Source organism: Chiloscyllium punctatum, chromosome 37 (assembly GCF_047496795.1).
Source record: "Chiloscyllium punctatum isolate Juve2018m chromosome 37, sChiPun1.3, whole genome shotgun sequence".
Lineage (NCBI taxonomy): Eukaryota > Metazoa > Chordata > Chondrichthyes > Orectolobiformes > Hemiscylliidae > Chiloscyllium > Chiloscyllium punctatum.
Genome location: NC_092775.1, coordinates 185,045 through 669,886, shown reverse-complemented (window position 1 = coordinate 669,886; position 484,842 = coordinate 185,045). Strand labels below are relative to the sequence as shown.

Sequence of the window (484,842 nt, the reverse complement as noted above, 5' to 3'; positions counted from 1 at the left end):
GTTCTTCGAAGAAGCTCGCTTGCCTCGGCCCGGACAGGGGAGCGTATACGTTCACCAAGTGAAGCACCGCGCCCCCCAGCCGAACCGTCAGGTGAAGCAAACGGCCTGGCAATGGCTCCCTGACGCCCAAGATCTCCGGCTGAAAATGCGGGGCCAACAGGATAGCCACCCCGCCAGATCTGCGGGTGAGGTGACTCATGTAGAACCCCCCTCGCCACTCCAGGAGCCAGGTGGCTTCGACTCCCGGGGTAGTGTGGGTTTCTTGCAGGAAGCACACCGCATACCTCCCGTCCCGAAGGACCGAGGGGGTCTGGAATCTGCGCTGTGACTCCCTGCTGCCGTTGATGTTGAGGCTGGCTATAGTAGTCTCCATGTCGGAAGCATTGTGCTACCACCACCAGTACAGTTAAAAAATAAATACAATTACTGGAAGGACGAGGGAGGGGCACAGGTGTCCCTCGCCCTCACCAGGAGTGCCCCCAGGAAGTTCCTGACTCGCTTTCGCTCATTTGAATTGAGCCCAGGCGCCTGGCGAGCAGCGTGGGCCGACCAATAAACTTGTTCAAAATAGCTCCAGCGGTCGAGAGCCAGTTGGGCTCTATCCTGGCGACCTCGAGTTTCCTCGACAAATTCCCGGAGTTCCTCGAGGGGGATGAGGGGGAGATCGGCGGGGGGCACCTGGGACTCAAAAACGTCACTACAGACAGAGTCCGCGTCGTCCCCGGTGTCCGCCACCGATTCCGAACCCTCCTCCGGGAGGGTGCTTTCAGTCGCCCACCACTCCCCCACCGACAGGATGGGGGCTGGTCCGGCGCCGCCAACCGGCCTCAAATCCCCAGCGACCCCACCCCCAGGGTCACTGGCGGTACCTTCCTCAGCGCACCCCATCCCGGAACGTCCCGAGTTCGGGTTGTCGGGCGGCGGAGGCTCGGGGCCCTGCTCCTCTCCCAACACCGGGACGCCTGGCTCCTCGGGGAAAAGGTCATCCCCCAGGGCCAAGGCCCCCAGAAAAACAGTCTGGGAGGGAGGAGCGGGGATAACACCTTCCTCCCCTCCGCCGCTCGGTGACCCAGTAAAGGCTCCTTTGTCAACGCCCGCACTGTGGCCCTCGTCATTGTTAAAGTCCCCCCCCAGGGGCCAGTGGAGTCAAGGCAGCAGGAAGCCCTGCTGTAGCCCCTGGGGGGTTTTGGCTGGTCGGGCCACGGTGCAGGATCATCGGGGGGCACCGTGGGCCCGTCCCCTGGAGAGGGGCAGCACCACCGGCGCGCTGCAGGACTATCTCTCCCCTCCAAGGGCCAGCCCCTCTTCCCCAGAAAGACAGGGAGGGATTTATGGGCCTTTCCCTCCCCGCCCGCCTTGGTGGTCATGGGGCCTGAGGCCCCTCCCCCCAGCTTTTCCCAGAATATGATTGGCTGGGGGAAGGCAGGGGGCATGGCCAGGGTGGGGAGGGTCAGCTGTGTCACTTCCTGCCCTGCTCCTGGTTTATCAGGTGATAGTGAGGTGATAGTGGGGTGATAGTGGGGTGATAGTGGGGTGATAGTGGGGTGGGGTGGGGTGGGCAGGGCAGGGCAGGGCAGGGCCTCAGTTCCCTCTCCGGGGCCCGGAGACACGGTTGCTGCGGGAGGTTGGGCAGCGGTGGTCCCCCCGAGGTTAGTGCCAGGGTGTGTTTGGGTGGGGTGGGGCTCGGCTCGGGCTCAGGGTCCCCCGGGCCAGGTGTTGCAGTGCCTGGGGCGGGCATCGCAGCCCCAGGGGTTTCTCCATCAGGGTGGGGGGTAGATGTGGGGTCTGGGTCAGGGTTCCCGTGCCGGGGCGACGCTGGCATGGCCGCAGGGGCATTGTTGTGCCGGGGCGGGGCAGGTCGTGGGCTGGGTGTCGGGGAAGGGGATAGGGTGGTCTCCCCGTGGACGGGCCTGACGCGTCGCGTCTTCTTCAGCGCCTTCCGGCCGGCTGGACGCTCACCCCCCTCCCTGCCGGAGGCTGGAGGATCGGAAGCCTCCGGCTCAGGCTCCGGTGCCGGGGCCTGTGGTGTTGACTTTGGGGGAGGGGGGGTGGGTGCGGCGGCACCACCGTCAGCCGTTGGCGAGGGCTGGGCGGCCTTCTGGGTGGGGCAGTTTTTTCTAATGTGCCCCACCTCGCGGCACAGGTGGCACCGCACGCCGTCCGCCGTCCAGAAGGCGCGGTAGGCCGCGCCCTCGTGGAGGAGGGTAAAGGAGCCCTCGGTGACCTCCTCCCGGGCCAGGCAAATAAACACCTGGCGTCGGAAGGAGTAGATGTGCCGGAGGGCGGGGTCCTTCAGACCGAGCAGGAGCGGTTGGATCCCTGACCGGATCTCCCCCAAGGTGGTGAGGTGGGGGAGAAGGAGCTCGCTGGCAATGAAGGGCGGGACGTTGGAGATCACGACCCTCTGGGCCGTAACCTCCAGAGGGTCGACGGACAAATGTGTCCCGCCCACAGTGAGCCCCCTCTCCACGGCCAGGTGGACCGCCTGCTCGGTCTTTAGGAAAAATACGGCCTTCCTGTACATCCGGGCCGCAGCGACGATGGCCAGTAGGCCGACCACACTAGCCATGGCCTTGCTGCAGGCCTCGATGGTCATGTTGGGGTGGGGATAGGCCTTGACCCCCAGGCGTTTAGTGAGGTGCTGAAAGGGGGTGTGGTTTGCAACCGGGGCTGGGACAGCCGAGCCTAAGGCAGCGGCTACCCCGGTGTCGGTGTGGCTGGGCCCCGTGACCTTTGGGCTCGCCATACTCTGCTGCTGGGTGTTGGGTTCGGCCTCCGGCAGCAGCAGTGGTGGAGGTTGCAGGGAGAGTCCCAGGTAGCGACGGTGGAGACCTGCCTCAGGTGACAGCAGCAGTGGAGGCAGGCCTCAGGTGAGTCCCAGGTAGGCCCTCGGTCGCTGTGGTGTGGGGCAGACCTGTTGGGGAGGGTCCCCAAGGCAAGTCCCAGGTAGCCCCAAAATTGAGTCCCAGGCAGCGGTGGTGGAGGCAGGCCTCAGGCAACAGCAGTGGTGGAAAGCAGGCCTCTGGCAAGTCCTGGGCAGGCCCTCGGTCGCAGCAGTTGTGGGGGGCAGGCCTGTTGGGGAGGGTCCCCAAGGCAAGTCCCAGGCAGCCCCAAAATTGAGTCCCAGGCAGCGGTGGTGGAAGGCAGGCCCCAGGCAACAGCAGCAGCAGCGGCGGAGGCACTGGGGAGGGGCCCCAAGGCAAGTCCCAGGCAGCAGCAGCGAGGCAGGCCCCAAGCAGCAACAGGGAGAGTCCCTGCGCATACACAGAGTCACAGTCACAAAATGGTCCAACTCTGAAAAGGGAAAACACCCGAGTGGCCAGTGACAAGCACTGCCCTTCACATCAAAGGGCAATACTGTGTGATCAAACAGTGAAGGGGAGGGTAGGGACTAAATCAAAATAGAGTTGGAGGGAGAAATGATGCACTCCACTCCCTGCGGCGCCCACCTCTCCCTGAACAACTCCAGGGTGTTGGTGAAGGACTCCTGTTCTTTTTTTTTGTGTGAAGGGGAGGGCAGAGATTAAATCAAAATAGAGTTGGGGGGGCACTCCTGTTCATTTTTTTTTCTTTTTTGTTTAAAAACCCCCACATTACCGCCTAACTGCAGTAATGCTTATTTTCTCCCCAGCACCCATGGTGTGTGTGTGCAGGTGTGAGACACAAAGTGCACAAATCTTTATTCAATTTCCACCACCAGGAAGATATGAAAAACACCCGAGTGGCCAGTGACAAGCACTGCCCTTCAAACCACAGGGCAATGCTGTGTGATCAAAACAGTGAAGGGAAGGGTAGGGACTAAATCAAAATAGAGTTGGACGGGGAAATAATACACTCCACTCCCTGCGGCGCCCACCTCTCCCTGAACGACTCCAGGGTGTTGGTGAAGAACTCCTGTTCTTTTTCTTCTTAACAAAAAAGGTATACCAGTTAACAAAGCTGGCTTTGTAAACCAGCCAATTTAGGAATCAGGTTCTCCCAAAAAAAGGAGAAACCAACAGCAGCACTAACACACTGACTGTGGCCCAGCCAGCACAGAATCAGCGCCCTAAACTGAGGAGATTCTAAATCTCCTGGTTATTTTAAATTTTTTTTATTCTAAATCTCCTGGTGATTTTTTTTCTTTGGTTTTTTCTTTCGTCTTTACCCCCACACTTCTGCCTAACTGGAGTAGTGCTTATATTTCCCCCAACACCCATGATGTGTGTGTGCAGGTGTGAGACACAGTGAAAGACACAAGGTATACAAATCTTTATTCAGTTTCCACCACCAGGAAGAAAAGAAACACCCAAGTGGCCAGTGACAAGCACTGCCCTTCAAACCACAGGGCAATGCTCTGTGAGCAAAACAGTGAAGGGAAGGGTAGGGACTAAATCAAAATAGAGTTGGAGGGGAAATAATACACTCCACTCCCTGCGGCGCCCACCTCTCCCTGAACGACTCCAGGGTGTTGATGAAGAACTCCTGTTCTTTTTTTTTCCCCCTGTTTATTTTTTTTCTTTTTTTAAATGTTTTTTTAAACCCCCACACTACCGCCTAAGTGTGGTAGTGCTTATTTTTTCCCCAGCACCCATGGTGTGTGTGTGCAGGTGTGAGACACAGTGAAAAGACACAAAGTGCATGAATCTTTATTTTTCCCCAGCACCCATGGTGTGTGTGTGTGTGTGCAGATGTGAGACACAGTGAAAGACACAAAGTGCACAAATCTTTATTCAATTTCCACCACCAGGAAGATATGAAAAATACCCGAGTGGCCAGTGACAAGCACTGCCCTTCAAACCACAGGGCAATGCTGTGTGATCAAAACAGTGAAGGGGAGGGTAGGGACTAAATCAAAATAGAGTTGGACGGGGAAATGATGCACTCCACTCCCTGCGGCGCCCACCTCTCCCTGAACGACTCCAGGGTGTCGGTGGACACCGCGTGCTCCTTCTCCAAGGACACCCGGGCTCTAACGTAACCCCGGAAGAGGGGCAGGCAGTCGGCCCTAACGACCCCCTCCACGGCCTGCTGCCTGGACCTGTTGATGGCCAGTTTGGCCAGGCCCAGGAGCAGACCCACGAGGAGGTCCTCGGACCTGCCCTCCCTCCTCCGTACCGGGTGCCCGAAGATCAGGAGCGTGGGACTGAAGTGCAGCCAGAAACAGAGGAGAAGGTTTTTAAGAAAATCAAAAAGGGAGTGCAAACGCTCACACCCGATATATACATGGTCCACGGACTCCACAGCGCCACAGAACAAGCAGTTGGGCTGGGAGTCCGTGAACCACCGCAATCTGCGGTTGCAGGGGACTGCTGCGTGCAGCACCCTCCACCCCAGATCCCCGAGAGAAAGGGGGAGGACTCCTGCGTAGAGAGCCCTCCACTGGGGATCTCCACCGCCCGGTGGCAAATGGGCACGCCAAGGCGTGTCCGGACGGTGGATGAGGGAGAAGAGGTGGACGGTGTGCAGCAGCAGTCGATACAGGGCCCTCCTTTTTATATCTTTGAAAGGAACAAAACTAAAATTCCGGAGGCGGCTCAGGTTGTGGGGCACAGGCTCCCGCGGGAAGTACGGGACCTTGGGGCAATGTGAAATTCCGTCCGGGCCGGGGTGAGCGCGGACGGGATCCCACCGCACACCTGAGCGTCCTCCAACCGGTGCACTACGTCGGGTCCGAGCACCGCCGTTTTAAGGCGTCGGATGGCGGTGGCCACGTACCGGATGTCTACCGCTGCCCTGCTAGCTATGTCCTGCGGCAGCGTCCAGCCCAGGCCCCCGGCACCCAGCACGTCCCCGACCCTGGTCGCCCTCGCCACCACGGCCCTCCCCTCCGACAGTCACTCGAACCCGCGAGTACGGAGGTGCGGATTCCTGAGCAACGGCTCCCTGACGACAGCCGCTACTCCAGCCGGAGGGTAGGCGCGACGCGATTCGACCATGTTCCAGACAGTGATCAGGTCCTGGTAAAAGACAGGCAGCACCTTGAGGGCGACCTCCAAACCGTCACGGTCGACGAACAGGAGCTGCGTGTCGTAGTTGAGGTTACGCACCTGGCGGAAAAAATACGTCGCCAGGGCGCACCACCTGGGAGGAGGCTCGACGTAAAGGTATCGCCGCAAGGTCTGAAGGCGGAACGTCGCGACCTGGGTGCGGACGCACACCAGCGACTGACCGCCCTCCTCGATAGGGAGACTCAGAACCTGCGCGGCGACCCAGTGCATCTTTTTGTCCCAGAAGAAGTCGACCAACGTTCTCTGGATGTCAGCGACAAAGCCAGGAGGAGGGACCAAAGTGACCAGCCGGTACCACAGCATGGCGGCCACCAGCTGGTTTATGACCAGCACTCGACTCCTGTAAGATAGCACTCGGAGCAGTCCTGTCCAGCGGCCTAGGCGAGCCGAGACTTTGGCCTCCAGCTCCTGCCAGTTGGCCGGCCAGGATTCCTCAGCCGGGCTGAGGTAGACCCCCAGGTAGAGGAGATGGGTGGTACTCCAGCTGAACCCCCGTAACTCCTCCGGCAGAGAGTCCACCCGCCACGGACCGACCAGTAGTCCGGAACACTTGGCCCAGTTGATCCTGGCGGAAGACGCCGCAGAGTACACGGCCTGGCACTCGCGCATCCTCCCCAGGTCAGCCGGGTCGGTGAAAGTGAGGAGCACGTCGTCGGCGTAGGCCGAGAGGACCACCCCCGTGCCCGCGCCGCGCAGAACCAGCCCCGACAACCTCCTCCGCAAGAGGCGCAGGAAAGGCTCCACGCACAGGGAATACAGCTGGCCGGACAGGGGGCAGCCTTGACGCACTCCTCTCCCGAAGCGAAGGGGCGCCGTCAGGGACCCGTTAACTTTAACCAGACACTCTGCGGCGGCGTACAAAAGTCGGATCCGGGCGACGAACCGCGTCCCGAACCCGAACGCCCGCAGAGTCCCGAGCAGGTACTCGTGATCGACCCTGTCGAACGCCTTCTCCTGGTCGAGAGACAGGAAGGCGCTCGGCAGACCAGCCCGTCGACAGAAATGGATCAGGTCCCGGACCAGGTGGACGTTGTCGTGTATCCTCCGGCCCGGGACCGTGTAGGACTGGTCCGGGTGAATCATGTGGGCCAGCACGGAAGCCAGGCGAGAAGACAACACCCTGGCGAAGATTTTGTAGTCCGTGCTGAGGAGGGAGACCGGACGCCAGTTCTTCAAAGAACGAAGGTCCCCCTTCGGCAGCAGGACGATGACCGCCCTGCGCCAAGAAAGGGGCAGCTGTCCGGCATTTAGACACTCCCCCAGGACCTGTGCGTAGTCGTTCCCCAGGACGTCCCAGAACGCCCTGAAGAACTCCACAGTCAGCCCGTCCAGCCCCGGGGTTTTGCCCCTCGAGAGCCGGTCGAGGGCGCCGGTCAGCTCCTCTAAGGTGACAGGAGCGTCGAGCCTTCCGGCGTCCTCCGGGCTGAGCTGCGGCAGGTCCTCCCACAGAACTCTGCGAACGTCCTCGCCGGACGGATCCGGAGAGAACAGAGCCGTGTAATAGTTTCGGACGTGGGCCCTGACGCCCTCCGGATCCGAGACGAGGGACCCGTCGTCGGCCAGCAGCACAAGGAGCTGCTGATGGGTGCCGCGCCTTTTTTCCAGCGAGTAGAAGAAGGGGGAGCCGCGGTCCAGGTCCTGCAGGAGCTGGATCCGCGACCTCACGTACGCGCCCCGAGCCCCGACGAGCTGCAGGTCCCGGAGCGCGGCCTTCTTCTCTTCGTACACCCCGCGCAGGGCCGGGTCCGCGTCGGGCTGACCGAGGCGTGACTCCAGGTCGAGCATCTCCCTCTCCAACTCCACGATCCTGGATTTCCGCCTCTTGGTCGACCCCCTCGCGTACTCCTGACAGAAGACGCGGACGTGAGCCTTGCCCACGTCCCACCATAGCCTCAGGGAGGGGAAGCTTCTCCAGCCGGCCCAGAAACGACGAAACGAGTCCCGGAACCGCTCGTCCTCCAGCAGCAGGTTGTTAAAGTGCCAGTACGCGGAGCCGAGCCTGGCGCCGAACGGAAGGAGTTCCGCCCACACCAGGTGATGGTCCGTGCACGACACCTGCCGCGTGGAGGCCTTCGGAAAACAGGAGGCGTACGCCCGCGAAACGTACAGGCGGTCGATTCTGGACGCTCCGACCCCAGGCCTCACGAAGGTGAAGGCGATGGAGTCGGGATGGAGAGTCCGCCAGACGTCCACCAGGTCGAAGGACTTGACCAAGTCCCCCAACCTCTTCCCCGACGCGCAGCCAGTGCGGGTACCGCCGTGGTCCCTGCCCTCGAGGACGCAGTTAAAATCTCCCCCGAGGACGACGCACTGGTTCTCGTCGATGGAAGCCAGATGAGTGGACAGTTCTTCGAAGAAGCTCGCTTGCCTCGGCCCGGCCAGGGGAGCGTATACGTTCACCAAGTGAAGCACCGCGCCCCCCAGCCGAACCGTCAGGTGAAGCAAACGGCCTGGCACCGGCTCCCTGACCCCCAAGATCTCGGGCTGAAAATGCGGGGCCAACAGGATAGCCACCCCGCCAGATCTGCGGGTGAGGTGACTCATGTAGACCCCCCCTCGCCACTCCAGGAGCCAGGTGGCTTCGTCTCCCGGGGTAGTGTGGGTTTCTTGCAGGAAGCACACCGCATACCTCCCGTCCCGAAGGACCGAGAGGGTCTGGAATCTGCGCTGTGACTCCCTGCTGCCGTTGATGTTGAGGCTGGCTATAGTAGTCTCCATGTCGGAAGCATTGTGCTACCACCAACAGTACAGTTAAAAAACAAGTACAATTACTGGGAGGACGAGGGAGGGGCACAGGAGTCCCTCGCCCTCACCAGGAGTGCCCCCAGGAAGTTCCTGACTCGCTTTCGCTCGTTGACGTCGAGCCCAGGCGCCTGGCGAGCAGCGTGGGCCGACCAATAAACTTTCTCAAAAGAGCTCCAGCGGTCGAGCGCCAGTTGGGCTCTATCCCGGCGACCTCGAGTTTCCTCGACAAATTCCCGGAGTTCCTCGAGGGGGATGAGGGGGAGATCGGCGGGGGGCACCTGGGACTCAAAAACATCACTGCAGACAGAGTCCGCGTCGTCCCCGGTGTCCGCCACCGACCCCGAACCCTCCTCCGGGAGGTCGCCCTCGGTCGCCGACCCCTCCCCCACCGAGAGGATGGGGGCTGGTCCGGCGCCGCCAACAGGCCTCGAACCCCCGGCGACCCCACCCCCAGGGTCACCGGCGGTACCTTCCTCGGCGCACCCCGTCCCGGAACGCCCCGAGTTCGGGTCGTCGGGCGGCGGAGGCTCGGGGCCCCGCTCTCCTCCCGACACCGGGACGCCTGGCTCCTCGGGGAAAAGGTCATCCCCCAGGAAAAGATCGTCCCCCAGGGCCAAGGCCCCCGGAAAAACAGTCTGGGAGGGAGGAGCGGGGATAACACCTACCTCCCCTCCGCCGCTCGGCGACCCAGTAAAGGGTCCTTTGTCGACGCCCGCACCGCGGCCCTCGTTGTTGTTGTTATTGGGCAGGTCAGGCCGCGGTGCGGGATCGTTGGGGGGTCCCGTGGGCCCGTCCCCCGGAGAGGGGCAGCGCCGCCGGCGCGCTGCAGGACTGTCTCTCCCCTCCAAGGGCCAGCCCCTCTTCCCCAGAGAGACAGGGGGGGATTTATGGGCCTTATCCTCCCCGCCCGCCTTGGTGGTCATGGGGCCTGACGCCCCTCCCCCCAGCCTTTCCCGGAATACGATTGGCTGGGGGAAGGCAGGGGGCATGGCCAGGGTGGGGAGGGTCAGCCGTGTCACTTCCTGCCCCGCCCCTGGTTTATCAGGTGACGGCGGGCGGGGCAGGGGCCCAGTTCCCTCTCCGGGGCCCGGAGACACGGTGGCTGCGGGAGATTGGGCAGCGGTGGTCCCCCCCAGGTTAGTGCCAGGGTGTGGCTGGGCGGGGCAGGGCTCGGGCTCGGGGTCCCCGGGGCCAGGTGTTTCAGGGCCTGGGGCAGGCGTCGCAGCCCCAGGGGTTTCTCCGTCGGGGTGGGGGTTGGATGTGGGGTCAGTGGGGTCAGGGTCGGGTACGGGTCCGGGGGTTTGGGGGTCCAGGTTCCCGCGCCGGGGCGACGCTGGCACGGCCGCAGGGGCATCGTCGTGCCGGGGCGGGGCAGGTCGTGGGCTGGGTGTCGAGGATGGGGATAGGGTGGTCTCCCCGTGGGCGGGCCTGACGCGTTGCGCCTTCCTGAGCGCCTTCCGGCCGGCTGGACGCTCACCCCCCTCCCTGCCGGAGGCTGGAGGATCGGAAGCCTCCGGCTCAGGCTCCGGTGCCGGGGCCTGCGGTGTTGACTTTGGGGGAGGGGGGGTGGGCACGGCGGCACCACCGGCAGCCGTTGGTGAGGGCTGGGTGGCCTTTTGGGTGGGGCAGTTTCTCCTGATGTGCCCCACCTCGCGGCACAGGTGGCACCACACGCCGTCCACCGTCCAGAAGGCGCGGTAGGCCGCGCCCTCGTGGAGGAGGGTAAACGAGCCCTCCGTGACCTCCTCCCGGGCCAGGCAAATAAACACCTGGCGACGGAAGGAGTAGACGTGACGGAGGGTGGGGTCCTTCAGACCGAGCAAGAGCGGCTGGATCCCTGACCGGATCTCCCCCAAGGTGGTGAGGTGGGGGAGAAGGAGCTCGCTGGCAATAAAGGGCGGGACGTTGGAGATCACGACCCTCTGGGCCGTGACCTCCAGAGGGTCCACGGGCAAATGTGTCCCGCCCACAGCGAGCCCCCTCTCCACGGCCAGGTGGACCGCCTGCTCGGTCTTTAGGAAAAATACGGCCTTCCCGTACATCCGGGCCGCAGCGACTATGGCCAGTGGGCCGACCACACTAGCCATGGCCTTGCTGCAGGCCTCGATGGTCATGTTGGGGTGGGGATAGGCCTTGACCCCCAGGCGTTTCGTGAGGTGCCTGAAGGGGGTGTGGTTTGCAGCCGGGGCTGGGCCAGCCGAGCCTAAGGCAGCGGCTACCCCGGCGTAGGTGCGGCTGGGCCCCGCGACCTTCGGGCTCGCCATCCTCTGCTGCTGGTGGTGGAGTCGGGACTCTGGCAGCGGCAGTGGTGGAGGTCGCAGGGAGGGTCCCAGGCAGCGACGGTGGAGACCTGCCTCAGGTGACAACAGCGGTGGAGGCAGGCCTCAGGCGAGTCCCAGGTAGGCCCTCGGTCGCAGCGGTGTGGGGCAGACCTGTTGGGGAGGGTCCCCAAGGCAAGTCCCAGGCAGCCCCAAAATCGAGTCCCAGGCAGTAGATGTAGAGGCAGGCCTCAGGCAACAGCAGTGGTGGAAGGCAGGCCTCCGGCAAGTCCCAGGCAGTTCCTCCAGTCACAGCAGTGGGGGGCAGGCCTGTTGGGGAGGGTCCCCAAGGAAAGTCCCAGGCAGCCCCAAAACCGAGCCCAAGGCAGCAGTGGTGGAGGTGGGCCTCAGGCAACAGCAGCAGCAGTGGTGGTGGTGGAGGTCCTGGGGAGGGGCCCCAAGGCGAGTCCCAGGCAGCAAAGGCGGAGGCAGGCCTCGGGCGGCAGCAGCAGTAGAGGCAGGCCTCTCCTCAGGCCACAGCAGCAGTGGTGGTGGTGGTGGAGGTCCTGGGGAGGGGCCCCAAGGCAAGTCCCAGGCAGCGAAGGCAGAGGCAGGCCTCAGGCAACAGCAGTGGTGGAAAGTAGGCCTCCGGCAAGTCCTGGGCAGTTCCTCGGTTGCAGCTGTGGTGGAGGCAGACCTGTTGGGGAAGGCCCCCAAGGCAAGTCCCAGGCAGCCCCCAAAATCGAGTCCCTGGCAGCGGTGGTGAAAGGCAGGCCTCAGACAACAGCAGCAGCGGTGGAGATGGAGGTCCTGGGGAGGAGCCCCAAGGCGAGTCCCAGGCAGCGAAGGCAGAGGCAGGCCGCAGGCAGCAGCAGCAGAGGCAGGCCTCTCCAAAGTCCCAGGCAGCAGCAGGGAGGCAGGCCCCAAGCAGCAACAGGAACAGTCCTTGCACAGTCACAGAATGATCCAGTCTCCAAAGGGAAGGAAACACTCAAGTGGCCAGTCACAACTCCAGGGTGTCGGTGGACACCCGCGTGCTCCTTCTCCAAGGACACCCGGGCCGAATCTCCTATTTTTTTTTTTTTTTTTGGGAGGGCCCCCAAGGCAAGCCCCAGGCAGCAGCAGGGAGGCAGGCCCCAAGCAGCAACAGGAACAGTCCTCGCACGGTCACAGTCACAGAAATGGTCCAAACTCTCCAGCAGGGAAGGAAACACTCAAGTGGCCAGTCACAACTCCAGGGTGTCAGTGGACACCGCATGTGCCTTCTTTAGGGACACCTGGGCTCGACACTGCTGTTTATCTTTTTTTCTCTTTTTTTTTGTGTGTGTGTGTGCAGGTGTGAGACACAGTGAAAAGACACAAAGTGCACAGATCTTTATTCAATTAAGAACTCCTGTTCCTTTTTTTTTCTCTTTTTTTTTTCTCTTTTTTCTTTTTTTATTCCCCAGCACCCATGGTGTGTGTGTGCAGGTGTGAGACACAGTGAAAAGACACAAAGTGCACAGATCTTTATTCAATTAAGAACTCCTGTTCTTTTTTTTTTGGAAAATACCCAAGTGGCCAGTGATAAGCAGTGCTCCTCACAAGAGCTCTTTTAATTTTTTCTTTTTTTTTTCTTTTTTCTTTTTTTTTTTTTCTTTTCATCCCAGCACCCATGGTGTGTGTGTGCAGGTGTGAGACACAGTGAAAAGACACAAAGTGCACAGATCTTTATTCATTTAAGAACTCCTGTTCTTTTTTTTTCTTTTCTTTTTTTTTACAGAGTCAGTCCCCTAAACTGAAGAGACTCTGAATCTCCTGTTTATTTTTTTTTCTCCTGGGTGTCGGTGGACACCGCGTGCTCCTTCTCCAAGGACACCCGGGAACAATCCTGTTTTTTTTTGTGCGGTAGTGCTTATTTTTATTCCCCAGCACCCATAGTGTGTGTGTGTGCAGGTGTGAGACACAGTGAAAAGACACAAAGTGCACAGATCTTTATTCAATTAAGAACTCCTGTTCTTTTTTTTTTAAACTAGTACTGTGGGCAATAGCAACTCCTGTGTTGCTTAATCTGCACCTTTCAGTTCAGAAACTTTGTAATTTCACAAAGTGTTCACTGCCAGAGCAAGATGGTGAGGTTGAACTAAGATCAATGTCCTCATATTTTTGGTAGCTGAATCTGAATCCAATTTGGGAAAATGGGAGAACAATTTCCTTTGTCTGTTAATTCAAAGAGGAGCTAACCTTAAGAAAAATCTTCAAAATTTGGAGCACCAAATCAACCTTCATTTGATACCAGAAGGTTTCAGTCCTACGGGAGATTGCTGATGCAGTGGTAAGGTCAATGGACGAGTAATTCAGAAGCTCGAGTTAATGTTACCGGTACAAGGATTCAAATCACAACATGGCAACTATGAAGCTGAAATTCAAATGAGAACAATCTGGAACTGAAAATCAACTTCAGTAATGGCAATCGTTATTAAAAAAATCCTGCGTGATTCACTAATGCTAACCTTGTCAGCGATGCCCACATCCCGTGAAATAATTTGCTTTTTAAAGCAGGGACTGAAGCGATAAGTTGGTAGAGTTTTGTTGTTAATTTTTTTTTTTTTTTTTAAGTGGCCAGTCACAACTCCAGGGTGTCAGTGGACACCCGCGTGCTCCTTCTCCAAGGACACCCGGGAACAATCCTGTTTTTTTTTGTGCGGTAGTGCTTATTTTTATTCCCCAGCACCCATAGTGTGTGTGTGTGCAGGTGTGAGACACAGTGAAAAGACACAAAGTGCACAGATCTTTATTCAATTAAGAACTCCTGTTCTTTTTTTTTTTTCTTTTTTTTTCTTTTTTTTCTTTTTCTTTTTTTCTAAGACACAAAGTGCACGAATCTTTATTCAATTTCCACCACCAGGAAGATAGGAAAGACACCCGAGTGGCCAGTGACAAGCACTGCCCTTCAAACCACAGGGCAATGCTGTGTGAGCAAAACAGTGAAGGGGAGGGTAGGGACTAAATCAAAATAGAGTTGGAGGGAGAAATGACGCACTCCACTCCCTGCGGCGCCCACCTCTCCCTGAACGACTCCAGGGTGTCGGTGGACACCGCGTGCTCCTTCTCCAAGGACACCCGGGCTCTAACGTAACCCCGGAAGAGAGGCAGGCAGTCGGCCCTAACGACCCCCTCCACGGCCCGCTGCCTGGACCTGTTGATGGCCAGTTTGGCCAGGCCCAGGAGCAGACCCACGAGGAGGTCCTCGGACCTGCCCTCCCTCCTCCGTACCGGGTGCCCGAAGATCAGGAGCGTGGGACTGAAGTGCAGCCAGAAACAGAGGAGAAGGTTTTTAAGAAAATCAAAAAGGGAGTGCAAACGCCCACACCCAATATATACATGGTCCACGGACTCCACAGCGCCACAGAACAAGCAGTTGGGCTGGGAGTCCGTGAACCACCGCAATCTGCGGTTGCAGGGGACTGCTGCGTGCAGCACCCTCCACCCCAGATCCCCGAGAGAAAGGGGGAGGACTCCCGCGTAGAGAGCCCTCCACTGGGGATCCCCACCGCCCGGTGGCAAATGGGCACGCCAAGGCGTGTCCGGACGGTGGATGAGGGAGAAGAGGTGGACGGTGTGCAGCAGCAGTCTATACAGGGCCTTCCTTTTAATATCCTTAAAAGCAACAAAATTAAAATTCCGGAGGCGGCTCAGGTTGTGGGGCACAGGCTCCCGCGGGAAGTACGGGACCTTGGGGCCAATGTGAAATTCCGTCCGGGCCGGGGTGAGCGCGGACGGGATCCCACCGCACACCTGAGCGTCCTCCAACCGGTGCACTACGTCGGGTCCGAGCACCGCCGTTTTAAGGCGTCGGATGGCGGTGGCCACGTACCGGACGTCTACCGCTGCCCTGCTAGCTATGTCCTGCGGCAGCGTCCAGCCCAGGCCCCCGGCACCCAGCACGTCCCCGACCCTGGTCGCCCTCGCCGCCACGGCCCTCCCCTCCGACAGCCACTCGAACCCGCGAGTACGGAGGTGCGGATTCCTGAGCAACGGCTCCCTGACGACAGCCGCTACTCCAGCCGGAGGGTAGGCGCGACGCGATTCGACCATGTTCCAGACAGTGATCAGGTCCTGGTAAAAGACAGGCAGTGTCTTGAGGGCGACCTCCAAACCGTCACGGTCGACGAACAGGAGCTGCGTGTCGTAGTTGAGGTTACGCACCTGGCGGAAAAAATACGTCGCCAGGGCGCACCACCTGGGAGGAGGCTCGACGTAAAGGTATCGCCGCAAGGTCTGAAGGCGGAACGTCGCGACCTGGGTGCGGACGCACACCAGCGACTGACCGCCCTCCTCGATAGGGAGACTCAGAACCTGCGCGGCGACCCAGTGCATCTTTTTGTCCCAGAAGAAGTCGACCAACGTTCTCTGGATGTCAGCGACAAAGCCAGGAGGAGGGACCAAAGTGACCAGCCGGTACCACAGCATGGCGGCCACCAGCTGGTTTATGACCAGCACTCGACTCCTGTAAGATAGCACTCGGAGCAGTCCTGTCCAGCGGCCTAGGCGAGCCGAGACTTTGGCCTCCAGCTCCTGCCAGTTGGCCGGCCAGGATTCCTCAGCCGGGCTGAGGTAGACCCCCAGGTAGAGGAGATGGGTGGTACTCCAGCTGAACCCCCGTAACTCCTCCGGCAGAGAGTCCACCCGCCACGGGCCGACCAGTAGTCCGGAACACTTGGCCCAGTTGATCCTGGCGGAAGACGCCGCCGAGTACACGGCCTGGCACTCGCGCATCCTCCCCAGGTCAGCCGGGTCGGTGAAAGTGAGGAGCACGTCGTCGGCGTAGGCCGAGAGGACCACCCCCGTGCCCGCGCCGCGCAGAACCAGCCCCGACAACCTCCTCCGCAAGAGGCGCAGGAAAGGCTCCACGCACAGGGAATACAGCTGGCCGGACAGGGGGCAGCCTTGACGCACTCCTCTCCCGAAGCGAAGGGGCGCCGTCAGGGACCCGTTAACTTTAACCAGACACTCTGCGGCGGCGTACAAAAGTCGGATCCGGGCGACGAACCGCGTCCCGAACCCGAACGCCCGCAGAGTCCCGAGCAGGTACTCGTGATCGACCCTGTCGAACGCCTTCTCCTGGTCGAGGGACAGGAAGGCGCTCGGCAGACCAGCCCGTCGACAGAAATGGATCAGGTCCCGGACCAGGTGGACGTTGTCGTGTATCCTCCGGCCCGGGACCGTGTAGGACTGGTCCGGGTGAATCATGTGGGCCAGCACGGAAGCCAGGCGAGAAGACAACACCCTGGCGAAGATTTTGTAGTCCGTGCTGAGGAGGGAGACCGGACGCCAGTTCTTCAAAGAACGAAGGTCCCCCTTCTTCGGCAGCAGGACGATGACCGCCCTGCGCCAAGAAAGGGGCAGCTGTCCGGCATTTAGACACTCCCCCAGGACCTGTGCGTAGTCGTTCCCCAGGACGTCCCAGAACGCCCTGAAGAACTCCACAGTCAGCCCGTCCAGCCCCGGGGTTTTGCCCCTCGAGAGCCGGTCGAGGGCGCCGGTCAGCTCCTCTAAGGTGACGGGAGCGTCGAGCCTTCCGGCGTCCTCCGGGCTGAGCTGCGGCAGGTCCTCCCACAGAACTCTGCGAGCGTCCTCGCTGGACGGATCCGGAGAGAACAGAGCCGTGTAATAGTTTCGGACGTGGGCCCTGACGCCCTCCGGATCCGAGACGAGGGACCCGTCGTCGGCCAGCAGCACAAGGAGCTGCTGACGGGTGCCGCGCCTTTTTTCCAGCGAGTAGAAGAAGGGGGAGCCGCGGTCCAGGTCCTGCAGGAGCTGGATCCGCGACCTCACGTACGCGCCCCGAGCCCCGACGAGCTGCAGGTCCCGGAGCGCGGCCTTCTTCTCTTCGTACACCCCGCGCAGGGCCGGGTCCGCGTCGGGCTGACCGAGGCGTGACTCCAGGTCGAGCATCACCCTCTCCAACTCCGCGATCCTGGATTTCCGCCTCTTGGTCGACCCCCTCGCGTACTCCTGACAGAAGACGCGGACGTGAGCCTTGCCCACGTCCCACCATAGCCTCAGGGAGGGGAAGCTTCCCCGCTTCCTTCTCCAGCCGGCCCAGAAACGACGAAACGAGTCCCGGAACCGCTCGTCCTCCAGCAGCAGGTTGTTAAAGTGCCAGTACGCGGAGCCGAGCCTGGCGCCGAACGGAAGGAGTTCCGCCCACACCAGGTGATGGTCCGTGCACGACACCTGCCGCGTGGAGGCCTTCGGAAAACAGGAGGCGTACGCCCGCGAAACGTACAGGCGGTCGATTCTGGACGCTCCGACCCCAGGCCTCACGAAGGTGAAGGCGATGGAGTCGGGATGGAGAGTCCGCCAGACGTCCACCAGGTCGAAGGACTTGACCAAGTCCCCCAACCTCTTCCCCGACGCGCAGCCAGTGCGGGTACCGCCGTGGTCCCTGCCCTCGAGGACGCAGTTAAAATCTCCCCCGAGGACGACGCACTGGTTCTCGTCGATGGAAGCCAGATGAGCGGACAGTTCTTCGAAGAAGCTCGCTTGCCTCGGCCCGGCCAGGGGAGCGTATACGTTCACCAAGTGAAGCACCGCGCCCCCCAGCCGAACCGTCAGGTGAAGCAAACGGCCTGGCACCGGCTCCCTGACCCCCAAGATCTCGGGCTGAAAATGCGGGGCCAACAGGATAGCCACCCCGCCGGATCTGCGGGTGAGGTGACTCATGTAGACCCCCCCTCGCCACTCCAGGAGCCAGGTGGCTTCGTCTCCCGGGGTAGTGTGGGTTTCTTGCAGGAAGCACACCGCATACCTCCCGTCCCGAAGGACCGAGAGGGTCTGGAATCTGCGCTGTGACTCCCTGCTGCCGTTGATGTTGAGGCTGGCTATAGTAGTCTCCATGTCGGAAGCGTTGTGCTACCACCACCAGTACAGTTAAAAAACAAGTACAATTACTGGGAGGACGAGGGAGGGGCACAGGAGTCCCTCGCCCTCACCAGGAGTGCCCCCAGGAAGTTCCTGACTCGCTTTCGCTCGTTGACGTCGAGCCCAGGCGCCTGGCGAGCAGCGTGGGCCGACCAATAAACTTTCTCAAAAGAGCTCCAGCGGTCGAGCGCCAGTTGGGCTCTATCCCGGCGACCTCGAGTTTCCTCGACAAATTCCCGGAGTTCCTCGAGGGGGATGAGGGGGAGATCGGCGGGGGGCACCTGGGACTCAAAAACGTCACTGCAGACGGAGTCCGCGTCGTCCCCGGTGTCCGCCACCGATCCCGAACCCTCCTCCGGGAGGTCACCCTCGGTCGCCGACCCCTCCCCCACCGAGAGGATGGGGGCTGGTCCGGCGCCGCCAACAGGCCTCGAACCCCCGGCGACCCCACCCCCAGGGTCACCGGCGGTACCTTCCTCGGCGCACCCCGTCCCGGAACGCCCCGAGTTCGGGCCGTCGGGCGGTGGAGGCTCGGGGCCCCGCTCTCCTCCCGACACCGGGACGCCTGGCTCCTCGGGGAAAAGGTCATCCCCCAGGAAAAGATCGTCCCCCAGGGCCAAGGCTCCCGGAAAAACAGTCTGGGAGGGAGGAGCGGGGATAACACCTACCTCCCCTCCGCCGCTCGGCGACCCAGTAAAGGGTCCTTTGTCGTCGCCCGCACCGCGGCCCTCGTCGTCGTTGTTGGGCAGGTCAGGCCGCGGTGCGGGATCGTTGGTGGGTCCTGTGGGCCCATCCCCTGGAGAGGGGCAGCGCCGCCGGCGCGCTGCAGGACTGTCTCTCCCCTCCAAGGGCCAGCCCCTCTTCCCCAGAGAGACAGGGGGGGATTTATGGGCCTTCCCCTCCCCGCCCGCCTTGGTGGTCATGGGGCCTGAGGCCCCTCCCCCCAGCCTTTCCCGGAATACGATTGGCTGGGGGAAGGCAGGGGGCGTGGCCAGGGTGGGGAGGGTCAGCCGTGTCACTTCCTGCCCCGCCTCTGGTTTATCAGGTGATAGCGGGCGGGGCAGGGGCCCAGTTCCCTCTCCGGGGCCTGGAGACACGGTGGCTGCGGGAGATTGGGCAGCAGTGGTCCCCCCCAGGTTAGTGCCAGGGTGTGGCTGGGCGGGGCAGGGCTCGGGCTCGGGCTCGGGCTCGGGCTCGGGCTCGGGGTCCCCGGGGCCTGGTGTTGCAGGGCCTGGGGCAGGCGTCGCAGCCCCAGGGGTTTCTCCATCGGGGCGGGGGGTAGACGTGGGGTCAGGGTCGGGTACGGGTCCGGGGGTTTGGGGGTCAGGGTTCCCGCGCCAGGGCGACGCTGGCACGGCCGCAGGGGCATCGTCGTGCCGGGGCGGGGCAGGTCGTGGGCTGGGTGTCGGGGATGGGGATAGGGTGGTCTCCCCGTGGGCGGGCCTGACGCGTCGCGCCTTCCTGAGCGCCTTCCGGCCGGCTGGACGCTCACCCCCCTCCCTGCCGGAGGCTGGAGGATCGGAAGCCTCCGGCTCAGGCTCCGGTGCCGGGGCCTGTGGTGTTGACTTTGGGGGAGGGGGAGTGGGCGCGGCGGCACCACCGTCAGCCGTTGGCGAGGGCTGGGCGGCCTTCTGGGTGGGGCAGTTTCTTCTAATGTGCCCCACCTCGCGGCACAGGTGGCACCGCACGCCGTCCGCCGTCCAGAAGGCGCGGTAGGCCGCGCCCTCGTGGAGGAGGGTAAAGGAGCCCTCCGTGACCTCCTCCCGGGCCAGGCAAATAAACACCTGGCGACGGAAGGAGTAGACGTGACGGAGGGCGGGGTCCTTCAGACCGAGCAGGAGCGGCTGGATCCCTGACCGGATCTCCCCCAAGGTGGTGAGGTGGGGGAGAAGGAGCTCGCTGGCAATAAAGGGCGGGACGTTGGAGATCACGACCCTCTGGGCCGTGACCTCCAGAGGGTCGACGGGCAAATGTGTCCCGCCCACAGCGAGCCCCCTCTCCACGGCCAGGTGGACCGCCTGCTCGGTCTTCAGGAAAAATACAGCCTTCCCGTACATCCGGGCCGCAGCGACTATGGCCAGTGGGCCGACCACACTAGCCATAGCCTTGCTGCAGGCCTCGATGGTCATATTGGGGTGGGGATAGGCCTTGACCCCCAGGCGTTTGGTCAGGTGCCTGAAGGGGGTGTGGTTTGCAGCCGGGGCTGGGCCAGCCGAGCCCAAGGCAGCGGCTACCCCGGCGTAGGTGCGGCTGGGCCCCGCGACCTTCGGGCTCGCCATCCTCTGCTGCCGGTGGTGGAGTCGGGACTCTGGCAGCGGCAGTGGTGGAGGTCGCAGGGAGGGCCCCAGGCAGCGACGGTGGAGACCTGCCTCAGGCGACAACAGCGGTGGAGGCAGGCTTCAGGCGAGTCCCAGGTAGGCCCTCGGTCGCAGCGGTGTGGGGCAGACCTGTTGGGGAGGGTCCCCAAGGCAAGTCCCAGGCAGCCCCAAAATCGAGTCCCAGGCAGCAGATGTAGAGGCAGGCCTCAGGCAACAGCTGTGGTGGAAGGCAGGCCTCCGGCAAGTCCCAGGCAGTTCCTCCAGTCACAGCAGTGGGGGGCAGGCCTGTTGGGGAGGGTCCCCAAGGAAAGTCCCAGGCAGCCCCAAAACCGAGCCCAAGGCAGCAGTGGTGGAGGTAGGCCTCAGGCAACAGCAGCAGCGGTGGTGGTGGAGGTCCTGGGGAGGGGCCCCAAGGCGAGTCCCAGGCAGCAAAGGCGGAGGCAGGCCCCGGGCAGCAGCAGTAGAGGCAGGCCTCTCCTCAGGCCACAGCAGCAGCAGTGGTGGTGGTGGAGGTCCTGGGGAGGGGCCCCAAGGCGAGTCCCAGGCAGCAAAGGCGGAGGCAGGCCCCGGGCAGCAGCAGCAGTAGAGGCAGGCCTCTCCTCAGGCCACAGCAGCAGTGGTAGTGGTGGTGGAAGTCCTGGGGAGGGGCCCCAAGGCAAGCCCCAGGCACCAGCAGGGAGGCAGGCCCCAAGCAGCAACAGGAACAGTCCTCGCACGGTCACGAGATGGTCCAATCTCTCCAGAAGGGAAGGAAACACACAAGTGGCCAGTCACAACTCCAGGGTGTCAGTGGACACCCGCGTGCTCCTTCTCCAAGGACACCCGGGAACAATCCTGTTTTTTTTTGTGCGGTAGTGCTTATTTTTATTCCCCAGCACCCATAGTGTGTGTGTGTGCAGGTGTGAGACACAGTGAAAAGACACAAAGTGCACAGATCTTTATTCAATTAAGAACTCCTGTTCTTATCTCTCTGCCAGGGCTCCCTGATTGGACCAGATTAACAGCCCATTCTGGAACTCATTCTGTGAAGTCCACCTAGCTGACCTCGTTACAATCACTCCAGGCATAAATTTAAAATTACACAAGAAACTAGGGAGAAGTGAGAAAAGTATTTTTAACATTGTGAGTTATTTTAGGTATGGACTGCACTGCTTGGAGATATGGTGGAAGTAGCTTCAATAAGAACATTAGAACTAGGAGCAGGACCTTTGAGCCTGCTCCACCATTCAATAAGGTCATGGCTGATTTTTTTCATGGACTCACATCCATTTACCCGTGCTCTCAACGTATCCCTTAATTCCTCTATTGTTCAAAAATATCTACATTAGTTTTAAAAATGTTTACTGAAATAGCGTCAACTACTTCACTGAGCAAGGAATTCCATAGATTTACATACGTCTGGGTGAAGATGTTCCTCCTTCAATTCAGTCCTAAATCTACTCCCTCTAATCTTGAGGCCATGCCCTCTTGTCCTAGTTTCACCTGCCAGTGGAAACATCCTCTCTATTTCTAACTTATCTATTCCCTTCGTAATTTTATGTTTCTTTAAGATCCCCCTTCATTCTTCTAAATTACAATGAATATAATCCCAATCTAGTCAATCTCTCCTCATAAACCAACATCCTTAACTCCGGAATCAACCTCGTGAACCTCCCCTGCACCTCCTCTCGTGCCAGTACATCCTTTCTCAAGCCCACTCTGGCACCACATTGGATAATGTTATCACCACAGGGAAGTCGATTGTCAACTTATCAGACCACACCCTTCAACTGGAAGAGATTGAAGTTCTTAGCAGGGGTCTCAATTTCTGCAACATGATCCTTGCAGTAGACACAGAGGAATTCATCAGATGAATGAGACTCTGGGAATTCTTTCAAGATGCCAGCAGTGATCCCAATGAGCTCATTGACAAACCTGAACAGTCATCACAGGGATCTGTGAGGAGTGACCAAAGAAGGAGTCAACTTGGACCCCAACAGGGGGTCGCTGCCCTGACCTTGACAGTATACTCAAACTGTTAGGAAATTAATAAATGCTAGATTCATCAGCTGCACCCACAAGGTAGAGCAGAACATCATTTGATCACAATGCAACGCTGTCCATGCTCTCAAAACCAATCACAACATTGTTATCAAACCAGCAGATAAAGGAGGAGCCATCGTCATTCAGAATAGAACTGATTACTGCAAGGAAGTGTACCGACAACTGGACAACCAGGAACACTACAGGCAACTACCGGCTGATCTGACCAAACAGCACACCCGTGAACTAAACACATTGATCAGGACTTTAGACACAATTCTTCAGAGTTCACTACGCACACTCATCCCACGTACTTCTCACGTAGGTGACTTCTACTGCCTTTTGAAGATACACAAAACCAACACACCAGGATGTCCTATTGTATTAGGCAATGGGATTCTGTGAGAACCTGTCTGGCTATGTCGAAGGCATCTTGAAACCCGTTGCACAGAGGACCCCAGTTTCTGTGGTGACACAACAGATTTCGTACAGAAACTTAGCACCCACAGACCAGTCGAACCGGGAACATTCCTTGTCACAATGGACGTTTCAGCGCTCTACACCAGTATCTCCCACGATGATGGCATCGTGACAACAGCCTCAATACTCTAGACCAACAACTGCCAATCTCCGAGCACCATCTTACCACTCATCAGCTTTATCCTCGATCACAATGTCTTTACCTTTGACAACCAGTTCTTCATCCCGATATATGGAACAGCCATGGGGACCAAATTTGCTCCCCAATATGCCAACATTTTCATGCTCAGGTTCACACAAGACTTCTCTACACAGCACCTCCAACCAATACTATACACCAGGTACATTGATGACATTTTCTTCCTCTGGACCCATGGAGAGGAGTCACTGAAAAAACTACACAGTGATATCAACAAGTTTCATCCCACCATCAAACTCGCCATAGACTACTCTCTATTATCTGTCTCATTCCTGGACACATGCATCTCTATCAAGGATGGGCACCTCAGTACCATACTCTACCGCAAACCCATGGATGCAACCTCACGATGCTATACTTCTCCAGCTTCCACCTGCAACATATTAAAACAGCCATCCCCTATGGACAAGCCCAACGCATACACAGGATCTGTACAGATCAGGAGGAACGTGATGGGCACTTGGAAGTACTCAGGGATGCCCTCATAAGAACAGGGTACAATGATCAACTCATTGACCGCCAGTTCCGACGTGCCACAGCATGGAACTGTAATGACATCCTCAGGAGACAGACATGAGCTGCAACCGACAGGGTACCCTTCGTTGTCCCAGGAGCCGACAAACTACACCATGTTCTTCGTAGCCTGTAACACGTTATCAATGAGGATGAGCACCTCACAAAGACCTTCCCCATACCTCCACTTCTCACCTTTAAACAGTCACCAAACCTCAAACAGATCATTGTTTATAGCAAACTGCCCAGCTTTCAGGACAATACCATATAACCCTGTCACGGTAGGCGCTGAAAGACGTGTCAGACTGTCAACACGGATACCACCATTACACGTGGGGACACCTCCCACCATGTACGTGGTAGGTATTCATGTGATTCAGCTAACGTTGTCTATCTCATACGCTGCAGGCAAGGATGCCCTGAGGCATGGTACATTGATGAGACCAAACAGAGGCTATGGCAACGGATGAATGGACACTGCAGAACAATCAACAGACAGGAGTGGTCCCTCCCAGTCAGAGAATACTTCATCAGTCCGGGACATTCCACCTTGGACCTTCGGGTGACTGTCCTCCAAGGCGGACTTCGAGACAGGCAACAACGAAAAGAGGCTGAGCAGAGGCTGATAGCCAAGATTGGTACGCATGGGGATGGCCTCAACCGGGACCTTGGGTTCATGTCACACAACAGGTGATCCCATATATATATATATATATATATATATTTATATAGATACACACACACATTCACTCAGACCCTCTCTCATACACTCACACATACACTCCCACACACACCCTCACAGACGTACAAACACCCTCTCACAGACACTCATAACCGCTCCCCCCCCACCCCCCCCACACCCCCACCCCCCCACCCCCCATACACACACCCACTTGCACACATACACATAAGTTTGTGGGGTGAATTTGTTATTGCAGAATTACATTTTACTTTGCTCAAAAACTGCATGAATCCATGTAATATTTTGTAAATCTGTTTTTTAGATTAGAATCAGTCTGACCATTGTGGCACAGACAGCCTCACAGGGAGTTAACACCTTTAATATCTTATCTGGTCCGACATGACACCAATTGTTAAAGTTCACTTGAGAATGTAACTTTTAAAAAACGTTTTGGGGTTTAAATATGAAAGAACTGAAACCAACATGGTCATTCTAAAAGATGAGAGAGTTAACAGACTCAGACCGCTTGGTATCATGGTAGCCCACAAATCCACCAACACACTAAAACAGCAGCTAATGAACTTGAAAGACCCTATACAGACAAGCAAAACTAATGTCATTTGCGAAATACCGTGCAAGGACTGTAACGAGCATTACATTGGACAAACTGGCAGAAAACTAGCCACCAGGCTACGTGAACACCAACTAGCCACAAAAAGACATGACCCTCTCTCACTAGTATCCTCACATACGGATGAGGAAGGACACCACTTCAACTGGGACAATACATCCATCCTAGGACAAGCCAAACAAAGACACACACAATAAGTCCTAGAAGCATAGCATTCCAAGCGGAACTCTATCAACAAACACATTGAGTTAGACCCCATCTACCACCCCCTGAAAAACAGAACAGGAAGTGGCTTCTCCACAGGAAATAACATCACCACAGGAAATGACATCACCAACCCAAGAAACCCAGATATATAAATAGAAAGCAGGAATTTTCAGCATTGCTTCGCATGAGGTCCGCTGAAGATGATACCTAGTAAGGTAACAAAATGTCTCGAAATGAACCTTTCAGCTCAGCAAGCAAACCCACATCCAAAACCTCAACTTGAGCTACAAATCTTCTTAAAACTCACTCATCTTAGCGTCATCTGCAAACTTTGACACACTACATGATGTCCCCAACTTCAAATCATCTATACAAATTGTGAATAGTCATGTTAAAATTGTACATGATGTTGGTTCAGCTGCTTTTAGAATACTGGTCACCACATTACCAAGACGATGTGGATGCTTTGGAGAGGGTGCAGAGAAGGTTTACGAGGATCTTACCTGGTATGGACGGTGGTAGCTATGAAGGGAGGTTGAGTAGGTTAGGATTGTTTTTATTAGAAGAAAGGAGATTGAGGGGGGACCTGATTGAGGTCTATAAAATCATGAAGGGTATAGACAGGGTAGATAGAGATAAGCTTTTTCCCAGGGTGAAGGATTCAATAACGACAGGTCGTGCTTTCAAGGTGAGAGGTGAAAAGTTTAAGGGGGATACACACGGCAAGTACTTTGCAAGATCGTGGTAGGAGCCTGGAACGCATTGCCAGCAGAGGTAATAGAGGCAGGCACGGTAGATTCATTTAAGATGCATCTGGACAGATGCATGATGGAGAGCAGAGGGAAACAGATGTTTAGGAATTGGGCGACAGGTTTAGACTGTAGATTTGGATTGGCTCAGGCTTGGAGGAATGAGGGGCCTGTTCCTGGGCTGTAAATTTTCTTTAGGTAAAAACAAGGTCTGCAGATGTTGGAAACCAGAGTCTAGATTAGAGTGGTGCCGGAAAAGCACGGCAGGACTGGCAGCATCCGAGAAGCAGGAAAATCGATGTTTCAGGGCAAAAGCCCATCATCAGGAAATTTCCTGATGAAGGGCTTTTGCCCGAAACGTCGATTTTCCTGCTCCTTGGGTGCTGCCGGTCCTGCTGTGCTTTTCCAGCATGACTCTAATCTAGAGTCTGTAAATTTTCCTTGTGCTCTTTGTTCTTTGTTCTAGGTTACGCTAACTGGTCTACCTTGCTCGTAATGTCTTCATAGAATTCCAAAAGATTCCTTCATAGCAAGAGGACTTGAGTACAGGAACTTGGATATAATGCTGCAGTTATACAGGACAATGATGAGACCACATCTGGAATATTGTGTGCAGTTTTGATCTCCTTATCTAAGGGAGGATGTTCTTGCTGTAGAGGAAGTGCAGCAAAGGTTTTCCAACTTGTTTCCTGGGATGGCAGGACTGACGTATGAAGAGAGATGAGTTAGTTAGGTTTACATTCACTGGAGTTTTGAAGAATTCTAATCCCATTGAAATCTATCAAATTGTAAAGGGCCAGACAGGTTAGTTGTAGGAATGAACAAATTATGACAGTACTGGAATCTGGACTGAAAACAACAAAAGCTGGACATCACAGCGGGCCAGGCAGCATCCATGGAGAGAAAGGAAGATAACATTTCGAATCTAGATGACTCTTCATCAGATCTGAAGTGATGTGGCGGGGACAGCATTTATGCTATCATCTGGGGATGGAGGGTGGAGTGCAGGGTAGTGGGTGTAAGGTGCTGGTGGACAGAAGATGTTGATGGTTCTTGTAAGGTATAGGGTTAAAATTGTGCAGAATAAAGGAACAGGTGTTGCTTCTGCAAAAGTTTACATTATAAAGTTAGGCTGCGCATGCAAATACTAAACAGTGAGAAGCGAAAACAGGTCGAATTATCTCTGACTAATAGGTCAGAGCAACCGTGTAGCAGGATGTACCAGTAACAGGAGAATAGTGTGCCAGTCTCAGGAGGGATGTGGCCAACGGATGGAATTTAGTTTGGCAGGATGATCGCACGAAGACAGCAAACTATGCCAGGATAGTCATATATAAGGAATGAGATAAATAAGAGTAAGGGGCGACAGGCTTAGAGTAATGGGAGAAGGCGGAGAGAAGTTAGACAAAGGTGGAGTGAAGCTAGACCTTGTGATAGGCTACGCGCTACAGCAAAAGTAACCAATGGGGTGAAAGGGGAGGACTGAGAGACGCAGCTGAACAGCATAAATCAGAATGTAACTCTCAGATCGGGGTGCTTACTCGTTAGGCACCTGTTCTTGCAAGTACGTATCAATAAAATTTGCTGCTTCAGAATTTGACTCTGACTGAAATTTATTAATATGTGAGGTTTGTTTCTCACGATTTGGGGGCGCATGTCATCCATCATCACCCGCAGGGTGGGCACCGTCGACGGCTGGGAAGACGCGTCCCATTTCTTTTAGAACGGTCCCGTGTTCCTCGGCGGTGGGTTCCCCCTTCTGGTTGACTGATTGAGATCCGATGAGAATCTATCTGAACCAGGTGAAAGTAAGTAGGCACAGGGAGCCAGGCAACTCCGTGCATGGACCAAGGTAGGGAAATTGACTTTTAAGTACTGCCTTGGTGGCTGGGATTGAGTTCTAGTAGTTAATAAATATCTAACGAAATAACTCAATATGGGCTGTGCCGAGGGTAAAGTATAAGCCTCCGGAAACAAAAATGGAACTGGAGGGGGGGTCCCTGACAACATACCTCCAGAAAGTCCTTTGGGCAGGATGTTGTGGCATTGGAAAAATAATACTTGCACAAGGGAAAAGATAGCAAAAAGATGATTAAATGTTGCTTTGTATGGACAAAGGAGTCCATTCTTCGTCCCGCCGTCTTCTGGCCAAAGTACGGGTTGGACGAAGACTGTGTTTGTAAATATTTGAATTTATGTCAACAGAAAACAGCCTTTCAGTCAGGAGGGATCGGATTATGCTTAGTGTTGGAAGGGCTAGTAGCTGAAGGGCTACTGAAGGTACACTTTATAAGTAAATCATGGCCAGCCATCAAAAACAAAATTCTGAAAATAGATGGGTGGAGTGAGAAATCACTTGATGAATTGTTAAGAGATGCACAGAAAGTGTTTGTGAAGAGAGAGAAAACAAAAACAGAAGGCAAAAATGATGGTAGCCACAGTTGATGAAGTAGGTAAAAACAATGACTGCAGATGCTGGAAAGCAAATACTGGATTAGTGGTGCTAGAAGAGCACAGCAGTTCAGGCAGCATCCAAGGAGCTTCGAAACCGACGTTTCGGGCAAAAGCCCTTCATCAGGAATAAAGGCAGTGAGCCTGAAGCATGGAGAGATAAGCTAGAGGAGGGTGGGGGTGGGGAGAGAGGAGCATAGAGTACAATGGGTGAGTGGGGGAGGAGATGAAGGTGATAGGTCAAGGAGGAGAGGGTGGAGTGGATAGGTGGAGGAGAGATAGGGTGGGAAGAGGTGTAATCCAAGTAGCTGTGGGAGTCGGTGGGTTTGTAGAAAATGTCAGTGTCAAGTCGGTCGTCACTAATGGAGATGGAGAGGTCCAGGAAGGGGAGCGAGGTGTCAGAGATGGTCCAGGTAAATTTAAGGTCAGGGTGGAATGTGTTGGTGAAGTTGATGAATTGCTCAACATCCTCGCGGGAGCACGAGGTGGTGCCAATGCAGTCATCAATGTAGCGGAGGAAGAGGTGGGGAGTGGTGCCGGTGTAATTACGGAAGATCAACTGTTCTACATAGCCAACAAAGAGACAGGCATAGCTGGGGCCCATACGTGTGCCCATGGCTACGCCTTTGGTCTGGAGGAAGTGGGAGGATTCAAAGGTGAAATTGTTAAGGGTGAGGACCCTCATCTTCTGCCTCGGAACACTTCAACCCCAGGGCATCAATGTGGACTTCAACAGCTTCCTCATTTCCCCTTCCCCCACCTCATCCTAGTTTCAAACTTCCAGCTCAGCACTGTCTCCTTGACTTGTCCGGACTTGTCGAACCTGCCTATCTCCTTTTCCACCTATCCACTCCACCCTCTCCTCCTTGACCTATCACCTTCATCTCCTCACCCATTGTACTCTATGCTACTCTCTCCCCACCCCCACCCTCCTCTAGCTTATCTCTCCATGCTTCAGGCTCACTGCCTTTATTCCTGATGAAGGGCTTTTGCCCTAAACGTCGATTTCGCTGCTCGTTGGATGTTGCCTGAACTGCTGTGCTCTTCCAGCACCACTAATCCACAGTTGATGAAGTGGTCAAGAAAAGAATCGAATCAGTGACTAGCAACCGGAGTGGAGGTGGCAGCACGTAGAACATAGAGGAAGGGGTAGAGGACAAGGAGGAACTTTAGTAGGGTCCAGTCAACAGGGACAAGGACAGAGTTGGAGGCCCCAACAAGCAGGGTGTTACATCCAGAAAAAGATTCAAAAGATAGAGGGGTGGAGCGAGAAGCCTCTAGAGTTGATATTGCGGGAAGCTCAAAAAGTGTCTGTGAGATACGGTGTGTGTGTGTGTGTGAGAGAGAGAGAGAGAGAGAGAGAAAAAAGCTGTCCAGCAAATAGAAAGTTTAACCCTTTGTGATTCAGTTTGAATGCACATTTGTTGGTGATTGAATGTTTGTGCTTTGTTCCTTGGAGCTTGAGATCTGGGACTGTTTTGAAACTGATTTCTATTATGGAAATTTAACATGATTTTACTTAGATTTAGATTACTTACAGTGTGGAAACAGGCCCTTCGGCCCAACAAGTCCACACCGACCCGCCGAAGCGCACCCACTCAGACCCATTCTCCTACATTTACCCCTGCACCTAACACTACAGGCAATTTACCATGGCCAATTCACCTAACCTGCACATTTTTGGACTGTGGGAGGAAACCGGAGCACCTGGAGGAAACCCACGCAGACATGGGGAGAATGTGCAAACTCCACACAGTCGCCTGAGGCGGGAATTGAACCCGGGTCTCTGCTGCTGTGAGGCAGCAGTGCTAACCTTTTTTTAAGGTTAAGGATTTTACAGTGATTATGAAATAAAATGCTAAATCCTGTTCGTTTTACAGGTCATGACTGCCTTACTCTCAGTTTCTAACTAATCTCTTTTAGCCTTACATAAAAGCGATTTCAAATCAGCTCAATACGGAGGAAAACAACATGATAATTTTTTTTGTGTTTCAGACTCATTTGTTTTCACTTAATTTTAAGCCGTAGCTTTATTCAGAAAGTTCCTACCTTCAATGCCAGTTGAAGTTTCAGTTCAACATTAGATTGTAATAAATCAATCCTATGGTTAATATCTGAGACCTTGGATTCAGCCATTATTCACACGTTATAAGTTTTTTTTTAACTTGAATAGACAAATCCTTTTAAGACAGCTTTGGTTATTACACGGCCTATAGCATTGTAATTGAGCAATGACTGGTCAGGACTACTTAAGAAAACTAATTTTGGATTTAAATTAAGGGACTAAAACCCGGGTAATAATAATGGATTTCAAAGTTCAGAACTGTATGCATTTTACATTTTAAATATTAAAAACTGAATAAATGAATTTATAATATATAAATATACATTTACAAGTAAGATTCCAAAATGTATAGTTAGGAACAGGCTTTAAAGTTAGACAAGCATAAATTGATAAATTGGTATTTGAAGCTATAGGGAGCAAGAAAGATTGCAATATTTCTTTTAAAAAAAAGGTTTAAACAAAACATTGGGTGATGAAGAATGGTCATTAGGTGGCCCTAAAGCTGTTCAATTGGTTAAATCAGCTCAGCAATTGATCTGGCAATGTAACATGGGAGCAGGAACAAAAGAGTTAATTGGACTATGGCGACAGTTTTGTGATGAGAGGCACGAAGAATCAGTTTTGCGCTCATGACAAGATACTGCCACCAAATTGGGGATTGAATTAAATGGTGATATGGAATCTGTTGAGGTTTTTAAAAATGAATGTGCTTGAGCAAAACAATTACAGAAACGAATGAGAAGTCACAAGTGACTGATAAACAAACAACTATGCAATTACAGTTTCTAAAATGTTTTAGCCACTTGTTGCGTTTCCACCCTGAATTACAGATAATGATTATTTTATTTATATAATATATATAATTAATAATTAATATTTATAATATATCAATTGTATTAGCCTGAATCAATATTAATTGACAGGATTCCTTTACACTCTCTCAGTGACCTGTCATATTGATTCGTAGCTAATTTAAAACATGACAGCATTAAATCATTCTTAATTAAAGAATAGAAAGCTATATTACTGGCCAGAGTGTGTGCAGGCAGTGGCAGCAACAGCTTTTATTGGTAGAGGAGAGTTGGAAACTTACTTTTGGGGGAGCCTTAATAGTCAGCACCCCACATCAGGTATGGAGCAGACTAAATCAGAAAGCAGGGCAGTGGCTTACGGACTCTAGAATTCTAAAATATGAAGCAATTCTAATAGAGAGGGATGACCTTACGTTGATCACAGACATTTGTCTGAATCCAGCTACCTTTCTCTGGAAAGGAGGGGATGAAGCTCCCTCAGACCCAGAACATGACTGCCTCGACATTATAGAATATCAGACTAAAGTAAGAATGGACCTTAGAGATATCCCTCTACATGCAGGGGCCAGGCTGTTCATTGATGGGTCCTCTAGAGTGATTGAAGGTAAAAGACACAATGGATATGCAGTAGTGGATGGAATAGAGGGGAGTGTTATTGAGGCTAGTTGACTACCCAATGATTGGTCGGCGCAGACTTGCGAACTTTATGCACTAGGAAGGGCCCTTAAGACCTTGGAAGGCAATGAAGGAACTGTATACACAGATTCTAAGTATGCCTTCAGGGTGGCACACACATTTGAGAAGATGTGGCAGGAGAGGGGACTGATCAACAGTAGGGGTAAAGAACTGGCTCATGAGGAATTGGTAAAGCAAGTATTGGAATCCCTTTCATTGCCAAAGGAAATAGCGATAGTCCACATAAATGGACATCAGCAGGGAAATGATCCTGAAGCAAAGGGAAATAGATTGGCGGATGAAGTCGCTAAGGAGGTAGCTTTGAACCCTCAACCCGCTACAATATAGATTTTGGTACCAGTGGTGCAGGAACCTGGGGAGAGACCGATATTTAGCGCTAAGGAAGAGAGAGAGAGTTAGAAGAACTAGGAGCTATACTGACAGTAGAGGGGCACTGGATGCTACCCGATGGCCGGAGATGCTAAATAAGATGATGATGCGAGAAATTATGGCTGTCTTACACCAGGGGAGTCACTGGGGAGTGCAAACAATATGTGATTTGATTTTAAGGAAATATGGATGCAAAGGGATCTATACGATAGCCAAACAGATATATGAGGGATGTATAACAAACAAGAAAATCAACAAGAAGGTATTGAGGAAACAAGTCCCAGGAGGGAGAGAACCTGGGCTCCGACCATTTCAGAGCATTCAGGTAGATTATACCGAATTACCCCGAGTGGGAAGACTGAGGTATATGCTGGTAATGGTTGATCACTGATCTGGATGGGTGGAGGCGTACCCTTTAGCCACTGCCACCACAAATGGGGTGTCCAAGATAATACTTGAACGCATAATCCCCAGAGACGGGATAGTGGAATGTATAGATTCGGATCAGGGAACTCATTTTACTTCCAGGGTACTCCAGGGAGTGATGAAGGGTTAGGAGTCTCCTGGGAGTTCCCACACCCCTTGGCACCCACCTTCATCAGGAAAGGTTGAGAGTGAACCAGACACTCAAGAAGCAGTTATCAAAATTAGTAGTAGACACCAGATTCCCTTGGACTAAGTGTTTACCTATAGCCCTTTTGAGAGTGCGGACAGCCCCAAGGAAAGATATGGGGCTGTCCCCTTATGAGATATTTTTTGGCCTGCCCTATCTGGGAATGAAAGGGGAACTGCCAACCCTGGAGACTAAAGATCTGTTCTTAAAAAAGTATATACTGGGCTTGTCCTCGTCTTTGTCTTTTCTTAGCAGACACGGATTACTGGCACAGACACTGCTCCCTGAATTCGCCGTTCATCCCATCCGGCTGGGAGATTGGGTCCTAATTAAGTCATGGACAGAAACTAAATTGCAACCAGATTGGGAGGGACAGTACCAGGCTCTTTTGACTACTGAAACGGCGATACGCATGGCGGAGAAAGGCTGGACTCACTACACCAGGATTAAAGGATCGGTGGAATCCCTGGTTAAGAAAGAAGTCTGGACAGCCGAATTGACAGGAGAACCACTGAAACTCAGACTCAAAAGACGTTAAGTAACTGATTTTTATGCAGACGCGGGATAGTTTCTTTTTGATATCTATATATTGTATTGCATGTTAAATCTCTCGGTACTCCAATACTATTATAGGGTGCTGGGGACGCTTAGGGTTACCATATTAGCTTTCTTAGTATTAGGATTTTGTCAAACGATGCTGTCATCTCCATATTTGTTATTAACTGTCCCTGAGTCTGAATATCCGCAAGTAATAGAGGTCGATGCTTGCAGCTGAGTAAAATGCGCAGATGTAAAGTATCAGAGGGAGTATACTTCCTCCGAAATCCTTCTTAAGACCCGACCGGACACAAGGTATGGTTCGCAAAAACTGCCCCCTGGCATCACTATCCATAGAGCCCCCTTTCACCCAGCCTTAGACTATCCTGACAAAAAGTGCCACCCGATATATTTCACCATTAAAAATACCTCCTCTGAAGACTCCTTTCCCTGTAAAAACGGGTCTCGACTCCTGAGTAACAATTTAAGGATAGTAATGGCTGCCACTGGGAAGTGTTTTTCAGGCTGCTGTTTCCGAATAGCCGTAAGAAACAGAAAACGAGCCAAACAACTTGATAGTAAGATACATCCTTTTGCCCCTCCCAATGACCCAAAGGTGGTAAAAATTATAGAGGTGAAGGACTTGAAGCAGACCATTGAAATAGAAACTGGATACGGGGACTCAAATGCCTGGGTTGATTGGGTAAAGTATACTGTTAAAACTCTGGATGAAAGCAATTGCTATGCATGTGCTCCGGTAGACCGGTTGTTCACATAGTCCCCTTTCTGATCGAGTGGAACCAAAACAGGCAGGGCATGGAATGTATGATAGCCCTGTATCAGGATAAGACTGCATAGAATGATAGGAATTGTATCTCTAATATTCCCTCCCTCGGAGAAGACAGATTTGAAAGCTCCCCCCCCATTTTTGACCACGGTCGGGAATCTCACATTCTGTATAAGCTGACGGGGTCAAATTGGTCCAGAGACTTGGGGGAGCTGAGGTTATGTATAAAAACTCAGAATGACACCGAAATGGACAAAGGAGGGAACTACTCAGCACTCCAGGTTCCCCGGGCAGATCTCTGGTGGTACTGTGGAGGTAGAATATTGCAACCTACCCTACCTCCTGACTGGAGACGGATATGTGCAATTATGCAATTGGCAATCCCATTCACCTTGGCATTTAAGAAGGAGAAGGTGGTAGTAACAAAGAATGAGAGGAGTAAAAGGTCATTATTAGATACTTCCTTTGATGGTAGTATTTATCTCGACTCTATAGGAGTTTCTAGAGGGGTCCCCGATGAGTTCAAGGCCCGCAACCAGATTGCAGAGGTTTTGAATCGGCCCTATTTTGGTGGGTAATGGTCAACAAGAATGTGGATTGGATAAATTATTTTTTTTTACAACCAGCAAAGATTCATCAATTACATTAGAGATGCAGTCAAGGGTATATCTGAGCAACTTGATGCAACCAGCAGAATGGCCTGGGAAAATGGACTGGCCTTAGATATGATCCTAGCTGAAAAAGGGGGTGTATGTGTGATGTTAGAAGGTAGCTGTTGTACTTTTATTCCAAATAATACAGCATTTGATCGATCAATCTCTCGTGCCTTGCGAGGATTGACCATCTTGGCAGAAGACTTGGCTGAGAATTCAGGAGTGGACACATCACTCACGAGATGGCAGGAATCATGGTTTGGGAAATGGAAGGGAGTGGTAGTCTCCATCCTCACCTCCCTGATAGTGGTAGCAGGGGTACTGACAGCAATTGGCTGTTGTATCATACCTTGTGTATGAGGGTTAACCCAGCAGCTAATTGAGACGGCCTAGGCAAAACAAATACCTCCAAAAGGTAATCAGGCAGAGGAACTCAACCTCTTGAACAATGAGGGGATGGGTGACCTTAAGGAATTAGCCACTATAAATGAAGTCTCAGGGATGATGCTAGCGAACTGGAAGGCAACGTATGAGACAAATGCAGAAGATAACACTTAGTAGCCAAGAAGAAAAAGGGGGGATTGTAAGGTTAAAATTGTGCAGAATAAGGGAACAGGTGTTGCTTCTGCAAAAGTTTACATTGTTTAGTATTGGCACGTGCAGCCTAAGTTTACAGTGAGAAGCAAAAACAGGTAAAATTATCTATGACTAATAGGGCAGAGTGACCATGTAGTGGAATGTACCAGTAACAGGAGAATAGTGTGCCAGTCTCAGGAGGGATATGGCCAATGGATGGAATTTAGTTTGGCAGGATGATCGCACAAAGACAGCAAACTATGCCAGGATAGTCACATATAAGGAATGAGATAAATAAGAGTAAGGGGCGACAGGCTTAGAGTAATGGGAGAAGTAAATAGAGGCGGAGAGAAGCTATACAAAGGTGGAGTGAAGCTCGGTGGAGTGAAGCTAGTGATAGGCTACGTGCTACAGCAAAAGTAATGGGGTGAAAGGGAAGGACTGAGACACGCAGCTGAACAGCATAAATCAGAATGTAACCCTCAGATCGGGGTGCTTACTCGTTAGGCACCTGTTCTTGCAAGTACGTATCAATAAAATTTGCTGCTTCAGAATTTGACTCTGACTGAAATTTATTAATATGTGAGGTTTGTTTCTCACAGTTCAGCTTAGGTGATTGGAATGTGAGAATGGCAGAACAATTGTGTGTCTCCAGCAAGACTTGAAAGGACAGTAAATGGGCTGGGGGAGGGGAGGATGAGAACAAGCTAAAAGGGAAGAAATGGGAGTTGATTCACAATTTAAAGGTGTTGAACTCAATAGTCTGAAGATGGGATGTTGCTCCTCTAGCTTGTGCTATGATTCACTGGAACATGGCTGCACGCCAAGGACAGACATGTGGGCATGCAAGCAGGAAGGTGTCTTAAAATGACTAGCTACAGCAAGGTCAAGAGGCCACATTGGGTGCAGCGAATACAATGCAGGTAGGATGTCACTGAATGTGGGGCAGTCCAGGGGTCATAGTTTAAAGATAGGGGGTAAAGCATTTAGGATTGAAATGGGGAGAAATTTCTTCATGTAGAGTGGTGAACCTGTGGAAACCACTGCCACAAAAAGTGGTTGAGGTTAAAACGTTTCAAGAAGCCCCTGTATTTAAAATATTCAAGGATTGGGGGTGGGATTAGGATAGTGAGCTGGATGATCAGCTACGATCATATTGAATAATGGAGCAGGTTTAAGGGGTCACATGGACCCCTCCTATTCCTTTTTCCTATGTTTCAATCAAAGTCCAGTGCCCTGAAACATTCAATATGTTTGATTTAGAAGCTGCTACCGAATATTCTCTCATTTTATGTTTGTAATTACTTTAAAACATTCCACTTTAGTCAAATTTTTCGTCAGCTGACGTTCTGTATGAGAGTTTGTCAATGTCCTTCTGAAACACTTCCGGACTCCTCATTATTCTGTACCTCAGAGGCCTCCGTAAACTTCAGTTCGGGGGAGAAAATGGTGAGAATCGAGCATGCGCCATAACTCCAGGAGAGCGCGCGCGGGTTGCTGCGGCAACGGGCGCGAGATAGTCGGCCTCACGCGGGAGTCAGTTCGTCAGTCTGCCCCGCGGTCGGGGGCAATGTCGATGGTCCTGCTGCAGCTTGGACAGTGCGGCAACCAGATAGGCCAGGAGCTGCTGGAGCTGGTCAATACGGATGGCCGGAATGACCTGGGCCGGCCTGATAGTTACCGAGCCATTTCTCTGGAGCGCTTTTTCCGACAGGAGGCCGGGACCGATGGTAAGGGACATTTCTGCTTGACTCTGCTTTCTCTACACAGATGCTGCCAGATCTGCTGAATTTTTTTCCAGCAATCTCTGTATTTGTATCTGATTTCAAGTATCCGCAGTTTTTCCTTTTTTTTGCAGCTGGGGAGGGGGGCGAACCTTCAACTCTCCCTCAGATCCCTCACTTTTCACACCCCCCACCCTAATTCTTCACTTCACACACACCCCCCACCCAGATCCTTCACCACACCCCCCCACCCAGATCCTTCACCACACCCCCCCCACCCAGATCCTTCACCACACCCCCCCACCCAGATCCTTCACCACACCCCCCCACCCAGATCCTTTACTCTTCACACCCCCCCACCCAGATCCTTCACCACACCCCCCCACCCAGATTCTTCACCACACCCCCCCCACCCAGATCCTTCACCACACCCCCCCCACCCAGATCCTTCACCACACCCCCCCCCACCCAGATCCTTCACCACACCCCCCCACCCAGATCCTTCACCACACCCCCCCACCCAGATCCTTTACTCTTCACACCCCCCCACCCAGATCCTTCACCACACCCCCCCACCCAGATCCTTCACCACACCCCCCCACCCAGATCCTTCACCACACCCCCCCACCCAGATCCTTCACCACACCCCCCCACCCAGATCCTTTACTCTTCACACCCCCCCACCCAGATCCTTCACCACACCCCCCCACCCAGATCCTTTACTCTTCACACCCCCCCCACCCAGATCCTTCACCACACCCCCCACCCAGATCCTTTACTCTTCACACCCCCCCACCCAGATCCTTCACCACACCCCCCCACCCAGATCCTTCACCACACCCCCCCCACCCAGATCCTTCACCACACCCCCCCCACCCAGATCCTTCACCACACCCCCCCACCCAGATCCTTCACCACACCCCCCCCACCCAGATCCTTCACCACACCCCCCCCCACCCAGATCCTTCACCACACCCCCCCACCCAGATTCTTCATTTCGCACTCAGCAGATTTGACTGCATCTATTAACATTAACTCAGCTTTCTCTCTAAAATGGCTCCAGCAATTTCTGTTTTTGTTTCAGCTGGAGTAATAGAATAATACAGCACAGAACAGGCCCTTCGGTCCACAATGTTGTGCCGAACATTTGTCCTAGCTTAAGCACCCATCCATGTACCTATCCAATTGCCGCTTAAAGGTCACCAATGATGCTGACTCTGCCACTCCCACAGGTAGCATATTCCATGCCCTCACCACTCTCTGGGTAAAGAACCTACCTCTGACATCCCCCCCCCCCCATACCTTCCACCCTTCACCTTAAATTTATGTTCCCTTGTAACACTTTGTTGTACCCGGGGAAAAAGTCTCTAACTGTCGACTCTATCTATTCCCCTGATCATCTTATAAACCTCTATCAAGTCACGCCTCATCCTTCGCTGTTCCAATGAGAAAAGGCCTAGCACTCTCAACCTATCCTCGTACGACCTATTCTCCATTCCAGGCAACATCCTGGTAAATCTCCTCTGCACCCTCTCCAAAGCTTCCACATCTTTCCTAAAGTGAGGCGACCAGAACGCACACAGTACTCCAAATGTGGACTTACCAAGGTCCTGTACAGCTGCAACATCACTTCACGACTCTTGAATTCAATCCCTCTGCTAATGAACGCTAATACATCATAGGCCTTCTTGCAAGCTCTATCCACCTGAGTGGCAACTTTCAAAGATCTATGAACATAGACCCCAAGATCTCTCTGCTCCTCCACCTTACTAAGAACCCTACCGTTAACCCTGAATTCCGCATTCTTATTTGTCCTTCCAAAATGGACAACCTCACACTTGACAGGGTTGAACTCCATCTGCCACTCCTCAGCCCAGCTCTGCATCATATCTAAGTCCCTTTGCAGCCGACAACAGACCTCCTCACTATCCACAACTCCACCAATCTTCATATCGTCTGCAAATTTACTGACCCACCCTTCGACCCACTCTTCCAAGTCATTAATAAAAATTACAAACAGCAGAGGACCCAGAACTGATCCCTGTGGATCTCCACTTGTAACTGGGCTCCAGGCTGAATATTTACCATCTACCACCACTCTCTGACTTCGACCGGTTAGCCAGTTCTCTATCCAACTGGCCAAATTTTCCACTATCCCATGCCTCCTGACTTTCCGCATAAGCCTACATGGGGAATCTTACCAAATGCCTTACTAAAATCCATGTGCACTACATCCACTGCTCTACCCTCATCCACATGCCTGGTCACCTCCTTAAAGAATTCAATAAGACTTGTAAGGCAAGACCTACCCCTCTCAAATCCGTGCTGGCTGTCCCTAATCAAGCAGTGTCTTTCCAGATACTCATAAGTCCTATCCCTCAGTACCCTTTCCATTACTTTGCCTACTACCGAAGTAAGACTAACTGGCCTGTAATTCCCGGGGTTACCCCTATTCCCTTTTTTGAACAGGGGCACAACATTCGCCACTCTCCAGTCCCCTGGTACCACCCCTGTTGACAGTGAAGACGAAAAGATCATTGCCAACGGCTCTGCAATTTCCTCTTGCTTCCCACATAATCCTAGGAAATAGAGGCATACAGCGTGGGAACCCTTATGTCCAATTCACCCGTGCTGACCACTCATCCCAATGTGACCTCCTCCTATTTGCCAGCATTTAGCACAAAACCCTCTAAACCCTTCCTATTCCAATTCCAATTCCAATTCCAAACTAATGCCACCTATAAGTTTGCCGACAACACCACCATAGTAGAACGGATATTCATATACCCATCCAGATGCCTTTTAAATGCTGTGATTGTACCAGCCTCCACCCCTTCCTCTGGCAGCTCATTCCATATGCGCACCACCCTTTGTATGAAAAAGTTGCCCCTTGAGTCCCTTTTAAATCTTTCCCTTCTCATCTTAAACCTATGCCCTCTAGTTTTGGAATGCTCCATGCTGGGCGAAAGACCTTATTTATTACCCTATTGTCAGAGAAATTACCCAATTAAACAGCGAATTGGGTGAAATTGACTAACTGTTTATTACAAGAGATATTGCTGGAGGAGAAATTGACTAGGCTGACACAGAACTGACAGTCTGTACAGGTAGACCAAGGTTCTCTTCCCCGAGCAGTGAGTGCTGGCAGTTTGCTCAAGTGAAGAATGAAATCAGTGGGAGAACAATCAGCCGTCCAGGAATAGCAACCAGTTCGTAATTGAAACAGGAGGTTTCGGTCCAGTGTGAGAGTAGGTGCAAGTGTCTCTCTTATCTTGGCATCAGTGGGTTTCCATTGTGGCTTGGTCGTGGGCAAGTTGCCTTAGTGCCTCTCAGTCTGGGCAATCTTTGTGGAGTTCCAGTACATACGAGGAGCGAGGCTGCCCTTTGGGCTTTGGGAGTGGTTATGCTTATTGAGGGTTAGGAAGCCTATTGTAAGGCTGTCTCAGGAAAGGTATTCGCCAGTCTGGAAGTGTCTTGAGTCATCTCCTGTTTGCTGCCTGGTGTCTTAGTTAGCCTGTTTGGTGAAGGCTGAGGCACTCTGGGTAGTTTCTGTTGTGGCTTAGGCAGACATAGTTCTTTATCTCTTTTTGGCCATGCTGTGGGTGGGCAGGATACTGGATTTTCTCCCAGACCTATCCATGCACCTCATGATTTTACAAACCTCCATAAGGTCACCGTTCAGCCTTTGATGCTCCAGGGAAAACAGTCCCAGTCTATTTAGCCTCTCTCTATAGCCCAAATTCTCCAATCCTTGTAAATCTTTTCTGAAACCCTTTCAAGTTTGATGAATGGACTCTCTAGCCTCAAATGATGTTGATATTGCTAACGTTGATCTCACCTAATGCACGCCCTGTGCAGTGTAAACTGCATGCCCCTAAGTCTTTTTGATCTTTGCTTAATGTCTGTACATTTGTCTGTACTGCTGGTAAAGAAAGCTTTTCACTGTACTTTGGTACATGTGACAATAAATCAATCAAATCGTCATGCACCCATCCAGATGCCTTTTAAATATTGTGATCGTATCTGCCTCCACCACTTCCTGTGGCAGCTCATTCCATACACACATCACCCTCTGTGGTGGGAAAAGATACCATTCGTGTCCTTTTTTAAAATTTTTCTCCTCTCACTTTAACTTATGCCCTCTAGTATTGGACTCCTCCACCATAGGAAAAAGTCATTGGCTATTCAGCATTTATAGCTCTTTGTTCTGTTATAGAGTACCTTTAGTCGAAAAGTGTGACACTGGAAAATCACAGCAGGTCAGGCAGCATCTGAGGAGCAGGAGAATCAACATTTTGTGCATAAGCTCTTCATAAGGAATGTGGGATGGGGGTTTGGCAAGGGGGCTGAAAGATAAATAGGAAGGTTAGGATAAACTAGCTGGGAAGGCGATAGGTAGATGCAATTGGGGGATGATGGTGATAGGTTGGGGAGGGACGGATGGATAGGTGGGAAGGAAGATGGACAGGTAGGACAGTTCAAGAAAGAAGTGCCGAGTTGGAGGGTTGGATCTGGGATGATGTGGGGCGGGGAGGGGAAATGAGGAAACTGGTGAAGTTGATGTTGATGCAGTGTGGTTGGAGGGTCCCAAGGTGTAAGATGAAGCGTTCTTTCTCCAGGCATCGGGTAGCTTGGATTTGGCAGTGAAGGCCCAGGACTTGCTTGTCTTTAGCGGAGTGGAAGGGAGAGTTGAAGTGGTTGGCCACTGGGCAGTGGGGTTGTTTGGTGCGTGTGTCCCAGAGATGTTCCCTGAAATGTTTTGCGAATTAGTGACCTGTCTCCCCAATGTAGAGAAAACCACATTGAGAGCAATGGACGTAGTAGATGAGGTATTTGAGTGTGCAGGAAAATCTCTGACAGACATGGAAGGATCCTTTGGGGCCTTGGACGAGGTGTGGGGGAAGGTATGGGCACAGGTTTTACATCTCTTGCGGTGGTAAGGGAAGGTGCCGAGAGTAAAGGGTGGGTTGGTGGGGGCAGGGAGTGGACCTAACGAGGGAGTCACCGAGGGAATGGTCTCTGGGGAATGCCGAAAGGGGTGGGGGGAATATATCTCTGATAGTGGGGTCTAATTTTAGGTGGCGGAACTGGCGGAGGATAATGTGCTGTATCTGGAGATTTGTGGGTGGAAGGTGAGGACTGGGTGGTGGTTGTGTGGGGGGGGGGGGGGGGGCGGGGGGGGTGAGGTTGGAGGAGGGAGGTGTAGGGTCATCTTCTGTCTTGGAACCCTCCAACCACACAGCATCAACATTAACTTCACCAGTTTCCTCATTTTCCCTCCCCATACCTCACCCCAGATCCAGCCACCCAACTTGGTATCGTCCTCTTGAACTATCCTACCTGTCCATCTTTCTTCCCACCTATCAGCTCCATCCTCTCCTCAGACTTATCACGATCACACCCTCCCCCCCACTTGCATCTATCTATTGCCTTCTTAGGTACCTCACCCAACTCCCACTCTCCTATTTATCTCTCAGCTGTCTCTCTACGCCACTCCCATCAACCACCGCTCCTGATGAAGGGCTTAAGTCTGAAACATCGATTCTCCTGCTCAGATGCTGCCTGACCTGCTGTGTTTTTCCACTGCCACATTTTTTGACTCTGATCTCCAAGATCAGCAGTCCTCACTTTCTCCTATATAGTACCTCCGCTGATTGCTTACCAATTTTAGCTGTAATATTAAGGCCAAGTACAGCCTAAATAATTTTAATACCCACTACCTTCCCTACTCTTTCTGCTGTGGTATGTCTGTTGTGCAATTGAGCATTGGTCTTCCAGTGGGTTTCTGAGTCTTTTAAAAAAAAACCTGGATGAAATAAATCTGTACCTTTGTTAATGGCTGGATTATATATTTTTCAGTGCGATTTGTAATTTCCCAGTGCTGGTATGATCTTATTTTCAGCAGTGCCGGTTGCTCGGGCTGTTCTTGTGGACATGGAGCCAAAGGTAATCAGCCACACTTTGGCCAAAGCTATGAAGTCAGGGCAGTGGAGTTATGGAAACCATTCCCACTTCTGCCAAAAACAAGGATCTGGAAACAATTGGGCAAATGGGTAAGAATGAATTTAGCCACCATCACAACACTTACAATACGTGGATTGTAGTGGTTTAAGAAAGCAACTCACCATTTTTTCAAGGGCAACTAGGAATGGGCAGCCAGCAATACCCACATCCCATTAATGAGCCATAGTCATAGAGGTGAAAAGCACAGAAACAGACTCTTTGGTCCAACTCGTCCCTGCCGACCAGATATCCTAATCGAATCTAGTCCCACCCACCAGCACCCAGCCCAAATCCCTTCAAACCCTTCCTATGCATATACCCATCCAAATGCCTTTTAAATGTTGTAATTGTACCAGCCCCCACCACTTCTATACATGCACCACTCTCTGCGTGAAAAGGTTGCCCCTTAGGTCTCTTTTATATCTTTCCCCTCTCGCCCTAAACCTATGCCTTCTCGTTCTGGACTCCCCCACCCCAGGGAAAAGACTTTGTCTGTTTATCCTATCCATGCCTTTCATGATTTTATAAACCACTATAAGGTCACTTCTCAGCTTCCAACGCTTCCGAGAAAAAGCACCAGCCTGTTCAACTTCTCCCAATACCTCAAATCTTCCAACCCTGGCAACATCCCTCTAAGTCTTTTCTGAACCCTTTCAAGTTTCGCAACATCTTCCTGATAGGAAGAACTGCACGGAATATTCCAACAGTGGCCTAACCAATGTCCTGTACAGCCGCAACATGACCTCTCAATGCCTGTACTCAATACTGTGACCAATAAAGGAAAACATACCAAATGCCTTCTTCACTATCCTATCTACCTGCAGCTCTACTTTCAAGGAGCTATGAACCTGCACTCCAAGGTCTCCTTGTTCAGCAACACTCCCTCGGACCTTACCATTAAGTGTATAAGTCCTGCCAAGATTTACTTTCCCAAAAATGCAGCACCTCGCATTTATCTAAATTAAACTCCATCTGCCACTCCTCAGCCCATGGACCCATCTGATCAAGATCCTGTTGTTATCCAAGGTAATCTTCTTTGCTGTCTATTGCATCTGCATTTTGGTGTCATCTGCAAACTTACTAACTGTACCTCTTAAGGTCACATCCAAATCATTTATATATAATGAAAAGTAGTGGACCTAGCACCGATCCTTGTGGCACTCTGCTAGTCACAGGCGTCCAATCTGAAAAACAAACTCCATCACTACTCTATGTCTTCTACCTTCAAGCCAGTTCTGTACCCACATGGCTAGTTCTCCCTGTATTCCAGGTAATCTTGCTAACCAGTCTCCCATGAGGAACCTTGTCGAATGCCTTACTGAAGTACATATAGATCATGTCTACTGGTCTGCTCTCATCAATCCTCTTTGTTACTTCTTAAAAAAACTCAAATCAAGTTTGTGAGACATGATTTCCCACGCAGAAAGCCATGTTGACTATCCCTAATCAGTCTTTGCCTTTCCAAATACATGTATAACCTGTCCCTGAGGATTCCCTCCAACACCTTGCCCACCTCTGATGTCAGGCTCACTGGTCTATAGTTCCCTGGCTTATCCTTACCACCTTTCTTAAATAGTGGCACCAGGTTAGCCAACCGTCAGTCTTCTGGGCACCTCACCTGTGACTATCAATGATGCAAGTGTCTCCACAAGAGGCCCAGCAATCACTTCTCGAGCTTCCCACAGAGTTCTCGGGTACACCTGATCATGTCTTGGGGATTTATCCACTTTTATGCGTCTCAAGACATTCAGCACTTCTTCCTGTGTAGTATAGACATTTTTCAAGATGTCACCATCTCTTTCCTACATTCTATATCTTCCATGTCCTTTCCCAGAGTAAACACGATGCAAAATATTCATTTGATATCTCCCCCATCTCCTGTGACTCCACACAAAAGCCGCCTTGCTGATCTTTGAGGGGCCCTATTCTCTCCCGAGTTACCCTTTTGTCCTTAACGTATTTGTAAAAACCCTTTGGATTCTCCTTCATTCTGTTTGCCAAAGCTATCTCATGTCCTCTTTTTGCCCTTCTGATTTCCCTTTTAAGTATACTCCTACTGCCTTTATATTCTTCTAAGGGTTCACTTGATCTCTCCTGTCTATACCTGACATATGCTTCCTTTTTCTTATCCAAACCCTTGATTTCTTTAGTCATCCAGCACTCTCTATACCTACAAGTCTTTTCTTTCACCCTAACTGGAATATACTGTCTCTGGACTCTCGTTATCTCATTTCTGAAGGCTTCCCATTTTCCAGCCGTCCCTTTACCTGCGAACATCTGCCCCCAATCAACTTTTGAAAGTTCTTGCCTAATACTGTCAAAATTGGCCTTTCTCCAATTTAGAACTTCAACTTTTAGATCTTGCCTATCTTTTTCCATTACCGTTTTAAAACTAATAGAATTATGGTTGCTGGCCTCAAAATCCTCCCCCACTGACACCTCAGTCACCTGCCCTGCCTTATTTTCCCAAGAGTAGGCTAAGTATTGCACCTTCTCTAGTAGGTAAATCCACATACTGAATCAGAAAATTTTCTCACACACACTTATCAAGTTTTTCTCCATCTAAACCCTTAACACTATGGCAGTCCCAGTCTATGTTTGGAAAGTTAAAATCCCCTACCATAACCACCCCATAAGTCTTACAGATAACTAAGATCTCCTTACAAATTTGTTTCTCAATTTCCATCTGACTATTTGGGGGTCTGTAATGCAATCCCAATAAGGTGATCATCCCTTTCTTTCTATAGGTTCCACCCAAATAACTTCTCTGGATGTATTTCCTTGAATATTCTCCTTCAGTACAGCTGTAATGCTGTCCCTTATCAAAAATGCCACTCCTGCTCCTCTCTATCCTTCCTGTAGCATTTGTTTCGTGCATCATTAAGCTGCCAGCCCTGTCCATCCCTGAGCCATGTTTCTGTAATTGATATGATATCCCAGTCCCATGTTCCTAACTATGCCCTGAGTTCATCTGCCTTCCCTGTTAGGCCCCTTGCATTGAAATAAATGGAAGTTATCAGTTCTACCTTGTTCTCAGCTTTGTCCCTGCCTGCCCTGACTGTTTGACTTGCTTCTTTTCTTAACTGTATCAGTCTCAGATTGATCTCTCTCTTCACTATCTCCCTGCTTCCCCCCCCCCCCTCCACACACACACAGACACACACACCTTACTAGTTTAAATCCTCCCAAGCAGCTCTAGCCAATCTCCCTGCCAATATATTAGTCCCCTTCCAATTTAGGTACAATCCAACCTTCTTGTACAGGTCACTAATGAATTTAAAAGAAAACCTCTGAAACAGCAACTTTCTTTTGACAATTCTTTACTATTAAGCCCTTGTTTAATATTTCAAGTCTGCAACCTTCAAACTTGAGTTGAGAGCTAAACTGAGCCAACTGGCAAATGCATAGCCCTCAAAAAAGATTTTAAACAATATTTCAGCTTTCTAACGTGCTTACATGTGCTTGTATTATTATCTGGAAGCATTTGATCTGCAGTGCTGAGTTGAGAGAGTGCTGCGCCATTGGAGGTACTGCTTTTCAAGCAATACTTCAAGCTGACTTGATTAAGGACACAAAGTTGAAGGAACCTTTTGGGGGAAGCAACCATAACACAGTCACAGAGATGTACAGCATGGAAACTTCAGTCCAATTCGCCCATGCCGACTAGATATCCTAATTTAATCTAGTCCCATTTGCCAGCACTTGGCCCATATCGCTCTAAACCTTACTATTCATATATGCATCCACATGTCTTCTAAATGCTGTAATTGTACCAGCCTGCACCACTTCCTCTGCCAGCTCATTCTATACACTCACCACTCTCTGCATGAAAAAGTTGCTCCTTTTGGTCCCTTATATCTTTTCCCCTCTCCCCCTAAACCTGTGCCCTCTAGTTCTTCCTCCCCTAGCCCAGGGAAAAGACCTTGTGTATTTAATGTTTTCATGCCTGCCATGATTTTATAAACCTCTAAGGTCACCCCTCAGCTTCTGACGCTCCAGGGAAAACAGCCCCAGCCTATTCAGCTTCTCCCTATACCTCAGATTCTCCAACCCTGGCAACATTCTTGTAAATATTTTCTGAACCCTTTCAAGTTTCACAACATTCTTCTGATAGAAAGGAGACCAGAACTGCACACACTATTTGAAAAGTGGCCTAACCAATGTCCTGTACAGCCACAACATGACTTCCCAACTCCCATACTCAATGCTCTGATCAATAAAGGAAAATATACCAAACACCTTCACTATTCTAACTACCTGCAGTCCAAGGTCTCTTTGTTCAGCAACACTCCCCAGGACCTTACCATTGAGTGTATAAGTCCTGCTTTGATTTGCTTTGCCAAAATGCAGCACCTTGCATTTACCTAAATTAAACTCCATCTGCCACTCCACAGCCCATTAGCCCATCTGATCATGATCCCGCTGAACTCTGAGGTAACCTTCTTCGCTGTCCAGTACACCTCCAATTTTGGTGTCATCTGCAAGCTTACTGACTACTCCTGTGTTCACATCCAAATAATTTGTCTCAATGACAAAACATGGTAAAATTCACCCTGCAGTTTGAGAGGGAAAAGATTGGAAGAGAAACCTAGTAGGGAAGACAGTGGAGCAACAATGGCAGAAGTTTCTGATTGTAATTCGGGGGCTCAGCAGTAATTCATCCCAAGGAAGAAGCAGCATATTGGGGAGGATGAGGCAACCTTACGTGAGAAAGGAAGTCAGGGACAGAGTAAAAGCAAAAGAGAAAGCATTCAATGTGGTGAAGATAAGTGGGAAGGCAAAGGATTGGGCACCCTTTTAAAAACCAGAAGAGGCTAACTTAAAAATACAGTAAGGAGTAGAAAGATGAAATCTGAGCTTCCATAGCTCATAATATATAAGATTGTAAGAGATTTGTTTAGATGTCTAAAAAGTAAGACTGAGGCAAGATTGGATATTGATCTACTGGAAATTGAGGCTAGGGAAGCAGTAATGAGGAACAAAGAAATAGTGGAGGGACTTAATAGCTACTTCACATCTGTTTTCAGTGGAAGACACTAGCAACATACCAGCTTCGAGAGTCAGAGCATCACGAAGGAGAAAGTCCAGGGAACCTGAAAGGTCTGAAGGTTACGATAATGAATATAATTCAGAAGTGCTTTGTTGCCTGGAAAGTGCTTTAGGATGTCTAATTTGCAATAGAAATTCAAGTCTTTTCTGTTTCCTCTTTACATCATCACGAATAAAATGTTTAAATTTTGTTTTGCTACTTAGATTCTGCATCCATGGTCCTCGGCATGAAGAAGCTGTGCTGGATTTGGTCCAAAGAGAGGTAGAGCAGTGTGAGAGATTTGGTGGCTTTATTGCAATGATGAGTCTGGCAGGAGGTACTGGCTCTGGCTTGGGGACTTATATCACTCAGTGTTTACGGGATATGTATCCAAACTCATTCATATTGAACCAGCTCACCTGGCCTTATGGAACTGGAGAGGTAAGATTGGTTCTTGGTTATGGTGTTAAGTCCATATAATTATATATCATAGAATCCCTAAAATGTGGAAACATAGGGATTTGGTTCAACAAGTCCACACCTATCTTCAGAAGAGTATCCCACTCAGACTCATTCCCCTACCCTATTATAATGCACCTAACCTACACATCATTGAACACTATGGGCCATTCAGTTTGTCTAATTCACCTAACCTGCACATCTTTGGAGAGCCTCACTTAAATTGGGGTAGATGGAAGTGATATTTTTACCAATGAGAATAATTTAATCTGACAAGTGTCAAAATGCCCAAAGATAAATTACTTGTTTACAACTCAGTGTCAATTATTCACTCATCTTTTTAAAATTAATTTGAGATCCTGTAACTTCTCTGTCTTATTAAATTTGAGCATGTGATCTCATCACTGCCAGATAAGGTGCCTTGGAAGGTTCTACTCTGCAATGCTGTGAAGAAATGCATTGTGTTTATGTGGGATTTAGCATTATGCAGACTGTTTTTTCATAGAATAGCCTTTATTGTCACGTCACTCAAATGAGTGCAGTGAAAAGTTTGTAATGTTGCCTCTTGGCAACATCTTAGGTATAGAGTACCTAGGTACAGATGTTTTAAGTGGTGTTAGAGAGTAAAAAGTAAAAGGTTAGCATGGGAACAGTTCAAAAGTCCAGAATGATAATAGAAGTGACCATAAGTACTTAGGTTCCAGTCCCTCTCCAGCATGATTCCATGCCCGCTGGTGTAGAATGCAAGGCCACGCTGCCTCCATGTGCCGGTTTCTGTCCAGGGCTCATTTGGCTGCTGCACTGGCTCCAACCTGTGCACTCTGCTGCTGCACCAGTATTTGGCCTGCTCACTCCACAGCTGGGGCTGGACTTGGTCTGATCGCTGTGCTCCCACTTGGGCTCTGACTGCGACCAGTCGTCTTCGACTCTAATCTCCAGGCAGGGCAGTCAAAAGCTGGGGTGGTGGGGAAGGAAAAAGCTACAAAGAAAAGAAATAGAAGAAGAAAAGGTAAAAAGAACTGGCGAGCAGAGGCACTCTGATAGGAGCGTCCTACTCTTCTGCCATCTTGTCACATGAAAATTGGTTGTTATTCTTGGTTCTTTCTTTTTAATAGAATTTCTAGTAGATTTTGGGACCAAGCTACCTCCTGACTTTATCTCAGATAATCAGGATTTCACATGAGTAGCTCATTTGGGTATTGTCAGCTTTTGTAGTGTTTCAATGACTAAACCCTCACCTGGTGAGAAGCAAAAAATTTAAAAGGGACCTAAGGGGCAGCTTTTTCCACACAGGAGATGGTGCGTGTGTATGAAATGAGCTGCCAGAGGAAGTGGTGGAGGCTGGTACAATTACAACATTTTAATAAGCATCTGGATTAGTATGTGAATTGGAAGGGTTTAGAGGGATACGGGCCAAGTGCTGGCAAATGGGACTAGATTAGGTTAGGGTGTCTGGTCAGCATGCATGAGTTTGACTGAAGGGTCTGTTTCCGTGCTGTACATCTCTATGACGCTCGGTCAGAAGGTTATTGGTTCAAGTCCCACTCCAGGGATTTGTGTGTCAAAACAAAGACTGACACGCACTGCTGAATGTCAGATGTACCATCTTTTGGGTGAGACTTTAAATTGTGGTCCTCTCTGTTGTCTTAGACGAATATCAAAAATTTCATCTGACTAATTGGAAGAAGAGTGACTCTACCTCCATAGGTGTTTAATGGGCTGTGAAATGCTTTTGAAAGTTTAGTAGCAATGTTTTTCTTCCCTCTCTCTGTTCTTGCCCTCAGTCTATTCTTCTGCTTCAATATCTTTTTCTTTCCATCTTACTTCTATGAAAGTGCCTGAGAAATAGATGGAAAAGCATCTCCACGTTTCAGAGTCGTAATGTACTGAAGGAGGCCAGTTGGCCCATCAAATCCACTGAGCTGGACAAGTAGTGACTACCCAGAAGCCTACTCCAAGCGTAATCAGATATTGTGTGACAATGCTGTACTCGTGACATGTCAGTGATATCATGTATTTGTAACACACAAACAGGCCACTCAGCTCAGCTGGTCCATGCCAATATTCATATTCCACTCAAGCTTCCTCCCAAATCCTATCAACATATTCTTCTGTTCCTTTTCACCTTTTATCTATTTGGCTTCCCCTTAAATGTATCAATACTATTCACATCTACCAGCTCATTGTGGGAGTGAGTCTCTCACTCCCTGGGTAAATTTCGGCCGCAAGTGGAAACATTTTCTCTGCATGTATTCTTTCAACCCCTTTCATAATGCTAACAACCACCATTGGGCAGTTTATTGTCTCTTGTTCTAGAGGTAAGAGCTCTAGCCTTCTCAGTCTTTGCTGATGGTTGTAAATTCTCAGTTCTCATTTTGTAAATTGTTTTTGTACATGTTCCAAAACCTTTCCCTAATATACGGTCCAGAACAATCCACTATTCTGAGTATACTGTGGCCAGTATTCTAAGATGTTTAATGTACTATTCTTGCTTTCCCAGTGCTTCCTATGCTTTTTCCTTAATAATATTCTTCATGTTTGCCACTGGTTTTAGTGATTTGTTTGTCTGAATACCAGATCTCCCTGTCCCTCCACCCAACATTATCTAGGGAGCACGGGGTTTCCTTATTTTTCTGAGGCAGCACCTCCATACTGTGATAAAGAGCAGGGGAATGGGCTTCAGGTTTGTGCTGTGAAGGTAAGGCACTGGGGGCTATATGACCTTTTAGTATTCCTAAATTACTTTTGCTGAAATAACTTTTTGTTCTTGGTCAGGTTATTGTCCAGGATTATAATGCAGTGCTGACGCTGTCCCACTTGTATAAGACTTCTGATGCACTTCTGATTCATGAGAATGACACTGTTCACAAGATTTGCTCTCAGTTGATGAACATAAAGCAGATTTCCTTCACAGACATCAACAAAGTCATTGCTCACCAGCTCGGGAGTGTCTTACAGCCAGTATGCACCAGATGGAGTATTTCAGAATATGGCTCAAATCCCCTTGGTAAGAAGAAACTCCATTTTATCAACTATCCTCTTCATTTCTTTCTGATCTGACTTTGATGCTCTTTTAAGGTCAAGTAGGTAAGACATAACCAGTCTGCAGTTACTGACAATTGCACATGGCCAATGACTGATATCAAATGTGACCCATTCACCCTATAACATGCCTATGTAGTGTCTTTCACTGTCTAGCATGTGCACCTCTGGTTGGGCATGCATATTTTTTATATTAAAGTGTGCTAAATCATTCTCTCACTCTTTCCTTTGTACATTTTCTTGTGCACACTTCCTTGTCATATATTCTCTGTCTTGCAAAAGAACATTCATTTCTTGAGTATTAGTGAGAGAGTATACTCTCTCACTGGTGGTTTATGGTTGAATCCGCATTGTTCATGTGGCTAAAATCTTGGTGGTTACTATCAATATCCAAAACTGTTGTAACTTCTTATTCAGTTACTTCATGTGCATCAGAAGGTCACTGAATATTTCAGATCCTATTGAAGATTTGGATCCCCAGGAGGGACCTCTCGGTTTCGCGATCGGTCAAAAGAATCACTAAAAGTACAGTCTGTTTAAAGCAAGGTTACCAGTTTAAGAAAATAAGGCAGCCTGGCATAGATATGTCCAGCAACACAGGTTAAAAGTTTCTGAGGTCCATGGAGAAATTGCGCAATTAAGTTTGAACAAGAAGCCATTTTTATATTTTTTTAAGATACAGTGCAACCTTAATTACAAAGGAAAACCAATGGAATGTAATAACGTGACGTAATGGACAGCAGGTTAATCCAATGATATTTCCTGGGGAACAGTATTATCTCACATTATGTCTCGTGCTTTCAAGTTCAACGTTAGAGTGGTCAGTTAATGTGTTATGATTCATTTTATGAAAACTTCATTGTCTGCTTTATCTTTTAGTTCAGCCAGCTCAGCAAAGCAGGAATGCAGCCTTCAACCATTTTAGCACGGTATTAATCCTGAAACCATTTTGTTAGGTTATTTTATATTAAAAATCCACTATATTATTAATAAAAGCTTGCATAGATTTGTTGCTCCTGACAATAGTTTAAATCCAGATTTTAGATCCTCACTATCACCATCTTTAACAATGGGTTGCTGGTGTCTATTCCTTCTGTTTAATTCTGAGACAAGAAAAGTCCTTCTGGCGGATCTGTCTTGTCCCACACGTGGTCACATTTCAGACACTCCCCATTCACCCACAGCCACAAGATCTCATGGTAGAGAAACTTAAAATCCTGTTCTTTAACGGCTGGGAGGATGAGATGTCTAGATTGTTCCTTTCCTGTCCACTTTGGCCATCAAAACTAGTCTAAAGAACCATGGCCTCTGATTTAATATCATGCATTCCTAGGTGATTGTCTCAGTTTGAAACAGGTCCAGCTCTTGCTTGACAAAATTCAATGATTAAACATCCACTGTACGAGCTGGCTGTCTATACCAGGGGAATACTATTCCCTGGGAAAAAACAGTCTGCTGCTATCCAACCTCGACCTCAACTTAAACAACTTGAAGTTAAGACCTGTTTTTTTCCCAAGTTTGTTAAGTCATAGTCATACAGAATAGGAACAGGCCTTTCATCCCGCGATGTCTATGTCTACCAGCAAACACCAGACTACCCTAATCCCATTTTACCTTCACTGCATCTAAAGCCTACTCTGCCCTGGAATTTTAAGTATTCATCTGGATGCTACTTAAATATTGTGAGAGTACTTTTCTCCACCATCCTTTCAGGCAGTGCATTCCATGTATCCATTGCCCTTTGGGTGAAAAGATATTTCCTCCTATCAACTCTCACTTAATTGTCACCTTAAACTTGTGCGCGATAGTTTTAGTCATATCAGCCAAGGGGAAAAGATTCTCATGATCTACCCTGCTTATGCCCTTCACAATTTGTATACCTTGTTCTGATTCCCCCACAGCCTCCTCTGCTTTAAGGAAAACAAATCCAACTTATCCTGAGACAACTGAGACACTGCATCCTAGGCAACATCCTGGTGAATCTCTCGACCAGAAGTGCACACATTTGTGGCCTAACCAATGTTTTATAAAGTTGTAACAAGACTTCCTTGCACCTATATTCTATGCCTTGACTAATGAACACAAGCACACTAAATGCCTTCTTCACCACCCTGCCAACTTGTGTTGACACCTTCAGGGATCTTTGACTTGTGGACCAAGGTCCTTTTATTCCTCGGTACTCCCTAGGGACCTACCATTCATTGTGTATGTCCTTCCCTTATTAGACCTCCCAAAATGTATCTTCTTACATGTATCGTGATTAAATTTCATCTGCCACTGCCAGATTACCAGCTGATCGATGTCAGACTGTAGCCTCACACCATCCTCCTCAATATCAACAACACCATCAATTTTTGTGTTATCTGCAAACTTATAATTATACTTCATACGTTCACATCAAAGTTGATCATGTACATAACAAACAGGAAGGAACACAGCACCAAAACATATGATACATTACTAGTCACAAGCTTCCAATTACAAAAACAGCATCCTCCATCATCACCCTTTGCCTTCTATTTGTAAGCCACTTTAGGATCCAATTTACCAACTTGCCTGGGATCCCATGGGTTGTTGTCCTTTGGACTAACCTTCAATGTGGGACCTTGTCAAAGGCCTTACTGAAGTCCATGTAAACCACATCAACTGCACATCCTTCAGTGTATTTAGCTACCTTTTCAAAAACAAACTTAGTCAAATTAGTCAGGATCTCCCTCCAACAAATCTGACTATCCCTGATCAATCCCTGCCTTTCCAAGTATTGATTAATCTTGTCCCTCAGAAAGTTTTCCAATGATTTCTCTACCACTGATGTCAGACTATCTGGTCTGTAATTACCTGGCCTATCCCTTTTGCCCACTTTGAACAAAGGAACCACGTTTGCTATCTTCCAGTCATCTGGCACTTCACCTGTGGCCAGTGGGGTATAAAATATCTCCACGAGGGCACCAGCAGTCTTCTCCCTTGCCTCACTTAGCAGCTTGCGATACATCTCTCAGTCTTTGGAGATTTATGCACCTATATGGCCATTAAAATGTCTAATACCACCACATTATTAATCTTAACATGTTCTAGAACCTCACCATATCAACTGAAGTCCCTGGCTAAAATGTCTTTCTCTTTTGTGAACACAAATGAGAAGTATCCATTCAAGACCTCACGCATGTTCTCTAGCTCCATGCACAGCTGTACCTTTTGGTCTGTAACAGATCCCACCCTTCTCCTGGTAGTCATCTTTGTCTTAAAATATTAATAAAAAGGCTTGTAATTTTCCAACATCCTATCTACCAAAAATATTTTGTGGCCCCTCTTTGCCTTCAGCACTATATTTTTGAAGGGCAATTGTATCTGGCATGTGCATCCTTCCTTTTCCATAAAACATAAGAAATAGGAGCAGGAGTAGGCCACCTGGCCTGTTGAACCTGCTCTGCAATTCAATAAGATCATGGCTGATCTTTTCTTGGACTCAGCTCCACTTACCTGCCCACTTGTCATAACCCTTAATTCCTTTACTGTTCAAAAATCTATCTTTGCCTTAAAAACATTCAATGAGGTAACCTCAATTGCTTCACTGGGCAGGGAGTTCCACAGATTCACAACCCTTGAGTGAAGAAGTTACTCCTCAACTCAGTCCTAAATCTGTTCGCCCTTATTTTGAGGCTATGCCCCCTTGTTCTAATTTCGCATATCAGTAGAAACAGTAGTAGCTTCTATCTTCCTTTGTAATTTTACATGTTTCTATAAGATACCCATCATTCTTCTAAATTCCAATGAGTATAGTCCCAGTCTCCTCAACCTGTCCTCTTAAACCAATTCTGTCAACTCTGGAGTCAACCTAGTGAACCTCCTCAGTATCCCATCCAGTGCCAGAACATCCTATCTCACATAAGGTGACCAAAACTGCACATAGTACTTAAGGTGTGGCCTCACCAGCACCCTATACAGCTGCAGCATAACCTCCCTATTTTTAAACTCCATCCCTCTAGCAATGAAGGACAATATTCTATTTGTCTTCTTAATTATGTGCTCCGCCTGCAAACCAATTTTTTTGTGATTAATGCACAAGAACACCCAGGCTCCTCTTAACAGCAGCTTGCTGCAATTTTTCAACGTTTAAATCATAGTCCATTTTGTTATTCCTATCAAAACGGATGATCTTACTTTTACCAATGTTGTACTTCATCTGCCAGCCTGTTGCCCACTCATTAACCTATCTATATCCCTCTGCATACTTTCAGTGTCTTCTGCTCACTTCACTCTACCAAATTCTCAATATCCCTTGATATCCAGGATGCCTGTGACCTACTGCCGTTCACTCTTGGATGACCACACTGGCCCTGAATTCTCACTATGCTACTTTTAAAGACACCACTATTCAAATGTAGACTTATCTGCAAATAACTGCTCCCAGTCTGTTTGCCAGATCCTGTGTCATCATATTGAAATCGACCTGCCCCCAGTTTAGACACTAAATTCTTACACGATCCTTACCTCATTTCAAAGTGACTTTGAAACTTAGCATTATGGTCACTATCACCAAAGGTCTTGCCCAGTGAAACTTCAACCATTTAGAATCATAGAGTTGTAGAGATGTACAGCATTGAAACGGGCCCTTCGGTCCAGCCCGTCCATGCCGACCAGATATCTCAACCCAATCTAGTCCCACCTGCCAGCACCCGACCCATATCCCTCCAAACCCTTCCTATTCATATACCCATCCAAATGTCTCTTAAATGTTGCAATTGTACCAGTCTCCACCACTTCCTCTGGCAGCTCATTCCATACACATACCACCCTCTGCGTGAACAAGTTACCCCTTAGGTCTCTTCTATATCTTTCCCCTCTCACCCTCAACCTATGCCCTCTAATTCTGGACTCCCCGAGCCCAGGAAAAAGACTTTGCCTATTTATCCTATCCATGCCCCTCATAATTTTGTAAACCTGTATAAGGTCACCCCTCAGCCTCCGATGCTCCAGGGAAAACAGCCCCAGCCTGTTCAGCCTCTCCCTAAAGCTCAAATCCTCCAACCCTGGCAACATCCTTGTAAATCTTTTCTGAACTCTTTCAAGTTTCACAACATCTTTCCAATAGGAAGGAGACCAGAATTGCACGCAATATTCCAACAGTGGCCTAACTATTTGACTGGCTTCGTTCCCTAGGGTTACTTTATAGCATTGTGTCACCTTCAGTCAGACTCTCAGAACTGGCACAAAAAAGCTGTCCTGGATGCACTTTAAAAATTCCACATTGTCTGATCCTTTTTGATTCAATTTACATTAGCAAAATTGAAGTCCCTGACAACTGTAACCCTGTTTCTCTGGCACCTTTCTGTGATTCGCCTGCATATCTACTCTGCTATCTCCCTCTGACTGTTGGGAGACCTGCCGTATAATCCCAGTAAGATTTTACTTCTAAGCCAGATGGTCTCATTTGAAGACCCCTCTAAGATATCCTCCCTATTTACCACAATGATGGTTTCTTTTATCAATAATGAAATAATGCAGTGACCTCAACATTCTTTCTTCCTCCATCTGCCTGTCCCATCCTCAATGCCACTTGAAACTTCAGTACACTGGAATGTTGAATTGCTGGTTCTGACCTTCCTTCTGCCAAGTTCATCAACGTTACTAGTCATGCTCCTTGCATTAAAGTAGATACACTTCAGCTTTTCAAATCTCCCATATGCTGTGTCTTCCCCAGGTCTTCTCCGCCTACTGGACTGTCCTGCTATTCCTTCTACATCTGATTGGGTCTTACTCCTGACTTTACATCTGCTCTGTGCCCCATCCGCATGCCAAATCATGGACAACTTCAATTTACATAGGAGCTGGATTAAGTCACCACTATTGCTAAGGAGGATTATTTCCGGGTGTGTGTACAAGATGGATTTTTGATAGTGTGTTGAGAATTCAATTTGGCTATTTTGGGAAGAAGTCTTTGGGAAATAATGACCATAATATGATAAAATGTTACATGAAATTTGAATCCAACATACCTCACTCTGAAACTAGGATTTTAAATCCAAGCATAGGAAACTGAGGGTACAAAGAGCAAAATGGCTGGTTGATTTGTGAAAATACTGTGAAGATTTGATGATGGACATTAACTGGTATTTACAAAAGTGCTACAAGCTGTAAGACAAGCATACATTTCTCAAAGGCACAAATACCCGAAGAGAAAGACAAATCAACCATGATGAGTAAAGAAGTTAAAAATTGCATTAGACCAAAGGATATAGATTATACAAACCTGGTAAATAATGTAAAGCCCAAGAGTTGAGAGCAATTTGGAAGCAAAGGAAGACCAAGAAACTTATAAGAAGAAAATAGAAGTGAATGAAGTGAGTGGGAACATAAAGGCATAGTGTCAGAGCATAAGAACTACTATCAAGATGTGAAAAGAAAAATACTATATTAACTTGGACAGTTGCGGCTGCATTACAGGTCGGGATGGGGGAAGAATTCATAGTGGAGTCTGTCTTCATGAAAGAAGGTACAGAAAATTTCCCAGAAATACTAGATGACGAAGGGACTTGTGATGCTGAGGAACAAAAATGAATAAATTATGCTGCAAAAAAAGTCACATTTTCGAAGGTTTTCAACTTGCTTTTGTCAGGACAATTCCCAAGGATACCAATTTAAAGGGGCAAAGAGAGAAGAGTGACGGTCAGTTGGCAAGTGAACTCTGGAAGAAACATTGCCCTGGAGAGAGCAATACTGAATCAAAGTGATGAGTGCAGGACAAAAAACTCTGACAAATTTTGACTTTTGTCCATAGACACTCAAATTAGTTTTTGTCAAGTGGTCATATTGTACTTGGAAAAGTAGCTAGAACAAGGGTTGATGAATCTCCTTCAAGAGGACTTTGACAGGCTAAGTGAATGGGCTAGAGCACTACAGATGAAATTGATTGGGCTAGAGCACTACAGATGAAATTGATGTGAATAAGTGTGAATATTCACTTTTGTAGAAAAAAGGCGGAATAATTTTAAATAGTGAGAAATGGTCAAATGCACTACAAAAATAGACTAAGGCTCCTTGGAGATCATCTTTTTAGCTTGGTTACTACCATCTAGAAAGACAAGATCAGCAGATACAGGGATACCACCAGCAAAACTAGAATTAAGAGTCTAATGATGACCATGAAGCCGTTGTCGATGTCAGAGAAACCCATCTGTTCACTCATGTCCTTTAGGGAAGGAACCGCCATTCTTACCTGGTCTGGCCTACATGTGACTCTAGACTCTTAGCAATGTGGTTGACTCTTAACTGCCTTTGGGCAATTAGAGGCAGGCAATAAATATACCTAGCCAGCAATGCCCTCATGCCGGAAATGAATAAGGGAAAAATGAAAGCCATCCTGAATTGGAAAGATATTATCATTCCTTCAGTGTCACTGGGTCAAAGATCTGGTGGTGTCTCCCTCTTGGCATTGACTGTACTAATGCCAAATGGGCTACTGCGGTTCAAAACGGCAGCTTCTCACCAGCTGCTCAAACGCAAATAGGAAGGGCAATAAGTAAACAAGCAACACCACGACTCATGCATTAATAAAAAAGGATGAGAATTGTGGGTGCTCAAAGGTATCTAGTTATCTTTGTCCGTGTGTCACTGAAAACAAGCAATTAGAAAATCAAAGTGTTTGTTGGCATTTATTTTAAGAACAGTTGAACAGTAGAAGTTACCTCCCTAACGGTATTGCCTCAAGCCAACAGCTCAGTACCATGTTCTCAAGGGAAACTAGAGATGGTCAATAAATGCTGGCCCAGCCAGTGATACCCATGTCCCATGAGTGAATAAAACCAAACCAAGTCTTGCAGTTGTTTAGAGCCTTAGTGAGATCTTAGCTGGAGTATTGTGTACAGTTTTGGCCCCCTTATCTATGAAAGAACTGAGATGAGGAAGAATTTCTTCAGCCAGAGGATGGTGTCTCTGTGGAACTGTGCCACAGAGGGCTGTGGAGGCCAAGTCATTGAGTATATTTAAGATAGAGTTTTTGATATACAAGGTGATCAAGAGTTATGTGGAGAAGGTGGGAGATTGGAGTTGAGAAATATCAGCCATATTCTGGATTAGTGGTGCTGGAAGAGCACAGCAGTTCAGGCAGCATCCAAGTAGCTTCGAAATCGACGTTTTGGGCAAAAGCCCTTCATCAGGAATAAAGGCAGTGAGCAGAAGCGTGGAGAGATAAGCTAGAGGAGGGTGGGGGTGGGGAGAAAGTAGCATAGAGTACAATGGGTGAGTGGGGGAGGGGATGAAGGAGATAGGTCAAGGAGGAGAGGGTGGAGTGGATAGGTGGAAAAGAAGATAGGCAGGTAGGACAAGTCCGGACAAGTCATGGGGACAGTTACTGAGCTGAAAGTTTAGAACTAGGGCGAGATGGGGGAAGGGGAAATGAGGAAACTGTTGAAGTCCACATTGATGTCCTGGGGTTGAAGTGTTCTGAGGCGGAAGATGAGGTGTTCTTTCTCCAGGCGTCTGGTGGTGAGGGAGCGGCGGTGAAGGAGGCCCAGGACCTCCATGTCCTCGGCAGAGTGGGAGGGGGAGTTGAAATATTGGGCCACGGGGCGGTGTGGTTGATTGGTGCGGGTGTCCCTGAGATGTTCCCTAAAGCGCTCAGCTAGGAGGCGCCCAGTCTCCCCAATGTAGAGGAGACCGCAATCGGGAGCAACGGATACAATAAATGATATTGGTGGATGTGCAAGTAAAACCTTAGATTTGGAAGGCTCCTTTCGGGCCTTGGGTAGAGGTGAGGGAGGAGGTGTGGGCGCAGGTTTTACAGTTCCTGCGGTGGCAGGGGAAAGTGCCAGGATTGGAGGGTGGGTTGTTTGGGGGTGTGGACCTGACCAGGTAGTCTCATAGTCAACTGGCGGAGTAGACTCTATGGGCTGAATGGCCTAATTCTACTCCTATATCTTATGTTCTTATGGAAAGGCTATACTTGCCATAGAGGGAATGTGATGGAGATTGATCCAATTAATCCCTTAGATGGCAGGATTGTTTTATAAGGAGAGATTGAGGCAACTGGGTATTCCTGGGATCAGAGGTGATCTCTTGAAATGTACATAATGCTCCAAGGGTGGATGCAAATAGGATGTTTCCTCTGGCTGGTTACTCTAGAATTGGGAACATATTCACTGGTTAAGGAACAGGCTATTTAAGACTCAGTGGTGAATTCTTTGGCTTCTTTACTCCAGAGGGCTTTTGAAACTCAAATCTCAGTGTCTTCAATTCGAAAAAAGATCAGAGTACCCTGGAAATTCTGAAAAATTAATCTGACAGTGGCATTTAGAATATACTAAACAGACCCACAGGAAATTGCCCCTTTACTGCTAACTTCAATAACGTCTTTGCTGGACTTAGTAAGATGCAGTCTTTCTATTCTGGATCACAAATTCCACATTTCCCTTCATGCTTTCAAAATGTGTAAAAGTTTTTCAATCTGCACTTGGCTCTATCTAATCAATCATGATTGAACTCATATGTTTCATTTCTATATTTGCTGTTATTCCACACTGCCTTTGCCTTTTTGTCTAAACTGCACAGTCTAACAGAAAGTATTGAATTCTCATAGTGTTTGACAGACAAAGGTATAAATCTGTTCAAGATGTGCAGCTGATCTTTCTTTCCCTCTGTCTGCAGGTGATCTGTTAGAAAGTTTGGTGACACATCCAGAGTATAAACTACTAAGCCTGATGAACATTCCTTTGATGTCTGACAAGTCTCTGCAATTCAGTACATTTACTTGGCCAGCTCTTATGAAGAATCTGCGACAAATGCTGATTGCCAACGCCAAAATGGAAGCAGGTTTGTGATACCTTCTTCACAACATACAGCAAAAACTTGCATTATATAATGCCTCATTATCTAATGCCTTTAACTTGGAAAAATATGCCAAACTCTCCAGAGGAGAGAAAGACAAAAATGGATATTGAGTTAGAGGACAAGCTTTTGCGATTTTGACTTGAAAATATGTTACTATTCCTTCATTGTTGCTAAGTCAAATATCCTGGGTCTCCCTCTCCTATCTGGGGGAAAAAAGGGGCGGCACGGTGGCACAGTGATTCCAGCATCAGGCAACTGTGTGTGGAGTTTGCGCATTCTCCCCGTGTCTGCTCTGGTTTCCTCCCACAATCCAAAGCTGTGCAGGTTAGGTGAATTGGCCATGCTAAATTGCCCGTAGTGTTCGGTGCATTAGTCAGAGGGAAATGGGTCTGGGTGGGTTACTCTTCGGAGGGTCAGTGTGGACTTGTTGGGCTGAAGGACCTGTTTCCACACTGTGGGGAATCTAATCTAATCTACTTCCAAGAAATAAACTGCAATGGTTCAAGAAGGCAGCTCACCACCTCCTTCTGTAGGGCAACTCGGGATGGACAATAAATCAGTGATGCCCATATTGCGTGAATAAATAAGAAATGTCTGCCAATGTATTTCTACAGACCAAGCCTTGATTTAAAGTCCCAGTAGCTTCAAGTTCAAATTTGAACTGAGTGTCAGTAAGCAGTTTATTGCTAGGTTATTGCTGCTTGATAGCAATTGTTGATGAGAACTTTCATTACTTTAGTGATGATCGAGAGTAAACTGATTGTGTGGTAATTGTTTTGGTTGGATTTGTCCTTTTTGTGTACAGGACGTACATAGAAAATCTTGTACAATGTTAGGTAGATTCCTGTGTTGTAGCTGCAGTGGAACATCTTGGCTTGGCGTGGCAAGTTCTGAAGCACATGTCTTTCTGTACTATTGCTGGAAATATGTCAGGACCTATAATTTTTGCAGTGTGCAGTGCCTGCAACCGTTTCTTGACATCATGTGGAGTGAATTGAATTGGCTGAAGACCGGCATCTGAAATGCTGCGGACTTCTGGAAGAAGCCGAGATGGGAGCATCCATGCACAGTTCTGATTGAAGATTCGCAACTAATATTCTGGACTGTGCCATAGTTGAGGTTGGAGATGTTCATGGAGCATCTTCCAGTGAGTTGTTTAATTGTCCACCACTATGCACAACTAGACGTGGCAGGAAGTATTTCGGAGCACTTGGCAACTATATATTCCATTTAAAAAGAGGGAAGCACCACCTGTTGGTAAGTAAGGAAGTTAAGGATATTTTCAAGCTTAAAGGAAAAGCATCTTTCTGCAAAGGCGAATAGCGGGGTGGAAAATTGGTTACAAAATAAAGAGCAGCAAGGAATAAGATTAATAAGGAGGGCGAAAATTGAGAAAAGGCAAGCTAAAAACTAAAAATACGTGGTAAGAATTTATAAAGATATTTGAAAAGGAGAAGTGTAAGTGAAGTGAACGTTGGCCCTCCAGATGGAGGGAATGGGGAATTGGCAGCTGAATTGAACAGATATTTTCTGGCAGATTGTGAGCATGTTCTTTTTGGCAGGAGCAATATGAAAGCTGCATGTTGTTTAAATGAAAAGAGATTGCGGAACTCAAATGTACCGGTGAGATCTACTTGTCGTGGTACAGGAATTGAAACGTTGTTGGTGTGTAGGTGCAGCAAATGATTAGAAAAGTAAATGGAATTGTTTTGTCATGTTGTGATTTATTTAAAGTAACACAAATTGCTGGAAAAGCTCATCAGGAATTGCAGCATGTGAAGAGAAATGTGAGTTAATGTTTCAGGTCCTTCAGGAAGTTCTGGGGAAGGGTGACTAGATCCGAAGCGTTAACTCTAATTTCTCTTCAGCATTTCAGCAACTTCTGTTTTTGTTGTTAATATCCTGACGAGACTTGCATGATGGTGAAATTTGTGAAGATGATTGCATTTGTGGGAGAGTTAAGAATTCAGGAATATAGTTCAAAAATATGTAGTTTCCCATTTAGTGACTGAGACAGGGAGGATTCTTTTTTTCTGAAGGTCACGAGCTTTGACATTCTTCTGCCCTGCCAGTTGGTGGGTGGAGTACTGTTCAGGCAAAGATAGATTCTGGAACGTGAAAGGGCTAGGTGTAATTCTGGCATTGAGGCCACGTTCAGAACAGATATGATCTTCCTAAGTTAGCAGAGTAGGCTCGAGGGGCTGGACAGCCTACTCCTGCTCATAGTTTGTACGTTCGAATAATAAGTCCATTTAAAAAATAGGAGTAAGAGTAAGCCATTTTGCCCCTTCAGCTTGTTGTGCCATTCACCAGGAACCTGGCTTATCTGATGTTATTCGCATAGATGTCTCATCAATAGAGGAATCAATTACTTGGCCTTAAATATACGCAAGGACTCTGTCTCCACAGTTCTCTGTGGCAAGGACACTTAACTCTGTGAGAAGAAGTTCCTCTCATTTCACTCTTAAATTGTTGCCCCTTTACTCTGAGACTATGACCTCTGGTTAGAGGCTTTCCTATGAGGGCAAATATTCTCTCAGCATTTACACTGTCAAGCCTTGTGTATAGAATCCTATATGTTTGAAGATTGCCTCACATTCTTCTAAACTTCTCCAGTGACAAAGTCCCAATCTATTCAGTCTTTGCTCATAAGACAGTTCCTCCATATCAAGAAGGATCATCCTAGTGATTCTCTTCTGGATTGTCTCCAATGAAGTGATATTTTTCCTTTAAATAAGGGGACCAAAACTGTTCATGCCGCTCCAGATGTGATCTCACCAGCACCTTGTGTAGTTGTGCTAAGACTTCCCTCTTCCTATGCTCCAACCACCTTGAAATAAGGGCCACAATCCATTAGCTTTTTTGATTACCTACTGCACCTGTGTGCTAGCTTTCTGTGTTTGCACAAGTACCCCCCAAATCCCTTTGCAGTGCAGCCTTCTGCAGTTTTTCTCCATTTTAAGTAAGTGTTCCTTTGTTCTCCTTTCCAACTTCGTGTTTTCTCACATTATGCACCATTTGCCAACTTCTTGTCAAGCTACTTAATCTACCAGTGGCTGTCTGTAAACTGTTTGTATCCCTTTTGCACAGCAGTTCAGGCAGCATCCAAGTAGCTTCAAAATCGATGTTTCGGGCAAAAGCCCTTCATCAGGCTTTTGCCCAAAACGTCGATTTCGAAGCGACTTGGATGCTGCCTGAACTGCTGTGCTCTTCCAGCACCACTAATCCAGAATCTGGTTTCCAGCATCTGCAGTCATTGTTTTTACCTTGTATCCCTTTTGCAACTTTGTCTCATCTACAAACTTGGTATCAGTACATTCCATCCCTTCCTTCAAGTCATCACTATGTATTGAAAACCGTTGTGGTTCCAGCAATGATTCCTGTTGAACCACACTGTGATACCCAGGAATATGGAGGAGGCCATTCAACCCCTTGAATTTGTTTCACATGTCAAAGAAAAACACAGCAGCAGAGAAAAACACCACTCAGCCCATTGTATCTGCACCAGCCAGAAAATGAGTGACCAGTCTGTTCCTACTTTCCAGCATTTGGGCCATAGCATGCGCAACGCATCTTTTAAATGTATTGAGGGTTGTTTCTTCTACTTTCAGGCAGCGAGTTCTAAATCCCTATCTTTCTTTGGATGTAAAAAGGTTTTCCTCATCTACTCTCTAATCCACCCTACCTTCTACTTTAAATCTATGGCCCCTAGTCACTGAACCTTCTACTATGGGAAGTACGCCCTTCCCGTTTGCTCTATCCAGGTCCGTCACTTGTGCACATTCTCCCCGTGTCTGCGTGGGTTTCCTCCGGGTGCTCTAGTTTCCTCCCACAGTCCAAAAATGTGCAGGTTAGGTGAATTGGCCATGCTAAACTGCCAGTAGTGTTAGGTGAAGGGGTAAATGTAGGGGAATGGGTCTGGGTGGGTGCGCTTCGGCGGGTCGGTGTGGACTTGTTGGGCCGAAGGGCCTGTTCCCACACTGTCAGTAATCTAATCTAATCTAATCTAATCTAATTTGGCTGTCTCATCTTGATTTTTTTTCTGCCTTTCAGAAATATCCACTTTCTTTTTCATTTCTGATTTTATCTCAACTGAATCTATCCTCCTGTCTCATTTAATGGTTGAGGAAAGTGAATGCCAAGTTTGCAAATGACACAAAAATTGGTGAGAAGGCAAGTGGTGAGGATTTTTTTTTTGACTCATTCATGTGATATGGGAATTGCTGGCTGGTCCAGAAACTATTGCTCAGTGCTCATTTAAGAGTCAACCCTATTGCTGTTGATCTGGAGGCCAGCGATTTCCTTCTGTAAAGGACATTCGTGAACCAGATGGGTTTTTTCCAACAGTTGGCAATGGTTTCATGGTTGTCATCAGAGTCTTAATTGATTTTAATTTGAGTCAGATTCCACCAACTGCCATGGCAGGATTTGCACCCAGGTCCCTAGAATATTAGCTGGGTCTGTTGACTTACAGTCAAACGATAATACTACTAGGCCATGGGCCACCCCCAGTCACGTATTTACAGAGGATATTGACAGGTTTGAGTGGGCAAAACTTGGCAGATGGAACGTAATTGGGAATATGAGAGGTTATGTACTTTGGCAGAAAGAACAGAGGAGCTAAATATTAATTAGAAGGGAGGTGATGGACCTGTACACATTGGAGTTTTAAAAAATGAAAGGTGACCTTATTGAAACAGACAAGATTCTTAGGTGGCTTGGCGGTGTAAATGTGGAAACATGGTTTCCCCTGGGGGGACACTCTATGAATAGTGGGGTACATACTCTCAGAATAAGGGTCATCCAGTTAGGATGGAGATGAGGAATTTCTTCTGAGGTTAGTGAATCTGTGGAATTCTTCATTGCAGAGGGCTGTTGAAGCTGTGCCATTAAATATATTCAAAGCTGAGCGCGATTTCTAATCAGGAAGGGAATTGAGGATTCTGGTGAAAAGACAGGAAAACATTGGGGTTTATCAGATCCTCTTGATGACCTCCTGCTTCCAGGTCCTGTGGTTGTCTTAACGGTCTTAATTTTGTGATTAGCATGTTAATGTACAAACGAGCTTTTTTGTCCTCCTATGTTTTTGCTAGTCCAGTGGAGAAAATGCAGGAATCTGTTTCTGTTGTCAGGTATTGATTGGCAAATGAAACTGCCTCCAGCAGGTCATCCTTCAGTTTCAAAACCTTTCTCAGACAGGAAATTATGCTTCAATACCTCTCTGGCCAACCTCCTGGTATTGCGAGGGAAGGAGGTATTTCAAGCTGACACTGGTGAGTACAGTCTCTCATCTGCATATACACAGAAGCAAGAGAGTGCTAGCTTATCTCGGTTGATAAACCCACAACTGTCTAACTTGGATGAGAATGAGAACTAGAGTATGTAATCCACATTGCAGATCTGAGTGCGCGCGCCATTCTTGCAGGTGCTAATTTCCTGGTGGGAGGATCAATTGGAGCCATGTTTGCTTGTTTCTATGGTTCAAATGGATGATTAAGTACTGATGCCGTCTGCTTAAAGTTTTACCGATATTACCAGCAACTACTTTTCACTCATATGCTGCTGAAACCTTGCAGTTATCATTGGCTGCTGTGTTCTCTCTCTCTCTCTCTCTCTCTCTCTCTCTCTCTCTCTCTCTCTCTCTAACTCACTTTCTCTCTCTCTCTCTCTAACTCACTCTCTCTCTCTCTCTCTCTCTCTCTCTCTCTCTAACTCACTCTCTCTCTCTCTCTCTCTCTCTCTCTAACTCACTCTCTCTCTCTCTAACTCTCTCTCTCTCTCTCTCTAACTCTCTCTCTCTCTCTAACTCTCTCTCTCTCTCTCTCTCTCTCACACTCTCTCTCTCTCTCTCTCTCTCTCTAACTCACTCTCTCTCTCTCTCTCTCTCTCTCTAACTCACTCTCTCTCTCTCTCTCTCTCTCTCTCTAACTCACTCTCTCTCTCTCTAACTCTCTCTCTCTCTCTCTCTAACTCTCTCTCTCTCTCTAACTCTCTCTCTCTCTCTCTCTCTCACTCTCTCTCTCTCTCTCTCTCTCTCTAACTCACTCTCTCTCTCTCTCTCTCTCTCTAACTCTCTCTCTCTCTCTCTAACTCACTCTCTCTCTCTCACTCTCTCTCTCACTCTCTCTCTCTCTCTAACTCACTTTCTCTCTCTCTCTAACTCACTCTCTCTCTCTAACTCTCTCTCTCTCTCACTCACTCTCTCTCTCTCTCTCTCTAACTCACTCTCTCTCTCTCTCTCTCTCTCTCTCTCTCTCTAACTCACTCTCTCTCTCTCTCTAACTCACTCTCTCTCTCTCTCTCTAACTCTCTCTCTCTCTCTCTCTCTCTAACTCACTCTCTCTCTCTAACTCACTCTCTCTCTCTAACTCACTCTCTCTCTCTCACTCTCTCTCTCTCACTCTCTCTCTCTCACTCTAACTCACTCTCTCTCTCTAACTCTCACTCTCTCTCTCTCACTCTCTTTCTCTCTCTCTAACTCACTCTCTCTCTCTAACTCTCACTCTCTCTCTCTAACTCTCAAACTCTCACACTCTAACTCTCTCTCTCTAACTTCCCCTTCAGAGAAATGTACAAGCGAGCTTTGAGAAGATTTGTAGCTCAGGTTGAGGTTCTGGATGTAGGTTTGCTTGCTGAGCTGGAAGGTTCATTTTCAGATGTTTCATTACCAGGTAACGTCATCAGTGAGCCTTCGGATGAAGCACTGGTAGTATGGTCCACTTTCTATTTGTATGTTTAGGTTTCCTTGGGTCGGTGATGTCATATTTTGTGGTAGTATCATGTTCTTAGGGGGTGGTAAATGGGATCCAAGTCAATGTGTTTGTTGATAGAGTTACGGTTGGAAAACTATGCTTCTAGGAATTCTCGTGTGTTGCTGAGAAATTGTCAGACTGTGTTCATTGGATACCCGTTCTTTTGAATACACTACAGGTGATTTTCCTCTGCTCTTCGTAGTTTCTCTGTGCTGCAGTGTGTGGTGACTCGTAGAAATAATGTTCTAATGCAGCTTCGTTTGTGGATGTTGGGATGATTGCTTCTGTAGTTCAGTATTTGGTCCATATGTGTTGTTTTCCTGTAGATACTGGTTTGAAGTTCCCCATTAGCTGTTTGCTATACTGCGACATCTACGAATGGCAGTTTATTGTTGTTTTTCTCGAGTGAATTTTATGCCAGTAAGGGTAGTATTGATGGTCTTGAAGGTTTCCTCTAATTTGTTTAGTTTAGTGATGACAAAAGTGTCATCCACATAGGGGACCCAAAGTTTGGGTTTGATGGTTGGCAGAGCTGTTTGTTCAAGTCTCTGCTAAAAACCCTGACATCGGAGATCCCATAGGTGTTTGGTTGGTTTGTCTATAGGTTTTCTTGTTGAAGGTGAAGTGGGTGGTAAGGCATGGGTCCACAAGTTTGACGATATTGTCCTTGCTGATGAAGTTGGTGGTGTTTGGTGTATGTGTCTTTGGTTCTTCTAATAGTGTAGTCAGTGCTTCCTTGGCCTGGCTGATGTTGATGGATGTGAACAGGGCTGTTACATCAAAGGAGACCATTATTTCATCCGCTTCTATCTTGGTGTCTTTGGTCTTCAGGAATTCTTGGGTGGAGTGGAAAGCTGAGTAGAAAGTTGAGGTTACCTACTATGGTGACAAGATGTCTGAAAACGAACCTTCCAGCTCAGCAAGCAAAGCTACATCCAGAAAAATGTACAAGTTTAGGATTTTTGCTGGCCAGGTGAGTACCAGAATCTGTTACATCTTGATGCTGCAGGTATGTATTTAGAATAACCCATAACCTTCTACCCCTCTAATCCTGATAGTCATCCATTTTATTCTCTCGCAAAACCTTAGGCAGGAAATTTCAATTTAATCTCAAGAGGTTTAGGGTATTGGTTATAGATAATCTGGAGTGTTAACATGGTATATTCCTTTACAGTCCCAAGCTGTTTGAATTGGTGAAACTGTCAATCCCCTTGTTGCTTGGTGCTTTAACCTACTGGGCTTTCATATTTAGAAATCCTGATTTGCTAACCATGACTAATGTTAGTGTTTTTTAAAACAAAACTAAAATTTATCGTTATTTACAATTTTGTGATGATAGCTTTCACTGAAATCAAAGAAATAATTGTGAAGTGTCTCAGGAACATATGAGCAACACATAACTTTTTGTATGGGACAAATCTTGTCTCCTGTTCTCAGCTCTTGTTGTCTAGGTTTGTCACGTAATCTGCTGAAGCAGCCTTCTCCTGACTCCAACCAAGCATTTCAAATTAATTTATGATGATAATTTATATTATTAGACAGTTTTAAAGAGCAGGCACTGTACACCTCGTGGATGCCTGCTGATTCTGCCCTCAGTGTATGGAGAACTTCCACAACTTTTAACAAGTATGAAAAATCAGCCAGTATTGTCAGCAACAGCCAGTGTCTACAGAGATCCCTGGATAGGATCGTGACAAAAGCTTGGGACATGTTTGCTTCACGGTTAGTATCCGTTCAAGATATTGAAACACAAGTTTCCCCAAATAGGATCTGCTGACTTCTGAATGACTTTTATTTAGAATTTATGGAACTACTTACTAATAATTTTTTTTCTTGTTTGCTTGACCTGTTTTATGACTTAGGTAATTTAAAAAAAAATTCATGCATAAAGTGAAGGCATGACTGGCTAGGCCTGCATTTGTTGCCTATCCCTAATTTCCCATAGGGCAGTTAAGAATCAGCCACACTGTTGTGTGTCTGGAGTCGCATGTTGGCCAGACCAGGTAATGATGGTAGTATCCCTCACTAAGAGACATGTACAAACCAGATGGGTTTTTCCTGACAATCGACAATAGATTCATGATTTACTTCAATTCCTTTACTCCTAATTCCAGTTTTCTTATTGAATTCAAATTCCACTATCTTCCGTTATGGGATTTGAACCTGGGTCCCCAGAACATTACCGGGTCTCAAGATAAACAGTCCAACAATAATATTACCAGGCTGTTGTTTCCCCTGCGTTCACTAGGTCCTCGTTAATATCTCATGCTGCTGCAGACTAGAAATCAGCTATAATTCTTCAATAATTTGCTGGTGTCTCTCCATCCTCTTAGAGAAGGTGGAGTCTCCAGTTTGCATCCGTTACTGGAATTGTGAACCTGTATCGCTCAGTGTGCATGCTACTGTGGCACTAGCTTTTTAGTTTAAGTTGGGATAATTTGCTTCCTGATTTTTTTTTAGTTTTCAGTATCCTTTAGATTCCTAGAAATCACTTTACTTTTAGATATGTAATCTTGGAAAATTTTTCAGCAAGAAACTACATTTTTTTGCAAATATTTCATTTAGTCTATTCAGAAATGTCTGATTTTGTGATCTTTCTTTTTAGAGCATATGTGCATCAGTACATGAAACATGGAATCTCAGAAGAGGACTTTCTGGATTGTTTCACAACTGTAGAACAGGTCATTGCAAGTTATTCTAGCCTTGGATGATATATGTTACATGATCTGAGTTCTTACTGTAAATTGTGTATAATCATGTATAAATTGTATATGAGCTGGGCACATTTGTCTGCTCCTTGTGACTCAGTAGAGGATTCCAGAATAGGTTGACTCACCCACAATTTATGACTGCTTTAGTCTCCAATAATTAAAAGCCACTGAAGCTTCTGAATGGATCGTTGTTGTATTTAAATGTTGGATTTATCACAGAATATATTGCAAGCATTGTTACAGACTCTTTAGAGACTGATATATTTAAAAATGAACCAATCCCTGCAATGTCAGCAGAAAGAAAAACTGCTGGAAAAGATGTCATCTGTCAAAATTTTCCTGTGAGAAACTAACTAAGTCAGCATAATTCAGACAGTCACCTGCCCAGTCTGAGAATTAATATTGCCTGTTGACTGTTCTTGTTACATCTGTATGCCAATGTTTGCCAAACTATTCATCAAATTAACATCACTTTCTTCAAGTCTGTCTGTTTCTTTTTTGATGAGTGCAAGAAAACGAGCTTTGACTTGTCTCCGTTAGCAATGTACAGAATGATACGGCTTATATAATTACAAGCTCTCTCATTACTCTCTGTGCACCTGTGGGACCCTGTACAGTCTTTGTCTCTGCAAATCAGTGTCGCTGTGAACAGTACTGGATGGAGTGTGTAGCAGTCGGTGTCACTGAGAAGCAGATCAGGAGGAGTGTTCAACATTGTTGTGGAGAGCATTCAGAGGAATATACAATAATTCAATATCGCTGTGGGGAGAGTTGGGAGGATTATGCTGCGGTTCATCATTTCACTGAAGTGGACCAAACAAGAAAAAAACTGAAAGAACTGCGGATGCTGTAAATAAGAAACAAAAACAGAAGTTGTTGGAAAAACTCAGCAGATTTGGCAGCATCTGTGAGGAGAAATCAAAGTTAATTTTTTGGATCTCCGAAATGTTAACTTTGATTTCTCTTCACAGATGCTGCAAGAGAGAAGGTGAGCTGTGTTTCTGAAATGATGAGAGAGAGAGACAGAAAGCAGGAACAGCAGCTTACAAGGAGCGTAAGAGAGTAGGTTTAGAAAGCGAAAAGTGGACCTGCATGAGATGGGCTGCAACAATGAAGAACAGGAACAGAGAGTCCCTTCAACTTGTTTCTTACCGTTGGATGCTGCCTGAACTGCTGTGCTCTTCCAGCACCACTAATCCAGTATTTGGTTTTCAGCATCTGCAGTCATTGTTTTTATCTTACCGTGAGAGCCAAGTGTAATATTATAGGAAAATAGGTAAGTGATTGGTAAGTATTTCTTGTGCTTTTTTGTTAGCTGGTTAGTTTAATTAGGTGTTAGTACAGCTGAAGAGTACAGTTTGAAAAATTCACTCTTTTTAAATGTTAGTATTCAAATTAATTAATTAGAATAGAACTGTATAGGCAATATGTGTCAGCTGTAATATATGGGTGGTGGACACCGCTCCACAGTGACCACTTCTTCCAAAAAGGGTTGCTGCTCAAGGAGCTGCGGCACAGAGTTAATGAGCTGGAGGGGGGGGGGTGCTGGTAAAAGGTACCTGGCCCACTTTCAGGCACAGGAGTCTGTGACTGCAAGTGATTCATAATTTACTTTGAAGGAAACTCCAGCCATTGCCCTTATATATATTGTTCCTGGCATAGATGAAGATAAACACTGCAGGCCGGGTGAACAAACAGGCCACAGCACTGTGGTTCAGAGTACCATTCAAGTGTGGAGAGAAGAGAAATGTTATTGTATTAGGGGATAGCATGGAGGAATAAATACTATTCTCTGCAGCTTAGATCAAAAATTCTGAAGGTGATATTGCCCACCTCATATCGTGGTTCTAGCCATCACTTCAGGGCTAGATTGGAGTGGAGGGAAAGCATCCAGCTGTTGTGGACATGGTAGGTACTAACGACCTAGACAGGGTTAGGGAAGAGGCTCTCCTGAGGGATTATGAGGAGCTTGGGGCTAAATTCTAATGAAGAACCACAAGGTATTAATTTCCAGATTACTATCTGAGTCGCTTGCAAATTGACATAAGGTAATCAAGATTAGAGAGGTAAACTTGCTCAAAGATTGGTCTGGGAGAAATGGCTTCAGACTCATGGGGCACTGGCACCAGCATTGGGGAAAGAAAGAGCTGCTCCATTGGGTTGGGTTTTATTTGAATCATGCTGGAATCAATGCCCTGGCACAAATAGAATTTAGATGCAAATAGAAAAGACCAATTTCTGCCCTGTATCAGGGATTGCTTATTTCCTGTCTATTGTTACTTATTTTCTATGTATCCTAGAGCAGGAAGTTGCAGAGTTTACTTACAAACTGGCTCTTTTAGATTTAATAATGTACAATGAGGTAAAATTGAGACCATGTAACCAAGGATCTAATAGGGAGCAACAATCGCAACATACATTTCATATCTTTTTAGATTACGTTACAGTGTGGAAACAGGCCCTTCGGCCCAACAAGTCCACACTGATCTGCCAAAGCGCAACCCACCCATGCCCCTACACTTACCCCTTACCTAACACTACGGGCAATTTAGCATGGCCAATTCACCTAACCTGCACATCTTTGGACTGTGGGAGGAAACTGGAGCACCCGGAGGAAACCCACGCAGATACGGGAAGAATGTGCAAACTCCACACAGTCAGTCGCCTGAGGCGGGAATTGAACCCGGGTCTCTGGCGCTGTGAGGCAGCAGTGCTAACCACTGTGCCACCGTGCCGCCCATATATAGTTTGAGGGAATGTAACTCAATAAAGGCAATTACAAACATATGAAGAAAGAGTTGATTAATGCAGGCTTGGAAAATAGACTAAGAGAAAAGTCAATGAATGAACAGTGGTAGGTATTTAATCAGATATTTCATAAGGATAAACGAGTTATGCTGCAACTTCATATAACTTTAGGCCACACTGCGCTGTATTGTTCTATGTTCTATCTCGCGTTTGAGGCACCATTTAAAATAATGGGGCCAGAACGGTGTTTATAGCTAATACAGGTAAGGAAAGCTCACAATGGGAACCTGAGGTGTAGTTCCAGTCACAGGAGGATGAGAGTAGGGAGGGTATGGCCAGATTTCACGGTCACAGGAATGTGCTGGCAGACAGCAAGCTGGTTTGAAGTGTATCTACTTCAGTGCCAAAAGTATCCAAAATAAGGTAGGTGAGCTTCTAGCATGGGTAGGTTACCTGGGACTTCAATGTTGTGGCCATTTCGGAGACATGGATAGAGCAGGGTCAGGAATGGATGTTGCAGGTTCCAGGGTTTAGATCTTTCATTAAGAACAGGGAAGGTGGTCAAAGAAGGGGAGGACAGTATAACGGTGGCTGAAAGAATTTTTGACGAGGACTCGTCTTCTGAGGTAGTATGGGCTGAGGTTGGATACAGGAGAGAAGAGGTTACACTGCTGTGAGGTTTTTGTAGGCCTCCGCAGAGTTCCAGGGATGTGGATGAGAGCATCGGTAAAACGATTCTGGTAGGAGTGAAAGGAACAGAGTGGTCATTATGGAAGACTTTAACTTCCCCACGTTGACTGGAAATGCTATAATTCTAGTATGTTGGGTGGATCTGTTTTTGTTCAATGTGTGCAGGAAGGTTTCCTGACACAGTATGTCGAAGGGCCGACAAGAGGGGAAGTCACACTGGATCTGGTGCTTGGTAATGAACCAAGCCAGGTATTTGATTTGGTGGTAGTTGAGCACTTTGGAGAGAGTGACCATAATTTGGTTATGTTTAGTTTAGCGATGGAAAGGGATAGGTACATGCCACAGGGCAAGAGTTATTGATGGGGCAAGGGCAATTATAATGCAATTCGGCAAGACTTAGGATGCATAGAATGCGAAAGTAAAATGCAGGGAATGGGGTCAGTCGAAATGTGGAGCTGGTTTAAGGAACAGATATTGTGTGTCTTTGAGAGTGGTAAGGGCGTAGAATGCCCTGCCTGCCAATGTAGTTAACTCAGCCACATGAGGGAGATTTAAACAATCCTTGGATAAACACATGGATGATGATGCGATAGTGTGGGGGATGGGCTTCGATTAGTTCACAAGTCGGCGCAACATCGAGAGCCAAAATGGCCTGTTCTGCGCTGTATTGTTCTATATTCTATTTTCTACAAATAACTAAATTCTTCAATTGCTTTAAAGTCAATTCATGTTGAAGAAATGAGTTGAGAGTGCATCTGATGATGACTGACAGTTATGGTTATGTGGGAGGGAATATGAAAAACCTTAAAATTGCTTGCAGCAATCTGGTCATTTCATGTTGTGCAGAACTGGTTTCAGATCAGATCAGGTAAAAAAGGGCCATTATGTTTGTACATTGAGCTTCAAGAACAAATCCTACTTATCACTCAGCAGCCCATTGCTTTTGTCCAAATCCTACCAACATTTTTTTCAGTTTGCTTTAAAGTAAGACTCGCATCAAGCTGTTCTAATGGATGTGAATTTGGACCTGCCATCAGGAATGGTTTGTGGTGGAATTTCGAAAGATGTGGAGGGGGGAATCTTGTGGAAATTTCAGAATACTGAGGGGCTTAGATAGTGTGGATGTGGAGCAGATGTTCTCACTAGTAGGAGAGAGTAGGACATGAGAGTACAGCCTCCGAGACTGAAAGGATGACCCTTAGAATTCAGATGAGGAGGAATTTCTTCAGCCAGAAGATGGTGAACCTATGGAAGTAATTGCCACAGAAGGCTATGCAAGTCAAATCATTCGATGTAATTAAGATAGAGATAGATAGGTTCTTGATTAGTAAAGAGATCAAAGGTTACATGGAGAAAGCAGAAGAATGAGGTTGAGAAACATCAGCCATGATCGATGGGCCAAATGGCCTAATTTTACTTCTCTACCATATAGCATTATGATCAATTCATTGATGTTGTCATACTCATGAAGAATGACCATTCCGGTCCCTTTTTTAAGCTTACTGATGTCTGATTGCCCTTGAGGTCTTGCAGTGCTACCATACATACACTTGGATGTGAAAATTGCAAACTGTTACAAATGCACTATAAAGGATTCTTTCACATTTGTGAAAACCATTTAAGGCTTGCATATTGACAGTAATACAATTTCCGTGGGTTGATTTGATATTGCTAGCTTATTCACCAAGGTAGTGCTTGAGGAAGCCATAGACAGCTGCACTGTGCCACTTTATCATGGAAATCTACAATCCCTTGTTGTGTGAATCCGTATTCATTAAACTGATGAGCTCAACAACTTGTGCAGTTGAGTTTATTTTCAGTGATAACGTGTATTCCAAAATAGTATTGCTATGCTAGGCCCAGTGTTCACAAACATCTTTTGAGTTCTATGATACCTGTCTGACAGAATCACACCAAGCCTTCTTGCATGTTTCCAACACATAGGTATGTTTGTTTAAATTTGAATCCACAGTTAGTAGAGTTTCTTACATGTCTTAAATGGGCTCCATCTTGCAATCAAATCTACCTTTGAACTGGATCATTTAAATGAGTTCATAGAAACATAGAAGCAGGAGGAGGCAGTTCAGCCCTTTGAGCCTGCTCTGTCATTCATTGTGATCATAGCTGATCATCCAACTCAATAGCCAAATTCTGCTTGCTTCCCATAACCTTTAATCCCATTCACCCCAAGTGCGATATCTAGCCATGTCTTGAATACATTTGATGTTTTGGCATTAACTAATTTCGTGATAATGAATTTCACAGGCTCACCACTCTGAGTGAAGAAATGTCTCCTCATCTTGGTCTTCCTTAAATTCTTAGACTGTGACCCCTGGTTCTGGACACACCCACTTTCGGGATCATCTTCCCTGCATCTGTCCTGTCTAGTCCTTCAGAATCTTATAGGTCTCTGAGATGTTCCCCCTGAACTCCAATAAAAACAATCCTAATCTAGTCCATCTTTTGTCATAAGTCAGTTCTGTCGTCCCCAGAATCAGCCTTTTAAACATTTGTTTCACTCCCTTGAGAGCAAGAGCATCCTTCCTCAGAAAAGGAGATCAAAACTGCACACAATATTCTTTGTATGGCCTCACCAAGGCCCTGTATATCTGCCACAACACATTCCTGCTCCTGTACTCACAACCCCTCGCAATGAAGGTCAACATACCATTTGCCTTTGTAGCCTGCTACACCTGCATGCTGGTCTTCAGCGACTGGTGCACAAGGGCACCCAGGTCACACTGCACACTCCTCCCAATTTGCAGCCATTCAGGTAGTAATCTGCCGTCCTGTTTTTGCTTCCAAAGTGAATAACCTCACATTTATCCAAATTATACTGCATCTGCCATTGATTTGCCCACTCACCCAATCTGATCAGATCATGGTGAAGGATCTCTGCATCCTCACTACAGTTCACCCTCCCACTCAACTTGGTATTATTTGCAAATGTTGAGATGTTACATTTTGTTCCCACATCCAAATCATTAATAGGTATTATGAATAGATGGGGTCCCAGTGCTACCCCACTAGCTACTGCCTGCCAATTTGAATGATTTTCTTAACCAGGACATCATGGACATTGGACAGGGGTTCTCTACTGTTATTTACTGCAAACTTACCTTTACTGCTCAGTATACCGGTGAAGGTTCTGATAGCTTCAAGTGGTATAAAATTGGCCTTATCAACAATCTTCACTGCAAAAAAAAGACTAATTCTGAAATAGGACACATCAGAGCCACCCTGTGCCGATAATGGCTGGCCTGACCTGATCTGATTGTTTTTCTGCAGATACTTATGTTTTTGGTCCTGAAAAGTACCCAGTCTATCTCATGTTACCCTAAAAATTTGAGCAAGCAGTAGAAGCTAGCTGTAGCAATATGATTGCTGTTTGCTGCTCACACAGTGATACTGTCCACATTTTTTTGGTTTGATTTATTGTAGTCACATGTACGTAAGTACAGTGAAAAGCTTTGTTTTACAAGTAGTATGGACAGATCATAGCAAACAAAGACATACAGATCATAGGATGTTTAGAGCAAGGCATATGAGGTATGGCTGCACAGGAGGTGTGCAAAGCAAGATTAACATTATTTGAAGTTAGGTCCATTCAGCAGCCGAATAACCTCTTGATGCATGTGTTCAAGCATCTGTATCTTCTGCCTGATGGAAGAGATTGGAAGAGAGCATGATCTGGGTGGGAGGGGTCTTTGACGTTGGAGCCTTTCTGCGGCAACACGAAATGTAATTGGAGTCTATGGATAGGAAGTTGCTTCTGTGATAGTCTGGGTTGTGCACACAACTTGTAGTTTCTTATAGTCCTGTGCAGAACAGTTGCTGTACTCTTCCTATGGTGCATGTGTAAATGGTAGAGGATGCCACGTTGTGAACAATGAATGCAGTAGACTAGATTGAACGAAGTGCAGGTAAATCGCTGATACACCTGGAAGATCTGACTGGGGCTTTGTATATTGAGATGGAGGGAGGTAAATGGGCAAGTGTTTCATCTTCTGCAATTGAATGGGAAGCTGCTTTGGGGGTGTGGGGAGGTGTTGGAAGAGTGCACCAAAGTATCCTAAAAGGAACAGTCCCTGCGGAAGGCTGACAAAGGAGGGCAGGAGAATGTGTCTGGTAATGAAATCCTGCTGCAGTTGGCAGAATTGACAGCTTTGGATCTTTTGGATGTGGAGGCTGGTGGGGCCACACAAATGTTGAAGATTTAATTAAACTCTTCAGTTTACCTATCTGATGATCTCAGGTTAAAGAAAACATTGACTTTACAAGATGCTACTATTTATTACAGAGGAATCGTTCTAACCACAAGAAAACAAAATATAAATGACCAACATATGTCATATTAAGTTCTACCCACTTGCTATACCACTATGCTTGCAAGCAGACACAAACAAATATAGATATTGTGGATAGAACATAGAACAATACAGCACAGAACAGGCCCTTCGGCCCACGATGTTGTGCTGAACCTCTAACCTAGATTAAGCACTCATCCATGTACCTATCCAAATGCCGCTTAAAGGTCGCCAATGATTCTGACTCTACCACTCCCACGGGCAGCGCATTCCATGCCCCCACCACTCTCTGGGTAAAGAACCCACCCCTGACATCTCCCCTATACCTTCCACCCTTCACCTTAAATTTATGTCCCCTTGTAACACTCTGTTGTACCCGGGGAAAAAGTTTCTTACTGTCTACTCTATCTATTCCTCTGATCATCTTATAAACCTCTATCAAGTCACCCCTCATCCTTCGCCGTTCCAACGAGAAAAGGCCGAGAACTCTCAACCTATCCTCGTACGACCTACTCTCCATTCCAGGCAACATCCTGGTAAATCTTCTCTGCACCCTCTCCAAAGCTTCCACATCTTTCTTAAAGTGAGGCGACCAGAACTGCACACAGTACTCCAACTGTGGCCTAACCAAAGTCCTGTACAGCTGCAACATCACTTCACGACTCTTGAATTCAATCCCTCTGCTAATGAACGATAATACTCCATAGGCCTTCTTACAAACTCTATCCACCTGCGTGGCAACCTTCAAAGATCTATGTACATAGACCCCAAGATCCCTCTGTTCCTCCGCCTGACTAAGAACCCTACCATTAACCCTGTATTCCGCATTCTTATTTGTTCTTCCAAAATGGACAACCTCACACTTGGCAGGGTTGAACTCCATCTGCCACTCCTCAGCCCAGCTCTGCATCATATCTAAGTCCCTCTGCAGCCGACAACAGCCCTCCTCACTGTCCACAACTCCACCTATCTTTGTATCATCTGCAAATTTACTGACCCACCCTTCGACTCCCTCATCTAAGTCATTAATAAAAATTACAAACAGCAGAGGACCCAGAACTGATCCCTGTGGAACTCCACTTGTAACTGGGCTCCAGGCTGAATATTTACCATCTACCACCACTCTCTGCCTTCGACCAGTTAGCCAGTTTTCTATCCAATTGGCCAAATTTCCCTCTATCCCATGCCTCCTGACTTTCTGCATGAGCCTACCATGGGGAACCTTATCAAATGCCTTACTAAAATCCATGTAAACTACATCCACTGCTCTACCCTCATCCACATGCTTGGTCACCTCCTCGAAGAATTCAATAAGACTTGTAAGGCAAGACCTACCCTTCACAAATCCGTGCTGGCTGTCCCTAATCAAGCAGTGGATTAGTGGTGCTGGAAGAGCACAGCAGTTCAGGCAGCATCCAACGAGCAGCGAAATCAACGTTTCGGGCAAAAGCCCTTCATCAGGAATAAAGGCAGTGAGCCTGAAGCATGGAGAGATAAGCTAGAGGAGGGTGGGGGTGGGGAGAGAGTAGCATAGAGTACAATGGGTGAGTGGGGGAGGAGATGAAGGTGATAGGTCAAGGAGGAGAGGGTGGAGTGGATAGGTGGAAAAGAAGATAGGCAGGTCGGACAAGTCAAGGAGACTAACTGAGCTGGAAGTTTGAAACTAGGATGAGGTGGGGGAAGGGGAAATGAGGAAGCTGTTGAAGTCCACATTGATGCCCTGGGGTTGAAGTGTTCCGAGGCGGAAGATGAGGCGTTCTTCCTCCAGGCGTCTGGTGGTGAGGGAGCGGCGGTGAAGGAGGCCCAGGACCTCCATGTCCTCGGCAGAGTGGGAGGGGGAGTTGAAATGTTGGGCCACGCCCTCCCACTCTGCCGAGGACATGGAGGTCCTGGGCCTCCTTCACCGCCGCTCCCTCACCACCAGACGCCTGGAGGAAGAACGCCTCATCTTCCGCCTCGGAACACTTCAACCCCAGGGCATCAATGTGGACTTCAACAGCTTCCTCATTTCCCCTTCCCTCACCTCATCCTAGTTTCAAACTTCCAGCTCAGTTACTGTCTCCTTGACTTGTCCGACCTGCCTATCTTCTTTTCCACCTATCCACTCCACCCTCTCCTTGACCTATCACCTTCATCTCCTCCCCCACTCACCCATTGTACTCTATGCTACTCTCTCCCCACCCCCACCCTCCTCTAGCTTATCTCTCCATGCTTCAGGCTCACTGCCTTTATTCCTGATGAAGGGCTTTTGCCCGAAACGTTGATTTCGCTGCTCGTTGGATGCTGCCTGAACTGCTGTGCTCTTCCAGCACCACTAATCCAGTATTTGATTTTCAGCATCTGCAGTCATTGTTTTTACCTAATCAAGCAGTGTCTTTCCAGATACTCGTAAATCCTATCCCTCAGTACCCTTTCCATTACTTTGCCTACCACAGAAGTAAGACTAACTGGCCTGTAATTCCCGGGGTTATCCCTATTCCCTTATTTGAACAGGGGCACAACATTCGGTACTCTCCAGTCCCCTGGTACCACCCCCGTTGCCAACGGTACTGCAATTTCCTCTCTTGCTTCCCACATAATCCTAGGATATATCCCGTCAGGCCCGGGGGACTTGTCTATCTTCAAGTTGTTCAAAATGTCCAACACATCTTCCTTCCTAACAGGTATCTCTTCTAGCTTAACAGTCCGTTTCACACTCTCCTCTTCAACAATACGGTCCCTCTCGTTTGTAAATACTGAAGAGAAGTACTTGTTCAAGACCTCTCCTATCTCTTCCGACTCAATACACAGTCTCCCACTACTGTCCTTGATCGGACCTACCCTCGTTCTCGTCATTCTCAGGTTTCTCACATACGCATAAAATGCCTTGGGGTTATCCTTGATCCTATCCGCATAGAACAATACCAAACAATTCAAAAGGCACCAGTCTGCAGGATGTGATGAGGTATCCCATGTGTTTTTCCAAGTCTTTGATCTCCAATCTCCTTATTTCCTGGTCCTTTCAGTTCTTTGTTGAAGACAAAGGAAGTTTGACTGTTAATTGTTCCATCTTTCAATCACTACTTAAGAGATGACAAACAGTGGAAAAGATTAACTATCGTGTTCTTGGTTACTTCACTGCAGAAAGAGAAATGCTGTCTTTTGCAAACTGTAGAACTTCTTCTTATATTGTCCATCTGCCCAGGAGCCAATCAGAGAGCACTTGGCATTCTGACTTCTGGCCTCCACAATTAGTCCTGATTGCACAAACTGTCTCTGGGCAAAGTTTGGTGTCCAAGCACCTTTGGTGCCATGGCGTGTTAGTCACCTTCCAGAGTATGAATAAAACAATAGTGTGTTCCAGTAATTCTTTTTCCAAAGTGCAGCAACTCCTTCCACAGTCCTTGATCTATAGGAGTATCCTTTTTCCTATTTTGATCTCATTCCAAAATTAAGCAAAATAGAGATGTGGACTCTAGGGCTCATAGTCTTCTGCAGTATTTAGTGCCTTCAACCAATTCTTGGTGGAGAGAATCAGAATCAGAGTTAAGGTAGGCTATTCGCCACCTTAAACATTCACTCCCAACACCACTGACGCACAGGGATAGCAGTGTGTACCAGTTACGCAATGCCCTGCACCAAGGTTCCTTTGACAGCATTTTTTAAACCCATGATCACTACCACTTAAAGGATAAGGGCAGCAGATACTTAGGAGACACAACTACCTACAAGTTCCCCTCCAACCCACAGTGACTGGAAATTTATTGCTATTCCTTCATTGTTGCTGCGTCAGTTCCTGGAACTTCCTGGTGGAACTGTTGGTGTTACTACAGCAGTGATTCAACAAGAATCACGGCACGGTGGCACAGTGGTTAGCACTGCTGCCTCACAGCGCTGGAGACCCGGGTTCAATTCCCGCCTCAGGCGACTCTCTGTGTGGAGTTTGCACATTCTCCCCGTGTCTGCGTGGGTTTCCTCCGGGTGCTCCGGTTTCCTCCCACACTCCAAAGATGTGCAGGTTCAGGTGAATTGGCCATGCTAAATTGCCCATAGTGTTAGGTAAGGGGTAGATGTAGGGGTATGGGTGGGTTGCGCTTCGGCGGGGCGGTGTAGACTTGTTGGGCCGAAGGGCCTGTTTCCACACTGTAAGTAATCTAATCTAAAAAAAAAAAAGATAGCTCACATCTATCTCCAAAACAATTAGTGATTGGCAATAAATAGTGGCCAGCCAGTGATTGGCAAAAAAAAGAACAGTGGGAATATTTTCATGCATTCAATTATGACCTGGAAATGTTGCAAATATAATAATTCAAGAATTTAGTTAACTACTTGAAAAGCAAATCTTTTCAGGGCTCAGAGGATGGCACAGTTGCTCAGTGGTTAGCACTGCTGCCTGACAGCACTAGGGACCTGGGTTTGATTTCAGCCTCAGGTGACTGTGTGGAGTTTGCACATTCTCCCCATGTCTGCGTGAGTTTCCTCCGGATGCTCTGGTTTTTCCCTCCCAATCCAAAGATGTGCAGGTTAGGTGAATTGGCCATGCTAAATTGCCCATCGTGTTCAGGGATGTGGAGGTTAGATGCATTTGTCAGAGGTAAATATAGGATAATATGATTGGGGAAAGGGTCTGGGTGAAATTCTCTCGAGGGGTGAGTGTAGACATGTTAGGCCAAAGGGCCTGTTTCCACACTGTAGGAATTCTTAAAAAAAGAGTGGAACTGTTGGGATAGAATCTGAACCATATATTGCAAGAGCATCGTCAATCAAATGACCTTCTGTGCTGTCTCATCTATGATTCTATTCCATTGATGTCCTTCTGATGACAGAGTGTAATGCTGGGCTTCATAAAAGACAAATAATTCACACCACAATGATCAGCAACTCAGTGCACTCTGGGACACAAACTAGGGTGAATCTTGAATTATTTGTAATACTTATTTTACAAGCTTATTGAGCAAGAGTGTACTAATTTCATGTTTTAGAAACTTATGCATTTGCTGAATCAGCATTTCTAGCACCATCTTCTGGAGTTAAATGTACAGTGATACTTCCTGCGGGTACTTGTTTCAGAATATGGACAAGTTACTAGGTATTTGAAAGTGCCAGTTTGCAGCAGAATACTTAATTTTATTAATTTGTGATGCTAAGGCCATAAAACTTAGGAGCAGAAATAGGCCATTCAGTCCACTGGGTCCTCTCCATTATTCTTTGAGATCATAGCTGATCTGCTAATCTTCAGCTCCATTTTCCTGCCTTTCCCCTATAATCTTTGATTCCCTTACTGATTTAAAAAATTAGGAGAAAGTGAGGACTGCAGATGCTGGAGACCAGAGTTGAAAAGTGTGGTGCTGGAAAAGCGCAGCAGGCCAGGCAGCATCCGAGGAGCAGGAGAATTGACGTTCCAGGGATTCCTGAAGAAGGGCTTATGCCCGAAACGTTGATTCTCCTACTCCTCGGATGCTGCCTGGCCTGCTGCACCGATTTAAAAAATTGTCCATCTCAGCCTTGAATATATTTGACAACACAGTCTCTACTGCCCTCTGCAGGTTCATTACTCTCCGAGGGGGGAATAAACCCTCCTCAACTCTGTCTCAAATGTGCGACCCTTTATTCTGAGACTATGCCCTCTAGTCTGAGTCTTTCCCACAAGGAGAAACAACCATTCTGCTTCTATTCTGTTAAGTTCTGAAGAATCTTGTACATTTCAATAAGTTGCTTTTCATTCTTCTGAATTCCAGTGACTGGCCCAACCTACTTAACATCCCATAAGGCATTCTCTCTGTGCCTAATATTTGCCCAGTGATCCTTCTCTGGATTGCTCCCAATGTTAGCATATGTTTTTGGAACCAGAAGAATTGTGGATGCTGTAAATCAGAAACAATCAGAAATTGCTGGAAAAGCTCTGTGTAGAGAAATCAGAACCCAGGTTCTGAGGAAGAGTCATTTGGAGAGAAATCAGAGTTAACGTTTTGGATCAAATGACCCTTCCTCAGAACCTGAGTTCTGATTTCTGTCCACACATGCTGGCAGACCTGCGGATCTTTTCCAGCAATTTCTGTTTTTGTTTCAGTATATGTTTTTCTTTTTTTTTCTTTTTATTTGAAGGGCTCTTAACAACACCTGAATGTTTTATTCCCATCACCAAATCTGTGGTACTTTTTCTCATCTATTAAGCACTACCTGTAAATTGACTGTGTTTTCCAATTGATTAATTTCCAATACCAGTGTATCTTCCTTAGATAGCAATCCAAATTGTTCACTATAGTCTAGCTGTGTTCTGACTACTGCTTTACACAGTTTTAGCAAAACCTTTCCACTTTTATACTCCATTCCCTTTGAGTAAAGGCTAACAATCCATTGCCTTCTCTGTTAGCCACAGAACTTGGGTGCTAGCTCCTGGCCCTCTTGGAATGCATGCCAGGGTACTAAAATAGATGGCGGGAGAAATAACAAGTGCACTTACGGTAATTTACCAAAATTCGCTGGACTCTGGGGCAGTTCTAGTAGATTGAAAAACAGCAAATGTGACTCCACTGTTTAAAAAAGGAAGTAGACAAAAGACAGGGAATTATAGACCAGTTAGCTTAACTTATGTAGTCAGGAAAGTGCTTGAATCTATTATCAAGTAAGAATTAGTGAGACATCTAGATAGAAATTGTCCCATTGGACAGACACAGCATGGGTTCATGAAAGGCAGGTCATGCTTAACTAATCTTTTGGAATTCTGTGAAGACATTATGAGTGTGGTAGACAACAGGGACCTAGTAGACATTCCACTAAGTGCTGCATAAGATAAAGATAGAGGTAATATATTAGCATGGATAGAGGATTGCTCATTGAACAGGAAGAGTAGGGATGAATGAGTGCTTTTCTGATTGGCGATCAGTGACTACTGGTGTGCCTTTAGGGATCAGTGTTGGGACTGCAATTACTCACAATTTACAGCGATGATTTGGAATTCGGGACCACATGTAGTGTGACAAAATTTGCAGATGAGTGTTTGAGAAAAATCTGCAATGGACTGTGAAACTTTGCAGAGGGACATAGATAGTTTAAGTGAGTAGGCAAAGGTCTGGCAGATGGAGTAGAATGTTAAATGTGAAGTCATCAATTTTGGTAGGAATAACAGTAAAAAGGACTATTATTTGGATGGTTAAAAAAAAGTAGCAGCGTGCTGCTCTGCAGAGGGACGTGGGTGTCCTTGTGCATGAATCACAGAAGGTTGGTCTGCAGGTGCAATAAGTAATTAAGAAGGCAAATAGAATTGTTCATTACTAAAGGGATTGATTTTAAAAGCAGGGAGATTACGTTTCAGCTGTGTAGGGTGCTGGTGAGTCCACACCTGGAGTACTGCATGCAGTTTTGGTTTCCTTACTTTAGAAAGGATACACTGGCACTAGAGGGGGTGCAGAGAAGGTTCACTAGATTGATTTTGGAGTTGAGGGGGGTTGGCTTATGAGGAGAGACTGAGTAGACTGGGATTATATTCATTGGAATTTAGAAGAATGAGGGGAGATCTTATCGAAACAGATAAAATTATGAAGGGAACAGGAAAGATAGAAGTAGGGAGGATTTTTCCACTGGTGGGTGAAATTAGGACAAGAGGGCATAGCCTTAAAATTAGAGGGAGCAGATTTAGGACCAAATTGAGGAGGTACTTCTTCACCTGTAGGGTTGTGAATCTGCAGAATTCCATGCCCAATGAAGTAGTTGAGGCTTCCTCATTGAATGTTTTTAAAGCTGAGATTGATAATTTTTTGAACAGTAAAGGAATTAAGGGTTATGGTGAGAGGGTGGGTAAGTGGGGCTAAGGCTACAAAAAGATCAGCCGTGATCCTATTGAATGGTAGAGTTGTCTCGAAAGGCCAGATGGCCTACTCCTGCTCCTTTTTCTTATATTTTTATGTTTTTGTGATTTATGCATGAAGACTCCCCAAATCCAGAAATAGCTGGAGAACCTCAATACTTCTGGTGGGATCTGTGGAAATAAAGCAGTGTCAATGTTTTGGATCCAGTGACCCTTCTTTAGAACCCTTTTGTTTTCTGAAGAAGGGTCTCTGGACCTGAAACGTTGACTTTGATTTTTTTCCACAGATGCTGCCAGACCTGTTGAGTGTCTCCTATTTCTCCAGCTATTTCTATTCTGTTTTAGATTTCCAACATCCCTCTGTTTTTGTAGCTAACTACGTTCTTTCTCTAGTTAAATAACATTTAACTTATCTGTTTCTGCCAATGTACATAACCTCACGTTTTCCCACATTATATTCCATCCGCCAGCTTTTTGCTAGCTTGCTGAACCTGTCTAACTCTCTGCGGATTCATTGTATCATCTTCACCATTTTCTTTCCGACTGATATTTGGGAGAAATAACCAGCTTCAAGTTAAAATTATTGTTGGTTCAAAACACAAAGTGCTAAAAATACTCAATGGGTCAGGCAACATCCTTGGAGTGAAACACAAAGATCGGTGCAATCTTCCCAGCCCCTGAATGGCGTCGGAAATGGTGAGATAGTTGGGAAAATGCAGTGAGAATGAAAACATTACATTCTTCATTCTGAGAAAAAAGTGTACAATTTTCCACTTTATGTTTTCAGTGACGAGATGAGAATTGAATGATTTATTGTCACTTGCATTTTACAATGAATAATACAGTAAAAAAGTGAAAAACTTCAACTGTCACCACAGTTCAGTGCCATTTTGAATACTTTAAGAGTAAAAAGATATAACTTAAAGAGAGCCTTTGTTCTGCTGCTTCCTTCATGAGTTTTGAACTGGTTCACCAGTGACACCTGTGCCACCATCCCCCAATGCCCCGCTACTGTCTGCAGCAGATCCACCAATGTAGGAGTCATCATTCTAAAGATGCCATCTGTTAATTACTGGGCCCACCTCGCTGTCGCTGAGTCCCACGCTGACCTTACACTCATCCCAAATTCAGGAGTTCCTGGTTCCGTTCTGACGCTGCCTCGTCAATAACTAGAAATCCCTGCTCTGGGCCGACCATGACAACAACCAGGCTTCCCTGGCTTAGCTGCCACGTCGATGACACTAAGATTCCCAACTTTGGGCCTACTGCAATCCAGGAGTCCCTGGCTCCCACTGCGCAGTCAGGCCTCTACGGCTGGATTAGTGGTGCTGGAAGAGCACAGCAGTTCAGGCAGCATCCAACGAGCAGCAAAATCGATGTTTCGGGCAAAAGCCCTTCAGGAATAAAGGCAGTGAGCCTGAAGCGTGGAGAGATAAACTAGAGGAGGGTGGGGGTGGGGAGAGAATAGCACAGAGTTCAATGGGTGAGTGGGGGAGGAGATGAAGGTGATAGGTCAGGGAGGAGAGGGTGGAGTGGATAGGTGGAAAAGGAGAGAGGCACGTTGGGCAAGTCAAGGAGACAGTGCTGAGCTGGAAGTTTGAAACTAGGATGAGGTGGGGCAAGTGTTATTCTGTATATAAACCACTCTGAACTCCTCGATTAGGTTCCAGGCATTGACTCACTCAGGGCTTTCTGTTATTCTGTATATAAACAAGCCTGAACCCCTCAATTAGATTCTATGCCTTAACTCACTCCAAGGTATCTGTTTTCTGTATATAAACCACCCCGAACCCCTCGATTACATTCCGTCAAGTGTCTCACTCTGGCTGCCCTCCTCCGAAATGTTATGTTGCCGGCCCCACTATGTTGAAGAGCTGTCTGCTGCTGCTCTGATTGCTGGAGAAAATTTGCTGCCACCGTTGGTTCCAAATGAGGACATGTTTGCTGCTGCTGCCTCCAATCACCAGGAGGTGCTGCGTCCGCTGCCACTTTCTCTGACTGCTGAGAGACATGCATGGCCCACTCTCACTGTGATGTCAATGCTGCTGACTAACCTGCCAACGAAAACAATAAAGACAGAAAAAAAAAGAAGATAAAGATCAGGAGTAAAAAACAAAAGAAAGACAGAAGGCGAATGGACCCGAGGCAAGAGCCTGCACATAGCCCTGTTAGTCCACTGCCATCTTGGAATGTTGCTAGTGAAGAACAGGGAGAATATTCGCATGTCTTAGTATCAAATTCTTAGCTCATTTTGTCTCATTTATATGTTGATTGCTATTTTCTCAGGTGCCAGAAAGAAACTAATGGTTATTAATTTACGACTTAAAAATCAAAGAGCTTACCTGGTGGCTGCAGATTACCAGTGTCTTCTGTGGATAAACATGTTGGCCAGCATTCTCCGAAATCTCAGGGCATGCTCCATGAGCAGTGACCGCCTGAACTCTCTACCTACGGAAGGCTCAAACTCTCATCATGACACCTCTCGGACTTAGAAATACAGTTCAACATTTCAATGCTACACTTCAGAGGTCACCAACACCCTACCTTGCAATGATGCTGCCAGACCACTTTGTGTGCAGGGACAGGCACCCATCACAAGCTTTAGAATAAGCTGCATCTCTTATCCTGCATTCCAATATTCATTCACTTTGCACTTGCTTGAATACAAACAGCATGTCTACCCTTTTAGCACAGACAGAAAACCCCACAGCTTGTCAGGTTTGCCAACATTGAACATTCAAGGGGGGTATTGTGCTGCAACAATGTCACACCTCCAGCATGTGGCAGCAGTTTATGTGGCAAACATACTGCACAGGCTTCAACCAAATGTCCCTATCTAAAAGTATAAGAAAGTAGTTCTTGTTCCAGTGAATGGGTACAATGGTCAGTCAGAGGTCAGTAAGTGTGAAAATGTGGAGAAGTATCTGGGTGAGAGAAAATGCAATTCAGGGGACAGGAAGGATTAGTACTTGAGTGGGGAAGTCAGGTAAATGGCGTGGGAGAAAACCATTGAGAGAAAGTGCTGAATGCAATAGTTCTAGATCATTAACCTTGGTGGGAGGTGGATGTAGTAGCAGCGTAAAGAGTGAATGTGAAGTAACAGAGAAGATGGTCACATTTACCTTTGTGAAGTGCAGAAGATCATTATGGCAGCACTACTGTGCAGTCTTCCAGATTAGAAATGCTGCACTGACCGTGTTGGTGCCTTCACACCAGGCTGCAGTATTTGAAATGGTGTGCACCAGGGGTTCAGTATGGCATTGGCAGAATGAATGTCAGCAGGTCCCAGTGCAGGCACTTCCCCTGCTGCTGAGCACATGACAGTGCAGAAATGCAGGCAAGTTGCGAGGGCTCATGAAAGGAAACCCTCCTTACAGCTCCCCAAAACTGCCATAAAAATTTATCCTTATGTTTCAGATGAATGGTCTTTCAGAACTGGCAAAACTTAGAGATGTAGCAGGTTTTGTACAAGTACAGAAGGAGAAAAAAGGTGGGTGGGATGGGGAAGAACAAAATGGGAAGGCTCATTGGCTTGAGATGTTTGTTATATGGAAATAATATTACAGCAATTAGCAGCTAACCAGAAAAAAACATTGCGTAATGACTTCAGCAATGCTGGAAAGCAGTAGATGTGATCTCTGCTTCAATTTGTGCCAGAACCCTCCGAGTCACACACCATCTTGACTTGGAGCAATGTTGTGTTCTTTCATTGTTGCTGGAACAAAGCCTTTCCTCACAGCACTGTGGATATTTCTTTTCCCCAAGAACTGCAGCAATTCAAGATGGAAACTCACCAACGACTTGTCCAGAGTTATTTTAGGGATGGTAATAATGCCGGCCCTACCAATGACAACCACATCCCATGAAAAAATAAAAAGAACCACTTACACACACATTGAGTTAACTGTCAGCCACTGAAGCAGCTTGCCTAAAATTATCCCTGATTATAGCAAATGTGGAATTTCACCAATGGTTCCCAGAACAATTTCTCAACTTCTACATTATGAAATTGAAGTAAATGCAATATTAAACATCAAAAAGGAATTGGATAAATACTTGAGGGCAGAAAATTACAAGATAATGTCTGACTATGTGTCTGAGTATGTGTGCGTGGGCAAAGTGTCTTCAGCGAGTTATTCCCAATACAACAGAGCAAGTTCCAATTAGGATCCAACTCAGCTGCAGATCTTTGTTGTTTCAGTATTGGGTGTATGGATCAGTTGTAAAGGAAGGAATGGAGATGGAAATGGATGGAGAAGTGGGGTTATAATTTGATGGGAGGATGGGGGCATTAGATGCAAGTAGATTTTGTGCAACAGGACTGAGGGCACAATTGAAAGTGAAATGATATTGATTTGAGAACTTTGCTTTTTAATCTCTGCTTTGTTATCTGGAACAAGTGTTTTGGCATTGGCCACTGTGTGTGTGATTTCTAGTAGATATCATGGTTCAAATGGTGGAGTAGTGTGAGACTAAATTTGCAGTCAGTAGCTCAACACCATCCAGCAGCACCATATCAGCTATAACACCATTGTAGTTGCAAATAGCAATAAAGGATAATTGGTGCTGATTTCATCCTCCTCACCACCTCTGTCATGATATATTGTTTGTGTGGCTTGTGTACGAATATTAGGATTCCAATTATTCACTCTCCTTGTGGCCAGGTAGAGGGTGGGTTTGACTTTGTGGTTACTTGTTGCACATTACTCCAGGTTTTGCCTTTAGAACAGGATGAGACCAGTCAGCTCCTCAGGCCTGTTCTGCCATTCAATCAGATCATAACTGATTCCACCTTCTCGCCTTGTTTCGTATCCTTGACCTGACAAAAGTTATTCAGTCTCAGTGTTGAAAGATTTTCACTCCAGTCTGTGTGAAGAAGTGCTTCCTGACGTCATCCTGGAATGGCTGAGCTTTCATTTTAAAAGTCAGCTAACTGCCCCAATCCACTCAGAAAAGTTAATTTGTCCCTATTCTGTAACATCCTTGAATTGATCTATCTTTTTGATTAAATCATTAATAGAAAAAGCAGTGGGCCATTCTGCCCCTCAGACCTGTTCCACCGTTCAATGAGATCAAGGCTGATCTGTGGCCCAACTTCGTACACCTACTATTGAACAATATCTCTTAATACCTTTGTTTAACAAAAATTTATTTATCTCAGATTTAAAATTAACAACTGCAGAAACATGGAATATTACAGCGCAGTACAGGCCCTTTAGCCCTCGGTGTTGCACCGACCTGTGGAACCAATTTACACTATTCCATTTTCACCCATATGTTTATCCAATGACCATTTAAATGCCCTACTGTTGCAGGCAGGACTTTCCACATGCCTATTACTCTCTGAGTAAAGAAACTACTTCTGACATCTGTCTGATATCTATCACCCCTCAATTTAAAGCTATGTCTCCTTGCGCTGGCCATCGCCATCCAAAGAAAAAGGCTCTCACTATCCACCCTATCTAACCCTCTAATTATGTTATATGTCACCTCTCAACCTTGTTCTTTCCAGTGAAAACAGCCTCAATTTCCTCAGCCTTTCCTCATAAGACCTTCCATCCACACCAGGCAACATCTTAGTAAACCTCCTCTGAACTCTTTTCAAAGCTTCTACATCCTTCCAATAATGCGGTGACCAGAACTGTATGCAGTACTCCAAGAGCGGCTGCACTAGTGTTTTGTACAGCTGTAACATGACCTCATGGCTCTGAAACTCAATCCCTCTACCAATAAAAGCTAACACACCATATGCCTTTTTAACAACCCTCTTACCTAGGTGGCAACTTTCAGGGATCTATGTGTATAGACACCGAGATCTCTCTGCTCATTGACACTACCAGGAATCTTACATTTAGCCCAGTACTCTGCATTCCTGTTGCTCCTTCCAAAGTGAATCACCTCACACTTCTCTGCATTAAACTCAATTTGCCACCTATCAGCCCAGCTCTGCAGCTTATCTATGTCCCTCTGTAACCTGCAGCATTGTTTGGCACTATCCACAACTTCACCGACCTTAGTGTCATTCGCAAATTTACCAACTGATCCATCTACTCCCTCATCCAGGTCATTTATAAAAATGATGAACAGCAGTGGCCCCAAAACAAATCCTTGCGGTATACCACAAGTAACTGAACTCCAGGATGAACATCTCCCATTAACCACCACCCTCTATCTTCTTTCAGCTAGCCAGTTTCTGATGCAAACCGCTAAATTACTCTCAATCGCATTTCTCCATATTTTGTTCAATAGCCTACCGTGGGGAACCTTATCAAAAGCCTTACTGAAATCCAACTGCTTTACCCTCATCCACCTGTTTGGTCACCTTCTCAAAGAACTCAATAAAGTTTGTGAGGCACGACCTACCCTTCACAAAACTATGCGTTGACTATCCCTAATCAACTTATTCCTTTCTAGATGATTATAAATCCTATCTCTTATAACCTTTTCCAACACTTTACCCACAACCAAAGTAAAGCTCACTGGTCTATAATTACCAGGGTTGTCTCTACTCCCCTTCTTGAACAAGGGAATAACATTTGCTATCCTCCAGTCTTCTGGCACTACTCCTGTAGACAATGACGACATAATGATCAAGGCCAAAGGTTCTGCAGTCTCCTCCCTGGCTTCCCAGAGAAATCCCATCTGGCCCAGGGGACTTACCTATTTTCACACTTTCCAGAATTGCTAACACCTTCTCCTTGTGAACCTCAATCCCATCTAGTCTAGTATCCTTTATCCCAGTATTCTCCTTGACAACATTGTCTTTTTCTAGTGTGAATACTGATGAAAAATATTCATTTAGCGCGTTTCCTATCTCCTCGGACTCTATACATAATTTCCCACTAAGAAGGCTCATAAAGTATGTCTCAATGACTATCAGCCCATGGCTCTAACTTCAGTGGTCATGAAGTACTTTGAAAGGCTGGTCATGGCATTAATCAACTCCAGCCTCCCCACTATTCTTGACCTACTCCAATTTACCTACCAGACCAACAGATCCACGTCAGATGCCATATCACTTGCTCTTCACTCCTCCCTAGAACACCTTGACACCAAGAACAGCTACGTAAGAATCCTACTCATTGACTACAGTTCAGCCTTTGACACTATTATCCCCTCGAGACTGATTACTAACCTTAGTGATCTCGGATTAAGCCCCAGTCACTGCAACTGGATCCTCAGTTTCCTGACCCATAGGCCACAATCAGTGAAGATTGGGGACAATATTTCATCCTCACTAACACTCAACACTGGAGCCCCCCAGGGGTGTGTACTCAGTCCCCTACTGTACCCACTGTATAGCCATGACTGTGTTGGCAAATACCACATGAATATCATTTACAAGTTCACTGACGACGCCACCATAGTCAACTGAATCTCAGATGGCGACGAAACAAACTACAGACAGAAGGTGGAAGACCTGGAAAAATAGTGCACTGCGAACTCTTAACACCAATCGACTCATTATTGACTTTCGGCGAGATATTACTCATGCCCCTCTACACATTAACAGCACAAAGGTGGAGCGAGTGGAGAATGTCAAGCTCCTGGGAGTGGTCATCCACAACAAGCTTTCTTGGACTCTTGATGTGGATGCACTGGTTACAAAGGCCCAACATGTCTTCTTCCTCAGGCAACTAGGAAATTTGGCATGATGGCAAATACCCTTGCCAACTTTTATAGGTGCACCATTGAGAGCAGTCTGTCTGGATGTATCACTACCTGGTATGGCAACTGTACCATTCAAGATCGGAGATGGTTACAGGGAGTGGTGAGCTTGACCGGACAATCACAAAAGCCAACTTCCCATCTACAGAATCCATCTACCAGGCCCACTGTCAAAAAAAGGCCGCCAGCATTCTCAAAGATCCATCCCACCCTGGCATTGTTTTTCTACAACCTCTACCATTGGGCAGAAGGTACAGAAACTGAACATATGCATCAGCCAGTTTTGTAACGGTTTCTGCCCCACTATTGTTAGAATACTGAATGGGCTCACAAACTCTTAACATTTGCCTGTACCTGTGTTATTGTTTTTGCTGCTGTTTACCTATTATTTACTTATCTATGCTACTTAACTATGTGGTCTGCCTGTATTACTCGCAAGACAAAGCATTTCACTGTGCCTTGGTACACGTGACTATAAATTCAATTCAATTCAAATTCAGTACTGTCCTTAACTGGTCCGAATCTTACTCTACTCATTCTTTTATTCTTGATCTACCTAAAGAAAGCTTGAGAGTTTTCTTTGATCCTTTCTGCCAACAACTTCTCATGTCCCCTCCTGGCTCTTCTTAGCTCTATCTTTAGGTCCTGCCTGGCTAAATTGTAACTCTCATGCACCCTAACTGAGCCTTTACCTCTCAATCTAACATAAGTCATCTTCTTCCTCTTGACAAGACATTCAACCTTTGTAGTAAACCATGGCTCCCTGGCTTTACCACTGCCTCCCTGCCTGACATATAAATATACTTACCAAGGACACGCAGTAGCTGTTCCTTGAATAAACTCCACATTTCAATTGTGCCCATCCCCTGCAATTTCCTTCCCCATCCTATGCATCCTAAATCTTGCCTAATTGCATCATAATTGCTTTTCCCCAAGCTATAAGTCTTGCCCTGTGCTGTATACCTATCCCTTTCCATCGCTGAAACTGATCCTGCATCCACTGATGTTTATAGAAGACATTTCCAAACGTCTACCATCATTTCTGACATTTCTCTTGAATGGTCTGGCCTTAATTCTCAGACTATGTTCCATAGTTCTGGAGTCTCCAATCAGTGGAAATAGTTTATCTTTACCTACCAGGTATTTTCCTGTGATTACCTTGAAGACTTCGATCAGACTTTAACCTTCTAAATTCCAAGAAAATAGGCCTAATTTATGTCATCTGTTTTCATAACTTAATCCCTGAAGTTCAGATATCATTCTTGTAAACCTATATTGTATTCCATCTGAGGCCTGTATATCCTTCCTAAGTTGTATTGCTCAGATCTACGCAAAGCAGTTCAAGAGAGATCCAACCAGGGTTTTGCGTAGCTGCAGCATAGCTTCTGCATCCTTACACTTCAGCCCTCGAGATATCTAGGAAGTACATTGATAAAGTCATAGACAATAGAAGTACATAGGCCCTTAAGCCCAACTTGTCCATGCCTTTCAGGTTTCCTAAACGGAACTTGTCCCATTTATGATGTTTCGAGGAATTCAATTAAATCTCTCAGGTTTTCTGTTCTAATGAAAATAATCCCTGCTTATCCAACCTTGCCTCTCAGCCAATCCTCGAAACATCATAAAAAAGCTCCTCTGTACACATTTGTAGTGTGAATGCGATGACAAGCTTACTTTAATTGAGTAGAACTGTACACAAAACATTAGCAGATTTATACAGTTCCACCGTACCTTCTTTGCTTTTGTACTGTAGGTCTTGGCCAATGTATGAAACTATGCTTTACCTTCTTGACTACTTTATCTATTTGGAGAAAGTGAGGAGTGCAGATACTGGAGATCAAAGTCAAAAAGTGGTGCTGGAAAAGCATAGCTGGTCAGACAGCATCTGAGAAGCAGGAGAGTCGATGTTTTGAGCATAAGCTCTTCATCAGGAATTCTTTGAAACATTGACTCTCCTGCTCCTCAGATGCTGCCTGACCAACTGTACTTTTCCAGCACCACACATTTTGACTCTGATCTCTAACATCTACAATCCTCACATTCTCCTACTGTCTTTTGTCACCCCATCCCCGTAATCGTGCCCACCACTGGTAATCAAAAATCTATCAATCTCTACCTTAAGCATTCTTGAATACCGAGCCTCCACAGTCCTCACAACTGTCCTCATCTCTGACCTAAATGGCAATCCCCTTATTTTGAAACTGTGTTGCCTGATTCTAGACATCCTAACCAGCGGAAACATCTTATTTGCATCTATCCTGTCTATCCCTTTAAGTATTTTGTAAGTTTCAATGAATTCATCTGTCATTCTTTCAAACTAAAGAGAAACAGGTCCAGTTTTTTTTTTATTCATTCATGGGTTGAGGGCATCGCTGGCTAGCCCAGCATTTGTTGCTCAACCCTAATTACCCGTAGGGCAGTTAAGAGTCAACCACATTGCAGTGGGTCTGGAGTCTCGTGTTGGCCAGACTGGGTAAGGATGGCAGTTTCCCTCCCTAAAGGACACTAATGAACCAGATGTTTTTTTCCAACAATCAACATTGGACTCAATTCCAGATTTTTAAAAATGTAATTCAAATTCCACCATCTGCTGTGGCGGAATTCAAACCCTGGTACCCAGAGCCTTTCCTGGTCTCTGGATTAAGAGTCCAGCAATAATGCCACTAGGCCATTGCCTCCCCATTTACCCAATCTCTCCTCAGTCCCATCATCCCAGAAATGAATCACAGAACCGTGTAGGCCCTCAGAATTTTTGTCTCTGCAATAATATCTTTCCTGAGATCAGGAGCCCAAAACTGCACAAAGCTCCAGGTGCGGTCTAACTAAGATTCTTATGCAAGTTTTGAGAAGATTTGTAGCTCAGGTTGAGGTTCTGGATGTAGGTTTGCTCGCTGAGCTGGAAGGTTCATTTCCAGACATTTTGTCACCCTACGAGGTAACATCTTCCGTGGGCCTCCAGGTGAAGCACTGCTGATGATTCCTGCTTTCTATTTATATGTTTGGGTTTCTTTGGGTTGGTGATATCATTTTCTCTTCTTTTTCTCAGGGGATGGTAGATAGGGTCTAACTCGATATGTTTGTTGATAGAGTTCCGGTTGGAATGCCATGCTTCTAGGAATTCTCGTGCATGTCTCTGTTTGGCTTGTCCTAGAATGAATGTGTTGTCCCAGTCGAAGTAGTGTCCTTCCTTATCTGTATGTAAGGATACTAGTGAGAGAGGGTCATGTTGTATTGTGGCTAGTTGATGTTCATGTATCCTGGTGGCTAGTTTTCTGCCTGTTTGTCCAATGTAGTGTATTCAATTAGCTTTCCTAATAGCTTGCTGAACCTACACATTAGCCTTCATTGACTTATCAACAGGATACCTAGATATCTTTGTCATCTAGTCATTCCAATCTCTTAATATTTAAGAAAACCCCACATACCTGTTTCTCCAACCAAAGTGGATGACCTCGTATTTTTCCACTTTATATTCCTTCTTCCATGTTCTTACCCATTCACTAAATCTGTCCAAATCCTCGTGAAGCTGCTTTACATCTCTGTCATAACAAACATTCCCACTTTTTGTTGAATAATCTGCAAATTTTGAAATATTACATTTGATCCTCACCTCCAAAATGTTGATATATATTGTGGACAGATGAGGCCCAAGTACTGATCCTTGTGGCAACCCACTAGTCACAGCCTGCCAATTCTTTCATTTCTACTCTTTATTGCTAGATTATTAATCCAGAGATCCAGGTAATGTTCTAGAGACCCTGGATTTGAATCCTGCCATAGCAGATGGTGGAATTTGAATTCAGTAATAATCTGGAATTCAGTAGTAATCTGGAGTCTAATGATGACCGTGAAACCATTGACAATTGCTTTCTGTCTGTTAGCCAATCATTAATACATGTCAGTACATTAGCTCCTATCCCATGTACTTTAATCATTACAAGCAACCACCTGTATGAAACTTATCAAACGTCTTTTGAAAATCCAAATATCCTATATTCATTGATTCTTCTGTATCAATTTTGGTCATAATGTCTCCAACAAATTTGTTTAGCATAGTTTCACCATTACAAATTCATGCTATGACCACTTAGATCATTATCAACCAGGTGTCTATTCATCTCATTATAATATACAGTATTCCCACATGTTCCCAACTACCGAAGTAATGCTTAAAAAGTCTCACTCATTCTCTCACTCCTTAAATAGCGGATTGACATTTGTTATCTTGAAATTCACAGGAATTATTTATGAATCTGTAGAATTTTGAAAGATAATAATCAAAGCATCAACTATGCCAACACTCATTTCCTACAACACACTGAGATGAAGATCGTCAGATCCTGAGGATTTATCAACTTCCAACCCCATTAAATTCTCCAGGACAATCTTTTTACTAATAATAATTTCCTTGAATTCCCCATTATCCCTAGCCACTAATGCTCTAGGTTCAACCATCTATATCTGCTTTATCAATGACCTTCTCTCTACCTTAAGGTTAGAAATGGAGATATATGCTGATGATTGCACAATGTTTAGCACCATTTGTGACTCCTCAGGTACTGAACCTGTCCATGTCCAAATATAACAAGACCTGGACAAGAGCTGACAATTGGCAAGTAACAATTACACTACACGTACCAGGCAATGGCCATCTCCAACAAGAGGGAATCTAACCATGTCCTCTCAATATTCAATACTGTTACCGAATTCTCCACTATCAGTATTCTGGTTACTGTTGACCAGAAAACAAACTGGACTACCCTTGTAAAAAGTGTGTCTACAAGACCAAGCCAGAGGCAAGGAATCCAGCAGCAAGTAACTCACCTCTTGTCATCCCAAGTCATCTACAAGGTGGAAGTCAGGAGTGTGATGGCATAGTTCCCATTTGCCTAGTTGAGTGCAGCTCCAACAGCACTAATGAACCTGATACCGTCCAGGACAAAGCAGCCTGCTTGATTGGGATTGCATCCACAATCATCCACTCCCTCCACCACTGATGGTCAGTAGCGGCAGTGTGTACCATATCCAAGTTACACAGCAGAAATTCACCAAAGCCCCTTAGCACCTTCCAGGTCCATGATCACTTCCATCTAGAAGAACAAGAGCAGCACATACTTTGGAAGTTCATCACGTGCAAGTTCTCCTCCAAGCCGCTCACCATTTTGTCTCGCAAGTATATCATCAGACCTTCAGTGTTGCTGAGTGAAAATCCTGGCACTCTGTCACAGTATTGTAGTCTACCTACATGCCAAGGCCTGCTGCAGAAGAAGGCAGCTCACCATCATCCTCTCAAAGGCGATTAGGATGGGCAACAAATGCTGGTCAAGCCAGTGACACCCACATTTCCTAAATAAATAAAACAATTCTATTCACTCTTGTTTTTATTAACTAATGATATCCGATCAAAGTTATTAGGTTACATCACATGGGAGCTTTTGATGGAGTCGTCCCATTGTCAAAGGGCGGAAAATGCAGCAATTTTTTTAGTTCATTCACAGGATGTGAGCATTGTTGGCTAGGCCAAATATATTACTCACCCTAATTGACCTACAGGCAGTCAAACCACATTGCTGTGGGTCAAGAGTCACATGTAGGCCAGACCAAGTAAGGATGGCAGATTTTCTTCTCTAAAGGGCATTGGTGAACCAGATGGATTTCCCCCGATAATCATCAATGGTTTCATGGTTATCATTAGACTCCAGATTATTACTGAATTCAAATTCTGGTGAGATTCAAACCCAGGACATTACCTGAGTCTCTGGATTAATAGTCAGTGATAATACCATTCAGGCTGTCACCTCCCCTCATGGGCCTTTTGCAGTGTTATAAGCCAGTTTAGGTTTTGATCTCCCTGTAGTAGTGAAAGAGCCAAAATAATTGTTAAAAATTAGAACATCACCTGATGCATCTAGGACAGCGAATTTACAGCACATGCCATCTTGTCATTACCTTCTTTTAGTAAAACGCGGTTATTAATAGAAGGAAGGGAGGTAAAGGAATGCTTCACCTTGACATTTCTTTGTTATTTCTGTCGTAAGTATGTGTGAAACATGATAACCATTCTTTATTAAGTTTATTTACAGTTTGGTGAGTCAGAGTTGGCATTCAGGACAAAGAAATGCTTGCAGTGATGGGCTTGGCCATATTCGCGATACTTTTGGATTAAGGAAATAAAGCTCAAAGCCAGAAAAGACCAAAATACAAGTAAAGGTTCCAGGAGTTTGAACACAAAACTGACGTGTAAAGATGTGAAAATTGAAAATTATTTGTGTTTGTTTGTTTTGCATATAAAGAAAGTTACCAATCCATTTAATCATTCATTGTGTTGCTATTTCTCCATGTGCGGCTGGAGGGAGGAAATATCAGAGTTTTAATTGTGAAGCTTTGGGATTGGGTGTGGGTGTTTTGACAGATAAACCAGGAATCTGATTGAGCAACTTGTTTTACGCAGAGAGGAGGCTCGAAACCCGGCAGCTTTCAACAGTTAAGAGTCTGCCTCACGGTTCACCCCAGCCAGCAGTTTCATTTCACCAAGATGAGACCATGATTGCACTTTCAGAAAGGGAAATAACAACGTTCACAATTGCAGCAGCGTGATTTGAAAGCTCCCCATGTCTCTCACTCTGTTTCTGAAGAAGGTTTCTAACCTGAGTGGGAAGTATGACCGCCAGGTTCATATCACATTCCGAGGTAAGGAGCCGCGCTAAAAGCTTCTTCCCCAAGGGAGACTCCCAGCTGTTTGCGATGGGAAAGCCTGGAAACCGGGAAAAGTCTCAGCGTCATCAGAAAGTTTAGGAAAAAGTATTCGATTGTGGACAGTATTGCAGTAGGGTGTCAGTTAGCTCTGCTGGATGGTCTGTCTTCCCTCGGCGTTTACGCTCAGGTTAAACCAGCACGAGTCGTCTCTCCGAAGCAGCCCTATGGCGAATTTACCTTCCTGTACTGTCATGTTGTGGGGCCAGGGGCGACACTCCCTGTGGGGGGCCTTTTCCTTCCCTACACTCAGGAGTTACTTCACACGCATAGCTGGAATACCATGACACACCATCCAGAATTAAAATATGTTCACCATCTTCACTCACTGAGTCCAAATTTTAGTTCTCCCTCCCCAATAGTACTGTGTGTTTACCTGCATCCCAAGGACCGCAGTAAGAGGGTGTATCACCATCGCCGCTCTCTCTCCAGGGCAATTAGGGATAGGCAACAAATGCTGGCTTAGTGTCACCCACAGTCCACGAAATTTAAAAAGAACTTATGTAATTAATTCACTACCTGGATACATGGATAGAAAGGCAGATCAAAATCAAATTATCAGATACTGATAATCTGAAATAAAAAGAAGAGAAACTGAACATACACAAAAGGCCTGGAATCATCTATAGAAAAAGTATTGATTTAATGTAACACTCCATTACAAATACTCCAGCAAAATGTCATCAATTGAACCATTATTCATTATTAATGATTATTCTCCTAATATTTATCCCATAGTTGCTACAATCTTTCTTACTGCCCTTGTCTCTTAATTTTCACTTCAGAAGACAAGAAACCAGACAGGAGAACCAGAGAAAATAATAAATAAAATTGGTCATTAATTCATCAAAGGCTGCCATGTTAGTACTAAACATTAAATCCCTCTTTCAGTATTAAGCTGCATCTTGAGCGATCCTAATGTCTTTATTTTGGGTATCTTTATACAAAAGACTATTCTAAATATTCAGCACATCTAATTAACAAAATCCAAAATCAGCTTTATTTGAGTATTGCTTTAGGTTTTTCATCTATATTCACCTGGACAATTCAAAAGAAATGGTTGATAAGAATGCACATTCAAGGTTGCAATCAGATCAGTTGTGACCTTATTGAATGGAGGAACGCGCTATAGGAGCTGAATGGTCCACTCCTGTTCCTAATTTATGCATTTGGATGTATCCAACTTTTATCTGCCTTTAAAAAAAAATCACTCATGGGATCTGTGCATCACTGGCTGGGCCCAGCATTTATTGCCCATTCCTAGTTGCCCTTGAGAAGGTTGTGGTGAGCTGCCTCCTTAAACTGCTGCAGTCCACCTACTGTGGATTGATCCACAGTGCCATTAGGGAGGGGAATCCTAGATTTTGACTCAATGACAGTGAAGGAACAGTGATCTATTTCCATGTCAGGAAGGTGAGTGACTAGAAGGGGAACTTTCAGGTGTTGTGGGTGGCACGGTGGCACAGTGGTTAGCACTGCTGCCTCACAGTGCCAGAGACCCCGGTTCAATTCCCGACTCAGGCGACTGACTGTGTAGAGTTTGCACATTCTCTCCGTGTCTGCGTGGGTTTTCTCTGGGTGCTCCAGTTTCCTCCCACAGTCCAAAGATATGCAGTTTAGATGAATTGGCCATGCTAAATTGCCTGTAGTGTTAGGTGAAGGGGTAAATGTATGGGTGGGTTGCGCTTTGGTTGGTCAGTGTGGACTTGTTGGGCCGAAGGGCCTGTTTCCACACTGTAAGTAATCTAATGTTCACATATGTTTGCTGCCCTTGTCCTTCTAGATAGTAGTGGTAATGGATTTGGAAGATGCTGTCTAAGATGCAGTACATCTTGTAGATTGTATACACTACTGATACTGACTGTTAGGGGTGCAGGAGCTGAGTGGTGCCACATCCACAAACAGGCAAAAGTGAGGACTGCAGATGCTGGAAATCAGAGTCTAGATTAGAGTGGTGCTGGAAAAGTACAGCAGGTCAGGCAGCATCTGAGGAGCCGGAAAATCAAAGCCTTGGGCAAAAGCCTGGTGAAGGGCTTTTGCCCGAAATAATGATTTTTCTGTTCCTCGGATGCTGCCTGACCTGTGCTTTTCCAGCACCACTCTAATCTAGACCCACATCCACAAACAATCAAGTCAGCTGCTTTGTTCTGAATGGTGTCCAGCTTTTAGAGTGCTGTTAGAGCTGCACACATCAGGCAACTGTGGAATATTCCATCACACCTCTGGTTTGTGTCTTATAGTGTGCAGGCTTTGGGAAATCAGGAGTTGAGTTACTCACAGTACTTATATGACTCGTCCAGTTCAGTTTGTGAACAATGGCAACCCAAGGCTGTTGGGGATTTAGTCACAATCACACCATTGATTGTCAAGGGCTGATGGTTAGATTCTCTTTTGTTGGAAATGATCTTTGCATGCACTTGTGTGGTGCAAATTTTATTTACCGTTTGTCAGGTTATGGCTGAATATTGTCTAGACCTTGCTGCATTTTAGACATTTTCAGTATCTGAGGAGTTATGAATGGTGCTGGACATTGTGTAATTGGATATCAGTGAACATCCCCACTTCTGACTTTATGATGGAGGAAAGATCATTGATGAGGCAGCTGAAAGGTGCAGAGATGTCCTGGAGCTGAGATGACTGACTTCATAACCATTCCTTTGCTATATTAAATTGCAGTCACATTTCAACAACAATGATTGAATTCGTCATGATTAATTGAGTTTGTCAGACAGATTCCTCCATTTAACCAAAGCTAGGCCAATGTTCCGGTCTTGTTTAAATCCTATGAACCCAGTTTCTTTTTTATGAGCATGAGCTTCCATCCAGATTCGCAGATGATCAACCAAAAGGATTTGCTGTCTCTATCGCTCTGCTCTTTCTCTCCTATGTCTCTATTCCTGTCACAAACAGACAAACTGAACATCAGTTCAACAGTGTCTTCCATGGACTTCACCCCCCTACTTCTCGAAGTTAATGTGCATGGTGACATGAGTCCAATAGTCCTTGTATTCAGGTAGAAATGTAATTTAGTTATTCTTTAAACTTCTAACTTCAGTAAATCTTGGAACTAAGTAGACAGTTTAAAGTATAAATGTATGCTTATGCATTTATAAAACACAACTTTCCTAATATTTTTAATATTTTGGAGACCAACAGTCAACATAATGCTTTAATCATTGTTTACAGGCATGACCATCTTGCACCTTCTTCCCAATGAAACAACTTGGGCCTTTTTTTAATCTTTAACAACTAAGTTTGTTGGTTCATTGTTGGCACAATACAAATCAGGTCATATGACCCTCTTTATTTTACCCTAAATTAGAAATATTATAACAAAATAATATTATAATACCTTGTATTTGTAACACTTCCAAACAAAGATGTTGATTCTGGAATTTATATAGATTTGTCATGGTACAGACAGAGGTCATTCAGCTCATTGGTACAAAGTATTCCATTTGATTCTGACTAGTGTTTATAAAATTTTCACTATAATTTCCTTGCTTCTGCACTCTGTATTCTTACTTATAAAGCTGAATGCTTTATTAACTGCTTCATTCAACTCATCCTACAGTTTTCATGAGGTGACTCTGCTTGTGTGCCACTGTAGTATTGTACCTTTATATTTTCTCCCCGTATCCTTCCTACAAAAACAAATCACTCACAACTCTCTGTATTAAATTCACCTCACACTTTTCCATCCATTTCACCAACCTGTCCACATCCTCTTGAAGTTCATCATTAAACAGGAAAAGATGGGTCCTAACAGTGTGTAATCGCTTAAAGAGCTTTAGAACATTGAGTTACTGACAAAAATAATAAATAAAATCATACTTGTAAATAAGGTAATACATAGATAGACAGCAGTCTGATTGGACTGCAACAAATTTACAGACTTGCAGAGTTATTACAGCGTAGAAGGTCAACATTCAGCCCATCAAGACCATGCTGACCCTCTGCAGTGCAATTCGATTACCTTGCTCTAACCCAATAACCCTGCAAGTTTATTTTGCTCATGCCAATGGCTGACTAGATTTCAACGTTAATTCTATTTTCTTGTCTGTTTTCCCAACCATTACTCTTCCCTCTCTTGTATGCCAAAATAGAGATAGAAATTATGATGAGTTAGTAAGTCCATTATTGTTTAATGGTTATCAGGATGATAGAAAGTGGGCAAGATGGACATTGACAATTTCTCATTGAATTGTCCTCACAATTCAACTGGATAGAATAGACATTCAGTTCTTAGAATTTATTAAATCATTTGGCTTTAAAAACCTGTCATGACTGACATAGAAATTAACAATATGTTACATCATCTGTTCTCAGGTTATACACACTTGACTAGGAAAGTGAAATGTGAATATGAAGCTGTCTTCAATGAGGTAAGATATCAACATGTAGTTTTCTCAGTAATTAATGATGTTAACCTCAAGTCCCAGTTAAGGAACATTCATGCCATAGAGTGAATAACTAATTGACTATTCAATTATCTCAACACTTTCTGTTTCTCCTGGGATGTTTTTGCTGAACAAAAGCTAAAAGTCATGAATCACAAATGTATAGGTTACAGTCAACGTGTTGTTCTTCCACAGGCTTGAACTGATTTGACTTTCTGATAATCTTAATCCACACTACGAAAGCCAGTATCCCATAATCAAGTCACCCTTTATTTACATGTGCATAATACACTATGCTGATCTAGCCAGCACAGAGCCAGCGCCCAGAGTGAACAGAACCCCTGACACTCTTGTTTATATATTTTTTCTTTTTCTTTTATTCTTTTTTTTTGTTCTTCTCTATTTTCTTCTCTTTCCCCTCCCACACCACTGCCTAAGTGTGGTATTGCTTATATTTTCCCTAACACCCATGTTGTGTGTGCAGGTGTGAGACACAGTGAAAGACAACAGGTGTACAAATCTTTATTCAATTTCCACCACCAGGTAGAAAAGAAACACCCAAGTGGCCAATGACAAGCAATGCCCTTGTCATCACAGGGCAATGCTGCGTGATCAAAAAAGTGAAGGGAAGGGTAGGGATTCAACCAAAATAGAGTTGAAAAGGGAAACAAAGCACTCCACTGCCCTGCAGTGCCCACCTCTCCTTGAACAACTTGAGGAAGTTGGTAGATACTGCGTGCTCCTTCTCCAGGGACACCTGGGCTCTGACGTAGCCGCGGAAGAGGAGCAGGCAATCGGCCATAATGACCCATTCACGGTCTGCTGCCTGGACCTGTTTGGCCAGGCTCAGGAGCAGACCCACAAGGAGATCCTCTAACCTATCCTCCCCTTCCGCGTGGGGTGCACAAAGATCAGGAACTTGGGACTGATGTGCAACTAGAAACAGAGAAGAAAGTATTTAAGAAAATCAAAAAGAGAGTGCAAATGCCCACACCCAATATATACATGGTCCACAGACTCCACAGTACCACAGCACAAGCAGTTGCGCTGGGAGTCTGTGAACCACCGCAATCTGCGGTTGCAAGGGACTGCCACATGCGGTACCCTCCACTCCAGATCCCCGAGAGAAAGGGGGAGGACTCCCACATAGCGGGCCCTCCATTGGGGATCCCCACCTCACGGTGGCAAATGGGCACGCCAAGGCATGTCTGGGCGGTGGATGAGGTAGAAGAGGTGGACGGTGTGCAGCAGCCGTCTGTACAGGGCCCAGCATTTTATGTCCTTAAAAGGGGCAAAACTAAAATTCTGGAGGCAGCACAGGTTCCCGCGGGACGTACGGGACCCTGGGGCCAATGTGAAATTCCATCCGGGCTGGGGTGAACGCGGACGGGATCCCACCGCACACCCAAGCATCCTCCAACTGGGGCACTACGTCAGGTCTGAACACTGCTGTTTTAAGGCGTTGGATGGTGGTGGCCACGTACCGGACGCCTACCGCTGCCCTGTTTGCTGTGTCCTGCGGCAATGTCCAGCCCAGGCCCCCAACCCTGGTCACCCTCGCCACCACGGCTCTCCCCTCCGATAGCCACTCGAACCCGTGAGTACGGAGGTGTGGATTCCTGAGCAGCGGCTCCCTGACGACAGCCGCTACTCCTGCCGGAGGGTAGGCGCGACGCGATTTCACCATGTTCCAGACAGCGATCAGGTCCTGGTAAAAGACAGGCAATGTCCTATGGGCGATCTCCAAACCGTCACAGTCGCCGAACAGGAACTGCGTGTCGTAGTTGAGGTTACGCACCTGGCGGAAAAAATATGTCGCCAGGGCGCACTACTTAGGAGGAGGCTCAACGTAAAGGCATTGCAGCAAGATCTGAAGGCAGAACGTCGCGGCCTGGGTGCGAATGCACACCAGTGACTGACTGCCTTCCTCAATAGGGAGACTCAGAACCTGCGCAGCGACCCTGTGCATCTTTTTGTCCCAGAAGAAGTTGACCAACGTGACAAAACCAGGAGGAGGGACCAAAGGGACCAACTGATACCACAGCATGGCATCCACCAGCTGGTTTATGACCGTCACTCGACTCCTGTAAGACAGCACTCAGAGCAGTCCTGTCCAGCGGCCTAGGCAAGCCGAGACTTTGGCCTCTAATTCCTGCTGGTTCGCCGGCCACTCTTGTTTATTTTTTTAGGGGTTTGACACTTCTGTTCCATTTTTTCTTCTTTTTTTCTTTTTTATCCCCACACTACTGCCTAACTGTGGTAGTGCTTATTTTGTCCCCAGCACCCATGTTGTGTGTGTGCAGGTGTGAGGCACAGTGAAAGACACAGGTGCATGAATCTTTATTCAAATTTCCACCACCAGGAAGAAAGGAAACTCCTGAGTGGCCAATGACAAGCAGTGCCCTTCACATCACAGGGCAATGCTGTGTGATCAAACAGTGAAGGGGAGGGCAGGGATTAAATCAAAATAGAGTTGGAGGGGGAAATAATGCACTCCACTCCCTGAGGCACCCACCTCTTCCTGAACAACTCCAGGGTGTTGGTGGAGACCGCGTGCTCCTTCTCCAAGGACACCAGGGCTCTAACATAACCGCGGAAGAGGGGCAGGCGGTCGGCCCCCTCCATGGCCCGCTGTCTGGACCTGTTTATGGCCAGTTTGGCCAGGCCCAGGTGCAGACCCACGAGGAGGTCTTCAGACCCGCCATCCCTCCTCCATACCGGGTGCCCGAAGATCAGGAGCATGGGACTGAAGTGCAACCAAAAACAGAGGAGGAGGTTTTTCAGAACATCAAAAAGGGAGTGCAAATGCCCATACCCAATATACACGTGGTCCAAGGACTCCACAGCGCCACAGAACAAGCAGTTGGGCTGGGAGTCCGTGAACCACCGTAATCTGCGGTTGCAGGGGACTGCTGCGTGCAGCACCCTCCACCCCAGATCCCCGAGAGAGAGTGGGAGGACTCCCACGTAGAGAGCCCTCCACTGGGGATCCCCACCGCCTGGTTGCAAATGGACACGCCAAGGCAGCAGTCGATACAGGGCCCGCCTTTTTACGTCCTTAAAAGGGACAAAATTAAAATTCCGGAGGCGGCTCAGTTTGTGGGGCACAGGCTCCCGCGGGAAGTACGGGACCCTGGGGCCAATGTGAAATCCCGTCCGGGCTGGGGTGAGCACGGACGGGATCCCACCACACACCCAAGCATCCTCCAACTGGTGCACTACGTCGGGTCCAAGCACCGCTGTTTTAAGGCATCGGATGGCAATGGCTACGCACTGGACGTCTACCGCTTCCCTGCTAGCTATGTCGTGCGGCAGCATCCAGCCCAGGTCTCCGGCACCCAGCACGTCCCCGACCCTGGTCACCCTCGCTGCCACGGCCCTCCCCTCCGACAGCCACTCGAACCCGCGAGTACGGAGGTGCGGATTCCTGAGCAACAGCTCCCTGACCACAGCCGCTACTCTTGCCGGAGGGTAGGCGCAATGCGATTCGACCATGTTCCAAACAGTGATCAGGTCCAGGTAAAAGACAGGCAGTGTCCTGAGGGTGACCTCCAAACCGTCACGGTTGACGAACAGGAGCTGCATGTCGTAGTTGAGGTTATGCACCTGGCGAAAAAAATACGTCGCCAGGGCACACTACCTTGGAGGAGGCTCAACGTAAAGGTATTGCAGCAAGGTCTGAAGGCAGGACGTCACGGCCTGTGTGTGAACGTACACCAGCAACTGACCGCCTTCCTCAATAGGGAAACTCAGAACCTGCGCGGCGACCCAGTGCATTTTTTTGTCCCAGAAGAAGTTGACCAACGTTCTCTGGATGTCAGTGACAAAACCAGGAGGAGGTACCAAAGGGACCAGCTGGTACCACAGCATGGTAGCCACCAGTTGGTTTATGACCGTCACTCGACTCCTGTAAGACAGCACTCAGAGCAGTCCTGTCCAGCGGCCTAGGCAAGCCGAGACTTTGGCCTCTAATTCCTGCCGGTTCGCCGGCCACTCCTGTTTATTTATTTATTTTTTCTTTTTTTTTCTTTTTTTTCTCTTTATTTTATTTTTTTTTCTAAAAACCCCACACTACCGCCTAACTGCGGAGCACTCATGTTTCTTTTTTTTTCTTTTTCTTTTTTTTTTAACCCCCACACTACCGCCTAGTGCGGTAGTGCTTATTTTTTTCCCCCGCACCCATGGTGTGTGTGTGTAGATGTGAGACACAGTGAAAGACACAAAGTGCACAGATCTTTATTCAATTTCCACCACCAGGAAGATAGGAAAAACACCCAAGTGGCCAGTGACAAGCACTGCCCTTCAAACCACAGGGCAATGCTGTGTGATCAAAACAGTGAAGGGGAGGGTAGGGACTAAATCAAAATAGAGTTGGAGGGAGAAATGATGCACTCCACTCCCTGCGGCGCCCACCTCTCCCTGAACGACTCCAGGGTGTCGGTGGACACCGCGTGCTCCTTCTCCAAGGACACCCGGGCTCTAACGTAACCCAGGAAGAGGGGCAGGCAGTCGGCCCTAACGACCCCCTCCACGGCCCGCTGCCTGGACCTGTTGATGGCCAGTTTGGCCAGGCCCAGGAGCAGACCCACGAGGAGGTCCTCGGACCTGCCCTCCCTCCTCCGTACCGGGTGCCCGAAGATCAGGAGCGTGGGACTGAAGTGCAGTCAGAAACAGAGGAGGAGGTTTCTGAGAAAATCAAAAAGGGAGTGCAAACGCCCACACCCAATATATACATGGTCCACGGACTCCACAGCACCACAGAACAAGCAGTTGGGCTGGGAGTCCGTGAACCACCGCAATCTGCGGTTGCAGGGGACTGCTGCGTGCAGCACCCTCCACCCCAGATCCCCGAGAGAAAGGGGGAGGACTCCTGCGTAGAGAGCCCTCCACTGGGGATCTCCACCGCCCGGTGGCAAATGGGCATGCCAAGGGGTGTCCGGACGGTGGATGAGGGAGAAGAGGTGGACGGTGTGCAGCAGCAGTCGATACAGGGCCTTCCTTTGTATATCCCTTAAGGGGACAAAATTAAAATTCCGGAGGCGGCTCAGGTTGTGGGGCACAGGCTCCCGCGGGAAGTACGGGACCTTGGGGCCAATGTGAAATTCCGTCCGGGCCGGGGTGAGCGCGGACGGGATCCCACCGCACACCTGAGCGTCCTCCAACTGGTGCACTACGTCGGGTCCGAGCACCACCGTTTTAAGGCGTCGGATGGCGGTGGCCACGTACCGGACGTCTACCGCTGCCCTGCTAGCTATGTCCTGCGGCAGCGTCCAGCCCAGGCCCCCGGCACCCAGCACGTCCCCGACCCTGGTCGCCCTCGCCGCCACGGCCCTCCCCTCCGACAGCCACTCGAACCCGCGAGTACGGAGGTGCGGATTCCTGAGCAACGGCTCCCTGACGACATCCGCTACTCCAGCCGGAGGGTAGGCGCGACGCGATTCGACCATGTTCCAGACAGTGATCAGGTCCTGGTAAAAGACAGGCAGCACCTTGAGGGAGACCTCCAAACCGTCACGGTCGACGAACAGGAGCTGCGTGTCGTAGTTGAGGTTACGCACCTGGCGAAAAAAATATGTCGCCAGGGCACACTACCTTGGAGGAGGCTCAACGTAAAGGTATTGCAGCAAGGTCTGAAGGCAGGACGTCACGGCCTGTGTGTGAACGTACACCAGCAACTGACCGCCTTCCTCAATAGGGAAACTCAGGACCTGCGCGGCGACCCAGTGCATCTTTTTGTCCCAGAAGAAGTTGACCAACGTTCTCTGGATGTCAGTGACAAAACCAGGAGGAGGTACCAAAGGGACCAGCTGGTACCACAGCATGGTAGCCACCAGTTGGTTTATGACCGTCACTCGACTCCTGTAAGACAGCACTCAGAGCAGTCCTGTCCAGCGGCCTAGGCAAGCCGAGACTTTGGCCTCTAATTCCTGCCGGTTCGCTGGCCACTCCTGTTTATTTATTTCAACCAGGACTCCCTGACTGGATGAGATTAACATCCCCAATGAGAGAATTCATATGCTAAGTGGTCCATCTGGCTGTCCTCATTCCAATCACTGACATGGTCCCAAAAATATTTTATGTTAATCAGTTGGAGTTGGGCAGTAAGTTGTGACTGTGCTGAATCAGGTGGAAAATGGACAAAAGAGAGCATGTGTAATGGGAAGCCAGCTCCTGTTACCACTTCTCCAGTCTCTGCGCTTTCTTAAAGATCAAAGGTGTGTGTGTGTGTGTATGATTATGTGTGTGTGTGTGGTTATGTGTGTTACTATGGAGGGGCCATGGTGGGGGAGTATGTGGGTGAGGGTGTGGTTGATGGGGAGGCTATTCACTGTTCTTGTTTCTGCAGATGAAAAATACAATTACTTACCCATAATCGAAAAATTCCAACTGCCCTCTCCCTCCGATTGGCCACACCCCAAGTGCTCACTCCCCCCAAATCACGCACCCCATTGATCACCCACTCTCCCCATAGATCACCCACAGCCCCCCAAAGATTTCCCTCTCCCCAATCGCCCACTCCTCCCAATTGCCCACTGCCCACTGATCATCACCCCCCCACTGACGCACACTCCCAATTACCCACTCTCCCTGATTGCTCACTCCCCACCAATCGCCCACTACGCCCAATCACCAACTCCCCACTGACCACTCATTACCCACATAGATTGCCCTCACCCCCCCCAATCATCTACTCCCCCCATGGATCGCCCTGACAACCCCACTAACATGTCCAATCACCCTTTCCCCTCTTGATCTCTTACTCCACCCAGATCGTCCATTTCCCCCAATCACCCACTCCTCCCAATCACCCATTTCCCCGATTGCTCATTGACCCTGATCGCCCACTCCCCCCGATCGCCCACTACCCCTGATTGCCCACTTCCCCGAACACTCCACTTCCCGTGACACTTGCATTCCCCTTGATCACCCACTCTCCCCAACTGCTCACATCTCTAATCACCCAAGCCCCTTGGTCGCTAACTCCCCCTGATCACCCATTTCCTCCTTGCCTTGGTAGTGAAATGTCCTCACTACTGTAATGCCAAAAAAAGGTACAGCCAATTTGCATTTAGGTATGACCTCAAACAGCAAATAAAATCTTAAACAGTTTTATCCATTTTGGGATATTGTTTGAGGGGTAAGTATTGGCCAGGCAGTTTGGAGATTGTTGCGCTACTTTCAACATGCTCTGGTTTCTCTGAACAGTCTGGGCCTCCACTTCACTCCTCATCATCGACTGAATTTGAGCAAAAATTGTGACATTTTAAAATATATCCTCATCCAAACTCTGGCCTGTTTCCAGATTTGTAAAGTGTTCTGGTATTTGTGATTTGTTTCTTTGACAATAGATTCCAAGCTCTCCACCTAACTTTGTTAAAGGTGGGGCAGGTTGTACATAACACAAACATAATAACTAAACCGCAGGGCTGCTGAGCAGTGACTTGCTGCTAATTTACAGAATAAATGCTGCAACATATTATGACTCACTTATTGAGTCCTTCCTAGTACACTCTGTATAAAGATCTCCTTGCCTCTCCCACTTCGGAGGTGTAGAGTTCTGAAGGTATGTGCAAGCTAACAGGTCTAAAATGCTAAGAGAAAAGTATTTTTAAAATTCTTTTGATGAATGTTTGGGATATTAACAGTGGAAAATTGAACACATTGCAAATTCATGGTGACTAAGCATTTCTGGATCAGTCCTAAATCAACAGAATGCAGAATGAAACTGTCTTGACTTTGTTGTCCAGTGCCATTTGCCTGTATGGTTTCTGTTCTCCATTTCCAACTTTATTCTGACCATGCTAAATCCAACACCTATTTTTGGGATGAGTAGGTTCAGAGCCACTGAGGACTGGGATGCAATGGCCCACACTTGGTTTAAGTTGGCCTCATGCAAGAGGAAATGCCCGTAGGTTTGCCTGATGTGGAGATTCACAAACATTCCACCTGGATCCAAGGTTGAGAAACAGCACTGCAATGTGTAAAAGCAATCACTTTTCAGCACAAACACACCCAGGTTCCTAAAGTGAATAGTCACTGGATTCCTATTCGCTAACATACTGACAAATTGAGAATAGCATTGCACCAACTGAAAGGATCGCATTCTTCATCCTAACTAGGTATGTTATTGAAATGTCACTTTAACGACATGCCCACTGGCAGTGATTCTCTGGTGTCTTTGAGAATGGTAGGAGAAGGAACAATTCAGCTGCTTTACTGCCATTATAAAGAGAGGATTTCTCTACTGGATGGGATTATCCCTCAATCCACTCCTTCTCATTCGGGCTATACTGGTTATTTCATTGCATCCTCATTTTGAGGAGCTACAAAAATAGCTGAGATTAAATGAAATTCCAAGCATTTTAATAAACTGAACAGTCCCAGTTTTGTGTATGTGTTACGTTATCTAATGATCAACTGCCCTTAATTACTCCCAATTAATTCTTCATCCCAATCAAGCATGTGACTCAGCTCCTGATCCCAAACCAGTGATCCTGTTTCAGTGAGTTACTCAGTTGCAACAGTGAGTTACTGTTGGACAGTGTGTTTTGGGGACACTGATGTCTTTCTTGGTGAAATATTCTACAGTGGCAATGAACTGAATTTGAATTGAATTTATTGTCAAGTGTACCGAGACACAGTGAAAAGCTTTGTCTTGTGAAAAATACAGGCAAATCACATAGTTAAGTAGCATAGATAAGTAAATAATAGGTAAACAGCGGCAAATATAAAAACACAGGAACAGGCGAATGTTAAGAGTTTGTGAGTCCATTCAGTTTTCTAGCAACAGTAGGGTTGAAAGTGTTACAAAACCGGCTGGTGTGTGTGTGTGTGTGTGTGTGTGTGTCGATGGTAGAGGTTGTGGAAAAGCATTGCCAGGGTGGGATGAATCTGAGAATGCTGGCGGCCTTTCCTTGACAGTGGGCCTGGTACATGGATTCTATACATGGCAGGTTGGCCTTTGTGATTGTCTGGGCCGTGTTCACCACTCTCTGTAACCATCTCCAATCTTGAATGGTACACTTGCCATACCAGTGATACATCCAGGCAGAATACCCTAGATGGCGCATCTACAAAAGTTGGCAAGAATATTCGCCGTCATTCCAAATTTCCTCAGCTGCCTGAGGAAGAAGAGACGTTGTTGGGCCTTTGTAACCAGTGCGTCCACATGAAGAGTCCAAAAAAGCTTATTGTGGATGACCACTCCCAGGAGCTTGACAGTCTCCACTTTCTCCATCTCTGTGCTGTTAATGTGTGTGTGGGAGGGGGGCATGAGTAACATCCTGCCGAACCACGCCCCTGAAGAGATTCACTTGTAACTTTGAACTTTGTCTTTGAATTGGTGCAAGCATTTCTGACATCATGTTGCTATTTGGGAAACCTGATTAATTTGATCCTGCCATCAAAGACTGGGCCCAGTATGTGGAAAGAATGTGCTATTTTTTCTGGGCAGATGACATTGGGGCAGATAAAAAGCAATGTGTAATTCTCTTGACAGCGTGTGGACCAGCAGCTTTCTTGGTTACTAGAAACCTAACTTTCTGGAGGGACCAGATACTAAAACCTTTAGTGAATTATTGCAGAAAATTCATATGTAACCTGGCCTCTATCCTGGCACTCTTACATCTACTACTGAGAAAGGGTCAGCTTGGAAATGGCCTTGTAGCCAAGTTTTAGCCTTTGGGAAGTGAAGAAGCAACTATTGTAGACTAAGTTGTTGGCAAATTATGATTCCAAGTGCGATGTGGTGCTGACATGCGATGCCTCCCTGTATGGTATTGGGGTAAGTGTTGACACACTGGTGGCCCAATGAAGAGGAATTCCCGATAAACTTCCCGGAGTTTGGCTGGTGCCGAACGGAGGTATGTCCAGACAGAGAATGAATGTTTGGCAGTCAGCTTTGCTGTAAAAACATTTCACCAATACCTTTATGGGCATAAATTTGTAGTAATGGACTACAAACCCTACTAAGGCCACTTATATAGGACAGGATCATGCTGCCTATGGCTTCAATCAGTTTCAGCAGTGGGCTGTTATTCTGATCAAGTACAGAGCCAAGCGGCAAATGCAGATGCCTTGAGCAGCCTCGCACTGATGATGCACCACTGGTTGTCCCGTCACGAGAAGAGTCTGCTCTGGTTTTAAACTTTCTGATCACCCTTCCGGTCACCAATGACAATATCAGACTGTGGACACAAAAAGATCCTATCCTGACAAAACTAAAACAGCTGGTGGTGATGTGGGAAACAAAAGGGTCATCACAACCTGAACTGAAACCATTTTAGCCGCTAGGAAATCAGATTATCATAGAGGATGGCATATTATTATGAGGAGCAAGTGTGATTGGCCCAGGTAAGGGTCACTGCCAGATACCGGCTGAACTCCACCAGGGTCATCCAGGGGTTTCCAAAATAAAAAGATGTTAACAATAAGTTATGTCTGGTGGCCAAGATTGGACATTGACATAGCCACATTGTTGACAATACCCATAGTGTTGACAAGGGCAAAAAATACTGCCAGCATCTCTCCCACATCCATGAGAATGGCTGGGTAAATTCTGGACTTGGTTATACATTGTCTAGGCCGGTCCTTTCAAGGGCTGCATGTTTTTAGTCATTGTGGACGCCCATTCAAAGTGATTAGATATACATAGAGTTCATTAGTCAAAGATGGTGATGATCTTTGAAACATTGCAAGCACCTTTTGCAAAACACAGACTCCCGGAGGTGCTGGTCATAGACAACAGGGAATTCGATTATTTCATAAAGTTGAATGGCATTTGGCATGTAAGAAGAGTTCCCTACCACCCATAATCTAATGGTCTGGCCATAAGAGCAGTCTAAACTTTGAATGCAGACTTAAAGAAACAGCTTAGAGCTTCACTTGATACCAAACTGTTCTGGTTCTTGTTTGATGAAAGGATCACCCCTCCCGCAACTACAGGGACAGCTCCAGTAGAGTTGCTAATGCAAACAAGATTCTGCACCAGGATAAATCTGGTTTTCCTGGATCTGAGGGAGGCGGGAATGTAAAACAGCATCACGACTCCGCTAAGACAGAGAGGCAGTTTACTTCAGGGGATGAAGTTTGGTGTTAAAACCAGGGGAATAGCCCTGCATGGGTAAGAGATATGGTCGACACGAGGTCAGGTCCTGTGACATACAAAGTTTGGGTAGGAGAGGTGGTCCTGAACAAGCACGTGGACCACATAAAAGCTGCGACCTCACAAATGGGACAGAAGCTAAGCACACCTGCCCCCTCTGAACATTCGGCAAGACTGTCAAAGCCCCTTGAGTTCCCTCCCTCCACCTAGCGTCAAAGAAGCTTCTGAGGGCAAGATGGATATAGCAGATGTCACGGCCTCGATGCTGTTACCGCCTGATGAAGGAGAAGATGTGTTTCAACGGATGCTCCAGGTGCATGAGACGGGCTTCGGTCTGGTTCACACCACCAGTATCTGAGGCAGAGTCGGAGGAACTGGACCTGATGCAAAAACGCCACAGGAGAAGCTACAGGAAAAAGAATGAGGCTACATCCCAGGACTTAGAGGGGAAGGGATGTAGTGATTGCAAAGAGGTCAACCAGGTGGACCTCAGAAAATGAGTTCCTGATTGTGGCTGTTAGCCTGGTCTAATCAGGGAGTCCTGGCTGACAGATATAAACAGGCATATAGGGCATTCTGCTCACTCCAGGAGCTGGCTCTAGGAGCTGAGTCAGTATCATAGACAATGTGCTTCTAAATAAAGGGTGACTTGGTGACAGGAAACTGGCTTTCATGGAGTTATTTTAAGATGCACAGGTGTTTCCAATTTTACATTTTTCTTCTAAATTAATTTTATTCAATCATGGAATTGGACATCACTGCCTGTGCGAGCATTTATTGTTCATCCCTAATTGCTCATGAACCACTGCAGCCTTTGAAGTGTACGGACACCACAATGCCGCTGAGGGTTAAATAGATTAGGATTAGGTTGGTTTTACTTTGTTCTTGCATGCAACATGATTATTGCTCCTGGTTGGAGAGTCAAGTATACTGGCATACCTTAAGGTTAATACGGAATGTGATTACAGGGACATAACAACATGTCCTTAATTGTGGAATAAATGATGTGTTTTTTTGATCACTCTTTCTTGAGTGTTTACGTTAGTTTCCAGTAATATACTCAGCACTCTGCAGGTCAAATTGAAATGTTGTAGGTGAACTTGAAGTCCTGTCAGGATTCTGCTCGACAAGACTCTGAGATAGACCCAATGGGGACAGTACTGGCAAAGCCCTCTGGGCTCCTTAGATTCTTACCTGGATCAATTTCTCACCCACCCAGAATGCCAGGCCTCTTCCACTTTACTCAATGGCCCACCGCCATTGTCCTCCCTGGATTCCTCTTGAACTCCTCCATGTACCTGACCTCCCTCCACAATCTTCTTTCACTACTGACTCACCCTTACTAGTCCTGAAGCTTCGTTCAAGAGCTCATTCCCCTGTTCTGCCACCTTAGCCCCCACCAGCGAGTTTACTGGGGATGAAAGGATACTTTGGTCGTTTACTAGTCTGCTATAAGGGTGTGAATGACTTTGAGTCCTGATGTTGTGTTATTTTGGATCCAAGCAGTTGGCTTTGGGGCTGCATTCAGTGTTTGTGTTTTACTGCCTTCACGTCTGTCAGTTCTGAGACAGTTCCCTGTTTAAAACCCACTTTGTCAGGCTGAAACTGCTTGGGTCTAGTCAGCATTCACTAAGATCCTGGTCTGGATTCTGTTGTCATCTCTGCTTTAGTTGTCTAAACTATTGTACTTCTACATTTATAGTCTTTCACATATTGCTGCAATGGTAACTGGGGAATCTAGCGTATAGTGTCAGTTTCAGTGACTGTTAGAACAAAACAAGGGATGGTGCTACATGACTGTCCTGGAAGTGGATGTTTGCAAGAGTGTAATACAGTCAGAGTCATGGAGTAATACAGCATGGAAACAGGTCCTTTGGCCCAAATTAGTCTATGCTGACCATGGTGGCCACTCTGCTATTTCTAATTGTCTGCATTTGGTCCATATCCCTCTAAACTCTTCCCATCCATAAAACTATCCAAATGTTATTAAAATGTTGCTATTGTACCTGCCTCAGCACTTTCTCTAGCAGCCCATTCCATATACACATCATTGGCTGCGTGAAGAAGTTGTCCCTAACAATTATCGTGTATGACCAGGCAGTCTCAAACCCTCAGTTTGATAATACCCAGCACATGGGACATCCAGCACTGTCTTGCTTTACACAGAATGTGCTGAAATATTGGATAAAAAATCCAATTATTAACACTGTGGTTGTACTTATCTGTGACATTGTGCCTGTAGCATTGTTAAAAGTAGCTGATTTGAACAGTGTGGCACTGGAAAAGCACAGCAGGTCAGGTAGCATCCAGGGAGCAGAAGACTTGACGTTTCAAGCATAAGCCTTTAATCAGGAATTCGGATGCTGCTTGAACGCTGCCTGATCTGCTGTGCTTTTCCAGGGCCACATTCTTTGACTCTGATCTTCAGCATCTGCAGTCCTCACTTTCTCCTAAATGTAGCTGATTGTTTGTTGCAGGAATTCCGTTGGCCTCATTATGGACGAGACATTATCGAAGAGATGCTGGAGATTCGAGTTTATAACCACAGTAAACTCTTCAGCAACAGGCAAGTGCCAACTGTTGGGGCTCAGAGTCAGTTTTTCAAACAGTATCCCAAGTAAATAGGATTTTATTGGGGAGGGAACTAAGGGCTTGGAATTAAGACTAACACCAGGATTTTAATTTGTCTGGTGGAGATGGGTGCAGAGGGTGGGGATGGAAGTTGGAGTGGGGCAGGTATTGGTGCATTTGTCTATGGTGGAGGTGTGTAGGTTTGGAGGATTGAAATCCACCTGTCTCGGAGGGTAGGGGTGAGACGTGAGGGTTATGGTCCTCCTGTCTGGGGGTGGGGGTGAGAGTGGGGGTTCTCCTGTGTGGGGGTGAGGGTGAGGGTGGTCCTGTTTGGACATGAGGGGTGATGGGTGAGGGTACTTCTGTCTGGGTTGTTTTGGGGGAGTGGTGAGTGTGGGGGTGCACCTGTCTGGGATGTGGTGGGAAAGGTGTGAGGATGAGGATGCTCCTCTCTGGGGTGCAGTGGGGGAGATGTGAAGGTGAGAGTGCTTCTGTCTGGGATGTGAGGGGTGAGGGCAAATGCTCCTGTCTAGAGGGTAGTGTTATTCTGGTGGTGCCCTCCTGCTCTGTTTATCTTATTGGCATATGGTACAAGCTACATTGAGTGAAGTCCATTCTCTCTAACATTGAACTTGAGAAAGGAAGCACTTGGTTTATCTTGGAGATAATGTTGCAAATCTGAGACAGTGGCTGTCTCCAACAATCACAGCCTTGTTCAAGTTTAAGGGGGATATACACGGCAAGTACTTTACACAGAGGGTGATAGGAGCCTGGAACGCGTTACAGAAGTGGTAGCAGAGGCAGGTAGGGATTCATTTACGGTGCATCTGGACAGATGCATGAGTTAGTGGGGAGCAGAGGGATGCAGGTGCTTAGGTATTGGGTGACAGGTTTAGACAGTGGATTTGGATCGGCTCAAGCTTGGAGGGCCCAAGGGCCTATTCCTGGACTGTAGATTTTCTTTATTCTTTGTTCGTCATTCATCAAATAATGATCAATCCCGGCTAATGTTGCCCTGAAAAATATTTGGATCATCAAGGTGATTTTAACAAGGTGATTTATATAAAACTATTGATTGTTTCTTAATTAATCTTACTTCATTTAGGGAAGGACAGGGAATTTGAGCTTATTGATTAAAAGAAAGGGGAATGAAGTTTGAAGTCAGAAAGATCTATCAAATCCTGTAAGCAAGAATGAGGTTATCTCTTTTGATCTGAAAAGGAAAGATCAGGATACTTTCTAGATGAAATTAAATACAGTAGACAGCCAAAGGGATTTAGAGTTCAGGTGCATAGATCTTGAAAATGTCACAAACAGGTATAAAAAGTAATCTGGGAAAGCTAATGGAATACTGACCTTTATATCTGGAGGACTGGAGTATAAGGATGGAGAAGTTACTCTGCAGTTACACAAAACCCTGGTAAGACCCCAGTTGGAGACTGAGGACAGATGTGGGCACCACGCCTTAAGGATATATTGGCCTTGACGGGAGCACAATATGGATTTACAAGAATGATATCTGGACTTTTGGGATTATGAAGATAGATTGTACAAATGAGGCCTGTTTTCTCTAGAATTTAGAAGGTTAAGGGGTGATCTGATTGAAGCCTTCAGAACATTAATGGTAAAAGATAAGGTAGATAAAGATAAAGTATTTTCATTGTTTGGGAATTCTAGAACTAGGGGGCGTAGTCTGAAACTTTGGGTCAGACCATTCAGGAGATATGCTGGGAAGCTGTATGTAAAAGTGTTGTGTGTAGAAGGTTGGTAGAGGTTTAGAACTCTCTTCCACAAACAGAAGTGGGTGTTGAATCAGTTGTTAATTTTAAATATGAGATACATGCATTTCTGTTAAGCAAAGGTATTAATGGATATGGGTCAAAGTCAGGTACAATTGGTTCTATTATAATGCAGGTTTCTTCAACACAAATTGGCTTTAATGTGGTTGAAGAATTTAGACTGTTAGTTGTAGAATGCAAACTTTCATTACCTGTATTGGCTATAATGTGATCTTGGTCCCATTAGTTTAAATGGTGCTGCTATTATGTGATTTTCTTATAACACAAGATTGCATGAGAATGGAATTATCATGTTACATCGGAACCGACTGTATATTGAGTTAGACCACAGATCAGCCATGATCTCATTGACTGGTAGATCAGTCTCGAAGGGCTGAATGGCCTAACCCTGTTCCTATGTTGATGTTCTTATCACAAGATCTAAGATAATCTCTGGTCATGTGTTGGAAAGTACAGCTCTATGAACACTTGATGACACACTAATCAAAATATGTCTTTAAAGGTTGCAGGGGAAGTTAATAATTAAGTGAAAGGGTAAATTATTTCATATGATTAATCTTTTTTTACAGGCTGTTGGGGCAATTACAGATTAGTCTTCAGCAGGTGGCAAAAACTGGTCAATTAGTTCTAAAGGAAGCTCTTGTTGACAAGAAGAATTCTCTGACTGATGTAAGTAGCACATTCTGTCCATTTATTTAAATAAATCAGTGTTGGGAAATGAGTAAGAGAAAACATCCAAATAATATTTAATGCCATTTATTGCTATGATACTGGTGAGCCAGAGAGTGAAGCTGGTGGCTGAAAGCTGGCCACGGTGATGCACTATCCTCTTTTGGATAGGGAGTTAGTTCCAGGGAAGCTGAAGGGGGATACAATCTCGAATTCTCTCCATTTTGACTCAAGGCACAGAGGCATTATAGATCCCATTAGCAAATCCAACAGAGGCTATTTTGGGGTAGGTCTTAGTTTGTTAGCTAAATTATGAGAAATACTTTATAATTCGAGACAGAAAAATATGACGATAGAACAATTTGGTTCTAAAAGTTGTTGATATTATGTTTGGAGATGATTTTAATGCAACAGTGAACTACTTAGTGAAATCCAAGTTTTTAAATTACTTTTTAGCTGTGTGTAATGAAGACTTAGTGTTCTGTCTTCAGATAACAAATGTTTGGTATAAACAGGAGTCTCAGAGGTTCTATTCACTGTGAGAGCTGTCTCTGAGGGAGGTGGATCAGTGTGTGAAGGACTCTCCACTTTGTGTGTTAGGGAGAGGGGACTAACCTCTGAACTGGTTGGACCACACAGTCTGTGTGTCTTATTACTGCTGTTGGTGTTTCCTGCCGAGGAGGAGTGTTTTCTTTCTTGTCTCTCCCCCTTGTTTCAGGTAGACTTTGTTTTGATTTTCTGTTTTTCTTTATTGTTTATTATGATTGTTCATTTTCTGGGGTTCTTTCCATTTATTTCTGTTAATTTGAGGCTGTGCTCAGCTGCACAGTCATCTACCACCACCACCGCTGCTGCTGCTGCAGCCTGGGCCTGCTGGTACTATCGCAGCCTGGGCAAAAAAAAGTGTTTGGTGTGGAAGTACTGCATCATTTGCATTCCTTTGGAGTTGGTAAATAATACAGGAAATGGAATGAATGTTAACAAATTCTAAGTCAATTAATGCAACAGAAACCTAGAAACGTAGCTTTTCGTTACTGAAAAAGATTTATTGATTTGCTCAACATTACACCTCTCATCCAACAGCCTGTGTCCCAGCTGGCCTCTATTTATATTTAGTCGAAGCTAATTAATACCCACAACCTACTTCTCTTAACATTAACAGTGTGGTGACAAGACATTAGCAAAATTCTATAATGTAAGCTGAAAGTGAACAATTGTAATAGAAATTCACTTTTTAAATGCATTTAATATTAATATTTTACTTCCTCTCATTGATTTTAACCCTCATTGTTGCCTGTGCTTTCAGTCAATTGGGTTGTAACGTCTGGAATCTCCATCCTAAACCTCTGCTTTCCTCTCCTCGTCTAAGGGATGCCTTTAAAGCTCCCTCTTTGACCAAGCTTTTGATAACCACTAATATCAGTGTAATCATACCTGTGCAGCATTTTGGAATATTTTATTGCATTAAAGGTGCTATATAAATATAAATTGTTATCACAGTTCTTATGTTTTGTTGCTTGGTTTTATTTCTTCTTGATTTCTGGCCCTTTGCTCATTCCTTGAATACAGTTGCATGGACACCAAGTTTTGTCCATATTAATTCCTTTTGTGAACCAGAGCAGTTTTGCTGGCTCCCAGCTCATTACGTTGCCAGTCAGATCAAATTAGAGATTGAACCTGAAGGCTTGGGTTATTAGTTCAAAGATGCAGTACTTGGACTGGCTAAGCCAGGATTGCAATGGGTTTCTGTCAACAGCTGACGTGAGCGATGATTCCAACCCTGTCTAAAAGTCCCTTTGTTTCCTTGTATTAAGTGTAAATTCAAGACATATATGAGCAGATAGAAAATAACAAGCAAATCCAGCAGCATGAAAAACCTGTTTGACTGAAGTATTCAAAAGGTCAATGGGTAATAAACACATTTGCTTAACAACTGTTGCTATGACTGTATTTAAAAATCAGCCCAAAGATTGAATGGAGCTGAGTTTCATGCCCCACTCCCACATTATTCAAAAATTAACAAAACATGTTTTTAGGAGAAAATGCTGAACTACTGCAGAAGTAGGATTACTGATTTTCAAGGGACTTCAAGGTACATACTGCACCATTGGGGGCATTCCTTCTTCTGTTGCACTTTAAACAATCTTTGGCTGAGGGAGGCTTGTTGTGCATTGTTCTTTGCAGTGCAGGCAATTCAGTATTACTACTTTAAGAGTTGAGTAATGCTTCAGGCTGAGGATAAGGATAACAACACCACATGATGAGCAACGATGAGGACAACCGACAAGAGGGTGATAATTCTTTATTATGCAGTGCAAAAGTAGCACTTGGTGGTGTAGTGATTATAACGAGGTCAGCTAGCCGGACATCATAGAATATGAGTGCCTTGATTGGGGATATTAATCCTGGCTGACATAAAACGGTTGAGTGTCAGGGATACTGACACTCTGGTGCCTGACTCTGTATTAGGCAGTACTGTAGACTAGGGTTGTTCATATGTAAATAAAGAGTGGCTGGTGACAGGATACCTGCCTCTGTGGAGTTATTTCGGTGGCGATGAGATTTAAGCACAATCCTGAAGAAACACACTCGCAGCAGTTGTCTTTGAGTTGGGGTAAGCACTTTCTTTCTTCACGCCTTTGTTTGGGAAGCTTGGTTCATTTGACCCTGCTGTCAAAGACTGGCCCAATATTTGAAAAGAATGCATTATTTTCTCTGGGAAAATGATATTATGACTGATGAATAACAATGAGTAATTCTCCTGACAGTCTGTGAAGCTGCAGCTTTTTCTGTCATTAGCAGCCTAACTTTCCCTGATACACCAATGCTAAAACCTTTCAAGAATTGACTGACATAAAGAATTAAGAACAAAGAAAATTTACAGCCCAGGAACAGGCCCTTTGGCCCTGCAAGGCCTGAGCCGATCCAAATATACTGTCTAAACTTGTTGGTCAATTCCTAAGCATCTGTATCCCTCTGCTCCCCACCTACTCATGCATTTGTCCAGACACATCTTAAATGAATATACCGTGCCTGCCTCTACCACCTCTGCCGGCAACACGTTCCAAACGCCCACCACCCTCTGTGTGAAGTACTGATTGCGTGTATCCTCCTTAAACTTTCCACCTCTCACCTTGAAAGCGTGACCTCTCGTTCTTGAATCCTTCACCCTGGGAAAAAGCTTGTCTCTATCCGTCCTGTCTATATCCTTCATGATTTTGTAAACCTCAATCAGGTCCCCCCTCAATCTCCTTTTTTCAAATGAAAATAAACCTAACCTACTCAACCTCGCTTCATAGCTAGCACCTTCCATACCAGGCAACATCCTCATAAACCTTCTCTGCACCTTCTCCATAGCGTCCACATCCTTTTGGTAATGTGGCGACCAGAACTGTACACAGTATTCTAAATGCGGCCGAACCAATGTCTTGTGCAATTTTAACATGACTTGCCAGCTCTTATACTCAATATCCCGTCCAATGTAGGCAAGCATGCCATATGCCTTCTTGACCACTCTATCCACCTGTGCAGCAACCTTCAGGGTACAATGGACCTGCACTCCCAGATCTCTCTGCCCATCAACTTTTCCCAAGGCTCTTCCATTCATTGTATAATTTGCTCTAGAATTAGCCTTGCCTAAATGCATCACCTCACATTTTTCTGGATTGAGAACCATCTGCCACTTTTCTGCCCAACTCTCCAGTCTATCGAAATCCCCCTGTATTCTCTGACAGTCCCTTATGCTTTCTGCTACTCCACCAATCTTCATGTCATCTGCAAACTTGTTGATCGTACCAACAGTGCCCTCTTCCAGATCATTTATGTATATTACAAACAACAGTGGTCTCAACACTGACCCCTGTGGAACACCACTGGTCACCTTTCTCCATTTCGAGAAACTCCCTTCAACTATTACTCTTTGTCTCCTGTTGCTCAACCAGTTCTTTATCCACCTAGCTATAACACCCTGCACACCATGTGACTTCACTTTTTCCATTAGTCTACCATGGGGAACCTTATCAAACGCCTTACTAAAACCCATGTATATGAAATCAACAGCCCTTCCTTCATCTATCAACTTAGTCAGTTCCTCAAAGAACTCTATTAAGTTGGTAAGGCATGATCTCCCCCACACAAAACCATGTTGCCTGTCACTGATAAGCCTATTCTTTTCTAAATATAAATAGATTCTATCCCTCAGTACCTTCTCCAGCAACTTTCCCACCACTGACGTCAGGCTCATTGGTCTGTAGTTACCCGGAATATCCCTGCTACCCTTCTTGTACAGGGGGCAACATGAGCAACCCTCCAGTCCTCCGGCACCTCACCTGTATTTAAGGATGTCACAAAGATATCTGTCAGGGCCCCAGCTATTTCCTCAACAACCTGGGATAGATCCCATCTGGTCCTGGGGATTTGTCCACCTTAATAACCTCTAGCCTACCCAACACATCTTCCCTACTTATGTCAATGTGATCCAGACTAATCAAACTTCTATCTCTAATCTCAACATTCATCATGTTCCTTTCCTCAGTGAACACTGATGCAAAGTAATCATTCAGAATCTCAACCATTCTCTCAAGTTCGACCCACAGCCTTCCTTCGTTAACCTTTAGTGGACCAATCCATTCTCTAGTTACCCACTTGCTTCTTATATTTGGGATTCTCCTTAATTCTGCTCGCTAAAGCTCTTTCATGACCCCTTTTCGCCCACTTGATTCCTCATTTAAGACTTGTCCTACTCTTCCGATATTCTTCCAGGGCCCGTTCTGTTCTTAGCTGCCTAGACCTTATGTATGCTTCCTTTTTCCTCTTGGCTAGTCATCCAATTTCTCGTCATCCACGGTTCACGAATCTTTCCCTTCCTAGCCTTTGCCTTCAATGGGACATGCCTATCCTGCACTATCTTTAACCTATCTTTGAAAGCCTCCCACATCTCAACTGTGGACTTCCCTTCAAATAGCTGTGTCCAATCCACATTTCCGAGCGCATGCCTAATTTGATATAATTGGTCTTGGCCCAGTTTAGGACTTTTCCCTTAGGACCACTCTCTTCTTTATCTACAAGTATTCTAAAACTTACAGACTTGTGGTCACTCTTCCCAAAGAAATCCCCCACCTAAACTTCTACCACCTGTCCTGGCACGTTCCCCAGTACCAGGTCCAATATGACCCTTTCCCTCGTTGGACTATTGACATACTGCTCTAAAAAAACTCTCCTGGATGCTTCTTACAAATTCTACCCCATTCAGACCCCTGGTGTTAAGTGTATCCCAGTCAATGTTGAGAAAATTAAAATCTCCCATCACCACTACCCTATTGCCTCTACATCTTTCCATAATCTGTTTACCTATTTGTTCTTCTACCTCATGCTCACTGTTGGGAGGCCTGTAATACAGCCCCAACAATGTAACCGCACCCTTCTTATTTCTCAACTCCACCTATAATGCCTCACTACCCAAGACCTCCATCGTGTGCTCCTTTAGCAAAGCCATGATATCATCCTTGACCGGCAATGCAACTCCCCTTTTACTTCCCTCTGTGTCCTGTCTGAAGCATCTATATCCTGGAACATTGAGTTGCCAATCATGCCCTTCCTTCAACCAAGTCTCTGTGATTGCAATAACGTCAAACTCCCAGGCACCAATCCAAGCCCTAAGTTCATCTGCCTTACCCACTATACTCCTTACATTAAAGTAGATGCATTTCAGGCCACCAGTTTTATTGCGCTCATCTACGCTCTGCCTACTCTTCCCTTTATAAATGCGATCTTCATAACTTTTACAGTCTCCAGTCTCCACCTAGCTGCCCGCTTGTTTTCTCTTCTGGTTCCCAGCCCCCTGCCGCATTAGTTTAAAACCTCCCCAACAGCAGTAGCAAAAACTCCCCCAAGGACATTGGTTCTGGTCTGTTTAGATGGAGACCGTCCATTTTTTAATAGCCCTACCTTCCCCAGAACCGGTCCCAATGTCCAAAAATCTGAACCCCTCCCTCCTACAGCCCTACCTTCCCCAGAACCGGTCCCAATGTCCAAAAATCTGAACCCCTCCCTCCTACACCATCTCTCAAGCCACGTGTTCATCCTGCCTTTTGTTTTTCATTTCTACGCTGGCTAGCACGTGGCACTGGTAGCAATCTCGAGATCACTACCTTTGAGGTCCTCCTCCTTAACTTCTCTCCTAGCTCCTTGAATACTTCTTTCAGGACCTCGTCCCATTTTCTACTTATATTGTTGGTGCCTATATGCACCAAGACAACTGGCTGTTCACCCTCCCCTTTTAGAATGCTCTGCAACTGATCGGTGACATCCCTGACCCGGGCACCTGGGAGGCAACATAGAACATAGAACATAGAACAATACAGCACAGAACAGGCCCTTCGGCCCACGATGTTGTGCTGAACATTTGTCCTAGCTTAAGCACCCATCCATGTATCTATCCAATTGCCGCTTAAAGGTCACCAATGATTCTGACTCTGCCACCCCCACAGGCAGCGCATTCCATGCCCCACCACTCTCTGGGTAAAGAACCTACCTCTGACATCCCCCCTATACCTTCCACCCTTCACCTTAAATTTATGTCCCCTTGTAACACTTTGTTGTACCCAGGGAAAAAGTCTCTGACTGTCTACTCTATCTATTCCTCTGATCATCTTATAAACCTCTATCAAGTCACCCCTCAGCCTTCGCCGTTCCAATGAGAAAAGGCCTAGCACTCTCAACCTATCCTCGTACGACCTTTTCTCCATTCCAGGCAACATCCTGGTAAATCTTCCCTGCACCCTCTCCAAAGCTTCCACATCGCTTTCCTAAAGTGAGATGACCAGAACTGCACACAGTACTCCAAATGTGGACTTACGAAGGTCCTGTACAGCTGCAACATCACCTCACGACTCTTCAATTCAATCCCTCTGCTAATGAACGCTAATACACCATAGGCCTTCTTACAAGCTCTATCCACCTGAGTGGCAACTTTCAAAGATCTATGAACATAGACCCCAGGATCTCTCTGCACCTCCACCTTACTAAGAACCCTACCGTTAACCCTGTATTCCGCATTCTTATTTGTCCTTCCAAAATGGACAACCTCACACTTGACAGGGTTGAACTCCATCTGCCACTCCTCAGCCCAGCTCTGCATCATATCTAAGTCCCTTTGCAGCCGACAACAGCCCTCCTCACTATCCTCAACTCCACCAATCTTCGTATCGTCTGCAAATTTACTGACCCACCCTTTGACTCCATCTTCCAAGTCATTAATAAAAATAACAAACAGCAGAGGACCCAGAACTGATCTCTGTGGAACTCCACTTGTAACTGGGCTCCAGGCTGAATATTTACCATCTGCCACCATTCTCTGACTTCGACCGGTTAGCCGGTTCTCTGTCCAACTGGCCAAATTTTCCACTATCCCATGCCTCCTGACTTTCCACATAAGCCTACCATGGGGAACGTATCAAATGCCTTATTAAAATCCATGTGCACTACGTCCACTGCTCTACCCTCATCCACATGCTTGGTCACCTCCTCAAAGAATTCAATAAGACTTGTAAGGCAAGACCTACCCCTCACAAATCCGTGCTGGCTGTCCCTAATCAAGCAGTGTCTTTCCAGATACTCATAAATCCTATCCCTCAGTACCCTTTCCATTACTTTGCCTACAACCGAAGTAAGACTAACTGGCCTGTAATTCCCGGGGTTATCCCTATTCCCTTTTTTGAACAGGGGCACAACATTCGCCACTCTCCAATCCCCTGGTACCACCCCCATTGACAGTGAAGACGAAAAGATCATTGCCAACGGCTCTGCAATTTCCTCTGTTGCTTCCCACACAATCCTAGGATATATCCCGTCAGGCCCGGGGGACTTGTCTATCCTCAAGTTTTTCAAAACGCCCAACACATCTTCCTTCCTAACAAGTATCTCTTCTAGCTTACCAGTCCGTTTCACACTCTCCTCTTCAACTATAATGTCCCTCTCATTTGTAAATACTGAAGAAAAGTACTCATTCAAGACCTCTCCTATCTCTTCCGACTCAATACACAGTCTCCCACTACTGTCCTTGATTGGACCTACCCTTGTTCTCGTCATTCTCATGTTTCTCGCATATGCATAAAATGCCTTGGGGTTATACCATCTGGGACTCCTGTTTTTGGCCACAGAACTGCCTATCTACTCCCCTCACAATAGAATCCCCTATGACTATGGCCCTACGAGTCCTTTTCCCACTCTTCTGAACAACAGTGCCTGCCATGGTGTCATGATCCTGGCAACTGCTGCCCTCCCCTGGTGAGCCAACTCCCCCAATAGTATCCAAAATGGTATCCCCTGTTTTGGAGGGAGATGACTGCAGGGGACACCTGTACTGTCTTCCTACTCTTTTTCTGTCTTTAGGTCACCCATTCACTGTCTCGCTCAGCAATTCTAACCTGAGGTGTGACCAGTTCACTAAACGTGCTATCCACGACCTCCTCAGCATCGCGGATGCTGCACAGTGAGTCCATCCGCAGCTCCAGAGCTGTCATGTGGTCAAACAAGAACTGCAGCTGGACCCACTTCTTGCCAGTGTAAGAGTCAGGAATGTCAGACACGTTCCTAAGCTCCCACATAGTTAAGGAATATTATAACCCCAAGTGTCCTCTAAATCTGAGACACTATCATTTTTACTTGACAATTCAAGAACTGGCAAAACTGTATTGGAGTTCTTGACTAGATTAGCAGAATCCTGTGAATTTGGTCTAATCCTTAATGAGATGCTTAGAGACCATCTGGTATGTGGGATTAATGTTGTAACTGTGCAAAAATGCCTGCTAACTGAGGCTCAGCCAGATTTCAAACATGCTGCAGCTGGCTTTATCATGGGTAAATGTGACAAGCTGAGCATATGAGTTACACTGTATTCCGATGCAAGTGGGCATCCTTGACAGTTCGACTGAGCTTGGGCAATGCCACTTGGGTGCAGGCATTGCATAGCCTCACTCAAGCCATATCCTGATCAGGGGAACTCTTAAGTCAGCCCACAGCAAAACCCCAAAACAGTTTTGGGGCTAAACCTTTTTCCCAGAGTGGAGGACTGAATTACTAGGGGTCACGAGTTCAAAATGAGAGGGGAAACATTTAGGGACGATAAACGTGGAAAATTCTTCACGCAGAGGGTGGTGGGTGCCTGGAATGCATTGCCAGTGGAGGTGGTAGGGGTGGAACAAAAGCGTCATTAAAGATGTATTGAGACAGATACATGAATGGGCAGGAAGCAAAGGGATACAGATCCTTCGAAAATAGACGACAGGTTAGAGGATAAGAATCGGCCCAAGCTTGGAGGGCTGAATGGCTTGTTCCTGCGCTGTAATGTTCTTTGTTATTTGTTCTTTGTTCTTAGTACGCCTTAGAAGGGAAAAATATATGTTCCAGGCCCCAACAACCGACTAACTTGGCTATAGAGTCGACAAGACCGGGTTACACCTGTTGGAAAATAAAGTGAGGCTGAACAAAGGTTCTCAGGCTCCCATGTTTATCCAGGAATTTAGATAATTTCTTGGGCTGGTAAATTATTATGGAAACTTCATATACAACCTGGCATCCACCCTGGCATCTTTTCATTAACTCCTAAAAAAGGGTCCGTATTGAAAATGGCCTCATAGACAAGTCATAGCTTTCAATGAATTAAAGAACCAGTTATCATCCTGGAAGGTGTTGCTATACTATGATCCCAAGAAAGATCTATTGACACGTGATGCCTCCCCATACGGCATCAGGGTGGTATTAGTTCATTTTCACCCAATGGAGAGGAACGTCCAGTAGCTTTTCATCCAGGACTTTGGCTAATCATAGAACTATAGAATCCCCTACATATAGAGGCTAACACCCGTGTGTCAGTATCCTTGACAGTCCCCTTTTTTATCTGTTAGCCAGGGCTCCCTAATTGGATCAGATTCACAGCCCCAATCAAGGAACTCATATTCTACGATGTCCAACTGGCTGACCTTGTTACAATCAGCTACAAGAATTAATTATCAAATTGTAAGCAGGTATTCTGACAAGGACAAGACAATAATTTCTCAGAGGTAAAAACAATAACTGCAGATGCTGGAAACCCAATTCTGGATTAGTGGTGCTGGAAGAGCACAGCAGTTCAGGCAGCATCCAAGTAGCTTTGAAATCGACGTTTCCCGAAACGTCGATTTCAAAGCTACTTGGATGCTGCCTGAACTACTGTGCTCTTCTAGCACCACTAATCCAGAATAATTTCTCAGAGTCTGAGCTATCTGAGTGGATAAGGGAGCTGGCTACACCTTGAACACACATTAAAGTTTTCCAAAAAGATCACAAATTCCACTTGGCTGCCCTCACCTGCCATTATTTAAACTTAAACTTACTTGTCTGGAATGAAGCAGCTTAGCTATGAGGAGAAGCTGGATAGTTCGGGTTGTTTACTTCAGAGCAGAAAAAGCTTAGAGGGGACCTGATAGAGGTGCTAAAGATTATGAGGGGCAACAACAGTACAGACAGAAAACAGTTGTTCCCTTTAGTTGAACTGTCAATAACAATGGGGCATATTTTGTGAAAGGCAGAAAATTTAGAGGGGATTTGAGGAATTTGTTTCTCACCCAGACGGTGGTGGGAATCTAGAATGCACTACTTGGGAGGGTAGTTGAGGCAGGATATCTGAAGCCTTTGGATGAGCGCTTGAACGTTTAGAGTAGATTACTTACAGTGTGGAAACAGGCCCATTGTTCAAGACTTTGTCAAGGAGTAGTGTAGAATTAGTATAGCTTCATCGGTACAGACTAGAAGGAGATCTGAAAAAATGTTTTCAAAATCATGAGGGCCTGGATCAAGGATCAGAGGGCACAGTTTTAAAGCTTTATAAAAGAAGCAAATGTGAGGTTGGAAAAGAAAGCTTTTCACACATTGGATGATTCGGTTTAGGAATGCACTGCCTGGAATTGTGGTGAAGGTAGATTCAACTGAGACATTCAAGAAGGAATTAGGTGAATGGTTCAATTTGAATAATGTGCAGGATATGGGGATAAAGTGGGAGTTCAGCTAAAATTAAAATGCTCAGACAGCTGGTGCAGATACAGTGGGCCAAATGGCCTCCTTCTGCACCATAAGTAATGTGATTCAATGCAAGTTGTGAGGAGATCAGAAAAGCAAGAAATCCTTTGGAGGTCATCGGATATGTCAACCTCCACTGCAAAGCTGCAGAAAGATTGATGTTGTGTTCTTAGGAAAAAGTCTGCTGAAACATACCCCAATGAGGAAGCAAGTCACCATTGGGCCTTCAATGATCAGGAGCAGGGGATGCGATTTCCCACTTTCTGAGAGCTGCCACCCAATCAAGCAAAATGAGTCAGTAGGAAATCTCTCTGCCCATTAGAGGTATATCTGGCACAAAGGAAGATGGTTGTGGGTGTTGAAGGTTCTGGAATCATTGAGGTCTACAGCATAGAAAAAGGTCCTTCAGCCCATTAAATCTATGCCAAAACATAGCACATTACAGTGCAGTACAGGCCCTTTTGCCCTCGATGTTGCGCCGGCCTGTGAAACCAATCTGGAGCCCATCTAACCTGCACTATTCCATTCTCGTCCATATGTCTGTCCAATGACTATTAAATGCCCTTAAAGTTAGTGAGCCTACAACTGTTGCAGGCCGTGCGTTCCACACCCCTACTACGCTGAGTAAAGAAACTGCCTCTGACATCAGTCCTATATCTATCACCCCTCAATTTAAAGCTATGTTCCCTCATGCTAGCCATCGCCATCTGAGGAAAAAGGCTCTCACTATCCAACCTATCTAACCCTCTGATTATCTTATATGTCTCAATTAAGTCACCTCTCTCTAATGAAAACAGCCTCAAGTCCCCCAACCTTTCCTCGTAAGACTTTCCCTCCATACCAGGCCGCACCCTAGTAAATCTCCTCTGAACCCTTTCCAAAGCTTCTACATCCTTCCTATAATGCGATGACCAGAACTGTACGCAATACTCCAAGTGCGGCCGCACTAGTGTTTTGTACAGCTGCAGCATGACCTCATGGTTCTGAAACTTAATCCCTCTACCAATGAAAGCTAACACACCATATGCCTTCTTAACAACTCTATAAATCTGGGTGTCAACTTTCAAGGATCTGTGTACCTGGACACTGAGATCTCTCTGCTTATCTACACTACCAGGAATCTTACCATTAGCCCAATACTCTGCATTCCTGTTACTCCTTCCAAAATGAATCATCTCACACTTTTCTGCTTTAAACTCAGTTTGCCACCCTCTCTTCTTTCAGCTAGCCAATTTCCGATCCAAACCATTAAATCACCCTCAATCCCATGTCTCTGTATTTTGTGCAATAGCCTACTGTAGGGAACCTTATCAAACGCTTTACTGAAATCCATATACACCACATCAACCACTTTACCCTCATCCACCATTTAGTCACCTTCAAGAAGACAAAGAAAACAAGAACCTGACTCTTCTAATCATATTTTCCACCACTTAGCCCATTGCCTTATATGCCTTGGCATTGCGAATGTTCATTGAAATACTTCTTAAATGTAATGAAGGTATCTGCCACTACCACCCTTACAGGCAGTGAATTTCAGAATTCCACCACCCTCTGGAGGAAAGAGTTTCTTCACTTCCTCTTTAAACCCCCTGTCCTTTACTTTAAACCTATGCCCCCAGTCACTGAAATCTCCATCAAGAGAAAATGTTCCTTCCTTTTATACATCTCAGAGATGCCCCCTCAGTCTCCTCTGCTCCCAGGCAAACACTACCAATCTATCCAATCTTTCTTCATATCTTTATATGGCCCATCAGTAAAAATTGGTAAGAGTCTTTGTGGAAATGCCAAATTTCCTTAGCCTCCTTAAGGATTAGAGATATTGTGCTTTCTTTACTGTCACACCGGGTGGACCAGGATAGATTGTTGGTGATCATCACTCCAGGAACTTGATGCTTTCGACCATCTCCACCTCAGCGTCATTAATGTTGACAGGGGCATACTCTCCACTCAGCTTCCTCAAGTCAAGGACCAGCTCCTTTATTTTTCTGACATTGATGGAGATGGGGGTTTGACATTGACTCGTCTTTACATCATGCCTCAAAGCACTTTATCCCTTTCCTGCATTCTGCCTCATCGCTGTTTGAGATCTGAACTATAATGGTGGTGTATCAGTAAACCTGTAAATGGAGTTCAGATGGAATTTGGCCACAAAGTCATGAGTGTATAAGGAGTATAGTAGGAGGCTGAGGAAGTAGCCTTGCAGGACACTGGTGTTGAGGAGGAGATGTCACCTATTCTTACTGATTGTGGTCTGTGGGTCAGGAAGTCAAGGATCCAGTTACAGAATATAGAGATAAGTTTGTTTGGAACTATGGTGTTGAAGGCAGGAATGTAGTCAATAAGTAGGATCCTGACGTAGGTATCTTTTTATCTAGGTGTTCCAGGGACGAGTGTAGGGCCAGGGAGATGGCGTCTGTTATGGACCTGTAGGCAAATTACAAACAATCAAGGCAGTTTGGTAGGCTAGAGTTAAAATGAGCCATGACTAACCTCTCGAAGCTCTTCATAATTATGGAGGTCAGAGCCATTGGGTGATGGTCATTGAGGCATGCTGCACGATTTTTCTTTGGCAATGTGATGATTGTGGTCTACTTGAAGCTGGTGGGGACTTCAGAGTGTAGTAAGAAGAGGTTAAAGATGTCTGCAAATACTGTGGCAGCTGGTCGCAGAGGTTCTGAGTGAATGGCTGGGGACTCCAACCAGGTCAGTTGCTTTCTGTGAGTTCAGACTCAAGAAGGCTCATCTGATGTCTGTGGCAGTGACTGTGGGTACAAGTGCACTTGAGGCTGTTGGGATAGGTGACATCATTTCACTGACCTTCTGTTCAAAGTAAGCATAGAATGCATTGAGCTTGACGGGTAGGGATTTATTGTTGTACTGCGATTCTGTTCAACTTCGGTTTGTAGCTTGTTATGTTGTATAAGCCTTGCCACAAACAACAGATGTCTGTTTGGTTGTTCCGGGTCTCAAGCTTAGTTTGATATTATGTCTTGGTGTCTCTGATGGCCTTACAAAGGACCTTCTGGACATGGGATAGATGTGGAAGGCTCCTTTGGGGCCTTGGATGGAGGTGAGGGTGGAGATATGGGTGCAGGGTTTGCAACTCTTACAGTGGCAGGGGAAGGTGCCGAGAGGGAAGGGTGGGTTGGTAGGGGGTTTGTTCCTGACAAGAGAGTCATGGAGGAAATGATCTTTATGGAATTTCAGATAGGAGTGGGGAGGAAAATATATTAATGATGGTGGGGTCTGTTTATATGTGGCGGAAATGGTGGAGGATGATGCGATGTATCCAGAGGTTGGTGAGGTGGAAGGTGAGGACCAGGGGAGTTCTGTCCTTGATGCGGTTAGAGGGGTGGAGTTTGAAGGTGGAGGTACAGGAAGTGGATGAGGTGCACTGGAGGGCATCATTGACCACGTGGGAGGGAAAATTGTGGTTTTTGAAGAAGGAGGCTATCTGGTGTGTTCTGTGGTGGAATTGGTCCTCCTGGGAGCAGATGTGGTGGAGGCAAAGGAATTGAGAATAACAGATAATTTATAGATCATTAGGGCTTGTTGTCAAAGTGTTATTCCATTACATTGTGATAGTACATTCTTTCTGTTTGTAAAAAGTATTGCCCTGTGTATTAACATATGTTGCATCCGGTACACGCAAATGTGCCGGATGCTGTGAACACGACTGACCATCCCAAATATGGTCTTGTACACTAAGGATTGTTAAGCAATTGTTATCCAAATGTGGAAATGTCATCCAAATGTAGAATTACATCTAATGTTGGACATTGTTGTGGTTTTACAGCATGACTTGTTTGGGTATTGTCAGTATCTTGCTGAAGAAATATACTGTTTGATGTGAACAGCCAATTTTTGAGACATAACGTGTACATGCCCAGCATTACACCAACTCTGAAATTTAAAGACCACATTACTCATTTGTGTGACAGAACAGCTTTTTGGCTTGATGTTCCTGATAGTGAACACTTGTGTTACAATTGCATAATAGCAGCACGGTGGGCGGCACGGTGGCACAGTGGTTAGCACTGCTGCCTCGCAGCGCCGGAGACCCGGGTTCAATTCCCGCCTCAGGCGACTTACTGTGTGGAGTTTGCACGTTCTCCCTGTGTCTGCGTGGGTTTCCTCCGGGTGCTCCGGTTTCCTCCCACAGTCCAAAGATGTGCAGGTCAGGTGAATTGGTCATGCTAAATTGCCCGTAGTGTTAGGTAAGGGGTAGATGTAGATGTAGGGGTATGGGTGGGTTACGCTTCGGCGGGGCGGTGTGGACTTGTTGGGCCGGAGGGCCTGTTTCCACACTGTAAGTAATCTAAATCTAAACCTATTGCTGTTGTTTCAAAAGATCCCTTACCCTCCCAGAATAATCTAAAGCAGACCTTTCTCAGGAGCCGAAGTGACAGCCTTAGGCCCATTCGTAAGTGTCTCATAAAATGGTTCATCCTTCATGTAGCATCATTTTGTCAAAAGAATATATCTTTGGGGAGTATTCTGAAATATCTCCTTAAATAAATGCCCACCACTCTACCACATTTTAACTAATTTTCCCATGCCATTTAAATCAAATGTCTTCACATCCTTGGAAATTATAGGGACTTCCTGTAAATATTAATGGATTTTTAAGAAATCTCTGTAAAGCTAGGTAGAATCCTAGCAACCTTGTGTAAATATAGGCACATTCCTAGGGATCTTTTGTAAATACTGACATTACCCTAGAGATCCTCTGTAAACATTGAAACACTCCTAACAACTTACTGTAATTTTGACATTTTGCCAAGGAATCCTTGTAAATATTGACCCACTTCTAGCAATCCCTGTATATATTAGCACATGCCTAAGAATGTCAACCATCTCAGTTCCAGGGCATCTTTGTAGGAGTTCTCAAGGTAATGTCTTAGCCCAACCATCTTCAGATGCTTCACCAATAACTGCTCCTTCATCATAATTTCTGAAGTAAGGATGTGTGTTAATGATTGCACAATGTTTACATCATTTACAACGCCTCAGACACTGAGATATACATGTCCCTGTCTAAATGTAGCAAGATCTGAACAACATTCGGGTTTAGCTGATAAATGTCAAGGAACATTTGCATCACATGGGTGCCATGCAATGACCAATTCCAAAATGAGGGAATCTGACCACCGCCCCTTGACATTCAATGGCATTATCTTCACTGAATTCCCCACTAAATGTTGTGATGTAGTAGTGTCCCTATCTCTGAGCTAGAAACCCTTGGTTCAAGTTCCACCTGCTCCAGTGGTATGTATTAAATTCTGCAGATTTTCTAACCTCTGACCTGCTCTTGAAGCCATAATATTTATAAATATTTTCTAATCGACCAGTCCAGAAATATCTGCAAAGTAATTTATTTTTGACTTTGCTTAACCTGTAATTTCCTGCTTTCCTGGTTGAGTGCAATAGAACACCATCATGACAAAACAGTCCTGCTCAATGGTTATCTTAAGTACCACCTTCACACATTCATTCCCTCCACCACTGTCACACAGTCACTCAACCATCTATTATATGTTGAGAGTGGGATGCTGGAAAAGCACAGCAGGTCAGGCAGCATCCAAGGAGCAGGAGAATCGATGTTGCAGGCATAAGTCCTTCATTCAGGTTTATGCCTGAAATGTCAATTCTTCTGCTCCTCCGATGTTGCCTGATCTGCTGTGTTTTTCTAGCACCCCACTCTCAACTCTGATTCGCAGCATCTGCAGTCCTCACTTTCTCCAAACATGTGTTTTATGTAAACTCCACTGAAGGAATTCACAACAGCTTCCTAGAAAACATCTTTCAAACTTGTGACCTCCACCGTCAAAAAGGACAAGGGTGCCATATGCTTGGAAATACATTGCCTGCAAGTACTCTTCCAAGTCACACACAAATCACTCTGACTTGGAAGTATGCCATCATTCCTTCAGTGTCACTGGATCAAAATCCTGGAACTCCATTCCAAATAGACAGCACATGGACTGCAGCAGTTCAGAACTGCAGTTTACCACCACCTTTTCAGTGGGTAAGTTGACATCTACCACCACCCCAACACTGAATCTGAAAATGGAAAGCTGTGGCTCTTATCTATAAATACTGCAGATCACAAAACTTATACTTGTTCCAAATTGTTAAAAATCTTTCCTAACTTTAAATAATGTGATCAGACTCTTTCTCAGTATATTTTAAAAAACCAAAAGGCAAGGAGTTGTTGATGTTTCCTCTTACATCATACTCTTATATTTTGGGATCATCTCTGTAACTACTCCCTGTACCCAGTCATTGAATATCCTTTCCTTTTCCCCAATATGGAACATCTTTCTGTGTGTCCAATGACAGAATTGTACCACAATTGAATGCTGTGATATTGATAGAGGTTGTTTGTCTTCTCTCTATTGTCTACCAAGCAAGGCTCTGAGTAATGAAGTATTTCTGGCAGAACCTGAATCATTAGTTTTAAGGAGAATTGATGCAGACTTCTGCTTTATTTGATGCAAATATAGGTGTCTGTCTTGCAAAGAGGCTGTGTTTCCTCAGAAGGTTTGGGGCTCAACTTTCACCCTGTGACTGAGGTGGAAAGGTGCCTGTTAGACCTAGCAGAAGAGAAAGTAATTAACCCTCTTTGTCTAATTGTTGACTGTTTCCAGATATTGGTGGATTTGGAAGTCCGATACCAGCCAGTCGAGGGAGTTGTGGGATCATGGACCGAAAATGATTTTGTGGTTGATATAAGCGACAGGTCAGTGAATTACATAATGAAAATTATTGCAAGTAGAAGAACTAATTTCACAAACTCAGTCACCTGCTCCATTCCAGCAACATTAATTCTTCTATTCTGCTTTATTGTGGCTTGGGTATTTGATTGATAGCTGTACTTAGGGATGAACGAGATCTTTCAGCAGAAATCACAGTCTTGAACATACTCACTGCTCCAGTCTCTGGGGTAGAAAATTTGAAAGATGCTCTTGGGTGAAAAATCTTTCAAAAATTCATTCATGAGATGAGTACATCACTAGCTAGGCCAGCATTTATTGCCCATCCCTAATTTTAATTCAATTAAGAATCAACTACGTTGCTGTGAGTCTGGAGTCACATGCGGGCCAGACCAGGTAAGAATGGCAGATTTCCCTCCCTGAAGGACATTAGTTAACCAGCTGTGAAATAACTCCACACAAGCCAGTATTCCATCACCAAGTCGTTTTTCATTTACAAGTGGAAAGTCCTTGACATAAATCCAGCTCCCTCAGAGCTCATATTAGAACATAGAACATTACAGCGCAGTACAGGCCCTTCGGCCCTTGATGTTGCGCTGACCTTGTCATACCAATCTGAAGCTCATCTAACCTACACTATTCCATGTACGTCCATATGCTTGTCCAATGACGACTTAAATGTACTTATAGTTGGTGAATCTACTACCGTTGCAGGCAAAGCATTCCATACCCTTACTACTCTGAGTAAAGAAGCTACCTCTGACATCTGTCCTATATCTATTACCCCTCAATATAAAGCTATGCCCCCTCGTGCTTGCTGTCACCATTCTTGGAAAAAGGCTCTCCCTGTCCACCCCATCCAACCCTCTGATTATCTTATATGTCTCTATTAAGTCACCTCTCAACCTTCTTCTCTCTAAGGAAAACAGCCTCAAGTCCCTCAGCCTTTCCTCGTAAGACCTTCCCCTCCATACCAGGTAACATCCTAGTAAATCTCCTTTGCACCCTTTCCAAAGCTTCCACATCCTTCTTATAATGTGCTGACCAGAACTGTACACAATACTCCAAGTGCGGCCACACTAGAGTTTTGTACAGCTGGAGCATAACCTCATGGTTCCGGAACTCGATCCCTCTATTAATAAAGCTAAAACACTGTATGCCTTCTTAACAACCCTGTCAACCTGGGTGGCAACTTTCAAGGATCTGTGTACCTGGTCACCGAGATCTCTCTGTTCATCTACACTACCAAGAATCTTACCATTAGCTCAGTACTTTGCATTCCGGTTACTCTCACCAAAATGAATAAACTCCATATGCCACTCTCAGCCCAGCTCTGCAGCTTATCTATGTCTCTCTGTAATCTACAACATCCTTCGTCACTATCCACAACTCCACCGACCTTAGTGTCGTCTGCAAATTTACTAACCCACTCTTCTACGCCCTCATCCAGGTAGTTTATAAAAATGACGAACAGCAGTGGACCCAACACCGACCCTTGCGGTACACCACTGGTAACTGGACTCCAGGATGAACATTTTCCATCAACCACCACCCTCTGTCTTCTTTCAGCAAGCCAATTACTGATCTAAACTGCTATACCTCCCACAATCCCATTCCTCCACATTTTGTACAATAGCCGATTGTGGGGACCCTTATCGAACGCCTTGCTGAAATCCATATACACCACATCAATCGGTTTACTCTCATCTACCTGTTTGGTCACCTTCTCAAAGAACTCAATAAAGGTTTGTGAAGCACGACCTACCCTTCACAAAACCGTGCTGACTATCCCTAATCAAATTATTCTTTTCTAGATGATTATAATTCCTATCTCTTATAACCTTTTCCAACACTTTAGCAACAACTGAAGTAAGGCTCACTGGTCTATAATTACCAGGATTGTATCTACTCCCCTTCTTGAACAGGGGAATCACATTTGCTGTCCTCCAGTCTTCTGGCACTATTCCTGTAAACAATGACGATTTAAAGATCAATGCCAAAGGCTTGGCAATCTCCTCCCTGGCTTCCCAGAGGATCCTAGGATAAATCCCATCTGGCCCAGGGGACTTATCTATTTTCACACTCTGCAGGATTTCTAATACTTCCTCTTTGCGAACCTCAATCACACCTAGTCTAGTAGCCTGTATCTCAGTAATCTCCTCGACAACAATGTCGTTTTCTAGAGTGAATACTGTTGAAAAATATTCATTTAGTGCTTCCCCTATCTCCTCTGACTCCACACACAACTTCCCACTACTATCCTTGACTGGCCCTAATCTTACTCTCGTCATTCCTTTATTCCTTAAATACCTATAGAAAGCCTTAGGGTTTACCCTGATCCTATCCGCCAACAACTTCTCATGTCTCCTCCTGGCTCTTCTGAGCTCTCTCTTTGGGTCTTACCTGGCTACTTTGTAACCCTCAAGTGCCCTAACTGAGCCTTCACATCTCATCCTAACATATGCCTTCTTCTTCCTTTTGACCAGAGATTCCACTTCCTTCGTAAACCACAGCTCCCGCGCTCCATAGCTTCCTCCCTGCCTGACAGGTACATACTTATCTAGGACACACAATAGCTTTTCCTTGAATAAGCTCCACATTTCTTATGTGCCTATCCCCTGCAGTTTCCTTCTCCATCCTATGCTTCCTAAATCTTGCCTAATCGCATCGTAATTGCCTTTCCCCCAGCTGTAACTCTTGCCCAGTGGTATACACCTGTCCCTTTCTATCACTAAAGTAAACATAACAGAATTGTGATCGCTATCACCAAAGTGCTCACCTACTTCCAAGTCTAACACCTGGCCGGGCTCATTACCCAGTACCAAATCTAATCTGGCTTCGCCTCTTGTTGGCCTGTCTACATACTGTGTCAGGAAGCCCTCCTGCACACACTGGACAAAACCTGACCCATCTATAGTACTCGTACTATAGTGTTCCCAGTCAATATTTGGAAAGTTGAAGTCCCCCATGACAACTACCCTGTCTCTCTCACTCCTATTGAGAATCATCTTTGCTATCCTTTCCTCTACATCTCTGGAACTATTCGGATGCCTATAGAAAACTCCCAACAGGGTGACCTCTCCTTTCCTGTTTCTAACTTCAACCCATACTACCTCAGTTGACAAGTCCCCAAACATCCTTTCTGCATCTGTAATACTGTCCTTGATCAACAATGCCACACCTCCCCCTCTTTTACCATATTCTCTGTTCTTACTGAAACATCTGAATCCCAGAACCTGCAACAACCATTCCTGTCCCTGCTCTATCCATGTCTCCGAAATGGCCACAGCATCGAAGTCCCAGGTACCAACCCATGCTGCAAGTTCACCCACCTTATTCCGGATGCTCCTGGTGTTGAAGTAGACACACTTCAAACCAACTTCTTGCTTGCCGGTGCTATCTTGCATCCCTGCAACTTGATTTTGGACCTCCCTACTCTCAACCTTTTCTATACTCAAACTACAATTTTGGCTCCCATCCCCCTGTTGGATTAGTTTAAACCCACCCCAATAGCCTTAGCAAATTTCCCCCCCAGGATATTGGTACCCCTGTGGTTCAGATGAAGACCATCCTGCTTGTAGAGGTCCCACCTACCCCAGAAAGATCCCTAATTATCCAAGAATCCAAAACCCTCCCTCCTGCACCATCCCTGTAGCCACGTGTTCAACTCCTCTCTCTCCCTATTCCTTGCACCAGTAGCACGTGGCACAAGCAACAAACCAGAGACAACTACTCTGTTCGTCCTAGCTCTAAGCTTCCATCCTAGGTCCCTGAATTTCTGCCTTAAATCTCCATCTCTCTTCCTACCTATGTCGTTGGTGCCTATGTGGACCACGACTTGTGGCTGCTCCCCCTCCCCCTTACGGATCCCAAAAACACGATCAGACATATCACGAACCCTGGCACCTGGGAGGCAACACACCAACCGTGAGTCTCTCTCGTCCCCACAGAACCTCCTATCTGTCCCCCTAACTATCGGAGTTGCCAATGACTACTGCTCTGCTCCTCTTCCCCCTTCCCTTCTGAGCAGAAGGGACAGACTCTGTGCCAGAGCCCTACACCCCACTACCTTCCCCTAGTGAGTTCCCCCCCCAACAGTATCCAAAACGGTATACTTATTGTTGAGGGGAATGGCTACAGGGGATCCCTGCACTGCCAGCCGGTTCCCTTTCCGTCCCCTGACTGTAACCCGTTTGCCTTTTTCTTGTACCTTAAGAGTGGCTACCTCCCTGTTACTCCTCTCAATAACCCCCTCTGCCTCCCGAATGATCCGAAGTTCATTCAGCTCCAGCTCCAGTTCCCTAACGTTGTTTTTGAGGAGCTGGACTTGGGTGCACTTCCTGCAGATGTAGTCAGCAGGGACTCTAGTGGTGACCCTTACCTCCCACATTCTGCAGGAGGAACATTTGACATTCAACATTGAATAGGATGTCTAATCTGTCAGCCAGGACTCCCTGATTGGACCAGATTAACAGCCCAGTCATGAAATTCATATTGTGTGAGCTCCACCTGGCTGACCTCGCCACAATTTCTCCAATCTGGGCCTTCACAATAATAATCTGTAGTTACGTCGTTGTCTTCGGTTAACTTTAATTCTAGATTTTATTATGTTCTATTTCACCACCTGCCATGGAGGGATTTAAATCCATAACTCCAGAGCATTAGGCTGGGCGCTCTGGGTTACTAGCCCAGTGACATTACCAGTGTGCCACCATCTCTGTCAGCATCAAGTCAGTTACAGAGACCAAATGCAAAACCCCCACATTTCTGAATGACTAAAACAAGTTGTCTCGGCTTCAGCTAGGAGAGAGTGAGGACTGCAGATGCTTGAGATCAGAAGCTCATTCCTGATGACGAGCTTATGCTCGAAATGTTGACTCTCCTGCTCCTGGTATACTGCCTGACCGACTGTGCTTTTCCAGCACCACACTTTTTGACTCTGTCTCAGCTTCAAATTCAGAAGAGTTTCACTTACCCGTGACCACACCAGGGTGTGCTGCATAGAAAGTGGCCAACTGACCCATCATGGTTTACCATGAGTCTCACCTACCCAGCCCAGTACTAGTGTACTGAGGCACCCAACTCTTGTCTGAGTGCGATTGCCTATGGTCTTCAAGCATTATTCAGAAGTGTTGATTTACTTGATACTGGGTGATTATTCGATGCTGAGTGACTATTCAATCATTATTTATTCATAATGCTTTTCTTTGACTGAAGGATTATTTTCCATTCTTTCTTTACAGGGAAGCACTTATTATCCAGAATGAGGGCTATCGATCGCATCAGTAAGTTGACCTTCTTTCAAGATAAATGGTTGTTTAATGAACAGAAAAGCAGCATTTCTCACACAATCCTTTAAGATAGTACAAAATAGGACCAGGAGTAGATTATTTGCCCCATCAAACCAACTCTACTGTTCAATAACATCATGGCTGCTTTGATTATGATATAGGTGAGACTTTTGGTGCCCCCCGCCCCCAATAACCTCAGTTCCTCATCAATCAAAAATTTGTCTCACTCAGCCCTGATAACATTCCTTGACCCATGGTCATCACTTTCTGTGAAAGGGAATTCCAAGAACTAATGATCCTCCTCTGGAGGTCCCTAGCATTATATCTATTAGTCCTTGGCAATTCAATTGTGTGCTATCAAGAAATAGCAGGAGGTACTGGATACTGCAAAGAGGATGGGCCTTAATGACATTCCTGCAATTGTACTGAGAATTTCTGTTCCAGAACTGCTGCTCCCTAAGCCAAGCTCCTCCAGTACATTGACAACACTGTCATGTGCCCAACAATGTGGAAAATTGCCCAGGTAAGTCCTGTACACAAAAGGCAGGGCAAATCCAACCTAGTCAATTATTGCCCACTTAGTCTATATTTGATAATCAATAAAGTGCTGGAAAGTATCATTGACAATGGAAGCAGTGTGTACCATCTACAAGATGCACTACAGAAATTCACCATCGCCTTTGACCACTTAGCTTCCAAACCAACGACCACTACTATGTAGAAGGATAAGCACACCAGATACATGAGAATACCACCCCCTGCAAAGCCCCCTCCAAGCCACTCACCATCCTGACTTGGAGTTATATTGCCAGTGTCACTGGGTCAAAATCCTGGGATCTCCTCCCTAACAGCATTTTGGGTCTAACAAACTACATAGGCTGCAGTGATTCAAACAGCTAGCTCATCACCATCTTTTTCATGGCAATTAGGGATGGGCAATAATTGCTGGACCAGCCTGAGATTCATATACTGTGAACAAATTCAACAAAAAAAATTCATTTTCATCTCCATCTTAAGGGTGAGAGCCCTTATTTTTAAACTGTACCCTGATCCAATAACGAGGCATGTCTCAATTTCTAATCTATCACACCATTTCAGTTCAAGCGACAAAGAACATGACAGTGCAGGAACAGGCCCTTTGGCCCTCTAAGCCTGCGCCGATACATTTCATCTATCTAAATCTGCCGTCTATTTTCTAAGGATCTGTATCCCTTTGCTCCCTGGGCGAAAGTGAGGACTGCAAGTTAGAGTCAAGGTGAGAGTGGTGCTGGAAATGCACAGCAGGTCAGGCAGCATCTGAGGGTCAGGAAAATTGACGTTTCGGGCAGAATCCCTTTATCAGGAATGAGGCTGGAAGCCTCGGGATAGAGAGATAAATGGGAGGAGGTGGGGCTGGGGAGAAGGTAGCTGGGAGTGCATTAGGTGGATGGAGGAAGGGGTAAAGGTGATAGGTCGGAGAGGAGGGTGGAGCAGATAGGTGGGAAGGAAGATTGACAGGTGGGGCAGGTCATGAGGGCGGTGCTGAGCTAGAAGTTTGGAACTGGAGTAAAGTAGGGGGAGGGGAAATGAGGAAACTGGTGAAGTCCACATTAATGCCCGAGGCAGAAGATGAGGCATTTTTCTCCAGGCATTGCGTGGTGAGGGAGTGGTAGTGGAGGAGGCTCAGGACATGCATATCCTCAGCAGAGTGGGAGAGGGAGTTGAAATGTTCGGCCATAGGGCAGTGGGGTTGATTGGTGCGGGTGTCACGGAGATGTTCCCTGAAGCGCTCTGCAAGAAGGTGTCCAGTCTCCCCAGTGGATATCCAGTCCCTCTACACCTCCATCCGCCATGACCAGGACCTCCAAGCCCTCCGTTTCTTTCTCTCTCAACATCCCTACCAGTACCGTTCTACTGATACTCTCATTCGTTTGGCTGAGCTGATCCTCACCCTCAAAAACTACTCTTCCAAATCCTCCCACTTCCTCCAGTTGAAAGGGGTAGCCAAGGGCATCGCATGGGCTCCAGCTATGCCTGTCTCTTTGTTGCCTTCGTAGAACAGTCCTTTTCCTCCGCTACATTGACGACTGCATTGGCACTACTTCATGTTCCCATGAGGAGGTTGAGTAGTTCATCAATTTCACCAACACATTCCACCCCGACCTTAAATTCACATGCACCATCTGACACCTCTCTTCCCTTCCTAGACCTTTCCATTTCCATCAACGAAGACCAACTCAATACTGACATTTTTTACAGACCCACCAACTCCCACAGCTACCTGGATTACACCTCTTCCTATCCTACCTCTTGCAAAAATGCTATCCTGTATTCCCAATTTCTCTGCCTTCGCTGTATCCACTCCCAGGAGGACCAGTTCTGCAGCAGAACACACCAGATGGCCTCCTTCTTTAAAGACCTTAATTTCCCCTCCCACATGGTTGATGATGCTGTTCAATGCATCTCCATCCACATCCTGCACCTCTGTCCTCAAATCCCACCCCTCAAACCGCAACAAGGACAGAACACCTATGGTCCTCGCCTTCCACCCTACCAACCTCCTCATAAACCGCATTATCCGCTGACATTTCCACCACCTACAAACAGACCCCATCACCAGGGATATATTTCCCTCCCCACCCCTATCTACTTTCCGCAAAAACTGTTCCCTCCGTGACTACCTGGTCAGGTCTACGCCCCCCAACAATCCACCCTCCCCTCCTGGCACCTTTCCCTGCCATTGCAGGAACTGCAAAACCTGCGCCCACTCCACCCCCTTCAACCTCAATCCAGGGCCCCAAAGGAGCCTTCCACATCCATCAAAGTTTCACCTGCACTTCCACAAATGTCACTTATTGCATCCATTGGTCCTGATGCCGTCTCCTTTACATTGGGCAGACTAGATGCCTTCTTACAGAGCGCTTCAGGGAACATCTCCATGACACCTGCACCAATCTACCCCACTGCCCCACGGCCAAACATTTCAACTCCCCCTCTGACTCTGCTGAGTACGTGCAGGTCCTGGGCCTCCTCCACCGCCACTCCCTCACCACCCGACGCCAGGAGGAAGTATGCCTCATCTTCCATCTTGGAGCCCTTCAACCCCAGGACATCAATGTGGACTTCACCAGTTTCCTCATTTCCCCTCTCCCTACCTTACCTCAGTTCCAAACTTCCAGCTCAGCACCACCCTCATGACCTGTCCCACCTGTCAATCTTCCTTCTCATCTATCCGCTCCATCCTCCTCTCCGACCTATTACCTTTACCTCTTCCTCAATCCACCTATTGCACTCCCAGCTACCTTCGCCCCAGCCCCACCCCCTCCCATTTATCTCTCCACCCCCAAGGTTTCCAGCCTCATTGCTAATGAAGGGCTCCTACCTGAAACGTTGATTTTCCTGATCTCTTTGCTCCCTGTCCATTCATGTATCTGTCTAGATACATGTTCAATGGTGCTATCATTCCCACCCCTACTACCTTCACTGGCAACGCATTCCAGGCACCCATCACCCTCTGCATAAAGAACTTTCCACGTTTATCTCCCCTAAACATTTCCCTCTCACTTTGAACTTGTAACCCCTAGTAATTGAGTTCTCCACTCTGGGGAAAGGTTTCTTGTTATCCACCCTGTCTACACCTCTCATGATTTTGTAGGCCTCAATCAGGTCCCCCCTCAATGCCTTTTTTCCAATGAAAATAATCCTAATCTATTCAACCTCTTCTCATAGCTAGCACCCTCCATACCAGGCAACACCCTGTGAACCTCCTCTGCACCCTCTCCAAAGCATCCACATCCTTTTGGTAATGTGGTGACCAGAACTGTACGCAGTATTCCAAATGTGGCCGAACCAAAGTCTTATACAATTGTAACATGACCTGCCAAGTCTTGTACTCAATGCCCTGTCCGATGAAGGAAAGCAGTTTCTACAGGCAAGACATTTATAATGCACACCATCTGAAGAGAAGTTAGTGGGTCGCACGGTGGCACAGTGGTTGGCACTGCTGCCTCACAGTGCCAGAGACCTGGGTTCAAATCCCACCTCAGGTGACTGTCTGTGTGGAGTTTGCACATTCTCCCCGTGTCTGCGTGAGTTTCCTCCGGGTGCTCCGGTTTCCTCCCACAGTCCAAAAAAAATGTGCAGGTTAGGTGAATTGGCCATGCTAAATTACCCGTAGTGTTAGGTGAAGGGGTAAATGTAGGGGAATGGGTCTGGATGGGTTGCACTTCGGCAGGTTGGTGTGGACTTGTTGGACCGAAGGGCCTGTTTCCACACTGTAAGTAATCTACTAATCTAGTGAATGCATTACGGATTTTTGATGCCTCATAGCTATTTAGTGCCCAATGACATTAAATAACTGGAAAGGTGACTTTCACCCCTCACTCAGGAGAAGCATCTCCTTAGCAGCACCAGAGGCCGCAGAGTACAGGACTGGGACAGTGCCAGGAGCAGACAAATGTGAGGGTCTTTGTGTAGAGGGGCAATGAGGCCTTCAGTGAGTTGGCAGATTCAGGCTTGTGGGTGTTGCTGGAGAGACCAGGGAAGGAGGAAGCGCCTGCAGGAGCTGGATGGATGGAACTGTCTGTCCACTTTTAAAAGGAAGCCATTGGTAAAGGTGATTCCTCCTCTCCCATCCTTCCTGTCCACAGCCTCAGCTGTGTCACTTTCCAGACCTACCCCTAACCCTGAACTCAACCTGCCTGTCTGAAAATCATAGCTGTCAGGAAACTATTCTCACATGGATTATCTACTTATGGGCCTTGGTTGGGGCAAAGACAGGCTGAGTATCCAGGCTTCAATCTTGCAGTATACAATTGTGGAGAGGTCAGGGTTTCCGTGAATTGGGTGGGAAAGACATTGGAGGAACATTATGGGGCAACCTGCCTACAAACCTGTTAGGGAGGGAATGTAGAATTCTGCTTGATATATTCCAGTAAGATTCTCACTCTGTCTTCTAAATTCCAATGAGGATACACCCTTCTGCATATCCTTTTCTCATAAAACAAGTCCTTCAAACCAGGCATCAGCCAAGCAAATCTTTTTTAAATCCCCTTCAGTGCAGTTCTCTCCTTTCTAATGTAGGGAGACTAAAACTGTCATAGTGGACTGGGAGTGATCTCGCCAATGCCCTGTCAAAACTTGACTCCTTTCATACTTCATCCCCATTGAAATACAGGACACCCTCATAATCTTTTGCAGGTACTCAGAACTGGATAAAGAGGATCAGTTGGATCAAAAAACAAGAGCTCTTGGACGGAAGTTAGTGAACACCGATAGCACTGAAGATGATGATGATGTCGATATTTCAGAAATTGATATCAGTTCCGTGTCTTTCACTCCACAGAAAAGGTGAATGATGAGACAAAATACTTGCTTTGATGTTGCTACTATAATGCAGCGACTACTCATGTAGTCAAACATACAAGCCTTTTTTGTACAAAAGATCTCACTCTAAGTCATGAGATGAAAGAATCAGTCAATTTATTTTGATATGTTTGGTTAGGGGAGGAACATTGATTGGGGCCACATGAGATCTAATGCTCCGTGAGCAGTCCAGTGAGGTTCATAAATGCCTCTAGAACTAAGAATTAATGGATATGATTGCCAACAATGCAGTATTGTGATAGAGAATGAGATCCTATGGCTTGTGGGAATAATGGACAATATTACTGGGATCTCTATTTACAAGGCACGGAGTGAAAATGTGCATTACTGCTTAAGAGGCATCATATTGAGCTAGCCATGAAATTTTTTTTTTGTGTCTCCAATGACAGACGGTCGATTTGGAATTGGTGATATATTTGTTTTTGTGCTAAATAATCCAGGTGTAAAACAATTAGGAACTATTTCTTTGTTCAGTCTGTTGGTAACTGTTAGAAGGATTTCATTCATTTAGTTTTTTACTTGCTTCTTGTTACTCCACATTGGTCTTGCTCAACTATTGAAATACTAAATTCAGAATAATTTTGTTCACAGTCGCTGTAGATTTTTCACCCGCATGGAACTAGACGCACCCAGAATACAGAATTTCCAGGTAATGATTGACATATGGGGTTAAATCTGAGTTTAGAGTTAGCTGACAGGATATGTAGCCACACTTATTCAAGAGAGCAGGTCGACAATCTGTAAGGTTCCTTTGGCTAGGATTTTATCAACTGTGAGCAATTCCCAAAGTTGTAACAAAGCTGACTTCCCATTATGTGCTTTATCTTTTGTCCATTTCTGACCTGATTTCGATTAAAGTATAATTTGCTAGTGGCGGAGGAAGCTTTTCATCAGTGAGCCTTGTTGTCAGTTAATGATGCAGCAGACATGGGCAGGCTAAGAGCTTTCTGCTCAACAGAGAGGTTCTTCATCACAGTCATAACTTTCTGCCCAATTCTATTTGATTCATATAAAACCTTTTGAGAGCTTGTCATGGCCCAGGTGTTTCCAAATTTGCATTTTACTTGCAAATAGTTTTTGCAAATAAAGTATTGGTTTTACTTTATTCTTGTGTGTACAGCATTGTTATTTGTTAAGACTAGGTTAGTCAGGGATTAAGTGGCACACTTCATGATTGGCATATGTTAATGGTTAGAGGGGAGTCAGGGACATTTCCTTAATTGTGGAAGAAATAAAGCATTTTTTTATTCACCCTTTATCAAATGTTTGTGTTAATGTCCAGTGTTCTCACCACTATGTAGGACTGCAGTCTCAGCTGGCACTCCTTTATATAACACTCACTACGTTTAAACATTTGTGAACTTGGGACCACAAGATTCTCATGCACTGCTAACTTTATTATGAGGGTCAGACTTTACGCAAAACTGTTGCACACTAATGAGTCTTAATGGTATGCAAATGCATTACAAATTCAAATCCTGCAAAAGCTGGCATTTTTCCTGAATCATAAATATACTGCTGACTTTATCTCTGTATCTTAACCTGTCTTCAGGAAATCAAAATTTTATATCTGTCTTCATTTAGTCACCCTACACGAGACATTTCTGTTCTTGAGAATATCATAAAAATCTCTTCCACAGCCTGCACTTCACCCCATTAAGTCTGGTACTGTTTATGATACCAAAGCCTATATTTTTGCTCTTTAGTCAGATCTTGGGCTTGCGGGGGAAGATGAAATTTAGAGTCAGGGCGTGCTAGCCAGGAACAAGGTCAAAGGCTGCCAGGTGTGGAGCTGAACCAAGTGGAAAGCTGACCTTTGTTCACTGGCATATTCCCAAACATATAAAAGAAATGAAACAAAAAGCCATTTTCCATCGCATGGCCTCCAGCCACCCAATTCCTCATGGCCTCATACCCTCAATGCCCATCTGTGCCACTGTAATAATGCTATGGCCCTTTATTTCCCCATACCAATTTAATGTAAACTTATCCGATCACCCAACACACACCACCTTTTGTCCTTAGACTAACCATGGCACCGTGGACTGACCTCAAGATCTATGATGAGATAAAATAAAAGTGCGTATTGAAGATATAACTAATTCCAAAAAAAAACTGTTATTGATAGAACTCAATTCCTTATCAGAAATAAGCATTAAAACATATTGTCCTACTTTAAAGTATCTATAATTACCTTCACCTGTCACTCAATCACTCCGAGGAAAATAGCCCCAACCTAGTCTGCCTCATTTTATAGCTCAAACCCTCCAATCCCAGTAATGTTCTCATAAATCTTTTCTGAACCTTTCAAATTTCACATCATCTTTCCTGTAGCAGGGAGGCCAGAATTGAAAGCAATATTCTAAAAGTGGCCTCACTAATGTCCTGTACAGCCACATGAAGGGCTTTTGCCTGAAACGTCGATTTCGAAGCTACTTGGATGCTGCCTGAACTGTTGTGCTCTTCCAGCACCACTAATCCAGAATCTGGTTTCCAGCATCTGCAGTCATTGTTTTTACCACAACATGACACCTCAACTACTATACTCAATGCACTGACCAATAAAGGCAAGCGTGCCAAATGCCTTCTTCACTACCCTGTCTACCTGTGACTCCACTTTCAAGAAACTATGGACTTGCACCCACAGGTACCTTTATTTGGCAATATTCCCCAGGGGCCTAACATTGTCTGTATAAATCCTTCCCTGGTTTGCCTTACTAAAATGTAATACTGCATATTTATCTAAATTGAATTCCATCTACCACTCTTTGGCCCACTGGCCAATTGGTCAAGGTCACGTTGTACTCTGAGATAATCTTCTTTAATGTTCACTACACCACCATCTGCAAACTTACTATCTATACTTCCTGTATTCACGTCCAAATCATTTATATAAATGACAAAAAACTGTGCACCCACCACCGATCCGTGTGGCACACCACCAGTCACAGGCTGCGAGTCTAAAAAGCAACCCTCCATAACTACTCTCCTACCTTTGAGCCAATTTTGTATCCAATTGACTAGGTTCCCCTGGATTCCATGTGATCTGATCAGTTTACCATGTGGAGGCTTGTCTAACACTTTGCTGAGATCCACATGATATCATCTACTGCACTACCTTCATTAGTCGTCTTAAACAATTCTTCAAAAAAACCAGTCAAGTTAATGAGACACAGTGTCCTAAGCACAAAACCATTTTGATTATTCCCAATTAGTCCTTTCTTTTCCAAACACATGTAAATCCTGTCCCTCAAATTCTCCTCCAACAACTTACCTACCACTGATGTTAGACTCACTGGTCTATTGTTCTCTAGCTTCTCTTTACCACCTTTGATAAATAATGGCACCACATTAGCCAACCTCCAGTCTTCTGGCACCTCACCTATGGCAATCGTTGATACAAATATTTCAACAAGGAGCCTATCAATTTCTTACCTAGCTTCCCAAAAAGTTCTGGGATATATCTGATCAGGTTGTAGGGATTTATCCAACTTTATGCATTTTAAAATGCTCAGCACTTCCTTTTCTGTACTATAGTCTCTTTTCAAGATACCACTATTTATTTGCCCAAGTTCACTAGTTTCCATGCCCTTCTCCACAGGAAGTACAGATGCAAAGCAATTGCTTAGTACCTCACCCATCTCCTGTGGTTCCACACATAGAAAGCCACGTTGATCTTCAAGGGGCACTATTCTCTTTCTAGTTACTCTTTTACATTTCATGTATTTCTAGAATCTCTTTAGATTCTCCTTAACCCTATTTGCCAAAGCCATCTCTTGTCTCCTTTTTGTGCTACTGATTTCCCATTTAAGTAAACTCCTACTGCCCTTAAACTCTCGAGGGATTCACTTATTCCCAGCTGTCTATACCTGACATATGCCTCCTTCTTCTTCTGGACTTGTGCCTCAATTTCTCTAGTCATCCATTCCCTACAACTACCAGTCTTGCCCTTTGCACTAACAGGATCATACTGTGTTTGAACTCTTGTTATCTAATTTTTGAAAACCTCCCACTTTCCGTCCATCCCTTTACCTGCGAATGGCCTCTCCCAATTAACTTTGAAAATTCCTGCCTAATACCGTTAAAGTTGGCCTTACTCCAATTTAGAAATTTAACTTTTAGCTTATGTCTGTCCTTCTCCATAATTATTTTAAAACTAGTAGAATTATGATCACTGGCCCCAAAATGATCCCCCACTGCTGCCTCAGTCACTTGCCCTGCCTTATTTCCCAAGAGATGGCCAAGTTTTGCTCCTTCTCTGATAGGTAAATCCACAAATTGAATAATCATTGAATGAAGTATTGCTAACCATTTGATCCAATTACTGGCACTATTCCTACCTCAAAAATATATTCAATGGTGAAATTGAAAGAATTTGGTGTTCTAGGGGATCTAGGGATTTTGCGGAAAAGTTGACTTAAGGCTGAGGATTAACCATGATATTATTGAACATCAAGACTATGGGCCAAGTACAAGCTTGATGGGCTGAAGGGCCTCTTCTGTGCTCTATGGCATACAAACAAGAGTAGGCCATTCAGCCCATCGATCCTAACCTGACAGTCTCTATTGTGGCTGATCATCTCCTCTATCCCCCTTTCCTGCAATCTCTTGATATCCTCTAAAATCATCACTGTACAGAAAATTATCGATTCCTGCCTTCAGACTGCTGAACATTTGAGCTTTCACAGCTCTCTGAGTTATGGAATTCCAAAAGGTTTATCACTGTCTGAGTAAAGAAATTCCTCCTCATGAGATAAGGTCTTTGCACTCCCCTGATGTCTCTCTCACTGCCAATTGCTCCTCCATTCATGAATCCGTGATCAGCAGCAAAAGTGAGAGCAATCCAGCCCATTGACAGATGAGAAGGACCTCACCAATTCCTTCTATTCGAACTATGGGGATTGGTGTCCCCCCACACCCAATGAGCAAATGTTCTGGGGCATTTTGGGGCCTTGGGAGCAGATTCACCCAATGTCCTCATATATTTTGAGCATTGGTCTGTGAGAGACGGATAATTGAGTTGCTGTTAATTTGTTTGGGTCAGGCTATGGTTCGAGTTGCAATGACATTGTAGTAAAGCTTTAACTCAGTCATTTCCTTTCTATTTATTTTTGAAAAGTATACTTTTTGCAAAGGGGAGTTTAGTCATAGAGAGCGGCACCATCAAATCTTATACACAGGCCAGGATAACAGATCTAAGCCAGGGTAATGTACAGTGAGGACTCCAATCATTAGGTTACCAGCTCCTGTGGTTTAAAACTTGTTGTCAATGTTGAATGAGAAGAAAATTAGCATTAATTTGTCTAGTCTTGCTAGTCAATAATGGGAAGCTGTAAAACAGGCTTGAAATATTTCCTATGTAAATCTGAAGCAAGAAACAGAATGGCCTCCTGTATTGCACTGTTCATCAATTGATTCTTTTCCAGATAACAATCAATGTACTTGAGGCACGAAAATTAATTGGAGTCAACATTGACCCAGTGATTTATGTGAAGGTGGGAGATGAAAAGAAGCACACAGCAACTCAGAAATCCACTAACTGCCCATTTTATAATGAGGTAAATTAACCAAATAACTTAATGTCACCACCTTATCACATTACTAAGGGAATACACATCATTCAGCTAAGTGCATTAGTGACTGTTATGGGGTGTAATGGACAGGACTATTGGGGTGTAATGGGTCAGTATTATTTGGGTTTGTCATTACGGGATGTAATAGTCAATATTATTGGAGTGTTTTACTATGATTGCAATGAACAGTATTATCAAGGTGTGCAATTATGGGGTGCATTGGACAGAATTGGGATATGAAGCTGGTGTTTATTGCACTGTAATGTAATTGTGCTTTTTTGTTGTAACTGGTTCATGTTTTGTGTTTTTAGACTGCATTGTTTTTAAATGTTAATGTCAGTATTATGGACTTTAATTTTACTGAAACACAGATTGTCATACATGTCATCACCAAATATAGGTTCTGAGCTCATGTGAATGAACAATGGAACCATGGAACAAACTTTACAAACTGGAGTTCAGGAAGGAGATAAGTGAGCTTATAAAGCAAAAGGATATGGCTGCTTTGCAGGGCAACCAGTTTGATAATGATGTCAGAGAGGGACAGGAATGTACATTGTATTCAGAACAGAATAAATGAATAAATGACACAAATACAGGTTAATGGGCATGATCTTATAGCCATTACTGAAATACTGTTACAAACAGATGAAAGCTGGGAAATAAATAATCAGGGGTATGGGAATTTGCGAGAGGACAGCCAGGAAGTGAAGAGTGATGGGCTGTTTTGTTAGTACGAGATGGAATAAGTGCAATAGCAAGAAAAAAATCTAAGATTGGATCATGTAACATCGATAGGTATAAGGGTAAGAAATATAAAGGGGAATAATGCATTGGTAGGAGTCGTCTGTAGGCTCTGCAACAGCAGTTATGTGGTGGGACAGAAAGTAAACCAGAAATAATCAGTGCTGGGTCCTCTACTTTTTGTCATTTACATAAATGATTTGGATGCGAGCATAAGAGGTACAGTTAGTAAGTTTGCAGATGACACCAAAATTGGAGGTGTAGTGGACAGTGAAGAGGGTTACCTCAGATTACAACAGGATCTGGACCAGATGGGCCAATGGGCTGAGAAGTGGCAGATGGAGTTTAATTCAGACAAATGCGCAGTGCTGCATTTTGGGGAAGCAAATTTTAGCAGGACTTATACGCTTAATGGTAAGGTCCGAGGGAGTGTTGCTGAACAAAGAGACCTTGGAATGCAGGTTCGTAGCTCCTTGAAAGTGGATTTGCAGGTGGATAGGATAGTGAAGAAGACGTTTGGTATGCTTATTTTATTGGTCAGAGTATTGAGTACAGGAGTTGGGAGGTCATGTTGCGGCTGTACAGGATATTGTTTGGACACTGTTGGAATATTGCGTGCAATTCTGGTCTCCTTCCTATCGGAAAGATGTTGTGAAAATTGAAAGGGTTCAGAAAAGATTTACAAGGATTTTGCCAGGGTTGGAGGATTTGAGCTATAGGGAGAGGCTCAACAGGCTGTGGCTGTTTTCCCAGGAGCGTCGGAGGCTGAGGGGTGACCTTATAGAGGTTTACAAAATTATGAGGGGCATGGATAGGATAAATAGACAAAGTCTTTTCCCTGGGGTGGGAGAGTCCAGAACTAGAGGCCATAGGTTTAGGGTGAGAGGGGAAAGATATAAAAGAGACCTACGGGGCAACGTTTTCACGCAGAGGCTGGTACGTGTCTGGAATGAGCTGCCAGAGGAAGTGGTGAAGGCTGTTACAATTGCAACATTTAAGAGGCATTTGGATGGGTATATGAATAGGAAGGGTTTGGAGGGATATGGGCCAGGTGCTGGCAGGTGGGACTAGATTGGGATGGGATATCTGGTCCGCATGGACGGGTTGGACCGAAGGGTCTGTTTCCATGCTGTACATCTCTGTGATTCTATGACTGTATAATGAGGGAATTTAAAAAAGGCAGTACATTAATCATTGGTAACTTTAGTGTTTATGCAGATTTGGAAAATTAAATTGGCAAAAATGGCCATAAGAAATAATTCATAGAGTGTATTTGAGAAATTTTACTAGAACAATATGTTGTATATCTAACCAGAAATTGAGCTACTTTGGAGCTAGTAATGTGTAATGAGGCAGGTTTAATACATAGGTTCCTGGGGAAAATGACCTTAACATAGTAGAATTTAACATTCATTTAAAAGTGAGAAATTTGGGTCAGTAATGCCTGCTAAATAAATGAAATCACATAGGAATGAGGACAGAGTTGGCTGGAGTGGACTGGGAGTGGCGTTAAGCAGAACAGACAGTTGAGAAACAGTGACAGACCTTCAGAAAAATAGTTCATGACTCACAGCAAGAATATATTTCAGTGAGGGAGAAGGATTCGAGGAAGGAATAAGGTAGCCATACTTAACCAAGGAACTTTAAGATAGTATCAAATTGAAACAAAAACATATAATGTGGCAAAGGTTAGTGGTAACCTAGAGGATTGGTAACATTTAAAAAGCCAACACAAGAGGTCCAAAAATCTAATAAAGATGAAAATAAACTAGGAGGGCAAACTCGCAAATAAAATAAAAACAGACAGTTAGAACTTCTTTAAAATGGAAGGATAAATCCAAATACAACACATGCCCCTTAGAAAATGAGCATAGTGAAATAATAAAATGACAGAGGAATTATATTAATACCTGTGATGCTGGGGTAGAAAGTACTATAGCTAAATTTGCGGATGACAACAAAATAGGATGTAAGTTGCAATAAAGAAATAAGAAAGTGAATATGGATAGGTTAGGTGAATGGGCCAGAATTTAACAAATGAAGGTGATTTATCACCTACATCGAGAAAAACTTCAGGGTACTTCACTGCAGAGGGATCTCTGTATCTGTGTGTCATTGTGCATGAATTTCAGAGAAGTGGTATGCAGGTACAGCAGAAAATAAGACATACAAATAAAATTTTGGTATTTATTGCTGAATGAATAGAGTATAAAAGTAGGGAAGTATTACAGCAACAAGGCATTAGTGAGACTGCACCTGGAGCCTTATGTCCAATTTTGGTCCCTTTACTTGAGGAGGCATGTAGTTGTATTGGAGGCAGTTCAGACGATGTTCACTAGATTGATTCCAGGTATGAGAGGTTTATCTTATGAAGAGGGATTGAGTAGTTTAGACTCTGATGGGCCAGGAAGAGATGATCTTAATATGCTAGGGCCACGTAGTTAGACCCTTGCAATTAAGATTAAAGTATGGAGGTGATCAACTCTCCAGTGGAAGCTTTGGTTAGGGAAGCTGTGACTTCTGAATGTTCACTCCAGATAGAAAACTATTCCATGAAATCCTTGCCTCAATGTAGTTAATGTTACTTGCACACAGAGGGGCAGAGTGACCGTGCTGATGCTAGCAAAATGTCAATGAGGGCCAAACATTGGAATATTTTGCCTCCCTTCTCTGACATTGAGAATGTGGTGCTGGAAAAGCATAGCAGGTCAGGCAGCACCCGAGGAGCAGGAGAATCAGTGTTTCTGGAATAAGTCCTTCATGCCGTCGATTCTCCTGCTCCTCGGATGCTGCTTGACCTGCTGTGCTTTTCCAGCACCACACTCTCGACTCTGATCTCCAGCACCTGCAGTCCTCACTTTCCCATCTCTGACAAGCAGGGGTCTGAACAGCTTCCATTCTCCCTTTCGAAATATCCTGTGGCTGTGTGAAGACCTTGAACTTCTATTTGACTGCTTTTGCTACTATTGTACCAGCACTCCTTCCTTGCAACCTCTTCCTCGTAGTGTGTAGCACTATTCATATTCCCCTGAATGAATAAAGAAAGAAATAAAAGAAACTGAGAATAATGTTAGCCGGTTGGCTTAACTTCTGAAGTGGGGAAAATGCTTGAATCTATCATCAAGGAAGAAATAGTCAGACATCTAGACAGAAATTGTCCTATTGGGTAGACGCAGCATGGTTCATGAAAGGCAGGTAATGCTTAACTAATTTATTTGAATTCTATGAAGATAGTACAAATGCGATGGACAACAATGTGGGGACCCAGTAGATGTGGTACATCTGGATTTCCAAAAGGCATTTGACAAGGTGTTGCACAAAAGGTTGCTGCATAAGATAAAGGTGCACGGCATTACGGGCAATATATTAGCATGGATAGAGATTGGTTAACTAACAGGAAGCAAAGAAGGGGGATAAATGAGTGTTTTTCTGGTTGGCAATGAGTAACTAGTGGTGTTCCTCTGGCATCAGTGGTAGGACTGCAGTTGTTTATAATTTACATTAATGATTTGGAACTGAGGACCATGTGCAGCGTGTCAAAGTTTGTAGATGACAGTAAGGCGAGTGATAGAGGAAAGTGTGCAGAGGACTCTGAAAGTTTGCAGTGGCATATAGATAGTTTAAGTGAGTGGGCAAAGGTCTGGCAGATGGAGTACAATGTTGGTAAATGTGAAGTCATCCACTTTGGTAGGAATGACAGTAAAAAGGACTATTATTTGAACAGTAAAAAAACACAGCAAGCCGCTGTGCAGAAGGAACTGGGTGTCCTTGTGTGCATGAATTACAAAAGGTTGGTTTGCAGAGGCAACAGGAAATTAAGAAGGCAAACGGAAGTTTGTCATTCATTGCTAGAGAGATTGAGTTTAAAAGCAGGGGGATTTTGTTGTAGCTGATGAGACCATACCTGGAGTATTGTGTGCAGTTTTGATCTCCTTATTTGAGAGAGGGTGTACTGGCACTGCAGTGGGTGCATAGGAGATTCACTAGATTGATTCTGGAGTTGAGAGAAATCACTTATGAGGAGAAACTGAGTAAACTGGGATTATATTCATTGTAATTTAGAAGGATGAGGAGGTAGTCTTATAGAAACATATAAAATTAAGAAGGGAATAAATAAGGTAGAAGCAGGGAGGTTGTTTCCACTGGCGGGTGAAACTTGAACAAGAGGCATAGCCTCAAATTTAGAGGGAGCAGATTTAGAATTGAATTGAGGAAGAACTTCTTCACCTAAAGGGTTGTGAATCTATGGAATTCCCTGCCCAGTGAAGTAGTTGAGGCTTCCTCATTGCATGGTTTTAAAGCTAAGGTTTTTTTTAAAACAGTAAAGGAATTAAGGGTTGCAGTGAGAGAGTGGGTAAGTGGGTAAGTTGAACTGAGACCACAAGAAAATCAGTCATGATCTTATTGAATGGCTGAGCAGGCTGAAAAGGCCAGATGGCCTACTCCTGTTCCTGGTTCTTGTGTTCTTATGACTCAAAAAGGAGTCATATAAAGTTACAAGAAACAGTGACAAGCCTGTGGACCAGGAGCAGTTTAGAATTCAGCAGAGGAGGACTGTGAAGTCAATTAAGTGGGGAGAAATTGACCATGAGAGTAAACAATAAAAGACTTATAGGGACATAGATAGTTTAAGTGAGTGGACAAATGTCTGGCAGATGGAGTACAATGTTGATAAAGGCCCCTGACAGTCTTAAAAGGGTGAACTTATAATGGAACGCAAGGAAATGACAGAGAAATTAAACAAATACCTCTTTACAGAAGAAGACATAAAAAATGTTCCAAAATGTACTGGAGCGAAGGGTTTTATTGGGAAGGAGCAATTGAAGGAAATTCGTATTAGTAAAATAATGCTGGCAAAATTAATGGGACTGAAAGCTGATAAGTCTCCTGGCCTTGACAATAAAAGACATGGCTGTGGAGATACTGGATACATTAGTTGTCATCTTCCAAGCTTCTGTAGATTCCGGAACAATCCTGGTGAATTAGAAAGTGGCAAATATAACCTCACAGTTTAAAAAAGGGGGTTAAAGAAGAAAATTGGGAATTGGTTAGCCTAAGATCAGGAAAAATGCTGGGGGTCTATTATAAAGGCTGATGATGGCAAGCACTCAAGAAATGCCAGTTGTACTATACAGACCCAACATGGATTTATGAAAGGGAAACCGTCTTCTTTTGTAGGTATAACTAGTGGAATAGATAGGGACAACCAGTAGATGTGATATATTTGGATTTTCTGAAAGCTTTTATGTCCCACATACAGGTTATTGTACAAAACTAAAGCACATGGGATTGGGGTAATATACTGGCATGTATTAAGAATTGGTTAGCAGACAGGAAACAGAGTAGGAAGAAATGAGTTGCTTTTGGAATGGAAAGTGGTGATGAGTGGGTATTGCAGAGATCAGTGTGAGCCCCAGCTATTCACAATATACAGCAATAATCTGGATGAGGGACTCCAGTAGCACAGTTCCAAGTTTTCTGATGACACTAAACTAGATGGAAGTATGAATGATGAAGAAGGTGTAAAGAGGCTTAGGGTGATTAGGTAGGTTTTGTGAGTGCATAAATATGTGGTTAATGCAGTATAATGTGGATGAATGTGAAGTTGTCCATTTCGGTAGGATTGGGAAATGTTGGTGTACAAGTGGGCCTGGGTGGCCTTGTGCACTCGTCGCTGTAGGTGCGACACATTAGGTAGGTTAGTGGTATGTTAGCCTTCATTACAAGACAGCTTGAGTACAGGAGCAAGGAAGTCTTAACTCCAGCTGGACAGGGCGTTGCTGACACCACACCTGGAGTATTGTGTACAGTTTTAGTCTCCTTTCCTAAGGAAAGCTATAGTCATCATAGAGAAGGTGCAGTGAAGATTCACCAGACTGATACCTGAGATGGTAGGACTGTCCTATGAGGAGTGGTTGGGTTGACGAGGTCTGTATTCACTGAAGTTTAGAAGAATGAGAGTGTAAAATAGATAAAAAAGTAAAAACAAGGACTGCAGATGGTGGAAACCAGAGTCTAGATTAGAGTGGTGCTGGAAAAGCACAGCAGGTCAGGCAGCATCTGAGGAGCAGGAAAATTGACGTTTCGGGCAAAAGCCTTTCAGGAATAGAGGCAGGGAGCCTTCATGTTGGAGAGATAAATGAGAGGGGTGTGGGGATGGGGGAGAAAGTTGCATAGAGTACAATAGGTGAATGGAGGTGGGGATGGAAGTGATAGGTCAGAGAGAAGGATGGGGGAAGAGAGCAAAGAGTACAATGGGTGAATGGGGTTGGGGATGAAGGTGATAGGTCAGAGAGGAGGGTGGAGTGGATAGGTGGAAAGGAAGGTAGGCAGGTAGGACAGGTCATGAGAGCGGTGCTGAGCTGGGAGGTTGGTGCTGGGGTGAGGTGTGGGAAGGGGAAATGAGGAAACTGGTGAAATTCACATTGATGCCATGGGGTTGAAGTGTAAAATAGATGGGACTGGGGTGTTCAGAACTGGAGTCCACAGTCTCAGAATATGCAGTAAATTATTTTGGACTGAGGTGAGGGGAAATTCCTTCACTCTGAGTGTGGCTAACCTCAGGAATTTTCAACCACAGAAGGCTGTGGAGGATGAGTCATTGAATGGCCTAATACTGTTCCTAGTTTCTATGTATTTAGCACAAACTATCTTTACTATAATAAATTATTGTCTGTTTTCTTCCTAGTATTTTGTTTTTGAATTCCAAGAGCCACCAGCTGTCCTGTTTGATAAAATAATTGAAATTAAAGTAAGTATGAACTGTTACTACCAATAATATTTAATATTTATATACTAACCAAAGATTTTGATTTGAGATAATTACAAAAGGCAAATGAGCTAAAGTGATTCACTGTACTCAACAAACTTTGTAATCCAGTTTATTATCAAACCTGCCAATAAGAGGGGTGTAGTTGGTGTCTGGCATGCCTACTTCTACCTGGCTCAAGATGGGTGCCAACTCTCAGATGCTTCCTCTTATCTCTCTCTAGGTGATGACCTCGACACCAAACGTCAGGCTGTTGTTTCCAGGACTGTCACTAACCTCATCTCCTTTGGGAATCCCCCCTCCACAACTTCCTATTTCATAGGCCCTCAACACCATACAATCCGATTCTATCTTCTTCCCAAAGTCCACAAACAGGACTGTTGTGGCAGAACCGTCATACTCCTACACCCCAAACATATTTCTTCCTATTTTGAACCTTCTGTTTCTCCCCTCATTAAGTATCTTCTCATTTGCACATATGATTTTCTCATGCTTTACATTGGTTCCAAACTTTCCAGTTTCCTGGCCCTACCTGCCTCCTCTTCACTGTGGACATGTAGTTCCTCTGCATGTCTATTTCTCACTAGGATAGTCTGAAGCTGTGGCTAGCTGTAATCTGCATGAGTCCTGGTGATGCCTATCTGTGAAGTATATGGATGATTCCTTATTCCTGTCCTGCTCAGAGTGCCTCCCACAACTCTCTCTCAGGTACATTGATGATCTCAATGGTGTTGCTTCCTGCTCTTGTTCAAAATTAGAAAAATTAACAAATTTTGTTTCCAATTTTCATCATTCTGTCACCTTCACCTGCTCCAACACTGACTTTCCCATTCTTTTCCTTGACTTCTCTTTTTCCATTTCTAGTGTTAGGAAGTCCATCAATATCCATACCAAACCTACAGTTCCCGCAGTTATTTTGACTGCAGTTCCTCAGACCCTGCTTCCTGTAAGGATTCCACTCTCATTTTCCCAGTTCTCTGTCTCTGTCACATCTGTTCCAATCATGCCCCCTTCCACTGCGGTGTCTCTGACATGACCTTGTTTTTGTTTGACTAAGGACTCTACCCATTGTGGTTGATAGGACCCTCAAACATGTCCAATTCATTTCCTGCCCTCACCCTTTTTCCTCCCTCAAAGAACAACAATAGGGTTCCCTTTGTCCTCATTTCTTACTCAACTAGTCTCTGTCATTTAAGAATCATCCTCAGCCATTTTCATCACCTCCAGCAGGATGCCACCACCAAACACATCTTTCCTTCCCCCTCCACTGTCAGCATTTCAAAGGGACTGTTTCCTCTGTGGCACCCTGGTCCACTCCTCCATCACTCCAAACACTTCCTCATTCTCCCATAGCACCTTCTGATGAAATTGCGGAATGTGTAATAATTGCCCCTTCCTCCAGGACCCTAAGCACACCTTCCATGAGAACACTGCTCATCCCCTATGGTAGGATGATAGCTTTGTGGTTAGCATTGCTGCCTCACGGCACTAAGGATCCGGGTTCAATTCCACCCTTGGGAACTGCATTCTCCCCATGTTTAGGTCATATGTTTGCTCACAGAGCTGGTAGGTTTGCTCTCAGATGTCTTGTCACCATGCTAGGTAACATTGAAGTGCTGGTGTTCTGCCTTGCTTTCTATTTGTGTGTCTTGGTTTGTTAAGGTGGGTGATATCATTTCCAGTTCTTTTTGTCAGAGGTTGGTAAATGGGGTACAAATCGATGCGTTTATTGATGGACTTCCGATTTGAACGCCAGGCCTCTAGGAATTCCCATGTGTGTCTCTGTTTAGCCTGTCCTAGGATGGATGTTTTGAGTAGACCTTGTTGCAAAACAATTGGGATGAGGAATCCTGGCAAATGTTACCCTCCTTAAAGCAACACTGCAATAAGTGATTGTCACTATTATTGATTCCCAAACAAGACCAGGACTTCTGATGTTTTGTTTCTGATTGTATCAAGATTACAATTTAAACAGTGTTATTAATTTGTAAACCAGTGTGAACGTGTTGGTCCAAGAATCTGGGGCACTATTAAGGCTGAAACTGTAAGAACTTGGTTAAGTTAAGTACTATTCTACAATATTGTGCAGTAAACCCCAGATATGTCTGAGGGAAAAGATGAGGCTGCTAAGGATTTTCACAGTTTACAGTTATTGTGACAGAATGAGCTTGAATAGAAACAGTAGAAACAATTTGTTTATCCTAATTTTGATTGTGCTCTAGGCTATTCATGCAAAAAAAATTCCATTCACTGGAGTTCAGCTGGGAACATTCAAGATTGATGCAGGGACTGTCTATCAACAGCCTGGTAAATAGATACATTTGAACATCAGTGCTACTTTATTAATGAGAGCGGTACAATCTTCTTTTTGATATAAATGTCCTTTTTGTGTGGTTCCCTATATTACTCGATTCTGAAAACAACTAGACTTCCTGCCACCTCGTACACTTCCAACAAGGACACACAGAGCTCTCAGTCTTACATTGGTTGGGGTGTAGCATTCTGCATATATGCAGAAGGACCCATGCAAACACGGAATTCACACAGAGGCTCAACTTGCTTTGTTACTCTGATTTTATTGGCTTTTGTTCTTAATCTAAGTCCACTAATGTTGGGCAGTCTGTTCCCCTTATTTCATGCACAGAGGCTCAACTTGCATTAGCATTGAATTCCCACTTTGCTTTATCATTCACAGCACTTCATTCAAATGAATTAAAGTTCCATTTTGTTTTGGAGGAAGAAATGATTTTAAGTTATTCTAGTAACTTGAATGATGCCTCCCCTACCTCCAGGATCATATATAAGAACATAATTTGGGACATAAACTCGGAACAGGAGGAGGCCATTCAGCGCCTCAAGCCTTCTCCGCCATTGAATATTATTCACCTTGGCCTCAACTTCACTTTCATACCCACTCTTCATAACACTGCAACCCATTGCTAATTAAAAATTTGTTTGTCTCCTCCTTAAATTTACTCATTCAGTGTACTCTGGGGTAGTCAATTCCACAGATTCATGACCCCTTGAGAGAAGTAATTTCTACTTACCTCTGTTTTGACTTTGCTACTCGTTTTCCTAAAACTGTAACCCCTTATTCTAGATTGCCCCACAGAAGGAAATACCCTCTTTGCATCTACTTTGTCAGTCCCCTTTAGCATCTGAAATAACTCAAAGAACATAGAACAAGGTTTGGTGAATTGGCCATGCTAAATTGCCCATAGTGTTCAGGGGTGTGTAGGTTAGGTACATTAGTCATGGGTAAATGTAGAGTAATAGGTTTTGGGTGGGATACTCTTCAAAGGGTCAGTGTGGACTTGTTGGGCCAAGGGGCCTGTTTCCATACTGTAGGGATTCTATGATTCAAAGAACAATACAGCACAGGAACAGGCCTTTTGGCCCTCCAAGCCTAGGCTGACACATTTTGCCCTTCCATTCTAAAACTGTTTTCACTTACATGATCCCTCTATTCCCTTCCTGTTCATGTACTTGTCCAGGTGCTTCATGAATGCTTCTACCACCTCCTCTGGTAATGTGTTCCAGGCACTCACCACACTTTGTGTGAACAATTTGCCTCACACATCTCTTTTAAACTTCCCTCATTGCACCTTGAATATGTGTCCCCTAGTAATTGACCCTTCCACTCTGGGAAAAAGCCTCATACGTTCCATTCTATCGATGCCATTCACAACCTTATAAACTTCTATTAGGTTGCCCCCCCTCAACCTTCTGTGTTCCAGTAAAAACAAACCTAGTCAAGCCAACCTTTCTTTATAGTTAAAATCTCCCATATCAGGCAACATCCTGGTAAACCTTTTCTGTACCGTTTCCAAAGCATCAACATACTTCTGGTGATGTGGTGACCAGAACTTTATGCAATATTTCAAGTGTGGCCTGACTAAAGTTCTATAAAGCTACAGCATAACTTGTCTATCCTTATACTCAATGCCCCTTCTAATGAAGGCAAGCATGCCATGAAGCCTTTTTAAATAACTCATCTACCTGCACAGCACCTTCAGTGATCTGTAGACATGCACACCCAGATCCCCCTGTATATCAAAACTCCTAAGGGTTCTGCCATTCACTGTATAATCTCCACTGTACTTGACCTTACAAATTGCATCACCTCACATTTGTCTGGATTAAACTGTATCTGCCATTTTTCTGCCCATGCCTCCAGCTGATCGATATCCTGCTGTATCCTCTGACTATCCTCCTCACTATCTGCAACTCCATCAATCTTTGTCTCGTCTGCAAACTTACTAATTAGACCAGCTAAATTTTCCTTCAAATCATGATTGTAGATCACGAACAGCAGACCCCAGCACTGATCCCTATGGAACACCACTAGTCTCCATTCCGAAAAGCATACTTCCACTACTACTTACTGTCTCTTATGACTGTCAGTCCTGTATCCATTTTGCCAGCTCATCCGATACCATGTGATTTCACCTTTTGTGCCAATCTGCCACGAGGGACCTTGTCAAAGGCTTTACTGAAGTCCATGTAAACAATGTCAACCACATTTCTCTCATCAATCATCTTTGTCACCTCCTCAAAAACTCGATCAACCTTCCCTGCACTAAACCATGCTGTCTATCACTAATAAGTTCATTTGCAGATAGGTCTTGTGCATAATACTATAAGACATAGGAGCAGAAATTAGGACATTCAGCCCATTGAGTCCGCCCTGCCATTCAATCATGACTAATAGGATTTTCAACCCCATTTTCCTGCTTTCTCCCCATAACCTTTGGTCTCCTTGGCAATCAATAACTTATCTATTTCTGGTTTAAATATACTCAATGACCTGGAATCCACAGCCTTCTGTGGCAATGAATTCCACAGATTCACCACTCTCTGGCTACATAAGTGTCCTCTTATTTCCATTCCAAAGGGTCTTCTCTTTACTCTAAGGCTGTACTATCAGGTCCTCATCTCTCCAGCCAATGGAAACATCTTCCCAACATCCACTCTGTTCAGGCCATTCAGTATTCTGTAAGTTTCAATCAGATTCCTCCTCATCCTTCTAAATTCCATCGAGTATAGCCCCACAGTCTTCAAATGTTCCTCAGATATTAAACTTTTCATTCCTGGGATCATTCTCGTGAACCTCCGCTGGACCAGCTCCAGGGCCAATACATCTGTCCTGAGGTATGGGGCCCAAAATTGCTCACAATACTCTAAATGTGGTCTGACAGAGTTTTATAAAGCCTCAGAAGTACATCCCTGCTTTTATATTTTAGTCCTCTTTAGATGATGACAAAATTGTATTTGCCATCCTCATTACTGACTCAACCTGCAAGTTTACCTTAAGAGAAACTTAGACTAGGACTCCCAAGTCCCTTTGCATTTCCAATTTCCGAATTTTCTCCCCTTTAGAAAATAGTCCATGCCTCTATTCTTCTTACCAAATTGCATGACCCTCACACTTTTCCACATTTTATTTCATCTGCCACTTCTTTGCCCATTCTCCTAACCTGTCTACGTCTTTCTGCAGCCATCCTGCCTCCTCCATACTAGCTGCTCCTCCCCCTGTATTGTATCATCTGCAAAATTAGCCAGAATGCCTTCAGTTCCTTCATCCAGATCATTAATGAATAAAGTGAAAAGTTGTGGTCCCAACACTGACTCTTGTGGAACACCACTAGTCACTGGCTTCCATCCTGTGAAGGACCCTTTCATCCCCACTCTCTGCCTTCTGCCAGACAGCCAATCTTCTATCCATGCCATTACCTGATGTTTATCATTATGCACCTTCAGCAACCTCCTGTACAGCACCTGATCAAAGGCCTTCTAGTAAGTCCAGATAGATAACGTCCATTGGCTCTCCCTGGTCTTACCTGCTCAACACTTCCTCAAAGAATTCTAATAGATTTGACAGGCATAACTTCCCCTTCGTGAAGCTATGCTGACTTTGCCCTATTTTGCCATGCACCTCCAAGTACAGGGGAACCTTGATTATCCAAACAAGATGGGCGGGAACTATTTTGTTTGGATAATTGATTATTCAGTTAATCGATTAAATGCCTTTCCTCTGGGGCTCGGAATTTTTAAAGTCTGCTCCCCATTCAGGAGACTGCAGCACACCCCATGCAGCAGCACACAGCCCGCAAGCCCTGCCCCCAGCACACAGCGTGCGAGCTACCGTCCCCAACGCCGCAGCCCACACCCAACCTGGTCCAATGCTACCCCTCCACCCTCCAGCACACAGTGCATGAGCCCCCGTCCCCAACGCGCAGCCCGTGCCCCTAACCCGGTCCAACACTGCCCTCCCAGAACACAGCACGCAAGCCCCCGCCCCCTGCCCGCCTACCAACCTCATCTAACACTGCCCCCGCCTGCTTCCCCAAACCCGTCCAACCCCGCCCCTGCCTCCCCACTCTGTCCAACCTCACCCCCGCCCACCCCATCCAACACCGCCCCCCCCGCCTGCCTCCCACCCCCAACCTCCCAATCCCATCCAACAACGCCCCCCCCGCCCCTTCTCCGGGCCAGCTGGACTGTACACCAACAACAAGACTTCTGCTGCTGCGCGCGCGCACACGCACACACACACACACACACAACTTTTTGACAGGTTCCATTTTTGCCCTGTACAGGACAATGTTGGAGAGATTATCTGGGGAAGTGGGGTTTAGGATACACCTCTTTGTAGAACTCCAGGGAAAGTGTGGGGAGAGAGAGGGAAAGTCAGTCATTTAGATATGATGCCTGTTTAATCACTGTAATGGAAAGATATGATCACTGTTTGAAACACATCTTTGATGTAATGTTTCTATTGGGACCTCGAGATCTCCTTCAGATAATTTGATTTTTGGATAATTGGTATTCGGGTAATCGAGGTTCCTCTGTATTCAGAAATCTCATCCTTCACAATGGACTCCAAAATCTTGCCAATAGCTAATCGGCCTATAATTTCCCATCTTTTGCCTTTCTCCCTTACAATTGTTACATTAGCAATTTTCCAGTCCTCTGGGACATTCCCTGACTCCAATGATACCTGAAAGATCACTACTAAAGCATCCACTATTGCTTCTGCTATCTCCTTCAGAACTTTAGGGTGTAGCTAATCTGGTCCAGGTGATTTATTCACTTTCAGACCTTACAGTTTTTCTCGCACCTTCTCCTTGGTGATGGCAACTGTACTCATCTCTGCCCCAAGACTCTGTTGAATTTTTGGGATATTGCTCATGTCTTCCATCGTGAAGACTGACACAAAGTTTCTCAGCCATTTCTTTACTCCCCATTACTACTTCTCCAGCTTATTTTTCCAGTGGCCCAATGTCCACTTTTGTCTCTCCTTTGCCCTTTATATATCTAAAGAAACTCTTGCAACCTTGCTTAATATCACCAGCTAGCTTACCCTCATATTTAATCTTCTCCCTCTTTATTTCCTCCTTCGTTGTCCTCTATTGATCTTTGTAGGCTTCCTAATCCTCTGGTTTCCCACTGTCCTTCACCACATTATATGCTTTGTCTTTTGCTTTTATGCTGTCCCTGACTCCCCTGGTCAGCCATGGTTGCCTCATCCTCCCTTTAGTCTGCTTCTTTATCCTTTGGGATGAATTTTTGCTGCGTCTCTTGAATTACTCCCAGAATCTTTTCAATAATATCCATACCACCGAAGTGAGACTCTCAGGCCTGTAATTTCAGGATTATCCCTTCTATCCTTAAAGTCATAGAATCATAGAGATGTACAGCATGGAATAGACCCTTCAGTCCAACTCACCCATACTGACCAGATATCCTAACTTAATCTAGTCCCATTTGCTAGCACTTGGCCCATATCCCTTTAAACCCTTCCTATTCACATACCATTCAGATACCTTTTAAATGTTGTAATTGTACCAGCCTCCACCACTTCCTTTGACAGCTCATTCCATACACACACCACTCTCTGCGTGAGAACGTTGCCCCTTAGGTCCCTTTTAAATCTTTCCCCTCTCCCCCTAAACCTATGCCTTCTAGGTCTGGACTCCCCCCAACCCAGGGAAAAGATCTTGTCTATCTACCCTATCCATGCTCGTCATGATTTTATAAACTTCTATAAGGTCATGCCTCAGCCTCCGATGCTCCAGGTTAAATAGCCCATCTTATTCAGCTCTCCGTCCCCCACCCCATACCTCAAATCCTCCAACCCTGGCAACATCCTTGTAAATCTTTTCTGAACCCTTTCAAGTTTCACAACATCCTTCTTAAACAAAGGGACAACATTAATCAACTCAATTAAACTTCCTCTCATTCTTGTAAACTCCAGAGAAAATAGACTTAAGCTGCTCAATCTCTCTTTGTAAGGCAAACCTCTCATCTTTGGAATCAATTCAGTGTGTCTCCTTTGAATTATCTTCAACGCAACGAGATCTCTTCTCAAGTACGGGACCAAAACTGTATGCAATACGCCAGATGCAATCTCACTAATGCCTTGTTTAGTTTCAGTAACACTTCCCTATTTTTATACTTTATTCCTTTAGTAATAAATATCTAAACTCCAGTTGCCTTCCTTTTTACCAGCTGGACCTGCATTATAATTTGCTTCAATTCATGCACAAGTACACTAAAATCCCTCTATCCTGAAGTTTCTCTCCATTTATATAACAAGCTGCCTTTCTATTCCTCCGACTAAAATGGATAACTTCATAATCATAGAATCCCTACAGTGTGGAAGCAGGCCACTTGGTCCATTGAGTCCACACTGACTCTCCAGGGAGCATCCTACCTAAACCCACCCCGTCCCTGTAGCCCTGCATTTCCATTGCCCTGCAACCCACCTAACCTACACATCCCTGAACACTATGAGCAATTTAGCATGGCCCATCACGTAATCTGCACATCTTTGGATTGTGGGAGGAAACTGGAGGACTGGGGGAAACCCATGCAGACATGGGGAGAATCTGCAAACTCCACAGACAGTCACCCAAGAGTGGAATCGAAACTGGGTCCCTGCTAATCACTGAATTTTGGTCCATTCACCAAATTTATCTGTATTCATGTGTAAATGTCTTATTTCTTCATTGCGACTTTCTTTCCCACTTATTTTAGTGTCATTTGCAAATTTGACGACAGTACTTTCTATCCCAGCATCCATACTATTTATATATATTATAGATAGTTGGGGCCTAAGAACCAAACTCTGTTCCAGCCCACTAGTTAAAGCTTGCCAATCAGAAAAAGACCCATTTGTCCCAACTGTCTGCTTCCTGTTGGTTAGTTAGTCCTCTATCCAAGTTAGCAAATTACCCCTGACCCCATACCTTATTAAATACCTTCTGGAAGTCCAGATATGCTATAAATATGGGATCTCCATTATTCACTTTGCTAGTTATATCTTCAAAGTACTGTAGCAAATTAGTCAAATGTGATTTACCCTTGCTGAAACCATGCTAACGCTGATGATTGTATTTTGACTTTGCAAATTATTACTTCCTTAATAATCGATTCTAACAATTTCCTAACCATAAAATCCCTACAGTATGGTAATAGGTCATTCAACCCAACACGTCCATACTGACCCTCCAAACAACATCCCACCCAGACCCATCACCTGACTCTTTCTCTGTAATGCTGCATTTCCCATGGCTAACACATCTAACCAATGTATCCCTGAATACTATGGGCATTTTAGCATCCACCTAACCTGCACATCTTTGGACTGTGGGAAGAAACCAGAGCAGCCAGAGGAAACCAGCGCAGACACAGGCAGAATATGTAAGCTTCACACAGACAGTCACCCGAGGGTGGAATTGAACCCAGATCCCTGACATTGCTAACGACTGAGCCACAGTGCCACCCTGAACATGAGTTAAACTCACTGGTCTATAGTTTTCTACTTTCTGTTTCCCTTTTTGAATAAGGATATATTTGTACTTCATAGTTTCTCCACGCACCCTCTTAATCTTTTTGTATCTATTGTTCTTTTTATAAGTATAGCATAACTTTCTCGGTTGATAATTGCTAACTATCTTATATTGCTAATAATTACTGATAATTGCTAACTATATTGCTAACGATATGGAGTTCAACCCTGTCAAGTGTGAGGTTGTCCATTTTGGAAGGACAAATAAGAATGCAGAATACAAGGTTAACGGTAGGGTTCTTAGTAAGGTGGAGGAGCAGAGGGATCTTGGGGTCTATGTTCATAGATCTTTGAAAGTTGCCACTCAGGTGGATAGAGCTTGTAAGAAGTCCTATGATGTATTAGCATTCATTAGCAGAGGGATTGATTTGAAGAGTCGTGAGGTGATGTTGCAGCTGTATAGGACCTTGGTAAGGCCACATTTGGAGTACTGTGTGCAGTTCTGGTCGTCTCATTTTAGGAAAGATGTGGAAGCTTTGGAGAGTGTGCAGAGGAGATTTACCAGGATGTTGCCTGGAATGGAGAATTGGTCGTACGAGGATAGGTTGAGAGTGCTAGGCCTTTTCTCATTGGAACAGCGAAGGATGAGGGGTGACTTGATAGAGGTTTATAAGATGATCAGCGGAATAGATAGACAGTCAGAGACTTTTTTCCCAGGTACAACAGAGTGTTACAAGGGGACATAAATTTAAGGTGAAGGGTGGAAGGTATAGGGGGGATGTCAGAGGTAGGTTCTTTACCCAGAGAGTGGTGGGGGCATGGAATGCGCTGCCTGTGGGAGTGGCAGAGTCAGCATCATTGGTGACCTTTAAGCGGCAATTGGATAGGTACATGGATAGGTGCTTAAGCTAGGACAAATGTTCGGCATAACATCGTGGGCCAAAGGGCCTGTTTTGTGCTGTATTGTTCTATGTTCTATCTTGTCATGAGAGTAAATAGATTACACGGATATATTTGTTTCAATCCTTTCCATAAACTTTAAACCTTTATTAAGTTCATCACAGAGTCTTCCTTTAGTAAAGTACCTGGAATGATTTTTTGCTTCTTCACTTGCCATCTTGTCAGGGCAAATGATAACTTTAATATTGAAATCATAACAATGTCGTAGCTTGTTGCCATTTTCTTTTGTTAATAAAGTATCATCGGAAAATTATTAAACATTCTCTTTGTTTTATCAGATCACAAGTTTTTTCAGAAATGGGCAACTCTAACTGACCCTAAAGATACAAAAGGTGGCATAAAAGGATTTGTAAAGTGTACAATTACTGTCATGGGGAAAGGAGATTTTCAAGGCTGTCTCCCTGTCACTAATCAGGATGAAGATGTTGAAAAGTAAGTGAAAAATAGGATAAATGTGGTTGTTTTGAGAATGCTATATCATACAGGAAGCAGATTGGGAATGTGGAAATCTATGGGGTTGATTGAATCAATTTTTCAAAGACCTGGCACAGCTAAAATAGATTGGTAAATCTTAATCTCGTAAGACTCTATAAACTCAGCAGCCAATCAATTGTTTGTTTATCTCAGTTAACATAGCACCTTGTGGGTACGGGTTTGGGGGTTGGTGGGGGTGTCAACTTGTAAATCTGGACCCCCGGGAGGGGCCTCTTGGTTCTGCGATTGGTCAAATAAACACTAGCAGCTCAGTCTGATTCAGCAAGATTTAACAATTTATTACAACGCCAGGAATAGGTTATCCAGCAACACGGATTAAGCACCTCTGTGTACCCTGGAAAAGCTGTGCACTTTAGCTTAAAACACTTGCAACTTTTATAGGTCTCTTAAGAAACAGAACAGCCTTAATTGCAAAATTAATCCAATAAAATGGCAAATAGCCATAAAATTGAGGCAATGATTTTTCCCGGAAACTTATTTTGCACATTTTTATCTCTCCGCACTTGTGTCTACAAGGCCACCTAGGATACTTTAATAATGCCATATCTTGTTTAGTTAATTCATACTATGAACAGGGAATTGTTTGCTAATCTCTTTCAATTAGTTCAGGAATGCAGTTTTCAGCAGAGTTAGATGCCGTTATAAGCAAAATTGTTAATTTGCTCCTAGAAGCCATTTTGCTATGTTATTTTATGTTACTTGCATTAAGAAGACATTTTGTAATTAGTAAAAGCATGCATTAAATAGTTGCTCCTGACAACAGCCTAAATCCAGATTTTAGATCCTCAAACTGACCTCAGTACCTGACTGTTGGAGGGGAAGCGTCAAAAAGTGTGGTGCTGGAAAAGCACAGCCAGTCAGACAACTTCCAAGGAGCAGGAGAGTTGACATTTTGAGCATAAGCTCTTCATCAGGAATGGTCGATGCTTTGAGCATAAGCTCTTCATCAGAATTTCCAGCACCACACATTTTGACTCTGATCTTCAGCATCTGCAGTCCTCACTTTCTCCCTGTTGGAAGGGAAGAAGTGGCTAGAGAGTGACACCTGCTGATCACTAATCATATTGATTAATGGATGTATATTTTGGTGATTTGGGCTCAAGGAAGTTTGCCTGTGTTGTTAAGTATCACATACTTTGTTTAGATTGTTGACATGATGTTATAAAGCAGAGTCGACCCCTCCCCCCCGCTCTGAGAACTAAAGCTGAAACACTCAGAGAGGAGTGCCTTGCCCTGAAATCTGTAAAAAGAGTGTGAAATGTGGTGTGACCTGCTAGCGGTTAAATAAAATAAATCCCTGACACTCACTTTAAAATAAACAAGTAACAATTTATTTATCTAACTCTAACAGAGAACAAATTAACTAAACTATTGACAAACTAAATAAAATCCTTTTAACTACTAGCTATTCATGAATAAAGCAAGATTCTAATGGTATGCTGTTCCAATAAATATAAGCCCCACTCATATAAGAAAAATAGAATTTAGTCTCTCGAAGCCAGGTTATGTGCCTTCCAGAATGTTCTGTGCCTTCCTGTCAGGAATGACTTCTTCATCATTGACATTGTTGTTATTTAGATGGTGCTTTCTCTAATACATAGATGAGGCTGTGAGAGTAGCGATTCTCTCTTGAGACCTAAGGGCCATGAGCTCTGGTGGATGGTAGCTAGCTCTGGGGTCTTTGTCCAACTGCCCCTTTCTTTTATACCCTTGATGACATATCAATATTTCTTACAATAAGATTGGTCCTACATTGTCAAAACCATCAGATTTAATTTTAAAAGGTTTTTGGTATCTAAGTGTCTGGTTGAAACTGATTGACTAAATTAAAAAAAAACCTGTTGTCTTGGTAAAACTGCTGCTTGGCCTGTTAACTGTATGGCCTTTTGATACAAATGTTTCAGATCGGGCTTTCAGTGTACCTGCAAACCTCCAACCTGCTGCTCACAGACATATATTTTAATCTCTAAGCACAGGAAAAAAAACATCTTTTGAAGGGACCACACCATACTTTCACCCCAAGCATTTTACAATTTTATGAAGACCAAATTCTAATTTACTGCCTCCCAATCTAGAATTACTCTACCCAACTTCACAACAATGATATCAGCTGGGTGTGACATCAGAGAACAATTATTAGCCAAATTAAGGATTGAATGTTTCAAAGAGAAACCTTGTTTCTACGTAGTAAGCCATTTCTGAAGCTACTGCCTTAGAGTTGCTATTTGGGATTAATGAGAATAATCTGAATCTCAGTGAGGAACGAAAGCCATTCCTTCCTCTCAAGCGATCTGTTTATTTACTAGCAGAGCTCACCCTGGGATGTGGGGAGGTGGAAGGGAATAGTGCAGAATCCAGGATAACAGTGACTTATTCTGCTCTAGGGATGGTTCTGTTTATCAACTGAATTCCTCAGGCCTTTACTTCCAACCACAATAGAATGGCCTAAACGATAAGCCAGTTTGCTAACATTTTTAGCTTGCACGTAACCTTGTTTTATCAGGCATAAGCAGCTTCAGTGTGTGGTTTGAGTAAAGCCATAGAGTCATAGAGATGTACAGCATGGAAACAGACCCTTCGGTCCAACCCATCCATGCCGACCAGATATCCCAACCCAATCTAGTCTCACCTGCCAGCACCCGACCCATATCCCTCCAAACCCTTCCTATTCGTATACCGATCCAAATGCCTTTTAAATGTTGCAATTGTACCAGCCTCCACCACTTCCTCTGGCAGCTCATTCCATACACATACCACCCTCTGTGTGAAAAAGTTGCCCCTTTGGTCCCTTCTATATCTTTCCCCTCTCATCATAAACCTATGCCTTCTAGTTTTGGACTCCCCGACCCCAGGGAAAAGATTTTGCCTATTTATCCTATCCCTGTTCCTCATAATTTTGTAAACCTCTATAAGTCACCCCTCAGCCTCCGACCCTCCATGGAAAACAGCTCCAGCCTGTTCAGCCTCTCCCCATAGCTCAAATCCTCCAACCCTGGCAACATCCTTGTAAATCTTTTCTGAACCCTTTCAAGTTTCACAACATCTTCCCAACAGGAAGGAGACCAGAATTGCACACAATATTCCAACAGTGGCCTAACCAATGTCCTGTACAGCCGCAACATGATGTCCCAACTCCTGCACTCAGTACTCTGACCAATAAAATAAGCATACCAAATGCCTTCTTCACTATCCTATATACCTGCGACTCCACTTTCAGGGAGCTATGAATATGCACTCCAAGGTCTCTTTGTTCAGCAACACTCTCTAGGACCTTGCCATTAAGTGTATAAGTCCTGCTATGGTTTGCTTTCCCAAAATGCAGCACCTCGCATTTATCTGAATTAAACTCCATCTGCCACTTCTCAGCCCATTGGCCCATCTGATCAAGATCCTGTTGTAATCTAAGGTAACCTTCTTCACTGCCCGCTACACCTCCAATTTTGGTGTCATCTGCAAACTTACTGACTGTACCTTTTATGCTCGCATCCAAATCATTTATGTAAATGACAAAAAGTAGAGGACCCAGCACCGATCTTTGTGGCACTCCACTGGTCACAGGCCTCCGGTCTGAAAAACAACCCTCCACCACCACCCTCTGTCTTCTGCCTTTGAGCCAGTTCTGTATCCAACTGGCGAGTTCTCCCTGTATTCCATGAGATTTAACCTTGCTAACCAGTCTCCCATGGGGAATCTTGTCGAACTCCTTACTGAAATCCATATAGATCACATCTACCGCTTTGCCCTCATCAGTCCTCTTTACTTCTTCAAAAAACTCAATCAAGTTTGTGAGACATGATTTCCCACACATAAAGCCATTTGACGATCCCTAATCAGTCTTTGCCTTTCCAAATACATGTACATCCTGTCCCTCAGGATTCCCTCCGACAACTTGCCCACCACCGACATCAGACTCACTGGTCTATAGTTCCCTGGCTTGTCCTTACTACCCTTCTTAAACAGTGGCATCACGTTAGCCAACCTCCAGTCTTCCGGCACCTCACCTGTGACTATCGATGGAATTACTTTAAATTATATTGTTTAGTGTTGGTGACACTAAATTGCACAATTAAAGCACTTTTACTGCTCTAACTATTCACAAATAGAAATAGTTCAGAAAATGGAGAGAAAGCAGGAGATTTGGCTCAAAATATGGTCAAAAGATAGACTTTGAGAACGTGATTGGAGTTTAAGATGGGAAGACTGGTGAAAGCAGCAAGACACATGTAAACTTTACCACCAATGTTGTGGTGAGGTGGGTCAGAAAAGGAGCAAAAAGTTATCAAAGGGAATGTAATGTTGGAGGTGGTATCAGAGATGGGTGAGGTGAGGCTGTGGAAAAGTTTGAGTATGCGAATGAGATTTGAGATGCAATGTGACGAGGACAAGGAGCTTGATTGCTCAGTATGAATGGGGTAATAGGTTAACGAAACTAATGGAGGGATGGAGTATGGTGAGCTGTTGGAATAATGGGAGATACAGAATGAACTAGTTCTGGATGAAGAAGTGAACAGAAAGGGGATGAAGTCAATATCAAAGGAGTGAAATTGTGTCAGGAGTTGAAAATGATAGTTTGAGGTTTTCTCAAGGAGAGGGTTTATCAATTTTATCAATCCCTGTACAGTTTCTACTGTATGGGAAGAGATACTATATCAGTAAGGTGAGTGAAGAAATCCATAGCATCCCTTCAGTAAATTCTTACCTGGTGTTTAGTCAAGACTTACCTGTGGTCAAAATTGAACCGATGACTGGTTATATCTCAATAACATGCAATTATAATAATATCTTTGAGTATAAAAAATAAACATAAGGCTAAAACCTGATCAGAAGACCATAAGACATTGGAGCAGAAGAAGGCCATTCAGCCTATAATGCCTGCTTTGCTGTTCAATGAGATCATGGCTGATCTGATGTTCCTCAATACTACTTTCCTGCCTTTTTCCCATAATTCTTGATTCTTTTACTGATAAAAAAAAGCCTGTCTATCTCAGCCTTGAATGTACTCTATGTGCCCCTGTGATAAAGAATTCCACAGATTCATTGCCTTCTCAGAGAAGAAATCCTTCCTCATTTCTGTCTTAAATGGTCAATCCCTTACTCTGAGATTATGCCCTCTTGTCCAAGATTATCCAAAAAGAGGAAATAACCTTTCTGCATCTACCCTGTCAAAGGGATAGTAATAATTCCATGTCAGAGAGCAAAGTTGCATTTAAGAGTATTTCTCAATTTAAGCAGCCACAGTCTCAGTGACACTGCATCTACATTCCATTTTTAAAAATGTTTTAAGTAACAAAATAACATCTTACAGCACAGGGCTTTGAGACCTTAACCCTAACATTGAAAGCTTCATGAGCTCACTTGACTGTGTAGGAATTTGCTCCTTAAAGTCTCTCCAGCACAGGCTTTAAGAAATCTGAAATAAAAACAGAAAGTACTGGAGAACCTCAGCATGTCTGGTAGCAGTCTGTGGAGACAGAAATGGAGTTGATCTTTCGAGTTCCTTATGATACTTCTGTGAAGATTAGACTTGAAATATAAACTGTTTCTCTCTCCACAGATGCTGCCAAACCTGCTGAAATTCTCCAGCATTCTCTGTTTAGATTTCCAGCATTTGGATTATTTGCTCTTAAACAATGTTCATATTCCATTTTTAGTGTGACAATTCTTTTGTCATACCTTCATGTTTAATTTGTTCTTCTAAGGATCTAGAAATCTTGAATATCTCATTTCTTGAAGTATTCTTTACTCTAGTTCATTTAACCAGGCTCCAGGTCTTGGTTAATCTCAGAAGGTCATAAGAACTAGGAGCAAGAATGTACCATTTGGTCCCTTGAGCCTGCTCTACCGTTCAGTATGATCATGGTTGATTTGATTGTAGCTTAAACTCCATTTTACTGCCTGTCCCACAAAACTCTTGACTCCTTTGTCAATTAAAAATCTGTCTAACTCAGATTTGGATACGTTCATAGCCTAGCTCCAGAGAATTCACTGAGAAAAGGTCCTTACTCGTACTCAAAGATGTTAATCGCTAAGCCTCTATTTATTTCAGCTTTGGTAGGATCATGCATTATGATGCTGCCACTCTATTTTGTTTTCTCGCTAAGAAACATCTGATTGTGTTATAGGAATCTTCTACTTCCAAAACAAATGCCAGCTGAGAGACCTTGGGCCAAGTTCTTCATCAAAGTGTATAAAGCAGAAGATCTCCCCAGTATGAATTCAGGAATAATGGGAAGCTTCTCAAAAATTCTTGGAGAGCATAAAGTTTTCATTGATCCTTATGTTCAAGTTAGCTTTGCGGGACAGCAGGTAAACATTTTAAATATATTCGTGTTGGGAAAATGGAAATCTTACTTTGTTAAAGGGGAACTTTTCCTCAGATATACTGATACTTATAAAAAAAAGCTGGAAAAGATCATTTGATACATCAAACTAGCGAGATGGATTATTGTTATGACACCCCTTACTATTCCCAGCATCTAGAGAGACATAAGAATAAAAAAGAAATCTGATGTATGACTCCAGGCAGATGGTGCTAATAATTTTATTTTTAACTCTTTCTAGCTTAAATATGCTAAGTAAAACCGTTCAGCAGACTCAGCATTAATGAGAGGTTGAACATGGTTCCCACTGAGACTGTTTCATTCACTGTTTTCACTCACTTAGCCAGCTGCCATGTATTGAGACCATTATTACTTGTCTTTTATTTTTCTCACTTTTTGTTTTGTATCTGTGAGTTGAAGTTAAGAATTTAATTTTGAAGAACCACTTATTTTAAAAGTGAACAGAACAAAGACAGATGTTTTCTGTTGGGAACTGGCCAAGAAAGATAATACAACTTAAGTTACTGATCTAAGGACACAGTAGACAAATTGGCACCAAGTGATTGCCATGCTCAGGGCTGGCAACTGGTTGGATGTTGAATTAATTAATTAAAGAAGGATCAGTGCTAACCAGCCACCACAGAGAAAAAAAGAATAAAGATAGTGAACTGGTTCTGACTGGGTTTGGCATGAGGCAGTGTGATTTTTGGACATTTCTGGAGCCAGTGCTGCTTGGTTTTGCTCTCTCTCTCTAGTTTCTCTCCAGTTATCAATTTGTTGAATGTTCTGAGAAAAGAATCCCAGCCTGTAAGAAATAAGTTAGTATTTCTAGAAGTCTACTGAAATCCATTTTATTAACCAGTGACTTCATACTTTAAGCAAAATATAAAGTTCTGCTTGCCTTTGCATAACTCATGTCCAAGCAGTTCGTGAAGGCCTGGTATCAATAGTTTAAAAACAACTTATTGAATTGGCAAAATACATTTTCTTTAAACATTTATCTCTTAACTGTCTGGCTGTCAGTATATAAGTGGGAGTATGATCAAAGAACATTGGTGATATTAATTAGTTTATCTTGTTGTTTAGCTGTTATATTATTAATAATAATTTGTTAATTTCTAAGTTATAAACTTGGTGTCCAAGCTCTGTTATTCATAAAGTCTGGTTAGGAGCAATTTGGCAATTTTATTGGTCCTTGAATGTTTTATTTTCACTGTGTAAATCCAGCAATAGTGAAAACTGATGTCTGGAGGAAATTCACAAGAACAAGTTTAGTTGTTTTAAACACCATTTATTCCATTAACAGGGAGAGACATCAGTGGAAAGCAATACGACAAAACCAGAATGGAATGAACAAATCACTTTCATTGAGATGTTTCCCCCACTTGCACGACGTATCAAAGTTCAAGTCATTGACGATGCTAAAATTAATGATGTTGCTGTTGCAACTCATTTCATCAATTTGGAACAAATATCAGATGCTGGGATTAATGGTGAGCACAGCAGGATATTTATTGACCCTTCTTGCCTCTGATTTTTTAAATTTGCTTGCTTTTCTCATTGAAATCTCTTCTGCTTCTGAATACTGAAGACCTTGGGTTATATTTCACTAATCTCTCGCATATTTCTAGAGGGGATACTCCCTAATCCCTCTCTAGTCTCTGACCTCTGTTTGGTGCAGCTCTCTCTGTTGTTCTGTATTAAATGAATAATCCTGAGGCCCATTTTAACAAGAACTACCAGTCAGGAAATGTGTGTAAATCAGAACACCATCCATTAACCCCAATGGACAGAATTAAGTGGGTATTAGATGGACAATCAGGCTCATCCTGACAGGTTCCTATCTTATCAGTGAGGTTAAACTGAAGAGTAGCCATGTTCCCCCTAAATTTTCCTTTATCATCCTTTCTAAGTTTGTCTCCATAATCTGCAAATACATCGCAGTATTCAATCACAGGGGAAATAGTAATAGGGCTCAGCCTCTGGCCCCTTGATAACTCAGTGATGTCATAGCCAATCAGTCTTGGTCCTCTTTCCTGTCTATCTCTCATGACGCTGGTTCCGAAGAAAAGATATATTGGACTCAATGATCCAGCCTCCACTGCTTGCCAGGGAAAAGAGTTCCAAACATAATTGTCCTCTGGGAGAAGAAATTCCTCATCAATTCTATTTTAAATGGTGATTCCCATCCATCAACTATCAACCTCTGCTTCCTGCCACTCAGCCAGTCCTGGATCAATATTCCAAATGTCCTTGCATCCAGTGGGTTCTTAACTGAGCTATCAGATTCCCATGCTGGATCTTACTAAAAGCCTTGCTTAAGTTCAAATAGACTATGTTGAATGCATTGCCCTCTTCTACACACCTGGTCACTTCTTTAAAAAATTCAAAAAACTTGGTTAGCCATGACCTCCTCTTAACAAAACCATGCTGGCTGTTCTTGGTTAATCCCTGCTTTCCACGTGTTGTCTAATCACCTAAACTGAAGTGTGGCACTTCAAGAAATTCTTTTGCAAATCCATTTATGCCATATTTAATGCTTCTCCTTTATCCACCTTGCCACAATATTCTTAAAGAATGGTCATAAATTTGTCAAACATTATTTTGCCTTTATGAAACCATGTTATCTCTACCCAACTGCATTAAGATTTTCTAAATGCTTTGTTATTACCTTCTTGATGATAGTTTTTTGTACTTTCCCTTAGACTAATTAGCCTATAGTTCCTGTTTTACATTACCCTTCTTTCTTGAACAGAGGTATTACATTTTCTGGGCACTTTCCAGAAACTAGGGAATTTTGGAGTTTAATACATCCGCTATATCTCAGTTAAAAATCACACAACACCAGGTTATAGTCCAACAGGTTTAACTAGAAGCACTAGCTTTCGGAGGGCAGCTCCTTCATCAGGTGGTTGTTAGCTGATGCAGGAGCAGTGCTCCGAAAGCTAGTGCTTCTAATTAAACCTGTTGGACTATAACCTGGTGTTGTGTAATTTTTAACTTTGTACACCTCAGTCCAACACCGGCATCTCCAAATCACATCTCTCAGTTACGTCTTTATGAGCCTTACATGCAGACTATCAGGACCAACAGACTTGCAACCATTAGTTCTGTTTGGATAACCCATTAAATTTTCTCTTTTGATTGTGATTTTAAGAATTCCTCCCTCTCCTATTCAGCTTGCTTTTTTTACTACGGATGATTTTCCTGCATTGCACCCTGCAGCCAGATTCAAAGTGCTTAATTAAATTTAGCCATTTGTCTCATCCCGCTTGTTAATCTCTCTATCTCATTCATTAAGTGACCAACTTTTACTTTAGCTGTTCTTCCCCTTTTATGTATTTGCTGAAGCTCTTATCATCTGCTTTTATATTTTTGTACATTCTCAGATTCTAATTTGTCCCAGTTCAATTTTTTGGTCAATCATTGCTAGTTTCTTGTATTTTCCCAAACTTTTGGCTCAATCAGTTTTTTTTGCAGTGAAATAAATCCACAAATGCCAGTATCCCGTCTCCAAGTCACCCTTTATTTACGCATGCATGGTAGTACATGATACTGACCCAGCTAGTACAGATCCAGCTCACAGAGTGAGCAGAACCCCTGACACTCCTGTTTATATCTGTAAACCAGGACTCCCTGATTGGACCAGGTTAACAGCCCAAATCAGGGAACTCTTATTCTATGAAGTCCGTCTGAATCACTACATGCAGTACTGAATGTCTTTTCAAGTTCCATGCTTGCAATTTTACAAAATTCAAACAGTGGAACTCCTTTCTAATTTCAGAAAAATGAGTTTCACATCGTCTAATGGCCTCTCTGATTTCTTTTCCTCATCAGTGCTGTACTTTACAATTTTTAAAAAATTATTCATGGGATGTGGGTGTCATTGACTATGCCAATATTTATTGCACATTTCTGATAACCCAGAGGGCAGTTAAGAGTCAACCACATTGCTGTGGGTCTAGTGTCACATGTAAGCCAGACTGGATAAAGTTGGCAGATTTCCTTCCCTAAAGGGCATTCATGAACCAGATGGATTTTTGCAATAATGGCTACACAATCACCACTGGACAAATGCCAGCATTTATTGCACATCTCTAATAACCCAGAGGGCAGTTAAGAGTCAACCCATGTCCCCAGAAAGTAGCTTGGAAATTCAGGATTACAATTCCTCTCACAATGACACTACACCACTGTCTCCTTGATGGTGTTTTCACTTCATTCAAAACAAGAACATGCGTTGTTACTTCTTCTCTGATATAATCGCATTTACTAAATGGCATCATCACATTCCATTATTGACATCACTGCATTTCATCAATGACAGCATCACAATCCATCATTGAAACCATCGTATTCTCAAACTGACAGTACTGTATTCCCTGACCGACGCAACAGCATTTATTCACCAACAGCACTGCGTTTCTTCACAGACAACTTCACATTCCCTCACGAGAAGCTCAATATTACAGACTCACTCCATGCCCCGCTCCCCCAACTGCACAATTGCAAACCTCTCCCCGACCCCCCATAGCTATGTTTAGTTCATAAAAGTGTCCTGGGGCTCATAACTGTTTTTTCTCTCCAAGATGCTGAGTTTTTCAAGCACTTTCTGTTTTTGTTTTAACCTTACCTCACTTTGACATTACCTTACTGGCCGTGAACCTAATGGCTGTTTACCTTTGTCAATATTTTTCAGCTGGATTCCACCCGACCTTTGGCCCCATGTGGATTTACCTCTATGGTTCACCTCAGAACTCAGTGCTAATGGATGCTCACAAGGACATGAATGAGGGCCTGACAGAGGGGATATTTTATAGAGGCCGACTACTTATTGCAGTGACAGTGGAGGTTTACAGTTCAATTTCAGCAATTCACAGCACCAAAGACAAAAGTGCAAAGAGTGTCTTGAGCAAATTCAAGCTGAAAACTAAAAGCAAGAAATCAAAATCCAAGTCTAAGATTAAAGAGGAGAGCAGCAGCCAAACCGAAAGTGAAGGTGGTGCAAATCCCCAAGAACAGCCGAGTGCAGTAGAGGTTGAGGTTGAAGAAATTCATCCAGTCCCAGAGGTCAGTTTTGGGTCAACCTTAACATACCTTACATACACAGCTCCTATTTATAAAACATAGAACATAGAACAGTACAGGCCCTTTGGGCCTGTATGTTGTGCCAACCTTTTATCCTACTCTAAGATCAAACTAACCTACATACCCTACATTTTACTATCATCCATATGCCTGTCCAAGAGTCACTTAAATGTCTCTGATGTATCTGACTCTACTCTCACTGCTGGCATGCATTCCATGCACCCACCACTCTCTGTGTAAAGAACCTACATCTGACATCTCCCTTAAACTTGCCTCCAATCACCTTAAAATTATGCTCCATCGTGATAGCCATTTCTGCCCTGGGGAAAAGTGTCTGGCTATTCACTCTGACTATGCCTCTCATGATTTTGTACACCTCTATCAAGTCACCTCTCATCCTTCTTCGCTCCAATGAGAAAAGCCCGAGCTCCCCCAACCTTTCTTCATAACACTGCCCTCCAATCCAGGCAACATTCTCGTAAATCTCCTCTGCACCCTCTCTAAAGTTTCCACATCCTTCCTATGATGAGGTGACCAGAATTGAACACAATATTCCAAGTGGGGTCTAACCAGGGCTTTATAGAGCTGCAGTATAACCTCGCGGTTCTTAAACTCAATCCCACTGCTAATGAAAGCACACCACATGCCTTCTTAGCAACTCTATTTACTTGGGTGGCAACTTTGAGACAACTATGGACATGTACCCTAAGATCCCTCTGTTCCTCTACACTGCCAAGAATCTTGCCTTCAACCTTGTAATCTGCATTCAAATTTGACCTTCCAAAATGAATCACTTCACACTTTTCCAGGTTGAACTTCATCTGTCACTTGTCAGCCCAGCTCTGCATCCTATCAATGTCGTGTTGCTACCGACAACAGCCCACCACTCTATCCACAACTCCACCAACCTTCGTGTCATCGGCAAACTTACTAACCTACCTTTACACTTCCTCATCAAAGCCATTTATAAAAGAATCACCAAGAGCAGAGGTCCCAGAACAGAACCCTGCGTAACACCAGTGGTCACTGAGTTCCAGGCTGAGTACTTTAGAACATAGAACAGTGCAGCCCAGTTAAGCCCTTCGACCCATGATGTTGTGCCGATCTTTTATCCTACTTTAAGATAAACCTAACTATACACCCACAATTTACTGCTGTCCATGTGCTTATCTAGCAGTCGCTTAAACGTTCCTATTGTCTCTGACTCTACTACCACTACTGGCAGTGCATTCCATGCACCCACGACGCTCTGTGTAAAGAACCTACCTGTGACATCTCCCCTATACCTTCCTCCTATCACCTTAAAATTATGACCCCTCGTGACAGCCATTTCTGCCCTGGGGAAATGTTTCTGGCTATCTACTCTATCTATGCCTCTCATTACCTTGTACATCTCTGTAAAGTTACGTCTCTTCCTTCTTCTCTCCAGTGTGAAAAGGCCTGGCTCATTCAACCTTTCTTCATAAGACAAGCTCTCCAATCCAGGGAGCATTCTGGTAAATCTTCTCTACACCCTCTCTAGAGCATCTACATCCTTCCTATAATGAGGCGACCAGAACTGGACACAATATTCCAAGTGCAGTCTGACCAAGGTTTTATAGACCTGCAGCAAAACCTCATGGCTCTTGAACTCACTCCCCCTGTTAACGAAAGCCAAAACACCATACGCTTCCTTAACAACCCTATCAACTTGGGTGGCAACTTTGAGGGATCTGTGTGAATGGACCCCCTTGGATCCTGCTGTTCCTCCACACTGACAAGAATTGTGTCTTTAACCCTGTATTTAGCATTCAAATTCAACCTTCCAAAATGAATCACTTTGCATTTATCCGGGTTGAATTCCGTTTGCCATTTCTCAGCCCATCTCTGCATCCTGGAGAAAATGAGGACTGCAGATGCTGGAGATCAGAGTTGAAGAATATGGTGCTGGAGAAGCACAGCCAGTCAGGAAGCATCTGAGGAGCAGGAGAGTCGATGTTTCAAGCATGTGCCCTTCATCAGGAATTCCTATCTATAACACTACCGAGCTTTGTGTCATCGGCAAACTTACTAAACTAGCCTTCCACTTCTTCATCCAAATAATTTATAAAAACAACAGAGCAGAAGCCCAAGAACAGATTCCTGCGGGACACCACTGGTCACTGACCTCCAGGCAGAATAATTTCCATCCACTACCACTTGCTGTCTTCTTTTGGCCAGCCAATTCTGTATCCAGACAGCTAAATTTCCCTGTCTGCTAAACCTCCTAAATTTCTGAATGAGCCTATGTTGGGGAACCTTATCAAATGCCTTACTGAAATTCATATACACCGCATCCACTGTTTAACTTTTGTCAACTTGTCTCATCACATCTTCAAAGGACTAAATAAGGCTTGTGAGGCATGACCTGCCCCTCACAAAGCCATGCTGATTACCTTTAATCAAGCTATGTTTTTCCAAATAGTTATAAATCCTATCTCTCAAAATCCTTTCCAGTACCTTGCTTACCACGGATGTAAGACTGACTGGTCTGTAATTTCTAGGATTTCCCGATTCCCTTTCTTGAACAGAGGAACAACATTTGCCTCCCTCCAATCATCCAGTACTACTCCCATGGACAGTGAGAATGCAAAGATTATTTCCAGATGTGTTGCAATCTCATTCCTCGCTTCCTGGAGTAACCTTGGATATATCTGGTCCAGCCCTGGGACTTATCTATCTTGATCATTTTCCATCAACTACCACCTCTGTCATCTATGGGCCAGCCAATTCTGTGTCCAAGCAGCCAAATTTCCCTGTGACCCATTCCTCCATACTTTCTGAATGAGCCTACCATGGGGAATCTTGTCAAAATTCAAATCCACCACATCTGCTGCTCTACCTTCATCAGAGTTTTGTCACATCCTCAAAGGATTCAATTAGGCTTATGACCTGCCCCTCACAAAGCCATGTTGACTATTTCTAACCAAATATGCTTTTCCAAATATTATAAATCCTGTCTCTCAGAATCCTCTCCGATAACTTGCCCACCATGATATAAGTCTGACAGGTCTGTAATTCCCAGGGTTATCTCTGTTCCCTTTCTTGAACAGGGAGTAACATTTGTCACCCTCCAATCATCTCGTACTACCCAGTGGACAGTGAGTATGTAAAGATCATCACAAAGGTTTGCACTGACTGCCAATTCTCTTTTCCTCTCCTGACGGTCACCCAGCTACCATTATCCTGTAACTTAGGTGTGACTAACTCCCTATAACCCCTCTCTATCACCTTGTCAGCCTCCTGAATGACTCAAAATTCATCCAGCTCCAACTCCCTAATGCGGTTTATGAGGAGCTGGAGTTGGGTGTACTTCTTGCAGGTGAAGTCAGCACGAACAGTAGCAGTGATCCTTACCTCCCACGTCCTGCAAGAGGACCATGCAACTGCCCTAGCTTCCATCCCCTCTGCTCTAAATTGCCAAAAGAGATAAAGGTTTGGACCATTTCTTTTACCAATTCCCGTTGGTGACCTCATAGCATTCAAGTACCTTTAGAGATGGAAGATGACTCTTATGCCCATCAAGCTTCCCACTTTTCCATAAAATAACTAACTGTCCCAGCTCTTTGAGATGTCCATCAATCTTTTCTCCAACAATTCATCTTGCTAAAGGACAATGGTGGTGTAGTCCTATTATCATTGTAACCATATAAACCTCTAGGGACGTGGGTTCAAATCCAGCAGCTGGTTGAATTTAAGGTTAGTTAATTCATAAAAATCCTGAATTGAAAGGTAGTGTCAGTAAGAGTGAGCTGAATTGTCATAAAGACCAATCTGATTCACCATTGTCTTTTAGGAAAAGAAATATTCTATTCTCTACGTATGATTCCGTACCCATTATAATGTGATTGATTCTTATCTGCTGACTGGGTCAGTTAGGAATAGATAATAAGGCTAATCCTTGTGGCAACACCCAGATCCCATGAATGAATATGATGAAGTTTCCTCTTTGACCTATTTACTATGATGGCATGGTGGCTAAGTGGTTAACACTGCTGCCTGATAGTGCCAGGGACTCGCGTTCAATTCCAATCTTGGGCAAATGTCTGTGTGGAGTTTGCACATTCTCCCTGTGTCTGTTTCCTCTGGGTGCTCTGGTTTCCTCCCACAATTCAAAGATGTGCACATTAGGGAATTGGCCACAATAGATTGCCCATTATGTTGGGATGTGTTGGTTAGGTGCAATAGGGAAGGGGAACGGGTCTGGGTGGGTTTATTTTCAGAGGGTTGGTGTGGACTTGTTGGACTGAAGGGCCTGTTTCCACACTGTAGGGATTCTGTTCTGTTCTATTCTAAATTGCCATTAGCGTTCAGGGATGTGTAGGTTAAGTGCATTAGTCAGGGAATGGGTCTGGGTGGGTAACTGTTTGGATGGTCAGAGTGGACTTGTTGGGCCAAATGGCCTGTTTCCACACAGTAGGAGTTTTATGATTTACATTGGGTTGACTTTAGCAAAATGCAGATTCTGAGCCTGTGCACAGAGGCACAACATTTCATGGGATTGAGATTCTAATTCTCTAACTTTACATTTCCCCCTATGAAAGAGAGGTATAAGGCTCATGAGGCAGGATGGCAATGAAAGGCTGTGCAAAAATTACCAGTTCCCAGCTTCATTAGAGAATGTGGCTGCTGCAGCAAAAAGACAGTTGTGGGAGCATCTGAAAATAGAGGCACCCTCAGAAACCTGGTGACAATTGAAAATGAAAGAAAAGAGAGTGGGATAAAGGGTATTTTTCAGGATGGCAGCTGGTGACCAGTAGAGTTCCACAGGAGTCAGTGTTGGGACCATTATATATTAAAGATTTGGGTAAAGGAACTGAGGGCATTGTTGCTAAGTTTTCAGATGACACAAAGATAGGTGGAGGGACAGGTAGTTTTGAGGAAGTGGGGTGACTGCGGAAAGTCTTGGACAGGCTAGAAGAGTGGGCAAAGAAGTAGCAGATGGAAATACAGTGTGGGGAAGTATGAGGTTATACGTTTTGGTAGGAAGAATAAAGTCATCCAGTTATAGAGTCATAGAGTCCTACAGCACGGAGACAGGCCCTTCAACCCAAACTGACCCATGCTGACTAAAATGTCCATCCATGCTAACCCCAAGAGGCAAAGACTATTTTCTAAACAGGGAAAGGCTTCGGAAATTTGATGCGCAAAGGGACTTGGAAGGCCTGGTTCAGGATTCTCTTATGTGCTGGTTCAGTTGGCAGGTAGGAAGGCAAATGCAATATTAGCATTCATTTCGAGAGGGCTAGAATACAAAAGCAAGGATGACCTGCTGAGGTTATATAAGGCTTTGGTCAGACCGCATTTGGAATGTTGAGAGCAGTTTTGGGCCCCGTATCTAAGAAAGGATGTGTTGGCATTGTGGTGGGTTCAGAGTAAGTTTACAAAAATGATTCCAGGGATGAAGGGCTTGTCATATGAGGAGCACTTGAGGACTCTGGCTCTTTACTTGATGGAGATTAAAAGGGTGAGCGGATCTAATTGAAACTTATGGAATACTGAGAGGTCAGGATAGAGTGGATGTGGAGAAGATGTTTCCACTAGGAGAGACTAGGATGTGAGGGAACAGCCTCAGAGTGAAGGGATGACTCTTCAGAATTGAGATGAGAAGAAGTTGCTTTAGTGAGAGGATGGTGAATCTAATGGACACATTGCTGCATCCTCAAGTGATTCCAGCTAGTCTGTCAAGGACAACTTGTCCTTCATGTGCTGACACTAGTGAATTGAGTTTTGTTTTTCCAAGTGTTCAGTTATCTCCTCCTTTGTGATTGACTCCAGCAATTTCTCCACAACAGAAGTCAAACTAACTGGTCTATAGTTTCCCACTTTTTGGCTGGCGGCTGCAGAGTAGGCAGCGACCAGGCTACTGTACCCAGGCTTGTCCTTTCTGTCTACATTTTCTTCTTTCCGTTTTCTCCCCTTCTTCTTTTCTCAGTTTTACTTAGTTTTCACTCAACCTTACCTGATACAAAGAGCTCTTTGGTAGGAAGGCAGCTTTGATCGGTTTCGGAGCAGCAGCAGCAGCATCTTCAGAGGCAGCATGACTATAGAGTCGACCGAACTGTGAAGCCTGGAGCAGGATACTTGCTTCTGATTGGAGTTGACCCCTGGTGGCAGCATGGTGTAGGCTGGTGAGGCACAAAGTGGGGCTGTAACAGCAGAGAAGGAAAAATTGGATTCTCTTTCAGTTATCTTTCTTTATTTCTTTAAATTTTATTTTCAGTTAGTGAGAATGGGGCCTTTGCATGGCAACTGTATGCACTTTGCTCTGTATTTTATATTGAATGCTGAAGACAATAAATTATTTAATTCAATTCAATTCGATGAATAATGATGTTTCAAATCCATTGGTCCTTTTCCAGAATCCAGGGAATTTTGGAAATTCTTAACTAAAACGTCCATTATCTCTGCTGCCACCCTCTATACTACCCTAGGGTGCAGGCCATTAGGACCCATCAGTTTACTTAATACTATCTCCCTAGTTATAATAGTTTCACCAAGTTCCTTTATAGTAACTGCAGTTTTTGAGAAGAGATTTGCAGATTAACACAGATTGCTTCAGTAACTGAGCAGTTCCAAATGGTGCTAAACATTGTGCAATCATCACCGAAAAGCCTTATTTCTGATCTTATGATGGAGGGAAGGTCATTGATGAAGCAGCTGAAGATGGATGAGTCTAGGACAACTGCCCTGAGGAACTCTTGCAGAGATGTCCTGGAGCTGAGATGACTGATTCCCAACTGACCACAACCATCTTCCTGTGTGCCACTTTGACACCAACCAGCGGAGAGCTTTCCCCTGTTACCCATTGACTGCATATTTTTTTTCCAGTGCTCCTTGATCCCATACTTAGTCTAATGTAGCCTTGCTGTAGAAAAAGCTCCCTGACACAGAAGCACTGTAATTCAAAAAAATGTGCAAGTCTTGAAACTGTTCCTTTTTTCACAGAGCACAGGTGTCTATGAATGAAGTTATGTCATTTTTAATAAGCCATATTGCAAGCTTGACTGATCATCTCAAAGTGGTGTGAGAGAGGCTGTCAGCACACCCAGGGCTATTCAGTAAATGCTGCCCTATTTTGGAATCATATCTCTTAGGTGATGTTTTGGGTTTTGTAAGGTGTGTGCATATTGACAATGGTTTGCACCCTGCCAATTATGAAGAAACATGCTGTTTGATCAACCAGTCGTTTTGACATTCAGCTGATGTATCAGGCATTGCTTTGGCACTGAAATTCCTACAAGATGCTGCTTAATTGTGGGAAAGGCAAAATGAGTTATTTGGAAGTATCCTTTTAGCAGAAAATGCCACTTTCATAATTACTGAAGAGGAGAAGCATAAAGCAGTTTGCTCAGCTTGTTTAAATCATTGAGATATGTTGCCTTTCTAGGATAATTTGAATGGCACTGGACATTTTTCAGAACCAAATGTTGGGCCTTTGGCCCATTTGTGATTTTGCATAATACACAGTGAATAATGATCTGATCATGATAGCCATTGCCATAAAATCCTACAGCACATGACAGGCCTATTGGCCCAAACTGATCCATGCCAACCAAAACGTCCATCATCGCTAACCCCATTTCCCTGCACTTGGCCCATATCCTTCTAAATCTTTCCAATGCATGTATTTGTCCAAATGCTTTTTAAATTGTTGTTAATGTACCTACCTCAACCACTTCTGCTGGCAACTCATTCCATATTTGTACCACCCTCTATAAAAAAGTTGCCCCTCAGGTTCCCTTTTATTTTTTCCCCTCTAACCTTAAACTGATGCCCTTTAATCCTTGATTCCCCAACCCTGGGGAAAAGACTGATTGCATTCACTCTATCTATGCCTCTCATGATCTTATAAACTTCTGTAAGATTCCCCCTCAGTCTCCTATGCTCTAAAGAAAAAAGTCCTAGCTTGCCCAGCTTCTCCCTGTAACTCATAACCTTGAGACCTGGCAACATCCTTATAAATTTCTTCTGCACACTTTCCAGTTTAATAACATCCTTCCTAAAGCAAAGTGACCAAAATCGAATAGAATACTCCAAGTGCAGTCTCACCTATGTCCTGTAATACTGCAACATAAGTTCCCAACTTCTAGAATCCTTGTCCTGTAGGATAGATTTGAGGTACTTGGTTTTTCTGCGTCAAGTTTGTAACTTATGCAAATAGATGAGCCTTAGACTTTTATCAATCACAATGCATTATGACTGGTGAAAGTGAGCTTGCATTAGACAGTAATGAAGAATCCATTAGCAGATTTCTTAACAAGCACATTGAGGAAAGCAAGTGCTTTAGATTGCTCCATCTCAAAAGTGAATTTCAGTGCAGGATAAAGACCAAATGTACTCTGTGTTCAAATTTCAGTGCACATTCAAATAACTCCACAGAATCTGATATCCTGTCATTAAGTCACCCTTTATTAACACATAATTGACACTGCTCTGGCTTCCTTAGAGCCAGCTCTCAAAGTGAACAGAACCTCAGACACTCCTATTTATATCTGTCAGCCAGAGCTTCCTGATTGAACCAGATTAACAGTCCCAATTAGGGAACTCATATATTCCATGAGGTCTACCTGGCTGACCTTGTTACAATGACTACCCCCATCACCAGTAATGATTGAGTGAGGCAACTGCTGCAGGATGTAGTTGCCTTCCATCTAACTAGCCCTCCATCTGGTAGAATGAAGACAAACAAGGAAAATTAATCTATTTGACTTGATCCTCATTAACTTTTCCTGATGACAATAGCACTGGAAGAATAGCACCCCACTGTGTGATACTACCACTTAGATGTCTCGGCTCAATTTACCAGCCTGAAATGTTAAAAAGAATGTTAATAATGACAACATTGAAATTCATTGCATTTTCTATTCAGTCTATTGCAGGGGAGAAGGAGGAATTCCTGCTGTTTGCTTCATTTTTTGAGGCAACCATGATCGACTCTTCAGTGGGGTCGCGTGCTCTCACCTTTGAAGTGTCCATAGGTAAGAACTTGTCTTTATTGATGTTGTGAATGAAATTGCAGCTGTGAATGTAGCAAGTTAGTTTTTTTGGTCAAACCCTTCATTATCAAATTATAACACGAAGGACAATGTTATTGTGGACTTTTCCGTTATTTCATGTTCACATAATATCATTGGAATAAAACAGGATAAAAGGTTTTCTCCCTTCAGAAATGGGATGAGACTTGGTGGGAGCTTTGTCTTGAAGACAGTGCTTCTGTGAAAGGATAATGATGATAGGGAGAGAGAGAAAAAACTGCTGCTTTGATTGGATTACAATCCAATTTCACAAAACACTTGGAAACTATTTCTCCTGGAACTTAACATTGTTCTTCTTTCTTCCCTGAGCATTATATCTTTTAAGATTCAACTTTTATTCAAATTTCTATAAAATCTACAGTGATGTTAACTTCAAGCACTCCCTGTGGTGAAGGATGTTTAGCAGAATGTTACCCAGGATAAGGGACTTCAGTCATGAAGAGAAATTAAAATAGTTAGGATTGTTCTCCTTGGAACAGAGAGCATGAAAGATGTCATAGAGTCAAACAGCATAGAAACAGGCCCTTTGGTCCACCATGTCTATGCTGACCAACAAACACCAAACTACACTTTCAGAGAGTTGTAGGGGCGTTGAATGGCCTGCCTGCAACAGTAGTAGACTCGCTGACATTAAGGGCATTTAAATGGGCATTGGACATACATATGGATAATAATGGAATGGTGTAGGTTAGATGAGCATTAGATTATTTTCACAGGTCAGCGCAACATCGAGGACTGAAGGGCCTGTAATGGGCTGTAATGTTCTATGTACTATGTACAGAGGAACTTTGATTATTTGAACGAGATGGGCAGACACACACACCTTTTTACTGCAACGTTTTGACAGGGACCTCGAGATCTCCTTTGGATGATCCGATTTTCGGATAATTGATGTTCGAATAATCGAGGTTCCTCAATACACTAATCCCATTTACCTGTACTTGGTCAGTAGACTGGCGATGGGACTAGATTGATTTAGGATATCTGTCTGGCATGGAACAACTCTATGACTCTATGCTTTTTAAGTGCTCATCCAGCTGCTGCTTAAATGCTGTGGAAGTACTGGCCTCTACTTCCCTCTCAGACAGCATGTTCCTTTTCTTCCACTCTCTGAGTGAAAAATCTTTTTCTCAGATCTCCTCTAAATTACTTGCTCTTCACCTTAAACCTATTCCATCTGGTCTGAGAGTCATCTGCCATGGGGAAGAGCTTCTCACAATCTATCCTGTCGAGGCCTCTCATAACTTTGTATACTTGCATCATAAGAACATAGGAAATAGAAGCCCTGGATGGAGGTGAGGGGGGTGGTGTACTGGCAAGTTTTGCATCTTTTCCGGTTGCAGGGGAAGGAACATGGTGGTTCGGGGGGTTGGTGGGGAGAGTAGTGCAAACCAAGGGCTGTCAAAGGGAACGGTCCTTGCGGAAGGCAGAGATGGGTGTGGAGGAGAAGGTGTTCTTTGTGGTGGGGTCTAGTTGGAGTTGGCAAAAGTGTTTAAGGATGAGGCGTTGGATGCAGAGACTGGTAGGGTGACAGGTGAGGACAAGTTGGACTCTGTCTTTATTGCGTTCGGAGGGGTTTAGAACATTGGAATGGGCAATGGAGGTGGTGTGAAAAGGGCAATCTGGATGACGGGGGGAAGGGATGTTATTCAAAATAGGTGGATATCTGGGATGTTGCTGTTTGTAGTAAATTAAGTCTCCAGACGGATGTTTACCACAAATGCACAGACTCTCAGAACCACCTGGACTACACCTCCTCCCACCCAGTATCCTGCAAGAACTCCATCCCATTCTCCCAATTCCTCTGCCTCTGCCACATCTGTTTGGATGAGAAGACATTCCACTCCCAAGCATCCCAGATGTCCACCTATTCTGAACAATGTGCTTTTCCATCCTTTGTCATCCAAGAAAGTCCTGCTCCTCACCACCACCATTCCCCTTTCCACTGCTCTAAACCTCCCCCACTCCAAAGACAATAAAAACAGAGTCTCTCTTGTCCTCACCTACCACCCCACCAGTCTCCACATTAAAGACCTCATCCTTAAACACTTCCAACAACTCCAAGTAGACCCCACCACCAAGAACATTGCCCCTCCCCGCCCATGTCTGCCTTCCGGAAGGACCATTACCCTTGACAGTCCTTGGTTTGCGCCACTCTCCCCACTAACCCCCCTGAACTCTCAGGTACCTTCACCGAAACTGGAAAAGATGTAAAACCTGTCAGTACACCACCCCTCCTCACCTCCATCTATGGCCCCAACCAATCGTTCCAGGTGAGGTTCACCTGCCTCTCTTCCAACCTAGTTTTTTGCACCAGGTGCTCCTGAAGTGGTCTTCTCTACGTTGGGGAGACCAAATGTAAACTTAGGGAAGAGTTCACCAAGCATCTCAGTAGGGCCTGCAGGGGCTGACCGGACCTCCCAGTCACCTCCCATTTTAATTCCCCTTCCCACTCCCTTACCAACATGACCTTATTTGGCCTCCTCCATTGCCACAATGAATCAAACCGCAAATTGGGTGAACAAAACCTCATCTTCTGCCTGGGCAGCCTACAGCCTGGTGGACTCAACATTGAGTTCTCCAGTTTCAAATAATCTCCCTTCCCTTCCCCCAATTCCCATCCCAGCCCCCTTCCCCTCCCCTTTCCTTCCACTCCTACCGGATTCATTCCTCCCGCTGTGCAACCAGGTTTTACCCTCTACCTGTCTTCACCTATTGCCACTTCACCACCCTGCTCCCGCCAACCCCTTTATCTGCAGCTCTTCTTACAGCCACCCCCAGTCCTGAAGAAGGGTTATACCTTAAACATCGACTTCTCCACCTCCTGATGCTGCCTGGCTTGGTACATTAATCCAGCTTTCTGCTTGTCTACCATGGATTCCAGCATCTGCAGTTTTTTGTCTCCCCAAATTTTGAGGCTATGCCCCCAAGTTCTAGTTTCACCCGCCATTGGAACAACGTCCCTGCTTCTATTTTATCTTATCAATCAGAACCCTCCCCCCAGCCTCGTCTGTTCCATGGAAAATAAATGCAACCTATCATGTCTCTCTTTATAATTGAGACCTTTCATCCCAGGCAACATTCTGGTGAATCTCCCTTGCACCCTCTCTACTGCAATCACATCCTTCTGATAGTGTAAGACCAGAATTGCACACTGTATTCCGCCTTGTTTTATAACCAATGTTTTATAACGTTGTAACAAGACTTCCTTGCTCCTATAGTCTACGCCCTGACTAATTAAGGCAAGCATCCCGAACGCTGCCTTCACAGCCTGTCTATTTGTACTGACACCTTCAGTCATCTATTGACTTGTACATCAAGGTCCCTTTTCTCCTCAGTACTACACTCCCTAGGGACCTACCATTCATTGTATATGTCCTTCCTTATTAGACCTCCCAAAATACATCACCTCCCACTTAGCGCAATTAAATTCCATCTGCCCCATTGCTGTGCCAAATTTATCAGATGATCAGTATCAGAACATAGCCTGAGACCATCCACCTCTCTATCAAGAAATAACCAATGTTCATGTAATTTACAAACTTACAAATTATAGCCTCTACATTCACATCCAATTTTGTAATAAAGAACAGCAAGGGTCCCAGCTCCAGTCCTGGTACTACGCTACTGGCTTCCCATTACAAAAACAGACCTCCATCATCACACTTTGCCTCTTATTATAAGTCAGTTTTGGAATCAGTTTGCCAATTTGTCTTTGATCTCATGGGTTCTTGCCTTTATGACCTGCCATCGATATGGAACTTTGCCAAAGAATCTACTGAAGCCCATGTAAACCACATCAACAGCACTACCCTCATCAATATATTTAGTAATCTTTTCGAAAAATTAAATGAAATTAGTCAGACAGGATCTCCCTCTCACAAATCTGTGCTGACTATCCTTGAACACTGCCTGCCGTTCCTGTCTCTCAGAGATTTTTCCAATAATGTCCTGATCATTGATGTCAGACTAATTGATCTGTAATTTCCTGGCCTATCTCTGCAGCCTTTCTTGAACAAAGGAACCAGATTTTGGATTAGTGGTGCTGGAAGAGCACAGCAGGTCAGGCAGCATCCGAGGAACAGCAAAATCGACGTTTCGGGCAAAAGGGGCTTTTGCCCGAAACGTCGATTTTGCTGCTCCTCGGATGCTGCCTGACCTGCTGTGCTCTTCCAGCACCACTAATCCAAAATCTGGTTTCCAGAATCTGCAGTCATTGTTTTTACCTAAAGGAACCACATTAGCTATCCAGTCATCTGGCACATCATTTGTGACTGGTGAAGTATTTAAATCCTGGTTCCTGACGAAGGGCTCCAGTTCGAAACATTGATTTTCCTGGTCCTCAGATGCTGCCTGATCTGCTGTGCTTTTCCAGCAATATACTCTCAATTCCACATGCACCACATCAACCGGTTTATTTTCATTCACCTGTTTTGTCACCTTCTCGAAGAACTCAATAAGGTTAGTGAGGCACGATCTATCCTTCACAAAACCATGTTGACTTTCTCTAATCAAATGACTCCTTTCCAGATATTTATAAATCCTATCTCTTTGAACCTTTTCCAACACCTTACCCAAAACCGAAGTAAGGCTCACTGACCTATAATTACCAGGGTTGTCCCGACTCCCCTTCTTAAACAAGGGAACAACATTTGCTATCCTCCAGTCTTCTGGCACTACTCCTGTCGATAATGATGACATAAAGATCAAAGCTAAAGGCTCTGCAATCTCCTCCCTGGCTTCCCAGAGAATCCTAGCAAATATCCGGCCCCGGGGTTTCATCTATTTTCAGATCTTCCAAAATTGCTAAAACCTCCTCTTTGTCAACCTCAGTCTCATCTAATCTTGTAGTCTGTATCTGTATTCCCATTAATATTGCCCTTTTTCAACGTGAATACTGACGAAAAGTATTCATTAAGCACTTACCGTATGTCCTCAGATTCCACACACAACTTTCCACTACTGTCTTTGATTGGCCCTAATCTTAGTCTAGTCATTCTTTTAATCCTGATATACCTATAGAAGGCCTTAGGGTTTCCTTGATCCTATCCACCAACGACTTCTCATGTCCCCTCCTGGCTCTTCTTACCCCTCTCTTTAGATCTTTTCTGGGTAACTTATTCCTCTCAAGCCCCCTATCTGAGCTTTCACGGTACATCCTCACATTAGCCTTCTTCTTCCTCTTGACAAGAGCTTCAACTTCTTTCGTAAACCATGGCTCCCTCTCTTTAACAACTACCTCCCTGCCTGATAGGTATACACTTATCAAGGATCAGAAGTAGCTGTTCCTTGAATGCACTCCACATTCAAATGTGTACATCCCCTCCAGTTACCTTCCCCATCCTATGCATCCTAAATGAGAACAAAGAATAAAGAAAATTTACAGCCCAGGAACAGGTTCTTTGGCTGTCCAAGCCTGTGCCTATCCAAATCCACTGTCTAAACCTATCGCCCAATTCCTAAGCATCTGTATCCTACTGCTCCCCACCTACTCATGCATCAGAACAGACGCACCTTTAATGAATTTACCATGCCTGCCTCTAATATCTCTGCTGGCAACGCGTTTCAGGCACCTACCACCCTCTGTGTAAAGTACTTTCCGTGTGTATCCCCCTTAAGTTTTGTCCAGGCAACATCCTCGTAAACCTTCTCTGCACCCTCTCCAAAGCGTCCAATCCTTTTGGTAATGTGGCGACCAGAACTGTGCACAGTATTCTAAATGTGGCCGAACCAAAGTCTTGTACAATTTCAACATGACCTGCCAGCTCTTAAACTCAATACCCTGAGCATACTGTATGCCTTCTTGACCACTCAACCTACCTTCAGGGTACAATGGACCTGAACTCCCTGATTTCTCTCTACTCATCAACTTTTCCCAAGGCTCTTCCGTTTACAGTATAGTTCGCTCTAGAATTAGACCTTCCAAAATGCATCATCTCACATTTGCCCGGATTGAACTCCATCTTCCACTTCTCCGCCCAACTCTCTAGTCTATCTATAGTCTCCTGTTTTCTTTGACAGTCCACTATGCTTTCTGCTACACCACCAATCTTCGTGTCATCTACAAAATTACTGATCAGACCACCAGTGCCCTCTTCCAAATCATTTATGTATATCACAAACAACAGTGGCCCCAACACTGATCCCTGTGGAACACCACTGGTCACCTTTCATCATTTCAAGAAACTCCCTTCAACTACTACTCTCTGTCTCCTATTGCTCAACCAGTCTTTTATCCACCGAGCTAGAATACCCTGCACATCATGTGACTTCACTTTCTCCATTAGTTTACATGGGGAACCTTATCAAACGCCTTACTAAAATCCATGTATATGACATCAACAGCCCTTCTTTCATCTATCAACTTGGTCACTTCATCGAAGAACTCTATTAAGTTGGTAAGGCATGATCTCCCCCGCACAAAACCATGTTGCCTATCACTGATAAGCCCATTCTTTTCTAATTATAAATAGATCCTATCTTCAGTACGTTCTCCAGCAACTTTCCCACCACTGATGTCAGGCTCACTGGTCTGCAGTTACCTGGAATATCCCTACTGTCCTTCTTGAAAAGAGGAACAACATGAGCAATTCTCCAGTCCTCCGGCACTTCATCTGTGTTTAAGGATGCTACAAAGATATCCGTTAGGGCCCCAGTTATTACCTCTCTCACCTCACTCAGCAACATGGGATAGATCCCATTCAGTCCTGGGGATTTGTCTACCTTAACATCCTTTAACCTACCCAACACATCCTCCCACCTTATGTCAATGTCATCCAGAGTAAACAAACCTCTATCTCTAATCTGAACATTCATTATGTCCCTCTCCTCATTGAGAATCTCACCCATTTTCTCAGATTTGACACACAACCTTCCTTCCTTATCCTTTAGTGGACCAACCCTTTCTCTAGTTACCCTCTTGCTTCTTATATAAGAATAAAAGGCTTTGGGACTCTCCTTAATTCTGCTCTCTAAAGTTATTTCATGACCCCTTTTAGCCCGCTTGATTCCTCGTTTAAGAATGGTCATACTCTCCCGATTTTCCTCCAAAGCTTGTTCTGTTCTTAGCTGCCTGGACTTTATGTACGCTTCCCTTTTCCTCTTGGCTAGTTGCATGATTTCTCCTGTCATCCACAGTTCATGAATCTTGCCTTTCCTATCCCTTGTTTTCAAAGGGACATGCCTATCCTGCATTATCTTCAACCTATCTTTGAAAGCCTCCCACACATCAAATGTGGACTTCCCTTCAAAAAGCTGCCCCCAGTCCACATTTCCCAGCTCTTGCCGAATTTTGATATAATTGGCTTAGGTTCAGTTTAGTACTCTTCCCATAGCACCACTCTCATCTTTGTCTACAAGTATTCTAAAAATTACAGAATTGTGGTCACTATTCACAATGAAATCTCCCATTGCAACTTCTACCACCTGACCTGGCTCATTCCCCAACTCCAGGTCCAATATGGCCCCATCCCTCGTTGGACTATTGACGTACTGCTGTAGAAAACTTTTCTGCCCCATCCAGACCTCTGACACAGTGTATCCCAGTCAATGTTGGGGAAACTAAAATCTCCCATCACCACCACCTGTTGCCTCTACATCTTTCCATAATCTGTTTACCTATTTGTTCTTCTATCTCATGCTCACTGTTGGGAGGCCTGTGGTACAGCCCCAACAATGTAACTGCACCCTTCTTATTTCTCAGCTCTACCCGTAATGCCTCATTGTTGAAGGCCTCCATAGTGTCCTCCTTTAGCACAGCCATGATATCATCCCTGACCAGCAATACAACTCCTCCCCCTCCTTTAAATTCCCTCCGTGTCCTGTCTGAAGCATCTATATCCTGGAACATTGAGTTGCCAATCATCATGCCCTTCCTTCAACCAAGTCTCTGTGATTGCAATAACGTCATATTCGCAGGCACCAATCCAAGCCCTACATTCATCTGCCTTACCCACTATATTCCTTACATTAAAGCATATGCACTTCAGACCACCAGTTCTTTTGCGTTCATCTGCTCTCTGCCTACTCTTCCCCTTGGTAATGATAACTTCATGATCCTGTTCCTTACAGTCTGTAGTTTCCACCTCACTGTCTACTAGAGTTCTCTTCTGGTTCCTAGCCCCCTGCCACATTAGTTTAAACCTTCTCCAACAGCAGTAGCAAAATCTCCCCCAAGGACATTAGTTCCAGTCTGGTTCAGGTGCAGACCATTCAATTTATGATAGTCCCACCTTCCCCAGAAGCGGTCCCAATGTCCCACAAATCTGAATCCCTCCCTCCTGTACCATCCCTCAAGCCACATGTTCATCCTGCCTATTCTTTCATTTCTACCCTGGCTAGCACGTGGCACTGGTACCTTTGAGGTCCTCCTCTTTAACTTCTCTCCTAGCTCCCTGAATTCTTCTTTCAGGACCTCATCTCGTTTCCTACTTATATCGTTGGTGCCCATATGCACCCCGACAATTGGCTGTTCACCCTCCCCTTTCAGAATGCTCTGCACCCGATCGGTGACATCCCTGACCCGAGCACCTGGGAGGCAACATACATCCGAGAGTCTAATCTTTGGCCACAGAACAGCCTATCTACTCCCCTCACAATAGAATCCCCTCTGACTATGCCCCTACGAGTCTTTTTCCCTGAACACCAGAACCAGCCACGGTGACACGATCCTGGCAATTACTGCCCTCCCCTGGTGAGCTATTTCCCCAACAGTATCCAAAACGGTATACCTGTTTTGGAGGGAGATGACCGCCGGGGACACCTGCACTGTCTTCCTACTCTTTCTCTGCCTTTTGGTCACCCATTCCCTGTTTTTATCTGCAATTCTCTAAACGTTCTATCCATGACCTCCTCAGCATTGCAGATGCTACACAGTGAGTCAGTCTGCAGCTCCAGAGCTGTCATGCGGTCAAGCAAGGGCTGCAACTCAACACACTACTTGTGGTATATACCTATCCCTGCCCATTACTATTGTAAACGTAACCAAATTATGGTCACTATCGCCAAAGTGCACACTTACCTCCAAATCTCACACCTGGCTGGGTTCATTCCCCAGTACCAAATCCAGTATGGCATTGCCCCTTGTTGGCCTGTTTACATACAGTGTCAGAAAAGCCTCCAGCACACATTGAACAAAAACTGACCCACTTGAAATATAGTATTTCCAGTCAATATTGGGGAATTTAAAGTCCCCAATAACAACTACCCTTTTACTCTCGCTCCTATTAAGAATCATCTTTGCTATCCTTTCCTCTACATCCCTGGAACAATTCAGAGGCCTATAGAAAACTCCATACAGGGTGACCTCTCCTTTCCTGTTTCTAACCTCAGCCCAAATTACCTCAGTGGATGACTCCTCAAATGTTCTCTCAGCTGCTGTAATACTGCTCTTGATTAACAATGCCACACCTCCCCCCCCCCGCCCCCGCTTTTTACCAACATCTCTGTTCTTGCTGAAACATCTAAATCCTGGAATCTGCAACAATCATTCCTGTCCTTCCTCTAACCATGTCTCTGAAATGGCCACAACATTGAAATCCCAGGTACCAACCCATGCCACAAATTCACCCACCCTTATTCTGGATGCTCCTGGCATTGAAGTACATACATTTCAAACCAGCATCCTGATTGCCGGTGCCCTCTCGCGACCTTGTAAACCTATTCCTGACCTCACTATCCTCAACTTTCTGTAGACTGGAACTACAATTCAGGTTCCCATCCCCCTGCTGTATTAGTTTAAACCCCCCCCCCCCCCTCCCGCCCGAAGAACATTAGCAAATTCCTCCCCCAGGGTATTGGTACCCCTCTGGTTCAGTTGAAGACCAACCTGTTTGTAGAGGGCCCACCTTACCCAGAAAGAGCTCCAATTATCTAAGAATCCAAAACACTCCCTCCTGCACCATCCTTGCAGCCGTGTGTTCAGCTCCGTGCTCTCCCTGTTCCTCACTTCACTAGCACGTGGCACGGGCAACAAACCAGAGATAAAAACTCTTGTTTGTTCTAGCTGTAAGCTTCCAACCAAGCTCCCTGAATTTCTGCCTTAGATCCCCACCTTTCTTCTTACCAGCAGCCGGAAGTGTGGAATTGTCAAGCAGGAGGCTGTCAGGAAGGTGAGGAAAAATGTTTAAAAACCCACCTCTAGTGTTGGGGTCCTCCATTGTTGTTTCAGCAGCAGGAAGTGCGGGAGCGTCAAGCAGGAGGCTGTTGGTGAGGTCACGAGGTTACATAGTTGGGTGGTTGCTTTACCCGAAACACTACTCGGGTAGTGTCTACCACTCATCCTTCTCCTCTAACCAAAAGAAAGTTCTCTGCGTCGGTTGGTAATGTGGTAAGAGTTTTCTTTTGTGTTTCATTTTTTTCAGCGGTCTACTTGGGAATTTAGAACAGTGGGAATGGAGGTTAGGGTGGTTGAATCTTCCTCTTGCTGTATGTGGGAGGTAAGGATCACCTCTAGTGTCCCTGCTGACTTCATTTGTGGGAAGTGCACCCAACTCCAGCTCCTCGAGAACCGTGTAAAGGAATTGGAGCTGGAACTGGATGAACTTCAGATCATTTGAGAGGCGGATGGGGTTATTGAGCGGAGTTACAGGGAGGTAGTTACTTCACAGCCATGTGAAGAAGGTAGATGGGTTACCGTCAGGGGTAGGAATGGGAACTGGCAGGCAGTGCAGGGATCTCCTATGGTGGTTTCTGTCAACAAGTATACCGTTTTGGATACTGTTGGGGAGGACAACTTAGCAGGGGTAAGCAATTGGGCACAGGTCTCTGGTGCAAAGTCTGTCCCTGCTGCTCAGAGGGGAAGGGGAAAGTGGAGCAGAGCTTTCGGCACTGGAGACTCCATAGTTACGGGGACATTTAGGAGGTTTTGTGGGAATGAGAGAGACTTGTTTGTTGCCTCCCAGGTGGCAGGGTTCGTGATGTCTCTGATCATGTTTTTTGGGACCCTTGAGGGAGAGGGGGAGCAGCCCCAAGTCATGGTCCACATAGGCACCAAGGCAAATGCTTTCACCCATAATGGTTCGGATCTTGAACACTTGCTGAAAACGTAGTGGAAGCTTATTCAATAAATAATGTGTACTGGAGTTTGACAGGTGTCTGCAGATGAGAATTACAGACAAAATATTGTGATCTGAGACTAAGCACAGCTGCTCTTTTAAAGAGCCAGCAGAGGGTCAAATGGTTTATTTTGATGCTGTAAGTGTCTAAGGATAATTATTGTGCAGTTGTACATGACATTAATTCCTATACCTAATGACATTTCCTCATTGACACCTGGGTAGTCATTCCAGTGAAACCTGTTTCTTTTGTAGAATGTTTCCGTGAAGTTTATGAGGAATTAATACAAGAACAGTAGGTGGATCAGCACTGAATAAAATAATAAAGGTTTACAATTTCAAAATGACCCAAGCAATTTGAGTGTGTGAGTACAGAAAGCCTTCTCTGGAGACTTCCACTATTATAGATGCAGGCATTCAGCCAATTTGTTTAATTCCACATGACATCAAAGAATGACTGAGCACATTGAATACAGGAACCACATTAGGTCCTGATGACATTGCAGCAATAGCACTGAAAACTTGTGCTCTGGATCTAGCTACTTCTCTAGTTAAGCTGTTCCAGTACAGTTACAATGCTTGCATCTTCCCGAAAATGTTTTTATTAAAACTAGGAGTTGCCCATTATGGCCAATTACCACCCCGCCATCTACTGTCATTTATCAACAAAATGATGAGGTGCTATTAAGTGGCACTTACTCAAAAAGACCTGCTCATCAATCCAGGCTCAATCACCTCCAGAACTTAATGTAGCCTTGATCCAAATATGGACAAAAAGTTAAACTCTGAATTGAGAATGATTGTGACAACAAAGTGACATTTAACCAAGTGTAGCACCAAAGAGCCCTGAGTCAATGGGAATCGGGGGCGGGGGGGGGGCGTTGGGAGGGATCGCTACTGGTTGGTGTTATACCTGGCATGTAGGAAGATGGTTGTGGATGTTGGAAGTCAGTCACCTCAGCTCCGAGACCTCTCTGCGGGAGTTCCTCAAGGTAGTGTCCTTGGCCGAACCATCTTCAGTTGCTTCATCAATGGCCTTCCCTCCATCATAAGGTCAGAAGTGGGGATGTTCACTGATAATTGCTCAATGTTCATTTTCACCACTGATCCGCAGTGATGTCTTTGTGTACTATCTACAAGAAACCTTGTTTGATAGCAACTTTTAAAGCTGCGCAGTCAACCACATAGTGATAGGAATCAGGGCTCAATTGTTTCTTTGAGGGCTTCTCTTGAATTTTACTGGAGGCAACTTTTTGATTTTTGGGGGCAACATTTTTGTTTTCAGGAGCTAATTTTTCAGTCTCACCAACTCTTTCATTTGCCATCACAAAGTAGCAACATCTCCATGTTTACGCTTATATATGGGGAATTTGGACTCACACAGATGCAGAATTTAAAGTTTCAGCAATATCCTCCAAGATTAACTTTAAAACCACAAAACACAAAATACAAGGAAAGCATCAGCTTTGTAGGGATGACAATATTCAAATTGGTGCAAAACAATAAGCATAAGTTAGTAACAAATATTTTTATTCGAAAAAGCTATTGATATACATAAAAAGTCATGACTCTAAAGGCTTTCTGCTGACTAGAAGTGTCACAGCTGAACAGTTGTATGTCTGTCTTAAAGCCAGCCACTCAAGTAATTCATAGTAAGGGAGATGCTTTAACATGGGATAACACATTAATAGAAACCTTTACTAAATAAAACTTCAACATTATATTAAACCTTTGATTCAGTGCTCATATTTGTAGTTTCTAAATCCTGCAGTTTTAATCTAGAGATTCAACGTTAATTTGTGAAGAATTTGTCACTCGATTTTTCCTGTTTCCAACGGCTAAATATTTCTTTGCTGAAAAATTTAAAATTGTTTTCTCCCCATGAAAAAAAATGTTTCCCCTTTGAGATCCACCCAACCTTTGAAAATCCAGTATCCCCTTTGTAGCTGCTCATTCCCCTTTGCAGCTGTTCTCTTTTACTTTACACCTTTGCACCTACTTTACAGACCCAGTCACTGTGCAGCCTGACTTGCTTTCCATCCTCCCAGTTAGTCAAACAACAAAAAGCAAAAAATCACACAACACCAGGTTATAGTCCAACAGGTTTAATTGGAAGCACACTAGCTTTCAGAGCGCCGCTCCTTTATCAGGTGATTGCGTCTCATAACAAAAATCATGAGAGTGAACCAGCCTGTGATTGGAGGAGCAGTTTCACTATTTCTATCCATTCTATTTTGCTGAATGATCACCTCTGTTTAAGAGTTGAATTGAGCAACAACACTTTCACCCAAAGGCTGATGAGGTTCAGGAACTTGCTACCTGAAAGGTTGGTAGAAGCAGAAACCCTTGCCCCATTGAAAACATTATTTGAGTTTTCAGTTGAAGTGTCATATCTGCACGGCTATATAATACCTTTCATTCACCCACAGACACACAGTGGAGCCAAATGGTCTTCTTTTGACCAGTTTATATGTGCAGAATTTTGCATCCTTCCTCAGCAGGTTTGCAGCCACTGATAGTTGGTGGGGAAAAGGAGGGGGAGGGAGTGTGAGAAACTCCCCCGTTGCCCTTTCCACTAGTCGCTTCCCATCCTGAACCCGCTGTGGTTTAACAGTGAGGGGATGAGTGGGGGGTCTAGGTTGGCTATTCTGCCCACATCACCCCTTTACTGTGGAGCCTCACACCACCTCTGAGAAATCCACACTTGCCGAGTCATTTAGTCTGGGACTTCGACACCAGAGACTGCTTTCAGCCACAATCCTGAATTCCTGCAGCATTATCTCAACCAGTAAGTGTCTTTGCTGCATCCTGAAGTTTATTTGGAACATACAGATTAGAATTAGGAATGTCCCATTCTGCCCATCAAGACAGCTGTACCATTCAAAATGATCATGGGTGATCTGATAGGTGACTTTAATCCACATCCTGCCAACCCCCACCCATATGCTTTGAGTTCCTTGTTAATCAAAAATTCATCCACCACTGTCTTGTTTTTGATCGACCCACCTTCACCATTCCTTGGGAAAAAGAATTCCACACTTTCATGACTCTCAGAGAAAACTGTTCTTCTCATCTCTGTCTTAAATGGGGGATTATTTAATTTTGAACTGTAGCTCCTGGCTCAAGTCTCTCCCACAAAAGGAAACAACCTTTCGCTGTCAACTGTCAAAACTCCACAGGCTCTTATGTGTTTCAATAAGATCATCTCTCATTCTTCTAACCTCTAACGGTTACAGATTCAGCCTGTTCAATCTTCCTTCCCTAGGTAATGCCTCCATCCCAGGTACATCCTCTGAGGTTATTACTATTATTCAATAATACCTTTCTCAAATGGGAGACCAAAAACTGTACATAGTACTCCAGATGTAGTCTCACCAATAACATGTATGACTGCAGCAATAAATTCCTATTTTTATTTTCCATTCCCATTGCAGTGTATAACAATGTTCCCTTTACCTTTCGAATCACATGCTGTACCAACAGATTAAATTTTTATCATTCCTGTGTTAAAAGATCAAGATTCTTCTGTACCTCAGAGTTATACAATTGCATTCGGGTTAAATAAATGCTAATTTTCTATACTGCCTGTCAAAGTAGATGACCCCACATTTTCCCACTTTACACTCCTTTTACTATTTTTTTGCCAATTCACTGAACTTTTCCAAATCCTTATGCCAATTTTTTGGATAGAAACACCTGATTATACAGGCGAAAGTGAGGACTGCAGATGCTGGAGATCAGAGTCAAGATTAGAATGGTGCTGGAAAAGCACAGCAGGTCAAGCAGCATCTGATTATACAGCCCAGGTTTGGTGGCAGGTGCAAAAGTCAATGTCATGTCTGCTCAGAGGTGGCTCGGTTTTTCATGCGCAATTATACAATTCTTAACTTATTACATCCTTGGATGAAGAGTCTTTGGTTTTGAAACAATAACTCAGTTTCTCACCCCACAGGTGCTGCCATTCCAGCTGAGTTGTTCCTGCAATTTCTGTTTTTATTTTAATTGTTGTGCTGCTTTGAAACCTCTGTGTAGGAGAACTGAAATCAAAATGTTAATTTTATTTTATTTAAGGTAACTATGGAAAGTTGGTAGAACTTGTCACCAAAAAGAAAAAAGAAGGAAAGGTGGATGACAATGAGGAGAAGAGATCTTTACTGGACACAAGAGATTCAGATGACGAGCTAGAGAATACTGAAATCAGTTTACCTCCAAAACAAAACTCAATTACACCACCTACAAAAGCAGAATACACAGAATTTGACAGGTGCTTTCAGAAAAATTCAATACATTGGTGTTAAACAATTATTTGTTTTTAAAATGATTTTGCATGTTCACTGGCAAAGCCACCATTATTGTTCATCCTTAGTTGGACACTCTTCATTTTGAGTAGGTTCACCATTAGTGCCGTTTGGGAGATATAGGACTCTAATCTGGTAACAATGAGATTTTACTGAAAAGATTGATGATGGATAGGTTATTGTTCATATTTAAAGAGCAGATGCATGAATTACAACACTATTCCTATCTGGCGCAAAAATAAAACTGGAAAAGTAGCTCAACTATGGCTTACAAAAAAAATTAAGGACAGTATGTGATCCAAAGAAGAGGTGTATAAACTTGCCAGACAAAGCAGCATGCCTGGGGATTGGGACCATTTAAGAATTCAGCAAAAGAAGCCAAAAAAAAATTAATCAAGAGAGGAAAAATAGATTATGAGAGTAAGATTGCAGGGATATAAGCTTCAATAATTATATGAAGAGAAAGAGATTAATAAAGACAGATGTAGTCCTCTCAGTCAGTGTCAGAGAAATTCTAATGGTGAAGAACGACATAGCAGAAGAATTGAACACATATTTTGACAGGGAGACTGCTCTCACTCAGTTTCATTCTTATCTGTACAATTGTAGAAAATTATTTGCAATTACTTTTCTTCTTTTCCCAAACCATTATCTCTGACGTTGTACAAAAAAAAACCATCCTTGATCCCTCCTATTTTTCATCCACATCCTGCCTTTTGGTGACATCATCCAGAAATGCATTAATTTCTAGACATATGCTGACAACTCTTTGAAATAACTCCACAGAGACCAATATCCCATTACCAAGTCATCCTTTATTTGCACATGGAAAGTCCTTGACAGTGGTCAAGCTTTCCTAGAGCCAGTTCTCAGACTGTCAGAATGTCACTCTTTTTATCTGTCAGCCAGGGCTCACTGATTTCACCAGATTAGCAGCCCCAGTTAGGGAATTCATATTCTATGAGGTCCACCTGGCTGACCTCATTACAATCACTACACCCTAGCTCTCCCTTGCCACCATATTTCACAACTCCTTTATTACCTCTAAATTGTCAGCTATTTGTCCAACATCCAGTATAGGATTCACAGAGATTTCCTCCAATTAAATGTTAGGTAAACAAAACCATTGACTTTAGTCCTGACCACAATATCTTTTCCTGTAACCACCAACTTCATGCCAATCCTGGACAGCTGTCTGAGGCTGAATCACTTGCAAAGTCAAGAATGTGGTGCTGGAAAAGCATAGCAGGTCAGGCAGCATCCGAGGAGCAGCATCCAAAGGGCTCATGTCTGAAACGTTGATTTTCCTGCTGCTTGGATGCTGCCTGACCTGCTGTGCTTTTCCAACACCACACTCTCGACTCTGATCTCCAGCATCTGCAGTCCTTACTTTCTCCTAACTGTATCACTTGCAAAGTTCAGTGTGACATTTAACCCAGAGGTGAACTTCTTATCACTTCACCATCATCATTACAATCATCTATTTCTACCTCTGTAACATTTCCTAACTCTGCAACTACCTCAACTCATCTGTTCCTGAAAGCCTCATCCATCCTTTGTTATCTCCAGACTATTCTTACATACTCTTGGCTGCTCTTCCACATTACATCCTCTATAAGCTTGAGGTGATCGCAACCCAGCTTTCCATGTCCTTACTTATCCCAGTCCTATCCACCTTTCACCCTGTGCTCACTTGGTTTATATTGGCTCCAGCTTAAATAGTGACTCAATTTAAAAATTTTCATCTGCATTTTCAAATTTCTCCATGATCTCATCCCTCTATATATGTAATCACTTCCCGCCAGGCAACCCTTGGAGACATCTGTGCTCCTCTAATTCTAGGCTTTAGTGCATTCCCAATAATGGGATGTTATTGTGGACGAGTTGGACTGAAGGATCTGTTTCCATGCTATATGCCTCGATGACTCTAAATTGGGCCTGTGGAATTCCAATTCATTGGAATTGAGAAGAATTAGAAGTGACCTTATTGAAACATACAGGATTGTTAAGGGACTTGAATGGTAGATTCAGAGAGGTTGTTTTCTCATGTGGGAGAGCCGAGGGCCAAAGAGTACAATCTCAGAATAAAGAATTGCCATTTTGAACATAGAGATGAGGAGGAATTTCTTCTCTCAGAGGATAGTCAATCTGTGGAATTCTTTACCTCAAAGGACTGTTGAGGCTGGGTCATTAAATATATCCAAGACTGAGATAGACAGATTTTTCATCAGTAAGGGAATCAAGGATTATGGGGATAAAGTAGCAAACTGGAGTTGAGGATTATTTGATCAGCCATAATCTCATTGTATGGTAGAACAGACTAGATGGGCTGACTGACATATTTCTGCTTCTATGTCTTGTGGTCTTATGAAGTGGTTAAAGTCTGGAATATAGTAGCAGAAGCAAATTACTTCAGATGCTGGAATCTGTACTTAAAAGAGTTCTGGAAATTACAATGGGTCAGGTAGCGTCTATGGAGAGAGAGAGAGAGAGAGAGAGAGAGCAAACTCTGATAAAGAGCCATCTAGACTTGAAACATTGGCTGCCTTCCCTCCACGGATGCAGCCTGATCCGCTGTGATTTTCAGCATTTTTTGTTTTCATTCTGGAATCTATTTTCTGAGAGTGAGTGGAGGCATTGGAAATGGAATTTGATTGTTATTTGAAGGAAAGAATATGCAGAGGAATGGGCAGAAGGTGATGGAATGACACTGGGTGAGAGACTCTTTGAGACCCCAGCAAAGAAATGAACCAGTTAGCCTCTTATGTTGTAACCATTTTGGGAAGATGCAAATTTACATTTCTGTCCGAGCTTTTGCTCGTCAGTCTTAAGATCTCTGCTTCTGGTTCAATGTCAAAGTTTGTTTGGTAATACTCCTTCGAAGTACCTGGTGATATTTTTGAATGTTAATTGTTGTTGTTGGTGGTGATTATCAGTTATTGTAGATCAGATGTATCATGAAAACAGTAAATGTGGAGATCATTGCATCCCTTAAGTTAACACATGGGTCAATTTTTCTTATTTACATATCCGTTTTCTTGTATTTGCTATGTTTCAGGTCATATTGTTGTATTCCGTATTTGTACGAGAAACCGTGTGTGTATGTATGGAGTTCTTGGGAAGATTATTCCTGGCGCTTGTATAATTCCAATCTCCTTGCAAAGATAGCAGAAAGACTGGTAGGTACATTACTAAGACTGCACATTTATTTGACATGGTGTGAGATCATGTTGAGAAAAGGGAAATAAGTTTCAATGAAAATTCTTATGGTTGGTTCTAATATAATGCGATTGTTGCATTCTTGTGCAATCATGCGTTATAAGAAAATCATGCAATAGCCACACCATTTAAACTAATGGGGCTAGAATCATATTACAGTCAATACAGGTAAGGAAATTTCATGTTCCACAAATAATGGTCTAAATTCTTCAGTCGCATCAAAGCCAATTCACTTTGAAGAAACATGCATCAAAGCAGCATCGAATGTATCAGTTATTCACTGAACTGGCCACTCAGCCTAATTTGGGGACTTTGGACATATTCATAAATTTAATTTGGTGTTTGTGGTTGAATATAGGCAGGGGTTGACATCATGGTAATGTCAGTGGTGTAATAGTTCAAACCCCAGGCTAATGTTCTAGGTACATATGGTTAAATTCCACCATGGCAGATGGGTGACAATCATGTAACCTTTGTGAATTGTTGCAAAAACCTTTAGGGAAAGAAATCTGCCATCCTTAGCTGGTCTGACCTCCATGTGACTCCAGTCTAACAGTCATGTGGTTGACTCTTAACTGCCTTCTGGGCAAGTTAGAGATGGGCAATAGATGCTGGACTAGTCAGCAACACTTGCATCCTATAAATGAATAAACTAAAACTCCAGCCTAAACAAAGCAATGATAACACATTGGGGAGGAGAAGTGAGAAACAAGTCACAGGATCTGTGATATTGATAAGCACTGGGAGAATGGATGAGATTCTGAATGATTACTTTGCATCAGTGTTCACTGAGGAGAGGAACATGATGAATGTTGAGATTAGAGATAGAAGTTTGATTAGGTAGGGAAGATGTGTTGGGAAGGCTAGAGGTTATTAAAGTGGATAAATCCCCAGGACCGAATGGGATCTATCCCAGGTTGCTGAGGGAGGCGAGAGAGGAAATAGCTGGGGCCCTGACAGATATCTTTGTGACATTCTTAAATACAGGTGAGGTGCTGGAGGACTGGAGGGTTGCTCATGTTGCCCCCTGTACAAGAAGGGTAGTAGGGATATTCCGGGTAACTACAGACCAGTAAACTTGGCGTCAGTGGTGGGAAAATTGCTGGAGAAGGTACTGAGGGATAGAATCTATTTATATTTAGAAATGAATGGGCTTATCAGTGATAGGCAACATGGTTTTTTGTGGGGGAGATCGTGCCTTGCCAACTTAATCGAGTTCTTCGAGGAAGTGACCAAGTTGATAGATGAAGAAAGGGCTGTTGATGTCATATACATGGATTTTAGTAAGGCGTTTGATAAGGTTCCCCATTGTAGACTAATGGAGAAAGTGAAGTCATATAGTGTGCAAGGTGTTCTAGCTAGGTGGATAAAGAACTGGTTGAGCAACAGGAGACAGAAAGTAGTAGTTGAAGGGAGTTCCTCAAGATGGAGAAAGGTGACCAGTGGTGTTCCACAGGGGTCAGTGTTGGGCCACTGTTGTTTGTAATATACATAAATGATCTGGAAGAGGGCACTGTTGGTATGATCAACAAGTTTGCAGATGACATGAAGATTGGTGGAGTAGCAGAAAGCATAAGGGACTGTCAGAGAATACAGGAGGATATAGATAGACTGGAGAGTTGGGTGGAAAAGTGGCAGATGGTTTTCAATCCAGAAAAATGAAAGGTGATGCATTTAGGCAAGACTAGTTCTAGGTCGAATTATATAATGAACGGAAGAGCCTGAGTTGATGGGCAGAGAGATCTGGGAATGCAGGTCCATTGTACCCTGAAGGTTACTGCACAGGTGGATAGAGTGGTCAAGAAGGCATATAGTATGCTTGCCTTCATTGGATGGGGTATTGAGTATAAGAACTGGCAAGTCATGTTAAAGTTATACAAGACATTGGTTCGAACACATTTAGAATACTGTGTACAGTTCTAGTCGCCACATTACCAAAAGGATGTGGATGCTTTGGAGAAGGTGCAGAGAAGGTTTATGAGGAAGGTGCTAGCTATGAAGAAAGGTTGAGTAGATTAGGTTTACTTTCATTAGAAAAAAGGAGATTGAGGGGGGACCTGATTGAGGTTTATAAAATCATGAAGGATATAGACAGGGTGGATAGAGACAAGCTTTTTCCCAGGGTGAAGGATTCAATAACGACAGGTCATGGTTTCAAGGTGAGAGGTGGAAAGTTTAAGGGGGATACACACGACAAGTACTTCACACAGAGGGTGGTGGGCATTTGCAACGCATTGCCAGCAGAGGTGGTAGAGGCAGGCATGGTATATTCATTTATGATGTGTCTGGATAAATGCGTAAGTAGGTGTGGAGCAGAGGGATACAGATGCTTAGGAATTGACCGACAGATTTAGACAGTACATTTGGATCGGCTCAGGCTTGGAGGACCGAATGACCTGTTCCTGGGCTGTAAATTTTGTTTGTTCTAGTTAAGGGAGGATCTCTAATGTTTGTGGCAAGGGTTTCCCAGAGTCTCCAGCAACTGGTCATACTGACCACATGGGCAGGGCTGTTCCAACACAGAAAAAAACCATTTGACCCCTGGTGTTCGTGCAACTCAAAGTTAGAGAAACTCAAGGCCAAACCCATTTTCCTCTTGTCTCCCTCTTCTTATCCTTCAAAAACTTTTGGTGAAAGTTGGATCCATATTAAGATAGGTTGTTGGGGATGGAAATAAATTATGCAGTTGGTGACTCGCTTGGAGCGGTCCAATTTAGAAGTAACCCGCTACACAAAAGCCTTTAGTATTGACTGGTTTATTCATGAGCTCCTGGGGAAAGACAAGTCAACCGAAAGGCCATAAGGCGAGGTACAGAGGGTTGTGTGCTTATATAGGTTATAATCATTTAACAATTAGCAAACTGTTAATTTGCAAGATAATGAGCAAGCTAGGCACCGTCGTTAGCTTCAGTCACGTAATGTCTGGACAGTCACGTAATGTCTGGACAGTGTCGTTTAGTAGCTAATAAGCAGGTGTTAGTATACAATAGGTCCTTGCAAAGAGAGGAATCGCTCCATGCAGAGAGAAGAACTCGTTTATCAGGGATCAGTACTGCTGCAAGGCCAATCATCTTAGCTGGGCATGGGAAATGCCAGGCTTTCTGCAAGCATGATTTGGAGATACCGGTTTGGAGAAAGTGCTAGAAAAGCTAAAAGGTCTTAAAATTGATAAATCTCCTGGCCCCAATGGGCTACATCCTAGAGTTCTGAGGGAGGTGGCTGAGGAAATAGCGGAGGCGTTGGTTGAGATCTTTCAAAAGTCACTGGAGTCAGGGAAAGTCCCGGATATTTGGAAGATCGCTGTTGTAACCCCTTGTTCAAGAAAGGATCAAGGCAAAAGATGGAAAATTATAGGCCAATTAGCCTAACCTCGGTTGTTGGTAAAATTCTAGAATCCATCATCAAGGATGAGGTTTCTAAATTCTTGGAAGAGCAGGGTCGGATTAGAACAAGTCAACATGGATTTAGTAAGGGGAGGTCATGCCTGACAAACCTGTTGGAGTTCTTTGAAGAAGTGACATGTAGGTTAGACCGGGGAAACCCAGTGGATGTGGTCTACCTAGACTTCCAAAAGGCCTTTGATAAGGTGCCACATGGGAGGCTGCTGAGCAAGGTGAGGGCCCATGGTGTTCGAGGTGAGCTACTGGTATGGATTGAGGATTGGCTGTCTGACAGAAGGCAGAGAGTTGGGATAAAAGGTTCTTTTTCGGAATGGCAGCTGGTGACAAGCGGTGTCCCGCAGAGTTCAGTGTTGGGGCCGCAGCTGTTCACGTTATATATTAATGATCTGGATGAAGGGACTGGGGGTATTCTAGCGAAGTTTGCCGATGATACAAAGTTAGGTGGACAGGCAGGTAGTACTGAGGAAGTGGGGAGGCTGCAGAAGAATCTAGACAGTTTGGAAGAGTGGTCCAGGAAATGGCTGATGGAATTCAATGTGAGCAAATGCGAGGTCTTGCACTTTGGAAAAAAGAATACAAGCATGGACTACTTTCTAAATGGTGAGAAAATTCGTAAAGCCAAAGTACAGAGGGATCTGGGAGTGCTAGTTGAGGATTCTCTAAAGGTAAACATGCAGGCTGAGTCCGTGATTAAGAAAGTGAATGCAATGTTGTCAATTATCTCAAGAGGGTTGGAATATAAAAGCACCGTTGTGCTTCTGAGACTTTATAAAGCTCTGGTTAGGCCCTATTTGGAGTACAGTGTCCAGTTTTGGTCCCCACACCTCAGGAAGGACATACTGGCACTGGAGCGTGTCCAGCGGAGATTCACACGGATGATCCCTGGAATGGTAGGTCTAACATATGAGGAACGGCTGAGGATCCTGGGATTGTATTCATTGGAGTTTAGAAGATTAAGGGGAGATCTAATAGAAACTTACAAGATAATACATGGCTTGGAGAGGGTGGACGCTAGGAAATTGTTTCCGTTAGGCGAGGAGACTAGGACCCGTGGACACAGCCTTAGAATTAGAGGGGGTAAATTCAGAACAGAAATGCGGAGACATTTCTTCAGCCAGAGAGTGGTGGGCCTGTGGAATTCATTGCCGCAGAGTGCAGTGGAGGCCGGGACGCTAAATGTCTTCAAGGCAGAAATTGATAAATTCTTGATGTCACAAGGAATTAAGGGCTACGGGGAGAATGCAGGTAAGTGGAGTTGAAATGCCCATCAGCCATGATTAAATGGCGGAGTGGACTCGATGGGCTGAATGGCCTTACTTCCACTCCTATGTCTTATGGTTTTATGCACTGGGGTGTACAAAGTTAAAAATCACACAATACCAGGTTATAGTCCAATAGCTTTAATTGGAAGCACTAGCTTTTGGAGCACTGCTCATTCATCAGGTGGCTAGTGCTGTGCTAGTGCTCCCAATTAAACCTGTTGGACTACAACCTGGTATTGTGTGATTTTTAACTTTTTGCAAGCAGACAATAGGATGAGATCCAAAATGGTTTCCAGGCTTTTAATATGTGTCAAAATGACTGCCACGAATCTAACAATTCTCCCACACAGGTAGGGGGCTCCAAAATTAAAAGCCACTCCCACCATTTTGAAAAAAATCATTACCGGCTACTTAAGTTAGCTAACAAGGCAGTTACATTGCCATAATGTGGTTGGCTAGGACTGGAAGGTGATAGGGCAAGTTCACTTTTTCATCACCTTAGATGCAGAAGTGGGAATTGGAGTTTTGCATTATCCTTTTGGAGCAATGTTCTGAGTATACCACAAGCTCTCCTACCACAAGATGGCACATCCCCCAACTTTGTGCCTTCCCACCTGGCCTTCTGAATGCCCTTGTCTCCTCCCTAAGGTGCCCAATCAGTTCCTGACTTGAACCTGGGTCTGGGCTTCTTTGCTCTTGTCATTGCGTGCTTGTCCATTATGGAATGATAGTTCTGCTGGAACTGCTAAATGTCTCTCTGTTCAAACTGCGGGCAACATACCATCACAGTGGGTGGTATTGTGGGATAGTCAGGTAACATCCGAGGAGCAGGAGGATCGACGTTTTGGGCATAAGCCCTTCATCAGGAAGCTTTAGCACACTGTAAACTTTTGCTATAAATTCTGTGTCTTACAATTGTGTCCTCCACAACCACCTGATGAAGGAGCGGCACTCCGAAAGCTAGTGCTTCCCATTAAACCTGTTGGACTATAACCTGGTGTTGTGTGATTTTTAACTTTGTTTAACTTACACAGCATGGAGTCTACCCAAAAGTTGATCAGTCAATGAGCTACTGTTTACTCAGTGTAAATAGCTATCAACAGGAGAGTGATTTTAAAATCATGGAATTGAAATGATCTGCTGTTTTTAAAGAAAGAAAATGTTAGGCACTATTTAATGTTTCAAATTCAGTATCATGAAAGATCAATAATGATTAATTGTCCAATTTCTTCATCCTTTTTCAGGAGGATGGTCTTGATGAAGTGGCGCACATGATAAAGAGACCAAAGTCAGAAGCACACATTCAACTTCAACAAATCTTGAATGAGTTTGTTGCTGGATGCAGGTCTTTCTTTGTTTTATCATCTTTATATATTAGACATCTTTGTCTATGCATCAGACTTTATTTTCACAAAAACCCAGAACCTTATTTTCCTGTCATCAGTTCTATGACCAAATTTTCTGAAGATACAGAATGCACTCTCTCCTGGAAAAGATTTCTTCTAAATCTTCTAAATTTTAGGAGAATCAAGTTGTCAAACACAGAATATCTACCTTCATTTTTACTCTGCATCTTCCACTAATAATGCCACAATTTCTTTCGATGTAAAATGAAAACGATTTGTACACTTCCAGTTGTCTCCTTCATCTAAGTCCTGCTATCAAGATGTTACAGAAAAATTTTTATATTCTCTATTTTTTTTTCTGTCTTAATAGACCAGATAGAGATTGTTTAATAAACAGATTGCAATCCAAATGTACACATTGCTCCTACCTCAGTCATTTTTTAAAGGTCCACATGATTTTTACCCTAAAGGCTGCTTTCCAAAATGTTCTGCTTGTTGGCCTCCTACCTTCAAATTTGTATATACAGAGAGCACTGAAGTGAGGTTCAACAAAGATGGAACAGTGCGTGTGTGAGAATCTGTCAAGTATTCACATATAACATGCTAAACTGGACAGGATGTTTAGTTAGAAGTGCATTGACCTCAATTCTGTCTGGAATCTCACTACAAGACAACCTAGTGTTATCCTCACATGTATATCCCAACTTGTCTTCAACCCTTCAATTCCGAGGAGCAGCCTCTCCTCATGTGATTAAAAGATGACTCATTTGATACCACATCAGTGCTCTTTGAAAGTCTCCCAAAAAAAACTTTTGTCTCTCTGATTTTCTCTCTTTCAAAAACTCAAAATCCATGTTTCAAGCTCTGCCTTTAGCCCCCAAAACCACGCTAAATCCTCTTCCACTCCATGTTTTTGGATGAAATATTGTTCTACAACATAGCAATGTCATTAGCAGCATTCTCATCAAGAATAGTCGGTGAGATGTTTAAAGTCAAGCCCAATTCTTCATCTATCCTCATCCTTACTTTAAATTGAACTCCCTCATCTGTAAATTTTCAATATTTTTGATCATTTCATTGTATAATTTCACAATAGACAGTTGACTATACAAAAAGGAAAAACAAATTTTTGTGGTAAAATTACAGGAGTAGGCCAACTGGTCCCTTGAGCCTGCTCTGCAATTTTTTAACATCATGGCTGATCTTTATGTTGACTCAGCTCCACATACCCACTCGCTCACCATAGCACTTAATTCCCTTACTGTTGAAAAACGTATCCTTGCCTTCAAAACATTCGACTGGATAGCCTGGGTAGGGAATTCCACAGATTCATAACCCTTTGGGTGAAGAAGTTCCTCCTTAATTCAATCCTAAATCTGCTCCCCCTTATTTTGAGGCTATGCCTGATAGTTCTCATTTCACTTGCTAATGGAAACAATTTCCCTGCTTCTAACTTATCTATTCCCTTCATAATTTTATATGCTTCTGTAAGATCCCCTTCATTCTTCTAAATTCCAATGAATATAGTCCCAGTCCACTCAATTTCTCCTCATAAGACAACCCTCTCCACTCTGGAATCAACTTAGTGAACATCCTCTGCACCCCCTCTAGTGGCAGTACGTCCTTTCTCAAATAAGGAGACCAAAACTGTACTCCAGCTGTGGCCTCAACAGTACATATACAGCTGCAGCATAACCTCCTTATTTTTAAACTCCATCCCTTTAGTAATGAAGAACAATATTCCATCTATCTTCTTAATTACCTGCACCTGCAAACCAACTTTTTGTGATAAAAGAATCATGTGAGGATGATAGAAGGGTCATGCAACAGCTGGATGTTGGGAATAATTTTAAATGATTCCGGGATTGTTACATCTTGTGTAGTCATCACAACTAATCTCCAATTGCTGCTTTAATGTATGAAACTGGGAGAAATAGCTGAACTGTTTTGCTACATAATAGACGCTGATTCCTCAAGCACTACCATCTGTAAATCTTTACAAAGCCGTATTGTATGAAAGCCACTAGCGATATTAAAATGTACATTTATCATCATTTTCTAGTTGTCAGTTGGGAGATGCTATTTTGCTCACAAAATTAAAGTTGACTATTTGTTTTCTTTGTGCTAGGCAATACCACATCTACGCTGAAAAGAAAACTACAAGCAGACCCAACAATTTGGATAGATGTCGGATTAAGTCCTTAAAGCATAATATTGTGAGTGAATGAGGACTTGCTATTTCTAGAAAGTCTCGAAGCTACTTATTAATTCTTGAGCAGATTTATTCAATTGGGAGCAGTTTGTTCTTTCTTTTGCTTTCAGTTACTGACATATCACCATGAGAGAATACACGATTGGATTAGTGTTGGTGGAGGCAGTATTTGGTCAGTATTTAGCCAGAGACAGAACTGCAGTTCCACATTGGGCCAGTGTCACTATAAGTGACTCCACACTAAGCCCGTGTCAGTACAGAAGACAATAATTTATTGATGAAAGTGACTCGCAGTTGTTCCACTGATAGTATAAGGGAATCTATGCTGACAGTGCTGGGGATACCTGCTATATCATTGTCAGTACAGAATTCCCCACTGGACCAGTGTCAGTGCTGGGAATTCCAACTGGGCCACTGTCAATGTTGGGATTTTCTAATAGTCCAGTATCAGTAGCATGATTCTCCACTGGACCGGTGTCAGTGCCAGGAATCCGCACTAGATCAGTGTCGGTGCTGGGAATCCACACCGTGCCACTGTTGGTGCCTGGATTCCTCACTGACCAATGTGTCAGTTCTGGGATTTCTCACTGGACCCATGTCAGTTCTGAAATATGTCTACAAAGACATTGCAAGATGGGACACTTTACTGATCTGACATGACAATCTCATGTTTAATTTAATCCCTTTACACACCCAGGCCTAGTTCTCTGTACTTCAGTTATCCTGAAGAGAGTCGTGAGTGTGGTGCTGGAAAATCACAGCAGGTCAGGGCAACATCCGAGGAGCAGAGAATTGATGTTTCAGGCTTAAGCCCTTCATCAGGAATAAGCCTGAAAATATTCTTGTTTTAAAACTTTCCAGATTATCCATGCAAAGCAGGCACTTAGAATTATGAAGAGATTGAACAAGAAAAATGTAAAGGAGCAACTCCGTGAAGCACAAAAGCTACTGGAGAAAATCAAAATGCGAGTGGAGGAGGTGAGATCACTATTGGGATAAATTATGAACTATCTGAGTATTTCAGTAGGTTGTCCAGAAATTTATAAACTGGGAATTAATGTACAACTATTTGATTTTTCTCCAGTTGTTCAATGGGATGTTAGCTTGTAGTTAAACATTATGTAGGCTTCCCTGTGCATGAGGAATTTCATTCTGCAAACCTACAGCTTCGTCGAGTAGCTTTCCTCTTGGAAATTAGATTAGATTCCCTGTAATATGGAAACAGGCCCTTCGGCCCAAGTCCACACCGACCCTCCGAAAAGCAACCCACCCAGACCCATTCCCTACATTTACCCCTGACTAATCCACCTAATACTATGGGACAATTTAGCATGGCCAATTCACCTAACCCGCACATCTTTGGACTGTGGGAGGAAACCGGAGCACCCATGCAGACACGGGGAGAATGTGCAAACTCCACACAGACAGTTGCCTGAGGCGGGAATCAAACCCGGGTCCCTGGCGCTGCGAGGCAGCAGTGCTAACCACTGAGCCACTGTGCCGCCCCTTGAGCAGAGCGTGGCTTACCTCCATCTCTGTGCGACTGATGTATGCGCTTCCTTTATCCTTCATTCTTCATTCGCCACTTGCACATCCCACCTCTAATCTGACCCACACAGTATCAGTATTTGAACTGGTGACTGTGTTTTTACCATTACTGTCTGCTTGTTCTTCATCCATTACCTGAACAGGTTGCTTTATTTTGGTACCTGAAAGACACGGGGTTAGAATTGTGATGAGAGGAGAGGAGAAAGTGAGAGGCACATGTTTATCTTATCTGCAGCTTGTAAAGTTGAAGAAATGATAGGATATAAGGAGGAAAGTCATGGATGTGACCACTGTCATTTTCAATAGAATCAGCCTCATCACTGACTACAAACTCAGCAATAGCTGATCTAATATTGGCCTGCACTGTCTCCTCCAAAAAGGAGACCTCAAGACCATAAGATATAGGAGATGAATTAGGCCATTCATAGAATCATAGTCATACAGGATGGAAATAGACCCTGCGACCCAATCATTCATGCCAACTAGGTTTCCTGAATTGAACTAGTCCCATTTGCCTGCATTTGGCCCATATCCCTGTAAACCCATCCATGTACCTGTCCAAATGTCTTTTATATGTTACATTTGTATCCACCTCTACAACTTCCTCTGGCAGCTCATTCCAAATATGCATCACCCTCTTTTGGAAAAGGTTGCCCCTCAGGTCTTTTTTATATCTTTCCCCTTTCACCTGAAACTTGGGTATTGTGTAGAGAGGGATGATTTTTTTTTATAGATTTTTTATTAGAAATTTAACATTTTTACAAGTTTACAAAAATAAACAAAACTGTCAAATACAAACCTTGATATACAATTAAATCAAATATACAATAGCCAAAATTTAACAAAAGAAAAAAAACCGAAAAAGAAAAAAAAACAAAACTAAACTTTCTACTAATCTAACCTACAACTAACCAGAGTGTATATTTAAGTCTCTTACATGCTCGGAATGTGTTAACATCAAATGTAATAAAACCTGTATTTGTGCGGGATTCCTCTCCTAAGGGGCCCCGGACCAGCCAGGTTTGTAATCTCAATTAAATAAAAGCCCTTGTTAGGATAGCCGAAATATCTGTATTTATGTAATCCAAGAAGGGCTGCCATATTTTATAAAATAATTTGGTCTTTCAGTGCACCATATTTGTAAGGAAGTCAAGGGGAATACCTTCCATAATTAATCTGTACCAATTTGAAAGTCCAGGGGGGCCCTCAGCCACCCAGTTCACCAAAATATTTTTCCTTGCACAGAAAGAGAGAATAGAAAATAGTCTCTTCCCGTACATGTCCAGGGAGGGAAAGTTCGAAAAGCCCAAAAGGAGAGATACAGGGTCCACTTTAATTTCCGTTCCTAAAATTTCTGTCAGGGTACTTGATACTTTAGTCCAATATCTACGGAACTTATGACAGGTCCATAGCAATGTACAAGAGTGCCTACCTCGATTTTACATTTGGGACACATTGGAGATGCTCCTGCCTTAAATTTTGCCAATCGAACCGGTGCTATATGGGCCCTATGAAGTATCTTCAGCTGGATAGCCTGGGTTCTGTTACAGATAGTAATTCTTCTAGCATTTTCCCAAATATCATTCCACGTTTCTATAGAGATTTCTAGTCCCAAATCCTGATCCCATGTTTTAAGCAGATTGTCCATATCTCCCGATACTTCATCATGTAGTAAATGATAAATAGTGCTGACGGAAGATACCCCCACTGGTCGTAGGACATTATATTCTCTATCTGATTTATAAAGACTATCTAATAACGTAGTCTTCTTCTGTATATAATCTCGAATTTGGAAGTATCGAAAGAGCTCTCCATTAGGTAATCCGAATTTCTGACACAGCTGTTCAAAAGACATCAGGACCCCATCTTTAAGTAGGTCCACTAGACATGAGATACCCCTGGATCTCCAGAGTTTAAAAGTGGCATCTGTAAACCCCGGTTGGAATCCCCATGCTCCCACTATCGGTGCATATGGGGATGTTTTTTGTGAATTACCCTCATTTTGCCGCATTATATTCCAAGCCTTAATTGTGTTTAGTATTATAGGGTTTTTACAGTGATCTGTAATGATTTTCCTCTTGTCTGAAAATAAGAGGTTAATAAATGGGTATTTCACTTGAGAAGCCTCGATGTCCAACCAGATTGATTGTGGATCAGACAAGACCCAATCAGCTATGTAACCTAATAGGGAACTTAACTGATATTTCCTAAAATCTGGGAAGTCCAGTCCTCCCCTTGTCTGTGGAAGCTGTAGCTTCTTCAGCTTAATGAGGGGCCGTCTATGATTCCAGCCAGCCAGCCATATAATTTACGTAGAGCCATCCTCTGCCAACTAAGTGGGGTGTCATAGCAAGGCCACCCATTGGCATAGCCTCCGATTTTGAAAAATTAATTTTATAGCCTGAGAATGCACTAAATGTATTAATAACTTGGATTAGGCGAGGTACGGACATCAGAGGATTACTGAGGAATAAAAGAACATCATCTGCATAAAGGGTAATTTTATGTTTACCTGTACCAATCCTTGGGGCCATTATATTAGGACCAGCTCGTATAGCTTCTGCTAGTGGTTCAATTATTAGTGTAAATAACAATGGCGAGAGAGGACATCCCTGACGGCAGCCCCTACCCACACTGAAGCTATCCGAACCTAATCCATTGGTAACCATAACTGCTTTGGGATCACTATACAATGTTGAGACCCATTTGGTAAACACCTGTCCAACGCCAAACCTTTCCAATGTGTAAAACAAATATGACCATTCAACCCCATCAAATGCCTTTTCCGCGTCTAATGAAACTACTACTCCTGGTATCTTTCCCTGATGACAGGCTTGAATCATATTCAAAACCCTTCTAATATTATTGGATGATCTACGGCCTTAATAAACCCCGTCTGATCCTCCTTTATAATATGTGGCAGTACCCTTTCTAGTCTCAGTGCTAACGTTTTAGAAAGGATTTAAAAATCTACATTTAGCAAGGATATTGGTCTATATGACGTACAATCTTCTGGATCCTTTCCTTTTTTAAGGATAAGAGAGATATTTGCCTCTTTCAGCGAAGGCGGGAGACAGCCCTGACTATATGCATAGTTATACATGTCCATAAGTGGACCAGCCAATATTTCTGTAAATTCTTTATAGAATTCAGCTTGAAAACCATCTGGGCCCAGTGCCTTTCCGCTCTGAAGTTGCCTAATTGCATCAAGTATTTCTTGGGCTGTTAGAGGAGCATTTAGGACCGATACCTGTTCCGGAGTTAGGCCCGGAAAAGTCAAATTTTTAAAAAATGACTGCATCCTCCTAGTCCTATCTTCACAATCCTGCGATTTATATAACTCAGAATAAAATTCTCTAAAGATCGCATTAATCTTTTTATGATCATGAGTCAAAATACCCGTACTTTCCTTGATAGACGTAATAGTCTGAGGGGCCTTTTTTTTCTTTGCAAGAAATGCTAAGTATCTACCCTGTTTGTCGCCATATTCATATAACCTTTGTTTTGCAAATAATATTTCCCTCTTAGCCGTTTGAGTAAGCGTAGTGTTTAGAGCTGTCCTAAGAGCCGTAATCTTTTGCAATTTAATAATAGAAGGTCTATCAGCGTATGCTGTTTCAGCTGCTTTTAAGTGAGTTTCGAGCAGACGCTATTGTTCTCCCTTCAATTTTTTTTGGGTCGCTGAATAGGAGATGATCAAACCTCGCGTGTAAGTTTTGATGGTCTCCCACATCATTGATGGGTTGCTAGCCGTACCTGAATTAATTTCTAAAAAAGTTTTAAATTCGTGAGAGAAGTACTTTACAAATTTACTATCTTTCATTAGGAAGGGATCCATATGCCAATGCCGAGGGGATGTCCCATTGTTCCTCGCCTTAGTTTCCATATATACAGCAACGTGGTCGGAAATTGCTATACTACCTATTTTACAGAATGATATGGAATTTTAAAAAATCAACGGGGCAAAAAACATATCAATTTTGGTATGGCATTTATGTGGATTAGAATAAAAAGAAAAATCTCTGCCCTGTGGATGAAGACATCTCCATACATCTACTAATCCTAATTCTTTGTTCAGATCCACCAATTGTCTAGATCTGGGAGATACTCCTACAGTACTCTTGGGAATCCTATCTATTTCCGGATCCATAATACAATTAAAGTCTCCCCCTATAATTGTATGACGGGCACCAAATGCCATCAATTTTGAAAAAGCTTCCGTTATAAATTTAAAGCGGTGTGCCAGGGGCAGTACAAATTTAAAATCCCATATTCCTCTCCATTTCTGAGGGCTTTGATCAAAATATATTGTCCAGATTCGTCTTTTATCTGATTTAGGATTTTGAGAGGGAAATTCTTCCGAACAAGAATAACAACTCCCCTGCTTTTTGAGCTAAAAGAAGAAAAAAAGGCCTGATCAAAACCACCCTGTTGTAATTTCAAGTGTTCTTTATCCGGCAGGTGTGTCTCCTGTAGGAGAGCTATATCGACTCTTTCTTTCTTAAGATTTGATAATATTTTCTTCCTTTTGACTGGCGAATTATTCCCCTTGACATTCCAGGTGCACCACTTAACCGACTGATCAACCATAATCATCTGGGTAAATCCGAGACCCCTCGGGAGGGGAGACCCTATCTAGAACATCCCAATCATAGAGCATATAAAATTTACAAAAATAAAGGCTCTCTAATACACTCACAACAGTATAATAAAAAAACTATTTCTAAATAAAAAAAAATAAAACGTACGTAAGTGGAGATTTTCCCCCTTGTTCCCAGGGGGTGTCACTTCCTCTCCAAAAGTCCATCATATCCTCTCCCAACCAATGCCCCACCCTTGACCCAGGCGCTCCTCAATAAAATGAGGAGAATTCAGATATAATACAAAGCTATAGTTAACAGTGAGCACCCTACCCCCGCCCACACCAACACCTGGATATATTTGGTAATGTTAATACCATATATAAATATATAACTATAAAATTACAACCTCAACAAATAATAATTAAATATAATAATACAAAATAACAAGGGAGAAACAACCCCGCTCCTAAAGACAGAGGTAAAATAGAATAAGGTAACCACCTCCCCCCACCAACATTAACCAAAGCCCCCAGCTTATTTATATATACATATATATATACACATACATACACACATATATACATACATATATATACACATATACATATATATATATATATATACATATACACATACACATATATACATACACATACATATACATACATATACATACATACCCACACATATATATAAAATAATAAAATAAAACAACCCCAAGGGGGGGGGGGGGTGGGGGGTGGGGGGAGAAAATCAAATCCCTCTCCCCACCACCCTTGATAATATTAAACAGTAAGGTAAGAAAAAAGAAGAAAAAAAAGGGGGGATATAGACCAAATTGGGGGGAAAGGCAAACCAACATCCATGATCTCTTACAGTTTATCTAAGAGAGTCCAAGAATTCCTTAGCCTTTTCTGGTGATCCGAAGTTATATACGGATCCTTCATGGTTAAAGCGTAGCGTCGCTGGGGAGCGTAAGGAGTACTGAATATTTAAGTCCCTTAAACGCTTCTTCGCCTCGTCGAATGCCTTCCTCTTTCGGACTAGAGCTGGGGAAATGTCCTGGAATAACATGATCTTGGATCCTTTATAGATCATAGCTTGGGGGTCTTTTCCAAGATTTCTAGAAGCTTCTAGGAGTATCTGCCTCTCCCTATAGCTCTGCAGCTGGAACAGGACCGGGCGTGGGCGCTGGTTCGAGCCGGGCCCACGTATTGCGACCCGGTAGGCCCATTCTACCCTTACCTGGCCTGATCCAGCTTCCAGATTTAAAAGCTGTGGCAGCCACTGCTCCAGGAATGCTGTAAGCTGGCCTTCCTCTTCCCGTTCGGGAAGGCCCAGCAAACGAATATTTTTTCGACGACCTCGATTATCGAGGTCGTCAATGTAATTCTCTAAGGCCCGGACTCGCTGTTTGAGAGTCCGGACCTGATCCACGGCTGATTGAGCTGTAGTTACGGAGGTCGCGGCCTTTAACTCCACCCCTCCGACTCGGCGCTCGATTTCCTGGATGTCTCGGTCGTGCTTCTGCAGCGCGGCCGAGAGTGAGTCCCATCGATTTCGGGACTCCTCGATAAAAGCGTCGATCTTCGCGTCCAGTTTGCAGATCATCTCCACAAGGCTTGTTACTGTAGGTAAGTCCCCCGGGGCGGCTGTGGACGCCTCTGCTGCAGCTGAAGAGGGAGAGGGTGGGGGAGGGGGTCCTGCTTGCTGAGAGCTGCGGGCTCCCTTCCCTTTGGTCATTTTTACTAAATATTAGACTATTTAAATGTAATACTAAGCAACTAATTAAATTTAACAGCTATTATGAATGATTTGGTGAGTGTGGTGGGGGTGGGTGACCCACTTTACCCAAGTCTTAGGAAGAGCACTATAGACTCAGACTTGCTGGGTCGCCGCCATCTTCGATACCCCAGCGAGGGATGATTAGTTAGCAACGTTGTGTTGTGAGATCCTTTAGGGTAAATGACCATAATCTGATAGAATTCCTTAAGATGGAGAGTGACACAATTAAATCTGAAACTAAGATCCTGAGCTTATAGAAAGCTGACTTTGATGGTACGAAGCAAGGATAAATTGGCCAAGGATACTTGACGGTGGATAAGCAATAGCAGACATTTAACGAACACATGGGTGAACTTCAGCAAATATACATCCCTATTGGGAATAAGGGCTTATTCCCGAAACGTCAATTCTCCTACTCCTTGGATGCTGCCTGACCTGCTGCGCTTTTCCAGCAACACATTTTTCAAATAAGAGTAAAACAGGGAAGGTGCCACAACCATGGCTAACAAGGAAAACCAGGAACAGTGTTAAAGCTAAAGAGGAGGCATATAATTGGCCAAAAAAAAGCAGCAAACTCAAGGACTAAGAGAAAAGTAAAATTCAGCAGAGGAGACAAAGAGTTTAATTCGGAAAGGGAAAATAGAATATGATATGTCAGTAAGCTTGTGGAAAATATAAAAACTGACTGCAAAATCTTCTCTTCTACGTGAAGAGAAAAAGACTGATGCAGACAAATGTGGGTCCCTTGCAGTTAGAATCAGATGAATTCATAATGAACAATAAAGAGATGGCAGACCAGTTGAATAAATACTTTGGATCTGTCTTCACTAAGGAGGACACAAATAATCTTCAGGAAATGCGAGTAGACAGAGCATGAAGGAGAAACTGAAGGAAATCCTTATTAGTCAGGAAATATATTGAGGAAATTGATGGGATTAAAACCTGAAAAGTCCCCAGAGCCTGATGCTCTGCATTCCAGAGCATTCCAGAGCCCTAGAAATAATGGACGCATTGATGATCATTTTCCAGCATTCTGTAGATTCTGGAAGAGTTCCAATGGACTGAAGGGTAGCTAATGCAATCCCACACTTTAAAAAAATGAAGGGAGAAAATGGGAAATTAGAAGCTGGTTAGCCTGATGTCAGTGGTAGGGAAAAAGCTGAGAATAGGTGTAAGCCATTCAGGATGTGATACGGGTAGCAAACAGAGTTGTTGTCTCTGGTTTGTTACCCGTGCCACATGATAACAAGGCAAGGAATAGGGAGAGAGAGCAGTTGAACTCGTGGCGACAGGGATGGTGCAGGAGGCAGGGATTCAGATACCTGCATAATTGAGACACATTCTGCGGTAGGTGGGACCTCTACAAATGGATGGTCTACATCTGAATCAGAGGGGTACCAATATCCTGAGGATGGGGGTGGGGGTGGTGGGAAATGGAATTTTCGAATGCTCTTTGGGAGGGTTTAAACTCATTCAGGAGGGGGATGGGAATCTGAATTGTAGCTCCAGTGCACAGGGGGTTGACAGTAGTGAGCTCATGAACAAAGTTTCAAGATCACAGGAGTGTACCGGCAGGCAGGAAAGTGGTTTGGAGTGTGTCTACTTCAAAGCCAGAGCATTCGGAATAAGGTGGGTGAACTTGCAGCTTTGATGTTGTGACCATTTCAGAGACGTGGATAGAGTAGAGATAAGAATGATTGTGGCAGGTTCTGGGATTTAGATGTTCCAGTAAGAACAGAAAAAATGGTAAAAGAGGAGATGGTGTGGCACTGTTAGTCAAGGACAGTATTACGGTGATAGAAAGGATGTTTGATGAGGACTCATCTACTGAGTTAGTGTGGGTTGAGGTTATAAACAGGAAAGGGGAGGTCACCCTGTTTGGAGTTTTCTATAGGCTTCAAAGCGTTCCAGAGATGTAGAGGAAAGGATTGCAAAAATAGTTTTGGAAAAGGAGCAAAAGTAGCAGGGGAGTTGTAACAGGGTCTTTAACTTTCCAAATATTGACTGGAAACTCTATAGTTTGAGTACTTTAGATGGGTCAGTTTTTGTCCACTGTGTGCAGGAGTGTTTCCTGACACAGTATGTAGATAGACCAACAAGAAGCGAGGCCACATTGGATTTAGTACTAGTTAATGAACCAGGCCAGGTGTTAGATTTGGAGGTAGGTGAGCACTTTGTGATAGCGACCACAATTCAGTTACATATATTTTAGAAATGAAAAGGGTTAGGCATATACCACAGGGCAAGAGTTATAGTTGGGGGAAAGGCAATTATGATGCAATTAGGAAAGATTTAGAATGCATGGGATGGGGAAGGAAATGACAGGGGATGGGCACAGTTGAAATGTGGAGCTTGTTCAAGGAAAAGCTACTGCGTGACCTTGATAAGTATGTACCTGTCAGGCAGGGAGGAAGTGGTCAAGTGAGGGAACCGTGGTTTGCTAAAGAAGTTGAATCTCTTATCAAGTGGAAGAAGGAGGCTTATGTAAAGATGAGGTGTGAAGGCTCAGTTAGGGTACTTGAGAGTTACAAGTTAGCCAGGAAAGACAGAAAGAGGGACATAAGAAGAGCCAGGAGGAGACATGAGAAGTCTTTGATAGGCAGGATCAAGGAAAACCCTCAAGCTTTCTATAGGTATATCAGGAATAAAAGAATGAATATAGTAAGATTAGGGCCAATCAAGGACAGTAGTGGGAAGTTGTGCGTGGAATCCGAAGAGATAGGAGAGCCACTAAATGAATATTTTTCGTCAGTGTTCACACAGGAAAAAGACATGTCATCGGGGAGAATACTGAGATACAGGCTAATAGTCCAGAAGAGATTGAGGTTCATAAGGAGGAGGTGTGAGCAATTCTGGAGTGTGAAAATAGATAACTCCCCAGCCCACATGGGATTTACCCTAGGATTCTCTGGGAAGTTAGGGAGGAAATTGCAGAGCCTTTGGCTCTGATCTTAATGTTGTCATTATCTCCAGGAATAGTGCCAGAACTCGGGGAATAGCAAATGTTGTCCTCTTGTTCAAAAAGGGGAGTAGAGACAACCCTGCTAATTATAGACCAGCGAGCCTTACTTCAGTTGTGGGTAAAGGTTTGGAAAGGATTATAAGAGATAGGATTTATAATAATCGAGAAAGGAATAATTTGATTAGGGATATTCAACACAGTTTTGTGAAGGGTAGGTTGTGCCTCACAAATCTTGTTGAGTTTATTGAGGAGGTGACCAAACAGGTGGACGACCTCTACAAATAGGACGGTCTTCACTTGAACCAGAGGGGTACGAATATCCTGGATGTAAATTCGCTGGTGTGAATTAAACTAGCTCAGCAGGGAGATGGGAACCTGATGTGAAGTTGCAGTGCACAGGAGGATGAGAGCAGGGAGGAAATGGACAGGTTTTCAGGGTCACAGGAATGTGCTGGCAGACAGCAAGCTGGTTTGAAGTGTGTCTACTTCAATGCCAGAAGTATCCGAAATAAGGTAGGTGAGCTTGCAGCATGGATAGGTACCTGGGACTTTGATGTTGTGGCCATTTCAGAGACATGGATAGAGCAGGGTGAGGAATGGATGTTACAGGTTCCAGTGTTTAGATCTTTCATTAAGAACAGGCAAGACAGTAAAAGAGGAGAAGGTGTGGCCTTTTTAGTCAAGGGTAGTATAATGGTGACTGAAAGAACTTTTGACGAGGACTCATCTACTGAGGTAGTATGGGCTGAGGTTAGAATCAGGAGAGGAGAGGTCACACTTTATAGGCCTCCACAGAGTTCCAGGGAGGTGGAGGAGAGGATTATCAAAATGATTCTGGGTAGGAGTGAAAGGAACAGGGTGGTCATTAAGGGGGACTTTAACTTCCCCAACATTGACTGGAAATGCTATAACTCAAGTACGTTGGATGGATCAGTTTTTGTCCAATGTGTGCAGGAGGGTTTCCTGACACAGTATGTTGAAGGGCTGACAAGAGGGGAGGCTGCACTAATCTGGTGCTTGGTTATGAACCAGGCCAGTTTTTTGATTTAGTCGTAGGTGAGTACTTTGGAGAGAGTGACCATAATTCAGTTATGTTTAGTTTATCGATGGAAAGGGATAGGTACATGCCACAGGGCAAGAATTAGAGATGTGAGAAGGGCAATTATAATGCTACTAGGCAAGACTCAGGATGTGTAGAATGGGGGTAGCAAAATGCAGGGGATGGGGACAGTCGAAGTATGGAGCTAGTTTAAGGAACTGATATTGCGTGTCCTTGATAGGTATGTTCCTGTCAGGCAGAGAGGAAGTGATAAGGTAAGGGAACAGTGGTTTACTAACAAAGTGCTTCTGTTGTTAAGCGGAAGAAGAGACGATGAGACGAGATGGTTCAGATGAGGCGATGGAGAGTTACAGTTTATCTAGGAAGGATTTAAAGAGAGAGTTAAGAAGAGCAAAGAGAGGACATGAGCAGTCTTTAGCAGGTAGAATAAAGGATAACCCTAAAGCTTTCTATAGGTATGCGATGAATAAAAGGATGACAAGGGTAGGAATAGGACCAATCAAACACAGAAGTGGGAAGTTGAGAGTAGACCCTGTAGAGATCAGAGAGGTGCTAAATGAATATTTCTCATCAGTCTTCAGTCAAGAAAAGGAGAATATTGTGGAAAAGAATGAGATATGTGATATTAGACTAGAAAGGATCGAGGTTGGTTACGAAGAGGTGTTATCAATTCTAGAAGGCGTGAAAGTAGACAAGTCCCCTGAGCTGGATAGGATTTATCTGAGGATTCTCTGGGATGCTAGGGAGGAGATAGCGGAGCCTTTAGCTTTAATCTTTGAATCGTCATTGTCTACAGGTTTAGTACCAGGGGACTGGAGGATTGCAACTGTTGTGCCCTTGTTCAAGAAGGGCAGTAGAGATGACCCAGGTAATTATAGACCAGTGAGCCTTACTTATATTGTAGGAAAGGATTTGGAAAGGATAATAAAAGATAGGATTTATAATCATCTAGCAAGCAGCAATTTGATTTCAGATATTCAACATGGTTTTGTCAAGGGCAGATCATTGAGTATTTTGAGAAGGTGACCAAACATGTGGATGAGGGTAGTTGACGTGGTGTACATGGACTTCAGTAAAGTCTTTGATAAGGTTCCACATGGTAGGTTGTTGGAGAAAATGCAGAGGCATGGGATTGAGGGTTATTTAGCAGAATGGATTAGAAACTGGCTTTCTGAAAGAAGGCAGCGAGTGGTGGTTGCTGGAAAGTATTCAGCCTGGAGTCTGGTTACTAGTGGTGTGCTACAAGGATCTGTTTTGGGACCACTGCTGTTTGTCATTTTTATAAATGACTTAGACGCAGACATAGGTGGATGGGTTAGTAAGTTTGCAGTTGGCACTAAAGTCGGTGGAGTAGTGAACAGTTTGGAAGAATGTTGCAAGTTGCAGGCGGCTTGGAAAAACTGCAGAATTGGGCTGAGAGGTGGCAAATGGAGTTCAATGCAGCTAAATGTGAGGTGATTCACTTTGAGAAAAATAACAGGAAGGCAGAGTACTGGGTCAATGGAAAGATTCTTGGTAGTGTGGATGCGCAGAAGGATCTGGGAGTCCATGTACATAAATCCCTGAAAGTTGCCACCCAAGTTGCTATTGCTGTGAAGAAGGCACACGTGTGTTAGGTTTCATTCGTAGAGGGATTGAGTTCCAGAGCCGCAATGTCATGCTGTAACTATACAAAACGCTAGTGCGGCCTTCCTTGGAATATTGTGTACAGTTTTGTCGCCCCATTACAAGAAGGATGTGGAAGAATTTGAAAAGGTGTAGAGAAGATTTACCAGGATGTTGCCTAGTCTGGAGGGAAGCTCTTATGAGGAAAGGCCGAAAGACTTGGGTCTGTTCTCATTGGAAAGAAGAAAGCTAAGAGGAGATTTGATAGAGACATATAAGATGATCAGAAGATTAGATCCTAGGATGATGACATCAGCTTGTACAAGGGGGCATATCTACAAATTGAGGCGTGATAAATTTATGACAGATCTCAGAGGCAGGTTCTGTACTCAGAGACTGGTAAGGGCGTGGAATGCCCTGCCTGCCAATGTAGTTAACTCAGCCACATTAGGGACTTTTAAACAATCCTTGGATAAGTACATGGATGATGATGGGATGGTGTAGGGGGATGAGCTTAGAATAGTTCACAGGTCGGCACAACATTGAGGGCCGAAGGGCCTGTTCTGCGCTGTATTGTTCTATGTCCTATGAAGGCAGTTGATGTGGTGTATATGGATTTCAGTAAAGCGTTTGATAAGGTTCCCCATGGTATGCCATTGCAAAAAATATGGAGGCATGGGATTGAGAGTAATTTAGCGGTTTGGATCAGACATTGGCTCGCTGAAAGAAGACAGAGGGTGATGATACACAGGAAATGTTCATCCTGGAATTCACTTAATTGTGGTGTACCGCAAGGATCTGTTTTGGGCCCATTGCTGTTTGAAATTTTTATAAATGACCTGGATGAGGGCGTGGAAGAATGAGTTAGTAAATTTACGGATGACACTAAGGTTGGTAGAATAAGTGCAGAAAGATGTTGCAGGTTACAGATGTTGCAGGTGACATAGATAAGCTGCAGAGCTGAGCTGAGATTTGGCAAATGGAGTTTAATGTGGAAACGTGTGATGTCATTCACTTTGGAAGGAGTAACAGGAGCGCAGAGTACTGGGCTAATGGTAAGATTCTTGGCAGCTTGAATGAGCAGAGAGATTTCGGTGTCCATGTACATAGATCCCTGAAAGTTGCCACCCAGGTTGATAGGGTTGTTAAAAAGGTATATGGTGTGTTAGGTTTAATTGATAGAGGGATTGAATTTCAGAGCTGTGAGGTCATATTGCAGCTGTACAAAACTCTGGTGCAGCCGCACTTGAAGGTATTGCGTGCAGTTCTGATCGCCGCTTTATAGGAAGGATGTGAATGCATTGAAAAGGATGCACAGGAGATTTACCAGGATGTTGCCTGATATGGAGGGAAGATCTTATGGGGAAAGACTGAGGAACTTGAGGCAGTTTCTGTTGGAGAGAAGGTTAAGAGGTGATTTAATAGAAACATAGAAGATGATCAGAGGGTTAGATAGGATGGACAGTGAGGGTGTATTTTTATTGGATGGTGATGGCTAGCACGAGGAGATATAGCTTTAAATTGAGGGGTGATATATATAGGACAAATGTCAGTGGTATGTTCTTTACTCAGAGAGTAGTGAGGGCGTGGCATGTCCTTCTTGCAACAGTCGCAGACTCGCCAACATTAAAGACATTTAAATGGTTATTGGATAAACATATGGATGATAATGGAATAACAGGTTAGATGGGCTTCAGATTGGTTTTACAGGTCGGCGCAACAGTGAGGGTTGAAGGGCCAGTACTGCACTGTAATGTTCTATGTTCTATGTAGGTTGCAGAGTCTTTGGAAGTACATGGTAAAGGGGTCAATACAGCTTCATCAAAGGGAGGTCATGACTGACAATCTAATAGAATTCTTTGAGGAGGTAATGAGCAAGTTTGACACAGAAGAGTCGGTGCACATGATCTATTTAGATTTCCAGACAGCCTTTAACAAGGTGCTGCACAGGAGGCTGCTAAATAAGAATAAGAGCCCATGATGTTTAGGGCAAGGTATGGATAGAGGACTGGCTGACTGGCAGAAGACAGACAATGGGGTAAAGGGGTCTTTTCCAGGATGGCCACCAGTGACTAGTGGAGTTCCACTGGGGCCAGTGTTGGGACCACAACTATTCACATTATACATTAACAAGTGGACGAAAGAACTAAGCACATTGTTACTAAATGTGCAGCTTACACAAAGACAGGTGTTGAGGCAAGTAGTGTTGAGGAAGTGGGGATGTTGCAGAAAGACTTGGACAGGTTAGGAGAGTGGGCAAAGAAATAGCAGATGGAATACAATGTGGCGAAGCATGCGTTTATGGACTTTGGTAGGAAGAATAGAGGCAGAGACTATTTTCTAAATGGAGGAAGGTTTTATGCTTGATTGGCCCTAACCTTACTCTAGTCATTCTTTTATTCCTGATATAGCTGTAGAAAGTCTTAGGGTTTTACTTGATCATTTCTACCAATGACTTTTCATGTCCCCTCCTGGCTCTTCTTAGCTCTCTTTAGGTCTTTCTTGTAACTTGTAATTCTCAAGTGCCCTAATTGAGCTATAACATCTCATCCTAACATAGGTCTTCTTCGTCCTCTCTACAAGAGATTCAACTTCCTTAGTAAACTAAGGCTCCCACGCTCGACAGCTTCTTCCCTGCCTAACTGGTATATACTTGTCAAGGACCCGCAGCAGCTGGTCCTTGAATATGCTCCACATTTCAATTGTGCCCATCCCCTGCAGTTTCCTTCTCCATCCTATGCATACTTAAACTTACCTAATTGCATCATTATTGCCTTTCCCCCAGCTATAACTTGCCCTGAGGTATATACCTATCCCTTTCCATCACAAAAGTAAAGAAAACCGAATTGTGGTCAGCATCACCAAAATGCTCACCAATCTCCAAATCTAACACCTGGCCAGGTTCATTACCTAGTACCAAATCCAATGTGACCTCACCCTTTGTTGATCTGTCTACATACAGTGTCAGGAAACCCTCCTGCACACATTGGACAAAAATTGACCCATCTCAAGTACTTGAACTACAGTATTTCCAGTCAATATTTGGAAAGTTAAAGTCCCCCATAACAACTACCCTATCGTTCTCACTCCTATTGAGGATCAACTTTGCAATCCTATCCTCTACATCTCTGAAACTATTTGGAGGCCGATAGAAAACTCTCAAGGGGATAACCTCTTCGTTCCTATTTCTAATCTCAGCCCATACTACCTCAGTAGAAGAGTCCTCAAAGATGCTTTCTGCAACTGTAATACTGTCCTTGACTAACAGTGCCACACTACTCGCTCTTTTACCACTTTCTCTGTTCTTACTGAAACATCTAAATCCCGGAACCTACAATGACCGTTCCTATCCCTGCTGTACCCATGTCTCTGAAATTGCTACAATATCAAAATCCCAGGTACCAACCCATGCTGCAAGTTCACCCATCTTATTCCAGATACTCCTAGTGTTGAAGTAGACACACTTCAAACCAACTTCTTGCCAGTCGGTGTCTTCTTGTGATCTTGATATCTTAGTTCTGACTTCACTGCTCTCATCCACCCATATACACGAACTACAATTTTGGTTCCCATTCCCCTGCTGAATTAGTTTAAACCCACCCAAACAGCATTAGCATATTTCCCCCCAGGATATCAGTACCCCTCTGGTTCAGGTGAATACCATCCTGTTTATAGAGGTCTACCTATCCCAGAAAGAGCTCCAATTATCCAGGAATCCAAAACCCTTTCTCCTGCACCATCCCTGTAGCCATGTGTTCAACTCCCTGGCAGCATGTGATTGGGAGTATTCTGAAAACTGTGTAGCCCAGAACATTTCTAACACTGTAGACTATGAAAGTTCTGGTAGTACCTAGTCCAGAACATTCTTGCTGGGAGAAAGTGAGGACTGCAGATGCTGGAGATCAGTGCTGAAAAATGTGTCGCTGGAAAAGCGCAGCAGGTCAGGCAGCATCCAAGGAGCAGGAGAATTGATGTTTCGGGCATAAGCCCTTCTTCAGGACATTCTTGCTGGTGTATATTTGAAAATATTCGTGTGTTTGGGAATTTGTGTCAGATTCCAGCTCAGAGAGACTCCTCCAACGCATCTCGTCTACATCCCGCACCTCCGCCCTCAGACCCCACCCCTCCAACTGTAACAAGGACAGAACGCCCCTGGTGCTCACCTTCCACCCTACCAACCTTCGCATAAGCCAAATCATTCGCCGACATTTCCGCCACCTCCAAATAGACCCCACCACCAGGGATATATTTCCCTCCCCACCCCTTTCCGCATTCCGCAAAGACCGTTCCCTCCGTGACTACCTGGTCAGGTCCACGCCCCTCCCCCCCCCCACAACCCACCCTCCCATCCCGGCACTTTCCCTTGCCACCGCAGGAACTGTAAAACCTGCGCCCAAACCTCCTCCCTCACCTCTATTCAAGGCCCTAAAGGAGCCTTCCACATCCATCAAAGTTTTACTTGCACATCCACCAATATCATTTATTGTATCCGTTGCTCCCGATGCAGTCTCCTGTACATTGGGGAGACTGGGCGCCTCCTGGCAGAGCGCTTTAGGGAACATCTCCGGGACACCCGCACCAATCAACCACATTTCAACTCCCCCTCCCACTCTGCCGAGGACATGGAGGTCCTGGGCCTCCTTCACCGCCGCTCCCTCACCACCAGATGCCTGGAGGAAGAACACCTCATCTTCCGTCTCAGAACACTTCAACCCCAGGGCATCAATGTGGACTTCAACAGTTTCCTCATTTCTCCTTCCCCCACCTCACCCTAGTTCTAAACTTCCAGCTCAGCACTGTCCCCATGACTTGTCCGGACTTGTCCTACCTGCCTATCTCCGTTTCCACCCATCCACCCCACCCTCTCCTCCCTGACCTATCACCTTCATCCCCTCCCCCATTCACCCATTGTACTCTTTGCTACTCTCTCCCCACCCCCACCCTCCTCTAGCTTATCTCTTCACGCTTCAGGCTCACTGTCTTTATTCCTGATGAAGGGCTTTTGCCCGAAACGTCGGTTTCGAAGCTCCTTGGATGCCTGCCTGAACTGCTGTGCTCTTCCAGCACCACTAATCCAGAATTTGGTTTCCTGAATTGTCAATCACAGAGATGATCATTTACTGGCTATAATTCCCTTGGAATATTCTGAAATAATTTCTATGGACTTTCCTCAGCCACAAACACCAGTCCCGGATGTCTTTATCTGGATGCTGAGCAATGGCAAGCGTTTAGCGTATGCACGTATTCCCGCCCGACAGATTCTTTACTCAGTGGCAGAGGAAGAGAAGGGAAAAGACTGTGGGAAAATTCAAACCATCATCATGAAGGTAAGCAATGATTGAGAAAGAGATAGATGCAATGAGATCTGGGTGTCCTCATATATCAATCGCTGAAGGTAAGCATGCAGTGTACAGGCAGTGAAGAAGGCATATGGTATGTTGGATTTCATTGCAAGAGGATTCAAGTAAGAAGAAGGATGTCAACTGTCCACAGAATGACTCATTTTTGAACTTTTATACTATTTTCCCATAGACTGTAAGAAATAAATATTTATGAAAAGATATCAGTCGTGTAATAAGACCCCACACACAGTGGACTGGAAAGGTTTGATTGACTATGAACAGTTGGAGATTAGAGAAAAGTGACCCAGGCACTTGGCTGTCAAAGGACTGTGCCAACATCTTGTGCTACGAAGCAGCTCTTGCTTAGCAATCACCTGTTCACTTAATTTGATGCTCAGTTGTGTTCCTCAAGGGCCATTCGGCAACTCACCTCATACAAGCTTGGTCCACACATGGACAAAGAGTTGATCTCAAGAGATGAATGATATGGAGGAACCAGTGTTGGACTGGGATGGATGGACATAAAAATTACAGAACACCACGCTATTGTCTTGCAGGTTTACTTGGAAGCACTGGCTTTCAGAGTGCTGCTCCTTCATCAAGTAGCGGTGGAACAGGATCATAAGACACAGAATTTATAGGAAATGATATATCATTTCAATTGCATGACACTTTCCCAAATATGTACTGTGCCCAAAAAGCAGGACAAATCAACTCGACCAATCACTGTCCCATCAGTATTGTGTAATTTTTAACCTCCATCCATCCCAGTCCAACACCGGTTCCTCTATAGCATTCACCTCTTGAGAACAACTCTTTGTCCATGTGTGGACCAAGTTGTATAAGGTGAAACACCCTTGAGGAACACAACTGAGCATCAAATGAAGTGAACAGGTGATTGCTAAGCAAAAGCTGCTTCGTAGCACAAGATGTTGGCACAGTCCTTTGACAGCCAGTGCCTGGGTCACTTTTCTCTAATCTCCAACTGTTCAGTAAAGTGGTGGAAGGTGTCATCAACAGTGCAGCCTTTGTTTAGGAATAACCTGCTCAGTGACACTCAGTTTGTGTTCCATCAAGGCTCATTACAGCCTTTGTTCAAATCTGGGCAAAAGAGCTAAATTCCAGAGGTAAGATGAGAGTGACCATCCTTGACATTACATAGACATAGAACAATACAGTGCAAACAGGCCCTTCAGCTCTCGATGCTGCGCCAACCTGTGAACTAATCTAAGCTCATCACCCTACATCATTCAAGGATTGTTTAAATGCTCCCAATATGGCTGAGTTAACTAAGTTGACAGGCAGGGCATTCCACACCCTTACCACTCTCTGAATAAAGAACCTGTCTCTGACATCTGTCTTAAATCCTGCTCCTCGGATGCTGCCTGGCCTGCTGTGTTTTTCCAGCACCACATGTTTCAACTCTGGTCTCCAGCATCTGCAGTCCTCACTTTCTCCTAGTTAAATCTATCACCCCTCAATTTGCAGCTATGCTTCCTCGTACAAGCAGTCGTCATCATCCTAGGAAAAAGACTCTCACTGTCCACCGTATCTGATCCTCTGATTATCTTGTATGTCTCTATTAAATGCCCTCTTAGCTTCTTCTCTCCAATGAGAACGTGCCCAAATCCCTCAGCCTTTCCTCATTAGACCTTCACTCCAGACCAGGCAACATCCTGGTAAATCTCTTCTGCACCTTTTCCAATGCTTCCACATCCTTCTTGCAATGGGACAACCAGAACTGTACACAATGCTCCAAGTGAGGCTGCACTGGCGTTTTGTATGACATCACGGCTCCGGAACTCAATCCCTATGTGCTCTATGTACATAGGCATCAAGATCCCTCTGCACATCCACACTACCAAGAATCTTTCCATTGACCCAGTATTCTGCTTCCTGTTATTTTTCTCAAAGTGAATCACCTCACACTTATCTGCATTAAACTCCATTTGTCACCTCTCAGCCCAATTCTGCAGTTTATCCAAGTCCCCCTGCAACTTGCAACATTCTTCCACACTGTTCACCATTCCACCGAATTTAGTGTCATCTGCAAACGTACTAACCCATCCATCTATGCCTGCATCTAAGTCATTTATAAAAATGACAAACAGCAGTGGTCCCAAAACAGATCCTTGTAGCACACCTCTAGTAACCAGACTCCAGGCTGAGTATTTTCCATCAACCACCACTTGCTTCCTTCTTTCAGAAAGCCAGTTTCTACTCCAAACTGCTAAATCACCCTCAATCCCATGCCTCTGCATTTTCTCCAACAGCCTACTATGTGGAACCTTGTCAGAGGCTTTACTGAAGTCCATGTACACCACGTCAACTGCCCTACTATCATCCACATGCTTGGTCACCTTCTTAAAAACTCAATGAGGTTTGTGAGACACAACCTGCCTTTGATGAATTCTTGTTAACTATTTCCAAGCAAATTGTTGCTTGCTAGATGATTATAAATCCTATCTCTTATAATCCTTTCCAAACTTCTTCCAACAACAGACATAAGGCTCACTGGTCTATAATTACATGAGTCATCTCTACTGCCCTTCTTGAACAAGGGCACAACATTTGCAATCCTCCAGTCCTCTGGTACTAAACCTGTAGACAGTGACGACTCAAAGATGAAGGCCAAAGGCTCTGCCATCTCCTCCCTAGCTTCCTACTGAATTATCAGAAAAATCCCATCTGGCCCCGGGGGCTTATCTACTTCCCCACATTCGAGAATTGATATCACCTCCTCATTACGAACCTCTTTTGAGTCTAATAGCCCGTAGCTCAGTCGTCCCTTCTACAACATTCTCCTTCTCCTGAGTGAAAACAGATGAGAAATATTTGTTTAGCATCTCTCCGATCTCCACAGGTTCCACATACAACTTTTCACTTCTGTCTTTGACAGGCTGTATTCCTACCCTAGCCATCCTTTTATTCCTCACATATCAAAAGAAAACTTCAAGGTTCTCCTTTATTCCACCTGCTAAAGACTGCTCATACCCCCTCTTTTCTCTTAACTCTCTCTTTAAATCCTTCCGAGCTAATCTATATTACTCCATCGCCTCATCTGAACCATCTCTCCTCAACATCACATAAGCTTCTCACTTCCGCTTAACAAGAGATGCAATTTCTTTAGTAAACCACGGTCTCCTTATTGCTTCCTTCCTGCCTGACAGGGATATACCTATCAAAGACACGCAATATATGTTCCTTAAACCAACTCCACATTTCGATTGTCCCCTTACCCTGCATTTTGCTGCCACATTATATGTCTCCTAAATCTTGCCTATTCGCATTATAATTGTCCTTCTCACATCTCTAACTCTTTCCCTGTGGCATGTACCTATCCCTTTCCATCGCTCAACTAAACATAACCAAATTATGGTCACTTCAAAGTGCTCACCTATCACTAACTCAAACAACTGGCCTGGTTCATTGCCAAGTACCAGGTCCAGTACGGCCTCCCCTCTTGTCAGCCCTTCGACACACTGTGTCAAGAAACCCTCCTGCACACATTGGACAAAAATGGATCCATCTGATGTACTCGAGTTATAGTATTTCCAGTCAATATTGGGGAAGTTAAAGTCTCCCATAATGACCACCCTGTTCCTTTCACTCCTGCCCAGAATTGATTTGCCAATCCTAGGCTGCATTTGACAGTGTGCCATCAAGGAGATCTAGCAAAACTATAATCAATGGGAATTGGGCAGTGGGTGTAAATTCTCCACTTGTTGACATCATACCTGGCACGTAGGAAGATGGTCATGGTTGGTTGTGAAGGTGAGTTATTTCAGCTCCAAGACATCTCTCTTGGAGTCTTTGGCTCAACCATCTTCAGCTGCTTCAACAATGATCTTCCATCCATTATAAGATCAGAAGCAGGGATATTCACTGATGACTGTACAATGTTCAGCAACATTTGTGACTCCTCTGATATTGAAGCAGTCCATGTTGAAATATAGCAAGATCTGGACAATATCCAGGCTTGGGCTGAAAAATGGCATGTAGCATAATGTCAGGCAATGACTAATTCTTTCAAAATAAAATCTAATGATAGCCCCTTGACGCTGAATCTCCCACAATCAACATCCTGAGGTTACCTTTGACTAGAAACTGAACTGATCTTGCCTTGTAAATAAAATCAAAATACAAAATGGCTAGGCCACAAGTGAATTATTATGTCTATTTCTGTTTTCCACACTTTAACAAAGCGTGCAGAATAGATTTACAAGAATGATTCATGATGAGGGACTTAAGTTAGAAAGTTATCTTGGAAGTCCTGCTGTTGTCTTTGGAGCAAAGGAGATTGAGGGGAGGGATAGGGTTGTGCAGAGCTTCTGATTTGTTTCTTTGTCTCACTACTCTCCTTTCCCTTCTTCTGCATTTGCTTAAACCCCACTACATTTCAAATGTTCTTCACTTCTACTGAAAGGTCATTATCCTGTTTTTGTCTCACCAATTGTGCATTTTCTGTTTTTAAATTTTCAGCTTTCCAGACTGCTGCTTCTTCATGTGATAACTTTCTCAGACATATTTATCAGTTATTATTTATTCCATTCTGACTCAAAGTTGTTCCATTGTTTTTAACCAGGCACCAGGTGCACCTATTGGGGAGATTTTTGCAAAACTGGAGCTTTACATGTGGCTGGGCGTTACAAAATCCATCAAAAGCAACATAAGCAGTCTGCCTCAGGAGTTTATTCCAGTCTATGAGGAGGGTGCAAGGAGAACAGAAACTTCTCCACCACTGCCACCGATCAAGCTGAACAGTGACTGTAAGGGATTATTTGTAGACTTGTATTCTATCCATAGCAGCAACACATTCTTTACCATGTCCTGTAGCCCAACTGATACACCCTCCCATATTTTCCACCTATATCTGTCCCATATCCCCTACCTATACAGCTTCCCACATCCCCCAATGGTGCAATCTCCCATATCTCCCACCCATACACTCTCCTACACATCATCCCAAATCCCTGCTGAATCCTCACCTGTACACCCTCCTGTAACCCCACCCATGCACTTTCTCATAACCTACATCTGTAAACCCTCCCGATCCTCATCTATACACTCTCCCATATCCTTCACCATTACACCGTTCCATATCCTCCCATTAACCCTCTCATACACCCTTCTGTATCAATTACTTGGACATCCTCCTATAACTGCTATTCATACCCCCCCCCCCCCCCCCCCCCCCCCCACCATATCATCCACCCATACACTGTACCACATGCTCAACCCATACCCTTCTTGTATCCCCCACTTGCAAACCCTCCTGGCCCTCACCTGTATACCCTCCTATATTCTCCAACCATAGTCATGGGGTCAAAGACTCATACAGCATGGAAACAAACATTTAGTCCAACCAGTCCACACCAACCATGTTCCCCAAATAAATTAGTCCCACCTTCCTACGCTTGGTTCATATCCATCCAAATAATAGAACATAGAACAATACAGCACAGAACAGGCCCTTCGGCCCACGATGTTGTGCCGAACTTCTAACCTAGATTAAGCATCCATCCATGTACCCATCCAAATGCCGCTTAAAGGTTGCCAATGATTCTGACTCTACCACTCCCACGGGCAGCGCATTCCATGCCCCCACCACTCTCTGGGTAAAGAACCCACCCCTGACATCTCCCCTATACCTTCCACCCTTCACCTTAAATTTATGTCCCCTTGTAACACTCTGTTGTACCCGGGGAAAAAGTTTCTGACTGTCTACTCTATCTATTCCTCTGATCATCTTATAAACCTCTATCAAGTCACCCCTCATCCTTCGCCGTTCCAACGAGAAAAGGCCGAGAACTCTCAACCTATTCTCGTACGACCTATTCTCCATTCCAGGCATCATCCTGGTAAATCTCCTCTGCACCCTCTCCAAAGCTTCCACATCTTTCCTAAAGTGAAGCGACCAGAACTGCACACAGTACTCCAACTGTGGCCTAACCAAAGCAACAACTTTTGAATAGTTTGACTGTACCTGCATCCATCACTTTTTCTAGTAGTTCATTCCACACATGAAGCACTTTGTGTTTTAAACAATTGCCCTTATGTTATTTTTAACTATTTCTTCGCTCACCTGAAAAATATGCCCCTAATTTTGAACTCCCCCACACTAGGGAAAAGACCCTTGACATTCACTTATCTATGCCCCTTATGATTATATAAACCTTGATAAGGTCACCTGTCAACCTCCTACTTTCCATGAAACAGTCCCAGCCTATCCAGTCTATTTTCATAAGTCAAACCCTCCATTCCTGGCAACATCCTGGTAAATCTTTTCTGAACCCTCTTCAGTTCAATAACATTCTTCCTATAACAGGGTGACAAACAATATGCCAGAAGAGGTCTCACCAACATTCTGTACAACCTCAACATGACTTCCCAACTGCTACACTCAAAGGTCTGAGCAATGAAGGCAAACGTGTTCAATGTCTTCTCAACCATCCAGTCTATCTGTGTTGCAAGCTTCAAAGGATTATGTACCCAAGCCCCTAGGTCTCTCTGTTCTACAACTCTACTCATAATCGCTCCTGTATCCTTACGTTTACACTCTCCCACATCCCCCACCTGTATACCCTTTCATATCCCCCCAACTCCTCCTGCAATCACATTCATTCCATATCAATTATCTTTAACCTTACACTTTTATGGGAATTATTTTGTGTCTTGAAGTAGTGTTTATTTTCTTTGAGATTTGACATTTATTTGCATATTTTGTATCCAGTCTAAGTACCAGGCATGAGCAGCAGTCTCAGTGTGTTCAGTATAACAGCAACTTGCAACAGGGATATTCTATGCCCACAAAAATGCCTTACAAAACTCATGGCAATAAAACAAAATCGCAAGGAGATGTAACTAAAGGATAATCTTCAATTATTTACAATTCAGGTGTACACTAGTGCTTTGAATATCTTTGAGCTTTACCTTTGGTCAGTGATAGAAACAGTTTATTCCTGGTAGATTTTTCTTGAAATGTTGTGTTAAAGTAATTGTCAGGCTTTGTAAATGTACAAACTATATAAAATAGTCGTGATTGTAACTAGGTCAGCCAGCTAGACCTCATAGAATATGAGTTCCCTGATTGGGGCTTTTAATTTGCTCCAATCAGGGAATCCTGGCTGAATGTCAGAGATTATGAGCCCCTGAATGCCTGACTCAGTGAGATGCAGTGCTATTGACAAAAGTTATACATTGGTAAGTAAAAGGTGATTGATGATGGGATGTCAGCCTCTGAAGAATTATTTCAGTGGCGACAAGTCTAAAGCATGACCCTGAAGAAACTTGTTTGCAACAGCCATTTTGAAGTTGGAAGTAAGTATTTTCTTCCATTATGTCTGTGTTTGGGAAGCTTGACTCATTCAACTCTGCCATCAAGGAATGGATGTGGAAAGAATGTATTATTTTGTCTGGACAAACAACATTGTAGCAGATGAAAAGCAATAAGTAATTCTCTTGACAGCCTATGGAACTGCAGGGTTTTTTTGTCATTAGGAGCCTTTTCTGAGGCACCAAACACTAAAATCTTTCAAGAATTAATTGGCTGACCTCATTCCAATCACTATAGAGGGAGAGGTGGGGTAATTTGAATTGGGAGATGAGTGTTGTGGGGAGGTGCCTATAAAGGTAAATGTCTTGTAAAACTCCACAAACTAGGTTGCACGGGGAATTGGAAGCCACTCCATAGAGATCCAGTGAAGACTATGACCAAGGGCCATTGGGTCATGCCAGTGGAACAGTCCTGCTGTTGCACAATGCCCTTACTGAGTCTATCTGGGGACAGTGCCCCAACAGCTGGTTAGAGGCCACCAGAACCTCCTCCCGAACCCATGATACAATCATTCCTGTGGAAGGATGGTCTATAATTTCTACAACTTTCTATTTTAATCATGTTCAGTAGCACCAAAACGGGAGGACATAGGTCTTTCTCTGAAGTTGTTGAATTTGATATTGAATCTCAGAGACTGTGAAATGCCTAAGTGAAAAATTATGTGCTTTCCTTCTAGCTTGTTTTGAGCTTTATTGAAACACTGTAGCAGACCCAAGACAAAAATGTTAGCATGGGAGCAAGGTGGTTTATTGAAATAAATACAGAATAGAAGTGTTCTGCAAAGTGAATCGTAGAATCCCTACAGTGTGGAAACAGGCCCTTCGGCCCAACAAGTCTAACCCGCCAAACAAAAGCCCACCCAGATTCATTCCTCTACTATTCTACATTTACCACAAAAGATTGCACCTAACCTACGCAATTTAGCATGGCCAATTCACCAAACCTGCATGTCTTTGGACTGTGGGAGGAAACCAGACCACCAGAGGAAACCCACGCAAATGTGTAGAATGTGCAAACTCCACACAACCTAGGTGGGAATCAAACCTGGGTCCTTGGTGCTGTGAGGTTACCCAGTATGTATTTCACCAATGTGAAGGATACTGTATTTTGAGCAGTGAACGCAGTAGAGTAGATTAAAAGAAATACAAGTAAAACACTGCTTCATCTGGAAGGTGCATTTGGGACCTTGGGCATTGAGGAGAGAAGAGGTGAATGAGAAAGTGGTACACCTTTTAATACTTTGGGGGAAAGTACCATGGGGCAGTGAGGAAGTGTTATGAGTGATAGAGGAGTGGACTGAAGTGCTGCAAGCAAAACAGTCCCTGTAGAGTGCTGACAATGGAGGGGAGGAAGAGATGTATTGAGAAGTGCCAGAATTGGCAGATGATGATTTTGTGAATGTGGAGGCTCGTGGGTGAAAAGTGAGGGCAAAGAGAATTTTGTTGTTCTGGGAGGAAGGGAAAGGGGTGAGAGTAGAAGTGCAGGAAATGGGTCAGACAGAGTTGAGATTGCTATCGACCACAATGCAGGGGGCTCCTTGGTTGAGAAAAAAAAGAGGACATGTCAGAGGCACCTGTTTCGAAGATGTGTCATTGGAACAAATGCAACAGAGACAGAGAAACTGTGTGCCTGGAATGAAGTCCTTGCAGAAAGCAAGGTGTGAGGTCTTGACAACAATTTCTTCCATTTGCTGCTGGAACCCTCCTCCAAACCCGACTATTCCACATCTGTCAGGTCAACCTGCCATCTTTCGATCTTCATAATCTTCAGCTCACCCAAAATCCTGCAACCACTTCCTGCTTGACTGCTATCACTGCCCACCAGTTTTTAATTCATGTCATGTCTCATTCACCTATCATCTCTGTGCTCATTGACTTATGTTAATCCATGCAGTTTACAGTAATCAGTTGAAATTCTGCTAGTCATACAACCTATCAATTTTGACCTGTTGTGGTTTCCTGATTTTAACCATTTCATTATTCTTGACATAAACTCTAGATTCCTCATTTGCAGACTGGATTAGTCTCTTTCTCTAAGTACGCTTCAAGGCTATCACATTCACCACACATTTGGTCACCTACACTGACTGTGAAGCCAGGGAGTGGATGAGTGACAGAATCTGAAGGGTTAATTTCTGTCTGGAGTCTAAATTTTGTTGACATTGAGCAACAAACTAAAGGTTATTGTTTAAAAGAGTAAATTATTGTTTAAGAGAAGTAAATTAAATTTCTTCCAGTCTTTAATAGATATACAATCTCCCTGAGAGCAATTGTATCTAGTAAATAAGCTACAATAAAAGCAGAATGTCAGGGCTCTTGTGGTGTAATGGTAGTGCCCCTAGTTTTGAGGTGGGAGATTGAGTTCAAGTCCCATCTGCTCTGAAGATGTGCCATAACATCTCTGAACTGGTTGATTTCTCTAAAATAAATAGATAGCATCCTAAAACTGAATGTAGGTGAGGAGGTTGTATTCCCTGACTCTCTCATGTGGTTACATTTGCACCCAGATGTCCTTGAAGCTTTAAGCGCTTGGTCGGCACTACAGAAGCGGGGGTCTATTAGCTCCTCCTCCTCCGAAATTACATTGATTTTTGTTTTTAAAAATCACATTGCTGTTAAATTGTTACTTGGGTATCTGGGTCTTTTCTAAAAAAAAGAACAGAAATTGCTTGATAAAGATTTGACATAATTTGCAGAGAGATAAACATAGTTAGTGCTTCGAGTCTGATATGGCTTCTTGACTTCCAAACCTCTTGGGTTCCCATCTCATGGAATAACCTAGCAGGATAGGCAGAAGTACTTGTTACTTCTGGGGCCTTCCATGGTTCAGGCTGCTGGCACCAAATCAAAAGCCCAGCTACAGGATACTTCAGGCACTGCAAAGCAGGAGCTAGTCCTTGCAGCATTGTGCTGAACCATTATGACTCAGCAGTTGAAGTCCTGATTTGCAAACAGGCTACAAGTGCTGTGGAGAGGAGAGCAATCCTTTTCCAGCTCACCTTCACAGGAACCCATACCATATCAAGCAACATGGAGTCATTTGCGTAGTTATTGTACAGTTAACTTTTGATTTGAAATGGTGAAATTTCAGTGATATTTCAGAGTGCGTCTGAAGAAGGATCACTGGATCTGAAACATTAATTCTGCTTTCTCTCTATAAATGCTGCCAGACATGTTGAATTTTCCCAACAACTGCTGTTTTTGTTTCTGATTTCCAGCCTCTTCAGGTTTTTGTGTTTTTTTGTTTACTGTTTTCAGTACTGGGATTGAGTTGCTCACTTGCCCCTGGACTCCACAGATTGCCCCCTGACAAGCACCCAAAAGGGAGTTAGATGTCCTTGTTCATGAAAGCTAACATGCAGGTATAGCAAGCAATTAAGAAACAAATTGGTATGATTACCTTTATTACAACAGGATTTGAGTATAGGAGTAAAGATGTCTTACTGTAGTTGTATAGGGTCTTGGTGAGACAAAATTTGGAATATCGGATTAAGTAGACTAGACATCTCTAGAGTTTAAAAGAATGAGAAGTGATTTTATTCAAAAGCACAAAATTTTTACAGGTTCTTGAAAGGTTAAATGCAGGAGGGGTGTTTTCCCTGGTCTGGAGGTGGTAGGACAAAGTAATCTTGAATAGCGGGCACAGTCTTAGAATGTGTGTGGAAGGTCTTATCTCAGAGTTATTTGAGGAAGTGACAAAGATGATTGATGAGAGTAGGGCAGTGGATAGTCTACAACTGAAACGTTAGACAAGGTCTCCCATGGTAGGATGGTTCAGAAGATTAAGTTGCATGAGATCCATGATGAGTTGATAAGTTGAATACACATTGGCTTCATCATAGCAGACTGGGGGTAGTTTTGGAGGGGTATTTTTCTGATTGGAGGTCTGAAACTGGCGGTGTTCCACTAGGATCAGTGCTGAGACATCTTTTATTTGCAATATTTATAAATGATTTCGATAAAAATATAACTGGCTGGTGAGTAAGTTTGACGAAACTGAGTACTGTGAATGCTGGAGATTAGAGTCGTGAGTGTGATGCTGAAAAGCACAGCAGATTAAACAACATCTGAGGACCAGGAAAATTGACATTTTGGGCAAAAGCCCTTCATCAGGAATTAGGCTGGGAACTTCGGGCTGGAGAGAAGGCAGCTGAGAGTGCAATAGGTGGATGGAGGGGGGGTAAAGGTGATAGGTTGGAGCAGATGGGTGGGAAGGAAGATGGACAGATGGGACGTGTCATGAGGTCGGTGCTGAGCTGGAAGGTTGAAACTGGGGCAAGGTTTGGGGGACGGGAAATGAGGAAACTGGTGAAATCCTCATTGATGCACATGTGGTTGGATCCCAAGGTGGAAGATGAGGCGTTCTTCCTCCATGTATCGGATGGTAAGGGAGTGGCAATGGAGGAGGCCCAGGACCTGCATGTCCTCGGCAGAGTGGGAAGGGGAGTTACAGTGTTGGGCCACAGGGCAGTGGGGTTGATTGGTGGGGGTATCCTGGAGATGTTCTGTGAAGTGCTCTGTGAGTAGGCATCCTGCCTCCCCAGTGTAGAGGAGACCGCATCGGGAGCAACGCACAGCCCTTCACTCCCTCTGCTCCAACCTGAACCTCACCATCAAACCAGTGGACAAGAGGAGTGCAGTGGTAGATTGGCTCATGACCTCTACATTGCTGAAGCCAGGAGCCAACTTGAAGACACCTCCTCCTACTGCTCCCTTGACCATGACCTCACCTCCAGTCACCAAACTATCATCTCCTAGGCTGTACACAACCTCATCACCTCAAGGGATTTCCCATCCACAGCTTCCAATGTCATAGTTTGGGAGCCCCGCACCACCCGATTCTACCTGCTACCCAAGATCCACAAGCCTGACTACCCTGGCCGACTTATCATCTCAGCCTGCTCCTGCCCCACCTAATTCATCTCCACATACCTCGATACTGTCCAGTCTCCCTGGTGCAGGAACTCACCACAAACGTTCAAGACACCACCAACGCCTTCCACTTCCTCCAAGACTTCCATTTTCCTGGCCCCCAATGCCTCATCTTCACCATGGACATCCAGTCCCTCTACACTTCTATCCGCCATGATCAGGGCCTCCAACCCCTCTGTTTCTTCCTCGCCCAACATCACCACCGGTACCCTTCCACTGACACTCTTAATAATTTGGCTGAACTGGTCCTTACACTCAACAATTTCTCCTTCGGATCCTCCCACTTCCTCCAGATGAAAGGGGTAGTGATGGGCACCGGCATGCACCCCAGCTATGCCTGTCTCTTTGTCGGCTACGTGGAATAGTCTATCTTCCACAGTGACACGGGCACCACTCCCCACCTTTTCTTCCACTACATTGATGAGTGCCTCGGCGCCACCTTGTGCTCCCATGAGGAGGTTGAACACTTCATCAACTTCACCGACACATTCCACCCCGACCTGAAATTCACCTGGACCATCTCTGACACCTCTCTCCTCTTCCTGGACCTCTCCATCTCCATCAACAGTGACCAACTCAACACTGACATTTTCAACAAACACATTGACTCCCACAGCTACCTGGATTACACTTCCTCCCACCCTGCCTCCTGCAAAAATGCTATCTCTTATTCCCAATTCCTCCGCCTTCGCTGCATCTGTTTCCAGGAGGACCAGTTCCACCACAGAACACAACAGATGGTCTCCTTTAAAGACTGCAATTTCCCCTCCCACACGGTTGATGATGCCCTCCAGCGCACCTCATCCACTTCTCGCACCTAAGCCCTTGAACCCCACCCTTCCAATCGCAACACGGACAGACCGCCCCAGTCCTCACCTTCTACCCCACTAACCTTCGTATACATCGCATCATCCTCTGCCATTTCCGTCATCTACAAACGGACCCCACCACCAGAGATATATATCTCTCCCCACCCCTATCCACTTTCCGTAAAGACCATTCCCTCCACGACTACCTTGTCAGGTCCACGCTCCCCCCCACCACCACCACCAACCCACCATCCCCTCCCAGCACCTTCCCCTGCGACCACAGGAATTGCAAAACCTGCGCCACACCTTCCCCTCACCTCTGTCCAAGGCCCCAAAGGAGCCTTCCACATCATTGAAGTTTCATCTGCACTTCCACACATTTCATTTACTGTATCCGTTGCTCCTGATGCAGTCTCCTCTACACTGGGGAGACAGGACACCTACTCGCAGAGCACTTCAGAGAACATCTCCAGGGCACCCACACCAATCAACCCCACTGCCCCGTGGCCAAACACTTTAACTTCCCCTCCCACTCTGCCGAGGACATGCAGGTCCTGGGCTTCCTCCATCGCCACTCCCTTACCACCTGACACCACATTTCCCCTCCACCTACTTCACCCCTGTTCCAACCTTCCAGCTCAGCACTGTCCTCATGACCCATCCCACTGGTGAGTAAGTTTGCAGATGACATGAAAATTTTGGAATTGTGGATAGCGAAGCAGTTGCCAAAGGATTCGGGAAGATAGCAATCAGTTGGAAAGTTGGACTTAGAAGTGGCAGGTGAAGTTTAATCTGGACAAGTGTGAGGTGATGCATTTTGGGAGGTCAAATGCAAGAAGAAAATATATAGCAAAAGGCAGGCCCCTCATTAATATACAGAGAGATGTTGGGATGCAAGTCCACAACTCCCTGAAAGTGGCAGCACAAGTGGATGAGGAGATAAAGAAGGCAGACAGCATGCTGGGTATATAAGTTGGCAAGTCATGTTGCAGCTGTATAAAACTTTAGTTAAGCCACATTTGGAGTTTGTATGCAGTTCTGGTCACCACACTGCAGGAAGGATGTGGAGGCTTCAGAGAGGGCACTAAAGAGGATAACACGATGTTGTCTGGATTAGAGTATTAGTTATAAGGATAGGTTGGACAAAGTTGAATAGTTTTCGCTAGAGCTTCGGAATCTGAGGGACAATCTGATGGGAATACATAAAATTATGTGAGGTTGATAGTCAGAATCTTTTTTCCCTGGATGGAAATGTCAAATTCTAGGGGCATAGTTTTAAAATGAGAGGAGGAATGTGTAAAGGGGATATGTGAGGCAAGTTTTTTATATGGAGGGTGGTGGGTGCCTGGGATATGCTGCCAGGGGAGATGGTACAAGCATTTTGACAGCAGTGTTTATGAAGTACTTAGACAGGCAGGCAGGAAATAGAGGGATACAGACCATGTGCAGGCAGATGGGATTGGTTGAGAATGGCATCATGGTTGGCACAGACATTGTGGGCTAAAGGGCCCGTTCCTATGCCGTTCTGTTGTATTTACTGGATTCTGTGTAATAAGGAGCAGAGATGAGGAAGAATTTATTCATTCAGAAGATGGTAAATCTTTGGTGTTCTTTGCTTGAAGAGCTGTGAAACTTCAGTCATTCAATATGTTCAAGGATGTGATTGATAAACTAGAAATTGCGATTCCAAGATGGCAGTGTGGCAGCAGCTCGTACCTGCCTCTTCGGACTGAACTACTAAACTCCAGGAGAAATATGAAACCCAGTGTTTGCAAACACTGTTACAGTGCAGGAACCGGCTGAAAATATACCTGGATGGAGAGCTGCAGCAGGAGCTACGCAATCTCGGCTTGCTTCAGAGACTAGACCTCCAGTCCTCGGCCTCGCCTTATGCCAATGGCCGCGTCTTGAGACGGTGTGCGAGGAGACGAAAGTGTGGTAAGCGTGGAGGAGTTCTTGGTTTGCTGCAGAGAACAAGCCCCCAGGCCATGGCCTTGCCTGATGCCAGTGGCCGGGTGTTAAGTCATCGGAAGAGGTGAGTGAGTGGGCGGAAGCTTGATAAGCATGCAGGAGTTCGTGCTAGGCTTAAAACAAACCCTAGGTAAACACAATGATTGCAGATGCTGGAAACCAGATTCTGGATTAGTGGTGCTGGAAGAGCACAGCAGTTTAGGCAGCATCCGAGGAACAGTAAATTCGACGTTTCGGGCAAAAGCCCTTCATCAGGAATAAAGGCAGAGAGCCTGAAGGGTGGAGAGATAAGCTAGAGGAGGGTGGGGGTGGGGAGAAAGTAGCAAAGAGTACAATAGGTGAGTGGGGGAGGGGATGAATTTGATAGGTCAGGGAGGAGGGTGGAGTGGATAGGTGGAAAAGAAGATAGGCAGGTAGGGCAAGTCATGGGGACAGTGCTGAGCTGGAAGTTTAGAACTAGGGTGAGGTGGGGGAAGGGGAAATGAGGAAACTGTTGAAGTCCACATTGATGCCCTGGGGTTGAAGTGTTCCGAGGCGGAAGATGAGGCGTTCTTCCTCCAGGCGTCTGGTGGTGAGGGAGCGGCGGTAAAGGAAGCCCAGGATCTCCATGTCCTCGGCAGAGTGGGAGGGGGAGTTGAAATGTTGGGCCACGGGGCGGTGTGGTTGATTGGTTCGGGTGTCGCGGAGATGTTCCGTAAAGCGCTCTGCTAGGAGGCGCCCAGTCTCCCCAATGTAGAGGAGACCACAATGGGAGCAACGGATACAATAAATGATATTGGTGGATGTGCAGGTAAAACTTTGCTGGATGTGGAAGGCTCCTTTAGGGCCTTGGATGGAGGTGAGGGAGGAGGTGTGGACGCAGATTTTGCAATTCCTGCGGTGGCAGGGGAAGGTGCCAGGATGGGAGGGTGGGTTGTAGGGAGGCGTGGACCTGACCAGGTAGTCACGGAGGGAACGGTCTTTGCGGAAGGCAGAAAGGGGTGGGGAGGGAAATATATCCCAATGGTGGGGTCTTTTTGGAGGTGGTGGAAATGTCGGCAGATGATTTGGTTTATGCGAAGGTTGGTAGGGTGGAAGGTGAGCACCAGGGGTGGAGGGGTGGGGTCTGAGGGCAGAGGTGCGGGATGTGGATGAGATGTGTTGGAGGGCATCTTTAACCACGTGGGAAGGGAAATTGTGGTCTCTAAAGAAGGAGGTCATCTGGTGTGTTCTGTGGTGGAAATGGTCCTCCTGGGAGCAGATACGGCGGAGGCGGAGGAATTGGGAATATGGGATGGCATTTTTGCAAGAGGTAGGTTGGGAAGAGGTGTAATCCAGGTTGCTGTGGTGTCGGTGGGTTTGTAAAAAATGTTAGTGTCAAGTCAGTCGTCATTAATGGAGATGGAGAGGTCCAGGAAGGGAAGGGAGGTGTCAGAGATGGTTCAGGTAAATTTAAGGTCAGGATGGAATATGTTGGTGAAGTTGATGAATTGCTCAACCTCCTCACGGGAGCACGAGGTGGCGCCAATGCAGTCATCAATGTAGCGGAGGAAGAGGTGGGGAGTGGTGCCGGTGTAATTACGGAAGATCGACTGTTCTACGTAGCCAACAAAGAGACAGGCATAGTTGGGGCCCATACGTGTGCCCATGGCTACCTCTTTGGTCTGGAGGAAGTGGGAGGATTCAAAGGAGAAATTGTTAAAAGTGAGGACCAGTTCGGCCAAACGAATGAGAGTGTCAGTGGAAGGGTACTGCTGGGGACGTCGGGAGAGGCAAAAAAGGAGGGCTTGGAGGCCCTGGTTATGGCGGATGGAGATGTAGAGGGATTGGATATCCATGGTAAAGATGAAGCGTTGGGGGCCGGGGAAACGGAAGTCTTGGAGGAGGTGGAGGGCGTGGGTGGTGTCTCGAACGTATGTGGGGAGTTCCTGGACTGGGGAGATAGGACAGTGTCGAGGTAGGTAGAGATGAGTTCAGTGGGGCAGGAGCATGCTGAGACAATGGGTCGGCCAGGGTGGTCAGGCTTGTGGATCTTGGGAAGGCAGTAGAACCGGGCAGTGCAGGGTTCCTGGACTATGAGGTTGGAAGCTGTGGGTGAGAGATCTCCTGAGGTGATGAGGTTCATTATGGTCTGGGAGATGATGGTTTGCTGATGGGGGGTGGGGTCATGGTCGAGGGGGAGGTAGGAAGAGGTGTCCTCGAGTTGGCATTTGGCTTCAGCGGTGTAGAGGTCAGTGCGCCAGACTACCACTGCGCCCCCTTTATCTGCTGGCTTGATGGTGAGGTCGGGATTGGAGCAGAGGGATTGGAGGGCTGTGTGTTGTGAGGGTGAGAGGTTGGAGTGGGAAGGAGGGGGATAGACTGGTTGAGGTGGTTAATGTCCCAGCGGCAGTTAGAAATGAAGAGGTCGAGGGCAGGTAATAGGCCATCGCGGGGTGTCCAGGTGGATGCAGTGTGTTGGAGGTGGGCGAAGGGGTCCTCGGAAGGTGGGCGGGAGTCCTGATTGTGAAAGTAAGCTCAGAGGTGGAGGCAGCAGAAGAAATGTTCGACGTCATGGCGTGTATTAAATTTATTGATGCGTGGACAGAGGGGGATGAAGGTGAGTCTTTTGCTGAGGACTGATCGTTCGTCCTCAGTGAGGGGGAGGTCTGGAGGGATGGTGAAAACTCGGCAGAGCTGGGATCTGGTGTGGGTGTGGAGCTGGGAGTGGGGGCGGAGCCGGTAACTGGAGTGGGTGTGATGGTGGGGGAAATGGGGGTGGAGTCATGAGCAGGGGTGATGTTGCCCTCAGGGTTCTGGGGGCCGGGAATAGTGACAGTGGGATCTGTGGGGGGGGGGCGTGTCAGCAGAATGCAGGTGAGTGGCGTTGATGGGGGCGGAAGTGGTGGCAGACACGGCAGTAGGGGTGGCGGAAGTCACTGAGCGTATGACATCAGCGATGATGTGAGGGGCAGAAGTGATGTAAAGCCTACTGCACCTGGCATTCCCAGGCGGTCTCCCATCCAAGTACTAACCAGGCCTGAGTCTGCTTAGCTTCCGAGATCTGACTAGATCAGGAGTTCTCAGACTAGTAAAACCACCCCTAGCCAGCCAATTCTCCCATCCATTCTGTTCCCTGGACAACAAACTGGACTGCATCCAACTGCAGCAGGTGTCTTGGCTTGAGTTCAGAGACTGCTGCGTCCTTACTTTCACAGGAACATGGCTTAGGGACAGAGTTCCAGACACTGCCATCCAGCTATAAGGGCTCACCTTGTTTCGTGCCGACAGAAATGCAGCTCTGTGCGTTAAGGCTCAGGGTGGAGGTCTGTGTCTCTACATCAGCACGGAATGGTGTGAAGACTCCATGGTATCTCCAGTTACTGCTCATCACTGGTGGAGTTTGTGACTGTTAGATGCAGACCATTTTATTTGCCATAGGAATTCACCGGCGTCCTTATTGTTGTGGTGTATATTCCTCCCAGCGCTAATGCTAAGGAAGCACCCTGTGAACTGTATGGGGTTACTAATGGATTGCAGAATGCACATCCTGACGGTCTTATGAGGAAAGGCTGAGAGACTTAGGTCTGTTCTCATTGGAAAGAAGAAGGCTAAGAGGGGATTTGATAGAGACATACAAGATGATCAGAGGATTAGATAGGGTAGACAGTGAAAGTCTTTTTCCTAGGACGATGACGTCAGCTTGTACGAGGGGGCATAACTACAAATTGAGGGGTGATAGATTTAGGACAGATGTCAGAGGCAGGTTCTTTATCAGAGAGTGGTAAGGGTGTGGAATGCCCTGCCTGCCAATGTAGTTAACTCAGCCACATTAGGGAGATTTAGCAATCCTTGGATAAGCACATAGGTGATGATGGGATAGTCTAGAGGGACGAGCTGAGAATAGTTCACAGGTCAGTGCAACATCAAGGGCCAAAGGACCTGTTCTATACTGTATTGTTCTATGTTCTATGCTCTTTGTTTATTATTGCTGGAGATTTCAACCATGCGAATCTCAAGACTGTGTTTCCTAGATTCCATCTGCACGCAGTTTGCGATGACAGGGGAGAACACGTTAGATCTGGTTTACACAAACATCTCCAACACATATAGGACAGAGCCCCAGCGTCACGTCAGCTCCTCAGACTACATCTCTGTTATGCTAATCCCAGCATACTGACCACCCATCAGATGTGTCAAACCGGTTCTGAAGCAGGTGAAAACAGCCAGCAGGAACTATATCTGCTCTTCAAGATTGTTGCGAGCGCACTGACTGAAGCATATTCGGGGAGGTGACAACCGATTGCAATTCCATCAACTTAGAGGAGTATGTGATGTCGGTGATTTGCTACATTAGCATGTATATTGACGACGTCACTGTGTCCAAGACCATCACCTCTTGTCCCAACCAGAGGCCATGGATGATTGTAATGGTGTGTGCGCTGCTGAGGACCCGTGATTCTGCCTTCAGAGCAGATGACAAGGGGGGGGCCCAACAACAGCGAGGGCCAACCTGATCTGGGCCATCAAAGAGGCAAAGCATGCATCCGCACAGAGAATACACAGCCTCTTTCAGGACAGTGGCGATATGTGGAAGGGCATCGAGGCTATCACCAACCACAGGACAGCATTGCTTGCTTGTGCTGGTATGCCTCCCTCCCGGCTGATTTAAACAACTTTTATGCACAGTTTGAAGCTCAAAATGACATGGTAGCAAGGAAGTCCATCCCCCTTCCCAATGACCAGGTGCTGTGTCTGACCATGATGTGAGGAAAACCCTATGGAGGGTCAACCCACGGAAGGATGCTGGACCAGATAACATCCCTGGAAGAGTGCTCAGAGGATGCTCTGACATTCTGATGGATGTTCTCACGGACATCTTTAACATCTCCTTGAGCTATGCCGTAGTTCCAAAGTGCTTCAAGCCCGCTACCATTGTCCCCATGCCGAAGAAGTCATCAGCATCCTTTCTCAATGACTACTGCCCTGTTGCGCTTACACCCGTCATCATGAAGTACTTCGAGAGGCTCATTATGAGGCATATTAGGACCCTTCTGCCCTCCTCACTGGACTCCCTGCAGTTTGTGTATCGACCAAACTGCTTAACCGTTAATGCCATTTCTACCAGCCTCCATCTGGCCCTCACCCACCAGGAGAAGAAGGACTACTGTTCATAGACTTCCGTTCTGCATTTAACACTTTCGTTTCTCAACACCTGATTGGAAAGCTGAATCTGCTGGGCCCAAATACCTCCCTTTGTAACTGGATCCTGGACTTCGTGACCGAGAGACCTCAGTTAGTCTGGATTGGTCGATTTTACTATAAACCAACCGACTCCCACAGCAACCTAGACTACACCTCCTCCCACCCTGCTCCCTGTAAAAATGCCATCCCGTATTCCCAATTCCTTTGTCTCCGCCGCATCTGCTCCCAGAAGGACCAGTTCCAATACCGAACAACCCAGATGGCCTCCTTCTTCGAAGACCGCAATTTTCCCCCAGATGTGATCGATGATGCTCTCCACTGCATCTCCTCCACTTCCCGCTCCTCCGCCCTTCAGCCCTGCCCCTCCAATCACCACCAGGACAGAACCCCACTGGTCCTCACCTACCACCCCGCCAACCTCCATATACATCACATCATCAGTCGTCATTTCCGCCACCTCCAAACGGACCCCACCACCAGGGATATATTTCCCTCCCCTCCCCTGTCAGCGTTCCGAAAAGACCACTCCCTCCATGACTCCCTTGTCAGGTCCACACCCCCCACAAGCCCAACCTCCACTCCCGGCACCTTCCCCTGCAACCGCAAGAAATGCAAAACTTGCACCCACACATCCCCCCTTACTTCCCTCCAAGGTCCCAAGGGATCCTTCCACATCCGCCACAAATTCACCTGCACCTCCACACACATCATTTACTGCATCCGCTGCACCTGATGTGGCCTCCTCTATATTGGGGAGACAGGCCGCCTACTTGCGGAACGTTTCAGAGAACACCTCTGGGACACCTGGACTAACCAACCCAACCACTCCATGGCTCAGCACTTCAACTCCCCCTCCCAGTCCAGCAAGGACATGCAGGTCCTTGGACTCCTCCATCGCCAGACCATAGCAAAAAGCCGGCTGGAGGAAGAGCGCCTCATCTTCCGCCTAGGAACCCTCCAACCACAAGGGATGAACTCAGATTTCTCCAGTTTCCTCATTTCCCCTCCCCCCACCTTGTCTCAGTCCCAACCCTCGAACTCAGCACCACCTTCCTAACTTGCAATCTTCTTCCTGACCTCTCCGCCCCCACCCCCACTCCGGCCTATCACCTTCACCTTAACCTCCTTTCACCTATTGCACTTCCAACGTCTCTCCCCCAAGTCCCTCCTCCCTACCTTTTATCTTAGCCGGCTTGGCACACTTTCCTCATTCCTGAAGAAGGCCTCATGCCCGAAACGTCGATTCTCCTGCTCCTTGGATGCTGCCTGACCTGCTGCGCTTTTCCAGCAACACATTTTCAGCTTTGTTCTCCAGCATCTGCAGTCCTCACTTTCCCCTTTGGTACAACATCTTCAACACCATCACACTGAGCATGAGGGCCCCGCAGAGCTGTGTGCTCAATCCACTACTGTTCACTCTGCCGACATACGACTGTGTAGGGATGCATAGGTCGAATCACATCATCAAGTTCGCTGATGATACAACTGTAGTAGGTCTCATCAGCACGAGTGACGAGTCACCAAACAGAGAGGAGTTGCAGCGGCTAATGAACTGGTGCAGAGCCAACAACCTGTCTCTGAACTTGGACAAGATGAAATAGATGGTTGTTGAATTCAGGAGGGCATGGAGTGACCACTCTCTGCTGGATATCGATGGCTCCCCCATGGAGATCATGAAGAGCACCAAATTTCTTGGTATACATCTGGTGGAGAATCTCACCTGGACCCTCACCACCAGCTCCATAGCCAAGAAAGCCCAGCAGCATCTCTGCCTTTTGCGCAGGCTGAGGAAAGCCCATCTCCCCCTCCGCCGCCCCCTCCACCCCCCCATTCCTCACCACATTTTTCGGAGGGTTCATTGAGAGTACCCTGAACTGCTGCATCACTGCCCATCTCAGATCATAAGACCATACAACCCCTACAACAGATAGTGAGGACAGCTGAGAAGATCATCGGGGTCTCTCTTCTCTCCATTACAGACATATACACCACAAGCTGCATCTGAAAGACCCCACACACCCCTCACTCAAACTCTTCTCCCTCTTGCCATCTGGCAGAAGATACCGGAGCATTTGGTCTCTCACGTCTAGACTTCAATGGTTTCTTCTCCCAAGTCATCAGGCTCCTTAACACAGTATGATTGGACTCTTTCCCATCTAAAATTTCTTGCCCTTTGAATTGCTGCTAGAAAAATGTCTGTTATTCATCATTCTTCTGTTGCACTGCAACTTCCGTGTTTTGCACTTCTTATACATTTCATGCCATGTATGAGTGTATAGTCTATGCTATCCATGTTGCAGCTCGGTCCTGGAGGAATACTGTCTCACTTTCACTGTATCTGTTGTATATGGTAGAAATGACAAATAAAAAGCTACTCTCTACTGTCTACTAACATCAAACAAAATGGAAATAATGCAAGCTGGAGGTGTTGAAGTAGAAGATCAGCCATAATCCTATTGAACAGTGAAGTGGGTTTGATGGGCTTCATTACTGCCTCCTGCTTCAATTTTTTTATGTTTGTACGATCTAATATCCCTTTCTTTGGTTCTTTGTCAAGTGTTGCCTGATTATACTCCTATTAATCACCCTGAGTCATGTTGCTATGCTAATGGTGTTATATAGATGCAATTTGTTGTGTGTTACTGACCATCAATTTTTTTTCTCTGCTAATAGACAGTAGTTATTTCCAGTTGCGAGCCCACATGTATCAAGCTCGAGGTGTCCTTGCAGCCGATGATACTGGATTATCTGACACTTTTGCAAGAGTTGTATTTTCAACTCAATGTCAGTCAACCAGGGTAAGAAACTTCAATTAATTTTTGACAATGTGCATTTTTTTGTTTGGCGTTTGTTTTAGTGACTTTTGTGTGATGTTAATGGAAACCTTTGAGATCAAATTTGCTCCACATCAAGTCTCATTACAGATTCACTAAGCTAAACCAATGGGACATGCAGTATTGTAGACTGTTGATTTTATTCCCTTTGGCTGCTGTAAGACCATCTGTCAGTTGGAGAGATATTGACAAGTCCTGCGAGAGTCTTGGTTTTAGCTGGTTAAACTTGAAGAATTTTGGACTTCCAATATGATCTTTCAGCACTATTTTTAAGGAGGAGTGAGTTTCAAACTGTGAACTATTTAGAACAGAGCAAATTATAAACAATTAAGGAAAGAAAGAAGTATCAGGTTGGTCCCCAGAAATGCACAATGATCTCTTCTTTCGATCCAGGATGCTAGAATTTGAACACTTTGATGGGTATTACACAGATGATTATTAGACCTGGCTAAGACCTTTAAGATCTAATCTTTATTCTGTATGACCTATATTCTATGATCTATCCTTTATCTTTTATCAATAATTTATCCTCTATGATTGATACTTTATGAGCCTTTGGAATACTCTTCCCCAAAAGGCAGGTGGAAGCAGAGTTGTTGTATCTTTTTAAGGTAGAGATGGAGAGATTCTTGATAAGCAAGGGGGTGTATGGTTATTAAGAGTTTGTGTAGTCATCAGATCATCCATAATTTTATCAAATGGTAGAGCAAATTTGAAGAGTTGAATCGACAACTTTGCTTCTGATTTGTATGTTTTGTAACGTCAAAGGTGTTAGTGAAGTCACTATCCTGGCTGTGGGAGTTCTTATGGTTGTCTCTTCCATTTACTTCATTGTGGTAACACAGCTCAGAGATGTGTGAAGAACTGTGATTAACCACGCTATGATAATGAGAGCACATAGAGAAATCGCCATTATTCTGGGTTCAAACTGCCAGAAGTGAGGAAGACCTGTGATAATGTTGATGGCCTCTGATTGCTGATAGTAAGGAAGGTTGGAGATAAGACAGTTAGTTCTAAATGTATTCTAAACAGGGCAGCCTGTTCTATGTATTAAGGAAAAGTACTTATTTTACAACACTCTCTCAGATGTCATAGAGTCAAAAGGTTGTACAGCTCAGAAACAGATCCCTTGGCTCAACTCATCCATGCCAAGCAGCTTTCCTAAACTGAGCGAGTCCCATTTATGTGTGTTTGGCTTGTATTCCTCTAAATCTTTCCTATCCACAACCTGTCCAAATGTCTTTTTAATATTGCAATTGTAACCACCTTTATCAGATCCTCTGGCAGCTCGTTCCATATATGCACCACCCTCTGTGAGATAAAGTTGCCCCTTAGATCCTTTTAAATCTTTCCCCTCTCACTTTAAACTAAGCTCTCTAAGTTTGGACTCCCCTCCCCTGGGGAAAAGATCTTTGCAATTCACCTGTCTCGATTTTATAAATGTCTGTAAGGTCCCCCTCAGCCTCCTATGCTCCAGTGAAAAAAGTCCCAGCAAATCCAGCCTCTACTTATAACTCAAACCTTCTAGTCTCAGGAACATTCTAGTAAATTTTTCTTTTTGCACCCTTCCCAGTTTAAAACACTCTTCCTATAGCAGCATCAGTCAACATAAACCTCTAATCTTCCACATGGATGATCTGATCATTTGAGTTTCAGGTTGTCCAGCATCATTATCTGGAAAAACCTAGCATTCTCATAGAACATAGAACAATACAGCACAGAACAGGCCCTTTGGCCCTAGATGTTGCGCCGACCTGTGAACTATTCTCAGCTCGTCCCCCGACACTATCCCAAAATCATCCATGTGCTTATCTAAGGATTGTTTAAATCTCCCTAATGTGGCTGAGTTGACTACATTAACAGGTTGGGCATTCCACGCCCTTACCACTCTCTGCGTAAAGAACTTTCCTCTGACATCAAAGGTTTAAAAAAAAGGTTATTGGGCTAGTGTAGGTTAGGTAGGCTTTGGTCGGCGCAACATCGAGGGCTGAAGGGCCTGTACTGCGCTGTATTTTTCTATGTTCTATGTTCTATCTGTCTTAAATCTATCACCCCTCAATTTGTAGTTATGCCCTCTCATACAAGCTGACATCATCATCCTTGGAAAAAGTATTTCACTGTCTACCCTATCTAATCCTCTGATCATTTTGTATGTCTCTATCAAATCCTCTCTTAGCATTCGTCTTTCCAATGAGAACAGACCCAAGCCTCTCAGCCTTTCCTCATAAGATCTTTCCTCCAGACCATGCAACATCCTGGTAAATCTCCTGTGCACTTTTTCCACTGGTTCCACATCCTTCCTGTAATGGGGCAACTAGAACTGTACACAATATCCCAAGTGTGGCTGTACCAGCATTTTGTATAGTTGTAGCATGATATTGCGGTTTCGGAACTCAATCCCTCTACCAATGAAACCTAACACACCATATGCCTTCTTCACAGCCATATCCACCTGGGTGGCAACTTTCAGGGATCTATGCACATGGACTCCAAGATCCCTCTGCACATCCACACTACCAAGAATCTTTCCATTGACCCAGTACTCTGCCTTCCTGTTATTCTTCCCAAAGTGTTTCACCTCACATTTAGCTGCATTGAACTCCATTTGCCACCTCTCAGCCCAATTCTGCAGTTTATCCAAGTCCCGCTGCAACTTGTAACATTCTTCCAAACTGTTCACTACTCCACTGACTTTAGTGTCATCTGCAAATTTACTAATCCATCCACCTATGCCTGCGTCTAAGTCACTTATAAAAATGACAAACAGCAGTGGTCCCAAAACAGATCCTTGTGGCACATCACTAGTAACTGGACTCCAGACTGAATATTTTCCATCAACTACCACTCGCTGCCTTTTCCCAGAAAGCCAGTTTCTAATCCAAATTGCTAAATCACCCTCAATTCCATGCCTCTGCAATTTCTCCAACAACCTACCATGTGGAACCTTATCAAAAGCTTTACTGAAGTACATGTATAACACGTCAACTGCCCTACCCTCATCTACATGCTTGGTCACCTTCTCAAAAAACTCAATGAGGATTGTGAGTCACAACCTGCCCTTGACGAAACCATGTTGACTATCTAAAATCAAATTGTTGATTTTTCGATGATTATAAACCTTATCTCTTACAATCCTTTCCAAAGCCTTTCCTACAACAGAGGTAAGGCTCACTGGTCTATAATTACCTGGGTCATCTCTGCTGCCCTTCTTGAACAATGGCACAACATTTGAAATCCTCCAGTCCTCAGGTACTAAACCTGTAGACAATGATGACTCAAATATCAAAGCCAACGGCTCTGCTGTCTCCTTCCTAGCTTCCCAGAGAATACTCGGATAAATCCCAACCGGCACAGGGTACTTGTCTACTTTCACTCCTTCTAGAATTGATAACACCTGTGCGTAACAAACCTCGATCTTTTCTAGTCTAATATCTCGTACCTCATTCTTCTCCTCTACAATATTCTCCTTTTCCTGAGTGAACACCGATGAGAAATGTTCATTTAGCACCTCTCCGATCTCTACAGGGTCTACACTCAACTTCCCACTTCTGTCTTTGACTGGACCTATTCCTGCCCTAATCATCCTTTTATTCCTCACACACCTATAGAAAGCTTTAGGGTTCTCCTTTATTCTATTTGCTAAAGACTGCTCATATCCTCTCTTTGCTCTTCTTAACTCTCTGTTTGAATCCTTCCTAGCTGATCTGTAACTCTCCATCGCCTTATCAGTACTATCTTACCTCATCAACACATAAGCCTCCTTCTTCTTCTTAACAAGAGATGCAATTTCTGTAATAAACCACAGTTCCCTTACCTTATCACTTCTTCCCTGCCCGACAGGGACAAACCTCTCAAGGACACGCAATATCTGTTCCATAAACCAGCTTCACATTTCGATTGTCTGCATCCCTGCATTTTGCTACCCCATCCTATGCATCCTAATTCTTGCCTAATTGCATTATAATTGCCCTTGCCCCATCGATAACTCTTGAACTGTGGCATGTACCTATCCCTTTCCATTGCTAAACTAAATTATGGTCACACTCTCCAAAGTGCTCACCTACAACTAAATCAAACACCTGGCCTGGTTCATTACCAAGCACCAGATCCAATGTGGCATCCCCTCTTGTCGGCCCTTCGACATACTATGTCAGGAAACCCTCCTGCACACATTGGACAAAAGCTGATCCATCCGACATACTAGAGCTATAACATTTCCAGTCAATGTTGGGGAAGTTAAAGTCCTCCATAATGACCACCCTGTTCCTTTCACTCCTACTCAGAATAGTTTTGTTAATCCTCTCTTCCACCTCCCTGGAACTCCAAGCAGGGTGACCTCTCCTCTCCTGTTTCTAACCTCAGCCCACACTACCTCAGAAGACGAGTCCTCATCAAAAATTCTCTCAGCCACTGTTATACTATCTTTGACTAACAAGGCCATGCCTCCCCCTCTTTTACCGCCTTGCTGTTTTTAATGAAAGATCTAAACCCTGCAACCTGCAACATCCATTCCTCACCCTGCTCTATCCATGTCTCCGAAATGGCCACAACATTGAAGTCCCAGGTACTTATACGTGCTGCAAGCTCAACTACCTTATTTTGAATACTTCTGACGTTGAAGTAGACACACTTCAAACCACTTTGCTGTCTGCCTACACATTTCTGTGACCCTGAAATCTTGTCCCTGTCCTTCCTACTCCCATCCTCCTGTGTACTGGAACTACACCTCAGGTTCCCATCCCCCTGCTGAGCTAGTTTAAACCCACCCGAATAGCACCAGCAAATTTCCCACCCAGGATATTAGTACCCCTCTGGTTCAAGTGAAGACCGTCCTGTTTGTACAAGTCCCACCTTCCCCAGAATGAGCCCCAATTATCCAAAAGCATGAAACCCTCCCTCCTGCACCACCCTTGCAGCCACGTGTTTAGCTGATAGCTCTCCCTATTCCTTGTCTCACTATCACGTGGCACGAGTAACAATCCAGAGATAACAACTCTGTTTGTTCTAGCTCTCAGCTTCCACCCTAGCTCCCTGAAATCTTGCCTTACATCCCTATCCCTCTTTCTACCTATGTTGTTGGTACCTACATGGACAACGACTTGAGGCTGGTCACCCTCTCCCTTCAGGACCCCAAAGATACAGTCCAAGACATCATGGACCCTGGCACCTGGGAGGCAGCACACCAACCGCGAGTCTCGTTCGTTCCCAACAAACCTTCTATCTGAGCCTCTAACTATTGAGTCCCCAATGACTAACACTCTCCTCTTTTCCCTCCATCCCTTCTGTGCAACAGGCACAGGCTCTGTGCCAGAGATCTGGGTCCCACTGCTTGCCCTAGGTAAGATGTCCCCCTCAATAGTATCCAAAACGGTATACATGTTTTTCAGGGGAACGACCACAGGGGATCCCTCCACTGACTGTTTTTTCCCCTTTCGAACAGTCACTCAGCTTTCTTCTTGTCTAGGAGTAACTACTTCCCTGTAACTCCTATCTATCGCAGCCTCTGCCTCCCGAATGATCCGAAGTTCATCCAGCTCCTGCTCCAGTTCCCTAACACGGTCTTGGAGGAGCAAGAGTTGGGTACACTTCCTGAAGATATACCTGATATGTCCCTGGTCTTTAAGGTTAGAGGAGGTGGTTGGGTGGGAGGCCCTACAAAGGTAGAGTCTCAGGTTGAGAGGACACTGACTTATATAACAGGACGGAAATAAAAATAAGAAGTCCCTCCTTTTCCAGACACCTCTGCTCTCTGACTTCAAATTTAAAAGCCCAAATCAGTGACTCACCGCTCCTGGCAGGCCCCTGGTGCAAGCTCCCGCCCTTTGAGTTGCTGCTGCCACTGAAAAACAGAAATGGAGGACTCCTGCGCTCGTGGTAAGTTTTTAAAGGCACAAATCATTGACTCACTTCTCCCGGCAACCTCCCGCCCTTCGAGTTGCTGTTGCCACTGAAAAACAGAAATTATTAAGAACAAAAACAGAAATTTCTGGAGAAACTTGGCTGATCTGGCAGCTTCTGTGAAGAGAAAGTAGAGTTAATTTTTCAGGCCTAGTGACCCTTCTTCAGTATTGATTTTAGTTAGGAAAATATTTAGCATATGTGCTGAATATGATATGGGGGGGAGGGGGAGGGTAAACAATAGGTGGAAGCATAGAGGCATCGTGTCATAGAGATGTACAGCATGGAAACAGACCCTTTGGTCCAACCCGTCCATGCCAATCAGATATCCCAACCCAATCTAGTCCCACCTGCCAGCACCCGGCCCATATCCCTCCAGACCCTTCCTATTCATAATACCCATCCAAATGCCTTTTAAATGTTACAATTGTACCAGCTTCCACCACTTCCTCTAGCAGCTCATTCCATACACGTACCACTCTCTGTGTGAAAAAGTTGCCCTTAGGTTTCTTTTATATCTTTCCACTCTCACCCTAAAACTATGCCCTCTAGGTCTGGACTCCCCCACCCCAGGGAAAATACTTAGTCTGTTTATCCTATCCATTACCACTCATAATTTTGTAAACCTCTACAAGGTCACCCCTCAGCCTCCGACGCTCCAGGGAAAACAGCCCCAGCCTGTTCAGCCTCTCCCTATAGCTCAAATCCTCCAACCCTGGCAACATCCTTGTAAATCTTTTCTGAACCCTTTCAAGTTTCACAACATCTTTCCGATAGGAATGAGATCAGAATTGCACGCAATATTCCAATAGTGGCCTAACCAATGTCCTGTATAACAGCAACATAACCTCCAAACTCCTGTACTCAATACACTGACCAATAAGGGAAAGCATACCAAGCGCCTTCTTCACTATCCTATCCACCTGCGACTCCACTTTCAAGGAGCAATGAACCTGCATTCTAAGGTCTCTTTGTTAAGCAACACTCCCTAGGACCTGACCATTATGTGTATAGGTCCTGCTAAGATTTGCTTTCCCAAAATGCAGCACCTCGCATTTGTCTGAATTAAACTCCATCTGCAACTTCTCAGCCCATTGACCTATCTGATCAAGATCCTATTGTAACTTGAGGTAACCTTCTTCGCTGTCCACTACACCTCTAATTTTGGTGTCATCTGCAAACTTACGAGCTATATCTCTTATGCTCACATCCAAATCATTTATTTAAATGACAAAATTAGAGGACTCAGCACCGATCCTTGTGGCACTCCACTGGTCACAGGCCTCCATTCTGAAAAACAACCCTCCACCACCACCCTCTGTCTTCTACCTTTGAGCCAGTTCTGTATCCAAATGGCAAGTTCACCCTGTATTCCATGAGATCTAACCTTGCTAACCAGTCTCCCATGGGGAACCTTGTCAAACGCCTTACTGAAGTCAATATAGATCACATCTACTGCTCTGCCCTCATCAATCCTCTTTGTTACATCTTCAAAAAACTCAATCAAGTTTGTGAGACATGATTTCCCACGCACAAATCAGTCCTTGCCATTCCAAATACATGTACATTCTGTCCCTCAGGATTCCCTCCAACAACTTGCCCACCACCGATGTCAGACTCACTGGTCTATAGTTCCCTGGCTTGTCCTTACCACCCTTCTTAAACAGTGGCACCATGTTAACCAACCTCCAATCTTCCGGCACCTTACTTGTGACTATCGATGGTACAAATATCTCAGCAAGAGACCCAGCAATCACTTCCCTAGCTTCCCACAGACTTCTAGGGTACACCTAATCAGGTCCTGGAGATTTACCAATTTTTGTATTTCAAGACATCTAGCACTTCTCCTCTGTAGTATGGACATTTTTCAAGATGTCACCATCTATTTCCCTACATTCTATATCTTCCATGTCCTTTTCCATAGTAAATACTGATGTAAAATCCTCGTTTAGTATCTCCCCCATTTTCTGCGGCTCCACATAAAGGCCACCTTGCTGATCTTTGAGGGGCCGTATTCTCTCCCTAGTTACCCTTTTGTCCTTAATGTATTTGTAAAAACCCTTTGGATTCTCCTTAATTCTATTTGCCAAATCTATCTCGGTGGAGCCCAGGAGGAAGAACAGCAATTTTGCAGATAAAGGAATGGGTAAAGGCCAGTCTGGGAGATTCCTAATGAAGGGCTCTGGCCCAAAAATCAATTCTCCTGCTCTTAGGATGCTGCCTGACCTATTGTGCTTTTCCAGCAACACACTCTTGACTGGGAGATTCAGTAGCTGCTAATGCAGCCCATTATGGCTGACAATGGGTTGTTTGTGGTAGCAGGGATAAAGTGAGGACTCCAGATGCTGGCGATCAGAGTCAAAAAGTGTGACGCTGGAAAACACAGCAGGTCAGACAGCATCTGAGGAGCAGAAAAGTTGATGTTTCGGGCATAAGCCTGATGAAGGGCTTAGTCTCGAAACGCCGACTCTTCTGCTCCTCAGATGTTGCCTGATCCATTGTGTTTTTCCAGAGCCACACTGTTTGTGCTAGTAATCCGTGTGATGACAATGTCTGATGTGAGGCTTTGGGATGAAAACATGAGAGAACATGCTCAGGCCCTAAAATTATTTGTCACACCACACCAGGTTATAGTCCAACAGGTTTATTTAAAATCACAAGCTTTTGGAATGCTGCTCCTTTGTCACTGCACCTGATGAAGAAGCAATGCTCTGAAAGCTTGTGATTTTAAATAAACCTGTTGAACTATAACCTGATGTCATATGACTTCTCACTTTGTCCACCCCAGTCCAACACCAGCATCTCACAAGGAATTAAGGGCTATGGGAAGAGTGCGGGTAAGTGGAGTTGAAATGCCCATCAGCCATGATTAAATAGCGGAGTGGACTCAATGGGCTGAATGGCTTTATTTCCACTCCTCTTTCTTATGATCTGATGGTCTTATCTCCACATCATGCCTAAAATTATTGAACTCAAATTTGAGTCCTGAAGGCTGCAGGGTCCCCAGACAGAACATGAGATGATGTTCTTCCTGCTTATTCTGAGCTTCACTAAGCAATGCAGCGACCTGCGACAGAAATGATGTTATTGTCGAAGTAGCAGGTATTCCAAAGGTCATTTTTGTGGACATAGTTAATTGCCACCATCGCTGCTAATTATATAGAATATGTTTCAGTTTTGCTTCATCACCTTTCATAACTTACAGATAATCTCTAACAATTTACCTGTTACACTTATCACTCTTAAGGAGTTTTGAAGATCCAGCTTGTCATCTTGCCTCGACTGTTTCAAAGTTTAACTAAATGGCATTGAACCTAACAGAGAGTGAGCAATCCAGATCAGTCTCATGAAAGTATAGCAGTGGTATATGTCAAACCTAACTGGGATAGCACACTGGAAATCCAGCACTGCTATTCCCACATTTGTCACAAAAGTTAAAGATTTTATTAGAGTACACAAAAATTCCTTAATCTAACTATCCTTCAGATCCAGGTTAACAGAAAACATGGGCAGGTTTCTGTACTTAACAAGAATGACTATTTATTGCAAATAAGTAGATTCTACCTCCAGGTAAACAGTTATGAACTTCAATATATAGTTAAAACTCTAACCCCTTATAAACTCCCAACTGGCCCAAAACACACAGACAGACAGATAGGCACAAAAGCATTAATATTATGGATGGAGAGAAAACTGGGCAGCACTGCTGCCTCACAGCGCCAGGGACCATGGTTCGATTTCGGCTTCGGGCGACTGTCAGTGTAGAGTTTGCACATTCTCCCTGTGTCTGCGTTGGTTTCCTCTGGGTGCTCTGGTTTCCTCCCACAATCCAAAGATATGCAGGTTAGGTGAACTGGCTGTGCTAAATTGCCCATAGTGTTCAGGGATGTGTGGATTAGGTGCATTGGTCAGGGGTAAATATAGGATAATAGGGTAGGGGAATGGGTCTGGATGAGCTACTCTTCAGAGGGTCAATGTGGACTTGTTGGACTGAAGGGTGTGTTTCTGCACTGTAGAGATTCTATGATTTAGTTCAATGGCTCCTTCTAAAGGAATCACTGAGATAATCCCTTTAACTTGTTGCTGCTTGACCTTCCTTCTCCAGGTATTCTTCATTTATCTGCAGGAGGTGCAGAGTGACTAGTTATAAAATCTCTGACTTATTAGTTAAAAGCAACAGCGTACAACAACTAGTGAGGAACGATAAATTGGCTTAATTCAGGTATTTTTTGCTGCGGGGAAAAATACACCATCTCTACTTCTAGAGGTCTGAAGGCTTCTATATCATTGACGCCCATAGCTCTTTAGTTAGTCATAAAACCATAGAGATGTACAGCATGGAAACAGACCCTTTGGTCCGACTTGTTCATGCCAACCAGATATCCTAACCTAATCTAGTCCCATTTGCCAGCACTTGGCCCATATCCCTCTAAACCCTTCCTATTCATATACCCATCCAGATGCCTTTTAAATGTTGTAATTGTACCAGCCTCCACCACTTCCCCGGCAGCTCATTCCATACATGCACCACCCTGTGCATGAAAACGTTGCCCTTTAGGTCCCTTTTAAATTTTTCCCCTCTCACTCTTAACCTATGCCCTCTAGTTCTGGACTCCCCAACTCAGGGAAAAGACCTTATGTATTTATCCTTTCCATGCCCCTCATGGCTTTATAAGCTTCTATAAGGTCACCCCTCAGTCTCTGATGCTCCAGGGAAAACAGCTCCAAACTATTCAGTCTCTCCCTGTAGCTCAAATCCTCCAACCCTGGCAAAATCCTTATAAATCTTTTCTGAACCCTTTCACATTTCACAAAATCTTTCCGGTAGGGAGACCAGAATTGTACGCAGTATTCCAAAAGTGGCCTAAGCAATGCCACAGAATGACCTCCCAACTCCTATATTCAATGCTCTGACCAATAAAAGAAAGCATGCCAACTGCCTTCTTCACTATCCTATCTATCTGCAACTCCATTTTCAAGGAACATTGAACCTGCACTCCAAGGTCTCTTTGTTAAGCAACACTCCCCAGGACCTTACCATTATGTGTGTAAGTCCTGCTCTAATTTGTTTTTCAAAAATGCAGCACTTTGCATTTGTCTAAATTAAACTCCATCTGCCACTCGTCAGCCCATTTGCCCACCTGATCAAGTTCCCATTGTAATCTGTGATAACCTTCTTCGCTGTCCACTACATCTCCAATTTTGGTGTCATCTGCAAAGTTACTAACTATAACTCCTATGTTCACATCCAATCATTTTTATAAATGATGAAAAGCAGTGGACCCAGCACCGATCTTTGTGGCACACCACTAGTCACAGGCCTCCATTCTAAAAAACAACCCTCCACCGCCACCCTCTGTCTTCTACCTTTGAGCCAGTTCTGTATCCAAATGGCTAGTTCTCCCTGTATTCCATGAGATCTAACTTTGCAAACCAGTCTACCAGGAGAACCTTGTCAAATGACTTACTGAAATCTATATCAATCACATCCACCCCTCTGCCCTCATCAATCCTCTTTGTTACTTCTTCAAAAAACTCAATAAAGTACATGAGGCGTGATTTCCCACGCACAATCCTGGCTTTTCCAAATTCATATAAATCAATCCTTGCCTCTCCAAATACATATAAATCCTGTCCCTCAGGATTCCCTCCAACAAGTTGCCCACCACCGATGTCAGGGTCACCAGTCTATAGGTCCCTGGCTTTTCCTTACCACCTTTCTTAAATAGTGGCAGCACACTTGCTAATGTCCAGTCTTCCAGCACCTCACCTGTGACTATCGATGATACAAATATCTCAGCAAAGGGCCCAGCAATCACTTCCCTAGTTTCCCACAGAGTTCTAGGGTATGCCAGATCAGGTCATGGGATTTATCAACTTTTTTGCCCTTCTAAGGATTTACTCTATCTCTGTTATCTATACCTGATATTTGCTTCCTTCTTTATCTTAAACCAAAACTTCAATTTCTCAAGTCATCCAGCATTCCCTACACCTGCCTGACTTGCCTTTCACCCTAATAGGAATATACTGTCTCTGGACTCTCATTATCTCAGTTTTCAAGGCTTCCCATTTTCTAGCTGTCCCTTTACCTGCAAATATCTGCCCTCAATCATCTTTTGAAGGTTCTTGCCTAATACTGTCAAAATTGGCCTTCCTCCAATTTAGAACTTCAACTTATAGATCCAGTGTATCCTTTTCCATTACAATTTTAAAACTAATAGAATTTTAGTCACTGGCCCCAAAGTGCTCCCCCACTGACACCTCAGTAACCTGCCCTGCCTTATTTCGCAAAAGTAGGTTGAGTTTTGCACCTTCTCTAGTAGGTACATCCTCAAACTGAATCAGAAAATCTTCTTGTACAAGCTTAACAAATTCCTCCCCATCTAAACACTATGGCAATCCCAGTTTATGTTTGGAAAGTTAAAATCGTCTACCGTAGCCATCCTATTATTCTTACAGAGAACTGAGATCTCCTTACAAATTTGTTTCTCAATTTCCTACTGACTATTGGGTCTATAATACAATCCCAATGAGGTGATCATCCCTTTCGTATTTCTCAGTTCCACTGAAATAACTTCCCTGGATGTATTGCCAGGGATATCCTCCCTAAGTACAGCTGTAATGCTATCCTTTATCAAAATTGCCACTCCAACTCCTTTCTTGCCCCTCCTTTCTATCCTTCCTATATCATTTGTATACTGGAACATTAAGCTGCCAGTCCTGTTCATCCCTGAGCCATATCTCTGTACTTGCTATGATATCCCAATCCCATATTCCTAACCATGCCCTGGGTTCATCTGCCTTCCCTGTTAGGCTTCTTGCATTGAAATAAAGTTTAATTTATCAGTCCTATCTTGTTCTCTGCTTTGTTCCTGCCTGCCCTGACTGTTTGACTCGCTCCTTTTTCCAACTGTACCAGTGTCAGATTGATCTCTTTCCTTACTGTTTTCCTGGGTACTACTGCTCCACCTTACTAGTTTAAATCATCCCAAGCAGCTCGAGCAAATCTCCCTGCTGGTATATTAGTCCCCTTCCAATTCAGGTCCAATCTGACCTTCTTGCACAGTCTCTTCTACCTCTGAAGAGGTTGGGAGCCAATCACAATGTCCCCACTGTTTGAGCAAACAATAGTCTAAACAGTACTTACAATAAGTTTTGCGGCTCTTTCAAAAATGCATCAATCCCTTCCACAATTCCTGGCTTTTTAAACAGTCCTTTTCCACTTTCAGTCCTCAATCAAAAGTACAGAAATATAAAAATGGAATATTTATGAAAGCTTTCAGTGCTTTGGAGATTCTTAAACAAACAAAACAGTTCATGTTATGAAAAGGTAAGGCATTAAAATGTATGTGGCAGTATTTTCCCCAGCATGATTGTTCATGGATTTTTCTGTTTCATGTGTTTACAATTTTCCATTTCACAGATCCCAATTTTGTAGTCACTGCAGGCAAATTCATCCTGTAGAAATGTGCCACCAAATTGCTTGGTTCTTGATTATCTTTTCCTCATTCATAGAATTTGGGCATTGCTGGCTGGAACAGCATTTCTTACCCATCATTAATTACACTGGAAAAGGTGGTGAAGAGCTGCCTTCTTGAACGGTTGCAGTCCATTAAGTGTAGGTGTCTACAATATTGCTTTTTGGATCCATGCCAGTTGGTGAGAAAGAAATCAAGACACCATTCTTTTTTAACTTCTCAGTCTTACAGCTCCTCCCTCCTCCAGTCCCATCTCTGCCCCTATAATATCCCCCTAGTCACTTGAATAATCAATTAACTCAATTGAATCCAGTTTTTTGAGTGTACCTGGATGCCAGACTCAGTTAAATGTGGCCCTTGATGTCAAGGAAAGCTACCCACTTCCATGTTTAGTCCAAGGCTACAATTGGATTAGGAGCTGACTGCCAGTGAATAGTGTTAGAGCCCTCATTGTTTTTTCATTATTTTTATTTTATTTTATGAATTACCTCCTTAAGCGTCTACCACTGCTGCTCCCTGTCATTCCTGCTAATCCACCTGTCCAGTTCACTTAAGCTAACTGTGTCCTCACGTCATTGTTTTTCCCCTTATTTAAGTTAAACAGTTGTTTTTGACCCAAGTTTCTCATTCTTGCAATGAATATTAAATTCAATTATGTTATGATTGCTACTTCCTAGGGAATCTTTTATTCTGAGATCATTTATTAAATTTGCTTCATTACCCATTACCAGATCCAAGATAGCCTGCTCCCTGGTTAGCTTTGACATATTGCTGTAGGAAACTATGCTGAATACATTCTATGAATTTGTTATCATAGCTATCCTTTCCAATTTGATTAACTCAATCAACATGAAGCTACAAACAGGTGTTAAGAATTAATCATTCACAAAGTTTAGGACTGGCTATTCAAAAAAGTCTGGTTTTGACCATTATGGCACAGTGATTAGCACTGCTGCCTCACAGCGCCCGAGACCCGGGTTCAACTCCTGCCTCAGGCGACTCTCTGTGTGGAGTTTGCACATTCTCCCCGTGTCTGCGTGGGTTTCCTCTGGGTGCTCCGGTTTCCTCCCACAGTCCAAAAAAGTGCAGGTTAGGTGATTTGGCCATGCTAAATTGCCCGTAGTGTTAGGTGCAGGGGTAAATGTAGGGGAATGGATCTGGGTAGGTTGCGCTTCGGTGAGTCGTTGTGGACTTGTTGGACCAAAGGGCCTGTTTCAACACTGTAAGTAATCTAATCTAAATAGCATTCAATTTTCAGAGTCTTTGAAGATTTTAATTTTACTGTATTGTGAACACAGGGGTAGAAACGCTGATTTAATTCAGCTATATGTCTCTGTGCCATAGCAATAGGTTACTGTGGAGGAAATGGTGCCTATGGCACTGCTGACAATCCTTTCCATTACTTTTCTAATGGGTTAGAATAGACAGATGAAAGAGGCAAATAGCTGCATTGAAATTTGTCTGTTTTGTGACAGGATATACTTAGGCAATTTTCCATATTGTTGAGTAGATACTAATATTGTTGCTGTACTAGAACAGGTGATTGAAAATACTTGAGCTTTGTTTTTGTTGTGATGGGCTCCTGTATTAATGAGAATATTCATGGAATCTTCTCCTGCAGTGAGTTGTTAAATTGTCCACCACCATTCACAATTTGATCTCACAAGATGGCAGAACTTAGATATGATTTTGTGCATATGCTGCAAATAGTCTTGTAGCTTCCCCATGAGCATCATGAGAGTCTTGCTGTTTCCATATATTACACAGACATTCAAATTGAGAACTTGAAGAAAATTTAACTCTCCCTCTTTAATTATTTCACAGTATCTGGAAGAAACACTTTCCCCATTGTGGTCTGAGATGTTGCTGTTCGATCAAATCCTGATAGAGGGAAGTAAGGATGAACTGAAAAAGGATCCACCCATTATCATCATCAATATCTTTGACTATGACAGTTTGGTGAGTTTTAGCCTAATGCAGTTTCAGAAATGAATAATAGCAGAATTGTCAGTAGGGTAAAAGAGTAATACCGCTACATGGCAATTAAACTATCAACCAGAACCGCAAATACAACCCTGCTGCATGAGAATAGACATTGTACTGCTGTACAATTATTGATGTTGCAGAGAGCACTACAAACTGCAAATCAATAATAGTGGGGACAGGTTTTTACCTATACAACAGGGTACAGTACTGGTGGGGATAGGTCGGTCACTGCATGACACTGGGGTGCAACATTGATGGGAACTGGTCTGTTTGTGTAAAACATTGGGGTACAGCACAGGTGGGGAGGATTCTGCAAATGCTAGTCAATGTAACTTTAGTTATGGGTTCTCTGAGCTTCATTTGATTTTAAAGTGACTGCTACTGGAATGTGAACTGGACAATGAAAGTCTACCTATTGTGCAATGTTGCATTTTGAATGTGCAGCAGTGTGCTGCACCATAAGATATTTAAATGATGGCATTTGGAATGATTCAATGTGTAATACTGTCTTTTGTCATAAACATAGGGAAGTCCAGAGTTCCTAGGACGAGCTTTCGCAGCTCCCAGCGTTAAGCTGCAAGGTGAAAGTTATGTGAGACCTCCATTAAAGTTTCATGACATTTACAGAGGCCAGACAATGGGTGGTGAACTGCTAGCAGCTTTTGAACTGATAGAATTGGATTACAGTGGCTATGGAGAGGTAAGAATCACACACATTCTCAGATTGTTAACTTTATTTCACAGCAAATGTCTTGTAGATACTGTTGAGTTTGTAGATGCTGATTATCCATATGGGCGCATGCACCAAGCAGGGCCAACCCCTGCCTCTAACAGTCATTCTGCTGAAACGCTTGCAGAGTATCTTCAATCCTATTCCCACCACGGATTGTTTGACTGTGACAATGTTGTTATTTACCTAAGAACATAAGGGGTAGGAGCAAGAGTAGGCCATATAGTCCTTCTAGCTACATTGCTCCTGTCTCTTTTATTTCATGGGCAGTAACTTTTCTCACAGGTCTGTTCATAGAATCACGCAGCATCTTCAGCTCATCGAATCTGTACTGTCAAATATATTCTACTATCGACACTAGTCCCACTTTCCTGCACTAAGCCCGTAGCCCACAACATGGCCCTGTGGCATGGCACATAGGCACCTGACCAGCCATTCAATATAATCATACCAGCTATTCAATACAATCATTTAAGGCCTTTTAACCACCCCATCCCCAGAACCCTGCATGCTCCTGGTAGTCAGAAATCTGGCACTCTCTACCATAAACATACTCGAACATTAACCATCACAGCATCCATGATTGATTATTCCAAATGTTTACAACCCTCTACAGTCATACAATATGGAAACAGGCCCTTGAATGCAACTTGTCCATGCAGACCAAGTTTCTCAAAGTGAATTAGTCCCATTTGCCTGTGTTTGGCCCTTATCCCACTAAACCTTTCCTATTCATGTACCTGTCCAAATGTCTTTTAAATGTCGCAACTGTACCTCCATCTGCCACTTCCTTTGGCAGTTCATTCCATACATGAACCACCCTCTGTGTGAAAGAAAAATGCCCCTCAAATCTCTTTTAAATCTTTCTCCTCTCACTTAAAAAATATGTCCTCTACTTTTGAACTCCCCTACCCTAGGGGAAAAAAAACCCTTGCTATTCACTTTAGCTATGCTCCTCATGATTTTATAAATCTATAATGCTTGCCTTCATTGGACAGGATATTGAGTATAAGAGCTGGCAAGTCATGTTAAAATTGTACAAGACATTGGTTCAGTCGCATTTAGAATACTGTGTACAGTTCTGGTCGCCACATTACCAAAAGGATGTGAACACCTTGGAGAGTGTGCAGAGAAGGTTTTCGAGGATGTTGCCTGGTATGGAAGGTGCTAGCTATGAAGAGAGGTTGAGTAGGTTAGGTTTATTTTCACTAGCAAAAAGGAGATTGAGGGGGGGCCTGATTGAGGTTTACAAAATCATGAAGGGTATAGACAGGGTGGATCGAGACAAGCTTTTTCCCAGGGTGAAGGATTCAATAACGAGAGGTCATGGTTTCAAGGTGAGAGGTGGAAAGTTTAAGGGGGATACACACAGCAAGTACTTCACACAGAGGGTGGTGGGCGTTTGGAACGCATTGCCAGCAAAGGTGGTAAAGGCAGGCACGGTAGGTTCATTTAAGATGCGTCTGGACAGATGCATGAGTACGTGTGGAGCAGAGGGATACAAATGCTTCGGAATTGACCAACAGGTTTAGACAGTAAATTTGGATTGTCTCAGGCTTGAAGGGCTGAAGGACCTGTTCCTGGGCTGTAAATTTTCTTTATTCTTTGTTTGTTCTTATATAAGATCACCCTTCAACCTCCTATATTACAGTAAAAACAAATCCCAGCCTATCCAACCTATCCTTATAATTCTAACCCTCCAGTTCTGGCAACATCCTGGTAAATCTTTTCTGCAATCTCTCCAATTTAGTAATATCCTTTTTAAAGCAGGACAACCAGAACTGTACACAATACTCTAAATGTCCTGTACAACTGCAACATGACATGCCCAATCCTATACTCAATTGCCTGAGCAATGAATGCAAGTGTGCCAAATGTCTTCTTTATTACCGATGATGCAACTTTCAAAGAACTATGTACCTGAATCCCTAGGTCTTTCTGTTCAACAACAATACCTACGGCCCTAACATGACCTGTATAAGTCCTGCCATTATTTGTCTTACCAAAATGCAACATTTCGCATTTACCCAAATTAAACTCTATCTGCAACTTCTCAGCCCATTGGCCCAATTGATCAAGATCCTTTTGCAATCTTAGATAACCTTCTTCATTGTCCAGTATACCACCAATTTTGCTCTGATTTGGAGATGCCAGTGTTGGACTGGGGTGTACAAAGTTAAAAATCACACAACACCAAATTATAGTCCAACAGGTTTAATTGGAAGCACACTAGCTTTCGGAGCGACGCTCCTTCATTAGGTGATTGTGTGGAGCGTCGCTCCGAAAGCTAGTGTGCTTCCAATTAAATCTGTTGGACTATAACCTGGTGTTGTGTGATTTTTAACCAATTTTGCTGTTATCCGCAAACTTACAACCCATGTTTCCTAACTTCTCATCCAAGTCATTTATATAAATGACAGACAACAGTCATCCATCACCAATCCATGCAGAACATCACTTGTTACAGGCCTCCATTCCAAAAAACATCCCTCCACCACCACCTTCTATCTCCTACTGTCAAGCCAATTTTGCGTCCATTTGGCAAACTCTCTCTGAATCCCATGTGATTTAACTTTTCTGATTGGTCGATATTGCGGAACCTTGTCCAAGTAGACAACATTTACCACTTTGCCCTCATCTATCGTCTTCTGAGAATAAGTCTGTGAACTTTTACTGCACTCCCTCTTTAGCAGTAATATCTTTCCTGGCCCAAATTTTTAATCCTTCTCTGGCCACGGGGTGGGGTGCCAGAGCACTGGAGGACACCTAATGTCTTTTCAAGAGGGATGGTAGAAATAGACCAGGGAATTCTAGACCAGTGAGTCTCACATCTATTATAGGGAAACTATTGGTTTTAAATTGCCAAAATTCCTTAGATTTGAGGAAGATTCCATTAGATTGGAAAGCAACAAATGTAACTCCTCAATTCAAAAAGAGTAGGACAGAAAGCAGAAAATTACAGGCCACTAACACCAATTATAAGGAATTATTATTAAATACATTATAGCAGACATTTAGAAAAAAAATTAAGGTAATTAATAAGAGTCAACATAGTTTTGTGAAAGGGAAATCATGTTTAACCAATCAATTGATGTTTGTTGAACAAGTAAAATGTGCTTGTAACATGAGGACAAGTGGCACCAATGGATGTACTGTAACTAAATTTTCAGGAGTAATCTAATAGTGTTCCACATCCAAGATGATATGTGAAAATAAAAGATCAGAGTGTAAAGGGTAAATTACTAGCACGGATAGGAGATTGTTAAGAAATATATAGTAGTCATAAATTCAATTGAGGGACCTGGGCATTGCTAACTGGGCCATCATTTATTGGCCAACACCTTGACAAGATTGTTGAACGTTTTGAACTGCTGCAGTCCAAGTGCTGTAGATGGATTAACAATGCTCTTAGAGAGGGAACTCCAAGATTGTGACCCAGGAACACTGATTTATTTCCAACTCAAGAAGGTGAGTGGCCTGGTACGGAACTTGCAGGTGGCAAAGTTCCCATGTATCTGCTGCCTTAGTCCTTCGAGGTGGGAGTGCTGCCGCAGAATCGTTGGTGAATTTCTGCAATGCATTTTGTAGATGATAGACACTACAGCTACTGAGTGATAATGGTGAAGAGACTGGAGGTTTGTAAATGTGGTGCCAGTCAAGTGGGCTGCTTTGTCCTGGATGGTGTCATATTTCTTGAGATCCAGGCAAATGAAAGGTATTCCATCACAGTTCTGACATGTGGAACATAGGAACAGGAATAGGCCATTCAGTCAGTCGAGCCTGTTATAGAGTCATAGAGTCATACAGCACAGAAACAGACTCTTCATTCCAACATCCACACTGACCACACATTCCAATCTGACCTAGTCCCATTTGCCAACATTTGGCCCGTATAACTCTAAACACTTCATATTCATATACCCATTCAGATGTCTTTTAAATGTTGTAATTGTACTCACCTTCACCACTTCCTCTGGCAACTCATCCTTACACACACCACCCTCTGTGTGAAAAAGTTACCCCTCAGGTCCCTTTTAAATCTTTTCCCCTCACACCTTAAACCTAGTTCCTCTAGTTTTGGACTCCCCCAGCATAGGAAAAAGGCCTTGGCTATCCACCCTATCCATGGTCCTATAAGGTCATCCCTTGGCTTCCAATACTTCAGGAAAAATGAGATCACGACTGATTTGTGGCCTAACTATATATACCTAGCTTTATCCCATATCTCTTAACACCTTTGCTTAACAAAACTTTAACTATCGCACATTTAAAATTAACAACAGATTCATCACCCGTTACTAGTTGTGGAAATGCTGTCAGTCAGACTGTGAATGTGGGACCTCTGGTGTGGAAAACTGTCAGGTATTAATTGTGCCTTGCAGATCAGATCATTCATGATCTTATTGAATGACAGAACCGACATGAGGGGTCAAATGTCCTGCTCATCTAATTTGTATGTTTTTATGTTCACTAGCTCTACTAATCCTTGTAGGCAACATTCTTTTCATTTGCACTCAAGTTCTTGCCAGTTTAAGGGATGGCTGATCACCATTTCAGTTGTGCACTGCCACCTTTAAATTTCAGATCTAGCTCTTCTGGTTCTGAATTTCCTGCTTGATGTTCTGCCCCTCAGAATGTTAGCTTCACAAGTTTTGACATGGAGACAACATTTCTGATCAATGCAGTGCCTGTGATTCAGTCATCTGATGATCCAAAGGAAGGGTCGTCACGGCAGCCACAATTTTCAATGGGATGTGGTTGCTGAAAATATAAAAGACACTTGTGAATGTTACTAAACTGCAAAGACAGGAATAAACTGCATCAAATTGCATTAGATTATATGTAAATGAAAAATTACACAAATCAGTGAGCTTCCTTCCAACTAGCAGGTGAAGTTTCTGCCACTGACTCTATTGCTTCCAGTTTTCCTGCTACCAGGAATGTTGACATGCAGCCTCCAGCCTAATTCCATCTGCCTGCCCACTCTTATGTCACCACCAGCAGGCTGCAGAAAGCCTGCTTTCAGTGTGGGCTAGCCAATGCTCTATGTAGTTGTATGGATTCACTGTCTGAAATCTGGCAGCCTCAAGATTGAGGTTGTTCTGAATTTCAGGACTTGTTGGTTTTCAGAATACAAATTGGAATGTGTTAATTTAAATCATGAGAGATGGTGGGTTAGTGGCAATGTACTAGTAATGCTCAAACATGCTGCGGGGATATGAATTCAAATTCCACCATAGCCGATGTGCTCAGTGAAATATACATAGCTACTCGTGCCTTAGAACATAGAACATAGAAAAATACAGCGCAGTACAGGCCCTTCAGCCCTCGATGTTGCGCCGACCGAAGTCTACCTAACCGACACTAGCCCAATAATCTCCATATGCTTATCCAATGCCCGCTTGAATGACCATAAAGAGGGAGAGTCCACCACTGATACTGGCAGGGCATTCCATGAACTCACAACCCGCTTATTTTGACATGATTGTTATAAATGTATTTCTTTGCATAATGTATCAAATCACCAACTGTGTTAAGGCTTGTATTGCATCAGCAGTGTGATGGAATATTCCCCACTAGCCTGGATGGGTGCAGATCGAAGAGCACTCAAGAAAATATATACAATCCAGAACAAGACAGCCTCTTTTATTAAAGAACAAAGAACAAAGAAAATTTACAGCCCAGGAACAGGCCCATCAAGCCTGAGCCGATCCAAATGTATTGTCTAAACCTGTCAGTCAATTCCTAAGCATTTGTATCCTTCTGCTCCACACGTACTCATGCATCCGTCCAGACGCATCTTAAATGAACCTACCGTGCCTGCCTCTACCACCTCTGCTGGCAATGCATTCCAAATGCCCACCACCCTCTGTGTGAAGTACTTGCCGTGTGTATCCCCCTTAAACTTTCCACCTCTCACTTTGAAAGCATGACCTCTCGTTATTGAATCCTTCACCCTGAGAAAAAGCTTGTCTCTATCCACCCTGTCTATACCCTTCATGATTTTGTAAACCTCAATCAGGTCCCCCCTCAATCTCTTTTTTATTAATGAAAATAAATCTAACCTACTCAACCTTTCTTCATAGCTAGTACCTTCCATATCAGGCAACATCCTCGAAAACCTTCTCTGCACCTTCTCCAAAGTGTCCACATACTTTTGGTAATGTGGCGACCAGAACTGTACACAATGTTCTAAATGCGGCTGAACCAATGTCTTGGTAAAAACAAGGACAGCAGATGTTGGAAACCAGATTCTAGATTAGAGTGGTGCTGGAAAAGCACAGCAGTTCAGGCAGCATCCGAGGAGCAGGAAAATTGACATTTCAGGCAAAAGCCCTTCATCAGGAATAGGGCTTTTCCAGCACCACTCTAATCTAGAACCAATGTCTTGTACAATTTTAACATGACTTGCCAGCTCCTATACTTAATACCCCGTCCAATGAAGGCAAGTATATGCCTTCTTGACCACTCTATCCACCTGTGCAGCAACCTTCAGGGTACAATGGACCTGCACTCCCAGATCTCTCTGCCCATCAACTTTTCCCAAGGCTTTTCCATTCATTGTTTAATCCGCTCTAGAATTAGACTTGCCTAAATGCATCACCTCACATTGGTCTGGATTGAAAGCCACCTGCCAATTTTCTGCCTAACTCTCCAGTCTATCTATATCCTCCTGTATTCTCTGACAGCCCCTTATGCTTTCTGCTACTCCACCAATCTTTGTGTCATCTGCAAACTTGCTGATCATACCAACAATGCCCTCTTCTAGATCATTTATGTATATTACAAACAACAGTGGAGCCAACACTGACCCCTGTGGAACACCACTGGTCACCTTTCTCCATTTCGAGAAACTCCCTTCAACTACTACTCTGTCTCCTGTTGCTCAACCAGTTCTTTATCCACCTAGCTAGAACACCCTACACACCATGTGACTTCACTTTCTCCATTAGTCTACAATGGGGAACCTTATCAAACACCTTACTAAAGTCCATGTATATGACGTCTAACAACTTGGTCACTTCCTTGAAGAATTCTATTAAGTTGATAAGGCACGATCTCCCCCGCACAAAACCATGTTGCCTATCACTGATAAGTTCATTCTTTTCTAAATATAAATTGATCCTATCCCTCAGTACCCTCTCCAGCAACTTCGCCAGCACTGACGTCAGGCTCACTGATCTGTAGTTATCCACTACCCTTCTTGCGCAGGGGGACAACATAAGCTACCCTCCAGTCCTCCGGCACCTCACCTGTATTTAATGATGCCACAAAGATATCTGTCAGGACCCCAGCCAGTTTCTCTCTCGCCTCTCTCAGCAACCTGGGATAGATCCCATCCGGTCCTGGGGATTTATCCACCTTAATAACCTCTAGCCTACCCAACACATCTTCCCTACTTATGCCACCGTGATCCAGATTAATCAAATTTCTCTCTCTAATCTCAAGATTCATTATGTTACTCTCCTCAGTGAACACTGATGCAAAGTAATCATTCAGAATCTCACCCATTCTCTCAGGTTCGGCACACAGCCTTACTTCATTATCTTTTAGTGGACCAATCCTTTCACTAGTTACCTGCTTGCTTCTTATAGAAGAATAAAATGCTTTGGGATTCTCCTTAATTCTGCTCACTAAAACTATTTCATGACCCCTTTGCGCCACTTGATTCCTTGTTTAAGACTTGTCCTACTCTTCCAATATTCCTCCAGGGCCCATTCTGCTCTTAGCTGCCTAGACCTTATGTACACTTCCCTTTTTCTCTTGGCTCGTCATACAATTTCTGCCACACCGCCCCAATGGTTCACAAATCTTGCCCTTCCTATCCTTTGCCTTCAACGGGACTTGCCTATCCTGCACTACCATTAACCTATCTTTGAAAGCCTCCAACATCTCAAATGTGGACTTCCCTTCAAATAGCTGTGTCCAATCCACATTTCCGAGCTCCTGCTAATTTTGATATAATTGGCTTTGGCCCAGTTTAGTACTCTTCCCTGAGGACCACTCTCTTCTTTATCTACGAGTGTTTTCAAACTTACAGAATTAAGTTAAGCGTCAAGAATGTGGTGTTGGAAGGACACAACAGGTTAGACATCTGAGGAGCAGGAGAGCCAAAGACCTTCATCAGGAATGAGGCTGTGAGCCGAGGAGGTGGTGGTGTAATGGGAGGGGGGTGGGGCTAGGGGGAAGGTGGCTGAGAGTGTGATAAGTAAATAGAAGTGGGGGTAATGGGATAGGTCAGAGGGGAGGGTAGAGTGGATAATTAGGAAGGAAGATGGACAGGTAGGAGGGCAGTGCAAGTTAGAAGGTTGGATCTGGGATAAGGTGGGGTGAGGGGAAATGAGGAAATTGGTGCCATGGGGTTGGAGGGTCTCGAAGCAGAAGATGAGGCGTTCTTCCTCCAGATATCAGGTGGTTAGGGAATGGCGATGGAGGAGGCCCAGGACCGGCATGTCCTTGGCGGAGTGGGAGGGGGAGTTGAAGTATTCGTCTATGGGGCGGTGTGGTTGGTTAGTGTGGGTGTCCTGGAGATGTTCTCTAAAGCGGTCTGCAAGTAGGCGTCCTGCCTCTCCAATGTAGAGGAGACCGCATCCAGAGCAACGGATACAGTAAATGACATGTGTGCAGGTGAAACTTTGATGGCTGTGGAAGGCTCCTTTGGGGCCTTGGACCGAGGTGAGGGGCGCAGGTTTTGCAATTCCTGTGGTGGCAAAAGGTGCCGGGAGGGAAGGGTGGCTGGTGGGGGGGGGGGCGTGAACCTGACAAGGGAGTCGTGGAGGGAATGTTTTTTACGGAAAGTGGATAGGGGTGGGGAGGAAAATATATCTCTGGTGGTGGGGTCCGTTTGTAGATGGCAGAGGATGATGTGATGTATATGGAGGTTGATGGGGTAGAAGGTGAGGACCGGTGGATCTGTCCTTGTTGCGGATGGAGGGGTGGGGTTCAAGGGCGGAGGTGCGAGAAATGGATGAGATGCACTGGAGGGCATCATCAACCATGTGGGAGGGGAATTGTGGTCTTTAAAGAAGGAGGCCATCTGTTGTGTTCTGTGGTGGAACTGGTCCTCCTGAGAGCAGATGCAGCAGATGCGGAGGAATTGGGAATACGGGATAGCAATTTTACAGGAGGCATGGTGGGAGGAGGTGTAATGCTGGGAGTCAGTGAGTTTGTAGAAGATGTCACTGTTGAGTCGGTCACTGTTTATGGAGATGGAGAAGTCTAGGAAGGGGAGGGAAGTGTCAGAGATGTTCCAGATGAATTTAAGGTCAGGATGGAATGTATTGGTGAAGTTAATGAACTGTTCAACCTCCTCATGGGAGCATGAGGTGGCGCCGATGTAGGTTTTATTAACACCTATCTCTACATTACCTACATGATGCATTGCAATAACTCACCAAGGATCCTATGACCACTACCATCTTGGTCAAAGGCAACAGTTTCATAGGAATACCACCTCCTGCACATTCACTTCCAAACCACTCACCATCCTAAATTGGAAACAAATCACCATTCCTTCAGTGTTGCTGTAAGTCCCCACTTCCCAACCAGCATTGTGGACTGCAACAGTCCAAGAAGGCAGCTCACTACCACCTTCAAGATGGGTAATTAGGGATGGACACCAAACACTGGCCCAGTCAGTAAAGCTCATATCCCAACAACAATTTAAAAAATTGTACATGAAAATTGGTTGCCACATTTTCTATGTTGCTATAGTGACTACATTTTGAAAATATTTCATTGACTGTAAAGAGCTTTGGAATGTTGTGTTGTAGAGAAAGTTGTTATACAATGTAAGACTTTAAAAAATATTTTCACCATGTCCTCATGGAGGAAGGTAAAATTTACAAGTGAGTCCCAGAGGACTTATAAAGGTAAAATGAAGGTGAGGAAATGGGAGAATGCAGCTCTGACCTTAAAGACACAACTCTCTTTTCAGCCATCTCTCCCAGATGATGTGGAATCTAAGGATCCGGAATATCTTGATGAACAGAGGAAATATTTCATTATTCCTGCAGGAATTCGGCCAAAGCTCAAGACGTTCAGAATTGAGGTAGAACCGCTCTGAATTTGTTGCCATTTTAATGCGAGGTTGCTGTCCAATTGGAAGCAACGTTGGTTTAAGGGACAGAAGCCAGTGAGTTGTGGGAAATGGTTACTTTTAGGATTGGAGAATGCTGACAGTGATGCGCCTCAATGTCAGTGTAGTGATAATTATAAAGACTTGACAAATGGAATGCAAAGTCAAATAACAATATTTGATGAACAAAACTGCAGTTGCTGGAAATCAGAAACACAAATAGAGATTTCTGGAAAATCCTCAGCAGGTCTGGCGGCATCTAGTGGGGAGAAAATACTTTGGGTCCAGTTCTGAAGAACGGTCACTGAACTGAAATGTTAACTGTGCTTTCTCTTCACAGATGCTGCCAGACAGTTGAGTTCTTCCAACAATTATTGTTTGTGTTACAAAATTTGCTGATGATTCCAAACTTGGAGAAGTGACAAACAGAGAGGGTGATAGAAATCGACTGCAACAGTACCAATGGAAGCTATCAGAATGGGCAGACCAATGACAGATAAAATTTAATAGAGAAAGATGAGGTGATGTATTTTTGAAGAAGGAAAAGGAAGAGGCAATGTAGACAAAATGACACAGTTTTGTGTACTGGGACTCAGGATCCAGGAGTTCTTGTGCAGAGATCTTTGATGATGAGAAGATATACTAAGAGAGTAGTTAGCAAAGAATATAGCTACTGGGTTTCATAAACAGAGAACAAGTGCTGTCAAAATGTTGTTTGAACCTGGTGTAAAAAAAACTATCTTCACTGACCATGGACCGAGAAAAGCTGCAGAACAATGCCGACCTGAATGTGTTCCAGCAGCTATCTCTCACAGCTCTGCCACAGACTCAATGTTCACCGGCACACTTTGAACCTTCTCATGTACATGGCCATTAAATGGATTTTATTTTTCTAGGTTCTGTTCTGGGGTCTCAGGGAACTGAAACGTATAAATCTTTTTGAAGTGGAGCAACCACAGGTGACAATAGAATGTGCAGGTCAGAAAGTCGAGTCTGAAATCATTACAAGTTACAAGGAGAATCCTAACTTTGATGAACTTGTGAAGTATTTTGAAGTGGTATGTATTGAACTATTATGTAATAACTTCAATCGAAGCTGTCATGAATTAAATATTTAAATTGTTATTAACATTGCTTTGTATGGACGGAGAAGAAACATATGTAGATACTGGAAATCTAAGAACAAACAGTTGTGAAAACCTCAGCTGGTTTGGCAGGTCTGGTTACTATGGTCCCCACATGTGTCCTAGCAATGGTCCTAGTTATTGGTCCTAGCATTTGTGAGTGATGTATGGAATATTCCTCATTCCTCTACTCAAGTCTCCTCCAACATCTATTTCTCTGATATATGATAACTATATTGATGCTTTTCCCTGCTGTTGTCTTGAAATTTAAAATTTCTTCCAATTGAAGAAGAAATTCTTCACCCTTTTATAGTTAATTCCTGACTCTTCATTTCCCTTTCTTGATTTTTCTGTGTCAATGTGGCCTATCAACAAATATTCACTACATGCTCTCTGACCCTACAGCTACTGTGATTCACTTCTTTGCACATGGCATCCTGTACAGACTCTGTTATATTCTCCCAATTTCTTTATTTCAGTTGTGGGTGTTGTCAGATGCAGAATTCCATATGAATGCTTCTGACATTTCTTTTATCTCAACCAAAATTTCTTTCCCACTATGATCACATGTATTTTCCATTTCACACATTCTGCTCACACCCCTCACCCTCTTGTCCCTGATCCATGGTATGTTGTCCTTTGTTGTCACCTTCCACCTCATCAGCCTCTGTATCTTGAAGAAGAATGTGTTGGAATTGGGGGAGAGGGCAGCAGAAGGACAGTATGTGAATTGCTCCTAAGGAGAACCAGCACTCTCGTGATGGGTCAAGTGGCCTTCTTTTGCATTGTAATGATTCTGTGCTTTTAAAATTAATTGGAATCTTCTGGAAATTGTTTATTTGGAATTGTTGCTTCATAGGACCTCCCAGAGCAGATGTACCTGCACCCACCACTCAGCATCTTTGTAGTGGAACAGCGTGCATTTGGACGCACTATCCTTGTGGGCTCTTATACTGTCACAAGCCTGCAACAATTTTCCCTGAAGGAATTGGAGGAGAATCCAGAACCCGAGCATGATGATCCCAAAACCAAAAGTAAGATTAATAGATAAACTGTGGATGGAGGCTGTGTCTAGTTCTGTGAGCGATACAGGAGAATTGGTATATATGGGTGCCATTCTGCAACAGTAGGGGTTGGTTAGCTCAGTTGGCAGAAAGATGGGGGGGATTGGTTTGCAATGCAGAGTGATGCCAAGATGCCAACAATGCATTTCGCTTCCTGCACTGGCTGAGGTTACCATGAAGCCCACTTTCTCAAACCTGCTCCTTGACTGAGGCCTGGTATCCTGTCTAATTAGAGAGTGGTCCTCTGGCACTATAGTGACTTCGAGGAGAAAGTGAGGACTGCAGATGCTGGAGATCAGAGCTGAAAATGTGTTGCTGGAAAAGCGCAGCAGGTCAGGAAGCATCCAAGGCACAGGAGAATCAACGTTTTGGGCATAAGCCCTTCTTCCTGAAGAAGGGCTTATGCCCGAAACATCGATTCTCCTGTTCCTTGGATGCTGCCGGACCTGCTGCGCTTTTCCAGCAACACATTTTCAACTATAGTGACTTCACCTGGTAAAGTAACACAATAATAAGGATCATGAGTAGTTGCCATTGGGGAAGCGAGTAACAAAGTAGCACAAAGAGTGTGCGCAGAAAACTGCCCTCAGTGCAATGGTTTTCCTGAGAAAAACAACAATTTGCATTTACACCATTAATATTGTGAACTATCCAAGGAGTGTTTAAAAATAAAACAAAATCTGTCACCAAGTTACATGAGGAAGTAATTAGGGCTGATGAACAAATTTTGATCAATGAAGTAGGTTTTGTATATGGGTTCCTTCAAACCTGAAATGTCTAGTGTTGATCAGGATAACCACCATTTGGGCTTAACTTGTATTATTGAGTAAACAGTATGAAGTTTATTGTAAGACCACACTGTTTACAGATTCCATGAATATGATCCAAATTACTGTTACTGGTAATGAGATTGCAATAAGCACACCAGCCTTAGGTCTTTCTTCTGCATGCTTCTTCTCTACTCTATTCAAGATTACATGATATCATCACAGTGGTAGCGTTACTTCATTCAATCAAGTATTAACCCTTAAGGATCCGTATACTATAGTTGGCTTTAAGGAATGTCTTAAAGGAGGAAAGTGAGGTTAAGAAACAAACGATTGTCAGGAAGGAATTCCCAAATAGAATATAGAACATAGAAAAGTACAGCACAAGCAAATGCTAATACCAATGCTACAGTACAGCAATGTTAAAGCCTCTCCAGTTTCAAAGTCTGTTGATTGGAAACACTACTTTTGAATATTTATTTGAGAATGGATGATGACAGGAGTTGAGTTAATCGTGGCAGGATGCCGAGTCCCTGACCTGCTCTAGCATCTACTGAATTTTTATGGCTGGTCTGGTTCAGTTTCTGGTCAATGCTAATTCCTAGGATATTGCTAGTGAGGGATTCAGCAACAGTAATGTCATTGAATGTCAAGAGATTATGGTTATCTTTTCGCTATTAGAGGTCGTCATTGCTTTGCATTTGTAATGCACATTGTTATTTGCCACTTGTCAATTCAACAATATGGTGCTGGAAAAGCACAGCAGTCAGGTAGCATCTGAGGAGCAGGAGAATCGACATTTCGAGCATAAGCCCTTCATCAGGAATGAGGCTTATGGGCCGGCAGGCTGAGAGATAAATAGGAGGAGGGTGGGGCTTGGGGGGAAGGTAGTTGGGATAGGTAGATGAATGTGGGGGGGAAGGTGATAGGTTGGAGAGGAGGGTGGAATGGACAGATGGGAAAGATGATGGACAGGTCAAGAAGGCGGTGCTGAGTTGGAGGCTTGGGACTGGGGTAAGGTGGAGAGGAGGGGAAATGTAACTGGTAAAATCCACATTAATCCCATGTGGTTGCAGGATCTAAAGGTAGAAGATGAGGCATTCTTCCTCCAGGTGTCAAGTTGTTAGGGTTTGGCGATGGAGGAGGCCCAGGACCTGAATATCCTTAGTGGAGTGGGGGGGTGGGGGTGGGGGGTGGGGGGTGGGGGGGGGGGGGGGCGCTTGTAGAGTTCAGCCACGGGACGGTGGGGTTGGTTGATGGGGGTGTCTCAGAGATTTTTTCTGAAATGATCCGCAAGTTGGTGTCCTGTTTCCCTGATGTGGAGGAGAGCACAATGGGTGCAATGGAATAATGCAATAACAGTTTCCCACCTATCCATTCCACCCTCTTCTCTGATCTATCCTCTTCTCCCCTATCTTCATCTACCTCTCACATTCCCAGCTACTTTCCCCCCAACCTGCCCCCTTCCATTTGTCTCTCAGCTCCCCTCGGCCCACAAGCCTCACTCCTGATAAAGGGCTTATGCACGAAACATCAATTCTCCTGCTCCTCGGATGCTGACTGACCTGCTGTCCTTTTCCAGTACCACGCTCTTGACTCTGATCTCCAACATCTGCAGTCCTCACTTTCTCCTACTTGTCAGCTCAAACCTAGGATATTGTTCAGATCTTGCTGCATTTGGAAATGGATTGCTTCAGTATCTAAGGAGTTCCAAATGGTTTTGAACATTGTGCAATCATCAGTGAACTTCCCAACTTCTGACCTTATGATGAAGGGAACTTCATTTGATGAAGCAAATGAAGATGGTTGGGACAAGGACACTATCATGAGGAACTCCTGCAGAGATGTCCTGGAGCTAAGATGATTGATCTTCAATAACCACAACCATTTTCCTTTGTGTAAAGTCTGACGCCAACCAGTGGAGTGTTTTCCCCTGATTCCTATTAACTCCAGTTTTATTAGAGCTTTGCAGAACTATTAGAACTAGCAGCATGAGTAGCCACTTCAGCCACTCAAACCTGCTCTATCTGATGTGACCTTAGCTGATCTCCTCTTGGCATCAACTCCATTTTCCTATCTGCTATCACAACCCTTTAACCCATTATGAATTAAAAATCTGTCTATCTCTTCCTTAAACTTACTCAATGCCTCAACACTCTGGGAAAGTGAATTCCACAGATTCACAACTCTTTGAGGGAAGCACTATCTCCTCATCTGTTTTTAATCTGTCACTCCTTATTCTAAAGCTCTGACCTCTCATTCCAGATTATTACACAGGGGGAAATATCCTTTCTACATCTACTTTATCAATCCCCTTTAGCATCTTATATACCTCAATTAGATCTCTTCTCATTCTTCTAAACTCCAGATAGTAAATAGCAAAACCACTCAATCTCTATTCATAAGATAAACCCCTCACTTCTAAAATCAATCCAGTGAACCTCCCCTGAACTGCCATCAATGCAACTATATCCCTCCTGAAGTCAGGGGACCAAAACTATGTGCAGTACTCACGGTGCAGTCTCACTAATGCCTTGTTCAGTTGCTGCCACACTTCCTTTAGTAATAAATGCTTAAAATTCCATTTGTCTTCCTTACTGTCTGGTCTACCTGAAGACTATTTTTCTGCGATTCATGCATCAAAACCCCCAGATGTCTCTGCAATGAAGTACTCTGAAGTTTCTCTACATTGAAATAAGTTTCCTTTCTATTCGTCCAACTAAGATGGATTACCATGCACTTAACTATGTTAACCTGCATCTGCCAAATTCTGGCCCATTCACCGAACCTATCCATATTCATTTATAAATTTCTTATTTCTTCACTGCAACTTACTTTCCCACCTATTTTAGTGTCGTCTGCAAATTTGGCTATAGTACTTTCTATCCCCATATCCAAGTCATTAATATAGATTGTGAATACTTGGGCCCAAGGACTAAACTCTGTGGCACTCCACTCTTTACAGCTTGCTACTTAGGAAAAGACCCATTTGTCCCAACTCTTTGCTTCCTGTTGCTTAGCCAGTCCTCTATCCAAGCTAACAAATTACCCCTAACACCATGTAATCTTACCTTGTGTGTTAACTTTTTGTGGAGCAAGTTATCAATGGCTCTGAAACTCCAGATATACTACAACTATGGGTTCTCCATTATCCACTTAGACCATAAGACCATAAAGACATAGGAGCAGAAATTAAGCCATTCAGCCCATCAAGTCTGCTCTGTCATTCAATCATGGCTGATAAGTTTATCAAACGCATTCTCCAGCTTTCTCCCCATAACCCTTGATCCCCTTGATACTCAAGAACCTGTCTAGCTCAGTCTTAAGTGTACTTAATCACCTGGCCTCCACAGCCTTCTGTGGCAATCAATTCCATAGATTCACCACTTTCTGGCTGAAGAAGTTTCTCTTTATCTATGTTCTAAAAGGTCTTCCCTTTACTTCAATAATGAGATGGATTGAATAACAAGGGGTCATGCGTTCAAGGTGAGAGGTGAAAAGTTTAAGGGGGATACACATGGAAAATACTTTACACAGAGGGTGGTAGGTGCCTGGAACGCGTTGCCAGCAGAGGTGGTAGAGGCAGGCATGGTAGATTCATTTAAGGTGCGTCTGGACAGATGCATGAGTAGGTGGGGAGCAGAGGAATACAGATGCTTAGGAATTGGACGATAGGTTTAGACAGTGGATTTGGATCGTCTCAGGCTTGGAGGCCGAAGGACCTGGTCTTGGGCTGTAAATTTTCTTTGTTCTTTGTAATCTAAGGCCATGCCCCTGGGTCCTAATCTCTCCTACCAATGGAAGCATCTTTCCAACATCTACCCTGTCCAGGCCATTCAGTATTCACTTTAAAAACATAAGAACATAAGTCATCTGGCCCTTTGAGCCTACTCTGCATTGAATAAGATTATGGCTTATCTTTTCGTGGCCTCAGCTCCATTACCACCGTAAACCTTAATTCTTTTTTTGTTCAAAAAGTCTGTTTTAGCTTTAAAAACATTTACTAAAGTAGCGTCAATGACTTCACTGTCAGGGAAGTCCACAGATTCACCCTCTGGGTGACTAAGGTCCTTCTCAATTCAGTGTCTAAATCTGCTCCCCCTAATTTTGAGGCTATGCCCTGTTGTCCTAGTTTCATCTGTCAGTGGAAACATCCTACTTCTATCTTATCTATTTACTTCACAATTTTATATGTTTCTACAATATCCCCCCTCATTCTTCTGGATTTCAATGAATATAATCCCAGTCTATTCAGTCTCTCCTCGTAAGCCAACCTCCTCAACCCCCGAATCAACCTAGTGAACCTCCCCTCTAGTGCCAGTACATCCTTTCTCAAATAAGGAGACCAAAATTGCACGCAGTACTCCAGGTATAGCCTCACCAGACTATATAGTTGCAACATAACCTCCCTACTTTTAAACTCAGTCCATTTAGCAATGAAGGACAAAATTCCACTTGCCTTCCTAATTTAAACAATCCTTAGATAAGCACATGGATGATTTTGGGATAGTGTCGGGGGACAAGCTGAGAATAGTTCACAAGTCAGCGCAACATCGGGGGCGAAGGGCCTGTTCTGTGCTGTATTGTTCTATGTTCTATGTTCTACTTGTTGTACCTGCAGAACAACCCTCTGTGATTCATGTACAAGGACACCTAGGTCCCTCTGCATAGTAGCATGCTGCAACTTTTTACCATTTAAGTAATAGTCCTTTTTACTGTTATTCTTACCAAAATGGATGACTTCACATTTATTAAGATTGTATTCTATCTGCCAGACCTTTGCCCACTCACTTAAACTATGTCCTTTTGCAAAGTTTCAGAGTCGCCCACACACTTTGCTCTGCCACTCATCTTAGTGTCATCTGCAAACTTGGACACACTACATGTGGTCTTCAACTCCAAATCATCTATGTCAATTGTGAATAATTGTGGTCCCAACTCTGATCTCTGAGGCACACCACTAGTTACTGATTGCCAACCAGAATAGTACTCATTTATCCCCATTCTTTGCTTCCTGTCTGTCAACCAATCTATCCATGCTAATTTTTCCCGTCATGCCACGCAGCTTTATCTTATTCAGCAGCCTCTTGTGTGACACCTAGTTGAAGGCCTTTTGGAAAGCTAGGTACACCACATCCACTGGGTCCCTGTTGTCCACCATGCTCGTAATGCCTTCATAGAACTCCAAAAGATTAGTTAGGCATTACCTGCCCTTCATGAACCCATGCTGCATCTAAAATGGGACAATTTCTAACTAGATGCCTTGCTATTTCTTCCTTGATAATAGACTCAAGCATCTTCCCCACTACAGACATTAAGCTAACCGATCTATAATTCCCCAACTTTTGTCTACTGCCTTTTTTAAACAGTGGTGTCACATTTGTTGTTTTCTAATCTGCTAAAACTACCCCAGAGTCAGTGAATTTTGGAAAATTACCACAAGTGCATTTCCTATTTCTCCCACCATCTCTTTTAGTACCTTGGGATGCATTCCATCAGAGCCACAAGATCTCTCTATCCTTAGCTCCATTATCTTGTCGAACACGACTTCTTCCATGATGATTATTTACAGATCCTCGCCTACCATCGTCTCTTTGTCAATTACTGACACATTATTCATGTCCTCCACTGTGAAGACTGATGCAAAATTCCTACTCAATGCCTTGGTCATTTCATTATTTTGCTTACTTGTTACATCTTCAAAGAACTTGAGAAAATCAGGCAAATATGATTTACCCTTTCTGCCTCCCTCCCTTTTTGAATAAGGGCATTATATTTAGCATTTTGCTAATCCATTGGAACCTTTCCTAAATCCAGGGAATTTTGCAATGTAATAACCAATGGATCCAGTATTCTAGCTGTCACATCTTTTAAAATCCTGGATATAGGCCATCAGGCCCTAGGGACTTATCTGTCTTCAACTCCAGTAGTTGGATCAGTATTTTTCCCTTAGTGATGATGATAGTTTAAGTTCACGCCTTTCAACTACTTGATTGGTTTTATTCCTGAGGATTTGGTTAGCACTGACTATCCATGTACTAGCACAACAAGGTCTCCTGGATACACTTTAAAAATTCCAACCTATCTAATCCTCTCACATGAATGCAATACCAGTTAATGTTAGTAAAGTTGAAGTCCTCTACAACTATAAACTTGTTTCTCTTGCATCTTTCTGTGAATTGCCTACATATCTGCTCTTCTATCTCCATCTGAATGTTGGGAGACCTGTAGTATAATCCCAGCATGATAATCACTTTTTTTTATTTCTAAGTTCTACCCCAATGACCTCGTTTGAAGGCCGTTCTAGGATGACCTCCCTCATTATTGCAGGTATGGTGTATTGACTGGAACCAGCTGGATCTTGTTGACTATGAGATCCTTGATTGTGGTTGTTTACCTGGGCCAATCAGGAAGCCCCTGACTGACTAATATAAACAGGACATGAATATGAGCACTACTGGCTGTATAACAGTAGTGTGGGGGAATATAAAAAAGGAGATTTAGTAAACAAATGTACCTAACTAGGAGATTACATTCTTCTCAGTTGAGGACTGACACTGAGAAAAAAAGAAAAAAATATGAACAGGAGATTTAGAACCTCCTTAGTTCAGGGAACTGACTCCAAGCTGGCTGGCCACAGCCATTGTACTGTGCACAAATAAATAAAGGATGACTTGGTGATGGGATAAAGGCCTCTGTGCAATTATTTCAGATGGTTTCCTCTATTAATAATGCAATTCCTCCATGTCTCACACTACCTCCCCCTTCCTGTATGGTGCCTGAAATCTCTTGTCAAAAAAGTAGTCCTTTTTTTTAGAAAGCTGTTACTTGGCTCAAGGATATTCTGTCCTTGATTTTTTCAGAGGGATAATAAACCAGCTTGGGCCTTGATCAGTCTGGTTTGATACAGAGATGAAAAGGATTTTGAGAGGCCTTTTGTTTATATTTAAACAGATCAGACTTCAGGCCAAAGTGGTCATGCTTTAAAAGTGACCTGTCTCTGAAAAGGGAGTGGTCAGATCTCTAGCTGAGCTGGGCAGTTTAGTTCAGTTTTAAACTGGTTGGAAGTTCAACAGGGAGCTGTGTGGAAACTCTCTCTTTCTCTCTCTTTTCTGCCCTTCAACCTGTAAGCATGTGTTCCATTTATACTGGTTTTTAAAGAGAGTTTGCTTATTGGGACTATTGTGTATATTCGGAACAGCATAATTAAGTCTAGTTGGATAGGCTAAATTTTGTAGGGGTTCTTTATTCTGTTCTTTGTGTTTCATTGTGTAAATTTGTGAATACATTTTGGTCCATTTTAAAATCTAGTAGCCAACCTAGCTAACTTAATCCAGGTAATTTTCATTGTACACTTACCGAAACAAATTGCAAAGTTATGGTCTGAGCTGCCTGCTTAATAATATTGAGTGGTCTGGCTTAGTCCATAACACTTTCTACTGTGGAATGTAGAGCTGCCAGACCTGTCCTTCCTTCAACTATGTTTCAGTGATTGCAACAATATTATATTCTTACATGCTGATCAATACTTTAAGTTCATCCACCTTACCAAAGAATCATAGAATCCCTACAGTGTGGAAGCAGTCCATTCAGCCATTGATTCCACACTGACATCCTGAAGAGCATCCCACCCAGACTCATGTCCTTACTACATGCCCGCATTTCTCATGGCTATCCCACCTAGCCTGCACATTCCTGGACACTATAGGCAATTTAGCATGGCCAATCCACCTAACCTGCACATCTTTGTACTGAGGGGAAAACTGGTGCACCCGATGGCAACCCATGCTGACACGGGGAGAATGTGCAGACTCCACACAGACAGTCACCCGAGGGTGGAATCAAATCCAGGTCCCTGATGCTGTGAGGTAGCAGTGCTAACCACTAAGGTACTGTGCCACCCAAGTCAGGCTACTTGCATTGAAATCGATACAATTTAGCTTTCTAGACCTCACATGTGCCTTATCCTGCAGATGTTTTCTTCATCTATTGGACTGTCCTCGCATTCCTTCTTTATCTGATTGGACAAAGTTCTGGACTCTGCAGTTACTTTGTGCCCCACATTCCTGATGAAGGGCTTATGCCCGAAACGTCAATTCACCTGGTCCTCAGATGCAGTGCATTTCCTGCGCTGTGCTTGTCCAGCACCAGACTTTTCGGCCCCACCTCCCTGCCAAATCAATTTAAAACCTCCCCAACATCATGAGCAAACCTCAAACAAGAATATTGGGCCCACTCCAGCTGTCCAGCTTGTACAGGTCGCATCTACCGCAGAAGCTGCCCAATGATCCAAAAATCTATTCTCTCCCTTCTACACCATCCCTTTTGCAAGCATTCATCTGACCTATCTTTCTAGTCCAAAGCTCAGTATTGCGTGACTCTGGAACTAATTAGATGTCACAACCTTAGTGGTCCTCCTCTTTAATCTACGAACAAACTCTCTAAATTCCTGTTGCAGGACCTAATTTTTTTTTACCCATGTCGTTGGTACCAACCTGTGCCACAACTGCTGGCTGTTCACCCCTTCCCTTCAGAATACTCTGCAGCCACTCTGGGACATCCCTGACCCTGGCACCAGGGAGGCAACATACCATTCAAGAGTCTTAGTTGCTGCCACGGAATCACCTATTAGTTCAGCTAATGGAGTCCCCAGTTTCTCACCCTGCAACTGACTTTGAAATTCTAGCTTGATATGATCACACTTTCTGAGAGGATCCTTTATTATGAGATTATTACTTAATTACACTTCATTACACAATACCGAATTCAGAAATAACCTGCTCTTGGTTGGTTGCACAACATATTGCTCCAAGAAACAATCTCTCATCTTTCAATAAACTTCTCCCTTGCGGTTACCGTTGTCAATTTGATTCATCCAGTCTGTTAAAATAACCAATTAATTCTGCTGTACCTTTCTTATAATCCCTTCATCATTTCCTTATTTATACTGTGGGGCTACTGTTTATGGACTTATAGATTAATTCCACCAGGAACTTTGTTTCCTTGCTGTTTCTTATTAATATCCAGATTGATTCTACGCCTTGATCTCCAGTGTTGATATCATTTCTCACGAGGCGCTGATCCAACCTTTACAAATAAAGCTGCACCACCACCTTTCCTTGTCTATATAGAGGCCTGGAGTTCAAGAATGCAGAAGTTGTGCAGCAATTATAGAAAACCCTAGTTAGATCCCACTTTACTGTGAACAGATCTGGGCCCCACATCTAAGGGAGGATATATTGGCCTTGGAGGGAGTACAGTGAAGGTTTAAAAGAATGATAACTGGTGATCAGGGTTAATATATGAGGAGAGATTACACAAATTAGACATACTTTATCTAGAATTTTGAAGATTAAGGGGTGATCTGCTTGAAGTCTTCAATGTGTTAATAGGAAATGATGAAGATAAACAATTTCCATTTGTTGAGGATTCTAGAACTAGAGTGCATAGTCTGAGAATTAAAGCCAGACCATTCAGAGAGATGCTATGAAGCACTTCTACTCACAATGAGTGGTAGATCTTTGGAACTCTCTACTCCAAATGGCAGCGGATGCAGGACTAGTTGTTAAATTTAAATCTGAGATAAATGCATTTTTTTAAGCAAAGGTCTTATGGATAAGAGCCAAAGGTAGGTATTATGCTACATCAGAGCTGAAAATGTGTTGCTGGAAAAGCGCAGCAGGTCAGGCAGCATCCAAGGAGCAGGAGAATCGACATTTCGGGCAAGAGCCCTTCTTCCTGAAATGTCGATTCTCCTGCTCCTTGGATGCTGCCTGACCTGCTGCGCTTTTCCAGCAACACATTTTCAGCTCTGATCTCCAGCATCTGCAATCCTCACTTTCTCCTATTATGCCACATCAGCCATGATCGCATTAAATGGTGGAACAGACTTGAGGGAGAGACTAGCCTCCTCCTGTTCCTATGTTTCTATGCTTATGAAAAGTTAAGTAGCATTGAATATTCAGTTCCCTAACCTGGTTTCCCTGAAACTATATCTCTGTAATCGCCAGCAACTCATCCCCATTTATCTTAATTTACATTGTTCACTCATTAATTTTATTCCAAATGCTTTGTGCATTCAGATAAAAAGCCTTTAAGTTTATTCTGTTGTCAAATTTGGAGAAAGTGAGGACTGCAGATGCTAGAGATCAGAGTTGAGAGTGTGGTGCTGGAAAAACACAGCAGGTCAGGCAGCACCCGAGAGCAGGAGAATCAACATTTTGGGCATAATTCCTGATGAAGGGCTTATGTCCGAAGCATCGATTCTCCTGCTATTCAGCTGCTGCCTGACATGCTGTGCTTTTCCAGCACCACGTTCTCGACTGTATTGTCAAATGTCCTTACTCTTGTATGATTCCGTGGTGTGATAAAATGTTCATATATTCTGTCTCTTTTATTTTCTGGTAACAATCAGACTCATCATGAAACTGCACTCTCGCCTACTCCAATCCTCTATCCATGGTAAAACATTACCCGAAACACTGTACACCTTTTTGTTATGCAGCAGTCTTTTGTGTGGTATCTTGTCGAATGCCTTGTGGAGATCCAAGTGCATGGCATCCACCGATTCCCCGTTGTCCACCATGCTTATAATGTACTCAAAGGGTTCAAGTAAATTAGTTAAATATGACCTGCCTTTCATGAATCCTTGCAGCGTTTGCCCAATGGGACAATTTCTATCCAGGTGCCTCACTATTTCTTCCTTAATGATAGATTCAAGCATTTTCCCACTCCAGGTGTTAAGCTAATGGGCCTATAGTCACCCACCTTTTGTTTACTTCCTTTTTTATACAGTGGCATCACGTTTACTGTTTTCCAATCTGCTGGAGCCACCTCAGAGTCCATCAAATTTTGGTAAATTAGATTAGATTACTTACAGTGTGGAAACAGGCCCTTCGGCCCAACAAGTCCACACCGCCCCGCCGAAGCACAACCCACCCATACCCCTTACCTAACACTACGGGCAATTTAGCATGGCCAATTCACCTGACCTGCACATTTTTGGACTGTAGGAGGAAACCGGAGCACCCGGAGGAAACCCACGCAGACACGGGGAGAACGTGCAAACTCACACAGTCAGTCGCCTGAGGCGGGAATTGAACCCGGGTCTCTGGCGCTGTGAGGCAGCAGTGCTAACCACTGTGCCACCGTGCCGCCCACTGTGCCACCGTGCCGCCCAAGTGCACTTGCTATTTCCCCTGCCATTTCTTTTAGTACTCTGGAATGCATTCCATCAGAGCCAACAGACTCGTCTACCTTTAGCCCCATTAGCTTGCCCAACTCTTACCTCTTTAGTGGTTGTGTTAGTTTCTAGATCCTCATCTGCCATAGCTTCCTTGCTATCAATTATTGGCATATAATTTATGTCTTCCACTGCGAAGGCCAACACAAAATATTGTTCAACGCCTTGGCCCATGTCCTTAGTTCCCATTATTAAATCCCCCTTCTCATTCTCTAAAGGACCAATGTGTATCTTAGCCATTCTTTTTCATTTGATATATTTGTAGCAACTTTTGCTATCTGTTTTTATACTCTGAGCTAGTTTACTCTCGTAATCCATCTTACCTTTCTTCATAGCTTTTCTCGTGGCCTTGTGTTGACCCTCAAAGGTTTCTCAATCCTCTAGATTCTCACTAATCTTTGTCAATTTGTCTGCATTAGCTTTCAATTTTATACCATCCTTTATTTCTTTAGTTATCCATGGTTGATTATCCCTCTTCCTACAGTCCTTCCTTTTCACTGTTAGATACTTTTGCTGAGCACTATGAAAAATCACTTTGAAAGTCCTCCACTGAACCTCAATTGTCCCACCATATAGTCTTTGCTGCTGGTCTATCATAGCCAACTCTTCCCTCATCCCATTGTAGTCTCCTTTCTTTAAGCACAAGACATTTGGTATTGGATTTTACCTTCTCAACCTCCATCTGTATTTTAAATTTAACCACAGTGTGATTAGTTCATTCCAAAAGGATCCCTAACTGTGAGATCATTAAGAATTTCTGTGTCATTACATATGGCCATATCTAGAATTGCTTGCTTCTTTGTGGGTTCCATTACATACTGTTTGAGGAGACTACTGCGGATACTTTCTATGAACTCCTCCTCAAGGCTGCCTTGACTGACTTGATGTGACAATCAACATGTAGATTAAAATCGCCCATGATAATTGCAGTACCATTTTTATATGCATCTGTTATTTATAGACAATAGACAATAGGTGCAGGAGTAGGCCATTCTGCCCTTCGAGCCTGCACCACCATTCAATATGATCATGGCCGATCATCCTTAATCAGTATCCTGTTCCTCTGCCTTATCTCCATAACCCTTGATTCCACTATCCTTGAGAGCTCTATCCAACTCTTTCTTAAATGAATCCAGAGACTGGGCCTCCACTGCCCTCTGGGGCAGAGCATTCCACACAGCCACCACTCTCTGGGTGAAGAAGTTTCTCCTCATCTCTGTCCTAAATGGTCTACCCCGTATTTTTAAGCTGTGTCCTCTGGTTCGGCACTCGCCCATCAGCGCAAACATGTTTCCTGCCTCCAGAGTGTCCAATCCTTTAATAATCTTATATGTCTCAATCAGATCCCCTCTCAGTCTTCTAAACTCAAGGGTATACAAGCCCAGTCGCTCCAGTCTTTCAGAGTAAAGTAGTTCCGCCATTCCAGGAATTGACCTCGTGAACCTACGCTGCACTCTCTCAATAGCCAGAATGTTTTTCCTCAAATTTGGAGACCAGAACTGCACACAGTACTCCAGGTGTGGTCTCACCAGGGCCCTGTACGGCTGCAGAAGAGCCTCTTTGCTTCTATACTCAATCCCTCTTGTTATGAAGGCCAGCATGCTATTAGCCTTCTTCACTACCTGCTGTACCTGCATGCTTACCTTCATTGACTAGTGCACAATAACACCCAGATCTCTTTGTACTGCCCCTTTACCTAAATTGATTCCATTTAGGTAGTAATTTGTCTTCCTGTTCTTGCCACCAAAGTGGATAACCATACATTTATCCACATTAAACTGCATCTGCTATGCATCTGACCACTCACCTAACCTGTCCAGATCACCTGTAATCCCCTAACATCCTCCTCACATTTCACCCTTCCACCCAGCTTGGTATCATTAGCAAATTTGCTAATGTTATTACTAATACCATCTTCTATATCGTTAGTATATATTGTAAAAAGCTGCGGCCCCAGCACTGATCCCTGCGGTACCCCACTGGTCACTGCCTGCCATTCTGAAATGGAGCCGCTTATCACTATTCTTTGTTTCCTGTCAACCAACCAACTTTCAATCCAAGTTAGTACTTTGCCCCCAATACCATGCACCCTAATTTTGCTCACTAACCTCCTATGTGGGACTTTATCAAAAGCTTTCTGAAAGTCCAGGTACACTACATCTACTGGATCTCCCTCATCCATCTTCAGAGTTACATCCTCAAAAAATTCCAGAAGATTAGTCAAGCATGATTTCCTCTTCATAAATCCATGCTGACTCTGGCCTATCCTGTTACTACTATCCAATTTCTTTGTTTATTGCCCGCTACACCGTGATGTTATTATTTGGTGGCCTATAGACTATGCCTATCAGTGACGTTTTCCGCTTACTATTTCTAATTAGAAAATGCTAAGTATTTAACACCAAAATCTGGTCTTTAAACTTTGATTGTCATGCATCTGACATAGAATGAATGGGTAAGCGAAGGCACAGCCTGCAAATACCTATTTCAGTGCTTTGGGTATGTGGCAGTGATAGGGTTATTGCAGTTGAATATTGCCAGGCTAATGCTGGAATCGGTAGATTGCCTTATGAGGAAAGGCTAGGCCTGTATCCTCAAGTTCAGAAGAATAAGAGTTGACCTAATTGGAACATATACGATGCTGAGAGGACTTGACTGGGTGCATGTTAAAAGAATGTTTCCTCTTGGAGGGACAATCTAGAACTAGGATTCATAGTTTAAAAATAAGGAGTCGTCCTTTTAAGACAGAGATTAGGAAACATTTTTTTCTCTGAGGGTTCAGTCTTTGGAATTCCCTTCCTCAAAAGGCAATGGATATATAATCTTTAATATTTTTAAGATAGAGGTAGATAGATTCTTGATGACTAAGAGGATGAAAGATTATTGAGAGTGTGTAGGAATGTGGAGTTGAGGTTAAAATCAGATCAGCCATTACATAGTAGAGCAGACTTGAAGGACTCAGTGGCCTACTGTTGATCATATGTTTGTATGAAGACTACAGTCAGCTGTTTACTTTTAATACATAGAATATTCCCTGATTGACCAGTGGTCACCCGACTCTGATTGAACCTATTGTTACCTTCTCTTGCTCCTGCAAATGATTGGAACTAAAGTTGTGTTTCAATATTTAATAAACAAACACCAGAAAATGCTAGAAACATCACAGGAATGAGATCAGGCAGATGTTTGGTATGAACCTCTTCATGAAAACATTTATTTTTAATGGAGGGCCCTCATCAGAATCTTCCAAATAAAATGAATTTCCACAGTCTTCTTTTTCCTGTATATTTCGTGATTGCCAATTTATTGTGTGAATGTCTCAATGGATATTTTTGTACTTGAACATTTTAAACTGGATGAGAGGCTTAGACACCTTTTTCACTTCCTTTGCAGAAAAGGAACTCACAAGCCCATTTTCCAAAGACAACATGCAGGCTCCAGTCATCATCTCTGTTGACCCAGAAGTGGCATTATCTGAGAATAAAAAGCGACCGCTGGATGTTCTGAAGGTAATTGGGACCCTCCAGTCTTGCACAGAAGTGCAAGACACCTGACACTGTTGTAATGCTCACAAAGCCCAGACTGCTCTGAGTGTTGGGCTTGTTCTATCTGTGTGTGTGTGTGTGTGTGTGTGTGTGCGTGTGTGTGTGCACGTGTGTGTGTGCACGCACGCGCGTCTGAATGGTGTATATGTGAGCATGCAGGCTAAGGTGTATGTGAGTGAAACTTGTCCTCAGATTCCTGCTGATTCAACACATGGGCTTGATGGATGGAACAACTCTGAAATAAGAACAGCAAATCCTGAAGAAGCACAGCAGGTCTGGCATTATCTGTGGGGAGAGAAGTAAAGTTCATGTATCAATTCAAATATATTTTTCTGGCCCTGTGTGTTGTTGTGTCATGCATGGAAGTCAATAACGTGCATGCTCACAGAAATGGTGCAGGCTTGAAACGGGAATCAAACAAGGCAAGAGGGGAGACAACAGACAGGAGAAGGAGTGTAAGAAACTGACAGAAGATCTCTCCCCACCCTGTCCAATCTCTCCCCCCAGTGCCTGATCGCTCCCCTCACCCAATTTCTTCACCATCCTAACCAATCTCATCACTCCCCAACCTCTTACCTCTCCACCACCAGCTAATCTGACTGCCTAATCTTGCCACCCGCCCAATTACTCCCCTCAACTCGATTTCTTCTCCCTACCCAACCTCATCCTTGTTGCCTGATATCTCTCCTCTGCTGCCTAATCTTTATCCCTGGCCTGATCTCTCCCCCATCCATGCCGAATCTCTCCCTCCCACTTGATTGTCACCTTGCCAGATTTCTTCATTCCCCCCACCCCATCTCTCCCCCCTGTCCAAATTCACCCCACTGTTCAGATCCACCCTACTGTCCAGATCCTTCCCACTGCTCAATCTCTCCCCTGCATCCAATCTTGCCACCCCACCTAATCTCTTAGCCCCCAACCACTCTTTAAAAATGAAAATAATTTAAATTATATATTCAAAACTAAATTGAAAAATATAACGAAGCTCTGCAAGTGTTTTCAAACCAGAACGCTGCAGACATGCGCATGTGGACACTTCAAGAAATTTCATTCACTAGCATATGCACGTTCTCCCTAGAGAATACTGCACCCTACAAGCAACTTCAAGCATAACTCTGCTCCTTTCCACATATCTGCTGATTATTTCTAACATATACTTTTTTAATTTCAGATCCCTAGCATCTACATTTTGCTTTATTCTTATTGATGGAATTCGGCCATCATTGGCTGGGCCAATATTTATTGCCCAACCCTAGTTGTCCCTTGAGAAGGTGGTGGTGATCTGCCTTCTTTAACTGCTGCAGCCCATGTGCTGTAGATAGACCCACAACACTGTTAGGGAGGGAATTTTAGGATTTCGACCCAGTCACACTGAAGGAGCAGCAAGTATATTTTCAAGTCAGGACGCTGAGTGGCTCAGAGAGGAACTTGCAGGTTGTGGTGTTCCCATGTATCAGCAGCTGTTGTCCTTCTAATGGTAGTGGAGGTGGATTTGGGACAGTTCTTATCATTATGGAACTAGACTGAGTTAGGAGGAATGGGAAACCATTTGAGCAGGCTTCCTTTGCTTTTCTGCCAGACACCAATGAAGAAACTGCCACTGAAAACAAAATTGCTAAAAGACGAACCTGAAGAATATGAAGAAAAGATTGAGCCTGAAGAGCTGGATTGGTGGTCAAAATATTATGCGTCGCTGGAGGAGATGAAGGTAAAGTGTTATTGGTAATTTCCTTGCACCAAAAATTATGCTTAGAGGGCGTTGGTACTGAGAAGCTTTGTTAAATATTACACTGTGTATGACGTCATTGCACCAATTGTGCCAGCTATATTGAGAGACTAATCTGGTTTTAGTCATCCCTGACTTAGGTATGATTTCAACTCAGGATAACAGAATGAAAGTTGGCATCCTCTGAAGTTTGCAATTTAATTGTGTAACCTACAGCCACAGTCAATGTATGGCCACAGATCTAGATAATGGTCCTTACAATTTGCTAACTTCAGCCCAATTTTCTTCCATTTCTTCTTGCTGGTCTCACTGCATACTGTAAACAGGCTTTCTGTAACAAGACAGCGAGTGGTGGTTGATGGAAAATATTCAGCCTGGAGTCCAGTTGCTAGTGCTGTACCACAAGGATCTGTTTTGGGACCACTGCTGTTTGTATTTTTATGAATAACTTGGACACAGGCATAGGTGGATGGGTTAGTAAGTTTGCAGATGGCACTAAAGTCGGTGGAGTAGTGGACAGTGTGGAAGAATGTTGCAGGTTGCAGGGGAACTTGGATAAACTGCAGAATTGGGCTGAGAGGTGGCAAATGGAGTTAAATGCAGCTAAATGTGAGGTGATGCACTTTGAGAAGAATAACAGGAAAGCAGAATACTCGGTCAATGGAAAGATTCTTGGTAGTGTGGATGTGCAGAGTGATCTTGGAGTCCATGTACATAGATTCCTGAAAGCTGCCACCCAGGTTGATAGTGCTGTTAAGAAGACATACGGTGTGTTAGATTTTATTAGTAGAGGGATTGATTTCCAGAGCCGTGATGTCATGCAACTGTAAAAATCACTAGTGCTACCTCACTTGGAATATTGTCGAATTCTGGTCGCCCACTACAGGAAGGATGTGGACTCATTGGAAAAGACGCAGAGGAGATTTACCAGAATGTTGCCTGGTCTGGAGTGAAGATCTTATGAGGAAAGGCTGAGGGATTTGGGTTTGTTCTCATTGGAGAGAAGAAGGCTAAGAGGTGACTTAATAGAGACATACAAGATGATCAGAGGATTAGATAGGTGGACAGTGAGAGTCTTTTTCCTAGGATGATGACGTTGGCTTATACGAAGGGTCATAGCTGCAAATTGAGGGGTGATAGATCTAAGACATATGTCAAAGGCAAGTTCTTTACTCAGAGAGTGGTAAGGGCATGGAATGCCCTGCCTGTCAATGCAGTTAACTCAGCCACATTAGGGAGATTTAAACAGTCCTTGGATAAGCACATGGATGACGATGGGATAGTGTCAGGTGATGGGCTTAGATTAGTTCACAGGTCTGTGTAACATTGAGGGCCAAAGGGCCTGTTCTGCGTTGTATTGTTCTGTGTCCTAGAAGGAGACAATTCAGCTGATTGTGCCTACTCTTATTTTCTGTAGGACATTCCAGGAACATCCATTTCCCCAATCCAAGTAGCTCTGCAAATTTATTTCCTCAGGTCCTTCTCCAATTTCCCTTTGAAATTATTTGTTGTCTCTGGTTCCACCATCCTGGATGACTGCGAGTTCCAGTCCACTATCATTTATCACAAAGAAGAATTTTCCTTACAACTCCCCTCATGTCTTGCTGAAATCTTATATCTGTGGTCCCCTAGTCCTTTCACTATTAACTATGCAAGCAGCTTTTCCTTGGCAACCTTAACTTAATTTGTAAGAATTTTCTACACCTTTGTCAATTCTTCCCTCAAACTCCTTTGTTCCAAGGATAACCATCCAGCTTTTCAACATAACCTTATTGCTAATATTCCTCATCATTGAAACCATTCTGATCAGTTTCCTCTGTATTCTGTCAAGGTCTTGCACTTCCTTCCTGAGGGCTGGTGACCAGAACTACAGACCACTATGACATATTCCAATATGGTTATTTGTGCCTCTAACAAATGGGTGGCACAGTGGCTTAATGGTTAGCACTGCTGCTTCACAGCCTCTGCCGACTATCTGTGTGGAGTTTGCACATTCTCCCTGTGTCTTCCTTCTGGGTGCTCTGGTGTCCTCCCACAATCCAAAGATGTGCAGGTCAGGTGAATTGGCCATGCTAAATTGCCCGTAGTATTCAGGGATGTGTAGGTTAGGTCCATTAGTTAGGGGTAAATGTAGAGTATTAGGGTAAAGTAATGGTGCTGGGTGATTTATTCTTTGGGGTGGTTGGTGTGGACTTGTTGGGTCAAATGGCCTATTTCCACACTGTAGGGATTCTATGATTCATTCTAAAAATCAATTAGCCTTATTCACCAAACTTTGTACATTTTAATAAAAACAATCTAAATGCCTGTCTCCTCCTTCTCCAGTACTATTGATCAATCTCATTCTTTAAACCACATTATTCCTCTTTTCTTCCTCTATACTTTGTTGCTCATGTCCTTTCAATGTAAGTTAAACCCAGTTCACCTCTGACATCAATTCGTGACTTCAGTTGGTGGAGGGCTTACTTTAATGGTACAAGAACAGAGGTGAGAAGGATTAATTGGAATAAGTGGTCGGAGGAAATTCTGTTGATAGAAGGATTCAAAATGAAAAAGGGAGAACTCTTGGATAGACTATTGGTACTTAAAGTTGACAAGGCATTGGGACCAGATGAGCTGTATCCAAGGATTTTGAAGGAAATGAGGGTGGAAATTATGCATCCACTGGACTTGGGGAGGTCTCAGAAACTGCAGAATTGCAAACGTTATGGCATTGTTCAAGAAAGGTTTTAAGGATAATCTTGGTAATTGCAGACCAGTTAGCTTAACTTTGTGGTGGGGAAATTTCCAGAAACATTTATTTGGGATAGAATTAGTAATAATATGGAAAAAGGTGGTTTGATTAAAAAGAATCAAAATGGATTTCTAAAGGGAATCCTGCTTCACTAACTTGCTGGAGTTTTTAAAAGAGCTAACAAAAAGTCTTGAGGGTTTTGCTGTTGATATAGAGTAGATGGATTATCAGAGATGTTTGGTACAGTACCACACAACACACTTATGAAGAAAGTTTTAGGGACAGTAACAACAAGAATATTAAATTAACTCAGTGCTAAGGAACAGTAATGATCAATATTTTTCAGGCTGGAGGATGCTTTAGAGTGGAGTTACCGGGGGTCAGTATTTGGGGCCCTTGTGTTTCCTGATATATATGAATGATCTGAATATTGGTGTGCAGGGGACAATTTCAAAGTTTATAGGTGATGCAAATTTAGAAGAATTATAAATTGTGAACAAAACAATGTTGAACCCCAAAATAACATTGACAAGTTGAAAGTGGATGGCTGGGTGACAGATGGGTTCAATACAGAGAAGTGTGAGGTGATGCACTTTGATTGAAATAACACTGAAAGAAGATACAAAATAGATGGTACAATCTGAATGGGAATGCGGAAACAGAGGGACCTGTGTGTATATGTGCACAGATCATTTGAAAGGGACAGGACAGGCAGAGAGAGCAGTTAATAAAGCAAGCCACAGTCCATGTCGACCCACAATGCCCTTTGGGGGGAATTCCAGGAGTTTGACCCAGTGACATTAAAAATGTTAGGTAAAGTCCTTTTAACTTTCTGCTTTAGTCTTAGAGCAGTTGAGATGGCAGTTAGGGAAATGGCATGATTCTTCAGCAGGATAAAGGAGCTCAGGGAGACTTCTATCATCCCTGATGACTACACATGTGGGAAGTACACCCAGCTTCAGCTCCTGGGATACGGTGTTAGGGAGCTAGAGCTGGAGCTGGATGCACTCAGGATCATCTGAGATGCTGAGCAGATCATAGATAAGAGTTTTAGTGGGGTGGTCACACCTAAGATGCAGGCAGAGAGTAGCTGGGTGACCACCAGGGAAGGCAAAGAGAATAGGCAGAGAGTGCAGGAATCTCCTGTGGCCATTCCCCTTGAAAACAAGTATACCAGTTTGGATACTATTGGGGGAGATGACCATTTAGGGAAAAGTAGCAGTTGCCAGGTTGGTGGCACTACGGCTGGGTCTGGGGTACAGTGATCTTAGATTAGATTAGATTACAGTGTGGAAACAGGCCCTTCGGCCCAATAAGTCCACACCGACCCGCCGAAGCACAACCCATCCGTACACCTACATATACCCCTTACCTAACACTACGGGCAATTTAGCATGGCCAATTCACCTGGCCTGCACATCTTTGTGACTGTAGGAGGAAACCGGAGCACCCGGAGGAAACCCACGCAGACACGGGGAGAACGTGCAAACTCCACATCCCGGGTCTCTGGCGCTATGAGGCAGCAGTGCTAACCACTGGGCCACCGTGCCGCCCCAGTGGGGAAGGCTAAACAGGATCTTAGTGATACGAGACTCGATAGTTAGGGGGACAAAGAGGAGAGTCTGTGGCCACAAATAGGAATCCAGGATGGTGTGTTGCCTCCCGAGTGCCAGGGTCCAGGATGTTTCAGAGCGGCTGCCGAACATTCTCAAGGGAGAGGGGGAGCAGCCAGAAGTCGTTGAGCACTTTGGCAAATAACATAGGCAGAAATAGGGAAGAGGTCCTGAGGACTGATCATAAAGAGCTAGGAAAAGAAATAAAAACCAGGACATTGATAGCGGTATCACCGGATTACTCCTAGTGTCACATGTTGTTGAGGGTAAGAACAGGAGTATATGGCAGATGAATGCATGGCTAAAGAATTGATACAGGGGGACAGGGATTCATTATATCATTGGGATCTTTTCTGGGGCAGAGGTGACTTATTCAAGAGAGATGGGTTGCATCTGGACTGGAGGGGGATCAACATTATGGCGGACAGATTTGCTAGTGCTTTGAGAGAGAGGTGGGATCCTCAATAACAGAGAGACAAATGCGAGGCTGGAAGGAGATACAGTAATCAGAAATAATAAGTTGAAGAGACAGGTCAGGCTGGAACATGACAGGGAACAACGAATACCCATTGGATTAAATAGTATCTATTTCAATGCAAGAGGGCTTAGAGGTAAGGCAAATGAACTCAGGGCATGGATAGGGATGTGGGACTGGGATATTAAAGCCATTACAGTAACATGGCTAAGGGAGAGACAGGACTGGCAGCTTAATGCCCCAAGGTGCAGGTGATTCAGGCTGGATAGTGGTGTTGGAAAGAGGGAAGGGAAGTTGCATTTTTGCAGTAGTCAGAGATGAAAAAAACTGAGGGATCATAGTGAGACTTTGTGGATGGAGCTAAGAAATAAGAAAGGGATTATGATGTTATTGGTGTTGTACTATAGGTCCCCAAATAGTCAACGGGAATTAGAGGAACAAATATGCAGGGAGACTGGGGAGACTTGCAGGAGCAACAAAGTCATCATTGTAGAGGATTTTAATTTTCCTAACATAGACTGGGACTGCCAAATCACTGAGATGGGGTGAAATTTGTTAAGTGTGATCAGGAAAGTTTCCTTATGCGGTGTATAGAGGGTCCGACTTGGGAAGGGGCAAAACTTGACTTACTCTTAGGAAGTAGGGCAGGACAGGTGATGCTAGTGACCATAGTTCAACTGACTTTTAAAATAGTTATGGCGAGGGACGAAACTGGGCCACAGGTTCATGTTCTAAGTTGGGCAAGGCGACTTTTGAAGAATTAGACAGGAGCTTGCATGGGTTAATTGGAGTAGTTTGCTTGCAGGCAAAGGAACCTCTGGCAAGTGGGAGGCCTTTAAAAGTGTGATATCTGGAGATCAAAGTTCCTGTGAGGGTGAAGGGCAAGGTTGGCAGGAGTAGGGAACCCTGGATAGGAACATAAGATGCATTGTTTTGGAACTTTGGGGGAAAAACATCAAAACAGCGATATTTTTAAAAGAAGGAAGACAGACAACGACAGCATCCAAATGTTCAATGAGGGAGAGAGACAAAGAAACCTACACTGCTGTCTGACACAGCAGTGAATCTGCACAGTTACTATCTTTGCTGTTTGAATTCACGTATCTCTGGACATTGGAGTGCGTCTAAGAAAAATGAACAAACAGCGAAATTCACAGCTGACCTTGGAAAAACCTGTGTTGGAGAGCTCACAGCACAGGAACAGATAGCAAAGGATTTTGGGTAATCCAAAATGGAGGACGGGAAAAATTTCTGGCTGTAACAGCTGCTTCTTTTTGAGGTATTTTAGGAGCTGGAGCTGATTTCCTTGAATTCCAGGAGCAGCAATTACTGTTTTATATACTGTTGCATTGTTTTTGATCTTTGGGAAAAAAAAGGTCAAAACAAGAGCAGTTTTAAAAGGGAGAAGAACAGACAAAGGAAGCACAGGAGAGAGAGAACTTGCACAGTCACTGCCTTTGCTGTTTGAATTCATGTATCACTGGACATTGGAGTGCATCTGGGAAAATTAACAAACAGTGAAACTCACAACTGATCTTGGAGGAACTGTTGGGCGAAGTTCACAGCACAGAATCAGATAAGTTAATCGTTGTTTTAAGTGTGACCCACAGAGAATCTGCAGTAGTGAGTAGAGTGGATTCTTTCTTGATTATATGTTTTTGGAGATATGTCTCTTGATTAAACTTAAAATATAAGCCATAACTATTATTTAACCTGGGGCAGTGGTTGTAGAGGAATACGCCGGTGTTATTTTCTGGGTCTGTAGATTGTGAAGGAGGAAAAATGGCCTTTAATAGAGTGATATGTACTTCTTGTCAGATGTTTAAAGGGAGTTTAAGGGTTACTGCGGATTATATCTGCCATAAATGCTGTTGGCTGCGAATCTTAACAGATCAAATGGTTCAGTTGTAGAGACAGTTAAAAGCAATGAGGAATTTGCAACAGCAACAGTGTGTGATGGATGGCGGTTATAGGAAGGGAGGAAAGTCTCAGATACAGTCACATAGATGGGTTAACTCCAGGAAAGGTAAGAGAGGTAGGCAACTAGTGCAGGAGTCTTTTGTGAATATACCCATTTCAAACAGGTATGCTGTTTTGGAAAATGTAGTGGGTGATGGATTCTCAGGGGAACGTAGCACGAACAGCCAAGTTTCTGGTATTGAGACCGACTCAGATGCAACGAGAGGTACATGGGGTTCCAAGAGATCAATTTTGTTAGGGGATTCTCTAGTCTGAGGTACAGACAGACGTTTCTGTGGCCAGCAGCGAAAAGCAGAATGGTGTGTTGCTTCCCTGGTGCCAGGATCAAGGATGTCTCAGAGAGGGTGCAGAATGTTCTCACGGGGGAGAGGGGCCAGCAAGAGGTCATTGTCCACATTGGAACCAATGACATAGGAAGGGAAAAGGTTGAGATTCTGAAGGGAGTTTACAGAGAGTTAGGCAGAAATTTAAAAAAGGAGATTCTCGAGAGTAGTAATATCTGGATTACTCCCGGTGCTACGAGCTAGTGAGGGCAGGAATAGGAAGATAAAACAGATGAATGCATGGCTGACGAGCTGGTGTATGGGAGAAGGATTCACATTTTTGGCTCATTGGAATCTCTTTTTGGGTAGACATGATCTGTACAAGAAGGACGGATTGCACATAAATTGGAAGGGGACTAATATACTGGCAGGGAAATTTGCTAGAACTGCTGGGGAGGATTTAAACTAGTAAGGTGGGGTGGGTATAGCCCAGGGAGATAGTGAGGAAAGAGATCAATCTGAGACTGGTACTGTTGAGAACAGAAGCGATCAAACAGTCAGGGCAGGCAGGGACAAGGTAGGACTAATAAATTAGACTGCATTTATTTCAATGCAAGGGGCCTCACAGGGAAGGCAGATGAACTCAGGGCATGGTTAGGAACATGGGACTGGGATATGATAGCAATTACAGAAACATGGCTCAGGAATAGGCATGACTGACAGCTTAATGTTCCAGGATACAAATACTACAGGAAGGATAGAAAGGGAGGCAAGAGAAGGGGGAGTGGCATTTTACCTCAACGCCAACGGTCCTTTTGCAGCAGAGAGCGGCAGGAGCTGGGCGGAAGTGAATTCGGAGCGCAAAGCCGGTCGGGAAAGTAAGTGATTGTTATTTGAGTGGGTGTGTTCTCGACCCCAGGCCCTACAAAGTAGGGCCTTCCTCCCACCCTCCTCCTCTAATCTAAATTAAAAGTCCACAGACTTGCCCCACAAAAGAGGGTCCAAGGAAGTTCCTGTGGATTGAAGAGTGAGGCTTTAGCTCAGGAGTCTTTGACAAGGAGGTTGAGTGAAGTGATTACGCCACAGTTGAAGAGGGTGAAGACATGACTGCTAAGCTGGTTCAGTGTGCTACGTGTTTGATGTGGGAGGTCAATGACTCCGGTGTGTCTGGCTCGTATAAGTGTGGAAAATATGTGCACGTTCAGCTACTGACAGAGCATATTGCAGCACTGATGAAAGAACTCGAGGATCTTCGGTTCATCCGAGAGAACGAGATCTTTCTGGACAAGACCTTCAGTGAGGTTATTACACCGACCATACCAGAAGAGAGCAGACGATGAGGAAGGCAGAGAGGAGACAGGTGCAAGAGACCCCGGGGGAAGTACCTGTCAGGAACAAGTTGAATCTTTTGGAAACAGTAGAGATAGATGACACTGCCAGTCTGTGAGGCAGCCAGGTCTGTCAATCAAAAGTTGGCGTGGAGGCAGAGCGGAAGAGTCGGACATCGCACAGAGCCGTGGCAATAGGGGACTCCATAGTGAGAGGAACTGACCGGGGTTTTTGTGGCAGCAGGCGGGGACTTAAGGATGGTGTGTTGCCTTCCTGGTGCCAGGGTTAAAGACATCACAGACAGAGTGCAGGAAATCCTCAAGGACGAAGGTGAAGAGCCAGAGGTGGTGGTACATGTCGGCACAAATGATGTCGGGAAGAAGAGGAGGACCATACTACAGCGGGACTTCGGAGAACTAGGAAGAAGGCTGAAAAGCAGGACGTCCAAGGTGGTTATCTCCGGTTTGCTTCCAGTTCCTCGGGCTGGTGAGGCCAGAAACAGGGAGATAATGGACTTGAATGTGTGGCTGGGGAACTGGTGCAGGAAGCAAGGATTTAAATTCTTGGATCACTGGGGTATGTTTTGTGGTAAGCATAAATTGTACAAGAGAGACAGTTTGCACCTTTGTAGGTTAGGGACCAGCATTCTGGCAGGCAGGTTTGCTACTGCAACACAGCTACGTTTAAACTAAGTAGCCGGGGGGGGAGTGGACAAACTGAATGTTTAAGAAGGAAATTAAAGGGAAAGTTAGAACAAGGGAAGTCAAGAAAGACAACTGTATCAATGCAGCAGAAAACTCAAAAAGGGATCATGCTGTAAGGTTGAGTGAAATAGGAGTTGATGGGAAGGGTGAGAGCAGTAACAAATTAAAAATACTATATATGAATGCACGAAGCATTAGAAATAAGATGGATGAGCTTGAGGCTCTTTTGGAAATTGGCAAATACGATATTGTGGGGATAACTGAGACGTATGAAGGGCTTTTGCCCGAAACATCGATTTCAAAGCTACTTGGATGCTGCCTGAACTGCTGTGCTCTTACAGCACCACTAATCCAGAATCTGGTTTCCAGCATCTGCAGTCATCGTTTTTACCGTGGCTTCAAGTGGACAGGGCCTGGGAAATGAATATTCAAGGCCACACGTGCTATTGTAAGGACAGACTGATGGGCAGACGGGGTGGGGTGGCCATGTTGGTAAGGGATGATATTCAGTCCCTTGCGCGGGGGGACCTAGAATAAGGGGATGTAGAGTCAATTTGGATAGAGCTGAGAAATTCTAAGGGTAAAAAGACCCTCTTGGGAGTTATCTACAGGCCCCCAAACAGTAGTCTGGATGTCGGATGTAAGTTGAATCAGGAGCTGAAATTGGCCTGTCGCAAAGATGTTACTACAGTTGTTATGGGGGATTTTAACATGCAGGTAGACTGGGAGAATCAGAATGGTATCGGACCTCAAGAAAAAGACTTTGTGGAGTGCCTCCGAGATGGATTCTTAGAACAGGCTAGAGCCTACCAGGGAGAAGGAAATTGCAGTACCGTTGACAATGATCTTCTCGTCTTCACTGGCAACTGGGGTGGTACCAGGGGACTGGAGAGTAGCGAATGTTGTGCCCCTGTTAAAAAAAGGTAATAGGGATAACCCCGGGAATTACAGGCCAGTTAGTCTTACTTCTGTGGTAGGCAAAGTAATGGAAAGGGTACTGAGGGATAGGATTTACGAGTATCTGGAAAGACACTGCTTGATTAGGGACAGCCAGCACGGATTTGTGAAGGGTAGGTCTTGCCTTACAAGTCTTATTGAATTCTTCGAGGAGGTGACCAAGCATGTGGATGAGGGTAGAGCAGTGGATGTAGTGTACATGGATTTTAGTAAGACATTTGATAAGGTTCCCCATGGTAGGCTTATGCGGAAAGTCAGGAGGCATGGGATAGAGGGAAATTTGGCCAATTGGATAGAAAACTGGCTAACCGGTCGAAGTCAGAGAGTGGTGGTAGATGGTAAATATTCAGCATGGAGTCCAGTTACAAGTGGAGTTCCGCAGGGATCAGTTCTGGGTCCTCTGCTGTTTGTAATTTTTATTAATGACTTAGATGAGGGAGTCGAAGGGTGGGTCAGTAAATTTGCAGATGATACAAAGATAGGTGGAGTTGTGGACAGTGAGGAGGGCTTTTGTCGGCTGCAGAGGGACTTAGATATGATGCAGAGCTGGGCTGAGGAGTGGCAGATGGAGTTCAACCCTGCCAAGTGTGAGGTTGTCCATTTTGGAAGAACAAATAAGAATGCGGAATACAGGGTTAATGGTAGGGTTCTTGGTCAGGTGGAGGAACAGAGGGATCTTGGGGTCTATGTACATAGATCTTTGAAGGTTGCCACTCAGGTGGATAGAGTTTGTAAGAAGGCCTATGGTGTATTATCGTTCATTAGCAGAGGGATTGAATTCAAGAGTCGTGAGGTGATGTTGCAGCTGTACAGGACTTTGGTTAGGCCACATTTGGAGTACTGTGTGCAGTTCTGGTCGCCTCACTTTAGGAAAGATGTGGAAGCTTTGGAGAGGGTGCAGAGAAGATTTACCAGGATGTTGCCTGGAATGGAGAGTAGGTCGTACGAGGATAGGTTGAGAGTTCTCGGCCTTTTCTCGTTGGAACGGCGAAGGATGAGGGGTGACTTGATAGAGGTTTATAAGATGATCAGAGGAATAGATAGAATAGACAGTCAGAAACTTTTTCCCCGGGTACAACAGAGTGTTACAAGGGGACATAAATTTAAGGTGAAGGGTGGAAGGTATAGGGGAGATGTCAGGGGTGGGTTCTTTACCCAGAGAGTGGTGGGGGCATGGAATGCGCTGCCCGTGGGAGTGGTAGAGTCAGATTCATTGGCGACCTTTAAGCGGCATTTGGATAGGTACATGGATGGGTGCTTAATCTAGGATAGAAGTTCGGCACAACATCGTGGGCCGAAGGGCCTGTTCTGTGTTGTATTGTTCTATGTTCTATAATTGGTCAGGGACCTCGAAGTGAAGGAGCCATTGGGAAGTAGTGACCAAAATACAAAAAGCTTCAATCTGCAATTTGAGAGGGAGAAGGTACAATCGGAAGTGTTTCTGTTGAATAAAGGGAACTATGGAGCTATGAGGGAGGAGCTGGCCAAAGTTCAATGGTGCAATACCTTAGCAGGGATGACAGTGGAGGAAGAATGGCAGATATTTCTGTGTATAATGCAGAAGATGCGGGATCAGTTTATTCCAAAAAGGAAGAAAGATCCTAGGAGGAGGCATGGGTGGCCGTGGCTGATGAGGGAAGTTAAGAAACATATAAAATTAAAAGAGAAAAAGTATAACATAGCAAAGATAAGTGGGAAAACGGAGATTGGGAAGCTTTTAAAGAACAACAGAGGATTACTAAGAAGGAAATACGCAGAGAAAAAATGAGGTATGAAGGTAAACTGGCCAAAAATATAAAGCTTTTTTTAGGTATGTGAAAGGCAAAAAAATGGTTAAGATTAAAAATTGGGCCCTTGAAGACAGAAACAGTGGAATATATTACGGGGAAACAAAGAAATGGCAGAAGAATTGAATTGGTACTTCAGATCTGTGTTCACTGGGGAAAACACAAGCAATCTCCCTGAGGTAACAGTGGCTGAAGGACCTGAACTTATGGGAATTTATATTTGCCAGGAATTGGTGTTGGAGAGATTGTTAGGTCTGAAGGTTGATAAGTCCCCGGGGCCTGATGGTCTACATCCCAGGGTACTGAAGGAGGTGGCTTGAGAAATTCTGGATGCATTGGTGATTATTTTCCAGAGTTCGATAGATTTGGAATCAGTTCCTGCGGATTGGAGAGTGTCTAATGTTGTGTACAAGACAATTTTCTGATTCAGTATGTGGATGTAACTACTAGAGAAGGTGCAAAACCTGACCTACTCTTGGGAAATAAGGCAGGGCAGGTGACTGAGGTGTCAGTGGGAGAGCACTTTGGGCCAGTGACCATAACTCTATTAGATTTAAAATAATGATGGAAAAGGATAGACCAGATCTAAAAGTTGAAGTACTAAATTGGAGAAAGGCCAATTTTGACGGTATTAGGCAAGAACTTTCGAAAGCTGACCGGGGACAGATGTTTGCAGGTAAAGGGACAGCTGGAAAATGGGAAGCCTTCAGAAATGAGATAATGAGAATCCAGAAAATGTATATTCCTGTAAGGGTGAAAGCAAAGGCTGGTAGGTATAGGGAATGCTGGATTACTAGATAAATTGAGGGTTTGGTTAAGAAAAAGGAGGAAGCATATAGATAGGATATAGACAGGATAGATAGAATGAATCCTTAGAAGAGTATAAAGGCAGTTGGAGTATTGCGAAGAGGGAAATCAGGAGGGCAAAAAGGGGACATGAGATAGCTTTGGCAAATAGAATTAAGGAGAATCCAAAGAGCTTTTACAAATATATTAAGGACAAAAGGGTAACTAGGGAGAGAATAGGGCCTGAAAAAGCACAGCAGGTCAGGCAGCATCCAAGAAGCAGGAGAATCGACATTTTGGGCATGAGCCCTTCTTCAGGAGTCCTGAAGAAGGGCTCATGCCCGAAACGTCAATTCTCCTGCTCCTTGGATGCTGCCTGACCTGCTGTGCTTTTCCAGTAACACATTTTCAGCTCTGATCTCCAGCATCTGCAGTTCTCACTTCCTCATAGAGAATAGGGCCCCTCAAAGATCAGCAAGGCGGCCTTCGTGTGGAGCCGCAGAAAATGGGGGAGTATTTTGCATCGATATTTACTGTGGAAAAGGCCGTGGAAGATATGGACTGCAGGGAAATAGATGGTGACATCTTGCAAAATGTCCATATTACAGAGGAGGAAGTGCTGGATGTCTTGAAACGGGATAAATGGATAAATCTTCTAGGAGAAAGTGAGGACTGCAGATGCTGGAGGTCAGAGCTGAAAATGTGTTACTGGAAAAGCGCAGCAGGTCAGGCAGCATCCAAGGATGAGCTTCTTCAAGGAAGGCATCCTTGTAAGAGGATTCGCAGTAGGTTAAAATCTTCTAGGAGAAAGTGAGGGCTTCAGATGCTGGAGATCAGAGCTGAAAATGTGTTGCTGGAAAAGCGCAGCAGGTCAGGCAGCATCCAAGGAGAAGAAGGCCTGAAGAAGGGCTCATGCCCGAAACGTCGATTCTCCTGCTCCTTGGATGCTGCCTGACCTGCTGCGTTTTTCCAGCAACGCATTTTCAAAGGTGGATAAATCCCCAGGATCTGATCAGATGTACCCTAGAACTCTGTGGGAAGCTGAAGAAGTGATTGCTGGGCCTCTTGCTGAGATATTTGTATCATTGATAGTCACAGGTGAGGTGCCGGAAGACTGGAGGTTGGCTAACATGGTGCCACTGTTTAAGAAGGGCGGTAAAGACAAGCCAGGGAACTATAGACCAGTGAGCCTGATGTCGGTGATGGGCAAGTTGTTGGAGGGAATCCTGAGGGACAGGATGTACATGTATTTGGAAAGGCAAAGGTTGATTAGCAATAGTCAACATGGCTTTGTGCATGGGAAATCATGTCTCACAAACTTGATTGAGTTTTTTGAGGAAGTAACAAAGAGGATTGATGAGGGCAGAGTGGTAGATGTGATCTATATGGACTTTAGTAAGGCATTCGTCAAGGTTCCCCATGGGAGACTGATTAGCAAGGTTAGATCTCACGGAATACAGGGAGAACTAGCCATTTGGATACAGAACTGGCTCAAAGGAAGCAGGTGCAGGGTTGTTTTTCAGACTGGAGGCCTGTGACCAGTGGAGTGCCACAAGGATCGGTGCTGGGTCCTCTACTTTTTGTCATTTACATAAATGATTTGGATGTGAGCATAAAAGGTACAGTCAGTAAGTTTGCAGATGACACCAAAATTGGAGGTGTAGTGGATCGCGAAGAAAGTTACCTCAGATTACAACAGGATCTTGACCAGATGGGCCAATGGGCTTAGAAGTGGCAGATGGAGTTTAATTCAGATAAATGCCAGGTGCTGCATTTTGGGAAAGCAAATCTTAATGGTAAGGTCCTAGGGAGTGTTGCTGAACAAAGAGTCCTTGGAATGCAGGTACATAGCTCCTTGAAAGTGGAGTTGCAGGTAGATAGGATAGTGAAGAAAGCGTTTGGTATGCTTTCCTTTATTGGTCAGAGTATTGTGTACAGGAATTGGGAGGGCATGTTGCAGCTGTACAGGACATTGGTTAGGCCACTGTTGGAATTCTGGTCTCCTTCCTATCAGAAAGATGTTGGGAAACTTGAAAGGGTTCATAAAAGATTTACAAGGATATTGCCAGGGTTGGAGGATTTGAGCTATAGGGAGAGGCTGAACAGGCTGGGGCTGTTTTCCCTGAAGCATCAGAGGCTGAGGGCTACAAACTTATGAGGGGCATAGATAGGGTAAATAAGCAAAGTCTTTTCCCTGGGGTCAGGGAGTCCAGAACTAGAGGGCATAGGTTTCGGGTGAGAGGGGAAAGATATAAAAGAGACCTAAGGGGCAACTTTTTCACACAGAGGGTGGTACGTGTATGGAATAAGCTGCCAGAGGAAATGGTGGAGGCTTGTACAATTGCAACATTTAAGAGGCATTTGGATGGGTATATGAATAGGAAGGGTTTGGAGGGATATGGGCCGGGTGCTGGCAGGTGAGACTAGATTGGGTTGGAATATCTGGTTGGCATGGACGGGTTGGACCGAAGGGTCTGTTTCCACGCTGTACATCTCTATGACTCTATGTGCTTTATTTTTATATGTAACCTTGCTTTAAGTCTACAGTAGTGAGTAGAGTGGGTTCTTTTTTGACTATATAGTTTATTGAGATCTGTCTCTTGATTAAATTTTAAAAATATAAACCATTAATACTAAGTTAGCCTGGAGCACTTTTCTTAAAGCAATAAGATGGTGCTATTTTCTGGGTCTGTAGTTTGTGAAGGAGCAAAGCTGGCCCTTAGTAGAGTGATGTGTTCTTCCTGTCGGATGTGGGAGTTTCGGGAGAGTTTTCATGTTACTGATGATTATGTCTGCAGGAAGTGTCTTTGTTTGCAAATTCTATCAGATTGCATGGATTGGTTGCCTCTAACTGCTGCTCCAATGAGGAATTTACAAGAGCTAGAGGGTGTAATGGATGACAGTCATAGAAAGGGTAAAAAGCTGCAGATATAGTCAGGTAGATGGGTTAACGCCAGGAAAGGTAGGAGGGGTAGGCAGGTAGTGCAGGAGTCTCCTGTGGCTGTCCCAATTTTAAACAAGCATGGTGTTTTGGAAAATGCAGGGGGTGATGGACTCTCAGGGGAATGTTTCTGGTATTGAGACTGACTTTAATTTACTGAGGGGTGCATTGGGTTCCGAGTGATCGATTGTGATAGGCAACTCTCTAGTCAGAGGCACAGACGGATGTTTCTGTGGCCAGCAGCGAAAAATCAGAATTGTGTGTTGCCTCCCTGGTGCCAGAATCAAGGATATCTTGGTGACGGTGCAGAATATTTTCAAAGAGATGAGGGACCAGCAGGACGTCATCAGAACTAATGATATAGGAAGGGAAAAGGATGCGATTGTGAAGGGAGAATATAGAAAGTTAAGCAGGAATTTAAAAAGGAGCTCTTCAAGGGTAGTAATATCTGGATTACACCCGGTCCTACGAGTTAGTGAGGGTAGGAATCGGAGGATAGAGCAGATGAATGCATGGCTGACGAGCTGTTGCAGGGGAGAAGGGTTCACATTTTTGATCATTGAAATCTCTTCTGAGGTAGAAGTGATCTGTATAAGAGGGTTCAGAAAAGATTTACAAGGACGTTGCCAGGGTTGGAGGATTTGAGCTACAGGGAGAGGCTGAATAGGTTGGGGCTGTTTTCCCTGTACCGTCAGAGGCTGAGGGGTGACCTTATGCAGGAGGATAATGTGAAGACTGCAGATGCTGGAGATCAGAGTCAAGACTGTGGTGCTGCAAAAACAGCAGGTCAGGCAGCATCTGAGGAGCAGGAGAATCAATGTTTCGGGCATAAGCCCTTCATCAGGGCTTTTGTTACTGTGTACAGTTCTGCTTGCCACATTACCAAAAGGATGTGGACACTTTGGAGAGGGTGCAGAGAAGGTTTACGAAGATGTTGCCTGGTATGGAAGATGCTAACTATGAAGAGAGGTTGAGTAGGTTAGGATTGTTTTCATTAGAAAAAAGGAGATTGAGGGGGGTACTTGATTGAGGTCTACAAAATCATGAAGGGTATGGACAGGGTGGATAGAGCTAAGCTTTTTCCCAGCATGAGAGATTCAATAATGAGAGGTCACACGTTCAAGGTGAAAGGAGAAAAGTTTAAAGGGAATACACAGAGGATGGTAAGTGCCTAAAATACGTTACCAACAGAGATAGTAGAGGCAGGCACAGTAGATTCATTTAAGGTGCATCTGGACAGATGCATGAGTAGGTGAGGAGCAGAGGGATATAGATCCTTGGGAATTGGGCGATAGGTTTCGACAGTGGATTTTAGATTAGATTACTTACAGTGTGGAAACAGGCCCTTCGGCCCAAAAAGTCCACACCGACCCACCGAAGTGCAACCCATCCCCCTATATTTACCCCTTCACCTAACACTACGGGCAATTTAGCATGGCCAGTTCACCTAACCTGCACATTTTTGGATTGTGGGAGGAAACCGGAGCACCCGGAGGAAACCCACGCAGACACAGGGAGAATATGCAAACTCCACACAGTCGCCTGAAGCGGGAATTGAACCTGGGTCTCTGGTGCAGTGAGGCAGCAGTGCTAATCACTGAGCTACCGTGCCGCCCACCAATCTGTAATCTCCCATCTTTTGTCTACCTTTTTCTTAAAGAGTGGCATAACAACCTGCTGGAGCTACCCCAGAGTCAGTGAATTTTGGAAAATGACCACAAGTGCATTTGCCATTTCTCCTGCCATCTCTTGTAGTACCCTGGGATGCATTCCATCAGGGTCAAGAGACTTGTCTACCCTTAGCTCCATTAGCTTGCCCACAGTGCCTCATTCGTGATAATGATTGTTTCCAGGTCCTCACCTACCTTCGTCTCTTTGTCAATTACTGGCATGTTATTCATGTCTTTCACTGTGAAGACTGACACAAAATACCTGTTCTATGCCTTGGCCATTTCCTCATATCCCTCTTCTAAATCCCCCTTCTCATCCTCTAAAGGACCAATGTTTACTTCAGCCACTCTTTTTCATTTTATATATTTATAGAAACTGTTGCTATCTGTCCTTATATTCTGAGCTAATTTATTCTCATAATCTATCTTATTTGTCTTTATAGCTTTTTTGTGGATCTCTGTAGACCTTTTAAACTTTCCCAATCTTCTGGTTTCCTGCTAATCTTGGCCATTTCGTATGCCTTCTCTTTCAATTTGATACTCTCCCTTATTCCTTGGACACCCATGGCAGATTACCACTTTTCCTACAGTCTTTCCTTTTCACTGGTATATACTTTCGCTGAGCACTTTGAAAAAAATTGCTTTGAAAGTCCTCCACTGTTCACTAACTATCCCACTAGTTCCCCCTCATCCTACTGTAGTCTCCTGTGTTGAAGTGCAGAACCCTGGTATTGGATTTTATCTTCGCACTTTCCATCTGTATTCTAAATTCAACCATACTGTGATCGCTTTTTCTAAGAGGATCCCTAACTGACTGGAGATATTGAGGCTTTGATCAGCAAAACGAAGCAGGCATGGCTCAGATACAGGCAGCTGGGATCAAGGGAAGCCCTAGAGGCATATAGGGGATACAGGAGTTTGCTAAAGAAGGAAATCAGGCGGACGAAAAGTGGGCATGGGATAGTTTTGGCTGAGAAGATTAGGAGTGTGAATCCAAAGAGATTTTTCAAGTACATTAAAGGAAAAAGAATAACTAGAGAGCGAGAGAATAGGACCCCTCAAGGACCGAAGTATACATGTATGTGTGGAACTGCAGGAGATGGGCGAGGTTCTCAATTAATATTTCTCCTCTGTTTCCTGTGAGGAAAGACGTGAAGACTTGGGAACTTGGGGAGTTTAGTGGTGATATCTTGGTGACAATCGATATCACAGTAAAGGAGGTGTTGGATGTGTTAGAATGTATGAAGGTGGATAAGTCTCCTGGTCCTGACCAGACATATCCAAGAACCCTGCAAGATGCTAGGGAAGACATTACAGGGGCTCTGGTACATATATTTGCATCACTGTTAGCCATGGATCAAGTCCCAGAAGTCTGGAGGGTAACAATGCTGTGCCCTTATTCAAGAAGGGCTGCAAAGAAAAGTGTGGGAACTGTAGTAAGCCTAAAATCTGTGATAGGTAAGTTACTTGAGAAGATTCTGAGGAATAAGATATACAGGCATTGGGAAAGACAGGGTTTGATAAGGAGCAGTCAGCATGGCTTTCTGCATGGGAGATCATGCCTCACAAATTTGTTCACGTTCTTTAATGAAGTGAACAGAAAGGTTAATAAGGGCAGGGTGGTAGACAAGGTCTCTGTGGATTTCAGTGGGACCTTTGCTAAGATTCCACATGGTAGGCTGTTCTGGAAGGTTAATCCAAGAAGAGCTGACAAATTGGATACACTTGGCTTGATGGTAGGAAGCAGAGGGTAATAGTTGAAGAATGCTTGTCAGACTGCAAGCCTCTGACTAGTGAAGTCCCTCAGGATTCGGTGTTGGGCCCATTGCTGTTTGTTATCTATATCAATGTCTTGGATGAGAATGTACAAGGCATGATTACACTAAAATGGGCAGTATTCTGGACAGTCAGGAAGGTTGTCAGAAATTGCAGCAAGACCTTGATCAGCTGGGGAAGTGGGCTGAGATATGGCAAATGAAGTTTAGTAAAGATAAGTGTGAGGTCTTGCATTTTGGAAAGTCAAATCAAGGTAGGAATTTCATGGTGAATGGTAGGGCCTTATGGAGAGTAGTGGAACAGAGGGACTTTGGAGTTCAGGTGCACAGTTTTCTGAAAGTGGAGTCACAGATAGACTGGGCAGTGAGGAAGGCTTTTGACACACTGGCCTTCATCAGTCAGGGCACTGAGTATAGAAGTTGGGAAGTTATGTTGGTGAAGCCGCACTTGGAGCATTGTGTTCAGTTTTGGTCACCTTGCTATAGGAAGGATGTTATTAAAATGGAAAGAGTGTGGAAGAGATTTAAAAGGATGTGCCAGGACTCAAAGAAGAGATTGGTCAAGCTAGGACTTTTTTCTTTCAAGCATTGGAGACTGACGGGGATCTTATAGAAGTGTATAAGGCATAGATAGCATGAATGCTCTGAGTCTTTTTCCCAGAGTTGGGAGTCAAAGACTAGAGGGCAACAGTTTAAAGTTAGAGGGGAAAGAATAAAGTGAACTTAAGGGGGAACCTTTTTTACACAGAGGGTAGTACATATATGGAATGAGCTGCCATTGGAAATGGTTGAGGTGGGTACACTAACAACATTTAAAAGGCATTTGGACAAATGCATGGGTAGGAAAGGTTTAGAAGGATATGGGCCAAGTGCAGGAAAATGGGGTTAACATGGATGGACGTTTTGGTTGGCATGGACCAATTTGGGCAGAAGGGCCTGTCTCCGTGTTATAGAACTTTATGACTCTATAACTTTATAACACTAAAGGAACAGTGATATATTTCCAAGTCAGGAAGGTGAGTGGCTCAGAGGGGATCTTGTGAGTGGTGGGGTTCCCATGCACATGCTGCCCTTGACCTTTTAGATGGAAGTAGTTGTGGATTTGGAAGGTGCTGCCTAAGGATCTTGGTGAATTTCTGCAGTGTTTCTTGTAGATAGTGCACACTGCTGCTACTGAGTGTTGGTGATGGAATGAGTGGATGCTTGTGTGATGCAAAGTACCTATTCAGATCCTTGACCATTTTTTCGTTCCTCATTGTTACTTCTCCAGCTTTATTTTCCAGCAATCCAATGTCCACTCTTGCCTCTCTCATCTTTTATAATCTAAAGAAACCCTTGCAATCTTCTTTTATATTACTAGCTAGCTTGCCCTCATATTTCATCTTACTGCCAAACCCCACCTATTGCTTTTTTTGTTGTCGTCTGCTGGTTTTTTAAACCTTACCAATTCTCTGTCTACCCAATAATCTTCACCACATTTTATGCTTTTCTTCACCTTTAGTACTGTCCCTGACTCTTCTCAGCCATGATTACCTCATCCTTCCCTTAATGAGTTTCTTATTCCTTGGGATAAACTTCGGCTATGCCTTCCAAATAACCCCAGTAATTCCTGTCATTGCTGCCAGGCTGCCCTTCCAATCATTCTCCTTCATGTTTTTGTAGTTTATGCAATTGTAATACTGTTAGGGCTGATTCCAGATTTTCCCTTCCAAGATGCTGTTGGTAAATGAAAGGTCATTACCACTAACAAAAATGGGACACCAATATATGCTTACTATTATAAAGGCTGAAAGAACTGCAGATGCTGTAAATCAAAACAAAAACGTAAGTTGCTGGAAAAGCTCAGCAGGTCTGTGAAGAGAAATCAGCATTACGTTCTGAGGGAGAGTCATTAGACCTGAAGTGTTAACTCTGATTTCTGTTCACAGATGCTACCAGACCTACTGAGCTTTTCCAGCAACTTCTGTGGGTTTTTTTATGCTTACTATTATAACAGCTTGGTTCACAGGAGCCATACCTTCAAGGAAATTCATCGTTAAAGTAGGTGGTTGAAAAATTAACTCAATTGTTTTTACTTGTTATAGACTACCAATAGAAATATAGTCAGACTAAGGTTCCAATTCTATGCCTAAAATTTTGCAAGACATAATGTGGTTAATTTGGGTATAAAAAAGTTGAAGTGTGCAGTGTATCACTTTCTTCCCCACATCCTGACTACTGCTACCAGGCCTGTACACAACTGCCATCAGAGTCTTTTCTGCTTTTTGGTTCCTTAACTCTAACCACAGATTCTTCACCTTCTGACTCTATATCACTTCTTTCTATCAATTTAATTTCATTTCTTACTAACAAGGTAACCCCACTCCCTCTGCCCATCTACCTGTCCTTTTGATAGGATACATATGCTGTAATATGTAGAACCCAACCATGTTACCATGTCTTTGTGATACCCACAACATTGTTCCTACAAGTTTCAATCTGAGCTACAAGTTCATTCAGCTTGTTTCATGTTCTGCTTGTATTTAAGAACAACACTCTGAGTCCTGCATTGACTGCCCCTTCTCATAGTTGTTCCCTTATCTGCCTGAAGTTAGATTCCTGATCCTTTCCATACTCTCTGTCCTATTACTTGTTCTGGAAACTCTAATAACTTCTACTGAGCCCTCCCCACTTTTAACTCTTTCCCTAGTTTTCCTCCTGAATTCACCTCTGCCTATTATTTAGCTTGAAGTCTGGCCACAATCTACAAGGCACAGTATGGAGTGTGATGGAATACTCCCCACTTGCCTGGATGGGTGAAGCTCCAACAGCACTCAAGAAGCTTAACATCATCCACCACAAATCAATCACTTGATTGGTACTACATCTACAAGCATCCACTCCCTCCATCATTGACGCTCAATCTTAGCAGTATGTACTATTTCCAACATACACTGTAGAAATTTACCAAAGTTCTGTAGACAGCAGCTTAAACCCTCAATCACTTCCATCTAGAAGGACAAGAACAGCAGATACATGGGAAGTCCACCACCTGCAAGTTCCCCTCCACTCACCATCTTGATTTGGAAATATATTGTCATTCCTTCAATGTCGTTTGATCAAAATCCTGTAATTCCCTCCCGAATGACACTGTGGTCTACCTACAGCACGTGGATTGCAGGAGTTCAAGAGGGCAGCTCAGTACCAACTTTAATGAAAATACACTTTATTCTTGCAACATAGTTAAAATACGAAAAAAGATTGGCGTGACTTTATTAAAATACCTATCAAAATAATTTATTATTTAATCTTTAATCAACAACTGTTCCAGTACAGGCAGCATCTCATAAATGCAGCAGGTCAGGCAGCATCCAAGGAGCGGTCTCATCTCACTTGGCTCTGTATGTGTCAGTTTGTATGCCTTTTGGAATTTTTAAAAAGAAAATACAGTTGATGTTATAGAGTTATAAGTTAACAATTTATATTTTGTTCCTGTCATTAGTTAAAAACATTTTGCTGACAACAAATATTTATTTTCATGTTACTGAAAAAAACCTGATGTAGTGATTGTAACGAGGCCAGCCAGGTGGACCTCATAGAATATGAGTTCCCTGATTGGAGCTGATAACCTGGAACACCCAATAGCATATGTTTCCTGAACTTTAGCTGATGCAGAGTGCAAATACGCCCAGACAGAGAAGGAAGGTTTGGCGGTCATCTTTGGTATGAGGAAGTTCCATCAATACCTTTACGGATGTTAATTTGTAACAGTAACAGACCACAAACACCTGTTAGGGCTACTTAAAGAGGACAAGACCATGCCACCCATGGTTTCAGATTAAATTCAGCAGTGGGCTCTTATTCTAAGTGCATACAATTTTACAATCCAGAAGGCCAAGTAGCAAATGCGAATGCCTTGAGCCGCCTAACGCTGACAGATACACTACCAATGGCGCTGCCGCTGGAAGAGTCTGTTCTGGTTTTAAACTTTCTGGACAGCCTTCTGGTGATCACCGTATCAGACTGTGGGCACAAGAAGATCCTGTCTTGGCAAAACTAAATCAGCTGGTGGTGATAGGGGAACCGAGAGGGCCATCACAACCAGAATTGAAACCTTTCTGAGCCCAGTGAGACCAGTGAGATCACCATTGAAAATGATGTTTTATAATGGGAGCAAGACTGATTGTCCTGAGTAAAGGTACCTACCAGATACTAGCTGAATGTCACCAGGGTCAACCAAAGGTTTCCTAAATGAAGAAATTGGCAAGAAGGTATGTCTGGTCTGGTGACCAGGATTGTATGCAAACATAGGCACAGCAATGGGGCAGTGTCCAGAATGCAAACAGGGACAAAAATTGCAGCCATCAATTACCCCATATTAATGGGAATGGCCGGGTAAAACCCTGAACTCAGTTACAACTCAACTATGCCGGCCCTTTCATGAGCTCAGCATTCTTAGTCATTGTGGTCACCCACTCAAAAGTGTTTGGAGATGCATAGAGTTCATAGAACATAGAACATGGAACAAAACAGTGCAGAACAGCCCTTCAGCCCTTGATGTTGCATGAACCTGTGAACTAATCTAAGCAATTTATTGGTCAAGAGAATGAATATAGAATATAGAACAGTACAGCACAGAACAGACCCTTCAGCCCACGATGTTGTGCCGACCACTGATCTTCATGTAAGCACCCTTAAATTTCTGTGATCATCTGCATGTCCAGGAGTCTCTTAAATGTCTCCAATGACCCTGCCTCCACAACTGCTGCTGGCAACGCATTCCATGCTCTCACAATTCTCTGTGTAAACAACCCGCCTCTGACATCCCCTCTATACTTTCCTCCAACCAGCTTAAAACTATGACCCCTTGTGTTACTCATTTCTGCCCTGGGAATAGTCTCTGGCTATCGACCCTATCTATGCCTCTCATTATCTTGTATACCTCAATTAGGTCCCCTCTTCTCCTCCTTTTCTCCAATGAAAAAAGTCCGAGCTCAGTCAACCTCTCCTCATAAGATAAGCCCTCCAGTCCAGGCAGCATCCTGGTAAACCTCCACTGAACCTTCTCCAAAGCATCCACATCTTTCTTATAATAGGGCGACCAGAACTGGATGCAGTATTCCAATTGCGGTCTAACCAAAGTTTTATAGAGCTGCAACAAGATCTCACGACTCTTAAACTCAATACCCCTGATAATGAAAGCCAAAACACCATATGCTTTCTTAACAACCCTGTCCACTTGGGTGGCCATTTTAAGGGATCTATGTACCTGCACCCCAAGATCCCTCTGTTCCTCCACACTGCCAAGAATCCTATCCTTAATCCTGTACTCAGCTTTCAAATTCGACCTTCCAAAATGCATCACCTCGCATTTATCCAGGTTGAACTCCATCTGCCACCTCTCAGCCCATCTCTGCATCCTGTCAATGTCCCGCTGCAGCCTACAACAGCCCTCTATACTGTCAACGACACCTCCAACCTTTGTGTCATCTGCAAACTTGCTGACCCATCCTTCAATCCCCTCATCCAAGTCATTAATAAAAATTACAAACCTGTGGAACACCACTCACCACAGACTTCCAGGCAGAATATTTTCCTTTTACTACCACTCGCTGTCTTCTGTTGGCCAGCCAATTCTGTATCCAGACAGCTAAGTTCCCCTGTATCCCATTCCTCCTGACCTTCTGAATGAGGCTACCATGGGGAATCTTATCAAATGCTAAGCAGCTTTTGAGAATCTGATGTCATTCCTAGAAAGAGGGCCAGTGTTGGCCATCCTTGACTTCACTGAAGCCTTAAGATTGCTGATTGATGCTATTAACTTGGGTTGGGGGCAGTCTTATTAAAAGAAGATGATCAGGCATAAACAACCCAGTTTGGTATTTTCTAAGAAATTAAGTTAGCATCAAAAGGAGTATTCCATACTAAAAGTTGAAACCATGTTATTGTTATTAGCCCTTAAACATTTTATAGTTTACATCCATTATGAGTGCAAAGAAATAATTGTTATTCTTTGGCCTTTATGGAAACGTTTAAGAATTAAAATGCTACACTGTTTCAGTGGAATCTGTTAACTTAACCTTATAATATAAATTTGTTCATATTTTGGGAAGGATTGTATTGCTGATGAATTATCAAGAATTAAGTAATGTTAGAATCATTTGGAGATTAAGGAGGTGACAAGTAATTGTATGGACTTTGTATAATGAATGAACAAAGCTGAATGAGTGTAAACACACATTTTTGTATTGTTCATGTTTTTATATCTACATCATAATGAAATGCAATTGGAAAAATAAGTGTTTCATTTCTTTTAAATGAGGATAAATTGAGACTACATACATGTATTATGGACTGGAACATATTAAACTGTTTGCACACTTTCTGGTTAAACAGGGTTTTTTTCCCAAATGAAATCAAGAATTTAATGTTGGCTGTGGTCCACATGCTATTTGCAGAAAATCAAGTGATTTTTGAAAAAAAAGCAAACAAAACTTTTAAAGAAATAATGTTTATTGCCCTTAATTGCTGGAAACGATGACTTTGGGAGGTACTGTGGTCTCCTTTGCTAATGGTTGCCTGACAACTCTTACTGGTCTTAGTTTTTGAATCATATATGAGGGAGTCAGAAGGAAGAAAACCTCTAAAATGTGAAGTAAAGCTGCAAGGCTCTTCTTCATTCTCTGTCTCTCATTTGAAGTAACTGGGAGCCTGATAACATTTACACATCCCAATATTTTGTCTACATTGTACACCATGAATACCTGAACTGACCACTTCCAAACGATTTGGAGTTAACCTGATTTCCATCTGTACTGAAGCGCACTTAGAAATCTTTTTTTCAATCCACGTTTATCAGCAGTTTGGTTTCTTGATGAGAAACAAGATGGATTGTGAGAATTCATCACATTCTGTCTTTTGTTTTTCAGACCATTGACCAATATACCTGATTTCTTTTCTTTTTTCTCTTTCTTTAAAATATCACCTCTACAGAGTCTTGCTGTTTTTTGTATTGTATGAGTGTGTTTGTGTTGGAATTAAAAGGATATATAGTTCTAATTCCAGATTTTAGTGTGTGTTAACCAATTTGCCACCAATTTTTAGAAATGACTTTTGTTTTTTCATAAATGGATTACTTTTGATCAGTCACCAACATAGAACAATAGAACGTTACAGCTCACTACAGGCACTTCGGCCCTCGATGTTACACCAACCTGTGAAACCAATCTGAAGCCCTTCCACCCTACACTATTCCATTGTCATCCATATGTTTATCCAATGACCATTTAAATGCCCTTAAAGTTTACAAGTCTTGTTGCAGGCAAAGCATTTCACACCCTTACTACTCTCTGAGTAAAGAACCTACTTGTGACATCTGTCCTTTATCTATCACCCTTCAGTTTAAAGCTATGGCCCCTTGTGCTAGCCATCACCATCCGAGGAAAAAGACTCTCACTATCCACCCTATCTAACACTCTGATCATCTTGTATGTCTCTATTAAGTCACCTCTCAACCACCGTCTCTCTAACGAATATAGCCTCAAGTCCCTCAGCCTTTTCTCATAAGACCTTCCCTCCATACCAGGCAACATCTTAGTAAATCTCTCTGAACTCTTTCCAAAGCTTCCATATCCTTCCTATAATGCGGTGACCAGAACTGTATGCAATACTCCAGGTGCAGAGTTTTGTACAGCTGCAATATGATCTCATGGCTCAGAAATTCAATCCCTCTACCAATAAAATCAGGTTAACTCCAAATCTTTTGGAAGTGGTCAGTTCAGATATTCATGGTATACAACGTAGACAAAATACTGGGATGTGGAAATGTTATCAGGCTCCCATTTACTTCAAATGAGAGACAGAGAATGAAGAAGAGCCTTGCAGCTTTACTTGACAGTGAGGAAGGATGTGTCAGGTTACAGCGGGATATAGATAAGCTGCAGAGCTGGGCAGAAAGGTGGCAAATGGAGTTCAATGTGGGTAAGTGTGAGGTGACTCACTTTGGTATGAGTAACAAAAAGATTGGGTATTGAGCTAGTGGTTGGATACTTGGTAGTGTGGATGAGCAGAGGGATCTTGGTGTCCATGTACACAGATCTCTGAAAGTTGCCACCCAGGTAAATAGTGCAGTGAAGAAGGCATATGGCGTACTGGCTTTTATTGGTAGAGGAATTGAGTTCCGGAGTCCTGAGGTCATGTTGCAGTTGTATAAGACTCTGGTGCGGCCGCATCTGGAGTATTGTGTGCCGTTTTGGTCGCCATACTATAGGAAGGATGTGGAGGCACTGGAACGGGTGCAGAGGAAGTTTACCAGGATGTTGCCTGGTATGGTAGGAAGATCGTATGAGGAAAGGCTGAGGCACTTGGGGCTGTTTTCATTGGAGAAAAGAAGGTTTTGGGATGACTTGATAGAGGTGTACAAGATGATTAGGGGTTTAGATAGGGTTGACCATGAGAACCTTTTTCCACGTATGGAGTCAGCTATTATGAGGGGGCATAGCTTTAAATTAAGGGGTGGTAGGTATAGGACAGATGTTAGGGGTAGATTCTTTACTCAGCGAGCCGTGAGTTCATGGAATGCCCTGCCAGTAGCAGTGGTGGACTCTCCCTCTTTATGGGCATTTAAACAGACATTGGATAGGCATATGGAGGATAGTGGGCTAGTATAGGTTAGGTGGGCTTGGATCGGCGCAACATCGAGGGCCAAATGGCCTGTATTTTTCTATGTTCTATGTTCTATACGTGCATTGAAAATGACCTGAGAGTGCCAGCCTGGGGTGCAAAAGTTCAATGAGTGTAAAGTTGAAAAGACTTTGCAGATTGTAGAGGAAGAGTTACAATTCCATGATTGCTGAAAGACATGGATAAAATACAAGCAGACTAATATCAGGAATTACTCTGTTTTTCAGGAAAAAGAACATAAAGAAGAAGAAGCTAATGAACAAGGCGAGTTATTACCAACCAACAAGAGTAGGCCATTCGGCCCCTCAAGCCTGCTTTGTCATTCAGTCAGATCCTGATTGATCAGCTGCATCGATTTCACCTTCCCACGTTATCCCATTTGTCATTGATTCCCTTAATAGCCAAACATCTGTCAATTTCTGACTTAAAAACACTCAAATACTGAGCATCCACAGCTCTCTGGGATAGAGAATTCCAAAGACTCACAGCCTTCTGCATGTAGTGTTATAATCTATCTGCCAACTTCTTATCCAATCATTTATCTGTCTAGGTTCCTATCTGTGACCTCTTCAGACTCATGGACAATACTCATGGAATACTCATAGAATACTCAAGGACAAAGACAAGAATGGTCCTAAAGGAAGAGTGCTAAATTGGGGGAAGGCCAACTCTACCAAACTTGGGCAGGAGCTGGGGACTATAAATTGGAAGCAGGTATTTGAAGTGAGGGAAGTGAGAGAGGAAATATCTGGGGCTTTAACAGATATCTTTGCAGCATCCTTGAACATGGGGGAGATCCCAGAGGACTGGAGAATTGCTAATGTTGTCCCCTTGTTTAAGAAGGGTAACAGGGATAATTGAGGTAATTACAGACCTGTAAGCCCGACATCAATGGTAGGGAAGCTCCTGGAGAAAATACTAAGGCATAGGATATATACTCATTTGGAAGAAAATGGGCTTATCAGTGAAAGGCAACATGGTTTTGTGCAGGGAAAGTCATGTCTTACAAACCTAATAGAATTCTTTGAAGGGATGACAAAGTTGATTGATGAGGAAAGGAATGTAGATGTCATATACATGGACTTTAGTAAGGCATATGATAAGGTTCCCCATAGTAAGATGATGAAGTAGATGAAGTTGCATGGGGTCCAGGTTGTCCTAGCTAGATGGATAGAGAACTGGATGGGCAACAGGAGACAGAGTAGTAGTGGAAGGGAGCTTCTCAAAATGGAGACCTGTGACCAGTGGTGTCCCACAAGGAGCCGTGCTGGGACCACTGTTGTTCATGATATACATAAATGATTTGAAGGAAGGTGTAGCTTGCCTCATTAATTTCAAAATGACACTTAGGTTGTTGGAGTAGCAGATAGTGAAGGGGACTGCCAGAGAATACAGCAGAATATAGATAGATTGGAGAGTTGGGCAGAGAAATGGCAGATGGAGTTCAATCCGGACAAATGCGAGATGATGTTTTTTGGAAGATGCAATTCCAGAGCGAACTATACAGTAAATGGAAAAGTCCTGGGGAAAATTGATGTACAGAGAGATATGGGTGTTCAGGCCCATTGTTTCCTTAAGGTGGCAATGCAGGTCAGTAGAGTGGTCAAGAAGGCATAAAGCATGCTTTCCTTCATCAGACAGGGTATTGAGTACAAGAGTTGGCAGGTCATGTTACAGTTGTAAAAGACTTTGGTTCGGCCACATTTGGAATACTGTGTACAGTTGTGGTAGCCACATTACAAAAAGTATGTGGATGCTTTGGAGAGGGTGCAGAGGAGGTTCACCAGGATGCTGTCTAGTATGGAGGGTGCTAGCTATGAGGAGAGGTTGAGTAGATTAGGATTATTTTCATTGGAAAGAAGGAGGTTGGGGGGGGGACCTGATTGAGGTTTACAAAATCATGAGGGGTGTAGACAGGGTGGATAGCAAGAAACTTTTTCCCAGAGTGGAGGACGTATTTTCTAAGGGTCACAAGTTCAAAGTGAGAGGGGAAAAGGGAGATATACGTGTAAAGTTCTTCACACAGAGTGTGGTGGGTGCCTGGAATGCGTTGCCAGCAGAGGTAGCAGGGGTGAGAATGATAGCATCATTTAAGGTGTGTCTAGACAGATACATGAATGGGCAGGGAGCAAAGGGATACAGATCCTTAGAAAATAGATGGAAAATTTAGATAGAGGATATGGATTGGCGCAGGCCTGGAGGACCAAAGGACCTGTTCCTGTGCTGTAATGTTCTTTGTTTTTTATTCCCCACTTTTTTCCCAAACCTCCGCACCTAGCTTTGTATTGACAGCAAATAAATGAATTACATTCATTCCGTTCATCTAACTATTTTGATGTGGATTGAAAATAGCTGGTCCTATATCCTCCTACACTAGTTAGAAGCTGACACAGTCTGGAACCCTGAAGGCATGTTTTCCACCCATTTTGTGATTTCACTAAGCATTCTCTTCAGGTCTCCATTTCTTCCACTCCATCACCACCACGCCCATTTGAAAGCCCATCACTAAATATGAGATGCTGTTCTTCTAGCTTGTGCTGAGGAGTGCAAGGCTCAACATGTGCTGGAGGAACAGCATCTTGTTTTCTGCTTGGTGACCTTGCAGCCTTCAGGACTCACCATTGAGCTCAATAATTTTAGGCAAGAATATTTCCTTTCATTTCATTGTCCACTCACAACTTGTCATCACAAGGGTTCCTTTCATCGCAGCCAATCCATTTTCACCCATTAATGGTCACTATTACTCCTATTCTTACTCCTGGCTCACAATTATCCATCCCTTTGACTGCCCAACTGCTATTCTCTTTCTCTGTGCTCCATCTCTACCTATCATTACCTACCTTTACCTACCCTGCCCCCCCACCCCACCACACCCAACCTTCAACATGTATACCAATCTTTTCCTAGCTGAAATCGGTTCTGAAGAAGTCATTGGACTTGGAACACTAACTCTGCTTTCTCTCCACAGTTGCTGCTAGATCTGCTGAGTTTCTCCAGAAATTTCTGTTTTTGTTTCAATTTTATGACTTGCTTCTGTGCGGAAGGAGTAGGTTTGTTGAATACAGTAGCTCCACCTTTACAAGGAATTTTGATATAAAATGCTAGTCAAAAATTCATTTCTGAGACCTAAAATTAGGAATATTATTCAGAGATTTAGTGAGATAACTATCGGCATTGATTCTGTTCTGAATTTTACAGATGTTACTCATCTTAATATGCCAACATTTGATGAGATAGAAGAAGAAGCCAATAGGACAGATGAGCAGGTGACCACAACAACCAAGAAAACCATAGCAACATTTCAGGTAAATCAACTTCACCCAACTTCACACTGTTTCATGATTACCCAAATAAGTGAAGCATAGCATCATAAATTTCATATCTGATTCCTGTTCTAACAAAAAACAGTATTTGATTAATTTTTGTAATTTCACATTATTCCTACATAATAATATTTGCACTAGAGCATCCTTATCCCTTGCACCTTGGAATTCTGCGTTTAAGTCATAGTCTTCTTTTTTATTCTTCCCGCCAAAGTGAACAATTTCACATTTTCCAACATATCACCTTCATCCACCATATTTTTGCACAATTACTCAACCTGTTTATATCGGTGTGCATCCTTATGACCTCTTCACTTTCCTATATATCTTTGTATCATCAGCAAACATAGCTACAGGTGCCTTTGCTCCCCTCATTTACGTTATTCATTAAAAGAAAGGAATATCGCCTCTGGCAATGATTTTTTTCATCCTCAATCTCCGCGGGAGTAGTACCGGATGATTGGAAAGAGGTGAATGTTGTTCCTCTGTTCAAGAAAGGGAATAGAGAAATCCCTGGGAATTACAGACCAGTCAGTTCTACATTTGTGATAAGCAAGGTACTGGAAAGGATTTTGAGAGGTAGGATTTATGACTATTTGGAAAAAAACGTAGTTTGATTAAAGCTAGTCAACATGGCTTTATGGGGGACAGGTCATGCCTCATAAGCCTTATTGAGTTCTTTGAGGATGTGATGAAACAAGTTGATGAAAGTCAAGCAGTGGATGTGGTGTGTATGGATTTCAGCAGGGCATTTGATAAGATAGCCAGAGACTTTTCCCCAGGGCAGAAATGACTGTCATGAGGGGTCTAATTTTAAGATGATTGGAGGAAGATATAGGGGAGATGTCAGAGCTAGGTTCTTTATGCAGAAAGTGGTGGGCGTGTGGAATGCACTGCCAGCAGTGATAGTAGAGTCAGAGACATTAGGGACATTTAAGCGATTGCTGGACAAGCACATGGACGGCAGTAAACTGAGGTTTGGTTGATCTGAGATTAGGATCAATGGTCGGCACAACATCGTGAGCCGAAGGCCTGTATTGTGCTGTACTGTTCTATGTTCTAACAGTTGGATTATTCAGCTCATTGAGCCTACCCAACCATTCTAGATCATTGTTGATCATCTCCTGAGTGCCTTTTTTCCTGCCACATCTCCATAACCTTTCTGTAGTTACTCTCCAAACACCTATTGATTTCAAACATAGAACAGTACAGCCCTTCAGCCTTCGATGTTGTGCTGACCTTTTATCCTATTCTAAGAACAAACTAACCTACATACCCTTCATTTTGCTATCATCCATGTGCCTATCCAAGAGTCGCTTAAATGTCCCTAATGTATCTGACTCTACTACCACTGCTGGCAGTGCATTCCATGCACCTACCACTCTCTGTGTAAATAGGCTACCTCTGACATCTCCCCTAAACCTTCCAACAATCACTTTAAAATTATGCCCCTTCATGTTGGACATCCTAAACAACCTCCACATTTCTGTTGTATATTTCCCTGAGGACGTCTGTTCCCAGTTTATGCTGCACAGTTCCTGCCTAATAGCATTGTAATTTCCCAATTAAATACTTTCCCATACTGTCTGCTCCTATCCGTCTCCATGATTATAATAAAGATATGGAATTGTGATCACTATCACCAAAAAGCTCTCCCACTGAGCGGTCTGACACCTGGCATGATTTGTTGCCAAGCACCAAATCCACTATGGCCTCCTCTGTAGTCGGTCTATATACATATTGCGACAGGAACCCTTCCTGAACACACCTGACAAAATCTGCTCCATCCAAACTATTTGAACTAAGGAAGTTCCAATCAATATTAGGGAAGTTAATGTCACCCATGACAACAACTGGTACTTCTGTACCTTTCCAAAACCTACCTCCCAATCTGCTCCTCCATGTCTCTGTTGCTATTGGGGGAACTGTAGAAAACTCCCAAAAAACTCCCAACGGCTCCTTTCCTGTTTCTGACTTCCACCCATATTGACTCGGAAGACAACCCCTCCTCAACGACCTCCATTTCTGCAGCTGTGATACTATCCTTGACTACCAATGCCAATCCTCCACTACATCAAGGGCTGAGGGGCCTGTATGGTACTGCACTGTTCTATATTTAATTTAGCTTGAATTTGGTTGCATTAGCACTTGGAATATAGCCTCAAAGTTTACAGAGATTGCAGTTCATGACTATAACCTTATGACGATTATTCAACTCAATTTTATTAACCCCAAGAACTCTTCACCTATCCAGACTTTTCTACATTGCAGTGAATGTAAACAATTCCTTCTATATTGTTGCAGATTTTCAACACGGAACTGGAGACAGAATTCTTTAACTTTGAAGATTGGCTCTATATCTTCCCTCTGTACCGGGGTAAAGCCAATGGAAATGAATTTGGAGATAAAGTTGATGATCGAAGTATGGGCAAATACAAGGTCAGCTTTGTGAATTGTTTAGTAATTTAGTGATTGTGCTCAGGCTCTGGCTATAACTGGGGAATCACGTGATTGTTGCATTGGTATGGGCATGTTTGTTATGTGTATCTCTGTAGCAAAAACAATGATAAAGTGCATGAAGATAAAACTCAAATCCTACTCTTCGCCATCAAATAGGTTTTATGTAACACTTAGCTTAAGCCAAAAGGAATAGGAGCAGTCATAGGGCATTTGTTCTGTCAAGTCTGATCTGGTATTTGTGGCTGATTCTTGACCCTAGCTCTGCTCTCCTTACCAATTCTTAAATCCCTAGATTACCTAATCCAACAATGCATTAGTCTCAACCTTGAATATACTCAGTTCCTGAACATCAACTACTCTCTGAGGTAAGAATTTCAGAGATACACAAGCCTCAGTGAAAAAAAAATTCTCCTTGTCTCAGTCTGAAGTGACTGTCCTTTTATTTTGAGGCTATTGTTTATATTTTCCCAGGATTGAGCCAACTCCAAGGGCCTTTAAAAATAGCAGGCAGAATTCTATTCCAGGGTTTCTGCTCCCATTCCTTGCGATGACAATTTTCATCTGTATGGGATAAAGGTGCAGGTTGTGAACCTATGACCTATACTCCCAATTTGGCTGGTTCTGTCTCAAGGGTGTCATCTCATTTCCCCGACAGAAAACACATTGTCAGATCCAGAGAACAGGTGGCTTAGGACCCCTCTTAGGGATCGTGAACCTTAGTCTAGACTCAGGAATTTCTTCAAGGATACATTAAAATATATTACCCATGTACCCATCACACCTTCACATGCCTCTTCCATGGTCTGTCCTCCACCCTCAAAGCCCACCCAGCTAGTGTGTACTATGAACCATGTAATAAAAATGGCAAGTCTTGAAATGTACTTAAAAATAAACAGACAATCTAAAATCATCTTTAAAAATAACTGCTCCTTTTACAACCTTAAAATTGTACATCAGACAGAACCTGTACAACAAAGCCTTACCTTCTTTCACACCTTTTCATCTTATCCAAAAGTATATAGACATTTTAAAACACATTTCAATAAAAGAATAATTCATTGTAATCTCATTAAGGTATCAACCAATCAAAGTGAACAGTCCACTTCAACTAGCAAAAAACAAACATAAGACCATAAGAACTAGGAGCAGGAGTAGGCTGTCTGGCTCTTCAAGCCTGCTCCACCATTCAATAAGATCACGACTGATCTTTTTGTGACCTCAGCTCCACGTACCCGTCCTGTCACCATATTCCTCAATTCCTTTACTGATCAAAAAATTATCCATCTTCGCTTTAAAAACTTACCGAGGAAGCGTCCACAACTTCACTGGGCAGCGAATTCCATAGATTCACAACCCTCTGGATGAAGAAGTTCCTTCTCAATTCAGTCCTAACCTGCTCCCCTTAATTTTGAGGCCATGCCCCCTTGTTCTAATGGAACCATCCTTTCTGTTTCTATCCTATCTATTCCCTTCATTATTTTATCTGATTTGATAAGATCCCCCCATTCTTCTAAATGCCAGTGAATACAGTCCCAGTCTACTCAGAATCTCCCCATAAGTCAACCCCCTCAACTCTTGAGTCAGTCTAGTGAATCTCCTCTGCACCCCCTGCAGTGCCAATACATCTTTTCTCAAGTAAGGAGACCAAAACTGCACACAGTACTCCAGGTGTGGCCTTACCAGCACCCTATGCAGCTGCAACATAACTTCCTTGCTTTTAAGTTAGAACCCTTTAGCAATGAAGGACATCTGCCTTCTTAATGACCAAAGCAGTTGCTGATATTTTCATTATCGAGTTTGCAGCTTAGTTAAGCATTTATAAGGAGGCTATCTGTGAACTGTATCAAAAGAAACAGATAGCCAAGTATCTGTTTCTTCAGATTGCCTTGTTATAAATGCTTGGTTGAGCTTCAGGACTCAATAACATTAGGACAAGTTGACTTGCAGGATTGCAGGGATGGAGCAGAGGGAATGGGACTGAATAGAATCCTCTACAGAGAATGAACATAGACTTTATAAGATGAGTACCCATCATCTGTGCTTTAATGATTCTACCAGCTTAATATGATGTCTGGAGTGATTGCTCCATCTGTAAGGCTGATGGAAACTCCACCATGGTGAGTTTTGGGATCCCTGACAATCATGCAGCTCGCTCACTGTTTCTGTGCCTTTGAAGTCTGAGGTTCCTCCTCTAAGACCTATCAGCCAATAACCAGGTGGACAACTCTTCAGTCCCAGCAGCATCATAGGGAGTGGTGGCCACTCCTGGCACTGCAGATGACTTGATGTTCCTAAGCAACAACTTTGTTAGAGACCCTAGAAGTGAGGTGGGTTAAGTGGGCTCAATGGAGAAAGGCAGCTTCCAGCAGGGTACAGGAAAGGGGCAGCGGCATCTCTTTTAACAGTATGGTGCTTTCGTGCAAAGATGCGAATGGTAATTGTCCGTAGGCCTCACAGTGACTTGTCAGGAGATAACTGTATCCTGAACCCACAGGGAGACCATCAGCGCAATGTGGCAATCAACACACCACAGCTGATGTCCTTAAGTGGCCATTAATTAGCAAGTTCAGAACCAGTGTTGACCTGTGTTGACCTGGGAGTGAATAGACTGTCCTTGATAATTCGTAGCTATGACTTGATCAGGGAGAATCAGGAAGGCAACAAGCTCTCCATCCCACACTTTCTCCCCTGCTTATCCAGCATACTGTCATTCCCGGCCCATTCATGAACTGGAAATCTAATACAATCTTTTCAATCAATTCCTACACCTAAACTTCTTCCAACTTACTGCCTCATAGTGATTTGAACTGTTACAAAATTTGTTACCTAGAATAAGGTAGCTGAAGAAATGCGATAAGAATATGGAAAATTATGGAGAAATGGTGGTACTGTGGTGATTACACTTGACTAGTCATTCAGAATCCTAGACTAATGCTTTGAAAACATGGGTTCAATCCTACCATGGTGAGTCAGGGAATTCAAATTCAATTCATTATGTCTGGAATTATAAATTATATAGATTCATTGATGATGACCATGAAACTATCATCAATTGTTAAAAACCCAACTGGCTCACTAATGTACTTTTGATAATAAAATCTGCTAATCTGCCCTACACGTTGTTCCACACCCACAGCAATGTATCTGTCACTTAACTGTCCTCTGAAATGGTCAGGCAAGCCACTCATTTTGAGGGCAATTAGGGATGGGCAATAAATGTTGCGCCGGCCACAACCCTGGAAAGAGTAAAGAAACAAAGGCTGAAGTTTCTTGGTTGGGGCTTTGGAATTTGAGTTCCAGGGGTATCAGAGTGGTAGGGATGGGTGGGAGCTCAAGTTGGGGCACCCTTGGATTGATCTAATTTTGTCTTTTTTAATTTAGGGTTCGTTCCTAATCTACCCAAATGATGAAGTGGAAGCTGACTATAAGATATTCCAGGGTATCCCAAAGAACAGACCAATCAAAGTTCTTGTCAGGGTTTATGTGGTGAAAGTGAGTACAACTTCTCACTAGATTTTACAAATTTGCATGGCCACAATGTAATGTGTTAGGCTAATGAATGAAATAGAGTCTTTTTAATTTAATTCTGAATATATTTATTTTCCCAAGAAGCCTAAAGAAGGAAAGGGTGGAGTTTAATGGCTTTCCATTTGGTGTGTTTGGCAACAGGGGTAGTTTAATTGAATAGGAGGGTGGTTAGGTGGGCACACTGATTAATTTTGTATCCATGTCTGTGACTCACCTGTGCACTATTATCTCAGTGTCAGTAGGGTGCTTACCACATGGAAACTCAAAATATGTACCTCATCAGCACTGCATGTTTTTGGGAGAAGGGCCTTCTGATTCAATGGTACTCAGAGTCTGATTGAGCCACCACCTTCCAACTCCTTCTTCTACTCCCCTGTTACCCTTAACCCCAAGATCTACCCTACCTGCCCTCATCTCTGGCCTTGGGATCCAGTGATGATACAAAACCTCAGGCTAGTATCATACTATGGTACGCATCACCTCCTTGGGTGGAGCTGCTGATATTACTGTCCTTTAGGGAAGCAAATCTGTCATCCTCACCCAGTCTAGCCTACATGTGACTCCAGACCCTCAGCAATCTGGTTTACTCTTAACTGTCAATTAGGGATGGGCAATAAAAAATGCTGGCCCAGCCAGTGCTACCCTCATCCTGTGAATGAATAAAGATATAAAAGCACAGTTAAGTGGTCAGCAGTGCTTGGCAAGGAACTTCTTTTCCTGGGGATTTCGATCCTGGGGAAGCCCACTACAGTCCAGTGGTATGGACTACAATTTGCTTTTCCTGAAAGATGTGATGCAAGACTCTTCCCAGTGGGTAAAGCCACCATCATTTCCAATAAATGTTGTCCACAGTACCAAGAGTTGAAATCTTATTGCAAATCTAGAATAATAAATATAATCCTGAGAATTTGGCCTGGAATTTCCACTTGCCAGATAGCCATGATTCCAGTGTGGGATTCTGTGGATTCCCCATCATAGCATACTCTAAAGGAATTCCCAAGAAACAGCTCCCCTACACTTGAAACCATCTGAAAGTATCAATGTTAATTACAATTTTTGGTAAACTTTTGTGATTTTCCAAACTAAAACTTTTTTTTAACCAAGGCAACTAATCTTGCTCCCACTGACTTGAATGGAAAATCCGATCCCTATATCGTTGTTAAAGTTGGTGAACAAGTCCAGGACAGTAAGGACCGGTACATCCCCAAACAACTGAACCCTGTCTTTGGAGAGTGAGTATTAGTGCAATTCTGTAACTATCAAAGCTAATATACTAAAATTCTGGAACCTGGATCGAAATGAAGTTGTTTTGTCGTAGGTTATGGGGTATCTCTGTCCAGAATTTCTTACCATATCAGTAGCTCAGTTAAGGAAAGGGCCTTAAAATTACTTCTACAACAGACAACATGAAAATGGAAAAATACACAAAGTACAGGTGTATGAAAACAGACTGATTAGGGACAAAACATTGAGGAAAATAAATCACTTGAAATGATTAGTCACTAATATTGGTTGGCAACGCTACTCTGTTCAGAATAACCTCAGGCAGTCTAGTCAGCCATTAAGGTGCTTGACGTACAAGTCTGTCACTTGCTGTCCAAGAGGAAATGACCTGTTCTGTAGCTTGTCTTCCCAAGGGAAGGAATGCATTTCAAAGTCTTTATTATGAGAGTCTAACAATTGAGTTTTTGACCTCTCTAGAAGCAGCTCCACAGATAAACCTATGTTTATGGCCAAGAACACTAACCTATCCCCACTTTACCACACTGCCCCTGCCACCCCCTTTATCTGCAGCTCCCCCTACATCCACAGCCCATCCTGAAGAGGGGTTACACTTGAAACGTCTACTTCTCCTCCTCCTAATGCTGTCTGGCTTACTGTGTTCTCCCAGCTTCCTGCCTGTCTACTTTGGATTTCACCATCTGCAGTTTTTTTTGTCTCTAAAGAAGATAAAGATCTCTGCAATCTGTTAAAAAGACACAACATGATCAATTTGTCCGTTTGACTTTTCATGAATCTCAAATTATAAATACTCCAAAAAGTACTACTGAATGAAAATAAAATAGATTGCAGTTAAAGATAGTAATGGAGATAATTTTAGTCATCCCTAAGATAGAGTCATAGTGATGTACAGCATGGAAACAGACCCTTTGGTCCAACCTGTCCATGCCTATCAGATATCCCAATCCAATCTAGTCCCACCTGCCAGCATCCAGCCCATATCCGTCCAAACCCTTTCTAGTCATATACCCATCCAAATGCCTCTTAAATGTTGCAATTGTACCAGCCTCCACCACATTCTCTGGCAGCTCATTCCATACACGTACCATCCTCTGTGTGAAAAAGTTGCCCCGTAGGTCTCTTTTATATCTTTCCCCTCTCACCCTAAACCTATGCCCTCTAGTGCTGGACTCTCCCACTCCAAGGAAAAGACTTTGTCTATTTATCCTATCCACGCCCCTCATAATTTTGTAAACCTCTATAAGGTCAACCCTCAGCCTCCGACGCTCCAGGGAAAACAGCCCCAGTCTGTTCAGCCTTTCCCTATAGCTCAAATTCTCTAATCCTGGCAACATCCTTGTAAACCTTTTCTGAACCCTTTCAAGTTTCACAACATCCTTCCGATAGGAAGGAGACTAGAATTGCATGCAATATTCCAACAGTGACCTAAACAATGTCCTGTACAGCCGCAACATGACCTCCCAACTCCTGTACTCAATACTCTGACCAATAAAGGAAAGCACACCAAACGTCTTCTTCACTATCCTATCTACCTGTGATTCCACTTTCAAGGAGCTATGAACCTGCACTCCAAGGTCTCTTTGTTCAGCAACACTCCCTCGGACCTTACCATTAAGTGTATAAGTCCTGCTAAGATTTGCTTTCCCAAAATGCAGCACCTAACATTTATCTGAATTAAACTCCATCTGCCACTTCTCAGCCTATTGGCCCATTTGGTCCAGATCCTGTTGTAATCTGAGGTAACCCTCTTTGCTGTCCACTGCACCTCCAATTTTGGTGTCATCTGCAAACTTACTAACTGTACCTCTTATGCTCACATCGAAATCATTTATGTAAATGACAAAAAGTAGAGGACCCAGCACTGATCCTTGTGGCACTCCACTGATCACAGGCCTCCAGTCTGAAAAGCAACCCTCCACCACCACTCTCTGTCTTCTACCTTTGAGCCAGTTCTGTATCCAAATGGGTAGTTCTCCCTGTACTCCATGAGATCAATCTCCCATGGGGAGCCTTAGATATTAGTAGAGGTTATTTTTCTAATCAGCCTGTTCAGAGATGAAATATACTCCACAGAATGTGTGGGACTTGAGCTCAGGCCTCCCGGTCCAGGGGTGGAGACAGTACCACTGTGCCAGAAGAGCCCTAAGATACTAATGCTATCTGATGCTACTAATGCTAAATACTGGTTTCAGTTGAACACACCTGCCTGTTCAATACAAGTAATTGCAAAAACTTTAATTCTCAATTGTAAAGTGTATGGAAATCTTCAATTCCTTTATTAATAAATATTTTGTTGTTAAATATTCTCAGGGTGTTTGAAATGACTGTTGCATTTCCAATGGAGACAGAGCTCACTGTTTCGATATTTGATCACGATATGGTTGGAACAGATGATTTGATTGGTGAAACTAAACTCGATCTAGAGAATCGATACTACAGTAAATATCGAGCTCAGTGTGGACTGCCAACCCAATATGAGGCGTAAGTACTCTTCAAGAATAATCCTCCAAATCTAAATCTGTGAGATAAAAATAAAAATGTACTGTATTACAGCATGTATGAATTGACCATAAGGCCATAAGACATTGGAACAGAAGTAGGCCATTCGATCCATCAAGTCTGCTCCACTATTCAATGAGATCATGGCTGAACTGATAATCCTCAACTCCACTTTCCTGCCGTATCCTCATAACCCTCAATTTCCTGCGGGATTTAGACAGATTTTTATCTGTCTAAATCAGCCATGAAAATAATTAATGACGCAGCCTCTGTATCCCACTGTTGGAAAGAATTCCAATGATTCACTAGCCTCTGAAAGAAGAAATTTCTCATCTCTGTCTTAAATGAGCAACCCCTTGTTCTGAGGTTATGCCCTCTGATCCCACACTCTCCCTCAAGGGAATGTTATTTCTCCTGTCAAGCTCCCTACGAATCCTATATGTTTCATAAGGTCTCCTCTCATTTTTCTAAACTCCAGTGAGTACAAGCTCAAACTACACAATCTATCTTTGTAAGAAGGTCTCTTCATATCAAGGATCAACTAGTAAACCTTCTCTGGTCTGCCTCCAGAGTCTATCCTTCCTTTAGATAAAGGGACCAAAGTTCACATTATTCCAGCTGTGGACTGAATAATGCTTTGTATAGTTTTAACCAAACATCCCTAATTTTATAAATATTGAAAGATCTGCGGATGCTGTAAATCAGAAACAAAATCAGAAGTTGCTGGAAAAGCTCAGCAGTGCTGACAACATTTGTGAAGAGAAATGAAAGTTAACATTTCAAGTCCAATGACCCTTCCTCAGAACTCAGAACTCAGAGGAAGGGTCATCAGATCCGAAATGTTAACTCTAATTTCTCTTCACAGATGCAGCCATACCTGCTGAGCCTTTCCAGCAACTCTGTATTTGCTCCCCATTTTTATTCTCGATTCCCTTTGAAATAAAGGTCAACATTTCATTTGTCTTCCCTTGGATGCCGGCTTTTTATAATTCTTGCTTGGGGACCTCCAAATCCTTCTGTTCTTTGGTTTTCTGCAATCTTTCTCCCTTTAAATAATATTCAGCTCTTCTTTTCGTCCTGCTTTACAACAAGATCTTGATCAGATGGGCCAATGGGCTGAGAAGTGGCAGATGGAGTTTAATTTAGATAAAATGAAGTGCTGTATTTTGGGAATGCAAATCTCAGCAGGACTTATACACTTAATGGTAAGGCCCTAGGGAGTGTTGCTGAACAAAGAGACCTTGAAGTGTAGGTTCATTGCTCTTTGAAAGTGAAGTTGTAGGTAGATAGGATAGTGCAGAAGACGTTTGGTATGCTTTCCTTTATTGGTCAGAGTATTGAGTAGGAGATGGGAGGTCATGTTGTGGCTGTACAGGACATTGGTTAGGCCACTTTTGGAATATTGCATGCAATTCTGGTCTCCTTCCTATTGGAAAGATGTTGTGAAACTTGAAAGGGTTCAGAAAAGATTTACAAGGATGTTGCCAGGGTTGGAGGAGAGGTTGAATAGACTGGGGCTGTTTTCCTTGGAGCGTCGGAGGCAGAAGCGTGACCTTTTAGAGGCTTATAAAATCATGAGGGGCATGGATAGGGTAAATAGGCAAAGTCTTTTCCCTGGGGTGGGGGAGTCCAGACGTAGAGGGCATAGATTAGATTAGATTACATTACAGTGTGGAAACAGGCCCTTTTGGCCCAACAAATCCACACCAACCCGCCGAAGCGCAAGCCACAACCATACCCCTACATTTACCCCTTACCTAACACTATGGGCAATTTAGCATAGCCAATTCACCTGACCTGCACATATTTGGACTGTGGGAGGAAACCGGAGCACCCGGAGGAAACCCACACAGACACGGGGAGAATGTGCAAACTCCACACAGTCAGTCGCCTGAGGCGGGAATTGAACCCGGGTCTCAGGCGCTGTGAGGCAGCGGTTGAGAGGGGAAAGATATAAAAGAGACCTAAGGGGCAACCTTTTCATGCAGAAGGTGGTACGTGTATGGAATGAGTTGTCAGAGGAAGTAGTGGAGGCTAGTACAATTGCAACATTTAAAAGGCATTTGGATAGGTATATGAATAGGAAGGGTTTGGAGGGATATGGGCCAAGTGCGGGAAGGTGGGACTAGATTGGGCTAGGATATCTGATCAGTATGGACGAGTTCGACCGAAGTGTCTGTTTCCATGCTGTACATCTCTATGACTCTATGCTAAAATGCATAAACTCATATTTTCCACATTATTATCAATCTAAGTTTTTGCCCAATCACTTAACCTAACTATATTCCCACTGTAGACTCCTTGTGCTATCCTCACTGCTTGCCTTTCCATCCACTTTTGTTTCATCCACAAATTTGGCAATAGTATAATTACTTCCCTCATCCAAGTAGTTAATGTGTACTGTAAATATTGTGGGCCCAGCACTGATCCCTGTGGTACTCCACTACCTGTTTTTTGTCCCCATCTGTTTCTGAATAAGGGTGTTGTATTGGCAGTTTTCAAACTTCAGAGGATTTTTCCGTTATCTAAGAATTCATCAAAGATTACTGTCAGTGCATCCACTATCTCTGCAGCTACTGCTTTTTATATCCTAAGATGTGAATCATCAGGTTCAGGGATCTTATTGACTGTTAGCCTTATTTATTTCCCCAATAATTTTTCTCAAGTGATAGTCTTTGTTTTTATTTCTCTCCCTTATTAGTACGTTGATTGTTTTGTATTTTGTGGAATGCTTGTAAAGACTGATATAAAGTATTTATTCAACACCTCTGCCTTTCCTGATTCTCCATTATTATTTTCCCACCTCATTTTCTAAGGGGCCTATGTTCGTTTTGGCCTGTTCTCCCTTTTTATATATTTAAGAAACTGTTTTCACATTACTTGTTAGTTTGCTTCAGTTTATTTCCTCTTTTATGTGGTTATCTTTTGTTGCTTTTAAAGTTTTCCCAATACTCTGATTTACCTTTAATCTTTGCCACATTGTATGTTTTTCTTATCTAATACTATTATACAGTCATAGAGTCCTACAGCGCAGAGACAGGCCTGTCAGCCCAAACTGATCCATACCAACCAAAATGTCCATCCACACTAACTCCATTTCCCTCATTTGGCCCTATCCATCTAAGAGAAAGTCAGGACTGCAGATGCTGGAGATCAGAGTCAAAAAGGGTGGCACTGGAAAAGCACAGCAGGTCAACAATGTCTGAGAAGACAGTTGACATTTCGGGCATAAGCCCTTCATTCCTGATGGACATTTAAGCGACTCTTGAATAGGCACATGGAAGATAGTACAATGAAAGATATGTAGGTCAGTCTGATCTTAGAGTAGGATAAAAGGGTAGCACAACATCGAGGGCCAAAGGATATGTACTGTGCTGTACAGTTTTATGTTCTATGAAACGTTGACTCTCCAGTTCCTTGGATGCTGTCTGACCTGTGTTTTTCCAGCGCCACACTTTTCGATTCATGTCCTTCTAATTCTTTTCTATCCATGTATTTGTCTAAATGCCTTTTAAATGTTGTTAATGTACCCACCTCAACCACTTCCACTGGCTGCTCATTTCATATGCATATGACCCTCTATGTAAAAGAGTTGCTGTCAGGTTACCGTTTATTCTTTCTCCTCTAACCTTAAACAGATGCCATCTAGTCCTTGATTTCCCAACCCTAGGAAAGTGACTGAGTGTATTCACCCTATACATGCCTCTCATGATCTTGTACATTTCTATAACATCCCCCCTCAGTGTCCTACATTCCAAAGGAAAAAGTCCTAGTTTGCCTAACCACTTCCCATAGCTCAGACCGCTGAGTCCTGGCAACGTCCTTGTAAATGTCTTTTGCACTCTTTCCAATTTGATAGCATCCTTTTAATAGCAAAGGTGACCAAAATTGAACACAATATTCCAAGTGCTGCCTCACCAACGAACTGTGCAACTGCAACATAACTTCCCAACTTCTATACTAAATGCCCTGACTGATGAAGGCCAATGTGCCAAAAGCCTTCCTCACTGCCCTGTCTATCTGTGACTCTGCTTTCAGAGAACCATGCACCTGAACGCCAAGGTCCCTCTGTTCCACTACACTCGTTAAGGCCACACCATTCACCATAAAACACCTACCTTAATTTGACTTTCCAAAATGCAAGACCTTACATTTATCTATATTACACTTCATTTGCCATTTCTCAGCCCATTTCCACAGCTGACCAAAGTCCTGTTACAATTTCCTTTACTTTCCTGGTTAACCACAGACAGTTTGTCCCCTTCCTAGACTGAGATTTCCTCACTGAGATTTATCTTTGCCTTTAGTGTGGTCAACAGCATGATGATGTGATCTGAATTAATAGCTACCTAGTACACATTTCAGCAAATGATTTGCCAGTGAACTGCAGTCTTGTCAGGCCCGAACTGTTCCCAGATACTGAATAAACTGAAAATACTATTCATTGTGGCAGTGACACTCACACTGTATGTGTTGCTAAATCGACGAATAATAGCAAATTTAGAAAATTAATCCATCACAAATATAATCTTCCCCATGATCTATGAATATTGTTGCTACATTCTCCCAAGGAGTAGATGTACATCAACTTTGTTGCTAAAGTTGATACATTTGGTTTACCTCACTGCATCATAAGTCATTGAATATCCTAATCACCCTTGGCCAATACATACAGTCGTACACTAATTGTCTCGCGTTCATTACTCACATGTCCCTGGTGTAACAGCCGAATGCTTTTGGTAATAGGACTTGTTTGCACTGGAAGATCACTTGCTTTGATATACAGTTGCCTAATTGTTTAACCTATCTTTATCCCTTCGTACTTGTTTTACATCCCTTTCTCTACTTACTTACTTACTTTATACCCATCTTTGTGCATACAAATTGTAAAAGGTTAATGCTGCAGCACTGATCCCTATTGCACATGAATTGTTAATCTTACCAAACAGAAAAAGACTCATTTATGACCATTCTCTCTTTCCTGTTGACCAGCCAATCTTCAAAAGGGAGTTAGATGATTATCTGAAAAGGAGCATTGTGCAATGTTACAGTGAAGGCAAAAGATTGGCTCTTGGTGCTATGCTCATTTGGAAATCAAGCTCAGGCATAAATGGTCAAATTACGTCTTTCTACTCTGTAACAATATTTTTCATTCGTTCATGCAACATGGGCATCACTGGCTAGGCCAGCATTTATTGTCAGTATCTGGTCGCCCTTGAAAAGTGGTGGTGAGTTGCCTCCTAGAACCGCTGCAGGTCATGTGCTGTAGGTTGACCCACAATGTCTTAGGAGGGAATTCCAGCACTTTGACCCAGTGACACTGAAGGAACGGTAATATATATCCAAGTGAGTGGCTTGGAAGGGAACTTGCAGGTGTTGGTGGCGTTCCCTGTATCTGATGGAAGTGTTCATGGGTTTGCTACCTAAGGATCTTTAATGAATTTATGCAGAGCATCTTCTAGATAGTATGCACTACTGCTACTCAGTGTTGTTGGTGGAGGGAACGGATGCGGTGCCAGTCAAGTGGGTTGCTTGTCCTGGATGATGTCAAGCTTCTTGAGTGTTGTTGGAATTGCATACATCCAGGCAAGTATTCTATCATATTCCTGACTGTACCTTGCAAATGGTGGACAGAATTTGGGGAGTCAGGAGGTGAGTTACTCACCACTGTATTTAGTAGGTGTATTTACCATTCCAGTCAGCAGTAACACCCAGGATAATGTAGTGGGGGACTCAGCGATGTAATACCTTTGAATGTCAAGGACCGGAGGTTAGATTGTTTTTTGTTGAGATGGTCATTGCCTGACATATGTGTAGCACAAATGTTACTTGCCATTTTTCAGCCCAAACCTGGCTTTTGTCGAGGTCTTGGTATATTTGGTCATAGATAACTTCAGTACCTGAGGAGTTGCAAATGGTGCTGAACATCATGCAGTCATCAGTGAACATTTCCATTTTGACCTTATGATGGAGTGAAGGTTCATTGATGGAGCAACTGATGATGGTTGAGCCCAGGACACTACCCTGAGGAATTCCTGCATTGATGTCCTGATGACCTCCATCAGCCACAACCGTCTTCCTATAAGTTGTAAGTTATCAAGAATACTGAAGGAATCTGCAAATAGATATAGATATAGAAAAATATTTGGCAGATGGAATAAAATGAATAAATGTAAACTTGTTCAATTCGACATTACATATTATTTAATAGAGCAAGAGAGATTGCAGAATTTTGAGGCACAAAGAGACCCAGATACCTGAATCACAAAGTAAATATGCAGGTACAACAAATGGTTAGGAAGGTGAATGGAATGTTGTCATTTATTGCAAAGGATCAATTGATTTATTGTCATCACATGTATTGAGATACAGTGAAAAGTGTTGTTTTGTGTGCTGTACAGGCAGATTGTACCATACAAAGTACATCAGGGTAGCAGAACAGAATGCAGAATCCAATGTTACAACTGCACAGAGGCTACAGAGAAAGAGATCAGAATTGGAAATGGAATGTCTAAGTTGGAAGTTTCAGCTGTACTGAGTATTGGTAACACCACATCAAAAGTGTTTTGTACAGTTTTAGTCTCCTTATTTCAAAAGTTAAATGATATATTTGCCTTGGAAATGGTTCAGAGAAGGCTGACTCAACTGATATCTGCATGGTAAAAACAATGACTGCAGATGCTGGAAACCAGATTCTGGATTAGTGATGGTGGAAGAGCACAGCAGTTCAGGCAGCTGAACTGAAGTCCACATGAAGCATATCAATAGCACTACTGTCATCAATAGTGTGGAAAGACAAGGGTCGCAAATACATGGGAACAGCACCAACTGCAATTTCCCCTCCAAGCCTTTCAGCATCCTGACTTGGAAACATATCGCTGTTCCTTCACTATCCCTGAGTCAAAATCTTGGAGTTCCCTTCCAAACGGTATTATAGGTCTTCCTATAGCATATGGAGTGTAGCAGTTCAAGAAGGCAGCTTACCACCAGCATCTTAAGGGTGACTAGGGACAGGAATTAAATATGGGCTCATGTCCCACAAGTGAATTAAACCAAAAGCCGGTTCCTAAGCAAATTGATTCCTAAGCAGACAAATTAGTTCACTAATTGCTTAGTGAACTAATTGCTGGATCCAGGGGTCAGTCTTTTCCTGTAGGTTTTATTTTTCTTCCTTTTGTAACCTCTAAATGTTGGTTCCCTATCTTTTTCAATAGAGTTGGTGAGGGCAATTATTAAAGGACAAGGAGAAAGAGCGAGAGATATTGATGCTGTAAGCTTGTGGGGCATCTTTCTTCTTCAGTTTTCATTCCTACTTACAGGACATGTGTTAAACTGCAGGTAGTCCAAATCAGAAGGTGCTGTGCTGTCCTGAACCCACAACAACTGATGTGAACTGAAAAATCAAAGATTGCCTGCAGGCAGAATTGCTCTGAACATACCCAGGTTTTGCCAATTGGGTGTCCCCAAAAGTAAAATTGCTTCATAAACAGTAGTTAGTCTCACTTGCTTTTCCAAAACTACAAATAGATCCTTGTAGCTTTTCTATTTTTGAAAGCACTATCTATTTTATCTCACTTTCAAACCATAGTCCACAAAAATAAAAGATTTGGTCTCCTTGATTGGATTAAACAATGATCTTTATTTTTGAACAAGATTTTGAAGCTCTGTGGCTTATCAAAATTGGAAGGAATTAAATTCTGCTGGTTTTGCAGTCTATAGAAGCATTGGATTTAACAGGTATTATTGAATCATTGAAGTAATAATCTGTTACATTAGTTCACAAATTATAAATTAATCAAGGTACATTAAAATTATTTGTTTCAATTCTGATTTGCACACAAAGCATTATATAGACAGAAAGAAAAATATCAGAATGTGAAATGGCTGCAGGATATCATGTTAAATTATAGCAAAACACCATGAATGCTGGAAATGTGAAACAAACAGAACTCTGAAGAAGAGTCTTACTGGACCCAAAACATTAACTCTATTTCTGTCTCCACATATGTTGCCAGACCTGCTGAATTTTTCCGGCATTCTCTGTGTTGGTCGCAAGAAATCACATGTTGGAGTTCAAAATGACTTCCTTTATCTTGCAAAGCCACAGGAAAATGATTTTTTTTCATATCCAAGCTGACCTATAATGGTCCCACTTTAGACACTTAGGATTGTTATGCAATTAATAGGGACCTTCAACTTGTCAAATTAAGTTGGCTTTAGGAAGTGGTGGTGTAGTGGTAATATCATTGGACTAGCAATTTAGATTCACAAGTTAATGTTCTGGGGTCATGTTCATATCCTGCCATGGCAGGTGGTGAAGCTTTATTCAATAAAAAAACTAGCTGAATGGTGCCCAAGAAACTACTCTCCTTACTTGGTCTGTCCTACATATGACTCCAGACCTACAACAATGTGATTGACTCTTAAGTACCACTGGGCAGTTAGAGATGGGCAATAAATGCTGGCCTAGTCAGAGATGCCCACATACCAGGAATTCTTTTTCTAAAAGTGACATAAACCAAAGCGGTTTCCTCACCTATCTGGTTTGATTGTATTTTGTCCTATTTGATTTGTAGACAAGGTTACAATGCATGGCGTGATTGCCTGAAGCCTTCCCAGATCTTAACAAAACTGTGTAAAGATTTACAACTATTGGAACCTGAATATAGAATTGGGGAAGTGAAAGTCAACAACAAAATATTCAAGATTCCCAGTGACTCACAACCAATGGGTAAGTACTGCTGTTTTACCTTTTTAAGACATTTCCAAGAATTTTAAGCTGACTTTCATATGAATCCATTCAATGAAATTGAGATAGGTAGTAGGGAAGGAATGGAAGGCAGGAGATGTTCTACAAGTCTTCTGATAGTAATGCTCTAATGAGAGCATCTCAATACAATAATTTGAGAAACATGTAGCACAATCGTTTTTCAAATACACTTGGGAAAACCAAAAAGGTTTCGGAACAATATTAGGAGAATGTTAGAACCAACAAGTGCAGAGGAGATTTAGGAACAGAGGAAGAGAAGTAGACCATCTAGCTCATCAAGCCCATTCATCTATTCAATTAAATCAAAGCTGAAATTCTCCCTCTTGTCATGATTCCTGCATATGTCCATCTCCCATAATGTTTCTGGGTAGAGAATTCCAGAGATTCTCAATTTTAAATAGGCTGTCTTTTATCCTGAGACTGTTACCTGTTTTTAGAATTACCAGCCAGAGGAACATCTTACCTACCTCCACCCCATCAAACTCTGTAAGAATGTTATATTCTGCAACAAGATCATTTCTCATTCTTTGCTGTAGGGATTACAAATCCAGTCTCCTCAACCTCTCTTCATAAAACAATCCAATTTTGCCAGTGAATGATCTGGAGAGCCTGAATTGCACTCCTTCTATGACATGTATTTCCTTAGATGAGACCAAAATTGTAGAGATATTCCAGCTGCTGTCTCACCAAGACTCTATTTAACTGCAGCAACACATCTTTACTTATGTACTCAAATCTTAAAATCTCTCTTTGCAGAGGATCCAAAATGGCAGTGATCTAAGTGGTCTGCTTTGCTGAGCTCTGCACCTCAGTTCAGGCAAAGTAGCACTCTCACCTCCCCACTTAAATAATTTCTGTGATAATTTCTATGATAACTTGATCTTTAAAGAGTTTTTGAACGTAGATATCCTATATAATTTCTTTTATAAAGTTTGTTTTATCAAAAAATATGACTAAAGATAAAGGCCCCAGCAAGTCCTAACCCATGGGACACTCACCTGTGAAGTCAGACACCTCCGCGGCTGCAGTTGCAGCTTCCTCCTGTAGTCCCTCAGAGTCGTTCCCTTACCAGGCCCTGGCTGCGGAGTTTGCAAAACAGCAAGATATGATCGAGACATCAATCAAAGAGGAGTTCTGCACCAGACTGGACCTGGTCTCGGCCATGCTGCAGAAACAAGTGGTGCATCTGGAAGGCCTAGGACAAAGAACAGAAGAAGTGGAAAGGATGACGGTGGTTTCTGACACTGAGATCGATTCTGCAAAGGAAAGAATTCGAATGCTGGAAAAACAGGTACTTACCTTACAAGAGCAGGTCGGCATCCTCGACAACAGAGACAGGAGAAAGAACGTCTGTATTGTGGGGCTGCTGGAGAGGGAAGAAAGTGACCAGCCAGCAAGCATCTTTGAAGCTGGCTGCCTTGATTCCTGGGCCTGGAGGCTGCATCTGACCAGGTAAAAGTTGAAAGGGCCCATCGAGTTGCTATGTGCAGGCCTGACTCAGAACAGCTGCATCGCGTAGTCCTAGTGTGAATCCACAGCTATAGAGATAATGTTAAAGTTATGGAAGCCTCCAGAATGAAAGGAAAAGATCCACAGGCTTTAATCCACAATGGTTCGAAGATTATGTTCTTCCAGAACTTCTCTACAGCTGTAATTTGGAAAAGGAAGACCTTTAATGAAGCCAAGAGAAGACTGAGAGATCTTGGCATCCAGTACTCCGTAAGGTACCGGTGGTATTTTGCTTTGTGTGAGGAGTCTAGGCTTTCTTTTGCCTCCCCAGAAAAAGTAAAAAACATTTTGGACATGATAATAGATTAGCTAATTGAAAGGACGAGGACAATAGTGTTTTTTTTTCCTTTTTTTCTCCTGTTTGTTTGTGAGGGGTTGCTGAATCCCTTTATTTTGATATTAATATGTGATAATGTATTTTTGGGGGTGGGTAGAGTGTTTACTTTAAATTTCCTTGTTAAGACAATTTTCTTTTTCTCCTTTTTCTTGGCCTCAGTCTGGGATGTGGCTCAAGCTGGAAGGAAGTATGAAAGTGCCCCCTGTGGGCAGGGGTAGAGCCCATTCTTAAGTGTTTTGTATTTGGTTTAATTTGGTGTTTTTTTTTGTAGATGTAGTTATTAGGATGTTAGATATAGTTAGATAGATAGAAGAAAGAAAAATACAGCACAGAACAGGCGCTTTGGCCCACAATGTTGTACGGAGGTTTAATCCTAATGTAAAATATGGTACTTAACCTACACACCCCTCAACTCACTGCTCTCCATGTGCATGTTCAGCAGTCGCTTAAATGTCCCCAATGACTCTGCTTCCACCACCACAACTAGCAATGCATCCCCATGCATTCACAACTCTCTGCATAAAGAACCTACCTCTGATGTCTCCTTTATACCTTCCTCCTAATATCTTCAAACTATGACTCCTCGTACCAGTCAATCCTGCCCTGGGGAAAAGTCTCTGGCTATTGATTCTATCTATTCCACTCATTATCTTGTATACCTTGATCAGGTCTCCTCTCTTCCTCCTTCTCTCCAGAGAGAAAAGTCTGAGCTTATTTAACCTTTCTTCATAAAGCAAGCCCTCCAGTCCAGGCAGCATCCTGGTAAACCTTCTTTGCACCCTCTCCAAAGCCTCTGTATCTTTCCTATAGTAGGGCGACCATACCTGGACACAGTATTCCAAGTGTGGTCTCACCAGGGACATGTAGAGCTGTAGCAAAACCTCACAGCTCTTAAGCTCGATTCCCCCTGTTAATGAAAGCCAAAACACCATATGCTTTCTTAACAATCCTATCCACTTGGGTGGCAACTTTGAGGGATCTGTGTACTTGCACATCCAGATCCCTCTGTTCCTCCACACTGCCAAGAATCCTGTCTTTAATCCTATATTCAGCATTCGAGTTCGACCTTCTAAAATGCATCACTTCGCATTTATCCAGATTGAACCCCATCTGCCATTTCTCAACCCAGCTCTGCAACCTGTCTATGTAACGCTGCAGCCTGCAGTAGCCCTCTATACTATCGATGACACCTCCAACCTTTGTGTCATCTGCAAATTGACTAACCTACCCCTCAACCTTCTCATCCCAAGTCATTTATAAAAACCACAAAGAGCAGAGGCCCAAGAACAGAGCCTTGAGGGACCCCACTCAACACTGACCTCCAGGCAGAATACTTTCCATCTACAACCACTCTCTAATAAAAGCAAATTACTGCGGATGCTGGAATCTGAAACCAAAAGAGAAAATGCTGGAAAATCTCAGCAGGTCTGGCAGCATCTGTAAGGAGAGAAAAGAGCTGACGTTTTGAGTCTAACTGGCCCTTTGTCAAACCACTCTCTGCCTTCTGTCAGCCAGCCAATTCTGAATCCAGACAGCCAAATCTCCCTGTATCCCATTCTTCCTGACTTTATTAGCCTACCATGGGAAACCTTATCAAATGCCTTGCTGAAGTCCATATACACCACATCCATTGCTCAACCTTCGTTGACCTGTCTTGTCACCTCCTCAAAGAACTCAATAAGATTTGTGAGGCATGACCTGCCCCTCACAAAGCCATGCTGACTGCCTTTAATTACACTATGCTTTGCCAAATAGTCATAAATCCTATCCCTCAGAATTCTTTCCAAAACTTTGCTGACCACAGACGTAAGACTGACTTGTCTGTAATTGCCACGGATTTCCCTATTACCCCTCTTGAAAAGACAAACAACATTTGCCTCCTTCCAATCCTCTGGTATGACTCCCGTGGAGAGTGAGGAGGCAAATATCCTCGCTATCTTCTAAAATTTCCAGCACATCAACTTCATCAATCTTGATCTGATCAAGACTGTATCCCAGCTCCTCAAAGTTTTCATTTACAACAAGTTCCCTTTCCTTGGTGAAATCTGAAGCAAAAAACTCATTTAGGGCTTCCTCTATCTGCTCAGACTCCATGCACAAGATCCCTCTGCTATCCCTGATTGGCCGTACCTTCTCCCTGATCATTCTGTTATTCCTCACATATGAGTAAAATGCCTTTGGCTTCTCCCTAATCCTTCTTGCCAAGCCTTTTTCATGCCCCCTCCTGCCTCTCCTCAGTCCATTTCTGAGCTCCTTTCTAGCAAGCCTGTAATCCTCTAAAAAAGCTGTGCTAGATCCTTGCTTCCTCCACCTTACGTAAGCTGCCTTCTTTCTTTTGACAAGAAGTTCCTCTGTTCTCACTATCCAAGGTTCCTTAATCTTACCCCTTCTTACCTGTCTCAGAGGAACAAATTCATGCATCACTCGCAACAATTGCTCCTTAAGTAGTCTCCACATGTTTGTTGTGCCCTTTTTGTGGAACAATTGCTCCCAGTCTGTACTTCCCAAATCCTGTCTGACAGCGTCATAATTTCCTTTTCCCCAATTAAATATCTTCCCTCAGTAACTGCTCCTTTCTCTCTCCAAGGCTATGCTAAATGTGAGGCAGTTGTGATCAGTATCACCAAAGTGCTCTCCCACTGCGAGATCTGACACCTGTCCTGGCTTGTTGCCGAGCACCAAATCCAAAATGGCCTCTCCCCTCGTCGGTCTGTCTACATACTGAGTAAGGAAACCCTCCTGAACACACCTGACAAAAACGGCTCCATCCAAACCATCTACACTTAGAAGGTTCCAGTCAATTTTGGGAAAATTGAAATCACCCATAACAGCAACCATGCTACTTCTGCATTTTTCCAAAATCTGCCCGCCTATGAATTCTTCAATCTCCCTACTGCTATTAGGTGGTCTGTAGAAAATCTCCAATGCGGTGGCTGTTCCCTTGCTATTCCTAACTTCCACCCATACTGACTCTGTAGACAAACCTTCCTCAAAAACCTTCATTTCTGTAGCTGTGATGCACTTTCTGATTAGCAATGCTACATCCCCTTCTCTGTAGCTGTGATGCACTCTCTGATTAGCAATGCTACATCCCCTTCTCTGTAGCTGTGATGCACTTTCTGATTAGCAATGCTTCATCCCCTTCTCTGTAGCTGTGATGCACTCTCTGATTAGCAATGCTTCATCCCCTTCTCTGTAGCTGTGATGCACTCTCTGATTAGCAATGCTACATCCCCTTCTCTGTAGCTGTGATGCACTTTCTGATTAGCAATGCTTCATCCCCTTCTCTGTAGCTGTGATGCACTCTCTGATTAGCAATGCTTCATCCCCTTCTCTGTAGCTGTGATGCACTCTCTGATTAGCAATGCTACATCCCCTTCTCTGTAGCTGTGATGCACTCTCTGATTAGCAATGCTACATCCCCTTCTCTGTAGCTGTGATGCACTCTCTGATTAGCAATGCTACATCCCCTTCTCTGTAGCTGTGATGCACTCTCTGATTAGCAATGCTACATCCCCTTCTCTGTAGCTGTGATGCACTCTCTGATTAGCAGTGCTACACCCCCTCCTCAGTTGTTATAGTTTATGTATTTTTGAGGTTTTGTAAATTTGTTTTGTCTATGCTTAATAGCTGATAAGTCAGATCCTCCCTTTTTGGATATTGAATTATGTTATAGAGGGCCATGGCTAATTCTGTCCTCAAATGGTGTACCTGGAATGTTGGAGGGATCCATTCGCCAATTAAAAGGAGAAAGGTGTTTTCCTGTCTCTGAAAGGAGAGGGTGGACATCACCCTTTTGCAAGAGACTCATCTCAATGATGAAGAACATTTGAAATTGCAGCAGGGTGGGTTTGATTTGGGATATTTCTTTTCTCTGAATACGAGGAATAGGGGAGTGACCATACTCATCGGGAAGAATCTTCCATTTAAGTTGCCAGAACAGATTAAAGATGAGTATGGGAGGTCATCCTGAAGGTATCAATACATGACAAGAGTATGATATCCTGAATGTGTATTGTCCCCCAGGGCACTCTCTTAGATTTCTGATAGACACATTCTCTAAACTGATGGCTCTTACACAGAGACAGCTTATTATAGGGGGAGACTTTAATTGCCTTCGGGACCCGTTGTGGACAGAATACCTAGAGGCCCTTCAACACATTCTCCACAGTCTAAACAGCTGGTTGACGTATGTGCGGAATTGGGATTGGTTGATGTTTGGAGGCGTATCCACCTCATGGGCAGGGACTTGGGTTAGACCCCGTCCACCACCCCCTAAGAAAAAGAACAGAAAGTGACTTCACCGCAAGAAATGACATCACCAACCCAAAGAAACCCAAACATATAAATAGAAAGCAGGACTTATCAGCAGTGCTTCGCCTGAGGCCCACTGAAGATGCTACTTAGTAGGGTGATGAAACATCTGGAAATGAACCTTCCAACTCAGTGACCAAACCTACATCCAGAATCTCAACCTGAGCTCCAAATCTTCTCAAAACTCACTTTATGTTCTTTTCTAATCCACATAAATGTCATACCAGGATTGATCTCTTCCTAGCTCCTGCATTATCCTTGGATTTAGTAACATTCTGTGTAATTGAAAAAAATAACTTTTTCAGATCATGCTGCAGTCTGTTTAGAGACTGAGGTTAAGGGTAGTGTGGTAGGCTGTCAGCATTGGTGAATGGATCCCTTTATTCCCAGGGATAGTAAGTTCATTAAATATTTTCTTAGCGAATTCAAGGTAATTTTATCCATCAATTTGAACACGGGCCAGTACACCCATCCATTCTTTGGGAGATGGCTAAGGCTTATGCCAGGGAGATAATCATTTCTTACTCTGCTAGTCAGAAATGACAGAAGGGGGAGCAACAAAGCCTGCTTGAGACACGGTTAAAGACCACTAAGAAGACATATTTTGATAAGCCATCATTGGTTAAATTGCAGCAGGTTACAGCTCTGCTATCCACCCTGAACTCTGTGCTTACAGAGACAACAAGGAAGGGATCTAGTTTGCGAAACAGCGACTGTTTGAACATAGATCATACATACATAGAACAATACAGCACAGAACAGGTCCATCGGCCCACGATGTTGTGCCGAACATTTGTCCTAGCTTAAGCACCTATCCATGTACCTATCCAATTGCCGCTTAAAGGTCACCAATGATGCTGACTCTGCCACTCCCACAGGCAGCACATTCCATGCCCCCACCACTCTCTGGGTAAAGAACCTACCCCTGACATCCCCCCTATACCTTCCACCCTTCACCTTAAATTTATGTTCCCTTGTAACACTGTTGTACCCGGGGAAAAAGTTTCTGACTGTCTACTCTATCTTTAACATGGTGACAAGCCAGGCAGATACTCTGTGTATTTTGCTAGTAGAAAGATTGCCCCTCAGTCCTTTACCTTGATCAGGGGTGGGAATGGGATGGTCACTTGTGGCTCTAAAAAGATCAATGCAGCATTTTGGAAATTCTGTTTTGAGCTATACCAGTCTGAGTGTTGTGAGGATTGATTGGCTAAGATGGAGTCTTTCTTTAAGAACTTAGATCTTCCAAGTGTCACTCCTGAGCAAGCACCTTTTCTTAAAGCCCCTTTAACAGTACAGAAGGTACAGGAGGCTGTGAGACAGATGCAGAGTGGAAAGGTGCCTGGCACTGACAGTCTCCCCAGTGAGTTTTAGAAGGAATTTATAAGTATATTGTTGGGACCTATACTGGATACGTATAATGACTCGTTCAGCCATGATTGTCTCCCACCATCCCTGAGAGAGGCTAATATCTCTCTGATTCTTGAGAAGGGGAAGACTCCAGAGGAATGAGCCTTTTATAGGCCCATCTCACTTCCAAACTCTGATTTTAATACTTTGTCCAAGGCTCTAAGATTGGACACTGTGCTGCCTTCCATTGTTAGCGACGATCAGACTGGTTTTATAAAAGGCCGAAGATCCTCTAATGATGTCAGGAGGTTGCTGAATACGATTCAAGCTTTTCAGCAGCATTCGGTTCAGGGATCACTGTTCTCCTTAAATGCAGAAAAAAAATTTGGTTGGGTCGAGTGGCCATACCTTTTTTATGTGCTTGAGCGATTTGGATTGGGGGAGGTTTTTATTAAGTGGGTGAGGGTCCTGTATGCTGATCCCCTGGAGGCGGTTCTGATCAATGGTGTGAGGTCTTGTAATTTGTTGTTTGTGGGCGACACGGTGGCACAGTGGTTAGCATTGCTGCCTCACAGCGCCAGAGACCCGGGTTCAATTCCCGCCTCAGGCGACTGACTGTGTGGAGTTTGCAATTTCTCCCCGTGTCTGCGTGGGTTTCCTCCGGGTGCTCCGGTTTCCTCCCACAGTCCAAAGATGTGCAGGTCAGGTGAATTGGCCATGCTAAATTGCCTGTGGTGTTAGGTAAGGGGTAAATGTAGGGGTATGGGTGGGTTGCGCTTCGGCGGGTCAGTGTGAACTTGTTGGGCCGAAGGGCCTGTTTCCACACTGTAAGTAATCTAATTTTGATACTTGTAGGGGCAGTCGGCAAGGCTGTCCCCTTTCACCATTACCTTTCATGTTGGTGATTGAGCCGCTGCCAGAAGTGATCCATAGGGATCCTAATATAGTTGCCCTGAAAGTAGGATCCAGGTCGCATAAGATCTCATGATATGCAGGTGATGTTCTGGTTTTTCTGTCGAATCCACAGGTTTTGGTATCCCATCTTATAGAATGCATCAACTCTTTTGGCTCTTTTTTGGGCTACAAGATTAATCTCTCAAAATCGGAGGCTATATCTATGTGTGTGTGGGGTGGGGAGGTTCTCAGGAGAAATTTTGAGGTGAAAGTGAACTGTGGTTCCCCTTCAAATGATCTCAGGAGGGTTTTTCTTATTTAGGCATCTGTATTACTCCAGTTTTTGATTGGTTGTTTGAGGCCAATTTTGCTCACTTACTTGACAGGATTAAGCAAGATTTTCAGTGATGGGAGGTGCTTCCAATATCCTGGCTAGGATGGATATCTCTTATCAAAATGAATATTCTTCCCCATTTGCTCTATCCTATATGATTGCTTCCTCTGAGTTTCCCAAGGCAAATATTCCAGAGATTTAATGGGTGGTTTAGTTATTTTATTTGTGCCATAGACGGCCTCTTATAAAGTTGTCTAAACTATGTTGTCTCATGTGTTGGCGGGAGTGGATTTCCCAGATATTAGAAGACACCAATTAAGTTCTGTTCTATCGTTTGTTAGTGATTGATGCTGGGTCCTTACAAGCCCAATGTGGCTAGATATCGAGGCCTCCCAGACAAAATGTCCCCTCATCAGCTTTTCATTCTTAGATAAAGTGAAGATAGTCATGGAATATTGCCATAATCCGATTGTTATTAATAATGTTAAGCCATGGAGGATAATGCGGCAGAGGGAGGGTAATATGCGCAAAATGTCATTTCTTACCCCTACAATGGATATGCCGGGTTTTCAATTGGGGGTAATGGACCCCGATTTAAGCTCTGGGCAGCCAGAGGAATCTTTTTTTTTTGTGATAAGGTTCCCCATGGTAGGCTCGTTCAGAAGGTCAGGAGAAATGGGATACAGGGAAATTTAGCTGTCTGGATACGGAATTGGCTGGTCGACAGAAGACAGCGAGTGGTAGTGGAACGAACGTATTCTACCTGGAAGTCAGTGGTGAGTGGTGTTCCACAGGGCTCTGTTCTTGGGCCTCTAGTCTTTGTAATTTTTATTAATGACTTGGATGAGGAGATTGAAGGATGGGTTAGCAAGTTTGCAGACGATACAAAGGTTGGAGGTGTCGTTGACAGTATAGAGGACTGTTGTAGGCTGCAGCGTGACATTGACAGGATGCAGAGATGGGCTGAGAGATGGCAGATGGAGTTCAACCTGGATAAATGCGAAGTGATGCATTTTGGAAGGTTGAACTTGAAAGTTGAGTACAGGATTAAAGACAGGATTCTTGGCAGTGTGGAGGAACAGCGGGATCTTGGTGTGCAGGTACATAGATCCCTTAAAATTGCCACCCAAGTGGACATGGTTGTTAAGAAAGCATATGGTGTTTTGGCTTTCATTAACAGGGGACTGAGTTTAAGAGCCATAAGATCTTGTTGCAGCTCTATAAAACTTTGGTTAGACCGCACTTGGAATACTGTGTCCAGTTGTGGTCGCCCTATTATAGGAAAGATGTGGATGCTTTGGAGAGGATTCAGAGGAGGTTTACCAGGGTGCTGCCTGGAATGGAGGGCTTATCTTATGAAGCGAGGTTGACTGAGCTCGGACTTTTTATTCATTGGAGAAAAAGAAGGAAGAGAGGGAACCTAATTGAGGGTTACAAGATAATGAGAGGCATAGATAGAGTTGATAGCCAGAGACTTTTCCCAGGGCAGAAATTGTTAACACGAGGGGTCATAGTTTTAAGCAGTTTGGCGGAAAGTATAGAGGGGATGTCAGAGGCAGGTTCTTTACTCAGGGAGTTGTAAGAACATGGAATGCGTTGTGGAAGCGAGGTCATTGGGGATATTTAAGAGACAGCTGGGCATGCATATGGTCACAGAAATTTGAGGGTTCGTACATTAGGTTTACCTTACATGAGGATCAATGGTCAGCACAACATCGTGGGCTGAAGAGCCTGTTCTGTGCTGTACTGTTCTATGTTCTACTTATTTGAAGGTGAACTAATGACCAAATAATTCATAAATATTGTCTAGTTAGCAAAGACCTTTTCTGCTTTTTTCAGGGCAGGGGTTTTATTCAGAAAGGGAACATGCTCTTGACCAACCCTTTAGATCTACTTTGGAGAAGAGGGTGCTTTCTGCTAAAAGTACTCTCTCTATTAGTTTGCTTTATCATATGCTGGGGGGGGTGGTGATCCTTCAGAAGACATTGAGCAACTTTGCGGAGTTTGGAAGGGGGAATTCAGGGTTGAAATTTCTATGGAGGCATGTAGGGGCATTTGCAAGAGTGTACAGCTAAAGATTTTGCAAAGGGTCCATCTGGCCCCAGACTGTCTCTCAAAGTTTAAGGTGGGAGCAAGCCTTTTTTGTCCTAAGTCTAAGATAAACATCAGTACTCTCACTCATTGTTTATGGTCCTGCACAGGCGCCGTACTTGTTGGAGATTTGTGGCAGGGGTTACAGAGAGGATCGATGTCCAAGGTTAAGATGAATCCTATCTCTCTCGTCAAGGACCTAACCAATATACCCTCTTTGGATGCTCATGGGAAAAAAACTTTTTAATATCCTTACATTTTGCGCTGGGAAAAATATTTTAATCTGTTGGGTTTCTGAAACCTTTCCAAATCTGCTGGGTTTGTGGAACATATCCCTCTGGACCTTTCCACGAAGATGGTGCACTGGAAAACAGAAAATTTTTATAGGATACGGCAGCCCTTTCTGGACTTCGTGGATGCAGATTTATCTGCCGTTTTAACTAGGGCTTTTGTGTAGCCATGGCTTTCTGGTTTACTGTACTTGATGTCCTTGAAGAAAGAATTCCGAATACTTTATGTGCAATGCTTAGTGCTCTTGGAGGTCAAGAGCTAAGGTTTTGTTTTGCTGAGCTGTTTTGCTTGTTCATTTGTTCATCAAATACTTTTGTTGATTTGTCTTTTTTGCACATGGTTATAGCTGTGTTTTGGCTGTTTTTGTTGCTGTTGTGGGTTTATTTTTCTTTTTTTTTCATTGTTATATGTATATAGAATAATATTTGCTGGTATTGTCATTTATCTTCTTTTTTATGGTAAAGAAAGAAAAGTTTAATAAAAATATCTGTTAAAAAATCTCTCTTGGTAATTTAAAGCAGAGGGGATGGAAGCTAGGGCAGTTGCATGCTCCTCTTGCAGGACGTGGGAGGTAAGGGTTACCATTGGTGTCCCTGCTGACTTCGCCTGCGAGAAGTGCACCCAACTGAAGCTCCTCACAGACTTCGGATCATTATCCAGCTGGAGCTGGATAAACTTCGGTGATAGAGAGGGGCTATAGGGAGGTAGTCACACCTAAGTTACGGGATAAAGGTAGCTGGGTGACGATCAGGAGAGGAAAAGGGTATAGGCAGACAGTACAGAGATCATCTGTGGCTGTTCACTTCAATAATATGTATTCTGTTTTGGATACTGTTGGGGGGGAATGACCTACCAGGGAAACCTGCAGTGGCCAGGTTTCTGGCACTGAGCCTGGCTATGTGGCATAGTAAGGAAGGAGGAAGAATAGGAGAGCGATAGTGATAGAAGGTTCAATCATGAGAGGAACAGACAGGAGATTCTGTGGTCGCAAGCGAGACTCCCAGATGGTATGTTGCCTCCCAGGTGCCAGGGTCAGGGCTGTCTTGAATCAAAATTACAGGATTCTTAAGGGGGGAGGATGGTAGCCAGAAGTTGTGGTACACATCGGTACCAATGCCATAGGTAGGGAAAGGGAGGAGGTTCTGAAAAGAGAATGTAGGGAGTTAGGTTGGAAACTAGAAGGCAGGGCAAGCAGAGTAGTAATCTCAGGATTGCTACTGGTACCACGGGCAAGTGAGGCTAGGAATAGAGAGCGAGAGCAGATGAACATGTGGCTGCAGGGTTGGTGTAGGAGGGAGGTCATCAGATATGTCGATCATTAGGATACCTTCTGGGAAAGATGGAAACCTATATAAGAAGGACGGATTACACCTGAACAGCAGGGGCACCAATATCCTGGGTGGGAGATTTGCTAGAGTTCTTCGGGAGGGTTTAAGCTAGATTGGCAGGAGGATGGGAACCTGAGCTACGGATGAGATGATGAAGTAGGTAATGAACAGCCAGATAATAGCGTGCAGAGAAACTGTGAGGAGGGATAGACACTTGATAGGGCAAAGATGCAGTCAGTATGATGGGTTGAATTAAGTCTATCATAATGCAAGAAGTATCAGGAATAAGGATGATGAACTCAGTGGATGGATCAGTACTTGGAACTATGATGCTGTGGCCATTACAGAGACTTGGATATCACAGGGGCAGGAATGGTTGTTGGATGTTCCAGAGTTTAGATGTTTCAAAAGGAATAGGAAGGGAGATTAACGAGGTGGAGGAGTAGCATTGCTAATCAGGAATAGTATCACAGCTGCAGAAAGGGAAGTCGTCATGAAGGGTTTGTCTACAGAGTCAGTATGGGTGGAAGTCAGAAACAGGAAAGGAGCCGTCACTTTATTGCTCTAGGCCCTCCAATAGCAACAGAGACACAGAGGAGCAAATTGGGAGGCAGGTTTTGGAAAGGTGCAGAAGCAACAGGGTTATTGTCATGGGAGTCTTTAACTTCCCTAATATTGATTGGAACTTCCTTGGTTCAAATAGTTTGGATGGAGCAGGTTTTGTCAGGTATGTCCAGGAAAGATCGGAACACAATATGTAGATAGGCTGACTAAAGGGAGGCCATATTGGATTTGGTGCTTGGCAACGAACCATGCCACATTTCAGATCTCTCAGTGGGAAAGCATTTACTATAGTCATGGAGATGGATAGGAGCAGATGGTATGGGAAAGTATTTAATTGGGCGAGGGAGTATTACAATGCTATTAGGCAGGCACAGATGTTCTCGGGGAAATTCACAACCGAAATGTGGAGGTTGTTTAGGAAGCGCTTGCTGATAGTGCTGGACAGGTTTGTCCAATTGACGCAAGGAAAGGATAGTAGGTTGAAAGGATCTTGGGTGACAAGGGATGTGGAACACCTAGTCAAGAGGAAGAAGGAAGCTCACTTAAGGTTGAGAAGGCAAGGATCAGACAGGGTTTTAGCCAGGAAGGAACTGAAGAATAGACTCTGGAGAGCTAGAAGAGGGCATGAGAAAGCTTTAGTGGGTAGGATTAAGGAAAATCCTAAGGCATTTTATACTTTTGTGAGGAACAAGAGGATGACCAGAGTGAGGGTAGGGCCAGTGAGAGTTGGTAGAGAGAACCTGTGCATGGAGTCAGAGGAAGTAGGGGAGGTCCTTAATGAATACTTCGCTCCAGTATTCACTACTGAAAGGGACCTTGATGTTTCTGAGGACAGTGTGAAACAGCTCAAAAACATAAGGATAGATAAATCCCTTGGGCCAAATTGGATATTGTTATGAAACTGAAGGCATGTACTGTACCTTTAAGAGAGTGTGAATGCTGTTTTGCACTGAGAGCTTACAAGCACCTGTGACATATGACGAGATAGCAGTCTGAGAGTCTACTGGAAAATTAAAAGTATGTAACATTTGGCTGTGAAATGGACACTTGAGTTGGTTGCTGTTTTAACAACAATTCAAACTTAACCAGTTTAAATTATGCCCCAGTATACTAAAATCCATTTGAGTTTGAATTTATTGTTTTGCTAATATTGAACCAATGAGACGATCCGATGTTAGGGATATAAAAAAAGGCAGGCATTTTGAACACTGGGACATCTCTATGACTCTATGACTTATAGCTGCCATCGAGAGAGACCCAGAGATTAGGAAACACTCTCTATCAAAGGTACCTTTTCATATGAAAGAGTCTGGGTGGGATACTCTTCTGAAGGTAGGTGTGGACTTGTTGAACCAAATCCCTATGTTTCCACACTATAGGGATTCTATGATATATAACTATATGGACTTAACACCATAACCAAGAACCAATCCTACCTCTCCAGTTCCATAAGGCCAGATGAGCTGGTTCAATATGGACAAGTTTGGATACATATCCCATAAACACTGAGTGATATAAGTCCCCAAGCCAGAGCCAGTACCTCCAGCCAGACTCTTCATTGCAATAAAGCCACCAAATCTCTCACACTGCTCCACCTCTCTTCGGACCAACTCTAGCACAGCTTCTTCATGCCAAGGACCATGGATACATTACCTTCAGAAGAGTATCCCACCCAGACTCATTCCCCTACCCTATTATAATGCACCTAATCTACACATCATTGAACACTATGGGCCATTCAGTTTGTCTAATTCACCTAACCTACACATCTTTGGAGAGCCTCACTTAAATTGGGGTAGATGGAAGTGATATTTTTACCAATGAGAACAATTTAATCTGACAAGTGTCAAAATGCCCAAGATAAATTACTTGTTTACAATTCAGTGTCAATTATTCACTAATCTTTCTAAAATTAATTTGAGATCCTGTAACTTCTCTGTCTTATTAAATTTGAGCATGTGATCTCATCACTGCCAGATAAGGTGCCTTGGAAGGTTCTACTCTGCAATGCTGTGAAGAAATGCATTGTGTTTATGTGGGATTTAGCATTATGCAGACTGTTTTTTCATAGAATAGCCTTTATTGTCACATCACTCAAATGAGTGCAGTGAAAAGTTTGTAATGTTGCCTCTTGGCAACATCTTAGGTATAGAGTACCTAGGTACAGATGTTTTAAGTGGTGTTAGAGAGTAAAAAGTAAAAGGTTAGCATGGGAACAGTTCAAAAGTCCAGAATGATAATAGAAGTGACCATAAGTACTTAGGTTCCAGTCCCTCTCCAGCATGATTCTGTGCCCGCTGGTTCCCGAAGAAGGGCTCATGGCCGAAACGTCGATTCTCCTGCTCCTTGGATGCTGCCTGACCTGCTGCACTTTTCCAGCAACACATTTTCAGCCCTATTACTATAGGTTCTTTATTTTAATAGAATTTCTAGAACCAGGCTACCTCCTGACTTTATCTCAGATAATTAGGATTTCACATGAGTAGCTCATTTAGGTATTGTCAGCTTCTGCAGTGTTTCAGTGGCTAAACCCTCATCTGGTGAGAAGCAAAAAATTTATAAGGGACCTAAGGGGCAACTTTTTCACACAGAAGGTGTGTATGAAATGAACTGCCAGAGGAAATGGTGGAGGCTGGTATAATCACAATATTTTAATAAGCATCTGGATAAGTATGTGAATTGGAAGGATTTAGAGGGATATGAGCCAAGGGCTGGCAAATGGGACTAGATTAGGTTAGGATGTCTGGTTGGCATGCATGAGTTTCATTGTGCTGAACATCTCTATGACGCTCGGTCTATGATATTAGCAGTAAAAAGAATGAAGACGACCCAGGGAGAAATTCACCCAGAAAAAGAAAGATGACAGCCGCTGTATGGTTTTGAAATTATGTTGATGTAATTTTAATAAGTATTTCATTGGAGCAGTATATTGTTATAGAGTTGGAGGCAGGTAATAAGCAGTTAAGAGAAAGGGGGCTTAGAGTTGTGAATACTTGTTGTTTACTGTTCATTTTTAGAGTTAAAGAATAAATTGATATTATTTTCTTTAAATAGTGGAATTTGGGAGTTCTCTGTCACTCATATTTTTAACAGATTATGAGGAGAGGTGAGCTTTTCTGGAAGTTTGATTTAATTAACAGAGGGGTTCACCGCTGTGTTGTAACAATATAGTAGAAAGTGAGGACTGCAGATGCTGGAGATCAGAGTTGAGAGTGTGATGCTGGAAAAGCACAGCAGGTAAGGCAGCATCTGAGCAGCAGGAGAATCATTGTTTTGGGCATAATGAAGTGGCCTGACAAAGGGCTTATGCCCGAAACGTCAATTCTCCTGCTTCTCGGATGCTGCCTGACCTGCTGCGCTTTTTCAGCACCACATTCTCGACACTGTCGTAACAATATATCCTAGTTTGCTACAGGAAGTGAGAGAAGAGATTGCTGCACCTTTGGCGGTGGTTCTTGCATCCTCACTATCGACTGGAGTCGTGCGAGATGATTGGAGGGTGGCAAATGTTATTCCCTTGTTCAAGAAAGGGAATAGGGATAATCTTGGGAATTACACACCAGTCAATCTTACATAAATGGTGGGCAAAGTATTGGAGACAATTCTGAGATGCAGGATTTATGATTGCTTGGAAAACCATAGTTTGATTAGAGATAGTCAACATGGCTTTGTGGGGGGCAAGTCATGCATCACAAACCTTATTGAATTCCTTGAGGATATGACAAAACACATTGATGAAGGTAGAGCAGTGGATATGGTGTACATGGATTTTAGCAAAGCACTTCATAAGGTTCCCCATGGTTGGCTCATTCATACAGTAAGGAGGTGTGGGATACAGGGAAATCTGGGTGTCTGGATGCAGAATTGGCTGGCCCACAGAAGACAGAGGGTGGTGTAGATGGAAAGTATTCAGCCTGGAGCTCAGTGACCAGTGGTGTTCTGCAGGGATCGGTTCTGGGACCTCTGCTCTTTGTGATCTTTTTTAATAAATGACTTGAATAAGAAAGTGGAAGGGTGGGTTAGTAAGTTTTCTGATGACACAAAGGTTGGTGGAGTTGTGGATAGTATGGAGGGTTGTTGTAGGTCACAATGGGATATTGACAGGATGCAGAGCTGGGCTGATAAGTGGCAGATGCAGGTCAACCTGGAAAGGTGCGAAACGATTCACTTTGAAGGTCACATTTGAATGTAGAATACAGGGTTAAATGCAGGATTTTTGACAGTTTGGAGGAGCAGAGGGATTTTGGGGTCCATGTCCATAGATCCCTCAAAATTGCTACCCAAGTTGATAGGGTTGTTAAGAAGGCATATGGTATGTTGGCTTTCATTAACAGGGGGATTGAGTTTAAAAGCTGCAATGTATGCTGCAGTTTTATAGAGCCGTGTTAGACCACACTTAGAGTATTGTGGTCAGTTCTGGTTGCTTCATTATAGGAAAGATGTGGAAGCTTTAGAGAAAGTGCATAAGAGATTTATCAGGATGCTGCCTGGACTAGAGTGCATTTGTTATGAAGAAAAGTTGAAGGCACTAGGGCTTTTCTCATTGGAGCAAAGAAGGATGAGAGGTGACTTGATAAAGGTGTACAAGATGATGAGAGGCATAAATAGAGTGGATAGACAGAGACTTTTCCCCAAGGCTGGAATGTCTATCACAAGGGATCATAATTTTAAGGTAATTGGAAGAGATTTTAGGTGAGAAGTCAGAGGTAGGTTCTTTACATAGAGTGGTGTGTGTGTGGAATGCACTGCCAGCAGTGCTAGTAGAGTCAGATACAGAGGCACATGAAATATTGTACAATGAAGGATATGTGGGTTAGTCTGATCTTAGAGTAGGAGAAGAGGCTGGCACAACATCAAGGGCTGAAGGACCTATACTGTGCTGTACAGTTCTATGTTCCATGAACATCAACCACCATCCATACTTATTACCACAAGGGCAGTAGCCACCTGGGAATACCATACCGGCAAGTTCCCCTCCAAGCCACTCACATCCTGACCTGGAAATATAATCACTGTTCCTTTACTATTGCTAGGTCAAAATAGTGGAATCCAACAACAGCTCCTCTGCCCCCAACCAACAGCACGGCGGCACAGTGGTTAGCACTGCTGCCTCACAGCGCCAGAGATCCGGGTTCAATTCCCGCCTCAGGCGACTGTCTGTGTGGAGTTTGCACATTCTCCCTGTGTCTGCGTGGGTTTCCTCCGGGTGCTCCGGTTTCCTCCCACAGTCCAAAGATGTGTAGGTCAGGTGATTTGGCCATGCTAAATTGCCCGTAGTGTTAGGTAAGGGGTAGATGTAGGGGTATGGGTGGGTTGCGCTTCGGCGGGTCGGTGTGGACTTGTTGGGCCGAAGGGCCTGTTTCCACACTGTAAGTAATCTAATCTAATCAACCCACACACACCACCCTCCCCAGGTGCAGAACTTTTATCTGTAGCACAGTGGTATTGTCCCTATGTGTGGCTCAGAAGTTAGGGTTTAAGTTCTACCTGTTCCAGAAATGTGTCATAACAGGTCTGAACAGGTTGATTAAAAATATTTACTAAGATCTTTGAATAATGACATGCAGTGAACATGAGGAGGTCTTACAACCTTTGAACCTGTTCTGCTAGGTCTTGAAAAGTTAATATTCCAACTCCATTAATCCAATTTGGTTCCTTATCTCTGATAAACCTACCCACAATATTTTAAACTCATTCAGGTGCATTGTTGGCTAGGCCAACATTTATTGCCCAAGAGGGCAGTTAAGACTTAACCACATTGCTATGATTCTGGAGTCATATGTAGGCCAGACCAGGTAAGAATGGCAGTTTCCTTCCCTAAACGACATCAGTGAATGAGATGGGTTTTTCCTGACAATCGACAATGGATTCATGGTCATCATTAGACTCCTAATTCCAGATTTTTTGTTGAATTCAAATTTCGTCATTTGTCAATGTGGGATTCAAACCTTACCTTCAGAACTTTACCTGGGTCTCTGAATTAACAGTCCAGTGAAAATACCACTAGGCTGTCACCTTCCATTATTATTCCGTCATGCCACAGCATCCTTTTTCATTCAACTCCATTGGTCCTTTTGATAAAAATGCAAGGTCCAGTATCTGAAGACTCGAGCCTCATATTCCATACAACATTCCCCATCTCTTCAACCTAGTACCCAAACTAGGTTTTCCTAAATTTATAAGCATTGTGATATTTTTTGCAAGTAATTTTTCACATGAAATATTATCAAATATCTTCTGGCAGTCCAAATGTATAACATTTATAGACAGTGTGTTATCCATCATGAATGTGATTTTTAAAAAATATACCTGGAAGTGCTATCACACACAATCGAATTTTTTTTACTTCCACCACCAAAAACCCACAACACCTTTTCACTCTGGGTGGGATGCTTGAACTGTCGGTATGGATTTGTTGAGCCAAATGGCCTGTTTTCGCACTGTAGGGATTCTATGAAATCTTGTGTGAAACTGTTACCAGTAAATCATCCATGTCGGCAATTGGATACTTACAAGGAAATCCCATTATGGGAAAGGTATTGAGAGCAGGAAGGAGCTGAGTAAAGGTAACTAATCAGATTAGTACAGCATGACCTTCAATTTCAGAAATTCTAATTGACTTGCTGACAGGTTGATACTTGAACAAATGATATACCATTGTACTGTAATGACAGATTGTAATAACTCCACAAGAACGGACATAAATTGACAGATCTGTAGTTGTATGGTTCTTTCCTGGCTCCTTTCTTAGATCATGGGGTGATCTTCACAATTTTTCATTCAAAGTAATAATTCCTGACCAAGAGAGCTCTCTTTAGAAAAGTATGATTAGTTCACCAACAATATCCCTACCTGTTCAAGTATTCTATACTTTTCATTATTTTAAATGAGTGTCTTGACATTGACATGTATGATGCTGTTGCAACTTGAGGAACATATTACTGTGTTGGCAGGTGCTGGGTTGAGTGGATGATCACCACTGTACATAGTCTAGGGAGATTATTGAAATACATCTCAGGCCTTGTTTTTGGAGCATAGGAGATGGAGTTAATTTTTTCTCTTGAATTAGCCATGCCCTTTCAGCACCCCATCACCGCATGAGGTACAATATTTGCATAAGGAGTTATGTTATTTAAGCTTGTTCAAAGTGACCCAAGCATTTTAATACTTTCACATCTTTGCCCAAATGGCTCAACATCACCTGATCTGGTGTATGATCCACAAATGTAATGTGTTGGCTTATCATGTCTGAACTTCACTGGGGCTAAATTGGCAGAATTGGTTACAATTGTTAAAAAGAACTACGGTCACAATCAACTTTTCCCAAGGCTATTCCATTTACAGTATAGTTCGCTGTAGAATTAGATTTCCCAAAATGCATCATCTCACATTTGCCTGGATTGAACTCCATCTGCCACTTCTCCGCCCAACTCTCCAGTCTATCTATAATCTTCTGTATTTTTTGACAGTCCCCTATGCTTTCTGCTACTCCACCAATCTTCATGTCATCTGCAAACTTACTGATCAGACCAAAAATGCCCTCTTCCAGATCATGTATGTGTATCACAAACAACAGTGGCCCGAGCACTGATTCCTGTGGAACATCACTGGGCACCTTTCTCCATTTCGAGAAGCTTCCTTCAGCTACTACTCTTTGTCTCCTGTTGCTCAACCAGTTCTTTATCCACCCAGCTAGAACACCCTGCACACCATGTGACTTCACTTTCTCCATTAGTCTACCATGGGGAACCTTATCAAACGCCTTACTAAAATCCATGTATATGACATCAACAGCCCTTCTTTCATCTATCAACTTGGTCACTTCCTCGAAGAACTCTATTAAGTTGGTAATACATGATCTTCCCTGCACAAAACCATGTTGCCTGTCATTGATAAACCCATTCTTTTCTAAATATAAATAGATCCTATCCCTCAGTACCTTCTCCAGCAACTTTCCCACCATTGACGTCAGGCTCATTGGTCTGTAGTTACCCGGAATATCCCTACTACCCTTCTTGTACAGGGGACAACATGAGCAACCCTCCAGTTCTCCGGCACCTCACCTGTATTTAAGGATGTCACAAAGATATCTGTCAGGGCCCCAGCTATTTCCTCTCTCACTTCCCTCAGCAACCTGGGATAGATCCCATCGGTCCTGTGGATTTGTCCACCTTAATATCCTTTAGCCTACCTGCTGCATCTTCCCTCCTTATGTCAACGTGATCCAGAGTAAACAAACTTCTATCTCTAATCTCAGCATTCATCACCTCCTGTTCCTCAGTGAACATTGATGCAAAGTAATCATTGAGAATCTCACCCATTTTCTCAGGTTCAACATACAACCTTCCTTCCTTATCCTTTAGTGGACCAACCCTTTCTCTGCTTACCCTCTTGCTTCTTATATAAGAATAAAAGGTCTTGGGATTCTCCCTAATTCTGCTGGCCAAATCTATTTCATGACCCCTTTAGCCCGCTTGTTTCCTCGTTTAAGACTTGTCCTACTCTCCCAATATTCCTCCAAGGCCCATTCTGTTCTTAGCTGCCTGAACCTTATGTACGCTTCCCTTTTCTTCTTGGCCAGTCACATGATTTCTCCTGTTATCCACAGTTCACAAATCTTGCCTTTCCTATCCCTTGTTTTCAAAGGGATATGCCTATCCTACACTATCTTCAACCTATCTTTGAAAGCCTCCCACATTTCAAATGTGGACTTCCCTTCAAATAGCTGTGTTCAGTGCACATTTCCCAGTTCCTGCCTAATTTTGATATAATTGGCCTTGGCCCAGTTTAGTACTTGTCCCTAAGGACCACTTTCATCTTTGTCTATGAGTATTCTAAAACTTACAGATTTGTGGTCACTATTCCCAAAGAAATCTCTCACTGCAATTTCTACCACCTGGCCTGGCTCATTCCCCAACACCAGGTCCAATATGGCCCTTTCCCTTGTCGGACCATTGACATACCACTGTAGAAAACTTTCCTGGACACTCCTACAAATTCTGCCCCATCCAAACCTCAGATGTGCAGTCCTCACGTTCTCCTAGCTGGAGAAAATGGTCCAGTGTCAGCTAAGTGCAAGGCTCTGGGGACTGCAGAACCCATGGTTTAGAGAGTGTTCAGCATTATTCAATAATAATGAAATACTGAGTAACAATTTTTAATTAATTCTAGGGAACAACAAGAAAGGATCAAGTCCTATGATGACTGATGAGCAAAAGGCTCTGTATGTCTTAAGGCACTGGGAGGAAATGCCAGAATATGGTATCAAACTGGTACCTGAACATATAGAAATCCGTACTCTTCAGAAATCTGAAAACCCAGGGATGTCAAAGGTAAACTGGCTTAAGACAATTCTAAGTTTATTTCTTTTGTGATCCTAACAAGCAGTAAGGTGATGGGCTGTACTTGAACTTATTTCCAAAAGGAGCAACTAGGTCTGCACCTGTTATAATCACAGGTTGTTTTTGGATTCAATTATTAAATAATGTTAGTCTGACAAGAAACTGATGCTATTTCAAACTGGTCATTTGAAAAATGGCAAAATCACTGTTATATACCTCCTGCTGGATCAAAAGGTGCCGGAGTGAGCGTGTCAATGGTAATGCCACTGGGTAATACAAACTGCTGATCAAAGAACTTCAGACTCTGGAAATCTAAAACAAAAACAGAAATAGCTGGAGAAACTCAGTAGGTCTGTGGAGAGAAAGGATAGTCAAAGTTTCAGGTTCAGTGACCATTCTTCAGAACCGTCTTTCTCGCCAAAATATTACCAGACCTGTTGAGTTTCTCCAGCTATTTCTGGTTTTGTCCCCTGCTCATTAATAGGGGATCTGGATTACTAGTAGAGTGACATTGTTATTATGCCATCAATGTACAATTTACAGTCTCTTAAATGTAAAATTTACAGTCAAACTGGGAGAAAAGGTGGAGAAGGAAAGAAAGAGGCAAAAAAATCTCCTCTCACAGTTTTAATGTTGTAATAATCAATCATCAATTGAATTGTATGTGGTATTGCTAACCTCAAACGACTTGAAAATTTCAGTAATTCCCAACAGTAGAAACTAGTTTAATTTGAGTCTTGACTGATGTTTATTCACATAATTCCAGCTGGCTTGAAAATACAGAGGACTGGATCTTCCTGAATTGCCTCAGGCAGACTTTAAGAATGTTAGACAAAACCCAGTGGCTTCATGAACCTGCAACCAGCTATTCTAAATTGCTGGTCTTGTTCTGAAAGTGGACATTCAGACTCCTACAGTTCTTATCGCATTGTGCCAACTTTTCAAAGTGACATGGTTCACACCAGCTCAGAGGTACCACAAATTGTGCAACAAACCTGCTTTAGGGTTAGGAATCATGTGATATATAAGTTCAAAAAATGTTGCCAAAATATGTTGCCTATTGTAGGAGTTACTGTCATTAGTTATAATACAGTGATAGTAGACTTTGTTTGGAAAAGGTGTGATCATTAATTTGAAGGGTGTTGTGAAAGTGGGAGAGTCTTCAGGTGAATTAAACTATATTGTACACTTCTAGTACATCCAGTATTGTACACTGGATAAAGTGTAGTTCTGCGTTGAACAATGTTGGAATTATGATTTGACTGTAAATTGTACATTTAAGAGAAGATGATGGCATAATAGCAATGTCACTCTACTAGTAATCCAGACCCCCAATTAATGAGCAGGGGACAAAACCAGAAATAGCTGGAGAAACTCGACAGGTCTGGTAATATTTTGGTGAGAAAGATGGTTCTGAAGAATGGTCACTGAACCTGAAACTTTGACTATCCTTTCTCTCCACAGACCGACTGAGTTTCTCCAGCTATTTCTGTTTTGTTTTAGATTTCCAGAGTCTGAAGTTCTTTGATTTTTGTTTAATGATCTGGGGGCATGGTTTGAATCCTGCCATGGTAAATGCTAAAATTTGAATTCAACAGAAAAAAAAACTTGAATAAAAATCTAGTCTAATGGCAACCAAGAAACCAACTGTTGATTGTTCATAAAAACCCCATCTGGTTCACTAATGTATTTTCGGGACAGAAATCTGCTCTCCTTCCCCTGTCTGGTCTACATATGATTCCTGACCCAGAGTACTATGGTTGACATGTTGATTGGATGAACTAGCTTGGTCAGGGTAGCCTTGAGGAGGAGTTCATTGAGTGTATCTGCAACAGTTTTCTTGATCAGTTTGTAATGGAACTGATGAGGGAGCAAGCTATCCCACATCTGGACCTGTGTAATGAGACAGGAATAATTAATTATCTCATAGTTAGGGATCCTCTTGGAAGAAGTGATCACAATATGGTTGAATTTAGAATACAGAGGGTGAAGATAAAATCCAATACCAGGGTCCTGTGCTTAAACAAAGGAGACTACAATAGGATGAGAGATGACTTGGCTAAAGTAGACTGGAAACAAAGATTTTATGGTGGGACAGTTAACGAGCAGTGGAGAACTTTCAAAGCAATTTTTCAAAGTGCTCATCAAAAGTATATTCCAGTGAAAAGGAAGGATTGTAATAAAAGGGATATTCTGCCATGGGTGTCTAAGGAAACAGGGGAGGCCATCAAATTGAAAGAGAAGGCATACAAAGTGGCCAAGATCAGCAGGAAACTAGAAGTTTGGGAAAACTTTGTAGCTCTTTTTGTGGCTTTCTGTTGACCTTTAAAGAAAAGTAGGATAAAATATGAGAAAAACGTAGCACAAATTATAAAGACCGATAGCAAAAGTTTCTATAAATGTATAAAACAAAAAGGACTGGCTAAAGTAAAATTGGTCCTTTAGAGGATGAGAAGGGGCATTTAGCTATGGGCTATGATGAAATGGCAGAAGCATTGAATAGATATTTTATGTTGGTCTTCACAGTGGAAGACACCAATAACATGCCAGAAATTGACAAAGAGACAGAGGTAGGTGAGGAAGAAGTGATCAAAATATGGTTGAATTTAGAATACAGAAACAATCATTATTACAGAAGTGGTAGTTTTGGACAAGCTAATGGAGCTAAGGATAGACAAATCTCTTGGCTCTGATGGAATGCATCCCAGGGTACTAAAAGAGATGGCAGGAGCAGCAGCAAGTTCTGTTGTGATAGTGTTTCAAAACTCTCTGGACTCTGCGGCAGTTGAAGCAGATTGGAAAACAACAAATATGATGCCACTCTTTAAAAAGGGCGGTCTTTGTTAGCTTAACTTCTGTAGTGGGGAAGATGCTTAAATTTATTATGAAGCAGGAAATAGCAAGGCATCTAGATAGAAATTGTTACGTTGGGCAGACTAGCATGGGTTCATGAAGGGCAGGTCATGCTTAACTAATCTTTTGGAATTCTATGAAGACATATGAGCAAGGTGGGCAATGGGCACCCAGTAGATATGGTGTATCTGGATTTCCAAAAGGCCTTCGATAAAGTGCTGCACAAGAGGTTGCTGCATAAGATAAAGATGCATGGTGTTACGGGTGAAGTATTGTTGTGGTTCTGTTCGCCGAGCTGGGAATTTGTCTTGCAAACGTTTCGTCCCCTGTCTAGGTGACATCCTCAGTGCTTGGGAGCCTCCTGTGAAGCGCTTCTGTGCTGTTTCCTCCAGCATTTATAGTGGCACTATAAATATAGCCACTATAAATGCCGGAGGAAACAGCACAGAAGCGCTTCACAGGAGGCTCCCAAGCACTGAGGATGTCACCTAGACAGGGGACGAAACGTTTGCAAGACAAATTCCCAGCTCAGCGAACAGAACCACAACGAGCACCCGAGCTACAAATCTTCTACCAAACTTTGGGTGAAGTATTATCATGGATAGAGGCTTGGTTGACAAACAGGAAGCAAAGAGTGGGGATAAATGAGTGTTATTCTGGTTGGCAATCAGTACTTAGTGGTGTGCTTCAGGGTTCAGTGTTGGGACTGCAGTTATTCACAATTTATAAAGATGATTTGGAGTTGGGGACCACGTGTAGTGTGTCAAAGTCTGCAGATGATACTAAGATGAGTTGCAGAACATAGTGTGCAGAGGACTGTCAAACTTTGCAGAGGGACGTGGATACTTTAAGTGAGTGGGTAAAGGTCTGGCAGATGGAATACAATGTTAATAAATGTGAAGTCATCCATTTTGATAGGCGTAACAGTAAAAAGGACTATTATTTGAATGGTAAAATGTTGCAGCATGCTGCTATGCAGAGGGACCTGGGTGTCCTTATGCATGAATCACAGAAGATTGGTCTGCAGGTACAACAAGTAATTAGGAAGGCAAATAGAATTTTGTCCTTCATTGCTAAAGGGATTGAGTTTTAAAGCAGGGAGGTTATGTTTCAGTTGTGTCGGATGTTGGTGAGGCCACACCTGGAGTACTGCATGCAGTTTTGGTCTCCTTATTTGAGAAAGGATGTACTGACAGTAGAGGGGCTGCAGAGAAGGTTCACTAGGTTGACTCTGGACTTGAGGAGGTTGGTAGATGAGGAGAAATTGACTAGACTGGGATTATATTCATTGGAATTCAGAAAAATGAGGTGAGATTTTATAGAAACATAAAATTATGAAGGAAATAGAAACTAGGAGAAGAAGGCATAGCTTCAAAATTAGAGGGAGCAAATTTAGGAATGAATTGAGAAGGAACGTCTTCACCCAGAGGGTTGTAAATCTTTGGAATTCCCTACCCAGTGAAGTAGCTGATGCTCCTTCAATAAAGGTTTTTGAAGCCAAGATCGATTTATTTTTAGAACAGTGAAGGAATTAAGGGTTATAGCGAGAAGGCAGGTAAGTGAAGCCGAGCCCACGAAAAGATCACTTGTGGTCTTATTGAACGGTGGAGCAGGCTCGAAGGGCCAAATGGCCTACTCCTTTCCTAGTTCTTATGTTCTTATGTTATGGCACTTAACTGCATTTTTTTATTCATTCACAAGGTGAGGGCATCGCTGGCTAGGCCAGCATTTATTGCTCATCCCTAATTGCCTGTGCTGGACCAGCCAGTGACACCCACATCTTGTGAATGAAGAAAAATATTACTTATTATTTTCATTGAAATTCAGTTTAGTCGTCTATTTGACTGTTTCAAAGCTTAGACTGAGGGGTAGGTCTGCATTGGCTCCAAGAGCAGAAACCTCTTGGGGTCTGAATCAAGTGGGCAATGTCAAGATTTTTGACAGAATTAGAAGAGAAATTCAGAGAAGTCTATCATAAGGTCAGGTGCATCTCAATCCATCTTTTATGCTTTTGACAAGTAGCTTTTCTAATTTCTCTTCAGCCAATGGCAAGCTGCAAATTAAGGGGGATTGTCATTCACTAAATTCCTTGTTTCTCTCAAAACAAAGGCATAGTCCCAGTCTTGATTTATAGTTTAATTTAATCAGTTTATGTGGCCCTGTCTACAACAGAGCCAATCGTAATGCCACTGATCTGGCTGCTGCTATTGCTTTCTCCTGAGAGACCACCCATCCCCCCTCAAAAGAGCCAAATATCTTTACAGCTAACTAATTAGTCCCACTTCCTTGCTCTTACTCATGGACTCTGCAAACTTTTCCTTTTCAAGTATTTGTACATTTCCCTTTTGAAAATTACCATCAGATTAAAGATGCTTCCACCACCCTTTTCAGGCAGCACATTCCAGATCACAGTAATTCACTGCCTATTGACAAGATAGCATAAAGGAAATCAAGAAGGCAGTCGATGTGATACAAAATTTGCTTTAAAAAGTGGCTGATGCAAAATTAAAAGATATATATGATGTATCATTGAGTTGAAAAATAAATCTCTGGTGCAGTGTGGAAACACAGAATACGTTGATGATTAATTGAGTTTAGAGGAATAAACAAAGCAGGTTCAAAGTAACACATTAGATTAACAATTGTCACTACTCCTGTTTCCAAAGGGCCAAGTTCACATGTGGGTCGATATGTTTCCAGTGGACCTACCTGCACCTCCTCCTGTCAATATTAAACCCCGCCAACCAATCAGGTAAGGAATTACTAAAATGGTAAACAAAGCTAAGAACAATCATTTCAGCAATAATCTTATAATGTATCCATGAATATGTTCACATTTCTCTCTCTCTTCTCTGTTATGATTTAAGTATTTTGATTTTTACTCATGGGGTATTTTTCTCTCTCTGTATATTGAACATATGCTTGACCATTCTGAGTCTCTGCTCATTGACTTCCTTCCCTTCCATGCCATACTACCAAAGAGGATTGTGCATTTCATCATGGACAGGGATTTATGATTTCTAAATCTATGGCATTGTATTGTTGACAATATACTGCTGCAATAATATATTTCTAATCGCCTGAATACAATTTGTTGGCAAGAACTCAATTTCTTCTCTAAATTCATTGGTGTTTCTTGTTCCATACCAACTGCCTCCCTCACCCACTATGACCACTCCATGCCAGCAATCTGTTTCCCTTTACTATAGCCAAGCTGCTACATATCCTTCTCTGTATCCTTTCCTATCACAAAAATCTTTTACTAAATTTCTTGTAAAACTTTTCTCTTTATGCATTTCATTGACTAAATGTCTTCTCCCAAACAATGGAAATCATAACTTTGTATGTAGTTTTCACAAATATGATCCCACAAGAACCAGGTATAATTTTTAAAAATGATGCCTCCTAATTTATAGGTTGTAACTTGAACTAGATAATCACTATCATGTTTACTGTGTAGTGCAGTGTTCACTGTGAATTGTGAAGTTTGAATATGGTCCACTGAGGAAGTTGGATGTTCCCCTCTCTTCACTTTGCTTGGGGAAAAGCACCATTCTCTGGCCCATATATATTAGTTTGTATCAGTGACTAATGAAATGCATTCATTCAAGCTGAGTATATTTTAATCCAGTTTTAAAAACACAGAGTATTGTTAAAATAGGTGTTGCATTGTGAAAAGCTACAGAGGATTATAAAATAATGAGGAGTATAGATAAGGTGAATGGCAGATGTCTTTTCTCTAGGGTGATGGAGTTCAAGTTTAGGGTGCATATTTTTAGGATGACAGGAGAAAGATTTAAAAAAGACATGAGGGGCAGTTTTTCCACAGAGAGTGGTTTGTTTGTGGAATGAACTTCCAGAAGAAGTGATGGATGTGGGAACAGTTACAATATGTTTAGGTAAGTACTGGAATAAGAAATGTTACGAGGGATATGGGCCAAGCACAGGCAGTTGGGAATAGTTTAGTTTGGGATTATGGTCAGCATGGACTGGGTGGACGGAAGGGTCGGTTTCTATGTTGTATGACTGTATGATTCATTTTTGATTATTACTGATTGGCAATATTTGCTGTTATATCTTTATCAGTTATGAACTAAGAGTTATCATCTGGAACACAGACGATGTGGCACTTGATGACGTGAATCCGCTGACAGGAGACCGATCCAGTGACATCTATGTCAAAGGGTATTTCTTAATATTATATTAAATCACTGAGCAGATCCTGGCCCAAGACTACATCAGTGTCCCTGAATACCTCATTCTTAGTAATGTAGGAACAAGAGCAGGCCATTCAACCTCTTGAGCCTCTTCTGTCATTCACTGAGAATCATGGCTGATCTGTGACCTAACTCATATGCCTGCCTTTGGACCATATCCTTAAAAAAAGTCCATCTCAGATTTAAAATTAATGACTGATCTATTCATTGCTGTTTTATGGAAGAGAATTCCAAAGATCTACCATCCTTTTTGTCTGTTTGTGCTTCTGAATATCTCTTCTGAATGGCCTGGCTCTAATTCTCAGACTATGCTCCCTAGTTCTAGAATCTACAAGTTTTTATTTGGAAATAATTTATCTTCCTATTAGATACACGTGTGAAAATAGGCATTTGGCCAAATTATTACATCAAAAATTACACCTAGAGTAAAACATTAAGTCTTTGGGGATGCTCCACCACTTAATAAAGTAATTGATCTCCCACCTTAGCTAAATCTCTCTGCATTATCTAGAGATCTAGTTCCTGAAGACATTGAGAATTCCAGTTCTAGATTCCCAAAAGAGGAATGCAGTCTTTCTGAATCTAGCCTTGTCAATGATTTTAACTAAGAAATCTTTACATTCTTCTAAACTCCATGCAATAAAGGCCTAGCCTACATAATTCTTTTGATAGAATAATCCCTCATTCCAAGAAACAATCTAGTGAAAGTTTCTCTCTTCTGGGAGGATATGTCCTTTTTTAGATGCAGAGACTGAAACTATAGTTGTGGTCTTAAAATTTCATATAATAGTAACAAAAGCTAACATAATTTGCTTTCCGAATTGTTTGCTGCAACTGCAAGTGAACATACTTTGATTCATGTAAAGAACACTCACATCCCACTGAATACCCTGCTTCCTCATCATTTAGAGTCATAGAGCTGTACAGCACAGAAACAGACCCTTCAGTCCAACTCGTCCATGCCGACCAGATATCCTAAAAATTTGCCAGCATTTGGTCCATATCCTTCTGAACTCTTCCTATTTGTGTACCCATCCAAAAGCCATCGTAATTACATCGTAATTGTACCAGCCTCCACCACTTCCTCTGGAAGCTCATTCCATACATGTACCACCCTTTGCATGACAAATTTGCCCCTTGGGTCCCTTTTAAATCTTTTCCCTCTCACCTTAAACCTGTGCTGTCTAGTTTTGGACTTCTCTATCCTGGGAACAGACCCTCCACTATTCACCCGATCCATGCCCCTCATGATTTTATAAACCTCAACAAGGTCACCCCTCAGCCACTGACACCCCAGGGAAAATAACCTCAGTCTACACAGACTAACCGTATAGTTCAAACCCTCCAACCCCAGCAACATCCTTGTAAATCTTTTCGGAACCTTTCAAGTTTCACAACATTCGGATTGGAGGGTGGCTAATGTTGTACCACTTTTTAAGAAAGGTGGGAGAGAGAAAGCAAGAAATTATAGACCAGTTAGTCTGACCTCAGTGGTGGGAAAGATGCTGGAGTCCATTATAAAGGATGAAATTACAAAACATCTGGATAGTAGTAACAGGATAGTTCAGAGTCAGCATGGATTTATGAAGGGGAAATCATGCTTGACTAAACTTCTGGAATTTTTTGAGGATGTAACTCTGAAGATGGACGAGGGAGATCCAGTAAATGTAGTGTACCTGGACTTTCAGAAAGCTTTTGATAAAGTCCCACATAGGAGGTTAGTGAGAAAAATTAGGGTGCATGGTATTGGGGGCAAAGTACTAACTTGGATTGAAGGTTGGTTGGCTGACAGGAAACAAAGAGTAGTGATAAATGGCTCCATTTTAGAATGGCAGGCAGTGACCAGTGGGGTACCGCAGGGATCAGCACTGGGACCACAGCTTTTTACAATATATGTTAATGATATAGAAGATGGTATTAGTAATAACATTAGCAAATTTGCTGATGATAGTAAGCTGGGTGGAAGGGTGAAATGTGATGAGGATGTTAGGAGATTACAGGGTGACCTGGACAGGTTAGGTGAGTGGTCAGATGCATGGCAGATGCAGTTTAATGTGGATAAATGTATGTTATCCACTTTGGTGGCAAGAACTGGAAGGCAGATTACTACCTAAATGGAATCAATTTAGGTAAAGGGGCAGTACAAAGAGATCTGGGTGTTCTTGTACACCAGTCAATGAAGGTAAGCACGCAGGTACAGCAGGTAATGAAGAAGGCTAATAGCATGCTGGCCTTCATAACAAGAGGGATTGAGTATAGAAGCAAAGAGGTTCTTCTGCAGCTGTACAGGGCCCTGTGTGCAGTTCTGGTCTCCAAATTTGAGGAAAGACATTCTGGCAATTGAGGGAGTGCAGCGTAGGTTCACGAGGTCAATTCCTGGAATGGTGGGACTACCTTTCGCTGAAAGACTGGAGCGACTGGACTTGTATACCCTTGAGTTTAGAAGAACTGAGAGGGGATCTGATTGAGACATATAAGATTCTTAAAGGATTGGACACTCTGGAGGCAGGAAACATGTTTCCGCTGATGGGTGAGTGCCGAACCAGAGGACACAGCTTAAAAATACGGGGTAGACCATTTAGGACAGAGATGAGGAGCAACTTCTTCACCCAGAGAGTGGTGGCTGTGTGGAATGCTCTGCCCCAGAGGGCAGTGGAGGCCCAGTCTCTGGATTCATTTAAGAAAGAGCTGGATAGAGCTCTCAAGGATAGTGAAATCAAAGGTTATGAAGATAAGGCAGGAACAGGATACTGATTAAGGATGATCAGCCATGATCATATTGAATGGTGGTGCAAGCTTGAAGGGCAGAATGGCCTCCTCCTGCCCTGTCTGTTGTCTGTTGTCTATTGTCTATTCATAGCAAGGAGACCAGAATTGAACACAGCATTCCAAAGCTGGCCTAACCAATGTCCTGTACAGCTGCAACATGACCTCCCAGCTGCTATACTCAATGCACTGATCAATAAAGGCAAGCATACGAATGTCTTTTTCACCATTCTGTCTACCTGTGACTCCACTTGCAAGGAACTATGAACCTGCATTCCATGGTCTCTTTGTTCAGCAACACTCCTGAGGACCTTACCATTAAGTGTATAAGTCCTGCCCTGATTTGCCTTTCCAAAATACAACACGTCACATTTATCCAAATTAAACTCTAATTTCCACTCCTCAGCCTATTGGTTTTTTGCAAACACCTTTAAGGATTAAAAGCACAGATTTAATTGGCGGTTGGGGTTTTGTCACCCCATGTATGGCATGTCTGACAAAATCTGACCACATTTTTATGTAATCCTGGCTGGTAAAAATGTTTTCATAGTTTACCTTGTCTTTCTCTAATGTCTAGTGGTCATCTTCCAGATGTGCTAGTCATTGTCTCGAACCAGGGTTCACAGACTAAGGATAAGGGACGTAGACCAGAAACTGACTTTTTCACCCAGAGTGTAGTGAGTTTGTGGAACTATCTATCACAGGAGACAGATGAGACCAAACCCTTACAGACTTTCAAGAAAGATGTAGATATTGTTCTTAGGATGACACAGATCAAAGGACATGGAGAGAAAGCAGAATCTTTGGACGCTGGAACAGTGCCTATGGTTGGAGAGTCGCTATTGTAACCCACTATTTAAGAACGGAGGCAGAGAAGGACTCTGTTTGGCAACACTTTCCATGACCTTACCATTAAGTGTGTAAGAGCTGCCCTGATTTGTTGTACCAAAATGCAACAACTCACATTTATCTAAATTAAACTCCATCTGCCACTCCTCAGCCCATTTGCCCATCTGATCAAGGTCCCATTGTACTCTAAGGTAACTTTTTTCACTGTCCACTACACCAGCAATTTTGGTGTCATCTGCAAACTTACTATCCATACCTCCTATATTTGCATCCAAATCATAAATAAATGTCAAAAAGCAGAGGGCCTAACACTGATATCTGTGGCACACTGCTGGTCTCAGGCTTCTAGTCTGAAAAACAACCTTCTACCACCTTCCTCTGTCTCCTACCTTAATGATAATTTTGTATCCAAATGGCTAGCTCTCCCTGGATTCCATGTGATCTAACCTTGCTAACCAGCCTACCACGTGGAACCTTGTTGAATGCCTTGCTGGAGTCCATATAGACAACATCCACTGCTCTGCTTTCATCAACCTTTTTATAACTTGTTCAAAGACTCAGTCAAATTAGTGAGAAATGATTTCCCATGCACAAAGCTGTGTTGACTATCCCTTATCAGTCCTTGCCTTTCCATATATGTGTACATCCTGTCCTGCAGAATCCCTACAATAACTTACCCGTCATTGACATCAGGCTCATTGGTCTCTTATTCTCTGGTTTCTCCTTACCATTTTTGTTAAATAGTATCACCACATTAGCCAACCTTCATTCTTCCAGCACCTCACCCGTGGTTATCAATGATACAAATAGCTCAGCAAGGGACCCAGCAATCACTTCCCTAGCTTCCTACAAATTTCTGGGGTACACCTGATCAGTCCTGGGGATTTACCTGTCTTTATGTGTTTTAAGACATCAGTATCTTCTCCCATATGGACACTTTTCAAGGCATCACTGTTTATTCCTGCAAGTTTTCTAACTTCCATATCTTTCTCCACAGTAAAATCTGACGTGAAATATTTGTTTGGTGAATCACTCATTTTTTGCAGTTCCACACATTGACGGCCTTCCTGATCGTAAAGGGGCCCTATTCTCTCATATCCACTTTTGGCCCTCCTGATTTCCCTCTTGAATATACTCCTACTGTCCTTATACTCCTCTAGGGATTCATTCAATCTCAGCTGTCCATATCTGACAAATGCCTCCTTTTTCTTGACAAAAGTGTCAATTTCTCCAGTCATCCATCATTCCCTATTTAAAAAAAATTCTGCTACCTCAGCTAAACTGGGTAAACTAATGTTCCATCACGTTATATTCCATCTGACCAAACCTGTCTCTATCTCTGTACTTCTTTTAATTGTCTTCAGAGTCTACTTTCCTACCTAACTTTGTTTCATTAGTAAACTTGGATACATTACTCTCAGCTACTCATCTAAGTTATTCATAATAATTGTAAATAGCTAAGGCCTAAGCTTGTGGTAATCCATTAGTTACAACGTACCAAACTAAAAAGTCTTCTTTATTTCTACTGCCAGTTTTATATACATTAACCAATCCTTAATCCATGCTGATACATTACCCAGAGTCCTAATTTTGGATTATGACTTCTTGTATGGCATATCATCAAATGCTTTTTAAAAATCCAAATACACTGCATCCACTGTTTCTGCCTTATCTATCTTCTTAGTTACATCTGCAAAAAAACTCTTAAAAAATATTAAATATGATTTTCCTTTTCCAATATAAATCCATGTTGTCATAACTTTACAGAAAAGAATTGTACCCACTGTTCCGTAAGTCATCACAAAATGGATAAATATATAAAATTCCAATGAAATCACCAAGACAATATATCTGAATGATTGCTACTTTGGATTTAAACAGTTCATACCAGGATTTCTTCAGCAACAGGAAAAAAAACTTTTTTGTAACACATTTAATTTTAACAAAATCAAAGAAAAGAAAGCATTCATAATTTATACAACTTTAACTCTGCCCTCTCTAAACCACAATTATATCCACAGTTAAACATTAATAACGCAGAGAAAAGACAAACAGTTTAACAGATATACTATGGGAGGAAAAGAATGTAGACAGGGTAAAAAAAATTTAAATGGTCAAGAATCCAGACCATAAGGTGTAAAGGTACTTTCCTCACAGTCCTGCATATTTTTGCAGTAATGAGATGCTACTGGTTACACAATGACTATCATTCTTCACTTTCATGGGTGATCAGGTGAACTTAGATTTTCTCTTGTATGAATTCTTTCTTTTAAACTTTCTTGGGTTTTCTGCCTTTCCCACATGGAGAGAGGGGGAGTTTGCTTCAAAGGATTTACAAGGATGTTGCCAGAGTTGGATGGTTTGAGCTACAGAGAGAGGCTGAGTAAACTGAGGCTATTTTCTCTGGAGTGTCAGAAATTGATGGGTGACCTTTTAAAAGTTTATAAAATGATGAGGGGCATTGATCAGGTGAAGAGTCAAGGTATTTTCCCCAGGGTAGGGGAGTCAAAAACTAGAGGGCACAGGTTTAAGGGTGAGGGGAAAAATTTAAAAGGAACCCAAGGGGCATCATTTACATGCCAAGGGTGGTGCATGTATGGAATGAGCTGCCCGAGGAAGTGGTGGAGGTAGGTGCAATTACAACATTTAAAAGACATCTGGATCGGTACATGAGTAAGAAGGGTTTACAGGGATATGGGCCAAATACTGGCAAGTGGAACTAGATCAATTTAAGATATGGACAGGTTGGACTGAAGAGTCTGTTTTCATACTGTACATCTTTATGACTTGAAATTTTTAATGTTCTCCAGCTATTGCAAGGCAGAATTTCCTTAACTCGAAACATTCTTGGCTGTGTTCAGTCTTGAATTTTCAAAATATTTGCTTCCAGAAAGCAATATTATATTGTGCAGCTGAACAATTTGTAACACTTGATTTTCAAGTTGCAAAACTTTTCAATTTATTTTCAGTTACTACAGTGCAACTTCCTTTTCAGTGCATAGTCCAAAAAGAAAAGAAAAATGTCATTTCTCTTACATGTTAATTCTTCCCAAAGTGCCTTTCTATCACTAGCATTTGTCTACTCAATTTTAGGATAATTGATTGTCTAAGGCTTTGTGAAAGGTCAAAGCCAATGCATTTCCCACCCCTGTAGTTATCTCCTTTAATACCTGAGGGCTCAGGTCACAGTTCCAGGGACTGTCAACTTTGCATTCTGTTAATTTCTCCAATACTATTTCATAACCAATACAAACTTTTTCAAAAACCAAAACAGAAATAGCTAGAAAAGCTCAGCAGGTCTGGCAGCGTCTAGTGTCCAGTGACCCATAATGTTAACTCTGCTTTTGCCCCACAGTTGCTGCCAGACCTGCTGAGTTTTTCCAGCCATTTCTGTTTTTCTTCCGGATTTACAGCATCTGCAGTTCTTTGGTTTCTTTCGTTTTTTTGGCAAATTCCTCAGATTCCTCATTTTTGTTCAATCACTGGTTCTCAGTCATTTCTGGAATACTCCTTTATGGCTTCAACTGTGAAACATACAAAAGTATTTAGTGAGCCACCTACCCAGCTTATTTCAAAAATGCCTTCCAACCCAAGACTTCTATTACCTAGAAGCACATGGGCCAACAGTTGGATGGGAACACTGCCAATGGTTAGTTTCCCCATCAATCCACACACTATCCTGATTTGGAAATATATCTCTGTTTATTCACTATGACTCGAGCAGGTTCGTATTGAATGCAAATTTCATCATTTGCCATAGCAGGATTGCAAACCTATGTCTCAAGAGTCTCTAGACTGATAATTGAGTGATAATACCACTCAGCTAGGCCATCACCTTCCTCCTGTCATTGGTTCAGAATCCTGGAGCTCCCTTCCAACAGCTGTATGTTGATGTAGCATCTAGTTAATCAGATGATTGTAGTTATTTGATAAATTAATAAATAGACAGATATAAAGGAAAGTACTACTGTTGCATGGCAGTAATATGGGTATTTTTACAAAAGCAAGGGATTTACAATCTCCTCAGTTCAGGACCCGGACCCTGACCCTGACCCTGTCACAGCCAGTACATTGTGTACATGTAGCATGTAAATAATAGATAATGCGGTATAAAGGGGGTCAGCATTGCCCCTATTAGGCTTTGCTTGATAATGGTTCAGTAACCACATGGGTGATCTTCCTGGTGGTAGAAGTATAGAATGAAGTTCTTGCACAAAACAAATAATAAAAAAGGGGAACTGGTCTCATAGTCTCCTCAAAAAAAACCCAAAGTGTCAGAGAATCTCCTCACTCTAGCGACTGGCTCTGAGCTAGCTGTACAGAGTCCATGTACTGTATGGAGTTGCTGTTCACGCCAAAAAGAACAAAGAAAATTTACAGCCCAAGAACAGGCCCTTTGGCCCTCCAAGCCTGTGCCGATCCAAGTCTACTGTCTAAACCTATCGCCCAATTCCTAAGCATCTGTATCCCTCTGCTCCCCACCTATTCATGCATCTGTCCAGATGCATCTTAAATGATTCTACTGTGCCAGACTCTACCACTTCTGCTGGCAACGTGTTCCAGACACCCACCACCCTCTGTGTTATTTAGATCCAGTTTGTGACTGTACGCTGCTGCTGCCTGGGCTCCGCCATTAAAAAAAAATGAAGCGAAACAGGTCCACACAGTGATTTGGGGAAAATATAGATAAGGGACATAAACGGGAAAAGAAGAGGGGAACAGGAGAGTTTTGTGGCATTGTGGTAGTATTCCTACCCCTGGACCAGCAGGGGTAGCAAGTCCCACCTGCACCAGTGGTGTGTGATAACATCTCTGAACAGGATGTTTAGAAAACTAGGTTAACTAAAGAAAAAAAAGCAGACCTTTGAGTCCTTTTGTGGCATAATAGCAGTGTTTGATGAATGGAAGCCCACTTTGAGTGGGCATCTACAATGACTAAAAATATTGAATTCTTGAAAAGACTTGCTTGGTCGACTTGCAACCGAGTCCATGGGTGTGAGGAATCTGCTGGCAGTAATTTTTGTCCTTGTTGACAGTGGACACTGTCCCACTAAAGCGCTCTGTCTGTGTCCAAGCTTGGCCACTAGACATACCTCCCCACCAACATTTTCATTTTGGAGCTCTGTGGATGTTCCTGATAGAGTTCAAGGACAATCACTCTTGCTCCCCATAACAATAAGTCATCTACTGTGAGCTGGTCTCTCTGGTCCAAAAATGATTCAATTCAACTGCAACAGCCCTTTTGTTTCCCCCAGTAATGTTCATGGTTTCAGTTTGGAAAGGACAGGATCTTTTTGTGTCCAAGGTCTGATATTGTTAGCTGTGACAGGTAACACACCCAGAAAATTCAATGCCATGACCAACTCTTCCACTGGCCTACCACGGGTAGTAAATCTGCTAACAGAAGGCAGTTCAATTCATCCACATTCACTACTCAGCCTCCTGGATAGTGTCCTAATTTGTAATTTTAAGTACTTAATATTATAGCACAGCTGAATGTTGTCTGGATCTGGGCAGCTTTGCCTTTATCTCTTCAAGCAGACCAAGTAGGAGATTGTGGTCTGTGTTTATCATGAATTTTTGCTCATAAAGACATTGGTGGAACTTGCTGACTCTAAAATGATTGCTACTCCGTTTTCTATTTGGGCATATTTATACTTCGTATTAGCCAAAGTTCTGGATGCATAAGCTGTTGAGCGTTTCTCTCTGGTATTAGCAAATACCACCCCAGTGCCATACTGGGAGGCATCACATGTCAATATCAGATCTTTCCTGGGATCTTGCCAACACATTAGAAGACAATAGTTGTTTCTTTACTTCATCAAGAACTAGGGCCTATCCATGACACCATTTCCAAGGTTGATTATGTTTTAGGGATTTATGCAATAATGCCAGGATGGCTGACAGCTTGTGTATCAACCTTCTGCAATAATTTAGCAGACTCAGAAATGAGAAAAGCTCCTCGATGGATGTGGGGCCGAGGCAGTTTGATCTCCTTCACTTTATTTTCCAATGGGTATAACCTGATCTTACACGTTTTTCCCTTCCTAGGTATATGCCTGTGTTGAAAAATGCTATAGGACTACATTCAAGTTCTCTAAGAGTTCTTTATTAATCTTTCCTGTTATTAGGATGCCATCTAGGTAAATCGCAACCTTCGATAGACCTTGCAAAACATTCTCCATCGTCTACTGAAAAATTGAATGAGCTGACAATGTACCAAATGGCAGTCTTGTATATTGGTACAAGACCTTTATAGGTATTAATTGGAACATACTTCTTAGAATTCTTATCTAAATACAATTGCAAGTAAGTATGGCTCATGTTATGCTTCATGAAAGACAAATCTCCTGCCAGCGCTTGTGCAAATCCTCTATCCAAGAGATTGGGGATTTTTATACAATTGAGAAAAAAAGGTTTACTGTTTGTTTAAAATTCCCACAAAGGCAAACTGACCCATTAGGCTTCAAAATTGGTATGACCAGTGCTGCCCATTCTGCAAATTGAACTGGTTTGATGATTCCTTCACATTGTTGTATTCTGAGTTCTGCTTCTACTTTTGCCTGTAAAGCAAATCACACTGGTCAGGCCTTGCGGAATCTCTGAAGTGCTTCCTGGTCAACATGCAAAGTTGCTATGGCTCCTCTGATAATCCCTCTACCTTCTTGGGAAACTTTTGAGTATTTAATTAGGATTTCACTCACAGGCAGCCATTTACTAATTGAAAAATGTTAAGCTATTCTAGGTGAATCTCTTGTAACCAACTTCATCCCATCAAGCTTGGGCCCGAGCCTTTTACTACATTCACTAGTATGTGAACTAGCTGCTTTTCATAAGAAACCAGAACAGACATTGTACTTTTAATCTACAAAGGTTCCCCTGTATAAGTTCTCATCCTAGATGTCGATTTGTGCAAATTTAACACTGGAGTCCACTGTGAACTTTATAAAAACTTGGTTCTGCAATCACTGATGCGGTCATGCCAGTATCTACCTCCATTTTAGAATCAGATGGCCATTCAACCAGACACTTATTTTGATTGGTTCTGATTGATTGCTAAAAAATGTAACTATTTCAAACCAAATGCAGGTGTAGTTTCCAGGTGCAGTGAACTCCTGGATATCCTCACAAGCCTACAAGTGAACTTACTCCATCTAAGTCGAGTAGGACTTTGTTGTTGACCTGAATCTTCATAATGACAACAATTACAATGACTCACAGGACAGGATTCTGAAGAAAATTGTAACTGTTTGGCTGAGACTTGGCTTTGTTTTAGGGTCTAACTGAGGGCCAACCTAGAGTTAGTCCTACAATGTTTCCTGAGTGACGCTTTCAGTTACCTGCATTCAAGCAGTGTTCCCTAAGTTCAGGCGGACTGGCGAGGGTGTCCACTTCCGTCTGATTACCTTGCAACTCACCTGCTCCATTTGCTGCATTTTCCAACAATAAAGCCTGTTTGAAGTCCAATTGACCTTCAGCCACTGGGTGATTTTGCATATTCACACCATTAACCCTGCATACTAGACAGTCTCTCAATATTTCATTCAGTGTTAAACCAAAGATCAGCAAGGCGGCCCTTATGTGGAGCCGCAGGAGATGGGGGAGATACTAAACGAGCATTTTGCATCAGTATTTACTGTGGAAAAGGATGTGGAAGATATAGAATGTAGGGAAATAGATGGTGACATCTTGAAAAATGTCCATATTACAGAGGAGGAAGTGCTGAATGTCTTGAAACACAAAAATTGGTAAATCCCCAGGACCTGATCAGGTGTACCCTAGAACTCTGTGGGAAGCTAGGGAAGTGAGTGCTTGGCCTCTTGCTGAGATATTTGTATCATCGATAGTCACAAGTAAGGTGCCGGAAGACTGGGGGTTGGCTAACATGGTGCCACTGTTTAAGAAAGCTGGTAAGGAAAAGCCGGGGAACTATAGACCAGTGAGCCTGACATTGGTGGTGGGCAAGTTGTTGAAGGGAATCCTGAGGGACAGAATGTACATGTATTTGGAAAGGCAAGGACTGATTAGGGATAGTCAACATGGCTTTGTGCATGGGGAATCATTAGTCAGAATCATTGGCGACCTTTAAGCGGCAATTGGATAGGTACACAGATGGGTGCTTAAGCTAGGACAAATGTTTGGCACAACATTGTGGGCCGAAGGGCCTGTGCTGTGCTGTATTGTTCTATGTTCTATGAATCATGTCTCACAAACTTGATTGAGTTTTTTGAAAAAGGAACAAAGAGGATTGATGAGGGCAGAGCAGTAGATGTGATCTATATGGACTTCAGTAATGCATTTGACAATGTTCCCCATGGGAGACTGGATAGTAAAGGGAGAAACAGCCGTTCGGATACAGAACTGTCTTCTACCTTTGAGCCAGAGGGTGGTGGTGGAGGGTTGTTCTTCAGACTGGAGGTCTGTGACCAGTGGAGTGCAACAAGGATTGGTCTTGGGTCCACTACCTTTTGTCAGTTATACAAATGATTTGGATGTGAGCGTAAGAGGTGTATTAGTAAGTTTGCAGATGACACCAAAATTGGAGGTGTAGGGGACAGTGAACATCAGATGGGCCAATGGGCTGAGAAATGGCAGATGGAGTTTAATTTAGATAAATGCGAGGTGCTGCATTTTGGGAAAGCAAATCTTAGCAGGACTTATACACTTAATGGTAAGGTCCTCGGGAGTGTTGCTGAACAAAGAGACCTTGGAGTACAGGTTCATAGCTCCTTGAAAGTGGAGTTGCAGGTAGATAGGATAGTGAAGGAGGCGTTTGGTATGCTTTCCTTTATTGGTCAGAGTATTGAGTACAGGAGTTTGGAGGTCATGTTGCAGCTGTACAGGACATTGGTTAGGCCACTGTTGGAATATTGTGTGCAGTTCTGGTCTCCTTCCTATTGGAAAGGTTTTGTGAAATTTGAAAGGGTTCAGAAAAGATTTACAAGGATGTTGCCAGGGTTGGAGGATTTGAGCTAAAGGGACAGGTTGAATAGGCTACAGCTGTTTTCCCTGAAGCTTCAGAGGCTGAGAGGTAACCTTATAGAGGTTTATAAAATCATGAGGAGCATGGATAGGATAAATAGACAAAGTCTTTTCCCTGGGGTGAGGGTCCAAGGCATAAGTGTAGGGTGAGAGGGGCAAGAGATAAAAGATACCTAATGGGCAACGTTTTCACGCAGAGGGTGGTACGTGTATGGAATGAGCTACCAGAGGAGGTGGTGGAGGCTAGTACAATTGCAATAGTTTAAAGGCATCTGGATGGGTATACGAATAGGAAGGGTTTTGAGGGATATGTCCTGGGTGCTGGTAGATGGGATTAAATTGGGTTGGAATATCTCGTCGGCACGGACAAGCTGGACCGAAGGGTCTGTTTCCGTGCTGTATATCTCTAAGACTCGATGACTCTATGACTTAAACTAGTCAAGAACCGTAATATGGATTCCCCTGGTTCTCAAGTTGCCAGTAAGAATGATAATGTCTCAAAATTAAAGGAGGCCTAGGATTGGAATATTCCTTGACTATGTCAATCAATTCTTAAAAGGTTTTAGTTTCAGGTGCCTCAGGAAAAGTTAGGATACTAATGACAGAGAAAGCTGCAACTCCATAGACTGTCCAGAGAATTACTTGTTGTTTTTCATCTGGTTGCCCAGAAAAAAATAGCACATTCCTTCCACATACTGGGCGGAATCCTCAACGGCAGCGTTGAACAAGTGAAGTTGCCAAACAGAGGCATGATGTAAGAAAGTGCTTACCTCCAACTTCAAAATGAGCGTTGCAAGAGAGTTATTTCAGGATCTTGCTTTACCACTAAAATAACTTAGTGAGAGGCGAGCATCCCATCACCAATCACACTTTATTTACAAATGCACAGCCTTTGACAATAGCACTGTCACACACTGAGTTAGACAATATCCCTGACATTAAACCTTTTTTGTCAGCCAGATGTTCCTGATTGGAATAGATTAGCAACCCCAAAGGAAGTCATATTCTGTGGGATCCAGGTGGCTGACCTCATTACAATCACTACTAAAACATTCATTCCCAGTGGCCCTCATAGCTCAAATGGGATATTCAATAAGAGCATCCAGTATAGAAGATTCAATGCTAGGGAAATGTGGGTCACAAATTTAAGTATGAAAAGAGAATCAAAATTATTAGCAGTGAGGATAAAGATACCTCTGGCAATTGTGTAAAGCAACAGGATTTTTTTTTAATCTCTCAAGGATGTGAGTGTCACTGACTGGCTAACATTTATTGCCTGTCCCTAGTTGTCCCTTGAGTAGGTGGGCTGAGCTGCCTCCTCGAATTATTGCACTCCATATGCTATAAGTAGACCCACAGTGTCCTTAGGTCGGGAATTCCAGGATAATGACTCTGCAACAGTGAAAGAATGGCAATATATTTCCAAGTCAGGTTGGTGAGTGATTTTGAGGAAGGGGGATCTTGCAGGGGAGTGGTGTTCCCATGTATCTGTTATGCTTGTCCTTCTAGATGGAAGTAGACAAGGGTTTGAAATCTGTTATCTAAGGATCTTTGATGAATTTCTGCAGTGTATCTTGTAGATAGTACACACTGCCGCTACTGAGCATTGGTGGTGAAGGATGTGGTTCCATTAAGCAGCTGTTCTGTCCTGCATAGTATGCAAAAGTGAGGACCGCAGATGCTGGAAACCAGAGTCTAGATTAGAGTGGTGCTGGAAAAGCACAGCAGGTCAGGCAGCATCTGAGGAGCAGGAAAATCGACATTTTGGTCAGAAGCCCTTCATCAGGAATGGAAGCAGGGAGCCTCCAGGCTGGAGAGATAAAACGTTTGGTGTGAAAACATTCCACCAACACATTTATGGATAAAAATTTGTAATAGTAATGGACCAAAAATCCTTATAGGGCTACTGAAAGAGGATAGAGCCTTGCACTAGTCCAATTCCCTCTGTTTTTATCTCTCCACCCTGGAAGCTCCCTGCCTCCATTCCTGATGAAGGGCTTTTGCTCGAAACGTCGATTTTCCTGCTCCTCAGATGCTGCCTGACCTGCTGTGCTTTTCCAGCACCACTCTAACCTTGTCCTGCATTGTTACAAGCTTGGAATTGGGGAACTACAACAGGACAATGAACACCAGGAATGCCTGGGGAATTCCACAGGCTTAATATATGTGTCTCCAAATACAGTTAAACAGTGAATTGTCCTTAATGGAATAATAAAGCTTTTGAAATTACTCTTGACACAAAGGTTCAAAAGAAGAAGGTGAATGTCAGGCAGAGGGAATTGGACTAGTACATGGCCCTGTCCTCTTTCATGTAGCCCTATAAGGATTTGTGGTCCATTACTATTACAAATTTTTGTTTATAAATGTGTTGGTGGAATTGTTTTCACTCCAAACGTGACCACCAAATCTTCCTTCTCTATCTGGGCAAATCCCATAATTTAGCATCAGCCAACGTCTAGAAGCATATGCCATCGGGCATTCCTCTCCAGTGAGCAAATACCACCTTGATACTGTACGGGAAAACATTGCATGATAGCACCACACCAAGCTTGGGATTGTAGTGTGCCAACACCTAAAGTGATGATAGCTGTTTCTTCACTTTCTTAAAGGCCAATCTTGGCTACGTGATCACTTCCAAGGCTGACATTATTTCAATAGCAGATGGAAGGATTGCAGGATAGAGGCCAGGTTACATATGAATTTTCCATAATAATTCACCAATCCAAGGAAAGAGCTAAGCTCCAGTACAGATGTGGGAGCCGAGGCACCTTTGATTCCCCTCAATTTAACTTCCAATGGGTGTAACTTGGTCTTGTCAACTCTGTAGCCAAATTAGGTCACCTGGGATGCCTAGAGCATCCTTTTTTCCTCCTAAGGCATAAACCTGCATTGGAAAAATGTTTAAGCACTTTATTGGTCTTCCTGGTTATTAGCACGTATCCAGATAAATGGTGACCTGGGTTAAACTTTGTAAAGTGTTCTCCATTGTTCATTGGAAAATGGCACAAACTGATGATACCCTAAAGGTAGTGTCCTTTATTGGTTCAAACCCTTATGGGTATTATTTAAACTTCGGGAATCTTCATCTAACTGCAATTGCAGATACGCATGCCTTATGCCTAACTTAGTGAAGGACAGCTCCCCTGTCAGTTTTGAGTATAATTTACTTATGTGAAGGGTTTGTTATTTATCCAGCAGCGAGAAGCTGTTTACCGTTTGTTTAAAATCCCGACAAAGGTGAGCTGACTCGTTGGGCTTCACAATTGATACAACCGATGCTGCCTATTCCACAAACTTTACTGGTTTTATGATTCATTTGCTTTCCAGCCTCCTGATTCCTGCCTCTACTTTTGCACATAAAGCAAATGGCACTGGTGGGCCTTGCAGAATTATGGAATTTGCTTCTTGGTCAACATATAAGATGGCCTTGGCCCCTTTGATAATCCCAAAATCTTCCCAAAAAGCTTCTCTCGGATGTCCATTTTTTAACTGAAAAATGTTGAGCCAATCAAGTTGAATCTTTCCCAACCAGTTTTGCCCTAAAAAGCTGGGACCAAACCTTTTACTACAAATAGTGGTAACTGAACCAGCTGCTTCTCATGAGAGGTCAGAACCAAAGTTGTATCCTTAATGTGCAGGTGTTCCCTAATGTAGGTTCTCAACCTGACCAAGGTCTTATGCAAACTTAAGAGAAGGAGTCCTGAGCGAATTTTGGTAAAGATGATTTTGCAATCACTGATTATGGCCACACCGATATTGACCTTCATTAGAACAGAGTGACCATTGACCCATTCATTTATTTTGTTTCTGAATTGGATGTTGCTAAGCAATTTAACTGATGAAGGGCTTTTGCCCGAAACATCAGTTTTCCTGCTCCTCGGATGCTGCCTGACCTGCTGTGCTTTTCCAGCACCACTCTAATCTAGACTCTGATTGCAGTTTAACTGTCCCAGACCAATTGTAAGTGGACTTTTCAGGGCATTAATGCTCATGAATACCGGCCTGTGAGTTATCTTACTCACAGGCTCAGTAGGACTCTTGCTGTCTTGAATCGCTGTACCTGCAGCAATTACAATGGCCTGCTGATCTGGATCCTGAAGAAAATGTTAACAATTTGGCCAAGGTTTGCCGTTGTTTTGAGGTTTTGCTTTGGGCTGACCTAGAATCCCTCTGCTCAGTATGTGTTCTGAGTGAACGTATATAATTACCTTCACTCAAGTGGTGGTCCCCCAAGTTCAGTCGGCCTGGTTATGGGGTCCACTTTCATTGGCATAACCTGTAATCCATATGCTCTATGTGCTGCATTGGCTAATGATAAAGCCAGATATAGTGCTTGTTTGAAGTTGAGTTGGTCTTTAGCTAGTGGGCGCTTTTGCATAATCACATAATTAATCCCACATACCAGAGAGTCTCTCAGTATCTCATTTAGAGTTAAACCAAAATCACATGCGCCTGCCAGTCGTTTTAACCTTGTCAAAAATCCCGATATGAATTCCCCTGGTTCTCGAGATGTTGAGTAAAATTGATAGCATCTCAGAATTAGAAAAGGCTTGGAGTGTTAATATTCCTTAGCTAAATCTGTCAACTCTTGAGCAGTTTTAGTATCTGGTGCCTCAGGGGAAACGAGGCTACCAATAACCAAAAGAGCTGTGGGTCCACAATCTGTCAGCAGAATTACTCATGGATATTCATCTGCCCCTATGTCATTTGCCTGGGAATAACTAACATGTTCTATCCACATATTGGACCCAGTCTTTGTTGGCAGGTCGAACAAGTCAAACTTCCCAAATCAAATTAAATCTAATCATTAGCAAAGTTTAAGTGTCATTTACACAGACATGCAAACAGGCAGGAAATAAAGGGATATGGACTATTGCAGGCGGTTGGGATTAGTTTTCAATAGCATCATTGTCAGCACAGACACGGTGGGCCGATGGGCCTGTTCCTGTGCTGTATTGTTCTATGAATGCAGCAGCAAAGAGACCATTTAATAATAACATGTTTGAAAGGATTCAGCCAATAATGGATGGGGTGCTTCATAAAATTTCAGTGGATTAACCAAGTTATAAATTAACATCTGTCCTGACATGATCAGTTGTTTAAAGGAATCATTGCAAATAGTTGGGAAGCTACAATTTAATTGGTTATTGGGCAACATCTGCAAATTCTTTGGTAATGTGTGATCATTCCCCTGCTTGCAAAGGCTTACAGTTAGCTGTACTTCTTCATAGTGTATGTATGTCCTACAGTCAAGGTGAAGACATCCAGTAATGTTGACTTTTCAGAGATAATTCAGCAAGCTTTATGCATCATTAAAAGCATTTGGAAATAAATTATAATCAAGGGGTCATGGTATATTACAAAGAGAAGGGTGGAAAGAGTGGTAAGGTATAGATAAGGTTATAGATAGTGATGAAATTAGACAAGGTGTTTCTTAGGAGGCTACCTAGTAAGATAAAGGCCCAAGGTGTCAGAGGCAAGTTGCTAGCATGGATTGAAGCTTGGCTGTCTGGCAGAAAGCAGAGAGTTGGGATAAAAAGGTCCTTCTCAGAATGGCAGCTGGTGACAAGTGGTGTTCCTCAAGGCTCTCTGTTGGGGCAATAACATTTTATACATTAACTATTTCGATGAAGGAACTGAGGGCATTCTGGCTCAGTTTGCAGACGATACAAAGATAGGTCGAGGGACAGGTAGCATTGAGGAGGTGGGGAGGCTGCAGAAGGTCTTGGACAGGTTAGGAGAGTGGGCAAAGAAGTGGCAGATGGCATACATGGGAAAGTGTGAGGCCATGCACTTTGGTAGGAAGAATAGAGGAATGAACTATTTTCTAAATGGGGAGAAAATCCAAAAGTCTGAAGTGCAAAAAGACTTGGGAGTTCTGGTCCAAAATTCTTTCAAGATAAACTTGCAGGTTGAGTCAGTAATTAGGAAGGCAAATGCAATGATGGCATTTATTTTGAGAGGACTAGAAAATAAAAGCAGGAATGTACTTCTAACGCTATATAAATCTCTAGTCAGACCATATTTGGAGCATTGTGCACACCTTTAAACCCTATATCTCAAGAAGGGTGTACTGGCCCTGGAGTGTGTTCAGAGGAGGTTCGCGAGAATGATCCCAGGAATGAAAAGCTAAACATGTGAGGAACATTTGAGGACTCTGGGTTTATACTTGATGCAGTATAGAAGGATGAGGGGGGATCTAACTGAAACTTACAGAATACTGAATGGTCTGGACACAGTAGATGTTGGGAAGATGTTTCCATTGGTGGGAAAGATTAGGACCCTTACAGTAAAGGGAAGACATTTTAGAACAGAGATAAGGAGAAACTTCTTCAGCCAAGAGTGGGGAATCTATGGAATTCACTGCCACAGAAGGCTGTGGAGGCTAGGTCATTGAGTATATTTAAGACTGAGATAGATAGGTTCTTGAGTATTAAGGGGATCAAGGATTATGGGGGAGAAGGCAGGAGAATGAGGTTGAGAAATTTAACCGCCATGATTGAATGGCAGAGCAGACTCAATGGGCTGAATGGTCTAATTTCTGCTCCTATGTCTTATGGTCTTATGAAATAACAGCATTTTTTCAGCGTGGCAATCAAATGTTAGGGTGCATTCCTCAAGGTAAATTGGCACCGATTACGCACTGGACCAGCCATTCCTGTAGCTACAAGAGCAAATCGTAACAGCAGTGTGTACGATCTACAAGGTGCACTGTTGAAATTCTCCATGTGCTCCTCAGACAGCCTTCCCAACCCATAACCACTACCACTGAAAAGAGCAAATGTACCACCATCCACAAGTTACCCTCTCAGTCATTCACTATCCTGACTTGTAAGTATAGAATCTATCATGTTTGTACGAGCTATTTGATGCACTCACCAAGGGGGCATAGCTTTAAATTAAGGGGGGGTAGATACAGGACTGATGTTAGGGGTAGGTTCTTCACTCAGCAAGTCGTAAGTTCATGGAATGCCCTGCCAGTAGCAGTGGTGGACTCTCCCTCTTTATGGGTATTTAAGCGGGCATTGGATAGGTATATGGAGGATAGTGGGTTAGTGTAGGTTAGGTGGGCTTTGATCGGCGCAACATCGAGGGCCGAAGGGCCTGTACTGCGCTGTATTCTTCTATGTTCTATGTTCTATGTGCAATGGATTGTGTCCTTTTCGAGTTTTAACGTCGCTCGTCAACGCATGAATACCCCTATCCAGCGAAACCACAGCCAGATGATCTTAAGGGAAACGACAAAAAAACAATGTTGAAGCAGAACTCAGCAAGGGGAGGGATGAGCTGGGTTAATCAACCATTAAACAGTGTTTACCACTCATCACCTGCTGTGTTGAGCGTGCACTTTATTTATTACACCTATTACCCACCACCAATTATTTATGTGAGCTAAAATCAACCAAACTTTATTACTAAAAACATTTTAAGAAGATTTAAAAATTAAAATACCTAAAATTAATTAAAACAACAAATACTATTTAAAATTCTATAGTTAAAAAATTTCTAAAAAGTTATTAAATTATGTCGTAAGGAGAACTTATGAGTCCATAAAAATTCGCAGCAGTTCAAGGGTCAGAGACAAGACAAGGGTTGTAATGTTCTGGGAGAAAGATTTAAATTTCAAAATCCCAAGGCTTTTCATGAGCTCATTATTCTTTTCCAGCCATTTTCCTCGGGCACCCATCACAAAACCATGGAAGGATACGTTTCCTCTTCCCGTGAGGTCCATTATCTCATCCTTTAAATGTTGGTATTTACTTGTCTTCTCTTCCCATGCTGCTTCCAAGGAGTTAATTTGAAGGTCTGTCCTTATTGTCACATCTACAACAACTATTTACTGATCTTTCTTAAAAATTAGATCAGGGATCCGTAATTTCCCAGCCATATCCTTGATCCTCGGTTCTATAAAAATTGTCCACCCATTCTTTCTAACAAATTTAGTTAATTCTTCTGCCACCCTATTGTGTCTTTTTGTTCACATATTCTTAACATAGGGATACCATTCAGAGATATGAGCCAACGTCACTGAGGTTGCATTACATCTTCTGCAGGATTTAACATTAAAAGGCCTTCCATACGACAAGGATGCCCTTGTCGGAAATAGATTAGTCCTCAATAAGATCGAATTAATTACTTTAGATGTTTTCATAAATTGAACCTTCGTCAACCAGTTGTTCAAAATACTATCGTTTTTGTAGTAATGAGCGCCAGCTCCTTGACATGGGAGGGCTATCCATCTATCGACTTCCATTGATCTCCAGTTGCCATAATTAGTGTTACTGAACTCTTCCAATTCCTCATCACTACCTTCTCCGATAGTACCATTTTCTCCCAATTGTCGATTCCAGCTTTTTTAATTTGCTCAATTTACGCCTCTTCTCGGCGAGACTTTCACCCTCAAAATGAAATGAGGCATGCGAAATTTCATCTGAGGATCTGTGGAGCGTCCCGAATTTTCTCAGAATTGAAATTGGGATGAAGGTCGCCAATCTATTCAAAGCAAGGCCACCATCATGATATTTAGCATATAAAACACCATCCGTGATCGACTGCGGAAGATGTAATATTTCTTTTGCAGCGTTCTTGATTATATTATCTAATTTGTTAAGATAGTTTATTGAGGATTCTGATAATATTAAATAATAATACAATCTAGGTATAAAATAGGTTTTTAAAAGCTCTAATTTTTGTAAAGGTTTTAGGGGAGATGATTTTAAATTACTAATCCAATTTTCTAACTGACCTTCCCAGTCTGATTGGCTGACGCCAATCCACGGGTCTATTTTAGCACCTAAATATTTATCTGTTTGACCTGGTTCTATAAATTGAATATTCCCGTCATTGAAGTTCCAATTTGCCGTATCATTATAAATAATTGTCTTATTTTTAACAGTAAAGCAAAATCCTTTAGTCTTTTTAACATTTACCTCCATTCCCGTATTAGTACAGAATCTTTCTACTAGTTTTAAATTGTATGTCATTCCCTCATATGAATCGCTAACTAACGCTATGTCATCTGCAAATGCTAAAGTAGCACAGTGACAGCTTTTCCCATCTGATCCTAGAACTATTCCTTTTTTCCTTTCTTCAATGGTTGCGATAAGAGGATCCATTACTATATTAAAAAGAATTGGTGACAAAGCATCCCCTTGCTTGACACCTCTTAAAATTCTAATTCTTTCTGATCTACAATTAAAACCCTTGATCTGTGTAAAATCATTCTCATATAAGTTAGCTATTAATTTAATAAATAAAACCGGGAGATGGAGTTCCTAAGAGCTGTTAAAGTTAATTTATGACCTACCGTATCGAATAAGGTAAAAACAATGACTGCAGATGCTGAAAACCAAATACTGGATTAGTGGTGCTGGAAGAGCACAGCAGTTCAGGCAGCATCCAATGAGCAGCGAAATCGACATTTCGGGCAAAAGCCCTTCATCAGGAATAAAGGCAGTGAGCCTGAAGCGTGGAGAGATAAGCTAGAGGAGGATGGGGGTGGGGAGAGAGTAGCATAGAGTACAATGGGTGAGTGGGGGAGGAGATGAAGGTGATGGGTCAAGGAGGAGAGGGTGGAGTGGATAGGTGGAAAAAAAGATAGGCAGGTCGGACAAGTCCAGACAAGTCAAGGAGACAGTTACTGAGCTGGAAGTTTGAAACTAGGATGAGGTGGAGGAAGGGGAAATGAGGAAGCTGTTGAAGTCCACATTGATGCCCTGGGGTTAAAGTGTTCCGAGGCGGAAGATGAGGCATTCTTCTTCCAGGCGTCTGGTGGTGAGGGAGCGGCGGTGAAGGAGGCCCAGGACCTCCATGTCCTCGGCAGAGTGGGAGGGGGAGTTGAAATGTTGGGCCACGGGGCGGTTTGGTTGATTGGTGCGGGTGTCTCAGAGATGTTCCCTAAAGCGCTCTGCTAGGAGGCGCCCAGTCTCCCCAATGTAGAGGAGACCACATCGGGAGCAACGGATACAATAAATGATATTGGTGGATGTGCAGGTGAAACTTTGATGGATGTGGAAGGCTCCTTTAGGGCCTTGGATAGAGGTGAGGGAGGAGGTGTGGACACAGGTTTTACAGTTCCTGCGGTGGCAGGGGAAAGTGCCAGAATGGGAGGGTGGGTCGTAGGGGGGTGTGGACCTGACCAGGTAGTCATGGAGGGAACGGTCTTCGCGGAAGGCGGAAAGGGGTGGGGAGGGAAATATATCCCTGGTGGTGGGGTCTTTTTGGAGGTGGCGGAAATGTCGGTGGATGATTTGATTGATGCGAAGGTTTGTAGGGTGCAAGGTGAGCACCAGGGGCGTTCTGTCCTTGTTACGGTTGGAGGGGTGGGGTCTGAGGGCGGAGGTGCGGGATGTGGATGAGATGCGTTGGAGGGCATCTTTAACCACGTGGGAAGGAAAATTGCGGTCTCTAAAGAAGGAGGCCATCTGGTGTGTCCTATGGTGGAACTGGTCCTCCTGGGAGCAGATACGGCGGAGGCGGAGAAATTGGGAATACGGGCTGGCATTTTTGCAGTGGGAAGAGGTGTAATCCAGGTAGCTATGGGAGTCGGTGGGTTTGTAAAGAATGTCAGTGTCAAGTCGGTCGTCACTAATGGAGATGGAGAGGTCCAGGAAGGGGAGCGAGGTGTCAGAGATAGTCCAGGTAAATTTAAGGTCAGGGTGGAATGTGTTGGTGAAGTTGATGAATTGCTCAACCTCCCCGTGGGAGCACGAGGTGGCGCCAATGCAGTCATCAATGTAGCGGAGGAAGAGGTGAGGAGTGGTGCCGGTGTAATTACGGAAGATCAACTGTTCTACATAGCCAACAAAGAGACAGGCATAGCTGGGGCCCATACGTGTGCCCATGGCTACGCCTTTGGTCTGGAGGAAGTGGGAGGATTCAAAGAAGAAATTGTTACGGGTGAGGACCAGTTCGGCCAAACGAATGAGAGTGTCAGTGGAAGGGTACTGTTGGGGACGTCTGGAGAGGAAAAAACGGAGGGCTTGGAGGCCCTGGTCATGGCGAATGGAGGTATAGAGGGATTGGATATCCATGGTGAAGATAAGGCGTTGGGGGCCGGGGAAACGGAAGTCTTGGAGGAGGTGGAGGGCGTGGGTGGTGTCTCGAACGTATGTGGGGAGTTCCTGGACTAGGGGGGATAGGACAGTGTCAAGGTAGGTAGAGATGAGTTCAGTAGGGCAGGAGCATGCTGAGACAATGGGTTGGCCAGGGTGGTCAGGCTTGTGGATCTTGGGAAGGAGGTAGAACCGGGCAGTGCGGGGTTCCCGGACTATGAGGTTGGCTCTCATCGAATGCCTAGGCAAGGTTTACAAAGACCACTGCTAAATCTTTCTTTTTCTTTTTAGATCCCTTAATAATATTTTCTAAAATTGTTATATTTCCTTCGCATCCCTGAACGCCGGTCATAAAACCTTTTTGCCTTTTATTAATATTTATCACTTTATTTACCCTACCCACCATTATTTTGGTAAATAACCTCAGCATAATTGGTCCAATTGTTATTGGCCTCCAGTTATTTGTATCTTTTAATTCCTCCTCATCATTTACTTTGGGGATCAATACAGTCCTATTCAATTTCATCTCATCTGGGATTTTACCAGTTTTAATCCAAATCATATTGAGTCTAGGTAGTAGTGTGTTATCTTTATTAAAGATCTTAATTATATCTTTTAATGTCATCCCGTCCGGCCCAGCAGCGGTATCGATGTCCATCACCTTAATAGCCTGATTGACGTCATCTACCGTCACCGGACCTAGCAGGACAACATCATCAGATTCCTCAGCTCTCTTTTCATATTTAGCAAATCCTCTTAAATTATTTTTCTCATTAACCCTAGAGAGTCTTATTTTATAATATTCTTCTAAATCTTCCTTACTAAGGGGACATTTACATTTCGATGGAGCCCCCATTAGGGTTCTTGCCAAAAGCTGCCTATTCTTTTTATAAAGGACTTGCATTTCCTTAAACTTTCCTTTTTTCCTACTGTACCTTCTTTTAGCATTATTCTCTTTTCTTCTCTTTCTTTGTCCACTATCCTTCGATTTTACTCCTACTTCTTTACTCCTTTTCTTAGATGTTACCCCTTCTTTATCCTTTCCTATTTTCACCATAGTTCTATCCATAATCATTTCATATTCCTTAAAACTACCTTTATTCCTACCTAATTCATCTTCCACTATTTTAATTAAATCCTCCAGTGGTTTATCACTGTGGTCTAAATTATCTGTTCTAACCTTACCCTCTTGATTATCACTATCAAAAGCCCTTCCCCCGTCATCTATCCTTTCCACTTCTACTTCCTCATTATCTGTTTCCTCATTCACACTCGTATTATTGAGTATTGATTCCTGATTCATGCCCATATCCTCTTCGTGGCTTCTATTCTTTTTATTTAATAACCTTCTCTTATCTGAAATCTGTTTAGCTGTTTTAGTTTCTATTTTTTCCGCGATGAGCTTATTAATATTTTTACATCCCCTTAATTCCAAATCCAATAATTGTAATTTTACAATTTCTTCCTCAGACCATACTCCTTTCTTACTTTTCTCACTATTTACCACCGTTTCCTTGGTCTCTATTTTCCCTTTTTTCCTTTTTTCATTCCTCAAATTGGGATGTGCATGCCTCTCATGCTGGCTCAACCCCCTTGAATTTTAATGGGCATAGTTCACAACAATATAATTTATCACTCTCTACCTCTACATTAACATTCTCATTATTAGTTATACTACATTTAGAATAGTGGCAGGCTACTGCATGGTAGCTCCCTTCCCATCCACACTTACTACATTTCACTCTAATCGATTTAATCCCCCTACACACTTTTAAATGTTTCCTAAATAACCCGGTCGTATTATAAATATTTTTACAATAATTACAACTAAAATTATCAATCGGTTAATTAATTATTAATTCTAGTTTTTCAGTCTCCCTAATTACTGGGTGGATAACTATCCCTTCATTCCTCTCCTCACTATGCTCCGATTCTCCATTACGACTAAAATCAGTGGGCCTTTTAAAATTCGAATTAAAATAAGTCCGGCTGTTAAAAAGACTGGGCTGTAGAGGGGCCTTCTCCATCAGACCCTCAATTCGAATTCTGTCCGAATTACTCTGGACATTTTTAACGGCTTCCTTGTGCCTGCCCAAGGACAGCCTAGCTGGAGTAATAATTATGGTCTCATCTGTCTGAGTTGAGACAGACTGTCTAGTCCATTTTTGGCTAGTACACTTAGTGCATGGTGCCGCCAATAACAACCGTGCGGGGTGGTTATTCTCCCGGTTTTCCACCCAACTGGAATTTTCAGTGTTAGCCATAATCGCCTCCACCAAAATTGGATTTAATTTGACCGAAAGGTCACCAGCCGTCTCGTATCTTTTCTGTTAGGTCGTATTCGCCGGCCTGATCAGAGTAATGCTTTAACAACGGGATAAAACAATAAAACCGTCAGAAAAGCAAAGTACAGGTTAAAACCAAGGTAAAACCAACCATAAGGTCAAGGTAAAACCATCAGTAAAACCAGACTAAAACTTTCCAACAGATAAAACTGTCATCCCATTTAGCTTCCTCTTCCAGGCCGTTACCGGGGGGAACCACAAGGAGGTTCGACCTTACTTTGTGATCGACAAAATACGTAAAAACGAATCACAAAGGTGACTATGCAGGCACCAGTCGGAGACCAACAACCTTAAAAACACTGTAGTCACATCCCCCCAACTACCCAGTTATTCCTATTCTTCAGCCCTATCTCTTTAGCCTTCTATTTTCATTGCCTTCAAATATATATCCAACTCTCTTTTGAAACCTCCAACTGAATCTGATCTCACCACTCTGCCAGGCAGCACATTCCAAATCCTAACAACTCTCTGATTAAGTAAGTTTCTCCTCATCTCACTCCTAGCTGTCTTGCTGACAAGAATTGCAACCCCAATTACTGACATACCAACTAATGGAAACAGATTATACTTCTTTACCCATTCAAAATTGTTCCTAATTTTGAACACCTCACTAAGGTCACTTCTTAATCTCTGTTCTAAAGAGAATAAGTCCAAATTCTCTAATCTTCTCTTGTGTCTAAAATCCCTTATTCCAGGTATCATTGTAGTAGAAATATTACCATTCCTTCACTGTCGCTGGCTCAAAATCTTAGAACTCCCTCCCTAATATGGCTGTGATCCCTACACCAAATGGGCTGCAGTGGTCCAAGAAGCCCATTGACCACCACCTTCTCAAGGGCAATTAATGATTGGCAATAAATTAAAAACATTTATGTTACCTTACAAGCAATGTCCCAGACATGACCATCACAATCACTTTATCATTACCATCAAGTCAGGAAGCAACTCTGGTTCAGTGAAGATTGCAGGAGGGCATACAATTGGTTCTGATAGAACACAATAGTTCCGTTCTCATGCGATCTTGCTTTATAAACAAATTGCACCATAGCTGAGCCATTTAAATTAATGAGACCAGAATCACATTATAGCCAACACAGCTAAGGAAAGTTCACATTCTACAATGTGAACTAAATTCTTCAATCGCGTTAAAGCCAATTTGCATTGAAGAAACACACATTATAGCAGAATCAACTGTACCAGGTAAAAGCAGCACCAGATATACCTAAAAATGAGTTTAAAATGAAGAGGAGAACCTGTTAATTTAGTAAGTAGTTAAGCATGTGATTGCTGTTGAGCAATTAATAGACTAGGTGGATATAATGGGGTCAGATGGGACTGGTGTGAAGAAGGAGCTGTAAGACTGAGTATTTTCTCAATGTTGATGTTTTGCATTGCCCTTAACTAGCTTTGCATGTAAATTATTCAATTGTGCTTTTGGTGATTTACTGGTAATGGTTCACAGATGGACAAAAAATGCACAAGAGGTGGTTTGGTGATGGGAAAGAAAATGTTCACTTGTGTGTAAGACCACACCTGGGTATAAAGAAAAAATATTAAAAAGACTTACTAGTTAGACTCTTGTGATGCAGTGTTAGTGTTCTTATCTCTGAGCCTGACAATGCAGATTCAACTAGGAAAAAGTGAGGACTGCAGATGCTGGAGATCAGAGTCGAGAGTGGTGCTGGAAAAGCACAACAGGTCAGGCAGCATCCGAGAAGCAGGAGAATTGATGTTTCAGGCATAAGCCCTTTGGTGATGAAGGTCTTATGCCCGAAACATTGATTCTCCTGCTCCTCAAATGCTGCCTGACCTGCTGTGCTTTTCCAGCACTACACTCTCAAATGCAGATTCAAGTTTGTCACAGCATATTGTTTTCATTGACTTAAAAATACTGTTACCCGAAAGGAGTACTTAATTTTCTCCCAAGTGTTATTCCTTTGTATGACAGACAAAAGACAGGGAGTCAACTATACATTCATTAAATAATTTCTTTATTTTAACTCCTTAAGTACCTAATAATTAATATAAAATAGGTTTGGTTTGAAACAAATACTGCCCTGATTTGAATGAAGTGGCCAACTTTGTTCTCATTGTAGATCTTGCCCCGTGGTTCTTTGTCTTTTTTGAAGATGTCTTTAGGGCATGTGCTTCTCAAAGTGGTCTTAAATTGTTGCTCATGCAAAATCCTTTGTTCTTAAAACTTTTATCCCAAAATTGCTCATTCTTCCAGAAATTTCCCTGGGACTCAGCCAATGAATTAACCAAACCTGATCACTGTATTTAATCCTAAATAAAGAAGTGTACTGGTAAATGACATAGGAGGTTAGTGAGCAAAATTAGGGCAAAGTACTAACTCGGATTGAAAGCTGGTTGGCTGACAGGAAACAAAGAGTAGTGATAAACGGCTCCATTTCGGAATGGCAGGCAGTGACCAGTCGGGTACCGCAGGGATCAGTGCTGGGACCGCAGCTTTTTACAATATATGTTAATGATATAGAAGATGGAATTAGTACTAACATTAGCAAATTTGCTAATGATACTAAGCTGGGTGGCAGGGTGAAATGTGAGGAGGATGTTAAGAGATTACAGGGTGACCTGGGCAGGTTAGGTGAGTAGTCAGATGCATAGCAGATGCAGTTTACTGTTGATAAATGTATGGTTATCCACTTTTGTGGCAAGAACAGGAAGGCATATTACTACCTAAATGGAATCAATCTAGGTAAAGGCGCAGTACAAAGGGATCTGGGTATTCTTGTGCACCAGTCAATGAAGGTAAGCATGCAGGTACAGCAGGTAGTGAAGAAGGCTAATAGTATGCTGGCCTTCATAACAAGTGGGATTGAATATAGAAATAAAGAGGTTCTTCTGCAGCTGTACAGGGCCCTGGTGAGACCACACCTGGAGTACTGTGTGCAGTTCTGGTCTCCAAATTTGAGGAAAAACATTCTGGCTATTGAGGGAGTGCAGTGTAGGTTCATGAGGTCAATTCCTGGAATGGCGGGACTACTTTACACTGAAAGACTGGAGCGACTGGGCTTGTATACCCTTGAGTTTAGAAGACTGAGAGGGGATCTGATTGAGACATATAAGATTATTAAAGGATTGGACACTCTGGAGGCAGGGAACATGTTTCCGCTGATGGGTGAGTGCCGAACCAGAGGACACAGCTTAAAAATACGGGGTAGACCATTTAGGACAGAGATGAGGAGAAACTTCTTCACCCAGAGAGTGGTGGCTATGTGGAATGTTCTGCCCCAGAGGGCAGTGGAGGCCCAGTCTCTGGATTCATTTAAGAAAGAATTGGATAGAGCTCTCAAGGATAGTGAAATCAAGGGTTATGGAGGTAAGGCAGGAACGGGATACTGATTAAGGATGATCAGCCATGATCATATTGAATGGTGGTGCAGGCTCAAAGGCAGAATGGCCTACTCCTGCACCTATTGTCTATTGTCTATTATCTTAATGTTTACACCAAGTTGTAAACAGTCACATTTCATACTCCCCATAAAGTAATATGGTGCCAGTGTAGCAGACCATCATGAAACCTCCCTCATTTGGTCAAGACAGAAAACTGCAGGTCACAGTTTACACCCTGGGTCAGAGTTTAAACTAACTTGATCAAAATTCCCAGCATGCTAGATTGTAGCTCTTAAACAGTCTTATTGACATTTCTGCTGCTGGCCAACTGACCACAATACCAAAGGCTGAGTAGTTAAAAAGCTCTATCCATAAAGATCAGTGTCTTAGTTTCTGACTCAGTGACTGGTCTGGATACAAATTGATACTTTGGGTGTAACGTACAACCCATGAACTACAAGAAGGCAGCTCACCAACACCTTCTCAAGGACAATTAGGAATGGGCAATAAATGTAGGCCCAGTCAGTGAGGTCCACATCCCATAAATGAATAAATTGTGGTTAACATTTCAATCATTTCCTCATTTCCCACTTTATCTCCTTTCCCTATATTGAATGAACTCACATTTCTTTTTGCAAATCTTACAGACCCATAAAAACTTTTAAAATTAGTTCTGCCCCATATTCCATGAATTGCCTGTCACCCAATGTTCGCAGCAGAACCTCACCATTTTCTCATCCAGGAGCAATACAAACAAACATGAAAATAGGAACCAGATGGTGATCATTAGCAGGAATAAGAGTAAGGTCCAGTTTCCAATATATACAGAGTATAGAACATGTGTTAGGAACTTGTGATTCTCGGCATCTAAACTGTTTCTGTTTAATTTCACAGTTGGTTAAAGGGTTTAGAAGATGATAAACAAGAGACTGATGTCCATTTTAATTCTCTGACTGGAGAGGGAAATTTCAACTGGCGCTTTGTCTTCCGTTTTGACTACCTGCCAACAGAGAAAGAGATTGTTTATAAGAAGAAGGAATCCATTTTCTCTTTGGAGGAGTCTGAGTTTCGACAACCTGCTGTTCTCATGCTCCAACTTTGGGATTATGACTTGATTTCTGCGAATGACTTTCTGGGTAAGCATTTCAAATCTGTTTGCTTCTAGGTTTTTTTTCAAAAAGTCCTTCCTTGTTCCCTTTTAAAATATGTAAAAATCATGGTGAGGGGATAGAAGAGATTTCATAAGATAATATCAGGCTTAGAAACTTTGAAACATACAAACATAGAAACTAGGAGCAGAATAGGCAATTTGGCCATTTGAGCCTACTCTGCTATTCCATGTGATCATGGCTGATCATCCAACTCAATAGCACTTTTCCATTTTCTCCCCATATCCTTTGATCCCTTTAGCCCTTCTTAAAAATATAGTGATTTGGCCTCAGCCACTTTCGGGTCTCACCACTCTCTGGGTGAAGACGTTTGGTGGGAGGCACAGTGGCACAGTGGTTAGCACTGCTGCCTCACAGCACCAGAGACCCGGGTTCAATTCCCGACTCAGGCGACTGACTGTGTGGAGTTTGCACATTCTCCTTGCGTCTGCTTGGGTTTCCTCCGGGCGCTCCGGTTTTCTCCCACAGTCCAAAGATGTGCAGGTCAGGTGAATTGGCCGTGCTAAATTGCCTGTAGTGTTAGGTAAGGGGTAAATGTAGGGGTGTGGGTGGGTTGCACTTTGGCAGGTCGGTGTGGACTTGTTGGGCCGAAGGGCCTGTTTCCACACTGTAAGTAATCTAATCTAATCCTCATCTCAGTCCTAAATGGCTTCCTGTCTATCTTTGGACTGTGACCCCTGGTTCAGGACTCCCCAGTCATCTTTCCTACAGCTACCCTATGTAATTCTGTTAGAATTTTATAGATTTTTTAAAAGAACCTCCCCCTCCATTCTTCTGAAATCAAGTGAATACAGCCTAAGCGATCCAATCTCTCCCCGCACTTTAGTCCTGCTATCCCAGAAAGCTTCACTGCACTACCTCGAGAGTGAGAACATCCTTTTTTCAGATAAGGAGACCAAAATTGCACACAATACTCTAGGTGTGATCTCACCAAGGCCCTGTACAATTGCAGCAACACATCCCTGCCCCTGTACTCGAATCCTCTCGCAATGAAGACCAACACTCCATTTGCCTTCTTCACCAATCGCTGCACCTGCATGCTTACTTAAAGTAACTAGTGTGCAAGGACACCCAGTTCTTATTGCATTTTTTAAAAATTCATTCATGGAATGAGGGCATCTCTGGCTAGGCAACATTTGTTGCTCATCCCTAATTGTTCAGAGGCAAGCAAATTGCTTGTGTGTCTGCAGTCACATGTAGGCCAGACCAGGTAAGGATGGCAATTTCCTTCCCTAAAGGATATTAATGAACCAGATGGGTTTTTCCAACAATTGATAATAGATTCATGGTCATCATTAGACTCTTAATTCCAGATATTTATTGAATTCATATTGCACCATCCACTGTGTCAGGATTCAAAACCAGGGTCCCCAAAACATTATCTGGGTCTCTGGTTTAACAGTCCAGCAATAATACCATTAGGCCATTGCCTCCCCCTCTCCCAACCTGTTGTCATTCAAATAATAATCTGCCTGCCTGTTTTCACTACTAAAGTAGATAACGGCACATTATACTGAATCTGCCATGTAGATGTCCAAAACATACTGAAGTTTCTCTGCATCCTCCTCATAGCATAAACCCCAGTCACATATCTTTGCATCATCGTCAAACTTGAAGATATGACATGTAGTTCCCTGATCAACATCATTAATATTGATTGTGAATTGCTCTGGTCTAAGCACAGATCCCTGTGGTACTCCACTAATCACTGCCTGCCATTAGGAAGAAGACCCGTTATTCCTACTCTTTGCTTCCTGTTTGATATCCAGTTTTTGATCCATTTCTGTACATGATCTCTGATCCCATGCTCCTTAATTTTGCAAATTAATCTTTTGTAAGGGATTTTATTGTGAGACTTCTGAAAATTCAAGTAAATCAACATCCACTGACTCCTCCTTGTTCCCTTTCCTTGTTATGTCCTCAAAGACTTCTAGCAGATTTGTCCAAAGTCTACCTCAGACAACTTCAATGACAGCTCAGAGAGTTGTGCAAACAGTGAAATGGGAACAGAAACTCAAACTCAAATGGTGAAAGTAGAAATATAAACATAACATAATCATTACAAACAGAAACCATATAAGCAAAATGCAAATTGAAACAGTTTTAACAAGAGGCAGTTTTAAAGTTTGCACATTATACAAAACTTGGAAGCATTGTAAACTGTGATGAGGATAGTGTAGAACTTTAAAAAGATAATGCCAGCTTGGTGGAGTATGCAGATAGGTGCTAGATGAAGTTCAATGTGGTGAAGTGTGAGAAAATATAGTTTGTTAGACTATAAGACCCCATAAGACATAGGAGTGGAAGTAAGGCCATTTGGTCCATTGAGTCCACTCTGCCATTTAATCATGGCTAATTGGCATTTCAACTCCACTTACCCGCACTCCCTGTAGCCTTCAATTCCTTGCGAGATCAAGAATTTATCAATCTCTGCCTTGAAGACATTTAATGTCCCGGCCCCCACTGCGCTCCGTGGCAATGAATTCCACAGGCCACCACTCTCTGGCTGAAGAAATTTCTCCTCATTTCTCTTCTAAATTGACCCCCCACTAATCCTAAGGCTGTGTCCATTGGTCTCCCTGCCTAGCGGAAACAACTTCCTAGAGTCCACCATTTCTAATCCATGCATTATCTTGTAAGCTTCTATTTGATCTCCCCTCAACCTTCTAAAGTCTAATGAATAAAATCCCAGGATCCTCAGCCGTTCATCTTATGTTAGGCCTACCATTCCAGGGATCATCCGTGTGAATCTCTGCTGGACAAGCTGCAGTGCCAGTATGTCCTTCCTGAGGCGTGGGGCCCAAAATTGGACACAGTATTCTAATTGGGGCCTAACTACAGTTTTATAAAGTCTCAGAAGCACAATGCTGCTTTTATATTCCAACCCTCTTGACATAAATAACATTACATTTGCTTTCTTAATCATGGACTCAAACTGCAAGTTAACCTTTAGAGGATCCTGAACTAGCACTCCCAGATCCCTTTGTACTTTGGCTTTATGAATCTTCTCATCATTTAGAAAATAGTCTATGCCTGTAATCTTCTTTCCAAAGTGCAAGACTTTGCATTTGCTCATGTTGAATTTCCTGGACCACTCTCCTAAACTGTCTAAACCTTTCTGCAGCTTCCCCACCTCCTCAGTACTACCTGCCTGTCCACCTAACTTTGTATCATCAGCAAGCTTCGCCAGAATGCCTCCAGTCCCTTCATCCAGATCATTAATAGATAAAGTGAACAGCTGCGGCCCAACACTGAACCCTACAAGACACCGCTTGTCATTGGCTGCCATTCTGAAAAAGAACCTTTTATCCCAACTCTCTGCCTTCTGTCAGACAGCCAATCCTCAATCCATGCTATTAGCTCACCTCGAACACCAAGGACTGTGAGGCACCTTATCAAAGGTCTTTCGGAAGTCAAGATAGATAACATCCATCTTCAAAGAATTCCAACAGGTTTGTCAGGCACAACCTCCCCTTACTAAATCCATGTTGACTTGTTTTAATCTGCACTTCCAAAAATTTAGAAATCTCATCCTTAACAATGGATTCTAGAATTTTACCAACAACGAAGGTTAGGCTAATCAGCCTATAATTTTCCATCTTTTATCTTGATCCTTTCTTAAACAAGTGAGTTATAACAGCGATTTCCAATAAAAAACAAAGAAAATTTACAGCCCAGGAACAGGCCCTTCGGCCCTCCAAGCCTGAGCTGATCCAAATGCACTGTCTAAACCTGTCGGTCAGTTCCTAAGCATCTGATTCCCTCTACTCCCACCTACTCATGCATTTATCCAGACGCATCTTAAATGAACCTACCGTGCCTGCCTCTACCACCTCTGCTGGCAATGCGTTCCAAATGCCCACCACCTTCTGTGTGAAGTACTTGCCACGTGTATCCCCCTTAAACTTTCCACCTCTCATCTTCAAAGTGTGACCTCTCGTTAATGACTCCTTCACCCTGGGAAAAAGCTTGTCTCTATCCACCCTGTCTATACCCTTCATGATTTTATAAACCTCAATCAGGTCCCTCCTCAATCTCCTTTATTCTATGAAAATAAGCTAACCTACTCAACCTTTCTTCATAGCTAGCACCGTCCATACCAGGCAACATCCTTGTAAACCTTCTCTGCACCCTCTCCTCTTGGTAATTAGATTAGATTACTTACAGTGTGGAAACAGGCCCTTTGGCCCAACAAGTCCACACCGCCCCGCCGAAGCGCAACCCACCCATACTCCTACATTACCCCTTCCTAACACTACGGGCAATTTAGCATGGCCAATTCACCTGACCTGCACATCTTTGGACTGTGGGAGGAAACCAGAGCACCCGGAGGAAACCCACGCAGACACGGGGAGAACGTGCAAACTCCACACAGTTAGTCGCCTGAGGCGGGAATTGAACCCGGATCTCTGGCGCTGTGAGGCAACAGTGCTAACCACTGTGCCACCATGCTGCCCACAAATAATGTGGCGACCATTACCGAATACACAGTATTCTAAATGCGGCCGAACCAATGTCTTACACAATTTTAACATGACCTGCCAGCTCTTATACTCAATACCCCACCCAATGAAGGCAAGCATATTATATGCCTTCTTGACCACTCTATTCACCTGTTCAGGATACAATGGACCTGCACTCCAGATCTCTCTGCACATCAACTTTTCCCAAGGCTTTTCCATTCATTGTATAATTCGCTCTAGAATTAGTCTTGCCTAAATGCATCACCTCACATTTGTCTGGATTGAAAACCATGAAAACTTTACTGAAACCAAAAGAGAAAATGCTGGAAAATCTCAGCAGGTCTGGCAGCATCTGTAAGAAGAGAAAAGAGTTGACGTTTCGAGTCTAACTGACCCTTTGTCAAAGCCACTTTTCCGCCCAACTCTCCAGTCTATCTATATCCTCCAGTATTCTCTGACAGTCCCTTTGCATTCTGCTACTCCACCAATCTTCGTGTCACCTGCAAATTTGCTGATCATGCCAACAGTGCCCTCTTCCAGATCATTTATGTATATTACAAACAACGTTTGGTAGAAGATTTGTAGACAGGAAGACAGTTAATGATCCGTATACACGAACACCAACTAGCCACAAAACAACATGACCAGCTTTCCTTAGTAGCCACACACACAGACGACAAGCAACATGAATTCGACTGGGACAACACTACCATTATAGGGCAAGCCAAACAGAGAACAGCCAGGGAATTCCTAGAGGCATGGCACTCATCCACAGACTCTATCAACAAACACACCGACCTGGACCCAATATACCGGCCACTACAGAGGACAGCTCGAACTGACAAGCGGAAGCGGCAGAGACAGGCCACTATAAATACTGGAGAAAACAGCACAGAAGCGCTTCACAGGAGGCTCCCAAGCACTGAGGATGTCACCTAGACAGGGGCCGAAACGTTTGCAAGACAAATTCCCAGCTCGGCGAACAGAACCACAATTACAAACAACAGTGGGCCCAACACTGACTCCTGTTGAACACCACTGGTCACCTTTATCCATTGCGAGAAACTCCCTTCAACTACTACTCTCTGTCTCCTGTTGCTCAACCAGTTCTTTATCCACCTAGCTAGAACACCCTGCACACCATGTGACTTCACTTTCTCTATTAGTCTACCATGGGGAACCTTATCAAACGCCTTACTAAAATCAATGTATATGACATCAACAGCCCTTCCTTCATCTATCAACTGGGTCACTTTTTGTATTAGACTAGATTACTTACAGTGTGGAAACAGGCCCTTCAGCCCAACTAGTCCACACCGACCCTCCGAAAAGCAACCCACCCAGACCTATTCCCCTACATTTACCCCTTCACCTAACACTACAGGCAATTTAGCATGGCCAGTTCACCTAACCTGCAAATCTTTGGACTGTGGGAAGAAACCGGAGCACCCGGAGGAAACCCACGCAGACACGGGGAGAATGTGCAAACTCCACACAGACAGTTGCCCAAGGCAGGAATTGAACCTGGGTCAAGAACTCTATTAAGTTGGTAAGGCAATATCTCCCCTGCACAAAACCATGTTGCCCATCACTGATAAGCCAATTCATTTTTAAATATAAATAGATCCTATCCCTCAGGACCTTCTCCAGCAACTTTCCCACTACTGACATCGGGCTTACTGATCAGTAGTTACCCAGAATATCCCTACTACCCTTCTTGTACAGGGGGACAACATGAGCAATCCTCCAGTCCTCCGGCACCTCACCTGTATTTGAGGATGCCACAAAGATATCTATCAGGGCCCCAGCTATTTCCTCTCTTACCTCCCTCAGCAACCTGGGATTGATCCCATCCAGTCCTGGGGATTTGTCCACCTTAATAACCTCTAGCCTACCCAACACATCTTCCCTACTTATGTCAATGTGATCCAGACTAATCAAACTTCTATCTCTAATCTCAGCATTCATCATGTTCCTCTCCTCAGTGAACACTAATGCAAAGTAATCATTCAGAATTTCACCCATTCTCTCAGGTTCGACACACTGCCTTCTTTTGTTACCCTTTAGTGGACCAATCCTTTCTCTAGTTACCCACTTGCTTCTGATAGAAGAATAAAATGCTTTGGGATTCTCCTTAATTCTGCTCGCTAAAGCTATTTCATGACCTCTTTTAGATTAGATTACTTACAGTGTGGAAACAGGCCCTTCGGCCCAACAAGTCCACACCGCCCCGCCGAAGCGCAACCCACCCATACCCCTACATCTACCCCCTACCTAACACTACGGGCAATTCAGCATGGCCAACCCACCTGACCTAGTCCGCTTGATTCCTCGTTTAAGACTTGTCCTTCTCTTCTGATATTCTTCCAGGGCCCATTCTGTTCTTAGCTGCCTAGACCTTATGTATGCTTCCCTTTCCCTTCACTTGGGACTTTCCCTGACTCCAGTGACGTTTGAAAGATCACAACAAACGCCTCCACTATTTCATCAGCCACCTCCCTCAGAATTCTAGGATGTCGCCCATCGGGGCCAGGAGATTTATCAATTTTTAGACGTTTTAGCTTTTCTAGCACTTTCTCTTTTGTGATGGCTATCATACTCAACTCTGCTCCATAACTCTCCTTAATTGTTGGGATATTACTCATGTCTTCCACTGTGAAAACTGACGCAAAGTACTTGTTAAATTCTTCAGCTATTTCCTTATCTCCCCACACTAGCCTTGCAGCATCAATATGGAACGGCCCAATGTCTACTTTTGCCTCTCGTTTGTTTCTTATATATTGAAAGGAACTTTTGCGATAATTTCTAATATTAATGGCTAGTCTACCTTCATATTTGATCCTCTTTTTCCTTACTTCTCTCTTTGTTATCCTCTGTTTGTATTTGTAGTCTTCCCAATCTTCTGATTTCTGCGTAGTCTTGGCCACTTTATAGGCTCTTTCTTTTACTTTGATACATTTCCTGACTTCCTTTGTCAGCCATGGCTGTCTAATTCCTGCCCCCCACCCCATCCAATTATCTTTCTTTGGGGTGAACCTCTGTACTATGTCCTCAATTACACCCAGAAACTCCTGCCATTGTTGCACTACTATCTTCCCTGCTAGGCTCTGCTTCCAATCGATTTTCGTCAGTTCCTCTCTCATGTCCATGTAATTACCTTTATTTAACTGTAACACCATTACATCTGATTTTGTCTTCTCTCTTTCAAACTGCAGACTGAACTCTATCATATTATGATTGCTGCCTCCTAAGTGTTCGCTTACTTTAAGATCTTTTATAAAATCTGGCTCATTACCTAGCACTGGGTCCAGAATAGCCTGCTCTCTTGTGGGCTTCATCACAAGGCGTTCCAAAAAGCCATCCTGTAAGCATTCCATGAATTCCCTTTTTTTGGAGCCACTGGCAACATTATTCACCCAGTCCACCCGCATATTGATGCTCCCCATGATCACCGTGACCATGCCTTTCTGACATGCCCTATATATTTCCTGGTATATCTTGCGTCCCTGGTCCTGACCACTGTTAGGAGGTCTGTATGTAACTCCCATTATGGTTTTTTGCCTTTGTAGTTCCTCAATTCAACCCACACAGACTCCACATCATCTGACCCTATGTCATTCAGTGCCATAGATTTAATTTTATTCCTAACTAAGAAGGCAACCCTGGCCCCTCTGCCCAACTTTCAATAAGTCATAAATCCTTGGAAGTTTAACTGCCAATCCTGAAGTCCCTGCAACCACATCTCTGTGATGCCTACCACATCATAATCATTCATGGTGATTTGTGCTGTTAATTCATCCACTTTGTTACGAATACTACGAGCATTCAGGTAAAGCGCCTTAATGCTAATTTTCTTATCCTCATGATTTCCAACATCTCTACTAAATTGTCCTCAGTTATCCTTCCTTTTTTGCTTCATTCCTAGTCTGCCTTGAATTTAAACCTGCACACATGCTAACCTGCTGCTTATCTTTCTACTTGATTCCATACTCGCTGTCACTTTCCCTTTCCCTTCTCCCCGACTCATAAGTTTAAAGTCCTAGTGACCATCCTCTTTATCCTTTTCGCTCGAACACTGGCTCCAGATCAGTTCAGGTGGAGACTGTCCCATCGGTACAGACTCCCCCGGTTCCAAAACTGATGCCAATGTCCCATGAAATGGAATCCCTCTTTCCCACACCAATTGCTTAGCCACGCATTTACTTCCCTAACTTTCTTATCCCTGTGCCAATTAGCATGTGGCTCGGGCAGTAATCCAGAGATTATGACCCTTGAGGACCTGTAGTTCAATTTCTTTCATCGTGCTTGAAAGTTCCCAAGCAGGTCCTCCTTTCTAGCCTTGTCTATGTTGTTAGTGCCAATGTGGACCACAACAACAGGACCTCCTCCCTCCCGCTCCAATATCCTTTCAAGCCAATCGGAGGTGTCCTGCACCCTGGCAGTGGGCAGGTAATACACCATGCAGTACCCCCGATCCAGCTTGCAAAGGATACTCTCCGTCCCCCTAATTATAGAATCCCCAATAACAACTACTTGTCTTTTTGCTCCACCCCTTGAATGGTCTTCTGCACCATGGTGCCGTGGTCAGCTGGCTCATCCTGTCCACAGCCCTTTTCCTCATGTATACAGGGAGCAAAAATCTTGTATCTGTTGGACAAGGCCAAGGGATGAGGTTCCTCCACTCCTGAACTTAGAATCCCGCTACCTGCCTCACTTACAGTCACATCCTGAAGTGCCTGATCACTAACTGAATTTGAATTACTTAATTTACTGGGTGTGACTGCCTTCTGAAACAAAGCGTCCAGTTAACTCTCCCCCTCCCGGACATGCAGCAGTGTTTGAAGCTGATCCACATTACCAATTCTGATTACCAACACTTGCTGCAGATGTGGTCACTGCTGTTCACAATGGGATCAGTCAGCTCCTACATCAAATAGCTACAGCACATCACCTGTCCAGCCATTTCTACTTATTTAATTAATTTATGAGTTAAATAATTTCTAGTACTTCTCTATGGTCTTATTCAACTAACTAAACTTTTAAATCAGTCAGATGATACACAAGAAATATCATTTGAAATGCCTTACCAGAGTCCTTTTTTTTGATTAGAGGAGGAGGTCAGGTGGGAGACACTACACATGTAGTGTCTCGGGATTCAGCCACTGCCCAAATATATACCCGGCAGCCCTCTGCTCCTCACTGTGGACTCTCCCTCAGCTGCTCCTTTAAAAACAGTTCACGCATTCTCCCTTCCCGGCAGCCCTTGCTTCTCTCCACTGTCTGTCCTCACCGCTCTGTAAAAATGGAGCCTGACTTCCAAGGTAAGTCCCTGTTTAAGTGGGAAACCTTACCCTTCCTGGTAGCCCTTGGTTCTCTCCGCCCTCTCTCCTCGCCGCTTTGTAAAAATGGAGTACAAAGAAAGAACATGGCAAGATAATATAGCCTAAAGGGTACTAAAGGTTGTGCAGGGAAGTTAGGATGTAGGAGCAGAAGAAGATCATTCAGCCCATTGAGTTTGTTCTGCTATTCAGTGAGATTATGGCTGATCTGATCAAGCTCCACAAAATGTTCCCACCTTTTTACCTTAAAGAATTTCACTCAAAGGATGGTGAGTGGCTAGATATAACTGCCTGTAAAGGTGTTAGGGGCAAAAAATTCTCATAACATTTAAGAAATATTTAGATATACACCTCTGATGCCAAGGTATATAAGGCTATATGCCAAGTGTTGGAAGATGTGATTAGAATAGTTAGGTGCTTGTTCTTGACTCGCACAGAGCCAATGGCTTAAGGGCCATTTTTTATGCTGTGGACCTCAATGACTCAATGATTCTAACCTTGATTCCCTTACTGATTAAAAATCTGTCTCTCTCAGCCTCATTCACATTTAACAAATAAGCCAGGACAGCACTCTGGAGTATATTCAGGTGTATATGCACATAAGTCATTGAACATAATACATGGCATTTCCTAGACTTTATTAATAGTGACTTGCAAAAGAAGTAAATGAGAAAAAATCTTCTTTATGCAGCAAATAGTTGTGGTCTGGAACGCACTGTCTGGAAGTGTGCAGAAGGTTCATTGAGGCCTTCAATTATTTGAAAAGAAACAATTTGCAGGTTTGAGAGAAAAGCCAGGAAAATGGCACTGTTATAAAGCTCATATGGATGACCAGTGCAGATGCAACGAGTCAAATGGCCTTGTTTCACAGAGTAACATTTACAGTCAATGAAAACAGAAACAATCAGAATCAGATGCACAGACACAAAAAGTGTTGAATACCGGAGTTTAAATGCAGGCTGAACAGAGTCCAGTCATATACTTTCCCAGTCAGTGTTCGCACACCACAAACTCTACACCATTGATTACTTGTTCGCTAAATGTCTATACCGAGACGAATACTCACCCAATTAACATAACTTCAATACAATACAATTTGCTTTTGCCATCAAAGGACGTATTGAAATCCTATTCAACTAGATTTGTATTTTCAAAATTTGGCTTCAATCCAATTTGTAGCCATAACAACTGCCATTTATTCTGATCATGAAAACCTACCTGAGCTGATTTCTGGCAATGAAACATGAAAACTAGCCATCAGAGTTCAGTCCATTAAAAGAATACCAGTCTCTCAAAGTTTAATATTTTTTGAAATTCAAATAAATCTACATGTTTCTCAGTAGCATGATTTTGCGAATGCTAACTGTGTAGAAGATAGCAGGAACAATAATCATCTGTGTAATTGTGGTCAGAGGTGAACCATTATGTAGAACATAGAACATAAAACAATACAGCGCAGAACAGGCCCTTCAGCCCTCGATGTTGCGCTGACCTGTGAACCCATCTAAGCTCATCCCCCTATACTATGCCATCATCATCCATGTGTTTATCCAAGGATTTTAAAAATCTCCCTCATGTGGCTGAGTTAACTACATTGGCAGACAGAGCATTCCATGCCCTTACCACTCTGAGTTAAGAACCTGCCTCTGACATCTGCCTTAAATCTATCATCCTGATTCTTGAAGAAGGACTCATGCCCAAAACGTCAATTCTCCTGCTCCTTGGATGCTGCCTGACCTGCTGTGCTTTTCCAGCAACACATTTTCAGCTTAAATCTATCATTACTCAATTTGTAGGTATGCCCCCTTGTACAAGCTGACGTCATCATCCTTGGAAAAAGATTTTCACTGTCTACCCTATCTAATCCTCTGATCATCTTGTATGTCTCTGTCAAAACCCCTTTTAGCCTTCAGCTTTCCAATGAGAACAGACCCAAGACTCTTTCCTCATAAGATCTTCCCTCTAGACCAGGCAACATCCTGGTAAATCTCCTCTGCACCTTTTCCAATGCTCCACATCCTTCCTGTTATGGGGCGACCAGAACTGTACACAATATTCCAACTGCAGCCGCAGTAGCGTTTTGTGTAGTTGCAACATGATATTATGGAGAAAATGAGGACTGCAGATGCTGGAGATCAGAGCTTAAAAATGTGTTGCTGGAAAAGCACAGCAGGTCAGGCAGCATCAAAGGAACAGGAGAATCGACGTTTCGGGCATAAGCCCTTCTTCAGGAATGAGGAGGGTGTGCCAAGCAGGCTAAGATAAAAGGTAGGGAGGAGGGACTTGTGGGAGAGGCGTTGGGAATGCGATAGGTGGAAGGAGGTTAAGGTGAGGGTAATAACCCGGAGAGGGGGTGGGGGTGGAGAGGTCGGGAAGAAGCTTGCAGGTCAAGAAGGCGGTGCTGAGTCTGAGGGTTGGGACTGAGAAAAGGTGGGGGGAGGGGAAATGAGAGAGCTGGAGAAATCTGCATTCATCCCTTGTGGTTGGAGGGTTCCTAGGCGGAAGATGAGTCCCTCTTCCTCCAGGCGTCGTGCTGCCATGGGCTGGCGATGGAGGAGGCCAAGGACCTGCATGTCTTTGGCGGAGTGGGAGGGGGAGTTAAAGTGTTCAGCTATGGGGTGGTTGGGTTGGTTGGTCGGTCTGGGTGTCCCAGAGGTGTTCTCTGAAACGTTCCACAAGTAGGCGGCCTGTCTCCCCAATGTATAGGAGGCCACATTGGGTGCAGCGGGTGCAGTAAATGATGTGTGTGGAGGATATTATGTCTCCGGAACTCAATTCCTTTACCAATAAAACCTAACACACCGGATGCCTTCTTAACAGCACTATCAGTGTTGTAATGTAATTTTGGAATAGTTAAAGTTTTTAGAAATTTCATTCATTTTATGATGTGGGCGGCACAGTGGCACAGTGGTTAGCACTGCTGCCTCACAGCGCCAGAGACCTGGATTCATTGCCCTCCTCAGGCGACTGTCTGTGTGGAGTTTGCACATTCTCCCCATGTCTGCGAGGGTTTCCTCCGGGTGCTCCGGTTTCCTCCCACAGTCCAAAAATGTGCAGGTTAGGTGAATTGGCCATGCTAAATTGCCCGTAGCATTAGGTGAAGGGGTAAATGTAGGGGAATGGATCTGGGTGGGTTGCGCTTCGGCGAGTTGGTGTGGACTTGTTGGGCCGAAGGGCCTGTTTCCATAATGTAAGTAATCTAATCAACCTGGGTGGCAACTTTCAGGGATCTATGTACATGGACTCCAGGATTCCTCTGCACATCCACACTACCAAGAATCTTTCCATTGACCCAGTATTCTGCCTTCCTGTTATTCTTCTCAAAGTGAATCACCTCACATTTCGCTGCATTGAACTCTATTTGTCACCTCACAGCCCAATTCTGCAGTTTATCCGAGTCCCCCTGCAACCTGCAACATTCTTTCACACTGTCCACTACTCCACCGACTTTAGTGTCATCTGCAAACTTACTAACCCATCCATCAATGCCTGCATCTAAGTCATTTATAAAAATGACAACCAGCAGTGGTCCCAAAACAGATCCTTGTGGCACACCTCTAGTAACCAGACTCCAGGCTGAATATTTTCCATCAACCACCATTTGCTTCCTTCTTTCAGAAAGCCAGTTTCTACTCCAAACAGCTAAATCACCCTCAATCCCATACCTCTGCATTTTCTCCAACAAACCCCTCTCTGAGGATGCAGCTCCAGCCCCACACCAGGTCCTAGCTCCCAGCCCTGCCGTGTTTTCACCATCCCTCCAGAACTACCCCTCTCTGAGGATGAAAGATTAGTCCTCAGCAGAGGCCTCACCTTTATTCCCCTACGCTCTCGGATTAACGAGTTCAACACGTGGCGAAACATCGAACAATTCTTTCGCCGCCTTCGCCTCCGCGCCTACTTCTTCAACCAGGATTCTTGCCCACCCTGTGACGACCCCTTCTCCCACCTCCAATACACCCCATCCATCTGGACACCCCGTGCTGGCCTCTTACCTACCCTCGATCTCTTCATAGCCAACTGCCGCTGCGACATTAACCGCCTCAACCTCTCCACCCCTCTCACCCACTCCAACCTCTCACCCTCGGAACATGCAGCCCTCCACTCCAACCCCAACCTCACTATTAAACGGCAGACAAGGGAGGCGCGGTAGTAGTTTGGCGCACCGACCTTTACACCGCTGAGGCTAAACGCCAGCTTGCAGACACCTCCTCCTACTGCCCCCTTGACCATGACCCCACCTCCCACCACCAAACCATCATCTCCCAGACCATCCATAACCTCATCACCTCAGGGGATCTCACCACCTCCAGCTTCATAGTCCCATAACCCCGCACCGCCCGTTTCTACCTCCCTGCCCAAAATCCACAAACCTGACTGCCCGGCCGACCCATTGACTCAGCCTGCTCCTGCCCCACCGAAGTCATCTCTGCCTACCTCAACACGGTCCTGTCCCCCTTAGTCCAAGAACTCACCACCTATGTTCGGGACACCACCCATGCCCTCCACCTCCTCCATGATTTTCGCTTCCCTGGTCCCAAATGCCTTATCTTCACCATGGACATCCAGTCCCTGTACACCTCCATCCCCCATCACGAAGGACTCAAAGCCCTCCGCTTCTTCCTTTCCCGCCGTACCAACCAGTACCCTTCCACTGACAACCTCCTTCGACTGACTGAACTGGTCCTCACTCTGAACAACTTCTCTTTCCAATCCCCCCACTTCCTCCAAACCAAAGGAGTAGCCATGGGCACCACATGGGCCCCAGCTATGCCTGCCTCTTTGTAGGATATGTGGAACAGTCCATCTTCCGCAGATACACTGGCACACCCCTCACCTTTTCCTCTGCTACATCGATGACTGTATCGGCACTGCCTCGTGCTCCCACGAGGAGGTTGAACAGTTCATCCACTTTACCAACACTTTTCACCCCAACCTCAAATTTACCTGGACCGTCTCAGACTCCTCCCTCTCCTTCCTAGACCTTTCCATTTCTATCTCAGGCGACTGAATCAACACGGACATTTACTATAAACCGACCGACTCCCACAGCTGCATGGACTACACCTCCTCCCACCCTGCCGCCTGTAAAAATGCTATATTCCCAATTCCTTTGTCTTCGCCGTATCTGCTCCCAGGAGTACCAGTTCCAATACCATACTACCCAGATGGCCTCCTTCTTCAAAGACCGCAATTTCCCCCCAGACGTGATCAGCGATGCTCTCCACCACATCTCCTCCACTTTCCGCTCCTCCGCCCTGGAGCCCGCTCCTCCAATCGCCACCAGGACAGAACCCCACTGGTCCTCACCTACGACCCCACCAACCTCCATATACAGCGTATCATCCATCGTCATTTCCGCCACCTCCAAACGGACCCCACCACCAGGGATATATCTCCCTCCTCTCCCTTATCAGCGTTCCAAAAAGACCACTCCTTCCATGACTCCCTCGTCAGGTCCACACCCCCCCACCAACCTAACCTCCACTCCCAGCACCTTCCCCTGCAACCGCAAGAAATGCAAAATTTGCGCCCACACCTCCCCCCTTACTTCCCTCCAAGGCCCCAAGGGATCCTTCCATATCTGCCACGAATTCACCTGCACCTCCACACACATCATTTACTGCATCCGCTGCACCTGATGTGGCCTCCTCTATATTGGGGAGACAGGCCGCCTACTTGTGGAACGTTTCAGAGAACACCTCTGGGACACCCGGACCAACCAGCCCAACCACCCCGTGGCTCAGCACTTCAACTCCCCCTCCCACTCCACCAAGGACATGCAGGTCCTTGGACTCCTCCATCGCCAGACCATAGCAAAAAGCCGGCTGGAGGAAGAGCGCCTCATCTTCCACCTAGGAACCCTCCAACCACAAGGGATGAACTCAGACTTCTCCAGTTTCCTCATTTCCCCTCCATCCACCTTTTCTCAGTCCCAACCCTCAAACTCAGCACCACCTTCCTGCAATCTTTTTCCTGACCTCTCCGCCCCCGCCCCCACTCTGGCCTATCACCCTCACTTCAACCTCCTTCCACCTATTGCATTTCCAACGTCCCTTCCCCAAGTCCCTCCTCCCTACCTTTTATCTTAGCCTGCTTGGCACACTTTCCTCATTCCTGAAGAAGGGCTCATGCCCGAAACATCGATTCTCTGCTCCATGGATGCTGCCTGACCTGCTGCACTTTTCCAGCAACGCATTTTCAGCTCATTTTCTCCAACAGCCTACTATGTGGAATCTTGTCAAAGGCTTTACTGAAGTCCATGTACACCATGTCAACTGCCCTACCCTCATCTACATGCTTGGTCACCTTCTCAAAAAATTAATTGAGATTTGTGAGACACAACCTGCCCTTGACAAACCATGTTGACTATCAGAAATCAAATTTTCGCTTGCTAGATAATTACAGGCTGTGTTAATAATTCCTTTCTGCCATCATAGGTTCTGTTGAATTGAAGCTGTATGATATGGTCCGAGGAGCAAAGACAGCAAAACAATGTACCATCAAGATGGCAAAAGAAAAAGCAGGTCCGCGCACTTCCATCATAAGAAGCAAGCGAATGAGAGGATGGTGGCCGCTGATCAAAGTGAAAGAGGTGGAAGATGAGGAGGAAGAGGATGAAAGCAAAAAAAAGAAGAAAAAGAAGAAGAAGAAAAAGAAAGTTAATATCGAAGATGTTGAGTTTACTGACAATTCTAACAACATTTACATCCTTCGGGTAAGATGCTGACACTTACTGATCTCTCAAACTGAGATATACCTGAGACTATGGGCAAACTGAGTTAGTAAATTGTCTCTTTACCTCTGGGTTCCAACTGGGAACAATTCCCCAACATTATTCAGTGTAAGGGGAAAGGCACCCCAATGCTGTCCAGTGCAATGGCAAAGATATCCTTACATTAACCAGCACCTAAGAAATTGTACCCCAGTATAGATCAGTTCCTTCAGTAAAGGAGAGAAATTGGGATGAAAATTGAAAAACCCATATTAAATCCTGTAGTAGGGGTAATGATACCCTCAGTCAATTTGAAGTAAAACCAGTGGGTGACCCGATCTCTCCATTTTTGCTGGTCAGGTTCCCTCATTCTGCAACCATTATATGATACTGTTCTCAAAGGGCCTGAATAATGTCCTTCTGTGTGATAATATTTTTCTGGGCTGAATATTACACTTGGAGCAGAATTTCCTCCCTTCAGAGCAAAGGGTTGGGGTGAGCCTGCATTGGCTGGCTCATGCTTCAGTAATTTAGGTTGGGTATTAATTGGCTTCAGGATTGCCTTCCTTCACATATGTTGGTGAATGTGTCTCCTTAGGGAACTGCCAATCAATCAAATGACTGGCAGTGTTCATGTCATAGCAGTGCCACAGGGCCACTACTGGGACTGGTGAGTTCGAGAGGGAATCTGGAGTCATGCCTCAGTCACATCGATAGGCCCCAATGAAAGGCAGGGGTTAAACTTTTGTTGGGAGGGCCTCTTGCCTGGTGATCAGTCTGCCGAATTTTATGCAGTGAGCTGGACACATAGTGAGGTTCTCTCATTCATTCACCACTTAGCCCCACAGGTAGTCAAGCCACCCAATACCTCCCCAACATGAGTCATGTTGTAATGGGGGCAAGAAGTGGTATGTGGCATCAGACACTGAACCCTTTCCATAGTGAGTAATTTTATATTTTTCCCTGGCTGACATCTTGCATTCCACCACCATTCCTCTCTCTCTGCCCCCACATCTTCAGGGGAGCTATAACTTTGTGACCCATCACTCATGTTACTCAGTGTCAGTTCTTCTCTGACATGTTGATATCTCTAAGCACAGAAAAAAATTGATGACATTATGTCATGTCTTTAAGCATCAAATACCATTCTACAAATTTTTAATGTTTTTTTGAGTTTCTTGTGTCTATGGTGAAGACTGTTGGTTCTGAGACAGAAAGTTTTAGAATCAAGTTCTGCTCCAGTCTGGATGGAGCAGGGCCGGGAGTTTGCTCTGTTCCATGCGATGTTAACTGCATCTAAATGCAGTTTTGTTGGGAGGGCCTCTTGCCTGGTGATCAGGGACTAATACTCACCCAATTAACATAACCACAATACAATACAATTTGCTTTTGCCATCAAAGGAAGTGTTGAAATCCTATTCAACTAGAACATAGAACATAGAACATAGAACAATACAGCACAGAACAGGCCCTTCGGCCCACGATGTTGTGCCGAACTTCTATCCTAGATTAAGCACCCATCCATGTACCTATCCAAATGCCGCTTAAAGGTCGCCAATGAATCTGACTCTACCACTCCCTCGGGCAGCGCATTCCATGCCCCCACCACTCTCTGGGTAAAGAACCCACCCCTGACATCTCCCCTATACCTTCCACCCTTCACCTTAAATTTATGTCCCCTTGTAACACTCTGTTGTACCCGGGGAAAAAGTTTCTGACTGTCTACTCTATCTATTCCTCTGATCATCTTATAAACCTCGATCAAGTCACCCCTCATCCTTCGCCGTTCCAACGAGAAAAGGCCGAGAACTCTCAACCTATCCTCGTACGACCTACTCTCCATTCCAGGCAACATCCTGGTAAATCTTCTCTGCACCCTCTCCAAAGCTTCCACATCTTTCCTAAAGTGAGGCGACCAGAACTGCACACAGTACTCCAAATGTGGCCTAGATTTGTATTTTCAAAATTTGGCTTCAATCCAATTTGCAACCATAACAACTGCCATTTATTCTAATCACAAAAACCTACCTGAGCTGATTTCTGGCAATGAAACATGAAAACTAGCCATCAGAGTTCAGTCCATTAAAAGAATACCAGTCTCTCAAAGTTTAATATTTTTTGAAAATACAAATAAATCCACATGTAAATCTACACATTTCTCAGTAGCATCATCAGGATCAGATCCCTTGGCACAGAAAGGAACAGGAATTCTTGCTATCTCTTCAACTCTGCCAGCTAAATACAGACTACAGTCATATCATGGGCAGATGAGGGAGACCATTTTGAAAGACAAAATAGGGAACTTTACGAATCTTTATTCTTCTTTGTGACAGGGTAAATTAGAGGCTGAAATGCACTTGTTGACTGTGGAAGAAGCTGAAAAACGCCCCGTTGGCCTTGGACGGAAGGAACCTGAACCACTTGAGAAGCCCAAGTAAGTGAATAATGACGATGAATGCTACAAATGTGAAACCACAAAGATTGTGGGAAGAATCTTGTGCCCTCTTGCATGACAGGATTTATAGTAGGAGGTGTTTAATTGAGTGGGAGCATGATAAGTGTAGGGCCCTCACGGAAGTAACCAACACCAATCTGCCTCTCTTTGGAAAGATAAATTCCAAATATGCCATTAAGTCCTACAAATTATACATCTTTCATCACTACAGAGTGTATTGATTCCAAAAGAGAAAATGCTGGAAAATCTCAGCAGGTCTGGCAGCATCTGTAAGGAGAGAAAAGAGCTGACGTTTCGAGTCTAACTGACCCTTTGTCAAAACTGGAATGTATTGATTATTCAGTTACATAGCTCATACATTGTATTCTTCCCTTACACTCGAATAGGATGGGATAGTGCAGAAGACATTTTGGTACACTTTCCTTTATTGGTCAGTGCATTGAATATAGGAGTTGGGATGTCATGTTGTTGCTGTACAGGACATGTATAGGCTTATTGTATTCAATTCTGGTCTCTGCTATTAGAGAGATGTTGTTAAACTTGGAAGAGTGTAGAAAAGATTTACAAGGATGTTGCCAGAGTTGGAGAATTTGAGCTATAGGGATTGGCTGAATAAACTGGGACTATATTCTCAGGAGCATTAAAGGCTGAGGAGTAACCTTATAGAGGTTTATAAAATCATGAGGGGTATGGATAAGATAAATAGCAAAGGTCTTTTTTTCCAGGGTAGGGGAGTCCAAAACTAGAGAGAATGGGTTTAAGGTGTGAGAGTTAAATACAAAGATATAAAAGGAATCTGCAGAGCAACGTTTTCACACAGTGGGTGGTGTGTGTACGGAATGAACTGCCAGAGGAGTTGGTGAAGGCTGGTACATTTACAACATTCATCGTAGTTTAATTTTACTCGAGTGTAAGGGAGAATATGGCTTATGAGCTATGTAACATTTACAAGGTGCCTGAATGCATACATGCATAGAGGGATATGAACCAAATACTGGCAAATGGGGATTAGTTTAATTTAGGATATCTGGTCGGCGTGGAAGAGTTAGACTGAAGGGTCGGTTTCCATGCTGTACAACTCTGACTCGATTATGAACATAGAACATAGAAAAGTACAGCACAGAACAGGCCCTTTGGCCCACAATGTTGTGCTGAGGTTTATTCCTAATCTAAAATAAAATAACCTAACCTACATATCCCTCAATTCACTGCTGTCCATGAGCATGTCCAGCAATTGCTTAAATGTCCCTAATGAATCTGCTTCCACCACCACCGCTGGCAATGCATTGCATACATTCACAATTCTCTGCATAAAGAACCTATCTCTGATGTTAAAAATCACACAACACCAGGTTATAGTCCAACAGGTTTAATTGGAAGCACACTAGCTTTCGGAGTGACGCTCCTTCATCAGGTGATTGACCTGTTGGACTATAACCTGGTGTTGTGTGATTTTTAACTTTGTACACCCCAGTCCAACACCGGCATCTCCAAATCATATCTCTGATGTCTCCTCTATACCTTCTTCCTAATATCTTAAAACTATGACCCCTTGTGCCAGTCAATCTGCCCTGGGGAAAAGTCTCTGTCTATTGACTCTATCCATGTCTCTCGTTTAGATTTAGATTAGATTCAATACAGTGCGGAAACAGGCCCTTCGGCCCAACAAGTCCACACCGACCCTCCGAAGAGTGACCCACCCAGACCCATTCCCCTACATTTACCCCTTCACCTAACACTACGGGCAATTTAGCATGGTCAATTCACCTAACCTGCACATCTTTGGATTGTGGGAGAAAACTGGAGGACCCAGAGGAAACCCATGCAGACACGGGGACAATGTGAAATTGAGCTTCCTTTAAGCACAACAAGCCTGACATGACTTGAACACAACCTTCTGATCTGCAGTCAGACATGGTCTCATTACCTTATATATCTCAATCAGATCACCTTCTATTCCTCCTTCACTCTCGAGAGAGAAAAGTCTGAGTTTAGTCAACCTCTCTTTGTAAGATAAGCCCTCCAGTCCAGGCAGCATCCTGGTAAACCTTTTTTGCATCCTCTCCAAAGCCTCCGTATCTTTCTTATAATAGGGCGACCAGGACTGGACACAATATTCCAAGTGTGGTCTCACCAGGGTCTTGTAGCAAAGCTTCACAGGTCTTAAACTCGATCCTCCTCTTATGCTTTCTTAACAACCCTATCCACTCGGATGGCAACTTTGAGGGATCTATGCACTTGAACACCAAGACCCCTCTGTTCCTCCACACTGCCAAGAATCCTGTCTTTAATCCTATATTCAGCATTCAAGTTCAACCTTTCAAAATGCATCACTTTGCATTTATCCAGGTTGAACTTCATCTGCCATTTCTCAGCCCAGCTGTGCATCCTGTCTATGTCACGCTGCAGTCTGCACTACCATCATTACTCTCAACGGCACCTCCAACCTTTGTGTCATCAGCAAATTGACTAACCCACCCCTCAACCTCCTCATCCAAGTCATTTATAAAAACTACAAAGAGCAGAGACCCAAGAACAGAGCCCTGCAGGACACCACTCAACACTGACCTCTAGGCAGGATACTTTCCATCTACAACCACTCTCTGCCTTCTGTCAGCCAACCAATTCTGAATCAAGACAGCCAAATCTCCCTGTATCCCAGACCTCCTGACTTTATGAATGAGTCTACCATAGGGAACCTTATCAAATACCTTGCTGAAGTCCATTTACACCACATCCACTGCTTGACTTTCATCGACCTGTCTCATCACCTCCTCAAAGAACTCAACAAGATTTGTGGGGCATGACCTACCCTCACCAAGCCATGCTGACTGCCTTTAATCACGCTATGCTTTTCCAAATATTCATAAATCCTATCCCTCAGAACTCTTTCCAAAACCTTGCTGACCACGGACGTAAGACTGACTGGTCTGTGATTGCCAGGAATTTCCCTTTTCCCCTTCTTGAAAAGAGGAACAACATTTGCCTCCCTCCAGTCCTCTGGTACGACTCCTGTGGAGAGTGAGTAAGCAAAGATCTTCGCCAGTGGCTTAGCAACCTCCTTTCTCGCTTCACAGAGCAACCTAGGATAAATCTGGTCATACCCTGGGGACTTATCAATCTTAATGTTTGCCAAAATTTCCAGCACATAATTTCATCAATCTTGATGTGTTCAAGTCTGTTTCCCAGCTCCTCAAAGTTCTCATTCAAAACCAAAGCAAAAAAAACTCATTTAGGGCTTCCCCTATCTGCTCACACTCTACGTGCAAGTTCCCTACACTATCCCTGACTGGCCCTACCTTCTCCCTGATCATTCTCTTATTCCTCATGTATGAGTAAAATGCCTTTGAGTTCTCCCTAATCCTTCCTGCCAAGCCTTTCTTGTGCCCTTCTTGGCTCTCCTCAGTCCATTTCTGAGCTCCTTTCGAAAATAGATAAGTCCCCTGGGCCTGATAGCATTTATCCTAGGATTCTTTGGGAAGCAAGGGAGGAGATTGCAGAGCCATTGGCCTGGATTTTTATGTCCTCGTTGTCCACAGGAATAGTGACAGAAGACTGTAGGATAGCAAATGTGGTTCCCTTGTTCAAGAAGGGGAGTAGGGATAACCCTAGTAACTATAGGCCGGTGAGCCTCCTTCTATTGTGGGCAAAGTCTTAGAGAGAATTGTAAGGGATAGGATTTATGAACATCTGGATAGGAATAATGTGATCAAGGATAGTCAGCATGGTTTTGTGAAGGGCAGATCGTGCCTCACAAACCTTATTGAATTCATTGAGAAGGTGACTAAGGAGGTGGACGAGGGTAAAGCAGTAGACGTGGTGTATATGGATTTTAGTAAGGCGTTTGATAAGGTTCCCCATGGTAGGCTACTGCAAAAAATACGGAGTTATGGCATTGAGGGTGAGTTGGAGGTTTGGATTAGGAATTGGCTGGCTGGAAGAAGAGAGAGTGTAGTAGTTGATGGTAAAGGTTCATCTTGGAGTGCAGTTACTAGTGGTGTTCCGCAAGGATCTGTTTTTATAAATGACCTGGAGGAGGGGCTAGAAGATTGGGTGAGCAAGTTTGCGGATGATACGAAAGTCGGTGGAGTTGTTGACGGTGAGGAAGGATGTAGCAGGTTACAGCGGGATATAGATAAGCTGCAGAGCTGGGCAGAAAGGTGGCATATGGAGTTCAATGTGGGTAAGTGTGAGGTGATTCACTTTGGTATGAGTAACAAAAAGATGGGGTACTGGGCTAATGGTCGGATACTTGGTAGTGTGGATGAGCAGAGGAATCTTGGTATCCATGTACACAGATCTCTGAAAGTTGTCACTCAGGTAAATAGTGCGGTGAAGAAGGCATATGGCGTACTGGCTTTTATTGGTAGAGGAATTGAGTTCCGGAGTCCTGATGTCATGTTGCAGTTGTATAAGACTCTGGTGTGGCCACATCTGGAGTATTGTGTGCAGTTTTGGTCGCCATACTGTAGGAAGGATGTGGAGGCACTGGAACGGGTGCAGAGGAGGTTTACCAGGATGTTGCCTGGTATGGGAGGAAGATCGTATGAGAAAAGGCTGAGGCACTTGGGGCTGTTTTCATTGGAGAAAAGAAGGTTTAGGGGTGACTTGATAGAGGTGTACAAGATGATTAGGGGTTTAGACAGGGTTGACCATGAGAGCCTTTTTCCACGTATGGAGTCAGCTATTACGAGGGGGCATAGCTTTAAATTAAGGGGTGGTAGGTGTAAGACAGATGTTAGGGGTAGATTCTTTACTCAGCGAGTCGTGAGTTCATGGAATGCCCTGCCAGTAGCAGTGGTGGACCCTCCCTCTTTATGGGCATTTAAACGGGCATTGGATAGACATATGGAGGATAGTGGGCTAGTGTAGGTTAGGTGGGCTTGGATCGGCGCAACATCGAGGGCCAAAGGGCCTGTACTGCACTGTATTGTTCTATGTTCTATAAGCCTGTATTCCTCTAAAGCTATGCTAGATCCTTACTTCCTCCACCTTAAAACTTCCCGGCAGCCCTTCTTTTTCTCCGCCCTCTCTCCTTGACACTCTGTTCAAAATGGAGGCCTAACTCTTGAGGTGAGTCCCTTTTTAAGTGGGATAAACTGACATATCCAGCAGCCCTCGCTTGTCTCTGCCCTCTCTCCTCGCCGCTCTGTTCAAAATGGAGACTCGACTCTCAAGGTAAGTAAACTGACTTACCTTGTTTCTCTCTGCTCTCTCTCCTTGCTGCTCTGTTCAAAATGACTCCGAAACTTCCACAGAATTGTTCTAAATTAGAGTCAGAAGAGACATTAGATATTTTTCTAATTAACCTGTTCAGACATATTACATATGTCTGGAGCAGATCAGTTTTGAACCCTGGTGTCCTGGTCCAGAGTCATGATCTACCGTTGCAACATTCGTGCCCCTAGCAGTACCTTAGCTCTTACTGTGCTGACTTTCAACACCTAGTTGAGGGACCCAGCATCTGGAATGGGAGGCTCCACAGCAAGCCATTCCCTGCACTAGCTGCTGACACCTGTTTACCCATACATCCTCTGCGAATGAACTCTCTGACCCCCCATTGCTGGGTAGCTCCTTAATCAGCTCGTAACAACAGAAAAGCTGCTAGCCTTTGATTTGATGGCAGCTCTCAGTGAGTGGAACTTGCACTGCTGGGATCCACAATGTTGCTGAATAGTCTGCTGTTAGCTTGTCAAGTGCCTGTGTGGTACAAGGTATGGTGTGCCTTCCAAAAAAAAGGAGACAGTGCATCAGTTCACTGACTGTGCATCCAGATACCAAACTCTTGTCACCTCTACACAATCCCACGTAAGCACCTGGTTATTTTTGCTCCGAGCTAAAATGTTTGATTTCCTACTTCCCTACGTTGGATTATATGACAGTTCCAACATGAAAATACATGAAGTCAAAGTGAGGAATATGGTGCTGAACTCAGTCAGTCTCTCTCACCACAATATAGTAAAGGAAGCATTGGTATAAATTTAGTCCAGAAAGATTGTTCCTTTGTTCCTCAGTACTCCCTAAGGACCAATCATGCATTGTGCATATCCTCACCTCATAGACCTCCCAAGATGTATCACCTTGCACTTATCAGGATTAAACTCCAACTGCCACTGCTCTGCCCAATTTACCAGCTGATGAATATCAGACTGTAGCCTGAGACCATCCTCCTCACTGTCAATAACACTACCAATTTTTGTGTCACCTTAAAACTTACTAATTATACCTTCTATATTCACATCCAAGTCATTAATGTACATAACAATTTGCACACATTAGCATCGTACTGTATGGTACACCTTTGGTCACAGGCTTCATAGCATAAAAAAAAACTCTTTGTCTCCTGTTAATAAGGCAGTTTTGGATCCAGTTTGCCACTTGCCTTGAATCCTGTGTGGCTCTTAACTTTTGGAACATCCTTCCATGTGGAATCTTATTAAAGGCCTTACTGAAGTCCATGTAAACCACATCAACTGTGTCATCTTCATCAATATATTTTGTTCTTTTTAATAAACTCAATTAAATTAGTCAGACAGAATCTCCCCCCAAAAAATCCATTCTGACTGACCCTGATCAATCTCTGCCTTTTCAACCTTTGTTTAATCCTGTCCCTCGAATGTTTTTCCAATGATTTCCCTACCACTGACATCCCTGCTGCTCATCTGGCACTTCACCTTTGCCCAAAGTGTTAAATATTTCTGCCAGGGCCCACACAGTCTCTTCCCTTGCGTCCCTTTGTCTTTCTTCCCACAGCATCCTGGGATACACCTCATCAAGCCCTGAGGATTTATGCATCTTTACGCTTGCTAAAACATCTGGTGCTTCCTCCTTATTAATCTTAATGTGTTCAAGAACCCTACCATTCCCAACTGAAATCCCTAATTTCAATGTTTTTCTCCTTTATGAATGCATATGAGAAATATTCATCTAAGACCTCATCCACGTCCTCTGCTCCCTGTTGGTCTTTAATAGGTCTCGTGCTTTATTTGGTAATTGTATTATTCTTAACAAGCTTTTAAATGCCATGGTGTTTTCCCTAATCTTATCTGCCAAAGCTATCTTGTGGCCTCTCTTTCACCCTCCTAAATTCATTTTTAAGCAACCAACTACACTCTACAGTATATACTTTTTCAGGACTACCCTGTTTTTAATGCACTATACCTGAACATATGCTTACTTCTTTTTCTTTATCAGACTCTTAATATCCTTTCACATTCAGGGTTCCCTGAACTTGTTGCCCTTGCTCTTCAACCTTAGGGGAAAATGCTGGCCCTGTAATCTCACTATACTACTTTTCTACACTTACGTGAAGAACAAGAGGATGGCCAGAGTGAGGGTAGGGCCAGTCAGGGGAGAGAACTTGTGCCTGGAGTTGGAGGAGGTAGGCGAGGTCCTTAATGAATACTTTGCTTCAGTATTCACTACTGAGAGGGACATTGTCGTTTGTGAGGACAGCATGAAACAGGTTGATACACTCGAACAGGTTGATGTTAAGAAGGAGGATGTGCTGAAAAATTTGAAAAACATGAGGATAGAAGTCTTGTGGGCCAGATAGGATATATTCGAGGTTATTACAGGAAATGAGGGAAGAGATTGCTGCACCTTTGGCGATGTTCTTTGCGTCCTCACTGTCCACTGGAGTAGTGTCAGATAGAGGGTGGTATATGTTATTCCTTTGTTCAAGAAAAGTAATAGGATAATCCTGTGAATTACAGAGCAGTCTATGGTGGGCAAATTATTGAGAGGATTCTGAGAGACAGGATTTATGATTACTTGGAAAACCATAGTTTGATTAAAGGTAGTCAGCATGGCTTTGTGAGGGGCAAGTCATGCCTCACGAGCCTTATTAAATTCTTTGAAGATGTGACAAAACACATTGATGAAGGTAGAGCAGTGGATGTAGTGTACATGGATTTGAGCAAGGCGTTTGATAAGGTTCCCCATGGTAGGCTCATTCAGAAAGTAAAGAGGCATGGGATACAGGGAGGTTTAGCTGTCAGCATACAGAATTTGCTGGCCCATAGAAGACAGAGGGTAGCAGTAGATGGAAAGTATTAAGCCTGTAGCTCGGTGATGACTAGTGTTCTGCAGCGATCTGTTCTGGGAACTCTGCTGTTATTGATTTTTATAAACAACTTGGATAAGGAAGTGGAAGGGTGGGTTAGTAGGTTTGCTGTTGATATAAAGGTTGGTGGAGTGGTGGATAGTGTGGAGGGCTATTGTAAGTTGCAACGGGACATTGACAGGATGCAGAGCTGAGCTGATGGTTGGCAGATGGGGTTCAACCTGGAAAAGTGTAAAGTGATTCATTTTGGAAAGTCGAATTTGAATACAGAAGACAAGTTTAGCGGCAGGATTCTTGGCATAGTGGAGGAACTGAAGGATCTTGGGGTCCATGTCCATAGATGCCTCAAAGTTGCCATCCAAGTTAATAGGATTGTTAAGGTGGTGTCTTGTATGTTGGCTTTAATTAGCGGGGGATTGAGAGTAAGAGCCATAGGTTATGCTGCACCACTGTAGAGCTCTGGCTGGACCACACTTGGAATATTGTGTTCAGTTCTGGTCGCCTCATTTTAGGAAGGATGTGGAAGCTTAGAAAGGGTGTGGAGGAGATTTACCAGGATGCTGCCTGGACTGGAGGGCATGTCTTATGAAGTAAGGTTGAGGGAGATAGGACTTTTCTCATTGGAGCGAAGAAGGATGAGAGGTGACTTGATAGAGGTGTACAAGATGATGAGAGGCATAGCTAGAGTGACTTCTTCCCATATCAGAAATGTCTATTGCAAGGGGAATAATTTTAAGGTGATTGGAGGAAGGTATCGGGGAGATGTCAGATGTTGGTTCTTTGCACAGAGAATGGTGGGTGCATGGAATGCACTGCTAGCAGTGGTAGTAGATTCAGATACATTAAGGACATTGAAGTGACTCTTAAATTGGCACATGGATGATAGTAAATTGAAGAGTATGTAGGTTAGTTTGAACTTGGCGTAGGGTAAAAGGTCAGCACAACATTGAGGGTTGAAAAGCCTGTACTGTGCCGTACTGTATTATGAGTGTAGTGCTGGAAAGCACAGCAGGTCAGGCAGCATCCGAGGAGCAGGGGAATCAACGTTTCGGGATTCCTGATGAAGGGCTTATGCCCGAAACGTTGATTCTCCTGCTCCTCGGATGCTGCCTAACATGCTGTGTTTTTCCAGCACTATATTCTCTACTCTGATCTCCAGCATCTAATGTCCTCACTTTCTCCTGTACTTTTTTATGTTTTATGTTCTTAAAAGACACCGACTTTCCAAATATAGACTTACCTGCAAGTAGCTGCCCCATCTCTCATAGGACTTTCTACATTTTCTTTCATACAGCATGGAAACAGATCCTTCAGTCCAACCCGTCCATGCCGACCAGATATCCAATCCCAATCTAGTCCCACCTATCAGCACCCGGCCCATATCCCTCCAAACCCTTTCTATTCATTTACCCATCCAAATGCCTTTTAAACATTGCAATTGTAATAGCCTCCCTACATCCTCTGGCAGCTCATTCCTCTGCGTGAAAATGTTGCCCATTGGGTCTCTTTTATATCTTTCCCCTCTCACCTTAAACCTATGCCCTCTAGTTCTGGACTCCCCCACCCCAGGGAAAAGACTTTGTCTATTTATCCTATCCATCTATTCCCACCACGTCCATAGGCCTATTCACATTCACATCTCCCTCTATATTCTTGACAGATTTACTATATCAAATTATCAAACTGATTCTTGAGATGGCAGGACTGACCATATAAGGAAAGACTGCATCCATTAGGACTAAATTAATTTAAAAGTTTAGAAGAATGAAGGGGACATATCATAGAAACTTAGAAACATTTTAACAGGACTAACAGGACAAACTCAAGAGTGTTCCAGATGACCAGGGAGCCCAAAACCAATGGTCACAGTCTAATGATATGGGGTAGGTCATTTAGGACTGAAATGAGGAGTCCTTTCTTCACTCGTAGATTGGTGAGCCTCTGCAATTCTCTGCCACAGGAAGTAGTTAAAGCCAAAACGTTAAATGTTTAAGGAGATGAAGTTCTTGGAGCTAAAGGTGAAAGCAGGAACAGGGTATTGAGTAGAATGATCAGCGATCATATTGAAAAGTGGAGCAGGCTTGAAGGACTGAATGGCCACACTTCTATATTCCTTAGATCTTCTCATTAATGGTTAATCCCTTCTGAACTTCTGGCCTGATGCTGTATAGCTCTTGCAGGAGTGAATGCTACTAGCACAAAAAGCTCTCCTGGATGCACTTTAAAAATTCCACCCATCTTTCACACTAAGGTGATCTTAGTTATTGTTAGTAATATTGAAGTCCTCACAACTATAACCCTGTTTCTCTCACACTCTTGTGTGATTGCCCTCATTATCTGCTCCTCTATCTTCCTCTGACTATTGGGAGGCCTGTAGTATAATCCCAGAAATCTAATCACCCCGTTTTTATTTCTCAGCTCTATCCAGATCAACTCATTTAATGGGGTGTCTAGGATATTCTCCCTCATCACTGCAGTGATAGTTTCCCATAGCAAGAATCAATGCTGCCAGTCCTGCCCTTCCCTTTACCATGTCTCAGTGATTGCAACAATATCATATTCCCACATGCAGATTAACACTCTTTAACTTCATCCACCATATCGATCAGGCTTCTTGCACTAAAATAGATACAATTCAGCTTTCTGATCCACGCGTGTGCCTTATTCTGCCCATGTCTCCTCAGCTTCTGGACTGCCCTAGTATTTAATCTGCTTGGACCTTGCTCCTGAGTTTCATCTACACATAGCTCCATTCCATTGCCATCCCTCTGCCAGAGCTCTCAGATACTTCATCAGAACCTCAATATAACAGAAATGGCTTTTAGAATTTGATAAACAGAATATTATGTAGCTTATGTAAAATAATACAAATCCTTGTACAATATTTACAGTTTTACTAAATCTTCTCTTTCTCTTATTTTCCAGTCGACCAAACACGTCCTTTAACTGGTTCATGAACCCTCTAAAATCCTTTGTCTTCTTTATCTGGAGGAACTACAAGTGGTATATCATTGGCCTGCTGGTCATAGCCATCCTGGCTCTCTTCATCTTTCTCATCCTTTACACAATGCCACAATTTATCAGTGAGAAGATTATCAATGGCTGATATTTTCATCAAACACAACATTTGCAGATTAATAACGCACTCACAGTGATAATTTCAACACGGGAACAATTCCAACACAATGACAACTCCAACACGGTGACAACTTCAACACAGTGCAACTCCAACATGATGACAACGCCAACATGGTGACAACTCCAACATGATGAAAACACCACCATGGTTACAACTCCAACACGGTGACAACACCAACATGGTGACAACTCCAACACAATGACAACTCCAACACAGTAACAACTCCAACACGGTAACAACTCCAACACAATGATAACTCCAACAGGATGACAACTCCAACACGGTAACAACTCCAACACGGTGACAGCTCCAACACGGTGACAACTCCAACACGGTGACAGCTCCAACACGATGACAACTCCAACACGGTAACAACTCCAACACGGTGACAACTCCAACATTATGACAAAACCAACACGGTAACAACTCCAACACAGTGACAACTCCAACATTATGACAAAACCAACACGGTAACAACTCCAACATGATGACAACACCAACACAGTGAAAACACCAATACGGTGACAACTCCAACACGGGGACAATTCCAACACGATGACAACTCCAACACGGTGACAACTCCAACACGGTGACAACTCCAATATGGTGACAACTCCAACACGGTGACAACTCCAACATGATGACAACTCCAACATGATGACAGCTCCAACACGGTGACAACTCCAACACGGTAACAACTCGAACATAATGACAACTCCAACACGATAACAACTCGAACACGATGGCAACACCAACACGGTGACAATTCCAACATGATGACAAATCTAACACAGGACAACTCCAACACGGTGACAATTCCAACACGATGACAACTCCAACACAGTGACAACTCCAACATGCTGACAACTCCAACACGGTGACAACTCCAACATGATGACAACTCCAACATGATGACAAATCTAACACAGGACAACTCCAACACGGTGACAGCTCCAACACGATGACAATTCCAACACGATGACAACTCCAATACGGTAACAACTCCAACACAATGATAACTCCAACACGGTGACAACTCCAACATGATGACAACACCAACATGGTGACAACTCCAACACGGTAACAAGTACAACACGGTAACAACTCCAACATGGTGACAATTCCAACACGCTGACAACTCCAACACAGTGACAACTCCACCAGGGTGACAACTCCAACACGGTAACAACTCCAACACGATGACAACACCAACACGGGAACAACTCCAACATGATGACAACACCAATAGGGTGACAACTCCAACACGATGACAACTCCAACACGATGGCAACTCCAACACGATGGCAACTCCAACACCGTGACAACTCCAACACGATGACAACTCCACCACGGCGACAATTCCAACGCGATGACAACTCCAACACGATGACAACTCCAACACGATGACAACTCCAACAGGGTGACAATTCCAACACGGTAACAACTCCAACACGATGACAACTCCACCACGGTGACAATTCCAACACAGTTTCAACTCCAACATGAATTCAGCTCCAACATGGTGACAACCCCAGCACGGAAACAACTCCAACATGGTGACAATTCCAACACGATGACAACTCCAACATGATGACAACTCCAACATGATGACAACTCCAACATGATGACAACTCCAACACTGTGAAAACTGCAACATGATGACAACTCCAACATGATGACAACTCCAACACGGTAACAACTCCAACACGGTGACAACTCCAACACAATGACAACTCCAACACGGTGACAACTCCAAAACGATGGCAACTCCAACACGGGGCAAGTCCAACGCGGTGACAACTCCAACACGGTAACAACTCAAACATGATGACAACTCCAACACGGTGACAACACCAACACGGTAACAACTCCAACACGATGACAACTCCAACACGGTAACAACTCGAACATAATGACAACTCCAATACGGTAACAACTCCAACACGATGACAACTCCAAAACGATGACAACTCCAACACGGTGACAACTCCAACACGGTAACAACTCCAACACAATGACAACTCCAACACGGTGACAACTCCAACATAATGACAATTCCAACATGATGACAATTCCAACACAGTGTCAACTCCAACACAGTGACAACTCCAACATGATGACAACTCCAACAGGGTGACAATTCCAAAACGGTAACAACTCCAACACGATGACAACTCCACCACGGTGACAACTCCAACATGAATTCAGCTCCAACATGATGACAACTCCAACACGTTGACAGCTCCAACACGATGACAGCTCCAACACGATGACAGCTCCAACACGATGACAACTCCAGCACGGTGACAACTCCAACACGATGACAACTCCAACGCAGTAACAACTCCAACACGGTAACAATTCCAACATGATGACAATTCCAACATGATGACAATTCCAACACAGTGACAACTCCAACACAGTGACAGCACCAACACGATGACAACTCCAACACGTTGACAGCTCCAATACGGTGACAACTCCAACACGATGACAACTCCAACACTGTGACAACTCAACATGATGACAACACCAACACAGTGACAACTCCAACACAGTGACAGCACCAACACGATGGCAACTCCAACATGGTAACAACTCCAACACGGTGACAACACCAACACAGTGAAAACACCAACACAGTGACAACTCCAACACGGTGATAACTCCAACATGATGACAAAACCAACACGGTAACAACTCCAACACGGTGACAAGTCCAACACGGTGACAAGTCCAACACGGTAACAACTCCAACATGATGACAACTCCACCACGGTGACAATTCCAACACGATGACAATTCCAACACAGTTTCAACTCCAACATGAATTCAGCTCCAACATGGTGACAATTCCAACACAGTGACAATTCCAACACGATGACAACTCCAACACCGTGAAAACTGCAACATGATGACAACTCCAACACGGTAACAACTCCAACACAATGACAACTCCAACACGGTGACAACTCCAACATGATGACAATTCCAACATGATGACAATTCCAACACAGTGACAACTCCAACACATTGACAACTCCAACACGGTGACAACTCCAACACGTTGACAATTCCAAAAAGATGGCAACTGCAACACGGTAACAACTCCAACACGGTAACAACTCCAACATGACGACAACTCCGACATGATGACAACTCCAACACGGTGACAACTCCAACACGGTAACAACTCGAACATAATGACAACTCCAACACGGGACAAGTGCAACACGGTCACAACTCCAACACGGTAACAACTCCAACACGGTAACAACTCCAACACGGTGACAACTCCAACACGGTGACAACTCCAACACGGTAACAACTCAAACATGATGACAACTCCAACACGGTAACAACTCCAACACGGTAACAACTCCAACACGGTAACAACTCAAACATGATGACAACTCCAACACGGTAACAACTCCAACACGGTGACAACTCCAACATGATGACAACTCCAACACGGTAACAACTCGAACATAATGACAACTCCAACACGGTAACAACTCCAACACGATGACAACTCCAACACGGTAACAACTCCAACACGGTGACAACTCCAACATGATGACAACTCCAACACGGTAACAACTCGAACATAATGACAACTCCAACACGATGACAACTCCAACACGGTGACAATTCCGACACGGTGACAACCTCAACACAATGACAATTCCAACACGATGACAACTCCAACACGATGACAATTCCAACACGAGGACAACTCCAACCTGGTGATAATTCCAACACGATGACAACTCCAACAGGGTAACAACTCCAACACGTTAACAACTCCAAAACGGTAACAACTCCAACACAATGACAATTCCAACACGAAAACAACTCCAATCTGGTGACAACCCCAACACGATGACAACTCCAACACGATGACAACTCCAACACAATGACAACTGCAAAACGGTAACAACTCCAACACGGTGATAATTCCAACACGATGACAACTCCAACACGGTGACAACTCCAACACGGTGACAACTCCAACACGGTGACAACTCCAACACGGTGACAACTCCAACCTGGTGACAACTCCAAGATGGTGACAACTCCAGCACGGTAACAACTCCAACACGATGACAACTCCAACATGACGACAACTGCAACATGGTGACAACTACAACATGATGACAACTCCAGCACGGTGACAACTCCACCACGGTGACAACTCCACCACGGGGACAATTCCAACATGATGACAACTCCATCACCGTGACTACTCCAACATGATGACAACTCCAACATGATGACAACTCCAACACGGTAACAACTCCAACATGATGAAAACACCTACACAGTGAAAACACCAACACGGTAACAATTCCAACACGGTGACAATTCCAACACGATGACAAATCCAACACAGTGACAACTCCAACACAGTGACAACTCCAACATGACGACAATACCGACATAATGACAACTCCAACACGGTGACAACTCCAACACGGTAACAACTCGAACATAATGACAACTCCAACAGGGTAACAACTCCAGCACGATGACAACACCAAACGGATAACAACTCCAACATGATGACAACTCTAACATGGGACAACTCCAACACGGTGACAACTCCAACACGGTGACAACTCCAACACGGTAATAACTCCAACATGATGTCAATTCCAACACAATGACAACTCCAACACAGTGACAACTCCAACATGATGACAACTACAACACGATGACAGCTCCAACACGGTAACAACCCCAAAACGGTAACAACTCCAAGACAATGATAATTCCAACACGGTGATAACTCCAACACGATGACAACTCCAACCTGGTGACAATTCCAACACAATGACAACTCCAGAACGGTGACAACTCCAACACGGTAACAACTCCAACACGATGATAACTCCAACACGAAGACAACTCCAACATGATGACAATTCCAACACGAGGAAAACTCCAACCTGGTGACAACTCCAATACGCTGACAACTCCAACACGGTAACAACTCGAAGATGACGACAACTCCAACACGGTGACAACTCCAACATGATGACAACTCCGACACGGTGACAACTCCTACACGGTGACAACTCCAACACGGTAACAACTCCAACACGGTAACAACTCCAACACGATGACAATTCCAACATGATGACAACTCCAACCTGGTGACAACTGCAACACGGTGACAACTCCAGCACAGTGACAACTCCAACACAATGACAACTCCAACCTGGTGACAACTCCAACATGGTGACAACTCCGACACGATGACAACTCCGACACGATGACAACTCCAACATGGTGACAACTCCTACACGGTGACAACTCCGACACAGTGACAACTCCAACATGACGACAACTCCAACACAGTGACAACTCCAACACGGTAACAACTCCAACACGATGACAACGCCAACATGGTGACCACTCCCCTCCGCACAGCACAGTGACAGCTCAAAAATGGTGACAACTCCAACATTGTAACAATACTAAAACAGTGATAATACCTACCCAGTGTCAACTCCAGCAGTGCCACCAACACCGTAACAGTGTTCCAACACAGTAACAACTCCAATTCAGTGACAAGTCCAACACAGTAAGAAGCTGTTCCATTACTGTGACAACACTGGCATCTCCACCTCAATGTGGAAAATTGCCACAAAAAGCAAGACAAATCCAGCCTGGCCAATTACCACCCTATCGGTCCACCTTCAATCATCAGTAAACTGATTGAAGAGTTATTATCAGCACTATCAAAATAAACTCAGTTCCTGACTTCATTACTGCATTGGTCTAAACATGGAGAAAACAGCTGAATTCCAGAGTGAGATGAGAGTGACTATGCTTGATATCAAAGCCAACACTTCATGAAGTGTGGAATCAAGGAGTCATAACAAAACTGGAATTAGTGGGAAACAGAGGGCAAACTTTGCTTACTGGAGTCATATCTGGCATAAAGAAAGATCATTGTGAATGGTTGAAGGTCAGTCATTTTGATCTCCAGGGCATCTCTGCAGGAGTCCCTTAGTGGAGTGTCCTAGGGCCAACCATTTTCAGTTGTTTCGTCAATGACCTTTCCTCTATTTTAAGGTCATGGTGAGGATGTTCACTGATAATTGCAAAATGTTCAATACCATTCATGACTCCTCAGACACAGAAGGATTCCTGAAGAAGGGCTTATGCCTGAAAAGTCGATTCTTCTGTTCCTCGGATGCTGCCTGGCCTGCTGCGCTTTTCCAGCACCAGACTTTTCAACTCTGGTCTCCAGCATCTCCAGGTCAGAGAGGAGGGTGGGGGAAGGTAGCAAAGAGTACAATAGGTGAATGGGCGTGGGGATGGAGGTGATAGGTCAGAGGGGAGGGTGGAGCAGATCGGTGGGAAGGGAGATTGGCCGGTAGGACAGGTCATGAGAACAGTGCTGAGCTGGAAGGTTGGAACTGGAGGTAAGATGGGGGGAGGGGAAATGAGGAAACTGGTGAAGTCCACATTGATGCCCTGGGGTTGAAGTGTTCCAAGGCGGAAGATGAGGTGTTCTTCCTCTGGGTGGTAAGGAAGCGGCGGTGGAGGAGGCTCAGGAGCTGCATGTCCTCATCAGAGTGGGAGGGGGAGTTGAAATGTTGGGCCACGGGGCTGTGGGTGCACTTGCAATCTACTTATGGTGCATGCCAGACATCTGTTTACCGCCCATGTTGGGATCTGCAGGATGTTTTGGACAAGTGCAGTGAGACTGAAATCTTTCCTGTGTCTGTACCTTTTTTTTGTATTCACTGCATGAGGTTATATCACGGTCACAGTGTGCTACTGTCATCTGCTATTAGCAACAAGCTTTGTATGGTCAGAGCCCTGTCTAGAAACAGTGGCAAATGATAATGAAATTGAAAAGGTTAGCAAGCCCACTGTCTAAGTCTGGCATTTTCTCACTGCATTGAAAGGTAAAGCTTTTCCAGTAAATCTTTGTGAACACAATTGAAGGGAAGTGTAATTTACTCAGCTTTGGTTAATCACTAATGCAGAATAAAGAGATCAGTGCATCCTCATTAAGGTCTCTAAATCAGTCACCTCTCAATACTCTCTCATTAATTTAAAACCAAGAGCAAGATACTTCTTGAGAGCAGAATTGCTTTCCACTGCATTAGGAATACATTCACTTGAGTTTAGATGAATGAAGGGGTCTTAATTAGAAACCTATAAAACTCTGAGAAATAGGATGAATGGAGGAAGGATGTTCCTGATGACCAGGGTGTCCAGAACCAGGGTCACAGTTTCAGGCTCCAGTGTGGGCCATTTAGAACAGAAATAAGGTAAATGGATCAAAGAGTACAGAGACAAAGCTACAACAGTAGACTGAGTTGTATGATCAGCCACAATCATGATGAATGGTGGAGGGCTGAAGGGCTTCTGTTTGCTGTGTTTCGCCACTGTGCAATGAGCTGAAACTCCTTCAATGGGATTGGATCCAGTCCAAGTGCTTCACCCTTGCACACCATGAATTGAAATAGTTATGCGGTATCAGTTCTGTATTTGAGTGCTCACTATATCTGTTCACAATCTGTACAGTTACTGAAGATTTCTTTGTATTCCTTATAATTAATTAATCAGCGTGATGTGAACAGCAGCTAGTTTTCCCTAACAAGCAAATGAAGGCCAGTGTTGTAGACTGCAGCAACAGCTTTGTTTGAGAGTAACATGTAATTGTGACCTTAAAGTATCCAACACAATGATGTGATAACTGAGAGATAAAATTCAAATACATTTGTAGCTCAGCTCACTAAAAACACTTCTTGACCCAATACAAATTGATGCATTTTCTAATATTGACAAATCAAAGGTGATTTTATTTTGGCATAATTTTGTAAATTCTGATTTGCAATTTGTTAGATTTTTATAAATATATTTTAATTGTTAACTATATTGAATTATGAACTTTTGTGTTTCAGTTTTACAGAATTTTGTTGGAAATTATAATGTCTTGTTTCATGTCTACCAACTATTCATTTTTCTAGCGTAATTAGATGTATTTGATCAGACGCATTATATTGAATACCTTTTAAGATAATGATTTTATATTTCTTAACTGTATCTCAAAACTGTATTTATCAAATGTGGAAAATGGCATAATAAAACTCAGATAGATAATTTGTTTAAGTTTTTTTTAATTTAGAAGGATAGGGTTGTCAATGCAAACAATTGAAACTTAGAGACTTTGTGTGCTTTAATGATAGCTCACTCTTGGATTTGAATTGAGCACAGGATTAAATATTGGAGGCCTGCTTTGATAGTGGTGCAAGTAATTTCCAATGATTGGGATTCAGCAGCAAAAAGCTAATTGCGCTTTACAATTGGTGTTTGGGCTACAGACTGCCATGCAAGTTCTGTACCATAAGAAATAGAAGCAGAACCAGACTGGCCCCCTACTATTTTGTTAGTTCACAACTCCCTCATCTCAACTTCCAAATTGCTCCCCATAATATGCCTCAATTCACTCAGGTCAAAAATCTATTTATTTCAGTCTTGAATATTTTCAATGATGAAGTATCCACAACCCTCTGAGGGTAGAGAAATCCAAAGAGCTGGTCTCTGAGTGTAGAAAGTTTGCCACATCTCACTCCAAACTGGTTGATTTCTGATGCTAAGGCTGTGCACCTGTGTTTTTGATTCCTTAGCCGGACGAAACAACTTCTTAGTATCTACCTTCTTGAGACTTCCTTTAATTTCCTTGCTATAACAGCTATTCACCTTCCTCATTACTTACTGTATTTTTTTGCTGTGGAAACAGGCCCTTTGGCCCAACAAGTCCACACCAACCCTCCGAAGAGTAACCCACCCAGATCAATTGCCCTCTGACTAATACACCTAACACTATGGGCAATTTAGCATGACCAATTCACCTGACCTGCACATCTTTGGACGGTGGGAGGAAACCGGAGCAAACCCACACAGACGGGGGAGAATGTGCAAACTCCACACAGTTACCCGAGGCTGGAATCGAACCCAGGTCTCTGGTGCTATGCAGCAGCGGTGATAACCACTGAGTCATTGTGCCATCTTTGTTGTGTTATTTACAACCAAATCGAGGAGTGGATGTATTTCCCTTTTCACACTTGAGGTTGGTATAACAGTTTTAAATTTTGAAAAATGTTTTCTTTTCTATTTAACATGAACTTAATGTGTAAAGTTATGAAATGATGTTTTTACTCTACTAAAAGGGAAAAAAAACTCATTTGCTGAGTATCCGGGAATTGATTAATGCCTATTTTATTCCTAAAGTTTAAAATAATACAGAAACTGGTTTGATGGTAAATAAATAATATAAAAAGAAAAATAAATAAAGTACTAAAATAATTGTTTTTTTAAAATATATTTTTATTGAAAATACAGATTTTTTAAATATTACAACAAATACAAAACAATACAATTCAAAGCAATACAAAGAAAGGACACCAAAAATGTAAAAATCCCAAATCGCCCTCATGTACAAATGTATATGTATAGAAAAAAAATAAGTAAAAACAAACTCAACTAACTACTTAACTAAATAAATAATAACCAACAAACTAATAAATAATAAAATAAATAATAATAACTTAGTTTTAGTTTTCACATATTCATACATTCGCAGCTCCCCCCCTCTGGATATTGGACTTGAAAAGCACAATTGTTAAGGCTATATAAAAGCCCTTATTAGTGTGGCAGACAAATCTATGTCCAGGTATTCCAAAAAGGGTTGCCATGTCTTATAGAAATTCTCAGTCTTGTGGTGTACCATAGTTGTGAGAAAATCCAAGGGAATATGCTCCATAACAATCTTCCACTAACCCAAAGGCCCTGGGGATTTTTGGATACCCAACCTAACAAGATATTCTTTGTTGCACAGGAACGGAGGATATTGAAAAGTTTTTTCCTACGTGCATCTATAGGGAACACACTAGGCAGGCTAAGAAGAAGAGAGATCGGGTCCTTCTCCACCCTTAAACCCAAAATCCCCTCCATTGCACCCGCCACAGCATTCCAATATGTTTGAAGCCTACCAAAGGACCAGGGACAATGAGTAAGAGTACCGGTACCAACTTTGCACTTGGGACATGTTGAAGATACCCCAGTTTAAATTTTAGCAAACAATCTGGAGCCAAGTGGACCCTGTGGAGAATCTTCAACTACTGAAAATGTGTTGCTGGAAAAGCACAGCAGGTCAGGCAGCATCGAAGGAGCAGGAGAATCGACGTTTCGGGCATGAGCCCTTCTTCAGGAATCCTGCCCTAAATGCCCCTAAAAATGTTAAAATTGCTTGATCGTACTCCATTGGTGATGACCGCAGCGAGAGGGTCACTATAGATAACTTTTACCTGTCTTATAAAGGCTTTGCCCAAGCCAAACCACTCCAGAGTATGAAAAAGGTATGGCCGCTCAACTCGGTCAAATGCCTTCTCTGCATCTAGGGAAATCACCGATCCATATATTGACTGTTGTTGATACGCTTGAATCACATTAAGCGGCCTCCTAACATTATTGGAGGATCTGCGGCCCTTTACGAGCCTGTCTGGTCCTCAGCCTAAGCAAGAGTCTTAGAAGTCCACATTTAAGAGTGAAATGGGCCTTACGAAGCACAGTCCTTCAGGATCTTCCCTTTTTTAAGAACAAGCAAAATATTGGCCTCTCTCAGAGATGGTGGGAGATATGACTGTATGAGTCATTGAACATGGTGAGCATCGGGCCTGACAATATTTTTATAAATTCCTTATAGGATTCACTGGAAAGTCCATCAGGACCGGACGCCTTTCCACTCTGAAGCTGCTTCACAGCACCTCGTGCTCTGATAAGGAGACATTGAGAAAAAACTCTAGCTCAGGGCTCATGCCCGGGAGCTCCAAATCCTTGAAAAAGGACTCCATCTCGGCCCGTCCCTCATCACATAGAACATAGAACAATACAGCGCAGAACAGGCCCTTCGGTCCTCAATGTTGCGCTGACCTGTGAACTAATTTAAGCTTATCCCCCTACACTATCCCATCATCATCCAAGTGCTTATCCAAGGATTGTTTAAATCTCCCTAATGTGGCTGAGTTAACTACATTGGCAGGCAGGCAGGCAGGGCATTCCACACCCTTACCACTCTCTGAGTAAAGAACCTGCCTTTGACATCTGTCTTAAATCTATCACCCCTCAATTTGTAGTTATGCCCCCTCATACAAGCTGACATCATCATCCTAGGAAAAAGACTTTCACTGTCTACCCTATCTAATCATCTGATCATCTTGTATGTCTATCAAATCCTCTCTTAGCCTTCTTCTTTCCAATGAGAACAGATCCAAGTCTCTCAGTCTTTCCTCATAAGATCTTCCCTCCAGACCAGGCAACATCCTGGTAAATCTCCTCTGCAGCTTTTCCAATGCTTTCACATCCTTCCTGTAATGGGGCAACCAGAACTGTACACAATATCCCAAGTGCGGCAACACTAGCGTTTTGCATCATGACATTATGGCTCTGAAATTCAATCCATCAACCAATAAAACCAAGCACACTGTATGCCTTCTTAACAGCACTATCAACCTGGGCGGCAATTATTTCAGGGATCTATGTACATGGACTCCAAGATCCCTCTGCACATCCACACTACCAAGAATCTTTCCACTGACTCAGTATTCTGCCTTTCTGTCATTCTTCCCAAAGTGCATCATCTCACAGTTAGCTGCATTGAACTCCATTTGCCACCTCTCAGCCCAATTCTGCAGTTTATGGATTAGAGTGGTGCTGGAAAAGCACAGCACTTCAGGCAGCATCCGAGAAGCAGGAAAAATCCAAGTGCCCTGCAATCTGCAATATTCTTCCACACTGTCCATCACACTACCGACTTTAGTGTCACCTGCAAATTTACTAACCCATCCACCTATGCCTGCGTCTAAATAATTTATAAAAATGACAAACAGCAGTGGTCTCAAAACTGATCCTTGTGGCACACCACTGGACTGAATATTTTCCATAAACCACTACTCACTGCCTTCTTACAGAAAGCCAGTTTCTAATCCAAAGTGCTAAATCACCCTAAATCCCATGCCTCTGCATTTTCTCCAACAGCCTACCACGTAGAACCTTATCAAAGGCTTTACTGAAGTCCATGTACGCCACGTCAATTGCTTAACATGCTTGGTCACCTTCTCAAAATACTCACTGAGTTTTGTGAGACAAGACCTGCCCTTCACAAAACTATGTTGACTATCTGAAATCAAATTGTTGCTTGCTAGATGATTATTAACCTATCTCTTATAATTCTTTCCAAAACTTTTCCTACAACAGACGTAAGGCTCACTGGTCTATAATTATCTGGGTCATCTCTACTGCCGTTCTTGAACAAGGGCACAACATCTGCAATCCTTCAGTCCTCTGGTACTAAACCTGTAGACAATGATGATTCAAAGATCAAAGCCAAAGTCTCCGCCATCTCCTCCCTAGCTTCTCAGAGAATCCTCAGTTAAATCCCATTCGGCCCAGGGAACTTGTCTACTTTCACTCCTTCTAGAATTGATAACACCTCCCCCTTAATAACCTCAATTTCTAGTCTAATATCCCATATCTCATTCTTCTCCTCTACAATATTCTCCTTTTCCTGAGTGAAAACCATTTAGCACCTCTCTGATCTCCATAGGGTCTGCAAACAACTTCCTACTTCTATCTTTGACTCACCCTATTCCTACTCTAGTCATCCTTTTATTCCTCACATACCTAAAGAAAGCTTTCGGGGTGGGGTGGGGTGGGGGGGGGGGTTCTCCTTTATTCTACCTGCGAAAGACTGCTCATGTCCTCTCTTTGCTCTTCTTAACTCTCTCTTTAAATCCTTCCCAGATAATCTGTAACTCTCCATCGCCTCATCTGAACCATCTCATCTCATCGTCACTTAAGTCTCCTTCTTCCGCCTAACAAGAGACGTAATTTTTGTAGTTAACCACAGTTCCAGGGTTTAGATCTTTCATTAAGAACAGGGAAGGCGGTAAAAGAGGAGGACGTGTGGCCTTGTTAGTCAAGGAAAGTATCATGGTGCCTGGAACCTTATCACTTCCTCCCTGCCTGACAGGAATATACCTATCAAGGACACGTACAATCAGTTCCTTAAACTAGCTCCACATTTTGATTGTCCCCATCCCCTGCATTTTGCTATCCCATTCAATGCATCCTAAAGCCTTGCCTAATCGCATTATAATTGCCCTTGCTTCATCAATATGTCTTGCCCGTTGGCATGTACCTATCCCTTTCCATTGCTAAACATAACCGAATTATGATCACTCTCTCCAAAGTGCTCACCTACCACAAAATCAAACACCTGGCCTAATTCATTACCAAGCACCAGATCCAGCGTGGCCTCCCCTCTTGTCGGCCCTTCAACATACTGTGTCACGAAACCCTCCTGACACACATTGGACAAAAATGGATCCATCTGATGTACTTGAATTATAGCATTTCCAGTCCCCCATAATGACCACCCTGTTCCTTTCACTCCTACCCAGAAATCATTTTGCCAATCCTCTTGTCCACATCCCTGGAACTCTGCAGAGACCTATAAAAAAAACCTCCCAGCAGTGTGACCTCTCCTCTCCTGTTTCTAACCTCAGCCCACACTACCTCAGTAGACGAATGTTCGTCAAAAGTTCTTTCAGGCACCATTATACTGTCCTTGACTAACAAGGCCACACTTCCCCCTCTTTTACCGCCTTCCCTGTTCTTAATGAAAGATCTAAACCCTGGAATCTGCAACATCCATTCCTGACCCTGCTCTATCCATGTCTCCAAAATGGCCACAACATCAAATTTTACTGCCAGGCTGTTTTAGGTGGTTATGGATAGTTTAGGTTATACAGCATTTTAAATCCAGTGTATATCGTTCCTAATCCCAGGGAGCTTTAGAAAAGTAGCGTCAGACCTTCAAGATCATGTTGAGTACATCTTGTCAGGATTACCTGAATGACTGGGATAAAGGGATCCCATTTGTATTGTTTGCCATTAAAGATGCCCCAAAATAATCTATTCAGTTCACTCCATTCGAGTTAATAGTCGAGCATGAAGTAAAAGGTCTTTTTGAATTGATTAACGAAAAATTGACAGGACCAAAGTCTGAGATCTCACCCTTAGATTATGTTTCAGAGGTGAGAGAGAGATTAAATAGAGTAGGTAAATTAGCTAAACAGCACCTAAAGAGGGCACAGCATAGAATGAAGCAGGTGGCAGATAAAGATTCAGAGACTTGGACGTTTTCCTGAGGGAATGACCACATCACTGAGCATCAAGCCGTTGTCTCCAACACCGTGACTGACCTCATTTCCTCCAGATGCCTCCCCCCTCACAGCTTCCAACCTCATACTCTCCCAACCCTGGACAGCCCATTTCTACCTAATCCCCAAAATCCACAAGAAGGACTGTCCCGGCAGGCCCATTGTGTCAGCATGCTCTTGCCCCACTGAACTTATTTCCTCTTACCTTGACTCCATCCTTACTCCTCTGGTTCACTCCCTCCACACCTACATCCGGAATTCCTCTGATGCCCTGCGACACATTGACAGCTTTTAATTCGCAGGGCCTAACCACCTTCTATTCACCATGGATGTGCAATCTCTTTATACCTCCATCCCACACCAAGACAGCTTGAAAACTCTTTGCTTCTTTCTCGAAAAGAGGCCCGAACAATCTCCATCCACTCTCCTCCGCCTGGCTGAACTTATTCTCTCTCTCAACAACTTCTCCTTCAACTCATCCCATTTTCTCCAAATCAAAGGTGTAGCAATGGGTACCCACATGGGTCTTAGCTCTGCCTGCCTTTTCATGGGGTATGTGAAACATTTCTTGTTCCAGGCCTACCCGGGTCCCCTCCTACAACTGTTCTATCTGTACATCGATGACTATTTCGGTGCGGCTTCATGCTTTCGTCCTGACCTGGAAAAATTCATTACCTTGGCTTCCAGTTTCCATCCCTCCTTCACCTTCACCTGGTCCATCTCTGACACTTGCTTTCCTTTCCTTGACCTTTCTGTCTCAATTTCTGGCAATAGTCTATACACTAATATTCATTACAAGCCCACTGACTCCCACAGCTATCAGGACTACAGCTCTTCTCACCCTACATCCTGTAAGGACTCTATCCCTTTCTCTTGGCTCCCATCACACACACGGCACCTTCCCATCACACCAAACACCTCTCCGAACACACACGGCACCTTCCCATCACACACAGCACCTTCCGATCACACCTAACACCTCTCCCATCACACACGGCACCTTCCCATCACACACAGCACCTTCCCATCACACCAAACACCTCTCCGAACACACACAGCACCTTCCCATCACACACAGCACCTTCTGATCACACCTAACACCTCTCCCATCACACACGGCACCTTCCCATCACACACAGAACCTTCCTATCACATCTAACACCTCTCCCATCACACACGGCACCTTCCCACCACACACGGCACCTTCCCATCACACACAGCACTTCTCCCATCACACCAAACACCTCTCCCATCACACACAGCACCTTCCCATCACACCTAACACCTCTCCCATCACACACGGCACCTTCCCATCACACCTAACACCTCTCCCATCACACACAGCACCTTCCCATCACACCTAACACCTCTCCCATCACACACGGCACCTTCCCATCACACCTAACACCTCTCCCATCACACACAGCACCTTCCCATCACACACGGCACCTTCCCATCACACCTAACACCTCTCCCATCACACACGGCACCTTCCCATCACACACGGCACCTTCCCATCACACACGGCACCTTCCCATCACACACGGCACCTTCCCATCACACCTAACACCTCTCCCATCACACACACAGCACCCTCCCATCACACCTCACACCTCTCCCATCACACACAGCACCTTCCCATCACACACAGCACCTTCCCATCACACCTAACACCTCTCCCATCACACACACAGCACCCTCCCATCACACCTAACACCTCTCCCATCACACACAGCATCTTCCCATCACAGCACCTTCCCATCACACCTAACACCTCTCCCATCACACACACGGCACCTTCCGATCACACCTAACACCTCTCCCATCACACACACAGCACCCTCCCATCACACCTAACACCTCTCCCATCACACACAGCACCTTCCCATCACACACAGCACCTTCCCATCACACCTAACACCTCTCCCATCACACACACAGCACCCTCCCATCACACCTAACACCTCTCCCATCACACACAGCATCTTCCCATCACAGCACCTTCCCATCACACCTAACACCTCTCCCATCACACACACGGCACCTTCCCATCACACCTAACACCTCTCCCATCACACACACGGCACCTTCCCATCACACACAGCACCTCTCCCATCACACACAGCATCTTCCCATCACACCTAACACCTCTCCCATCACACACACAGCACCTTCCCATCACACCAAACACCTCTCTGAACACACACGGCACCTTCCCATCACACACAGCACCTCTCCCATCACACACAGCACCTCTCCCATCACACACAGCATCTTCCCATCACACCTAACACCTCTCCCATCACACACACAGCACCCTCCCATCACACCTAACACCTCTCCCATCACACACAGCATCTTCCCATCACAGCACCTTCCCATCACACCTAACACCTCTCCCATCACACACACGGCACCTTCCCATCACACCTAACACCTCTCCCATCACACACACGGCACCTTCCCATCACACACAGCACCTCTCCCATCACACACAGCATCTTCCCATCACACCTAACACCTCTCCCATCACACACACAGCACCTTCCCATCACACCAAACACCTCTCTGAACACACACGGCACCTTCCCATCACACACAGCACCTCTCCCATCACACACAGCACCTCTCCCATCACACACAGCATCTTCCCATCACACCTAACACCTCTCCCATCACACACACAGCACCTTCCCATCATACCAAACACCTCTCTGAACACATACGGCACCTTACACCTCTCCCATCACACACAGCACCTTCCCATCACACCTAACACCTCTCCCATCACACACAGCATCTTCCCATCACACCTAACACCTCTCCCATCACACACACAGCACCTTCCCATCACACCAAACACCTCTCTGAACACACACGGCACCTTCCCATCACACACAGCACCTCTCCCATCACACACAGCACCTCTCCCATCACACACAGCATCTTCCCATCACACCTAACACCTCTCCCATCACACACACAGCACCCTCCCATCACACCTAACACCTCTCCCATCACACACAGCATCTTCCCATCACAGCACCTTCCGATCACACCTAACACCTCTCCCATCACACACACGGCACCTTCCCATCACACACAGCATCTTCCCATCACACCTAACATCTCTCCCATCACACACAGCACCCTCCCATCACACACAGCATCTTCCCCTCCCCCAACAGTTACAAAATCAGACTCAAATCCAATTCCAAGATTGGAGGACTGCATCAAAAAAGTTGGACAAGCCAGTTTGCAACACCAAATGGACTATATCAATTTAAAGTGATGTCTTTTGGAAAGAGGAGTGCACCTGTCACATTCTAAAGACTCATGAACAGAGTTGTGACTTGGTTAACAAACTCTGCAGTCTATTTAGATGATGTCATGATCTTTAGTAAGTCCTGGAAAAATCACATGGTACAGTGACAAAGCTCTTTGAATGACTACAAGAAGCAAAATTAGTAATAAACTTAAACAAAACTGAATTTGCGAAAGTAGAGGTGACATTCTTGGGACATAACATTGGTCATGGAAGGTTGACCCCATGGAACACAAAGACGAAGGCTATGGAGGAATTTCCAGTCAACCTCAAAGAAAGAGGTGCTTTGATTCTTAGGACTAAGCGGATTCTATCAGAAGTTTGTTCCAAACATCAGCAGTGTAGTGGCACCATCAACCAATTTGCGGAAGAAGAATATAAAGTTTTGGTGGACAGAACAATGCTTGGAGACATTCGACTGTTTGAAAGCAATATTAACTACTGCACCAGTTTTAGCTACACCAAACTTTAAGACCTTTTAAAGTTGCCATCAATGCTAGTGACATAGGAGTTGGAGCTGTACTCCTTACAGGAGGATGATGATGGGGGTGAACTGCCAGTTGGTTACTTTTTGAAGAAATTCAACATCCAGCAGAGGAAATATTCCACGATTAAAAAAGAACGATCGAGTTTGGTAGAGACCTTACAACATTTAACGTGTACGTCACAAACAATGTGTCTGAGATGGTGTACATGGATCACAATCCTCTTACATTTTTGGAATGCTTTAAAGACTGGAACATGCGACTATTTCATTGGAGTCTTCTGTTAGACTTTTATAGACAATAGACAATAGACAATAGATGCAGGAGTAGGCCATTCTGCCCTTCGAGCCTGCACCGCCATTCAATATGATCATGGCTGATCATTCCTAATTAGTATCCTGTTCCAGCCTTATCTCCATAACCCTTGACTCCACTATCTTTAAGAGCTCTATCCAATTCTTTCTTAAAAGAAACCAGAGACTGGGCCTCCACTGCCCTCTGGGGCAGAGCATTCCACACAGCCACCACTCTCTGTGTGAAGTAGTTTCTCCTCATCTCTGTCCTAAATGGTCTACCCCGTATTTTTAAGTTGTGTCCTCTGGTTCGGCACTCCCCCATCAACGGAAATATGTTCCCTCCTGCCAGAGTGTCCAGTCCTTTCATAAGCCTATACGTTTCAATCAGATCCCCTCTCAGTCTTCTAAACTCAAGGGTATACAAGCCCAGTCGCTTCAGTCTTTCCGTGTAAGGCAATCCTGCCATTCCAGGAATTGACCTCGTGAACCTACGCTGCACTCCCTCAATAGCCAGAATGTCTTTCCTCAAATTTGGAGACCAGAACTGTACACAGTACTCCAGGTGTGGTCTCACCAGGGCCCTGTACAGCTGCAGAAGCACCTCTTTGCTTCTATACTCAATCCCTCTTGTTATGAAGGCCAGCATGCTATTAGCCTTCTTCACGACCTGCTGTACCTGCATGCTTGCCTTCATTGACTGGTGGACAAGAACACCCAGATCTCTCTGAACAGCCCCTTTACCTAATTTGATACCATTGAGGTAGTAATCTGCCTTCCTGTTCTTGCCACCAAAGTGGATAACCAGACATTTATCCACATTAAACTGCATCTGCCATGCATCTGCCCACTCACCTAACTTGTCCAGGTCACCCTGTAATCCCCTAACATCCTCATCACATTTCACCCTACCACCTAGCTTTGTGTCATCAGCAAATTTGCTAATGTTATTGCTGATACCATCTTCTATATCATTTACATATATTGTAAAAAGCTGCGGTCCCAGCACGGATCCCTGCGGTACCCCACTGGTCACTGCCTGCCATTTCGAAATGGAGCCGTTAATCACTACCCTTTGTTTCCTGTTAGCCAACCAATTCTCTATCCAATCTAGTACTTTGCCCCCAATCCCGTGCGCCCTAATTTTACTCACTAACCTCTTGTGTGGGACTTTATCAAAAGCTTTCTGAAAGTCCAGGTACACTACATCCACTGGATCTCCCTCGTCCATCTTCCGAGTTACATCCTCAAAAAATTCAAGAAGATTAGTCAAGCATGATTTCCCCTTCATAAATCCATGCTGACTCTGTCCTATCCTGTTACTATTATCCAGATGTGCCGTAATTTCATCCTTTATAATAGACTCCAGCATCTTTCCCACCACTGAGGTCAGACTAACTGGTCTATAATTTCCTGCTTTCTCCCGCCCACCCTTCTTAAAAAGTGGCACAACATTAGCCGCCCTCCAATCCTCAGGAACCAACCCCGATTCTATTGAACTCTGGAAAATAATCACCAGCGCATCCACGATTTCCCGAGCCACCTCCTTCAGTACCCTGGGATGCAGGCCATCAGGTCCCGGAGACTTATCAACCTTCAGACCTAACAGTCTCTCCAACACCAAATCCTGGCAAATAGAAATTCCCTTAAGTTCAGGTCCTTCAGCCACTGTTACCTCAGGGAGATTGCTTGTGTCTTCCCCAGTGAACACAGATCTGAAGTACCCATTTAATTCCTCTGCCATTTCTTCGTTCCCAGTAATATATTCCCCTGCTTCTGTCTTCAAGGGCCCAATTTTTGTCCTAACCATTTTTTTGCCTTGGACATACCTAAAAAAGCTTTTACTATCCTCCTTTATATTCTTGGCCAGTTTACCTTCGTACCTCATTTTTTCTCTGCGTATTTCCTTCTTACTAATCCTGTTGTTCTTTAAAAGCTTCCCAGTCCTCCGTTTTCCCGCTTATCTTCGCTAAGTTATACTTTTTCTCTTTTAACCTTATATGTTTCTTTACTTCCCTCGTCAGCCACGGCCGCCCATGTCTCCTCCTGGGATCTTTCTTCCTTTTAGGAATGAACTGATCCTGCATCTTCTGCATTATACACAGAAATATCTGCCATTGTTCCTCCACGGTCTTCCCTGTTAAGGTATTAAACCATTGAACTTTGGCCAGTTGCTCCCTCATAGCTCCATATTTCCCTTTATTCAACTGAAATATTGTCACTTCAGATTGTACCCACTCCCTCTCAAATTGCAGATTGAAGCTTATTGTATTATGGTCACTACTTCCCAATGGCTCCTTCACTTCGAGGTCACTGACCAATTCTGGTTCGTTACACAATACCAGATCCAGAATCGCCTTATCCCTGGTCGGCTCCAGCACCAGCTGCACTAAAAATCCATCTCTGAGGCACTCCACAAAGTCTCTTTCTTGAGGCCCGATACCATCCTGATTCTCCCAGTCTACCTGCATGTTAAAATCCCCCATAACAACTGTAGTAACATCTTTGCGACAAGCCAATTTCAGCTCCTGATTCAACTTACCTCCAACATCCAGACTACTGTTTGGGGGCCTGTAGATGACTCCCATGAGGGTCTTTTTACCCTTAGTGTTTCGAAGCTCTATCCACACTGACTCTACATCCCCTGACTCTAGGTCCGCCCGCGCAAGGGACTGAATATCCTCCCTTACCAACAAGGCCACCCCACCCCCTCTGCCCGTCAGTCTATCCTTACGATAACACATGTAGCCTTGAATATTCATTTCCCAGGCCCTGTCCCCATGAAGCCACGTCTCAGTTATCCCCACAATATCGTATCTGCCAATTTCCAAAAGAGCCTCAAGCTCATCCACCTTGTGTCTAATGCTTCGTGCATTCATATATAGAATTTTTAATTTGTTACTGCTCTCACCTGCTCTCATTGCTGGTTTAAATTACCAGAGGGGTTTACCCCATGTCATAAGAAAGCAATCACAGATGCATTATTGTGGATTTAACTGACAAAGTGTAAAAAGATTGATATCTATTCAATGTTATATTTATGTGGGAAGAAGTTAACATGAACTTAAAGTCATATGTATGTCACAATATTGTGGTTAAGGAGTAGAGGAAAAAATGAAGTCATCTTTTCATTACAATGGTTCCTTTTTTCTTAAGGAGTGTGTTGTTATGAAGGTTTTTTAGATTACTTACAGTGTGGAAACAGGCCCTTCGGCCCAACAAGTCCACACCGACCCGCCGAAGCGCAACCCACCCATACCCCTACATCTACCCCTTACCTAACACTACGGGCAATTTAGCATGGCCAATTCACCTGACCTGCACATCTTTGGACTGTGGGAGGAAACCGGAGCACCCGGAGGAAACCCACGCAGACACGGGGAGAACGTGCAAACTCCACACAGTCAGTCGCCTGAGGCGGGAATTGAACCCGGGTCTCTGGCGCTGTGAGTGTAGAGGTACTGTACGTTTGAGAGTTGAAAAGCTTGAAATACTGCCTGACACAGCAGTGTTCTGAACAAGGTAACAATGTAACATTTGACCAAAACAGCTAGCGGTAGGTGGGTTGCCATGTGACAAAAACAAACTCAAATTCAGCCAATTAGTTTAAATTATGCCCCAAGATACCAAACTCCAATCAAGTTTGAATTTAGTATTTTGATTATAGTAAAACCAATGAAATGATCTAATGTTTTGGGGTATAAAATCGGACATTTTGGAACAGTGAAGAGAGAACTGCCCCAAAGACTGCTGCCTCAAAAGCTCATTGAAAGATACCTGTCTGGGGAAGGAGTTTGCACAGCAGAACATAGAGACCAACCTGGAGAGAATCTACAGAGGAAAATCTATAAAGGAGAATTCGCAAAGCTGACTAGTTTTGAATGGATTTTTTTGTAAATCTTAAATCGGGATTTTTTTTAAAAATTGGACTCTTATTGTAGAGTGGGGGTAAAAGATAGGTTTAAGGGAGAGGAGGTGTAAATAGTTTTTGGTTCATATTCTCTGTTGGACTTAAAGAATAAAAGTAGTTAATTTTACTTTAGTGACCTCTGGGATAGCACTTTCCCTCTTGAATTGAAAAATTACAGCACAAGGTGAATCGTTTCTGCGTTGCTGGTTTAAATTACCAGAGGGGTTTACCCCATGTTATAAAGAGGGTACATTAGTGAAAGAAACGATGGGGGTATGGAAACCAGGGAGAAGGACTGTGCTATACTTACTGAACTGAGCATAAACAAGAGGGAAGTCTGAGTGGTCAGGCAGGCTTAAAAATAGATAAATCTTCACATCAGGATGAAGTCAGAGGGGGTCTTAATGGGTAGATGTTGTGATGTTGGTTTCACTTGTATCTAAAACAAAGGACTAGTTTTAAATGCACATTCTCTTACTCTGTAGCAAAAATGCAAAGGAATTTTTTCTTTTGGGGAGTTGTGAATGTCTGGCATTCTCTACCCCAGTCAGTTATGGAGGTTGAACCACCGTATTTAAACAGCAGGTAGATATATTATTGAACTAGAAGAGTTGAGAGGAATGGCACAAAAGAGTGGTGAGGCTTACGGCTGATCAGCCATGATCTTACAGAATAGTAGGGCAGGCTTGAGGGTCTGAATTGTCTACTCAGAATGCCTGTAGTGTGAAAGTGCCCATTCAGTCCATTGAGCTCACACTGATCCTCCAAAGATCATCCCCCCTTTCATGTGATGCTCCATCATTTAATATCTTTCCTTAAACATTGAAGATTTCTGTATGAAACTGGCTTTTTATCTAGTTAGTTTATTCCCCTTTCATCTCATTCTTTACATCTTGAAAATTGTTTCTTTAAAGTGATTATGTTTCATTTGTCCTGGTGCTGTCTAATTCTGGTTTCTAATAGTATATGAATGATAAGGCTCTTTGCTATCTCTTATAATTTGGACATTCCTCCTATAGTCAACATATTTTCATGTTTGTGGATAATGTTATCATGCAACTTTCCTGGCCTTCATTTCAATGATTAAACTATCATTGATACTTTTTGCTTTCTCTAAGTACTAACTTGATAGAGCATGCCCTTTTTCAGGTATATCCTTTTCCTGCTAGTGGCAACTGGAGTCTTTCATGATTAATTCCCACATGAATAGTTAAATATAAACATTTAAAGATAAGTGTCTTACCCAATTACTTGATTAAACATATTTTAAACTGATTAAATATGTTAAATTTAGTTAAAGATTTTATTTCAATATCAATACAGATACAAAATTAAGATGCTTTGGTGATTGAATGACCACAACTGCTTAACAGCAGGTCTATAAATTTTCGCAGGACTTTGCAAGATCCATTACAGATGCCAACAAATCAAATCCTTCAGAGGAATGTTGCTGTGCTTTGGTTTTCTTTGAATTCAGTAGAATGTTCAGTATCTGTAATGGTCTGGTTTAAAAGGCCCATCTTGAGGAATTCCAAGGTAAGATGCCTGATCTGATGTTAGTTTGGTTAATTTCACTCCCAGTTTCTCTAAGTGTGCAGCTGCCACAGCCTCATCCAGCTGGAAAAAACAAAATGTAAAATGTTAAGACAACACAGCTAGTGCAATCTTTTACAATGAAGTTTATAATAAAAAAATGGATGTCTCAGGAGAAAACATTGCACACGATTGCAAGGTGGTCACAAATTTACTTTGTGTGTTGAGGCAATGAGAGTGAAAATGGGAAGTAGGACTAAGGCAGCTGGTACGCTGCCAAAGATGGACAAGGAGATGTAGGATGTATGTGAAAGCAGAATTACAGGAATAGAAGAATAATGAGGTTTCAAAGGCTCCAACCCATAAAGTTTGCCCTCAGAAAAGTGACCATGTTAAGGAGCATAAGAAACAAATCAAGAAATTCCAATCCTATTAGTCTAACATCAGTTGTGGTGAAGTTACCAGAACCTTATTAGGGACAGAGACTACACAATTGGACAAAACATGAGCTGATCAGAGATCCTCATGGATTTGTAAAGGGTCAAATGCAAGAAACCTATTTGAATTTTTCAGGTGATAATTAAATAGAGGCAGTTTATTGGTGTAGGTAAGGTATTAGCACAGCATCACACCCACATCCAATGAATGACTAAAAATATTTACAAGGTGCAGTGTGTTATAGACAAACATGGAATGATGTAGTTGTAACCTCACGACTCCATAAAAATAATGTTTAGGATGATTGCTGCTGTCGATTATGGTCTGAAGGCATGTCTAAGACCTAACAGAATGACAGAACAGGTGTGTGTGTTAATCGGGTTTGTTATGTTGCATCAACATAAGACAACAGTGGTTAATGGGATGTGAATTGTATAGTGCATGGCTAACTGAAATAAAAGTTTCCACTGAAAGTGTGGGCAAGGACACTGTTTAAATAGTTAACATTTAGCTTGGAAGTCAGACAGGGTTATTGTTGTTTTCTGAAAATGAGCCTGAAGACTGGTGAAAGAATGAACAATGTAGACCGAGGATAGGTCTTTACTAAAGACAAAGCAAGGTATGGACTTACCGTCCAGAAGCAAGACATCAAATAATTTGGACTTGGAGCCTGACATTTTGGACACTGAAGGAGATTTGGATAGATTAACTTTCATCAGTAAATTTTATGAAAAAAATGGTCTGTTGATTGCTTATGTGGCATGGTCAGATCTAAACAGATTTAGAAAGGCTGAGGACAATATTATAGAAGTCAGTGTTGTTCAGAGAACAGCCAATGTTGCTCCTTTAAGGAAGACAGTCAGGTAATCCAGGAAATTATAGGCCGCTGAGCCTTACATCAGTGGTAAGGGAATTAATCGGAAAAGATTCTAACGGACATGATCGCATCTGGAAGAGAATGGACTTATGAGGGATGGCCAACATGGCTTTGTGTTCGGAAGATGGGGGTGGTCTTGTCTCAAGTTTTTTTGAGGAAATGACAAAGATGTTTGATGAGGCTAGGGCTGTGGATGTTGTTTAACATTGACAAGAGCACCTGACAAGGCATCTCATGGTGTAGGCAGATCCAGGAGATTAAGTCACATGGGATCCACAGTGAGTTTGGGCCAAAATTGGCTGAATCATACAAGACTGAAAATGCGCAGGTCAGGCAGCATCCAAGAAGCAGGAGAATCGACATTTCGGGCATGAACCCTTCTTCAAGAATGAGCAAAGTGTGCCAAGCCGGCTAAGATAAAAGGTAGGGAGGAGGGACTTGTGGGAGGGGCGTTGGAAATGCGATAGGTGGAAGGAGGTTGAGGTGAGGGTGATAGGCTGGAGTGGGGATGGGGGTGGGGGCGGAGAGGTCAGGAAGATGATTGCAGGTTAGGAAGGTGGGGCTGAGTTCGAGGGTTGGGACTGAGACAAGGCAGGGGGAGGGGAAAATAAGGAAACTAGAGAAATCTGAGTTCATCCCTTGAGGTTGGAGGGTTCCTAGGCGGAAGATGAGGCGCTCTTCCTCCAGCTGTCGTGTTGCTATGGTCTGGCGATGGAGGAGTCCAAGGACCTGCATGTCCTTGGTGGAGTGGGAGGGGGAGTTGAAGTGCTGAGCCTCGAGGTGGTTGGGTTGGTTGGTGCGGGTGTCCCAGAGGTGTTCTCTGAAACGTTCTGCAAGTAGGCGCAAGTTGCGGAACGTTTCAGAGAACACCTCTGGGACACCCGCACCAACCAACCCAACCACCCCGTGGCTCAACTCCCCCTCCCACTCCACCAAGGACAGGCACACCTGGAGGAAGAGCGCCTCATCTTCCGCCTAGGAACCCTCCAACCATAAGGGATGAACTCATTTCTCCAGTTTCCTCATTTCCCCTCCCCCTATTTGTCTTAGTCCCAACCCTCGAACTCAGCACCACCTTCCTAACCTGCAATCTTCTTCCTGACCTCTCCACCCCCACCCCACTCCGGCCTATCACCCTCACCTTAACCTCCTTCCACCTATCGCATTTCCAATGCCCCTCCCCCAAGTCCCTCCTCCCTACCTTTTATCTTAGCCTGCTTGGCACACTTTGCTCATTCCTGAAGAAGGGCTCATGCCTGAAATGTAGATTCTCCTGCTCCTTGGATGCTGCCCGACCTGCTGCACTTTTCCAGCAACACATTTTCAGCTCTGATCTCCAGCATCTGCAGTCCTCACTTTCTCCCTGAATCATACAAGACAGAGGGTAGCTGTAGTGGGGTTGCTTTATTACTGAGGCCAGTGGTGCTCCGCAAGGATCAGTGCTGGGACCTATTTTTAATTTTTTAAATTCATTCATGGGATATTGTGTCACTGTTGGACCAATGCTTAAATATATACAAGAATGGATGATAGTATTGATGGTCTAATTACGAAGATTACAGCCAACAAAAATTGTTGGGAGTTGTAGATAATGAGGAAGGATATCAAAGGATGCAGCAGGATACCAATCAGTTGGAAAGTTGGGCAGAGAAAATGGCAGATGGAGTTTAATCTGGATAAGTGTGAGATGATGCATTTGGGAGGTCAAATGCAAGAGGAAAATCTACAGTAAATGGCAGGAACTTATGAGCATTGATATAGAGAAATCTTGGCGTGCAAGTCCATTGGCCCCTGAAAATGACAAGGAAGAGTCATAGAGATACTAGCGGTGTTCCGCAAAGATCTGTTTTGGGACCATTGTTGTTTGTTATTTTTATGAATGACCTGGAGGAGGGGCTAGAAGGTTGGGTGAGCAAGTTTGCGGATGATACGAAAGTCGGTGGAGTTGTTGACAGTGAGAAAGGATGTGGCAAGTTACAGCAGGATATAGATAAGCTGCAGAACTAGGCTAGGCAGAAAGGTGGCAAATGGAGTTCAATGTGGGTAAGTGCGAGGTGATTCACTTTGGTATGAGTAACTAAAAGATGGGGTACTGGGCTAATGGTCAGATACTTGGTAGTGTAGATGAGCAGAGGGATCTTGGTGTCCATGTACACAGATCTCTGAAAGTTGCCACCCAGGTAAATAGTGGGGTGAAGGCGGCATATGGCATACTGGCTTTTATTGGTAGAGGAATTGAGTTCCGGAGTCCTGAGGTCATGTTGCAGTTGTATAAGACTCTGGTGTGGCCACATCTGGAGTACTGTGTGCAGTTTTGGTCACCATACTATAGGAAGGATGTGGAGGCACTGGAACGGGTGCAGGAGGTTTACCAGGATGTTGCCTGGTATGGTAGGAAGATCGTATGAGGAAAGGCTGAGGCACTTGGGGCTGTGTCATTGGAGAAAAGAAGGTTTAAGGGTGACTTGATAGAGGTGTATAAGATGATTAGGGGTTTAGATACGGTTGACCATGAGAGCCTTTTTCCACGTATGGAGTCAGCTATTACGAGGGGGCATAGCTTTAATTTAAGGGGTGGTAGGTGTAGGACAGATGTTAGGGGTAGATTCTTTACTCAGCGAGTCGTGAGTTCATCGACTGCCCTGCCAGTAGCAGTGGTGGACTCTCCCTCTTTATGGGCATTTAAACAGGCATTGGATAGGCATATGGAGGATAGTGGGCTAGTGTAGGTTAGGTGGGCTTGGATCGGCACAACATCGAGGGCCGAAGGGCCTGTACTGTGCTGTATTTTTCTATGTTCCTAGATGTACAACATGGAAACAGACCCTTTGGTCCAATTTGTCCATGCCAACTAGATATCCTAAATTAATCTAGTCCCATTTGCCTGCATTTGGCCTATATCCCTCTAAACTGTTCATATTCATACACCCATCCAGAGGCCTTTAAAATCTCGGAATTGCACCAGCCTCCACCACCTCTGGCAGCTCATTCCATACATGCACCACCCTTTGCATAAATAAATTTCCCCTTTGATTCCTTTTAAATATTTCCCCTCTCACCTTAAACCGATGCATTTTAGTTTTAAACTCCCCCATCCCAGAGAGCGCAAGCTTGGTTATTGACCCTATTCATGCCCCTCATGATTTTATAAGCCTCTATATGGCCATCCCTCAGCCTCTGATTCTCCAGGGCAAACAGCCCTCCCCATGTCTCAAAGCCTCCAACCCTGATAAAATCCTTGTACTGTAAATCTTTTCTGAACTCTTTCAAGTTTCAGCATGTCCTTTGTATAGCAGGGAGACCAGAATTGCATGCATGATTCCAAAAGTGGCCTCACCAATGTCCTGTACGGCCACAACATAACCTCCCAACTTCTATACTCAATACACACTGACCAATAAAAGTAAGTGTACCAAACTCCTTGGCAAAAATATTTGACGAATTCAAGTCTTTTCCATACTCCATATTTAAAAGTTATGAACAGGATAAAAAATTATAAATCTAAACTTTGCATAATAAAACCTCCAGGTAAAATTGGTCTATGTATTTTCGTACATAAATTTAAATCTCACCTTTTTCGGCAGGAAGTGTACACCCACTGGGTATTTGCCAGGGTTGGTCCACAACTCTATCTGTGCCAGAACTTGGTTGGTGAAAGAGTTGCTCATCACAAAGCTGGGATGACCCATCGCACAGCCAAGATTCACCAAGCGACCTTCAGCTAGAACAATGATGTGGCGACCATTCTTTAGCTGATAGCGATCCACCTGAAAGCGAGGACATAGCTTGCAACTTAACCTGATTACCGGGTAATCAGTGTCATCCCCAAAGCAAAGTCAAAACAAAGTTATCACATCCTATGCATGCCATACAATCACCTCTTGTCACATCACTATTCTGGGACAGACTAGAAATAAAATAATGTGCATCAGCAAATAACTACAGCAAATGTTAATGGCAGGCATGTGCCATTTGTCATGGTTGTTTTTTCCCTCGCTCTTCAGCTTTTCAAAATTTATAAATGATTCAAACTTGTTTAGGAAGTAGGTAATAGTATAAATACATGGTGAGAACAGTTGCCGTTTCAAGGATGACACACAGCACAGTAAAAATGGGCAGAAGAATGGCAGATAAAGTTGAATACTGAGAAATGGTACTACGGGAAACTTTGCTTTAACCAGGGAGGCAATGGCCTAGACTATTATCACTAGACTATTAATCCAGAAACTCAGCTAATGTCCAGGAAACCCAGGTTTGAATCCTTCTACGGCAGATGATAGAATTTGAATTCAACAAAAAACTGGAATTAAGAATCCACTGATGACCATGAAACCATCATTGACAGTCAGAAAAACCTATGTGGTTCACTAACGTCTGCTATCCTCATCGAATCTGCCCTACATGTGATTCCAGACCCACAGCAATGAGGGTGACTCTCAACTGCACTCTGAAATGAAACTGGATGGTTCACCTGGCATCAACTTAGAACAGACAGTGGAAGAAACAGCCCTGTCAACTCTCAGAAGTATACCCCACAAATAAAGTCCCACATCACTGCCCCTGGATATCACCTGTCTCACTGGCAAGTCAGATCCAGAAGAGATAGCAGCACAGTAGTATACACAGTCAGGAGGGAGTTGCCCTGGGAGTCCTCAACATGGACTCCGGACCAATGAAGTCTCATGGCTTCAGTGTAAACATGCACAAGGAAACTGAAGGTCTTTTGCCCGAAACATCGATTCTCCTGCTCCTTGGATGCTGCCTGACCCGCTGTGCTTTTCCAGCACCACACTCTCGACTCTAATCTCCAGCATCTGCAGTCCTCACAATCTTCTACAAGGAAACTCCTGCTGATCACCATGTACTGTCCACCCTTGGCTGATGAACTGGTAGTCCTTGCAGTTGAGCAACACTTGGAGGAAGCACCCAGGATGGCAAGGGCACAAAATATACTTGGATGGGTGGAGGGGGCAGATTTCAATGTCCACCAAGATTAGCTCAACAGTAGTGCTACTGATCAAGCTGGTCAAATCCTAAAGGACATAGCTGCTAGACTGGGTCTGTGGCAGATGCTAAGGAAACCAACAAGGGAAAAACATACTTGACCTCATCCTTACCAACCCGCCAGCTACAGGTGCATGGGTCCACGATAGTATCAGTAAAAGTGACCACTGCACAGTTCTTGTGGTGACAAAGTCCCGCCTTCAGAGAAAATCCTCCGTGTTGTGTGGCAATATCACCGCACTAAATGGGACAGACTTTGAACAGATCTAGCAGCTTAAGACTAGGATCTATGGAGGTACTGTCGGCCACTTACAGCAGCAGAATTGTACACCAGCACAGCCTGTAACCTCATGACCTGCCATTTCCCCCATTCGACCATGACCATCAAGCCAGGGGATCAATCCTGGTTCAATGGAGAGTGTAGGAGGGCATGTCAGGAGCAGCACCAAGTATATCAGAAGTTGAGGAGTCAACCTGGTGAAGCCAAAGACTGCTTGCATGTGAAACAGCATAAGCAGTGAGTGATTAGATTCCCTACAGTGTGAGGGTCCATATCGGCCCTCTGAAGAGTAACCCACCCCAATCCATTTCCCTCTGACTAATGCACCCAGGCAATTCACCTACCCTGCACATCTTTGGACTATGGGAGGAAACCAGAGCACCACGCAGACACGGGGAGAATGTTCAAACTCCACACAGACAGTCAACCAAGGCTGGAATCAAACTTAGGTCCATGATGCTGAGGCAGCAATGCTAATCACTGAGCCACTGTGCCACCCGACAGATAGAGCTAAGCGATCCTACAATCAAAGGATCAGATCTAAGTCTGCAGTCCTGCCACATCCAGTTTTGAACGGAGGAGGACAATTTAAAATCACTGGAGGCGGTGGCTCCAGAAATATCCCCACCCTCAATGATGGAAGAGCCCAGCACATCAGTCATAGAATTTGAATTCAGTAAAACAAAACTGGAATTAAGAATCCACTGATGACCGTGAAACCAGCCCAGCACAAAAGATAAGGTGGTAGCTTTCCTAGCAATCTTCAGCCAGGTGTGCCGAGTAGAAGATGCATCTCTACCTCCTCCAACTGTCCCCAACATCACAGATACCAGTCTTCAGCCAATTCACTTTACTCCAAGTGATATCGCGAAACAGTTGGAGGCACTAGGCACTGCAAAGTCTACAGACCCTGACAACATTTCAGCAACAATACCGAAGACTTGTGGTCCAGACCTTGCTGCTACCCGAACCAAGCTCTTCTAGTGCATTTACAACACTGGCACCTAGCCAGCAATGTGGAAAATTGCCCAAATATGTCCTATACGTAAAAAGCAGCACAAATCCAACGGGTCCAATTACCACCCCATTAGCCTACTCTTGATCATCAGTGAAGTGATGGAAGGTATTAACACTGCTATCATTAGCACTTGCTCAGTGACCCTGGGTTCTACCAGGGCCACTCAGCTCCTGACCTCATTCCAGCCTTGGTTCAAACATGGACAAAAGAGCTGAATTCCAAAGGGGAGGGGAGAGGGACAGTCCTTGACATCAAGGTTGCATTCGACTGAGCGTAGCATCAAGGAACCCGAGCAAAACTGGAATCAATGGCTATCAAGGGATGAACTCTCCAGTGGTTGGAGTCATACCTGACACCTAGGAAGATGGTTGTGGTTGTTGGAGATCAGTCATCTCAGCTCCAGGACATGTCTGCAGGCGTTCCTCAGGGTAGAGATCTAGGCCCAGCCATCTTCAGCTGTTTCATCAATGACCTTCCCTCCATCATTAGGGCAGAAGTGGGGATGGTTGTCGATGATTGCACAATGTTCAGTACCATTCACGACTCTTCAGATACTGAAGCAGTCTGTGTCCAAATGCAACAAGATCTGGACAATATCGAGGCTTGGGCTGACAAGTGGCAAGTAATATTCATCCCATATAAAAGCCAGGATATGACCTTCATTAATAAGAGACAATCTCACCGCTACTCCTTGACATTCAATGGTGCTACCATCATTGAATACCTCACTATCAAAATCCTGGAAGTTATCAGTGATTAGAAATGCAATTGGACTCACCACAAACACATGCTCCAAGAACAGGTCAGAGGCTAGGAATACTATGGCTAGTAACTCACTTCCTGACTCCCCAGAGCCCATTCACCATCTACAAGTGGAGGAGGCTGGTACAACTGCAACATTTAAGAGACATTTGGATGAGTATATGAATCGAAAGGGTTTGGAGGGATATGGGCCAGGTGTTGGCAGATAGGACTAGATTGAGTCAAGATATCTGGTCAGCATGGACGGATGGGACCGAAGGGTCTGTTTCCATGCTGTACACATGACTCTATGACTCTACAAGGCACAAGTCAGGAATGCAATGGAATACCCTCCACTTGCCTAGATAATTGCAGCCCCAACATCACTCAATAAGCTTGACACCATCCAAACAAAGCAACCCACTTGATTGCCACATCCTCAAGCATCCATTCCCTCTATCACTGATGCTCAGTAGCAGCTGTATGTACCACCTACAAAGATGTACTGCATAAATTCACCGAAGGTCCTCAGACAGCACCTTCCAAACCCACGACCACGTTCATCTAGGACACAGTCAGCAGATACATGGGAACACCACCACCTTCAAGTTCCCTTCTAAGCCACTCGTCGTCCTCTCGGAGATATAATGGCAGTCCTTCACTGTCACTGGGTCAAAGTACTGAAATTCCCCCTCTCATGACATTGTGGGTCAATCCACAGCAGGTGGACTGCAGCAATTCAAGGCAGCAGCTCACCACCAACTTCGCCGGGCAACTAGGGATGGGAAATAAATGCTGGCCAGCCAGCAACCCCGAAATTCCACAAAAATGAATAAATTTTTAAAAATTCATTTCAGCCTCCTCCAGTGGTTCCAGTATTACAGGTAGCCTTCAGCCAATTCAAAGCATCACATGTGACATCAAGAATGACTGGTGATACTGGATGCTGTAAAGGCTACGGGTCCTGACAACATTTCAGCAACAGTACTGAAGCCTTATGCTCCAGAACGTGCTGCTCCACTAGCCAAGCTCTTCTAGTACAGTTACACTGACATCTACCTTACAATATGGAAAATTGCCTGGATAAATCCTATACATAAAAAGCAGGACAAATCCAACCCAAGCAAATTACTGTCTCAAGACTACTCCCGATCATTAGTCAAATGATGGAAGGGGTCATCAATAATGCTATCAAGCAGCACCTGCTCAACAAAGTTTGGTTCCGCCAAGGCCACCAACTCGATTTTGTTACAGCCTTGGTTGAAACATGCACAAAACAGCTGAATTGCGGAGGGGAGGAGAGAGTGACAGTGCTTCACATCAAGGCTGCATTCAACAGTGTGGGGCATCAAGGGATCCTAGCAAAACTGGAATCAATGGGTGTTGGGGGCAAACTTGCTGGATTGGAGTCACCCCTGGTACAATGAAGATTGTTGTGCCTGTTGAAAGTCGATCATCGCAGCTCCAGGACATCTCTGCAGGAGTTCCTCAGGATGGTGCCCTAGGCCCAACCATCTTCAGTTGTTTCATCAATTACCTTCCTTCCATAAAGAGAGAGATGGGGATATTCGCCAATGATTGCAGAGTGTTCAGCATCGTTCATGACACTTCAGATATTAAAGCAGTGAATGTTCAAAAAGATCTGGACAATATTTAGGCTTGACCTAACCAATGACAAGTAACATTTGCACCTCAAAAATTTCAGGCTATGACATGACTAAGAGACAACCTAACCACCATTCCTTTATATTCAATGGTGTTACCACCCAGAATTCCCCACTGTCAACATCCTGACAAAGAATACTGCGGTGAGTAACTCATCTCCCGACTTCTCAAAATCTGTTCCCCTACATGACATGAGTCAGGAGTGTGATCAAATACTCACCACTTGCCTGGATAGGTGCAGCCCCAACAACATAATAAGCTTGACAGCATCCAGACAAAGCAACCCACTTGATTCACACCACATCCTCAAGCATCCACTCCCTCACCAACCAATGCTCAGGACACACTGCAGAAATTCAAAGATCTTCAGACAGAACCTTCCAAAAGCATGATCACTTCTATCTAGAAAGTGAAGGGCAGACAATGCACGGGAGCACCACCACCTTCAAATTCCCCTTCAAGCCACTCACCACCCTAAGTTGGAAATTTACTGCTGTGCCTTCACTGCCACTGGGTCAAAATCCTGGAATTCCCTTCCTAATAACATTGTAGGTTGACCCACATCAGATGGACTTCAGTGGCTGAAGAAGGCAGCTCACCATCATCTTCTCAATGACAACTAGAGGCAGTCACCAAATGCTGACAAGCTAGCAATGCCATATTCCACAAATGAATAAAAAACTGGCACCTTACGAACCGGCATTTTTGTTAAACTGGCGAAAATTATATCTCTCAAATACCAGAAGTGCACTATATTACCATGATATCCAAGCGGTCAATTGGTAAGTGAGTGAGAGATGGCTCTCTGCCAGTAAATAATGTGAAAAATCACAACACATTATAATCCAACAGGTTTATTTGGAGCACTAGCTTTCGAGCGCTGCTCCTTCATGAAGTGGTTGTGGAGCAGAACCGTAACACACCAGTTATAGCAAAAGATTAGTGTTATGTAATTGAAACGATACATTAAACAAATCTTGATTGTCGTTAAGCCTTTCATCTTTTAGAATGGGTCGCAGGTTTCGGTTCATTAATGTGCAAACCCCAGAACCGGTTTTAAGTCAAACTCTCAAGATAACTTAAGTTTAGCGAGTTTTGAGAAGGTTAAGATTGTATGCGTGTGTCAATTAACCAGATTATTTGATCAGCTAGCACACTGTGTCCCGTAGGGGCCAATCAATAAAGTTTGTTGTAGTTAAAGTGTCATCTGTTTAAAGATCATTTAAAAAAAATATTTTTTGATTTTGGACTAAAATGGGAAATCATTGTGGAAGGAATGGTATACTTGCAAATAAAAACAAACTTGCTAAGTCATATTTACACTGCTGCTTTAATAATGGGGGAAGGCTGTTTGCAAACAGCTGGCACCAAAGTGTACACACAAAGTGAGATTCAACCAGCAGATCGCTGAGTGTTATATAGAAGAGTGACCAATTGTGGCTGTCAAAGATGCCTGACACCATCTGATTGGTTCCTGGATAGCTGAACAACTTGTGGGTGGTCCACTTGGAATGAACTGCAGAGGAAGTGGTTAATGCAGGGAGAGTTACATTTAAAAGATATTTGGACAGGTATTCAAAAAAGAAAGGTTTAGAGGGATATGGGCCAAATGCAGGCAAAAGGGACTAGTTTAGTTTGGGAAACTTGAAACGTTTGTTGGACAAAAGAGTATGTGGTCTATGTCTCCACAACATCTACTGCCCTGCCCCAATCATCTTTGTCACTTACTCAAAAAAACCTCAATCAAGTTTGAGACACACAACCTTCCCCACATAAAGCCATGCTGCCAAATGCTAATACATCCGTATTTTTCCAAATGTGAGTTAATTCTATCCCTAAGAATCTTCCCCAATGCTATAACCTGATGTCATGAGATTTGTAACTTCATTATCACAGACTTAAGGCTCATTGGCATATCATTGCCTGGGTTATCCTTGTTGTCCTGCTTAAATAAAAAACAATTGGAGGTGTAGTGGACAGCAAAGAAGTTACTTCATTACATCAGAATCTTGATCAGATGGGTGAATGGGCTAAGTGGCAGATGGAGCTTAATTTCGGTAAATGCGAGATGCTAAATTTTGGGAAAGCAAATCTTAGCAGGAATTATAAACTTAATGGTAAGGTCCTAGGGAGTGTTGCTAAACAAAGAGACCTTGGAATACAGGTTCATAGCTCCTTGAAAGTGGAATCACAGGTAGATAGGATAGTGAAGTCAGAGTATTGAGTACAGGAGTTGGGAAGTCATGTTGCGACTGGACAGGACATCGGTTAGGCCACTGTTGGAATATTGCGTGCAATTCTAGCCTCCTTCCTATTGGAAAGATGTTGTGAAACTTGAAAGGGTTCAGAAAAGATTTACAAGGATGTTGCCAGGGTTGGAAGATTTGAGCTATAGGGAGAGGTTCAGAGGCTGAGGGATGACCTTATAGAGGTTTATAAAATCATGTAGGGCAGGTAAATAGACAAAGTCACTTCCCTGGGGTGGGAGTGTCCAGAACTAGAGGGCATAGGTTTAGGGTCA

General features: G+C 44.0%; 3 protein-coding genes and 1 pseudogene across 13 annotated transcripts in view; 2 read left to right on the top strand and 2 right to left on the bottom strand.

Annotated features, from left to right (window-relative positions):
• Positions 1-36,735: 36,735 nt before the first annotated feature.
• tubd1 (tubulin, delta 1) lies at positions 36,736-71,285 on the top strand. Of its 8 annotated transcripts, none has more exons than XM_072556064.1 (9): positions 36,831-36,989; positions 42,886-43,036; positions 48,014-48,086; positions 48,240-48,456; positions 51,250-51,481; positions 61,159-61,323; positions 66,474-66,614; positions 69,632-69,815; positions 70,699-71,285. In XM_072556064.1, exons 2-9 carry the CDS (start codon positions 42,979-42,981, stop codon positions 70,802-70,804), a joined length of 1,176 nt encoding a protein of 391 aa, XP_072412165.1. In that variant the 5' UTR covers positions 36,831-36,989; positions 42,886-42,978; the 3' UTR covers positions 70,805-71,285. The 8 variants fall into 8 exon arrangements, with proteins under 8 accessions (XP_072412160.1, XP_072412161.1, XP_072412163.1 ...); XM_072556065.1 differs by having other exon boundaries at positions 36,857-36,989; positions 42,889-43,036; XM_072556059.1 differs by lacking the exon at positions 48,014-48,086 and having other exon boundaries at positions 36,736-36,989; positions 42,889-43,036.
• Positions 71,286-100,134: 28,849 nt separating this feature from the next.
• fer1l4 (fer-1 like family member 4) lies at positions 100,135-456,766 on the top strand. Of its 3 annotated transcripts, XM_072556056.1 has the most exons (46): positions 100,135-100,207; positions 100,455-100,693; positions 105,086-105,141; positions 118,738-118,826; positions 121,200-121,299; positions 139,008-139,099; positions 144,317-144,358; positions 149,543-149,692; positions 150,320-150,377; positions 155,155-155,286; positions 162,734-162,796; positions 165,037-165,121; positions 173,846-173,999; positions 180,185-180,368; positions 181,689-181,875; positions 185,082-185,452; positions 194,361-194,469; positions 209,652-209,844; positions 212,937-213,057; positions 219,005-219,105; positions 221,235-221,322; positions 222,180-222,296; positions 240,036-240,188; positions 244,789-244,972; positions 263,087-263,211; positions 278,448-278,582; positions 279,136-279,309; positions 289,277-289,390; positions 290,314-290,475; positions 291,401-291,575; positions 307,008-307,123; positions 308,739-308,867; positions 336,788-336,824; positions 339,759-339,865; positions 342,188-342,322; positions 345,725-345,835; positions 346,976-347,103; positions 349,424-349,594; positions 358,189-358,343; positions 380,566-380,726; positions 386,255-386,340; positions 387,675-387,773; positions 418,053-418,294; positions 434,570-434,847; positions 437,178-437,278; positions 448,290-456,766. In XM_072556056.1, exons 2-46 carry the CDS (start codon positions 100,615-100,617, stop codon positions 448,468-448,470), a joined length of 6,030 nt encoding a protein of 2,009 aa, XP_072412157.1. In that variant the 5' UTR covers positions 100,135-100,207; positions 100,455-100,614; the 3' UTR covers positions 448,471-456,766. The 3 variants fall into 3 exon arrangements, with proteins under 3 accessions (XP_072412157.1, XP_072412156.1, XP_072412158.1); XM_072556055.1 differs by lacking the exon at positions 100,135-100,207 and having other exon boundaries at positions 100,372-100,693; XM_072556057.1 differs by lacking the exons at positions 100,135-100,207; positions 100,455-100,693; positions 105,086-105,141; positions 118,738-118,826; positions 121,200-121,299 and adding an exon at positions 121,922-122,017.
• LOC140463245 (5S ribosomal RNA) lies at positions 258,195-258,313 on the bottom strand (annotated as a pseudogene).
• A 15,283-nt stretch (positions 456,767-472,049) lies between the features above and the next one.
• ahcy (adenosylhomocysteinase) overlaps positions 472,050-484,842 on the bottom strand; it is a 94,805-nt gene continuing 82,012 nt past the window's right edge. For both annotated transcript variants that reach the window (XM_072556054.1, XM_072556053.1), the window contains 2 exons: positions 477,186-477,380; positions 472,050-472,382 (listed from right to left, as the gene is read on the bottom strand). In XM_072556054.1, the coding sequence (XP_072412155.1) occupies positions 472,251-472,382; positions 477,186-477,380 (327 nt within the window). In that variant the 3' untranslated portion in view covers positions 472,050-472,250. The remainder of the gene's footprint in view (positions 472,383-477,185; positions 477,381-484,842) is intronic.

Bases quoted from the DNA above. Each gene is read 5' to 3' on its own strand.
- tubd1 (XM_072556058.1), top strand. From the start codon at position 36,830: ATGTCGATGGTCCTGCTGCAGCTTGGACAGTGCGGCAACCAGATAGGC. The intron at 51,482-61,158 runs GTAAGAAGAAAC...CTCTGTCTGCAG, and splicing joins ATATGGCTCAAATCCCCTTG to GTGATCTGTTAGAAAGTTTG. The intron at 69,816-70,698 runs GTTAGTATCCGT...CTTTCTTTTTAG, and splicing joins TGGGACATGTTTGCTTCACG to AGCATATGTGCATCAGTACA.
- fer1l4 (XM_072556056.1), top strand. From the start codon at position 100,615: ATGTCTCTCACTCTGTTTCTGAAGAAGGTTTCTAACCTGAGTGGGAAG. The intron at 291,576-307,007 runs GTAAGATTAATA...CTTCCTTTGCAG, and splicing joins TGATGATCCCAAAACCAAAA to AAAAGGAACTCACAAGCCCA. The intron at 387,774-418,052 runs GTATTTCTTAAT...TTAATTTCACAG, and splicing joins AGTGACATCTATGTCAAAGG to TTGGTTAAAGGGTTTAGAAG.